This window comes from Scomber scombrus, chromosome 15 (assembly GCF_963691925.1).
Source record: "Scomber scombrus chromosome 15, fScoSco1.1, whole genome shotgun sequence".
Lineage (NCBI taxonomy): Eukaryota > Metazoa > Chordata > Actinopteri > Scombriformes > Scombridae > Scomber > Scomber scombrus.
Window position 1 is genome coordinate 14,176,686 of NC_084984.1, and position 508,914 is coordinate 14,685,599.

Below are 508,914 nucleotides of genomic sequence, written 5' to 3' on the forward strand. Positions count from 1 at the left end.
ATTTCTATATGTTTCAGGTGTTTGTGAGAAAATAAAAAAGCTTCTTTCAACAGCAGCTTCTCCCGACAACCCCCCCAACTTGGACAATTTGACACACTGAACTTTTAATAAAGATAAAGATAAAAAAGACAAAGATAAAACTTTTTTATTGATCCCACAGTGGGGAAAATTCATCGCTACAGCAGCTCAAAAAGATAGGGAAAAATGTTTTTTAAAACATATATATACAACAACAATAAAATTAAATAGTATATAGTGCAGCATTGTACAGTCTGACTGCAGTGGGAATGAAGGACCTGCGGAAGCACTCCTTCTTACACTTGGGTGTATGAGTCTGTTGCTGAAGGAGCTGCTTAAGGCCCTCACAGTCTGATGCAGAGGGTGGGAGGTGTTGTCCATGATGGAGGACAGTTTGGCCAAAACCCTCCTCTCTCGCCCACCGCCTCTATGGAGTCCAGGGGGAAGCCACAGACTGAGCTAGCTCTTTTTATCAGTCTGTTGAGTCTGTTCTTGTCCCGCTCAGAACATCCCCCCACCCAACAAACCACTGCATAATGTGTAATGCAGTTGTTCTCCAGACCGACAGGGGGCGCTGCTCAACGCTACCTGCACTGTGACCGCCTTCAATGCTTCGCTTCATCCAGTAAAACAAGAAGCAGCTACCAGGCGTGCTCCAAGTACGCCAACTAAAAACCTTCTCCAACAACAAGAATGATTGTCTAAAAAAACAAAACAAATAATGCAAGCGGCTTCACTGGACACACATCAGTTTTAAGAGAATAATTAGGTAAAGTAAAGTCAACGTTTATCATATTATTTTTTTTCTTCTTCTTCTTCTTGTGTTTCTAGAGCTAGTTAGCTGTTAGCATCTGTGAGCTAACAGTGACAGCTGGGTGACTCAACGTTACCTCCTGATGAATGAAACCAGATAAAAACTAACATTTAGAGAGGTTTAATCTCCTCAGTAATGATGCACTTTGATACTAGAGCAATGATAACAGACTAAGCATTATATTTAAGTCGTACAATGTATTACAAGTGTGGTTATTTATATTAAAATATAAGGTATTAAATGAGCCGCATGTGTGCAGCTAAAGCTACTTAGATGCTATCATCTGATCTGCTGCAGCTGTGCTTTTAATCAGCTGTTAATTAGCTCCACTGAGAAATAGACTGGTGATAAGTGTGACTTAATACAGCTTATACATGTGTGTTTTTAATTATGTGTTAAAATATATGAGCAGTTTTTTTGGCAGAGGAAGGCTAGTATGATGAAATCCTCCCAGAATAACATCATCTGAGGATATGTGTGATGTTAATTTAAAGTTCTTGTGCATGTTTAAGGTGTATTATAAACATACAATTTCACTTAAAGGCCATATTTCTTTAAATATTAGGTTTATCCTGATGGAAAATTATTTTAATTGCATTTAAATTAACTATGGGGGCTTTTAACATCATAATCATGCATTTATTTTTCATATTTATTTTTCATTTAAATAGATTATTATCTTTATGACTTGCATATAGTGTTCTAAAAATCAAGTTTTTGTCCATTACTAAGTTATAGTATAAACATAGAAGCTGATTTAAAGGCCAGATTTCTTAAAATATTAGGTTTATCCTGATGGAAAATGATTTCAATTGAATTTAAATGTTAAATTTAACAGATTCTTTATCTCTATGACTTGCATATAATGTTCTAAAAATCAAATGTTAGGCCCAAAATGATCCCCCTCACATCTGAGGACATAGTTTTTGTGCATGTTTAAGGTATATTATAAACATGGACGCTTATTTAAAGGCCAGATTTCGTAAAGCATTAGGTTTATCTTGATGGGAAATTATTTTTATTGTATTTAAATTTTAAATTAAACAGATTATAATCTCCATGACTTGCATATAATATTCTAAAAAATCAAATGTTAGGCCCAAAATTATCCCCATTACAAGTTTTTGTCCATAACTAAGTTATAGTATAAACACAGTTAATTTAAAGGCCAGATTAATAGTCTTTCTTAAAATATTAGGTTTATCTTGATGGTAAATGATTTTAATTGTATTTAAATGAACTATGAGGGCTTTTAAAATTATTATAATGCCTTTATTTTTCATTTAAACAGATTATTATCTCTTGCATATAATGTTCTAAAAATCAAATGTTAGGCCCAAATTATCCCCATAACATCTGAAAACATATTTAATATAAATGTAGAAGTTCATTTAAAGGCCAGATTCATATTTTTCAAGTGTTCCTTGAAACAAAAGTCAGATTTAGCCTTATAGAAAACTATTTTATGTGTTTTTAAATGAACTATGGGGGTTTTTCAAATCATCATCATGCCTTTATTTTTCATTTAAACAGATCATTATATTGCTGACTTGAATATAATGTTCTAAAACTGAAACGTAAAGCCTAAATTATCCCCCTTTTTGTGGAAAATTGGTTAAATATATACAATTATATTATGAATATGTACTAAAACAGCCAATAAAGCAGGAATCACTATTTCCTCTATCACTAAGTGATAGAGGAAAAAATCGACAGTCTTCTTCCTTCTGTGCAAAAAATGTATTTATCTGAAGCTAATATGAAGCTTCAGCATCCAAATGAGTCAAATCTTCATCTTCTATGTTTCAATGTTAGTGTTTTAGTGCCAAAGTCCCTCTTTTTGTTACTATTCTTCCACCACAGCTCAACAGGGAAACACTAAGAGGGAATTTGATGCTAAAAGACTGTAAATGTGTCAGATGTCATCTTGATTTGACTAAAGCACGCTGTTGATGTAAAGCTGTTATGTAAGCTTTACATCAACTCGTAAATGTAGTTTTGCATAAAGTTATCATGTGGACACACTGTGGACTTTGTCTCACCATCATTTACATTTGAAAGGGATCTTTTATTAGTCAGTATGAACAAAAACTTGATTCACCTGACTTTGAAGCCATCTTTTAATTTTTCTCTCCATGCATCTTCCTCTTTTCTCCAGATAAATCGTGATGGCTACTACTGAGATGGAATCGGGTTCTTCTGAGAGCAGATCAGAGCATGATAGAGCGGACCCTGATTCAAAGTACCCACTGAAAGTGCTTTACTGTGGAGGTAAAATACACAAGGTTTCAGTCATGTCGTCTTTACAGGATTCATATAAGTACTACGGCTGCAACTGAAGATCATTTTCCAGATTAATCTATTAGTTGTTTGGTTAATAAAATGGTGGAAAATGTTCCAAGCAACAGTCCACAACCCCAAATTTTTCAGTTTACTGCCAATGACGACTAATAAAACAGAACATTTACACATTTTCGAAGCTGGAATCAGAGATATTTGGATATTTTCTGCTTAAAAGAGACTCAAAAATATAAATGTATTAACAAAAACAGTATGTAATTCATTTTCTGATCGATTAATCATCTAATCATTGCAGCTCTAATAGATACCTTTTTGGAAATGTGATTTGAATTATTGTATAAATGATTATTCTCTGTTTCTAATTGATTCTTTTCTTTCTCTGCAGTGTGCTCTCTGCCTACAGAGGTGAGTTTAATTATATGTACTCTGCAATGTGACTCAGTTTACTGAATGTGTCACCGGGATATTGAATCTGATATTTAACTTATAACTGTGTGTGTGTGTGTGTGTGTGTGTGTGTGTGTGTGTGTGTGTGTGTGTGTGTGTGTGTGTGTGTGTGTGTGTGTGTGTGTGTGTGTGTGTGTGTGTGTGTGTGTGTGTGTGTGTTTAGTATTGTGAGTACATGCCCGAGCCGGCTAAATGCAGGCAGTGGCTTGAGAAGAACTTCCCCGATGTGTTTGCCAGGATGACTGTAGGTGAGTATCGTTTAAGATTAGTAACCAGTGACGCTTCAATTACCTCAAAGTTCACATATACACTGATATAAATGAAACATATATTGTCACACAGGAATACTTGAGAAGAAATAACGTGGAATTTGGAAATATTGCAAAGACCGTATGGTTTCTAATTGAAAGCATACACAGATGTTTGTATTGTTTGCTGGCCTGCAGTGATTTATTTTGAATGCACAGACTCCCAATCAACATTTCAGCATCAAACACAAATAAAACAGACAAATAACGACAGTAGAAGCACAAAAATCAAAGAAAATGAAGTTATCAAAGTCAGGCCGTGTAGTTGTGCTGCTACTACAGTGATTACGGTAGACTTAAGGCACTCCTTCTGATTTGATTGGGCTGCCGTAGTTACTGTAGTAACAGCACAACTTAATTTTAAAAGGTGGGTTGCTCACCCAGAGAACGCTACGCTGCACTTCTGTAACACTCCTGCTGTGTTAGTACAGCGTCAACAAAACCTTCGAGCATTCACGCTTTACTGGAGAAATAAATGATGATGTGTAGAGCTCAGCTGTAGTTTCTGGTTCCCTCCAAACAGCCAGAATGTGCAGTAAATGTTCAGAGAAGGAGACGATCTTTTTAGCTGCAATGAGATCTATTTACTATTAAGAAAAGTTGTCATTTAATTAAGAGGATGGGAATTTAATTGATAAATGACTGTTAATACTTGCAGGTGATTTCAGCATGAATTACAGGGAACAATAAAGTGTTTATATACATGTAGGAGTCACTACAAAGCTCTAAATCTGTGACAGGATTTACTTTAAAATAGAGCTGCAATGATTATCAGGTGATAATATGAATGATAGTCTGCCATAAATACTTGTTTTTAATATTTTTGTTAGAAAAAATAAAGAAGTCTCTGGTTCCAGCTTCTTTAATGTGAATATTTTCTAGTTTCTTTCATCTTGTATGACAGTAAACTGAATATCTTTTAGGTTGAAAAGAAATTTGAGGACACTGAATGACATTTTTAACCGTTTTCTGACTTTTTACAGATCAAATGACCCCTTAATTAATTATGAAAATCACTGACAAGTTAAGGGGACAATAAAAACAACAGTTAGTTGCAGCACAAGTCCAAAATAAAGAGAAAAGTCAATCAGAATAATGTTCATTATTAAATATTTAAACACAAGTATACAGTTGGTGCTTTTTATGTTTACTTGAGAGCAGAGTCTTGTATCTGCCACAGCACAGAGTTCACTACATTGTATTCAGAGTGAGGAAAAAGCTTCAAATCTGACAGAAAACAGATGTTCAGGTCTGAATATTGAGTCTAAATGTCTGATAAGGTCAGTCTGTCAAAAGACGTCCCTTCAGGTTTGCACAAGTTTCATATATAATCTTAAAAAGGTCATAATTGTTGTTTTTCTGGATTGGTTTTAATATGCTTTTATGTTTATTTTGGTCCAACTGGCCCGGCAGCAAAGGCTCCCAAGCAGGAACCCGGTACTGGAGATGCTTTCCCTGTAGGCGAGGAGGAGGAGAAGAAGAAACAGAAGAGAGGTGTGTGTGTGTGGAGAAATATTAGCTTTTCTTTTTTCTTTCTGAATCAATGTTATCAGCTTTATTATAGGGCTTCATGTTATCGTTACATAGTTTAAAAGGTAGACTAAAGGAAAAACCTGTCGCTATAGAAACAGCTTTGTTCCTGCTGCTATTATTGAACTGAACGAACTGTAGCGACAAGTTGCACATAAATAGACACATATTGCACCGCAACTTTATAAATGTATTGATCTATTTATTTGGTTTCAAACTAGCTTTTACCTTGGTTTTAGTAAGAGAGTTATTAATTGTTTTTAATTTATTTTATTGAGACAGTTTCCCGGCATTGATGCTTTTTGTCTTCTGAGTCCTGATTGTTGGAGCCTTGGGTCTGCATCTTTATGTCTCTTAGGTTGCATTTGTTGTCTGTACTGTACATTTGTTTGTCTATTGTATAAATGGAGGACATCATCATTGCCTACAGGTATCAATAAAGTAACCTGAACCTGATACAATCAAGGATATCTGAGTGTAAAAGGACATGAAGGGAAATGATGAAGATAAGTCAGATAATCATGCTGCTGCTTTTCATTTTTAAGGTGGAAGAGGCCAGATCAAACAGAAAAAGAAGACTGTGCCTCAGAAAGTTTCGATAGCAAAAATCCCGAGAGCCAAGAAGAAATACGTCACACGGGTGTGCGGCCTCGCAACATTTGGTAAGACTGGGGTTTTATTTTTTTGTGTGTCTCATTATACTTCTTTCTCTCTCTTAATGCTTTTAATTCTTGTTGTTTCAGACATCGAACTTAAGGAGGCTCAGCGATTCTTTGCCCAGAAGTTCTCTTGCGGTGCCTCAGTGACAGCAGAGGATGAAATAATCATTCAGGGAGATTTTACAGACGACATAATCGACGTCATTCAAGAGAAGTGGCCTGAGGTGAGTTTGTCTTTTTTACTCAATGAGGCAGAGCTGCTTCTTATTAAAGAGAACATTTTTTTGCAGTGCAGCTTAGTTGTGCCCACGCTGTGATGTAAAGAAAAATGCATTAAAAATAGCTCCAGTCTATATTTATCCTTCCAAGATCTCAGGGTTAGTTTTAAATCTAAGCGAGCTCATCATCATGAACAAGCTGAGTGGGAGAAACACAAAAGACGACTAAATAATCACACCGCAAACACCAGTCGGCTGCTGAAAATGTACTTTGAGGAAGCGTGTGTAGATGTGCAGCTTTATGTAACAGCCTGAAATAAAGTAATAAACAACAATAACTTTTTTTATTTAAGCTATAAGCGGCAGGTGTGTGTTTGTGCAAGTGTGTGTTTATTTGCATTTTTATGAAGGCCATATTTAGCCCCACGACAAAAGCTCTTAGTTGTTTCTAACCTTTGCACCTACAAGAGTTTAAAGAAAAAGTCAGTTTTTTTGGGTGTATTATTTTGCTTTTGTTAGCAAATCTCATGAAAAGACCAAAAACGTACAACATGTTAGAACAATTTATGTTACTGTCTGACTTCCTCATCCTGTCTGTGGTCTGCTCACAAATATATAGTTTAATTTTAATACTCAGTAATAAAAATAATAATAATAATAATAGTCATAACTTTAATTGTATAGCAGCTTTCATACAGGAAATGCAGCTCAAAGTGCTTTACAACTAAATCAATGACACCAAATGCTTCACATAATAAAGGGCTTTAAAGGAGCATAAAATTATTAAAAAAAGAAAGAGGAAAGTAAAACAACAATGGAATATATGGTGGAAAATAAAAATAGAAATCATTTTAAAATAGTACAGTATAATACAGTATAATATCTATGTAAATATAAAATACAAATATACAATATAAAATCAAGTAAAATACATTTTAAAAGCATAATAACTTTTTTTTGTATAGCACCTTTCATACAAGAAATGCAGCCCAAAGTGCTTTACTACTAAATAAATTACATACACCAAGTGCTTCACATTAAAATGGCCTAAAAGGAACATAAAGCAATGCTAAACAACAATAAAAAAGAAACATTCATGTAATGTAAAGTGTAAAATATTTTTATTTAAAAAAAGCTATAATTTTAAAATAGTACATAGTAAAAGTAGGTTTAAAAAATTGATTAAATACAATATAATGGCAATATAAGTATATAATGTAAATTAAGTAAAAATACATTTTAAAAGCATAGTAACTATTTGTATAGTACCTTTTTAATACCAGAAATGGTATATTACTACAAAATAAATAACATACACCAAGTGCCTCACATTATAAAGGGCTCAAAAGGAACATAAAGCAATGTTAAAAAAGAACAAAAAGAAACAATGTAATATAAGATGGAAAATAATAATAATATTAGCGATATTTTTGAAATAGTATATAGAAAAAGTAGCTACCAAATAGAGTTAATACAATATATAACATCAAGTAAAATACAGTAACTTCCTAAATGAGCTGATCACTGATGTTTTTAGCACTTAAACAGCAGTTAATAGTTTATTTTTAGGGGATTTGTTGACAAGAAAAATACAGAATATAACCATACTAAGTCTGGTATTAATTTTTTATTTATTACCATTCTTTAAAAATGTGCTTTAAAAATCAAACACACAACACTAAATATTGCATTTCCTCCCTCTCTTGTCTCTCGTAGGTGGACGATGACAGCATTGATGATCTGGGTGAAGTCAAGAAGTGAAGACCAAATATGCACTTTTACTGAAATGGATGTGACCTGTAACAGCGACAACCTGGCCAAATGTACACATTTAAGTCATTTTATACTTATTTTATTTACTGTACATAAAAAAAAAGCTGCGGACTTGGCCACTCACTTGGCTTACTTTTTCTTTTCTTTCTTTTTTTTTTCTTTTCTTTCTTTTTTTTTTAGTTAATAGCTGCTTTCTCTCGTTTGCCAAAGGTGTGGTATGACGTGAATCCCTCCCACAAAATGTTGTTCATTCAAACGCAAACTGTAGGCTAATAAATTTCAGTCTCCTTCGCCTAAACACTCAACGTCTACTTTCCAAGTTTGTTTTTTCTTTATTCTTTCTCAAGAAGTGATGATTAGTTAGTTTTTAACATGGGTGATGGTCCAATGAGAGGACTGCAGGATTATCATACAGGCCTAGTTTGATTCTGGATGTTATAATAGACAAAATATGGGAATGGATTCAACAGATGGTGATATATTTAAAGTCTTTATTGTAGTAAAGTAAACTGAAATGAACTAAATAACAAAGTATGGAGTGCTGGCCTTTTTTTTCCTTAATGAACACAATAAAATATAATAATCCGTAAACACACAAATGCCAATACATTAGAGAGATGACAATAGCAATTAGACTACATATATATTTTGTTTAGGCATATTCTTTTACTGGATGTGGATAATTATGCTCATTTTTGAAAACATGCCGTAGATTTGATGGTGTAAACTTTACTTTGGGTTATGAAACTAGCTGAAAGCAGTGTGGTTAGTTGTAGGTTAATTTCCTCAGTCACATTACCTTCTCCACTCACTGGTTACACCAAACATCTAGTTAATAAAAACTACATCTGAAGTCTCCCTTAAAATATTGGTGTTTTATAAGTGTATTTTCATGTTTTTAATATATATTTATTAAGCTTTTACACTTTGAGTATTCATACATACAACAGTAAAATTTAAATACAGTAACAATATAAATCTTGCTAATTAACGTAATAATACATCAGTAATAATACACCATTAAATAAACTTGACAAAACTACATAATATACATGTACAATTTTTAAGAAGTGCACAGACACTAATGAATGATAATGGAAATACTATAGGCTATAATTACTGTTGTTGGGTGATAAATTGTCTCAGAAATAATCGCGATAAACGATATTATTGTCATTTGAAGATCATTTTATACCACTGATATAATGATAATATAATAGTATAATAATGTAAAGGGGATTGGAGAGTGGGCGCTACACTTCTGTAAAAACACAGACTGCCATTATGTTTGGGACAGAGTTATTTACCTTTAATTCCTCTGCAGTCTCCACTCAGGACGTACACAGTGAGGAATAGAGGACACTACTCACTTAGCCAATGTGACATGAATAGCCTCTTAGCTGCTAATGTGAAGTGTGGCAATACTGAGGTCAAAGGTCATGTACATGTATCATACGATAAGTCCATATATAGACATGATGATGCTGATAATTACATTATTGTACGATAAGTCGATAATTATTGTGAAAGGCCTAATAACTACATAATCATAAAGGTGAGATTACTCTATAAAGCAAGGATGTTAAACCAGAACCGGCCCACTGGATAACGTTGCAAAGTGTGACAATTGCAGAAAAGTAATTCCAGTTTCTCAATTAAATGCTTTTTTCTCTTATTCTCACTCGACATGCACAGTAAAGGCCTCTGATCAAACTTTAGACATCTAACTTGAGATAATCGACTTGCAAACTGATTCAGATTTGAAGGAAAAATTTGCCTCTGTGGGCTTGGACACATTTGATCAGTGTCTCTTACCAGGGTAACCCTAGATGGTTTATTACAGTAAAGTTATAATATGTACTATTTGTACGTTATTATGCAATGGTTTTACTGGTCGGACCCATTTTAGATTGGGCCGGACCAGTGAAATTGGGCTGTATGCGGCCCCTGAACCAGAATGAGTTTGACATCCCTGCTATAGAGTATTAAGGCTATTATATGAAATAGAATTGAGTATTTATAGTATATAGTTTAAAGAATATTATAGGTCCAAAATTAAACTAACAGATTGAGAGAAAACTACGCAATTATAAATCCATCTCCTACTTCAGCACCTCGGACAGCACCGTGGATTTATCAATACACAGCTCAGTTAGGCTGCTGATATTTCAGAGCCATAGTCGGGGCCATATGGGGCTTTTCCACTATACAGTTCTAGCACTACTCGGCTCGACTCGACTCGGTGTTGGTACCAAGCATGTCGTTTTCCATTACTTCATAGTACCTCCTCAACGTGGGCGGGGTCGTCATAGCACGGCACAAACACATAAATAATGGAGGATATGGAGGTGATTGTGTATTTGCTGCTGTAAGTGGCTTTTTGTCACACACAAAGCAAGAGAAGAGAAACGAATCGCTGTAACGCTGTTGCTGGTATTGTGTTGGACGTCGTGCTCATGACTCTTCCAGTGACGACACTCTGACCAATTAGTGGCTGGCAGTCTGTTGACGTCACATTTTATTATCGGCTCAGCTCACTTGGAACCTCGGCAGAGCAGGTACCAAAAAAAGCACCAGGTACCAGGTACTATCCCTGATGGAAAAGCAAAAAAAAACGAGTTGAGTAGAGCCAAGTAGTGCTAGAACTGTGTAATGGAAAAGCCCCAATAGATCGTAACTTGTACAAACCTCAATAAGATAAAGGATCAATGAGTCTAAAGACATGAGACAAGACTCACATATTCAACTTAACCTCTCTGCCCCTGAACTCTCTCTTCTACTTGGGGGATAAAGAAGTTGGGGCCCCTCAATTCGCCTACTAAGTGTGTGCCTATTTCTCAAAAACCACTAAACATTTTCAGATTTATACGATTTGCGTTGGAGTTACCCGTTTTATCTTTATCACATAAATGGCCGCAGGTTAGTTGTTTTTCCAAGCATCCCTCTTTTAATACCCCCGAGTGAGCACTGTTCCCACTGAATAATAGTTTTATAATGAAGCCACACTCCCCAGATGGATAACATTTACAGTTGTTTCCACGCTCCTCTGGGTCAATACCACCTCCCAGCAGATAGTGCACAGATGTTAGCTCCACTTAGGAATTAGTGTGTTTGTCTGAGAATCGTTTGCATGAGCGCAAACATGAATCCCTACTAAAAGATGTCACCTGATGCAGCATATCTTTGTTGACACTATATAGAGCAGTGGGAGTGTGGGAGTTCATTGTGCTTCACTGACTGTCCAAAGGATGAATCTCTCGGTCAACTGCTGCGCTTTCGAGTCTCCCATCTTGGACCAGGTCCTGCCTCCGATACTGTTCCTGGAGTTCATGTTCGGACTGATGGGGAACATTGTCGCTCTGTGGATGTTCATCTTCCACATGGACGAGTGGAAGCCCAACTCCGTGTATCTGACTCACCTGGCTGTCGCCGACTCCATCGTGCTGTTCTGCCTTCCTTTCAGAGCCGACTACTATAGGCGAGGGAAGGACTGGATCCACGGCGATGCCCTGTGTCGGATCCTGCTCTTTTTATTGGCGGCCAACCGTGCGGCAGGGATCTTCTTCCTCACGGCGGTGGCTGTCGACCGATACTTCAAGATCGTCCACCCGCTCAACCGGATCAACCGAATGGGCCTAGGCTACGCTCTCTGGGTCTCCCTCGGCCTGTGGGCGCTCATTTTTGTCGCCACTGGGTACCTCCTTGCCGATGAACACTTTTATGAGAACAACAATCGTACACAGTGTGAGAGTTTCAACATTTGCATGGGCTTCACCCCCCTCTCCACCTGGCACAACACTTTTTACGTCATGCAGTTTTTCTTGCCCACTGCGATCGTGGCCTTCTGCACGTTCAGGATCACATGGCAGCTGAGGATCAGGACTGTGGACAAAAAGGGGAAAATTAAACGGGCTGTTCAATTTGTTTTGGCCGTCGCTCTAATCTTTATAACGTGTTTCTTCCCCAGCACCATATCGCGCATCGCTGTGTGGATCCTAAAGGTATGGTACAACGAATGCAAATACTTCGAGGAGGCCAACCTGGCGTTTTACACGTCTGTGTGTTTCACGTACTTCAACAGCGTCCTCAACCCTGTCGTGTATTATTTCTCGAGCCCCGTCTTCAGTGGCACCTTCCAGAAGCTCATTGATAAGCTGCTGAGGAGGAAAAACGACAAAGATCAGTCAGAAACGAAGAATGAAATTACCACCGTTGATGGTAAAAAGAGTTCAAACCAGTTGCCTGATGGTTCCTGATGTCATTACGGATGTCTCAACTGAAGCAAAGCACATTAAAACAAAGGCCTCGGTGTTGCTATAATGTATAATCCAACTTTATAAGCTACTATGATAAAATGTAGAAGATATTTTGCTGTGATTGTGAACCTTTAAATGACTAATGTAAAAATAATTCACAGTTTAGAGCTGTGCACTTGTGTTGGTACAGTTTAAACCACTGTGAGTGTGTCATTTAGCAATTAAAAAAGGAGTGAAGAAAAAAAATCAATTGCAATTTCCAACATAAACATATTTTAAGATGTTAAAAAATATTTTAAATGCAAATAACTTAAATTTTTTTTCTTTAACTTATTATTGTCATTGTTCTCTCTATTTTTCTTTCTCAAAACTTGATTGTAATTTAAGTTTACAATGTCTAACTTAGACATTTGATCCTTTGCTGTGTGTAAAATATAATGGAAAAGCACCACCTTCAAATGGGTTGAGGGTTTGAGGAAGGTTACAGATGAAGTTCCCGTAGTGGAAAAGCAGCTTATGTCTGTCAAATAAATGATGTTATGTATGCAGTATATCCACTGTTCTTGGTCAAGTAGAAAATATAATCATGTCAATGGTCAATCACATCCAATACAAACAGCAAACTCTGAATTTCCTGCACCAGTATAAATCAGATGAACAACCAGAGAGAGGCAAAGGATACTTCAGCACTTTGAAGAAATGTCAATAAATGTACAACTTGTACATCAACATAACTGGTAATCTGTGTGAAATGTTCATATACTCTTAAATGTATGTGATAAAGTGTAAGAGGTACATGATGAGCATGTCAGTAATGTCATGAAGTTACATAAAGGCATGAAATAAATAATATTATAATTTTCTGACTTTTGTCATTCTGTGTCCCTTTGTTGTCAATGAATCAATAAAGATTACAATAACCAATAAATTACCATTACTTTTGTACCATCAGTGATAGAAAAAGTATCCAGATCCTTTACTGAAGTAAAAGTACCAATAAAAATATACTCCATTACAATTAAAAGTCCTGAATGAAAAATCTTACTTAAGTAAAAGTATTATGAGTGATGTAGTTAAAGTATTACAGTAAAAGTACTGCAGTATTACAGTAAAAGTACTGCAGTATTATGAATGATGTAGTATGCAGTATTACAGTAAAAGTAGTGGTTTGGTCCCTCTGACTGATATATTATTATATATGACATGATTAGATTATTAATAGTGAAGCATCAGTGTTAGAGCAGCATGTTACTGTTGTAGCTGCTGGAGGTGGAGCTAGTTTACACTACTTTATATACAGGTAGCTAGTTTAGTCCAGTGGTTCCCAACCTAGGGGTGGGGCCCCTCCAAAGGGTCAGCAGATAAATGTGAGGGGTGGTGAGATGATTAATGGGAGAGGAAAGAAGAAAAAAACTAAAAACTTTTGGAATTTTTCTCTAATCTTTGATTTTTTCTGAAATATTGGATCCTTTGAACATTTATTGAAATGAAACCATGTGAGAAGTTTAGAGGGGAAAACATGAGATGTGAAGAAATGTGAGCCTGACTACACACTGCTTTTTAGTTTAATCTTTAACAATGTTATGTATTATAAAAGTGTGTTATATTATCCATTGTGTCATCTTGAAAAGTAACTAAAGCTGTCATATAAATGTAGTGGAGTAGAAAGTACAATATTTTCCTTTTGGAAGTATAAAGTAGCAGAAAGTGGAAATACTAATAAGTAAAGCATACATATTTCAAAACCGTTATCGAGTAAATGCACTGGGCCTCTTTCCCTTTGTGCTCGTCTCCATTGTGGGGCTCACATGTCCGAGCTCACGACTCGGTCCTTGAAGGCAGCACTAGTTCCCGAGGTGACGTCAGACTGTGAGTCTGGGCTGGGCTGGAAAAACATGTAACGCTGCTCTCTGCATCCTTTCACCAACAAAAAGAGACCAAGTAAGCTTTTCACACCTGTCCGCTTTTACTCTCCTTGTTTATCACACCTGTGCAGCGTCACTTGTCTTTACGTTATCCTCAGTTGTTGTTGTTTTTAACGCTTTTCTCTTGCTAATCTGTGAAGCTACTAGCTAGCTTTTGGCATTCCTGCAGGGACCAAAGCTCAAAATATGGAAAGAAATAATATGTTTAATTAGTTGTGAAATCACAGGACCTTTGTTAAAAATATCACACCCGATCAAGGTAACAGATCATTGTGTTATTTAATGTGTAGCATGTTGGGAGAAAGTGTTATAGTGAGTTATATTATCTTGTAGAGGGGGAAAAAAGGGCCAGACTCATTATTTCTTTATGATGCAAATGATTTATATATATATCTGTGTTTGGTTTAAAGCTGGAGATTAATTAATGTTAGTATGAGGTGTGTTTAGGTTTAAGAAGGGCCTCAGGATGAAAGTTTGACAGCTGTAGGTGTGTTTGTTGTTGTTTTGGTTTGAGGTGGGAGGAAGAGGAGGAGCTGATTTCTCTGGTTACCTCATACTTGATTTAATTTAGTCTAAAACAGGAGGGTCAAACTCATCAGGGAGGGAGGGAGGCAAGATGGAAGGAAGGAAGGAAGGATGGAAGAGAGGAAGGAAAAATGGAAGGAAGGAGGGAAGGACAGATGGGAAGGAGGGAGGAAGGAAAGATGGAAGGAAGGAAGGAAAGATGGAAGGAAGGAAGGGAGGAAGGAAAGATGGAAGGAAGGAATGAAGGAAGGAAGGAAGAGAAGAGAAGACAGGAAGGAAAGATGGAAGGAAGGAAGGAAGGAAGGAAAGACAGATGGAAGGAAGGAAGGAAGAGAAGATAGGAAGGGAGGAATGAAGGAAGGACGCAAGGAAGGAAGAGAAGACAGGAAAGAAAGAAAGAAAGAAAGGACAGATGGAAGGAAAAGAAGACAGTAAGGAAAGTGGGCCGGATTGGACTCCTTGGTGGTCCGGTTCTGGCCCGCGGGCCTCATGTTTGACCCCCTGGTATATATTCACATGTATGATCTTATAAAAGCTGAGAAAGTTCAACCTGCACTTTAAAATATCTGTTTCTCTTCTTGTTGCTGCAGTTAAATGTTTGAGCTTTTTTTTCCTGTGTAAAAATTATGTGTGTGCAAAGTTTGTTTTCATATTTATATGTTGAAAGTTCTTATAATTCATCATAAAAGTCATTATAAATCTGATTTATGGGGGCGAATTTACCAGGATAATTTGTGACACTACTAATACTTTGGAAGGCAAATCTGGTCCATTATTCAATTTACACAAGTGTGCAGGGGCGGATCTAGGAGTTTATAAGATCTGGGGCAAAAGGCCAGAGCCAGGGTCTATTAATCAATTAATTTAATTATTGATGCAGCTTTTAAACATCTGGATAAATAAATAAAAAGCTCCATCAAAGCAAAAAGGCATGTTGGAAATACACATATTGCTCTTTCTTAAGATCATAGGGTGTTTTTATCTTGACTTGATAAGATAAGATAAGATATTCCCTTATTAGTCCCACAGTGGGGAAATTTACATTATTGCAGTAACTGGATAGTGAAAAATAGGAAAAGCAGCAATAAGAAAAAGAACAATATATATAAGTACTTACTTATATAAATAAGTAAGTACACAAGCTATAAAAAGACAATACTAGTAAAAAAACAAAAAAATAGTAACATTATATACAAGAATGAATGAAGATATTGAATGAAATATTAATACATGAGTGGTGTTGAGTCTCTATTGTCCTCCTGTTTGTTTCAGTTTTATTTAACAGAAATATATTCACTAACATATTGTACATATTGCCCTATAACAGCAAGATAAGACAGGCTTATAATTTGTGTCGTAAATGTGCTTTAATGCAGCATATTCCTAAACAATTAATGAAACCTGTAGTAGCTTTACATATACTGAATATTTCAGACAAATGTGTTATAATTAAATCCTGTCTGTCTAGATTTTGAGGCCAATACTGATATTGTTTATTGAAAGTTTTAAAAGTCTTATAAAGCTTTTTTTTTTTTTTTTTTTTTTTTAAACATATACACTTAAAAACAGTTTCCATAAGGATTGCTTTATGTGTGTTTTAAGTATTGTGACATACATGAACATATGTGATATTTTAATGTTAAAATTAAACTTTTTAATGCTTTCTGGTGGACAAGCTACAGTATTTAATGGAGACTCAGTTTTCTCATGTATCTCGAACACATCTTACTTAGTTTTCCCTGCAGTTTCTCATCATTATGTGACGGTTGACATACAATAATCGGCTCGGCTGTGGACATAATCAGACATCCGTGCAGTAGCCTTTCAGTGCGGAGCGTGACGTATTGAAAACACAGCGGTTTACTGTCTTGACCCAGATCCAGTCTCAATGAATCATCTGCTTTGTGGTTAAAATGGCAGAGCTTGGCCCAAAAAGCTGTCAGATGTCCGCCACCTACGAGACGTCCAGGAAAAAGAGAGAGAGAGAGAGGAGAGGAATGTCTGAGGTGGAAAATCAGCTTCACTTTGTTAGACAAGTGCAGGATTTAGAGACGTGAGGTCAGCTGGGTATCACTTTTATCACACAGTGATAATAAATAGATTGGAGGGTCGGAGCTCACCGGCTCGGTTACATACAGTCAGACGTCTGCAGTCAGAGTGTCATAGTCAGGGTTTAAGTCTTTATTAATAGAGTAAAGTATCTATAAGTAAGTGTTCACCTCCCTCTGTTGGATGTTCTTAAGTTTTACAACATTGAATTAAAGTAAATTTAAAGCCATGTCACTTTTGTTAAGGGTTAAATTATCACCTAATTCTGTGTTAGACCTTTTTAGCCAACTTCATTCCAACTTATTACTACAGGTTTTACTCATATTTATTGGAAATTATTGTCAATAGGTCTCAGTCGCAGTTGTCTTCCAATTGGAAGATTGGCGGTTCGATTCCCGGCTCCTCCAGTCCACATGTCGTTGTGTCCTTGGGCAAGACACTTTACCCCAAATTGCTCCCATTGCTGTGCCAACGGTGTATGAATGAAGTTAATGGTTAACTTCCACCTGATGTGCAGGTTGGCACCTTGCGTGGTAGCCCCTGCCATCAGTGTATGAATGTGTGTGAATGGGGTGAATGAGTTGTAGTGTAAAGCGCTTTGAGTGGTCAAAAAGACTAGAAAGGCGCTATATAAGTACAGTCCATTTACCATATAAATAAATTACTAGTTTTAATAATTTGTGCACCAGAAGATACATACATTTTTTTTTATACTTTAATAGGGGCAACGTATCCTGGTGGAGATACAACTACAACATAAAATCCAAAATATACAAAATATTTTTAAAATTATTTGTGGAAATGTTTTACTTAGGAACAAATTAAATGCCTAGTAACGTCAAAGTAAATAAAAAGTAAAAGAAAAGAATAATTAACATCTTATTTTCCACTCCTGCCTGTTTAAGGGTTAATTAATCCATCAGTCATTTAGTTTATAATGTTTTCCACAGTTCAAGGTGGTGTTGTTCTGTCCACAAACCAAAAATATTGAGTTTACTCTCAATATTGACTTTTTAATCTCACAGAAGATACAAAAAAATTAGATAATATTCAGATTTGAGAAGCTTGACCCAGATCATTTTGGCATTTTTCCTCCTAAAAAATGACTCAAAACAATTGAGCAATTAGCAAAATACATTAAGTATCAGAGACGAAACAATTAATCAATTAGTCAGTTAATTAGCAACTATTTTTTTTATTGTTTTAGTCATTTTTCAAGCAAAAAATGCCAAAATTTAACTGGTTCCAGCTTCTCAAATGTGACTATTTGATGTTTTTTTGTTTCTCACACAGAATTATGATGATAAACAAAATATTTCTAGACTTCCGTGCTAATTAACCAACATTTTTAGATATGTTAATGTGTTTTTGGGAAATTGTGGTGAGCATTTTTCACTTCTTTCTGGCATTTTATAGATAAAACAATCAATCAGTTAATTAAGAGAATAATCTTTAGCCGTAGGCCTAGTTTCCATAATTTTTCTCACCCTTTAATGGTGCTATTTATCAAAATAAAACATGAAATAGTCCAGATATTGCTCCACTGTTTGTTTTTATATCTGTATAAAACCTTTATTATGTTCCCACTTCACTTACAGCTGTGATATTTGTCTTATTCCTCTAAAACATTGTTTTATGTGTCATTTGATTCATTGGACTTTGTTGTTTTTTTTGGTTTCTCAGCTCCCTTCCATCACCTCGGGACTTTGTGTAGTGGAAAAGCACCATTTGTGGGGTTGTGGGGAAGGCCCCCCACAGGTCCCCTCCCCCACACCCACCGACTAACCAGGAGCCATGAGTACAGGCAGTTCAGGCAAAGTCAGCGGGCTCAAACCCCCGAGTAAAATAGTCCGTCCAGCCGCGGCGCCGGTGAGGACGTCTCCATCCTCTGGTAAGAACCAAAGAAGTAGTTTACTGTTTTAAAAGAGTATTTTAGTTTTAATAATGCAATAAATAAGTCTTGTAACATTTGCGCTCCATTTGTACTCGGAAGTGGGAGTTTTCTGAGTTCCCAGCCTTAAATTTCAGCTGGAATGACGCCTTAAAGTTGGATTAGAAATGGGAAAAGGGAGTGAAGAGATCTGATAGAGGTAGAGAATCAACAAATACAGGTTAAAAGGGTTATATGAATATATCTAAATGACACAGGTTACAATCTAGAATATAATTTAAGCATAGTTACACACTCCGATACAGTAGGTGGTGGCATGCACTTTTAATGTTGGTTTATTGCCAGAAAAACAAAGAAGAAGAAATCTGATTTCTGAGGTCATAAGAAACTCACAAGCTCAAACCCCAAAATCCAAAATGTTATATGTGTATCAACAGTGTTAAAGTTGTAGAAATATCTTGTTTATTAGGAGTTTTGTCTTATTTTTTGTCTCATTAAATCAGTCGTACACACAGCACTGTCCGACTTCTATCTATAGACGTGTTGCTATGGTGATTGTACGTGCAAAATACAGTGAAATGCATTTTTATCAACTGGTATTGCATATGCATTGAATATGATGAACACAACAACATGCTTGAATGCTGATTTTTGAATTTTTTGTAATAAACTCAAGTCAAATTTGGACTTTGCATATATAAAAATGTGTATAAGCTGCACAAAATTAAAAATGATGCAGCTTTGTTTCACATTAGGAAAAATTCACCTTAAAAGAAATATGTATAAGGTGTTTTTAAAGCTCTCAAATGTAAACATTGATCAAATGTGACCCTGAACAGTATGTAATGGTTCACTTATTCGTATGATATTAGTTAAAAGTGACATTCAAAAGTAGTTAATTGAAGTTAATGTGACATATTTGTGTCTGCAGGTGCTCCAAAGCCAGTTTCTCCAGAGAAGCCCCCCGGCAGCGTGACCTCTCCGACCGCTGACGGAAGCTTCGACTTCCAGACTGGAGAGAGAGTCTGGGTCAACGGCAACAAGCCCGGCTATGTGCAGTTCATCGGGGGCACGCAGTTTGCCCCGGGGCAATGGGCGGGCATCGTGCTGGACGAGCCGATCGGGAAGAACGACGGCTCGGTGGCAGGGGTTCGATACTTCCAGTGTGAGGATGGGAGGGGGATTTTCACACGGCCTTCTAAGCTGTCAAAGACGCTGCTGCCAGAGAAGGAGGCAAACGGAGGGCAGGCCAGTCCGGCACAGGCAGCACCGGCAGCACAGGAGGCCCCGGCAACCCTGGCAACCCTGGCAACCCCGGCACAGAGCGAGCCCACACCTGCTGTCACTACCTCAACAGGTAAAAGCCAATCAAAATACATTAAAATCATGTTGTTTAGTGAAGTAGAGGCTGTTTTTATATGAAGGATCTGTATTTTTGTGTTCAGCTCCGGGCTCCGCCATAAAGCTGAGTGCCGCGCTCAACCGAATGTCCAGCGAGTCGGTATCGAACCTCTCAGACACAGAATCCATGAAGAAGAATAAAAGGGAGCTGAGGCTCGGAGATCGAGTGCTGGTAAGAAACAGAAACACAGTGATGTAACTCTCTGTTATTTGCAATTTAACATCTAACACTCTTCTATTTTAAACTTTTGTTCCCCAGACTTGGGTTGAAAGTTGGATTAATTAAAAACTTTCTTTACAAACTTGATTTTAAATTGTTAATTTCTACTTGATAAATGACGCCTGTTTATGCATTTGTAAGCCTTCATAAAATGTAATCATTAGCATTATCAGTACACACAGTTTGCTTTATTTGGCTACCTGTTCAACTCCATTTGTGGACAAGTTTCAGTCAATTAATTAGTGATATTTTTTTTTCATATCAAAGAGTAAATTCTAGATAAATTGGTGGAAATTGGTGAACGAAGGTTTATTTAAATCACTCGAATGTGTCACTTAAGATTGAATCTGTTCATACGTGATTCGGTTCTTGTTTGCAGGTCGGAGGTTCGAAGGCAGGTGCGGTTCGGTTTCTGGGGGAGACAGAATTTGCGAAGGGAGACTGGTGCGGAGTGGAGTTAGATGAACCTCTGGGCAAGAATGACGGAGCAGTCGCAGGAAGCCGGTACGAAAAGGAACAAACATATAAAACCTGTCTTAACACAATCAAAATACTACTAATACTACTGAACCAGCAACTGTCCTCTTCTTCTTCAGATACTTCCAGTGCATGCCGAGGTACGGTCTGTTTGCTCCCGTCCACAAGGTGACACGTATCGGTTTTCCCTGCACAACGCCCTCCAAGGCCAAGACAGCGCAGAGGAGATCCCTGCTCAAGAGGAGTCCCAGCGCCTCCTCCATCAGCTCGCTCAGCTCCGCCACTTCCTCAATCAGCGGCAAACCCAGCAGAGCAGGACTGGTAAGATTGGCACAGGGCTCTATTGACTTTTCCACTATACAGTTCTAGCACTGCTCGGCTCGACTCAGCTCAGTTTGGTACCAGGAACAAACTTTTCCATTACTTCTGTTAGTATGTATTTCTATATATGGTCAAGTGGCTCAGGCTAGAAGCCAGACGGTCGAGTATGTCTGTCATCAGAATTACATGACGTCACATTTTAGTATCGGCTAGTATCGCTTTGAACCTCGGCAGAGCAGATATTAAAAAAGTAGCAGGTACCAGGTACTATCCCTGATGGAAACACACAAAAAAACGTGTTGAGTCGAGCCGAGTAGTGCTAGAACTGTATAGTGGAAAAGCCCAATAAATGTCATACAGTATATTGCTCCTTTAATCCAATGTATTATTTCATGTTTTTACTGACCTTTGTAATTTTTGACACAAATAACTTCACTAAAACTTTATTTTACAGCTGACGGAGACGTCTGCTCGGTACGCTCGTAAGATTTCTGGCACCACGGCGCTGCAAGAAGCTCTGAAGGAGAAGCAGCAGCACATCGAACAGCTGCTGGTGGAGAGGGACCTGGAGCGTTGTGAGATCGCCAAGGCAACCAGCCACGCAGGAGAGGTGCAGCAGGAGATGGCTCTGCTGAGGAAAGGCCGGGATCAGGTCTGATACATGCGGGTCAATGACGTATAAGGATTTTCAACAACTCAATTTTAAATAATAAAAACAAGCATATCTAATGCAGTCGTTCAAACATTCAGAATGTTGTGTACCTGAAAATTCATATTACAATTTGAAAGTGATTTTAGTGGGGGTTTTTCAAGATTAATTGGCACTGGCCTGAAAAAAAGTCATGTGGTGCGACCATGATTCATCTTGAAATATCTTATATAAATAAAAGATCATCATTTACAAAAAATGTTTAAAAATGCAAATACTTTGTTTCCAAACACTTTATGTTACTGAAAACTTGTAAAAAAAAGATGTGAAGCGTGTTAAGTATACTAATTTATTTCAAGATGAATCATGGTCGCACCACATGACTTTTTTTAAAGGCCAGTGCCAATTATTCTTGATAAAAACCACTAAAATCACTTAATTTCAAATGTATAATATGGATCTTCAGGTACACAACATTCTGAATGTTTGAACTACTGCATTAGATATGCTTGTTTTTTATTATTCTACAATTGAGTTGTTCCAAATCCTTATACGTCATTGACCCATGCACACATTATAATTTATGTTATATGTAGGGTTATTTTACCAATTCCTTTTTTAAGTTTTATTCAAATATGAGAATTGGATAAATGTGAATACCAGACTTGCATTTACATATTAGAAGTTACATTGGCTTAAAACTATATTTAAGGAGTAAGATCAACTGTATCATTGTTTATTATTTATAGACTATTAAAATGATTGTGTGTGTGTTAGTATGCCGTGGAGATGGAGACAAAGTTGGATCAGTTACGTTCGCTGGTGGAAGCAGCAGATCGAGACAAAGTGGAGCTGCTCAACCAGCTGGAGGAAGAGAAGAGGTGTGTTGTCTGTCTGACTTTACCTGAAGCCTCCATATGATACTGTACATCAGGGGTTCCCAGTCCCAGTAAAGTTTTTCTGAGCCCAGTTATGATTCATGTCCAATATGATCATTTTATTCACTTAAATGTTGATTTAAATATGTGTCTGATACATTTAAATAAGCCTTTATATTACTAAATTTGGCACACCTCTAATATTACAAGTTAGTTGATCCAAATACTGAAGGAGCTAGTTCAAAACTATTAAAGGATAAAGCTGTGATTTTCTATATTTTTCTTGTTGCCAACAAATCTCAACAATGAACTGATCTACTAAGAAGTACTTCTGTGTGTATACAAACTCTGGTATATCTTTTCCTCTGTCCTGTAGACCTCTATTATTGTCCAAAACTATTAAAAACACATCACAAAGACATGTTCCTTCATTATGAGGAGTTTGGTTACTTTAGTTTGTGTAGAAAGAGTCCAAAGACTAAAAACAGCGATCATGTTTTCAGTCTCCAGAGAGTAGTTATTTGTAAGGCAGACAAACTGAGCATGTGCAGGGATGCAGTTCTTTTTACAGCTTCTTTAGCTTGTTGAGCTACATATCACTACCTGTAAAGTTTGTACTACATGGTACATTTCTCAAAGAACCTCAGTGCAAAGTTAAGAGGTTGTGATATGTATCTCAGCAAGCTAGTGAAGCGTCTGCCTTACATAGAACTACTCTCTGCAGACTGAAAATATGATCACTGTTATTAGACTTTTGACAATAAGAAAAATATAGAAAATTGCCAGTTAAATCCCTTAACTTGATTAGCTTAAATTATTAATATATGACTAAAAGTTGAAGTGGTTAATGTTAAGGTTAAGGTTTCTTTATTTGGTCTCCTGTGGGAAAAATGTGTCTTGGAATAAAGAAAACATATAATAAATAGGTAGATGTAACAATGTGCATTATAAAAACAATGACAACATACCAGAAATACATACTCATATACATACATACACACCCCTGTATGTACATACCTGCATGCATTCCCACATACATACCCTTTATGCAACAGTATATAAAAACAAACCTCACATCATACACAGTCACCTCCTTCGTTCTCGTTCATCCTCCGTCAACCGCTCGTTAAGGAGCTTGATTGAGAGACGGATGAACGAGTGTTTGAAGCGATTTATGCTTGCACAGAGGAACCCTGCACCTCCTCTCTGAGTTCATATTCTGAAGACAGTACATGTGACTCCTGAAATAAACATGAAGTAATATGTTGAAAGACGACGTATCACTCTGTAGGAATTGTGGAAACCATGAAAATCACTCGTGGTGAACCAGATTTTAGTTTCCTCCCTCTCAAATGATCTTTGGCTGAAACCAGCTGCACACAAACCCGACAACTGCCAAGTTTAATTTTGGCCTCTCATCAAGTTACTCACAGGATTAACAGTGATTATTGGCAGCTTATGTAACCTGCTGCTGGTGATGTTTCTCGCTGTAACTGGTGAAACTTTACCCCTCCGTCAGCCCTGATAGAGACCCTCAGGATGTCTCTGCTGTATGGAGCTAATATTAAAGTCAGGACTGAGAGCTACAAGTCTGAAAATAAAAGTACAGATGCAACTTTGAGGTTAATTTCTATGATTGTTTAACAGGAAAGTGGAAGATCTGCAGTTTCGTGTGGAAGAGGCGTGCATCACCAAAGGAGACCTCGAGGTAACTTGCAGTTATATAATCGGATTCTCAATTAATCATATTCTCTTACTCACACTCGCTTTCTCTCACTTTTATCAGGCTGATGATGGATTTTCTTGAACTTATTTGATGTTACCACACTCGTACACGTCTTTAAAAACCAGCCAAACCAATAAATCAACTTCAATCCGTCTTGTGCATGAGTTCCTTTTTTTTGTTTTTACTTTAATTTCCAGCTAATTTGGCTCTTTTAACATTTTGTTAAGTACATAAAGTGACTTCAAAACGCCACTAACTTATTACTGCTTCACATTTTCCTCAAAAAAAAAAAGAAAAGACAAAAAAGATGATGAACTTAATCATTCTGTCTAAGGTTTTTTTTCCTTTTCCTGCACTCTGAATCATTCATTTACTTTCTTGTTCAGACACGTCTGTCGTCCTGCTCCTTTATTTATTCATTGATGCTTAATTCAGTTACCCTTCCTCTCAGATTTTTCTGCGCTCCCCTTTCTGCAGCGCTCACTTCTTCACCATCGCCATCCTCTCCTCATCTTTTCATCCACGTGCCCCCAACCTTAAAAGCTCTTAACGTCTGCCTCGCTTTCTTTCAGTCTCTATTTATTTTTCTTACATGCTTTTTTAAAATCTTGCTCACTTACCCGTCGTCGTGTCGTCTGCATCTTCTTCTGATTTAATCGCTGCTTCAAAATGCTGGAAATACAAGCAAACACATGCCGATGTGCGGTGTTGTTGTTTGCGATATCTTGCCACCACATGAAGGAATCTGAGGAATCTTGAGAGTCAGAATAAGATGATTTAAGTGATAAACTCTCGAGATTCCTCAGAAATTAACAATCATTTTCCTTTTGTTTGTGTTATAATTGAAATACTGGAGAGAGAAAAGAACCCATCAGTGCTTTCTTACTCACTGGTCTTCTCTTTAAAGTCTTCTTTCTTTGTGTGTGTGTGTGTGTGTGGCGCACAAAAGCTGGCATGTCAGTGTTGCATTGGTGTTTGTTTCTCCTTCTCCTTTTTCCTGCTCTCTCTCTTTTACTAACAGACGCAGACCAGACTGGAGCATGCCCACATAAAGGAGCTTGAGCAGAGCCTGCTCTTTGAAAAGACCAAAGCTGAAAAACTCCAGAGGGATTTAGAGGACACTAGGGTAATGCTTGGCAGTCCCAGTCCCATAGCAGGACTGAGCGATGTACTTTTCCCCCCTCTCCCTACACAAGGTTTAATAATGATACACAGCTCATATTAAAAGGAATCACAGCCCTATGTAACTGAATTATGCAAACTCTCAGATCTATCAGGAGTCGCTTCCCTCTTGGCTTTGCTGCACAATCACAATCTGACTATAAAACTCAAACTCATTGGTCTTTTTTTGAGCTTTTCTAATCACCCAGGTCTATCATACTGAACAATATGCATGTGTGCATGAAAGCTAATTAAAAGATATTGTTTGGAAAGGCCTGTGCTTTTTTTTGTTTTGTTTTAATGCTGGACTTAAACAGCAAGGCTGGCATCGCTTTTTCATTTTTCTTACGATCAACAAGTCCAATGAAAAAAAACACCAAAACCAACAAATGTTGCACCATTTTTATTGGGATTTTCCAACAAAGTGAGAAACAGTGGTAACACACAGAGCAAAATAAGACATAATTGTACAACGATATGTCATTGTAGCACAAATCTTTACCCAATTTTCATTAAATTATCTGTAGAAATGTTAAAATGAATGCACATTTCCATCCACAGCTGTTAAAAGATAAGATAAGATATTACTCCATTAGTCCCATAATGGGGAAATGTGCATTATTACAGCAGCAAGTGGACATTAAATAGAAGGGCTGCAATAAGAAAGTACGAAAAACAATAAGATTGTGACATTATTTACTAGAGTAACATTGGTATTAAGTGATAATATACCAGTGATGATATTGTTATTGTACAGATTAAAGTGAAAAAATAGTATATTATTATTATTATTATTAGATATGTATATGATGTATATATTATGTGAATATTATGAGTTGGTTCATGAAGATAAACATGGTGCCATTAAACCACAGAAGAAGAAGAGGCTGTGACAAGATGATGAAGCTTAAACAGTGAAAACTATGTTCATAACATAATGGAAATATGACACCTTATGTTTGTTTTTAATTATTATTTTGTCTTCAGTGGACATTTAAGTCTCATGCATATTAAATATGATATAAATGACTGATCCGTCTTTTAGCTCTCATTGGTTCCTACTGAAGACGTAAATCTTTAATAAACGTGTCACAAACGTATGATTTTCAGTAATTACCTTAAACTACTCGTAGGTTTTAGCAAAAGTCGCCCTAGAGTTAGGTTTGTTTGGGACTATTTTCAGCGGCGAATGAATCCACATTTGCTGCTCTTGTGAGTATTTCTGGCAGCTGTTTGGGATTGAGTCACAAAATAAACTACATTATGTTTGTTTATGGTGATGAAGGAGGAAGTTGTACAGTGCAGCGGTGTGACTCACTGATGTGTTTTTAATAGTCTCAACAATTTTATATGAATTGGAGTAGAATAAAGTAAAGACAGACTCCTCAGTATAAACTAACAACATAAAATAAATCAACATATTAGATCAAATCTGAACTCTAAAGCTTCCATGATGTTAGGATTTACTGCAGTTTTATCTCAGTGAAGCCAATTAACTGTGAAATAAGTGTATGAACCCAGGTCTACTTCTTTCTCCACCTGCCTCCTCTTGCCTTCACTCTTCTTCTCCTTCTTAAACGTTTGTTTGCTTTAGGTGGCCACGGTGTCTGAGCGCTCCAAGATCATGGAGCTGGAGAGGGAAGTGGCGGACCTGCAGCTCAGGCTCCGAGCGTCCCAGCAGAAAGAGGATGCCGTGTCTCTGTCCCAGCAACAGATGAGCAACCTCAAGGCTCAGGTTCAGTCTCAGGAGAAAAAGGTTGGTTAGTAAAAGCGTCAGAAAAACTCCCAGAGGTGGTGTTTTGTTTTCCTTTAACCACACAACTACACAATACTTCCATTATTATCATATCATTTATGGCATGATGGTGAAACTGAAAGAACTGACTGTACTTTCTATTTATAACCACTAATGTAAATAGGCATATGTTCTTGTTTAGTGTGGTTTGTTTAAGCTGTCGTGATAATAAATAATTCATGGCTCTACTCAGATGTACCGTACCGTTTCCTGTTGCATACCATATGCTCTATCTATACTGTGTGTCCGCTGCAGGTCAGCGAGCTGAGCGTCGACCTGGAGAGCAAACAGAAGGAGTTTCAGTCTGTGCAGGAAGATAAGAGCTCGCTGGAGCAGCAGCTAACCAGCCTGGTAAGTAATGGAAGAAAGTTAGTGAAGGGGGTAATATAATTAGAAATAAATAAAGCTGAGACATGCAGTTTTATGACATTCAGAAAGGGGGCGACGTTGCCAACTTTCAGACATGGAGGCTGCAACTTTTTTGGCTTCATCTACATGCTAAAATTCAGGATTTCGGGGCTTTTAAGTATTAGTTTCTGTCATGTAAAACCATTGACTGTTTATTAATATGGACAATGTGTCTTAACTTCCTGCCGCTATGCGAAAGTGAAGCCAAAATATCTCCTTTTTTGGGAGCCGCCATCTTGCTTATGTGATCTCATTTGGAGCCAGAGTCCGAGCAGTCGAGTGGCGCCGCCTAAAGGAGGTTTGAGATCGGTTTTCACAGTTGTCAATCATTATTTATTTCTTTATTTATTTTGAACATGAGAAATAAACCAAACAAAGTAGAAAAACACATCAAGAATAACAGTGTTTGAAAAGGAGTAGGAAGAAGAAGAAGTATATACTTATAAATCCCTACTCCCCTTTCTCACTACTCCTCTATTAACTCATGTAAAATTTATAACTATCCCAAATTTATTTACAACTAAAATATTCACCTGGTGACATCACACCCCCTTTTTATATCAGCAGATAACTAATTACAAACAAACTCAAAATGAGAACATGGACAAACATCAGCATGATAAGAACAATTTAAAATGACAGAAATCATCTTTGGAAAATTTTTTATTTGAGGTGAACTTTGATTTTTTTTAATTTTGGGTTCATGTCCCATCTGGTAACATGGAGGGGGGGCGGGACTTATGAGCTATACTGCAGCCAGCCACCAGGGGGCGATGGAGACGTTTAGCTTCACTTTTAGGGAGGTGTCAGATTGTTTATTTATATACAGTCAATGTGTGAAACCCTTTTCAAAAGTCCTCCTCTTCATTTTAAGCCTTTTTGAGAAAGCTACTTATTTGTGGCACAATTTTTTGCAGCCACTTCTTCTCTTCCTTCTCTTTTAGTTTTTTATTTATTTTTTGTCTTTTGATCTCCATAAATGGCGCTCTCCATCTTCTGCTCATTGATCATTTTCCCCCATAAATTCATTGATACATCCTAACCTACAGTGCATTGTAGACTGTAAACCAAACATTACTCACCCGGCCGTCAAATTAACAAATAAAACAGTCAATCATGAGACTTAACTTTCTTGGAAACAACTTTTATTTTTCCCTGATTGTACAAAGGTGCTGTCAGGTGGAAACCTTGTAACTCCATATTTTTATTTTTCAAGATTAGGAAAAGAGAACAATAATGAACAGAAAAGAAATATGGAGAAAGAGCCATTAAAACCTATCAGGGCTTGTTGTTGGCCCGTCTATAGTGAGACATACAACAATAAAACTTAAAGAGTAAAGAAATACACACAAAAGCCCCACAAAAACATAAAAAACTGAGGTGTTACAAGTATAAGAAGAAAGGTGACAATTTACTGATGCATGGAATATGATAGTGAGAGCGGTTATGAGAGTTTGGTTAATTTCTTAAATGATCTTAGACTGGTGGAATTTATAATATAATCTGGTGAAGCTATTTAAAAACTTAGAAAAAGCTGTCCTGGGAAAGGTGGGGTGGAGATGCTATTTTGGACAACGATCATAATCATCAACATCAAGAGAACGGGTTGAGCCTTTTGTCGTTTTTCTGTGGAGCCGTAAAAAAAAAAGAAGTGCACTTATTTCTTTCCTCTAATCATTGAGGGCTTCTTTCTGCTTAAGGGCCCAAATTGCCTGTAATGGTAGATTTGACCATGCACACATGCACCTTATTATGCAAACATGATGACAGATTTACAAATTGTACAAATATTGTCGCTACGTCTGTCAAGCTGTGAAATAAAGACACAAATTAAGGTAAAAAACCCCCAATTTTAATGATGAAATTCCTTGATATGAATAACATGATGACAGATTTGCAAAATTGATCTCGTGTGTAATTCAGCACATAGTCACTTTAATAAAAAAAATCAGACATCGTAATGTTTCTGTAACATTTCAAACAAGTCTGAATCAGTTCCTGTTTCTACGTCTGTAAAGTTTTGAATTAAAGACACAAATTACTGTTTAAAAAAAAGCCAATTTTCATGACAAGATTCCTTAATATGAAGCTTTTGGTTGGTTTCTTTAACCTTCGTGTCGTCCTCCAGGGTCAAATTGACCCCGTCTGTTTTGACTGTTCCTTCTTTCCTCCCTTCCTCCCTTCCTTCCTTCCTTCCTTCCTTCCTTCCTTCCTTCCTTCCTTCCTTCCTTCCTCCCTCTCTTCTTCTCTCCTTCTTTCCTTCCTCTCTCTTTCCTTCCTCCATCCCCCTTTCTTCCTTCCTTCTGTCCTTCCTTCCTCCTTCCCTCCTTCTTTCCTTCCCTCCTTCCTTCCTTCCTTCCTTCCTTCCTTCCTTTCCTTCCTTCCTCCCTTCCTCCCTCCCTCCTTTTCTCTTTCTTTCCTCCCCCCTACCTTCCTCCATTCCTTCTTTCCTCTTTCCTTCTTTCCTTCCTTCCTCCTTCTTTCTTTCCTCCGTCCTTCCTTCTTTCCTTTCCTCCCTACATCCTTCCTTCTTTCCTCCCTCCCTACTACCGTCCTTCCTTCCTTTCATTCCTCCCTTCCTTCTTTCCTTTCCTGCCTTCCTTCCTCCCTCCTTTCCTTCCTTCCTTCCTTCCTTCCTTCCCTTCCTTCCTTCCTTCTTCCTCCCTTCCTTCCTTGACTCGAGGACAACAGGAGGGTTAAGCAGGCGGTCTGTACAAATCTTGAATTTAATGAGACTGTTGGTGTATAATAATTATTGTGGGATTTTTTTTGTTCTCTCTCCCACACTGTGAATGTGAGGATGAAAATAAGAAACACAAAAATTGGCTCATTCACAGCATTTCTTGGTTAATTAGACTGATTTTACATCCTTGTGCATTAAAAGATGATTTGAATTAATTGAAAGCTTTTGCTTAACAAGGTGGAACAAGTCGCACATTCAATATCTATATATTTGATAACATTAAATTCACACCTTGTTAAATCCACATTTACAGAATAAGGTGCACTTTTGCTTAAACTGTAACTGTAGATTTTGGGAGTTTTTTTCTTCTTTTTTTTGTAAATGTGAGGTGTTTTAGCTCGTGGGCATTGTGTAAGTAGCCTCATTAAGAGAGGTATTTTATCCCCAAAAAATCTCACATATTTTCTGGAGCTAGTCATTACTCTGCCTGGTTAGCTCAAAGTAAAAGAATGTTACTATTCGAGTGATTAGCTCCGAGTCAAGCCGACGTTTTTTCTCCTTTTATTTCAGAGACAAAAGCTCGAGGAGGCCGAGGAGGAGAACAGGAAGACGATGAAGACCCAGCAAGGTAAACATAACAGATGCATGTCAGCTCTTAGTCTCTGCTTCTCTGTGTTAGGGATGAGAGTTATAATTGATGTTTTTTTTTCCCTCTCAGAACTGGATCAGGGCGTGGAGCAGTCGAAGAAAGAGCATCAAACCCTGAAAGAGGAGAGTCAGAGGAGAGAGACAGAGCTGAAAGCACAGTTAACACAGGTAGGATCACATATGCAGACAGTAACTGAGTATAATCACTTAAATACTGAGCTTAAGTGCAATTTTGAGGTGCTTATACTTTACTTGAGTATTTCCAATTCATGCAACTTCATACTTTTTAATCCACAGTGTTGAGGAGTAACTAGTTACATGTAACAGTGTAATTTAATTAGAAAATAAATTTTAATGTAATCCGTTATAGTTACAGGGGAGGTTACATCTGAAGTCAGACCTTTAAGATTTTACTCAGGAGGGTTTTTTCCTCATTTTTTAATATTTGACATGTTACTGAATACATATGTTGCTGTTTTTAATTCTTTGAAATCAATATGTTTTTATATATTTTGTAAATAAATCATGACGTGGGCTTATTTGGAGCACACATGGGCTTAAATGGAGTCACAGTACCAATTAAACCCACTTTATTCATCAAATATCTTTATTTTATATTCCAAAATCTACATGAACTAATGAATACATTTTCAAATGAGAGATAAATGTTGCTTTATAAGAAATGATCTCCCTTATAAATCATGTCAGTATCCATGAAAAACAGCTGGACTTAGATTTTGGTGCTTAATGGGAACATTTACCCTAACAGCTGAAAACATTGGTTAGAACATTAGAAAAGTCATCAAATGTAATAAGTTACATTACTTTGATGAAGTCATTGTAAAAGTTACATTACATATTACATTTTAAATAGAGTAACTAGTAATCTGTAACCTATTACATTTCCAAAGTAACTTTCATAACCCTGATAATCCAATTTATTTGATAGTTTAGTTTAGTTTATTTCAGTCATTAAACTCAAATACACACATATAAATAAAGTTAATAATATGTCCTTGTTTTCTTCATCTCCCTTTGAAATATTGACAAATGAAAAGGGGGAGAAAATAGAATAAATAATAATAATAATGTAGTAGGGATGGGATCTAATGTCCTATTCTTGATGCCATGATTCAATTCTTGATGAAAACCTATTTTTTGACTGAGTGTATAAAAAGCTGGTCATTATATTAAGCTTAAATAACCTTAATGATGGTCAATATTTGACCAGCTGAAAAGAAAGCAGAGAAAAGTGTGTGAGCGTACGCAGCTTCTTGTTTTAAATTTTAAAAAAGTGAACTGCTCTCATTTGGAAGCATCTTACCGTCTTTTCCCAGCATGAGATTAATAAAATCAAAGTGTCATTTACTGACTAATTAAACAGTTTAAATGTTTCTTTGTAAAAAACAGATGTTGGTGTTTGTTTTATGGAGTGAGAAGATAAAAGTAGTCAGCTGTGTATTTTATTACTGTTGTGTCTCCAGCAGTGTAGCGGAGCGTCTTTGTTGCTCCATCGTCTCTGTCGGAGCTTCAGAAATGAAACAGAAATAGACTCAAGTTATTTTCTTCGCCCCGCTAGAGTCGGATAAAGTTTTGTAAAGTGCTGCAGTATTTGTGGCAATTACTCGTTAGTGCCGAAGCTCCAGATAAGTTCACTCATATGAACAATAATAGAGGTTTTCCTTGCTGTAATCATTCCTTCTGTTCATACTGGATATTAAAATATAATTTTCTAGTGTGTTTTTCAGTGTAACTGATGAAAAAACAAGAAGAGTTACAGACTTTAAGTTTCTCTGTTGAGCTGAGGTGGAAGTACAGCAGCTAAAAGAGGGGATTTGGTACTAAAAAGACTGTAACTTTGTAAGATATCGATTTGATTTGACAATATTACATTTTTTCTGCATTTTAAATGTGATGATTTATAAATTCCATTTATAAATTTATAAATTTTACTATAATACTGCATACTACATCACTCATAATACTGCAGTACTTTTACTGTAATACTGCATACTACATCACTCATAATACTGCAGTACTTTTACTGTAATACTGCATACTACATCACTCATAATACTGCAGTACTTTTACTGTAATTTACTGTTGTCCTCCCACTATAATAAAGCCATAGAGCTGATGTTTCTCATTCTTGTGCCTCGGTTTGCAGCTAACAGTCTAATAACACCAGATGTGGATGATAAATCGGCGTGTTGGCATTTGCTGATTCCCACTTAGATAGCTCAAGTCTGCTTCTGGCTGTCAACACTTTCCAACAAAATGATTAGTGGTATACTGGAAAAGGAAATGGGGGGAAAAATATAGTTATCTAAAATGTTTTAAATGTCACAACTAAATGATTTGCCCTTTAAGTCGCCTTTCCTTTTATAAACCTGCCTTTATTTTTAATCTTCCCTTCTTTTTTTTTCTCCAGCGTGCTTTCATTCATACTTACAGAAGCTCTCCCAGTGCAGCTGTGCCTTCAGGCTGATGTGATGTTGTTAAAACATTACTAACACACACATGCACACATTGCTCGCTCCCGCCGGGGTTTAATACATCTATTCAGAGAGAGCTCGTCTTCTTTATTTTCATTCAAGCTTAACAGTTTTGAAATAGTCGATCTTCATGACATTTCATGGGTAATTAGATAGTTTATAGTAGTGAAATGACAGGAAACAGTACGCCTGGGTATACTGCTTAATAATTACCTCGTAAAACTTTAATACTTTTACATATCAACCTGAAGTTTGGCACATTTGTGGATGAGAAGTGTGGGAATCAGGAAATATTAAGATGAGAATTTAAGGTTTTATAGTTCAAGTAGAAGTTTATTATTTTACTAGGTTCATTGTAAAAAACATAAAAATGTAAGTGCGTTTTTTTTAAAAAAGAAAAGAGTGAATTAAATGTCTGTAATTTTGCGGAGAGTTATAAATTCAGTAATTTAAGCTTATATATTTAACAATTTAAGTGCCCTCTTTATTATAAGCCATTAACCATGGTTCTGTGAGGTTTATATGAGGAGTTATTAAGCATTAAATAGAAGTGTGTAAAATCAGGTGGTGATTGGCTCAGAACTGCTACAGCAGAAAGGGCCAGCGGTGAGTTAAATGGTATAAATAAAAATCTGTTAACAAGATGTGTTAGTGTTGTTAAAAAGTGAAACATTACAAACATAAAACTGCAATAATCTATATAATATCCGAAATATCTACAATGAGCTGATGAGCTGCACCGAGAGGAGAAACGTCAGCCGGCCTGATTTATCTGTCCGACTTTATTTTGTTTGCAATGAATAGAAGCTGTAGGTACTTTTAAATACTGCTGATAAAGATATTGTATTATTTGCCCAAAAAAAAACCAAAAACGACTACAAGTATAATATAGCACATTAAAGATCATATTATCGTTGTCCTCTTTATGTTAACTGTGTAATAACATGTAGGATGTTTAAAAAATAGTTACAAAACAATAAACCAACATATGTTATTATGAGTTACGAGTATACAGATAGACTAATTTAACCAGAGTACAGGAACTAGTGTGTTTTTAACCCTTTGTAGGTCACCCCAAGAAAATGCTATTTTAAAATGTGCTTTTCCTGCCTCTTTGAGGCCATGACAACATAAAATATGGATTTCTTCCCCCCTCATTGACCCTACATTTAATGTTTTACAGACCTCTACATACCTCATTTGTTCAAAACTTAAAAAAAAAAAAAACATGTTAGAGACTCATTCTGTTCGTGTACAAGATTAAAAAAATGAAACTCGACTTCAAAAATTGTCTCCAGCAGGATATCTGATGTCAGCAGTGATTTGTGTTATTCTTCCTTTATACACTAAAGCACAACCTGTATATATAGCAACCATAGAACAACCTGTATCTATAGCAACCATAACACAATCTGATGGTCTCTCTGTGCATTACATACATCATACAAGTGGTAAAGATTGACCTAAAAAGTTAAATGGGTTAAATAGATTTTAGTTTTTGACCTGATATCATGACACAAAGTGACTTCTACAAAACGGTTGATAGTGTCGAGCTTTTGAAGTTTTTCTTTTTTGCAAGCCAATCTATAAACTGTATCCTACATAATCAAAACAATTGGTCATGCATAATAATTAATACCTTTACCTTGCATGTTAACTCTTATGTGTGTGTCCCTTGTGTGTGTGTGCCGTTACACATATTTAAGGGTGTTTTTTGAAGCTACACGAACGCTGCGGTTCTGCTCATTTAGTATTTATGCTTTTATATTTCCAGCCGACTGCTTTAGCACATGTCAGACGTCTAAATGGAGCGGTAAACAAGAACAGAGAGAGAGAGGACTTCAACAGCAGTGAAAGCACAGAGTCCACTCTTTTTAACTGCTTTTACATTTCTGGGGAAAAAAAGAAAAGACTTTGAGGGGAATTGAACAGTTTGCAGTTATAAGCGAGCGTTTTGTCCTCTTTTCCCCCTAAAGCCAGCGCTCTCATACTTTCACTCTCGCTTCATTGAACTCATTATAAATGGATGCAAAAATGAAACAGCTGAAGAGTCATGAGGATGAGTCAGTAAAGAGCTGCTTTTCTTAATGACCTCTTATATCTTTGTGGTCTATTTATGGAATACTGTTTCTTGTTTTAGTGCCACTGCTTTCCTTTCTGGTTTGGGTCTTACAGTATTCACATTAAATATCTGATTAAGGCTGCTCTAATCAATAGTTTTATATTAATCATGGGTGAAATACTTATGTAGAATGTAAAATAAGTTGCTCTTAGTGAGAAATCTGCAGACTTTTGACTTGATTCTGCAGTTATAGTGAGTTTCAGCTCATTTTTTAGCTGTCCGGCTGCAACTTTACTGTTTCATTTAACTCTCAGCGCTTTCATAGCGTCATTTTCAGAGAAAAAGCATACAGACAAAGTTAGTTGTAGATTAGCTGGTGAACATAGTGGAGCATTTAGCAGCTAAAGAGCCAGATATTTCCCTCAGGAGTTGGTAGAGAGTTAAAAAACAGAGCTAAAAAAGAGTGAAAATTGGACTTACATTCAGCAGATGGACAGAAACACGATTCCACATGAATCATAATGTTGATCTGTAACTGCTGGATGTGGAAATGAATGATTGTTTCAACATATCAACTTAAAAGGTGATGATATGTCTTGTTTCTGCTGCCCCCAAGTGGCCAAAAAAGTCAGATAATGCAGATTTTAAATGACTGCTACATACATTTTTACAGCTTTTACATTGAAATAATAATGACATTTTATAGAATTGGCTGTTAAAAGATGATTCAGGAGCCAAATGTCGTGTTTATTTGCAGCTAAACTAGAACTGACAACTGGATAAGACCGGTCTTAGTAGATCAGTGGTTCCCAGCTGGTTTATCCTCAGTTCATCCCCTAAGACTTCAGCTCACTGTCCAAACATTAACCACATTAACCCCCCACTCATCCATCCATTCTGCCAGTCAGTGGATTCAAACCCATACAACTTCCTGTCATGAGGAGAGTAAAATAAATATAACTTTAAATGTACAATTTAGGCTTAAAGATCAATAAAGTAAGACTGCAGAAGGAGAAGCAATGCAATCTGACTGCAGTCACATCATATTCAGGATTTTAACAGCAGAGCATTTAACCCCGTCTGTTTTGACTGTTCCTTCTTTCCTCCCTTCCTTCCTTCCGTCTGTCCTTCCTCTCCTTTTCCTCCCTTCCTTCCTTCCCTCTTACCTTCCTCTCTCTTTCCTCCCTTCATTTCCATCCTCCCTTCCTCCCTCCCTCTTTCTCTCTTTCTTTCCTCCCCCTACCTTCCTCCCTTCCTTTCTCCCTCCTTCCTTCTTTCCTCCCTACCTCCTTCCTTCCTCCTTTCCTCCGTCCTTCCTTCCTTTCCTTCCTCCCTTCCTTCTTTTCTTTCCTCCCTTCCTTCCCTCCTTCCTTCCTTCCTCCCTCCTTTCCTTCCTTCTTCCTTCTTCCCTTCCTTCCTTCCTTCCTTCCTCCCTCCTTTCCTTCCTTCTTCCTCCCTTCCATCCTTCCTTCCTCCCTCCCATCCTTCCTTCCTTGACTCGAGGACAACAGTAAACGGTAAACAGGCTGAATACAAATAACATGATAATATAACAGCTGCTAATGAAGTTGTTTTCAGGCTGGATGTTAATGTTAAGTACGTCCACTAATTCACGGCATAAACAAACACTGTGGGTTTGTTTTTAGGGTTTTTTGTGACAATGTTGACCTAAATGCTCGTGACCTACTCACAATAAACCGGCGTATTGCTGCAGTTAGACAACACACTGAAATATGATGAAACTCCAGAGCGGGGTTTTTATCTGTGACAGTAAAAGAACAAAAAAGCCTGCAGATACGAGACAATTTATCATATCAAAACACACAAAACACTCAAAACCAGAGAGGAACACATGAATAATATATCATGCTTTGTTTTAGAAAAGTACTTCATGATATCAGCGTTGAATGTTTGGTTTTTCCTGTGATCCATAAATAACAATTTCATGACAATAAAAAATTATTTAAAGCTGAAAATGAATAATTTGGACAGCGTGTTTTGTCGAGATTCTTTCTCAAGATAACGGAACAGCTGTTTTTGGTTCTCAGGAGGGAAAAAGCTGCAATTAATCATATTACAGTACTACAGTATTTATAAATAGCATACAACATGAAGTTAAAAGTTATTAATGTGTTTGTTCTGTTGATGTTTTTACAGAAAACTGAAGAGTCGGAGAGGACGGCGCTGTCGCTTGAGCAGCTGACCAATGTGAATAAAGCACTGGAGACAAAGGTGAGCAGGAAGTTATGGTCTGTCTACAACAGAAAATACATACATTAAGCTACAGTTTATTACTTGGTCTTCTTGCTTTTAATGTAAGCTGCAAACTCACAAGCTAAATGAATAGCTCACAGTCCAAATATTAGCAGGTAGCAACTTAAAAAGTAAGTTTTAATTTAGTTTAATCCAGTCGTGGCACTTCTGCTGGTGTATTTTTTCGGTTTTCAAGGTTCAAGATTCAAGTTTCAAGGATGTTTATTGTCATTCCAGCCATTTAGATACACGGAAGAAAACGAAATCCAGTACTAAAAAATAAAAACATGGAATCAAATAATTAACATCTATATAATAAGACATAATAAGTCAATAAATAAACAAAATCTTACTGGCTGAGAGACATTATTACAGAATGTTAGACCTGTCACAAAAACTGTCTCAGAATATTATTGTCATTTGAAGACCACTGATATAATGATAATATAATAGTATAATAATGTAAGGGGGATTGGAGAGTGGGCGCTACTCTTCTGTAAAAACACAGACTGCCATTATGGTTGGGGACAGAATTATTTACCTTTAATTCTTCTGCAGTCTCCACTCAGGACGAACACAGTAAGGAATGGAGGACACTACTCACTTAGCCAATGTGACATGAATAGTCTCTTAGCTGCTAGGATAAGTCCATATATAGACATGATGATGTTGATAATTACGTTATTGTACGATAAGTGGATAATGTTATTATTATGACAGGATTTTAATGTAACCTGTAGCAGTTATATCTTGATGGTAACAAGTTGTAGATAAACACAATATTTAATCCAGTCGTGGCTCTTTTGCACGTGTAGTTTTTGGTTTTCTAAGGATCCTTATTGTCATTCCAGCCATGTAGATACATACAAGAGAACAAAATACAGTACTCAGGTCCTGGTAATCATAAAAATACAACTATTAAATAGAATAAAATAAAGAACATGTTTATTTTACCTCAAAAGACCACTGAAGAGGAATTCTCATTTACAATGATGTCGAGAAACAACAACAACAACACAAAACAATATTAGGAAGGTAAATAAAAGAAAATAGATACGATTAAAGTGGAGTTAAAACACATTTGCAATCAATTAAAACAAGATCTGAAATAAGGCCTTTAAACAAGCTATAGAGGCGGTTAAGAAACTAATTTTAAGGCCTGTTGCACATAGTTCCGAGAGAAACATTTACACACTATAAGATATATAATAAGTTAAGAAATAAATAAGTCAAACAGTGAAATGTTATGGACTGAGAGAGATTGAGGAATATAATAATATGGTTAAAAGCAGCAGCAGTTGATTGCATGTCAGAGTCAGTCACTCCAAGCTCTTTAAATGAAGAGTTTTGCTTTTATCGCAGCTAATCCAAAGCTTTGTGTACACATGCATGCTTGTAAGTGTGTGTCTGTGTGTGTCTATGTGTGTGTGTGTGTGTGTGTGTGTGTGTGTGTGTGTGTGTGTGTGTGTGTGTGTCTGTGTGTCTGTGTGTGTGTGACTGTGTGTGTGTGGGACTTGCACATGCTCGCACAGACGTTTATAGCATTTGTTGCCTGCAGGGTTTTTATATTGCATATTCATATCAGGATTCCCACGCTGACTGCCTGTGACGGTGCAAGTCCCTGCTGTCATAGCATTAAAAATCAGCCAGCCGTGAAATACTGCGAGCCATCTCTCTCTCTCTCTCTCTCTGATCTTCCCCGTCTCTCGCCACCATCTGTAACTGGATATTTTATTGTTTCATACTCCTCGTGCTCCCGTGCCGTTCCTCTATTCGCCGTCCGGCTGCAGCTCTCTGGTTCCCCTCCCGCTCACTCGCTTTACTTTCATCCTCTCTGTGACATCACTCTGATTTCCTGCCTGCTCCAGATGGTCAGCCTCATGACGGAGAGAGAGATAGAAAGAGAGAGAAAGAGGAGGAGAAGGAGATTAACGCGGGAGATACAGACAGAGCATAAAACGTGCTTTCTGTTATTCCAGAAAGCTTTTTAATGTGCATGATTTCAGGGACTCATGACAGGTGCACACAGTTATGACAATATGAAGCTTCAGTCGTCCAAATGAGTCAAATCTTCATTTTCTATGTTTCAACGTTACAGTGCTTTTAGTGCCAAAGTCCCTCTTTTTGTTACTATACTTCCACCACAGCTCAACAGAAAGAAACACTGTCCGAGGGAACACAAACATGTTATGCATATACTGTACATAATTCAGACTTCGATAAGTTTGATCATAGTTACCATAGAAACAACTCCCTACAGACTGGCCTGGTCTAGGTCAAAGTAGGCTTAAAGGGCAGGTTTACAGTTTTCAAGTCTTAAAACAACAAGTAGGAGACCAAATGAACATTAAAACCTGTTTTTCTTGCTGTAATCATTCCTCCTGTTCATATTGACCATTAGAAGATCCCTTCATAATGCACTTACAATGGAAGTGATGGAGGTTTTGTTTTAGTTTAATTTTTATTTCAAACATTTTAACCCTTTCATGGTTGAATTATTATAACCTCAGTCAGGACTGTTTTTATTTCTCTTTGAACTTCTCAGTTGAACTTCTTTTTTTCCCATCAAATTACATTACATTACATTATAATAACATAAATCTTACTGTAGATGAAGTGGTAGTGTATGAGATGATGTACTAGTGTCCACTGTGGTGACTGAAGTGCAGCTATACCATTAAAATCCATCATCATGCATATACATAACAAAACATATTTTGAGTCGCTGCCCATTGTAGAGACCACTATGCATGAAAAGGTTAAAAGAAAGAAAATAATATATGCAAGTTGGTGGTTAAAGGACTGTACTTATAAAGCACTTTTCTAGTCTTTTTGACCACTCAAAGCGCTTTTACACTACATGTCTCATTCACCCATTCACACACACGCACAAACCATACAGGGTGCCAACCTGTTCATCAGGAGGAAGTCTAACATTAGCAGGCACATTCACACACCGTTGGCTCACCTATCGGGAGCAATCTGGGGTTAAGTATTTTACTTAACCGAGGACACTAGAGGAGCCTGCAGCCGCCTCTTAAGCAACAAGATTACAATATATAAGCAAGAAAACAAACAAAGAAAATCATCAGCAGTCATTTATAGAAAAAATCCAGTAAATAAATTAATGAAATAATCCAAATAAATAATTCAAATAAACTATTCCATGTTCAAAAAATGAATAGGAAGAGGCAAAAAAAGGTATTTAAAAGTCTATCTGATGCTAATGTTAAGCTTCAGCAGTCAAAAAGAGAGAATACTGTGTTTTAGAGAGTAACATGTCTTTTACTGACTGTCCCTTCACTGCAGCTCAACTGTCCAAAGGGAATATTTCTTTAAAAAAAAGGGAATTTTATTCCAGTTTTACACTTTGGAAGTTCTCCACTTTATTCGACTATCTTGTGAAACTAGTGAAGCCTCATTTAAAATTCAGATAAACTGTGAATACATTTGCACAAAATGAGGACTGTGGATTTTGTCCTCCCATCACTTACTTATCTTCTCACTGTCAGGATGAACAGGAGGAACGAAAAAAACTTTTGTTTTAAAACACACTTTAAAATATTGTGCATTTGCCCTTTAAAATGTAAATTAAACAATGCAAGAGGTGCACCTTGTTCATTGATGCAAACTGGGACTCCAGCCTACTGCGTTTGGTATAAATACATAATAATATTTGTGTTTGGGGCAGAATGAGTCACATCTACAAACTCCAGCTCACAGTATTTAACCCCTTACATAATGTTCAAGGTCAGATTTGACCTATTATTTTACATTTGACAGCTGTAAAAACACATTTCTTTAGTGGACTTTTCTTAATGTGACCCCGAATACGCCAAAAAAAGGCATCATATTTTCATTTTTGTTCAGCTGATACACATTGTTGTATGTGCAAATGTGTTGTATTCTTCATATTCTATCCAATGATCTCATGGACCATAAAATAATGATTGTGAATGTCTTTTTTTCCATAGATAAACTCACTGTATTTGCTCTCTGACAGCTTCATTAAGGAGTAATCAAACATTTATTAATAACTAATGGGGGGATTTATGAATGTGAGACTAATTATGAGTCAGAATAATGACAATATTTAAAGTGTTAATGGATATTCATCTTATTTTAAATGCACATGCAAAGAAAGAGGGTCGGTAAAATGTTTAAATGAATGTTTTTATAACTACAGAGAGAGAGAGAGAGAGAGAGAGAGAAATAGAAAGAGGGAGAGGGAGAGAGAGAGAGAGAGATGACCACTTGTGCCCCCCTTGGGGTATTTTATGCTTTTATTATGCAGTGACATTTGCAGGATGATAGGAAGCAAGGGAAGAGAGGGAGAGAGAGAGAGAGAGAGAGAGAGAGAGAGAAACGGGCCGGTAAGCTAGTAGAGTACACTGAACTATTTCCAATTCATAATATTCTGGATCACTTTATGAAAAGTGGTCAGAAGTTAAAAGACGTGTTTAACTTCTCTTTATGAAATGTAAAAATGTGTCAAATTTGACCTTAAAGAGAATGTAATAGTGAAGCAAAAAAAAAAAAAAATTCTGACTCCAGCTTTTCAAATGTGAATACTTTCCTGGGGTTTTTGTCCTTTTTGACAGTAAACTGAGCATCTTTTTTATTTTTTTTATTTACCATTTTTCAACAACATAACAGCTTTGTAATACAGTCAATATGAAATACCACAATACAGATGATTGCATGTTGTTCATCCATCCCACTTTCCCACTGAGCCATACATGAATAGTGCAAATGTAAAATTATATCATAAGCCAATGACTAGGAAACTAAGCACAGAAACAAAACAAAAAGACATAAACAAAAAGAATAACAAACAAACAACACAAAAGCAAAACAGTACAGATAAAGCAGTAATTAATAGAAATACACACATTTAAAACCTATAATACATGGTTATGTAGATCATATGTTAATCGTGGCTGTCCGTAGCCCTCTGTGTTGTGATTTGAGTTCAGTTACAGGAGAGCTCACAGTTTTAGTGTTTCCATGTAAGTCAGAAACGGCTGCCATGCCTTATAAAATGTATCTACAGAGCCACCCAGCATACATCTTATTTTCTCCAGGTGTATGAACCTTATAAGTCCACTAACCTGCTGAACATGTATGTGAGAGAGGAGAGGCCTCCCGTTTGTAAACTGAGTATCATTTTTATCATTCGAGGACGTCATCATGAGTTTTGAGCAACATTGATCAACATTTTGCACTATATTCTGACGTTTTATTGACCAAACAACTGATGGATTAATTGATAAAATAACTGACAGATCAATTGATAATGAAAATATATAGAAACTATATTTGGAATTAACGATCAGCCAGAAGACACAGTTTGAATATGAACTTATCTTCTGGAAAATTTAAATAGTTTTTCCGCTAATTTCTGACCTTTCACCAAGCGAAAAATTGATTTATTATATTATTGAAATATTAAACAATAATAAAAAAGCATATAACTTATACTGTATATATAGCTGTTTTTTTTATTAGTATAACATTAAAAAAGCAGTTGTCATTGATGTGAAAACACTGTGAATGAAAGGCTGTTAGAGGAGCGTTGGGAGAGTGAGGAGGGAGGAGCTGACTCTGACTTACATAATAGAAGTGCTCTGCTTCTTTAACCCGACTGTGTAAGAGAGGCAGAGAGAGAGAGAGGGAGGGAGGGAAGCTGCTCAGGCGACACGCTCTCCATTTCCCTCTCGCTGCTTGTGCACAGCGGGGGATCAGAGCGAGAGAGAGAGAGAGAGAGAGAGAGAGAACTGATGGTTTATTGATGCCCAGCTTGTATTGGGTCTGTGTGCATGTTATAGATAGAGGGAGAGGAGCTGGCAACAGAGACAGAAAAAGAAACAAGCTACAACACTGCTCTGGTTTAGCAGGTTTGTTGATATATCCGACAGCCAGTCAGTCAGCTGTGTAGGTATGGACATAGCTGCTCTGCATCAGGGTTACTCCAGCAGTATCTACTCTCCTCGCTACCAGGTAGGATCATCTGTGTGTAGTGCAGCCAGAACAATAAAAAACATTATAACATATCTGCAGGCAGAAAGACTTGATTATATTCTCTTAACGAGGCTTTCTCTCATGCTCCACTTGCTCTAATTAGCTCTTATAAGATTTGCTGCTTCTCTCTGTGTTGATGTCAGATGTCATGTTTTAGTCATGCAGTAACTCGTGTGCTGGATATTTTTTAATGTATGCATGTGCACGTGTGTGTGTGTGTGTGTGTGTGTTATTTTGTGTGTGTGTCTCAGAGGTGTAAATGGGTACTGATATGGTTTTTAAAAAGTCAGAAACTCACATGCAGCAGAAACGTAGCAAAAACACAGTGAATGACACTTAAATATGTGTTAAAGTGCAAATAGAGACAGTCTTCTTAATTTAAACATAATGCCGTTTTAATCAAAAGCAAGTCATTCTTGTCTGTCCTAATTAATTATAAATTTGTGTTATTATAAAATCTGCTGTGCACGTGTATCGTGTATGTTATTGTGTGTGTCTCAGAGGTGAAAATGGATCTTGACATGCACGACTCACATGCACTGAAGGTCGCAAAAATGGCGCAAAAGCACAGTTAATGGCACTTAATAATGTGTTAAACTGCAAACAGAAACAGTCTATTTAATTTAAACGTGATGCCAGTTTAAACAAAGGCATTGATTTTTAAAGTAATTCTAATTAACCAATAATTAATGCTATTATAAAAGCTGCTGTGCATGTGTATGTTGTATGTTATTGTGTGTGTCTCAGAGGTGAAAATTAATACTCACCTGCAGCAGAAATGAAGCAGAAACAAGGACAATAACACTTAAAAATGTTTTAAAGTGCAACATTTTTATTTATTTATATTTATACCTGATGCCACTTTCAGCAGAAGCATTGATTTTTAAAGTCATTCTTCTCTGTCCTAATTAATTATTGATTATTGCTATTTTAAAAATCTGCTGATATCACTGCGCTGCACGTGTTTTTTTTTATAAAAAGTAGTTTGAACTCTCAAAAGAGATTTCTGCACTTTTTTTCTTTTTTAAAAAATCATCTCAGGTGAATGAGAACAGAAAGTTTGCCTGAGGTGAAGCTGGAGGAGCTGATGTCTCTCCCCAGGGGAGGGAGGGGTTTATTTTTAGTTTCACATTGTTTTAACCTCAAACTGCTGAGTCTGCTGAGTCATGACAGATATCAATGCAGTGTGTGTTTTTAAGTGTTACCTGTAGTTTCACCCCGAGTGACCCAGAATTACTCCTGTAGCAGAGGAACTTTGACTCGGACGCACTTCAATCTTTGTCGAACAGATTTTCAACATTACAACAATTATAATAACAAACAGAAAATTAAAGCTGCGAGCAGCGTTGGGCGGGACCTCGCCCCCTTGCGCACGTCGGGCCGCGGCGAAGCGGAAAGGTTTCCGTCAGGTGCATTTTGATGCATTCAGACCCGGGCATTTATTGGACACTGCAATAAGTAGATATACGTTACACACACTCTCTCTCTCTGTCTGTGTAGACATTTAGACTTAGCCACTGAAATGAACTGCCACTGTGATGAGTCAAACAGGAGAGGAACTTATTTCCAGTGAAACCTGTAGATATGTTTGTAGTTCATGCTCATGTAATTCGTGTTTGATCTAGACTTTGCCAGCAATGTCAGTGAAATAGTTGACAGACTGCACAGATATCTAAAATCATAATAATACAGTCAATAAACTTGAACTAGCATCAAAAAACTTCCTTATCAGGTATCATGACAAGTTTTCTCCACTGGGTGGCACACTAAGACCACAAATGAACCTGGCTCAGCCAACTGCATACACACACACACACACAGTCGTTGCCATGGTAGTTAACGACTGCAGAGCATTGGCAGACAGAATGGAGATGTGGGATTGAATGGGAGAGGAACAGGGTGCACATGTGTGTCCGCAGATCAAAACGTGTAAAACATAGCCGGACCAAATTACACACATCTATAGATGAGACTTGTGGCTACATTTCGCTGTTTGAATGAAGTCTATAGCTGAAAGTATGAAGGAATAATATATATATTTTGAAAAAGCCTGAAAAATCGTCCAAAATCATACATTTAAAGGCAAACTGTGCACTTCCTGTTGGATTTAGATCAGTGGTGTCAGCGTGTGATTTGTAGGTCTTGATAAGACAAACAATTGAGTTTTGGTTTGATCTTTCTACGACATTCCTATCAGGCGTAGTGGCCGTTTTACTGTTTCTAGGTGGCGCTAGAGAGTTCGATGTTGTTTGTTTTTCCATTTTATTGAACTTATGGCCAGACCTGATGTGCATTCCACATTTGGTGAGTTTTGGAGCAGGTTTAGGGGGTCAAATTAAGGCGCAAAGAGGCGGTTGAAGAAACATAATAATAAATGGCACATTAAGACCACAAATGAACCTGGCTGAGCCAGCTGCATACACACACACACACACACAGTCGTTGCCATGGTAGTTAAGGACTGGAGCGCATGAGAACAGAGCATGGGCAGACAGAATGGAGATTTGGGATTGAATGGGAGAGGAACAGGGTGCACATTTGGGGCTGCAGATCAAAAAGTATAAAACATAGCCAGACCAAATTACACACATCTATAGATGACACTTGTGGCTACATTTTGACGTTTGAATGGAGTCTGTAACTGAAAGCATGCAGGAATAATATATATATTTGGAAAAGCCTGAAAAATCGTTGAAGATCCCACATGTAACGGCAAATTGTGCACTTCCTGTTGGATTTAGGTCAGGGGTGTCAGCGCATGATTTGTAGGTCTTGATAAGACAAAAAAATTGAGTTTTGGTTTGATCTTTCTACGACATTCCTATCAGGCGTAGTGGCCGTTTTAGTGTTTCTAGGTGGCGCTAGAGAGTTCGACGTTGTTTGTTTTTCCATTTTATCGAATTTTTCACCAGACCTGATGTGCGTTCCGAATTTGGTGAGTTTTGGAGCAGGTTTAGGGGGTCAAATTAAGGCGCAAAGTGTTGATAGAATAATAAAAAACGATACAAATTCAATAGGGTCCTTGCCTTTCGGCTCGGTCCCTAATGACCCTTTTTTAAGATGTTCATTCACATTTTTCCATCATTCTTTGTGTTGAAACTTCCAGTAAAGCTGAAACAATAAGTTGTTTTATCGATTATTCAATTGACAGATATTTTTGATGATCTATTTTATCATTTAAGTAATGTTTTAAGATAAATTTTACTTGTTCAAGCTTCTAAAAGGAGAAGTATTTGTTGGTTTCTGAATCTTTTTGGGTTTCAGATATAACAAAATATTAAAGAATATCTGTGTGTCCAGATAAACTGTGATGTGCATTTTTTTGTATTTTAATGGCCAGTTTTCAGTAGATGAAACGATTAATGGCTTTATTAAGGACATAATTGGCAGACTATTTGATAATGATGATATTTATTAGTTGCAGCTCTAGTTTATTGTGTGTAGAACAGAAAAAAAGTTTACAGCCTGCAGACTCTGACGTGAGACTGTTTAATGAGAAAGCTTCCACCTCTGCTTATCTACGTCACTACAGTTTAAATATTCTTTCTGACTACTTTTTTTATCGATTAGTCTGCTGATTATTCTCTCAATGAATCATTTGGCCTTTTATAACATCAAAAAACAGTTTTAAAAAAGCCTCTTACAGTTTCCTAGAGCCCATAATGAGTCTTTAAATGTCTTGTTTTGTCCAGCCATCACTCTAAAACCCAAAATATTCAATTTACTAAGTCAAGACAAGAACAAACAGCAGATTTTCACATTTGAGATCCTTAATAATGAGTTTGTTTGGATTTTCGATCATAATAATTGCCAGTTAATTTCCAGTCAATCGTCGCAGCTCTTATTTCTGACCCTCTTTCTTTTGTTTCTCCGTCCAGCTCGAGGCTTTAAAACAGCAGAACTCCAAATACCAGGAGGAGCTCAGTCTGACGAAGGAGCGCAGCAGCTCAGAGAACCAGCGCATCGGAGTCGTCTGCAAGGAAATGTGAGTGTTTGTCGTAAAACAAATGTGTGTTTTTTCCTGACTGGTTTCTCGTCTGAAGGTGACCCACAGTCAGCTAAGTTCATGAGCCTGCTGTGGTGAGTGTGTCCTGAGGGGAGACGAGGGGGAGAGGGGGGGGGTGGCATTGATGAGTTAAAAGCCTGTATTATCGAGCCCTAATTCGACACAAATGGGAGGATGTGGGTGGATTTAATTGACTTTAAACAATATGAAACATGTAAAAAATTTCTTTATTGGTGTAACACAGAAATGTCAAGTATGTCATTAAGGCGGATCCGGCTCCGTGTTACTAAATATGGTGTGAATTGTTGTAAAAAGGGCATAATTAGCCGGAGGATGAGACTGAGAGTGATGCTTGGATATGATGCTGGAGTGGAGAACAACAGCCGTAATCACTTTGGAAAAAAACAAAAACCTTTCATGTGAATATTTACACACCACAGTGTTTAAAAGCTGTAGATTCTTAACTACAACATGTATATTTCTGCTTTAATGAACATTTTCTATTGCATGTTATAGTTTTTAGAGTTTTCAATGAAGTGATTTAATGAAGAGTTTACCTCAAGTCCCACTGTTTACAATATATAATCAGTATATAAACGTTTGATAAATGGTTTATAACACACTATAATGAATGTATAATATCAATAATTAGTGGTTAAATAACTGTTAATAATATACAATATGTTTATGTAGGAGAAGTTATAATTGCTGACACATTATTTATGATTTCAGGCTGCAACAAACTATTATTTTACATCATCATAATTGTGAAAAAATGCCATTAACAACTCCTAAGAGGCTGCGATGATTCTTTAAAGTCCTAAAGAGTTTTAATTTACTGTCACATATGACAAAAAAAAGCAGCAAATCCTCCTATTTAACAAGCTGAGAATAGATAATATTTGGCCTTTTTGCTTGAAAAATTACAGAAACTGTTATTCAATAATCAAAATAGTTGCTCATTAATTGACAAATGGCTGCAGCTCCACATTAATTTACATTTAAAAATGGACTCATGACTGTTTACACAATACATTATATTGTGTTATAAACCGTATTTATATAAGACATCTTTAAATACTGCTTATAAATGCTCAATAGTGGGACTTATAATGAAGTGTTACTGATGTACTGTCGCTGGTTTCCATTCTGCAAAGATTCAGCATTCAGGATGAGACTCAATTAGCAAACATTAAGTCTGCATTATTTTATTATCATTGTGTAGTTATCCAGATTCATTAGAAAAGTATTTATTTATAAAGCGCCAAATCACAACAAAAGTCATCTCAAGGCACTTTACACATAGAGCTTTCATTTAATTTAAAGAGACCCAACATTCCCGCGTGTGAGCAAGCACTTTGTGACAGTGTGCCGGAAGAAACCTTAGGCTCTACTTCATAATGTTAATCTAACTTTCACAGCAATGAATGAATTAAGATTAAAAGTCTCAGCTGGCGTGTGTTTGCAGGCAACAATTAACGTGAGCTTAAAAGTTTTAAAGTGGCTTCATGTGCAGCACGTGTTTCCTGCTTGTGTTTTTTATTCTTCTCGTCTTCATCAAGGCTGCAGACTGTGATATTTAAAATTTAAAGAGGCATGTGAGAGAGGCACTTACACACTGAAGATTAAACACATTTATTTTTATACTTTTTATACTGCATAAACTAGTAGAATAAAAACTCTACTGCTTTAAAACATCAGCATTGTTTTGCAAGATGAATAGCTGTGATTTAAAGTAGTAAATATGCCAAAAAAAAACAGGAAAAACAGGTCTGATACTTTGACAGTAACGTGGATCGAGAAGAATAATCACTATAAAGATTATTAAGTTGAATTATCGATCACTTTAGTGGCTTCTCCAGCTTCCATAAAAACATATTTTGGCAGCAGGTCTGTGATTGATTGTTTGTCTGAAACAGTTTTTCGATGCGAGGTAAAAATATTCCATCTTTTTCACAGCGTGTTTTCATCTCGCTCTGTTGTTGTGTTTGTGGTGGATCTCCATCCCGACGTGAAGGTTTATTTATAGACACTTTGTGTGTGTTTGTGTGTGTGTGTGTGTGTGTGTGTGTGTGTGTGTGTGTGTGTGTGTGTGTGTGTGTGAGTGAAAGTATGCACGTGTGTTTTCGAGTCTTTACATCATCCTTCCCCCCTCCCCCCTTACTGAGTCATCAGTGCCCCAAGCTGTGATGTCAGAGCTCCAGATGGATTTAATTGGCTGAATTACAGTCATCAATATATAGCTTCCTGTAGACGGAAATGATAGTTTTAAACCTAAAAATCTACTGTTTCTACATGGAGGGTTCATGTTAAATACCTCTAATAATGACACACATGACCTGGTTAGATGTTACCCCCCCCCCCCCCCCCCCCCCTACACACACACACACACAGACACACACACACACCCTCCACCTCCATCCTGTCTCATAACAACAATGTGTTCCTCCATGCTTTCCGAGGCGTGTCCTTCCTCAGTGTGCCGCTGTTATGTAATCGCTCCGTCTCTCCTCCTAGGACCGCCTGGCTATGACATCACCAGTGTGTGTGTGTGTTAAACTGTGTGTGTGCGTTTGTGTGGAATCAATGTGGCTTTGTGGCGTCTGAAAGAAACATCTGTTCTCACCACCGCTCAGATGTGTGTTTCTGTATTTGTTGTTACTGTTTGTCAAATCCTGGTTGTTGTTATTGGTTTTCTTGAAGGTGCCGAATTTTTCCTTGATGATCTTCCTTCCTTCCTTTCATTCCTTCCTTCTTTCCTTCCTTCCTCCCTTCCTTCTTCATTCCTCCCTCCCTTCCTTCCTTCTTCCCTCCCTCCTTTCCTTCCTTCTTCCTCCCTTCTTTCCTTCCTTCCTTCCTTTCCTTCCTCCCTTCCTTCTTTTCTTTCCACCCTTCCTTCCTTCCTCCTTTCCTTCCTCCCTCCTTTCCTTCCTTCTTCCTCCCTCCTTTCCTTCCTTCCTCCCTCCTTTCCTTCCTCCCTCCTTTCCTTCCTTCTTCCTCCCTCCTTTCCTTCCTTCTTCCTCCCTCTCATCCTCCCTTCCTTGACTCGAGGACAACAGGAGGGTTAAACAGTTATTATTGTACAATAAGGAGACAGCAGACAGAATGACATCAGCTCATCTCAACGAGTAAAGAATCTAAACTATTAAAATTTCTAAAACAACAAAGAAATTATCTGTATTTGGTCAAACATATCAACCTAAATCATTTTACCCAATAGAAAATGACCACGGAGCTGAATATATATGAATATGCACATCTTACAATGATCATACAACCTCAACACAAGAGCATCCTGTCATAAATGATTTATTGACATTTCAATAGGATCCACATCCCCAAGACTCTGAGCTATTACGCAACGAGCCTCCTAAAGATAACAAAACACACATTACACAAGACACACAGTGATGAGGCAAAAGCAGCAATCCTAAATCCACAATCTTAGATTAAAACGATCAAACCAATTTTTGGCAACTTTTTACACTTTAACTGCACAAACTTTATTTATTTAAATGATAATCAGCCTTCATTTCTTTACAGAAACATGTTAAGTAAAAGAAAAAAATCTTACAGGCTTACAGACCCCTAAAAATATAACAGCGTAGATTTTCTTGTACCTGTCATGAATATTAAATGCTTAGTGCATATCGGCCATCAGCAGTCTGAATCCTTTGCCCTCTATGCAGCTAACAGGCAGCATATCCTTTGCAATCATGTTGGCAACGGGAGACGTAACATTAGTTTTCTCACTGCGGCTTTTGTCACACTTTCGAGGAGCTGTTACAAATGTTGACACTAGTTAGTAACGATCAAGTCAAAGTAGCCGTAGGCGGGAGTAAAAGTTCACTCAGGGGACAGAATATAAAAGCAACACAAACACAATTAAAAGTGTTAAATTGGAAAAATAAATTAAGCTAAAATCGAGTAAAGACAGATAAAAACATGACAATAAAAATAAGGTGGAGGTGGTTTACAGAAATTTAGACATTCTCATATTGGGTTTAAGTGAAAAATGTTCTTCAGTAGATGTTAATGAAGCTTTGACTCTCGACTACACAGCTCTTGGTTAAAGTCTTTCAATTAAAAAAAACATGATATCGGGATATGAGAATAGATATCGTCTCAGAATTTGGATATCGTAATATCGTGATACAGCTGAAGTGTTTCCTGGTTTTAAAGGCGGCAATACAGTAATTTTCTTAACTTACCAAAACTGTTCTAGCTGTTCTATTATTTGCCTTTTACCCACTTTGTCATTATATCCAAATTACTGATGATTATTTATTAAAAATCTAATTTTGAATGATTTTAAACACAAGAAAATGCGTCTCAAGTCCATAAGACGCATTATAGCCTGATAGATACAGACTTTTTTAGGCTGATTTTGATATTTGAAAGTTTACAAATGCTGACAATAATATATATACTGTCACAGCCTACAATATCAGGCGTAGAGAAATATTGTGTATAATGTATGATAATGTATTCTCTCGGATTCCACCTCATATCAAAGTTGTATCCAAGAGTCCAAAAACCTAATTCATGCAGATTTAAGATTTTTTTTCATTAGTTTTTATATAAATGGCTGAAAAAACACCACTTTTTCTAGGTTTAGTTGTGTTTGGTGGAACATGGATCATAAACTTGCAACAATATATAGCATGAAATGACCTGTAAAACAAGTAAAAGTGATGAAGCAGGTTAATTTGAGTCTGTTTATTTCTTATAAAGAATACCAGCGATGGAGGTTTAGGTAGGTGGAGTTTGGGAGTTTCATTTAGTTTCATTTGGAGGAGAGAAGATAAGATAAGATATTCCTTTATTAGTCCCACAGTGGGGAAATTTACATTATTGCAGCAGCAGCAAAATGGATATCAAATAATAGAAGAGTGTCAATAGAAAAAAGAACAATACATAATAAGTCAGTAGAAAACAATAAAAACAATATGACAGAACCACGTTTTTACAGTGCAGTTCCCATTTAACTCAGCCTCCTCCCTGTTTGTCGGAGGGCAGGATGCTACAGAGGCATTAAATGTAATTATACAGCAGGCAGCTAAATATTTTACCCAGATGGTGCTCAGACTGAGCTATTAGTCACACATGGCTTCAGAGTTCTTCCTTTGACACAAATCCTAAGAATGACCCACATGGAGATAAACTCCTGCAAATCATTTGGTTCCAGCGTCCAAAAATATCCACATCCATAAATTCCCAGACAGCGCCCGTCTCTGCTGCAGTCTCTCGGTTTATATTGAATCACATACACAGATTACTGTATCAGCTGTATAATATCTTGATGGCATTTTCCATCCGTAGATGTAGGCGTACTTTATACAGACCACACTTTGGGTTTTACAGTCATTAAATCCTTTTAAATAGGAGAGTAAGCTGCAGAAATGGACGCTGGTCCATTTCTGCAGCTTACTCTCCTTTTGGCTTTTTGAATGATGAGAATTACACTGTAGATTAGCAATCCTCACATTTCACTGCTGTGGATAAATTTGTTGTTAAAGTTGAATCAACTCTGTCTTTTAAGGGTCTTATTCTGCACATTTACAGCTTTATATTTTATATTCTGGGGCTCTACTGGAGTATGTTTGCATGATTTCCAGTTTAAAAAAGCTCCTTATTTATCTTCTACTGGTCCTGAAACAGGCCGTTTTAGCTCCTGTCTCTTTAAGGACCCGCCTCCTCCTGATGAGCCTACTCTCTTGTGATTGGTCAGTTTGTGGCTGACTTTGAAGCTACGTCAATAAACCATAAAACACACTATAGTTGTCAGATTAACCTGAAATGTCAACTTCTCAAATTCATCCTTTGATGTTCGAGCTGAAATTTGATTTGAAATATGAGAGTGAACAATTCAATCGACACATGAAAAAAACCGTAGCAACTGCCTTAGCAACCAAAGCTACGAAACAGGTTATGGGCATGTGCAACGATCCAACGACAACCAGAAAAAGCATAAAGATGAGATAAGATATTCCTTTATTAGTACCGTAGGGAAGTTTAAAAAAGAAGACGTAACATGATTTTTAACGTGATTTTATACAGTTATAATATCGGTAGTTTATGTAAAATATGGTCAAAGTTGCAAAACTTGAGGTGAACGTCTTTAAAAATGCTGCCTGCAAGTCAAAAGTCAGCTTTGTTTACTTCTTCCTTGTGATTACGTCACATTGATCGGACATTTGTTGCTACGGTTTCTCCATGTTTTGTTCACGTTGTCCACTGTCATATTTCAGATCGGATTTAGGCTCAAACACTTAGGGATGTATTTGAACTTTATTTTTACGATTAACACGAGAAAAAGAAAGTTAAATCCGACCACTACAATTTGTTTACGTAGCCTCTGGAGCCGGAGGAAGCTGCGTGAAGCTGACCAATCAGAAAAGAGTGGGCTTTCTTAAAGAGACAGGAGCTAAAACGGTTTGTTTCAGACAACGGTTTGTTTCAGGCTGAACTGAGGGGCTGCATAAAGGACCAGTATTAGATAAATAAGGAGGTTTTTTAAAACTGTAAATCATGCAGAAAAATTACTGTCGAGCCCAAAAAGCTGGAAATGTGTATCAAACATCTCCTTTAATCAAAAACATCCGTTAACTATCAGATTTTTGTATTTCAGCAGCAAGAAAATACTGTCATGGCTTCAGTTCACTTACTTGCTTATAGCCAGAGCACAGTTCAATCAGCTTAGCACAAAGACAGGAAGCAAGGGGGAGAAAGCTAAGTAACCTAACCATCTCCTGGCTTTAGCTTCATATTTACTGTACAGATATACTCGGCAAGAACGCAAATTTTAAACAAACTAATCCTTCTTTCTGGAAAATGTAACTAATGTGAGTTCTTAACTGTGAAATCCTGTACCAGAATATAAATATAGAGCTGGAAATGTGCATGATACTTCCTTTTTTTAACAGATGTGAACACAGTTAACCTCTGGCATCACACCAGATTTAAGTACGTAGAAGCTGATCGTGATATCAGAGACTTGACTGCTCTGTATTCTTTTGTCTCTCTCTTCTTTTCTGCCTTTCAGTGAGGAGCTGAAACTGGCCTCCCAGAAGTCTCAGCATCTCGAGGAGGTACTGTTGACCAAAGTTTTCATATTATGTAAACGATTGCTTTCATCCTGTTATAGATCAGAGGTTTTTGTTCGGGGGGCCAGAAACGGAGATTTGATTAATGGGTTTTGGCATCGTGAGGATTGACTTCCTGCTGTGAGCGAAGTCTTAAAGCTCAGACGGGTTTAGCTTCTATTTAAATGCCTCTATATTTGTGTGTGTGTTTGCCTCTCAGCACAATGAGGACTCGAACAGCCAACAGACAGACATGAAAACCAGGTAAGAAACTCAACATGTTCATTATACATACTGTATATTCTCTTTTTAACATGTGATGATGCACGTTAGCTTTGATTTAATCGTATCCTTTGCATCTTTACTTTAATGTCAAAGTTTAACTTTAATTAGTACCCACTCAATGCATTAGACATTATGTAATATATCTTGTAGAATACCTTAATATGTGTGATTTAATTAATAATCATAGATACCAACACATGAGTCATTACTAGTTTATTTCTTATGTAAATTTGTGTTGGTGTGATGTTGCTAAAAAGTAAATGACAGAAAGTGAAAATACGTTAAAATCTACTTTTATGTGTGAAGGCTGCTCGTTGTATTTAAAGCTGCAATGATTAGATGATTCATTGATTGACAGACAATTAATCTGCATCTATTTTGGCTGTTGATTAATCATTTTATTTCATTTTTTTAAGCAAAAATGCCCCAAATTCTCCCTAAAAGATTTCATGCTTTTCTTTGTAATATATGAAAGTAAACTGAGTATTTTTAGGGTTTTCAACTGCTGATAGGATAAAACAAACTATTTAAACACATTAATTTGGTCTGAGGGTAATTACTACAGACTATTTCATTACTATTTATCTATAGATGAGAGGTTTTTCCAAGTCTACTAAGATTGAGACTATATTTGTTTAAATATTTTTAGCAAATTGGCACCATTAAAAGTATGCAGACTTACCTTCTTAGCACTTGTTGTTAGCGTTGTGCCCATGTGGTCGTGTCTCATACAGAGAATTATCAGAGACTCTGCAGCTCCTCTCGGCTTTACCAAGCTTTATAGTGAGTTTCAGCTCATTGTTTAGCTGTCCGGCTACAACTTTACTGTTTTGGTTCACTCTCAGCGCTCTCATAGCGTCATTTTTAGAGAAAAAGCAAACAGACACAGTTAGCTGTAGACTAGCTGGTGAACAAAGTGGAGCATTTAGCAGCTGAAGAGCCAGATATTTCCCTCAGGAGTTGGTAGAGAGTAAAAGCAGAGGTAAAAGAGAGTGAATATTGGACTTTACATTCAGCAGGTGGACAGAAACACAACTCCACATGAATGATAATGTTGATCAGTAGCTGCTGGATGTGGAAATAAAGTTCAACATATCAACTTTAAGAGATGATGATATATGGTTTGACTCAATCTCCAAAAAACGATCCTACATTTCAATCAATAACATACTTTAATTTCACTCTGTTGAAACCAAGCAGACAAAAAAATCACTTAATACAGGTTGTAAAGTGATGTGATTCTTAGGCAGCTTCTTGAGTTATGTGTTGTCTGTTTTCTTATTATTATATCATTTCTAAGTGGATTTACACATTTATTTATGATGGATTTTAGAGATAGTGATATCCTCAGGAAGAGTTAAATCCTCCTGAATCTAGAGGTATGTTTATCATGTCTAACTGAATTATGACACTGAGAAGAAGTTGATGAATTTTGATGCAAATTGTGAATTTCTTATCCCAATTGCAGATATCAGGTGTCAAGTATTTTAGTTTAATCGTGAACCTTTACTGTGTCTAATTCACTGCTGCAGCTCCACCTGCTCCTCATGTCAATAAGCAGCTAAATCAGCGACTAAACTACTTAAACTAACTTCCTAACGTTGTTTTTAGAGCGCTCACACTTTGCAAACCTCCTCAACTTTCTAGATAAAGACGATTAATGGAGAAAATAATCACAGGTTTAATCAATAAATAAAATTAATCTTGCATATAATTAACAGTATTCCATATATTAACAATAACAAGTGACAGAAATCACATCTAATTAGACAAATGTGCTTTTTTAAATGTGGTTTTCTTTCTTTCCTTCTTCCTTTTTTTGACCTTTGTGTCGTCCTCCCGGGTCAAATTGATCCCGTCTGTTTTGACTGTTCCTTCTTTCCTCCCTTCCTTCCTTGCTTCTGTCCTTCCTCCCCTCCTCCTTCTCTCTTTATTTCCTTCCTCTCTCTTTCCTCCCTTCCTTCCTTCCGTCTGTCCTTACTCCCTCCCTCCTTCTCTCTTTCTTTCCTTCCTTTCTCTTTCCTCCCTTCCTTCTTTTCTTCCTCCATCCCCTTTTCTTCCATGCTTCTGTCCTTCTTTTTCTTCCTCCGTTCCTTCTTTCCTCCCTCCCTCCTTCTCTCTTTCTTTCCTCCCCCCTACCTTCCCCCTTCCTTCTTTCCTCTATCCTTCTTTCCTTCCTTCCTCCCTTCCTCTATTCCTTTCTCCCTCCCTCCCTCCTACCTTACTTCCTTCCTTCTTTCCTCTGTCCTTCCTCCCTTTCCTTCCTCCCTTCTTTCTTTCCTTTCCTCCCTCCTTTCCTTCCTTCCTTCCTTCCCTCCTTCCTTCCCTCCTTCTTCCTTCCTCCCCCCTTTCCCTTCCTTCTTCCTTCCTCCCTTCCTTCCTTCCTCCCTCATTTCCTTCCTTCTTCTTCCCTTCCTTCCTCTTTTCCTTCCTTCCTTCCTTGACTCAAGGACAACAGGAGGGTTAATTAAGTGTAGTTGGATTTGGTACAAAAAGATGACAAATTGGAAAGAAATAGAGACACTGATGTGAACAAAGTATACAAAAACATCAACACAATAAATACATAACAAACAGTGAGACTTAAAAAAGGGGTTCAGAGTATTTTTAGACCTCTCTAAGTCTCCTATAGTGAACCTTTTGATTTATCCGTCGGGTACCTGTGGTCTCTGCCAGCGGGAGCAGAGACTCTGAGTCGTCTCTCACGTCTCAGCTTGGTAATCAGAGGTTTTAATTCGTCCCAACACGTCCGTAGAGCAGAGAAGAGCAGACTGCTGGAGCTGAGAGTGAATGCTTAATAAAGTTTGGATGATAGACGGCAGCTGGAGGATCAAAGATGAAGTGTGTGTGTGTGTGTGTGTGTGTGTGTGTGTGTGTGTGTGTGTGTGTGTGTGTGTGTGTGTGTGTGTGTGATGTAAGATCGAAGTGACAGAAGTGAAGGGATGAGACAATTAGAGCAGAAATAATAGATGTAAAAATGGAGAGAGAGAGAGAGAGAGAAAGGTGAAAAACAAGAGAAAACATGCAGGAGATGTGATTCAGTGAAACAACCTGCTTCACATTTCACATCCAGTTTTTATTTATTTATCAAGACGGTCGAAACAGACACGTTAACGAGGTGTCAGCTGGGTGTCGCTCGTCTGTTATAATTGATTTTTAAAGGCAGCAGCTCAGATTTATGGGTTGTGAATTTAAATCAAATCATTGTTTTATCATCTGGTTTATAGAGATGTTAAATTCAGCATCAATTATGTATTAAAAAAATGATCCTGAAGGTGGAAGAAATGTATTAAAGTTTGAGCTTCTTCTGCCAGACAAATCAAATAAAAAAGAGATAAGATAAGATATTCCTTTATTATTATCTCACTTGGGGGACATTTTACATTATTGCAGCAGCTTCTGAATGAAGCAATAATACCAAAAAAAACACAAACATTAAAAACAAATACAAATAAAGCAAACAAAGAGATTATAAATAAAATATAGTTCTTAGTTTGAAACATTTTCCTTTGATTCCTGTTCAAAATTATCGTCTTTTAAGTTATTATTATATGATTATTATAATTATTTTATCAAGCAGAAGAGCTCTGAGTGTCTGCAGGCGATCCTCTAACACTCTGCAGCCTAAACAATCATAAACGTTGTCCCCATTTCTTATTAGAGGTCTAATTTTGTAGTATTTTATGTTTTATAGATTACTGTTTTATCTGAATTAAATACAAAGTGAACATACTTAACAATTGTAAACCTAACAGGAAGCAACCAAATACTACTGCAGCTACAGACTCTCAAGTAAACTTCACAAGGAGACTAAAAAAGTGATTTTTCCAGGAACTTACAGTTATTTTTTTGTTCTGTTAGCACTTTTATCATCTTCTTTTCCAGATAGCATACTAACAAAACTTTAAATAATGGCTCAAATATCCCTAAAATCAAACGTGGGGCCTTGTTTTGGTGAAGGTGTGGCGCTCCTCTCTGGTTCTGTGTATTCTGGATGCGGGCCAGTTCTGGTTTATCTGGTTTTTCTTGGCTCGCTCGTGACCCAGATCTGTAAAAACAGGAGCGGACCAACCAAGTGCCGTTATATTCTACTCCAGTATGTGGGCTGGATGAAAGGGCCGAAAGCGCCGGATGTGGGCCGGTTAGAGATTCTGCTATCTGGGGTTTATTTTCTCATCTGTCGTCTGGAGAGTCAACGGAAACTAGTGAGAGATTTTATTGAGTAAATCAAACTAAAACTGTGTCGAAAGGTTTGGAAATGTTACAGATTACCAGTTACTCTATTTAAAATGTAATAAGTAATGTAACTATTTCAATGACTTCATCAAAGTAATGTAACTTATAACATTTGATGACTTTTCTAATGTTGTAACCAATGTTTTCAGCTGTTAGGGTAAGTGTTCCCATTAAGCACCAAAATCTAAGTGCAGCTGTTTTTCATGGATACTGACATGATTTATAAGGGAGATCATTTCTTATAAAGCAACATTTATCTCTCATTTGAAAATGTATTCATTAGTTCATGTAGATTTAGGTATATAAAATAAAGATATTTGATGAATAAAGTGGGTTTAATTGGTACTGTGACTCCATTTAAACATGTTAAATATTAAAAAATGAGAAAAAAACCCTCCTGAGTAAAATCTTAAAGGTCTGACTTTAGACTCTAGACTTTAGATGTAACCTCCTTTGTAATCATCAACATTTTCATCAGTAACTAACGGATTACAGTTACATTTATTTTCTAATTAAATTACGTTACATGTAACTAGTTACTCCTCAACACTGTAGATTAAAAGTATGAAGTTGTATGAATTGGAAATAATCAAGTAAAGTATAAGTACCTCAAAATTGCACTTAAGTTCAGTATTTGAGTGATTATACTCAGTTACTGCATGTGTAATCCTACCTGTGTTAAGTGTTGATGACAAAAATTAAGATTTTTTTTAGAGGTGAAGCCCCCTCGGTGGAAATTTGATCCTTTGAGTAAGAGAATGATTGAAGATGTCGAGGTCTTAATGTCAAAGATAAAAGCTAAAATTCATCTTCCTGTCCATTATTTCTTCATCTTAACAGCATCTTTGAGTTTGGTGCAGTTTGACATTCAGTTTTCTCTCTTTCTCTCATTATTTCTTACAGAGAAATCGTCTCTAATCAGGAATCGGACTTCCAGAAATCCACTGGAGCCTTAATCTCAGACAAAGATCGGGAACTGGAAACTCTAAGGAATGAGGTACCCACACTTGGCTGTCATCCTGTCTCTGTTATTCCTTTTATCGGAGTAATCTGAGCTGCTGTGAGGGATTTATCTGTTTTGTCTCCCGTCGCTGCAGATCGCGGTGCTGCGAGGAGAAAACGCCATGGCCAAGACGCTGCAGACGGCCGTGGAGACGCTGGAAAGAGACAAAGCCCAGCTGCAGAGTCGAGTTCACAGCCTGGAGCAAAGGCTCATGGGAACAGAGACGTTGGAGGGAGGAGACAGGGAAGCGCCTCGCTCAGGTGAGGCGGAGACGGTTAGTCGAGCTTCCACATTTAGTTTCCTGTTGAGCTGTTTTCTGATTGGCTGTTTGTTTGTTTTTTGGCTCCTGCAGGCGACGTGGCTCTGGAGCAGCTGAGGGAGGAGAAGGAGTTTGCAGAAGGGCAGGTGAGACTGTCAGGATGCTTCTTTATCTTTAACCATCACAGACTGTTCATATTCTACAGCAGGAGGGTCAAACTCATCTACATTCAAGGGCCACAAACAAAACAATCTGATCTGATGTGATCATTAAAAAGAGGGAAGGAAGGAAGAAAAAGAAGGAAAGAAGGAAAAGAAACAGGTAGGAAGGACAGATGGAATGAAGGAAGAAGAAGATAGGAAGGAAAGATGTCAGGAAAGAAGGAGGGAAGAAAGGAAGGAAGGAGAAGAAGACAAGAAGGAAAGACTTAAGGAAAGAAGGAGGGAAGAAAGGAAGGAATGAGGGAAGGAAGGAAAGAAAGAAAAGAATGTAGGAAAGATGGAGGGAGGGAAAGAGGGAAAAAAGGAACAAAGGGGGGAAGGAAGTAAGGGCAGACAGACAAATGAGGGAAGGAAATGATTCAATGATTTAAATGTTTTTTACTGAAAGTGAAAATTACACGGCTTAAAAACTAGGGCCGGGACTTTAACGCGTTAATTAAGATTAATTAATTACACAATAATTACCGCGTTAAAAAAATTGACGCACTCACTGGATGAGTTTCAGGCGGACCGATTATACTGGAGCACCAACTAGCGTAGTTCAGACAACAACAAACCACAGTGAACATGATGTAGCTGATGAGACCGCTTTGGTTGGCCCCGTGGATGGAAGTGTCGATAAGAGCATGGTTGTGTGCAAGCTATGCAACAAGGAATTCGCATATCACCGCAGCACATTGAGCCTCAAGTATCACCTCAATGCAAAACATATAGCAGCTAGCATGGAAGCTAGTGTGGTAGCTAGCTAATTTCTGAAATGTACTATATTTCTAAATATGCTATTGCTACACTTAATGGCAAAAATTGCACTGGTCTGTTGGACTTGAACAAAAATAAACAATATTTTTGTTGCTTAAGCTTATGTATTCAGTCATTATTCAATGGTATACTAAAAATCCATGTGAAAAAAAATACTTCTCACTGTTCTCAGGTCAAATATTTATATGCTATTAAAATGTGATTAATTTCGATTAATTAATTACAAAGCCTCTAATTAATTAGATAAAAAAAAATTTAATCGAGTCCCGGCCCTATTAAAAACACAATATCAGATGATTTACCAGTAAAAATTGGAAGCATAAAAACATACAATAAAAAAATAAAAATCCAATTATAACAAATATAAAACAAAGTACCGAAAAAGAGAAAGAAAAAAAAAAAACTACACTAAAAATAGAGCATGAAATATGAGAGTGCAGCATAAAATAATGATTTGCATTAAAATCATTAAAAATGACATAGAGTGCAAATGAAAGATTAAAATTGTGCTTTTAAAAAGAGCTGTGGGGTTTATTGTATAACCATTAGAGCCATCAGTCTTCACTGTTACATCATAAAAAGAAATCCTCATAACTACTATCTTATCTGATGATGATGATGTTGTCTGATCCTCTTCATCAGATCAACTTCCTGAACAGCGTGATCGTCGACCTGCAGCGGAAGAACGAGGAGCTGAAGATCAAACTGAAGAAACTCGCTCTGGCCGAGTTCAACGGCAACGACGGGACGGATGAGTAAGAAATAAATGAAATAATAGAAATATATATATAACAATATATAAAGCAGCTTGATCAATGGAAGATTAATCATCAGCTGTTTTATATAATTTATTAATCATTTAAATGACATTTCAAGCAAAAAATGACAAAGACTTTACATCATTTTAAATAAGAAAGCTTCAGATTTGGACTAAATTTGTCATCTTGAAGCATTTTTCTCACATTTTTGACACATTATTCACCAAATGATGAATTGATAATGAATAATAATAATAATTGTTACTTACAGCCCTCCTCACAACATCAGCCCACACTTTCAAATTAGTTTTTAACTTTCGACATCAACTTCAAGAAGACTTAACAACAGATGATTGACGTCTCTCTCTCTCTCTCTCTCTCTCTCTCTCTCTCTCTCTCTCTCTCTCTCTCTCTGTGTTGAACTCGTCCTACGCCAGATTCAATAAATGTACCAATTACTCGGCTGTCAAGACCAAAGTTTCTAAAACTCTCCACCAAAAAGAAAAAAAAAAGTTCTGATTTAAAAGCAGCAACGTTAAACCACGTCCAAAAACGTAAAGCCTTTCATTAATGCTGGCACACTTTTATTTTCTGACATGTTTTATCTGCTTTAATATTATTATCGCTTTTATTTTAATGTTACTGTCACATATTTTATTCTATTTTATTGCGTGGTATGTTTAATTGTCTGATTTTAATCCTGTTTCAACCATATAATGCTTATAACTTGAAAAAAACGTAATTATTCTTTTATTATTCATTTAAATTTCACCTCAACTTTATATAGAAATTAATATATTTTAGGGTTTTCTATCTTTTTACACCACAAAGTTTAATTAAACTCAATTCAGTTTGATTTCTTTATCAAATCACAACAGAAGTTTTCTTCAGACTCTGACAAGAAGTGCAATTCTTAAAGTGAAAGCACGATAATCTCCCAAACTGAAGTAAGACAAGGAACTAACAATAATGGAAGTGACAAAATCCTTTAAATAGATAGATAGATAGATACTTAGATAGATAGATAGATAGATAGGTAGAAAGATAGATACTTAGATAGATAGATAGATAGATAGATAGATAGATAGATAGATAGATAGATAGATAGATACTTAGATAGATAGATAGATAGATAGATAGATAGATAGATAGATAGATAGATAGATAGACTCCCAACAGACACATGTAACATCAGATAAAAACAAAAAAATGTAAAAGTAATTACTAAAAATACCCCAAAACTTGTACTAATAAAACAAATATAAATACTCAAAGTGTCAGAAAAAGTCTCCTGCGTATCTATAACAAATCAAAAAAGATGATATCAGTATTTTAATAATGTTATAAGGGCTGAGAGTCTAATATTCCTGAAACTCTGACAGTCTCCTTTATTCATTTATAAGCAGATATTTGCTCCTGTGCTGAAAACCAGTGAATATACACACACACACACAAAAAACAAATGATCACAGTTTAATTTATCTCAGGGTGGGTGGAGGAGTTTTAAATTAACTACTACTCATTATTCTCTTCTCCTCATCTTCATATCTTCTCAGTTTCGACAAAAGCGCCTCGAAGCGGGAAAAGAAGGCGACCCCGCGTCTCTTCTGCGACATCTGCGACTGCTTCGACCTCCACGACACGGAGGACTGTCCCACTCAGGCCCAGAGCCCCGACTCCGTACCTCACACCACCTACCACGGCAACCCGGCCGACGAGCGCCCGTACTGCGACATCTGCGAGGCCTTCGGACACGCCACCGAGTCATGCAACGATGACCAGACCTTCTAATCTAATCACTCCAAAAATCTCTTTTACCTGCACTCATCTTTCTCCTTCAACCCTTAAAAAAACACATTTCACTCCTCTTCCCATCCAGCTCCGCAATGCCTGACTAAAAATCCCACCCTCCCCCTCCCTTGCAGATTTTTCCATAATGTATTTTTATACTGTATTTATGCATATCACTGGTAGCTGGTAACTGTCCTGATCTAAAAATCCTGAAGATAAACTGTTCTGTAATGCAGAATGCTCGTCCAAATATTCTGCTTTGGTGCAATATTGATGTTTATAACACACACAAAAAAAAAAGGAAATCCGTCCTCTCTGCACTCGTTTTTTAAAATTTTATTTTAACGTATTTGTTTGTATCTTTTAAAAATAAACAATGTTTTCACGCGCGTTGTTATTCAGGGGGAGGCTTTATTAGATAATTAGCACAACAACAACAACAAACAACAAACAAAGGTGTAAAACATATTTAAGCACAGTTGAAACTGAAGGGAAAAAATGAAGCATCTTGTCCGACTCTACATTCCTGTAAAAGCTACAAACCAATCCGAGTGATACTGCCATGTAACAAACGTCGATGTTCAGTAACTTTCTTCCAGTGTATCAACCCCTTTAAAGGCTTCAGTATGCTTTAAAAAAAGAAAAGAAAGTAGTTCTGATGACGGGTAAAAGGCTAAAGATGTTTACAGTTTATCAGTTTACAAAAGCGAGGTGGACAACAAACAGGAATAATCAAGGTCTTTTTCGGAGTTCAAAGGCATTTAAAACGTTGTACACAAGCAAAATTACATTAGTAGTTGTGTGGAAATGAAAAAAAGACAACTTACTTTATCAAATCTGCATTTCTGACCAATGGCTGCATGTGAATGTTGGATTATCTGTTTCAGAAAGTTACAGAAAGTGTCAGATGTTGCCTCCTCCGATGTCCAAAAAGGGGGTTCAGGAGTTTCTGGCACAACTTCACCGACTTCCAAGGTGCACGGAGAAGGGGGAAAAGGCCCCCCCAAAAAAAGTCAAATCTCCAGCAACACTTGCAGTATAATGTTAGACCAATTCATTTCAGCTTACGGCCTTCATCAGTGTCATCATAAAAACACATTACAAGCAGCGTTTAAAAAACAGAAAAGAAATTAAAAAGGTAAAAAAAATAACCAATGATGTGCTTCCAGACATGCATCAGCCAGTAGATTATCTACCACGGTGGGTTGGGTATAATGACGCCATATTAGGTCCATAAAGCAGAGAAATAAAGCCTAAAATCTAAACTGTGTCCATTTGCCTCTCTGGGACAATGATTGGTCTGAAGTCACATGACCATATGACACAACCTACCTTGGTAGAATTAGTTATTTTTTACCTTTTTAAATGTGTGTCTACTTCACTTAAACTTATATTATATTTAAATGCTGCTTTTAATGTGTTTTATAATGACTCTGATGAAGGCTGCAAGTGCTGCGTTGCTCTTTTAATAAAGCTGGTCTGTACTGTAAATGCTGCTGGAGCGCTTTCTTTTAAAGCATACTGAGGCCTTCACTGTTAAACTATTGAAAACTAGTAACGCTACAAACTTGACTGAAGTTCAGTTTTGACCTTGGAATTTAAAAAAAATCCATTTAAAGGTTTTTCCAGAGTTTAAAAATGCATCTAAATCTTCTTCGGTGGCTTTTTTTTTGTTTGTTTTATTGAAGTGACGACATTCAGTTTACTCAAATGCGAAATATACAGTTGTTACTGAGTGTGCTGAAGAGGTTGGACACTTTTATCCCAACAATGCAAGCCTTTATGTAGCTTAAGTTTTACTCTTTACTCCACCTGCTGAGATCTGGGTAAAAAAGCTCCAGAAAAAGCTTGTAAATGAAGCTTGAAAACACAAAGAAAAGTCAGTTTACTCGTCACAGTTTGTGTCATTTTGCCAGTAAATACAGTGTTTTATGTCTTTTGTTGCTCTGGAGGAAGTCTGAAACAATAAATCAGGGCTTATGCAGCATTTTTTAAGCTTTAAGATATTTTTGTGATTTATTATTTAATAGAAATTGTTTTTTTTAATTTTTTTTTTTACATATAACAAATATAACAGTAGTTTAACAGTATACTAATCAACCTCTATGTTTGGATACGTGTGTGTGACGTATTATGCATTAAAGAGATTTACATAAAGTGACTATACAACACTTCAGGGTCCATTTAGTAGCTGTTCTGGAGCTTTCACTCACAATTACACAATCTTCCTCAGTAGATAGAGTTGCTCAGTTGTCACGAATTAGATTTTTTTGAAGCATTTTAATCCACATTGGTGCAAAAATTGAGATTTAAAGTTAAACTCCAATTCTACGAAAACTGAGCAACTTGACTGAAATCTCCAGAAAGCTACTAAAAAGATCTCGTGTTGAAATTGCTCTATTAATTACTGTTTCCAAGGTCTCAAATGAACTTTAAATTTTCTTTCCATCCGTCATCATACAGGTTAATATCCTGGAACAATGCCTCTTAAAGTAACTGACACTTTGTTGTAGTTAATGAATGAAGTTGTTGCATTTTGTTATTTATTGTCTGATTTGTCGCTAACCGATTAAATATTCCTACAGAGAAATAAGCTAGCACTGATTTAAAGTGTATAGTCTGTAGTAGGACTACTGTAGTTATATAGGTTGGGCTTTTAAAAAAAAAAAAAGCAAGAAAAATGCATCTGCCTCACGTTATAGGAAATGAACTTGCCCAGATGAAACTATCGAAGCCTCGACTAACTTACTTAATTTTTGTTTTGTTTTTTGCACTGTCCACTTTAAAAATTCAAGAAATAAAAACGTTATCTAACTTTATGTCTCTAAACTAAAAGTTATTTTATCACGACGGTACAGTGCAGATGATTGAGTGTGCTGTCCCGTTTCATACTGCCCTCTTTAAAGCTAAAAGGTGACGTTTTGGGAAAAATACGGTAACGAACTTTCTAGTGGAGTTTTAGCACTTAGACGAGGAGATTAATACCACTCTCATATCGCTTAAAGAGTAAGTATCATGCACAATTCCAGCTCTATATTTATATTCTGGAGCTCTACTAGAATATCTTCACATGATTCACAGTTAAAAACTGTCTAATAACAGGCCGTTTTAGCTCCTGTCTCTTTAAGAACCCCCCCTCCTGATGAGCCCACTCTGCTCTGATTGGTCAGCTTCAGAAGGCTTCCTCTGACTCTAAAAGCTATGTAAACAAAATATATTATCAGGATTTCGCGTCTTATTCTCCTTTAAACTCAAAATGCCAACTTTTTAAATACATGTGTACATGTCTGAGCTTGAATCCAATCCGAAATATATGAGCGTGGTTAACGTTAGTAAACAACTTTAGCAACAACTTTAGCAACAACGTTAGCGTCCAGCGCTACAGAACAAATTGGGCCGACGTAAAAAAAAATCACAAAAAACAATAACATGGCCCCTTTAACGTTAGCTTAGCACAAAGTCTAGAAAATGGTTATAGCTAGCCAACTATTAAAACGGCAAATTATGTTTCCATTTTTGTACGAAATAAACAACACAAGATATAATATGTTTATAAATCAGCTTTCTAGATGCTTGTAGGAGGCAGCTAACTTGCTTAATATGAAACTACTATCAATTCCCCTCATCTAAGCTAACGTTAACTCTCCACTAGAACTAGCGAAATTACGTGTTTCCTAAAAAAAAAAAAAGTCGACCCTTTTTCCTCTTTTAAGATTAAACGTGTATATCGACATGTGTTTGACCCGATCATGTTCTGAAGCACAAATTGTTTGGATCATATTGAATCTTCCAGTGTAACAGTGTGTATATATATATAATATTATATAACACATGACGTGACTAACCGCTCACACTCATCTTTTTGTAAATACTAAATCAGGAGCGTCTTCTTCTGATAGACGTGTACACATTGCCATGGGAAACAAAATAAAGCTTTTATGTGTACTACATTTTTATTTTTCTGCCCTGTTGATAAATAAGATTGACAATTAAAAATAAAAAAAATTTAAAAAGCCTGTTTGTATAGATACTGACTTTATATATATACATAAATATATATATGTAAGTGAAGCGTCTTTAATTATTAGTGTCATGTTTTGTATGTAACAAATTTCAGGCAGCATCTATAACACCTTTTTACAGATGTTGATGTGTTGTAAATGTCACTGTTTTCTATGTACTGTATACTCCTGAGCAGTCCAATAGAAATACTAAAGAAAATAAGCGTCTCTTGTCATGTTTTGTCTTGTTTTTTATTCTCCCATAGCAGCAACTTTACTATTTTATAGGTGTACTATTGTTGGAGATCAGACTCTGGAATCTTCACCAACACTTACTTAATAAAACTCAACTAAAATAACTAGTTTAAGTGTCAAAGTTGCTCAAAAGAAATCACTGGAGAGAGTCAGAGTTCAAAGAAAATAGAGCTTTTACTCACCAACAGGAATAAAAGCCAGAGTCAGACCTTGAGATCAGACTGAAGGAACTTTTTCACACTCTTCTTCCCCTTATAATGAGAGGTTTCCTTTTGTGCTCAGCGTGGTTGGGAAGGTTATTATGGAAATGTAATAGGTTACAGATTACTAGTTACTCTATTTAAAATGTAATAAGTAATATAACTTTTTAAATTACTTAATCAAAACTAATGTAACTTATTACTTTTGATGACTTTTCTAATTTTCTAACCAATGTTTTTAGCTGTTAGGGTAAATGTTCCCATTAAGCACCAAAATCTATGTCCAGCTGTTTTTCATGGATACTGACATGATTTATAAGGGAGATCATTTCTTATAAAGCAACATTTATCTCTCATTTGAAAATGTATTCATTAGTTCATTGGTACTGTGACTCAATTTAAGCCCATGTGTCTCCAAATAAGCCCACATCATGATTTATTTACTAAATATAATAAAAATATTGATTTCAAAGAATTAAAAACAGCAATATATGTATTCAGTAACATGTTAAATATTAAAGAATGAGGAAAAAAACCATCCTGAGCAGAATCTTAAAGGTCTGACTTCAGATGTAACCTCCTTTATAATCATCAATATTTTCATCAGTAACTAACAGATTAGTTCCATTTATTTTCTAATTAAATTACATAATGCTGTTACATGTAACTAGTTATTCTAATTAAAGAGGTTTGCGTTTTATGATACAGAAGTCCATCTATGAAAGTTTACCAGGTGATTTACATCTGAGACAGACATTAAAACGCCACTTTCTAACTCGCAGGTTAAAATATAGATCAGCCGCCGCTCAACTCATTATAGTTTCATCTCCAGATCCATTTACTCCTCCTGAGTGAGAGGCTTCAGGCAGCAGGAAGGAAGAGCCTGCTCCGTTTTTCATGAACTCCAGACGAGAGTAAATCATGAGCTTTATTTTCAGGAAATTCAGTCTCTTAAAAAGGAAGGGTTAAAAAAGTCTAGAAATCATCATGAAATGCCTCAAATATCTACAGACTCCAATCTGTATGTAAGCTAGCCAACAACTTTTTTACCCATGAGTGCAGCTTCATAGTAAGACACACTTCAACCATTTATTCTCTCTTTAACTGTCACTTCAGTAAAAGAAACTATAAAGGAAGTTTTTCCATATTCAGGCTGCAATGTCTATAATTGCTCTGCTGAGATCATGAAGACATCTCAACAAAAAGAGAGGAAAACTAACATCTAAAATTAACTTTTATCAAGGAGGAATAAGTAATACATGTTAATTTAAGGATTGTAACAAGGTTATTGATTTTTGTGTGTGTGTGTGTGGATAAAAACCTTTTAAACATGGCTGCAGGGCGTCTTTAAGGAAACGTTTAATAGGATAAAACGTTGAACTTTGGTGCATTTTAAAAGCACGAATGTTGACGGGAGTACGGAGAAGATACTTTGGATTAAAAAATATGAGTTCAGATTTTAAAGATCCCCTCTAGAGATGTATATATACTCACACACGTATGTCAACACCAATGTTACTCTTGTACATAATGTTACTATTATTTTTTACATTTTACATTTTTACTATTGTTTTTATCGCTTTTGTACCTATTCATTGTTCTTTATACCTTTTTATTGATGCTCTTATATTATTCCAATTCACTTTGCTTCTGCAATAATGTAAATTGTGACTAATAAAAGGGATATTTAATCTTAATTAACACTCTAGCTAAATGAGGTTCAATGTTTCCTTCACACCGTAACAAGAAAAAAAAAAAACTCAAAACGTTTTGTGAATTTTATTAAGAAAACAAAACCATTGGACATGATAAAAACCAAGCACTACTGATGGAATAAATAAGTCAAACCAAACCATAAATCTGTACAAGATCTAAAGTGAAACAAAATGGTCCCAAGAAAAAAAAAAAAAAAAAAACATACAAGATTTTATATCTCACAGCTCTTTTTTTCTTTAGTTTTTTTTTTTTTTACACACAGTTATGAGCAAACTATAAGCAATCGGCTCGATCAGGTGAAAGCTACAACATAAGTGAGATTTATTTTAAACTGAGTGTACATAATGCTGTTTATAACTGTTAATGTCAATACAATAGCATTTTAAGTTCCAGCGCTGCTGGACTGGGAATGAGGTATATGCTAATCCATCCTCTAAACTGAGACAATTGTCATTTAAAAAAAAAAATTCTTTTCTCTCCATCCATGTGATGCTGATTCGCTTAAATCTGATCAAGTAATTCTGCGTCGTAACGAACTCCCGTAGCCCCTGTGGTATGAAGTCATTGGTTTGCAGTGATTCAATTGATTTCGATCCATATTCACAAGTAAATTGATTAATGAAACTAAATCTTACGTGTGTGTGTGTGTGTGTGTGTGTGTGTGTGTGTGAGGTTGTACATTTAGAGGTCTGAATCCGTACTGTATATAAAGTTCAAGTAAATTGCACAAAAAAATCTGCGCAAAAACCCAAAAAAAGAGCTCGATGCCTCACGTGTCTGGATTCAGTCGACAGACGAGCACCTTTAGAGGAGGATCAGAACCGATGTTTGAGCTAAGAGACTGGACCCTTCTGCTGGAGCTGCAGACACATTTGTAGGTCAGAGATAAAAGTAGTGATACACACACACAACGATTCCGGAGATGAGAAGTGATTGAAGTCACCAGACGGGGGGAAAAAACCTAAAAAAACACCCGAGCCTGCTGGTCTGCTTCTACGTTAACATCAAAGTTCCACCTGAAGCGGACCAGCAGCCAGGAAATGTGACTGGTGAGGTTTGCAGATGTTTAAAACGGACAAAAAAACAAACTTAAATGACTTCTGGGTAGTGTTCAAATTCCAGTCTCCAACTGTTTTAAAGGAGTAGTTTCACATTTTTTGGGGTAAAAGATGTTTGCTAAGATTTTTAAAATATGAAGCAGGAGCAAGTGGAAAACAGCCACTCTGGATGTGTCGAAATGTGGAAATCTAAACTAAAAAAAAGCAGCTTTAAAGTTTATAAATTAACATGATATATCTAGTTTATTTCATCCATATATGAACCACTGTTTCTATGCAGGAAGTCACTGCGTTCAGCCAAGAAATAGTCACTTTTTGTTGCTTTTAGGCTCGTTTTTTCACAGATTAACAACATATAACGTTTTAATTAGCGAGCGGTAAAAAAGGTGCTGATTTTTTTTGTCAGGTTTTTCAAGCTTTTTTAACAGAGCCAGGCTAGAGCTGTTTCCAGTCTTCACTCTGAGCTAAATGAACCGTTACCTGGCTCTGTACTGGAGAACTAAAAATCAATCAGCACAGCAGCGTCTCTACGAGCTCGCTAATTAACATGTAACGTCTTATAAAAGTAATAAATTGTGGTTTAACAGATTAATTCCTTGATGTAAAGCTTGGTTGTTGCTCAGATGAAATAAAACTAGATCAAATGTGTACATGAGTCAGCATTAAAGGTGATTTTTTTTTAACTTTTGGACAGCATCTCCTGGCTGTAGCTTCATATTATGGTATTTATCTTCTCATTTAACTCTCAGAAGGAAAAAGTGAATTTGTACCCTCTAAAAAAATGTCAAACTATCCCCTTAGATGTAATCAAACTGTTAAAATAATGGGATAAAACAAACCAAAAACAAAAATAAATGGCACCAAAAATTTTGTAATTCACATCCTGTTTGACCTAAAATGTGTGTTTTACTTAAAAAAAAAGAAAAAAGAAAATCAACTCAAGGCACACCTGCAGGACCTATTACTGTTTTTACCTGTCTGCACTACTTTAAAAATAAGAAGAGTTTTTAACCTTTGACCAGTACCATCATCTTCATCTTCATCATCATCTTCCCTCAACTAACTGACTTTAAAAAGAAAAGACAAAAAAAAGAAGAAAAAACAAATAATAAAACATGTAAATGGAGAACTTTTCATGGATAGAGAAAAAAGACTTCCAACTACAGCAGCAAATAATCTATCTGTGATCGATTGTGACGAACCTTAACAGTGCATTGACCCTCCTGAGAAATAAACCCCTAAAACTTTTTTTCTTTTTTTTCCTAAACAAATATAAAGAACATTAGTCTAAAACAGGAGGCGAATCGGGAGGATTGAAGTGACGTGGTCTCTTCTCTTAGGGGGTTCGAGGTTTGACCCCCCCCCCTTGTGGTTGCTAATCTGAGACCAGGTTAGCCTCTTGAGTATCCTGAGCTAAACCGTTAAAAAGCGGTAAAACGTTTTTTTTGTTTTTTTTTTTCTCGTAAAAGCGGTCTCAGAGCAGCGAACCGGGGTCAACCTCGCCCCCCCCCCTTAAAAAAAAAAAAAAAAAATCTGGATCCCCAGTGTTGACTCTTTTTTGTTGTTGTTGTTTTTTTGTGTGTTTTTAATAAGTCACAGATGCAGGTCAGTGTTTTTTCGGGTCTGGCCTGGTTGAAGCTGACGGCGCCCACCTCTGCCTGGTAGGTGGTGGGATGTGGGGGGGTGGGGGGGATAGAGGGGTAGAGAGGGGGTCGCAGCCCGGGTTCAGAGCTTCTCTTGGCATTAGTGAAAAAAGTGTGGAAACTGGAAGGAAGCACGGAGGAAGAGGAGGAGGAGGAGGAGAGGAGGAAAGGAGGGGGGACCAGTGAATAGAGGTAATATCCATTCTCCCTCTGTGGCAGAGGAGTGTTAAAGAGGGGTAAACTGGAGGAAGAGGAGGAGGAGAGAAGAAGAGGAGAGGGAAAGAGAGACGTCCTTTCTCCCTTTTGGTGAGTTTAAAAAGGTGGAGGAGGAGGAGGAGGAGGAGAGAAAGAGCCGGTGTTTCCATTACCCTTAATGATCTAGAGTTAATGGAGGGAGGAGCAGAGAGAAAGAGAAAGAGAGAGAGAAAGAAAGAGAGAAAACCAAGCCCGATCATTTAACTCTCCTCAAAGTCCTGAGACGAGGACTCCTGTTTGGTCTTCTTACTGGGTGGGGCTTCCTCCTCTAGATCCTAACAGAGAGAAAAACACATCACATTAAACAATGATTTAAGTCACTTTCACTCATTTCTAAATTGAATCTTTGGGTTTTGGACTCATGTTTTTAGACTTGTTTAGCTTCAATAAAAGTCCACTAAAATTAAAACATATCACACAGACTTCTGCTATAAATCCTGTTTTATTCACCAAACTTCCACTATCTTACCTTCATAAGTCTGTTTCCAGTTTACTTACAAAGGTTTCTTGATGAGTTTTTTCTTTCTTATTGTTTCTATCTCAACAATTTTGTTTTTATTTTCATTGTACGTTAGCTTTGTCTACAAGTCATTTCCCTTCTTCTCTGATAATTGCTGTATATTTGTCTTGTTTTATTGATCCAAATTGATTTGAAATATCTCTTTAATATGTTTTTATTGCAGCTTGAGTTGTTTGGACACCAGGAAGACACTTTATGGAAGGTAATGAGGAAGCAAATAAATAATAAATCAGGTCAGATCAATAAATTGTACATTAATGAACCTGAAATGACCTCAGACACCAATTGGAGGAGTGGACGAACTGGCCCTTTAAACTCTGGAGCACCTGTGAGATGATCAGTGAGGAGATGATGTTTGTACCTGAGTGGCTTTACTGTCTGAAGAGTCTTTCTCCCCTGAGGACTGACTGTCTCTCTTGGCACTTTGTGCTCTCTCTGATGTCTCTGATGACGGGGTGCTTTTACCTGAAGAGACCAAACACAATACAGATGTCAGAATAAAAACATCACACAGTAAAAACACAGCTGAATGTTACAGGTGGTTTGTTGTAGCTCAGGATCATGTTTCTGTTTCTGTTTCTGACACTTTAGTTCAGTGAAGTTTGATGGAGCTGAAATAGAAGTGGATGTGAAGATGATCATGTACAAGACTCAACTTAAGTTTTATTTAACCATCATTAGAGAAAGAAAACTATTTTAATCATCTACTATTCGCTTATGTCAGCTTTTTAGATAAAAATGCCCCAAAATTGACAGTTTTCATCTTCTAAAATGTGAATACTGTTATAATACTTCTTTGTCACGTTGGCCTCTGAAAAACTGTGATGAGCATTTTAAACTTAAACAATTCATCAATCAACTGAGAATATGATCAGCAGATTAAATTATATTATTGTATTAGTCCAACTTTTCAGACGTGGAAGATGACACATTGTCGTCTCCTGTTCTGTTAATTTGAGAATTTTGATTGTGGTTATTGATTCATTGGCTGATTATTTTTAAGATTATTAGTCATTCAAAGGTCAAAAAATAGTGAAAAAACTGGGATCATTATGTTATGTGTAAGAAAACATCAGGCTTGATTTAAACATTACTTTCATAACTTTGTAAAACAAAATGTAACAAGAGAATCAGAGATGTAAATGTACTGAATTGTTATTAATTTAAATAATGGTATCTGATATCTGAGTTCCAGTTATTTAAGTCAGACTCAGACAGATATCTGATGTCAGTATTGGTGCCTCTATAGTCATCTTTATAACATTTACATTACATTTAGTCATTTAGCAGACGCAATTTAAGGTTAAGTGTCTTGCCCAAGGACACATCGACATGTGGACTGGAGGAGCCGGGAATCGAACCGCCAATCTTCCAATTGGAGGACGGCCGCTCTACCTCCACAGCCGACCCTATAAAAAGGTAAATATCTCTTTGTTTATATTTAACTTCATATACTGAAGTCTTTACATTAATCTGACAGCACTCAAGTCAGAGTTTGATCAATTAATCAATCGGTTTTTTTATTGACCTAGCTCCAAATCATAAAAGTTATCTGAAGGCACTTATCACATAAAGCAGGTCCAGACTGAACTCTGTAATCATGCTAAAACTTTTACAGCTGCAGGTTAGACTGAGGCCGTTGTGATGTTTATGTAACACGACTCCAGTGCTCATTCAGACATGAAGTCAACGTCTATGTGTCTCCTATATGTATAATTAACTATAAAAGGAGGATGTATATCTGAGAGATAAAGAGGGAAAAAACAACAACAGGATGTGGCTCATCACACCTGCTGTCTGTCCACTGAGTGAGAGACAATATGATCAGAGGACAGTGAGGACGTCTGTTCCTGCTCTCCATGATTCCCCAGATTAAATTGAACATATAGAACAATTGTATTCCATTACCTTTAATTAATATAAAAAGTTATAATGTAAGATCATGCCAAACTAGTTGATATGGTGTTTTATTGAGAATTTACTGTTTTTAAATTTTTTATGGTTACACCACTTACACATTTTTGCCATAATCCTCTAATATATTCTCTCAAAATGGATAAAAAGCAGAAATTTGATGCTGGGTCCACAAAAAAAAAAAGAATGTGTGCAAGTTATTCATACGTTTATTTTCACATTTTAACCCCTTTAAATTTGACTAAACCGCGTCATTGACCCATATGTGTGTGTGTGTCTGACCCCTCTTGCTGTCTGGGCTCTGGTCAGTCTTGGCCTCGCTGTTCTCGCGGTGGGAAGCGGAGTTGGGCTCCGGAGCCGGACTGGTGCTACAACTGTTTTCCTGTTTGACTGGAGATGAGTCAGCGATGGAGCTCTGGTTGCTGTTGTCATCTATAGACGAGGACACACACACACACACACACACACACACACACACACACACACACACACACACACACACACACACACACACACACACACACACACACACACACACACACACACACACACACACACACACACACACACACACACACACACACACACACACACACACAAGCAGAAAGTTAGTCATCACACACTCATCCCGGACTCAGAAACACAGTTTGTAACAGTTTCTATCTTTATAATCAGTGAGGATGATTAAGAACCTTCAGTGAGAATGGAGTGATGACTCAACATGCAAATACTTTGGGTATCAACAGGTTTCAGAGAACTAAATTTAACATCTGAAAAAAAAGGTAATTTGTGGTTTAAGCTTTGAGAATATCAAACTGTAAAAATACAGATGTATATACGGGGGGAAAAAAGAAGATATGACAAAAGAAAAAAAGAAAGGTTTTGTAAATGTCTCGAACATGGAGCACAAAGAATCCCTACATGGTGAAAAAACATACAGATATTTTTATAATTGTTGGGCTATTATTGTTTTCAGTCCCTGAATAATTCCTCTAAGTCAAAGTGTGTTAAATAAGCCTGGTGTTATTTTATATTTTCTCTTATAGTCGACAAATCCCATGAAAAGGCCAAAGCCACTCATGAATTTATCTGCTGACACGGCTTGTCTGCATACACAAAGCCTGATATAATAACTTCATTATAGTCATGAAGTGTTCAACAGTAAAAATGCAAAAATGATAAGATTACAATAAGTATTTAAAGAGTAAAACACAGAATAAGACAGTACTTATTTTGTCTCAATCTCACACACACCGTCCTGCTGTCAGAAATACTCACTAGAGCTATAAATGTAGATTCATCCGCCAATGAAAATAGTCCCTAACAAAAGCACTATTAACTACTGTTTGAGTAACATTTATTAAAGATTACGGTGACCAGCTGTTTTAGAAAATTACTACGCCTTGTTTTTTAAAATTAAACTATATATTTATACCGTTAAGACGCAAGTTAAGAGAAGGACTAACACATTGTTGATTTTTTTTTTTATAGGATTTGTTACTAGTAAAATATCAGCAGCTGTTATCCTTTTAACAGTTTTTTGGTGCTTACCGTGCATGTCCATCATCCCCGGAGAGGAGCTGTTCTCTGGAGTCGTCAACTCTGAGCCGTATTTCTCATCTTTGCCCTTCTTCTTGTTCTTGTTTTTCTAAAAGGAGCAGAGAAACATTAAGTTACACAAAAGCTCCTTTTATAAGAAATCAACATGTAATGATGAAAATATAAAGTAAATATAAAAAAAGATAGTTTGGAGAGTGTTCATGGGGAAAAAAAGAGTGCACATTATGAACAATATTTTGCCTTTAAAACAAAAGCTTCTTTTTATTAAACATCTGTTGAAAACATGCTTATAAATGTGTGTGTTACATTGGGGGGAGTTTGGGAAAAGGGGGGGGGGGGGGTTTCTGCTAACATGTGAACTTACGTCATCTGATTTGGGCTCTGTCACCGGCACCCACTTGTAGATACGAAGGGACGTGTCTCCTACAGTCACCCATTTCTTCTCCCTGTGCACAACAGAAACCAGAGTGACTTTAAATGCATCACAGTACATTATTATATTATTATATTATTGTATTATTGTATTATTACTGCACAGTTAACAGCACTTAATTAACTCACTGAAATGATATAAAGCAGAAGCTAAAAACAAGTCATTCTAATAAACACACTGTATAAACGTTATATATCTAATTAAAAGGGTCCTTCATGGAATATTATAGTGATTGATGATTGTTAAGAACTATTTAAGAAGCACATTAAAAGTTATTCTCAGAGCTGCAGCTAAAAAATCATATCAGTGAGACTTTTGATTATTTATTTGATTAATTAATTAACTGTTTAGTCTACAAAATGTCACGATAATAGTAAAGAATAAGCCATCATAAATTGCCGGAGTCGAGAGAGAAAAAAACAAATTCTTAAATCTGAGCGGCAGCAGAAGTTATTTTTGCTCGATAAATTACTTAAATCTGTTAAATTGATGATATATGCAATATAAAATCAACATATAAATGAAAACAAATTGTATTGTTTAATTTGTTTAGTGACAGTCTCAAATTTTGGTAACTTGTCACTTTTCTTTGTGTCATGTGATAGTGAGCTGAATTATTTCAGATTTCTGGGATTACTTCGGCCCGGCTCGATCTCTGCTGTGCAGGTTGACGCGGCGTCTGTCAGAAATAGACCAGGAGCGGAGCAGACGCCCACTTCGGACGTGGCATCGAGCATGTAAACCCAAAATCTCCCACAGGTGACTTTGAATGCAGTAACATATCATTCACATCATCTTCACCCTTCAGTGACCTTTCCCTCTAAAAAAAGGGGGACAAGTGGACCCAAGCCTTTTAGGAAATTTGCCCCCTATAGTATAACAGAGCCACCAGCAGGAGGTTATTATGCAATTTATTGGGCTGTTTGTGACCCCTGAACTAAAATGAATTTGACAGATCTGAACTTTGTTATTGTTGACAGTCTGAGGAAGAGCTGCTGTGTCGCTCTAACACTCGAGTATCACAGTCATCACATGTATATCGTCTTCTCCATAGATCTAAATGCAGAGGTCAATGCTGCTCAAACAATCAACCCTCTTTTAAAAAGTCACTGAAATATTTTCCTGTTGATATAAAGATCAGATTTAACTGAGTCTGTTCAGCATTTCTAAACCTGCCACAGAGCATGATGGGATGTTAATTGGTTAATTGTACCACACGGTGCAGCTGTGTGGAAACATCTGCTGTCAAAATGTTTCTACACTCATTTATTCAGGTGTTGTTTTTTTCCGTGTATTTGTCAAAAACAGTTTAAAACCACAAAATATTTTGTTTACTTTCATATGACTCAGGAAACCATCAAATATTCACCTTGAAGAACCTGGTATCAACAGATTTGAAAGCGTATCAGGTCAGAAAAAGTGACCCCGGCCAAAATAAAACGTTAAAATTTATTGAACATGCGTACCCACAACATTTCAGCCTGACTATTCATTTTATTTACTCAATTAAAGTTATTGGACACCAACTTCTACTGACTTTGACCTGAGGACGACTGATTAAACCACCTCATTATTATTCTTTAAATCACATAAATTCTGCCAAGTATGGTAACAAACCTATATATTAAAAAAAACATACATACTCTTTGATTAAACATATGTATACGCCTTACATACTGTTCATATTCTGACCCTTTACTGTACCACCTCATAATTAGTCTCAACGGTATATTTCCGAAGAACAAATCATTAATAAACATGTCATCAGTCAGATAAAAGACTGATTAATACTTAATGAAGCTAAAAAGTAAATAAAATGGTGTTAAGTGTGTTTTGACTGCTCTCAAGTAAAAATAGGTCATATATGACAGTGAACAATATGTAAAATCACATACATTCTGCCACAAAGTAGTTAGATAGCTGTATTTTTAAAATACATATATTCTTAGAATAAACATTACTTACAAACTGTTTTTAATATCTTTGAATGGTGATTTTTTTCCATTTTTGAAAAACTGTGGGTCACATAGTACAAAAAGTAAAGTTGAAAAAGTCATTTTTGTTTATATTGTACACACAAATAGTGTTCAGGGTGTTTTAACTGCTCTGAGGTGTAACAACTAGGTCATGTATGACGGTAAACAGCATGTAAAAGCGTGATTTAAAGAGTGTATTTGGTGTGTTTAAACGTGAAGACTGAGTCACTACGTATTTAACCATACTTCCCCCCCACCGAGCCTCACCAAACCTTACCGAGTCTCACCGAATTCTACCGAGTCTCACCGAACCTTACCGAGCCCTACCCGAATCCTACCGAGTATCATCGAGCCCCACCGAGAGCTGCTTCTCTATCAAACCTAAACCGACACTCAAAGCGCTTAATTTAAAACTCCAGACGGACACAAAACTCCTCCGACTCAACAGCGCCGTCGTTGGTATTGTAACATATAAAAATGTATTATCCGCGTCGGCGGTAATTTAACATTTAATTTCAACCTTTTATTAAAACAAAAACACCCCAAAAAAGACCGAAAGAAAGAGGGAAAAAAGCTTCAACCGCCGTTTATGTGTTAGCCGTTACAAGCCGTTAAAAACAGCAGGCAGCAATGGCTTCATGTGACTGCATCGAAATGGCTTCTGGGTTCAACCCGAGAGAAAAAAAAAAAAAAAGGAGAGAGCGAGAGAAGGGGAAGAAACACCGGTACGTGCTGTGTTTGTGTGGCCGGGTTTGGTGCTACAGTGCGCCCCGGTGCACCTGAGCTGTAAGTACATCTGCCGGTTTGTGATAGCTTTAAAAAAAATGTCGCTATTCTTTCAATCTCTCTCTCTCCTACTCTCTCTCTCTCTCTCTCGCTCTCTCTCCTCCCCCAACAAGCAAAGAAGAAGAAGAAGAAGAAGAAGCCCTTTCTCGTGTTAGATAACGAAGCCGTTTTCAGGTTGGGTTTTTTTCTCTCTCTTCAACTCTTACCATTTTCGTACTTTCTCAATAGCGGCCATGACCCGCTTGATGTCATCTTTCGCCCTGCTCCGGGTCTCCGCTCGGACCGACCTGCCCGACATTGCCTCGCTGGGTTTGATATATATATTTTTTTAAAGCTCGCCGGCAGTTGAGACACAATGCAAACAGTAGAGCGCACAGAGGAGACACTGCGCATGCGTCGACTGATAGAGAGGGAGGAGGCCTAGTGTGGCTGCAGCTGCACTATGAGAGAGAGAGAGAGAGCAGTGAACTGTCTCCCTGCTGTGTTAGCTGGAGAACAAAGAGGCTGCAAAACATTGGATATATATACCCTCCTCCACCCCTCCTCCCTCCTCCACCCACTATACAACTACAGAAGTTTGAGCCCTGAAACTTTACTGTATGTCACACAAGCAGGCAGCAGTGGAAGAAAGTGTTTAAATCAATTTTACTGAAGTATGATACTAATACAGCAATGTTGAAAAAAGTAAAAATGTTAAAGTGCAGCATGGAAAAACCCTGCTTTAGTGTTACAGCAACCAAATCACACAAAACAAATCCAAGATCCAAGAAACAAAGATGTAGAAAATAAATTCATAAATAGCGACATATACATTTTTACCTATATATATATTTACAGTGGTAAATACTCAACTACTGTATTTCAGTCAAATTTTGAGGTACTTATGTATTTCCTAGTGATGCTACTTTATACTTCCACTCCACTACATTTCAGAGTGTAATAGTGTACTTGTACATACTTGTGTATACTCATGTATACATATATACTTATATACACTGCAGATTAAAAGTACAGTTATAATTTCTGAGGCCAACATGTCAACCAGGCTGGATGGGATCACATTAACTAGAAAACCAATATCTTATCTAATGATAAAGTTACATTTTTCGAAGCATTGGAACGCATGACTGTATCTGTTTTAACCCTGTATGTATTTATACTGTCTTGTCTTGTGTTTTATTTTATTTTGTTTGATTTGGACCTGTGGGTGTGTCTGAAAATACATTTTCATTCATTCATTCATTGTCCAAACTCAATGTCCACTAGTCTACAGCTTGTAAAATATATATACATAAATGAATACAAGACTCATAGGAGAAAAAAGTTGATAGAAATATAAAAAAGACCATGTGGCCATCTGGTGGGGTAATTTAAACTTGCACAAATTTCATATAAACTTTGATTTTTTTTATTTCAAATGTGTGAAAAAAGAAAAACAAACAAAGCAAAGCAAAAAGGTCATACAACAGACTGCAAGATTGTGACCCCGTCTCCATAAATCAATGATTGCTAGTATAACAGCTAACTCATACATATGAATCTCAAGAATAATTACTTCCTATACTTATACAAATAATTTAATAACTTATTAATACCATCATACAATATACACATGTCTTACTAATCTATATAAGATAAGATAAGATAAGAATTACTTTATTAATCCCTTAGAAGGGAAATTGAATGTCACCTCCTCACAAAAACAGCCAACATACAGGAAGGAAACATACAGACTCAGGCAGTACAAGATAAGAGCAAAGCACCACATCAACATCAATCAAACAATCCACAACACTCAGCAGTCAACAACAATGTTCATTAAAAAACCTCACTGCACCAGGTATAAAGGACCTTCTAAATCTTTCTGTAGAGCACCTTGGCATCACTAGACTGGCACTAAAGGAGCTCTTCAGTTCACTAAAAACACCAAAAAATGGTTGGTCCTCATTGTGCAGGATGCTACTTTTATTAACTTTTAAAAAACAGCTTCTTCCCACGAGCTGTCACATCCATCACCCCATACTGTAACTGATTAATTGATTGCACTGCACTTGATTTGCACTGATTTTATTTGATTTAATTATTTTAGTTAGGTATGAATGTATGTTATTTAACTTTGTCTGTGTTCTTGTTTTTTATTGCACTGCCATGCTGAAGCTGCCAAACAGTTTATCGTTGTTTTTAACAATGACAATACATTTCTATCTTGTTGATGCTATTTCTATCTATATTTACTGTAATCAATACAACTTTAGTTACAACAAAATATAATAACAGCATTAGTAATACTTAAACATAGTAAACACATTTTTTTTAAATTAAACTAATTTATATAAAGTTGGATATTTCCCACAGTCCATGAAGAGGGCACGACGTATTGGGTGGTAAAAAACGTCTTGCATCATCTTTCTGCGACACGTCAACACGCTGCAGGATGAGCTAACGGAGTGCAACTCAGCAAAATAGTGTAAATAAAACTAAAACACAGACTAGAGACAGTTTGTAACAACAACAGGCTGAAAAATAGCTATTTAAATTGTTTTTTAAGGACATTTATTTAGTTTGGTTCGTAGTTTAAGGCTGTAGTGACGAAGACTGACTGACATCTGCCCCAAAATCTGCACCTGTGGTTTGTTTTAATCATCAAAAATACACATAATTGAGTCTGTGGCGAAGCTTCAGGATGAATGAAGAAGGTGAGTCCATTTAAGCTTCTAATTTAGCCAATTTATTTATGGTTAAAGGTGCAGAAATTTAAAGGGGCATGTTCACTAATTTATAAAGTCAGTCCCACATGTTATAACTCTGTAATTATTCCTGCTGTTTATACTGATTATTACAAGTATATACACATGTTAAAGTAGATTTGAAGCTTCTATTCAGCTTCAGCAGTCTGAGTTAGTCATATCAAGTGGATATCTGACATATTTACAGTCTTTTTAGCATCAAATTCCTTCTTTGTGTTTCCCTGTTGAGCTGTGGTGGAAGTATAGTAACAAAAAGACTTTGGCACTAAAAACCCTGTAACGTTGAAACATAGAAGATGAAGATTTGATTCATTTGGACGGCTGAAGCTTCATATTAGCTTCAGATCCACTTTTAAATGACTGATTTCCACTGAAAGCACATTTGAGATCTTTTTAATAGTCAGTATGAACAGGAGGAATGATTACAGCGATGACACCTGACTGCTAGTTTTAAGACGCACCTTAAACACTATGAACTCATCCTTTAACTGTGTCTCTCTGTTTAATCCGGGGCAGAGCTGGTGGAGTACTTCAGGGCTCAGATGAGGGAAGACCCTGACATGGCTTCTGCTGTGGCCGCTATCCGAACTCTGCTTGAATTCCTCAAGAGAGATAAAGGTACGTTTTCACCCCGTCGCAGCGTCATTTCTCTTCACCTGTGATACCTGTAGTTTAACAAGCCGTCTCTTCCCCCGCCCTTCAGGAGAGACTCTGCTGGGTCTGAGGGAGAGCCTGACGTCGGCCACAGACTGCCTCACCAGAGTGGACTCCTCCGTGGCCGTTTCCTCGGGAGGAGAGCTCTTCCTGCGCTTCATCAGCCTCACATCACTGGAGCACCAGGTGAGAGTCGAACCAGTGGAGGAAAGTAACTCAACTACTTCATTTGAGTTTATTTTTCTGTTTTATTCTACTTTATACTTCCGCTTCACTACATGTCAGAGGGAGATATTGTCCTTTTTACTCCACTTCATTCATCTGAGAGCTGTAATGCAGCTCTAGATGCAATCATGCACCAAAACTGAGTATTTCTACTTAATAGTTTCACTCCACTACATCTATCTGACATCTAGAGCTGCAAGAATAAATTGATTAATCGATTATTTGCTTGCCAACTGTTTTGATAACTGATTCATAATTTGGAGACATTATTTCAGAGAAGAAAAATTCAAATTCTCTGATTTCAGCTTCTTGAATGTAAATACTTTCTCTTATCTTTAGTCCTGTATGACAGTAAATTGAATGAACATCAACTTGGACTTTGGAGCAACAGTGATTTTTTATAGATCATTTAATGGAGGAAATAATCAACAAATTAATAATGAAACTTAATAATTGGTTACAGCCCTAAAACTCCACATTGTCAATATAAACTCAACCAATTAGATTATTATTTAGTCTCGGCTTCCAAAATATGTTAAACTTCCCTTGTAGACAAGTTATAAGAAGTATATAAAATAATCTACTTTGATTAATAGTTTGTGTCTAATTTCTCAGCTTCTTAAATGTAAATATTCTGTGTTTTTCTTTTTTTAATCCTTTATGGCAAATCAATGTTTTTGGTTTGTTGACAAAACAACACATTTGAAGGAGTTATTTTCTGACACTTTATGAACCAAAAACTGTTAAATTAATTGAGAAAATAATTAACAGATTAATCAATAATGAAAATAATCATTAGTGACATCCCTAAACTCTACCCTGTCAAGATTAATTCAACCAATTAGAGTATTAATTAGTCTCTTCTTCCAAAATATGTTAAAGATCCCCTCTAGATATGTTTTGTATATTAAATACTCTACTTTGAATAATAATAATGTGTTTCTGGTGTTTTTTTCCACAAAAAAGTCTTATCTATATTCAAATCCTTAAAAGTACATCTACTCCTTTTCTCTCATTAAAGATTCCTAAATGTATAAATATGCAAATATTTTTTATTTTAGAAGTTTAACAGCTGGACAGCAGATGTTTCCTCCTTCACTGTAAAGTCCATTCTCAGTGTTTGTTCTCTGCAGGCTTCAAGTTTCCACATCAACACTTGTTACCAGTTGTTCTGGAGCAAGAATAGTCTCCTAAAATCTGCTCGTAGTCCCTTTTAAAATCAGACTTTCAATGAGCTCAGAGAAACTTTCCACACACATTTTATACAAAGAAGTTGAAACATTTAACTACAGGAACGAGAAGAAGATTTTTTAATGGAAGGGCTCTTAAAGTAAAACTCTAATCTTTGACTCTTTTTGTCAGGATTTGTCTCGCTGTAAGAAGGTGATGGAGGAGAGAGGAGAACTTTTTCTTGAGAAGATCTCAATGTCGAGGACCAAAGTCGCCAAACTGTGTCACACCTTCATCAAAGACGGAGCTGTAAGTCCAGCATTACTTATATCTACTGCTCTTTGTACAAACTCTATGCAGCTAACTCAACAACTCTTTCTCTCTTCTTTGTCTTCCAAAAACAGAAAATCCTGACTCATTCCTTCTCCAGAGTTGTCCTCCGTGTGCTGGAAAAAGCCGCCGGCGAGAAGAAACGTTTCTCTGTGTATGTGACGGAGTCTCAGCCTGACGCAGCCGGGTGAGTGAACAGGGTCATAAACTGTGTTACTGAGCTCTGAAGAGACAAACAAACACTGAACCTTTGTTTTCTTTTCTGTCTCTAACACAGGCGACAGATGGCCGAAGCTCTGAGGAAACTCAATGTTCCAGTAACAGTAGTGCTGGATGCAGCTGTGGGGTAAATATACTGATTATAGAGGTTTAAATATAAAAAAAAGACACTTTAATATAATTTGAGCTTGTGAAAAGTGACTTAATGATGATGAACAAAATTATTACAACACGCATTAATAAGAGAACATAGGAGTCAGTAACAAATAAGGGTTGGCAAGATGATCAATTCAAAAATATGTTTAAAACTAGTTTTAAAAGCAGCATCAGGTTTGTTAAAATGTACATTTAGTATTTTGTTGGTTTTTATCATTTGAAATGACATTTGCACCATTTTTTACCAAAAGTAAGACTGAATGCTCCTGAAAATCTCAAATGGTGTAACCACAAAAGAATGATAAATATTAAATATTTGATCACCTACAGTGTATTTAAGTGGACTTAAACTAATAATTACTTAATTTAATAAATGTAAATGGGTCCTGATCTCCATGATTCCCCAGATTAAATGTATTATTTAGAACAATTGTACTCCATTACCTTTATTTAATATAAAAAGTTATAATGTAAGATCATGCCAAACTAGTTGATATGGTGGTTTATTGACAATTTACTGTTTTTAAGCAAATTGAATTATTTGGTACAAAGTTTTTATGGTTACACCACTTAGACATTTTTGCCATAATCCTCTAATATATTCTCTCAAAATGGATTAAAAGCAGAAATTTGATGCTGGGTCCACAAAAAAAGAATGTGTGCAAGTTATTCATACGTTTATTTTCACATTTTAACCCCTTTAAATTTGACTAAACCACATGGACACAAAAAACATAATTGATCCTCATATATATATATATATAAATATATAAATATATATATATATAAATATATATATATATAAATATATATATATATATAAAAAAAAATATATATATATATATATATATAAATATATATAAATATATATATATATATGGATTAAATATATATATATAAATATATATATATATATATATAAATATATATATATAAAAAGAGCTTGTTATGGAGTATAATGTTGTCTTTCTTCACAGTTACGTCTTGGAGAAGGTAGATCTCGTTATAGTTGGTGCAGAGGGAGTCGTGGAGAGCGGAGGGATCATCAACAAGGTGTGTTCCAGTAAATGAAGCTACTCTGTTGAATTTGCTTATAAAAACTGATAACAAGTGTTGCTTAAGTCATGTTTTAGGTCACTTTTATGCTCTTATATACATTTAAATGTGAGTGTTTTTGTTCTTGTTCTCACAGATCGGCACGTATCAGATGGCCATGTGCTCTAAAGCTCACAACAAGCCTTTCTACGTTGTGGCGGAGAGTTTCAAGTTTGTGCGTCTGTATCCGCTCAACCAGCAGGACGTGCCGGATAAATTTAAGGTAGGATGTCACGTAAGGTTTGTGTAAAGGCTGAGAGTTTTCATTTCTTCTCCTGCTTCAAAACTTAAATAATAGATAAACATTTGCTGGTTGCAGCTTCTCGAACTTGATGATTTGAGGCTTTTCTGTGTCATATATGATAGTTAAAGGGATTTATTTGGGTTTTTGACTGTTGGTTGGAACCAAAATAAGACACTTTTAAGATGTCACCATGAGCTTTACGTGATTTTAACGATTTTCAACACGATAAACTGATTAAAATAATCGTTACTTGCAGCCTTGTTAACTGTGTTTTACTAAATTTTCATTCATTGTGTTTATACAGCAGCCTCCTTTTTGTGTCACAGTTAAAGTTTTTATACGTTAATGTACTTTAACCTGCTTACAACTACATTAAAGTGTTATAAACATTTATTAACTGCTTTTATTCTGCTTATACATGTTAAATATACAGATTTAAAAATCAAGAGTCACATACAGAACAATCTGATCTCATGTGGGCCGGATCATTAAAAAGATGGAAGGGAGGAAGAAAAGGACAGAAAAGGAAGGAAGGAGGGAGGGATGAAAAATAGAAGGAAGGAAGGAAAAAAAGTCGGAAGAAAAGTGGGAAGGAAGAAAGGGAGGACGGACAGAAGGAAGGGAGGAAAGATGGAAAGGAGGGAAAAGAGAAGGAAGAAATGAAGGACGGACAGAATGAAGGAAGGAAAGAGGGAAGAAAAAAGGGAAGGATGGAAGGACAGAATGAATGAAAGAAGAAAGGGAGGAAGGAGAGAATTAAGGAAGGAAAAGAAGACCGGGATGAAAGTGGGCCTCACGTTTGACCTCCCTGCTGTAGACTGTTAACCTTGTTTTTAATTATTCTTTAAGCTGTACTTTAATGTGTTGTTTAACATGTTCTCTAACATGTTGTTTGGGTTCTTTAACGTGTTGTCGTCTCCTCCGCAGTACAAAGCCGACACTCTGCAGACCGTACAGAACCTGTCAGAAGAACATCCGATGATCGACTACACGCCTCCGTCGCTCATCACGCTCCTCTTCACCGACCTGGGAGTCCTCACTCCGTCAGCTGTCAGCGACGAACTCATCAAGCTTTATTTATAACTGTGCCTCTCAATTAATCCTCCAATAAAAAAAAGACTTTACCAAAACGAACAACGGCTTTGTGTTTAATTGAAAACATTTAAAATGCAGATCAAACATCCTCTGCTCCCGAGCCGTCACGTGACGGTCCGTCTGCTGTTTTGTGTTTGGACTTTGGTCCGCGTGTTATCTGTTTCTCAAAGTCCTCCTCGCTGATTTGACCTTTCTTTAGTTTCTTCAGGATGCGGGTGTCGTTTAAAATCTCCTTCATGTCTTCGTCTTCGTCGTCGACGTCGGAGCCGGAGCCCTGCAGACACAGAAAAGATCACAGGAGAGAGTTAAATATATAAGAGTCAGCGATAAATAAGGGTTGGTTAGATGAGCAATTCAGATATCTTAAAAAATAGTTTTAAAAGCAGCATCAGGTTTGTTAAAATGTACATTTAGTATGTAAAAGTATGCTCCTGAAAATGTAAAATGGTGTAACCACAAAAGAATGATAAATATTTTATCACCTACAGTGTATTTAAGTGGACTTAAACTAATAATTACTTAATTTAATACATGTAAATGTTTCCTGATCTCCATGATTCCCCAGATGAAATGTAATATTTAGAACAATTGTATTCCATTACCTTTGTTTAATATAACAAGTTATAATGTAAGATCATGCCAAACTAGGTGATATGGTGATTTATTGAGAATTGAGTGTTTTTAAGCTAGTTGAATTATTTGGTACAAAGTTTTTATGGTTACACCACTTAGACATTTTTACCATAATCCTCTAAAATATTCTCTCAAAATGGATTAAAAGCAGAAATTTGATGCTGGGTCCACAAAAAAAGAATGTGTGCAAGTTATTCATACGTTTATTTTCACATTTTAACCTCTTTAAATTTGACTAAACCACATTGACACATAAACCCCGTCATTAACACTCATACACAGCTCTTATCTTTGAGGTTTAATCAATGTCTTAAAATGTCAAATACCTCATTCCGCTTCCTCTTGGCTGCATTCTTTTTCCGTCTGTCCTTCCTGGTCTTCTGTTTGGACCACGCTTTGGTCTTTACGAACTTCCTCCTGTGCTGGAAAGGTTCTTCTCCCTTCTCTCTCTGCTCCGCCAGCTCCGCTAGCAGCTTCCGTCTCTGCTTCTCCCGGTTCTTGTCCTTGTAGCGGATGGTGTCCGTGTCCACCGTTGTCTCCACGAAGTCGGGAAGCGTCTTCCCTTTGAGCTCGGGCATCTTCGGCAGGCGAAGGAGGGCGAAGCCTCGAGCTAAGGCGGCAAAGTCCAGCTCTAGACGGAGGAACGCACCATGAAATGTTACGTTTATACTTTGTGAACTCTACAGAATTAAATCTAAAGATGTTTTTTCTGTTTTCACCTTTGGTTCTGAAGATGAGGCTGCACTCATGTTTGGCGTAGGCCTGGACAAACGAGACGAAGGCCCTCATGCTTCTGTCGTACATGGCGCGGTCAGCCAGAGACAAGGTCTTCACTTTGGGCAGAATGTCCACAACGTCGCTCACTGGGGACATTTTCTGGAGCGGACACTGAAAAAAACAAAATAAGACAACAGACGTCAGTAATGAGGACTGGACTGTGTGAGAAGTCTGAGTTAGTCATATCAAGTGATATCTGACACATTTACAGTCTTTTTAGCATCAAATTCCCTCTTAGTGTTTCCCTGTTGAGCTGTGGTGGAAGTATAGTAACAAAAAGACTTTGCTACTAAAAACACTGTAACGTTGAAACATAGAAGATGAAGATTTGACTCATTTGGACGACTGAAGCTTCATATTAGCTTCTTCTCACTAAGTAATACTTTTATTTGGTTTCATTTATTTCTCAACAACAGGTGAGGTGGATGCAGGTGTGCAGCTACATTTTTGTAACTATTGAACGCTCATATATTCTATTTCACATTAAATACATCAGCTAAAGATGCTCTAACTTCTGTTTTACTGTGACTTTAAAGGACAAACTTGTCTTAAATTAACAGTCTGGAGCCCAAATTATCATTACACCTGATTTTCTTGCTGTAATCATTCCTCAAAATGTATTTAAAAGTTGATCTGAAGCTAATATGAAGCTTCAGAGGTCCAAAAAGAGTCCATTCAAGTCATTTGGACGACTGAAGCTTCATATTAGCTTCAGATCAACTTTTAAATACATTTCGGGGAACGATTACAGCAAGAAAACCAGGTTCAATGTTCATTTGGGCTCCTGACTGTTGATTTAAGACAGATGTGTCCTTAAAAGTAACAATAAAACAGAAGTTGGAGCATCTTTTAGCTGCTGTAATGTGATGTATTTCACAGTGAAATAGAACATTTGAGCGTTTAATAGTTACAGAAAAGGTAGCTGCACACCTGCACTCCTCACCTGTTGTTAGATCAGGAAAATGACTAGGAGAAATAAATGAAACCTCGAACAAACATCTCCTTGATTTGACTCATTTGGAAGGCTGAAGCTTCATATTAGCTTCAGATCAACTTTTAATACAGTTTTTTTTTTACACAGAAGGACTGTGGATTTAGTCCTCCATAACTTACATTGTAAGTGCATTATGAAGCGATCTTCTAATGGTCATTATGAACAGGAGGAATGATTACAGCAAGAAAAACAGGTTTAATGTTCACCTGAGCAGCTAAATATTGCTTTACAACAGTCTTGGTAAAATTGCAACCCCGTCCTTTAATATTTGTACTTATAGGCCACCGTACTACTCAACAACTCACTTTCTGGTTGATGGATAAGAAATTGACGTAGGATTCCTCCATCGGCAGCAGGAAGACGAGAGCGTTGCCCAGGTTACCGATTCGTGCCGTTCGACCGCAGCGATGTACGAAGGCGCTGAGACAAAAAACACACGAGAAAAAACACATCTATAAAACTAAGATCATCTATTACTCATCCTAAATAATTCAAAACTAAATATGAGTAACAAGCCAGGACCTAAATGTTTAAATATACTGATGGAAATGTGTCAGACTCACCTGGCGCTGCTCGGAGGATCGTACTGCAGCACCCAGTTAACATCTGGAATATCGATGCCTCTGGCCATCACATCTGTACACACCAGGATCCCGCTGCAAAGACCAAACATTACATATATATAAAGAAAATCATGACAGACGTCCCATTTACTGCATCTGTACAATCTTATAAACCATTTTATCACCTTTTCAACGCTCTGAAGTCGGCAAAGATCTTGTTACGTTTAGTTTTCATCTTGCCGTGGATGCTGTGGACGGTGACTTTCTTTATGAGCGTCTCCAGAGCTCGACCGTAGTAATCCACACAAGCACAGGTGCTGATGGAGAGACAGAAACAAGTTAATAAGAACATGGTCTGTGTCTGAAATCCCTCCATTATTCACTGTATGATAGACGTTAAATAAGTTATTGAAGAGTGAGCAGTAAATCAAGATTTCAGATGTCATTAGAGTCGCGTGACGATAGTTTTCACATCTTTGACCTTCATGTCGTCCTCCCGGGTCAAATTGACCCCGTCTGTTTTGACTGTTCCTTCTTTCCTCCCTTTCGTCTGTCCTTCCTCCCTCCCTCCTTCTCTCTTTCCTCCCTTCCTTCTTTCCTTTCTCCATCCCCTTTTCTTCCTTCCTTCTGTCCTTCCTTCCTTCTTTCTTTCCTCCCTCCCTCCTTCTCTCTTTCTTTCCTCCCCCCTACCTCCCCCCCTTCCTTCCTTCTTCCTCCTTTCCTTTCTCCCTCCCTTTCTACTTCCTTCTTTCCTCCCTCCCTCTTTTCCTCCCTCCCTCCATTCCTCCCTTCCTTCCTTCATCCTTCCTTCCTCCCTCCCTTCCTTCATTCATTTTTCCTTCCTTCCTTTCCTTCCTTCCTTTCCTTCCTTCTCCCTCCCTCCTCCCTTCCATCCTTCCTTCCTTCATTCATTTTTCCTCCCTTCCTTTTCTTCCTTCTTCCTCCCTTCTTTCCTTGACTCGAGGACAACAGGAAGGTTAATATGTTAAGTATTGCATTGTGAGTTATATATATATATATATATATATATATATATATATATATATATATATATATATAGTGGATATATTTACACACTCAGCATTTGGACACTTAAATTAATCAGAGATCTCTGCCCACCGATTGTCTGGAGATTCCTTTTTTGCTAATTATTTGTTGGGTATTTTTTCCGTTATTGGAGAGTTTGTGGCGAAGAAGAATGGGTACGACATGAAGCAAAAAGTCCCTTGCTAGATTCAAACCAGTGATGTTGCAGGTATGTAAACACTCAGCTACCAGTACCAAATGTTATCAGACCAAATGGATCAAATTCTGACAGTGAAAAGAGTCTCAGACAAAACAGTTAATCCACCGTTTACAGCTGTAAAGGCTCGTCCACTCCTATAAATATAAATATAAATATAAATATGTAGTTTTAATAATCATTCTTGGCATCAAGTTGATGGTGAAGTTCACACCACAACTATAATGACACCGACGGTGGTGAAAGATATCGTTGGATCACTTTCAGAGAAACACTGACAGCCAATTAAAATCCTTCCTTTAAACCACACAGCACGACAAAATTTGAATCCAGCCTGATATTTACAGTAAAACTTCAAAACCTGCAAATATCATCTTAATGATGGAAACTGATGACTTTATTTAGTTATATTAATGTATTTTAATGCAGCTTTGCTCCTCTCTCATCATGAATTGACACGCTTTAAATTGGAGCAGAATGACACCCAGAGGTGATTTCTTTAGAGAGGTTTGTCTCTCTTTATTATACAAAGATGCTGGAGCTTTGTTTTCTATTATAATGTGAAAAAACAACAGAGTTAGTGAATCTTTTAGGCTTCAGATCTGTGCTCATACTGTGTGTTACTGCCACAGCGGTGCACTTTGACACATCTGCTGCTGCGGGTCAGTTTGTTCTGTAAATACTGAAACATCACAGCAACTAGTGTCTGAAATACTTCTGATCAACACATTGAATCAGCAGCCGCCTGTGAACCCTTCTGCTTTTTATCTCTCTGCCCAACATACAGCAGTAACAGCTCATCAATCATCAGTTTTCATTAGCTGCAGACACATCTGGAACCAGCAGCTGTTTACAAGACGTTGTAGATGATAAGTGTGGACACTCACATTGTTATCTTTATAGTTATAGTTATCGCTCTTAGTGTGGATGATCCTGAACAGTGACAGACTGGGCTACTTTGTAATTACTCTCACTGCCAGCAGGGGGAGACAAGTCCTGCACTCCACCTTTTAACATACCTAAAGAAAACAAGGTTTTTCTCATGTTTGTGTTGCCGTAGAAACGCCACCAGGTTGTTGAACTTTTCCTCTGGTCGACAAACCTGAAACAACAACAACAACAGTCGTATGTGTGAATATTTGTGTCTTTATTAAATTTAATTTAATAAAACAGTTTGATGTGAAACAGGTGTATAAAACGGACTCACTATGTAGTAGTTGGAGAGTTTGGAGGGTGTTTTCTGGGTGGAGGTAGCAGCGACGCCTTTCTCTTTGACAGTGATGCGTACAGGGTTTCTGAGGCCGGCTCGGACCAACTTCTCCAGCTCCTGAGTCTGAGTGGCCGAAAACAAACCTGTACGTCTCTGTTTGGGCAGGTAGCCGAGGATCGTGTTCAGACTGGAGACGAATACAAATAGACTGCTCTTAGCGGCATGAAGACTTCAAATATTAAAATATATGTTAGATAAAAAACAAACTTCAGGCTCTCATGTGTGGAGCAGGAACAAAAACAAGAGGATTAAATTAAAAATATGACTAATTGACAATAAAAAACTAATCGGTATCAACTTTAAAGGGTTTAAAAGGTGAAAAAACATCAGGTTAACATTTAAAATTGTCAAATGGTTAATGAGTAAATGTAGGTGGGTGACAGCAATGGATCACAATGAGAAGCTATGTTTATTTAAAGCTCCAACAATTAATCAATTAGTCAATCAACAGATATTTTGTAAATCTAATAATCCTTTTTTTAAGCAAATATGCCTAAATATGTGCTCCTTTTTGATTCTTAAATGTGATGATTTTAAGCTTTTCTTTGTCAAACGGGACAGTAAACTAAATATCTTTGTGTTCTTGACTGTTAAATACACAAAATGAAACATTTCAAGATGTCACCTTAGACTCTGGGAAAATATAATTTGGCATCCTGCCTGCTTATGCATTTATAAATGGCTCCCTATTTCGCATCTTGTCTTTTGATGGGTTTACTAAGGGGCTCACTATTTTGCATCCCTTGTGCTGATTGGTTCATAATGCTGCTCAGTATTTGGCATCTCTTCTACTAATGGTGTTTATAAAGCAGCTCACTATTTGCCATCCTGCCTGCTCATATGTTTATAAATGGCTCACTATTTTGCACATATCCCCTGTACTGATGGTATTATATGAAGCAGCTCACTATTTGGACATTTTACAGAAAAAACAACTAATCAGGAAAATAATTGGCATATGATACTTATTCATAACACTGTGTTAGATCTGCACTCTGAGCCTGTTTCTCCTCTCATAATATAACTGAACACATTCATGTCTGTTCTGTACCTGATTTCAAACCCCATGTCCAGCAGTCTGTCCGCCTCATCCAGAACCAGCACATCCAGACTCTTGACCGAACCTGCCAAATCCAGACCTTCGCCCTTCCTCCTGAACATGTCCTCCAGTCTGCCGGGCGTCGCTATGACGATGTTTGCACTAAAAAGATACAGACGCACAAATTAAAGTCATCGAGAGAGAGAGAGACGCTGGTTATCCTCTGTGATCTGTGAAAAACGTCTCAGTCTTTATTTGTGACTTTGAGTTCATCACATACCCCTGATCCTTGAACTTCTCCACGTCCTCTATCGGGTTCGTTCCACCGATCAATAAAATCTGCCTGAAGAAAAACAAACATAAAAGCCTTTAAATGACTTAAAAGTGCACGACTAGAAGTCAGAAAATAAGTAGAAGGGCTGTTTTTTGCCACAAATGTTAATAAATGTGTCCATGAAAGGTTAGGATACTGTAATTTTTAACATTTCCGGTAATTTTGTTGCTTTAAGCCTTTAAATCTCTGAGGTGTTTTTGCTTTTGTTTCTAATTTCCTTCATTCATAGCTGTATTTTATCGTCACTCAGACATGATTTGTGTTGTTGAACGAGTCAGGCTGTTCATAAATGTCATCATGTTTCATGTAAGTAGCACTAAACATATTCAAGGAGACTACTTATTGGTGGGGAAAAATAGGACATTTTGTAATTTTTTTTGTCTGTAAATGTTCAATCCAGCAGAAATATCCATATAAATATCAATACATGAACACTTAGAAGAGATTGTTCAGGTTTCAGTGATATAAGAAACATGTTGACAGGACTTTCAGACTCTTAGTAATGTCAAAAAATGTGTTGACCACAGTTTCATTTATTTTCTCCCTCTGGCATAATATTTTTTAATATCATGTTTTTGGTAAATAATTTTAATAGATTTTAGAGTTATATAATAGTGAATCTGCTCCATAGAGTTTAATTCTTCTCAACACTTTCAGCTTACAAACCGGTGTGAATGTAGCTGTAAAAAGGATCAACCGGGCTTCTTTTACGAGGGAAAACCAAATGATTTATTTTACTGATGCTGATCATTAACAGCGGGAAACAGAGAAACAGCTCATCTTTGTGACAGTTATGATGTTGAGATTAAAGGGTAAGTTGCATCTACAGGATGTGAAGGATTCAGGTGTGAAGTTATGTTATAGCAACACATGCAAAACATTCAGATTTGGTTCCTGAGTAAATAATTTAGCTTTTTTCTGGAGCTTTAAACGACATCTAAAGGTCTGCTTCTGTGAACTGAGGTGTGAGATTTTGGAGTTGAACATCTCTAAAATAGAAATAACAACCAGGATGTTTATGAAGGCTCAAGAAGAAGCTACTAAATGGACCTTGAGTCAGTCACAAGGTTAAAAAATGAGTATCTGCATATATTTCACACTATAATCTTTATTTCTTGAGGGCAATTCGTACTTACGTGAACTGTGGAAACTTCTGAATAAACTGTCCCATCACTTCACTGATCTGGAGCGCCAGTTCTCTTGTGGGAGTGACCACCAGAGCTCCGACCTGCAGGAAAAAAACACAGAAACCTCAACAGAGTCCAAATGTTTCACAATAAAGTTTGAAAAAAAAAGTTGTGTGACAAAAATAAGTTTGTTTCCAGTTGTCCAATCATCTTGAGACCCCTAAAATCAATCAATTATGGGAGCCGCTGATCTGTGTTAGTTGTAATGACTCTACATCCAAAAGAAAAAATGCTACACATGATGCACAGACATTTATTTAACCAATCAGATCATCTGGATCAATACCTGCATCTTCTTCAGCTTCTCTTCTCTCTTTAGCAGCAGCTCGATGATGGGAATCACAAAAGCGAGTGTCTTTCCGCTCCCAGTCACCTACAACGATATATGATGTTTATACAGCTGCATAGAATAAAATACACACTGGAAAAAACTTGTTACTGTATGTGAACTCAAATGTTTTGGTAATTTAATAATTGTTAATAGAAGAGTCCTTTTTCAAGGGAAAAAAATTCTATGATTCCAACTTCAGTGTTAATATTTTCTGGTTCCTTTATTCCTCTGACAGTAAACTGAATATCTTTTATCTCAATTTTGGACTGTTGGTGGAGACAAAACAAGACATTTAATTGATGAATGTAAATAATAAATTAGTTGCAGCCCTAAAAATAATAAAAAAAATTATGTTTAAAAAAAAAGGACGCCTTCTCTGTTTTGAAGTTGCAACGCCCAAGTCTGACATTAAATCAATCCACAGATGCTCAAAGCTTAACGAAAACCTGTCTAAGAACATGTTACTGAATACATATATTGCTGTTTTTAATTCTTGGAAATCAATATATTTTTTCATATTTAGTAAATAAATCATGGTGTCACAGTACCAATTAAACCCACTTTATTCATCAAATATCTTTATTTTATATTCCAAAATCTACATGAACTAATGAATACATTTTCAAATGAGAGATAAATGTTGCTTTATAAGAAATGATCTCCTTTATACATCATGTCAGTATCCATGAAAAACAGCTGAACTTAGATTTTGGTGCTTAATGGGAACACTTACCCTAAGAGCTGAAAACATTGGTTAGAACATTACAAAAGTCATCAAATGTAATAAGTTACATTACTTTGATTAAGTCATTGAAATAGTTACATTACTTATTACATTTTAAATAGAATAACTAGTAATCTGTAACCTGTTACATTACCAAAGTAACCTTGACAACCCTGATTATTACTTAGTTAATTGGTTAATTGAACACTCACCGCCTCAGCAGCCACATCTTTGTTACTCATGAAAAGTGGAATACAAGCAGACTGGAAAGAAAACAGAGACATGATTTTACTTTCTGATGCTGATGATGGACACAGACACAGTTCGGAGTGTTTCAGTTATTTCAGGTGTTATATTTTTACCTGTACAGGTGTCATGTGAGTGAATTTCAGCTCCTCGAGCGTCTGTAAGATCCCATCGTTTAGTTTTACAGGTAAAGTGTCCCACGTCCCTTCTGTCGTGTTGTCCATGCTGGAAACACACCGGCCAGCTCAAGTTAGAAGCTAATGGTTGTTAGCCACTTGCCGAGCTAACTGACTGGTTCCCCACGCTGCTCTGACATCCGGGTGCGCTGATGTTTACAATCCGGATGGAAGCAGAAGCGCTGCGGAGAGAATCGTTCCGCCTTCCTTTTTCTTCTTTTTCTTTGTGCTGTGGTAGCAGACTAATAATAATAATTGTGCATTACTGGCACCGTTTGGTCTGGAATGAATACTGCAATTTAGAGCTGGGCGATATGGACAAAATCAAATATTGTATGTGTCTCAAGCTTAAAATTGAAATAGGTACTTTAACTAGGGTGACAAGACGTCCCCGATTTCCGGGGACAGTCCCCGTTTTGAGTGACCTGTCCCCGTTCAAAGCTGTCCCCGAAAATGTCCCCGATTTTGACACTGAATGGGTGAAAAATGCGCGCAGACTCAAACACCAGTTATTACGGTAGCCATTTAACGCATCGCCAGAGAAGACGTCGTATGACGTACAGACGTTATCAGGACGTACGACCAGACGCGGCAGCGTCAACAACAACAACAATCTTGAGGCGGCAAAAAGGAAAGAAAAGAAGACCAGTGGTCATTAACGGTATGTTGTGTATGAACTTATTTATTTTGTGTGAATTGGCAGTAGATTTGGCTGTGTGTGTGTGTGTGTGTGTGTGTGTGTGTGTGTGTGTGTGTGTGTGTGTGTGTGTGTGTGTGTGTGTGTGTGTGAGAGAGTGAGAGAGAGAGAGAAGTGATGTAACGTTAAAGTAAGTTGTTTATCTGAATTGAAGACCTAACGTAACTTTATAAAAGTCAGTGGACGTTAACATTATGACAATGTTTTCATATCTGTCATTAGTGAAGCTGTAACGTTAACGTTAGCATGACATTACCAGGTGATGACATTGTATGTGGCCCTGTTTTGGAAGAGGGGGAGGTGGAAGACTGCTTTGGTAACATATGATTTTCCTGTAGGCATAGGAACATGAGACTCTGTTAAAAATAATAAATTAATTAATAATAAATCAATGGTTGATAGTTGTGTGTGTTAGGCTAACTTCTGTATTTTGTGTCGGGCTGTGTGGGTAACTAATGACTGTAGTAGTTATAAATGCAGACCATCTGATTAGCTGATGCCCTGAGTCATGTATAAAATTAATATACTCATATGTTTTGACTTGGTAATTATTATTAATTACATCTTGATGATATTTACTAGTTACTGGTCTGGCAGCTGTTATTGCACATGACACTTAACTTTGGAAGAGAGATGTTTTTTCTAAAGTATTCTACATTTGTGTTTTTGACACTGCTGCGCGCTACTGATACATGATATTTGTGGGTGCTGATATTTTGATTTATTAACCAGGTCCTTTTGTGTGAAAAAGTACTTTTCCCCATTTTTTATTTCATGATGATAATATTTAATGATTTTTCACGGCCGCATTGAAAATGTCCCCGATTTTCATTTCAGAAATCTGGTCACCTTAACTTTAACTCATTGCTTATGGTCAGGTTATAAGTTACAGAAATATTTGACATTAATGCAGCATTTAAATCCAGACAAAGACGACTGATGACATATCATGATATTACGATATCCTAAATCTAAGATGATATCTGGTCTCATATCAAGATATCGATATATTGCCCAGCTCTACTGCAATGGCTTACTAAAAAACTCCTTTTATCTAATCTTGTTGCTTTAAAAAACTCTAAAACTCATCAGGTGATTTCTATCTTTTGCTTTCCTAATATTTCTATGACTCTAAACACTTTTCCTGCCCTCTTTATTTTCCTTTTCAGTTTCCCTCTTTCCTTTTCACTTTCACATCTTCTATTTTCATGTTTTTCCCATAATGTATTATGTTTTGTTTAATCTAGTGTGTCATTTTCTCATCTTCCCTCCTGTTCCTAACCCCCGTGTCTTATTTCTCCAACCAATGGAGTAATAAAAAACAACCCTCTCCCTTTATTTCCATTATTTTCTACTCCATTGGTTCTGCCACTTTCTTGAGTTCCTTTGCTTTCGTCTTGCCCAGATTTGTTTTGACATTGTTCCGCCCACCGAAGTATTTTTATTTCTTAATTGTATTTTATTTATTTTATCTCTACACATTTATTTATTTATTCCTCCCCCCTTCTATGTATTTGTTTCAAGTCAAAATCAAGCTGTAATTTGCCTGTCTTTCCTATTCTGTCTAAAATGTGTTTATCTTTGTATTTTATTACGATTTCTTTCTATATGCTAAATCTGACAGATCCTGAATTTAGTTTTGCAGCATCACACTTATCCCTTCAACTCAGATTTTTAGAGTTTAATTATTTTGATGTAAACAAATAAAGATGTTGATAATTACAGATATCTTAACATGCTGTACATGCTGCTACAATGGTGAAATATCGGTACCTTGATGTGTAGTATCTTCTTCCAGTATTAGACTGTTACTTCTGCTCCAGTACTTCATTATTAATTTTGTAAATAAGATTATCTCTCTCAGATTTTGCTACTTTTCTTAAATTAATTTCAATTTATATAAACGACACATTAAAAGCAGTAATAGTCCTTTGAATCTTAAACATGTATTGAGTCAAAATTCTTTTGTTCTGAATTTAACTTGTAATTCTTTGCTGTTTTCCTTCATTTTAATTGCAGTTTGTACGCAATATAATTTAAGTAAATCATGTTTATTTTTGTTATTTCACCTCAGTTATTGTTTTATCTCTCATGAGGTTTTACGAGAAGCCAAGAGTGTGTTTCTACCTCATCCAGCACGTGTTTTATTTTTATTCTACTATTTTTCTCAGACTTTTATTTTACATATGTGCAAATAAACAAATAAACCAATAAAATGTCTGTTGTGAAAAAAGGTTTATTCACATTTCTCTCCATGTTCAACCTCCATAGTTTGCAGTCAATCTTTCTTTAACCTCCTGTTTTAAAAATACATCAAAGCAGTCGTACAGAATATTGGCTTTATTATGAAACCTGGGGCTTTTTTAAATGTATTTCCACAGACAACCAACCATTCTACATTTGTACAGATCCATTTACCAGATTTAGTCTTAATCACAAAAAAAAAAAAGTGTGTGTACAGAGCAGTTTTTTTTGTTCCTGCCTGAGCTCACCAGAGATTGTTTCTGATATAAAACTGGAGCACATTCAGTCCAAAATGCAACACTTTCAGATGCTGCAGCTGTGTGTGTGCGCATCTAAGATCTTCATTTTTAAAGGTGACATCATCCCCAAAAAACTAAAAGCAGCTGCATTTAAATGAATATGCTCCAGAAAAAAAGAGAAAAAGATACAGTTCAAAAATCGTATACAATCGTATAATTTAAATTCCCCCGACCCCGAACAAAAAAATAACTATATAAGAAGCAACTAAAGCACACAGCAGTCATTTTTATGTGTCAGACCCTCCCTGCAACCAGCCCCTCAATTAAACATGTAACACTTATTTCAGTATTTCTCTACACTTTGCTCTTTTTTTGGGAGTTTCAACCCCCCAAAAGTAGTTCAGGTTTAAAATCCAAAATCCTCTGCCTCTGCCTCAGCTCCTCAAAGGTTTATTTTGCTGCCAAGTTTGTTTTTTAAAAGAAGAAAGTGTCAAAATCAGCTCATCTGCCCCCCTTTTCCACCCCCTTTCGAAATGGCATGGATTGCTGTGAATCAACAGACACAAGAGCTAGAAACAGAAGCTGAAGAGTTTCCCTTAAAAAGAAAAGATCAGCTGCTTAAATGTAAATCCTTCAGATATTTTAGGCGCATTTTCATCAGGAGTGCAATTTGTTGTCTGAGAGCGAAAAAAACAAAAACAAACACACAATGTACACATATAGATATCACATATCTTCTAGTACATCGAGACCCCAGAAAAAAGCAACAAACAACAACAACCCTTTCCCTCCCTCCTCACGCTGCATCTCAGACATTTAACCAATGTTTTATATGTTTTTTAATCATTTGGAAAGAGGTTTTAATCTTTAATAAGGGCTACATTCTCCAGTGGGGGGGGGCTCCTCCTCCTCCTCTTCGCATGTCTTTATCCAGCCATGTGCATCTCTAAAGTAGTCTCTTTCATCTTTAAAATTAAAAGCCTCACAGTCATTCATACAGACAGAACTGAAACTGTACTGGACAAAAAAAAACCCAACAAAACCAAACCTGTTAATTAACTGTAATCATCAAACAATAGTGACGAAGAAGAAAAAAAATCAGTTAAAACCAACAAAAAAAAGGAAAAAAAACTAATGACATCTATCCCCAAAAAATGTTTTGGCCATTCGTTCCCAAATATACAATTATTACATTTATAAAGAAGGAACCAAAAAAAAAAAAAAAAAGGTAACAGGAGGAACATAAAGAGATCCAATCATATGTAGGCTTTTCTTTTTTTCTTTTTTTTAACTCAAAACTGCCAGTCTCATTTTCCAGAGTGTAAATAACTCTATTGGTGTTTTTTGGAGAGAAAGAGAAAGACAAAAAACAAAACAAAAATCCAGTGGAGGACACACAGGAGATCATTTCAGGGGGGAAAAAACTAAACAAAAACAACCCAAAAAAAAAAAAAAATCACATTACACCACTCGCCGTACTTCGAAAAATCTCTTCAGGTAGTAAATTTGTCCGAGCGTCATCGCCACCAGAACCAGAGCCTCGAAGAACGACCACAGCACCACTCTGCTGTTCGTGTTGTCGTTGACTAGAAGAAAGAGAAGAAGAAGAAAGAAGAAAAAGAAGAAGATATTCCTTTATTAGTGCTACAGTGGGGAGATTATACATTACTGCAGCAGCAAAGTGGAGATTAAAAACTTTAAAGAATAAAGAACAATAAATAGTAAGTATGTAGAAAAGCAATAAAACAATAGCAGTAAAACATATAGTGAAATAATAGTAATATTAGTGTTGAGTGAGCAGTATTAGGAATAACAAGTTACATGTAATTACTTAACTTAATTAGAAAATAAATGTAACTGTGTTGATGATTACAAATGAGGTTACATCTGAAGTCAGACCTTTAAGATTTTACTCATTTTTTAATATTTAACATGTTACTGAATACATATATTGCTGTTTTTAATTCTTTGAAATCAACATTTTTTATTATTTTTAGTAAATAAATCATGACGTGGGCTTATTTGGAGCACACATGGGCTTAAATGGAGTCACAGTACCAATTAAACCCACTTTATTCATCAATTATCTTTATTTTATATTCCAAAATCTACATGAACTAATGAATACATTTTCAAATGAGAGATAAATGTTGCTTTATAAGAAATGATCTCCCTTATAAATCATGTCAGTATCCATGAAAAACATCTGAACTTAGATTTTGGTGCTTAATGGGAACATTTACCCTAACAGCTAAAAACATTGGTTAGAACATTAGAAAAGTCCTCAAATTTAATAAGTTACATTACTTTGATTAAGTCATTGAAATAGTTACATTACTTATTACATTTTAAGTAAGATAACTAGTAATCTGTAACCTATTACATTTCCAAAGTAAGACAACAGCTTCTTTTTCAGAAGTTATTTTTACACTCACTTGCTCTGTGTATCCTCTCGCGGACCTCCATGTACTCCTGCTCGTGCTTCACGGCTGTCATGGCAACTGCCAGCTCGTTGATCATCTCCTCCAGCTTGTTTTGGTGGGCTGAAACAGGCAGTAAGTCATCTATGAGCTGCAGGTCATAAAACTGTTACTGTGCACTAAAAAAACCAAACATGCACGAGCTATGCAGTACATGCGTAACATTTTCACACTTGTGTTGTGTTGCAGGGTTATTATAGTTTTGACATTTTTATTAGTTTAGTTTTAATAAGTTTAACGAGTGATTAAGGAGTTTTAGTTTAGTCTTTAGACTATGAAGTTTTTCAGGTGTTCATATCGGCCTGGATGTTTCGCCATTTCTGGGTCAGTGACAAATAAAAGGTTGGCAAGATGATCAATTCAGAAATATCTTAAAAATAGTTTTAAAACCAGCATCAGGTTTGTTAAAATGTACATTTTGTATTTTTGTTGGTTTTATGTCATTTGAAATGACATTTACACCATTTTAAACCAACGGTAAGACTGAATGCTCCTGAAAATGCCAAATGGTGTAACCACAAAAGAATGATAAATATTACATGTTTTATCACCTACAGTGTATTTAAGTGGACTTATACTAATAATGACTTCATTTAAACAATGTAAATGTTTCCTGATCTCCATGATTCCCCAGAGTAAATGTAATATTTAGAACAATTGTATTCCATTACCTTTATTTAATATAAAAAGTTATAATGTAAGATCATGCCAAACTAGTTGATATGGTGTTTTATTGACAATTTAGTGTTTTTAAGCAAGTTGAATGATTTGGTACAAAGTTTTTATGGTTACACCACTTTTTACAGATTATTTTACTATAATACTATACTACTATAATATAATATATTCTCTCAAAATGGATTAAAAGCAAAAATTTGATGCTGGGTCCACAAAAAAAGAATGTGTGCAAGTTATTCATACGTTTATTTTCACATTTTAACCCCTTTAAATTTGACTAAACCACATGGACCCAAAAAAACATCATTTACCCATCTAGAAAATCATAAATTGCATATCCACCTTCAGAAACAAGCTCATTACCTAAAGAAGTCAAACTGAACAGGACGGAGCTGATTTTACCTGCAGTTCTGGGGGGGGTTTCAGTTCGTTTTGCATTGTTCATTTTAGTTTTTTATCATTATTTCAGTTAACGAAATATTTTTTCACTGCTACTTTTAGTTTTAGTCATTGTTTTCGTTAACTATAATAACCCTGGTCGAGTGTGTGTATGTGTGTGTGTGAGAGACCGGGGGAGGGAAGCAAGACATTTCTACTTCATACATGTTCTCACTGTGCAAGTAGTCAAACCAGTCATGAACATCACAAATTCCTGAGTACAAAGCGCAGGAATGCATGATATTAGTTTTTTTTTTAAACTATGGAAACAACTCTTGGTTAGAGAAGAAAAAAAAACTCTGCAGTGCATCACAAACTCAAAAAAGTCTGTCCCTGTGCCCCTACCATCCCAGCTGTCTCCACCTACAAAGAGGAAGGGGGGGGGGGGGGGGGGTGGAGCAGCCAAAATAAAGTCATATAAAGATAAGGGAAGAATCTAACACAGAAGATCAATAAAAGCAGAATACAGAGAAAGGAGGATAAAAAATGGTTTTAACTGAGTCTTCTGGGAGATTGCTGATTGATTTATGACAGATTATTCTTCTTCTACGCCTTACCTTCTGTCTCCATGTCTTGGCCTTTGGGTGCCTCTCCGATGTCGATGGTGAACATGACGATCTTGGGCGTCATGGTGGACATCTTGTTGCTGAAGCAGAACTTGTAGGTGCCGTCCATGTGTGCCGCCACAGAGTATTTCCCGCTGGACTCTCTGTCGCCTTTATAGATCTGCTTCCCGTCAGGCCCTGTTATCTGTGACAGGAGAGAAAGGAGAGAGAAATATGAGAAGTTAATACTACTATTACTACTACTACTAATAACAACAATACAATGCCAACAGCATCAATCAGACATGAATCATCATCTTTAAGAGACGCGCCTTACAAAACCTTACAAAATGCAAGCGAGTAAAAAGTCAGTGAAGATTTTTTTTCCCACAAAAACCAAACAACAATTCCTCTAAAATAGCGAGTTGTGGTTATATCGATCAGCTGATATTGATCTATCACAGATATAACAGTATCGCATATATGATGTCTGATATGTGCCGATATTTTTATATAGGCCGCATTTAATGTATATTTGTTCCTTTTCCTTAATTCAATTATATATATATGTTCATGTTTTTTTGTTATGTATTCTTTGCCATTTAGTTAATAAAGCTTATTGTCATTACATATCTTTGTCTCAAGTGTTTTTAAGGGATCCTTGCAAAAATAAATTGTGTTTATGTTTGTTTTTTATATGTAAAATAATCAGATGATATATCGATATCATGACGTTTTTACTCAATATCAGTATCAAGCTCCAAAGACCCAGTATCAGTCTGTGATTTCACATTTCAGCAGCCAGCAACACGTCTGCAGCCGGATTAGAGGCGAGTCTAATGATGAAATGCTTCAGACAGACTATAAGCTGCCTGAAATAGGCTGCTGCTACTGCTCGTCTTTTACGGCAAAGTGAAGCCGCTCTACTTATTTTTTTCCAGCCTCCAGTTGTGAAAGAGAAGCAAAGCAAAGATCCTGCTTTAATGTATAAAAATAGAAACTTTATGTTATTTCGGTTTCTTCTTTTTATAGGATGTGAACATTTTAAAGCTCAATACATCAAAAATGTGGCACTTAATAGAGAACAGCAGGTCTATTTTTATCTAAAAAAGGAATGAATAGATTGTTTTTCATTGAAAAGTCTGGTTGAGCTCAGATATGAAAACATCAAATTATATTTTAGGTGCTTTTTGTGATCTGATATGAAAGGAAATGATCGTGAAATCGTCTCATATCGATTGCTGACTCTTAAATTAAAACTAATTGAAATTGTATCATTGCAGACTTTATTATATCGGCAAAAATCGTATCGTTATAATATGGTATCGTGAACAAACGTGTGATTTACACCTTAATAACACACCTGTGATATGACAGGTTTGCAACATATGGCAACAACTCAGTGATATAAAAACACTTAATTAATGTTCACTTACAAACAAAGCAATGTGTGCACAGGAAACTTGTATTTAGAAAAAGCTGATTAACCTTTATTTAACTTAAAAGCCATTTGAAAGCTTTTAACCACTTTGACACAATCATATAGATGCTATGCTAACGCTGCACTTCCTGTATTACTATGAATAACGAAATCACACATATCTTTAACATATATCCACATGAATAACACATTATAAGAGTTAATAGATTCTTATTTAGTCGCTTTTGTGCAGCTGTGAGTTAAAAACAATGAAATATGGAGATAAATTAAGTTTAACGTGCAATTACGCAGACAGGCTGCTGCAGGCCTCACACGTTAAAACAACATTAGACACATATTATACACATATTTTAAGTGATTAAATATACAATCCTACCTCGACATCGATGTCCAGGAAGCCTCCCTCGGCCACCTCGAACATGAGGCCCATTTTGGTGCCGGAGTTGACCCGCTCGTAGAAACACTCCTCCGCATGGGCGTCTATGCTCACAAAGTATCCGGAGGTGGTTGCGCACAGGACGGCTAGCAGCACGACCAGCTCCGACACGGTAAACATGATGGGATAAATGTGTTGAAAGCGAGCCTGTGGAAGTGTGTGTGTGTGTATATATATAAGTGGTAGTCTGAGGGTGAATAGTAGCAGGAGCCTCGGCTGCTTCTCTGACTGCCACGTACAGGCTTAAACCGGCCGGCGAGCAGCGAGGGCCAAAATTAAGAGAGTGCGCATAAAGGTGGGGGCTGTCACAAATTCTTCTTCTTCTATTGGGGTTGTTTTTTTTTAAAGCTAATTTTTCAGGTGCATTTACTGCCACCTACTGGACTGCAGTGTGGATCATGAGATGGTCAGAAGTTCTGTACTTTTACAGTATTTTAGATGCCATTTAAATGGTTTTTAATGCCCTTTTTTAACCCTGCACTTCGATAGGACGCACTGATGGCACTTCACCTTTTTACTGTTATTATGTTACTGTGTCTGACCTGTTTGTCTGTTTTGTGTGGCTGAAGCCAAATCACTTAAACTGTGAACCAACTCTACCTTCGGATACAAATAAAGTTAACTTAATTTATGCCAGATCATTTCATTACTTTTTCCACACATTCATCCAAGGTGGCTGTCACAATTCTTCTTCTATTGGTTTTTTGTTTGTTTTTTAAAGACAACTTTTAGATGCATTTACTGCCACCTACTGGACTGCAGTGTGTATCATGAGATAGTCAGAACTATACAAGATAAATAAATAAAAATAAAAAATAAAAAAAACAAACAAACGAAATGGTATAATATAATCTTTGTCACAAGTGTTTTTAAGGGATCATTGTAAGTGCTCAAGCACCCCTAAATTTGATCTCAGCTCCCCTAAAAATAAAGAAATTATTATTGCATTTTTTCCCCTAAAAAATATTTTATACAACTTTAATTATTTTTGCAAGATGGGAGACACATGGGACAAACACTTATGGTAAATGGACTGTACTTATATAGCGCTTTTCTAGTCATTATGACCACTCAAAGCGCTTTTACACTACATCTCATTCACCCATTCACACACATTCATACACTGATGGCAGGGGCTACCACGCAAGGTCAACCTGCTCATCAGAGGGAAACTAGCCATTCATGCACATTTATACATAAAATATGATAAGGAAATAATAAAAGTGATTGTTGTAATTGTTTTTATGCGTTGATGTGTGTAAGTTAAACCTTTTTTTTCTTCTTTTTTTTTTTTTTTTTTTTAAAAATGATGACTGTGTAGATGTCACTTTGTGTCATGAATCATGACACATGAGAATCTGAGAATTTAAGTTTTTTTGTTTGTTTGTTTTCTGCCAATCTCATGGTCCACACTCTATCCGGAAGGTGGCAGTAACGCACGTCTAAGCTTGTTTACCGACCTCTGACCATCTCATGGTCCACACTCTAGCCGGAAAGTGGCGGTAACGCACGTCTAAGCTTGTTTACCGACCTCTGACCATCTCATGGTCCACACTCTAGCCGGAAGGTGGCGGTAACGCACGTCTAAGCTTGTTTACCGACCTCTGACCATGTCATGGTCTACACTCTAGCCGGAAGGTGGCGGTAACGCACGTCTAAGCTTGTTTACCAACATCTGACCATCTCATGGTCCGCAATTTAGCCGGAAGGTGGCGGTAACACACCTGTAAGCTAGTTTACCGACCTCTGACCATCTCATGGTCCCCACTCTAGCCGGTAGGTGACGGTAACGCACCTCAAAGCGTGTTTACCAACCTCTGACCATCTCATGGTCCAAACTCCAACTGGTAGGTAGCGGTAACGCACCTCTAAGCGTGTTTACCGACCTCTGACCATCTCATGGTCCCCACTCTAGCTGGTAGGTGGCGGTAACGCACCTCTTAGCTGGTTTAACAACCTCTGACCATCTCATGGTCCCCATTCTAGCCGGTAGGTGGCGGTAACGCACCTCTAAGCGTGTCTACCAACCTCTGACCATCTCATAGTCCCCACTCTAGCCGGTAGGTGGCGGTAACGCACCTCTTAGCTGGTTTAACAACCTGTGACCATCTCATGGTCCCCATTCTAGCCGGTAGGTGGCGGTAACGCACCTCTAAGCGTGTTTACCAACCTCTGACCATCTCTGACCATCTCATGGTCCCCACTCTAGCCGGTAGGTGGCGGTAACGCACCTCTAAGTATGTTTACCAACCACTGACCATCTCTGATCATCTCATGGTCCCCACTCTAGCCGGTAGGTGGCGGTAATGCATCTCTAAGCTTGTTTACCAAGCTCTGACCATCTCATGGTCCCCACTCTCTCAACCTCTGACCATCTCATGGTCCCCACTCTAGCCGGTAGGTGGCGGTAATGCACCTCTAAGTATGTTTACCAACCACTGACCATCTCTGATCATCTCATGGTCCCCACTCTAGCCGGTAGGTGGCGGTAATGCATCTCTAAGCTTGTTTACCAACCTCTGACAATCTCATGGTCCCCACTCCAGCCGGTAGGTGGCGGTAACGCACCTCTGAGCCTGTTTACCAAGCTCTGACCATCTCATGGTCCCCACTCTCTCAACCTCTGACCATCTCATGGTCCCCACTCTAGCCGGTAGGTGGCGGTAATGCACCTCTAAGCTTTTTTACCAACCCCTGACCATCTCTGATCATCTCATGGTCCCCACTCTAGCCAGTAGGTGGCGGTAATGCATCTCTTAGCTTGTTTACCAACCTCTGACCATCTCATGGTCCACACTCCGGCCGGTAGGTGACGGTAACGCCCCTCTAAGCATGTTTACCAACCTCTGACCATCTCTCACCATCTCATGGTCCCCACTCTAGCCGGTAGTTGGCGGTAACGCACCTCTTAGCTGGTTTAACAACCTCTGACCATCTCATGGTCCCCATTCTAGCCGGTACGTGGCGGTAACGCACCTCTAAGCGTGTTTACCAACCTCTGACCATCTCTGACCATCTCATGGTCCCCACTCTAGCCAGTAGGTGGCGGTAACGCACCTCTGAGCTTGTTTACCAAACTCTGACCATCTCATGGTCCACACTCTAGCCGGTAGGTGGCGGTAATGCATCTTGTTTACCAACCTCTGACCATCTCATGGTCCCCACTCTAGCCAGTAGGTGGCAGTAACACAGCTTGTTTACCAACCTCTGACCATCTCTGACCATCTCATGGTCCCCACTCCGACCGGTAGGTGGCGGTAACGCGCCTCTAAGCTTGTTTACCAACCTCTGACCATCTCATGGTCCCCACTCCGGCCGATAGGTGGCGGTAACGCACCTCTAAACTTGTCTACAACCCTCCAATCATATTCATAGAAGAAGAAGAAGAAGAAGCTCTGCTGTGAAGTCTCCGGGGCCGAGGCCTATACAGACTTTTTTTTTTTTTTTTCTAGTGGTAGCAGCCCCCCCACCCGCTAAAAAAAACAACAACCTCCCGTCGATGCCCTGGATCCCGGTGCCCGGTGTGAGCGGGGTGTGAACCGATGAAGCTCTTTATCCGGTGATTTTAAGGCAAAGAAGAGACGATTAGCCCAAGCTTTAGCCTGAAGCTACCAGCTAACCAGCGAGGAAGTGAAGGAGCGAAAAAATGACATCTCGGAGGTAAAAAAAAAAAAGAGGAAAAGAGGTGGTGGAAGAGGGGAAAGAGAGTGATTAAGGCTGGTTTGTGTAGAACAATGTCTGCTGATTATGTAGCTGAGCTGGTTAACTTTAACTCAACTCAGCTGTTTTGATGTTAGTCTGTAAACAAGCTGCGAGTGTTTCTGGTGTTTCTGCAGAAAAAGAGAGAAAAGAAAGAAACTAGCTCCATGTACTCTCACACACCAGCAACTTCACACTGTAAACACTGACAGCAAACCTTCAAAATGTCTCTCACTACTTTGTTTTTTATATATGTTTAAGTATCAAAGCAAAGTTTTGAGATTGACTTTGAAAACTGAACTCAGCTGCTGTCATTACAGCTCTGTGGAGGATTTATTGTGTTATGAAATGCAAATTAAACCAGGTTTTTTAATGCAACACACACAGAGACACACACACACACACACACACACACACACACACACACAGACAGACAGAAAGACACACACATACACACACACACACTATGAATATGAATCACACACTGAGCTCAGAGCAACTTCTGTCCTGGAAAAAGAAAAAACTGTCTTTTTCCCCTTCTTTTAATGGAGTGAAAAAAGGAAACTTCAGTAAAAGAAACAGAAGCGAAAAGAATAGAGATCTCTCCTCTTTCTGGTGTTTCTCAAAAAAAGAAGAAAGATAGCTCCATGTAGCTCTCACACCGGCAACTTCACACTGTAAACACTGACAGCAAACCTTCACAATCTCTCTCACTTCTTTGTTTTTTTTTATATATATTTAACTATCAAAGCAAAGTTTTAAGGTAGCTAACATTAAGTTTGACTTTGAAAACTGAGCTCAGCTACTGTCATTACAGCTCTGGAGGATTTATTGTGTTATGAAATGCAAATTAAGTCAGGTTTTTTTATGTAATAGCAACACACACACTCACTATGAATCACAGACTGAGCTCAGAGCAACTTCTGAAAAAACTGGCTTTTTCCCCTCTTCTTTTAATGGAGGGAAAAAAGAAAGGGGGAGGAAACTTCAGGAAGAGGAAGAGAAGAGAGATCTCTCCTCTAGTACCGAGTAATGTGAATATACACAGACAGAAGGATGACTGTATTAAAAAGGAGCAGCTCACAATTATATAAAAGCTGAAATGAACATTAATGCTGTTTTACTTGCTGTAATTATTCCTCCTGTTCATACTAATCGCTGACTAACATTATATGTGATGAAGGACAAAATACACAATATAAAAATGTGTTTAAAAGTTGATCTGAAGCTAATATGAAGCTTCAGTCGTCCAAATGAGTCAAATCTTCATCTTCTATGTTTCAACGTTACAGTGTTTTTAGTGCCAAAGTCTTTTTGTTACTATACTTCCACCACAGCTCAACAGGGAAACACTAAGAGGGAATTTTATGCTAAAAAGACTGTAAATGTGTCAGATATCACTTGATATGACTAACTCAGACTGCTGAAGCTCAATAGAAGCTGATCATCTACTTTTAAATGACTGTGTGGACACACTGTGGATTTTGGCCTCCATCAGCACATTTAAAGGAGATCTTTAAATAGTCAGTATGAACAGGAGGAATGATTAAAGAGAGGGGAAACCTGACTGCTGGTCTAAGACACAGTTTAAAGAAATGTGAACTTGTCCTTTAAGTAAATAGACAAACCTAAAATACTAAGTGCAATGCATTTGTATCAGAGTTTAAAAGTGTTTTGAAGTGAAGGATGTGGATTAGAAAGACGTCAAACAACTTTCAGATCTCATAGGAGCTTAAAGCCTCTTCAGTGTCACATCATTTATTAGTTACCAACTATTTTGATTGTTAATTTATCATTTTGAGTCATTTTTTTAACGGAAGAAATGTCCAAATTCTTTGATTTCAGCTTCTCAAATGTTAATAATCTTTAGTTTCTGTCGTCTTCTATGGAAGTGGAGCTGATTATCTTTGGGTTGGAAATGTTAGTCAAGACAAACTGGGACATTTTAGGTTGTAGCTTAAGCTTTGGGGAACAGTAATGTACATTTTTTTAAACCATTTTTTGACATTTTATAGACCAAACAACTAAAACATAAATCAATAATGAAGATAATAGTTGCAGCTCTACTCGTTACTGACAAAAGAGAGACCACTAGTGTTTTTTTTAAACCCCAAAATAACTCCTACGTTTCATTCGTACATTCGTGTTTGGTCTGAAACCTCGGGCTGAAACTCATCTGCGGTGGTTGAGACACTCGCGTTGTGTCTCTCTCTGTTTACTCACTGCCGACATTATTTTGGCTCAGAGGATTGTTCTCATACTGACAGTGTCGCTGCGGTTCAGTCTGATGTGGCTTAATGCGCCTGTTCTCAAATCATACCAGCTTTGTTTCTGACGTGATCTCTTTCTCTCTTCCTCCCAACACATAAATAAGCTTAATTTATAGTGAGAAAATAACAGTGATGGAGAGAAAAGATGAAGGAAAGAGACACCGAAGAGACAAGAACTTATTTAGTCTGTGTTTTTTTTGTTTGTGGTCATTTTAAAAAGAAATTAAAAATGATTTCCTCAGTTTAAAGTCAGTATATTGTTGATGAATTAAGAAGCTGAATAAAGAGCTGCAACATTTAGGCGATTAATCGACTCTTTTGATAATTGATTTGTTGTTTTGTGTCATTTTAGTTTAGTTCATTTTAGTTAAAATTTTACATACAAAATGTCAAAGTACAACTAATATACAGAGTGCAGAGAGGAGAGGAAGCAAACCTGACTGAAAAGAATACAAAAAGACAAAATAAATAAGCAGAAAATATATTTTAAAATGTATTTAGTGGGGTAACAGTTAGTTTTTTAGTTTAGTTGTTAAATATAAATGTCAAAACCTGTAAAACAGCTTTCATCAAGGAGACCAAATATGTTTGCCTGAGGGCCGGATTTTGCCCGTGGGCCACTGTTTGCTCACCACTGATACACAGCAGAGCTTTAATTTGACAGCTGGGATTCAAACAGTGAGATAAAAAGTAAATAAAGTGAACAGGAAGTGATGTCAGACACGTTGAAGTTAATTATTACTATCTCTCCTCTCCTCTTTTTATTACCCCTCCTCTTTTTATTACCCCCCCTATCTCTCTCTCTCTCTCTCTCTCTCTCTCTGTCTCTCTCTCTCAGGTGGTTTCACCCCAACATCACAGGCGTGGAGGCTGAAAACCTCCTGCTGACTCGAGGAGTGGACGGCAGCTTCTTAGCCCGACCCAGTAAGAGTAACCCAGGAGATTTCACCCTGTCAGTACGGTGAGTCAGCTCGGTAGTGACTATTGACACTCGTTAATGATAATAAACACTCGTTAATGAGTGTAAAAAGTCATCAGTGGGTGTTGAATGTTTTTTTTCTTTCTTTTTTTATTCTCAATAAAAAAATCCTATCCTCTTTCTTCTCTCCTCTCCTATCTCCTCTTATTTCTTCCCTCTTCCCTCCCCTTTCTCCTCTTCTCTCTCCTTTCGTCTCTCCCCTTCCCTCTTCTCTACTCTCTTCTCTCCTCTTATTTCTTCCCTCTCCTCTCTCCTTTCATCTCTCCTTTCTCCTCTTCTCTTTCTTTTCTTCTCTCCTCTCTTCTGTCCCCTTTCCTTTCTCCTCTTCTCTCTCCTCTCTTCTCTCTCCTTTCCTTTCTCCTCTTCTCTGTCCTCTCTTCTCTCCTTTCCTCTCTCCCTTCTCCTCTTTTTTAAAATTATTTTTTTTTTGTTCTCTTTTCTTTTATTTAATATATCCACAACATCATAAAAGCTGATTACATTTAAATTAAAATTAAAATTGAATGACAGCAGGAAGACCAACCTTTTTTACTAATGATTAAAATACCTTGTGTTTTTTTTATCTCAGGAACTGTCGAGTCATACATTTTTAAGCTGAAGTATCATTAACTGAGTTCAGCTGATGTTATTCTTGGACCGGTCCTTCATCTTTTACCATATTTACCTCCTATGGAAACAAAACAAGTCACGCTCTTTTCCTCCTCGTGTGGAAAACTGAAACGTTTCCACTTCATACCCGGCACTCCGTTCGTTCTGCTGGACTTTTTAACCAGAAGTCATTCGAGGTTACAGAGCTGCCACAAGTTCTCCTTTTTTTCTGTTTTTTTTAAAAGATAATCGTTGTCGACTACGATGACTCGATGCAACGTCTCTCGCCGTCTGCTTTCACAAAGTTTAATCTGAGTGTCGTCACCTCCACCTTTTTAAATATCTTCACAGTTTTTAGTCTGTCACCTCCTGCAGACAGCAGAGATGTTGCAAATGAGTTCAACTATTTTACAGCTGAAACAATTACATTTCCACTCCGATTCTCCTACTAATTATTTTTGTCATTTTTATACCAGACATGACAAAATCTCCTCTCTCCTTTGCCCAAGTTACAGCAGCTCACCTGCTCCTCTCTACACTGATATAACGACTACCTACATGAGTCTCATATTTTGCTTTTCGCACTTGAAACATCAGCTTTCCACTCAGTCAGAGAAGTAAAAACTGTGCATCCTGGTTTTAGTTTTTTAGAGTCAATAACACTGGATGATAAGTTTAATTTAGTTTAGTTTATTAGGATCCTTCTTCCTGGGGTTCACAATTAACACAGACAAAAACAATACAGTTATATAAAGCCACAATATTATACAAAATATGCATGCAACAGAGTAGCAATAAATGGAGGAGGAGGCTGTTAGAGATGCTGATTCACGTCTGTGTTTGAACTGTAGTTTAGTTGCATTCGCAGCATTTAACACCTGAGCTGAGAGCTCGAAGCCGGAGCTAAAAAAAGGCAGGGATTCAGCTCATAAAATATGCGTCTACTCTTCTTGACAGATGCATCAATTCATTGGTTATTTTAGGGGGAAGCTGTAGACTATGTGTCAGTAAGCACTTCTGAAATATGTCGACTTTCAATATGACGATATACATTATGTAACGATAGAAAAGTGTCAATTGTTTCAGGCTACAGTCTGTTTTTATTTAATTGTATCGCAAATCGCTCTCATTGTGGCATTATGAGTCTTTAATTTGTCTTTTGTTTGGATTACATAAATAAATGACTCTTCTTAGGGCACACAGACCTGAAATGATCTATACAATCATATAAACAGTTTATCTGGATATGAAATGATCTATTTGGGTCATGACATATTGGTCATATCACACATGTAAACATAAGTTATGAGGAAATGTATGGGTTGTTTTTTACATTTTGTTGAGAAAACAAAATGATGAATTGAGAAAATAATCTCCAGATGAACTCATAATTAGAATAACTTCTAGTTGCAGCCCTAAACTATTTCTCATCTCGCTTATATTGATTATAATACACCCACACATAATGATGCAATATTATCACCTGCACACTGAGAAATAATTTATGTATATGTAGATTCATTAGGATTCCTTGGCATTGACGTATGTGCAGTTGGACTGTGTTAATAATGTTTCTGCAGCTGCTTTTAACTTTTCTGTAAATGTTTTTTCCCCTGCAGGCGAAATGGAGCCGTCACCCACATTAAGATCCAGAACACGGGAGACTACTACGACCTTTACGGCGGGGAGAAGTTTGCCACCCTGGCTGAGCTGGTGCAGTATTACATGGAGCATCACGGCCAGCTGAAGGAGAAAAACGGAGACGTCATCGAGCTCAAGTATCCGCTCAACTGTGCCGACCCCACGTCCGAGAGGTGAGCACGGTGACACTGCTGGATGTGTGTATTGATTTACTATTTATTAGGATAACCAAATCTGAAGTAAGTACAACACAGCATTTAAAAACAATGGACTTTTCACGTATTAGACAATCTCACAGTTCACTACAGTGCAAAAGTTTAGGCAATAAAAGTAAAATAAGGATGCTTTCAAAAATAACTCCAAGAATAGTTATGACTGACTAACTAACTAACTAACTAACTAACTATCTAAGAATCAAAACACCAAGAATAGTTTTTATTACTAACTAACTTCATACAAAGTTCAGGTAACAGAAGAAATTTTTTTAACGATTTTGTGTACAGAGGTTGAAGGATGCAGAAAAATTTACATTTCTAAGTTTCTTAAAATGTTTCTGTCTGTTAGATACATGTAGTAGAGAAAAAGTATAAAGTAGTACAATAGGGAAATACTAAAGTACAGTATTATACTATAGTACAGTTTTAGGTACTAGAAGTAAAGTGAGGATGCTTTCAATAGTGATGCCAGGAAGAATTTTATTTTATTCATCAGTTTAACTTCATAAAAGGTCCTCTGTCAAATATCCTTTGTTTTTATCACATTTAATCAAGTTTTAGTTGACTAAAAATCTGAATATTTTAGTCTCAATCAAAGAAAACAGTAGTTATTTTAATTTTAGTAAAATAAAAATAAAAACTGCTGATATTTTAGTCTTTGTTTAGCCATCAGATTATGTTGGACATTTAAGTCAATCCAGTCAAGCCAAAACCAATTTTATCATTTTAGTTAAACCTATTTTACATGAGAATTGATTTTATCATGATCTAAAAAGCAGTTTGAATGGTTTAATAATGCAGCTCTGCAGAAAGTGTCTGGTTACAGTTTGAGGATCCAGACACTGAAACATGTTCTGATCTGCATTTTTTTAATTTTAAACCAACATGATTCAGCAACTGGATTTCCCATCAGTGTTCAACTTTTCCCCAATACAGTTTCACTTGTGTGACTCCGACCACACACACACACACACACACTCTTGCTGCTTGTATTTAGTTTGTGTTTAATGACGTCGATCTCGTCTCGTCTTAGTTGTGGAAAAAAAGGTTGTTAATGAAAATGTTTAGTTATAGTTTAAAAATGAACACTAGATGATTGAAAAGAAAGAAAGTAATGATAGAAACAATAAAGGTAGGAAACAAGACTAGAAGGAAAGGAAGGAAGGAAACAAGAAAGAAAGTAAAGGAAAAGAAGGAGGATAGAAGCCAGGAAGAAAGGAAGAAAACAAAGATGGAAGGAAAGGAAAGATAGAAACTAGAAAGGAAGAAAACAAGGAGAAGTAAGAAAGGATAGAAGGAAACAGAGAAGAAAGCAATAAAGGAACAAAGAGAGGAAAGAAGCTAGAAACGAAGAAAGGAAGAAAACAAGGATATAAGCAATGAAGGAAGGATTAAAGGGATGATAGAGGGAAGGAAACAAGAAAAAATGTAATAGAGGAACAAAGGAAGAAAATAAGGATAAAATCAACAAAGGATAGAAGTTAAAAGGAGGAAACAAAACAAGGAAGGAAGGACTGAAGAGAGGAAAGGAAAGAAGGAAGAAAGCAATAGGCACAAATGGATGAAAGAAGAAAGTAAGAAACTAGAGGATAGAAAGAAAAAAGAAGCAACAAAAGAAAAGAAGGCAGTGTATTGACGTTTTCCTGGGTTCTGCAGATGGTTCCACGGTCACCTGTCGGGTCGGGAGGCCGAGAAGCTGCTGACGGAGAAAGGGAAGAATGGCAGCTTCCTGGTGAGAGAAAGCCAGAGTCACCCGGGAGATTTCGTCCTGTCGGTCCGAACCGGAGATGACAAGACGGACAGCAGCGACAGCAAACCCAAAGTTACCCATGTCATGATCCGCTGCCAGGTAAACACCGCTGCTCCTGCTTCTCCTCTTCCTCCTCCTCCTCCTCCTCCTCCTCTTCTTCCTAATCCTCCTCCTCCTCTTGCTCCTCCTCCTAGTCCTCTTCCTCCTCTTCCCCTTCTTCCTAGTCCTCCTCCTCCTCCTAGTCCTCCTCTTCCTCCTAGTCCTCTTCCTCTTCCTCCTAGCCCTCCTCCTCCTTCTCTTCCTCCTCCTTCTAGTCCTCCTTCTCCTCCTCCTCTTCCTCCACCACCTCCTCTTCCTCCTCCTCCTCCTAGCCCTCCTCCTCCTCTTCCCCTTCTTCCTCTTCCTCCTAGTCCTCCTCCTCCCCATCTCCTCCTCCTCCTAGTCCTCCTCCTCCTCTTCCTCCTAGTCCTCCTCCTCCTCTTCCTACTAGTCCTCCTCCTCCTAGTCCTCCTCTTCCTCTTCCATTTAAATAAAATAAGTGAAAATAGGTAATTAAATAGATAAAAAATTATTAAAGAAATAAGTAAAATAAGAGAAAAGGTTTAAAAATAAGATAGAAGATGAATAAAAGTAGGACTAAAGCTAGGTTAAGAAAGAGATTAAAAAGACAAAAGAAATAACAAATAAAATTGAAAAGAAGATAAAACTATACCTGATAACTGATTGAGTATCGTATTTAAATTTGATAAAAATACAATTGATCTCCATCTCTAATAGATTAGTATTGAGACACAAACACTCTTAATGTAAATGTCTGATTCCTCACATTAACCTGGTTTCTTGAGTGCATGTAAACATATTGATGGTCTTATAACACCGATACCACTCTTTAGTCACTGACGTGTCCGTGTCTTCTCACTCAGCATGACCTGAAGTACGACGTGGGCGGAGGGGAGAAGTTCGACTCCCTCACCGATCTGGTAGAGCACTACAAAAAGAATCCCATGGTGGAAACTCTGGGCACCGTGCTTCAGCTCAAACAGGTACTGCATCCCTCCAAAATATGAAAATCTGACTTACAATCTGCTCGACAGTAAGCTGAACCTTACTCTTTCCCTCTCTCTCTCTCTCTCTCTCTCTCTCTCTCTCTCTCTCTCTCTCTCTCTCTCTCTCTCTCTCTCTCTCTCTCTCTCTCTCTCTCTCCTCTCCAGCCGCTGAACACTACTCGTATTAACGCTGCCGAGATTGAAAGTCGAGTTCGGGAGCTGAGCAAACTAGCAGAGGCCACAGACAAAGTCAAACAAGGCTTCTGGGAAGAGTTTGAGGTGAGCGGTTTTGTCTTTGTCCTTTCCTGTTTGTTTTATTTTATTTTTTCACTTGTGATTTGGCCTTTAGCTTACTAAAAAAAGGGTATTTTTCTTTGATTTTGGTCCCAATAAACATATCTCCATTTTTACCTTGTATGCTCTTTCTTTCTCTGTAAATTTCTTATAATAAAAAACATTTACACTATATAAATATCATGCAGTGTGCTAAAAGATGTTCTGATTGGCTGTATTTGACTCTCCTCTCTCTCTCATTTGTTTTTTTAAATCCTCAGACGTTGCAGCAACAGGAGTGCAAACTGCTCTACAGTCGCAAAGAAGGCCAGAGAGCAGAGAACAAAAACAAGAACAGATACAAGAACATTTTGCCTTGTGAGAAACTCTTTATTTTCTCTTTCAGAATAGAATAGAATAGAATAGAAAGCCTTTATTGTCATTGTGCAAGAATATACAACAAAATATGTGATACATCTGAAACAAGTGCTCAGTAGTCAGTAACAACAACCAATAGGACAGACAACATTACCAATCACACCAGGGGGGAATAAATAGTAAAAAGAAAAAGGTGTAAAAATGAATAAATAAATGAATAGTATTGCACATAAAGTAGGCTGAATATTGAGTCTGTTTGTTCGTGTCTTTAACATCACTATTAAAACATCTGAGTGTGACAGTACAGGTTTCACTTGAGGGTATTTCAAAAGGTTAACGGTGCTGGGTTTTTTTGTCTTTTTGTTGTTTCTTTCGGTTTCCAGTCGACCACACGCGTGTGTGTCTGAATGACGGGGACCTAAATGAGCCGGGCTCTGACTACATCAACGCCAATATCATCATGGTAGTATCTGCTATCATGGTAAACTCACTTCATCCTCAGGACACACACAAACATTCACTAAGACACACACACACACACACACATGAATAATAATACAATTTATTCTGTGTATGTTAATATGTAGATGATGCAGATGTTGAATTGCATTAAGATTTAGATTCTGTAGCATGTTCTGTTAGTTTACGCTCTCTTGCTGTTTCTCTGTTCATGACCCTATTCAGCTGACTGCCATGTCTTTGTGTGTGTGTGTGTGTGTGTGTGTGTGTGTGTGTGTGTGTGTGTGTGTGTGTGTGTGTGTGTGTGTGTCTCTGTCTGTCTGTCTGTCTGTCTGTCTGTCTGTCTGTCTGTCTCTCTCTCTCTCTCTCTCTCTCTCTCTCTGTCTCTCTGTCTCTGTGTGTGTGTGCGTGCAGCCAGAGCTGGATTCAAAGTGTAACACCACCAAGGGGAAGAAGTCCTACATCGCCACTCAGGGCTGTCTGCAGAACACCATCAGTGACTTCTGGAGGATGGTGTTTCAGGAGAACTCTCGAGTCATCGTCATGACGACCAAAGAGGTGGAGAGAGGAAAGGTGAGCGCCGCGATAAAGATCTGTTATAATGAGCATCAAATAATGATGTCGTTTCAACATGGCCTCACAATTTAATACAAAATGTGTTGCTTGTCAGTGTCATCGAGAACAACATATTTATCTTATTGTATCTGCTCCTATTAACAGAACAATATAATTTGTCTGTGCTCTCTAAATATTACACACTCTGAATATTACTGTTACACTGTTATATGTATTATTAATTCAGGATGAACAATTATTCCAGGCGTGTTTTTGGCAATTAACCAGACATACATGTGCCAAACCAACCAGCTAGTCCTCATCTTCAAAGTCTTTTCTCTCATAAAATTAAAAAAAAAACTGTTCTGAAACGATTATTATAAAGCATTAATCTCACCTTTGTGTTGCTTGTCCAAGTAAATGTTATAGTGCAGTGCTTCTCTTTGTGTGATTCTGTTGCATCAAGCCCCAACAGGCTCATTACTGCCCCACAAGGGGTAATTGGAGAGCCTCTGTGTCTCTGTTTGACCGGTAGTAAGGCGCCCCCTTGTGGCTAAATAAAGTATAACTGCTAATGAAGGCAGTGGTTATGTGCTATGTTCACTCTGCCTTTTGGAAAAAATTATAATGATAGTAATAGAAATGTTACACTAGTATAAACAAAGAAACCAGCACATCTTTAATATATTAAACATCAATATTCTGTATTTTCAAAGCAGCTACAGTTTAATTTTTCAGTAGTAAAAACATCAATTTTGTGTCCCAACAGAGTAAGTGTGTGAAGTACTGGCCAGACATGTCGGCTCTGAAGGAGTACGGCGCCATGCGGGTTCGCAATGTCCGAGAAACGGCTGCTCACGACTACATCTTAAGAGAACTCAAACTGTCCAAAGTCGGACAGGTAAGTTTTGTGTGTGTGTGTGTGTGTGTGTGTGTGGGTGTGTGTGTGGTTACTGTTATATTATAGGTTGATTGGCATTGATTAAGAAAACTTGGTGTTTCTTAGGATTGAGGTGTAATTTGTATGTGTTAATCTGTTCTTCATAGACAGTAGATGTAGTTTCACTAGATGGCACTGTTGCACACTTTTAACAGGTGCAGGTAGGCTTTTTTTTCTTATGTAATTAGTCCAAAAATATTTCTACAAGTACTCTTTAAAATAATGGATAAGATTGTCTTAGCATAAAACAAAATTACATTAAAAGTATGTCAAACGATCAATATGTTGTAATTGAAACTGAATATCTAACGAAAAAAAAGGAGGTTCAATAGTCTCCTAAAACAGCTGGACATTGTAGTTTTTTTAAACAAATGTCACTCAAACAAGAGGAAATGTTCGGTTTGTTTGGGGACTATTTTCAGCAGGCGGATGAATCCACATTTGGTGCTTTAGGGAGTATATCTGGCAGCAGGATGGTGTGTTTGTGTGTAAGTCAAGATAAACCACAGTGAAGAGTTCATGATGATGAAGGAACATGTCACCCAGTGCAACAGAGTGACTCATTAATGTGTTTTTAATAGTTTTTGAACAACAACAGAGGTCTACAGCACAGAGGAAGAAGACATAACAGACTCTGATACACACACAATTTGTCAATCTTTGACTTTTAAATGGTAATTTATCAATGAGCTGTATTAATCACTATAAAGCAGCACATTTCTTTCATATGCACAAAGTCAAAACAACACAATATGTTTGTTGTCATGTCCTGTGAAGTTTTTTCCCCCCACATGTGAAGCTGCTAACCAGATGCTTTAAAGATTTCTGTCATAAATCTTATTCAGAAACATTTTACTGCAGTCACATGACAAAAAATACAAAAGTACAGACTTACACAATCATAAAAGTTTATTTAAAATCAGTTTGAATCATTAGAGAAACATCATATTCATGCACTAAGGTTGTTATTGAATTGATAATAAACATGCACATTGAAAGCTGTTGTTCTCCTTCGTGTTTTTCAGGGTAACACAGAACGCACAGTGTGGCAGTACCACTTCAGGGCCTGGCCGGACCACGGAGTCCCCACTGACCCTGGCGGTGTACTCGACTTCTTAGAGGAGGTCAACCTGAAACAGGAGAGCATACTGGACGCTGGACCTATAGCGGTACACTGCAGGTACACATACACAGAAAATATAAACTCTTTTAACCCGCCCACAAGGATTCAGTTCACACTTAATAAAAGTGACAAGTAGAAATACCAGAGTTCATGAACAGGCTTCAAACCTAGCGCTGGGCAATGAATGGAAAAATAATCGAAACCGACATTTAGAAACTCTAATCGACTTAATCTTGCTCATGTCAATTAATCATGGTGTTCACTGTTGCCATGACAGCAAAGGTTTCATATCTTTTAAGGAATTTGTCTCCAGTGATCATTTTAACCCAAACCATTTCATAGTTCTAATCAAGTAAACTAGACATTAACCACAGCGTCACACTTTAAAACAGCATTATTTTCACTCCCTAAAGATACTCATGTGTGAGGGCAGCAGTGTACAATACAAAACAAAAGAAACTGACAATACATAATTGTTCATCAAGGGTTGAGATAATCGTTCATTAATCGTAAACAAGGTTAAACGTTCAATTAATGGTGATTTCGATTTTTGCCATAATCGCCCAGCCCTATTCAAACCTCTAACAGAGGAGACATGTTGACTCACAGACGTTCTCTGATGTTCTTCAGTGCAGGAATCGGGCGGACGGGAACGTTTATAGTGATCGACATCCTGATAGATGTGATCAGAGAAAAAGGTGAGTCAGCGTGGTGCTCATGTATCTGAATATCTAACATTAAGTCGGTTTAGTTCACGAGTTATGCGACCAATTCTTATGATTATTTAACTCCTTTCTTCCTGCAGGAGTCGACTGTGACATCGACGTGCCAAAAACCATCCAGATGGTTCGTTCTCAGCGCTCAGGGATGGTGCAGACCGAGGCGCAGTACAGATTCATCTACATGGCCGTACAGCACTACATAGAGACGTTGCAGAGACGCATAGAGGAGGAACAGGTGCGCAGCGGACATCACGTCACTCTAATGGCGCTTTTCCACTATACAGTTCTAGCACTACTCAACTTGACTCGACTCAGTTTTTTTGCGTTCCCATCAGGGATAGTACCTGGTACCTGGTACTTTTTTAGTATCTGCTCTGCAGAGGTTCAAGCGAGCCAAGCCGATACTAAATGTGACGTCAACAGACTGCCGGCCACTGATTGGTCAGAGAGTCACTGGAAGAGTCATGAGCCGTCCGACACAAGAATCAAACCCGCCATTTTTAAATACCGGCAACAGCGTTACAGCAATTCGTTTCTCTTCTTTTGCTTTGTGTGAGACAGAAAGCCTCATACAGCAGCAAGTACACCACTGCCTCCATGTCCTCCATTGTTTATGTGTTTTGTGTCGCGTATAAAACGAAGTCACAGCAGTTTAATGCAGCCGTGCTATGACGACCCCGCCCACTTTGAGGAGGTATGAAGGTACAGTATGAAGTCATGGAAAAGGTCTGTCCTGGAACTGTACCGAGTTGAGTCGAGTAGTGCTAGAACTGTATAGTGGAAAAGCGCCATTACTCTGCTGACATCACATGCTGAAGTGACTCAAATCTGATTTCTTTGCCTAAAAGTGACTCAGATGTGATTTTTACGCCATCTTAGGAACACTTGGAGTGACTTAAACTACATCTGGCACAAATATCCACTGATTCTTCTCACCTTCTTGTGCTTTCTCCTCTGCAGAAAAGTAAGATTAAAGGGCGCGAGTACACCAACATTAAGTACTCCTTGTCTGACCTGACTGGAGGGGAGCAGAGCCCTTTGCCTCCTTGCACTCCTATTCCTACTCCCACCTGCACAGAGTGAGTGACGCCGAGAGTAAAACACAACTGCAACATCCTGTTAAGCAGCTCATGTTATACTTAATCACCTTTTTTTTTGTTTTGTTTTTTGTGTTGTTTGTGTTGTAAAGAAAACTTCATTGGTAGTTTCTCACTGGACAGTGTGTGAATGTGTTGGCAGGATGAGGGATGACAGCTCCAGAGTGTATGAGAACGTGGGCCTGATGCAGCAGCAGAAGAGCTACAGATGAGATTCACCTTTGACCCCAGTTCCAGGTAAACACCATAATAATAATAATAATAATAATAATATAATACCCTAAATGGTCAAATTCAAGCCTTAAATAATGACTAGCACACACAAAGAAAGGCCTCTCCTCTGATGACTCGAGGTAAATTAGTAGTATTATGTATTATCTACATTAAACTCTCACTTTTATAAGGTGATATTATGTTTGGTTTGTTTTCAGCTCCTTCTGTTGCCTCCAGAGTCGTCAAAGAAATCAATTAAAACTGTTTTAAGTTAAAAAATACTGTTCTCATTCACTACTTTGCCTTTTTTTTTTTGTACATTTTTAACCTACTGTCAATGTTTCATGTTATTATTCTACATGGAAAGGATGAATTGTGCCCTACAATTCAGTGGAAGACCTATTGTGAAATATCTTTATGGAGTCGAGTTTAATTGATATGTAGCATCTTCTGGTAAGACATATACAAAGAGAGAAGCATGTGGAAAAAGGAGGAGAAAAAAGTTGCTTAATTCCAACCGAAACATTTTTTTTAATTAATTAAAATTGGATTTATTAAAGTAGAAAAAACGGTCAAAGACACACGTTGTTGCATGTTGTCCTTCCTCTCCTCTCCTTTTCTGTCACTTCTACTTCTGTTCTTTATAATTTAAGGCAGAAATATCAACTAAAAAAACTTTTAAAAAAGCAAGAAAGTCAGACCAATACAAGACACAGCAAATATAAAACATGCATCTCCTGGTAATGTGTTTATTATATATATTATTATAGAGAAGCATGTGAAAAATTATTGTTATTTATAAACTATATATACTATTATAAACTATAGCATATCTACAGATAAAGAGCTTTTTATCTCTCCCAGTAACCAGGTAATTTATGTGTCTGATATCTAACAGCCAACGAAATATGCTTGAGTCAAAAAGTAAAAATATTCAGTTGAGATTATTAGTAGAATATCAGAGAATTAATTCACTCATTAATATCAGATTTCTAACTATTCTTTCTTTCTCTTTCCTTCAGGATCTCGATACCTGACAGGTTTTTCGCCAGCCACACCTTGACGCCTGAGACTTGACCGTAATAAATAACATGGAACAACGGGGGAAAAAAACACAACACACAAACACACACACACACAAAAACCACACAACATATAAGAGAGACCAGACACCAGGGTCCTCCTGTTCCTGTTCTCGCTCATTCTACACGAACGTTCGCCCTCTAGTTGAATTTAAAACCACTGTGATCATCAGAAGAGCCTCTGAGAAGCCTAAAAACACGCTAAATCCTCAAATAAACCACAGTTCGGGTTTAGCCGCGACAAGGGCTGCAAACAGCGAGCGCTCACCTCAGAGGGGAGGAAAAAAAAAAACCTTAGCTAACCTTTTTCTCATCTCTCATTTTTCAAAAAAATGTTTTATTAACCAAAGGAAAATAATGTAGATTGTTTGTTTTTTGTAGATGGAAGTGAGGAGTTTTTCTGGCCTGTGCCAAAACCACGAGTTTTATCCACCAATTCAAAAAGTCTTTATTTGGCCCGTGGAGCCTTTAAAGCAGCGCGGAGATAAGAGCGGATTATTTGTGGAGGCAAAAATGATTTCCAGTGATTATCGTCTAGTCTTCACTGAGTCGTATATAAAGTGTAATGTTTTCTGAATGAAGAAGTATTGGCATTGTAATGTAACACAATATTTACTGTTAATTCGTAATCTACTGACTTCTAAACATGAATTCCTTACTTTTGGGGTTTTTTATTTAGTTTTTCTTTTTGAGCCAGAACTGCCTTTAAACTTTAAATTCAGGCTGTTCAGGTTTCATATGTTTTTTTCTTTTTTCGTTGGGAATACACACACACACACACACACACACACACACACACACACACACACACACACAGTTATCTGTTAGTTAACCATTCCTGAGCTCAAGCCGAATGTCCTTAATGCTGCACTTTTAACTCCGCGGCATCACACAGTTACAGTCAAGCCTTGATTCACCTGGTGGATTTATTAATAATCTGATGATCTGGGAGGAGGGGGGGGGGGTTAAGATAAGATAAGGTAAGGAGTTTTAGGGGGGCCCCTCCTCCTTCATGCCTGCACTTCTATGTCGGAGTCAGTATCGTGTTTAGATTTCAGAGGAGTCTGTTGTGTAACTCAGTTTGCAAGCACAGCTGCCAATTTTTTTTTAAAGTTTTTTTTTTTTTTTTAAAGTGCATATTACTTTTTTTCCCATTCTTGTTATTTTTAAAGACAAATGCCTTTTTTGTGTACCATTGCCTATTTTTGAGCACCACATGTACTTAATTTTTTAAGACTCACAGTTTTAAGAGAAGCAATCACACACACACACACACACACACACACACACACACACACACACACACACACACACACACAGGCACACACACACACACATCTCTGAAGCTTTTTTGGCAGTATAGATCATTGTTGTGGTTATACTGTAGGTTTGTGGCCCTGTGATTCAGTAGTTTATACACACACACACACACAGCATTAGGTTTCTATAGGAGAGTGGTTTACCAGCAACCCAGGTAACCAGAAAGATTTTTATCTTTCTATTAATGTCAATCAAAGTAAACCATTTATATAAATAGTTTGACTTTTTTTGGGGGGGGAAACGCTTTTTTTCTTTCTTGTTGAGTTACATGAGACGATCTTAGCATAAAGACTTCCTGTTTAATTACATTCTGCTGTGTTTAAAACTGATCATCTGTCCAAAAAATACCCCCAAAATTACTCCTCTGTTCTGTTTAGAGCTGCAACTAACAATTATTCTTTTCATTACATTGTCTAAAAAATGTTTAAAAATAGATCTTGCCCTTGTTTTGGTTAATCAACGTTCCCCAAAACTGAAGATTTTTTAGTTTACTGTCACAAATGAAAAAGAAAAGCAGCAAATATTCACATTTGAGAAGCTGAAACCAGAGAATATTTGGTCTTTTTGCTTAAAAAATGATGAGTGATGATTGTTAGATTATCATAATAGTTGCAGATTAATTTTCTGCCATATAACTGAATAATTGTGTAGTTTTTCAGTATTAGTATTAGAAGTATTTCCTAACCTCAGTCACTAACATGTTGCATTTCCTGTGATGGCTTCACAATAAAAGTAAAATGTGAAGCCGCAGAAGAAGGAAATGTGAGTAGAAACTAAAAACAGCTCTGATATGATGTCAGGAGAGTAAATAGTGAGGTTTATAATCATGAGATAAAGGAGGATAACATGCTATATTGCTTCATGTGAATTCCTGATTTAAATACATACATTGAATGAAACTTGCTACTTTCTACCATGAATAGTATCAAAAATAGGGCTTTTTTTTTCATCATGAAACTCATAAGTATTATAACCTTAATCGGCACAAAACAAGCAGAGATATTAAGTGCTGGGTGTTATCGCTCGGAGATTGAGCCAGGCTAGCAGTTTCCCCTTACTCCCAGTCTTTATGCTAAGCTAAGCTAACTCCCTGATAACTCTTAAGTTATCGTTTGTGGTGTGCAGATATGAGACGATCGTCTCACTTTACTCGCTGCAAGAAAGCAAATGACCATCACTCCCAAAATGTCAAACTGTTCCTTTAACTTCATCTTCACCATCAGCTGCAGTATTTAGGCAAGTCAGATATTTTCTATCTGAGACAGAATCCATCACACTTGCCCTCTCATTTCAAACATGTGGCCTAAATATTATTCTTTCTTCAAGCCTTCCCCACTTCTGCACATTTGCTCGCCGTCACTACGCCTTGAGAAAAGAAAAGCAAAGAGAGAGAAAAAAACCTGCAGCCTCGCCATTGAACTCGGCTGCTGTCTCAGAATCTTTTGAACTGAGAATAAAAAAAGAAAAGAAGAAAAAAAAGGAAGAAGCGGCTCTCCTCTTTGCCTTGAGGGACAGTTCTCAACAAACCACTGATCCAGGATTGAACAGTGTCTCTTCTGTAATATTAAGAAATCATGAAATCAGTGTTTATTTTTTTTCGGGGGCTGCTTCCTCCCCAAAACCGGAGGACTCTGCTAACACCCGGCTGCTGCATCACAGCAAGTGTTCTTTTGAAACCGATTCCTCTCCTTCCTTCTCCGGGTGACCAGCCACTGACTGAGTAATGAGATCTTCTGTAGTGTGGTGTACTGTATGCAGTTTTATCGTCGAATGAGAGGATGAGTTTGTACTTGTCTAATTGTTTAGTGGAGTGCTTGCCTCGTGGTGTTTTTTTGTGTGTCCTGACGTGTGGATGTTGCTGTGAGAGTGCGGCTGCTTCATCAGCCAACACTGTATGTTTCCTTCTCTTCTTGTTTTTTTTTTTTTTGTTTTGTTTCCTTCCCAGATGATAAAACTGCTCTCCATTTACCATGTAAGCAATTTAGATGCATAGACGTGCCTTCTATGCATATGCCTATGTGTATGTGATAGCTATTATAATTATTATTATTATTATTATTATTATTACTATTGTTATTACTATTGTTATTAATAAAGAAAAAAGATAAAACAGTGCTCTTTAGTTTCACCGCCATTCAAGAACTTGTAACACTTTAATGTGAATTATTTCATCCTGAACATCCTGAACAAAAAAAAGGAAAATAAAAAACGGTGATCGCAATGCAAACAAACTATATTTTTTAACCTGTATATTGTACATGAGTACCTGGTAGAGGAGAATGTACTTACTAAAAACATATCTACTTGCCAATAAGATATACTGTATGTATATTCCTACAGCTTTCTCTCTGTGACACAGAGAGGGACCTTTCACAAAGCTTAAGATGTTTATTGTATGACTTTCAATGCAGTTAACCATGTTAACTTCCTCAATAACAATAAATGGCTAGCTCATGCCTCATTAAATCAGTCTCTTTTTGTGTGTGTAGAATTTGTGTCTGTAGAACATTTTGGATGGATAGATAGATGATAGATGCATTGACAGATAGGTACATAGAAAGATAAATGCATGGATAGACAGGTACACAGATGCATATATATATGCATCGATAGACAAGTACATAGATGCATAGATATATGCGTTGATAGATAGGTACATAGATATATAGATGCATAGATAGATAGGTACATAGATGTATAGATAGGTACATGGAAAGATAGGTACATAGATAGATTGATGCATCAACAGATAGATTGATAGACACCTTCATAATCCCAAAGCTGTGTGTGCACTTTTGTACCTCATGCTTTTAAGTTCTTTATGTGGGTCCTATCTCTTTAATATTTTACAGCTTGATAACTCCTCCCTCTTCTTCCTGCTCTCAAACACAACGTTTCCTTGTTCCCTCCCCTTCAGATCTACAGTTGGATGGATGGGTGTAACCAACATGTGGTGAAGTGCAGGGAGCTGTCAGCCTCATGTTGTTTAGATCAGGGCTCAAACTAGTTTCACTTCTGAGAAAGTGAAACTCAGACACTCATTGTGACAGAGAGCTGAAATGGCGCAGAAAGGAGATCAGCTGGACCGGGAAACCTTCTCTTGTTCCATCTGTTTGGATCTACTGAAGGATCCAGTGACTATTCCCTGTGGACACAGCTACTGCATGAGCTGTATTAAAAACTATTGGGATGGAGAGGATGAGAAGAAGATCTACAGCTGTCCTCAGTGCAGACAGACCTTCACACCGAGGCCTGTCCTGATGAAAAACACCATGTTAGCAGCATTAGAGGAGCAGCTGAAGAAGACTGGACTCCAAGCTGCTCCTGCTGATCACTGCTATGCTGGACCTGAAGATGTGGCCTGTGATGTCTGCACTGGGAGGAAGCTGAAAGCCTCCAAGTCCTGTCTGGTGTGTCTGGCCTCTTACTGTAAGAATCACCTCCAGCCTCATTATGATGCAGCTCCATTAAAGAAACACAAGATGGTCGAGCCCTCGAAGAAGCTCCAGGAGAACATCTGCTCTCGTCATGATGAGGTGATGAAGATATTCTGCCGCACTGATCAGCAGAATATCTGTTATCCCTGCTCTGTGGATGAACATAAAGGCCACGACACAGTCTAGGCTGCAGCAGAAAGGACTGAGAGGCAGAGAGAGCTTGAGGTGAGTCGACTAAACATCCAGCAGAGAATCCAGGACAGAGAGAAAGATGTGAAGCTGCTTCAACAGGAGGTGGAGGCCATCAGTCGCTCTGCTGATAAAGCAGAGGAGGACAGTGAGAAGATCTTCACTGAGCAGATCCGTCTCCTCCAGAAAAGAAGCTCTGATGTGAAGCAGCAGATCAGATCCCAGCAGGAAACTGAAGTGAGTCGAGTCAAAGAGCTTCAGGAGAAGCTGCAGCAGGAGATCACTGAGCTGAAGAGGAAAGACGATGAACTGAAGCAGCTCTCACACACAGAGGATCACGACCAGTTTCTACACAACTACCCGTCACTGTCACAACCTACAGAGTCATCCAGCATCTATATCCGTCCTCTCAGATACTTTGAGGATGTGACAGCAGCTGTTTCAAAGCTCAGAGATAAACTACAGGACATCCTGAGGGACAAATGGACAAACATCTCACTGACAGAGACTGAAGTGAAGTTTTTACGGTCAGAAGCAGAGCCCAAGACCAGAGCTGTGTTCTTAAAATATTCATGTGAAATCACTCTGGATCCAAACACAGTAAACACACGATTGTTATTATCTGAGGGGAACAGAAAAGTAGAAGTCACGAGAAAACAACTGTATTATTGTAGTCACGCAGACAGATTCACTGGATGGTATCAGGTCCTGAGTAGAGAGAGTCTGACTGGACGTCATTACTTGGAGGTGGAGTGGAGAGGAGGAGGAGTTTATGTAGCAGTCACATACAAGAATATCAGCAGAGTAGGATGGTCAAATGAATGTGCATTTGGATGTAATGACAAATTTTGGGCTTTAGATTGTAACACTTACAGTTATAATTTTTGGTTCAACAACATTAAAACTCCCGTCTCAGGTCTTCGTTCCTCCAGAGTCGGAGTGTACCTGGATCACAGAGCAGGTATTCTGTCCTTCTACAGCGTCTCTGAAACCATGACTCTCCTCCACAGAATCCAGACCACATTCACTCAGCCGCTCCATGCTGGACTTCATGTTGGTTATAAATATGGAGACACAGCTAAGTTATGTAAACTCAAATAGAGTTTACACAACTCTATTTGAATGTAGCTCTTTATTTAAGGAATAGTTCAGTATTTTGAACTCTGGGCCCAAACTAAACATTTTCAGTCATTATCGCTATCAGTAGCAATCAGAACTTGTCATTTTTGGCCCAGAGTTCAAAATATTGGATGATTTTATAAGTATTTCTACATTATTCCTTTGTAATTTCACATAAAAACCAATATTTTAACAATAAAACACTTCATACAATTATATAAAATATCTGCTCAATACTGTACATAACCTTGATTGCCTTTAGTAACTATTTTTCATGTATTCTGACACACTATGCTTGTTTTTTTTTACTGTCAAATGAACATTTCTGTTCATTTTTTGTTGTGCCTCTGTTTCATTTAATGTATTTATTACATGTTTATAATTTCCATAACAGCTTTGCATAATACACAAAATGTACAGAGATTAACATAAAGGATATTGTTTTTCATGTATTTTGACTGAATATGTATTTTTTCCAGCAGTTTAATGCACATTTATCAAAAATAATGATTAAAAATGTTGACCGTAAAACTTACTTTGTATTCTTACAGTTTGTTACATGTAATTTTGTGTTACAACATTAAAATTAACATTACAATCCAATTACTTGTTATCAATGAATTGTAAACTATTTTGATAATCGACTACTCACTTTGAGTCAATTCTAATTCCTGTTTCTAAAATGTGAATATTTCCTGGTTTCTTTAAACTGCTTATCTTGGGTTGTGGAGTGTTGAACAAAACAAAACATTTTAAGTTGCATTTTTCACGACTCGACTACATGATTAAGAAAATAATCAAAAGATTAATCAGTAATGAATATCATGATTAGTTACAGCTCTAAATGTATTTATTTAAAAAAAACCTATTCATCCTGAGGGCTGGTGTATAAACTGATACATGACAAGAGATGAAGACAGGTCACCCATTTTAAATGATTATGGAAGTAAATAATACCTACCACCAGATGGAAACAAAAGTCAACAAACTTTCAGAAGGGGTACAAAGTCTTTATTCACAGACAGCAACAATATGTAGTACAGTTCAGAAATGCAAAACAAAGCTCAAATACAATGTAATGAATGAATATTGAAATGATTACTTTGATATAACGACAATCCATTATTTATATATCTAAAAAAATAATCCACCACTACCTTACCATTTGGATAATTTAACTTCCAGCCACCAAGTACAATCAATAACACATGATACATCTGATGCTCCTTCTTAAAGGGTAATTGTTTCCCAAAAGCATCATTACTGAAGACTCTTAGATATAATCATGGTAATAATGATTAACTCCTCAATACTCAAAAATAATCTGCACGAGGAACTGAAAATCTATATTCTTAAGTATATACTGTATACTTCTACTACATTATTACATATTATTAACTACATTACATGTTTAATTATTTAGTAATTATTTAATTTAGAAAGTAAAACTGAACCAAAATTAATTAAACAATTAATCTGACAGGTTGTGTCACCATTGTCCTCCTCTTCCTCTTGTTCTGTTTAAAGTGTGTATATTGTTTTCCACACACTTACATACAGACAGTTAATATGGAAATGATGGGAAAGTAATTATGAAAGTTATAGAAACAGCCACAGCTTAATTTTAGTTTGAATATAAGCTTTAGAGTAATGCATGTAGAAGCACTCTTAACATCTTAGATCGATTGTTATTGCTATTGGTTTTGGTAATGTTTCTCTAGCAGGAAGAGACTCATACATCCTACAGAGAACACAGAGACACTGAAGAACCAGGCCAAAATCCAAACCCTGGATACAGAGGCTCCGTGAATGTGGTGTTGAAGGTGTGGAGGTGGATCAGCGTGTCAGAGGAGACTCTGTAGAAGGACAGAGTACCAGCAGGCAAGTCCACATACACTGCTACTCTGTGAGAGGCAGAGGAGGAGGAAGAGGAGGGGGTGTCGGAGGAAGAGGAGGTGACCGTTCCTTTCATGTTGTGACAGACAGAGTAACCATCATTAGAGCAAATCAGACTCCAGGACTGATCATTCCACCCAAACCAGCAGTCATTATTGCGGCCTTTCCTTCTGATTCCTCTGTAAGTCACTGATACATCCACCTCTTTTGTCGTCTCGACCTCCAAGTAACAGCGACCAGTCAGACCATCTCTACACAGCAGCTGAGGCCAGTAGTCAAATCTGTCTGGATGGTCAGGATATGGCTGATCCTCCTCCACATAGGTCACCTTCCTATTGTTGTCAGACAGTTTGATTTTTGTGTTTGCATTGTTTGGGTCCAGTGTGAGTTCACAGGAATCTGATGAAGAGAACAAGACACAACAATACAGCCACAGTTATTGATCTATCACCCTTTTTGATGACATCATCATCATCATCCCTTTTTAAGATGTGTAAGGGTTACGTCACACTTTATAGTTTGTTTTTAGATAGCTTTGTTTTCAGGAATCACATGAAAAACACACTTACACTTCCTCAGACCTGGAGTCACCCATTGGCTTCCAGCGGGTTGCAGCCTGAATGAAAGGAGAAAAAGGGTCAGAGCAGCATGTTCTCTTTCAGCATGCAAACATGGACATTAAATTGCTCTATTCTACTGTTTTTCACTCTATTCAAACATGGGGAGGCCTGTCAAACTTTCATCCAATCTACATCCAGTTTCTCAATCCTTCTGAAACCCTACCTGAATATAGTCAGGTTTAACTTCCAACATTTTCAGGAAACTTAGAAATAACAAAAACTCAATGATTCATTTGAGATATGTGGTCAGCTCTGACTCTCCGTACCTGAGAGTGTCCAGCCTCCAGTTTGGATCCTCCAGTCCAGCAGAAAGCAGCTCATCTCCTGAGTCTCCAGGATGATTATAGCTCAGGTCCAACACTTTCAGGTGAGAGGGGTTGGAGCTCAGAGCTGAAGCCAGAGAGGCACAGCCTTCATGTGTGATCAGACATCCTGACAGGCTGCAAAAACACAACACGCACAGACAATCTGATGCAGTCAGATACAACAACAAACTGTCTCCAAACTAACTGACTAAAAGATTAAGTGAATCAGGGACTTCTAGAAAGTTGACCATCCAGACCGATGGGAAAAGTCACCAGCTGAGGGATGATTCAGCAGTATGACTTTACCTCGTCATTGTGATCTAAATGTTAAAAAAACATTTAAAGTCCGTGTAAAGTAAGAATAAATATGTGTTCTGAGTTTGACATACCACAGAAAAGTGTGTTGTTAACCACCCTGCCAAATTTGAATGATTAAAAAAATCGCCAAATATATGAAATAAGGCTTCAAAGTTGTGTAAAAATCAGCCTCTTTCTCTTCTCCCAAACGCTGTGGGGGTGCCCGCTGAGTCCGCTGAAACCCCTACCAAGTGTCACCTGGCAATCAAAGTCACCACCTCTACCAGAAACATGGACGCTAGGTGTGAGAGCTTTCTGCCGCTAACTCAGCTGCTAGCTCGGTGGCTAACTCGGCTCCTAGCTCGGCGGCTAGCTCAGCGGCTAACTCAGCTAACTGGCTAACTGTAGACAGTAAACATGTATTTATACCTCTTCAGCAGCAGGGACGCGGCTGTGATTTTCAGACCCGCCCACTAAATCCTGAACACAGAAATCTTGAAACACAGTTTGTGAAGCCTAGCTCCACAACTCAAATCTAAATGGTTGAAATGCTTTTTACACCTTTTTTAGAAATACATTTATGACCTATTTAATGTGTTTAGAAGAAAATGTCTGAATTCACTTTACATGGTCTTTAAATTGAATTGAAATTGACAGAGGCAACTAGTCTGCTCTTCAGCCTGAAACTGGTGGTTGAAGAGCCCCTCGTGAATAATTGACCGTCTAGGTACAAAGCGTTTTAGACACATTTTAAAGAAATGTTTAAGATATTAAATTGTCATCTGTTGGACAGGTTGATAAACCCTAACCTGAGAGTTTCCAGTGTACAGTGTGGATTCTTCAGTCCAGAAGAAAGCCGCTTCACTCCAGAGTCCTGCAGGTTGTTGTCACTCAGGTCCAGCTCTCTCAAACTAGTGGACTGGGAGCTGAGAACTGAGGCCAGAGCTGCACAGCTTCTCTCTGAGAGGTTACAGCCACTCAGCCTGGAGAGGAAATAACATTTAACAAAACAAGTAAGAAGTTATTAATTCAGTTGAAAAGATGGTGGCATATTTAAATTATGATGAATAAATCCAAGTGTCTCTGTACTTACAGAACTTTGTTGGAAGCTTTGACCACTGGTAGGAGCCTCAGAAGAGCCTCTTCTGAAGTAGAGTATTTCTTTAGGTCAATCCAGATCTTTTTCTGATGACAGTAAGATGAAAACCAGAGCTGACCACTGAGCAGGAGATAGTTTATCTGTGGAGAGACTTCCTGATCTCAGGTACGGTTGGATTTCTTCCTCGAGAGAACGATCATTCAACTCATTCCTACAGTGGAACAGATTGATGCTTCTTTCTGCAGAGAGACTCTCACTGATCTTCTTCTTGATGTACTTGATTGTTTCATGATTGGTCTGTGAGCTACTTCCTGTCTGTGTCAGCAGACCTTGTAGGAGAGTCTGATTGGTCTGCAGTGAAAGACCCAGAAGGAAGCGGAGGAACAAGTCCAGGTGTCCATTTGGACTCTGTAAGGCCTCGTCCACAGCACTCTGGTATAGATGTGTTTTGTAGATTCTTGTTTAGTTTCAGATTTCTGGAATGTTGTTTGTTTGACTGTCAGCAGATTGACTCCAGAGCTGATGAATGTCAGATGGACATGAAGAGCAGCCAGAAACTCCAGAACGCTCAGATGGACAAAGCAGAACACTGTGTCCTGGTACAGCCCTCTCTCCTCTTTAAAGATCTGTGTGAACACTCCTGAGCACACTGAGGCTGCTCTGATATCAATACCACACTCTGTCAGGTCTGATTCATAGAAGATCAGGTTGCCTTTCTGCAGCTGCTCAAAAGCCAGTTTTCCCAGAGACTCAATCATCTTCCTGCTCTCTGGACTCCAGTGTGGATCTGTCTCAGCTCCTCCATCATACTTGATGTTCTTCAGTTTTGCCTGAACTACCAGGAAGTGGATGTATATCTCAGTCAGGGTCTTGGGCAGCTCTCCTGCCCCTCTGCTTTTCAACACATCCTCCAGAACTGTAGCAGTGATCCAGCAGAAGACTGGCATGTGGCACATGATGTGGAGGCTTCGTGATGTCTTGATGTGGGAGATGATGGTGCTTGCAAGCGTCTTATCTCTGAATCTCTTCCAGAAGTACTCCATCTTCTGTGGGTCAGTGAACCCTCTGACCTCTGTCACCATGTCGACACAACCAGGAGGGATCTGATTGGTTGCTGCAGGTTGTGTGGTTATCCAGATGCGAGCAGAGGGAAGCAGTTTCCCCTTGATGAGGTTTGTCAGGAGCACATCCACTGAGGTGGACTCTGTAACAGCAGTCAGGATCTCGTTGTTGTGGAAGTCCAGAGGAAACCGACACTTATCCAGGCCGTCAAAGATGAACACAACCGGGAACTCTTCAAAGTTACAGATTCCTGCTTCTTTGGTTTCAGGAAAGAAGTGATGAACAAGTTCCACCAAGCTGAACTTTTTCTCTTTCAGCACATTGAGCTCTCTGAAAGTGAATGGAAATGTGAAGTGTATATCCTGGTTGGCTTTGTCTTCAGCCCAGTCCAGAGTGAACTTCTGTGTTAAGACTGTTTTCCCAATGCCAGCCACTCCCTTTGTCATCACTGTTCTGCTTGGTTTGTCTCTTCCAGGTGAGGCTTTAAAGATCTCCTCATGTGTGATTGTTGTTTCTGGTCTGTCTGGTCTCCAGGACGCTGTTTCAATCTGTCTGACCTCATGTTCATCATTTACCTCTGCAGTCCCTCCCTCTATGATGTAGAGCTCAGTGTAGATCTGATTCGGAACGGTTGGGTTTCCTGCTTTAAAAATTCCCTCAAACACCAACTGGAATTTCTTCTTCAGGTTAGACCTGAGTTTGGACTGACACACTGGAGTAGGAGTTTCTAAAATAACGCACAAGAAATAAGGTCAAATTAAAAAAAGTTTAATTGACAAAGAAAATCTAACAATTTAATCCCCATAAACATTATGTTAAATCTTTATAGAAATCCTCTTACTTCTTTGCAGATGGGCAGCCAGCTCCTCCTGCTTCATTCTCCTCAGAAAGTTTAGTGTGATCTTAAGAAATGCCTCTATATTGCTCCTCCTCTGCTCTTCCTCCTCACTGTCCTCACTTTGACTTTTTAAGCATTCTGGGTAATCTGAACTCAGAACCTTTTGAATCTTCATCAGCTCGTTCTTCACAAAAGTGACAATGTTCTCCTCCAGCAGCTGGAACAGAATAATATATGAATAACAAACTAAAATCGTTAAGCAATCATCAGCCAACATCATGTCGGACAGGCTGACAGGCCATTGGACTACATGTGTATACAATGTGCAGCACGAAGATTAGTGAGAACAGAATAGATGTAAAAGTAGTTGTTGTACATTTACAGACCATAAATACGGAGTCAAGGTGTGTTTGATGCTGCTGGGCAGACTGACCACGGGGATCCTCTGAGCTCTCCTGGTCCACTCTGTGAAGGAATCATGAAGGATGAGCTCATATAATGTCTGTCCACACAGAGATAAACACAAGCTAAAGATCCATCAAGTGATAATTGGATGTAAACAGAGAATAAGATGACTCTCTGTAGTGGTAAAGCTTTACTAGTCCTGAGAATCAACAACTCAATCTGTTTGTTTCTTTCAGCTCAGTGTTTTGCTTCATCAGTCAGTTTGGTTTAGTCCCAACACCTTTCACTCCACACATGGTCAATTGTCAATAAGCATGGCCTCAGTAACCGAGCTAAAGACTGAGCTTCAATCTACCAAAAACCTAATGAGAAAACTATGGAATGGCAGGAAACACTGTATTCCCATCTGGCCAATCTGGAACTAACTGGTTTCTCTGATAATTTGGACTACATATATAGGACTACAGCCCCTGTATATGCGCTGCTGAAAATGTTGGAACTAGTTGGTCAGCCTTGGTGAAAGGAGGAAGATGGATCTCTTTCCCACTGTTCAACCCAGTGGAGGTGGAATTTCCCCTTTCATTAGAGAACTGATTATTATGTATTTTACCACCAAACTATTGCTTTCAAGGTGTTAATCACAAAGGCTGGATTAATACACCCAGGGGCCCTTGGGCACTGAGACATCTATTCTCTATTCTGGTCATTTCTTATCATATGTTAAATGTTAGCAGCTTACATTGGAACAGAAAAACACATCAATTCATTTTCTTTGTGTTTTTGGTTTTGGAAAGGTATAAAAAAAGATAACCCTCATTATTCTCTGGACGTTGAGTAATGCTGTTATTATTAATTCAGTGTACACCTCTTCAGATATGAGGATATAAATATATGTTAAAGAGATTCATGTTGAAATCTATGTTGAAAAGAGATGAATTTAATTAAAGCTTTAATAAAAACATTTAAAACTAACTCAGTTACATTTTGAATTTTAATTACAGTTTACCTCTTTGCAGGAGATTGTCCTTTAAAATGAATGAAGCCATAATTTGGCTCATCACTCTTGAAGGACACACCGCTGAGTTCAGGTCCAGATTCAGATCCAGGTCCAGAAGCATCAGAGTCTGGTCTCCGATGCATCCTGATGGAAAAGAAACACTTATAGCTCTATTAGAGCTCACGTATTCAGTACCATTCTTTCTGGATAAAAACTTCATCAAAACATGGCATTTTGACTGTTTTAATATTAACAACAAACTGAAATTATTTCATTACAGATATTATGGATCAACTTACTCATATCAGAAGCTGAACTAATTACACTGATTAAGACTCACTCATATTGTCCAACTGCCCGATTTTAAAACTAAGAACAATTTACTTTTTTTCAGATGAATGTTGTTTAAAATCAGTTGTACAATGCTTTGACCCATCGCTCTTAAAGGACACACAGCTGTGTTCAGGTTCAGGCCCAGATCGAGCAAAGTCTGGTCTATGTCTGTCTGGGTTTCTACAAAACACACACAGAGCTTTGAGCGTGAATATTTATGGTGGTGTGTTGTGAGTGGAGAACAATCTTACAGTTAAAGATCTTCTCACCTCTGAGCTTTGGTCTGAAACTAATGTTCCACACACAGAAGGACACCCTCCTCCTCTCTGTCCTCACCCTGATTCATGCTGCTGAAGTCACCTCCAGTCTCAATTACTGTCTACCTTCATCGGGAAAGGAAACACAAATCATGCTTTACATCATTTCTCATTAGCTCATACTGTTATTGGCTATTATAGCCTATATCTGGTCCAGTGTGAATGCAGAAGACTTTCGTATATCTTTTTATTAATTTCTTCTTGGGCTCCAGTTCTAAATGTGTTCTTAAAAGCCTTGAATCTTTTACATTTTTAAAATGGGCCATTACAATTTCATAGCCTGCGCATCAAGATATTGTCTGTATTATATTTTAGGCAATATTGGTATTCAAATAATAAAATGTTTGGTCCATAATTTCCTTTGTTATATGTGTCACAGACTTTTGGTCCAATCCGTAGGCCAAATTAGGTAGAAATTCACCACAGAGAGCCAGTCAGGAAGATTTAGAAGAAAACTGCATGGCTTGTCACGAAATGCAGAGTAGGTAAACCCAAATGCAGGAGACTGCAGGTTGATAGAAGCTAGGGGGAAAAAGACACTTTATTGTAGGCCTGAGCAGGCAAAACAAAAACTGGCTGAGAAGCAAAACAAAATAGATGCAGGACAAGACTTGGACATGAATAGCCATAGATAAACAGGATCCAACAGCGAGGAACAGAAAACCAAGACAGGAATAAAACAGGAATTTAAACATAAACAAAGCTCAGGCCGATGAAGATGAAACAGGCTTTAAAATGATAAGTATCCGTACTGTGAAAGTTGATCAAATTCGACTGCTATGTTCTGCATGAAAGGGGCCCGCCTTGCATGTGATTGAGGTAAGATAAGGTACTAATATTCTGTACTAAAGTAGAAGTAAACTGGTAAAAGTAGAAGTACTGATTTAACTCCTCTACTCAAGTTAATGTAAGAAAGTACAGGCTCGACCTGATAACTCGACCAAATGAAAAAAGTTCTCACAAAATAGGATGTTTTCCTCTTTTGTTAACAACCTGCACAGAAAAATATCACTAAACACAATCTGGTTTTGCTGCATATTCAGACAGAATATATATAACTATATAATATGTATAATATAAATGTTAGGGTTGTTTTTTTTAATCACTCCTCACTGACTCACTCACTGTCACAGACTGCTGTTATAATCATGCTCTGTAAACTGTTCACAGTGCATTTGTTCATATATCAGGAGTCTTACTGCTGCTGTCATATATGTGCCTTGTAAGGTGTCCTTGAGTGCTTTGAAAGGCGCCTTTAAATAAAATGCATTATCATTATTATTATTATTATTATTATTATTATATTCCTGCACACATTGTTCCAGTAGCAGATGTTGATATGAGCAGTCGTCCAGGGTGGCATCTTACAGGGGGGCGACATGGAGCGCACACACCAAAAGGTTTTTTTAAAATTGGTTTTCTGTCACTTATTTGCACGTTGTGTCTTCTTTTTATAATGTCACCGCAGTAAAACAAGTAACAAGCCTGTTTTGATAATGTAAAGAGTAGAAAGTACAGATGTTTGTGTTCAAATGTAGGGAGTAAAAATAAAAAGTTGTCAGAACGTAAATACTCAAGTAAAGTACAGATATCTGAAATGTACAAATAATAAAACACAACAATAATAATAATAATATGCCAGCGTTGTTTATCCTACTATGTACTATCCAACTAGATTTATCTTAAAATAGTATTGAGAGTTCTCTAAAATTTCTGACAAAATAAAACATCACATACAAATATACAGCAAGAAAAAACTCAAGAAGAATTTTTTTTTTCTCTTAAAGAGAAAATGGAAAGTCTTAAACAAACTGAACTTACAATTAGCAGACGAAGAGATGGCAGATTCTCAATGTTTGGCAGAAAGATAAGTGTTATTATACCAATGGACCTTATCCTGCAATGAGTCAGGCCTCTACCGGTAGAGGAGGCGGGGGAGTTAGATGATATGTGAAGACCAGTCTGAAAACAATTGAGTTATTTTATTAAGAAAATACTCATAATCTGTGCTTAGAACTGCAGCTAACAATTACAAATATTCAAATATCTTGTTTTCTCCACAACCCAAAGATATTTGATTTACTGACATAGAGGACTAAAGAAACCAGAAAAATGTCACATATGAGAAAATGGAATCAGATCATTTAAATCAACAAGGAATCAGACAATCATCTATTTGTTGCAGCTTTGTCTGTGTTAATATTATTTATTTATTTCTCCACAGGGACAATGTACATCATTATACATTTTCAGAAAACTAAAAACGTAAACTCACCCAATTCCAGCCAAGGGCTGATTTCCATTGGAAAATTCCTAAAAAAAATTAACTACATTACACATAAACACACAATATAAGTCGTCCAGCGACACATTAAAATAGTATTGCACACTTAATGTTGCTTCAGTACATTGTTCTTGTTTAAGCTTTATACCCTGTTTCTAAGTGCAGCACTGACAGTCACTGAAAAAACAGAACTACTGTGTACTCTACAGTAACACGTGACTAATGTCTGTTTACTGTAGAGGAGTCTTGTTACAGGAAAAGCAGGGGCAATGTTCAACTTCTTATGATTCCTATGATTAATTTTGTGATTCTGATATCAAAAGACACACAGAAGAGTCACAACAATTTCTCTCATATAAATAGATTTATTTACAATATGTACACACAATAATAACAATGATGCAGTTTTCTGCATGCAAGTCTGATGGATTCTCTCTCAGTCTGATGATTGATAACAGTTGAATCAACTCAGCAAAGTCTTCATGTTTCCAGTGATGGTGCTTGATACAGTGATAACTGAAACAACTGTGACAGTCTACAGATCTTACAGAATGAAGAGGTGATCAATACTATTTGTGACAGGTCTGATCAGACCTCTGAGGACCCCATTAGCACCACATGATGATGTGAGGACAGGTGTGTCTGTAGGTCCACAGTCAGACAGTTGGTGGATGAAGGTTTAAATGGACAGAACGAGACACGTCACACAGATATGAGGAAGACAAAACCTGTTAGATGGAGACTGTTTAGACATCTTGACACAGAATGTGAGATGATTATAAAACTAATAACGTAATAATTGATGCTCCTATTTGACATTAAACGTAGTTTGTTCAGGACAATGGAAGCAGAAGTTATACTGACCTGAATGATTACGGCTGCAATAACTTATTTCACTATTTAAATATGAAACAATAAAAATCCTCTAATGACCCTCTTAGATAAAGGGGATCCTCCAGACAGACCTTGTTAGTCCTGATGGGTCTGATCAGAGGTTGATCTCCTCTCTCACACTCATCATGCTGGGTTCTCTCAGCTGAAAAGGTCAGAGGTCAGGTTGGATGTGCAGAGAAGAAGCAGCTTCATGGACACAGAAAGTAAAAAAGAAGCAGTGACAGACAGAGATATGCTCTCTGAGAAACACAACTTCTATACTACTCGATATATTAAATATCGATTTTCTGTCTCATCAGGATATTTAGTAAAACAAAGTCTGAAGGCAAAGTATAGTCTGAGACAGAAGACTACAGCTGCTGACAGTACAACGTAGAAATCGGTCCTTCCCCGACTCTCTGGTTGTGGACTCACAACAGGTTTCTGAGATTTGGGCTGATCAACAGCTGCTGTAAAGGACAGAAAAACATTTTTTTTTTGGAACTTTTATTCCACAAATTCTTTTATCATTTTTATCATTCAGCTCTCCTACTGGGACACTTCACACTGTTCATGTCCAAAATTAACATCTGGACTGTTTGGGTTTGAACTTGGTGATGTTTGTGTCCACAGACAGAATATTTTTAACAACACAGTGGCTGCTGAGTGCAACCACACTCATAGCGTTTTACATGTATTAAAAAGGCTTTCTGAGTTTTACTGAATCATCTTACCAGTGACATTGAGGTGGCATCTGTCAGAGCTCACACCATCATTTGTTTCCACCTCACACCAGTACAGACCCGATTCTTCAGTCCTGAGTCTGGACACATGAAGTCTGATTCTTCCTTCTCTGAGGGCGTCTTTGTCACTCTGAACTCGTCCTGCAAACTGTTCATCCTGAGACCTCAACACCATCATGTACATGATACAGGACTGAGTCCTTCTGATCAGTGAACAGTCGACAGTAGATGATCAGTGAGGTGGAGGAACTGTCAGGTTTGGTTGTAAACATCCATTCCAGTGTGATGTTGTGGTTCTCCTCTGCCTGATAGGAGGTCTGTTTCACTTTCACTACAAATGTTCCTGTTGAGGAGACAGAGAGGGAAAGTTTTTAAAAATACACCAGTAAAAAAGACCATGTTTGATATCAATAATAAATACAATCTAAGCGATAAATAAATATAAATCATCTTCTCAGCTGTAATGAAGAGTTTCTACTCGCTTCAATAGTTCAGTTGATGTTTTCAATGATATATTTTACAGCTAAAGTCATCAAATCTTTTGACCTTTTCTCTTTTTGGATGATGAAGTGAGGATGTAAACTAACCAGAGACACAGGAGGTCAGGCTGATGAGCAGAAGGATCCTGCAGATCATCTTCTCCCTGTGAGAGGAGACAGAGGAGAGGAGTCATGAACACATGAGGTCAAAGTTCAGTCATCACAGGTGTGAGAAGGAAAATCTACAACATCAAACCTCGATTCTCATGTCAGAAACAATGTGGACTACAACCACACACACATTAATCACTTCTATTGTAAATTACCGAGATATACTGTTTTTCTCTATACATTTAACACTTAAAAATCTTCAGTTTCCAAACTGCAGTTATTGCCAGGGGGAAAAAAGTAACATATTAATATATAAAACTGCTTAATGGGGACAATAAATATATATCAAATAAAATCATCATACAAATATTTTTCTATTGCTAATAACAGATTTGCAGGTGAAGCTGACATAAACACACAAGTGAGAAAACAACTTTTCTCTGTATGGATAATGAACTGAAGGTGGAGACTAACCACAGACAGAAAGATAGGAATAAAATGGAAATGGAAAACCACAAGAAACTGATTTAATCATCACAAAACTTTCTGAAGTTAATTCACCACTTATTCTCAGAAATTCTGATTTTTTTTTACCCCCGAAATACTAGCCCCTCATTCCCAGTTCAGTGTTTTATTGTTTTAAAAAAATATATAAATATTTCCCTAACACACCGTTACTTAACTTTTTTTTATAGACTAGCAGTGTATAAACCGTACATACAGTATGAAGTCTTACCGTTGCTGATGAGATGAGAGGGAAGACAGTCCCAAATTCAAAGTTCTCTTATCCAGCTTTAACTCCTGAAGAGTAAAACCTGTTGACTGATTTGTTTCACACATTCACGACACGAAATACTATTTCAGTCTTAATGTAAAAGCGATACTCGTCCTGCCACCTTCGTCTCAAAGCTTCTGATTAAATAGCGCTACGACTGCAGTTATGTCCGCCTGAAGGTACTATGTAGAACAATGGTCATCAGCACATGAATGGTTAAGGAGAATGTTATAATATCATTTCCGCGATCCAAAGTAGACTATTTGGAAATTGCAATGTTCTTGCTAACGGATTTCCGATGATCATAGAAACTTGAGGTTTATAGATAACTGTGCACATAACTTCAGTCGCAGTACAACATGTATTCTTTTATAATAGCAAACTGTAAACTACTAGAAACATTGTAGAGTTAGTGAAGAACAGTAGCAGTAATCACTGTGTATCACATAACATCTGTGGTGATTTACAACATATTTATTTAAACACATTGTATCAAGGCATGCTGGGAACTCAGTCCAACAATATGTATTCAGAAAGATTTTACATCATTTAATCAGTACCATTTTATTCCTATAATTGTGTTTTTATTATTTTCTCCATGTATGATGACCTTTTCTTGTATGTCTCTGTCAGTTTCAGTTGCAAATCCGTTGTTTGCAATGGAAGAAGAAAACTGCTTTGTATAATGATTTTATTTGATATTTATTTATTGTCCCCGTTAAGCAGTTTTATGTATTAGTATATTATGTTTTGATTATATTCTGGATAGGAACAACAATAGGAACTAACAATATCTCAGATGTTTGATGTGATTTTAGCTCTCCATTCAGAAGTTGATCTTATGACTCGTGTATCTCTCTCTGAGACGCACTAAGTGGAGGGTAACCTCCTCTGTTGAGTCACATAAAGGGTATTTCATCATTGTTGGCATACAGAATGAAAATAAATTATCTTTACTATGTTATATTCCTTGTGCAGGAAGTGTGACGCCTTATGTCATATTTGGTATAATCTAGGCCTACATATTTGTTGAGATTGTTAGTTTCAATTTAACGTTCACTGTTGAAAAGTCTTTTGGCGCCATCTAGTGACAAAATACATAACTGCACGTAAGAAACTGAAGATTTTTAAATTTAAAATGTATTCAGAGAAGAACTGTTTATTTCTGTAATTTACAATAGAAATGACAAATGTGTCTGTGGTTGTAGTCCACATTGTTTCTGATATGAGAATCGAGGTTTGATGTTGTAGATTTTCCTTCTCACACCTGTCATGACTGAACTTTGACCTCATGTGTTCATGACTCCTCTCCTCTGTCTCCTCTCACAGGGAGAAGATGATCTGCAGGATCCTTCTGCTCATCAGCCTGACCTCCTGTGTCTCTGGTTAGTTTACATCTTTGCTGTAATATCCATAAATATTAATAACAAAATAAATTTTCGGCCTCACTAACAGATTTTATGACCTTCGTGTTTAATCTTTGAGTGATAACATTGACAGAACTTATTAAAGGTTGTAAAAATGCCTTGTTGCAATTAGGAAGAGTGTTCTTTATTCAATTATTGCTCTTTTTTTGTTGTTGCCATTATTGTATTATGTATCAACTTTTCTATACTGCAGCATCTTTGAACTCTTTAGTTTTGTAGCCTCAGTTCTCAGTTTGTCTGGTCCTCACTTTCCCTCTCTGTCTCCTCAACAGGAACATTTGTAGTGAAAGTGGAGCTTTGTTGTTTTATTGTAATGTGCAGTTAAAACTGAGATTTACAGTCAGTTAGAAAGATCCACCAGGCATAGAAACTAATCATTATTCCATTCTCATAATATTCTGTGAAAACTCTGACCAATCATATCATTTGGTCCACTTTTACAGTCTCTACATTGACTTACATTCATTTCCTGGAGACTTAACCTGACCCTAACCATAACCTAACCCTTACTTTAACCACTGATTTAAAAAAATCTACATTTTACATTGGGACACAGCTTTTGTCCTTAATTGAACAAGCTGTCCCCAAATAAATGGCCTTGAGTCTGAAAGTGATTTAAGTCATACAAAACACATCACACACACACACACACACACACACACACACACACACACACACACACACACACACACACACACACACACACACACACACACACACACACACACACACACACACAATTTACACGTCATTGACCTTTAGCTCTCAGCATACACAGTCATGAATTTGGCATTTATCTGTCATTTTTCATTAACTATGTTTCTCTTTTTATGTTTTTTTCTACATTTCCTAAAATTTCACCATGAGTGAGTGAGTCTCACGTCTGCACCACTGGGTGACATGTTCCTTCATTATCAAGAGTTTGGTTACATTAGGTTTTTTTTAAGAAACGGCTCCAAAAACTGATAACAGTGATCATATTTCCAGACGCCACTAACTTGTTGTGTTTCATATCACAACCTTTAGACTTTGTACTTAAGTTATTTGAGAAACTTATAGAAGAGCAATAGAAGAACTACTCCAACTAAAACATGATCACTGTTAATAGTCTTTGGAGCCATTTCTAAAAAAAACCAAACATGACCAAACTCTTCAAAATGAAGGAACATGTCACCCAGTGCAGCGGTGTGGCTCATTGACGACCCTTTACATATTGTTCATATTCTGACTCATAATTAGTCTCTACATCAATTCACATTCATAAATTCCCCCCATCAGTCATTAATACATGTTCGATTGATTCTTAATGAAGCTGTCAGAGAGCAAACAGAGTGTTTATCTATTTATTTATAGAAAAAAATACATTCACAATCACTATTTTATGGTCCAGGAGAACATTTTATAGAATATGAAGAATACAACATGTTAATACTGGTCAAATGTGTACATTTGCATATACAAAAAAATGTGTATCATCTGCTCAAAAAAAAGAAGATAGATTTAATTTCCATTTTTGTATATTTAGGGTCACATTACGAAAAGTCCAACTAGAAGAAATGTATAAAGGGAGTTTTTACAGCTCTCAAATGTAAAAGAAATGGGTCAAATTTGACCATGAACAGTATTTAAGGGTTAATATTTTTTGGATAACAGAGAAATAAGATAAACCGTCTTCAGCTACACACAATACTTGTTAGTAGATCAATTCATTGTTGGTTTGGCTCTGCAGATGAGATTTTTTTTGACAATAAGAAAATATAAAAAATCGTGAGCCATATCCTTTAATCTAGGTTTTTTAAAATATGAAAAAGCTTGACTAGGAGAAAGCAGTGGTAAAAAGATGTAAAATTTAATTTAAAAGTTATATTTTTATTCAATTTTAAATGGTTATGTGTTTGTCCTTGTTTGATTTTAACCTTTGCAAATAAACAGAAACTTACATTTTCCCTCTTAAACTGAATAAAACATTTAAACATCAGGTGGATTATCTGGAAAATGCATTACCAGGAAGCTGAAGACAGATGTTTTCTGGGCTCATGAAAAGTTGACCCTCTTTTTGTTCATCGATTGTACTGAGCAAATTATTCATCTTGGATGAGTAAGATGAGGATGATTTATAAACCGTGAAGTTTTCCTGCTGTTTTTCTATTTTTTGGACACTGGTTTAGATTAAGCTGCCAGTTTGTAAAAGCTTAATTGCTTCTGTTCATCTATATAATTACACTCACATCCTCTCACTGCTGTCCTCTGTGCACTGCTCAGCATTACTAGCTCGTGGGCAGGCCGTCAGCTCCTCCTCCTCCTCCTCCCCTCTTCTTCTCTAACTACTGTACAAACACAACTTGAGTTTGATCCCTGAAGCATTTCTGCATCATTTGCAAATCTGATTGTATCACATCAAGCATCCATCCATCAGCTTGTTCTTACAGCGCAGTTTATCATGCTGAGTTAATGCAGACAGACAGTGCTGAGGAAGTTTTCAGCTGATATGCACATCTCTTCTTTGGCTTACATAAGTAATTATTTTGATGTTTTCATAACCAGAATTTCATTATGTAAATATGCAGAGGTGGCACTTTAACTTATTTCAAAGTACCAATACAGAAATATAAAAATACTGCATTACAAGTAAAAGTAAAAGGAAAAGTAAAAAGCATGAAAAATCCTGTTCATGTAAGTACGTATTATGAGCTTAATGCAGTTAAAGTATATAAGTAACAGTAGTAAAGTAACAGTAGTGGTTTGATCCCTTTGACTGATATATTATTATAAATGCTTGTTATTCCAGTGGTTCCCAACCTAGAGGTGGAGCCCCTCCAAAGGGTCAGCAGATAAATGTGAGGGGTGGTGAGATGATTAATGGGAGAGGAAAGAAGAAAAAACTAAGTTCTGATACACAAATGTGTTTTCAGTTTTTGGACTTTTTCTCTAATCTTTGATTTTTGCTGAAATATTGGATCATTTGAACATTTACTGAAATGAAACCATGTGAGAAGTTTAGAGGGAAAAATCACTATTTGGTGGAGCTGTTAACAACTCAGACATCTGAAATGTGAGCCGACTACACACTGCTTTTTGGTTTCATCTTTAACAATGTGTTGTATTTTAAAAGCTTGTTATATTATCCATTGTGTCAAATCTTCATCTGAAAAGTATTAGATATTCTGAAAAAGTAAAGATATTCAGTCTACAATAATATAAACAGTGTTTTATTTTAATTGTCTGTGCATCATTGTCCTGAAATGTTGTAATCCTGGTTCAACTATGTAAAGCACTTCCTAACTGTGTTTTGAAAAGTGCAGTAGGAATAAAGATTATTATAGTATTATTATTGTTGTTGTTTCAGCTTATTTTCCTGCATCACTTCCTGTTTGCTAGGCTTTCAGGACACTGTGAGGCCCAATCTAACGCCTGAACCGAGAACTGTTTATTCATATAATTATGAATATAATATTTTTTACATAAATATAACACAAACTCAAATCTCTCTCCTGTTCTCTTTACTGCTTCTGACCAGCAAAGAGGCTGTTTTGGTACTTTTTCAAGGCTGAGTTAACATCCACTTTCATGCAAATCTCATAGCCTCGGAAATGTTTGGACAATTAGGTGCGCAATGTGCTGTAATCACACAGAAGAAAGGGAGGGAGGGGAAGCCAGTGGCATAGTGTTAGACATTACAATAAACGAGCCACAAGAGGGCAACCGCAGGCCGGCCACTGGAGCGCATCTGAAATGAGTGGCATTTGTTTAATCAGAGCCAAACCTTTAGAGGGCACAAAGTGATCCTCGGGGAAACACTGACGACAAGTCAATAAATTAAAGTGTCTTCCCACAGACGCCGATGCTTATTTCAGTACCTTACACATGTCGATGCCACATCCCACATGTGTGCCAGTAACAGGCTTTGTTGCCCCAGTGACTGCCCCAGAAAATGGCTTAAGGTTAACTCTTGGCTACGTTTGCTGAATAATAGAATTACATAATCACCATGGTCTCTAATTGCACAGTGCAGCAGGCCTATTGGATTTGTATTGTATTGCACATAATAAGTGCAGCTGTTTTGCTTGAGGGTAAATAAAGACCCAAAAATAGATCTATTAGAAAGTATTCCCACATGGTGCATGAATATGAGCCGTGTGCTGCACATGTGTACACTCAGAAACACAGAGTTAATATGCAGCAGCGGGTTTTAATCTATCGAGCAAGACTACAGAGGTGGAAGATCCTTAAAGCGCTTAAGCAGAAGTACTAATACAACAAAGATACAAACACTCAAGTAAAGTTCTGCATTTTAAATTTTACTTAAGTTAAAGCACAAATCAGCTAAATGAACCCTCTGCAGTCTGTCGATCATTATTTAAATATTATGTAGACACACGTGGGTGGGGCAGTATCTCATAAACAGTTAAATATTAATATCCTTATTGATTTGAGGTTGAAAGAACATTTTACATGTAAATATACCATATTATAGATTTATTTTCACATTTTCTGCTGTATTTATTTTTTACATATGTTCACCTCAAGTATTGGACCTGACATTATAACAGCATAACAATAACATAAAACTGCAAAAAGCATGATATATAACCTTTAAATAGAAGTACTAATACAAAAATGTTAAAGACCTGCGTTCAAAATCGTATGAAGACAGAAAATAACCTCCTCTAGTCTGTCTATCAGTGAATATATGTTTTATTTACATTAATAACTTAAAAAGAAAAATTAACTATAGACAAGTGTGTGGGGCAGTATCATAAAATACACTTTAAAAACAATTAATTATTAATATCCTCAGTAGTTTGAGGTTGAAAAGTGCATTTTACATGTAAATATACTCTATTTTAGATTTATTTTCACATTTTCTGCTGTATGTTTGAACATTTTTACATATGTTCACCTCAAGTTTTGAACCTTTGACCCAGTTTAACATTGACATCTGACATCATAATAGTTTACAAATAACAGATAACTGCAAAAAGCATGATATATACCCTTTAAATAGAAGTATTAATACAACAATGTAAAAGTCCTGCGTTCAAAATGATATTTGAACGTAAGTATTATCAGAAAAATTAACCCTCTGCAGTGTTTATTGATCAGTGAATACACTGAGCGTGTTATGTACACATCACTTTATTATTATAGTTTTATTTCTTACATTTTCTGCTGCATTTGGGAGTATGAACAATAAAACTATTTTATTTGCAAACTTTAGACTGTTCTATAATAATATCTTTTAGTGATATTCACTTTTTATAGATGCCTTTGTCAGTTTTCTTGTAATTTGGGTTTCGGCTGGCAGCTTTATACTTTGTTAAATTGACAAAATAACAAGTTAGACTCATAAAAAGGACGAACCTAGACTCAGTTTCAAATCTGTCCTCGTTTTATCGCCTTTTCTTTCAACTTTGCATTTTTTATGTAAAATATTGGACAACTTAAACTTTGAACTATTTAAATGAAATAATCGGAGAAGTTTATATTGGATATCTCTCAATTTAGCTAAATTCATGACAATTCATAGACATCTGAAACGTGACAATCAGAGTCTTGTTTTTTTGTCCTAAAAGGTTAAAACTACTAGTTTAATCTAAAATACTGTACTATATTTATAAGATCATATGTTATGTATGTAAAATCTTCATCAGAAAAGTAACAGATAAATAGAGTAATCAGATAAATAGTGGAGTAAAAGTATAAATATAAAGTCAAAAGATTAAATTATGAACAAAAGCACAAAGCTACTCTCTGGATTAAGGTCTGGGCCTTTATTGATCATATTCAGAGGGAGAGGTTCTCGCGGGCACCTAATTACATTACTATAGGTAAGTACTGTATTGTGTTGTATTGTAGTGTGCTGTGATCCGCCAGGTTAATTTTCTTTCCTGGCCTTCCTTGATCTCACACCGACTCAAGTCTGCTCAATCCACTTATGGACATTTCAGTCATTACATGGATTGACATGCATTTACATCTTTACTGTGAGCTGACTGTTTGTTTGTTTCTCATTTTAACTATGAGTTACTCAAAGCTAGACAGCGACACTTTTCTGAAATTATTAATAAGAACATCAACAACACTCGCACTCTGTTTGCTATGGTTGATAAGCTTACAAACCCCCCTAAACAGATAGCTCCAGAACTCCTTTCCACAGATAAATGCAATGAATTTGCTTGCTTTTTCAGTGAAAAAATACAGTCCATAAGGTTAAATATCAACACAAATCAACAAAACAATAAAAAGACGCAATCCCTAAGACCTCCCAGGAATAACTCAACTACGATGTCAGAATTTAATACATTTAACCAAAAAACCATAGAGGAAACAGTTGAGCATCTAAAACCATCAACATGCTGTCTTGACACAATGCCATCAGACTTTTTTAAAACTATTGTGAACTCTGTCCAAACAGATTTGCGACAAATAATAAATAGCTCACTTCAATCAGGCACATTTCCTAAACCCCTAAAAGTAGCTGCCATTAAGCCACTCTTAAAAAAGAGAACGCTGGATGCTTCCATGTTAACCAACTACAGACCTATCTCAAATCTTCCTTTTATAGCCATGATCATTGAGAAAGTGTTTTTTAATCAACTCAGCAATTTCTTGAACTCCAGTGGCCTTTTTGACAAATTTCAATCAGGCTTCCGACCTCACCACAGTACAGAAACAGCTCTTATTAGAGTGTTAAATGACATAAGGTTAAACACTGACTCAGGCAAGGTGTCAGTTCTGGTCCTGTTGGATCTCAGTGCTGCGTTTGACACTGTGGATCAAAGTATACTGTTGAACAGGTTGGAAACTTGGGCAGGACTCAGCGGAACAGTCCTAGAATGGTTCAGGTCCTACTTGGAGGAGCGGAGTTATTTTGTGACCATTGGAAGTTATGAATCCAATCGAGTGGCTATGACATGTGGAGTTCCTCAGGGGTCAGTTCTTGGACCCCTTCTGTTCAGTCTATATATGCTGCCTTTGGGTCAAATTCTGCAGATCTCTAATGTAGACTATCACAGTTATGCATATGACACGCAGATATACCTAGCACTGTCCCCGGATGACTACAGTCCAATACAGTCATTGTTTCACTGTTTAGAGCAAGTAACAAATTGGATGAACCAAAATTTCCTTCAATTAAATCAGGACAAAACTGAGGTAATTGTTTTTGGCAATAAAGAGAAGAGGATTGCTGTCAGTAAACATCTCGAGTCACTCTATCTAAAAACTAGCGACCAAGTTCGAAACCTTGGCGTGCTGATAGACTCAGATCTGACCTTCAGCAGTCATATCAAATCAATCACCAAAACAGCCTTCTATCAGCTTAAGAACATATCCAGAGTGAAGGGTTTTATGTCTCAAACAGACCAGGAGAAGTTGATTCATGCTTTCATCTCCAGTAGACTCGATTACTGTAACGGTCTTCTGACTGGACTCCCACAAAAAAGCATTAAACAACTGCAGCTCATTCAGAACGCTGCTACCCGAGTTTTGACCAGAACAAAGAGATCAGAGCACATTACTCCAGTTCTAAAGTCTTTACACTGGCTCCCAGTCAGCTATAGAATAGATTTTAAAGTTCTGCTACTGGTCTACAAATCACTGAACGGTTTAGGTCCAGAATACATGAATGACATGTTAGTAGAATATAAACCCAGTAGAGCTCTGAGATCTACTGACTCAGGCCAGAGTTCAGACTAAACATGGTGAAGCAGCTTTTAGCTGTTATGCTGCACACAACTGGAACAAACTACCAGCAGAACTGAAATCAGCCCCAACTGTGAATATTTTTAAATCCAGGTTAAAAACACTTCTTTTCTCCTGTGCTTATGATTGAGCTCTTTCAAAGCACTTTAAATTTTAATCTTTCATTTGCACTCTATGTCCTTTTAATGATTATAAAGCAAATCATTATTTTATGCTGCAATCTTATTTTTAATGCTCTATTATAGTATTTTATTTCTCTCTCTTTCTATGTTTCTGTACTTTGTTTTTATTATTAGTGTGTGTGTGTGTGTGGGGGGGGGGGGGGGGGGGGGGTATGTGTTTACTATGATTGGGTTGTATTTTTATTTCTCAAATTCCATGTTTTTTTCAATTTTTTCTGTTAAATGTTTGTTTTATGTAAAGCACATTGAGTTGCCACTGTGTATGAAATGCGCTATATAAATAAAACTGCCTTGCCTTGTGTTATTATTATTTTTTGTCATGTCGATTTGTCTATTTTGTTATGCATGTTGTGAAAATCAAACTTTTCATAAAACTACTCCCTGGAGACTGAAAACATGATCAATTTTATTAGTCTCTGGACAAACTAACGTGACCAAACTCTTCATAATGAAGGAACATGTCACCCAGTGCAGCGGTGTGACTCATTGATGTGTTTTTAATCTACAGCACAGAGGAATACAATATAGTATTGATATAGAGCAGGGGTGTCAAGCATACGGCCCGCGGGCCAGAGCCGGCCCGACAATGGGTTTAATCCGGCCCACTGGATAACTGCAAAGAATGATGCCAGGTTTCAGGAGCAGGTTAAACTGTGGGGATTTGTGTAAAATGCTGCTTTGGAGGTGTAACATCCTGACCAGAACAAATTTCTCTGAATAAACAATGAAATCATGTTGTGGTCATATTTAAAACATTCATATATTGATCATTGTGCAAATTGTTGTCAATCAGCAGCCTCTGTGCAAAATAATGATGTTGAAATTGAACTTATTTTTTTTAAGACATCTCAGACTGTTCATCTGTTACATAAATAGATGGGTTATTATAGTAAAGTTATATTACATATTATATTATATTATATTATATATGTATATTATTATTATGCAGTGGTTTTACTGGTCTGGCCCACTTGAGATCAAATTGGGCTGTATGTGGCCCCTGAACTAAAATTGTGTTTGACACCCTTGATATAGAGTATTGATAAACACACAATAATTGTTAGTGGATCAATTAATTAGAAATATTAAAAAAATAATATAGATAGAAATAGAACATTTCAAGACATATCTGTCCAAGGTTTTTACAGGTTTATTTAGTTCTTCACAAAATACAAAAAGACCATAAAAACATACAAATAGTAAAAAAAGAAAAGAAAGCAAAGGCAATTAAAACATACAATCAGTGAGGCAGAAGCAAAACAATGACAACTATAAAATTAAATAAATAATTGAATAAAATAATAGCAGAAACACAGTGGACATACAAGAGAAACAAGCACCAAAATGAATGTGAAAAACATAAAAACCTACAAAAATACATTTAAAAAAATGCTGTTTTGATTTCTTTTATTTTAAGTTTTATCTGCTTTTATTTCCAAATGTACACCATAGGGACAGAAAAAAGCTATCCAATTCAGGTATCACAAAAAACAAAACAAAATGATGAATAAATTGAGGGTTTAGCTTATATGAGAGACATTTTTTCAGATATAGATATATTTTTTAATGGCCTTACAGTTCTGACTTGAGGTTCAGGGTGTAATAAATATTCTAAAAGTGTCTTTGAATACACAATACAAGTTTGGTTTTTGGGTTGCGAATCTGCTGGTGTGAATATAATACTTTCCAATTGTCAAGAGCAACATCACAGTCTTGAAATAAATTGTTAAATAAATAAAATCCTTCTTGTGTAGTCTGCCTCGCCAGCAATTGTCAAGCCAAGTAGCATGCCCATTTTGTCGTTTACTGCTGATGAGATGAGAGTGGACGGATTTAGTTAAACGGAGGGAGAGAGAGAGAGAGAGAGCGACAGACAGAGACAGAGAGAGAGAGAGTTGGAGGGAGGGAGGCGGAGCGAGGGTTTTACTACAGTGTGTGTTGAGGAGGCTGGCAGTGAAGAGGAGGAGAGTACAGGAAAGGATGCTGAATGCTGAGACCGAGCTGCTGTCCTAACACTTTGTGTCACAGAGAAGAGAAGCAGCTCTCATCCTGACAGAAAAAAACCCAAACACATCTGCTTGGAAGCCTCAGGTAAGACAACACAATCTGTTTTTATTTATTTTAAATGATTAAGAGAATTAACTTTTATTTTATTTTGTTCATTTATTTTCATCATGACCTTTAATGGCTTTTAGTTTCAACTTGTTTTTCATTCCAGGTTCCTTCATAGCAACATACTTTATAATAATCTGTTTAATTTAAAGAAACATTACGGTCTCCTTTAAAATAAAACAAACCTATCGACTATTTCAATGTAAAAACCACTGTCATATGATTCGTGACCGCAAAAAAAGGGAGATTTATTCAATGTTTGTTTTATTTCTGTAAAATGCTGTGTTCACGATATAGCTGACGTAATTTAAATACTATGATTTACATTGTCCATTCACCTCAGGCACTGGCAGCTGGCAGTGGGGGAATGCATGAGAAAAAAGAAAGCGGTGAGCCAGGATTAATGAATCATAATTAATTTGTTAGCTAGTCGTCATCACAACATAGTGGTCTCGCCCTCCGGCACCACCATGTGGACCAGACACAGATATACACATTTATCATGGCAGAAGGTGGAGATAAAATATATATGTTTTAAACCCCCCAAAAAATTAATAATAATTTTTAAATTACCATTATCATGATTAGTTATTATTTAATAGAACAAATCAACACAAACCTAACAACAACAAAAACTATAGAAACAAACCAGCAGAGAAACTTTAACTAATAAAATAACATAAGTTAACGTTTCTTTTGTCAGTTGGTTAATTCAGCTAGCTAACGCAACAGTTACACCTGGCAGTTAGTAGCTTTAAACATTTAGTGACAACTTATTACTACTTAATAATTACATGCTAATTTATAATTTAGGTTTTAAATTAGTGATGTGTAAACCTGCTCTTAGTAAACACTGACATTGTGACGAGGCTAAGTGTGGACTTTTAAAAGCAGCAAGTGCAACCGGCTAGCCAAGATAGCTGTTTTCCCCTTGTTTCCAGTTTTAATGCTAAGCTAACCTGTCTCATTTGTAGCTTCATATTTAACCGACACAGGGGAGAGTGGATATTGATCTTCTGAACTGACTCAGCAACAGAGCGATAAGTGCAAGCTATATATTCCCTTCAATGTCAGCCTATTTCTTAGTAATATAAAATAAAACATCTATTAAGAGATATTGTCTTTCACAAAGTGGACAGCGAAACGTGCGCGGCAGAGATGAAAGAGGCGCTCTGTCGTCTCTTTGTTTTAGTCACTGGTCATCTCTTTACACAAAGCTTGCTGCCTAACGTTTAGTGGCAGCAGTGAAGCTACCAAGGAAAGGATAAGGACAGAGGAAGATGAAAGGAGGCATGGATTAATTTGCAATACTATAACACTCTTTTCTTTTTTCTTTTTTTAAATTTGGTTTATCATCCTCAGCCAGAGTCAAGTTTATTGAGCCTTCCTCTTTTTTCCCATGCTCCCTGTAATCCCCGTTGAATGCCCCTTTTGACCCCCCCAATCAGCTGTATTGACTACAGTTTGTGTGTGCAGTGGGTGTGTAATTGTTGATTATATAGGTTGCTGACTGATGTGGCTAATGTGCTTGAACAGAAACGGTTCACGCCAACTCAACACCCCCCGCCTGCTGAACTCAGGAGAAATACTTCCAACTGTAGGTTTTATTTTCTTCTTGCGTCAGTGCTTTCTGAGATGTTTGCAGTCAAGACGTAGACTAATTGTCTTAAGTGCTGCTTTTAGTAGAAAAAACATCTGATGAAATATCTGCTGTCAACGTGAGGTTAATTAAGCATTATCTGACAATAAACTTAAAGTTAAATGGAACCCAGCTTGTTAAAGGGTCAGTTCAACCTAAAGATATAAAAACATATATTTCCAGCAGGGTTGGGAAGGTTACTTTGGAAATGTAATAGGTTGCAGATTACTAGTTACTTTATTTAAAATGTAATAAGTAATTAACTATAAGTAACTATTCCAATTACTTAATCAAAGTAATGTAACTTATTACATTTGATGACTTTTCTAATTTTCTAACCAATGTTTTCAGTGACACCATTTGAGCCCATGTGTGCTCCAAATAAGCCCATGTCATGATTTATTTACTAAATATTTAAAAAAAAAAATATAGATTTCAAAAATTAAAAACAGCAATATATGTATTCAGTAACATGTTAAAAATTAAAAATAAAAATCTTAGTAATGACACATTTTTTTCTCAGTAAGTAAGTAAAAGAAATTGCATCCTCTTACACGTCTTTTTTTAAACTATAATCACTATAATCAGTAATTTCCTGAAGTGTGTTATTCGTTTTACCGTAAAGGGACACTAACTTGATCAATTTATTTGTCATAAGGAATACAGCTCAGCCTGTGGAAAGTAAGTGGGAGGATGTCAGCAGCATTACAGCATGTGTGGAGTCTAAGGGATTAGAGACCAATCGATACTGGGTTTTTGGGGCCAATACCGATATAAGGAAATAAAAATATTCCTATATCGATATATTGGCCAAAAACGTTTATTTACAGAATATATACATAAAAACACTTTCTTTTTCAAATGTGGTGACCAAGCGCTGATGTCCCGTTCACACTCAGCTCTGATTTCAGTCAGAATCAGAAAAACACACAAAGCTTCTGGTCTGATAGTATTGTTAGTATAATAAAGACCCCTGACTCATCCAACTTCATTGAGTAAACAACACGCATATGTTTCAGTCTAAGATGTTGATGCTATAGTGCGATATCTAGTGGCTGAATTGTGTACTGCAACTTTAAATGTATACTGGGGTTTAACAGCATCGTCTAATATCGTAGCTCTGGTCTTAAAATAGTTTTCATTTTTTTCTTTGAGATAGAAACTATAGAATATTTGTGAGTGAATGCTTATTGAAAAAAAAAAGAAAAATTAACGTCATCATTTGACACATAAAAAACTAGAGTAGATTTTATGCACATATTTAAGTTTGACTTTTACCTTTCTATAAACGTACTAAAAACAGCATCGATGTATCGTTCACACTCAGCCGTGATTTCAGTCTGAATCAGAAAAACACACAAAACCTCTGGTCTGATAGTATTTTATAGTATAATTGGGACCCTGACTCATCCTCTGTGTGTCAGGAGGTACATATAGCACATATATCTACAAATGAGGGTATGTCACAGTGTATGAATGGTTGATCCACAGATTGGTGGTGGTGGTGTTTGTCACACATGTTTCCCCCGAGGCCCCCACAGGCGATTCAGGTCATGCAGGAAAAAGATCCTCATATAGCAGCAAATAAAAGTGTCATAGTGGGTTTATTCTATTTACAGCTCTGTTTCTCACGCACACACTCATACACATGCATCTGCCTCCCCATCCTTCCTGGCTGTGAACAATCCAAGTGTGCCCATGATACACTGCTTATCAAACACTTCTGGCCACAGTGGGTTTGTGCAGCACATCTGCCGCTCCTGCTGTGTTGAGCGAATTCCCGAGTGCTGGAATGGATAATGCCTCAGCTGCACAAGTGAGGAGGAGAAAAGTCAATTACTGTACATTTCAACCGTCCAAATTGCTAAACGCGCCAGTGAATGAGCTCATGTGGAACAGTTCTCACTAGAAGTAATAGGAAATGGGAAATTCATGAATTTCAATTGATTTCTTAAACGGATTAGGTCAGAATGGACTTGACCCCAGTTTTATGATCGGAGAGGTAATATCCACTCACTTTAACGGGACAGCTGCCCATAAAAAAACCTACTCACAATGTAAAGCTGTTTTTCATTGCCTTTAACAATACAACATGTGTGACCTCTGTGTATTTGTATTCAGTTTGTTATCATTTAAGCTCCTAAATTGGGGCATGGTGAGCCTTCAGGCACTCAGGAGAAAACAAAATTAAATTTAGCACTTTAGCTTTGTAGCATCTTTAGTTGTCTGCGTGTGATCTGAATAGTAATATTATAATTTAAACAATATTTCTATGAGCAATTGCTTACAGTGTAATTTCTATACAAAGTAATACTGTTACTATTAAACCAATGAAGAGTCAGGTGATAACACATTTGAAGGAATTCACTTTACTAACAATATCATGACGTGCCCTGTAGGAGCACTGAACTAAAGGCCCTGTTCACCCAAATTATAACATACATATCATATTTAGGTTTTTTTAGTACCTATTTATGTCTGCTCTCATATTTTGCATCAGATTCAGGCTCCAATATGTACAAATGTATTTGAGAAGTTTATATTTCAAGTAAAGAATAAGAAAAAGAAGTGCAATCTGACTATTACTGTTTGTTTACGTAGCCAGAAGAAGCAATCTAGAAGAATGAGGGTACCTTAAGTTTTTTTCCCCCCACAAAAATATCGAATTACTTTGTCAATAATTATTTAAATTTACATCTACTCTTCCTCCCCATTTAAAAAATAAAAAAAACACTTTTTATTAGGGATGCTCGATATTGACTTTTCTGCCAATATCCGATATTCCCCAACTCTTAATTTCCGATACCGATATCACCCGATACCGATATTTGCAGGCTTTTTACATACCTCCTATTGTTGAATTAACACATTATGCCTAATTTTATTGGACCCACTGGATGCATACATAAATGCAACATGGCTTTCCAAATGTAAACACTGTCTGTGCAAAATAAGAGAACAATTTCAACTTAAGTTATGGAAAAAAGTGCCAATATGGCACTGCCATATTTATTATGCTGCTTTGCAGTAATTGCAAATTACAAATTTACTATCCGTAGGGAACACTTGGAAATAGTTCCAAACCACAGACATAAGCCCCGTTTCTGGAGGCGGGACCTTTTATAGGAACGTCCTCTCATTCGGTCCTCTCAGCTGTTGTGTCTCCAGCAGAGTAGGACCCACGGACTCTGACGGTGACGTCACAGGGGCGACTCGCTGAGAAAATGACAACGAGGAGGTAAATCTTCTGTTTGTGGGTTTGTGTACATGGCGGTGGACGCTATGAACTTGTTAGCCACGGTTAGAGACCCACGAGTCTAGCATGTTGTTGTTATATGTCATCAAGCGCGCGCCGGTAAACATCCCATGCTGCATTCATGCAGGCTCGGAAATGCTGAAGCCTACAGAATAAATATCGGTTATAAAAACCTGATACTGATATTTCCCGATATTACATTTTTAAGTGAATATCGGGGGGCCGATAATATCGGACATCCCTAGTTTTTATTTCTTCCATGTGCATACGATAACAGACAAAACTAAATCCGCAAGCGGCGATGGCGGGCCCTCGCTCACCCATGCCACCGCGGGGCCTGAGGCATGGCGGGGCTGTGGCGTGAAGCAGAAAGTGAGAAATAACCTGGAGGGAGGCCAAAAATGCAATGTTTCGTTCATCCAGTAGGGGGCAGTCACAGGTAGTTACACATATGGTCTGGTATGGTCTGGTGTGTTCAGGGCGGCCACTCATCAGTCATGTGAAGTTTGGAGTGAATTGGACAAAGCATGAAGGAGTTATGAGAGGTTGATGGTTCATCCACCAGGGGGCAGTAGAGTAACAAAACACAAGCGGTTGCGTTCAGGGTGGGACAGTGATTACACATGTGAAGTTTTGTGGAAATCGCACAATGATGATGTAAAATATGGCACTTCCTGTTTCCACTAGGGGACGACACGAGTGAGATCGCCTATGAGCGAATGGAGACGTTGAGGTCGGCACCCTGGACCTGTGTACCAATTTTCATGATGATACGAGTTCAATAAAGCCATCAAAAAGCCAAACGTATTTTCATGGCGAGGAATTGATGGTCGCCGCGTCGCCACACGGACGCCATTACTCGTAGCTTCACAGTCTTCATAATGTAGCTTCACCAACTGGTTCTGAATGAAGTTGATGGGGCAAAGTATGTAATTTTAATGAATCTTAGTTAACTTCCTGTTAGCACCGGGGGGCGCTATGAGTTACGTGGGAAGTTAATATATCAGGACGTTCAGGGCGGAGCCATCATCATGTCCAGCAAGTTTGAAGCTGATTGGATGAAGTATGTGGGCGTGAGAGCCACTCGTATGTACATGGCGAGCACGCCAAAGTTAGTTGAGCCCTGGCAGACACGCCCTTTGACCTACGGATGCACAGAGCACAACTTAAGCTCAGCTAGGTCTGGAGATGTTGCGTACCTAATTTGAACTTGATCGGGCGAACGCTGTGGGAGGAGTTAATTTTAGGCGGGAAAAATCAAAACCAAAATGGCCGACTTCCTGTTGGGTTGAGGTCATGAGGTCAAGAGGCTTTTTTGCATATGTGGGTATAATACATATGTGTACCGAATTTTGTGAGCATAGGACAAAGTTAGCAAAATTCCCTATGGGCATTTTTGGACTTTGTAGGGGGCGCTATTCCGCCATTCTGCGTCGACCATGTGCGACCACCCAAAAATATCGAATTTCGGATGAGGCCGGACGTCCGTGCAAAAGTATAAGCATTTTCGCATTTGGGAAAGGGGCGAAATTGGGGCACGAAATGTCGGAATAATAATAATAATAATAATAATAATAAACATTACAATTTCAATAGGGCTTTCGCCAGGCGACTTGCAGTCGCCGCTCGGGCCCTAATAATAAACATTACAATTTCAATAGGGCTTTCGCCAGGTGACTTGCAGTCGCCGCTCGGGCCCTAATAATAATAATAATAATAAACATTACAATTTCAATAGGGCTTTCGCCAGGCGTCTTGCAGTCGCCGCTCGGGCCCTAATTACACAAAGACTAAACAGAAAACCAAACTAATTAAACAACAGGGAACAGGTGGCACAATACTCCTTGTGTTGCTAGGAGTTGATTGGCCAGGGAAGACACAAGGAGCAGGGCATGGGCTAATGAGGAAAATGCAGGTCAGGTGTGAAGGAGCAAGGAAAAAATCAAAACCTAGAAAACACACTTACAAAACCCAGATACAAATGAGCAGTACCAAATGACTGAACACGCACTGGAAACCAAGAGAACACAAAGAGTCCAAAAACATGAGGCCATGACAGTCTCTTATTTCACTATAAAGTCCATTCTCAGTGTTTGTGCATTGGAGGCTTCAAGTTTCCATATCAAACTTGTGTAAAGCCCCTTTCACACATGCACTGCAACCCTGAAGTTATCCACACATTACCTGGAGGAGCTGTATGTGAGAACGCAAATGTCTGAATCAGCTGGAGCAGACTTTACACTGCCAGCTCTCTATAGTCTATGTAATGTCCGATTGAGCCTGTATGAGAGCGAGCAAGTGGGCATGTCAGTGACATTTCTATCACACGACTGGCACGAAACCAGAAGAATACAAACATCTGAGGGTGAAGAAGAAGCATCATTTATATAAGACGCCAATGAAAATGTCTATCTGGAGAGACAATGATATTTTAACTTATTTGAACCAACTACGTGACCTCCTGCACCAACCCTCGCCTAATCCAAACAAAGTATTTTCAGGATGCATCTGACACAGACAATCCCCAGTGTACGTGGTAACTGAGATTTTATGTAAAGCACAGAGAAACTCTCGTCCTTCAGCAGATTGATGTGAAAACAAAGACAACAACAAGCAAAAACACATTTTTGAAAGGAGGAGGACTTTTAACTGATTTTCTTTGGGCACTTGGGAGCAGCTGAAAGATGCTGCAATCACTACATTGTCATTTTGGTACATTGTCATTATTCTATCTCTGTCCTACTCTAATCCTGCAGGCAACCTCAGTGTTGAAGTCAGACAATTCACAAACTGCCTCGCTCTGCAGTCTCACACAACAACAGACGGATGCGAGACGACAGAAACAGACAGAGATAGACAAATCAGCCTGAGGTTTGGTTCAATTTGGTGGCTTCACTGCTGCCTCTGGAGTATTCAACACACGCGCAGAGAGACAGAAGCTGTGATTTCCACTCACCACTTACTGTATGGATGGTTTGCTCTTGTATTGAACTTGTCATGCAGAGCAACACACACATGCAGATGGCCATAGTAAACATACTGTACACACGACAAGCTGCCAATTACAACTGTTGTCATATGCATTCTTCTTTTAGCAATTATCTGCTTTTGGGGTTTTTAATATTATATTTTTGGGAATTTTTGCCTTTATTCAAAAGTAGGAGGCATAGAGGCTGACAGGAAACGGGGAGAGATGGGAATGACATGCAACAAAGGCCTCTTTACGGAGAAATTGTTGGACCCACTATAGACATTCTGATACAGCAGAAACAGAGATATCATCTTTTTTATTCGACACGTTCTTCTTCTTTGACAAAACCTGGCTCCTACATTACACATACGTTCACCCTAATGTTCACCCTAAAATACAGGTGTTTTATTGGTAGTGGCTAATGTATCCTGGATCTGCTAGCTCCAGCAGAGATGAGGAGCTATAGATGTCTGGTAATTTAACATCTTTCTGACTCTAAACCCTCAGATGTTTTCATTTTCAAACTTGAAGTCTTTAAACCCAACTGACACTGACTCACTCAGCAGCTCCCTCTGCAGACACAAAAGGCATTATACTACTTTTTTTTTTACACAGTAATACTTCCTATAACCTGGAAAGACACACTGAGAATATAAGTTTACTTCAACGCATATACCGCCATACACCCCATTAAAAGATTACAGTCATGCTTATGGCTCTTCTTGAGGCTGTATTTTTCATCCTGGTGAAACACAGACTATCACAGTTTCACACACTACTGTGCCTCCATTTTTTCTAGATAAAAGGTTAAGATATCTCAAATGTCAGTAGGTTTCATCTTCAAGGCCTCTAAACCAAATTTCATGACCATCCAAGTAGGATTTGAGAGATTTCACTCAAACCCAAATAATCCTCTCCTGGATTATGTGAATGTTTGTACAAAATATGAGGAAAAAACAACAAATATCTGGACCTCAGTGGTGCACCAACCTTCTGACATTGCACTTTATAAAGCTACATCGCCACAGTAGCATGACTAAAACTGCACCCATATGAGCGACAACACTGTATCCGTCCTCCTTTCATCCCTCAGCCTCCTTGTGTTCAATGTTTTCTGAAAAAAACATCTTTAAGTCCTGTGTTTTGTTGTCCTGCCACCTCCTCCGCGTCACAGAGTATTTGCAGGATTTTCTAGGACGTCAAATCTTTCAACCACCCATGTTGGGATTTGAAGACCAGATTACTCTTATATCTATGCTTGGCTTTACCCAGTAGTCATCAGCAAATGGTTTGCATGCATTTGTGTGCGTGTCTGTGTGTGTGTCTGTGTGAGTCTGTGCATGTGAGGGTTAACCATCCCTAAAGAGTCATCAGACAGGGGATAAAGTAGGTGGTGATGCTTCTTTGCACAACTAAGCTCCATAAGCTGCTTCCTCACTAGTCTGACGAGCCTCTGCGGAGGAGTGGAGTGGAGGTGACACGTTGGATGACTGGATGATGATGATGAATGGGTGAAAGCATGAATGGATGAAGCTTGTGCGCGAATTGACGGAGATGATGATGATGGAGGGTTGATGCTTGACTGAAATGCTGTGAGGAAAGGAGAGGCTGATGAAAAGGAGAGAAGTGGAATGACTGTCTAATTCAGAATCGTGGGTATGTTCTGTGTACTGTTAATAACAGAGATTTTGCTGTTGTAATAGATGAAGTTGCTTAAACTGGCCTTCCTTTGATGACTTACCTAATTTGAGGTGCAATTACAGATCCAATAGCTCAGGATGAAGCTGATGACTTTAAAGTGTTAAGTAATGTAAATCTGTACACCAATTCTTTCTATGCATCTTTTAAATGATAACCACTGTCGCATGTCGTAGTTTGAACAGTTTAATTCCACGTTTTTCTTCTGTCTTTCGTTGTTTGGGTTTAATCATGGGTTAGGTTATCTACAAGTACAAATTAGACAACAAAATGAGTCATTTTAGGATAACGCTGCTGTAGTTAAGACTGGGTTAGGTTTCAACATACAAAGGATTTGATTAGATTTAGAGGAATTAAGGTTTAGGGATTTAAAGGATAACACTCATGTTTGGATCCAAAGCAACAATAGACTGATATACCTATAAATATGGTGTGCATATCCAAAGCCTGATCTTATTCCTCTGTTGTTGTCCAAAAATGATTAAAAACACATAGTTGAGCAACACCGCAGAGTTTGGTCACGTTTGTTTGTTTAGAAATGGCTCCAAAGACTAATAACAGCGATAATTTTTTTGTTGGAGTAGTTCTTCTATTCCTCTTGACTTTGCACTCCATTGTAAATTTCTCAAAGAACAGTGCCCCACTCCCCTCCTTACAAGACACATACGCCACCCGCCTCATCCGTAAAGCTACCTCTATTATGTGCGACACCAGCCACTCCGCACACAGTCTGTTCACCCTCCTACCCTCTGGAAGGAGGTATAGGAGCCTCCGTGGCCGCACCGACAGACTCAAACACCAGGCTGTCAGAAACCTAAACTCTCTCCCCTCACTCCCTCCAGCCATATCCTCCTGGCTGTCAGAAAGCTGAACCCCCCAACCCCCCCACCCCCCACCCCCCCCCGACTGAAATTGCTGCTATTAAATGACTGTTCTTTTTTCACTGTATCTGTTAAAAATATACATCTTACAGAACTTTTTGCTGCTATTACTGCCTTTTTGCACTGCCATTACTGCCTTTTTGCACTACCACAACTTAACTATACAGAAACTTATGCTGCTACTTCCTACACATAAAAAAGTAGACTCCAAAATCTTATTTTATCTTACTGCCTATCCATTCTATTTTTTATTTTTATTTTTATATTATTATTAGTAAATGTCTTATCTGTTGTGCACTTCAATGTTTACTCTTTAGTGTTAGGAAACATCTGTCTTATCTGTTGTGCCTGTGCACTTTATCTGTTCCACCGTGGGATAGTGAGAAACGTCTTCTCGATTCCTTTGTATGCCTTAACATGTGAAGAAATTGACAATAAAGCCGACTTTGACTTTGACTTGACTACAAAGTCTAGAGGTTGTGATATGAAGCACAACAAGTTAGTGGTGTCTGGGAACATGATCACTGTTATTAGTCTTTGGTGCCTTTTCTAAAAAAAACAAAACTGACATTTCAGACTCATTTTGAGCCGTATGACGCTTTGTCAGAGGCACAGTTGAAGCAGAGCCAACTGCGTTTTTTCCTCACTGCGGCTGCAAAGAAATCAAAATGTAATTTAGCAAACTGTTGCTTACCTCCAGTTCTTTTTGCAAAATGGATAAACCATATTGCCCACGTCCACCAGGCCACCTGCGTATCCATATACGATGGTCCCTCTTTTTTTTCTTGGACAGGACAGCGCATTTGGCCAAGGCAGCGTGTTTCTCCTTGGACGGCATGACTGCAAACTTTGGCAACTTCTTCTTTTTTTCCTTCTTCTTTGAAATAATCACACAGTACCAGGTGCGGGGGTTCCTACGTGTTTATTTCACTTGTATAATGTGAGCAGTCAAGTCCCAGCATTGGACTGTGCAGTGTGAGCACATACATTGTGAGCCCTGTCTTTACATCGTGCTGGATGTACTCATACAGTGTGAGCTGGTATTTAAACAAAAACTCATGTATGCCCAAGTAAGACAAAACTGTACATTTGGAGTTGTGTTTACAGATCATAACCTCCTTGACTTTGTACTATGTGGCAGAGTTGCTACCACAATGGAGACTGGTGTCGTTTAGACCTTTATGGCTTTTGTGGCTGCCCGGTGCCCAGTCCCATCTCCACCAACGCCACAAACCTTAAAACACCAAAAATCAAACTTAAACTTTGCGCTCTTCTTTTTAACTGCGCTGCACTACCACTTTCTGTGCAACCTGTATCAGTCCAGCCACTACTGCATAGACAAAGAGAGGTTGATCAGTCAGCTCACCCCAGCTGAACTAATGAACTCACCTGGTGCTCCTGATGAGCCAGCTCTGCCCAGCTTCTCTCTCCGACAGCTGACTGCCCAAACCATGACCACCTCCACATACTACATTGCAAATTTCTCAGAGAATTTCAAAACAAAGTCAAGACGTTGTGATATGTTGCATAATAAACTAAAGAAGCTATGTAAACTGAACCACATTCCCACGTGCACGGGCAGTGGTAGAAAAACAAAAAATGTCAACAAAATAGTAGATTTTTAGGATAACGCTGTGGTTAAGACTTGGTTAGGTTATCACACATAAAGGATTTGACTAGGTTTAGGGGAAGATTATATTAGAAAACTCAAAACATTAGAAAACATCAACAAAATATGAGAAAACATGTCTGATAGGACAACTTCAGCTTATATTGAGGGTAACCACTAACTTAGAGGTTCAACTTTGTCCTACTTTTCCTGTGCAATACTTCTAAAAGAGGTTTAGTCATTTTAAGTTTGTGAACAATTCAATTCCATCAGCTTTTCTATCTATCTATCTATCTATCTATCTATCTATCTATCTATCTATCTATCTATCTATCTATCTATCTATCTATCTATCTATCTATCTATCTATCTATCTATCTATCTATCTATCTATCTATCTAATAAACATAATAACATTAAAAATCAAGTAAACAGAATTTAATCTATGTACATTTTAAACATTATACATATTACAATACTAGACTACATGAGTTGTTGGTCGTAAAAATAGAAAAGTTGTGTAAAATAGGTTAGGTTTAGTTATAGATATACTGTGAAGAAATGAATACAAAATAGTTTGTGAACAATTTGATTCCTTTCATCAGCTTTTAAAGTACCTACCTACCTACCTACCTACCTACTTACCTACCTACCAATCAACCAACAAACTAACCTTTTGGTACTAATGAAGGTAACCAAATTGTTTTGGTGAGAGAATAGAATAGAATAAAAAGCTTTATTGTCATTATATTTTACATACAGTATATTGAAATTACAGGTGCCACTCCATGTATGCTTTGAAGACAAATAAGAAATATAACAACTAGATAAAAACATGACACATGTGCAACAAAAAAAAAGATGACATACAATAAAAGGATGACATAGAATAAAATGCATAGATGAGATGCAGCTATAATAGCATAATGTAAATAGAATAAATAAAAGCAGCAGTCAAGAGTATTGCACAGGATTATTGTTTGTTTAGACTTCTTATAGCCCAGGAAAAGAAACTGTTAGTGAGTCTTAAAATCAGAGAGTCGTACTTCTTAGCATTGTGCCCAAATTTCACTACCTGCCCTAAATCCACTCCCCTTTACATGAACAGTGAGAATCAACCAGTTACGAAAGATAGATGTGTTTGGAACAAACAGAGGGATATGGCATCATCTTGTGTAACGCTTGCAATCCAAATCACTGTCATTAAGTCTGCCAAAACAAGTAATTTAGTGCTGCTAATTCTAGTCCACGCATGCAAAATGAAATTATATTGGTGGGATGTCTAAATTTGAATCTGATCCAAGTCTTATCCCATCATTATCCTAGTGATTATTTTACAGATGAACACAGTAACCCTCACCCCCTTTTAAAAAAAAGAAAGAAAGAAAGAAACAAGATGAGCCAGTTCTCAGAAAGGAAAGGAGCCATGAGATTCGAATCCTTTCAAAGAGCCATAACTCTCATCACTGAAGTGGTTCAGAAAATCTGTCAGATTGTGCGGTAGCCTTCATTCAGGACGGGTATTCCTCATATTACATTTCTGCACCGCTATCTCCTGGAGCTTTGACATGACATTTGTTACACAGGATGGTGGATAATCTTCTCTGTGACCTATAGAGTGAGAGAGAAAAAGGATGTAAAGAAGCAGAAAACATGATTTATTCGGTGAGACAATGTAAGGAAAATAAATGAAAGAAGGCCTCCCAAGCAGGTCAGTCAAAATATGCAGAAATAAAAAAAGAGAGAAATGGAGCTATGAGATGCAGAAAAGTGAGATAATTTAATATGCTCAATGTGTGCACAAATACAGGCACTAAATGGTAGAAAGAACACAGAAAGGCTTGCATTAGACAAAGGTCTCCATCATTTAAGTCAATACAAACCATCCAAAACAAAGCTGGTGCTTGACTAACTTGAGGACCACAGCTGAGCTGAAACATTTGCCATGTCATTTTATAGGTTGCTAAGAAGATTTCCTGTCATTTGATGAGTTTATATTACCAATATTATTTGGAAAGTTCCAGCAGATACTGTAGAAATGCAGGTTTACCAGATACAATAATCTAAATCAGCTTTATTGGCCAATTATGTTTCAGTATACAAGCAGTTTTAAACTTAAACTACTGGTTTAATCTTTAACAATGCAGCGTAATTTATAACCTCATTATTGTGATATTTTATGTAAAATTTTAGTCTGAAAAATAACTATGCTGCAAAATAAATGAACTGAATTGTAGTAGAGTAGAAGTACCAAGCAGCATAAAATGGAAATACTCAAGTACAAGTATTTTAACCCTTTGTAGGTCGGCACAACCGTTTGGTAGAGGCCACTTCATGTCATGATATCAGGTCAAAAACTGAAATCTATTTAACCCATTTAACTTTTTGGGCAATCTTTACCACTCGTATGATGTATGTAATGCACAAAAAGTCCATCAGATTGTGTTATGGTTGCTATAGATACAGGTTGTTCTATGGTTGCTATAGATACAGGTTGTGCTTTAGTGTATAAATGAAGAATAACACAAATCACTGCTGACATAAGGAGACATTTTTGAAGTTAAGTTCATTTTTTCATCTTGTGCACGAACTGAATGAGTCTCTAACATGTTTTTTAAAATGTTTAGAACAAACGAGGTCTGAATGAGTTCTGTAGAGGTCTGTAAAACATAAAATTTAGGGTCAATGAGAAAAACAAAATACATGTTTTATGTTGTCATGGCCTCAAAGAGGTAGGAAGGTGTGACCTATAAAGGATTAAAATGGTACTTAAGTTGAGTAAATGAACTTGTTCCCCAATCCAACGTTTGACTGAGACATTTAATTAACCGTTAAGAGACCAACATGACCTAAGAAGCTTTTCTGTCTTTCCTCGCTAAATAAGTCTAATCGTTATTTAAAGGAGCTTCTGGTATGCAAATGAATGTCTATTTTTAGGCAGTAAGTAAGCACAGTTTTCTTGTGCACCTAAAACATGAATATATTAAATATTAAATTAAAAAAAAGAGTAAAACCAGTCATAAATACGCAGGCTTCTTGGCGTCACTGGACGTTCAGGATGATGCAATCTGTCAGTTTTCCTCCCTGCGGCGCTTACACACTCCCTCACACATGTGTTTGCTTGTGTGCTGACATAGATTACACACAATTTATGTTTGTTTGTGCATGCGTGTGTGTGTGTGTATGTATGTGTGTGTGTGTGTGTGTGTGTGTGTGTGTGTGTGTGTGTGTGTGTGTGTGTGTGTGTGTGTGTGTGGCCCCGCAGCTCTTAGTCAGCCCACATAGTCTTACAGAGCTAAAATGCCTTGGTCTCCTTTTACTTCACGTCACTTTGCACCGTTTCTCTTTGTGCCACTGACCGTGTGTGACAGCTGCTCTCTCTGCACGCAAAGTCTGTGTGAACATGTGTGTCCTTTTTATGTGTGTGTGTGTGTGTGTGTGTGTGTGTGTGTGTGTGTGTGTGTGTGTGTGTGTGTGTGTGTGTGTGTGTGAAAGTAGGGGATAAAGTGTGTGTATATGTGCACTTATTTTTGCAAGTCAATTTGTATTAAAGTTAATAAGAGATTGCTGAAGATCTTGATTAAGGAAGACAGACGTTACTGTGGTCGCCAGCAGCAGGGAGACGGTCGTCAATCCAAAACGGTGTCCTAATGATATCAGAAGACGACATGAAAATGATACAGAATAAACTGGCTGGTGTACCGTTTAAGAGGGGAAAAGCCAGGGTTAGGAAGGTTACTTTAGAAATGTAATAGGATACAGATTACTAGTTACTCTATTTAAAATGTAATAAGTAATGTAACTTTTTCATTTACTTAATCAAATGAATGTAACTTATTACATTTGATGACTTTTCTAATGTTCTAACCAATGTTTTCAGCTGTTAGGGTAAATGTTCCCATTAAGCACCAAAATCTAAGTTCAGCTGTTTTTCATGGATACTGACATGATTTATAAGGGAGATCATTTCTTATAAAGCAACATTTATCTCTCATTTGAAAATGTATTCATTAGTTCATGTAGATTTTGGAATATAAAATAAAGATAATTGATGAATAAAGTGGGTTTAATTGGTACTGTGACTCCATTTAAGCCCATGTGTGCTCCTAATAAGCCCACGTCATGATTTATTTACAAAATATAAAAAAATATTGATTTCAAAGAATTAAAAACAGCAATATATGTATTCAGTAACATGTTAAATATTAAAAAATGAGGAAAAAACCCTCCTGAGCAAAATATTAAAGGTCTGACTTCAGATGTAACCTCCTTTGTAATCATCAACATTTTCACAAGTAACTGTAACACTGGAAAAAACACACCTGTTCTCCTCAACACATTCATGGCACACACAAGCTCAAACACTGGAGGTGAAAAGGAAAAAGAAGTCTGTGTGACTTCTCTGATGACCCGTCTCTGCTCTTATATATTTATTTTTTTATTTACGTCATAGCACTAAGGTCCGACACATTTCATCTCACAATGTGACAGCCTCAATCTGATATTGTCTGACACAGCTGCTATGACCAAGCTGCTATGACCAAGCTGCAACTACTAAGAGCTCGAGGCTGAAGCCAGTGAGGAAGTACTAAGTAAGTTAATGTAACAGAGATGATTGCTAGATGCTCCATTGACTCCCATTCAAAAGTCTCAACATCTCTCTACAAATACTAATTCAATCATTATTTGAATGAGTCATTATGGTCTCAATCACTAAGTCCCGGCCCTCTTATAAGTGTACTGCTGATCATTTTGGAGATTATTGCCTGATTTGAAGGCTTATAGTAGCTTTAGTGTCTGCTGTGTGGGTACTATCATCTGTGATTGACAATTGGCTCTAGGACTCACACTTGATGTTCCCAGTAGGCTAGCATTAGCTTCAGGCATGGATGTATTACAAGAGCTGGATACCAGACCAAAGATGGCGCCTATTCAATCCCATAAGAATTGCTCAACTAGCGCATACTTCCTTCTCGACCCACTGACTTTACATTTTGATCGCGTCACAGCTTTTTTAATCACTTTTCTTGACCCGAGGAAACTTTTACAAATACCTTCATGGATCAATAATTCATAATACAAAGAGTCATAATTGAGCTTGTTTGCAGTTTGATGAGTCCTGTCAACAGTTTTACAGGCGTCTCTTTTACAATGGTGGTCTATGGGGAAAACCACTGGGGGGAAAAATTGGCTATAGGTTGAGTGATGCCTCCATATCCAGCTCTTATAATTAGTCCATGGCTTCAGTACGAGATACATTCTTGGCTCCAAATGGAAAAGATGCAACTCTGGGCTTCAAACCAGCTCCCATGCAAACAAATGGGTGACGTCACACCTCGCTACGTCCATTTTTATGTACATGCTAGGATTTATGATTGTGACCAAGATTTAATTATAGGCATCTTACACTTACTTAATTGTTGCTGATGCACAGTCTAAAGGGAGAGACAGAAAGGAATAAAGACAGACTGCCAAACACATCAATAATATGAGTTATACAGAGGAGCAAACATTACAGAGCAGCACCTTCCTCTTAAAACTATCCTACTTTAATCTCAGGAATGCGTTTTTGCCGTGCGATGGCATAGAAAAGTCTTAAAAACTAAATGAGATATCTTAAATCTAATTATTCCCCTGCATTGATTTTCAATATAACTGTGAGGTTACGATGCGTTTATGCTTTTAATCCCAGAACAACTGGAGGTGGTTAGATGAAAATGGCTCAGTTACACCTCTCCATCATCGTGGAATGGTTAACACCAGGTTCATGGTTCACGTTATGACCTATAATCTCTAACACACATACACACACATACATGATCACATATGTGTAAGTACCTCCGCTCCTCCGAGGTTGTTCCGCCCCTTTGGTCGACTCCCCGCCATAAAACAGCTGTAAATCACACCAGGCTTCATGTGGTGACGTTTGTCCTTGGTTGTAGGTCACAGAGGAGGAGTTCAGCCTTCTCAAGTGATGCTTGCAGGAAACCACATATTTCATATTGTGCTACAGTCAATATTAAATGATGCAAAGAGGAAAAACTGTAATTGGGTCAGTGACAAATAATGGTAAGCAAGATGAGCAATTTAAAAATATCTTAAATAATGTGTCTTAAAAGCGGAATCAGGTTTGTTAAAATGCACATGTTTTGTTTTTGTTGGTTTTATGTCATTTGCACCATTTTTACCAAAAGTAAGACTGAATGCTCCTGAAAATGTCAAATGGTGTAACCACAAAAGAATGATAAATATTAAATATTTTATCCACCTACAGTGTATTTAAGTGGACTCATACTAATAATTACTTAAATTAAAAACAAATGTAAATGTTTCCTGATCTCCATGATTCCCCAGATGAAATGTAATATTTAGAACAATTGTATTCCATTACCTTTATTTAATATAAAAAGTTATAATGTAAGATCATGCCAAACTAGTTGATATGGTGTTTTATTGAGAATTTAGTGTTTTTAAGCAAGTTGAATTATTTGGTACAAAGTTTTTATGGTTACAGACATTTTTGCCAAAATCCTCTAATATATTCTCTCAAAATGGATTAAAAGCAGAAATTTGATGCTGGGTCCACAAAAAAAGAATGTGTGCAAGTTATACATACGTTTATTTTCACATTTTAACCCCTTTAAATTTGACTAAACCACATGGACACAAAAAAACATAATTGACCCATTTATTGATTATTATATTATTATTATTATTGTATAAGGCAGTTTTGCAAAATTCAAGCACAATGAGAGCAGAAATCTGTCATAATTGACATCCATAGAAATATATTTATATCTAAGAATAATCTAAGAAGGTTTTGAAAAGGAGCCCTGGTTACAAAAGGATCAGATTACATTGCTGAAAAAAGACCAATTTGCAGTTAATCGTATCTTTTCTCAGGTAGTTTGTCACTGAGGTTCTTCTGATTCATTGAGCTTTACATTCTGATATAAACTGTAACCAGCTTCATACATTTATCTTTGATCTCAACCTTAAAGTTATAACTCAGCTTTCAGCTCAACTCTCTTGTCACCACAATAGTCTGATAAAAAAAGCCTCCTTTACTGCAGCCAATGTTTATAATCATCATTTAATCTCATGATCCGTTTTATTGTCACCGGGGGGGGAAAGAAGAAAAACACATACTTGGAACAGCATCAATGGGAGCATCTTTAATGCTGGTAGTAAATAAAGTCTCCAGCTCTGTTATAGTGACACCAGTACTGCTAACTACCGATGCACATGGGGCACACTGAGGGATCATGGGGGGAAAATAGAGGGCTAATATTGATATGCTGTCATGTGTAAGCAGTGTCTGTGGTTGACATTGAGAGTCACACCAGAGCTTCATGTCCTGCTGCAGAGCTTCAGTGCACATTGATCTACAGTAAGGCAGCGACTGCTCAGGTCAATACCCAATTCATACCACGTGTGTAAGTGTGTGTGTGTGTGTGTGTGTGTGAGAGTGTGTGTGTGTGCACGTGAGAGAGAGAAACAACTGACCCTGACTCGAACTCATGGCCAAGATGATAAATTATATATAAAAATTACAGTGAGTATAAGTGTTGAACTCTATTAAATTCACTGAGAAAGATTTATTTTTGTGTGTGTTTAATTTAAGATATAAGTACAGTTTTGAAGTATGAGTATTTACATTTTATATTACTTTTATGCCATACTTTTAGTTTACTATTTTTCTTTAACTGCTTTTATTACATTACAGATTTTCTGTTCTACAAAAACTCGACCCACAGACTTTACATTTTGATGGCGTCACAGCTTTTTTAATCACTTTTCTTGACCCGAGGAAACTTTTACAAATATAAAACCTCCATGGATCAATAATTAATAATACAAAGAGTCATAATTGAGCTTGTTTGCAGTACGAGGAGTCAACAGTTTTGGAGGTGTCTCTTTTACAATGGTGGTCTATGGGGAAAACCACTGGGATCTAATGCACCCAACATTGAATAAAAAACTACTATAAAATACTACATTAGCTCCACGTCGACCTGCTACAACAGTGAAGTACTGCTTTCTCATTAATGCATCAGTATAATAATGATCTATTCATTAATAATATAACACTGACAGCGGCTATTCTGTATAATGAATACCTCTACTTTTAATACCTTAAGGCTCTTTCCGCTGAATCGTTGCCATTATCTTATTGTAATTTTAAATTATTTAAATAACTTCATTATATATCTTTTTTTAGCACTGTATAATAACACACATGTATTACTATTCAGTATGTGTAAAGGTTGATCTCAGGCTAATTTAAGTATTTTTTAATTCTCACTGAATTCATAGGAGTTACAGGACTGTTTTTAGCATAGTGTAAGCAAATGCATGAAATGTAGCCTCATGACATCAATACAAACAGTTAGCACTATCTTAAAAAACAAACCAAAGAATTGAGGTAACAGGACTGAGTGTTGATATTGACATTCCACTCGCTGCCATCAATATTGCAGGATTCCCTCTTTAATATTACACTGAAAAATTGTTGTTGCAGTTATTACAGGATTGGGTTTTTGGAGCATTTGGAGCAAGATTTCTGAAGGATTCTAGTCATTATTATCGTTTGATCATTATTATTTCATTAATCAGTGTAGTGTTAGAGAGTGGGTACAGGCTGAAAGTTTCACATGATGTATCTTCATATTGCAATTAGGACAAAATGCAGGACACTTTGCTTGATAACAAAATGTATTATTCAGATACTTTTCATGCATATTTATGCATGTAATGTCCTGGGGACAGAAGAGGCACCGATTCAGCGGAATGGCCATTAAAGGAATAATTTGACACTTAAGATGAGTTGATAAGATCAATATCTTCCTTATATATGTGTTTCATATAAAGCTTCAGCCAGGTTAGCTTAGCTCAGCAACTACATGGGGTGGGGGGGGGGGATTTGATTCATAATGACAGTCTGTGTGTGTGTGTGTGTGTGTGTGTGTGTGTGTGTGTGTGTGTGTGTGTGTGTTTGTGTGTGTGTGTGTGTGTGTGTGTGTGTGTGTGTGTGTGTGTGTGTGTGTGTTATCCGTTGAGTGGTGACTCACTATAGGCTGCAAGTCTCTGCCATTTCAGAGCATTTCCTTTTTTACTGACCCCCACCTTTCTGTGTCTCTGAACCCTTCCAGGCAGACACACACAAACACACACACACACACACACACACACACACACACACACACACACACACACACACACACACACACACACACACACACACACACACACACACACACACACACACACACACACACACACACACCAATCTGTCAGGTTGCCACATTGTCCACTATGACAGCCACCTCTGACATTTACATACAGGGAGGACAGGACGTTTTTCAGGGAGCAAACGGGATGAGAGAGATGAAGGGAGAGAGCTGTTAAGTAAGTGAGGCATTCAAATATTCTTACTCAGCAGCGACTGCCTGATCTCCTGAGATGTTTAATGCTCGGACACAGTCATATAACACCTTGCACCTACATGAAAGATTATACAGACACTGCGGGCAAGTAAAGAGTGAAATGATGACAGTAGCAGGGTCAGGCATACATTTTGGGGCTTTATTTAAAAATGAGAATAACTGTGCTTACAATAATGTGCAGCATCAGCCCAATCAGGGAGATGCCGACTGTTTCAGCAGCCTGCTTAGACTGGAGGCAAGAAGTTAAGGTCATGCTTTCCTCTTCTTAACAATGTTCTTGTCAAAAGATAATGAGTGCGCTTTCTCCACAGTGGAAATATCTTCAGGCATGCACATTGCAGACCAGACTTTAATAACACATTATAGCTAACAGTTCATTGTCCGCAGCAGTCGGCAGTCAGCCTCAATTAATGCCCTGTTTTCAAACAGCAGCAGCACAGTGACACAGCGCTTTGTGCACTAGGACATGACCAGCAGATGTTTGGGAATTTTAACGGTGCGGTGGAGACGGGAATAAATCACGGCCAATCAAATTAGCCTCCTGTCAGACTTTTTTTTTAAAGGAGCGGCTCTTCTCCGGCAGCTGAAATCCTTGCAGTCCTGTAGCCCCGTAACTCTGTATATTCTACTAGCAGAACATGCATGAACCTGCTCGTATAGTTTTATGGTGGGAGTGTGACCTACTTACTGATTTTATTCTGCACTCTAATGTTTGTATGTGCAGTCGCCTTATTAGCATTTTATCATTTTTATAGCCTTCTGACAAACAGCAGGTCATAGTTTTCAGTTATTTGGTGAAATATCTCAACATGTACTGCATACCAAATTTATACAGACACTCCAGGTTTCCAGACATTGTATCCTACTGAATACTAAGTGCACTATGAATTGCATTGTGTGTCTGTATATAAAAAAACGTACCTTATTTTACCTTACTGACTTTAATAATCCTTAATAAGACATTTCCTCTAGAGCCACCATGAGGTATATTTCAATCAGGAGAGACAAGAGAATGAAGTAAATATAGTTGTTTATTACACAGATGATATTAATGATTAGGTAATGTCAAAAGTCTTTGGCAATTGGACTCTGCAGGGAGTTTTTGAGTTTGCATCAAAACAGACCCCCCCCCCCCCCCCATGCAATCCACACACTGGTGATGGTGACTGATGACTTCTGTTGAGACTGATGAGGTTGATGAATCTTGAGACTGGGAGGTGATGCAGAGGTGGAGGGTTGCACAAAACAACATCAAGAAAGCACTAAAGCAGAGAGGGAAAAGACAGCTGCAATATGATAGGCTGTTAATGAAGGTGTGTCACCGTGCTATTAGGTAATGTGAACAGCTGATGTCTTAATTGATGCCCCAGAAATCCCAACAAGGAAATTATAAGCTATGAGAGGGATTAGAAATAAAACTATAGACAGAAGCATGCAAACAATGTCTTCCTGTCTGAACTTTTGCTAAGCTTCATTTCAATAATAGTAACTTAATTTATGTTGCACCTTTCAAAAAAAGTCAACCTTTGTGTTTGGTGCTAATGAGCAAACGTTAACATGCTAAAATAGTGAACATGGTGAACATTATACCTGCTAAACATCAGCGTGTTAACACTGTTGTTGCCACTGTGCTGATTTTAGTGTGATTAAACCCTTATAGAGCTTAAGTAACTGGAAACTGTTTCTCAATATTTTTTAATAGCAATACAAATAAGAAGATAGGAAGAAACTGAAAGAATCGGAGAGTGTTAGTAGTAGTATTTTAAGCTTTGGCCAGGCTGTTCATGCGCCTGAGTCACATCTTTATATGCATGAACACTCTGCAGGAAGCAGGTAAATCCGTATCAGCATCCCGAGGCAGCAGAGCAGCGATCCAAGATCCATCTGTAGCCTTAAGGGCGGCGGTTTATAATTATGCATGCAACAAATACGGCTATCTTGATCAAATGTTGCATAATCAGCTCACACAGGCTTCTGAACACAGTCAATGATTTAATTCAAGTTTATTGCCATTATACAGTGCAGAGAACGTGTACAGTCAGGTGTCTTGTGACTCCTAGAAGGCAAAAAGGCAAATGAAATAGAGCAAATACACATACAATTAAAACATAAAAAATAGAAATATGTGCAATAAAAAAAGAAGGAAACACTATATACATGTGCGTTTAAGGGAAGAGAGGATTCACATGTGTAAGGTAACCAGATAAGTGCCAAAAAGCAGAAAAGGAAACAGGAAAAACTATGTTTGATAAGCAGCATTGATCAGATATAGATATATCCCTGAGGAATGATGAAGAAAAATAATAATAGATAATACATAAGTAGATGAAGCAGCAATATAAAATGAAACCAGACACTGATTTACAGGATAGAATAAATAGTTTGATTGTGTTTGTTTTAAAGGAGCAAAAAAACTCCCAGTTATCTTTGCACAATGAATACTTAAAGAAAATGGGAGTTATTGGGAGTTAATAATTGATAATGCAGCATTTTAATTGCATTATTGTGTGCATGCAAACCTTATCAATGATCCTAAGCAGTCAGTTTTCTTTCATTTTAATGTGTAGTTTGTTGCATGCAACTTATTTTGTTTAAAAAGGAACTAAACAAATTTTGCTGCTGTGATGTAAACATGTACACCATGACATCACTGCTGGGTGTCGTCTTTTCTCAGTAGGTTTTAAATATTAATCTAGAGAATGAGTTAAAACACAGCTTTTCAACCTGGTGTATAGTTACTCTTTAAATGTAATAGAAAGTTTGTCATTAGCAGATGTTGTACTTACATTAAACAGACAAAAGACACCTAAAGATGTGGTGTAATATTTGATATATTTAGTGTAATATCGCTGACTGTCATCATTCTCTGGCAAAGGCACAATCTCAATTTTTGATACCATAATTTTCCAGTGCGATGCTTTCATCATGCACATCGCTGCTCACTCTACAGGAATCATGGGAAACCACAAACATCATTTTAAACCATAACCCTTTCATGTATGAATTATGATAACCTCAGTCAGGAAAAGTGTTTGTATTTCTCTTTAGACATTAAAACAATATTTAGAATTTATTTTATTTTTCATCAAATGACATTACATTACATTCTAATAACATAAATATTACTTCTGTGACTGTTTCTGGAGTCGCTGAGTCTTGCTTTACCTCCACAATGCTTCCAGCTGTGCTCCTGTCCCCAGATTTTAGTGTTCAGCTCTCCTTAGAGCGTCACACTTTTTAAGCTGCATTTTCACTTTGCGTGCCACTGTGTGTTTATTTTTGTATGTGTGTCTTTGGGGTTTTTTTTTGTTTGTAGGTTTTTTGGTGGACGATGAACATGTCTGGCGGCGCACCAGGAGAGGAGCTCACAGATGAGGAAAAGGAGATCATCAACAGCGTACTGGCTCGTGCGGCCATGATGGAGGCCACAGAGCAGCAGAGAATCGAGTGAGATGGAAAACTATTATCTCTGTTGCACCAAATCCTCATCACGTCAGCCATGAATGCAAATGCTCACTGAGTTGAATTGTGTTTTGTTTGGGGTATTTTTGGTGTAAAACCAGTGCCAAGTTTGTGTTTGTGCTAACAATTTATTTGCACGTGTTCTCAGGCGTCTCTCCAGTCGTCTGGATAATATCAAGAGGACAGCCTGTGGTGACGGGCAGTCCCGCTGTCTGCTTTGTGGGTCGTCCTTTGGACCACAGGGGGTCACAGCTGTCCTTTGTGTGCAATGCAAAAAGGTGGGTGGATGTCTGATTATTTCTGCTTGAATAAGGAAAACAAAGCAGTCACTACACAAGCGTGCAACACTTCTCCACTCTGCATGGAGAGAATTTCTGTTTACTATATTTTTTTCAGTGTTCTGTAGATCGTAAGAGGTTTCCCATGGCGATAAGCAGCCAGTGAACCATATACTAACTCGCTCTGACACACACTGTGTTTTTCCTGATATTATGCATCACATTCTGTTTCTTGTTGCTCCCAATAACTAAGTAAAGGTTAATGCTTGCTGAACTATGAAAATATATGTGCTGTATGCACCGGCTATCTAGGACTAAGTCTGTGTAGGATTATGTTTCTGTGTGTGTGTATTTGTGTGTGTGTCTGTGTGTGTGTGTGTGTGTGTGTGTGTATTTGTGTGTGTATTTGTGTGTGTGTGTGTGTGTGTGTATTTGTGTGTGTCTTATGTATTTACCTCTTTGCAGCACATGTGTAGCAAATGTGGGATTTCGAGCAACAACGGGAACTATCCAACGTGGCTGTGCAGAATCTGCAATGAACAGAAAGAGGTGAGGGAAGAAGTTACCAGATAGTAAAAGTATCAATATAGTAATGTAAAAACACTCCCATAGAAGTAAAAGTCCTGAATGAAAAATCCTGCTTAAGTAAAAGTACAGACGTGTTATCAGTATCCATTGTGTCAAATCTTCATCTGAAAAGTAACTAAAGCTGTCAAATAATGTAGTGGAGTAGAAAGTACAATATTTCCCTCTGAGATGTAGAAAGTAGCATCACATGGAAATACTCAAGTACCTCAAAATACATTACTTAAGAACAGTACCCGAGTAAATGTTCTTCTACCACTGAGGAGGGATGAAGAACAAAGTGGGTTTGATCAAATTATGGTGCCAGATTTTGGCATTAAGTCATTAATCTGCCACCAGAACAGGACTTTTCTGATGATACGAACAATTTTCTTGCTTTTAGACTTGGCTTTTAGCTCAAAATTGCATTTCACTGTCTAGTGGCCTGGAAAATTACCTTCCATTGATACTTCCTCAATATCCACCGTGATTAATGATTTATTCTAACACTTATTTAATTTTAAAACACACAGATACAATTATGATCAATATGAGACTTGAAGAATAAGGTTTACTTTCTGTTTTTTTCTTATAAAGTGTTGTTTGTTGAGGTCTCTGCCTCGAGGAGACTCTTTAAATAAATGCTCTCTCCTGTCAGTCATGCACAGAGAAACTGCTCTATAAGGCTGCGAATACAAACAGTAGATGGACAAAGTTGGTGACCTGCTGGTAAACACAGTGGAGCATTTAGCAGTTAAAGAGCCAGATATGTCCCTCAGGAGTTGGTAGAGAGCAAAAACGGAGCTAAAAGAGAGTGAATATTGACTTACATTCAGCAGGTGGACAGAAACACGACTCCAGATGAATGTTGATCAGTAACTGCTTGTACAAAAATGTTCAACATATGAACTTTATAAAGCAATAATATGTAAATATTGTGTTTTCTGCTTGTTTTGCTGCCCCCTAGTGGCAAAAAATTAATAATTAATGCAATTTTAAGACTTGCAGAAATGATTGGTTGCAAATGATTATACTGATGTTTGCTTATCTTTGAAACATTTAAAATGTGTATGAAATCAAATTAAACTTAGAAATGAAATCTACTCTACTTTTCATAGTGTTTTCTGTATTGTGATTTGATTTTAATGTAAGCATCAAATATTAATGTCACTATGTAAAACAATTAATTTAGCTTTCAAAGACCAAAGGTTAATTAATTGTCATCTAACTTTTAACATTTTTCACTTAATTATGTCACAGTTAATGCACACATAAAAAGGAAACACAAATAAGAATGTGTATAGTGATTTTACATTATTCTGTGTATTTGTCTGATTTGTTTTCATTACGGCTTTTATTAAAAATCTTCTATATTTAGGCTTTTTCCAATTTTTGATATTCTGACTGATGTATCTTCTTCATCTATCTAAAACTAAGCACCAAAACGTCTCTTCAGAGGCCCGAGGATGAAGTTGTCATGGCGATACATCTCTATGTCTGTATTTTTGTGTGTATGAGTCATTTAGCGCCTGGTTATTGTGCTCATATATTGTTATTATAACATTTAACCTCAGTAGTTTCCATTCAGCTGACTCAGTGTTTTGTGTTTCATATGAATTTAACCTGCAGGTACAGAAGCGTTCGGGAGCCTGGTTCTTTAAGGGGAGAGGTCAGCAGGGTCTGCCTGCCCCCCTCCCTCTCTCCAGACCTCAACAGGCCAGCACTGAGAGCAGATCTGGTCCAGCAGGTTATAATGGATCACAGGAGCCTATGACGAATCATCGGGAGCCTGGTAACTATACAAAGATATTAGGTTTATATAAGGGTCAGTGACAAATAAGGGTTGGCAAGATGAACAATTCAAAAATATGTGAAAAAATAGTTTTAAAAGCAGCATCAGGTTTGTTAAAATGTACATTTTGTATTTTTGTTGGTTTTATGTTATTTGAAATGAAATTTGCACCATTTTTTAACCAAAAGTAAGACTGAATGCTCCTGAAAATGTCAAATGGTGTAACCACAAAAGAATGATAAATATTGTGTATTTAAGTGGACTTATACTAATAATTACTACATTTAAAATAAAATGTAAATGGTTCCTGATCTCCATGATTCCCCAGATTAAATATAATATTTAGAACAATTGTATTCCATTACCTTTATTTAATATAAAAAGTTATAATGTAAGATCATGCCAAACTAGTTGATATGGTGTTTTATTGAGAATTTAGTGTTTTTAAGCAAGTTGAATTATTTGGTACAAAGTTTTTATGGTTACACCACTTAGACATTTTTGCCATAATCCTCTAATATATTCTCTCAAAATGGATTAAAAGCAGAAATTTGATGCTGGGTCCACAAAAAAAGAATGTGTGCAAGTTATTCATATGTTTATTTTCACATTTTAACCCCTTTAAATTTGACTAAACCACATGGACACAAAAAAACATCATTGACCCATAAATATTGTGAACACATTAAAGTAGGAAGGCTGTAAAATAAGTACTAGTTGAGCTATAATAACAAAACACACATCCAAACGACAAATTATGAGATTATGAGAGACACACATTCGCCACAGGTCATGACTGTCTGCTGTTATTACAACACGAGCGCACAAAACACAAAGTGCCAAAAGTGCCACAACAAAGTGTCGTCGTTTGTTAACTCCTCACATCAAACTGGCTGCTATAAATCTCTGTGTCACTGTTTTTTTATTCAGGGGACATTTTTACATGAGAAATATTGCCAAAATCCATCTATTCATTGTCTCTTCCTACTGTCATCACTGCTCCGAATTTATTAACAGCCTCAGAACTATTACTTGTTTTGTCATTTGAACATCACACAAAATTGAACTCCAAGCTACTAAAAACACACATGGGCCCCAAATATTGGTCGTCTCATATTGGCTTCTGAGTTTAATTCAGAATGGATCTTTATATTCTTCTTATCTAAATAAAGGGCTGCCATCATTGCACTTTATATTAAAGACTATTTGAGTGCTTAACCCTCCTGTTGTCCTCCAGTCAAGGAAGGAAGGGAGGAAGAAGGAAGGAAGGTAGGAAGAAGGAAGGAAGGAGGGAGGAAGGAAGGGAGGAAGAAGGAAGGAAAAGAAGGGAGGAAGGAAGGAAGGAAGAAGGAAGGGAAGGAGGAAGGAAGGGAGGAAGAAGGAAGGAAAGGACTAAGGAAGGGAGGAAGAAGGAAGGAAAGGAGGGAGGAAGGAAGGAAGTAAGAAGGAAGGAAAGGAGGGAGGAAGGAAGGAAGGAAGAAGGAAGGAAGGAGGGAGGAAGGAAGGAAAGAAAAAGGAAGGAAAGGAGGAAGGAAGGGAGAATAAAGGAAGGAAAGGAGGAAGGAAGAAGGAAGGAAAGGACGGAGGAAGAAGGAAGGAAAGGAGGGAGGAAGGAAGGGAGGAAGGAAAGAAGGAAGGGAGGAAGGAATGGAAGGAAGGAAGGACGGAGGAAAGAAGGAAGCAAGGAAGGTAGGAGGGAGGGAGAAAGGAAAAGAGGAAGGGATGAAAGGAGGAAAGAAGGAAGGGAGGATGGTAGGGAGGAGGAAAGAAAGAGAGAAGGAGGGAGGAAGGAAGGAAGGACAGAAGGAAGGAAGAAAGGGGGATGGAGGAAGGACAGAAGGAACAGTCAAAACAGACGGGGTCAAAGACACAATGGTTAAAAATGAACACTGAGTCCTTCAGCTAACCTGCTCAGTAGTTATTATTAAAGCGGTGCAAAGATAAAACGCGCTGAAGTCATAGCTAACAATCCAAATGTGGATTTCTTACTTGTAACGTTATGCTTTACGTTAACAATTTTTAGTTTTAAGTACATTTTTATTTGTTATTAGACATTTAAAATGTAATGTATCATTGCAACAGGTAAATCAAATCCTTTTATAGGCTGGATACTCACTGTCATCATGCAACTACAGGAGCACTACTGCTAATGTGTTCACAGTAAAATACCACAAATTCACAAAAAAAGATCATTCACTATACCCATAATGATATGTAAATTACAGTCACTAGCTGTAAACATGTTTTATGGTAGGTTTATTGGGGATTTTATGGTACTCAACTATAAAATACACAGTAAAGGCCACCACTGAGCGTACCAGACTGCTGTCGTTGTAAAACGATGGATAAAATGTTATGAGTGTCACACAACCCTCACAAAATGACTTATTTCAGAAATAATCCATTTGTTCTGATAAACTTGGGGAAGTCTAAAAGAGCCGGAAGATTAACAGCCAGGATGGGAATGTCGCGCCAGACGTGAGATTAAAAAACTCTGTGAAATACAGAGAGATTTATCTGGCGGTGATAGGTTTAATCAGCATTATGTGAACTTTTTTGGCAAGTGCTTGAATGAAATGGACGTTTATTTATATGTAAAAATTCTGCACTGCAGGTTTAAAGTGGTTGGCAGTGGACAGCCTCTTCCAAAGAGTTTAGTACAGAATATGTGACTTTACAACACAATAATATGTCGATGTTGTGTTTTGAGCTTGTGCTGCTGCCCCCAAGTGGCCACAAATATATTAATGCAGCTTTAACCCTCCTGCTGTCCTCGAGTCAAGGACGGAAGGGAGGAAGAAGGAAGGAAAGGGAGGAGGGAGGGAGGGAGGAAGGAAGGGAGGAAGAAGGAAGGAAAGGAGGGAGGTAGGAAGGAAGTAAGGAGGCAAGGATGGAGGGAAGGAAGGAAGGAAAGGAGGGAGGAAGGAAGGGAGGAAAGGAAAGAAGAAAGGGAGGAAGGAAGGACGGAGGAAGGAAGGTGGGAGGGAGGGAGGAAAGAAGGAAGGACGGAGGAAGGAAGGTAGGAGAAAGGAAGGAAAGAAGGACAGAGGAAAGAAGGAAGGGAGGAAGGTAGGGGGGAGGAAAGAAAGAGAGAAGGAGGGAGTGAGGAAGGAAAGGAAGGAAGGAAAGAAGGAGGGAGGGCGGGAGGAAGGAAGGACAGAAGGAAGGAAGAAAGGGGGATGGAGGAAGGAAAGAAGGAAGGGAGAAAAAAGAGGAAGGAAAGAAAGAGAGAAGGATGGAGGGAGGAAGGAAGGACAGTTGGAAGGAAGGAAGGAAGGAAGGAAAGAAGGAACAGTCAAAACAGACGGGGTCAATTTGACCCGGGAGGACGACAAAGGTTAAAGCTTAGATAAAAATTTGGTAGTAATTCGTTAGATTGAAATTTTTAAAGCAACATTTGTTTTTATCCTTAAATGCAAGAATTTCAAAGATTTTCATTTGCTTACATATGATAGTATTCAGAAAATTACCTTTGTATACTTCAAAACTGCAAACACGTTAAATACGTTTGCAGGAAATGTAATGCTGGAAATGTCTTTGGTTAATGTATTTGCCAAAACGACCTTTTCTAAAGTGGTTTTGTTGCCTAAATTTGAACACACACAGGATCAGGATGTCAACCTCAGTCTCTTGTGTCAGCGCCTGGCGTTTTGTACATCAGCTGTCCACCTCGACCAACTCTCTTTGACTTCAGGGCAGCACATAAATGTCACTCATTCAAAAAAAACAAAAAAAAACAAAACATTGCCTGTGAACATAAACCAGAAAGCGATTATGTTTCTTTGTGCACTGTAATTTGTAAAAACAATTTTCTAGTGTTTAAACGTAATTTAGTGGAGACAGGATTAGTTTGAGGCCTCTTTGCCTTTTTATCTTTGAGTGATGACTTCTTCAATAAGTAATATGTAATGAGTTTACAGTTAAAGCAGTTTGCCCAACACTATTAATAACACCCTATAATAAAGTAGTGAGCAAATATAAGGGACTTTTAAGTGTGTGTAATTGGGGAAGAGGGTTAAAATAAAGTATTATCTGTTAGGTGTGATATATAACTGGGAGCTGTGTGGCAAACAGCAGCTGTAGTGGTGCCAGTTATACTCTTCTGTTTGCTCAGAACTCAGTGCAGAGCCACAGCAGCAGCAGCAGTCCTGTGGATCAGAGCAATGGGAGCAGACAGCAAGAACAACAGCTGACAGCTATAATGAGAGCCGGTCCAATCCAGCAGCTGTAATGAAGACGGAGCGACATGTGTTAGCCTCCAAACCGCCTCAGGCAAACGCACAGCAGGTCAACTCCACTTCAGGTAAACTCATACAGCTTCCTTCTAAGAATAAGTCAAACGCTACAGGGAAGCTTTCAAAAGCTTTAACGTCAAAATCAATACATGAAAAAAAAGAAGATGTTTCAGGCCTTATTAATCACTAATTGAGTATTGTGATGTCCTTAGCTGCACCTGCAGACGTGGAGAAGAAAGAACAGACAGTGTCCCCTCCAGCGGTGGAGGAAAAAAGACAACCTGCTGTTTCCAGTTACATTTCATCTCCTGCTCCTGTGACAAGAATTGTTCCACCTGTCAATCCTCCGGCCAACAACCCCAATCCTCCGAAACCCACACCCGACCGAACAGAGGAGGAGGACAATGACTACGACTCAGATGATGCCAGTACGACTTACTTTTCCCTCTTAAAACAAATGTCTGATTCATAGAAAGTGAAGGTGCCTTTACTGATCCTGGGCGTTTACTTTTTAAAGTTATTTTTTGTATCTGTGTAACTACTATAAATTCCTCTGTTTGCACCTTTAGCTGCATGAGAAATTTCCCACAGAGAAATGAAGAGTGACAAATCAATGTTTATCTGTTTTAGAGGGTGTTGATGTAAAAGTTCAAGGACTGCGTTTATCAAGCTTCTCAGAGTTGGAAATCAGCCTTGACAAGACAAAAATGTAACTTTCTTAAAGGGGACATATCACACTTTTTGGGTTCAGATGTCTGTGTTACAATTACTCAGAGTTTCAGTGTGTTTTCAGACAGGCTGAACTGAGGGTCTGCATAAAGAGCCAGTATAAGATAAATAAGGAATTATTTTTTACTGTAAATCATGCAAAGATATTCCAGTAGAGTATAGAGAATCTAAATATAGAATATATATGGAAATGTGCAGGATATGTCCAGTTAAGGGCTGCGGTTATCAAGCTTCTCCGAATTGACTGGCCTAAATTGAACTTTCTTTAAGGGGATATATCATGCTTTTTTTCATTTTCCGTCATTAATATACTGTTACAATATCAAATGTCTGGGTTACACATAGTCAAAGTTTCAAAACTTGCAGGACAGGAGCTAAAACAGCCTGTTTCAGACAGAGGCTGAACGGAGGGGCTGCATAAAGAGCCAGTTTTAAGATAAATAAGGAGTTTTTAACTAAAAATCATACGACGATATTATAGTAGAGCCCCATAATTTATATGCAAATGTATACTATATGTCCTGTTACTCCACTAATCTTAGGAAATGGAAGATATATTACTGGATTTGTGGAAAGATGTGATTGGGTAGGCCTGATTGAGCATAAATCCTGCTCAGAGGTAGCAGTATTTTTAGTCCTAACTTGACTTTTCAGAGCGATTCCTGGGAGTGAGTCAGAGAAGTTTGATGAAATATGTGTTTTTTCGAGGGGTTTAATTTCTCTCTCAGATGTCTGAAGTGTTCCTGTGTTTATATTCTGGCAGCCACTCTGGGATCTCTTGAGTTCAGTCTCCTTTACGAACAGGAGAGTCACGCCCTGCACTGTTGTATTGTCAAAGCAAAGGTAAATATGTGCTGAGTTATCCAATGAGTTTACATAGATTTATAGAAATATCTCAACTCCTGCAGTAAAATATGTGAAATATAGCCATAAACCCTGCTGAATCTGAGCATTGTTGTTTCTTATGTGTCTCAGGGTTTGAAGCCGATGGACTCAAATGGACTCGCTGACCCGTATGTTAAGCTGCACCTGTTACCTGGAGCCAGTAAGGTATGACCACCTTTATTATAACTTCAAGATGTTGACTGTAACAGCTGCAAAGCTCTGATTTAGTGGTTTTGGGAATATTTTAAAGCTGCATTAAAATGTTTTTTGGGGGGGTTTTTTGGCCACCTTTGGGCTGGAGTTACCTTAGAGGCAGCTGGATTCACAAGATCACACAAGAATCCATCTAGTCAGGCTTCAAGTTACATGCTTGTGTCCGAACGACCAATCCGCGTCTTATGAGGATTCTTGTGAGATCTCATTATGGGTCAGTGACAAATAAGGGTTGGCAAGATGAGTAATCCAAAAATATCTTTAAACAATTGTTTTAAAAAAAACATGCATATGTACAAATAACATGTACATTTAGTATTTTTGTTGGTTTTATATCATTAGAAATTACATTTGCACCATTTTTTACTGGTTCTGTGTAATAAACCATCTGGTGAGTCAGTTTAGGGTTGGAGCTCCACAACAAGCTTAACTTCACCCACACAAACCACTCCATGAATTTCATTTAGTGACTGTTTCGGCAGACAGACATTTGGAGTCGTGTTTCTGTCCACAAGATTAATGCGAGTCAAATATTCCTTCTCTTCTAGCTCTGTTTTAAACTCCCTCTGAAAAAGAAATATGCCTCTATAGCTGCAAGATGTTCCACTCTCTTTATCAGCGAGTTGCTAACTTTGTCTTTTTCCCAAGCACTTTGATCTGAGCTTGTCGTTTATTCAGAACTTTTTTTTTGCTGCCTGCTGCAGAATAAGGTTGATGAGAACAGCGAGAATGAACCCAAACAGTAAAGTTATGGGCTGTAAAAGCAAAGTAATTATTTAAAATAGAGTAAAAAGCTCCTGTAAAGCCATCAGATCCATATAATATGTAGTCCCACAAGAAATTTAACCTTTGTGACGTCCTCCCGGGACAAATTGACCCCGTCTGTTTTGACTGTTCCTTCTTTCCTCCCTTCCTTCCTTCCTTCCTTCCTTACTTCCTTCTGTCTGTCCTTCTTCCCTCCCTCCTTCTCTCTTTCTTTCCTTCCTTCTGTCCTTCCTCCCTTCCTTCTGTCCTTCCTTCCTTCCTCCCTCCCTCCTTCTTTCCTTCCTTCCCTTCCTCTCTTCCTTCTTTCCTCCCTCTCTCCTTCTCTCTTTCTTTCCTCCCCCCTAGCTTCCTTCCTTCCTCCATTCCTCTTTTCCTTTCTCCCTCCTTTCTTCCTTCCTTCCTTCATTCCTCTCTCCTTTCCTTCCTTCTTCCTTCCTTCCTTCCTCCTTTCCTTCCTTCCTTCCTCCCTCCTTTCCTTCCTTTTTCCTCCCTTCCTTCCTCCCTCTTTTCCTCCCTTCTTCTTCCCTTCCTCCCTTCCTCCCTCTTTTCCTTCATTCTTCCTTCCTTCCATCCTTCCTTCCTCCCTCCTTTCCTTCCTTTTTCCTCCCTTCCTTCCTCCCTCTTTTCCTTCCTTCCTCTTTTCCTTCATTCTTCCTTTCTTCCATCCTTCCATCCTCCCTCCCTTCCTTCCTTCTTCCTCCCTTCCTTCCTTGACTCGAGGACAACAGGAGGTTAATGACTCAAAACAGTAGAAATGTAGGTATCTTTAAAATAAATGTAGGTACTATCTTTTTAAATCTTGCTTATATCTTGTTAAACTTCCTACTGGCTTGCTTAGTATTGTTTTTAATGCCTCATATCATCTATTTTTGGCTTCACATCGTTCCAATTCAGCACTTCGGAGCTCCGTCTTTACATGACAGGTGATAAACAATTAAGGTTATTATTGTTGTATGGAAATATTGATTCATGCAGCTATAAATAAGCAGCATTATCAGGGTGTTGCTGCAGGGCTTTAGCTGATACAATGAAAAAAAGTGCTTAGGGTGCATTTAAAAAACTAGGAATGCACTAAAATAATACGATGCAGCAAAAAACGCATCGACTAGAGCTCCAGGCATCAAATATATGAGCATAAATCAGTGCTACTAGACTTATGACATGAAGAAATGTCAAAGTTGGGTTGTTTATGCTAAGCTAAACTCACCGTCTGCTGGCTCCAGCTTCATATTTATCAAACACTCGGTAGGAAAGCATCCACAGGTCCCAGGAGTGTTAGTGCTGGACATGCTAACAAAATAGCTTTTTTTAAAAAAAATGTTGCTTAGAACAACAAAAGTGCTCCTGTGCTCAGCAGTGTTGACCTTAGAAAATACAAATAAAAACATGTCGCAGCATTTTAGAAACACACAAAAATTTGTAAATTTGTCAGGCTAAAGCTAAAGCTGAAGATATTGGAGATAAACAGGGTTGGGGAGGTTACTTTGGAAATGTAATTGGTTACAGATTACTAGTTACTCTATTTAAAATGTAATAAGTAATGTAACTATTTAAATGATTTAATCAAAGTAATGTTACTTATTATATTTTATGACTTTTATAATGTTCTAACCAATTTCAGCTGTTAGGGTAAATGTTCCCATTAAGCACCAAAATCTAAGTTCAGCTGTTTTTCATGGATACTGACATGATTTATAAGGGAGATCATTTCTTATAAAGCAACATTTATCTCTCATTTGAAAATGTATTCATTAGTTCATGTAGATTTTGGAATATAAAATAAAGAGATTTGATGAATAAAATGGGTTTAATTGTTACTGTAACTCCATTTAAGCCCATGTGTGCTCCAAATAAGCCCACTTCATGATTTATTTACTAAATATAAAATAAATATTGATTTCAAAGAATTAAAAACAGCAATATCTGTATTCAGTAACATGTTAAATATTAAAACATGAGAAATAAACCCTCCTGAGCAAAATCTTAAAAGTCTGACTTCAGATGTAACCTCCTTTGTAATCATCTACATTTTCATCAGTAACTGTAATTTAATGAATTAAATTACATAGATGCTGGTAAATGTCTTTCTCTTATATTTCTCTTCTCACGTGAATGTTTTGTCTCGTGTTACTGCTTTTCAGTCTAATAAGCTTCGCACCAAGACACTTAAAAACACTCTGAATCCTGTGTGGAACGAGACGCTCATCTACCACGGCATCACCGATGATGAAATGTCACGCAAAACACTTCGGTGAGAGCAACCTTAACCCGACTTACCTTCAATAATAATGTACCATTTATGTTAAAAGAAAACAGTTTAATTGAGCCTGTGTCTGTCTGCAGGATTTCAGTGAGCGACGAGGACAAGTTTGGACACAACGAGTTCATCGGAGAGACGCGAGTGGCCCTGAAGAAATTGAAGTTTGACCAGAAGAAGAACTTCAGTGTTTGTTTAGAGAGAGTGATGCCGGTAAGCTTGACGACAACACTGACATCTTATATGTGACAACGCTAAGGTTAAACCTGCAGTAACTCATCATTCGGCCACTTGGGGGCAGCAGAAACAAGTAGTGAACACAACACTAACATATCACCATCTATTAAGTTGATATCAGGAGGGGAGTTCCGGTCCTCTGAAATTATGCCAACACGGAATTAACTTAAAACTGCATTTCTATCAAAAGGCCACCAGGGGGCGACCGTTTTGGTGTCAAAAGGACTTCCATCTCTATACAAGTCAATGAAGAATTCACCAACTTCTCACTTGATTTCTAACCTCAGTAAACGTTTTCAAAATGTGTTTATGGTCTCAATCACTAGTTTAAAGCCTTCTTCAATGCAGTATGATGTTCATTTGTGAAATTTTGGCCTCCCTGATTTTATATTTGACAATAAAGCAGGGTATACATTAGGGCGTGGCTACGTCATGATTGACAGGTTGATTGGTTCACAGGTTCAGGAGGGCGCCTCATGCCCCTCCTGATGCCCATATAAGTAGAATCCGTGTTTTTATTTTTCCCGGCATGCACCTGAAATTTTCAAGATGGCGCTGCTCATATCCGATACTATTGGCTTCCAAGCAGCAGTCCACAAACCAATGGGTGACGTTACGGATGTTACGTCCATTTCTTATATACAGTCTATGGGTTAAACCTGCAGTAACCCATCATTCAGCCACTTGGGGGCAGCAGAAAAAAGTATCCTTGTGCCATCAAGGAGCTGAACAGAAATCTCCAGAAGTAGACTCTTTTAAATTATTAATTTAAATAAGTGCAATACAATGTGCTATACAGACTGCAGTATCTACACTTACTTGTTTATATGATGACTGTTATATGATTATGTTTTTTTGTGTCGCACCACGGAGGGGTTGCATGAGAATTTCGTTGAAACAGTAATGTTCAAATGACAATAAAGCATTCTGATTCTGATGTAAGTCCAATATTCACTCTCTTTTAGCTCTATTTTTTTTTTTACCTCTACCATCTCCTGAGGGAAATATCTGGCTCTTTATCTGCTAAATTCTAGACTATGTTCACCAGCTAATCTACAGCTAACTGTGTCTGTTTGCTGTTTGGTGCTGAGCAGGTAGTGAACAGTGGCTTTTTTAAAAACAGTTTTTTCTCTGTAAACAACTCACTGAGAGCGCTGAGAGCAGTGGCGTGCACATAGTTTTTGAAGGGCAGGGGCGAAAAGAAAAAAAAGGGCACATACAGCGCGTTCTCGCTACTGAAGAGGGCACTTTAGCGCACGTTTTTGCCACCCAAGAGGGCACTTTAGTGTGTTTTGCCAACCAGGAGGGCACCTTAGCACGCATTTTGGCTCTCAAGCGGGCACTTTAGCGCTCGTTTTGGCTCCCAAGGGGGCACTTTAGCACGCGTTTTGGCTCCCAAGAGGGCACTTTAGCGCTCGTTTTGGCTCCCAAGAGGGCACTTTAGCGCACATTTTGGCTCCCAAGAGGGCAGTTTAGTGTGTTTTGCCAACCAGGAGGGCACCTTAGCACGCGTTTTGGCTCCCAAGAGGGCACTTTAGCATGCGTTTTGGCTCCCAAGCAGGCACTTTAGCGCGCGTTTTTCAACAATTGGGCAACAAGGGGGGGCGACCACCGTTGTGCACACCACTGGCTGAGAGTGAACCAGAACAGAAAAGTTGCAGCCAGACAGCTAAACAATGAGCCTGTTTACCAAGACACATTGTGATACGATCACTCAAACCACTAGCCAAGGTGGTCTGGGACACTTATTTTTTGTAGTGTAAACGCTAATGTGTCCTGATGCGTCCCCAACAAGGACATAACAGGAACATTTGTTACAGTGGTTGCTTTGGCAACAGTGCGCCAACGCCAAATGACTTCCTGCCAACCTCAACAGTTTTAACAGCCTGTACATGTATATTCAGTCAGGTTTGTTTTCTTAGCTAGCCTGTGCAACACTAATCAAACGTTTGAGCCTTTAGTGGAAGTGATGTAGGCAGTAACGAAATCTGAACACAAGTGGTCAGCTGGACGCCTTGGAGACGCGTGATAAACACAGGTGTGAACGGTGATTTGTCTCGGTATAAACACTCCCAATGAGCTGAAACTCACTATAAAGCGTCATAAAGCTGAAGGGAGCTGCAGAGTCACTGATAATTCTTTGTAGGTTCATCACTACGACTACGTTTATGGTTTTTTTTACCCATCCATCCACCCTGACCTAAAATTTATTTTCCTAGGATGGTGAAGGAATGACACACCCTACTCTGCCTCTAATAGGCTACTATTTGTTACCTTCATTGGTTGTGTTGGTGAGGCTTAGGTATGAGGAGTGAGACTAGTTAGGATTAGGATAAGAGGATCAGGGTAAGCCAATGAAAGACGGAGTATGGGAGGTCAAGACTTCGCTATCCTAGGAAAGAAATATCACCCTCCTTAGGCAGACTTTGTCACTCTTCAATAACGTAACCTGATTTCTTCCTTTGCTGCCATCATACTTACTTCAGCTGCTAGAGGGCGCTGTCCTGACGTAAATATAAGGTGTTTTTCATGGGGGGGGGGGTGTCTCTAATGGTGCTGGTGGTGATGATGATATGATTATAAGATCTGTTTTTTCTCTCGTTGCAGGTGAAGAAGGCCGTAGGAGGCTCGGCCCGTGGCATGGCTCTCTACGAGGACGATGTAAGACCCTCAGATACTGTACATCTCACACATGCTACTGTATATACATGGCAATTAAATGATGTACACGTAGCATATGTGTATTAAAAAATGTAAAACTGTAAAGACAGAGAAGCAGATTACATCTTATCAGTAAGCCTGGTGGTATTTTATATATTGTTTGTCAACAAATCTCATGAATGGACCAAAACCAACAATTAATTCATCGGCTAACAATATTTTTTTCCTCTGTGTATCCAAAGCCTGATATAATTTATGTATCTGTGTCATAGAGCTACAAGCTGATACTGACCTCATTCAGTAGATCGGATACCAGCCAGACGTGATCGATCCACATTAAATTTCTTCGTCAGTGTCATTATAAAACTCACTGTTTCTGTTACACTCATACAGTCATGATGTACTGCCAACTCAGCTTTTAGCACTTGGCTAAATATTGGCAGATATTAAATTCTGTGTAAAGCAATAATAAATATGTGCAACTAACCACACAGTTAACCCTCCTGTTGTCCTCAAGTCAGGGAAGGAAGGAGGAAGGAAGGAAGGAAGGAAGGAAGGAAGGAAGGAAGGAAGGAAGGATGGAAGGAAGGAAGGAAGGAAGGAAGGAAGGAAGGAAGGAATGATGGAAGGGAGGAAGAAGGAAGGAAAGGAGGAAGGAAGGATGGAAGGGAAGGAAGGAGGTAAGGAAGGAAGGAAATTAGGGAGGGAGGAAGGAAGGGAGGAAGGAAAGGAAGGAAGGACAGGGGAAGGAAGGAACGAGGGAGGGAGGGAGTAAGGAAAAGAGGAAGGAAGGAAAGAAGGACAGGGGAAAGAAGGAAGAGAGGAAAGTAGGAGGGAAGGAAAGAAGGAAGGAAGGAAGCAAGGAAGGAAGGAAGGAAGGAAGAAAGGAAGGAGAGAGGGAGGAAGGAAAGAAAGAGAAGGAGGGAGGAAGGACAGACGGAAGGAAGGAAGGAAAGAAGGAACAGTCAAAACAGACGGGGTTCGGGGAGTACGACACAAAGGTTAAATTTGAATGACAATAAAGATTGTAAAGTATATAAAATTAGGTTTTGAAATTATGGAGAAATGCTCTGAAACACTGTGTTTAGTTTCTGCTGAAGACGCTGAAAGCCCAACTGAACAGCCTCTGAGTTAACAACGCTCTCACCAAACTCCTGAGAAAGCAACATGGATGATATTTAAAGAATAAAGTAACTGTTTAATTCAGCACATATTTTGTAGGTAAATGTTGAATTCTTTTGGTAAAAATGTAACTTAAATGACTCATTTACAAGCAAACCTTCACCAATCAGTGTGATGTTGAATTGTCATCTTTTTCAATGGAGTTTGGTTCACTTCTCACTCCTCTACTGTCCTTGGCGACTTCATTGTCAGCGTCACCCTCGGAGCAAAAGGCCCTGAAGCTGTGCTTTTTTTTTGGGTGAAGTGCTGCCCGGCAGATGCTTCCCCCCTCTGGCCGGGCAGCTCCCAGCTGCACAGTCGGTGCTGAAGCCGAAGCAGAAGCAGCTGGCAGCTCCATCCGTCAACCGATGCTTCAACTGGGTTTAAAATAACTCTTTGAGCACAAACGTTGACCGAAAACGACCCCGTTCACAAGTAACAGCAGACTATCCAAACTGAATCCTTGTTGTCTCTGATGAAAGTTTGCAAAACTACGAGTATGTACGCTCTAGTGTTTATAATGTAAGGAGGGGTCATAAGACAGTAACCTCTCTACGTCATAGAGCAACTATTTCAGGCCAAAATTCAGTATGACATAGTTTACAGTCTTTTAACATGTTTTTGGCAATTATTTTTCTATTATTTTCTGTATAATGTGTTTAAAAAATAATCTCTCATCTTCCTTTACATTGAAAAAGAGAAATCTGGAACTGATCAGGAAAAGAAAAAGTCAGATTTGGCATCCCTACATAAACCTCCATTAAAAACACATCAGTGAGCCACACCAACATGCTCCTTTATCACCACGAACACACACACACACACACTGTAGTTTATTTAAATTCAACCCCCCAAACACACCATCCTGCTGACAGAAATACTCCCTGGAGCACCAAATGTGGATTCATCCGCCGCTCAAAATAGTCCCCAACAAATCTACTCTTTACAGCTGTTTGAGTCACATTTGCTAAACACTGCAGTGCCCACCTGTTTTAGGGAATTTCTTTTTTAAAGATAAAAAAAGAAATGATATATATTTGTGAGCCGCTTTTAAAGATTTATGCCTTGAGTAGGATGACGTGCAAAAGTTTAAGACAAATGGAGATAACCCTGTTGCATAATATGCTTGTAGATTTGCACTTAAGCATGTACATTATCCTCCATTAGTAGATATTATGATAATCATGGTGTAATGCCTCCAGATATGTGCAAAGAGCAAAGGAGCATTAGGATCAGTGACATGAAATACTGTTACTTCGTGTGCACGTGCACTTTTTTTTTTTGGTTGTTCTTATCCTGTCGATTTGAAGCTTTGTACTAAATGTTATTCCTTGTTTTGAGACGTGCTACAGAAATAAACCCTCACTTATTTCCGTGTGTGTGTGCGTGTGTGTGTGTGCAGGTGAACGAGGCTGAGGATTCGGAGGAGAGGGGTCGTATCCTGGTGTCACTGATGTACAGCAGCCAGCAGGGTCGTCTCATCGTGGGCGTTGTCCGCTGTGCTCACCTGGCCGCCATGGACTCCAACGGATACTCTGACCCATTTGTTAAAGTGTATGTACCGAATTTATCAGATTATGGCTAAAAAGAATAGTTTGATATTGTGGGAAATATGTTTTATTTGCTTTGTGTGCTTTGAGAGTTGAGAGTGATGAGAGGATCTTGTGGGAGAATGTAACTAAGTACTCAAATACTGTATTGAAGTACAATTTTTAGGTACCTGAGTATTTTCATTTGCTGCAACTTTATACTTCTACTCCACTACATTTCAAATTATACAGTTTACTACACTATAAATGTATTTCACAACAATTACTACTACTTTATATGTAAAACATGTGCTCAGTTTCTGTCAAATAATATTATCAAACTCATTCAACAAAATGTTACTATTATTTTACCTTTTTTTTTTTTTTACTACTATTGTTTTTATTGCTCTTGTACTTACTTAATATTTATTGTTCCTTTTTATTGATGCTCTTCTATCTTTACTATCTACTTTGCTGCTGCAATAATGAAAATTTCCCCACTGTGGGACTAATAAAGGAATATTATTTTATCTTATCTTAGAATAAGTTGTTACAACATTGACCATATTTAAAAGTTGCACTCAGTCAGTATTAATCTCCCAATAATATACTGTATATATATATATATATATATATATATATATATATATATATATATATATATATATACCACATGATAATTAAAAGAGTCATTTTGCATATTGGGTACTTTTACTTTTGATACTTTTAGTACATTTTACTGCCAATATTTAGGCACTTTAAATCAAGTAATATTCTGACTGACTTTTACTTGTAATGTAGTATTTTTTGTGCGTTTTTATTGTGTTGCTACTTTTACCTAAAGGTCAGTTATTCTGGAGAAATATTGTTGATATTTGAACTAAACACCCAAACAAAATAATTTCAGCTCCTGTTACACAGCAGACAAAAACTTAACTGAACAATCTAAATTTGATAAAAACTTTAATGAAAACTACTGATCACTTTGTCCAAAATCACCGACTCTACCTTTAAGTAAAATATCTGAGTTTTTCACTACTAACAAGATTTAAACTATCTAACAGAAAGCTAATAATCATATTTCCCAAAATGTCAAACTACTCCTTTAAATATTCAGACATTACTGAGGTGATAATTTTGCACTTAAGCATGCACATTATCCTCCATTAGTAGATATTATGATAATCACAATGTAATGCCTCCAGATATGTGCAAAGGAAAAAGGAGCATTAGGATTTTTTTTAACCCTCTTCGCTCTTTTGTGGTGTAGATTTCTGAGGCCAGATATGGGAAAGAAAGCTAAAAACAAGACACAGATAAAAAAGAAGACCCTCAATCCAGAGTTTAATGAGGTGAGTCTATTTCTGTTCCTCTGCTCACACAGACATCCATCAGAAACTTTGTAATGAATGTAATTTTGTGTTTCATAATTTCATTTCAGGAGTTCAGTTATGAAATAAAACACGCAGAACTGGCCAAGAAAACTCTGGACATCTCAGTTTGGGACTATGACATGGGCAAATCCAATGATTTCATTGGTAAGTTAACTAATGCTCACTTGTATTCGCATTTCTCCATCCATCGTAAACTTTTGTGATCCCCTGACTGTTCCTATAGCGCCAACATGAGGTTTAGATTTTTGGCTCATAGTGAAATATCTCAACAATTATTGGATGGATTGCCATGAAATGTGGTACAAACATATATGGCTCAATGACGTTTTTGTGTGTCCATGTGGTTTACTCAAATTTAAAGAAGTTAAAATGTGAAAATAAATGTATGAATAACTTGCACACATTCTTTTTTTGTGGACCCAGCATCAAATTTAATCCTTTTAATCCATTTTGAGAGAATATATTAGAGGATTATGGCAAAAATGTCTAAGTGGTGTAACCATAAAAACTTTGTACCAAATCATTCAACTTGCTTAAAAACACTAAATTGTCAATAAAACACCATATCAACTAGTTTGGCATGATCTTACATTATAACTTTTTATATTAAATAAAGGTAATGGAATACAATTGTTCTAAATATTACATTTACTCTGGGGAATCATGGAGATCAGGAAACATTTACATTGTTTAAATGAAGTCATTATTAGTATAAGTCCACTTAAATACACTGTAGGTGGATAAAATATGTAATATTTATCATTCTTTTGTGGTCACACCATTTGACATTTTCAGGAGCATTCAGTTTTACTTCTGGTAAAAAATGGTGCAAATGTCATTTCAAATGATATAAAACCAACAAAAATACTAAATGTACATTTTAATAAACCTGATGCTGCTTTTAAAGCTATTTTTTAACATATTATTGAATTGCTCATGTTGCCAAACCTTACTTGACATTGACCCATATATTCTCCTATGACCGATGTTGTTATAACTTTGTTCATCATCACTAAGTCAACATGTTGCATTGTTTTACAACGTCTCTGTACTTTGTGTTTAGGATTGATTAGTCAAATCAAATGATTTAGACCCTTATTACACAGAGTAAATCTGATGATTCCTGTGACTTTGCCAGCTTTGCTTTGTTGGTAAACCAGCCTTTCCTGTCAAACATGTTGGTATTATAACAATGGACATGTAAACATGCTGATTAGTTTATTAGCTGTGATAATGACAGACTCACAGACTCACAGAGAGTCACTAGCACATTTTATTAGAGTCCTTACAGAGAAACCCTGGGACTATTGAGCTGATAGTTGTTTTTCTAGGCCACATTTTAATAGCTATGTCTTTTAAACGAGACTTTTTCATCCTTTTTTTTTTTTACTTTAATCAAAACTACCTTTTTTATCTCTTGTTTAGTCTCTCATATTAATGCTTTTTCTTCCCTCTCTCTTTGCCTTCAGGTGGATGTCAGTTAGGCATCCAGGGTAAAGGAGAGAGTCTGAAGCACTGGTACGAATGCCTCAAGAACAAAGACAAGAAGATCGAGCGCTGGCATGTTCTGCTAAATGACAACACCGTCCAGTTTGAGGATTAAAAACATCTTCTCCTCCTCTATGTATTTTCTTTCTCTTTCTCCCTGTGGAATATTGTCTTCTAGTGAGCACAGGTGGACAGATTATTATTATTATTACTATTATCCTCTTGCTTTTATGTAGTGCAACGTGCAAAAATGGATGATGAGGCTCTATAAAAACATAAAACAGGTCGCTGTATGCTGTATGCATTTAGCCATTTTCACTGTCATCATATCATAATCTGTATCACATAATAAATTAACCTTACCTGACCGGCGGTAATGACTGAATGAGTGCTATCATGTTTTATGATGACGATAAACAGTATGTTGTAATGAGACCCAGCTGAGGGGGATTCCCAGTTTTCCGTCTCTGACCTGTTTCCCCTGTGTTGTATCTGTGCTCTGCTGATATGACATCATGTCCTGCATAGTAACCTGATCTGTGTGACCACGTTGTTCGAGTGCTTGTGTCACCAAAACATTTGTTTGGCTTGTGTTATTATTGTGCATAATTATCATGCATAAGTTAATGAATAAACGGGAAAGATTACAGATGTTTTGTAGCTTAAACATGTTGGTCTCGCCATCACCGCTGTCACCTTCTCCTGTGCATGTGTGAGCTTTCTGTCTTGCCTATTGGAGAAATATAAAACCTCAACATGCTTCTGCACGACAGTCTTATTATTAAGAACAAATTCAATGATGCAAAGTATTGCAGAAACCTCATGAAATTAAGTTTTTAAAGGTTATCTGATCTGAACATTTTGCTTATTGATGCATGTCTTATATCATGATGTAGCATACACGTGATTAATAAATAAAGACATCATGGCACTTCCTCCGCTTCCCATCCTTGCTCGATTTGTGTTGTGACATGGCAGGAAACTTTGTCTGAATCAGGCGAGGTTTCAACCAATCAGCTGAGACAGACACGCAGTGGAGAATTTTGTGAACTTTGACTTCTCTTGATAAAAACTTGTCGTCTCTCCAAGTGGGTAAAAGTTTATTGATTTCTTACACTCTGAAAACTCTTGGCCTGAGGATTGAACGGTCACATAATCTACCTTTCTCGAAGCAGAGAGGTTCCATTTGAAGATGAATCAGAAGACAGGAAGCCAAACATTTGAATTGAATTTGAATTGAAGTACTTTATTAATCCCTTGCAGGGGAAATTGAATGTCACCTTCTCACAAAAACAGCCAACATACAGCAAGGAAACATGCAAACTCAGGCAGTACAAGATAAGAGCAAAGCACCACATCAACATCAATCAACAATCAAATAATCCACAACGCTCAGCAGTCAACAGCAATGTTCATTAAAAAACCTCACTGCACCAGGTATAAAGGACCTTCTAAATCTCTATTTACATTTGATAAAACTGAGCGATCAATACAAATGATCTGACCTACACTCAAGACCCTCAAACAAATGAAAAGAAGGTCAAATAACCAACGTGTGATATTTGCTATTAGCAGTAATTTATGAATTTGGCCATAGAACTCATTCTGCAAGTAAGGTGATAATTTGAGAAAAAGTATTTTACCCTGTGTACTGTTCTGGCAGTATTTTATATCAAGGAGCACAAACTCATTCGTTGTCTTTCTGATAGTTTATTCAGTCGTCTGCAGACGGACTCCTTGCTGTCTCAAGCGTTGAGATGGCACGAGTGAGCCCAGAGCAGAGGAAATTGTCAGATTATATCCAATACATTATCTCGTGAAAGGATGACCTTGTTCTACCATCAGAACAATGTAAGCACAATAGTCACGTCATAATGTGTGTACAATCAGGACAATAGTTAGTCAGTAGATTTTAACATACATGATGTTCACTCAATGTTCAATGTTCCCTCAATCAGCATTTCATGTAACATAAGTGGTGTCATGATCAGCAGATTATGACACACACATACACCTAATCATATGACATAGTTGCTCATTTGTATCAGAGAAGATGAATAATAAGAATTCCCATTACAGTACACAATCCATAAATCGGTCCCTCGGCCTGTGAAGCCATAAGCAAACAGTAATATGTTAATATATACTACTTTAATATATTACTTTATTACAAAGTGATTAAACTGATTTTTGCAAATAAAAACTGATGCATTTAATATATTTTTGTCCCTTTTATAGTTTACTTTAAAACATGTTTGCATAGTCCTTTAAATATATGCTGCATAGTTGAGACAGTACGCATTATTGGGTTGGTGAGAGGGGAATGAAATGTAGTCATCCCCAGAATTACTCTTTTCTGTGGACTCTTTAATTGACTAAGAAAAATCTACAACATTTATTTTTAAAGTTTTGACATTCAGCAGACGCTTTGATCCAAAGTGACTTACAAACAGAGTGTGTAAGCAGACTCTCCGGTACAAACTGTGACGTTGCTGAGCGGGAACTGGGTATAAGTTGTTTTTAAAAAATAATTATTAACAACTGGAAGTAGACAAGTATATAAGAAATACTACAAACTCCAAGAAAGTGTGGCACAACAATCAACAAAGTGCTGAAAGGTTATAAGTTGTCGAGTATTGAGGCGTTCATGGAAGAAGAACTGAGTTTTCAGGCGTCCCTTGAATGCATCAGGAGAGTCAGCAGATTGTATGAAGATGAACACAAATCACACTACATCTAAAAAAACACCAAACTTGTTCATCAATGTATTGGCATCTGTATCTTATATGATAGTAAACTGAATAACTTTGTGGTTTGAACTGTTGGTCAGAAAAAACAGCATCTATTAAACACCTTGACCAACAGGATGAGGTCCAAGTGTGATGGACATTATTGATGTAATGATTAATCAGATAACTTTTGCTCTTTGATCTCTTAAAGGTGCAGTATGTAGAATTTACAGGTTTGTTGTAATCTGCAACCTGCACCACTAAATTATATGTATGTATGTATTTATTGGTTGTGTTTGTTGTTGTTTATGTATTACTGCTGGCTGCTGTAAATCAAATCCCCCCCCCGGGGAATAATAAAGATACCTTTAACTTTGACCCTTGAACTTTGAAACGCCACTAAATCAGACTCACACTCACACAGCTCATACAGTTACACTATACAGGTTCTGTAAATATTTAGTTAACTTTTGGCGCTTTTCCACTATACAGTTCCAGCACGACTCGCCTCGACTCGGCTCGCCTCGACTCAGTACGGTTCCAGAACAGACCTTTTCCATTACAAAAAAGTACCTACTCAACGTGGGCGGGGTCGTCATAGCACGGCTCCACGAAACTGCCGTGACTTAAAATGCCGGGTTTGATTCTTGTGTGGGACAGCTCATGACTCTTCTAGCGACAACTCTTCTGACCAATCAGTGGCCGGCAGTCTGTTGACGTCACATTTAGTATCGGCTCGGCTCGCTTGGAACCTCACCAGAGCAGGTACTAAAAAAGTACCAGGTACCAGGTACTATCCCTAGTGGAAACGCAAAAAAAACGCCATTTGGCCTTTTGTCTTTGTTCGTTAACACCTTTTTGTGCCACCTAGTGGTCTCAAAAACACAATACAGTATAAAAATCAGTGTAAAAACCAGATGGTGGGCATTTTGGCCAAGTCAATCAACAGCTGATCCCCAGATAAAAGTGGACCAGGTACAAAACATTATCAAATTTCATGGTTAAAACTTGTTTATTTATGCTTAATAATGTTGCTGATATACAAATGTGACTAATTTTAGCAACAGCAACAAGCTACGACACTGCTAATCAATCAAAAATGACTTCCTGTTCAAAGACACTGCTTAATGTTTGTGCTTCTCAGGTCCTACTAATCCCAAATATCTAGGAGAAATTAAAAATGCATACCAAACAAAAACTCCAGTCTCAGGAAGTTAAAGCCATTTTGAAACTTGCATTATTTATATCAATGTTTGTTTGTTCTCCGAATAAATTAATGTGTATTTGGTCCACGTTCTCCACTATGATAAACTCACAAGATGTCACAATTATATTTGTACATCAGTTTATTTTATTATACAGAAGTCCTCTGCATGTGGAAACAAAGTGCAGCTTTATCAAATCAAAATGTAGAAGTAGTAGCAGTAAAACTTAACACACACAGATAAGATCATCAATCAAAGTGATTAAAATGAGGTAAGAACTAGATAAAACAGATTAAAGGACAAAGACAAATATTATTCTAGTAAAAAGTCGAACTAAAGAGGTTAATGATATCTACACTTTCACTATAGTACATGTGCAAGTGGTGTTTTTGATTTATCAATCAATACAGATTGATTAGTTTGTCACATTTCATTAAAATGTATATTTAGCCTGTGTGTGTGTTGGTGGGGGGAGGAAGAGAAGGAGGAAGAGGAGGGGTGGATGAAATGACGGAAAGCAGCACCATCAGTGACTTATCAATATATTAGGGACATTTCCACATTGAAACCTAATTGTGTGTGTGTGTTAATCAATATGTCATTGTCACTGTCAGTGTGTGTGTGTGTGTGTGTGTGTGTGTGTGTGTGTGTGTGTGTGTGTGTCTGTGTGTGTGGGTGTGGGTGTGTGTCTGTGTGTGCGCGTGTGTGTATGCATGTGTGTGTCTGTGTGTGTGTGTGTGTGTGTGTGTGTGTGTGTGTCTCTCTCTTTGTGTGTGTGTAGGTGTGTATGTGTGTGTCTCTCTTTCTCTTTAGGTGTGTATGTGTGTGTCTGTATGTGCTTGTGTGTGTGCATGCGTGTTTGTTTGTGTGTGTGTGAGAGAGAGAGAGAGAGAGAGAGAGAGAGAAAGACTGTGTGTGTGTGTGTGTGTGTGTGTGTGTGTATGTGTGTGTGTGTGTGTGTGTGTGTGTGTGTGTGTGAGTGTGACTCACAGAGAGAGAGGGAGTGATGATGTTGTCTCCACTGACACTTGTCACATGACTCAGGCAGTCTGCTCTGGATGTTGCTCTTCATTGTAAACACCCCCCACCCCCCCACCCCCTGCGTGCCTCCTCCTCCCACTCTCCCATTTAAAACCAACCTGCAATGTGTCAATCTCTCATAAACTCTTCCGCGAGTGGAGCAATAATTAGTTTTAGACTCACTGTCTAAACAGCAGCCTCTCTCATTGCACCATGACTGGCATCGCTGCTCTGTTTGCTCTCATTTTAACATCATCTCTCCTGAGCTGCTCCGCTGCAGAAACATCGATCCTCTGCGCTTGGACTAAAGTTTCATCCAACCAAGAGGTGCATTATGCTTTCCTCCGGCAGGCTGCTTCATCCATGCGGCTCTACCACACCACCTGGTCCGGGGAGCGCACTCACCTGCACGGCTGCTCCTGGAGCGACGACCCGGTGGTGATCCAGAACTACTTCTCTCTGTGCCAAGAGCGCACCGAGGACTTTTCAGATCATCCAGATGAAAGCTTCGATTTGGGCCCCATGTTTGAGGCCGAAGATGTGTGCGTCTCCATGGCTACTTCACAGCTCGCCGAGCACGCGGATGGCGCAAGGAAGAGGGCGATGAGGAGCCTCGAGGGTCGTCAAAGTCGAGAGGAAAGGTCAGAGGTGCAGAGCCATCAGCGTGTGAAACGAGGTTTCATTGTACCTGGCACCCTGTGGTGCGGCTCTGGCAACAAGGCGCCGTCATATGAAGATTTGGGTATGTTGGTTCATAATCTCACTCTGATTTATGAACTTGTTGATTCGTTTTAACAGCCTGGGAAATCGTTGCAGGCTCCCCAAGAAACATCTGAGAGATTACTAGATATTTAAGTGAATAACCCTTTGTAGGTCACAACAAGAAAGTGCTATTTAAAAAAATAATTTAATTTATGCCATGACAACATAAAATATGGAATTTTTTTTCTCAGTGACCCTAAATATTGTGTTTTACAAACCTCTACAGACCTCATTTGTTCAAAACCTTTGAAAAAATCATGTTAGAGACTCATTCTGTTCGTGTACAAGATGAAAAAATGAAACTCAGCAGTGATTTGTGTTATTCTTCATTTATACCTTAGCACAACCTGTATCTATAGCAACCATAACACAACCTGATGGTGTGTCTGTGCATTACATACTGTACCTCATACAAGTGGTAAAGATTGCCCCAAAAAGTTAAATGGGTCAAATAGATTTTGGTTTTGACCAGATATCATGACACAAAGTGACCTCTACCAAACGGTTCAGCAGACCTACAAAGGGATAAGAAAGGATGATGCTGATCTGTCTCTTTCTTTTCTTGCATTTTTTTCCTAGATACACCTCCATAAAAGTAAAAATCACTCCTATCAATTCATGTCCACACTCATAACCTGAGATTAGGAGTCACCAGCCTAACAAGTGTTTCACATTAAATGGTCATGTGCCAAAAAAGTCATGCAAATGCATTAAATAATGTTATATTATCAAAATAATATCACATAATGTTCATTATCATATGAAAAAGAAGACTAATGTATTTTGATAATTACACATATTGCACTTCTATAAATAAACTCTGTCCCTAGTAGGGGGTCAAGCTCAAAATCTCTTGATCACTACATTTCCCATAATGCATCACACTGCCCTCAAAGCTGTATTTCTCAGAAAAACCTTAGTTGGCCTGTTTCGTCAGTTATTTCTGTTGAGATCTATGCAGTTTATAATGCGTTACTTGGTTGTGTTGTCTCATGTTTTTTTGCAGCACTTTTATGATTGAGTGGTTTCTTTATGTGCTGGTGTTCTGTCTATTTTCATGTGTTTCTCCATATTCATATCATAAGTCAGGCACAGTATTAAAACAACTACAAATGAATTTTGAAAAAGAGTTGAGTCATTGCTTCAGATATATATGAATGCAGCTGACAACACATTTTTCTCCTCACCTACAGTATGACTTTTATTAAAAGATCAAAGGGCCACAATTCAAGGACACAATTTCCTCTCCTCCAAGTATTTGGCCTCCCCGTTTTCTCCTTGTGTATCTGTGTTATTCTCCAGGAATGTACTCCCTTTGACCTGAGCTGAAACGAGGGCTACCAGTAGTAAGACAAGAGACAGGGGAAGTGTGTGTGTGTGTGTGTGTGTGTGTGTGTGTGTGTGTGTGTGTGTGTGTGTGTGTGTGTGTGTGTGTGTGTAAGACTAAGGCAGGATATACATGTGTTCTCGTCTTTTTTGTATTTCTTACATGTGTGTGTTTGTGTGAGAGAACAGTGTTGTTCCTCCAATACGAACTCTTTCGTGAACAAACACCCCAACACTGTTTCTATAATCTGTGTATTTGTGTGTGTGTGTGTGTGTGTGTGTGTGTGTGTGTGTGTGTGTGTGTGTGTGTGTGTGTGTGTGTGTGTGTGTGTGTGTGTGTGTGTGTGTGCATCTGTATACAGAGTATATGTAGCCTGTGTGTAATTGTTGTATTTATCAGGGTGGATTGGATTTGACTTTCTGGCCAAATAAAAAAGAGTGGAATGCTTTACATATTTCACTATATATGTGCATGTATGTGTATGTATAGTATGTATATAAAGGTATGTAATATGTAAAAATCACAACTCTGTCTCAAAGGGCTTCACATTCGGTGCAGCATGCATGATCCCTCTTTCAGAATAGACACACATGCAATAAATGCTGTTTATAGAAATAGAAATATCAATACAGTTTTCCCTTTGCTCTGTTTGTTTCCTAAACATTCACTGATGATTTATTATTGCACTTGCAGGACACAGATTTGAAAAAAAGAAATGATTAAAGGTGATCTGATCAACTGTGTGCATGACAGCAAACAACTACATCAGGGTGCATTTAAACCTGTATTAATTAAAAGGTTGAGATAATAATCTTGTAATTCATCCCTCCTCTGACTCACTCTGTCTCTCTGGTTTTATGTCTTGCAGGTGTTTTTTCAGACACCGACGGCTGCTGCCGTGATCACGACCAGTGCGAAAACAACATCTTGTCCTTTCAAAGCAAGTTCGGAGTTTTCAACAGCAACATCTTCACCATTTCTCACTGCGACTGTGACAACAAGTAGGGACCTATTTTATCATCAACTATCCGATAAATATCAACTGATTTTATATCACATGTTTTTTCTTTTACTAATTGCTGAATCGTTATGTCACATGTTAAAGGTTTCGCAATTGTCTAAAGGCGGCAAATGACAGCATATCTGATGTGGTGGGATATACCTTCTTTAACCTGCTGAAGATGCACTGCTTTGTGTTTGCCCACCGACCTGAGTGTACAGAGAGGAACTGGTTTGGGATGTAAGTAAAAGTCTGAATGATCTAATAATTTGAGTATAAATCAATGAAAATAAAGTGAATTTACCCGTAATTAAGTGTAGACTCAATGGAAGTAGGCCTACAAAAAAAACACATTTTCTCACTTACCTCTTGTGGTCCTCTTCAGGTTGTTATTGTACATTTTTCCTGTGATATACAGCATGTTTTCACAGCTTCAGGGATCTAAAAATCCATCAGGTGAAACAGTCTCCAAAGCAAAAATCACTCTCTGGTTGAACTGTTGACACCTCGTGGGTCGTAGCCTCTGATGAAAGGTCACATTGTTTCATTTTATGGGGTCAAAAGCCAAAAAAGGTTGTGAACCACTGGTCTCACACCATTAGCGGGTCGACAGTGGTCACCGCTGTTAAATGTATCAACAACTGCTGGATGGATTGCTCTGAAGTTTGGTTCAGACATTCATGTTCCCCCCTCAGGATGGTTTCTCATGTGGCGGCTCTATACAAACAACATGTGTTCGATACTTTGGTTTATGCCTAAATGTATGCAAAACTGACATTATCAGCCTCAAAACTCCCTTAAAATCCACCAGAAAAAAGTGAGAAACTATATTTTTTCTGTATATTTTATATTTTTTATGTACTTTTTGGTGACTTGGGTGAACTTATCCTTCAACAATTTTGAGAGCATGAACTCTGGTTTGAATAAATTCTAGTCTGGCTCTATTGAAATGTGACAAAATCCACTTATCAACAGCTGTAATACTCACCAGTTAACATGTTACGACTTGTCATTTAAGTTGCACAAAAACATAAGCTTGAAAACAAGAATTTGCAATGGATTATGGATGGATTTATGCTAAGCTAAGATAAACAGCTGCTTGTTCTAGCTTCATATTATAAAAGACAGATATCTTCTCGTCTGACTCTCGGCAAGAAGGAAATCAAAAAAGTAATGTTAAATAAAATGTAAAAACCGATCCTTTTAAATCATTTCAAACCTCTGTGACTTCCTACAGGTGTAAAGAGACTCAGATGACTGTGTACGCTGTGGTCCATGGTCCCACGCTGTACGACATCGCCAGTCAGACAGATAACAGCACCAACTTCTTCATTAACGCCACCAAACCTACGGGAGGCCTGCCGAGCAACATGTCGGACCTGCACCCGTTCTCCATCGCTGCTGCAGCATCCACAGTCCCTATACCTTCAACTGGCTCTGCCTCCATCACTCCCGTTACCGTGGTTACCGCCTCCACAGGCACCCGCACTTCAGAGAGGCCGGCACCTGAGCGACGAGACGACCTGCACCCGTTCTCCATCGCTGCTGCAGCATCTACCGTCCCTATACCTTCAACTGGCTCTGCCTCCATCACTCCCGTTACCGTGGTTACCGCCTCCACAGGCACCCGCACTTCAGAGAGGCCGGCACCTGAGCGACGAGACGACCTGCACCCGTTCTCCATCGCTGCTGCAGCATCTACCGTCCCCATACCTTCAACCGGCTCTGCCTCCATCACTCCCATTACCGTGGTTACCGCCTCCACAGGCACCCGCACATCAGAGGGGCTGGCACCTGAGCGACGAGACGACCTGCAACCGTTCTCCATCGCTGCTGCAGCATCCACCGTCCCCATACCTTCAACCAGCTCTGCCTCCATCACTCCCGTTACCGTGGTTACCGCCTCCACAGGCACCCGCACTTTAGAGAGACCGGCACCTGAGCGACGAGGCGACATGGGGAACACTTTACCCACCAAAAACCAAACTCTTTCTGAGCAGGATGTCACAGGTATTTGATCAGAGACAGTTGACAGATAACTAATTGATTACTATTTTTTATATAATAGATCAATCATTTTGAATCATTTATATATATATAATTTTATTTTTGGACTGCTATACAAGCATTTAACAAGCAGACAGTATCATCTCTTCTGCCTTCCATCAATTTTAAAGATTTAATACCTTTATAAAGTTTGGGAGAGATTAAGTATGTGCAGAAGAGCAATAAAAAGGTATGAAAGGTAATAAAAAAAAGAAAAAAATTAGAAGAAAAGAAGAAGGGGGTCCAACATACATATCTATATAAAAATGAAGCACTTTTTTTATAAGCAGATATTAAAATACCAAATAAATATTCATCAGGGAGCCTTGCCTCAAAGTCAGCATGCCCTAAGAATAAAATGGGAAACTGAAAGGGGCAAGTTGGTATCAAACTTGTTTTTAGTGCTTTATGAATCTTTGTCTAGAATAGGACAGTCCCAAAACACGTGCCAATGGTAAGCTTCCTGAATCCCTGCACTGTCTCCAACATTTAGCATCTCATCCTGCCAAACACAGCAAAAAAATGTCCAATTTCTCTGCTTTCAACTTCTTAAATGTGAATATTTTCTGGTTTATTTTGTTCTCTTTGATAGTAAACTGAATATCTAGCTTGTGGACTGTTGGTCAGGACAAAACAAGACATTTCAGGTTGCATTTTCCATTTTAAAGCAATGATCATGAACATTGTTTCAACCCAACCAACAAAATAATTAACAGATTAGTTGATAAAGAAAATAATTGATAGTTGCAGCCCTCTATATCTAAAATCACACACATGTCACATCATATCAGATGGATAGAAAGATGGAAGAAAAGTGGAAGAAAAGTACTAAAAACATGTTTTTGCTTCCCTACTGCAGACAATCAGCTGTTATGTGGTATGTATAAGGATCTTGACGAGTGCAGCAGTAATATCCCTCCCCAGCAGCAGAGATTCGGCCTCCTCAACTCAGAGTCCAGGACGCTGTACCACTGCAACTGTACAACCAGGTAAATCGACAAATAAAATAATATCAGTTGATTGGTTAAAAGTGCATATTTTATTATCAGAGACAATCATTAAAAAGATGAGTTTTAATGACGTCATGTGTCCATTGCACAAAATAAATATTTACACTGCTATTTGCAGAACATATACAGACAGTGTGATAATGGTGCATTCACCTTAAAATCTCCTGTTTTCCGAGTAAAACAAAGCAGACAACTCTTAAAAAACCCCAAAAAAACTAGGCCACCTGCAGAGCATGCATCCAGATGTTGCATAAGGTGAAGCAGTTCCCTGAAATCGCTCACGTCCTTGGACATGATCACGATCTCACATCTGCACGTGCACGCTCTCTCTCTCTCTCTCTCTCTCTCTCTCTCTCTCTCTCTCTCTCTCTCTCTCTCTCTCTCTCTCTCTCTCTCTCTCTCTCTCTCTCTCTCTCTCATCTATCTGCTTCCCTCCTCTTTCTTGGCTCAGCTGCTGCTTTTGTGTTATTTTTGGCACATCTTTCTCTCTCTCTGACATTTTGGTCTGTCTCCAGATTCTTCCAGACTTTGGCTAAACAGAGACAACTGACCGAAGTACAAACTCTTCTGCTGGGATACGTATCTCAGTCCTGCTTCCTGACACAGGACTGCACAGAAGGCAACAGGTTAGTATAGAAAAACACAGACATAGATGCTTTCACAAGGTTTGGCTTTAAAGAAACAATAATCAATATTTTTTATAATAACAACATATGAAATTATTAGTGACTCTGCAGCTCCTCTCAGCTTTATGGGGCTTTATAGTGAGTTTCAGCTCATTGTTTAGCTGTCCGGCTGCAACTTTACTGTTTTGGTTCACTCTCAGCGCTTTCATAGGGTCGAAAAAGCTGTAAAAAAGCCACTGTACACTACCTGTTCAGCACCAAACAGCAAACAGACACAGTTAGCTGTAGAGTAGCTGGTGAACATAGTGGAGCATTGAGCAGCTAAAGAGCCAGATATTTCCCTCAGGAGTTGATAGAAAGTAAAAACACAGCTAAAAGAGAGTGAATATTGGACTTACATTCAGCAGGTGGACAAATCACAACTCCACATTGATGATAATGTTGATTAGTAACTGCTGGATGTGGAAATAAGCAACTGTTACCTAACAAGTTAAACAAAACTTAAAGGTGATGATAGGTCAGTGTCAGTGCTCACTACTTGTTTCTGCTGCTCTCAAGTGGCCAAAACAGTCAGGTGCACTAAAAAGACGAAGTAATGTTGAAAGATATCTACTTGATTTTACTCATTTGGATGACTGAAGCTTCATATTAGCTTCAGATCAACTTTTATAATACTGTGGATTCTGTCCTCCATCATGGTCAGTATGAACAGGAGGAATGATTGCAGCAAGAAAAAACAGCTTTAATGTTAATTTCGGGATCCTGACTGTTGTTTTAAGCCAGAAAAACTGTGAACCCATCCTTTAAATCTGACATTCGATTATTAATAATGAAGCATCAGTGTTAGAGCAGCATGTTACTGTTGTAGCTGCTGGAGGTGGAGCTAGTTTACACCACTTTATATACAGTTAGCTAGTTTAGTCCAGTGGTTCCGAACCTAGGGGTGGGGCCCCTCCAAAGGGTCAGCAGATACATTTGAGGGGTGGTGAGATGATTAATGGGAGAGGAATCTTTGCTTCTTTCATGTTATGTTGGATTATTTTACTTCTTTGGGTCATTTAAATGAAACCATGTGAGAAGTAAGGAGGGAAAATGTCTCCTTGGTGAAAAATTGAACCACTCATAGATGTCTGAAATGTGAAAAGAAGCCCCAACTAGACATTATTTTTATGTAAGGGGTCACATGCCCAAAAGGTTGGAGCCACTAGTTTAATCTTTAACTATCATGTTGTTTTATAAGCTTTTTTTTTTTTTTATGTGAAATCTTTATCTGAAAAGTAACTAATAACTCTATAGCTGCCAGATACCTGTAGTGATATTTGGCTCTATACATTAAATTGACTTTGACTTGAAAACATGCATAATTTCCCTCTGAAACATAGTAGAGTAAAAGAATAAAGAGACAAAAAATGTTAATTTACAAGAATCAAATTGTTCTTAAAAACAGCACTCTAATAAATGTACTTTGAAACTTTCCAGCATCACATAACCTCCGTTGCCTCTTCTTTATCCTGCAGCTGTTCAGCAGTCGTGGTGAAACTGGAGCTTCCTCAGCTGGACACGGAGGAGCTGCAGCGCCATCTGCTGGCGTTGAGGCTGAAAGTCAGGAGGCCAACAACAAGTAGAGCGAAGAGGAGAGACCGAGCTATCAGACTCCAGAGATTGTGTCTCAGGATGGTCGAGAAAACTGCAAATGCTGTAAGAGGAAGGAAGCTCATCTGAGTGTGAATATTATCCACATGTTCAACATGAAATATATAAAGACATCATGAAATACATAATCAAAAATATAGATTAGAAACTTGATCTTGTGAATCAACCACAATACATTTTAAAAATTCAGCTCATTGTTATAAAGTGTTGTTTTTTTCTTCTTTCTTTTCATAATTACTAATCTAAAAAAAAGAAGAAGAAAAAAAGTCTAATTCCACCAGTCTTTATTTCAAAATGTCAGTTTCATTTTAAATAAGTGATTTAATTTTGGATTTTGAAAAAATTGACCAATTCAACAACTGAGTATTAACATGATGTTAAAAAGACAAAAGCTAAAATACAGACTTTTGAAAAAGGACATAAATAAATTAAAATGTATTGAAATTATATTTTATATTAATGAGCTGACATTTAAACATTTGATGGATTATTTCCCAATTTCATATTTAAATTATATGTTTTAATCTTCATAATAATGTCTTATTTAATTATTTGATACTGAACACTTTGGTTCTCCTTAAAACATTGTAGTATTATGTATTTATATTGTCTACATCATGTATGTAGTAGAACTCAGTGGAGGTGTCAGTGGGGTTTTTTCGGGGGGATAAAAGTGAGAAAAGTAAAATAAACCATTTTCACAGCTGACATTTTGAGGGGTCACAGTAGGAACAGCACAGGTGTAAATAATAATATGAATAACGACCTGATTATTCATTCACTGGAATCACTTACTGGACACTTAATACTCTTTATGCAGAAGTGTCCAAACTATTCCTTAAAGGGTTCATGTGGTTTTCATTATATTTAATCAACTGATCTCAGTCTTAGACAGTTGATTGGTTGAATCCTTTGCTCTTGATTGGTTGGAACAAAAACCTGCAGACACACGTCCTTTTATCAATCAATCTCAATCAATCTTTATTTGTATAGCGCCAAATCACAACATAGTCAACTCAAGGCACTTTACACAAAGAGCAGGTCTAAACCGTACTCTTTAGGTTTAATTCTAAAGAGACCCAAAGAGTTTGGACACGCCTGCTTTAAGGCATATTAGTGACTTAAATATCCCAACAAATATTGGATCGGCTGCCATGAAATTTCCTACAAACATTCATGGTTCCCAGAGGATGAATCCTACTGACTCTGAAAATGCCCAAACTGTGTCTCATGGCCACCGTGAGGTTGACATTTGAGGTTTTAAGTCAAATGTCTTGATAACTACTGAATGGACAACCATGAAATCTGGTTCAGACGTTCATGTCCCTCTCAGGATTAGCTGAAACAACTCATGTGATCTCCTGATTTTGCATATAGCCATATTTGTACGATACTTTCATTTATGACCAAATAGCTGAAAACTAAAACATTTTCAGTAGCACACAGTACTTTGTTTTTCACTAGCAAGGACCACACCAACAACAAGATGCACTTTAACGATTTATTAAGAAAAAACGATTGATGAGCATGGTTCCTCCAATTTCTGACTGCGTTTTGGGGAGTCTTATCCCCCCTCAGGACCCTATGAAGAAGAGGAAGAAATAGGAAGAGAGAAATGGGGTGAGAGGGAAAGGTGTAGAATACTGGAGCACAAAGGGAGGAGAGGGCCAAGTGGTATTTATAAGAATGGCCAGAGGTGGAGCAGTCTTGATGTGATCCTGCTCCTTTTCATAGTTACTTTTTGTAATCTTTTAATATAGGTAGAGGCCCTGTATAAGCCCTTTTGGGTTTCTTGCTGCTACCTTGCACCTTTCTTTTGTTGTTATTTCTTTATCTTTTTCTTTTTGTCTTATTATTGTACAAAATAAAAAACTTCAAACTTCAAACTCCTTAAACTACGCTAAATAAGCTGCACTAGTGCTAAATAGAAAACACGCCAATGTTGTGTTCATGTCACATTGGAGTTATCGTAATTATGAGATTCCAACTTGTAAATAGTGTTCATGTCAAAAGCCAAGACAATGATTGATTGAAATTTGATTACGAAACGCAAACTCAGATTTTTCTTCCGTCCGTTCCATAGCCTTGGTTCGTAATGTTGTTGAGGTTTTTCCACGTGTTTTTTTGTCTCGACCATGTACAGATGTATTTGAGAAGATGACACTTTGAGTTAAGAGTGAGAAAAAGTAGTGAAACTCTGCTACTGTGTCATGGTCTCTCGAGGGGGCAGTTTCCTGAAGTCAACCAATCAGAACAGAGTGGGCTCATTGGGATGGGGGGGGGGGGTTAAAGAGACAGGAGCTAAAACGGCCTGTTTCAGACAGAGGCTGAACTGAGGGGCTGCATAAAGAGCCAATATAAGATAAATAAGGAGTTTTTAACCACAAATCATGTAAAGATATTCCAGTAGAGCCCCAGAATATAAATATAGACTTGTAAATATGCATTATGTGTCCCCTTTTAAGCTCTAAAGTGCCTATGTACAGCCTCATAGATGCATAAAGCATGGCTGTAGATTCATGTTTTGCTGTAAGTCATGAAAAAGTTCTGCTGAGTTTGATACTGGTGGTTATTTTCCCTGAGATGATGATGATGATGATGATGATGATGATGATGATGATAGTTTACCCATCTTTCTATGCACACACTTATCTCTACTGTCACTGTTATTGAAGTTTGTTGTAAATATTTGGATGGTGCTGAATGAGCTGTAGACTGATGCTAATCACGTTAGTACAGCGATGAAAAGGTACACATGAGAAAAAACACTTATTTGTAAATACCTGTACATAATAACCACATGGTGAAGTATGTGGTTTATGATGTGAGAAGTAAATTTATGATTGATCATATGTTTATAAAGGAATAGTTTGAGATTTTTGGAATTATGTTTATTCACCTTCTTCTTACAGAGAATAAATTGAGAAGATTGATACCACTCTCAGTATGGTAAAAAAGCAAGAACCAACAACTGGATAGCTTAGCTTTGCCTAGCTTAGCCTGGCTCTGTCCGAAGGTAACAAACTCCACCTAAGGCTTAATAATTATAACAAAAGATGCTCCATAATCAGGAAAATATCATTAAAAATCCTGATGATATTTGTAAACATGCTAATAGCCTAAGAACAGAGTCTTGACCGATGAAAGAAACGCAGTAAGTTTGAATTGTAAGAGTAAGAGATTGAATTGAGCTACAGAAGCTAACGTTCACTAATGATAGATGCTAACTTGATGTGATTTCATGACTTTGGCACTTTATATCTTTATTTATCAAATTTGTACAAAAAAAAAGGCCGTTTTTTTTTGTCTATTCTGGGCTGGGGTTAGTACAGATTAAACATATTGTTTAGTTGAGTAGTACTTTGGGTTTTTATTTTCAGGGGGAAGCTTCATATTTACCAAAAAGAAATGGTATCAATCTTCTATCTGAAGTGAATATTTTAGATGTTGAACTACATTCACTTTTATGCTGTTAAAGCTTGTACAAATGCAAATGTTTAATTATTCATTGTTTTGTTGGTGGTTTGTTTGACAGTTTTTTGCTAACCTAATAAAAGTTTCAGATCATGATGAAACTGTGACAGTTTATTCCACAAGAAACAGCTTTTCACTTTTATTTATTAATTTTTTATAAACAGCCTTTATTTAAAAAAGTTTTCAGCATCTTGTGTCTACAAACACAACCAGAGGGACTAACAGTTGTTGTAATAAAAAAAAGAAATTGTTAGATTAATATCTTGTAAAGCTTACAATAGTTACACACTTTCACAGCCTTTTTGTTCGTTTATTCAAATATTGAAGAAATGTAGTGTTTCATATGAACAGTCAACTCTGAAAAGTTTGTTTTTTGCTGAAGAATTTAAGAGCAAACTAATTAATTAAATAGGACTGCAGGATTTATTTTATATTCCGTGATATAGACGATGAAAACCAATGGAAAATGAATACATTTTTCCTAAGTAATGTAAAGTGATGGTAGATATGATCACCAATAAATCATGATAATTAAAGCCAGGTTTATAGTACTGCGTCAACTAGAGGCCCGTAGCCCTGCAGAACCGTACGCCGTCACACAAGGTTTACACATAGCACAATGCCTATAACGTTAATGGTATGTACTTTCACTTCGTGCAAACAAAATTGAGACATTAGACTGTAAATGTTCCTGTAAGTGTAATGGATACAAACAGTCAACGACTTTCACTGTAGACCATCCAGGCCCTTCAGGAACCTCACACCCCCTAGTGTTTGGGCAGTGAATTGCACAGCATCATTCAACCCCGACACAGAATTTGAAAGTTCACGATGGCATTGAGGCAACGGTGAACCTCTGGCGTCGAGTTAACTCAGTACTATAAACCTGGCTTTACTCTACAGTTGTTTTGAGACCAAAATCAATGTCTTACTGCAAATGATGATTAGTTCAAGCACTTTATTGTCATTATATAGCACAGCAAAATTACTCTTATGACAACCCCAGAGGTGCATTTAAAATCCAATACAAATGAATAAATACATAAATACAGTATAAATACAGACTAGAGCTGAAAAGCAGAATAATCATACAAAATATTCACAATATTGGCAAAGGTGCCAGACTCAGTGTTAAGTGTACAGCAGCAAAGCTTATTATTGCACAAGTGTTCAAGTATTAGCACAGATTATTACTGCACATATAGTTAAGCGTGTATATTGCACATTACCAGCATAGCTTATTAGTTATATAACCTTATTAGTTGGATAAAACCTGTGAAGCATTTCAAAAAAGACACCTTGTTAGTAAAGAAAAAAACCCTCATGTGCAGCAGCAGCCAAAACTCTTTCCCAAACAAAATATCTCCAACTAATATTATAAAACAGAGGGTGTATTTATAGCAACAATCCTCTCCTTCATGAGGCTCGGATTAGAGATGTTCTTCATATTAGTAAACTAGCAAAGATTAAATACACACTGTGTGGGTGTATGGTTTAACTTTTCCAAATATGGCGACACCTATTTGACCATATAAAGACACTGCAGCTCCAAACTGCACCGCCTTATTATTTGTCCTTGTAGTCTTACTGAGGGGGTTATTATAAACTTCTTTGTACGCATTCTTGTATTGTTTTACCATACATATAATGTTTATGTGCCATTTTAAAAAAAAAATCATATGTTTAAAAAAAAACATGTTGAAACAATCTGTGATGGCTGTTTACAATGCAGAAAAACACCAATAAAATCTTTAATATAATCTTTTTTGGGGGGAAAAGAATAAAAATGATGGATTTCATTATTTTTTTATATCTTTTTTATTATTTTCAGTTTGCCATAAAAAAGAGAAGTTTTCTCAACAGCTGTTTCAGTACAGGGGTGTGGTTTTCTAACTTTAAAGACTGCTTAACGACACATTAAGGACCCCCTAAATCTACAAAAAGTAAACCCAAGACCCCCATCTGTAAATATTTTTTACTTTTTAGATGTTTTTTTAGACTTAAAGTGTATGGAACCCATGCCAAAAACAGTCTATCATTACTTATAGCTGGAGTTACAGTGAAAATAAATGATTCCCCTTTTTGCTAGGGACCCTCTTGAACCCTTTCAAAAGACGCCTAAGGGTCCTCGAACCCCACTTTGAAAACCCCACTAGTAAAAAAAGGGATTGCTATTTCCTTTTGAACAGCATCATCATCTTTTTAACCTCCTCCTCTTCACATCCTATCAGTGCGTAAAGCTGCGCTGTAATGAATATCTGTCAGGTAACTCAACTCCTCTCTGATGTCATGAGGAGTAATTGAAACCTCGCTGAAGGCTGCAGCCGTGGAGCCGACCGGATCCCCGCCTCTCACCGGACAGAGAGAGTCCGCTATGGGGAGAGGATCGGCTCTGGGAACATGGCGCACTTACCCGGGATTAACTTTCTCCAGGAAAAACTTTGGAACACGGCTCCGTAGCGCGTAAAAAAGTCTCCGCATCTTTCACTTTGATCGGTCAGTAAACAGCTTTTTGTAACACTGCCCGAAGCTCGCATTGCTGTGGATGTGGTGAGTGTTTTTTTTCTTTTCCTGTCCTGCCTCTCTCTCTCTGTGTCGCTGTGGGATGAAAGTTTTGGAGCTGCAGTCGCCGGATTTAGCAGAGAGCAGGATGGAAAAGCAAAGAACGAGGAAAGAAAAGGTAAGGCCGGTGGAAACAGCGCTTCAGTGGGTCATTTAATGGGTTGTAACCGGCTGTTTTTACAGGGGAAGAAGCACTTTGAGACTACAGGAAGCTGAGGAAAGTGAAGAAAAAGGGTCGTTTTGCACTTTATTTCAGTCTGTGTGACAGTTTACAGATCAAACAAGCTGCTCACATCCTGCAGCATTTACTGACTTCAGATCCAGCTGATTTCTGCACTGTAACTTTTCCACTTAGCACCGCTTAAAGTTCATTAACCCTTCACATGAACCAGTAGATGTCACCTGGTGTGGTTTCAGAAAAGTGGATTTAGACTAAAACACAATTAAAAAGAAAGAGAAACTTGATTTAGGTGCCATTTTATAGTTTTTCTACACTTTAGTTTTTCCATTAGAGGCAAAAAAAAGTGCAATAAATCCAAACACCATCATCATTAAATAACAGTCTAAAAAAGGAAAGGTAGGCTGAGTTTATTTATATAACATCTTTCAACAACTAGGCAAGTCTATAAGTGCTTAGATACAAGAAACAAATACACACAAGGTGATAAAAATAGCTACATAGGAAAATATAATTTGAAAAAAAAGGCGTGAAATAAAGGAAATACATCTAATTTAAAGGTGTAAAATGAAAGAATCAGTAATACCTTCTCACTAGTGACACCGGTGGCCGTTTCATGAACTGCAGCCAGCGTCTTGTGCTACATTAGCCATTAGCTAAAACCACAATATCACAACGTATTTCACATGTTTAGCTAACCTGTCCAATAGATATAAACCCAGCTTGGGGTTCCATTTCTAAGCTAACATAGTTTGTGTTGCACCCTGTTGGTACTGTAGGGGGACGGGAGAGAGGGGAGGCTTAAACGCTACATCTTTTGGATTTCAATAGCAAAACTGTCCTGAGTGCTTTACAGGAATCAGGCAACAGGCTGTGAAAGGCAACCGAGAAAGTCGGGGAAGGTATTATTTTATAGTTTTTTCACATTTTGTTGATCATTTTAGAGAATTTTTGATGGTTTTGAGCTAAAATTCTTACATATTGCACCTTTAAATTCATAACGTTTAGCCTCGATTTAATAAAAATGTGAGTGAGGTAGACTTTATAATAACTCAAGACTGTACAAGTAAGAAGTGCACAGCACAAAGTGCAAAATAAAAACATGTAAACTTCGTCTGAGCAAGTTTTCCTGCATCATAATCTGCAAGAATTAAAGGACCAGTGTGTAATGGATGTAGTGACCTCTAATGGTAAGGCTGCAGATTACAACCAAATGAATCACCCTCCACTTCCAAGCATGTAAGAGAAACCACAATGGTTGCAAAACTCACACAAAACTCACACTCCTCTCTAGGGTTATGGTTTGGTTTGTCTGTTCTCAGCTACTGTAGAAACATGGACCCGCTCCCTATATACGTAGATATAAAGGCTCATTCCTACTTTCAGGTGATTATACACTAATTAGAATAAACTTAGCATATTATATTCTATTTCTACCAAGCCTGTTCCACTTCTGATTATGAAAGATGTTGGTGATTAATTTTCTGTCGATCAACTAATTGATTAAATTGACTAATTGTTGCTGTACTAGGAATGATAACATGAATACTTCTGTGGCCCTGAGAGCTCAATGCACACACTGCAAACCTCAGAAAATGTGCAAATGCAAGAAAACATTTCCAACGAATTGCTCAGCATTCAGGAAAGCTAAACACAACGAACATCGTGAGCCCATCTTCCATCAACACAGACAGACTGTCTTCAGTAAATTCTTCAGTAATGTGAACTAATGGGATGCACTAAAAGCAGCGTTTCCTAAGCTGTATTTCTCAGAAACTTTAGTTGGCCTGTTTCGTCAGTTATTTCTGTTGAGATCTATGCAGTTTATGATGCGTAACTTGGTTGTGTTGTCTCGTGTTCACAAAGTGTCACTTTTATGATTGAGTGGTTTCTTTATGTGCTTGTCTTTTGTCTATTTTCATGTGTTTTTCTGAAGGTGCAGTGTTCCATATTCATATCATAAGTCAGGCACAGTATTAAAACAACTACAAATAATAAAAAAAAGAGTTGAGTCATTGCTTCAGATATATATGAATGCAGCTGACAACACATTTTTCTCCTCACCTACAGTATGACTTTTATTAAAAGATCAAAGGGCCACAATTCAAGGACACAATATCCTCTCCTCCAAGTATTTGGCTTCCCCGTTTTCTCCTCGTGTATCTGTGTTGTTCTCCAGGAATGTACTCCCTTTGACCTGAGCTGAAACGAGGGCTACGAGTAGTAAGACAGGAGACAGGGGAAGTGTGTGTGTGTGTGTGTGTGTGTGTGTGTGTGTGTGTGTGTGTGTGTGTGTGTGTGTGTGTGTGTGTGTGTGTGTGTGTGTGTGTAAGACTAAGGCAGGATATACATGTTGTGTTCCCGTCTTTTTTTGTCCTTACATGTGTGTGTTTGTGTGAGAGAACAGTGTTGTTCCTCCAATAGGAACTCTTTCGTGAACAAACACCCCAACACTGTTTCTATAATCTGTGTGTGTGTGTGTGTGTGTGTGTGTGTGTGTGTGTGTGTGTGTGTTAGCGGCTGCACCATTAATAAACTGTTTCAGGATCAAACAACAAACACAAACAACAAATCAAATCCTGGTGAAGCAGATTCTGTTTGAGTCAAAAAGGTCACGCTTAGTTCAAGATGCCTTATAAGGTTCTAATTTCAATTATTTCATTATTTGATCATTTATAGGACTGAAATTGGTGATTTGAAGTTGTTTTAGTGTAATATTTAATGCTTTAGTTAATTTGTATAGAGACATTTTAAGTATTTTCTAGTGTGTTGACTACAGCTGCAACTAATGATTATTAATTGATTAATTGTTTGGTTTATAAAACGTTGGAAAATGATGAAAAATATTTTGACAAAGCCCGATATGCAATCTTAAAAGGTCTGGTTTTTGTCCCAATCAACAGCCCATAACCTAAAAGCCTCATTGAGGGCTAAAAGAAACCAGAAAATATTCACATTTTAAGAAGCTGGAACCAGATAATTTTGGTATTGTTTCATTAACAATCACTCCAGAAATGATTAATTGAATACCAAAATAATAGGAAATTTGGCTAGGACCTCTCCCAAAAAAAGAGAGACCATCAGTAAATGACCAAAGAGTTTTCTGGTGAGCTTTTGAGGCTCTGTAGGAGACACAAAAATCTTCTTTATGCTTTCAGGTGAACTAAAACACTCTTTTATTTAACTTTAACTCAAACTCATATATACAGATATATCATTTAGAGATTAATGTCTTAGCTCTTTACACACACACACACACAATATGAGGACTGCTTTGTTTATTTCAGAAAACACCGCCCTGGTAACACGTTAAACAAACTCTGCATTATATCACATTTGTCATATTCGAGCAAGTATTCCATAACAACATGGCACACCCATGAATAATGATGGCACAGCGGAGGGGAACAGCTAAAAAAATGGGCACCGTCAGAGGACTGCGAGGTGTGGAAATGTGCTCAGCGAGTTGACATGCTGCATTAGTGTGTCATAGTTACCCTCAGGGCTGCAGCACAGCACCGACGACGCTGAGGTCATGTCCTCATTTTTTTCTGTGAATTTGGGGTTTTTAGTCACCTTGAGGGGGAGTTTTTACATCCTGCAGTTAAGAAATTTGCACATGAGAGGTATTTTTAGGCTGATTCCAGTAATTTTTTTGGCTCACTTTAAAGTTGACTACTTTTATAAGCCAAATTAAAAAAAAAAAAAAAAGAATAAGTGAAGCACTCAGAATATCTCTTCCGTGGCAGTGGAGAGAAAGCTTTGAAGCAGTATTTAAACCTTCATGGTCATAATTTCCTAATCGTTTTCCTGGAGAGAACAGTGTAATCTGGTAGTCTATGTGTCAATTAAAGGATCAGGCTGTGATTTTCTATGTTTATTCTTATAGTCAACAAATCTCATCTGCAGAGCTAAACCAACAATGGACTGTACTTACAATTATTGTGTGTGTATCCAAAGCTTTATATATCTTATTCCTCTGTTGCACGTCAATGAGGCAATGTTCCTTTATTATAAAGAGTGTGGTTACTTTAGATAGGTTACTTTGCTCCAAAGACTAATAACAGTGATCATGTTTTTAGTCTCTGGAGAGTAGTTCTGTGCAAGGCAGATGATACTGAGCATGTGCAGGAAGGCTGTTCTGTTTACAGCTTCGTTAGCTTGTTGTGCTTCATATCACAACCTCAACTTGACCAGGGGCGAAGCTAGCGGGTGGCTTCTGAGGCTGCAGCCCCGAATGTTTTCTCAAAAGCCCCAAATCTATTTGAAACTAGCTGCTGACTGTTTTTTGTGATGCTGGAAGCTTTGTGTTGTAGTGACATTTTGATCTGATTGGCCTGTTTTTGATGAGATGCATTTGATTGGTGTATGGTCTAAGATAGCGTTTTTTTTCTTCCTAGCTTTCCGTTTATCATTTTAAAGCACAAATAAATAATTTACTCAATAACAGATGAACGTACAAATACAACTAACTACTTTATTTCATCTAAATCATACTTAAGTTAAAGTAAAATTACTGACTTTGAAGAATACTCAAAAAAAGTACAAGTAAAGAAAATAGCTACTCAATTACAGTAACATTAGTACGAGTTAGGTTGCATTCTTTATGGGAAATTCTTAATAAAGAACAAAATAAATTACTACCACTAATAATGTTTGCAGTAGTCATACAATGCAGTCAAATTAAATCCTGTGCATGTGAACCATCCCAAAAAAATTAGTCCTGGCTCTGGATGCTCATTGTGAATTTAGCACATTTTGTAAAAGCTATGTAAACGGAAACCGCATTCCTGCACATGCTCGTTGGCGTCTGCCTTACACAGAACTACTCTAACATGACCAAACTCTTCACAATGAAGGAACATGTTACCCAGTACAGAGCCACTTCATATGCTAACTTCATACAAGTTGGAAAAACTAAAAGACATGTCTACAATGTTTACGATAAGAACCGCATATTCAGAGGCATCCGCATTACACAGAACTACTCTCCAGAGACTGAAATTATAATCGCTGTTGTTAGTTTTTGGAGTCCAAAATCTTTGTGGTGAAGGACCACATCAGCAAGTGAGGCTCATTGATGTGTTTTTAATAGTTTTTGGACAACAACAGAGCTCTACGGCACAGAGGAATAAGATATATCAGACTTCGGATACACACACACACACACAATACTTGTTAGAGGGTCAGTTCATTGTTGGTTTGGCTCCGCACATGAGATTTGTTTACAATAAGAAAAATATAGAAAATTGGCCATTTAATTGTTTAGTCTATAAAAAGCCAGAAAATAGCCAAAAATGCCCATCACAGTTTCCTAAAGCCCAAACTGACGTCTTTAAATTGCTTTGTTTTTGTTAGACTCACAGTCCAAAACATGAAGATAATTTTGTTTTTTACCACATAAGACAAAAAAAAAAATCAGCAAATATTCACATGAGATAAACAAAACACTTTGTAATGATTGATGTTTTTTGCTTTAAACGATTATTAACATTCTTGCCAATTAATTTCCGATTCATCGTCTTGTTTCAGATTTGGGCTTTAGGAAACTGTGTTTAAATAAGACTTGCAGAGCATATAATTGAGCAGCTAACTGATTGAATAAAATCAGTTTAAATGGATGTGTAGTTCAGTGGCTTAAATGTAATGCATGAGGGGCACTGGGGTAAAGTTAGCGTCTCTGTTCTGCTCTGTGTCGGATATTGGAAAGTTTACCCGAGATGACTTCGCCAAACTTGCAAGATTTAAGAATCTCTCGAGTCTGCATATTTTGAGTGCGTAACTGAGAGAGAGAGAGAGAGAGATAATGAAGGCCTTGGTGTAAGCTCTGGTGAAAGGACAAATTTGGAAACACCAGATCAGTGAGGGACGTTAAAGATGCCGAGAACTAACCTCAGTGTGCACATTTTACACAAAGTTAAACGAATGAGAAGAACAGAACCCTCATCTGACTGTCTGAGTCTCTGTCTGATTTTTTCCTCTTTTATGTCTCCGTCTCTCCGAGGAATTCTAGCTGTTACCGCCGTGCAGAAGAGAAAAGTGCACGCAGCAGTTTAGTGTCCCATTTACCGGCAAACTACAGTATCACATCATGCAAATGAGGCTGCTGCAGTTTCAGTCAAATACTGCTTGCAATAAGTTGTTTTTTACGACTTATGTAACAGCAGCCAAAAGCACATTTCCTCTCTCTGTCTTCCTAAATGTACTTTTATTCCTCCATCACTGTGGGCAACAAAGACCTTTCTCTTTTGATGGCTTTGACCTTTATGGGGACACAGCTCAAAATGTGGAATAATTAACGTTAAGAAAGTTCATGCTCCACTTCCATTGAATGTAGCAGTTCTGTTTTATCGATTAACCTGCAAATTATATTCTCAGTGAATTGATTAATCATGTGGTCAATAAAAAAATGCTGAAAAACACACATCATAACATCCTGGAGTCCATGGTAACATCCTCAAATGTCTTTTTTTTGTCCAACCAACATTAAAAAACCCTAAAATATTAGATTTATAGTAATGCAAGACCAAGAAGAGCAACAAATTCTCTAACTTTAGAGGTTTGAACCAGTGAATATTTGGCAATTTTGCTTGAAAAATGATTTAAATTATCATCCAATGATTAAAAGCAGGTCAAGAAACCACCATTACGGCAGTGGCACCTGCCTAAATCTGCATATACCTCTCCAGGAGATCCAGTGAACATTTTGTGATGAGAATATAAATGCAAACTTAAAAATCGGGAATGACTTCAGTAACCTCTATCATGAGTAACACTCTCTGCTTGCTGCCGAAGTCTTTATTTTCTATTTTGTTTGCCATTTATTGTGTTATTGTGTGTGTTGTTGTGTTTAAATGACCAAACACTACATACATTACAAGTGGGGGCTGCACATCCCAGTTATTTTCCTTATCAATTAAACTACAGATTATTTCCCCTTTTTAGTTGATTAGTCGTTATAAGACTAGATTCAGCCTTGTAGACTCCCAACACTCAAATCAATGCAGCACAAGATTATTGTAGCCTACTGTTTTTATTCCACACTTTCCTCTTTCATCTTCTTAAAATCTGGTGCTTACATTACCCCCAATGCAACTCAACCGCCAACAAGTGACATCATTTGTGCCAAGTTCCAATCTGGGAACACAAAAGGCTTTTTACTCACTTTTTACACGTATATGCAGTAGCGCTCTCCAACACCTGGAAGCAAATCAGCGGAGTTCCCCTTAAAGTCCATGAAAACAGTTTAAAACAAAGAGTTTCAGTTTACGGTTCAATATGATATAATGATACAAAATAGTGAAAAGCTGGAACCAGAGATAGATTATAGTTTGATTGAAAAATGATGATTATAAATCTACTCTCCATTGACTAATTTAAACTGGTTTCAGCTGTCATTATGTGGCTTTTAACGGATATTTTTCCCTCTCTTTTTTCCCCTTCTGCTCCCCAGTTCTCTCTATTTGGTTCTCGCTCCAGCAGCAGGACCACCAACCCTCCCTCTTCATCCTCCTCCTCTTCCTCCCCTGTGATCCCTTCTGTTCCGATGATAAAAAGGTCAGATCACCCCTGTCCTCAAATCCCTGTTGGTCCCGGCCTGAGCAAAGCGGAGTTCCTGGAGCGAGTGCGTCGCAGTAACCAGGCCTGCCAGCAGGGGGATTACACCTTGGCTGTCCGTCTCTACACCGACGCCCTGACCGCTGACCCCCAAAACTGCATCCTGTACAGTAACCGCTCCGCCGCCTACCTAAGGCTGGGCCAGTACAGCACCGCTCTGGACGATGCAATCAAAGCACGTGTCATCAACCCCAAATGGCCCAAGGTAAGAGGTTTAACCCATCACACACTAATGAGACTGCAGCTGAGAGCCAGGAGTGGATTTTATGTACTGTAGCAGAGGAGTGGATGTGTCCATTAAGTGGATAGTTAGATGGATGTGCTCTTCGTTTGCCTGCCCTCTCAAAACCATCTCAGTAATGGTATATTTATGTATATATGAAGCAGTAGAGATATAACTAATTATAAACCCTTGCTATCAATATTATAGTCTCTCTCTTTCATTGGTCTTGTGGTGGAGTTCATCTATAGGTCAACATTTTGAAGCATCTTAAAACACCTGTTGATTAATAAAGTCTTTGCTCTTTCTTAAAGTTAGTGTTGACTTTACACATTTATCCTGGAGCTCTACTGGTAGATTTAAAGCACGTGTTATTTTTCTTATTCTTATTCATGGTGTGGTGGCTTGCAGGTTAGCACTGTTGCCTCACAGCAAGAAGGTCTTGGGTTCGACACCCCGGCTGGGACCTTTCTGTGTGGAGTTTACATGTTCTCCCCGTGCTTACATGGGTTTCCTCCAGGTGGTCCAGTTTCCTCCTATTGTCAAAAAACATGTATGTTAGATTCATTCTCCTGTCAGTGCCCGAGACCGAGTTGCTGATATATAGAACCGGGGGTTGGTCCCTCACTGAACAACTGTATGTGTGACAAATGAAGTACCGTTCCCTTTATACTGGCTCTGTATGCAGCCCCTCAGTTCAGCCTCTGTTTGAAACAACTCGTTTTAGCTCCTGTCTCTTTAAGGCCTCCCCTCTGATTGGCTAGATTCAGGAATTACAACCGACTTTTGGACACTCCAGAGGCTACGTCAACGTTCAAGAAACTATAATAGATTTCACTCATTCTTTACTCAAAATGTCAACTTCTCAAACACATCTGTACATGTTTGAGCTGAAATCCGATCCGAAATGTGAGAGTGGACATCGTGAACAACACATGGAAAACCCTAACAACCATAGCAGCCAAGATTACAGAACAGATGGAAGAAAAAAAAGTTTTCTTGTCATAATTAAACAGAATCTCATAATTACAACAATACTGCTGGAAAAACCTTAGCAACTACCTTAGCAACCAAGGTTACGGATGTTGTTTTATGAGTATGTGCGATGAAGTTTGAAAAACCAAAGCGTTCAGAGCAAGTTGAAGCCCTGACTTTTATTTTGCAGGCAGTATTTCTTCATGTTTAACATCATAACAGGATATGAATACCAAAGAAACCCCATAATACGTCCCCTTTAATTGGGTGTGCGCTTCTCAGAAATAAGCAACTTCTCGTCTTTTTTGCTTCCCAGATCCTGTCACACGGCTTGTTTTTGCTGCAGTTTTAATTGTGACGGCAGCTGAACACAAACCTGCTATTTCAGATGCCGCAGTCCACATGTTGTGCTTTTATAAGCTTGTGCTGTATCGTCTTTCCGTGTTTGACAAGTGTATTTAAAACGGGCGATGGTGCACACACACACACATATATAACTCAGCATAACGAGACAGAAGATATAGTGATGACAGTGATGAAGATGATGGAGTGGACAAAGGATATGTCAGTGTCAGTGCTTTACATTAGGATAAAAAAAAAAGAGATGCAGAATTGGACATTATGAAGAGATGTAGTGTGTGCTTCTCAAATTCACAATTATCTAAAATCCTGGGAGGAAAATGTCAGGGTGGAGTAAACACGGCCCAGTACAATGAAAGTGAAAATAAACTTGGAGAGAGCTGTGTTATACTGACTCGCTTTTTGCAAGAAAATGTGGATACAGTTTGATCTGTCACTTTCTGGTGTGACAATAAACCTTTATAGTAACAAAAACCTAACATTCAAAGCTGCTAATTTGAGCTATAGCAGGTTTCTTAATTGAATTGTCTTTATCTTAATATATATTGATATCTGGATATGAAACATAATACCCTGTGATGTGTTTTAACCCATATTTATTGCCTCTATTCATCTCTGAAGTCATGATATTACAGCAGACATTCACAGCAGCTCCAGTGATGCGTCACAGCGAACGAGCCTTATTAAAAATGTGCAGTGTTTCACATTTCCAGCACATTTACCAGAGAAACCCAGTAACTGGAAACTGCATCAAGTATTTCTTTTTACACTTGAAGTGGCTCTTAACATCTTACCAACAGTGTTAAAGCAGGACGATGTGAGTCTTTTAAAGCCATTCAGAGAGGAGAGGGAAGGCATGGAAGCAGGCAGGCAGGCAGGAGACAGGGTTTGCCAGGGCTACCTCTGTCTGGACAGCTGGGGCCGGTCCAGCTCGACTCCACTTCCTTTCTCTGTGCGAGAGAATGGACGGAAGTGGTGTTTTTGGGTGTGTATATGCGAGTGTGTGTGTGTGTGTGAGCATGTGTGAGCGAGAGAGCTTTGCACGGCTGTTATTTTGTTTTCGAAACCCTGGCTAGGCCTTGGCCTGAGTTTGGCACTTAAAGACAATAACAGAAGCAGCATTCCTTTGTGTGTGTGTGTGTGTGAGAGAGAGTGTGTGTGTGTGTGTGGTATGTATAGTAGTGGTGTCATAGCATTGGGCTTGCTGCAGCATTCACCGTGGGTCAAAGGCAAAATTAAGACTAATGAACTACCAATAAGAGCGAGTCTCTCTAAGAAAAACGTTTACTTCTGCTTGATTTCTCTCTTTCTGCTCTTCTTTTCTTCTTTTCTATCTGCCCCCCCTCCCCCCCGCCTCCCACATCAACCTCAACCACCACACACACACAGTTTGTCCCATTGCTACCACCTCCACCCCTCCTCGACTTTTCTGTTGGCACAACGGGCTCACACACACATCGACTGTATCACACACAGAATAAATGCGATTCGGTCATGGGAACAGAGGGGTGTAACTGGTCAAAAGTCGCACATGTTTGTGAGCTTATCTGGATAACAACCCTGGTGCAGAATAACGAAACTTCTTTGCATGTTGATGTTGTTTTGTTTTTTTGTTTTTTTTGTGCAGCTTTATCTTCAGTGCATTCAGCGCAAAGACCTTTTTTTTTCTTTTTTGTTTCTTTCTGATTCAAATGAAGTGAAATCACATCACATCACTTGATCTGTGTGGTTGTTTTTTTTTTCAAAGAGGCTTTTTTTCCCCCTTTCCCCCCACACAGGTGCATTTATGCAGATCCCTAAAGCTCATAGCGGTCTGGGGAAACTTTTGCTTCACCACATAGACCGCTATACTTTTAGGTCCCCATAAATAAAGACGTTTGTTTGGCTCAGAGAGGAGGAAAGGAGGCGCTGCGGCAGAAAGACGGGATCTGTAGGATAAACTAGACGAGGAAGCCGGTTGTAAACTGTTTTTGGATAATTCACCCTCAGTTAGAAAAAAAATCTGGGTTGGATAAATCAAAAAGTTACAAAATGACAAAACAATCTCCCCACAACTTTTCTTTTTGTAGCTGTTCTGGAGCTTTCTATAGTATCACACAAGCTTCCTCACCAGATGGAGCTGCCTGGTTCTTATTTACATTTTTTCCCCCGAGCAGTTAAAACCTGAATTAAGCAAGGTTTTTTAGCTGAAACAAGTAGTGACTTATCATCAACTTTTTAAACTGATATGTTGAACTTGTGAGCAAACAGCTACTTAATTCCACATCCCAGCTGTCTGGAGCAACATTATCATTCATTTGGAGTCGTGTTTCTGTCCACCTGGAGAAAAAAAGTCCAATATTTTCTCCTCTTTTAGCTGTTTTGGCTCTCTACAGACTCCTGAGGGAAATATTTGGCTCATTAGCTGCTAAATTTTCCATTAAAGTTAATCCATTGTGACCATCTTGAAGAATACAATGTATAATTCTGCTTATTCTTCCCTGTTTTTCCTTATTCATAAAGGATAAGGATGCTATACACAGCCTGCAGATCCATCTGAGGCGCATTTGATTTGTGATATTGGGGCGTGCAATTAAATCGACTTGACTAAATGTAGTTAACGGGAGTCGGCATGCCAGCTTTCTCTGTTCTAAAGTGGAAAGGCAACCAGATGGCAGCCAGCTACGCCTGTTTACGCAGAAGGCCGTGGAGCTGGCCCCGCACCGCTCAGGCTTCCCCTGTCATTAAGTAACTACTCTGCAACCACACGCTGCAAAAAATATTACCAACATACGTGCGAGAGAGAGGAGAGAGAGAGAGAGAGAGAGAGAGAGAGAGAGAGAGAGAGAGAGAGAGAGAGAGAGAGAGAGAGAGAGAGAGAGAGAGACGAGAGAGAGAGAGAGAGAGAGAGAGAGAGAGAGAGAGAGAGAGGAGAGAGAGAGAGAGAGAGAGAGAGGAGAGAGAGAGAGAGAGTACAGAGCCCCCGTTTCTTAAAGTAGGACCTCAGGATCTGGAAAGCGGGGCCTGTTTAGGAAGCGTTCCCCACATGACAGAGTTTAGTCGTATATTATAACGTGATCCAAGCTTAAAGGAGAATATTCACATCATTCTCATGTTTGGATGTTTTGGGTTCCTCCTCCTCTTCCCCTGGTCGGACAAATTTAAGTCGTCGTGATTTGACCCTGTCCTGTACTGTGTTCATGTCATGGTAATGTCCTCAACTGTGAGTTTGTGGTGTTGTGTCCAAAATTGTGTCATTGCAGAGCTGAGTCTGGGTCAGTAGGTAATCCAGGACTTACTGCAGACCATGTGAGGAGAGAGAACGAGGAACAGGGAGATATTTCACTCTCTCTCTGTGTGTGTTCATGCTCCATTTACTCTACTTACCTTTATGTTTACTCTCGCTTTCACCTTTATCACAGATTAACACACAAATATGCATATTTTTGAAGATTTTTAGGACACTTTCTCATTATTTATATAAATAATAGCAGCTTACATGCAGATATAAAACATAATATGGCAGTTTATTAAAGCAGCAGGTGGTATTCAGATGCTTTAAACACAACACATAAGTTGTTTTAAAGCAACATTATCATTAATTTTAAGTCATGTTTCTGTCCACCTGCTGAATATAAGCTCATTTTTTTACTCTCTACCAACTCCTGAGGGAAATATCTGGCTCTTTAGCTGCTAAATGCTCCACTATGTTCACCAGCTAGTCTACAGCTTACTGTGTCTAACTATGTTTGCTGTTGCTGTTTTGGTGATGAGCAGGTAGTGTACAATGTCTTTTTACAGCTTTTTCTCTAAAAACAAAGCAATTAGATCGCTGAGAGTGAACCAAAACAGTAAAGTTTTTAGCCGTAATACCAAAATAATGAGCTTAAAGATGCTAAAATGCTGCGTAGAGCTTAGAGAACTGCAGAATCAGGTGGTTCATACGTACAAGCAACACCTTTCAAATTACCTGTAGCAATATAATCCATTGTTGATATAAAAAACAATGATTACAGCAGCTTGACTTTGCTCATTTTGACGTGATTTCAGTGTAAAGTTCAAACAAAATTTTATCTAACAAAGTCTTACGCTCCATTATCAGAAATGAGCAGGGAGAAGGAAAGTCAAAATAAACATTAACACAGACAGTCTACAAATATTTCAACATTTTATTAGTATATGAGCATGAAGCAAAAACATATATGTATACAATAAGTGACTATACATGAATTTTTACTCATTAAAGCCACACTACCTCAACTTGCACTAGATCACTGGACAAAAATAGACTGTAGAGGCCAACAACAGACGTCATGGTGGGTGTGGTGCATTATTTTTATTGCTTTTGTTCACCATAAGAAAGGATGTACTTTGTGCATCATACTTCCCTAGATAATAATAACAAGTTTATTAATAAGTTTGAGTCCAAGTCCAAGTTTTCAAGCGTCTTAAATCAGCAGTCAGGTGACCATATGAGCAGTGAAAGAGGTTTTTCCTCTCTGTAATCATTCCTCCTGTTCATACTGATTATTAAAAGATGTCCTTCAAATGTGCTTTCAATGTAAAGTGATGCATTTAAAAGTAGATGATCGCTTCTACTGAGCTTCAGCAGTCTGAGTTAGTCATATCAAGTGATATCTGACACATTTACAGTCTTTTAAGCATAGAATTCCCTCTTAGTGTTTCCCTGTCGAGCTGTGGTGGAAGTATAGTAACAAAAAGACTTTGGTACTAAAAACACTGTAAAGTTGAAACATAGAAGATGAAGATTTGACTCATTTGGACGACTGAAGCTTCATATTCGCTTCAGAAGGAGGACTGTGGATGTTGTCCTCCATCACTTCCATTGTAAACATTATGAAGGGATCTTCTAATGGTCAGTATGAACAGGAGGAATCATTACAGCAAGAAAAACAACTTTAATGTTCATTTGGGCTCCTGACTGTTGTTTTAAGACACACTTGAAAAAAAAAGTGAACTTTCTTTCTATGATCATTACATTTACATTTTTACATTTAGTCATTTAGCAGACGCTTTTATCCAAAGCAACTTACAAGGGAGAATAACATTCAAGCTACATTTCAACAGAGACATTAGTGTGACTATAAATAAATACTGCTAAGTAGTTGTAAGATAAGAGTGCTACATTTACATTTAGTCATCACCACCTGATCTCAGCACAAACTCAGATTTTCAGGCAACTGACGGATCATTTTCATTATTGTTTTTTTATTAAATCAGAACATTGTAGAATAAATGTTCATCACAAAGTGTCTTTGAGTGCCTTTTAAATGCACTGATTAAAAAAAAAATGTATTAAAATTTCCATCAAATGGCTCATTTTGTCCACCCAATCATCTAAAACCCAAAGTTAATGAAGACAAAGAAAAACAAGAAATCCTCCTGATTGAGAAGCTAATGTTATTTCTGCTTGAAAAACTACTTTAAAACATTTAATTAATTGGCAAATAGCTGCTGATTAATTTTCAGTCAATTGTTCTACTTCTAAGGTAATCAGTTTTGGGCTTCTGTACAACCAACAAAGTCATGAATATGTGATGATCTATTATTAAAGGATGCTTTATGTTTCTAAGGTAGAAGGCAGGTCTCATATTTGCCTTTCAGACAGTTTCTATTAAAGTAAACTGCTATATTGTGTTATGAAGAAAGCAAAAGTGATGAAACGTTAATTTTAAATACAGCCACTAGAGGGCAGCACTGACGCTTGGTCACAACCTCAGGGAGCTCAAACACAACTTTCCCTTTGTTACAGCAACTCTCTCATGACCCACATCACATGAGGCTTTGCTGCACAGTCACTCACAAACATGCACAGTCCAGTAATAATCCAACTCAGCGTGTCTCTCCCGCTTAAAACATCACAGACAAGATGCAGATAGCTGCAGTAATTGGCCACCTACAGTTCTTAAAGAGGCTGGATTTTAATAATCGCACTTGCTTTTCTTTTTCTTGACACCTTATCGTTCCCATTAGCGGCAGCAGCATGACTAGATGAAGCCACTTTGCAGCTTTTCATCTGTATGTGATAACATGTTTGGAAGGAGAAAAAAGTGCACATCAGCAGCAAATAACCTGCCGTTAACTCTGTCTCACACACACTTCCTCCCGCTCACAGAGTGTAATGAGTTTTGATTTCGCCTACATGTGGAGTGGGCCTAATTGTCTGGTATTAATTGGAAGATGTGCTCTTGTTTCTCTGCTGGCAGCACCAGCTTCATGTAAGACATCTGCACAGAGACAGCCAGACTCTGCTGTCTCTGAGTCTCTGTTTCCCGCTCTTTATCCTCGCTCTGCTCTGCGTACATGTCTGTGTCGCAAAAAACACACAGTCGGGGAGCCTCGGCTGTCTGTGCAAAGAGAATTGCAGAGGAAGGGGGAAAGATAACAGCGAGCGGGGAGATAATGAAAAAGGCTGAGAGTGACTCGGTTGGACTTGAACATGGCGGGCGTGGTGTGACTACTATCAGCGTGAGAGTGAGTGTCACAGGATAAGGATTTACGTCTCAGTTCTTTATTTCTGATTATAAACTCAGCGTAAGTACAAAGTGACCATAAGCAGATCACGGCTGGGAGCTTTAAAGGATAATTCCAGTTTATGACAACCTGGGTCTTATTGTTTTATTGTAGTTTTTGCCCTTGTTTTATTACTTATGATAACATTGGACTCACCAATAGTTGGGCTCTTTTTAAGATGAGGTCTGAACAGGCATGTAGCAGTCACATGACCAGACTGCTTTTCAATAAAAAACAATTTGGAAGAGCAAACCAAGGCAGTTTCAACTTCCTGGTTCAACTTGGTCCACTGTGTAGTTACTGTAGAGGGATTATTATGAATACTGGATCTTTGGGGCCGATATTGATATTAGGGAGTAAAAACTGACAAAAAAAGGACATTTTATTTTATCGTATTTCATTATTTCTTTATCTTGCATTGATTTATCTACTCATATTTTATTACTCAGTGTGCATTAGTTACCAACATTACGTTTTTACTTTATTTCCTGTTGTTTGTGGTTTTCAATCAAACTGTAAAGCACTTGGAATTGCATTTGATTTGTTTGAAATTTGACTGATTGATAGCTGTGATGCTAATTTCGCCATGTTTCCCATTCATTTATGCTAACAACACTCACAAGGCAGAGAGAAGCAGAGGGAGGAGACATCGTTTTCCAGGACAACTCAGAACATTTTACTTTTTCTCTCATTTTTCATGTGTTCCCAAGACTGGAAAATCAGTCAATCATTTTCCAGGTTTTCCAGGACACGTGGGAACCAGCCAATCATTTTATATATACTGAATATATACACTCGGTGGCCACTTCATTAGGTACACCTGTGCAATATAATTCAATCCAATACAACAGATCTGCTTTAAATTCTACATTTATGAACTTTATACATTTTCAGTGTTTGTTAACCCCTTAGCATTGTCAGAAAGGTGATAATATTACTTTATGTTTATTATTGAGGTCATATAGTGGTTGATGGTGATGTATTAAGGTGCATTATATTGACTGGTGTTCCTAATATTTTGCCCCTCTCATTGCATGTTAATCGAGTAAACAAAATATTAGGAACACCATTCAATATAATGCACCCTAGTACATCAGTAATAAACATAAAGCAGAATTATCACATTCCTGAAGTGGCCACCGACTTTAATGTCATTATATTGAGGGTCAGACAACAATATAACGAAATTTAGATAGCAGTCCCTGAGCCTTAAGAACATTTAAGACAATTAAAATCAAATAAGACATAAATACAACATTAACAATCTACACGGTCGCCCATAAAGTAGGAATAATATTGTTTTCAGACACATTCCTCCTTTTATTTTCTATTTGTACACATCAGTAATCACCTTTGACCAGGTGCAATGAGATTGATCAATACAATTTTGAGAATATATACACTTTATCTATCAAGAATAAATCACATTTTCACAATCATTTCATGGAAAGAGGTAAAAAATATTTTATTCCAACTTTATGGGCGACCTTGTATAACAGCTACAAACCTCATGGTGGCGCTAGAGGGAAAAGTCACAGGATCACCAAAAATCAGCAGGATTCAGCCTCTGTGGACCACGAATGTCTGTATGAAATCTATCCATCCAATAGTTGTTGAGATATTTTAGGACCAAAGACATGGACTGACTGTCATCCCTAAAAATGTGAATAACTTCCTTTAACCACATTTAATGGAGCCCATCGCCCCTCATAACTTCATGCACCGCAGCTCCGTGCTTTGCTTGGGGATTTGTCGTCCTTGTCTCAGGCTTCTTGGGATTTCCTGCTTACCTCTCGGTGTTTTGAGCAGCCGAGTAGAAAACAACACATAAAGAAGAGAGATAAACAGCGGGGAGAATGACTCACTTATAATGGGGTGTATGTTTCTATTTGCAGACGGAGGGGGGGGTTAATGAACAATCACATATTTGGGATTCCTGTGATGTGTGTGTGTGTCTGTGTGTTAAAGCTTCAAAGGCAGCACTTTTTTTGTGTGAATGTGAAGGGAGTGTAATACAAGCAGGGTTCACACCAAGGCCTCCTTAGTGAGATATACTGAGAATAATTAAAGCACTGCATAAATCAGCTCCGTTAGTCACCAACCGGACTCCCTGTCTCCTCATGACGGTGCAAAACATGTAAAGATTATCCACTCATCCCTTCAAATCCTGCATGTCTCTCAGCAACAAGGAAACACTCACTGTGATATTTGGGATATTTTTTCTTTTAATGTCTTTTTTTAAAGTTAAAATTAGACTCTCTTCCATGCTGGTTTTATAAACGCATTGACTGCTAGTAGTGGCTCTAAGCAGGATTTTATGCTTTTATTCTTTTCTTTGATATAAATGACAGTAAACTGAATATTTTGGGGGGTTTTAACTGTTATTATCAGCATTTCAATGCTTTACCATGGCCATTTTTTACTATGTTAAGCAAAAAATACCAAAAATTTGCTGGTTTCAGCCTCTTAAATGTGAGGATTTTAGGCTTTTGCTATAATACATAATGGCAAACTCAATATCTTTGGACTTTGGAGGGTCAAAACAAGACATTTGAAGATGCCACAATCAGTGTGTTAAGTAACTGAGTTATACAGTCGACTGATTGCTTAGCTGTCATGTTATAATCAGGGTAGGGGGTGAGAGAAACCTTGCAGACTTCTCTTGAAGAACGTTGATTTCTTTGCCATGTTTCTTACACATGTGGATAAAAACAGCATGCAGGGAAAGGATGAAAGGATAGATCATTAGTAGACCTGTTACAATAACTACTGTTGTTGGATGATATATTGTCTCAGAAATAATCGCGATAAACAATATTATTGTCATTTGAAGATCATTTTATACCACTGATATAATGATAATATTATAGTAGTATAATTTATATATAAGGGGGGGGGGGGGGGCTATCCTTGTTTAAAAACACAGACTGCCATTATGGTTTGGAGACAGAGTTATTTACCTTTTAATTCTTCTGCAGTCTCCACTCAGGGCGTCACAGTGAGGAATGGAGGACACTACTCACTTAGCCAATGTGACATGAATAGACTCTTAGCTGCTACCATAAGTCTATATATAGACATGATGATGTTGATAATTACGTTATTGTACGATAAGTGAATAATGTAATTACTGTGACAGGCCTAATCATTACACGGAGCGACAGGTACTGATGTTTAAAATTATAGCAATCCAAAAGTCTAAGACTAACTGGAATAAAACAGAAGCAGCCTGTAAAAGTCTAAATATGTGAGTTTCCACCACTGAACATTTCACTGTTAACCCTCCTGTTGTCCTCGAGTCAAGGAATGAAGGGAGGGAGGAAGGGAGGAAGAAGGAAGGAAAGGAGGGAGGAAGGAAGGAAGGAAGGAAGGGAGGAAGAAGGAAGGGAGGGAGGATGGAAGGAAGGGAAGGGGGAAGGAAGGGAGGAAGAAGGAAGGAAAGAAGAAGGACGGAGGGAGGAAAAAAGGAAAGAGGGAGGAGAAAGGAAAAGAGGAAGGGAGAAAGGAAGGAAAGAAGGACAGAGGAAAGAAGAAAGGGGGATGGAGGGAAAGAAGGAAGGGAGGAAAGAGAGAAGGATGGAGGGAGGACAGACGGAAGGAAGGAAGGGAGGAAAGAAGGAACAGTCAAAACAGACGGGGTCAATTTGACCCAGGAACGACAGGAAGGTTCAATTCACTTTTGTGCTCTGAGGATGAGCTCTTCTGTAGGGGTTGAAGTTATAGTGATAAAAAAAATCATAATTAGAGACAACCACACATACTGTATATGTATATATCATATGATTACAGATTGGTCATTAATAATGTGTGATAGTACAGTTTGTCTTTATCCAAATCACAGCGAGCACAGTGGAGATTAAGCTGGTTTGTAGTGGAGTTACAGTACTGTTTAAGGATCACAATATGCAGCATTGATTTAATTTCGGAGCACAAAGAAAGGTTTTTTTCCCCCCAGATCTTTTTCAATATGAAGGGATGAGTCACTATAATGTTTTATTAGAGTCTAAGAGAGAAACCTTGGGACCGTCGAGCTGATTGTTGGTTTTCTAGGTCATGTTTTAATAGCTGGGTCTTTTAAATGAGAATTTAAAAAATTTTTTTTTTTTTTTACTGTAAGCAAAACTATCTTTTCATCTTCAGCTTCACCCACTCTGCTCATGTTTCACAACCCTCAAATCTTCACCAGTTTGCTTCCACATTAGCAAAAGCTGCCCTGCAGTAAACTGACTGACTTCTTGCAGTGGGGTCGTGAGCGGTGTGGCCCGTCACTATGGCAACAATGCCTCAAATTATGGATTATCTTTTCTTTTGTGAAATTGTTCTCAGGGTTTATACACTCAGATGACTGGTATGCGTGTGTGTGTGTGTTGATTTGTTTCACGACAGCACAGAAGGGTTTAAAGAGAAGAAAAATCACTTGAAATGTAAAATTCAAAGTTGTGGATTGTGAACTTTGTTGCTTCGAGAGCCGCAACGATTAGTCAACGACCTGATTAGTGAATCATCAGGAAATTAATTGGCAACTATTTTAGTATATAATAATAATAATTTCTCAAGAAAAAAATGCTTAAATGTGAGTATTTTCTGGTTCTTCAGTCTTCAATTAGGGTATCTAAAATATATTGATATAATTGATTAACAATATCAGAGGGAATGAAAAAATGCACATCATTATTTTCATTCTCATTATCAAACATTAAAATGATTATGATGTGACTTTGGTGGGGATCGGTACCAAACAAAGATGTTTTATTAGGTCTGTAGAATATTAAATGTGGGCTCGGATAGCAGCACTATACTTTATTTGACCTTCGTGTCGTCCTCCCTGGTCAAATTGACCCCGTCTGTTTTGACTGTTCCTTCTTTCCTCCCTTCCTTCCTTCCGTCTGTCCTTCCTCCTCAGTTGTGTGCCCCATTAAAGGTCTGATCCTAGAATCGCCACTGCTGAAACAGTTGCAAACAAATATTAAAAAATAATGATGTTTTATGATGTGACAACGCTATGGTTAAGGTTTGGTTAGGTTTAGGCACAAAAACCACTTAGGGTTATGGAAAGATCACGATCTAGGTTAAAAATGATCACTTAGATGATAAAGTTAATACAATGTCTTTCAAAGAGTCGTGCTGAGTGTCACGAGAAAATGTGAAAAATGTATGTCCATGTAGACAAAGACATTTATTAGATTGTTACTCAGACATGGCGTAAGCACAACATTTATTTCAACTGAAATATGTTACCTATGACTAGAAAAAATCTTTAAAAATTCGTGTCCTTGTAAAGATTACATTTCATGACTATTTCACAAATTGTTGTGAGACTCGGTTGAGTATTTAAAGAATTTTGTCTGCATTAAATAATCTAGTGGGCTTTTACTGGAAACATTCAAACACCCAAACTGTTCAGCTGAGTGTCACGAAAACATGTGAATATTCGTGTCCATGTAAACAAAAACGTTGTAGATGATGTTCGTTACTCAGATGTGGCGTAGACACGAAATATACTTCCATCTGAAATACATTAGGTTGAAAGTCGTGCTGAGAGTCACGAAAAAATGTGAAAATTCATGTCCATGTACACTAGTCTATAAATTACATTTTGTGACTATTTCACCAACTGTTGTGAGACTGGGTGGATAATTTACAGTATTTTGTTTGTGCAGTAAATTATCTAGTGGGCTTTTATTGGGGGGAAAAAAATTAAAACATCCCAACAGTCGTGCTGAGTGTCACGAAAAATGTGAAAATCCGTGTCCATGTACACAAATCTATAGATTACATTTCGTTACAATTTTACAAGCACTCTTTAGACTGGGTTTAATATTTAAATACTGATGTCTGTGCAGTGAATAATCTAGTGAGCTTTTATTAGATAAATCCAAACATCCAACCACATAAAAAGCTCCTCACTATCAAAGTCAACCAGCGTGTAAAACCTTGTGCAAGCTCTCCTCACCATTAAACCAAACACAATTATGGGCTCATCTGTTTGGCAGGAGCCCCGTTGACTCTGCGCTAACCTGCCAGGCTTTGCCAGCTCCACCGGACATATGTGCCACCAACTGTCCGTCTGAGCCCAGAGGATCAATAATAACAGAAAATGATCATCTGGCCGGCCCGAGCCTGTTTATTATTCATCTTAGCGGGAAAACGTTGAGCTCTTACACGAGACAATATGCAGGCATCAAAGGATTAATGAATGCAGCACTCAGCAGTTTCTTAATCAGATAGGGTTAATGCTCTCTTGTATGTTCCAGCTTATCTTTAACCCAAAAAAAATTACATATTCATGGGTTGAAGTGAAACTCTTGAAAAGCTGCATGTGCTTTTTTTCCTTCTTCATGTCAGATACAGCTTAACTGCAGCGGGGAAACCGAAACAAGTCATCAAATATTCAGCCTCAACATGTTCAGGTCTCATCCACAGAGACTAGGATCAGCTCTTGTTTGCATCATATACACTGAGAATTAAAAATGTACTATGAAAAACTATGCTTTATAATTATTCATGTGCATAAATGTTTTAATTTTCTAACATCAGGCCTACTTTATCAGTGTACATGCCTAATAAATAATAAAAGTATTAATTCTAGCTTGTCCTTGATGTAAATATACCTTTTTATTGTTATTTTGTGCAACTATGACCATTGACCAACTATAACCAAGGTTTTAAAAGCAGATATAAACAATTTCAGAAGGTATTTGATGCATTACTTTTTTTTTTGCAGGAGCCAGTTGAGTAAATTCTTAGTCAAGCCAATTTATGCATAGAGCAGATTAGGTTTAATTAGTTTATTTCATTCATTTTTAAATGTATGCAACTTAAATATACATGCAAATTAAAAAAAGTAAATAATCATATGTTGTTGTTGATATTCATTGCGCTTAAAAACTACAAAAGTTGACCAAAGTGCTTTATAGAGACACTAGAAATATAATTTTTTTTTTAAGCACAAAAATAGTGATGAGGATCAAGGTGAAAATTAATAAAAGTGAAGAATAAAACAAATTAAAAATGGGATTTAATCATAAAAACACAACAACAAATAAATAATGGAGAGAAATAAATAAATAAAGACATAGTGTAACCTTGTATATCTTCGTGATGACTATTATCTCTTACATACTGTTTATATTCTGACTCATAATTAGTCTCTACTTCAATTCACATTCATTAATTCCTCGTCAGTCATTAACCTTCATGTCGTCCTCCCGGGTCAAATTAACCCCGTCTGTTTTGACTGTTCCTTCTTTCCTCCCTTCCTTCCTTCCGTCTGTCCTCTCTCCCTCCTTCTTTCGTTTCTTTCTTCCTTCCTCCCTCCTTCTTTCCTTTATTTCTTCCTTCCTCCCTCCTTCTTTCCTCTGTCCTTTTTTCCTCCCTCCGTCCTACCTTCCTTCCTTCTTTCCTCCTTCCTTCCTCCCTTCTTTCCTCTGTCCTTCTTTCCTTCCTTCCTCCATACCTCTTTTCCTTTTTCCCTCCTTCTCTCCTTTTTTTCCTTCCTTCCGTCCTGCCTCCCTCCCTCCTTTCCTTCCTTCTTCTTCCCTTCCTTCTTCCTCCCTTCCTTCCTCCTTTCTTTCCTTCCTTCCTTCTTCCTCCCTTCCTTCCTTGACTCGAGGATAACAGGAGGGTTAATAAATGTTCTGTTTGATTAATCTTATAGAATACAAAGACATTCACAATCATTATTTCATGATCCAGAGGAACGTTTTATAGAATATGATGAAAATATATATACATATAACATGTTTGAATGGTGATTTTTGAATTTGTTTAATAAACACACATCAAACTTCTACATTTGCATATTTAAAATATCTATCAACTGCACAAAAATTGATGAAGAATTAATTAAGAAGATGCATTTTATTTCCATTTGTGTATACTGTGTGTAACATTGGACTAAAATAAATATTTACAGTATATGGTGCTTTACAGCTGTCAGGTGTAAAAATGGATCAAATGGGACCCTGAACAGTATGTAAGGGTTAAAGGCTGAAGAAAAGGGAGACGAGTTTTAAAAATATCAGTGGATGACGATATCTTTTTTGTGTTTCAAACGCGAAAATTAAAAATTAACGCCTCAGTAATCTGCTGCTAATTGGGGAATAATATTGTTCTGCATCAGTCAGAGTTTTTCCATAAGGTGTGAACATGTTATCAGCACCTTCTCCTCTCTGACGCTCTGCTCCTGTTACATTCAGAGTGTTACTGAGGAGTGTTTTATGTTATATCAGCTGGCTAAATATGACCTTCTCATGTCCCGAGAGAGCAGTGCGGGCTCAGTGTAAAAAAAAAAAAAACCCTCCAACTAACACACCTGTCAGGCACATGTTGATAATGTAGGCGAATATCAGAAGAGCTGAGGTTACCTGTGTGTGTGTGTGTGTGTGTGTGTGTGTGTGTTAAAGAGCATAATGTGCACAATTTAATACAACCTTGCCATAAGGCATGAACAGATCAAATTAGCTATTAGTTAGCTGAGGAAGTGTACCATAGCAACATAAACAGAGCAGGCAGCGTACACTACACAAACTACACACACACACACACACACACACTTTCTCTCTCTCTCTCTCTCTCTCTCTCTCTCTCTCTCTCTCTCTCTCTCTCTCTCTCAGACACACACACACACTGACCTCTTATCTTTTCCATTGGCTGCTTGTTGTAATTTATTTTCTCATGGACACATACGAGCCTGGACAATGTTAGCTTGTTATTTTAAAATGAATTTCAACCCGTCATAGCAGTGTAATTATTCTGGTGTGTGTGTGTGTGTGTGTGTGTGTGTGTGTGTGTGTGTGTGTGTGTGTGTGTGTGTGTGTGTGTGTGTGTGTGTGTGTTAAATGTAACATAATCAAAGGAGGGTTCAGTGTGTTTTTTGTGTGTGTGCTTGAGAGCAAAACAGGAACGGGTAGAAGTAGGATTTTCAAAACCACCACCATCATTAGCCGACTTAAAAGAAAATGTGATTTGTAATATGAATTTACACACTGGAAGACTTATAAACAGAGAAGTGAGGAAGATAAAAGAAGAAAACGTTCATTATACGGAAATCCATTTCAGTCCGAACATAATCAGGGTTTTGTGTTAATGACTTATTTCCATCAAATGTTACGTTATATGATGACATTTAATTTCAAAAGCTCCACAACTCTGTACATGAGCAACTTTTCTGCATTAATGAGAAGTTGTTGTTTAAGTCCAGACAAGGTGTGATTGGCTTTACTTCTGTGTTCAGGGATAGTTTTGTTTTTAACCTTCGTGTCGTCCTCCCGGGTCAAATTGACCCCAGTCTGTTTTGACTGTTCCTTCTTTCCTTCCTTCCTTCTTTCCCTCCATCCCCTTTTCTTCCTTCCTTCTGTCCTTCTTCTTTCCTTCCTTCCTTCTTTCCTTCCTTCCTTCCTTCCTTCCTTCCTCCTTCCCTCCTTCTTTCCTTTCTCCCTTCCTTCTTTCCTCTGTCCTTCTTTCCTTCCTCTTTTCCTTTCTCCCTCCCTCTTTCCTTTTTTCCTCCCCCGTCCTTCCTTCCTTCCTTCCTTCCTCCCTCCCTTCCCCATTCTTTCCTCTGTCCTTCTTTCCTTCCTTCCTTCCTCCCTACCTCTTTTCCTTCCTTCCTCCCTCCTTTCCTTCCTTCTTCCTCCCTCCCTCTTTTCTTTCCTTCCTTCCTCCCTCCCTTCCTTCTTCCTCCCTTCCTTCCTTCCTCCCTCCTTTCCTTCCTTCTTCCTCCGTTCCTTCCTCCCTTCCTTCCTTGACTCCAGGACAACAGGAGGGTTAAATGTGTTTTTCATGCCGCTCTTCTGTCCGCTGTTTCACTGCAAATCCAGCACAATAGTTTCATACTTTCCTCAAGCAAAGTGAACTCCTTAAATGCTCAGTTTTCTTTTTTTTTTATTGTTGTATCGGTCAGTTTTGAAGCTTTCAAACATCTGACAGCAACCTTGCTAGCAAATAGCGGAGGGAAAGGGGGAAGGTAGAAGGTGAGGTGATGTGATATTGATGTGTCACTCAAAAGCAACACAGATCAGACCGCAGTGACATTTTGTTCCCCCATCATCACACATCATAACAGTATACAGTAGAAATGACAGAAAATCACAATATCTGCTTTACCATCACTGCTATGGATCAAAAACAACTTCTTTTTTTTTATCAGTTTGGAGCTGCTTGCACAGACAGACTGTCTAATATAATCAGAGCTGCAAAGATTAGTCGATTAACAGAAAATCGGCAACTAAGCTAAAAATCTAACAATCCTTTAAGGTATTTCTAAAGCAAAAATACCAAACGTTTGCTGATTGCAGGTTCTCAAATGTTAGGATTTGAGGCTTTTCTGAGTCTTACATGGTAGTAAAGTAACATATATTGGTTTTACACTGTTGACTGGATAAAACAAGACATTTGAAGACGTATTTTTCAGTATTTTCTGACATTTCATGGGCAAAATGATACATATGGGCCAATGACATTTCTTTTTGTGTCCATGTGGTTTAGTCAAATGTGAAAATAAACGTATGAATAACTTGCACACATTATTTTTTTGTGGACCTGGCATCAAATTTCTGCTTTTAATCCATTTTGAGAGAATATATTAGGGGATTATGGCAAAAATGTCTAAGTGGTGTAACCATAAAAACTTTGTAACAAATAATTCAACTTGCTTAAAAACACTAAATTCTCAATAAAACACCATATCAACTAGTTTGGCATGATCTTACATTATAAATTATAACTTATAACTATATTAAATAAAGGTAATGGAATACAATTGTTCTAAATATTACATTTCATCTGGGGAATCTCAGGAAACATTTACATTGTTTAAATGCAGTAATTATTAGTATAAGTCCACTTAAATACACTGTTGGTGGATAAAATATATTATATATTTAATATTCATCATTATTTTGTGGTTACACCATTTGACATTTTCAGGAGCATTCAGTCTTACTGTTGGTAAAAAAAAAATAGTGCAAATGTCATTTAAAATTACATAAAACCAATAAAAATACTAAATATACATTTTAACAAACTTGATGCTGCTTTTAAAACTATCTTTTAACATATTTTTGAATTGCTCATCTTGCCAACCCTTATTTGTTACTGACGCTTATAATATAATCTTTGAGGTCTTTGTGGATCTCGCCTCTGTTTGCGTCTGTCTGCAGACAGCTGATGCGCTGTTGCACATATTGGACCTTGAAACTATAACCTGAGGGGCTTATCATCCTATTAGCCTATCGCTGTTCAATACTGCCAGCCATGCAGTGGTTGTTGCCCCCTGATCCTCCCCCCCGATGCTTCCTGCCCTCACCGAATCCTCAAGAGGAAGAAATCAATGTCAAAACCTTTAGGATATGTTACTAAATCAATCCATTTTTTTCTCAAAAGCAGTAAAATGCACGTAGAGATAAGTAAAAAAAACACACACACATAAACACACACACAGCTGGACAGATCTGATAACCAAACAAACCCTCTTTCCACGCTGTTTGCTCTCATTTGATTAGCCAACACTTTGACCCCCTGTGACCCTCTTGTGACCACAGCTGCATCCCGGCGTCTGACCTCTGAACTCTTCACCTGCACTTGTGTGATTCACTGTCATGGATGGGAGAGGATGTGTTTGAGTGTGTCTGTGTGTGTGTGTGTGTGTGTGTGTGTGTGTGTGTGTGTGTGTGTGTGTGTGTGTGTGTGTGTGTGTGTGTGTGTGCGTCTAGTAATGTTAATTTATCTCCTGTGTGATATACAGAGAGAGGGGGAGGTTAGAGGAGAGAGGAGGGTGAAAGAGCTGTTTTAAAGAAGACGTATCATACATATTTCCAGGTCTATGTTTATACTCTGGGGCTCTGCTGGAATATCTTTGCATGATTTAATGTTAAAGCTCCTTATTTATCTTATACAGGCTCTTTATGCAGCCCCCTTCAGTTTAGCCTCTGTCTGAAACAGGCCATTCTAGCTCCTGTCTCTTTAAGGCCCCCCCTCTCTCTGATTGGTTGGCTTCAGCCAGCTCTGGAGGCAATGTACACAAATTAAACCTCTTTTTTTTCGTTCTTTACTCAAATAGTCAACTTCTCAAATACATCAGTACATGTTTGAGCTGAAATCTGTTCCTAAACATGTGAGTGCACAACGTGAACAACCTTCGCAACAAAGGCTATCGAACGGACAGCTGTGTGTAGGCATGTGCAAAGAATCAGACGTTATCATGAGGAGGAGGAAGAGGTAACATTGCAAACAGAGCATTTAGAGCAAGTTGAAGCCCTGGCTTTTGACTTTCAGGGAGCATTTTTATACCTGGCATTAACATGTGTCTTGGGTGATCCGATAACAAGTGAACAGCCCAGAAATGCTGGTGTGAACGCACCTAAGATGCATTGAGATCCGATAGCTCAGACCATATTCGGAGATGGGTGTGAATGTGTTCTGGTCCACATTGAAGGACCACTACTCCACTGACATCCTCTATTTTCCAGCAGACTAAGCACAGGAAGTGCACGGACCCCGATCCTTTAGCTGGTTTAAAAACAGCAACAAATTAGGTCTTTGCAAGCAGGACTAGTTAGGGGGGGATATGAGACGATGTCACCTGCTGATTTAACACAATCACCTCCATTCATATCAAATCAAATTACAAAAAGAAACTTATTTCTGAGCTCAACCAGACATTTAAATAAAAAACAAGCTATTCTGTTTATTTGTTTTTTTAAAGAAAAATAGACCTCCTGTTCACTATAAAGTGCCACATTTTGATATATTGAGCTTTTAAATCTTTATATCCTATAAAAGAAAAACCGCAAGTTAATATTTTTATACATTAAAGCAGGATTTTGGTCACTTGGTCACTCAAGACACATGTAAAACCAGGTGTAAACAGATACGTTGACCTCATGTTGCAGAACCTACACCATGTTTAACATCCGACATCATAACAGTATAAAAATAACACTTGTGGCAAGAGATATATAATTTATCAGAGATCTTAAACTAAAGCTTTTTCATTGAGTGCCAAAATAAAATTGGATGCTGCACTTGAACATTTGCCTTGATTCATGCGGTTCCCAGTCCACCTACACTTGGCAAGGTAGAAAGGTCGAATGATTATCATGCTGCTCGGATATTACAGATGTCAGTGTGATCGGTTGGAATAAAATAAGGATTTCTCCTCACTGCAGAATAAAAGTGAGCAAAATATTTGCATCTTTGCTTTGATTGCAAAGTATCTATTGTGGATTTACTATCACACCATCCGAGACGGAAATGTGAGGGGGAAAAAAAGATGAATAAGGCACAGAAACAAAGACAGTAGCAGCCTGAAAAACAACATTTGGGAAATATCTTGAAGCAGGTAACAAGAGGTGGCAATGAGATTGGAGATTGGATGCTGTATGTGCAGCAGGAGGGTAAAAAAAGAGAAACAACAGCAGGTGAAATACCTGCTGTGGCTGCAGAGAAGAATGAGCGGATTAGACAGCTGTGTGTGTGTGTGTGTGTGTGTGTGTGTGTGTGTGTGTGTGTGTGTGTGTGTGTGTGTGTGTGTGTGTGTGTGTGTGTGTTCAACAGAGGGGAGTGTTAGTGGTCATATATGGTAGCAAAGATGAATGGTCTCATTTGTGGTGGGCGCCTGGAGGCCACACAGACTGATGTAGCCACACTGCTGCAGACTTTATCTCACACTCAGACCATGTCCACGCTAAATGCTGATAAATTTAGAAACACCTTTTGTGTGTCTAACAGGGTTTTGTCGACACTGGCAGTTTCAGATTGCTTTCTAAAATGTCACTGTCAATACCGAACTGCCAGGACTACTTGAAAATAGTGAAATATCTGTATGTCCTCCTTAATTTTCTTTTTATTTAATGATTATGTAAGAACAACATTTTAAAACAGGATTTAATCTCTTCTTGTCAAACAAAAAAATGCTTGGTGAGGTATTGTAATGTTAAGTCCTCTTAGTTTAAAGGATAAAACTGGTGACTTCATATGTTTAGTATTCAATGTGTATGCAAAGCCTGATATATCCTATTTGATCAAGTTTTCAGTCTCTGGAGAGTAGTTCTGTGGACTGTGTTGTCCAAAAAGTATTTAAAAACACCTCCTTCATTATGAAGGTCTGGTCATGTTAGGTTTTTTATAAACAGCTCCAAAGACTAATAACAGTGATCATGTCTTCAGTCTCTGGAGAGTAGTTCTGTGTAAGGCAGACGATACTGAGCATGTGCAGGAAGGCTGTTCTGTTCACAGCTTCGTTAGCTTGTTGTGCTTCATATCACAACCTCAACTTGACCAGTGGTGGAGCTAGCGGATGGCTTCTAAGGCTACAGCCCCGAATGTTTTCTCAAAAAGCTTCAAATCTATTTGAAACCAGCTGCCGACTGTTTTTTGTGATGCTGGCGGCTTTGTGGGATGCAGTTCTAAACAGTGCCTTACATATTACAACCTCTTGACGTTGTACTAAAGTTGTTTACAGTGTATAATGTAGTACATCAAGCTGTGTAAACAGAACCAAGTTCCTGCACATGCTCAGTGGCATCTGCCTTACACAGAACTACTCTCCAGAGACTGAAAACGTGATCGCTGTTATTAGTCTTTGGGAAAAAAAGACTAATGTGACCGAACTCTTCATAATGAAGGAACATGTCACTCAGTGCAGCGGTGTGACTCACTGATGTCTTTTTAATAGTTCTTGGAAAAGCATGGAGGTCTACAGCCGAGAGGAATTAGATATATCAGACTCTGGAAACACACAAAATACTTTTAAGTAGATAAATTCATCGTTGGTTTGGCTCTGCACATGACAATAAAAACATTCAAGTGTTTTCTGATCTGGAAAGGTGAGCTGGGTATTTGTGAGGTGGTGAGCGGATCACCAAAGTCATTACGAATCATCATCTGGACAATGTGAATATCTGTATGAAATTTCATGGCAATCTATTTAATAATTGTTGAGTTACAGTATTTTATTAAAAATAAAAAATGCCAGCCTCATGCTGGCTCTACAGGAAATGTCAAGGGATCGCCAAAGTCAGTAGGATTTATCTAATGGTTATCATTAATGTGTGTGCAAAATTTCATGGCAATCAACAGTTGATGAGATATTTTAGTCTTGACTAAAGTGAAATATGCTATTCCTGGAACCACGGCAAAAAATCTGACTATTATTCCTCTAGCAAAACAGAAAAAAACACATAACTTCCCTCCTTTTCTAAAGCTCCTCTCCCTCCAAATAGTTTGCATACAGTCTCTCAAATGAGGTCAAAGCGACCTTTTACCTGTATGATCAACTGAAGTCTCATCGCCCAGCCACACAAGCTAGTGTTGATCTGGAAGGAAATATGCTGGCTGTTTTCTGGCTGCTGCACAATTTACCCTGAGATCACTCTAAACACACACACACACACACACACACACACACACACACACACACACACACACACACACACACACAAAGAGAGAGTACACTCCTTAACTTTCTGTGTACTCTTTTTCTTTCTTGCTGTTACTTGTCCTATATCATTTCTTCATTTGCCACAGCAAAAAAAGCTTATTGATTTTTGGTTGAGTGAACGGGTGTGCACACTGTATGTCAGAGTGTGTGTGTCTGTGTGTGTGTGTGTGTGTGTGTGTGTGTGTGTGTGTGTGAAGGAAAGTAGTTAAAGCTGCTATTTGTGGTGATATCACTGTTTGTTTTATAAATGGCTGAAGCACTTTATTAGAAGTACAGACAATAAGAGAAGCAGCATGACATGATGGAAGAGAGAGAAAGAGAAGATGACGTGGAACATAGCGTTGCATCTTCAGAATAACATTCGCTGTCATCCAAGTGTGTATTGGACCCTACAGATTTAGGGTTAGGTGTGTGATCAGTATGAGAGACCCTCACCACCTTGATGCAAGTGGGTATCCACAGGAAAAACCCTTATGGATTATTTCGGCAGCATAAAACCTTCATCCAAAATTTGCAAAAGAGATTAATTAATTATCTGCTAGATTTCTCTTTTTCTAAACTGTGATGATGACCACTCATTGGTACTGTAGCTGGTAAATGGGTTGCATATAGTACCTTTCTAGTCTACATGCCACATTCACCCATTCACACACACATTAACCTTCGTGTTGTCCTCCCAGGTCAAATTGACCCTGTCTGTTTTGACTGTTCCTTCTTTCCTCCCTTCCGTCTGTCCTTCCTCCCTCCCTCCTTCTCTTTCTTTCCTTCCTCTCTCTTTCCTCCCTCTCTCTTTCCTCCTTTCCTTCCTCCCTCCCTCCTTCTCTCTTTCTTTCCTTCCCCCTACCTTCCTCCCTTCCTTCTTTTCTTCCCTCCTCCCTTCCTCTTTTCCTTTCTACCTACCTCCCTCCCTCCTTCCTTCTTCCCTCCCTCCTACCTTCCTTCCTTCCTTCCTCCTTTCCTTTTTCTTTCCTTCCTTCCTTCCTTCCTCCCTCCCTTCCTTCCTTCTTTCCTTCCTTCCTTCCTCCTTTCCTCCCTTCCTTCGTTCCTTTCCCTCCGTCCTTCCTTCCTCCCTCCCTTCCGTCCTTCTTCCTCCCTTCCTTCCTTGACTTGAGGACAACAGGAGGGTCAATACACTGTTGGCACAGCCTTTAGGAGCATGTTGAGGTTCAGTGTTTTGCCCAAAGACACTTCGACACTTGCAGAGGAACTGGGGGTTCAAACCACACATCTTCCACTTGTTAGATGACCCACTTTACCTCCTGAGCCACAGCCAACTTCATTGCTTTGCTGTTGGGATTACATTTCCCTTGGATCACTTTACATCAGTGTTAGAAGTGCCCTGTAACTGATTAGTTACAGTCAGTCAGTCAGTCTCCTAAGATCAGTTGTCATAGCTATGTCATCCATCCTCACGTTATCACATAGCCTAAAAATTACCTTCGAGGCCAAGTCTCTCCACCCAATCCTTTACTTCATTTTTTGGATGGAGTGTGCACGAGCCAGTGTTGTACGGATTGTCATAAGATTTGTTTAAGATATTAAGTACTTTTCGATCATTCATTTGTCATGGTTTTATGTACATTTTTCTATCTGTGCATAAAAAACTGAGTGGAAATGTTCGAAATTCCCCAAGAAGTTGAAACACTTGGCTGAGGTGGAAAAGCAGGTGTATCAATAAAAAGAAAAGAAAATGGAAACAGACTTAATGAACAGATGATGATGTACATGAAGCATTTGAATTAAAGATCATTAAAACTTCAGCTGAGGAGAAGAAAACATGAGAGGAGTGTTGAGTGACAAGCAGACTAATGTTCAAATACACGAAACAAACAGGAATGTCATATTTCCATCATGTTTTCCACTGCCGCTCTTTTAATTTTTTAAAAGTCATCTCAATGTGACCTCGTCTTCTGCATTGGTTTAATGGCACCGACTGGATAATTAGTTTCACCATCTTTTCATAATTAAGTATAGGAGTGTATGCACATTAATTCACATTTTATTTTGGCAATTTCTCTGGAAATTTGGTCAAAATTTATTCTACATTTTGGATGGAAACATGGCTATTTATGTCTTCCTCAGAATAATTAATAATAACTTTGGAGATCCTCTGATTTTTCATCTAGTACCTCATTTAATTTCTCCAATTTTGTTAGTTTATGACCCAATAAATTAGACATTCTCAACCCCAGCTGAACTTTGTCGCTGTTTCGTGCATGCTTATATATACATTACCTGCTAAATGTCAGTCATGAGTGTTGACATGCTAAAATATGTCAAGCAAACAGATGATTTCATTTAGCTCTAAGCAGTAGACTATTTAACCCTCCTGTTGTCCTCGAGTCAAGGATGGAAGGGAGGAAGAAGGAAAGAAAGGAGGGAGGAAGGAAGGAAGAAGGAAAGAAAGGAGGGAGGAAGGAAGAAGGAAGGGAAGGAGGGAAGACGGAAGGAAAGGAGGGAGGAAGGAATGAAGGAGGGAGGGTGGGAGTGAGAAAGGAAGGGAGGAAGGAAAGAAAGAAGGACAGGGGAAGGGAGGAAGGTAGGGGGGAGGAAAGAAAGAGGAGAAGGGATGGAGAAAAGAAGGAAGGGCGGAAGGAAGGAAGAAAGGGGGATGGAGGAAGGACAGACGGAAGGAAGGAAGTGAGGAAAGAAGTAACAGTCAAAACAGACGGGGTCAATTTGACCCGGTAGGACGACACAAAGGTTAAAACATGCTGGACGAGAGTATTCCTGAATTTTGTGCGCTTACGCTTTATTATATGAAAATAACAGCCACATAGCACTCTATTATTTTTCTATATCAGCACGACTCAGAGTGTGTTATCACACCTTGACACAAAATCAGCTGTAATGATCATCAAATTGGACATAAAGTAAATGAATCCATACTTACAAACATCAAAATTGATATTGAGCTCTGGGAAAATGTTATTGGATGAGGTTAACTTCACCTGTAAGATTTTGCTTTATCACCGTGACATTAGAGGTTATGTAGTGTTGTTTTGAATTTGCACAGACTGCAGTAGATTATAATTGCTACTACATTAAACTGGGAGGTGTAATTCTGAAACGGCAGTGATAAATGTGTCAGTAATGGAACCAAACTGTAAAATAGAGCAGAGACCATAAACACACATGTCATAAATCTGCCAGTCCAGTAGACACACACAGACACACTACATCGAGCCACTACATTCATCACTGCCAAGGTGTGTGTTTAGTAGCCATGTTGGCTGTGGAAAGTGCTCTATCAAATTGACTTTCCTGACATATGGTGTGTGTATCAGTGTGTGTGTCTGTGCGCTGGTGTTTATCGCCGTGGTGATGTGTGCGTTAGCGGCAGAGTGATGATGCCGGTCGTAGAGATGAATAAGACTGATAGAGATCTGATAAAGATATGCGGCCAGGCTCGTCTTTCAGCCTTTCTGACAAACATGAGCATCCAGCCTCAAAGGAAACGGTCAAAGTTCAAGGGTCAAGGTTGACTTTATTATCTCGTCAGGGGAGAAACTGTCAGGCAGGCCAGGCTGTGTTTGGAAGCTTTTGCTTTAGATTGCATTATTGTTCCTGCACTGGTTGATATATGAGTTAAATGTAGACTTTTATTTCATTTTTGTCGCAGTAATAAACATTTTTGAAGTGTATATTAATGACCTGGGCTTCCGACTGTAAAGCTATTTGCATACCTCTGGTGTCTGCGTGCCTATGTGTTTCCATTGTTTGCTCCTTGTAACAGGTTGTAAATATGCAGTTTACAGTTTTCATGAAAAAACAATGAGGTTGGCATCAGCAGTGAGCATAAACAAATCACACGCAGACACAGCTGTTGCATTATTGATGACATCTGAGGTGGTGGTGGTAGGTGTTTGGTGGGTGAGTGTGGGGGGGGGGGGGGGGGCTGATTTAACCCCCCTGTTGTCCTCGAGTCAAGGAAAGAAGGGAGGAAGAAGGAAGGAAAGGAGGTAGGAAGGGAGGAAGAAGGAAGGAAAGGAGGGAGGGAGGAAAGAAGGAAGGAGGCAGGGAGGAAGAAGGGAGGGAGGAAGGGAGGAAAGGAAGGGAGGTAGGAGGGAGGGAGGGAGGGAGGGAGAAAGGAAAAGAGGAAGGGAGGAAGGAAAGAACGACAGAGGAAAGAAAGAAGGTAATGGGGAGGAAAGAAAGAGAGAAGGAGGGAGGGAGGAAAAAAGGAAGGAAGGAAGGAAGGAAAGAAATAGAGAAGGAGGGAAGGAAGGAAAGAAAGAGAGAAGGAGGGAGGGAGGAAGGACAGACGGAAGGAAGGAAGGGAGGAAAGAAGGAACAGTCAAAACAGACTGGGTCAATGTGACCCGGGAGGACGACACGAAGGATAAGTGTCACAATACATGCCCTCACACATCTGATCATTTGTTCATTATGAGGTTTAAGAGCAGATATTCAGACAGGAGATTATAAGATAATTTAAAAATGGAAAGGTTAAGTTATGCCTCGCAGCCCTTTGATTGCAGATCCTGCTGTTAGGAAGCTTTCAACTGTGCAGGATTACAACAGAGTTCCTTCTCAGTCTGCAGGAGACGTGTTTCTGGATAATCTCAACTCCCTGCAGTTTGGCACATCACTTTGTTTCATGCGTAACAATACTGCTTTAAGAAAGATTGATTGTGGCAGTCTTGTATATTTGGAATCTGGCATTGTGCACATGTTGTCTACGGTTGTAAGTCCTCATTTGTTATACAAGAGCTGAATCCAAGCCATGTGTAGCTCTGAAAGTGTAGACAATATGCTGGAACTGAGGTCCAAGCACATAGACACACCCCTAAATAAAGAGTGCTTCCTTCAGGGCAGAGGGATATCCAGCACTCATTTAGAGCTGGTATTAATAATTATTTTCATAATCAATTCATCTTTTTGTCTATAAAATGTCAGAAAACAGTTTATAATAGTATAGTAGTGTTTTAATTTCAGAGACCATGTTAACATCTTGTAATATCTCCTTTTGTCTGATCAACAGTCCAAAATCCAAAGTTATTCAGATTATAATCATGTAGACGGCTGCAGTTAATGATTATTTTAATTATTGATTAGTCTGTTGATGATCTTCTTGATTCATCAGTTAGTTTTAGGTCTATAAAATGTTAGAAAATTGTGAAAAATGTCAGGTTGTTTCCCGAAGCCCAAGATGCAAGCTAAAATGTCTGTTCAGACTGTCCAAACAGTCCACAACCAAAAGATATTCATTTTATTGTCATAGAGGACTAAAGAAACAAGAAAAAAATCACATTTGAGAAGTTGGAATCAGAGAATTTGCAGTTTTCTTCTCTCTTCAAAACAATTAACTGATTAACAAAATAGTTGGCTGTTAGTTCAACGGTTGGCAGCTAGTCAATAAATCGACCAATCGTTGCAGCTCTAATTATGTATGACACAGAATAGCTCACATTGGAGAAGCTGCAACTAGCACATTTTTGGCATTTTTGCTTTGAATTTCTGCTCGTTGCAACTTGTCACTCTTGTCATACTGGAGTTATAGTATATATGTGTGTCCGACTTGTAAATAGCGTAAATATCCAAGTTGTAATTATGATCCAACTTATAAGATTTGCTGCCTAATAATATGGAAATGCCTGAAAACCGAAACAAATGTGGACGCCTCACATGAGCTAAATATAACTGTTTAATGTAACTAAACCCAAAGTTAATATATATGGTGCTGCAGTATATCATCAGTCCTCACATGATTAAACTCTGTAATTATACAAGTGCCTTATTGGTTTTTAACTTGTTTTTATTTACTGATCTTACCTGTTTTAATTTGTTTTCATTTGTTTGTTTTCAATACCTTGCTCTCATTACTTTGTTGTTAGTGTGTGTTACTCTCTCTATCTCTCTCCAGGATATTTTTAATCTTTGATAATTATTTTAATCTGTGTTACTGATGGATGAGTCTGCTTTGGTGTGTCTATTTTTGCCGTGCTGCGAGACCCAAGGGGGACAACAAAGACTGAACATATTGAAGGGCGGATAAGCAATGCACAGGGCCCCAGAAAACAACAATGGCTGATTCATTGTTTTATACAGCGATTACAGAATAAAGGAAATACCTAAATGCCTAAAAATAGATCCTATAGTGGCTGGTGGGCAAACTATGCATCCCCACACAATACACTATAGAGGTAATGACAAAAAAAGGTTCAGTCAGCCAACTCACAAGGAGTAGATTATTATTTAAATGTAGAAAATGTGCAGCATTAATCTTCAGCGTTTAAGATACGACTTCTTCGCTCCACACAAGGAAACACTGAGCTCAGCACAGCAGGGAGTGGGGAGTGACTGTTGACTGTACATAAATATGAACGCCATGACTACAGACTGCAAAAACATATGGACATAGTCACTGTGACGTCACCCATTGGTTTGTGGACTGCCATTTTAAAGCCTCGAGTTAAACGATTTGATTTTGGGAACCAGAGGTGACCATATTTGGACGCGAGGGGGGAGCTGAAATGATGTTCCACCTACCCCTGTAAATTTTCCAACCGTGTGACTAATAAAGGAATATCTTATCTTATCGCTAGCTGCTAGTTTGGTTAGCACAGCGCATTTATAGTCTTTGATAATGCTAATGCTCATTTTCAATGAGGAAAAAACAGGCCTAAAACCATTCAAACTAAATGCACTTACCAGAAAAACTGCTGACTCCTTAGAGGGTAGATTAGTAAGACAAACACTGCACAAGACTTTTTTACTGCAAACTTTTGCATTTCAGCGGAGAACCAGGAGGGTGTCTGTAGCATGTCGTTAGCATTAGCAGCTACAGCTAGCGTTAGCTCCGGCTCGTTGTTAGTCGAGGCTGACATTTTAGAGTCTTTTGGGTTATTGGTCAGCTTCTTTTCTTGGTTTCCTTGTCCACGGGCTCTTAGTGTCGCCATCTTATTAATGTGTGTATCACCAGAACTATTAAAATGGCCTTACTCGTGACAAAATCTCAAAATATAACGGAGGACTGAATTGACCCGACCGTTGACTGAGCCGCCATCACCAGAAGTCTCCCACAAGACTTTTTTAGATGATCAAAATGTTACAATTAACTTTAACGAACTGAAAACACACTGTAAAACAGCAACAAATGTTGTATGTATGTATGTATGTTAGCAGATGGGACATGAACCAAAATAAAAAATCAAACTACATGCCAAAGATGGTTTCTGTCATTTTAGGTAGTTCTCATCATGCTCATATTTATCCAACTGTTCATTTTTCTGATTAGTTATTTTATTATATAAAAAGGGGGGTGTAGCGTAATTGACAGCTCTCAAACTACCCACCACCCAACTTTTTTTTTTTTTCATAGTGAAAGCAGTTTAATCCAACACAATAGATTGTCACTGTGACATGCTGAGTGTACAGTCAATTCAAAGCAGAAATCACCGTGCAACATCACTGCATTAAATTAGTCTTTTGAAAAATTAAAAATACAGAGGAAACAATAAAAGCAAACAACTGGCACAAATTGTAAAATGAAATCATAGACTGTTTTACATAGACATAAAATGTTTCAGGAACTTGCAAAATTTGGTCCCAAACTTATAAAACTTAAATATTAACCCCTTAAATTAAGATGTACGTGCCTTCAGCAATCTATCTTTCTGTTCTGGCTTTGTTTGGGCTCCCTGTTGCCCCGGCTTCTTCAACATCACACCTCTCAAGTATTATTCTCAAGATTTTGGTCACTTGTGGATGTCTAGCTGCTTTGATTAAGGGTTCATCATCTGAACTGTTGCTTGACAAATCAGCTGAAGTTTTCTTTCTTGGCTGTTTGGCTGGTGTGGCCCTCTTCTTTGGGGTTGAAACCCTTCGTTTTGTATTGGGCTGTTTGTCTGTTCGAGTCTTTTTTAACAAGACTGATCAAAGGTTCATCATCCGAGCTTTCATCTGATGTCCCAGCTGAAGTCTTCTTTTTTGGCTGTTTGGCAGGTGTGGCCCTCTTCTTTGGGGTTGAACCCCTTGTTTTTGTGTGGGTCTTTTTCACAATATTAAATAAAGGTTCGTCATCCGAGCTCTCATCTGACTGCCTTCCTTGTGTTACAGCTGCCCTTTTTGTTGTCTTTGTGTTTCTCTGCTTGCCAATGAGGTTCACCAAGGGCACATCATAATCATAGCTGTTGTCTTTTAGTGATTTTCCTGTAAGTTTTGATTTTGTATTCCTGCTGTTTGCAGAAGATTTTTGCTCTTTAGCAGTCATCTTCTTCTTCCTCTTTGTTGCCAGTGGCTCATAATCTGAGCTGTCACTGGAACCTTTTTCCTGTCAGCGTTCCTTTTGGATTTTGTAACCAGATTAGCTTTTCTAGGTGACTTTGCATGTCAGCTGTACAGTCCATTTTTTATGGTCAGAGTAAGTTAATCAAGTTGTTGAAACAAAACGCGCCAAGTTTTATCTTCTATGAATGTTAGCAGCTTCTTCCTCTTCAGGAGTTGAATTCGCGGTCACTCATTTAGCTAGTTCGTTAGCTTACAGCCTCATGTGCTGCTCCACAGGGTGTAATTACACATGTTAGTGCCGTTTTTCTCCACTTGTGGATCTATTATTACTGTCTCAGCTCACGTTTCTTCTGCTTCCTTCCGTTTGTGTTTGTTTTCTGGGAGGTGGGCATCAGGGCGAGTCCCCACCGTCCGACTCTACTGTGCAAACTCTGGCTCAAAATGACATCACACAGGAAAGATGGCAGCTCCTGGAAAGGAGATATGTTGGCTTCACTTTTGTATAGTGGCAGGAAGTGGAGATACAGTATTCATATTAACATGCAATAACTGGTTGTGATGATACTAACTGCCCCCAGTACTAGTAGTGGTAGTACTGTAGTGGTAGCAGCCTGCATAGTGGGAATAAACTTTTGAAGTGGTACTGCAGAGGCAGTAGAGTGCAGCGCTGTTGGAAACTGAGTTTCTTTACTGCAGATATGAAGGTTTTTTTAGCATTCTGTCGGTGTCAGTTCGTCTTTGATGTTCATATCAACGCAGCAGGAGTCGAAGCTCTCCCTGAAGGCTTTCACCTCACACAACAAGGGACCAAAGTCTAACAAGTCCCACTCTAACACGTTGTTGACATAGTCAAATTTGCATGTTGAATCAACAAATCCATAACAAAATATTTTATTCAGTGGTATATTTACATATGTACGTACTTTTCCTGCTGGCTCAAGTCCCATTATGTGTCTGAGTTTGAGTCTGGAAGCTGTGCGGTGTATGTGTGCGTGTGTGTGTGAGTGTGTGTGTGTGTGTGTGTGTTTTTTGGCTGTGCATATCCACACATCTTAAGGGAGACTCCGTGCATTAGGGGCGTTCAGCCTACTTGTCAAGTCACTGCAAGTCATTTGTGTCTGCAGGATGCAGATATGACAAGGACAAGAGCTGAAGGATCCTAATGAAATAAAACATTTTTGCAGCCCTTTTACTTGCGTCAATCATCAATCTCTCTCATAAACGCACACACACGGAAACATGCGGACACACACTCATAAAAATATCTGTCAAACTCCTTATCAATCACCAGATCTCAGGGTGATATTTTTGGTGCTATTATAGGCAGTATTGCAAAATGTTCTCTTCCCTATAGACTGATATTCTTTAAAAAGATATTCTTATTAATTGACAGGGTGGATTTTGATGATTACGTGATACTAATCTAACCACAAAAGAAGATAATCCTAGCATTAATCTTTCTTTTTTTTTAGTGTGTTTTTTTTAAGGGTTTAAGTGTTTTTCCTTCCCTCTCTGGACAGCTACTTAAGCCTCCAATCTGTTATTTTTGGAGCTGATTAGAAGTTAGATTTAGAGTCTGTTTATCGTTTTTAATTATTTTGCCCAGTCCGTTCATTGGTATTCCCTTAATCTCTGTAGTATCATAAATTCTGTGTAATATTTTATGTTACAAAACAGCTTCTCATTACACTATAAATATATCAATTGTACCCAGATGTTGCTTACATTTCTATAAAGTAACATATTTAAAAGTTTATCAGTAAATCTTCAGTAAAAGCCTAAACGCTCTAAAGTATGGCTATAGTTCATGCCTGTTAAGATGGATAAAAGTAAGTGCATAAAATGTGTAATGGGTATCAAATGAAGTACTCAACTGGCATTGGTATCACTTTAAGGATACTTGGATTGCTACTGGTATCGTCATTTTTTAAACAATACCCAGCCATACTGGGTAAGTGAAAACTTTGACCTGCAGGTGGCGCTTGGTTAAAAGTTACAGTGCCACTAATGTTGAAGTCTATTCTGTAGCTCTGTGTGAAGTCAGAGGATCTATTAGTTAAACTATGTTTGGTTTCATCATATTCTTCAAAGAAACGTCAACATTCGTGATCTATGATGTCACAACTAATTAACATACTGTGATGCTGCAAAGTTTATCTTCTAACTGAACTCAACTGTTGTTAGAAGAAGCGGATGGGGAAATTTGATGAGAATATATAAATATACTGTCTTCTTCACTTTGACGTCTCTCACACCTGACAAAGAGAACAATCCCAGACTATTATTAAGATTTCACAAACAGTCAGGAGAGTGATGGTGTGAGGGGGTCAAGAGGAGGGGCAGCCTGTCATCTGCTACCTCTTCTTCTTGTCTTCCTCCCCTCTCGTTGTTATACCCGACCAGTTACACCCGCATTACATCACCACCGCCCGCCTTGATCTTCTGGGCCCGTTGTGTTCCTCAGCTCTTCAACACACAAGCTTGTAACACAGCTCATTTATATGGAACACGTAGTCAATTTACGAGCTTAACCCCACGTCAACAAGAGGAAGTGTGGTGGTCTTCAGAGAGTACTGGTGCGAGGTTGTTGCTGGTCATAATGAATCTGCTAGTGTTCAAAGTCTTACATCAGTGCTTGGAGCGCTTACACTAGCTCTGCTTTGTAGTGTATATGTTAGGCCCCCCCCCCCTTCAAACAGTGACTGTGCAGTTTTCTGTGGGGAAACATTTTAGATCATGATTCATTTTATAGATGCCTTGTGACAATTTGGGAGACTTTTTGTGAAATTTGAGCAATAAATTATGCAAAGAGTTTGTCTTTCTTGCTTTTCCAAAACCAAAAACCCAAGAGCAAAAAGTGTAAGGAATCAATTTACCAGGGTGTGTTTCTGCTGAGCTGGACATGTTGGCATGGCTGGCTAACTTACTACATCTGCAGTTGATTAGCTGTTGATTAATTGATTTATATGGCTATTTTGATAATTGAGAAATCGTTTTAGTCATTTTTGCCAAAATTCCCAAAAGTATATGGTTCCAGTTTCTTAAATGCGATGATTCAATGTTTTTTCGTTTCTTACATGATGAGCCGAATGTCGTTGGGTTTTGGACTGTTGGTCAGACAACATTTGAGAATGTGACGTTGGGCTGTTTTGAATAGATATTTTTGACTGTTTGCTGACATTTCATAGTCAAAATGATAAATTGTTGAATTGAGAAAATATTAGTTCCTATCAGTTGCAGATCTAGTAGTGACTAGGGTTGGGTATCGTATAAAAAATTACAATACCAGCACCAATCCAAGTACCCTTAAAGTGATACTGAATAGTGAGTACTTCATTTGATACCCATCACACATTTAGTGCTCTGTCTTTTATCCGGTGTAACAGGCGTGTAGTGTAGACACACTTTAGAGCGTTTAGGTGGAATCTTGGCTGCTGAACTATTAAGCGCGCTAAACTCAAATTCAGCACGACTTCACCACCACAGACGGGTTGTAGCTGCTGTGGCAGTGGGCCAATCACATGTACCATTAAATCCAAGAACGCTTACTGTTGATTGGCTGTGAGCAAGTCCATACAAATAGTCATTTTCTAGCTCTGGGTGCAAAAAGGATTGATTGCAGGTATTGTTTGACGGTGCATATTTAAGACCCTTTTACAGCACATAGCTTTAGTTTTAAAGCAACTAAGCTTGAAATATAAAACAATTAGCTGAAGACACCCGTGTATATAGAGATAACATTGATTAACTAGCTACAGCTGATAAAAGCTGGTAGCCACAGTCACTATTTTGACAAAATTGATGGTTGTTGGTGAGAAATGATGAGTCATGCTTTTGTTCATAGTTGGGTAAAATAAAAAAAAACATTGTTTAAAAAATTACCAAACATTTTGAGAGTTAAATATATCCATTATTATTATAATCTATATTTTTTTTTACCATAGAACAATGGAAAGCTTATTGAATGAGCAGAAAATTACATGTGATTTCACCTCACCCTATGTAAGACTCTCAATATTCATATTTATACTCCACACATTATATCTGCAATGAGACACTGAACAATAGTAGCAGCTGATGTCAGCGGAGATGGCTTGCAGTGATAGATATGGGGTTATCACTCAGCTGATGACCAAATTAAAGCGGTGGTGAGGCTGCACGCTGAGCTAGAAGTGGTGATTCTCCTCTAAATCTAATTTGCCCTCGGCCGTTTATTTCTGGAGATTAGGTTGTTCTTTAAATGACTGGCAGTCACACACAAGGGGACATCTCTCACTCTGTGTGTGTGTGTTCCTATTATTGGAGATGGGGGGGTTAGTGATCTTCATCCTTCACTACAATTTACCCTCACTGTCACTCTGTGAAGTTCATTTCTGTTATTGATTCGAAGGAACCCATTACAAACATGCACAAACACACTTCAATCCAGATTCACAAGCTGTTCACTTTAACCCTTTAATGACATGCAAGCCTTTGAGTTTGACCTTTCAATTCAGAGTGATGAAGACAACAGAAAATCAGCTGTTTTATTTTCCTTTCGGGTGTATGAGAGAGAGACGAGAGATGAGAAGACTAATAATACTCTTATGTTTGAGTAGTAAATTTGATGCTACCGCTGCTTTGCTTAGCACAAAGACAGGAAACCAAGGAAAACAGCTAAGGCTTTGTCCTGAGGTAAAAAAAATCCACCATTAAGCACTTCCATGGCTCACCAACTAAAACAGTAGCTGGGTTTACATGGAGACTAATATTCAGGTTAGAATCGGTTTAGAAGCACAAACCGAATGAAAATGCTCAATGTAAACACCTCAAACGGAATAAACAGGCCCAAACCGAATGGAATTTAATTTGGTGTCAGAGAGGTAGAATATTCATTTTCCTAAATATTATCGCACGTATTATCGTAGGCCGTCTCCTCCGTATTGCCTCTAGTAGGAGTGCCTTATTATCAAGCTGTTGATTGAATAAAAGTGTCACAACAACAGCAACTACTGTGCTAATCAGTTGACAGATCTCCATCTTTGGTCAATCACGTGATGTTTACATCAATCTGTCACACAGCTGCAAAACGTCTGTTCTGATGAAATGCGGTGGCGCATGTAAACACCAGATCTGAATAGATCACGTCACATGTAAACAGTTGTCATGAAATCTTTCAATAGGAATAAAACAAAGTCTCCATGTAAACCTGGCTACTGTATCTCGATCATTTTGACAGCTGGTAAACCAGTTGTCAGCCAACTCAGTGCTGGTAGCTGGCCTAACAGCAGTCAAAACTCTAAAAAGCAGGTTAAACCAGCTACCAGTTCTGAGCTAGTAGCTGGTTTAAGCTAGTTTGAGCTAGGATTTGACTATTGGTAGCTACAAGCTGTCAAGTTACCTGCTCAAGCTAAATTTTCCAGCAGGGTAACCTTTGCACATTTATGTAAGGATTAAACAAAACTCTAAAACAAAATATATCTCTAGAGGTGCTAGTAGGCTAGATTTAGGCTAGCTGTTTCCCCCTGTTTCCAGTCTTTATGCTAAGCTAAGCTAACCAGTTGCTGGCTCTTGCTTCGTCATATTTACCATAAACACATGAGAGTGACATTGATCTTCTCATCTGACTCTAAGCTAAGTATATCTCTGTGTGTGTGAGAGAATATGTCAGTTCCTGTCAGTGAAAGCACAGACAGGTGATTGCACATTAATTATCAGGGGCTCTGTGTATGTCATACAGGTGCCTATTAACCTGTCAGCTGTCATATAACTGTGAACTTCCTTTCTCCGATTCGCTCCTTTCCATTTGGCAGTCATTCTGCATTGCACACACATACAGTAGGCTACATGCAGCTTCAATCAGATTAACTGTAAAAGACACTCCACCTTTCATCCCGAGTGCCCACTGCGTCTAAGAAAAGCCTTACAGATAAACCACCAATTATGTGACACCTGTTTCAACCTTTTATTGATTGATTTTTGCTCAGTCTCTCGTCTGGCACCTTCACAGTCTTTTATAAACCCCCCCCTCGATAATCTCTCCTTTGCTCTTTGGGCTTGTGGGGTGTCAGGACTCACTGCCCTCTGCCTTTTTTGTTTATGCAGGGCTAAAGGATCCTGAAGGCTTTTCTCTCTCCCCCTCTCGACTTCTCTGATCTTCAATAATATTACCTCAGCTCCGATTTCAAACGGCGCTCTCTGCCACCCTGAGCGCAGAGATGCTCGGGGAGGTGTAGGGTTCTCCTCGTGTCTCTGCTTGTGTCTGATATCAGCCGTGTGGTTCCTGTTTTGGGTTTCTTGTCATCTCCTTCCCTTCTACTGTTCTGTATGTGTAGCACTTGTATATGTCTGGGATGTGGCGTTATATTGCAGCGATGAAAGCTTGAAAACCGCAGTTTGAGGTTTCTTATAGGGCTGCAACTTACATTATTTTCATTATCGATTAATCTATGAACTATTGTCTAATTGTTTGGTCTATAAAACATCAGAAAATAGATGAAAATTGCCTCTTAATGCAAGTAAAAGGTTCTTGAGCTATTAATCCTCCAATTTGAGAAGCTGATTCATTAAATGTTGGTCATTTTTTTCTTATAAAATGACTTAAAGGGAACATATGAACATTTCTAGGTTTATATTTTATTCTGTTTTTATTGATAAGAAACTCTTTTATAATATCTTTGCATGATTTAATGTTGAAAAAACTCCTTATTTATCATATTCTAAAACACATAAATACATGTTAGAGCCTGAATCTGATATAAAATATGCAGGTGGAAAATGTATAGTGGAGGTGCCACTGCAGATGGAGAGTGTAGAGCAGGTTGAAACCCTGGCTTTTGACTTGCAGGGATCATTTTTTACATATGCTCACCTTAATTTATGGATCTTTGACCATGTTTAACACACATTTCACATCAGAAAAGCATGATATACCCCCCATTAAATAACTATTTGATTTTTTTTTTAAACTCCTTCATTTTTTATCAAATGATTCATTGACTAATCTTTTTGTCAAACCCAAGCAGGGGGCAACATATTAGGAACCCCGTCTAATATAACATACTCCAGTACACCACCACCACCACGACCTCAGTAATAAACATAAAGTAGAATCAATGTCTTGCTTTCTCCAAGATATTCTGTTTACTGCCAGAAAATATTCATATTTGAGAAGCTGGAAACGGAGAATTTTGACTTTTTCTTCATTTAAAAAATAACTCGAAACAATCAATTATCAAAATGGTTGCTGATTAATTTAATAACTGTGCGTGTCTGTGTGTATAAGAGAGAGAGAGTGTGTATATATATTTAATTGACTCTTGATGATTTGGCAATGTTGTTGTTGTGACAGTCGTGTCAATAAAATGAATGAATTTGAGTTTGAACATTTGAGTGTGTGTTTGTGTGTGCGTGTGAGAGAGATTGAGAGTGTGTGTTAGTGTGTGTGTGTATATTTATTGAGAGTGTGTATGTATGAGAGAGAGATAGTGTGAGTTAGTGTGTGTATACATTATACAGTGACAGAGTGTGTGTGTTAGTGTGTAGTGTTTTATGTGTATATATAAGAGAGAGAGAGTGTGTTAGTGTGTGTAGTTGTGTATGTGTATATATAAGAGAGAGAGTGTGTGCGTATATAGAGAAAGAGAGTGTGTGTGTTTGTGTATATATTGAGAAATAGTGCATGTGTGAATGTAGGAGAAAAAGTGTATGTGTTGAAAAGAGAGAGAGTGTGTGTGTGTGTTTCTTAGTGTGTATGAGTGACAAAGGGAGAGAGAGAGTGTGTGTATGTATGTGTGTGTTAGTGTTAATGGGAGAGAGAGAGAGCCAGGAAGTAGGAGAGATGTGTAAGTGTATGTAGAATAGAGTGTGTGTGTTAGTATGTAGAAGAGAGTGAGAGAGACTGAATGTGTAAGTGTATGTAGAATAGAAAGAGAGTGTGTGTTAGTGTGTAGGAGAGAGAGAGAGAGAGAGAGAGAGAGAGAGAGAGAGACAGAGAGAGAGAGAGAGACTGAATGTGTGTAAGTGCAGGAGGGAGAGGGGGTGTGTGTCAGTGTGTAGAACAGAGAGAGAGAGAGACTGAGTGTGTAAGTGTGTAGAAGGGAGAGAGAGTGTGTGTTAGTATGTAGGAGAGAGAGAGAGAGACTGAATGTGTTAGTGTGTAGAAGGGAGAGAGAGAGTGTGTGTTAGTATGTAGGAGAGAGAGAGTGTGTGTGTTAGTATGTAGGAGAGAGAGAAAGAGAGAGAGAGAGAGAGAGAGAGTGTGTGTTAGTGTGTAGAAGGGAGAGAGAGAGTGGGAGAGAGAGAGAGAGAGACTGAATGTGTTAGTGTGTAGAAGGGAGAGAGAGAGTGTGTGTTAGTATGTAGGAGAGAGAGAGAGAGTGTGTTAGTATGTAGGAGAGAGAGAGAGAGAGAGTGTGTGTGTGTGTTAGTGTGTAGAGAGAGAGAGAGAGAGAGAGAGAGAGAGAGAGAGAGAGAGAGAGAGAGTGGGAGAGAGAGAGAGAGAGAGAGAGAGAGAGAGAGAGAGAGAGAGAGAGAGAGAGTGAGAGTGTGAGTGTGTTAGTGTGTAGAAGAGAGAGAGGGGGAGTATCGTTGCGCTCTCTCGGCTCTTTTCAGTCCTCAGAGCCGCTGGAGCCTCCGGAGCGGACAGATGATGCTCTGCACAGACCGGCGGCTGGATGACAGGACGGCTCACACTCCTCCTCCTCCTCCTCTCTCTCTCCGCTCGGTGCGTCCCGGAGGCTTCCAGTGTCATTATAACGGGATTATAATTAACTAACTCCTGCCCTCCCCCGGCTCTGCTGCTGCACTCCCTCCGTCGAGTCTCCCGCAGCACTGAGCGCACAGAGCCGGCGGAGGCAGCCTGCGCGTCGGCTCTGAGATGCCTCTGCCTCTCCGCCGCGCGCACAGCGCTCCACTCCGGCTGTTGTGACACTTTGATGCTGCACAAATCTGCTTTACAAATATGATGAAATGGCAGCCCCGGAAGAAGGTGAGTGAACTGTGACTTTAGAAAAAAAACTCCAAAGTTGTATATGAGGCGGATGACTGACCGGCACCGTTTGGGATCAACAGGGGTTATTTAAACACTCTCAGAGCGCGCAGCAGTCACGGACACTTTATTAAGGATAATCCGTTAATAGCCTGCATTTCTGAAAGACTGCAGCAACATGTCTGTGTAGGATTATTGGAGGATTATACAGGAGATGAAAAATTCCACAAAGCTGAACTCTCAGAGACACTGTAAGCCACTGTATGTATATTATAGTGATGCCACGGAGAATTAAAATGCCATAAACGTCCTTAAAGAGAAATATTATATGCATTTTATGAAGATATACCATTAAAAAGTGTCATATAGTGGGTGGAAGTTCACTATTGCATACTGTAGACATCTGTGTGCATAACCCTGCCATCATCCTCTGATTAAGACTTTACTATTGGTCCATTAATTGATTAATTGATCCACAGACATTTGATTTATAAGTTGATGAATTGCTCTGCTTCCCTAGTGTGTGTGTGTGTGTGTGTGTGTGTGTGTGTGTGTGTGTGTGTGTGTGTGTGTGTGTGTGTGTGTGTGTGTGTTTATATCATTGTAAATTCAATATCTTTGGCTTTTGGAGGGTTTTTGGATGAAAAGCAGATTATTTTAACAGTAATTGTGAGCCATAAATATGATTTCACACCATTTTTAGACAAATCAGTTAACCAAGTTATTGTAAAAAATATCTACAGACTAATAAATGATGAAAATAATAGTCAGTTGCAGCCTTAACTGAGTAATTGCAACAAATAGTGTTAATATAACCTCATTTGCTACAATGTTGTAAGAATTAATATTGCATTTTTGGATAAATGATGGCAGTGTTGGTCAGTTGATCCACCACTTTGCTGTAGACTTAAATATCTCAACAGCTATTTGATTGATTGTCATGACATTTTGTACAGACATTCATGTTTCCCAGAGGATGAATCCTGATAGTTAGTGTGACCCCTCCGACTTTTCATCTGGCGCCACCAGCAGGTCAAAGTTTTCACTTGTGGACTGGTGCCAAATTTGGTGCAGATGTTCATGGATTTTATGGATTTTGGTGATCTCCTGACTTTTCCCATATTGCCACCATGAGGTTGACATTTGTGGTTTTGAGTGAAATGATTGGATGCACTGTTGTAATATTTGGTTAAGACATTCATTTCTTTCTCAGGATGAATTGTAAGATCTTTAGTGATCCCCTAAATTTTTGTATAGTGCCACCATCTGGTCATGATATTAACTACTTCTGATATTCCCATTATACCCAGCAAATGTTAGCATGCTGAATGCTACACCTGATAAATGTGTATTGACAGTGTGATGTTAGCATCAGTAGAGGATGAAGTATTCAGATGCTTCCCTTAAACTCGCGTTAACTGATTTTTTTGGCCACTTGGATGCAGCAGAAACAAGTAGTAAACAAAACACTGACATATCATCACCTTTTATGTTGAACACGTTAGTGAACAGTTGCTTATTTCCACATCCAGCAGTTACTGATCAACATTATCATTCATTTGGAGTCGTGTTTCTGTCCACCTGCTAAATGTTAGTCCAATATTCACTGTCTTTTAGCACTGTTTTTACTCTCTACCAACTCCTGAGAGGAATATTTGGTTCTTTAAATGCTTTTTTAGTTTTTCTTTTTTTGGTTTTACAGCTTTTTCTCTTAAAATTATACTAGGAGAGCACTGAGAGTGAACCAAAACAGTAACATTGCAGTCAGACTGCTAAACAAGGAGCTGAAACTCACTATAAAGCCCTTTTAAAATACTATATCAGAAAAAGGAAATACTCTACTACTTTGATGTTAAAGTTTCGCTCAAAGCCCTGCTGTTCTTCAGTACATCCTCAAAGAGATGTGAGCAGGGTTTGTTCTAGTTTTTTAAGGCTGTGAAGGGAGCTCCATATTAAGAGTAACTCTTCCCACTGTGCATGAAAATATGTTTGAAAAGGCAGTTGCAGATATTTTAAAAACCTCCCTCATCTGTTGAGTGGGTAGTGTGAGCTAGCATGGGATTTGCTGCCTAACTAAATTTGTTTCTGGCTCAAAGATCACAGGGAGCAACAGCTCCTCTGATAAAAGCGTGAGCCCTGATTTTGAAGTGGTATATCCAAGCTGTGAAGGCAGGAGAGCTCAGTGGGGTAAAGCTCCTCTCTCATGCAGAGGAGAGTGTTGAGCGACAGGGCCAGACAGTCAGCTGTTACAGTGATAATGACGGTAATGAGAGAGGAAGAGAAACTTTAGATTTATCCTGTGTAGTCCACTGTAAATAACACCATTTGCTGGCATGTTTGACTCTATGTGTGTGTTCTGTCTTCTTCTTGGTTTATGTGCAAGTGAAGTAGAGAAATGAGGACTATTCTTGTATTGTGAAATCTTTGTCATCATCTACATCAGGGTGGTCAAACATACATACATACATACATACATACAGAACCAACCCACCAAGGGGTCCAATCCGGCCCACTGGATAACTTTGCAAAGTAAGAAAATTGCAGAAAAATGACTCCAATTTCTCAGTAAAACACTATGCTTGCTTATTTTGGCTCACCTTTCACAGTCAAGGCTACTGATCTGCACATGGACGTCCAGCTTGAGATAATTGACTTGCAATGTAATTCAGATTTGAAGGACAACTTTGCCTCGGTGGGCTTATAATACATGTAATATGTATGATATATTATTTATAGCTTATTATGCAATGGTGTTACTGGTTTACTGCCTGTGTATGTGGCCTTTGAACTAAAAAGATCTACATCTTCACCAAGATTACTTGTGTTGGGTGCTGTTTAAAGCAGACCCGATCCACAGAAATGAGGTTATAAAAGATATCCTGCAGCTTTACAGTCATGGACCTTCATCAGGCATCAAATTCACAGCATGAAACATTATTTTAAATGTCTGGTCACAACAAAAACAGTCACAGTGAAATTTATCTGCACCTTTATGCAAAAAAGTTTGACTCACATGGCCTGTCGGTGAACTACTGTGTTTCAAGCAGGGAAAACACAAGTTGACATGAATTCAAAAGCTTTATTTGATACTCTTTGGCATTGTCCTGATAGATTAAATGGATATATAGCGATGGAGCTGTAGAAATAGAAGCCAATCGGAGGTATCCCCAAAGGACGGGGCTTTGACACTGATGGTAGAGCAATGTTGGATAGACTGCCATGACAGAAGAAAGAGACAAAAGATGTTAGGTAGCTATTATGTCTTGTCGAAGTGGCAGACAGGAAACGAGAAAGAGGAGGGGGGGGGAATGACATGTAACAAAAGTATCTGGCTGGAATCAAACTGGGGGTGTTGTGGTTTTTGTTCACGTAAGTCAGCTACCAGGGTGCTAACAGGTAAGATGGTCTAGGAGCCATGTGATTTGGGTTAAATGTAATGTTCCTCCCAAACAGTAGGAGGTACATGGTAAAGGTTCATGTCATTAATCATAGGTGTCGCTGATGGGGAATGTTTTTGACTGTGCTTGTGTATAATTGTTTTAACTTTATGTGGAAAGCTTAATGAAAAGTGACAGAGGATACTAAAAATGGACATTAGCTATTATACAGTAGATGACAAACAGCCAGTAGTGACTAAAGAGAAGGACTTAGTCACTACAGATGGTTTATTCATAGGCTAAGTTGATCATTGGACAATAGATAGAAAGTTGTCTTCCTGCTTGAACTTGTGCTTAAAGCTTCATTTCTTTTTCTTTCTTTTTCTTATCAATAGATCATTTTTTGTTTCAGTAAATACCGAACCTTATTACTGATGTTTTTTCTTCATATAGTATAGACCAGCTCACCTGCAGAACAGTGTCATGTTTTAATACCTTTGTTCAACATCTGTTATGTTTAAACATCAGATTTCCACATAGATGTATAAAAAATAGTGTGTGCTGGTCATTTGAGTTATAAAATCCCATTGATTATTGTTTCACTTTGTCCCTTTTCCGTTCTTCAATGATTCCCAACAGTTAATGGGTTTATTGATTGATTACCTTCTATTCTTATCAACCAATATGAGACTTTTGTGCCTATAGAGGAAGGTATCTAACTTTTTCAATCGGTGCCATGTGAAGTGAATTGCGTGGTCCAGTATCATCTTTGGGTGCAGTTGTTGAGAAGTGGTCCATTCAACTGTTTCTCACGATTTGTCCTATTCTGAGTGTGCCGACTTCCACCTGTAGAGGGGTTAAAGAGCAAGAGATCCCCTCTACTCTTATAAAATCCTGTATTGTACCTATAGCTGCTTAGAGTCAGTCACACTGGACAGTAGAGGATGTTGTATGAGCCTCACTGGAGCTGAGAGTGTTGGATCTGCCAACAGAAACGCTGCTTTCTGTTTCCATCACATCATTTTGTCAGTCATTTTGAGACAAGACCATAAAAGCTTTGGGCAATTTAAACTGATTTGTATCATTGTGCTGGAAATCAGCCTTTTATTCTAACTATGATCTAACCAAACGTAAGGATTGTGCGTTTAAACAATGTCGCCTTTGAAGAAGAGATGCCTGGCTGCTCAGCAAAGACTCCGTGCTGACCTGACATCTCTGCTTCGCTCTGGTTTACATGTGTAACAGCCTCAGGATCCTCGGAGGGTGACGAAAGCCTCTGAAAGAGACTCGGACTGCTTGTAGAGTGTGTTTGGCTGCAGATCTACTGTAGAGCCACCATCATGATCATCTTCATCATCTCCCAAGGGGTTTAAAAAAATCTTACAGTAGCTTCTTTTCAGCACTTGTTGCAAGGATTCATGTTTATAAAAGCTCACATAGAAGCAGATTGTTGCTTTTTAGTGTTTGTATTTAAAGCCTCAGAGTGAAGACACACACTTATTTTCCAGCAGAAAGAAAAAGGGAAAGAAGAGTGAATGAGGGTAGTCCCTGTGCGAAGAGCTGCAGTGTATTAGTTTGAATCAGACTGTTTTTTAATGATGTAAGATGCCATAAAATCAATATTCCCCTTTGTGCTCAGACCATGTGCTATAAATGAGAACGAGTGCATGTACACAAATACACACATGTACACAAGAAGTACACACTTGTGCAGGCATACAGTTTGCTTGTGCAAGATTGTGGACTGCACTTTGTGAGTCCATCCTGTCACCCTAACTGGTCTGTGGTGGGTCTTCCCTCCTTTTTCCAACAGAACCAGATCGCAAATTTATCTTAGCTTAACGAGGGGGATGAAGGGATGTCCGAGAGTCAGCGAATAAAGGATTGAAGCTACTGTATTATACAGTACTGTAGATGAAGAATATTTGATGTATTTGCCCTTTAACGCTATGCTTTATGAATATGGTTTGAAACATCGGCTAGATGGCCTCAATTACATTACGATACACTCTGGAGTTTCATCTCTTAACGAGCAGGTGTGTAATGTTTGCTCACATTTGTCCTCATTAGTTTCTGATTTATGACTAAATAGTCCTCCTTGACCCATATAGATTTAACTCAACATGGGTATTGTGTATGCAGGTGATGTATTTTAAAGTCTATAGTCTTTATAAAGTTTTCTCTTAAAGCTGCATTAATCAATATATTTATTAATGGTGCTTTTTTGGCTCGTAACTTTACTGTTTTGGTCCATTTTCTTCACTTTTATCAACCTTGTTTCCAGCAGTTTCAGTTAAACATCTCTGATAAAACCACATTTCACTACCTTAAAATGTTGAATTATTCCTTTAACTGTATGAGTCCGTGCTCATACACTGCATTTAAAGCATTAAAGCAGCTACAAAAATCCCAGTTGAGACTAAAAAAGGCTAGATTAGAGGCAGTTTTAAAGGAACAGGTGAGGCAAATAACATTAATAATACTAATATGCAGCAGCAGATACATGTTATGAGAGAAGCCCTAATGAGGATATGTTTTTTAATGAATGGAGCTTATATTAAAATCTGTTGTTCATAGAGAGCATATGTGCAACATTGACTCCTCTAAAACATCCACTTGTAACCATTAAAGCCTGATTTATGTGTTTTATGGTTATGTTTAGCCTCTCAGCCTCTCAGCACATGGTCCAGGTTAGGGAAAGATTGTGGTCTTGGTTAAATATTGAAAAATCTAAAGTTACATGAAGCATGAAACATTATGGCTTTGATCTATTAACGTTTAACCACAATCAAGATTTTTTTTGCCTATTTAAATTTTTTTTAAAGATTAGTTTTTGGCAGTTTTTGTTATATGAGAGAGAGCAGTACAATACCAAACATGAGGCCACCAGGGCACTCTGCCCAGATCTTTTCCTAATCTTAACCAAAGCTGCTGTTGTTGCCTAAACCAACCACTTATGGGACTCAGGATACCAACCTCAGCCTCCGGTGTCAAAGCCTGCATCTATTATCCACTCTGACCACCTTTGTACAACTTGTGCGGCACAAAAAAAACCTTTTTACTTCCTACGCTTAAAAAAAACATTGTCATTGTGCTGTAATCCTGGCAGCGATTCCCTCAAATCGTATTTGGCAAATTAGTTGCACAAAAATGTAAGTTTTAGGAGGCTGAGTTGGGTTAGGAGGGATTTGTGTTGGAGTTGTAGGAGAACCAGCTGACTGTGCTGATATTTAAGTTTAATTACAGTTCATAAAAAAAGCATGAGTGTTATATATCATGACATACAGTGTGTGTGGCTTGTCCTGTGTGTATATGTGTGTTGCTTTAAATATAAATTTCATGATTGGATTATTGACAGCTATGTTACCCTGAAACACTGAGGAGCTCAGGAGCAGCTCTGAACTGTAGGTTGACTCACTTGTTTTACATTTTTCAGCATACAAAATAAGAAGTTTCTCTGTGTTTCCATCTCTCTGCGGCATTATGTTTACCCAGCAGGAGTTCATGAAACATTTCATATTCTATTCTGCTCTGCTGGATTGGTAATGCACTGGGTGTAATGTGTTTACTTACAATGGAGCTAAGCTGCTTAAAGCTACACTCCTGCCTCTGATTTAAGTCTTAGCCCCTCCAACTAAAGCCCCTCTTTTTGTACACAGGCTCAGGCAGACATTGTTTGAATGTGTCCACCAAATAATCACCACATTCTTCTGTAATCCAGGAGAAAGATGCACTGCAGGCTAACAAGTGTGGAGTGTCATTATATGTCATGATGAAAACCCAGAGGAAACAGTCTGCAACAAAAGAAAAGATACAGTTTGAGTACAGCAGCAGCACTTCATGATTTTAACATGATTTCACCTTCCATATATAAGACAGTTTATGTTTTATTTATTTTAGGATTTGAATTTGTTTGATTGATGCAATTTGCATTAAGAAAAAAAGTCCTTCTCTTAAGTATTGACTCAAATCAGAACACAGACATCATACATAATCTGATTGAACCAGCTTTCTCTCACTCCAAAAAGTTTTCATGGTGCAGAATCGCCAAAATTCAAGTAGCAGCCCACAGCAAACTTATCCTTCTTCTTTATGTCGATGCACCAATCTGACCTTTTCTCTCCCGATTCAACTTCGATACCTCAACTCAAGTTATCTGCCAAAACAGATCAGACTCCAGTACAGATCAGACTCCAGTGCCAAACCTGTATACATCTCTGCATGGAGGTTTTTAAAAAAAATAATGTAACATGAGGCCAGAGAGTGTTTTGGAGCTAAAAGCTCATGAATGAATTCATTCAGTATTTTTCTATATTTTGTCTAATTGTGAACAAATCCCATGTTTGGAGCCGAATTAACAATGAATTGATCTACTTCTACGTATTATGTGTCTATCCAAAGTCTGATATATCTTATACCTCTGTGCTGTACACTTTTGTTGTTGTCCAAAATCTATTAAAAGCACATCGGTGAGTCACACTGCTGCACTGGGAGACATGTTCCTTCATTTATGCTCTTCATAAATGGTGATCTTGGTCATCTTGCCAGCTGCCGTATAACACACAAGAAGAAGATGCTTGAAGTGCAATTTATGATTTTCTAGAAAGAAGAAGAAGTTCCAGGCAGAAAACGTCACAGCCCAATATGGGAATATATTTGACTAGTCGATAAAAGTAAATGTGTGGTGATGAAGAGTGATGGGAACATTTGTGGGATACAGCTAAAAGGGTCATGAAATATTTCATCCTTTTAAAGCTTCTACTAATCAAGGCTTTCCTCCTAATATCGTAGACGCTAAAACTAAGACTAAAACTAAATTAAAACTACTTTATTTAGTGACATGTCATCAGTAAATGAAAGGCTGTAGTCTTTATTCTACTACTTTATTTAGCTCAACCACTCCTTCCAACCTAGAACTGGTCCAGTAGCTTATAACTTATATGTTAATTTTTAAGAAACGGCTTCAAAGTCTAATAACAGCGATCACATGTTCAGTCTCCAGAGAGTAGTTCTGTGTATGGAAAACACTACTGAGCATGTGTAGGAACATGGTACTGTTTACAGCTACATATCATGACCTCTTAACTTTTAACCACATTGTAAAATTGTCAAAGAACTTCAGTACAAAGTCAAGAGTTGTGATCTGTAGCACAACTGGTTAGCGAAGCTGTAAGGAGAGCTTGAGAATATCAATGAGCCACAGCGCTGCACTGGATGACATATTCCTTATATTTTATATGTCTACTGTGAGTATATGTTTTGTTGTTGTCAGTAAATGAAAGGCTTTAGTCTCTATTGTACTATTTTATTTAGCTCAATCACTCATTGGAATCCAGAACTGGTCCAGTAGCGTACAACTGCTTCAATAGTTTGTTTAGAAATGGCTTCAAAGTCTAATAACAGCGATCACATTGTCAGTCTCTGGAGAGCAGTTCTATGTATGGAAGACGCCTACTGAGCATGTGCAGGAACAGCTTCGCTAGCTTGTCGTGGCTACATATCACAACAACTCTTGACTTTGTACCTCATTGTAAATTTCTCAAAGAACTTCAGTAGGATGATGTTATTCCCCTTCGCGTTCTCTCTCTCTCTCTCTCTCTTTCGCTCCTTTTAGCCACTCCTCACTGCTGCAGCCTTTAAACTACTCTCTGGAGAAGTGAAGTAGGAATAAGACAGTTTTTTCTTTCATGTAAGCAGAATAAAGACAAGAGGCGGGCCATGCGTGACTGCGCTCTATCACTTAACCTCCTCCTCTCTCCTCCTCTGCTCTGTGAGAATGAAGTGTGTTTTCTTGCCTTTTTTTGTGTGTGTGTGTGTGTGTGTGTGTCGTTTAAGTTTAGGTCTTTAACCCCATTTTGAATGAGATATTGCTGTCACACATCAGCACACAGCCTCTCTCTTCTGCTGTACTTTACACCCGCTGAACCAGAACAGATGTTCAGTAACAGCAGCCCAGTCTCACTTCATCTGTCTGTAATGACTCACTTTATCTGCGAATGTGTTCAAAAACGTGTGTCCACTGAGCTTTCTGCAAGCAGTACAGCTTCTCTTTCTTTGTAAATTCTCTTCAGCTGTGCCAAAGTGGAGGTGCCAGCTTTCATTGGAAGGAAAACACTTATTCTGAGCTCTCAGATAGATTTTTTTTTTCTGTGCTGCAGTTTTCAAGTAAAGAAGATTTAATATTTTTCATAACGTGATGTAGAAATACGTGTTTGTGTTGTAAGAATAACTCTCACGCAGGATGATGACCTGCAGGCAGCGCTGAGGTGTGCAGAGTGTTGAAATGAAGAGTAACATCAATACAGATTTCTGCTTTTTTTTATTGAAGACTTGCATGCTAGACTTGCTATAAAGAAATCAATTGTAGAGGTTTAATTACACACATATGGTGCTGGTGCAAAACTATTCAAAATGTAGAATCAGTTGAAAAAGTAGCTCCTGCACACTGACTCCGATCCATTAAATGTACTCAAACACATAACGTTTTGATCAAAGTCAGATCTTCGCCAGGTTAAACTGACTTTGATCAGATTTGGATCCAAATTTTGTCTATTTGTGTGTATCATTAAGTGGCTCAGAGCCAGTGTGCAGGCTTTACTTTTTCATTGATGAAGAAATCAAAGACTTACAAGCGACTAGATGGTTACAGCAGCAGAGACTCACATGAATTATCTATACTAGGGCTGCAACTATCAATTAAATTCATAACTTATTCTTGATTGATAGTTTGTCTTTAAAATGTTTGGAAATTGTTAAAAACAGCCCAATGTGACATATTACCTGTGTTTTATTTGACCAACAGTCCAAAATCCAAAGATATTCACCTTACTATCATACATTACATGGTAAAGAGAAGCATTTAATCTTTCAGGACTTCTTTGATCTCAGATTTAAGAAGTCAAGCATCAGTTAAGAATCAGTGAATATTTGGTGTTTTTACTTAAAAAAGAACTAATAATATATTGATGATTGGAATAGTTGCTGATTAATTGATTGAATATTGCAGCTCTGAACTACAGTAGAATATAGCCTGCTGTATTCACAGGTTTAGAATATGTTATATAATGAAGTGTATTTTACTGGGGTTTTTTAAGGACACCAGTATTTACTGTGATTGTACAAGAGTTATAGGAGTAGCAGAAAGTGGCAGAAAAGTGACGGTAAGTCAGTTAATGAAAGCTGCAGCTTCTTAAGACCAAGAAAAGTTTTGTCTATTGTTTTCTCAACTGCTGGAAAAGTAAAGCAGGTTAGTAACAATTGGTTAGTCCAGGGGGGTCTAACTAATTTCCATTCAAGGGCCACATACAGCCCAATTTAATCTGATGCGGGCCGAACCAGTAAAAAGATGGAAGGAAGGAAGGAAGAATGGGAGGAAAGACAGATGGATGGAAGAAAGGAAAGAAGGAAGGAAAGGAAGACAGGAAGGAAGAAAGGAAAGGAAAAGAAGACAGGAAGGAAGGAAGAAGGGGAGGAAGGACAGATGGAAGGAAAGAAGGAAAGACAGATGGAAGGAAGGAAAAAAGAAAGGAAAAGAAGACAGGAAGGAAGGAAGGAAGCAAGATGGGGAGGAAGGAAAGAATGAAGGACAGATGGATGGAAGAAAGAAAGGAAAGGAGGGGAGATGGAAGAAAGGAAGAAGGGGAGGAAGGACTTATGGAAGGAAAGAAGGAAGGACAGATGGAAGGAAGGAAGGAAGGACAGATGGATGGAAGAAAAGAAAGAAGGAAGGAAAAGAAGACAGGAAGGAAGGAAGGAAGAAAGGAGAGATGCAAGGAAGGAAGGAAGCAAGAAGGGGAGGAAGGACAGATAGAAGGAAGGAAAGATGGAAGAAAGGGAGGAAAGAAAGAAAGGAAGGATGGATGGAAGGAAAGTGGGCCAGATTGGACCCCTCGGCGGGCCAGTTCTAAACACAGCGCATTGTGGCCTGCTAACCGATCATCACTTGCCCATCAACCGTCAATCATGAGACTAAACTTTCTTGGAAGCGACTATTATTTTATTCCGATTGGATAACGTTGTTGTCAAGTGGAAATCTTGCGTTGCCTTCCCTACCAAGCATTGCAAGTGATTAACCTTTGTGTCGTCCTCCCAGGTCAAATTGACCCCGTCTGTTTTGACTGTTCCTTCTTTCTTTCTTTTCTTTTTTTGTTGCTTTCACGACATCAGGCGACAAATTCCCACCTCAGTGTACCTGCCACCGAGGATAAGTGTGACTCTTTTTAACTGCGCTGTAATGTTTAAACAAGCTTTGTGTCCCTAAACAGCATCAAGTATGAAATGTGTTTGTGGTGATGTTTATGTGTGTGTGTGTGTGAGTGTGTGTGTAAAACAAATGGGATTTATAAATAGTTTATTTAAATGAACCATGTGGCCCTGCAATGAAAGATAAGCTGCTGTCATTATTTAGTTGGTAACCTGCAGTACCGTTTCCTCTGAGTGTAAATGTGTGTCTGTGTTTCTGCTGCCTTGTTTGTACCTCAGTGAACTTCAGCTCCATTGTTCATATTTCTGGCTGATTATGTTAAAAAGGGAAATTGCGGTATTTGTCAACCTCCGGCTTATTCATATAGTTTTGTCCATTATGACTATTTTTCATGATAACGTGTCTCCTGTAGAGGTTTTGTAAATTCGGAAGTCTGCTGCAAAAACCGCATCAATCAGGAAAAATGAGCACGTGCTTCACACAGAATTGTAATTTAAATAGAAAACAAAACAAAAGTCTTTAAAACTACAACACTTTCTGCTCGTCTTCCTGACTGACTTAAAGGATAAAGATGATGATTTTATGTGTTTCTTTTATAGTCAACAAATCTCATGTTTGGATCTAAACCAACAATGAACTGATCCTCTAACAAGTATTGTGTGTGTATCCAAAGCCTGATATATCTTATTCTTCTGTGCCGTAGACCTCTGTTGTTGTCCAAAAACTATTAAAAACACTGGGTGACATGTTCCTTTATTAGGTAGGCAGCAATATATGGGTCAATGACAAATGAGGGTTGGCAAGATGAGCAATTCAAAAATATCTACAAATAGTTTTAAAAGCAGCATCAGGTTTGTTAAAATGTACATTTAGTATTTTTGTTGGTTTTAAATCATTTGAAATGACATTTGCCCCATTTTTTTTTTACCAAAAGTAAGACTGAATGCTCCTGAAAATGTCAAATGGTGTAACCACAAAAGAATGAAAATATTTTATCCACCTACAGTGTATTTAAGTGGACTTATACTAATAATGACTTCATTTAAAACATGTAAATGGTTCCTGATTTACATGATTCCCCAGATTAAATGTAATATTTAGAACAATTGTATTCCATTACCTTTATTTAATATAAAAGTCATAATGTAAGATCATGCCAAACTAGTTGATATGGTGTTTTATTGAGAATTTAGTGTTTTTAAGCAAGTTGAATTATTTGGTACAAGGTTTTTATGGTTACACCACTTAGACATTTTTGCCATAATCCTCTAATATATTCTCTCAAAATGGATTAAAAGCAGAAATTTGATGCTGGGTCCACAAAAAAAGAATGTGTGCAAGTTATTCATACGTTTATTTTCACATTTAAACCCCTTTAAATTTGACTAAACCACATGGACACAAAAAAATGTAATTGACCCAAATACAGTACATCAATATATCCCTTTTTTTCTCCTAACAAAAGATCCTTATAAAACTGCTATTACACATAATCCATTTAATTTTTTTTTGATCGACTAACCATTGCACCTCCGCTGTAAATCTATTCTTTCCTTTTCAGCATGTAGACTCAACAATCCAGCTGCCTTTACACTACTACAGCAGACTGAAGGGAAGTGAGCACATCTCCAGACGTTACGGCGTACATACATTCAGTTACTGGACGTCTGTTCATTGAGAAATACTGGTCAAGGTCTCCGTTACCTAATGGAGTGAGAGGGGGGGAAGTCACTGGGCTAAAATAGCAGAGGAGAAGGTGAAAGAAAGAGAAACAGAGTGGGAAAGTCTGCTCTGTGTCATGATGGGAATAACAGAGAAAGAGGGAGTGTGTGTGTGTGTGTGTGTGTGTGTGTGTGTGTGTGTGTGTGTGTGTGTGTGTGTGTGTGTGTGTGTGTTCATATGTTTAGGAGCTGCACCTATTTATAGTGAGGCGATCATACCTGCTTTGAGTCCTAGTGGAGCTGACCCAACAGTGCTGCGACACTAGTGTTTCACTCTCTATATATATGTGTGTGTGTGTGTGTTTGTTTGTTTGCACACACTCATGTTGACTGTGTATTTTGTGTCTTGGCCTTTCAGCCACACTACACTGCTCTTTTAACCTTTAAAATTAACATGCAAAGCATGGATATGATTGAGGTCGTATCCATGTATTGTATGATAGGTCGCTAACGTAAATATTGTGACAGACATAGTTATAGACTTATTAACCATCTGATGTACGCTGAGTAAAGGCTGATTTATTCTTCTACATTGGGTTGACGTCAAGCCAACGGCGTACTTATGCAGAGCTCTCTGCGTCGCCGTGAACCCCTACGCCGTCCCCTGACATGCACCTCCCCAGAAATGTAACTACGCGTCGAGGCAACTCAGACCGCGAGGGCTGTGATTGGTTTGCTTGGTAGGAACGTATTTCCGGTATCATGAAATTAATTCTGGTCGCCTGCCTCTGCAATAAAATACTTTCTGAAAATACTGCAAAAAAAGCATACATCCTGCAACTGCAGCAAGATCCTCTCTCTTTCGTTTGCCATTGTTGTTGTTTACTGTGACTGGAAAAGCCGGAAGCTAAACAAAGAATCAACTCGAGACACCAATAACCATTCAGGAAATCTCCTTACCACTCTGGTGGTGAATTGCACCACGACACGCGATTGTCAGACGCAGAACTTCGAAAGGTGCACGACGGCGTCGGGGAACCGGCGTAGTTACGGTGTGGAGGTGTTTATGGTGTACGTGCAGTATGACATTAATTAAATTGAACTGTAAAAAAAGTGTTGTCATACCTGCTAAAACCAAAGAGGATCAGAAGCAACATTTTCCTGCAGACCAGGCGCTAAATGTGGTGAACCAAGTAAGATCATCAGGAATGATCTATATGATGATGACGATGTGTAGACTGTATACACAAACCAATATGCTGGCACATAAAATAGCCTTTAAAGCCTACTATACTGCATTCTATTCAGCCCACCTGTGGTGCAGTTATAGAAAAGCAATAATGAAAAAGCTTCAGGCGACATTTAAACATACATTCAGAGTCTTGCTCAAGCTCCCAAGATGCAACATTGTAGGTCATGCAGTATGTTTGTGATGGGAAATGTTTCCGCCTTTAATGCTGTGCTGAGGAATTTTTTTATATACAAATTTATAAGTTGAATAATTGATTAAATATCTGAAAGTGGCAGGTGTGTAGGAGGAAAGTGCAATCGAAAAATGTTAAAAGCTCCCACACACTGTCTGGCTCACTACTGTATGTTTATTGAGTTCAAAGGGTATCAAACGTTGCGACTCAATGAACATATAGCAGTGAGGAAGACGGGTGCTGGAGCTTTTTGCATTTTTGCATTAATTGAACTGAGCCTAAACAAAGGTTCTCCTCTTGTTTTTGGAAACATTGGAACAAATGTCTGTTTTAATAATCACAGTAGACTAGTGAACTGCAGTTGTTATATCTCTGTGTTGTTTTCCTCTTATTGTTCTTATACTGATATGGACCTATGTGTCTGAATAGTTGCATTTTCAATCTGTGCATAAAAATCCTGAGTGGAAACAGACAAAATTCACAAAAAATCTTGAAAAATATCACAAATAATTGGCTTAGGTGGAAAATCATGTGTATCAATAAAATCAGCATAACAACCTATAACTTATAAATCTTGACGTACATGTTGAATATAACTTAAATGTCGTCTGAAGAGACTAAAACCTCAGATCTGTGTGGGGCGATGAGGAGACTGTAACATTTTCTGACTCATAATTAGTCTCTACACCAATTCACATTCATAAATTCCTTGTCAGTCATTAATAAATGTGATGATGTAATGAATGCTTCTGTGAAAAAAGACATTCACCATCACTATTTTATGGTCCAAGTGAATATTTTACAGAATATAAAGATGACAACAACATGTTTAATGCTGTTTTTATTTAATTATTTAACTTTTGTAATAAACACAGGTCAAATTTATACATTTGCATATTAAAGTGTGTATCGGCAGCACACACAAAACAATATGCTCTATATCTTCACATTAGGAAAAATCCAGCTAAAATAAATGTGTATTTGGTGTTTTTACAGCTGTCAAATGTAAAAAAAAAATTGGTCAAATTTGAGCCTGTTTTGTCCTCTTCTGAAGTAGTTTAAAGCCACCAGCTGTTTATCTTGACAACACAACTCCAAATATTCACAAAAAACAGATATTGTTGTTATATATTGTTTCCATTGTTGCATCTTCTGTGTTTTTAAGTTTATTAACTATTTACCAAGATAGAGATGGGCATCTGAAATGAAGAAATATGATAAAAAAGAGACACTAAAGTTAGATAACTGAATCTTTATAACAAAACCAATAAATGTTTTTTAGATAGTACTCAAGATAAAAGGTAAAAATAGACTCTGATAAGCAAACAAAGCTTTTAAAACAGATGAATTGTAAGAAAGACAGAGATGTTTTTTTTAACCTTCCTGTCGTCCTCCCGGGTCAAATTTACCCCGTCTGTTTTCCTCCCTTCCTTCCTTGACTCGAGGACAACAGGAGGGTTAAAGTGAAAATGATTGTGAAGATGGAAAGCCTTGGAAAGTAGAGTTGAGGTAAGGACAGATTTGAATGTGACAGCAGTAAAGTTGGATTAGATGAAAACAAAAAGAAGTGTCTGCAGCAGTTATATCAGTAGCGTTGGTGTCAAATCACAGCTAAGAAATGCTGAAAGAGCAGAAATTTGACTCTTTGTAAGGAGCGATGTATCTCAAAATCTCAGCGTGTTGAACGTCCTGATTTTTGTATCACCTGTAAATAAATAAAAAAGAATCAAAGTTTTAATGTAATGACTCCAACATCTTATATGTTTTAGCATTGAGAAGTATTCAAGTTAATTTGTGGTGATAGATATATTTACAGTTTTTACTTATAATTAATACATATCTGGGCCACTTGTTGGTGGACCTATTACGATAACTACTTTTATTGGACGATATATTGTGTCAGAAATAATCGTGATAAACAATATTATTATCATCTGAAGATCATTTTATACCACTGATATAATGATAATATAGGAATGGAGGCAACTACTCACTTAGCCAATGTGACATGAATAGTCTCTTAGCTGCTAATGTGAAGTGTGGCAATACTGAGGTCAAAAATTATCCAGGTCCATATATAGACATGTTGATGCTGATAATTACGTTATTGTACGATAAGTCGATAATTATTGTGACAGGCCTAGCTTTGGATGATGGAAACAAGCTGTAAACACAACAGATATGGTGAACTTGTGAGCAAATATCAGCAACAGTGGAGTTGTCCAATTGGGTTTGTACAAAAGTTAATAAAATGAAATGAAAATATATAGTATTTTATTAGATTTTATAATAACTACTGGTGACGTTGGGTCATGTGTGAGAGTGGTAAAACAATCTACCTATAGTAAAGATAAATTAATGCGTTTTGACAGTCATTTACAAGGTAACAAGGTCAGAATAAACAGGCAATCTGTAACCATGGTAACAACAACAACAGGGTAACACAGACTTCAGGCTTCAGCTTTAAGTAAAAGAGTCAGGCTCGGGTCAAGTTTGGAAATAAAAAAATAAAATATCTGTTTGGTTCGGTTACTACTCTTTCAAACTCGTCATTTGCACATATTCGACCATTGTTTTTTTTATTTCTTATTTCTCCCCTTTTTCCTTCTCAATTATTTACATTTATGAAATAGAATCATAAAGCTAAAGGGATTTGGGAATAATTTTGTTCAAAATAAAACATTTTCAACACACAATTTGTGCAACCTTTGGCAAATTAGTATCTAATGACGTCTTTTCTTTGACTTTGAATGTAATCACATCTAAAATCTGCTTCACGAGTGAGGTTGATGAGAGCCGTTAGAGTCAACCAAAACAGTAACATTAGAGGCTGTAAAACCAAAACAACGAACTGAAAGACGCTAAAACGCTGTAGAGCTGAGAGAAACTGCAGCTTTAAGTAACAATTTACCCTGAGCAACCACTTTCATATTTGCATTTCATCAATTGTTAATATAAAAATTGTGATGATAGCAGCTTTAATGATGAGAAATAGACACTGTGAATTAAAATTACAAACCTGTTTTACTGCTTCATCTATATATGCTCATTATATTTAGTTATAGTCCACTCTAATAGTATCAAAAGGCATTTATAAAACAATATGGGATTGATAGCAGGTTTCAATCTTGTATTTTTAATATCAACTTTATTATAGTGGAATAATACAACAGTATTAATAAGTCATATTATTTGTAGTGTAAAACTATATTCCTGTGTGCGTGCTTTGTGTTTTTTTTTTTAAATGCAGCAATTTTTTGCCTCATGAGTCAAACTGACTGCTGAGCAAAGCAGCAGAGGCAGCGGAGATGAGGAATATTTGTTGTAAATAATGCAGATGAATAGGTATTGAAAATATGACATACATAAAAACGCAGACAGATTTCCAATATGTATTATCAGACTCTTCTTCTGGGTTTATAGTTTGTGTGTGTGCGTGCGTGCGTGTGTGTGTGTGTGTGTGTGTGTGTGTGTGTGTGTGTGTGTGTGTGTGTGTGTGTGTGTGTGTGTGTGTGTGTGTGTGTGTGTGTGTGTGTGTGTGTGTGTGTTGCAGCCTGCTGTATTCATTGCTTCGGCTTAGCGAGGCAGCAGGGAGGTGCAAATGTCACGCTGTCTGAAAAAGCTAAGCCAACCGACTGCGGAAAAAGTCTCAGGAGAGAGAAGTAGGGGAGGAGGAAGGAGAACTGGAAGCCACTTCAGAGTATGAAAAGTGTTGAGTGAAAGGTGGAAAACATCGCACATACAATGAGAGCCGGCTAAGATGACTCTCTCTCTCTCTCTTTCTCTCTCTTTCTCTCTCTCTCTCATATGCACACACGCTCGCCATCTATTGCCATAATCACATTCCAGAGCGTTTCTTCTGCTAAATTGAATTGTAATTGGCAGACAATGGGCGTGACATCACAATTCACTGGCTGGCTCATATAGAAGCAGCTCGTCTAAATTGAGCCTAAAGTGGGCCATGCTTACTGATGAGCCCGGAGCGTTAATGAAAGAATAAAAGGAGCGAGAGAGAGAGAGAGAGAGAGAGGAGAGAGGGAGAGGAGGACAAGAGCACATATAGGAAAGACGGAGGCACAGAGGAGAGAGGTGAAGGAGGTGTACAAACTCTGAAAATTAATTGCCCTCTGGGACCGGTGTCATTAATAATTATTGTGTGTGAGTGCAGCAGCAGAGTGTCTGCCATCTTCAGCGTATGCACAGCCATACCTGAGTAATCTCTGGTGGAATAATGAAGCTTTTATGAGTCAAATTGAATGCAAATAGTGTTTGGATTACCAAGAATCCATCTTCCTCTTCTCTTTTCCTTTTTTTTTTCTTTTTTCAATCTCAACTATTTGTGATTTTTTTTTGGTAGCACTTGTTTTAACGAGGTCAGATGATACATTAATTAAAATGTGAATTATTGTCCATGAATATGTGTATGTACAATTTAGCATAACACTCCTGTAACAATGTATGAAAATGAACACACAGTATAAAAACCAGTGCAACAGAGCCAGAGAGCTACATCAGGGTTGGGTTACTTTGGAAATGTACAGATTACTAGTTACTCTATTTAAAATGTAATAAGTAATGTAACTATTACTTATTATTACTTCCTCCCTTCCTTCCTTCCTTCCTTCCTCCCTTCCTTCCTTCCTTCCTTCCTTCCTTCCTTCCTTCCTTCCTTCCGTACTTCCTTCCTTTCTTCCTTCCTTCCTTCTGTCCTTGCTCCCTCCCTCCCTCCCTTCCTTCCTTCCTTTCTTCCTTCCTTCCTTCCTACCTTCCTTCTGTTCTTCCTTCCTTCCTTCCTTGCTTACTTCCTTCCTTCCTTCCTACCGTCCTTCCGTCCTTCCTTTCGTCCCTTCTGCCTTCCTTCCTTCCGTACTTCCTTCCTTTCTTCCTTCTTTCCTTCCTTCTGTCCTTGCTCTCTCCCTCCCTCCTTTCCTACCTTTCTTCCTTCCTTCCTTCCTTCCTTCCTTCCTTCCTACCTTCCTTCTGTTCTTCCTTCCTTCCTTCCTTGCTTCCTTCCTTCCTACTGTCCTTCCGTCCTTCCTTTCGTCCCTTCTGCCTTCCTTCCTTCTGTCCTTGCTCCCTCCCTCCCTCCCTTCCTTCCTTCCTGCCTTCCTTCCTTCCCTGATCCTGAGTAAAATCTTAAAGGTCTGACTTCAGATGTAACCTCCTTTGTAATCATCAGCATTTTCATCAGTAACTGTAATTCAATAACACATTTTTTTCAGTAACTGTAACGGATTACAGTTACACTTATTTTGTATTTCAATTACGTTAAATGTAACTAGTTACTCCCCAACATCGCCCACAATGCAACTCAACCACCAGCAGTTCACTCTGAGATTTTTAGTGTGTTCATTTTCAAACTCGTCGACAACAAAGCCAAATCAGAAACCAAAGACTGATTACAATCAGAGATGTGATCTACAAAGTGAACAAAAAAAAACAAAGTATAAATCAAAACCAAAAAAAGAAAAAGAAAAGATCAATCACATCACTTTTTTTCGGGGGTGTGAGGCTCTTGAAATCACAAGTGTTCAAACTTCAGAAGCAGACACATCTTTCATCAGTCTCGTGGCTTTGGTCAGTTAGAAGCAAAAGCTCACTGATGATATCAGCTGTAGCTAATTAACATTATTTCCAGCCACAATTAAACTCTTAACTGTTGCCTGATTAATGTGCTCTTTGCAAACTGGTGTCTGTTTGAATATATATATATATATACTGTAGAGTATCAATAATACAGACACTGAGTCTTGTATTGATACTAGCTTTGAGGAGAAAGACAAACAAAAACAAACAAGCCATCTCACATTATCTCGTTGTGCAGGGACGGAGCGAGGGGAGGGGTTGCAGCCCCGGATGTTTTCTTAAAATGCCCCAAATCTATTTAAAAAAAAAAAAAAAAAAAAAAAAGCTGTTGACTGAATCTGAGTGAGTTTGCTAACGTTGTGATTAAGAGTAAAACTTCTAAAGATGTTTTAGTTGAGGCGGAGTAACAGATTGAAATTAAAATCTAATCTCACTCCTTATTTTTTTTTTTAAAGTTTATTTTTGGTGATTTTTGCCTATATTTGTAAGAACATGGCATAGAGGCCGACAGGAAGCAGAGAGGGGAATGACGTCCCTTGCTTGAGTTGAACCAGGAACACTGCATTTATGTGGCTGCTGCTGTAACCACTCGACTACTAAAACGCTCCTTATTGTTATTTATTTATTTCTATGTGAAAATTGTTAATAAAGACCCAAAAAAATCTCCTTCTACTACTAATAATGTTTGCAGTAGTAATACAATGCAATACAATTAAATTCTGCACATGTAAAACATTGCAAACTCTTCAATAGTTACTCTTTGCTTCTCTGTGATGTTTGCTTAATTCAGAGATTTCACACAAAACACATTGTTGTTATTTACCAGAGTGTCATTAACAGATAATAGTGTATAGATTTTTTGATAAGGGTTTATAAGCATGAATTAATAGCTTTATTAAAGGTTAATTCATAATTTACTTATACTTCACATTATAAATCATAATGTAGATGACCTAAATGTCCACTCACGTTTCCACTCGTACTTCTAATAGACGATCTACACTCACCAGCTTCTTTATTAGGAACACCTGTGCATCTAATTCAATCCAATACAACAACTCTGCTTTAAATTCTACATTTATGAAGTTTATACATTTTCAGTTTTTGTTAACATTGTCAGGAAAGGTGATAAGTCTACTTTATGTTTATTATTGTTGTCATAGTGAATGATAGTGGTGTATTATGATGCATTATATTGACTGGTGTTCCTAGTATTTTGTCCACTACATTAACATACAATGAGCTTTATAAGCTTGAATAAATGGCTTTATTTAAGGTTAATTGATAATCTACTGATGCTTTATAAATCATAATGTAGATGACGTAAATGTCCACTCATGTTTCTGCTCGTGCTTGTACAGATTTTTCACTGTTTGAGGTTTGACTGCCACACTTTTAATGATATAATCTCCTTATACCTGCTTCCTTTGAAATAGTTTATTGGCTCTAACTGGAAAAAATTGTACCACCAACTTCAAATATTTGCAAAAGGGAAGCTGAGAGAAATGCACTTTTTCTTTTGACGATGTTCTGTAAATTTGGTTAAAATTTGTACAAAGTGTTAGAGCCATGTTGCAAGATTCAAACATAAAACATCTGACATTTAACTCTTATATATACTCTATATTGTATATTAAAACCTAATTTATACATTTTAAGAAACAAAAAACAAATTAACGTAAGTGTTTTGTTCTGTGTATTGCTCTCTCTGTGATGTTAAATCATGACATAGGACAGTGACGGAATATTTCTCACCACTTTCTACTAGAGCACAATAAACACATGCATAAACATCCAGCTCCCTAAATTAAATTTCAAGCATCTTACACTGAAATGAAGAAGTTAAGGCAGATGGGAAAATAATTACACCTCATCAGTAAGTACGTAAAAACCTTTTTCATCTGTATTGAATTCCTTTTTCTTTTTTCCCCCTAATTTTCCTTCTCTTTGTGCCAGACGTCTTACTGAAGTGTCCTGCCAGTGTGAATCATAATATTATACAAATTAAAATTGCATTTCTCTCTTTGCTTTTTTGAAAATAACCGCTTCAGATGTTTGTTGTCAGGGAAGGTTATTGGCGTAACTTCATAGTTTAGTTGAGGAAATACCAAAGGGAAAAGTATTCAATGAAAAGTATTGATGTTTTGACTTGTGATCCTTCTAAAAGTGGAACATAAATGCCAGATTTTTCTTGGATTGTTTAGGAAAAAACTAAACTGAGCTTGAAATGTGAATGTAAGCCCAAATCTGTGAATACTAGGCTCTACCGCTGACTTCATAGAATATAATCTAACACCACAAACTGCTGATTTGTACTTATCTGAAGAGTAAATACATACAAAAAGCGACTAAAATATTTGGTCATGAACTAAAAGTATTGGACAAATTAAGATTTTAACCTGCTGATGGCGCCACACACAGAGATCAGGATACACTTCAAGCTTGTTGGAACCATTAATTGAATAAATGTCACGACAATTTATTCAATTAAGGTTGAGATATTTCACTCAAAGCTAATCATTTAAACCTCATGGTGATGTTAGAAGTGAAGGACGAGTTGGGGTTATAGTCTTGGAACCAAAAACACTGATTGGGAGGTTTTCTGCCCCATTATTACATTTCTTATTTGATTCAGTGGGAAACATTACTTTGAACAGTTTGTAATAGTTTTATGCACTTAAATTTTAAAACTAACTTAGCACTTATTTATTAACTATTTATGGAATATTATTTATATAGTGTCTTAATTTTAACTGACAATTTGAATGTTGAACGTAGTGCAAATACTTTGTTATTTCCCATCTCTGCTGATTCTTCATTCTTAAAATACTAAAAGTAAAAGCCGATAGTCGAAATATTGATCGACAAACATCTTTCTTAGAGGAGGTGAAACACTGAGGGGAAATAAAGGAATGAGAGTAAGTCATGCATGAGAGAGGAGCAGCAGAGTTTATCACCTTTTTAAACATTAGATTAATCAGCAGAGAGAACTGAGTAATAAATTCACAGTCTTCACAGATTCCCATGACAATTTAAAATAACCTTGTGTTCAGAGTTTTAGAAAAGGTCTTGAAAGAAACACAGATGAGAGGAGAGGAAAGGAGAAAGAAAGGAGTGAGAAAGAGAAGAAGAGGGGGAAAAGTCAAATGTCAGAAGAGAGAAAATATCTTCAAAAGAATGCTCTGAGGATTGACTCCAGCCCAGGCAGCATTATGTGAGAAACTGCGAGCTTGACAGCCCAGTAAAAGTTTTGGCACCTTTTTAAATGCCATTAAAACCCTCAGTAACCAGGTCTACCTCAGACTCACACCCATAATATGTCACATTCTCTCATTAAATTGCCCAGAGAAGCCTGTCATCACTCTGGGCTGTTGTGCAGGCAGGCATGAATATAAACTGCATGTGTGAGAGAGAGAGAAGAGGAGGAGGAGCAGGAGGAGGAGGAGGAAGGGGAACGGACTGTTTCCTAAGACCACCGCCTCCCTTTGTTACTGTTGCATGCATTTACAATACAGTCTACAATGATAACTAACAGATTTACAATTAAATCTCTTTGTAATTTAAAACTGTTGGCCCCTCCATGCAGCACAAACACATTTTTCCGAGTCTCATGCTGCTCATTTTTATTGGATGAAAATGACTGATCCAATTTTATTAGCTGTATAGCCTTCTTAGCTACTTAAGTTAACACGAATAGGTTTCCATCAGTTCCATCTCAAGGTGACTTTTTAAAGTTTCCAGCTGATTTGTTTTAAGAAACCTCTTTTTTTGTGTGTTAAAGACGACGTTTTATGCATATTTTTAAGAATATATTGACACTCTGGGGCTTGACTGGAATATCTTTGCTTTAATTTGCATTTAAAAACTCCTTATTTATCTTCTACTGGTCCTTTATGCAGCTCCTCAGTTCAGCCTCTGTCTGAAACAAGCTGTTTTAGCTCCTGTCTCTTTAAACTTCTCCTGGAAATACTACAAAGTAAATGTACTGGTTGTGAACAGGCTAGGTTTTTGCTTTTTTGGTTTTGGTGTTAAAAGGCTGAAAACAACTTGTGGAATAATCCAAATATCGACAGGTGTGCTGCACCTTTATTATTGGGGCCTTTCTGCCTTTATTGGACAGTTGGTGGCAGAGAAGCTGACAGGAATCAAGGGGAAAGAGAGAAATGGGTAATGACATGCAACAAAGGTCCTTTGCCAGACTTGAACCAGGGTCGTTGCATGTATATGACATGTGCTGTAAACACTCAGCGACTAGCACAATCCCTTTTTTTAAAAGGTTTTTTAAGGTATGATTGCTGCATTCAGGGTTCATCAAAAAGGTCAAACAGAGGAGTATATTTCTGCATTAATACCCTTTACATTTCCCTCCACTCCAACATCTGCTGTTAATCCTTTAATTGGATTAGTCAGGCTGAATAAACGAGCTGTCAATGAATACATTACACTGGAGAATAATACACATATGTACATGCACGCAGTGGGACAGCAGCAACATAAAATCTGTTTATCTGTATCTGGTTGGGAACGGGAATGTGCTCTTATTAGATAACAGGAATGTTAAAAAGGACCAAAGGCACAGCAGATTAATGACTGAATGCTCTGCACTAGGCTGCTTCTTCTCTATGAATTATCACAACCTGCGAGCTTGATCAAGCAGGATTTGAAACAGAGCGGGTTTAATTAGCTTTGTAGGGAATCATTAGGAGGGTGCTCTCTCCTCGCCCCTGATTCGGTGAGTGGGAATTGTGTGCGTGGCATCCCCCCCCCTCTGAGTAATCACTGGTCTTGGTGCTTGGTGCTTTGCTCTCTCTCTCCTGTCCTCCACCTCTCCTCATCCCTCCCTGGATGATTTGGCTCTAATTAAGACGGTGCACCACCATGAGAGAAGGGAGGGCGGCGTTGACCCTGCTCCTGCTCAATGTGGAGCTTAGGTGTAAAAGTAGAGGGAGTGAAAGAATCAGAGAGGGAGCAAAAAGATTGCATTGAAAACAAATAAATAAGCACTAAGTCTGTTAAGCTGGCTAAATCCCCCAAACACTGTTTTGCAGAGACATCATGCATTCACAGCAGGAGACTCTACTCGTTTCTGCAAATACCTCCATCCACATTAAAACGCCAAAAAGGGGTAATTGACCTCCTGCAGAGCACGCATGGAGGACAGACGAGCAAGTCAACCACATAAAAAAAACTCTCAAAGAAGAAACAGTACATTATTCCTGATTTTCGCAGCAGCTTCCTGACATTTAGTTTATTGTGAGCAGATCACGACGATGCCAGCGAGAGGAAAAAGTGGTAGATAGATACGTTTAAACTCTGAACAAACTATTAAAGTATACGATAAAGAGGTGAACACTCGCATGAAGCCATCTGCCATTGTTGTTGTGTTTCTTCTACTTCCTCTTTCAATTAAATGCCAACAATAAAAATGCAGCACTAATGCCGACATATGCTTTTCCACCACGCTCCGTTGTCTTCGTACACACTCAGAAAAATGGAGTTTTAGTCTAGATGGAGAGAAAAGGATGTGTTTATGAAGTCAGTCAGAGTTTATTGTGGATATGGTTGAATTAAGCAATGATTCGGGTCAAAATGAGGGTCACATCTAACTATTCTTAAGTGGATAAATTCATTGTTGGTTTGATTCTGCACATGAGATTTGCTGAAAATGAGAAAAAAGTAGAAAACCACCAGCCTGTGCCTTTAATTAATTATAATGTTCTACTCATGATGACACAAAAGCATTTTTCAGACAATAAAATGTCTAATCTTTGAGACATTTCACAACTGAAGATAAAACAGTTTAGCACAAGTTTCTAAATGTGACACCAAAAATCCTGAGTTGGTTTCACCTGTGCTTTGTAGTCTGGTTGGTTTTTCCCACAGATTCGTAAAAAAAACATACTAAGACCCCTTTAGAGGAAGTGGTCTTGGTTGATCCCGAAAGAACTCTGGAGTGGTTTACTTGTGGTGGGAATGTGATCCTACCTTGATCCAAATCTACAACTACTGCAGATGTATTCTGCAAGTTTGAGCAAAACGTCTCTCCTGTAGCCAGCTGTGGGTTGTGGATAAGTGAATTTAACCGTTGCAAACAACTAGCCAGAAAATGAATCAAATGTATGTTTTATTTGGTGAGTAGACCTTCTTCAGGACCTTCTTCCGGTGTTTACGTCAATGTCCTGCATGGCAATTTTGATGAAACAGATGAAAAACACCCTACTGTATAATCTGTGGGGTCGGGTCATACACATGTGGACTGCAGGTTTAAGTGCAACGCTAAAGTTACTTTTTAAAGATTTATTTTATGGGTTTTTGCCTTTATTTGTGAGTACAACAGGTGGCAGATAGGCTGACAGGAAACAGAGAGAGGGAAATGATTGCAGCATAAGTTCCTGACTGGATTTGAACCAGGGACACTGCCTTTGTGTGGCACGCGCTTTAACCGCTCGATTACCCTAGCGCTCCTTGAGTTACTTTTAAAACGTAATGTTTGTAAATGTAAAAATAGATTTTTAGTAACACATCCACAACAATATTCCTGCAATTAAAATTGTTAAAAGCTATTTTAAATCATGTTGTTTATTCGTGAATGCATCCTCCTCGAACTCTCTGCTGTAGTCGTTGAAATGGATCCTGAGGAGTTGGAAAAGTATCCGATGTAGTTGATGATTTTAATTAGGGTGTGGTTCAGGTTTCGGTTCTATTTAAAGCGGGTCCCACATTAGGAAAGGAGGCAATCCCTGGTCCATTTACTGTGTCTTCATGTAGCCTAGATGCCTTGTCATCTCTATTAACACGTTGATAATGAAAGTGAAAGTCCATTCTTCATTTTATCATTATTTTTGCAGTAATGATTCTTCTCACGTTTCATCCCTTCACTTACATTTTTTATTTTAATTGCCTATTTTTTATTTAAGATATTTTATACAGTGGATGGGTGAAGCAGAATAAATCAGTGTGAGTGGGATGAACTTTTGTACCCAGCGGGGATAAAAATAACTCAGCAGAGCCAGGAATATAAAGACCAGGAGGAGGGGAAATCCCACCATCGCTCCCAGCAAATCGCACCCTACTGACTGTAGTGATGCATTTAGGTTCACTTGAATGTTTTGCACCAAGTTTACCAACTGATTCAAACCAGAGAAAATGAAACAAAGCTTTAAAATTGCTGTTTAGAGTATCTTGTTACATTAGAACAGGAGGGTCAAACTCATTTTCATTCAGGGGCCGAATACAGACCGATATGATCTGATGTGGGCCGGATAATTAAAAAGATGTTGGAAGAAAGGAGGGATGAGAGGATGTAAGGAAGGAAAAGAAGACAGGAAGGAAAGATGGAAGAAAGGAAGGAAGGAAGGAAGGAAGGAAGGAAGGAAGGAAGGAAGGAAGGAAGGAAGGAAGGAAGGAAGGAAAGAAGGAAGGAAAAGAGGAAAAGAAGACATGAAGGGAAGAAGGAAAGAAGGAATGATGGAAAGAAGGAAGGAAGGAAAAGAAGACATGAATGGAGGAAAGAAAGAAGGAAGGAAGGAAAAGAAGACAGGAAGGATGGAAGGAAGAAAGGGAAGAAGGAAGGACGGACAGAATGAGGGAAAGAAAGAAGGACGGAAGGAAGGAAAAGAAGACATGAAGGGAGGAAGGAATGACGGAAAGAAGGAAAAGTAGACAGGAAGGATAGATGGAAGGAATGAGGGAAGGAAGGGAGGAAGGAGAGGTGGAAAGAAGGAAAAGAAGACAGAAGGAAAGTGGGCCCGATTGGACCGGTTCTGGCCCACGGGCCTCATGTTTGACCCCCCTGCATTCGAGATTAAAGGTCTCCGAGAGTCTGCAGTCTTTCTAGCAGGTTGCTAATGATCACAACTCGCCATTTATATCAACTTGTATTTCTCTAATTGTTTCTCTCTCTGCGCTGCAACTTTCTCTATCAGTTTTACTCTTCTGCTGCTCTGAATGCTCCACGTTGACCCTCACACACTCCTTCTCCCAGCAGGTATCTACTACGCTCCCCTGGGGGTCAAAGGTCACAGAGGCAATCAAATGATCAGCTGGCACACACACACACACACACACACACACACACACAGACAGAAACAGCTGGTTGAGTGACAGCCTAATTACCGGATGTGAGAGAAACCAAAGCCCTCCGCTGTTCGGCAGTTAACAGGATCAGAAGGCTGCTTGTCCTCCACACTTCTTCCTTCGTTTATGCATATTTTTCATTGTAAGTGCTGCGGTGTGAGTGTGTTTAATGTGTGTGTGTGTAGCATAAGAGAGAGGTAGATTTCTCCAAAGATGGTATTCGAGTACATGAAAGGGTCGAGGGAGTGACTCGAGGTCTGGCTGTACAGATAAAGTAGAGCAGAGAGGAAAAGAGAAAGAGAGGGAGAAAAAGGGGAATTGCTTTTTTGGTCACCGAGGGAATAAATCTTGTGTGTTGAGGGTTAACTAGGATTACTCCTGTGTGTGTGTGTGTGTGTGTGTGTGTGTGTGTGTGTGTGTGTGTGTGTGTGTGTGTGTGTGTGTGTGTGTGTGTGTGTGTGTGTGTGTGTGTGTGTGGGTATGTGGGTATGTGACAGAGAAAAACGCTGGCTTTAATGTAGAGCAGTCGGCTCAGAGTAATTCAATCTGTATGAAACTCTGAGTCTGCCAAGGTTAAATGTTCACGCATTGAAGTGCCACTCGGGTTTAATCCCAACGGAGTTCGGACGTGATAAAATAAAACACACCTCGAGCAAAAACAACACTTGTGGTTTTGTTTGTATGTGGAAGCTCGATAGGGGAAGCGAAGGAGGTTTGATAGCAGAGACCAGGTGTTTTTGAACAGCTGCGGTGAAGAGAAGTCTTCAGATAAGAGAAAGATGTGTCAGCTGACTCTTTACGTTGACCTCCGCACGCCACATTTCAAAAGCAGAATTGAAAAGTGCTCCCTATTGTACGGCCATCATGTGTCGACCTCCACTTATAACACACTGACACTCACACCTTCCACTCACTTTGATCCTGTGGCCTTGACCGAAATAGAAAGTAAACCATCACTTGTTTTTATCCGCTGTAATTATCAGTTCCAGCCATAGGCTGTATATAAGAAATGGACTTAACATCCGTGTCGTCACCATTGGTTTGTGGACTGCTGCTCGGAGGCCAATAGTATCGGATCTGAGCGGTGCCATCTTGAAAATTTCAGGTACATGCCGGGAAAAATAATAGCACAGATTCTACTTATATGGGCATCAAGAGGGGCAAGAGGACGGAGCGGGGGAGGTTATGAGGGCTGGATCTACCACAGTCTACAGCGGCAACCTGGTGATGCTAACCAAGTCAGCTGTTACTACTAACTATAACCACAAAACTCCGGAGAAAACTGTCGGTGTGAAACAAGTTCACGGCTATTTCCTGCAGTCTATCTGTCCGCGCTCCTGAACCTGTGAATCAATCAACCTGTCAATCACGACGTAGCCACGCCCCAATTGCATACCCTGCTTAATCGTCAAATATAAAATCAGGGAGGCCAACATTTCACAAATATACATCATACTGCATTGAAGAAGGCTTTAAACTAGCGATTGAGACCATAAACACATTTTGAAAACGTTTACTGAGGTTAGAAATCAAGTGAGAAGTTGGTGAATTCTCCATTGACTTGTATAGAGACGGAAGTCCTTTTGACACCAAAACGGTCACCCCCTGGTGGCCTTTTGATAGAATGCAGTTTTAAGTTACTTCCGCGTTTGCATCATTTCAGAGGACCGGAACTCCCCGCCTGGTTCCAGTACAGTCCAGTCTTTAAGATAAAGATATTTGATGAATAAAGTGGGTTTAATTGGTACTGTGACTCCATTTAAGCCCATGTGTGCTCCAAATAAACCCACGTCATCATTTATTTACTAAATATAATAAATAAATATTGATTTCAAAGAATTAAAAACAGCAATATATGTATTCAGTTACATGTTAAATATTAAAAAATGAGGTAAAAACCCTCCTGAGCAAAATCTTAAAGGTCTGACTTCAGATGTAACCTCTTTTGTAATCATCAACATTTTAATTACACATTTTTTTCTCAGTAACTTTAACAGATTACAGCTACATCTAACTAGTTTCTCCCCAACACTGAGTATGACATGCAATGACCAAATGTTGTCTTTTATTGGTTATTTTTGTTCAAATTACACCTGATCCCTGACGACACGTTATAATGAGAGGGAAACAGTAAGTGATTGTAATACTCATTACTTGGAAACATTACATTAAAGCACTACCGGCTCAGCTCAGTTGTGTCCGCTGAATGCTGAACACGGTTAATGGACTGTGTTAATGTAGGCAGAGCTCAGCTTTGCTCTCCAGTGCCTCTGTGGTTTGCTTACATCAGACAGACGGAGACGCCTCATCTGTTGGCTCCAGATAAATCCTGTGGTCCTTCAACACGAGATGCCAGGCGTGTCACTGATGACCCTGCATATAGTAGATGCACTTAGACATCAATGGAGAGACTCGCACAGAAGACACAAACTCGTCTCTGTGCTTGATAAATGAGGAGTTTAAGTCAAGCAAAACTCCTTTTTTTAATACAATTTAAAGCCTTGGATGCACCTCCACAACTTTTAACACACTGTGGTACACACAGACTTCGCAAAGCCATTAAGACCGATGCTGCAGGTCCGTGTGAGAGAGCCCACAGCTGGTCGTGTAACATCTTTATTGGTCCCAGTGGAAACAGTGGTTATGGCCACTCCAACTCAATTATTGCATCTTAGCTAGTGTCCCAGTGAAGCAGTGATAAATATTCATGCAGATTAACCAGCGAACAGTTGGTGTGTGTGTGTGTGTGTGTGTGTGTGTCCGTGTGTCCGTGTGTCCGTGTGTGTGTGTGTGTGTGTGTGTGTGTGTGTGTGTGTGTGTGTGTGTGTGTGTGTGTGTGTGTGTGTGTGTGTGTGTGTGTGTGTGTGTGTGTGTGTGTGTGTGTGTGTGTGTGTGTTGGCTAAATGTTTCTGTGGGTATGTGGATGTATGGACTCAGTTACCTTCACGCTCCCTGTTTTCATGGTTGTTTGTGGTTTTTTAGCTGTGCTGGCAGCGTGTGGCTCGAGGGTTGGCAGTGTCACTTTGTTGGTTGGTTCACCGCTTTGGTCCAGACAGAAATATCTTAACGACTTTGTACAAACATTAACGGTCCACAGAGAATGAATCCTAATGACTTTGGTAATCTCTGACTTTTCCACTGGCACAATGACGTTGAGGTTGAGGTCGAGGAGTTTTCACTTATCTAGTGAAATATCTCAAAATCTACATAATGGATTGGCACCAAATTTTGCACAGATATTCACGGTTGCCAGAGGATTAAATGTAACCCCTTTTAATGCATAGTGATCACTACAGTGGACAGGTATACAAATGCTGTTTTCTTATATATATGCATGGATTTTAATGGCATAGTTGCACTTCAGCCACCACAGCAGACACTAGTACATCATCTCATACACTACCACTTCATCTGCAGTAACTTTTATAGTTATAATGATGTAATGTAATGTAATTGGATGAAATAAAAATAAAGTTCAAATACTTTTTTTCATGCCTAAAGAGAAATAAAAATACTTAAGAAAAGAAAAATCCTGACTGAGGTTATCATAGCTCATGCATTAAAGGGTTAAATTCTTATCCCATGACTTTTCATTTAGCGCCACAAGCAGGTCAAAATGTTCTTTTATCCATTGAAATATTTCAACAATTATTGGATAGTTTGCCATGAAATTTTGCAAAGATATATATGATACCCAGAGGATGAATCTTGCTGACTTTGACGGATTTCCATGAAATTTGGTCATATACATTTGTAACTCTTGTGATCCAGTAACTTTTTATCTAGCTCCATCATTAGGTTAGAATGTTTAAGTTTATAGTCAGATACCTGCAAAACCATTAAAGTTCCCATCAGTCTAAGCTGTACTTTGTCTTTAATTAGAAAGTTTTAGCAGATTTTAGATGTCTTTATTTATTATTGTCATTTTTTCATGATGCACTTTTATACACAAGAAAAAAGGAAATATTGTTTCCCTTAAAAGACGACGACAAATGGGTCTGAATAAAAAGTCATAATTAAAGGATGTTAAGTGACAGAGTGCCTGTTATCTATAAAGTGCATTTTTCTTTGCATGTTGATACACTAAAATAAGATGGAAAGCATTACATCTACTAAACATCAGCATGTTAGCATTGTCATTGTAAGTATAATCCCATGTTACTAGTTAAGTACAGTCCATGGATGTATTAAGACAGCTGGATCTGGCACCACTACTTAACCTTGGTGCCAATTTTGCAGCATGAAATCCACCTCGGCCAAAAAAAAAGCATCCTCCCCATAGGCCGCCATTATAAAAGAGACAAGAGGACACTTTCAACTGCAAATAAGGTCAATTATTAATCTTTTTAAAATCTTTTTTTAATCTATATTTGTACAACTTTCCACAAACCCAGAATTTTAAAAACTGTTTTAGTTTAAGTGCTCAGCAAGCAATCTCCCTTTGATTGAATGAAAGCCATCTCTGAGTCTGGTATCCAGTTCTTCTATATTACACCCATGGTACAAAGCCTCAAATGAGGTTTTTTTCACCAAATGGCTCGAGAGGCTGTTTGTTCCTTCTTTTTGTTTCATTGTGTTTTGTGGGAAGATGCTTGCTCAGCAGCATTATTCCTCAGCCACAGTACTTTACAGGCTGACTAGTCTATTAGAAGAACCTGTTTGAATCATGTCGCCGTGCAAGATGAGAGGGTTGTTAATTCCTAGACTGTGAGTAACATTACGCTGCAGCTCTGTCCTGGTTTAACTTTGCTGGGTTTGATCATATTTTAACTCGGATAATAACGTGCATTAAATTATACAAAGAGGCATCCTCACAATGCAGGTTGCTGTTTTTTTAATGACTCCCTGAGACCCTCACAGGCTTATAAATAATGATCTCACTCTGAGAGGTTAAAAGCACACAACTCACACAGCGTGTCATTATATCACCTGCTGTAGGATAAGTGGAGTATTGACGTAGCAAAATGAAACCGTCGTGTTTAAGTGATCAAGTGGCGCCTGCACATCTTTATTCATGTTGTCCAACAAAAGACAATTCCTCACTTAGTTTCACTCTGAGGCCTGCAGACTTTAAAGGATCATTACAGTTGTTGTTTTTTTTACAATGTAAGGCTTAGAGTGATAGTTTGGCCGTCATTATTGTGAGTTGTGATAACTCAGCAAGTTTAGTAAGTGTTACCATTAGCAATTCTGTCTTAAAACAACAGTCAGGAGCCCAAATGAACATTAAGTGTGTTTTTCTTGCTGTAATCATTCCTCCTGTTCATACTGACCATTAGAAGATCCCTTCATAATGCACTTAGAATGGAAGTGTTGGAGGACTAAACCCACAGTCCTCCTACTGAAGCTAATATGAAGCTTCAGTCGTCCAAATGAGTCAAATCTTCATCTTCTATGTTTCAACGTTACAGTGTTTTTAGTACCAAAGTCTTTTTGTTACTATACTTCCACCACAGCTCAACAGGGAAACACTAAGAGGGAATTTGATGCTAAAAAGACTGTAAATGTGTCAGATATCACTTGATATGACTAACTCAGACTGCTGAAGCTCAATAGAAGCTGATCAACTACTTTTAAATGCATCACTTTACATTGATAGCACATTTGAAGGATTTTAATAGTCAGTATGAACAGAAGAAATGATTACAGAGTGGACTGTCCAAGCTTTCAAATCTACCATTACACATACAGTTTACAACCTTCTAAATTAATAGTAATATATGAAACAATAGTCCTTCATTCTCAGCCAGTGGTGAACAAAAGCAGGCTTTTAATTTTTAGCTCTTCTTAGCTGTTTTCAGCTGTATTTAATAGTAGCTAACGTTACCTAACTAAGAATTTTTTTGTTGCGTTCGAATAGTTTGTTTTAGTTTTACAGGAGAAAAAAGGCGTGGAGGATGAGGGGGACATGAGTTTGCTAAAAAAAAAATTAAAAAATAAAACAGAAGCAAGCAGAAAAATATGATCCAAACTGTTTTAAATATCCATCATAGTTACACACCTACTTTGGCCTTGCATACTCATGTTACTGTGCATTACTACCAGTGTTTTGGGGTGTATTCACCTTCAATTTGACCTAAAAATCAAATAAAATGGTTTGTCAGGTGTAATGAAACAGACTTATTCTCTCATAGCGACACTAAACCAGTGCTACTGACTCTGACTAAATCTTCCTCCTCTGTTGGAAGCGCAGGAGGAGAAGGATGATGAATAGCATTTCTACTGCAAACACTGTAATATTCATTTGTTTATTGTGTGATTCTCAATTTTTCATAGTTGTGATGAAATAAGAGCTGGCTCCGGGCTGCCAGGTGTGTCAGGAGGAAGCTCTACTCTCTCTCTCTCTCTCTCTCTCTCTCTCTCTCTCTCTCTCTCTCTCTCTCTCTCTCTCGCTCTCTCTCTCGCTCTCTCTCTCAGCCTCAATCCATCTTCAACAGATCACAGGAGGCCACATCTTCTTTCTGTCTTTCATCCATGTCCTTTAAAACATGACTTAAAACTGTTCAAAAAAATCCAGGTTCGGTCCACTTTCTCGGTCGGTTTGTTGTTGTTTTTTCTTTAACGTTTGAGGCGGATTTTCTGATTTCTAAAAGACATCAATCTCTATCATGTCTAGTTTGTGTGATCCTCTCTCTCTCGATCTCTCTCTCTCTTCCGCCACTTGTGTTGCCATCTGTTCTCGATTAATGTGAGTTACGAGCAGTAATTGAAGCATCTGTTCATCCAGTGTGCATCCTTTGCTCTGACACATCGACACACCGACACACACACACACACACGCCTCCCTCTCTCTGCTCGCCATTATGTCTCTTTCAATACCGTTTTTTTGTTTGTTTTTTTCTCCTCCATAAATGTAGCCTCAAGAGCTCCCACGGTGCTTTTATATATGAATACAGAAAGAAAACACACACACACACACACAAATATATAATAAAGTGTTGGCGCTGCTAACACACACACACACACACACTCTACTTCTTATTGATCGCTTCACTTAAACTGACACAAACCTGTCAGCTGATGTTGAAGAGCTCGTCTAAGCGCTCGATTGGGAATCAGTGTGAAGTACCTGCCAGACGCAAAGATGCTCTTTCAATCTGACACGAAACAAAGCAAAACAGGTTGTGTGTGTGTGTGTGTGTGTGTGTGTGTGTGTGTGTGTGTGTGTGTGTGTGTGTGTGTGTGTGTGTGTGTGTGTGTGTGTGTGTGTGTGTGTGTGTGTGTGTGTGTGTGTTTGAGAGGTGTGTCTGCGAGACTGTCTGGACTGTACCCCCTATATGTGCTTAGCAGGCAGCGTAACCAGACTGAGCTAATAGGCAGGATGTATGTGTGTGTGTGTGTGTGTGTGTGTGTGTGTGTGTGTGTGTGTGTGTGTGTGTGTGTGTGTGGCTGACAGAGAGAGCGAGAGGCTGGAGGTGGCGGTGGAGGCAGACTCATCCTGCTGTCACTTTCTGTCTGGCTCTGGCATGTTTACACCCTTGAAGGGGGTATAAAGCACTGACACACACACATACACACACCTACACACAGAAACACACACACAGTCATGCAGAGATAATAGCCATCGCTATGATTATATCTTTTCCCTCCTCTGATGTAATCATCCTCATCTGACTGAAATGATCCTCCCCAGATGCTTTCACCAATCAAAGCAAAAGTCTTGTTTGCCCCCCCCCCCCCCCAAAAAAAAAAAGCCAAATCAGTGTGAAGGCGACAGATTTTGAGGGGCAGAGCTAAGTAGAGGTAGGCAGACAGGTGGGAAGCCCATATGTCACACACAGTCACCAGCCCGGATCTTCATCATCCCCGCTTTCCTCTCCAGCCTGGACGAGGGTCAGAGAGCAGGCTGCTGTCTCTCTCCGCTCAGCATGGACGCTTGGCATACCGTCGGAGCCAGGAGCTAAAACAGAGCCGCACGCGCTGTGATTTTTAGGAGCCTTGATTTTTTATTTTGTGATGGTGATGAGCTATGTGTGTGTGTGTGTGTGGTTTTTTTTTAAAAGCTGTAATTTTTTTCTAAGTGATGTAGCCTCAAGGTGTTTTTTTACGGATGATGTTTTAACCTTGCCTCGTTATTTGACCGCTGGACGGTTTGTGGTTATTCGCTCCGAACGGCCAAAATAGCAGCTGTTTGTTAGCTATAAGCTGGCTCCGACTGAGCTCAGAAAACACTGGAAACTCTGTTTTTTTCTGTTATTTCCAACCTTTTTCCTTTCATTTCTGTATATTAATAAAGCAGATTCAGAAAGCTCTGGGATACAGGCACATTTTTCTACTCCAGTTAACCTTCATGTCGTCCTCCCGGGTCAAATTGACCCCGTCTGTTTTGACTGTTCCTTTTTTCCTCCCTTCCTTCTTCCTTCTTTCCCTCCATCCCCCTTTCTTCCTTCCTTCTGTCCTTCATCCCTCCCTCCTTCTTTCCTCCCCTCCTTCCTTCCTTCCTTCCTCTCTCCCTACTTCTTTCCTCTGTCCTTCTTTCCTTCCTTCCTCCCTTTCTCTTTTCCTTTCTCCCTCCCGCTTTCCTTTTTACCTCCCTCCCTCCGTCCTACCTTTCCTCTTTTCTCCTTCCTTCCTTCCTTCCTCCCTCCCTTCCCCCTTCTTTCCTCTGTTATTCTTTCCTTCCTTCCTCCCTACCTCTTTTCCTTTCTCCCTCCCTCCCTCCCTCCCTCCCTCCCTCCCTCCCTCCCTCCCTCCCTCCCTCCCTCCCTCCCTCCCTCCTTCCTTCTTTCCTTCCTTCCTCCCTCCCTTCCTTCCTTCTTCCTCCCTTCCTTCCTTCCTTCCTACCGCCTTTCCTTCCTTCTTCCTCCCTTCCTCCCTCCATTCCATCCTTGATTCGAAGACAACAGGAGGGTTAAAGTGCCGGCTAAAAATGAAAAGCTGCTACCTGAATTTTTTGTACATTAAGACATAACAGATTCAGAACTGAGATTCACTGCGTCCATAATGATTTTTTTATCAATCATACACTTTCATTTTCACTCGTTTAAGCAGTGAAATGCTCCCACTGTATGTTGTTTACAAGGGAGAGAGGTGGAGAATAAAAAGAGGAGGGTACATTGTGATTTATGGTCGATCAGAACCGGTTCTTACGAGGTGTTTATAGATGTTCGGCTCCACTCGAAGGTGAAGTGAAAAGCTGACCATCATAGAAAAAGAGGAGAGGGAGGAGGTGACTGGATTTTATTTAAATACGGGGATAATGGTGTGTATTTTCAGAGGGTCTCTCCTGTAAAGCAGTCATAGAGTTGTGCTCGGATGGTCACATGAAAAGTGAGTAAATGTGTCATGAATGATAATAAGCAGAGCTAGAGAGAAGTTGAAACCTCTGACTCTTGTCTCACCTCCACAGCTGTGTGAAGTGATGTGAATGCTGGTTTGTCCGTTTTGGAAAGTCACAGAAATGGCCACGTGCTCCCGCCCCCGCTTATCCACTGTTGGAAAGGTACCTTAAAGTTTTGCCAAAGTGGAAGTCAGAGCTCTGAGTCATTCGCACGGCTGCATCCAAATACTTTTATTTTTATTTTTATCAAACACACGCTTTCATTTTCACTCATGCAAGCAGTGAAACATTCACACTCACACTGTGGGCTGTTGTTAAGAAGAGCAGAAAAGACTTTGATTGGCTTTATTTTAGAGCTGCAATGTAATCTATGAGTCAATTGGCAGAATATGAGTCTAACTACTTTAATAATCGATTAATCAATTAAAAGTGAGTTTTCGAGGTTCTTAGATGTAAGAATTTGTTCCTTTTCTTGGTTTTACAATCCTGTGATTTGAATATATTTGTATTTTGGACAGTTTTTTCCTGACAAAGCAAGACATCACTCTCTATGTGCTCTATGTGATGGTCATTTTTGGTCAGTTTTCTGATGTTTCACACATTAATAAAGAAAGTAATCCAGTGTAGGACTGTACCTGATGATTATTTTCATTGATTGATTCATTGATATGTCTGTAAAATATCATGAAAATAGTAGAATATGCTCGTGAGGTGACGTCTTCATACAACAAACTGTATTTTAATTATTGATTAATCAATTAGAAGTAATTTTTCAAGCAGAAAATACATAGTTCAAGGTTCTTAGATGTAATAATGTTTCTCTTCTTGGTTTAACATTCCTGTAAACTGAATATATTTGTTTTTTCAGACAAAACAAGACATTGGATAGCGCCCCCCTCTATGCGCTCTATGTGATGGTCATTTTTGAATGTTTGTGATGTTTCACAGACCAAAAGGAACTGCAACTAATGAAAATAGTAGAAAATGCCTTTGAGGTGGCATCTTCATACATCTTTTTGTCGGACCAATAGTCTCAAACCCAAATATAATCAGTTTACTATCATTGATAACAAAGAAAAGCATTACATCATTACAACTGGTTCATTTTCTTACAAATATAATAACCTTTACAGCTGTAATTTACAGAATTGTTAGCTGCAGCCCTGCTTTATTTAATCTGTTATGTTCTCTGATAAGTAACATTTTAAAATCGCTATTACAGAAATTCACTTCAATTTTAAGGCACATTTTTTAGTCTGAGTCGACCGAAGCTTGTGACCCACGGTCCACCTTTGGACTGCGACCCTCCAGTTGGGACCCACTGTTTTCAGGGCTCCATTGGCTCCAGCTGTAATTACCAACCATTTATCCCACTTTGGGTTAATCAACAGTGAAACGACACCGCACCCTGCTCACACTCTGCTGTGACACCGGCAAGCCGAGGTCTGAAAGCTTAATGCATTCGATTACATATGACCCCCCCCCCCCCCTTCGCCATTTATTTCAATGAAAGCTGTCTGAAGACGAGGACGGGGGACAAAAGACTGTGTGGGTGCAAGAAAAAGTGGCAGGCGGGACAAGAGCTGCCATGTAATCTAATTCCTCTCCTCTTTGTCTTCATTCACTCACTCATCATGACAGATTACGGCTTAAATGGGAGGAAGGAGGGCAGGATGATAAATGAGAGAGAAAAAGAGGAGGAATGAAGGGGAAGAGAAGAGAGGTGGACGACACAATTAAGTTACAGTCTGTTCGACGGTGAGGGAAGAACAGAGCAGTGTTTGTGTTCATGAATCTGGTGTCAGGATTCATCGTCTGAGCTCGGTGTAAAATGTGCGACAGGTCGTAATGAAGTGAGAGCTGTTTGTGTGAAGCTGGCTGGACTCACATTCAACCTCCATCGCCTTTTAATTACGTCCATGATGTGGATTCTACTAAACTTTTTAAGTGCTTAACCTTTCTGTCGTCCTCCCGGGTCAAATTGACCCTGCCTGTTATGACTGTTCCTTCTTTCCTTCCTTCCTCCCTCCCTCGTTCTCTCTTTCCTCCATCCCCCTTTACTTCCTTCCTTTCTTTTCTTCCTCCTTTCCTTCTTTCCTCCCCCCTACCTGCCTCCCTTCCTTCTTTCCTCTGTCCTTCTTTCCCTCCTTCGTCCCTTCCTCTTTTCCTTTCTCCCTCCCTCCCTCCCTCCTACCTTCCTTCCTTCCGTCCTTCTTTCCTCCATCCTTCATTTCCTTCCTCCCTTCCTTCTTTCCTTTCCTCCCTTCCTTCCTCCCTCCTGTCCTTCCTCCTTTCCTTCCTTCTTCCTTCCTTCCTCCCTCCCTCCTTCTTCCTCCCTCCTTTTCTTCCTTATTCCTCCCTTCCTTCTTCCTCCATTCCTTCCTTCCTTCCTTCCTCCCTACCTCCCTCCTTTCCTTCCTTCCTTCTTCCTTCCTTTCCTCCCTTCCATCCTCCCTTCCTTCTTCCTCCCTTCCTTCCTTCCTTGACCCGAGGACAACAGGAGGGTTAAGAATGAAGAAGTATCCATGTGTACTTAATACTTAACCCTATATAATGTGTATTGAAGATTTTTAGGCATGTTAGCCTTAAGGTTTTAGGGATGGATGAATTATTTATTCAGTCAGTGGTCGACAACTTTGCTCCAGACAGAAATATCTTCAAGAATATATTAACAGTTTTTTAAATATATCTTTAACCAACTATTAAAACCAGGCGGGGAGTTCCGGTCCTCTGAAATGATGCCAACGCGGAAGTAACTTAAAATTGCATTCTATCAAAAGGCCACCAGGGGGCGACCGTTTTGGTGTCAAAAGTACTTCCGTCTCTATACAAGTCAATGGAGAATTTACCAACTTCTCACTTGATTTCTAATCTCAGTAAACGTTTTCAAAATGTGTTTATGGTCTCAATCGCTAGTTTAAAGCCTTCTTCATTTGTGAAATTTTGGCCTCTCTGATTTTATATTTGACGATAAAGCAGGGTATGCAATTTGGGCGTGGCTACGTCGTGATTGACAGGTTGATTGGTTCACAGGTTCAGGAGGGCGCCTCATGCCCCTCCTGATGCCCATATAAGTAGAATCCGTGTTTTTTTTTTACCCGGCATGCACCGGAGATTTTCAAGACGCCGCTGCCCAGATCCGAAACTATTCGCTTCCAAGCAGCAGTCCACAAACCAATGGGTGACATCACGGATGTTACGTCCATTTTATATACAGTCTATGATTAAAACCCGTTTTTCTTGCTGTAATCATTCCTCCTGTTCATACTGACCATTAGAAGATTCCTTCATAATGCACTTACAATGTAAATGATGGAGGATTAAATCCACAGTTAAAAAAAAAGCTTCAGCAGTCGGAGTTAATTAAATAAATTGGATATCTTCCAATTTAGTTAGTCTTTTTAGTCAAAAATTCCCTTTTTGTGTCTCAGTGGACTGTGTTTCCCTGTTGAGCTGTGGTGGAAGTAAAGTAACAAAAAAGAGGGACTTTGGCACTAAAAAGACTGTAACATTGAAACATAGAAGACTTGATTTGACTCATTTCGATTGCTGAAGCTTCATATTAGCTTCAGATCAACTTTTAAATACTATATTTTTTTGCACAGAAGGAGGAATGTGGATTCTGTCCTCCATCACTTCCATTGTAAGTGCATTATGAAGGGATCTTCTAATGGTCAGTATGAACAGGAGGAATCATTACAGCAAGAAATAACAGGTTTCAAAGTTGTGGTCTCCTGGCACATCTGAATTGCAGCGAAATTTTAGACCTCCAGGTGATGAATCCTAATGATAGGGATTCAGCAGCAAAAACATAAAGAGCTCATTTTTCACCTTTCATTCAGTTTTCTTTTTGTAGGATTCAGCTCCCATTGTTTATAATTATACCATTGAATGTGAGAGGAGGATTTTGTTTAATCCCCTTTAATGGCCTCCTTCCTCCCCTGTACATATCTATCCAATTTTTACTATTGAGCGTGAAGGTCCGTTGTTAGCTTTGGGAATTATGATCATTTTAACCACAACACAAGGTCCACTTACTTACTTTTTCCAGAGCTTTCCTGATGCAGTTTGCACATATTATAAAGAAAAATTGAGGATAGACTCTCAACTTTCTTTTTCTTCTTCTTCTGCATCATCGTCATATTGTCCAAACTTTTTTGTGTTTGTATGGTTTTTGCACAGTCGTCATGGAGATAGCTCACCTTTAAGAGAGCTTTTTGTTTCCTTTCTTTCACCACAGCATGCAAACAGAATAAACCCTTAAAAATAAACAACTGCAGTTACATAATTTCAGAGGTCTGTGTTGCAGCAGTGGATGAGCATGAAAACTGAACCCTTAAACTGACAATTTCTTCTTCTTCTTCCTCTTATTTCCACAGGCCTACTTTCGCCAGGGGGTTGCCCTGCAATACCTGGGTCGCCATGCCGACGCCCTGGCAGCATTCGCCTCCGGCCTCGCCCAGGACCCCAAAAGTCTCCAGCTGCTTGTAGGCATGGTGGAGGCTGCCATGAAATCACCCCTCAGAGGTAAAGTACAATACAGCAACTCAGTTCACATGCTGCCTGTCATTTTTTTCTCTTCCTTTTCTCTCCTCCTGACTCGTTCATCTCTCTTTCATCTTTTTGTTCGCATATTGTACGGCTGATTTCGACAGACAGATGCAGTCAAACAAGCAACAAATGACAAACTCTGCGTTTGAAAGTTGTAGGAGAAGGAGAGTGAGATGTACAGTAGGCAGGGGGTCGGGAATAGGAGGTGGGGGAGCGGACTGTCAAACTGTCAAGTCGCCACTTTTCTTATGTTCTTTTATTTAGTAACCCTCCCCTGAAACTGAGATGAAAAAAAAGTTTAAAAAAAAGACGCCTCTGATGGTTCAGTGAGAGAAATATTAAGATGTAGAACATAAATAAAACAAGTGAGTCAGATGAAATAGAGAAAGAAAGTTATAGAAGTTGAAATTGAACATGGTAAATTTGAGATTGGGCTTCATCATCATCACCATCATCATCAGCAGCAGCAGCAGCAGCATCAGGAGCAGCAGCCACTTGCTTGACTTGGTGAATAAATCCCAGTAGCACCTGTCAGGTACAAACAGTATGATGGAGAAGTGATAAGATAAGATATTCTTTTATTAGTCCCACAGTGGGGAAATGTACAGTATTACAGCAGCAAGTGGATAGCAAAACATAGGAAGAGCATCAATAGAAAGAATAAAGAACAATGAATATTAAGCACACAAACAATAAAAACAATAGTAGTAAAAGATATAGTGAAAATAATCATAACATTATGTACAAGAGAAATATTGATGTTCAATGATAATGGGTCAGTGGCAAATAAGGTTTGGAAGATGAGCAAAAATATCTTAAAAAATAGTTTTAAAAGCAGCATCAGGTTTGTTAAAATGTACATTTAGTATTTTTGTTGGTTTTATATAATTTGAAATGACATTTGCACCATTTTTTACCAAAAGTAAGACTGAATGCTCCTGAAAATGTCAAATGGTGTAACCACAAAAGAATGATACATATTAAATATTTTATCCACCTACAGTGTATTTAAGTGGACTTATACTAATAATGACTTCATTTAAAACATGTAAATGTTTCCTGATCTCCATGATTCCCCAGATGAAATGTAATATTTAGAACAATTGTATTCCATTACCTTTATTTAATATAAAAAGTTATAATGTAAGATAATGCCAAACTAGTTGATATGGTGTTTTATTGAGAATTTAGTGTTTTTAAGCAAGTTGAATTATTTGGTACAAAGTTTTTATGGTTACACCACTTTTCACTAACCCATTTTTGCCATAATCCTTTAATATATTCTCTTAAAAAGAGGATTAAAAGCAGAAATTTGATGCTGGGTCCACAAAAAAAGGATGTGTGCAAGTTATTCATACATTTATTTTCACATTTTAACCCCTTTAAATTTGATTAAAGCACATGGATACAAAAAAAACATAATTGACCCATACATGCACAGTCGAACTGAAGTAATAGTGTACCAAAAATACTGATATTGCACAGTTGCGTACATTTAAAAAGTGCAGTTGTGAAATTGTCCAGATCGAGGAGGTGTGTGAGGTTTACTGGGAGCAGTGCTGGTTGTATAGTCTGTTATTCAGATAAACCCTTACAGTACAATCTATTTGGATAGTAATGTAAATAATTGTGATTAAATCCTTGGTTTTGTATTTATACTTTAGTCTTCCTCTTATCTTTCTCCCAGTTTATCCCAATTGTAAGTCCCCTCACCACTTAAACATTCTCGGGGTCCTAACAGATAGATTTAGGGTCTGTACTTTATCCTGATGGCTTGCACTGAATGGAGTCATCCAGGGTGGCATAATTTCGGATAGTAGCTGCTGGTAGTTTCATAGACTCAAGCAGGCCTCCAAATGATAATCAGTCATGGTGTAAAGGTAATTATGACTTAATAATCTTCATGTGGAAAAAAGGCTGAGTCACATAAATAAGCCGAGCCGAAAAATGCAGTCAGTGAGGTAGCAGATTCCCTCATGCTTGGATAATTTTCCCTGCGTGAATAAATTCAAAAACTGTCCAGTGACTGCAAATGAAGCTTCAGCCTGCAGTGACAAGATCTCATCCTCCAGCAGGGATGAGTTCATATGAAACACTGTTGTGATTTTTTTTGGGAATCAACATCAGCGTTGTCTCCAGATGGACAACACATGCGATCGGCTCGAGTTGAAGCGAAGCCTTGAAAGCGTTTGTCAAAGTCTGGCCGGACATTTTCAATCTGCTCTGAGTAGCGTGTGCTGTCAAGTTACTTCTTGCTTCTCTAGATCAGATGTGATGTTTTTTGGAAGTTGCTCAAATCGTGGCGCTGCAGATTTGAAGACAGCATGTGGTAGTTTTCAATTGAAAGCATTAACCGAGTCGATCATGTCGACCACAGTTTCGTGTTTTCATGGCAGCTTTAAATTAAGTTCATTCAACATGTTGGACATTGGATCTGTTAAAATGCCAAATCTAGCAGTCACTGATCGTCATCAAGTTGTTTGTTTTCTTTATGTGTTGTCCCTGATCTCCAGTTGGAGCTCTCGAAATCTGCCAGAATGTTTCCTTACTCGGCTATCTGACATCGCTGTGTTGCCGGAGGTCAGCGTGGTTGCATTTAGCCTCCTCTAGATACACACCATACAGCTGTCTGTGGAGAGATCATGCCCCAATAGAACAGACGCTTTTCATTGACACATGCATGACCTCCTTCATGTTTAGCATTTTAATTCATTCATTCAAGCTTTATTTAAACTCAAGAATACACTGAGTAGTTAAACTCATTTACAGTGTCGTTGAGTAATTACAATGATGATCAAAGAGGAAAGTATGATAATAATTACAATTTTAACCCTTGCATACTGTTCAGTTGACCCATTTTTAAATTTGAGAGCTGTAAAAACCTGTCCTAATGTGACCCACAATATACAAAAATGGAAATAAAATGCATCATTTTTAAATGTTTGTGCAGCTGATACACATTTTGTGTGTATGCAAATGTACAAATTTGACCTGTGTTTATTACAAAATTCTGTTGTGTTCATCATACTTTATAAAATGTTCTCCTGGACCATAAAATACTGATTGTGAATGCAAAGCAAATAGAAAGATTAATCAAACATTTATGAATGATCGATGGAATTTATGAATGTGAATTGGTGTAGAGACTAATTATGAGTCAGAATATGGACAGTATGTGAAGGGTTTCAGTGGCTCTTGCAGAGTAGTCCATGAGTCAGTGGCACAAAAGCCAAAAGCAGATCTGCCAGGTTCAGTCCACACATAGGGCCTGATTTACTAAGATCCCAAATAGTGGGTACTAAATTGTGTGGACGGTGCAATAGATTGCGCGTGCCGTTTGTGTGTGTTTTGCAGGTGATCTGCTAAGAATAATTGCGTAAATGAAAACAGGTGCAACAGGGTGGAGACAGCAGTATTTAAATGAGGGTTTTGCGTGTCTTTATGTTTGGACGAGCAGAAAGCTGCAAGCACTGTGCTCAGTGCGCAGCCGGTTAATACCTGCCCTTCATAGGTATTATTTATAGATGCAGTTAGCATCAGAAATAATACCTTCGGGTTTGGTAAATCACAATGCGCGTGCTAAATAACATATTTGCATTTTCTCCTCCCTGTATTTTGCGCACTGGGGTTGAAACGCCCCATATTAAATATTCATTATGGTAAACGTACTAAATGGACAGCGCGTACTATCTTGCACAGTTGAAAGACGCAAACCTCAATGCGCTGTGTTAGTAGATCAGCTTGCACATTTTTTGCGGGTGATGTCAAGTTTGCACACGTTTCTACACATGCAAACCTTTAGTAAATCAGGCCCATAGTGTTTGTTGGTGTATTAAGCAGTTATGGTTAAAGAAGTCGGGAAAAGTGTCCTCCTTGCATTTGACAATCAGTCCATTAGAACAACCCACCATCGGCACCAACTTAGACATTGGGATCTGGGATTCGTTAACAAAGTGTCCTCACCCCGAGTGGAGAGATTGTTAATAGATCCACTTTTGCTGTCATGTCTTTGGGCACCATCTTAATGAAAATACACAGATGCATCGTATTGATCCCTGACTTCTTCTAACTGCTGTGAGAAACACTCGCAGCGTGCCATGTCAAGTCATCAACCATCACTTCACAGCACTGTGTAACTGCTTATAGATAACTGAACAGCTTTGATAGTGGATACTATTTCAAGTCTACTGCCTTAACAAAGCCCTCTTTTACCATTTGTCCATCTTGGAAGGACTTCTTATGTTTAACCCTCCTGTTGTCCTCGTGTCAAGGAAGGACAGGAGGAAGGGAAGCAGTAAGGAGGGAGGAAGGAAGGAAGGAAGGAAGGAAGGAAGGAAGGAAGGAAAGGAGGAAAGAAGGAAGGAAGGAAAAGAGTAAAGAGGAAGGAAGGAAGGAAGAAAGGAAAGGAGTAAGGAGGGAGGGAGGAAGGAAAGGAGGAAGGAAAGAAAGGAAGGAGGGAGGGAGGAAAAGAGGAATGAAGGAAGGAAAGGAGTAAGGAGGGAGGGAGTAAGGAAGGAAAAGAGTAAAGCGGAAGGAAGGAAGGAAGAAAGGAAAGGAGTAAGGAGGGAGGAAGGAAGGAAGGAAAGGAGTAAGGAGGGAGGGAGGAAGGGAGGGAGGGAGGGAGGGAGGAAAAGAGGAAGGAAGTAAGGAGAGAAGGAAGGGAGGAAGGAAGGAAGGAAGGAAGTGAGGAAAGAAGTATGGAAGGAGGGGAAGATTGAAGAAAAAATTTAAGAAAGAGGGAGGAAAGAAGGAACAGTCAAAAGAGATGGGGTCAGTTTGACCCAGGAGGACAACAGGAGGGTTAATGATGGTATCTCACCTGGAATGATGCTCAGGTGGTGAATGGACTGTACTCATATAGCGCTTTTTCTAGTCTTTCGACCACTCAAAGCGCTTTTACACAATCATGCATTCACACACATTCATACACCATTGGTGCAGCCATCGGGAGCAATTTGGGGTTAAGAATTTCGACATGTGGACGGAAGGAGCCGGGAATCGAACCATCAATCTTCTGACTAGTGGACGACCCGCTCTACCTCCTGAGCCACAGCTGTCTTTGCTTTTGAATTAGACTGGGTGAAAAGTGACTGCTGTCCAATTGTTTTAGTTCCCTCACGTCTTTTCTCAACTTGTGTTTGGCAGGGAAGTTGCTGTCCTAGTTTTTACGAAGGGTTCAAAAGTGCGTCTCCACGTTTGTTTGATTTTGGAATAAGGATACTAGTTTGGCAGACTGGCAAACTCTAATAAGACATGGTGAAAAATTTCTTCTTCCTATTCCGCGTTGAAGCGATATGTTTTCAGCTCCTTACTTGGTCCTGCACTCATTTTTATATTGTTTTGAATTGGTAGGCTAGGTTGCTATGAATGAATGAGATCAGACTGCTGGCTTTGCATTCAGGGTTTCTGCACATTACTGACAACAGAAGCTGCAAGAGACCTTAATAAATCAGCGGTTTTGTTGACCTCAATGTTCTCAACAGCAGCAGACTGGCTGTGTCTAATGTCAATCAAGTCAGATGTCACGGGTAGAAGGGACTGACATTTTAAAGATCTGGCATTAAAAGACCATTGCAACACCACCGTGACCTTTTCTCTTTTTTTTGTAATATCAAAATACATCATTTCTTCCACACATTGCATCCTGTATAATGTCTTCTAGACAAACAATGCAGTACAAGAGCTCCTATAGGAGATGCAAACCATAACCAGACATAATCTCGTTTATAATCATCCATACAAGTCCAGGTTTGTTTTCTCTTTTTTCCAGTTCTCTCTCCTTATTTCCATTTCCTTCTTACACAATCCTTTTCCTCTTAATGGAAGACATCGAAAAACTTTCAAAACCTTTTCAATTGACTGCTTGATCACGATCGATGTATCAGGAATCCTGATCTAATAGTTCCTGTCCTGTTAAAAACTGTTTAGATCCTGGTTGTTTAAAACTTGGTCTCTTAAGTGTTTACGATATCAGGAACTAGTGTTCCTGATATCGTGTTTAGCCAGTGGTTTAATTAGTGCATCTTAATTGCATTGCCAGAGGAAAGAGACGTATTAATAATAGTGGGCAAAGTGGATCCTAATAACTATAAGAAACTTTTTTTTTTTTTTCAACATTTTGTTGAGTTCCAAATAGGCAAGAGGCTGTTTAGCAGTGTGTATTTATTTACTGAAATGCTAACAGATGTTAGATTCACATTCTTCAGAGGAACCAGAGCCCTCATCAAGGTTTACTGCTAATCGTATTTATGATTTGGTCAAAATCCAGATTTAAGAATCTTAAAACCACTTTACTGTAAAGGGTCTCTGTTGGTTTTACTATGTTTATTAGCACAAATTAGCTTCTCGTGGAGTCCATGATGAAATATTTAAAAGGTAGATTCTTGTGTGTCATTGATCTATCCACCCCACAGATCAGAGTGCACTTTTATGTGCAGGTCTCAACTGCATAAGAAGAAAGAGGAAGAGTGCATACAATCGAGAATGGTTTGCAGGCTAGCATTGGCACAGGATTATGTTTTTGCCCTTCGGCAGTATCAGAATGAGAGCAGGGCTTCTTGGGAATAGCCTCCTGCTTGGCAAGCTACAGCAAATTTTTATGCACATTGAATTTTCCATCTCCTCTCACACTGGAGAGCATATCTGAGTTTAGTATTCACAATTTTTTCCCTTTGAGGTAGAACATTTAGATCCAAATGGAGCGTATTGTGCACAAAGTCTGAGAACAAATGAGCACTGCTTTTGCTTTCTCGCTTTGTTCGAGGAAGATTTTTTTTACAAACAGAAAAGAAAAGGTGTCAAGTTTGAGAAGAAGTGTAGCAATAAGAATAAAGCAGGTGGAGAGAAAACCACAGAGAGTGTGATCAGTAGCAGCAGCTGTGACTTACAGCATTGATAGGCAAGTAGTGGCAAAATCTGACCCCCCAAACAAAAATAGTTGCCTCTACAATGAAAGTTTTCATAGATTATATAAAAGCTCATGTAAATCCCAATAAATGTGACCTGTTAACCTCTTATAAACAACATAGGTAACATAGGTACAACATGATTTTTGCCGTATCAATAACAGCACTTGAGTAAGGAGAAGGTGTTGATTATATATTTCTAGTCTGTGTTCATGTTTATGAGTCTTTTTTTTGCTAAATCAGTATCTGTTTGCCGCCACTTACAAATGGAAATTGATATCTGCCCTAAGATACAACCCAAAGACTGTTTTACAAATCAGTTTTAATCTTGAATGAATTAAAATATATTTGGATATATTGGATTCTGTTTTCTCTGTGCCTGGAAAACATTGGCGTCAAAATAAATCGTGGCCCACGTTTGAACCTGATCGCTGATGACTGACATACAATATGTTAGAGAGTCCTTTCTGAACTACTATAAAACGCTCCTATGCAGATCTGAAGCAAGCCAGGCTCGTAGCTAATAGGCCTCGTATCAAGTGTTACTGGGAGTTGCAATGCTGTAGGTTGGTCCACTGAGAAGGGCCGTACACAGCGAGCATGGGGAGCTGCAGTGTCAACAGCAGAGGGTCTAATTTGGATTATGTCTTTGATGGGTTTGCTGGTGTTTTGATGTTGGGCAGAAGCAGAGCAAGTTGGTAGTCTATTCCGTCTTCATTTGAATAAAGACTGTTCCCAGCCAGCATGTCCATGTGGGCCCCATAAGGGTTAAATTTGGACTGCAGTATAGATCCCACGTTGGCTTGTCTGCAGTTTCCATGGTGACCACACCTGTGTTTGCCCACATGGGCTTCAAGTGGGTTCTGACTGGGTTTCCGGCCCAAGTGGGTGAGTTACACATGTGGGGCCAATGTTTCTGAAACAATATGGGGTCCATACAATTTGCCCTGTTTATGCCCACTTACATCCCTTATGGGGCTCATACAGTCACATGTGGGGCCCATGTTACTGAAACCATGTGGGACCCGCAAAATTTACCCAGTTCAAGCCCATGTCCACGCAGTACCGATGTAGCCTGCATTTATATTTATTTAATTAGATTTTTTTAAATTCATGTTTCATTACAGACAGTAGAACAAACATAACATAATCATCATCATAAAAAAATAAAAACATACATAAAGTTAACTGTCCTCTTTTGAATGAAAACATACATTAAAGAACACATTAACAACAAAAAAACAAGAATAAAAAGTGCCTAACACCTTTAATTTACTTTTGATCTTTAAATTGACCAATCGGTTGCATCTATTACAACAGGCGTGTCACGTCCAGAAACAACAGGACCCCAGAGCAGACCAGAGACAAGAGAAACGATTTAATAATAGGCAGAGTGGGGGTAGTGAGGGAGCAGTGGCTAGGTCTGAGGTAGGGTTCCAGGGAAGGTTGGAGAGGGAATGTCCAGGAGAGGAAGGCAGAACACGAGGAGAGGGATCCAGGGGACAGAGGCAGGGTACCAGCAGGTGGGGAAGGCCAAAACACATGCGTAGCGGAACTATCTGGCGATGAATGGGAAGAAGAACCGGTCCTAAATACTGCAGCAGCTTGTTGAGGTGATTGAGATCAGGTGTGGAGATCAATGATGATGAGATTGAGGCCAGGTGTGGAGAAGCACAGGCAGGGGAGGAACCAGGAGGCCACACACACACAGAGAGACACAAAGGAGAGGGGACAAGACAGACAAGGAAACTCAGGTCACAGCTGGGGCTGTGACAGTACCCCCCCTCCGACGGCCGCCTCCAGGCGGCCCACCCGGCTTGCCGGGGTGATCCCGGTAGAAGTCCACGATGAGGGTGGGGTCCAGGATCAAGCTGCGAGAGAGCCAGGACCGCTCCTCAGGCCCATAGCCCTCCCAGTCAACCAGGAACTGGAAACCCCGGCCACGGCGTCGGACGTCCAGAATCCGGCTGACAGAGAAGGCAGGGTGACCATCCACGAGCCGGGGGGTCGGACGGAGGGTTCAGGGGACAGGAGGAGACCGGCTTGAGCAGGGAGACATGGAAAGTAGGATGGATCTTGAGAGAGCCAGGCAACCTGAGACGCACAGCAGAGGGGTTGATAACTCTTTCCACCAGGAAAGGACCAATGAACCGTGGAGCCAGCTTCCGGGACTCCACCTGCAAAGGCAGGTCCTTGGTGGACAGCCACACCCTCTGACCCGGTTCGTAGACCGGAGCTGGGACCCGACGACGATCAGCCAACCGTTGGTTCCTGGCAGCGGACCTCAGCAATGCGGCCCGGGCCTCCCTCCACACTCCGCGCACCCGTCGCAGATGGCCCTGCACCGAGGGCACGGCAACCTCCTCCTCCTGGGAAGGAAACAGGGGCGGCTGGAACCCCAGCATCACCATAAAGGGAGACATACCAGTTGCCGAACAGGAGAGGGAGTTGTGGGCATATTCAACCCAGGGCAGCTGAAGACTCCAGGAGGCAGGATGACGGGCACACACGCAACGCAAAGCAGCCTACAGGTCTTGGTTCGCCCGCTCCGTCTGGCCTTTGTACTGAGGATGGTACCCGGACGAGAGTCTAGCAGACGCCCCCAGTGTCCTACAAAATGCCCTCCACACGTGGGAAGAGAACTGGGGACCCCGATCGGAAACGATGTCCACCAGGATACCATGGAGGCGGAAGACGTGCAGGACAAGCAGGTCAGCGGTCTCCAGTGCTGAAGGGAGTTTGGGCAGGGGAACAAAATGCACAGCCTTGGAGAACCGGTCTACTATGGTCAGAATAACCGTGTTACCTTTGGAAGGGGGGAGGCCTGTAACAAAATCCACTGCGATGTGGGAACACGGTCGTCGGGGAACGGGTAGCGGGTTGAGCAACCCAGCAGGTGGTTGGTGTGAAGCCTTACTGCGGGCACAGACGGCGCAGGCAGCCACGAACTGGCGTGTGTCACGAGAGATGGAGGGCCACCAGAAACGCTGGCGGAGGAGCTCCAGGGTCCGAGCGGCTCCGGGGTGACACGCCAGACTGGAGGCATGCCCCCACTGCAGCACCTGCGACCTCAGGGGTTCTGAAACAAAGAGACGGTTAGCGGGTCCGTTATCTGGGCTAGGATCATCTCGGATCGCCTCCTTAACCAGCTGCTCAATCTCCCACTGGGAAGCTCTGACGAAGCAGGCGGGAGGCAGGATGGTCTCCGGCAGGGTGCTGGACGGCTGGGGCTCCGTTTGACGGGAGAGGGCATCAGGCTTAATATTGCGGGAGCCAGGTCTGTAAGACAAGGTGAAATTAGAGCGCCCCAGGAAAAGGGCCCACCTGGCCTGCCGTGAATTGAGCCGCTTAGCAGTTTGCAGGTAAACCAGGTTCTTGTGGTCAGTCCAGACAGTAAATGGGGATTTCTGCCCCCTCCAGCCAATGTCTCCACTCCGCCAAGGCCAGCACCACTGCGAGCAGCTCACGGTTTCCAACATCATAGTTTCGTTCTGCAGGTGACAGACGGTAAGAAAAAAAAGCACAGGGATGCAACTTATTATTAGAAAACTGTGAGAGGACAGCGCCAACCCCCGTGTCGGAGGCATCAACCTCCACCACAAACTGTTTGGAGGGGTCGGGGTGAACGAGGACAGGAGCAGAGGAAAACAAGGTCTTTAGTTTGGAAAAAGCCTCATTGGCTTCCGGGGACCAGAAAAATGGTCGGGAGGTTGATGTGAGTTGGGTGAGAGGGGTTACTACCTTGCTGAAGTCCCGAATGAAGCGTCTGTAGAAGTTTGCGAATCCCAGGAACCGCTGGAGCTGCTTGCGGTTTTCTGGGACCGGCCACTCCACCACTGCCTGGACCTTAGCAGGATCAGAGCGGATCTGTCCCCTCTCAATAATGAAACCCAAAAAAGACACAGATTGGATGTGGAAGTCACACTTCTCAGCCTTCACGAAAAGGCTGTTCTCAAGGAGCCTCTGGAGAACTAACCTGACGTGGCTTCGGTGCTCCTCCAGGTCCCGGGAGAAAACCAGGATATCATCCAGGTACACAAAGATGAACCTGTTGAGCATGTCCCGCAGCACGTCGTTGACCAGCGCCTGAAACACAGCTGGAGCGTTAGTCAAACCAAAAGGCATCACTAAGTATTCAAAATGCCCCAACGGAGTGTTGAATGCCGTCTTCCATTCGTCCCCCTCCCGGATGCGAATCACGTGGTAGGCATTCCGGAGGTCAAGCTTAGTGAACACCGTAGCCTGGTGCAGGGAGTGAAATGCTGAGTCAAGCAATGGCAGGGGATATTTGTTCTTTACCGTTATGGTGTTTAATCCTCTGTAGTCAATACAGGGCCTCAAGGTCTTGTCCATTTTATTGACAAAAAAAAACCTGCACCCACCGGAGAGGACGAGGGCCGGATGAGTCCGGCAGCCAGCGACTCCTGGATGTATCTCTCCATGGCCTCTCTCTCCGGCTGGGAAAGGTTGTAGAGACGGCTGGACGGAAGAGGTGCCCCAGGCAGGAGGTCTATGGCGCAGTCATATGGACGGTGAGGTGGTAGGGAAATGGCCCGCTGTTTACTGAATACCTCAGCTAGGTCGTGGTAATCCTCTGGGACCCCAGAGAGATCGGGAGGAGCAGGAGGAGAGACCGCAGGAACCCCTTGGGGAGAGAGAGCAGACAGAAGACAATGGGAATGGCAGGATACACTCCAGCTAGTAATAGTACCTTTGACCCAGTCGATGTGAGGGTTGTGGAGCTTGAGCCATGGGAGTCCAAGAATGAGAGGAGTGTGAGGGGAATAGATGACCAGTAGTTGAATTAGCTCCCGATGGTTACCAGAAGTGACAAGGGAGATAGGGACTGTTTGGTGAGTTACGAGAGCTAACTGCCTGCCATCCAATGCGTTAACTCTCCGGGGTTCAGGTAGCGGGAGGACAGAGATGGCGTTCTGGTCCACCAGATGAGATGCAATGAAGCTTTCGTCGGCACCGGAGTCTACCAAAGGTTTCACCGGAATAGAAACCTGGTTCCACAAGAGGACTGCCTCCAACTTCATTCTCGGGGGGGACGGAGAGCTGGAGGACTGGTTATGGCCCACCTGAGTCACCCCTAGCTCAGGCGGGCCTAGGCTTTTGGGAGACTGGGGCAGTCTAGGCGGACATGGCCTGGCAGCCCGCAGTAAAGGCACAGCCTCTCCTTCATCCTCCTCAGACGTTCTGCAGGTGTCAGGCGGGTGCGTCCTAGCTGCATAGGCTCATCGGGAGCCTGTACAGGAGAATGAAAATCCCCGGACGGGGCCACGGTGGTGTAGCTGGAGGGACAGGCGCCGGAATGAGAATGAGAGGGAGGGATCTGCTGCCTCGCTCGCAGCGCCTCTCCAGCATGCGATTATCCAAGCGGGTGGCAAGGGAGACGAGTTCGGCGAGGGATGTCGTCTCGTCCCGGACCGCCAACTCATCCTTAAGGGATTAGTTAAGGGACCGCAGAAACACCCCCTGCAGGGCCGGCTGATCCCACCTGCTCTCAGTAGCAAGCGTGAGGAATTCCACGGCATAGTCAGCTACCGACCTGGAGCCTTGGCGTAACGACAGGAGACGGCTGGCGGCCTCTTTCCCTCGCACAGGATGGTCAAAAAGTTTCCTCATCTCCGCAGCGCTCCAGCGCCTGGCGCACCGATTCCGGGTCTGCGGGGTCCATATGGCCAGATAGTTCTGTCACGTCCAGAAACAACAGGACCCCAGAGCAGACCAGAGACAAGAGAAACGAACTGTAGGTAACAAAAAAGGGTTTTAATAATAGGCAGAGTGGGGGTAGTGAGGGAGCAGTGGCTTGGTCTGAGGTAGGGTTCCAGGGAAGGTTGGAGAGGGAATGTCCAGGAGAGGAAGGCAGAACACGAGGAGAGGGATCCAGGGGACAGAGGCAGGGTACCAGCAGGTGGGGAAGGCCAAAACACATGCGTAGCGGAACTATCTGGCGATGAATGGGAAGAAGAACCGGTCCTAAATACTGCAGCAGCTTGTTGAGGTGATTGAGTTCAGGTGTCGAGATCAATGATGATGAGATTGAGGCCAGGTGTGGAGAAGCACAGGCAGGGGAGGAACCAGGAGGCCACACACACACAGAGAGACAAAACACAAAGGAGAGGGGACAAGACAGACAAGGAAACTCAGGTCACTGCTGGGGCTGTGACAAGGCGCCCCTTAATTAATCAGACATCCCCTCTATTAATATCAAAAATGAGCCCCACACTTGATTAACCCTCCTGTTGTCCTCGAGTCAAGGAAGGAAGGGAGGAAGAAGGAAGGAAAAGATGGAAGAAGGGAGGAAGAAGAAAGGAAAAGTGGGAGGAAGGAAGGGAGGAAGAAGGAAGGAAAAGAGGGAAGAAGGAAGAAGGAAGGAAAAGAGGGAGGAAGGAAGAAGGAAGGAAAAGAGGGAGGAAGGAAGAAGGAAGGAAAGGAGAGAGGAAGGAAGAAAGGAGGAAGGAAGGAAGGAAGGAAGGAAGGAAGGAAGGAAGGAAGGAAGGAAGGAAGGAAGGAAAGAAGGAACAGTCAAAACAGACGGGGTCAAATTGACCCGGGAGGACGACACAAAGGTTAAAAATATCTTATCTCCCCATTACTCTGTAAGTGACCCGTTCAAATGTCGCCATTGTTGTCATTAGTTCAATAGGAAAAAAAGCGTACCCCACATTTAACCCATATGGGGCCCAGATGGACACGCTGGCTGGGTTTTCACATGTATTCTGGATGTCTAGAAAGGAACAGAGCGCTAAAGAAAAGTGTTTTCTGCTGCTAAACGTGGAATATTACTTCAAGAGAAGAAAGTTTTGGAAGAAGAAGAAGGCAATAAGTGAGGAAATGTTATTCGTATAAAATTAGCTTAATATAAAGATTAGTTGCTGCTTAGTCACTCTTCATCTGTGCGTATCTGATAAAACAGTGCCACCGATTTTACACCTGCTTCTCCTAAACGTCAGACACAATTTCCACACACTCAAAGTGATAAATCACGTCAGTCGAATAACTTTACATTTCCTCCGAGGCATGTCTTAAAATAAATATTGCAAGTGCCAAAACACACTTTCTTTAAAATCTCAGTAAATATCCCCCAGAGTTTGTTGGTTGTCACATGTGAAATACAGCTGGAATATCTCCATCTCTACTGGCTCCACTTTCTTCTGCTACTGTGCCAGTGTTCCTATTGCAGATAAAGGTTTTATATGTAATAACTGTAAGGTAATATATATATTATATAGTTGCCTTATGACCTATTCAATAAAGTGTTTCGCAGTATCACAGTTGGTGGTTTTATTTGAGTGAAATCATCAGCTTTTTGGGGTTAATATCAACTATTTACAGAACCAGTAAATAGTTGGTTGTTACTGTATGGAGCCAAATCTGGGTCGTATGTTTTCTTAATATAGTGCAATATAACTATATACTGTAAATAGTTGATATTACTGCCAAAGGAATGAGGAAATCTACATAATAAATGTATTATCTGAGATCTTCTCTTTCTTATGCACCAGATAAGTAAGTGAATATTGAATCTTTTTATTTATGTAAAGAAAGAAGAAGCCTCTTGGTTGAGCACCTGATTTGTAAAAGTAATGCAAAACTTCAATGCAAAAATGAAGTGCACCATACTAGGGTTTAACTGTGCTGCTACAAACAATCTGCCATTGCAAAATACAGTCAGATATGAACTGCGTTTTGTGCATGAGCCAAACTGTCTTTGCTTCAGCTTATGTTCCACATATACTCCAAATTCTTTCAGTGCAAAGCAGAAATACATAAGCAGGGATGGTATGTGAGGTCACGGCTCTGCTCTCTCTCTGCTCTACATCACTGAGACACCCTCAGGACCAAACATTAGCTCTAATTCTCCATCCAATCAGAAATGATGTACTGATAGTACAACAACCACACGCTTCTTCTGCACACCGACAGGCCTTTCTAGAAGTTTTGTGTAATTTTATGTGTGTTATGAGGTGGTCAAGAAAAAATAAAGTTAGGACTGGGTATTGTTTAAAAAATTACAATACCAGTACCAATCCAAGTACCCTTAAAGTGATACCACTACCAAGTGAGTACTTCATTAGATACTCATCATTCTTTTATCTGGTGTAACAGGCGTGTAGTGTAGACACACTTTAGAGCGTTTAGGTGGCATGTTGGCTGCTGAACTGTTAAGCGCGCTGACTCAAATTCACCACGATTTCACCACCACAGATGGGTTGTAGCTGCTGTGGCAGTGGACCAATGACATGTCGCGTTAAATCGAAGAACGCTTGCTGTTGATTGGCTGTGAGCAAGTCCATACAAATAGTCATAGTTTCTAGCTCTGGGTGCAAAAAGGATCGATTGCAGGTATCGTTTGACGGGAGACGTTTTGATACTAGTTGGTATCAATTTATTTCGGTCAATACCTTAAAGATTTAGAGTACAGGTACCCAGCCCTAATTAAAGTCCTACCTATCTGCTACAACAACATATTTGCTCTGAAATCACTTAAGATTCTTTGATTTCATTGTGGCGCCCCCTAGTTTTACATTATTGTGATTAAATGCTGTTCCATCCTCTGCTCATGTACAGTAGCCAGAGTTCTTATTTGAACACAGCGAATCAAATCTTCATAAAGTAAAAATGGGTCGTTTTATCATAGAGCAGAGCAGATAGTCACACTGAGCCTGATTGCATCCTGATACTCAACACAAGAGCCACAGACTCTGAACAACAACCAACATTATCTTTCCTGCTAAAGTCTCCTTCTTATCTAACTTAGAAGCATGAACACACATCTTTTCCTGCACCTTAGCTTGTTGAAGCACTTTAATTTATTAATTTTAGTCTTGGTTATGTTTTGTAGTTTTATTTCTTACGTTTTGATAATTGTGTTTTGTTTACACATTAAAAAATACTATTACTAATACTATTAACTATTACTATAATCTAAAATACTAATCTTTTTTCTAATGACTTGACACATACACAAATACATTAAGATATGTCAGCTATACGTGAATTTAAAGTAAACAAAAGCGTGTGCAGGTGAGGCTAAAGATAAGATAAACAGAATCACATGAATAGAAATAATGAGGGAAAGGCTACTACAAAATAAGTAATCAGTGTCGGTTGATTAGGATGGGTGAACTATAATTTCCATGTAGTTTTTTTTTGGAGGATGAATAAATTGAACTCTTGAACTCCACCTTGCTCGGGTTTCCTTGATGATCACTTTGTTAAAAAACATCAGATATGTGAGAGCATCCACTGCCTCCTTTAATCATGCAACCACAGCGCACAAGCTAAAGTCTCCAGGTAATATTCAGTTGCTTTTTCATTCTCATGTTTTAGTGTTTGGAGAGTTTCACAACAACCTCAGCATATCTCCTTTCACTCCATCGTGCCAGAGCAAACGGTTCTCCACAGCCAGCGCCTCTCCTCATGCAAACCAAGCATTCTTTACAGTAATCTGAATATAACTGTCACCTCTAAACTGCGTGTTAATCTCAGCAGAAAAATTCATTATAAAAATGATGACTCATCAACCTTTTTTTTTTTTCCCAGGATGAGTTGAAATCCTGTACCATGATGATGATGATCAGTTTTCTTTCACTGAGAAAATCATGCAGAAAATATTATTTTCGAATATTAATCAATGTAATTTGTATTAGAAAATTATCAAGGAAAATGCATGCTTATTGCTGCAGGCGTTTTTTTATTATTTTGACTGGAATTTTGACACTGTCAGCATTAGATAAATGCTAGATGTGAATTAATGCAGCAGCTTCAATTTATATCAAATATGCCTAAATTTTACAAATGAACTCTATAAGCAGTGGTGCCACTCTTTCTAATAAGTTTGACTGACAGGGGACAATATAATATGTCTTACACAGCACAATATTTATGGGTCAATGATGTTTGTTTGTGTCCATGTGGTTTAAAGTGGTTAAAATATGAAAATAAACGTATGAATAACTTGCACACATAATTTTTTGGGGACCCAGCATCAAATGTCTGCTTTTAATCCATTTTGAGAGAATATATTAGAAGATTATGGCAAAAATGTCTAAGTGGTGTAACCATAAAAACTTTGTACCAAATAATTCAACTTAGCTTAAAAACACGAAATTCTCAATAAAACACCATATCAACTAGTTTGGCATGATCTTACATTATGACTTTATATTAAAATATAAAATATTTAATATGTATCATTCTTTTGTGGTTACACCATTTGACATTTTCAGGAGCATTCAGTCTTACTTTTGGTAAAAAATGGTGCAAATGTCATTTCAAATGATATAAAACCGACAACAATACTAAATGTTAATTTTAACAAACCTGATGCTGCATTTAAAACTATTTTTAAAGATATTTTTGGAATTGCTCATCTTACCAACCCTTATTTGTCACTGACCCTTATGTTGTATTCTTCATGATTTACAGTTAAAACCTAAACCCACATGTTCGAGTCTGAGATGAAATATGAGAGCAGACAATGTGAACGACACATAGAAAAAACTTAACAACAACCTTAGCAACAAAGGCACGGATGGCCGGTTTTGGGCATGTGCAATGAGTTGACATCAGCTCATTAACAAGGTAGAATAAACTGCCTCAAACAAAGCATTCAGAGCAGGTTGAAGCTCTGACTTTTGACGGTTGAAGCTCTGACTTTTGAGGTTAAGTAGCTGGACTAATCTTTTGTGTGTGCTTACACTTTCACAGACACACTTGAGCCCACCTACCAGCAGCTGCAGAAGATGAAGCTGGACAAGAGCCCGTTCGTGGTCGTGTCCGTCATCGGTCAGGAGCTGCTGACCCACAGTTTCCACGGAGCGTCGGTCGTGGTGCTGGAGGCAGGGCTGAAGATCGGCACATGCTCGCTAAAGCTGCGCGGATCCGTGTTCTCGGCCCTGAGCTCCGCCTACTGGTCTTTAGGCAACACCGACAAGAGTACGGTCTACATGCAGCAGGACCTGGACGTGGCCAAGACTTTAGGTAAGGAAGAGGAGAAGACCATGGAGTGAAGAGTTTAAACAGATGGTGAACAAGACGGTTTGAATTTCATGTATTTTGCATTTCCTACAGGTGACCAGTCGGGTGAATGTCGTGCTCATGGAAACCTCGGCTCTGCTCTCTTCTCCAAAGCAAACTACAGAGAAGCGTTGGCCAATCACAGAAACCAACTAGTTCTGGCGATGAAGCTCAAGGACAGAGAAGTATGTTTGCATGCATTTGTTGGGTTATGTAATTGTTGAAATGAGAGAATGTCTTCATGCATATTCATTTGATAACTCATGTTGTGCAGATCTGCATCCAGTCTTGGCTTCAGTGTAGTGATCATAACCTGTGTTGGATTTGGCTTGAGTGTTTTTTGCTTTTAAGAGCCAAAACTGACTCCCATTGTTTATGGTACAAACTCCTTTAAAATCACACTTTATATTGATTTGATTATATTGATATGTACAGTTTATGAGTTACTATGAGTTATATTGTATAATGCATTAAAGGCTATGGAAGCTCATTGACTTCCATTCTATCGAAAGTGAAACTCAAGCACCTGTATACAGAACAAACATTTTAATTACAAAAAATGTTCTTAGTGATGAGTGTACAGAGAATTATCAGTGACTCTGCTGCGCCTCTCGGCTTTATGGAGCTTTATATTGAGTTTCAGCTCATTGTTTAGCTGTCCATTTGCAACGTTTACTATTCTGGTTCACTCTCAGCTCTCTCATAGCGTCGTTTTGGGAATCTAAAAAGCCTCTGTACCTGCTCAGCACCAAACAGCAAGCTGACACAGTTAGCTGTAGACTAGCTGGTGAACATAGTGGAGCATTTAGCAGCTAAAGAGTCAGATATTTCCCTCAGGAGTTGGTAGAGAGTAAAAAACAGAGCTAAAAGAGAGTGAATATTGGACTTATATTAAGCAGGTGAATGAAATGAATGATAACGTTGATCAGTAACTGCTGGATGTGGAAATAACTTCAACATATCAACTTAAAGAGGTGATGATATGTCAGTGTTGTTTTCACTGCTTCATTCTGCTGGAAACAAACATTCGTCCAATTTCAGTGTGAGCCAACTGTCCATTACAGCTGTCAATCAACACCTACATGGCAAACATCAAATCTAATATAAGTCTTGAAATCTTATTAACGGAACAATAATAATGTTCCACAGTGACCAGCAGCACACTCATAGAGGGCCTGGATTTAGAGATTGAGATCATGATGTACTGACTTGGTATTTCTATAGGAGAAGTTCAGGCTTTGTGAATGGGAGTCAGTCAGGGAGCCAACACCTAGCAGCCGGCGGTGTCATTGCACCTTTTTTTTTTTCAGTTCAAGTTCACTCTTCAAAGCGGGTGGTAGATGCCCGCTTCGCATTGATTTTTTTTTTAAGTGCACCACCACAGTCAGAATATGAAAGATAAACAAGTTAACGGTTGATCTTTGCAGCCAACTTCGCAGCATTGAGGGAACATTACCAAAACTGAAAGCACAGACTCAGAGTCAGGCTCAGCAGGAAGGAGCAGAGCACATGTTCAAATCCTCATTCTTTTGTTTGTGAAGCATGTTTGCAAAGTATGTGTAAACCTCAGAGTTATACTTAGGTAGTCTATACGTATGATAAGAGAGTGTTATCAGCTCATGCAACACTGTAAACCTCCAGATTACATAATCACCTGAACCCAAATGAACACAAAGAATAAAGTGGGTGCTTTTTTTTTTATATCTTCTTCCCCTCAAACTGCTCCCTCTCTCTTCCTCTCTTTTTTTCCTCTGAAGCAGTTTTTTTTTGCCTCGGGCCGCAGATGAACTCATTGTCTTTTTTCCTCTGAAACACTTTGGACAGTTGTGAGAACCGTACTTAATTAGATTGCTGTTACACATAAGACTTTCGGCCCCTTTATGTCTCACTGAACAGTAAGTAAAGCTGTCAGGTTTGTTTGCGTGTGTGTGTTTACCTTTTGTTTAACTGCTCCCATATGCTCGTGTGAGTCTGCGTGTGTGTGCGTGTCCGCGTATGTGTGCCTTAAATTTCCATCGTGTCACAGCAGATCTAATTACATTGTTTTATTTCATCTAGTGATTTCGTGCCTGGGATGAGATTTGTGGAATATTTTATTGTCTCTTTAATATTGTAGGAGAAATATATAAAGAACCTTGTGTGTGTGTTTGTTGTGGTTAATCGATAATGTTTCATGTTGGCTTTTCTTACGCTTTGTTTGCTTTCTCTGCTGCGATCGTATCTGCTGTGCGTGCATAAGTGCAAATTGTTTCATGTGTGCCAGAATGTGAGTTTGTACATAAATATCTGTGAATAGCAGAATATGACTTTGTTGGTAGTTACATTAACGGCTGCCGGAGTTGATTGATCATCTCTTTGGTCTATAACACACTTCCTGTCTTGTCTTTTATCACCACCAAGACAAAATAGTAACATGAAGAGATCATGTTACTATTTTGTCTTGGTGTCTAGGTTTCTTCTTCACTGAGAGGATCATGTTCAGTTTTTTAGGGTTTTTTAAAATTTTATTTTGATTCTGCATGTTATGTATCGCTGCAGATTGATTCATAATTAGTTTGTAATTTGCTTCACTAGTTGTTGATTATTAGTATTTTTTCACATTTTTCTGTCAGGTTTAAGTATTTTAACCTCCTTCGATCCTGCATCCTCATATCAGGACATTACAATTTGGGTTTGCTGGACCTTAAACTTCATTCTGCTTAACTTTTACCTCTTGTGTTTGTTCGTAAATACGTTTGTGTACCACCTAGTGGTTGCAAAAGCAAAATACAGTGTAAAAATCGATTTATCGTTTATTTATGCTTAATAACGTTTGTAGTTTGATACGCGACTAATTTTAGCAATAGCAACAAGTTACGACACTGCTAAACAGGAAGTACTCCTTTGAGGACATTAGGATTTGGGACAAATAGTTTTATACACTGGTGAATTAATTGTGTTATACAGTAAAATAAAACTATTGTCCCCCATATGAGTCCACTTTCAACTGACCCATCACCTTCAATTATCTCTAAACTAATTATCTAACTCAGCTATAATCAAATAGACTCAGAGCTGATCAAAGCTGATAAATACTCGAAGTGACTCTGGGTGCTGTAGAGGAGCACACAACTTTTCAAAGGAATTAAATAAAGGATGAAAATGAATGCAGAAGCTAAAGCACTCTCCATGTTTTTCAGTTGATTGTCTCCTTCCTGCTCAGAGCAAAGCGAAGTGCTGGCAGAGGTGCACGCTCATCCTCTCCAAAAAAAAAAAAAAAAAAATCCTGCGTAATTCACACACACAGCTGGCAAAGCCTCAATTCCTTCATTAATTATTTAAATCTTCCAGCATTGCACCAGGATTGAACTGTCCTTTCTGAGCTTCTGCGCTCAGCCGAGTCGTCCCAAAAGACTCTAAGTCGCTTTATACAGTGAAATGATTGGAAGTCTTGTGGCTGATGATGAGCAAATTTTGGAGCCTCGTATTTGGTTGTTTGTTTGATAAAATGACAGTTTAAAAGAGTTTTATACATGAAGACTAATGTCTTTATTTGACTTTTAAGTGAGGGTCTTACAATATGTGTCACTCATTACCTTTCAGCGAGATAATAAACGTGGACAAATAGGAAATAATTAGCTGAAGTTTGAGACAGAGAGAAGTTTTCAGACAGAAGATATAACAGCTAAAGAAACATCTACTTTAAATTGAGTGTTGGTGGTGTTATGGATTCAGACGTGACTGATTTATCATGAAATGTTTATGGGAGCTTTAGTTTTCTTTATGTTGACACATTCATCTTTGTTTAACTTTGTTGGCGTCACAAAATCTTTGAATTAATAGCTCAATAATAGTAATAATAACTTAACTTGTATAGCACCTTTCACACAATAAAATAATAAAAATGCAGCTCAAAATGCTTTACAGCAAAATAAATTACAGCTTAAAAAATGTAATACATATAATGTCAATATAAATATACAATATAAAATCAAGTAAAATACAGCATTTTAAAAGCATAATAACTTAATTTTATAGCACCTTTTATACAAGAGATGCAGCTCAATGTGCTTTATAGCAAAATAAATTACATACACCAAGTGCTTCACATTAAAAAGGGCTTAAAGAAGCATAAAACCATGTTTTTTAAAAACCCATTAGTGTAATATAAGATGGAAAATAAAAATAGCAATAATTTGAAGTAAGAATAGTAGAAATAGTGAATAGTAAAAGTAGAATAAATACAATATATAAAATCAAGTAAATACAACATTTAAAAATAAGTTCTGTAGTGCTTAAATGTGAAGATGACTGATTAAAAAGCTAAAGTGAAGAGGTAAGTTTCGGTAGTTTGTTTCATAGTTTTGGGGCATAATTGACTAAAGCCGCAACCCCTGAATTTCTTTCTGTTGCTGTAAAACCTCCAATAAACCAGCAGCAGATAATTGCAGTGTTCTTGAAGGCAAATAGTTAACAAATAAGTTATCACTGTAGCTCACAATCACTAAAAGCAAGTGATAGTGGAGACATTTTTAAAATAAGAGCTGAATGAGAGATTTACTTAGAGCTACAGAAGCTGGTGGAACCAGACAGGAAGTGACATCATGGCTCCACACTAATGGCACTAATGGCCTGTATTGATTTCATATCGTATTGTGATGGATTATATTTATTGGAAATTTGGTTGTGAATCAGTTGATTAATAGAAATCTTTAATAAAACCCTGAAAAATTGCAGTAATTCATCACATTAATGCAGAAGTCCAACTTAACCATAAAAACGTCTTTTAAAATGTTTCAATAGACTCACAGACATTTAGATTTTAAGCTTTATGAAAAAAACCAAACAGGATATAACTTTATTATAAGGATTAGTTAATAATGTCAAGTCAGTTTTATTTATAGCCTGTATCACCAAATAACAACAGAAGTTACCTGCAGGCACTTACAGCCTTTATAATGTTCCTGAAGGCTCCACTAGACCCTCTGAACACATCACACACTCGATATTACACACACACACACACACATACACACGATATTACACACACACACACACACACACACACACACACACACACACACACACACAGTCACTTAATAGCATGTGATTGCATCCTGGATCCAGAGAGGTCGATTGAACACCTGTCACCTGAGGCTGTGAGCGAGTTCATTTCACTGAAAGCAGCGAGCGTCTTAACATTAGAGTCCTGTGTGTATTTCTGTCCATGCATCTTTATTTATTTATTTATTTATCTTTAAAATATTTTGGCTCTTAATTAAAGTGTCTCATTAGCTGTGAGTCATCGGTGCGGCGGCTCACCTTGGAGCTCACAGGCTAGTTTCTCTCTCTGATGTGTAAAACGCAGCACAGACGAGTCTCTGTGCGGTTGGGACAGATGATTATTGAGCTTTTTTCTCCACAGGTGCTCGGTTGGCTTAAAGGCGACTCAAACACGGTCGTGGACAAAAATCTATACATCCCGCTGTGTGTTTGTTTGGCTACGAGGAACATGTGTTTATTTGTTTCCAGACAGCCTCCAAACAAAGACGACGGCGTCTGCAGACAGCTGACGTTTCACCTAAATAAATAATAAAGATGATAAAAACAACATGCTTTTACAGCCGCTTTGCAATTACACAGTTGAAAGAAAATTAATAAATGATTTGGGTTATCAATTAATCGACTGGTTCATTGTAAATTGAATGTTTTTGGCTTTTAACGGTGGACAAAACAAACAATTTTAACCTTCATGTCGTCCTCCCGGGTCAAATTGACTCCGTCTGTTTTGACTGTTCCTTCTTTCCTTCCTTCCTTCTTTCCTCCCTCCTTCTCTCTTTCCTCCCTCCCCTGTTCTTCCTTCCTTCCTTTCCTTCCTCCCTTCCTTCTTTCCTCTGTCCTTCTTTCCTTCGTTCCTCCCTTCCTCTTTTCCTTTCTCCCTCCCTCCCTCCCTCCCTCCTTCCTTCCTTCCGTCCTTCTTTCTTTCCTTCCTTCTACCTCTTTCCTCCCTTCCATCCTTCCTTCCTCCCTCCCTTCTTCCTCCCTCCTTCCTCCCTCCCTCCATCCTTCTTTCCTCCCTCCCTCCCTCCTTCCTTCTTCCTCCCTCCTTTCCTTCCTTCTTCCTCTCTTCCATCCTTCCTTCCTCCCTCCCTCCATCCTTCCTGCCCTCCCTTCCATCCTTCTTTCCTCCCTCCTTCCTTCTTCCCTCCCTCCCTCCCTCCTTCCTTCCTCCTTCCCTTCCTTCTTCCTCCCTTCATTCCTTGACTCGAGGACAACAGGAGGGTTAAGGCCTAACAGAGATCTCTTGAACATTGTGATGAGCATTTTTTGACATTTTAGAGACTAAAAACCATTAATCAGTTCATTTAAAAAGAATCAATCAATTAATAGATAATAAAAATGAATAAATGAATTACCCTTTTTACTTCCCGATAAAGGTCACATCCTGACACATCTTCTACAGCAGCTGATAAAAACAGAGCAGACGAAGATTAAAAGAGAAATAAACAATTCATTTAATAAAACACAAGTGACATCTGAGGTGAAAGCAGCAATTAAAAGCAAAGATGCATTTATTTTTTATTTTATAGTCCAACTTTTCCACCGCCAAATTTCTTTAATACACAATTTGATAATATGCATAAAACAATTAGATGGAAACACACTTGATGATATCAGTGATAAAAAGGGCAAATTTATTATTGAAATTCTTAGTTATATTTGACACAATGAATGCAGAGAAATACATAATTGGCTTTGTTTGATAATATGAATATTATGGTTACATACATGATATTGTGCTAAACCATCAATATAAGCAAATAGATACCATACTGGATGCTTGATGTGTCTATTTGGCTGCTATATAAGGCGTAAACTTTATAATGAGCTGCATGTTTGTTTATATAAATTCAGCTCTGCATGTAAAAAGCAGCATTTATTCTTTGATGGAGATCATCAGGTAGCTGCTTGGACACTGTACAAGTGGCTGTAACCAGGTTTACTGTCAATAAATAGAATAGTAAATTATAATACTTTGTAAATAGAAAAGTCCTGCAGAGATTAACCCTCCTGTTGACCTCGAGTCAAGGAAGGAAGGGAGGAAGAAGGAAGGAAGGAAGGGAGGAAGAAGGAAGGAAAGGATGGAGGAAAGGAGGGAGGAAGGAAGGAAGGAAGAAGGAAGGAAAGGAGGGAGGGAGGGAGGAAGGAAAGGAAGGAAGGAAGGAAATGAGGGAGGAAGGAAGGGAGGAAAGGAGAGAAGGAACGGAGGAAGGAAAGGAAGGAAAGGAGGGAGGGAGGAAAGAAGGAAGGAAGGAAGGAAGGAAGGAAGGAAGGATGGAAGGAAAAGGAGGGAAGGAAGGAAGGGAGGAAGGAAGGAACAGTTAAAACAGACAGGGTCAATTTGACCCGGGAGGACGACAAGAAGGTTAACAGACGCTCAACAGTACTTATATAGTGATAACGGTCTATTAAAATCCAACATGTTGGTTGTAAAATAACTACTCGCCCATGAAATCATTCCTTGTGTCTCAGCTTTAGCGTTTCTTTCTGTCTATAATGGAAAATATAAAGGCAGAATAAAACTCACTCTGCTATTGTCTACTGCAGAGAGCTGCTAGAAGACTGGGTCAATATGGCAGCTCCTGAGATGCATCCCATAGCCTGAATCAAGCATTTATGTGTATATACACTCACTTGCCTCTTTATTAGGAACACCTGTGCAATCTAACTCAATCCAATACAACAGCTCTGCTTTAAATTCTACATTTATGACACTTATACATGCTTTATACATACTATTGACTGGTGCTACTAATATTTTGCCCCTCTCATTGTATATTAACCCTTACATCTGATTCATAATTAGTCTCTACACCAATTCATATCCATAAATTCCCCATCAGTCATTAATACATGTTTGATTAATCCTTCTGTTTGGTTAATCTTATGGAAAAAGGACATTCAAAATCACTATTTTATGGTCCAGGAGAACATTTTATAGAAAATGATGAATACAACATGTGTGAATGCTGATATCAGTTGCACAGAAATTAAAAAATGCTACATTTTATCTCCATTTTTTTCATACTGTGGGTCGCATTAGGGAAGGTCGGACTAAAAGAAATGTGTCTAGGGTGTTTTTTAAAGCTCTAAAACCTAAAAACAATGGGTAAAATGTGACCATGAACAGTATGTAAGGGTTAATGGAGTAGACACAATATGAGGAACACCAGTCAATATAATGCACCACCATCACCCACTATATGACCTCAATAATAACCATAAAGGTGTTCCTAATGAAGTGGCAGGTGAGTGTATATTTATGGCTAAAGTATCTGCTAAAAAGTCATTATTATCACCTGTAGATGATGCTTATAGAGCCAGTTAGTCTGAATATCATAAGGAAATATTGAGATTGCTATTTTTTTGTAATATTATCCCATTTAAATGCTTCTTCTTACATACTTAGATGAGCATGAATGATATTAGAGTCATTGTTTGTAAAAGAAAATGACATTTCAAATTTAAAATGAGGGGACTAACCGATGTTTGCTCAGTATTATAGCTTCCTCAAATCAAATAAAGAGGCGGCCAGAGACGCTAATGTGACCGTCGACAGCTGACGTTAGAGCGGACAAGCACTTACACACACACACACACACACACACACACACACACACACACACACACACACACACACAGATTTGTGGTCGCTCAGAGTCAGACCAACACGAGCCAAGTTAACTCAGGTCTGTCGCTTCCCATCTACCACCCTCACCCCCCCTCTCCTCCTAAAACACAACAGCAGGAGAACTCATTTCTTCCTTTATCGCACGCTGAGGGTGAAAAGCTCACATTTTTTGGGTGATTGAGCATTGCTTCTCAGAGCTCTCCTGCATATCTCTCCTCCTGGCTGGTTTGTTGGAGCACAGCAGCACATGCAGGATGCATTACCACCCCGAAATCCTCCTCTGTCTCCATCTGTCTCCTCTTTTTCTACTCCTCATGCATTCAAGATTTGCTTTTCTACACCTTTTTTATTCACATTGGGGGTTTTTTTCCTCTTCCTTTCACCCGTACAGAATTAGATTAGGTGTTTTTCCCATCATTATTATTTGTAACGACGGGTTCTTTCTGTCTTTTCTCTCTCTTTTATAAAAATATATAAGTAGACATAAGCAAAACACACACGCAGCGGACCGGCTCACAGTCCTAGACACAACATGATTGGATTTTTTTTGTGTTTTCTCTTGTGCAAGAGAGGGGGGGGGGGGGGACGTTGTGTCCTTGAGGGAAATCAAACACTTGTCTGGACGGTCGACTGTACACACACACACACACGCACACACACACACACACACACACACACACACACACACACACACACACAGACACAGAGGCCTCCTCGTCATTTATTAAATCTCCCTTTTATTCCTACCTAGAAGTCCGCCTCGGAGATGTGTCAACTGGATTTTATGTGTTTACACTCGTCACTTTGCGGGGAATTGGGATTTCAGTGGATGTGTGCTTCTGTTTCCATTTTATACACACACACACACACACACACACACACACACACACACACACACACACACACACACACACACACACACACACACACACACACACGAACAGGGATGAAAAGAGCAGGGTTGTGCTGGTGTTAATTAGAAGTGGTAAATTCCACTAAAGGTCAGTTTGGCTGTTTTCAGTGACAGTTTTTAGACTCATTAAAGCTCTGATTTAAAGGAACGTGCATGTGTATTATCCATCCACAGAAAGTATTAAACTAATGATGATTTTTTTATTTAATTTTTTTTATTCTTCAAAGCCAAACTTCACACTGTAAAACAGAATATGTCCCCCATCCTCTTAAACATGAGCCTCTGCTTCTTCTTCTTCTTCTTCTTCTTCTTCTTCTTCTTCTTCTTCTTCTTCTTCTTCTTCTTCTTCTTCTTCTTCTTCTTCTTCTTCTTCTTCTTCTTCTTCTTCTTCTTCTTCTTCTTCTTCTTCTTCTTCTTCTTCTTCTTCTTCTTCTTCTTCTTCTTCTTCTTCTTCTTCTTCTTCTTCTTCTTCTTCTTCTTCTTCTTCTTCTTCTTCTTCTTCTTCTTCTTCTTCTTCTTCTTCCTCTCCTTCTTCTTCTTCTTCTTCTTCTTCTTCTGCTTCTTTTGTGCAACATTCATCTGCTGAAGGAGGAAAGTTTATCTGATCTCACCAGAAATCAAACATATTAAACATGTGTACCTATAGGCAGGATTTATGACATCACTATTAGTTGGAGCTAATCATTGTCCAGTATTAATAGATTATGGATTATTGTTGATGTTGTTGATGGAGAAGGAGTGGATGTTATATTAAGAATTTATTTGCAGAAAAACCATATTAGACACAGATTATTATTCAAAGCAGAGTATTTATATTTATCTCTCAGCGTGTCTGGAAAGGATTTTTAACTCATTATTTCTTATTTATGTTAAAATTTCAGATTTTTTATTTATTATTATGAACATACAAATATTTATTTTAAGATCTCCTCCAGACATAAGAAATACTTTGAATAATAATAATGTGTTTCCACAAACAAAGTTCAGTTAACTAGATAAAAACTTCTTAAAATGACATCTTCTTCCTTCTTGTCCTCATTAAAAATAAGTTTTCTGCTGGACACGAGAGAGAGAGAGAGAGAGAGAGAGAGAGAGAGAGAGAGAGAGAGAGAGAGAGAGAGAGAGAGAGAGAGAGAGAGAGAGAGAGATTGTGATATCAAAAAACATCCTCTTCAATCTACTCTTAACTCTCCATTTTTAAAGTGACTTCTTCCTTCTCCTCATCATGACATCAAATTGTTCATTCCTGCCCTCAAACGTCCATCTGTTTAGTATTGGTTGCTAAGTTTATATTGCAAGTAAAAGAGGATACATTGCTGAATTGGGCTCATCAGGAGGAGGAGGAGGAGGATGCCTTAAAGAGACAGGAGCTAAAACGGCCTGTTTCACACAGAGGCTGAACTGAGGGGCTGCATAAAGGACCAGTAGAAGATAAATAAGGAGTTTTGACTGGAAATCATGCAAAGATATTCCATAAAGCTGCTCCTGTGTGTGATATTAGATAGGTTGCCGGCATCCCAGTCCAGTGTAACACAACAGCGACGGCATCTAGTGTGTATAATCAGACATGACTACCTCCAGTGCTGCATTAATGGCAGAAACCCTAACCCTAACCCTCACCCTAACCCCCCATTCTGTGTTCAAACCTCTTATACAGAACGGCAAAGCAGAATAATGGCACAACATTCCCACCTTAAACAGGCTGTATGAAAGATGTTAGCAGCTAAAACGTCCTGTTTCAGACAGAGGCTGAACTGAGGGGCTGCATAACGGACCAGTAGAAGATAAATAAGGAGTTTTTAACTGGAAATCATGCAAATATATTCCAGTAGAGACACAGAATATAAATATAGAGCAGGAAATATGCACCATACGTCCCCTTTTTAAAAGCTCATCTTTAAGCATCCTGGTGGCCGAGGGGTTACAAGATTTTAACAAGTTGTTTTTCTCTCTTGAACAATGTGATAAAAGCTTTTTCACATGACTCTGTGAAGTGCATTTGGCAAAAACAAAATATCAACATATCAACCTATTTGTTTCTTAAAGGAAGTTTTTTGATAAAGCTGGGATTTTTTATTCTTAAAAGGAAATCTGTGATAGATTTGTAATATTTATGTTAAGAAAAATTAGATTTAATGAGTTACTACTTTCTAAACTGAAACACATTAACACATTAAAACAAAGGATTAAAATGTCTGCAGATAAATAACTTCCTTAAAAAATTATAATTGGCTCCAAATTAGATAAATCCATATATGTACAGTTTATTTCTAAGAGAGTTACTTTAAACATTAAGGCTCACTCTTATGTTTCTGTTGAACAACACTCCTCTGAATCTTCGAGAGGAAGAGATCACGAGGGATATAAATGAATAACGAACATGCTAATAACTCCTCTTTTATAATTCATATCATCCTCTCATCTTCTCTCTCAACCTTCTTTAAACTTGCAAACATTTCATTAAAGTCTCGCACTTTGTTCCTTCAACGTCCATCATTGTGTGTTTTTAAAGGTTAAATTCACGTGTTGTTTTTTCGTGTGTGTGTGTGTATGTGTGTGCTGCCTTTAACTCAGTTACTGTCTCTGTGATTACATCAAGGAGACGGTTCTTACAGTGAGTCTATACCTGAGGACAGGGTTTATTGATAATTACATCACGCTGTGTGTTCACAGATATGAGCTGCGTTACGGTTCGACAGATTAAACTCATTATCAGCTGTGTCGTGTCTCCTGTAAAGGAAACAACATGTTCCTGCAGGCTGTCCTCACTGTTTCTGCATGAAGCTGGAAAAGCTGAAGGGTTTAAAGGGGAAATTTCATGTTTTTTTTTAATTCTCTTTTATGTTTTTTACTGTCAGGATATCCGATGTTAAACATGGTCAAAAGCTTGAGCTGTGTGTATAAATGCTGCCTGCAAGTCAAAAGTCAGGGCATTTTTTTAGGGCTTTAAACGCTTCGTTTGTAATGTTACCTCTACATTGTTCTCGTCAGATTGTTTACACATGTGCACAAACAGTCCTCTCACATATTTCAGGTGAGATTCAGGCTCGAACATGCAGTTATGTTTCCATTACAAGTAAAAGAACGAGGGGAAAACAGGTGAAATCCTGCTGCTATTAGTTTCCATTAAGGAAGTTCCAAGTTTTAGGAGGCGGGAACTCTCAGCCGTTGTGTCTCCATTGCAGAGTAGGAGCTTGATATGACACTCTGAACTCTGGAGGTGATGTAATCATTCTGCAACAGTTTCGATCGTTGCGTAATCGTTGTGCGACAGTTTTGAACATGACGCACCAAAAGCACATCCCGCTATGAGTAAACCCAATCAGCACCGACTCAACCTCAAGCCCCATCCAGGAATTTTTAATACCCAGGGGCAGGGATTCGTTTTGCCCCTCTAAAAGTGCCAGGAGATCATCCTTCAGGGGCGTTTCCTGCTGTGGAGACACATGGGAACGGTCACAGCCCCGTAAAATGACCCCGAAGTTCCTGCACTAGAAACGGCCCTGTAGTTTACTGACATCAAACCCTCAGGAACAGTGTAGATAACTTGACATAGTGGCCAAACTCTGCAATTACAATGACTGTATCAGTCACATGATGCACACTGACCCAGAAAGCAATTTTACTCACACAATCATGGGAAAAGGAGCAGCTGTAAAACAATGAATGATTTATTTTTAGCATTACAACCCCTGTGAAATTACTCATTTTACAGTCAGAATTTGATCCATTTAGTCCGATAACATTTGGAAAATCTAGAAGAGATGCACGAATAAATCATTTAATCCCCGTTCTAGTTAACAAGGAGCCAACTGGAAGTTTGCCAGCTCAGCGTCATTTTGCGGGGGGTTGTGTGACATACAAAACAATTTATCCACCATATTAAAGCTGTCACAGTAGTGACAGAGAAGACTACGATGTGTCCTCCGAGTCAACTGTGTTTGTGTAATTACTCACTGCCAGCAGGGGGAGACAAAAGTCCCACACTGCACCTTTAATTGTTAAAATCTTGCAAACATTTCCAGGAAATTAGTAAAAAAATAAGGAACCTGTAAAATAAAGCCTTACTGCAAAATCTTATAATGTAAAACTATACTAAAGTTCAGTTCAGTTTTATTGTCATTCATACATGTTATACAAAATAAATAAAATTAACAATAGACCCTAATATAAATAATTAAATAACTTAAAAACCTATGTTAAATAGAACACAGTTAAAAAATAGTAATATAGTTTTTTGTTTTTTTTTAAACCTCTTTTTATTGAGAAATATAGGTTACAAACAGAGACACATCAGTACAGTTACATGAGTTTTTCTTTTTTCTTACACACAAAAAACACCCCCCTCCCATCCCACCCCGACTGGACTAAAAATAAAAAAATAAAAACCCCAAACAATACAGACAGTTATAATGGAAAAACGTACTTGAAATTGCAACATGAATGCACAAGTATGATTTCTGTGAAGGATGGCACACTTTCAAAACATGACAACCTTTATGGATTACTATAGTCAGGTTTTTATAGTGTAGCTTGAATATAGAGGGGGGCAGTAATTACTCTAGAGTCAGCCAGGATGTCCACTTACTACATTGGTAGGGCTTGGAGGTTACTAAAATATGACATTAGTGATCCCCACACTGAGAGGAATTTGTTAGAACCTCTAATTGTGAATTTAATCTTCTCTAGATGTAAAAACATCATTACATCTTTAAGCCACTGTGCTGCAGTGGGTGGTGCACTTGATTTCCAAAGCAGTAAGATTTGCCTACGCGCCAATAAAGATACAAATGCTATGATGTTGAGTTGTTTTCGTGTCAAGTTTGTTTCTTCATCTGGTACACCAAATATGGCAATCATAGCGCATGGTTCTAAAGTCATCCCAAGAACTTCAGATAATACATCAAATATAGTTGACCAGTATCCTACTAGTGTGTGGCATGACCAAAACATATGTGTCAAGTCAGCTACATTAACATGACATCTTACACATTTGCTATCTACATTAGGATAGAATGAGGATATCTTAGCTCTACACCAGTGTAGACAATGTACAACCTTGAACTGGATCAAACCCAGTCTTGCACAGGAAGTGCTGTTGTTCACTCTTGTTAGAGCATTAGTCCATACCTCTTCTGAAATTTCAGTTCCAAGTTCCTTTTCCCATGCATTTTTGATCTTGCCTATCTTAACATGATCAAGTAACAATCAATGAATAAGAATGTGCTGTAAAACCTTTCAACCAGGAAGGAACTTCCAAAAGTGAGTCCACTAGGGACTTTGTTGGGAGAGCCGGGAAGTTTGAGCTGTGGCTTTTAGCAAATTGGCGAGCTTGAAAGTAACAAAATAAGTCAGTTTGTGGAAGGTCATACTTGGAAATCAAATCATTAAAGCTAGAAAATATCCCATTCCCATAAAGATCACTAAATATTTGGATCCCTTGCCTATGCCATCTTGCAAAGGCCTGGTCTAATTTGGCTGGTAGAAATGTGTGATTGTTACACAGCGGGCTCTGAATCAAAAGTGTTCCCCTTGTGTTAGTATGCAATCTAAACTGAGTCCATATTCTAAGAGTGGAGATGACCACTGGGTTAGATGTAAACTGTAAAATCTTGATAGGAAGCTAGAGCATGTAGAGAGGTCGACATGCATGACCTGCACTCCAACTCGCACCAATCTGTATCTGGAGATTGCACCCAATATGTTATTTTGTGGATGTCAAGTTATGTGCTGTTGAAGTGTGTACTTGTTGACCACAGCTCTGCCCAAACTTGAAACGGCTGATCAACTGCTGAAGGACACGATGGACAACTCAATTCTGTTCAATCTTGAGTTTTTATTTTGGGTCAGAAGTGGGTGTAACAGAATAGGTTAATAACCTACGATAAACAGAAAGACAAAGGCATTAATACCAAATAATTTCATTTCACACTTCTTAATATAAATAATAAATGAATTAATAAATGTTAATGTTACTTGATAAATGAAATGAAATTAAACTTATTCAGATTAATTCAACTCAAATCATTTCAAAAAGGTTAACAATTAAAGTAACAAGCTACACCAAAGGTCACTATTAGAGTACTAGAAACAAAGCACGAGTACCAAAGTACTTCTATAAAATCATAATAAAGTTTCCAATTTACTCAACAAAAATAACCATTGCAACCACAAACACACAATCAAAGCATTTGGGAAGCATGGCCTCCAAACTTAAACATCTACTGTTCTGTACCAGTGGTGTCTTCAATGGTCGATCAGGAGCTGTGGCTGTGAGGTGTCTCCAGGAGCAGGCAAGAGAGCTGACTGAGCCAGCTCCAAACATTTCAGACCATGCTTCCTGTATGGGTGCGCAGGTGAATGTGCTCCCTCAGGCACTTCCTTCCTCTTACCTGGGGTTCCACCACTGATGTGGTTGCCCCCTGCAGGTTTGGAGTGTCTGGGATCTGAGACTGTGGCTCCTTTCTCAGTGAACCAGGTTTTGACACAACAGTGGATGTTTGCTGCCCAATAATAGTTCCTAAAATTAGGGAGTGCCAACCCACCTACTGCTCTTGGTCGCTGGAGTAAGTCTTTACCTATCCTAGGAATCTTACCATTCCATATGAATTTTGAAATAAATGTATCTATCTGATGGAAAAAAGATTTTGATAAGAAAATAGGGAGACATTGAAACAGACACAGAAACCTTGGTAATACATTCATTTTGACACAATTCACTCTGCCGGCTAAGGTCAAATGTAAGATATCCCACCTTTGTAGGTCTGATTTCAGTTTAACAATAAGTGGGGCAAAATTCTCATCAAAAAGATCTTTGAAGGCAGGAGTTATTTTAATGCCCAAGTATTTAAAACCTGACCTTGATATATGAAATGGTAGAGCCTGATTTGGGATTTCCATCGCTGATTTATTAACAGGTAAGCATTCGCTTTTTGATAAATTAAGTTTGTAGCCAGAAATCTGCCCAAAAGTGTGCAGTAGTGAAAGTATGTAATTGATACCTGACAGTGGGTCTGAGATGTAAAGCAGCATGTCATCTGCATAGAGGGACAGCTTATTTTCCACTCCCCATCTGGGAATACCCTTTATTGAGGGTGTAGATTTTGGGCAAGGGATAGTGGTTCTATTGCTATTGTAAATAAAAGTGGACTAAGTGGGCAACCTTGTCTAGTACCTCTAGATAAAGTAAAACTTTGTGAGCGCAGCTGGTTTGTGACCACTGATGCTTGCGGAGAGAAATAAAGAAGTCGGATCCACTGGCTAAACGTTTTACCAAAACCAAATTGCTTCAAAGTAAAAAAAAGAAAATCCCATTCCACGCGGTCGAATGCTTTTTCCGCATCTAAGGAAACCACAACTTCTGGTACGTCGTCAGGTGAAGGGCTGTAAAGTATATTTAAAAGACGTCGCACATTAGAAAACAAATACCGCCCTCTAATAAAGCCCGTCTGGTCAGTTGAAATCAGGTATGGCAAGGGTGCCTCCAATCTCCTAGCTAACAGTTTAGAGAGTATTTTAACATCAGAATTTAACAGCGACACTGGTCTGTATGATCCGCATTTAGATGCATCCCTACCAGGTTTCAGCAAAAGTGTAATTGATGCTTCAGTAAGGGATCCTGGTAATTTACCTTGGGACAAGGAGTGGTTAAACATATCTAACAGCAGGGGGGCTAGCTGACCAGAAAATTTATTATAAAAATCAATGGGGAAGCCACCAGGCCCTGGGGCCTTCCCATTTTGCATGGCAGAGATGGCTAAGGTAACCTCTTCATGGCTCAGTGGCTGGTCTAATTGCTCTTTGTGGCCATCAGAGAGGGTGGGAACTTGTATTTTCTCAAAAAACTTGTAAAAAAGTGACGTGTCTTTAAATGACTCTGAATTATATAAATCAAAATAGTAGTTTTTAAAGATGGAATTTATTTCTAAAGGGTCTGTGGTCAGCTGTCCTGTAGTATCATCAGTTTGAGAAATGTTTTGTGATGCAGATTTAGATTTTAGTTGATGAGCCAGAAGCCGGCCTGCTTTTTCACCGTGTTCATAAAACATCCCACGTGATCGCATAAGAAGTTGTTCTGTTTCTGAAGTAGAGAGTAAATTATACTGAGTCTGAAGATCTATTCTCTCTTTGTAGAATAGTGGACTTGGCAATGTGGAACATTGCCTATCTAGCTCAAATATTGAATCCATTAACTGCTGTTTTTTCCTCTTTCTCTCTCTATTCTGATAGGCTGAATGTGCTATTATCTCCCCTCTAACAACAACTTTAGGTGTTTCCCAAAGTAATGATGGAGAAACTGAGTCTGTTCTATTTGTTTCTAAAAAGCTATTGATGGCTATAGAGATTAAACTGCAGAACTTCTCATCTGATAATAATGTAGTATTAAAGCGCCACTGAGGACGTCTAGTGCAAATGTGGTTTAAAGAAAGATCCATAAGTACGGGGGCGTGGTCTGATTCTACGATGGCACCATATTCAACCTTCTCTAAGGAGCTCATCAATTTTTTCGATAGGGTATGTACTTTAGGGTTGGATCTGTCTAAGTTTGGGTCCATGACACAGTTAAAGTCACCCCCTAAAATCAAAAAATGAGAATTTAGATCTGGCAGTTTACAGACAAGTTGTTGCACAAACCCTGCATCATCCCAGTTAGGAGCGTACAGGTTCACTAGTACAACAGGGGTATGGAAAATCCGTCCAGAGACAATAACATAGCGGCCTTGTGAATCAGACACAACACCAGAACAGGTGAACTGAATTTTCTTGTGTAGTATTATTGCTGTTCCCCTTGCTTTAGAATTAAAACCAGAGTGAAAGATTTGTCCTACCCGTTGTTTTTTTAGACGTAGTTGGTCAGAATTACGTAGGTGAGTTTCATGAAGAAAAATAATATCAGCTTTTAAATTCTTAAGGTGAGTAAATATTTTAGATCTCTTTACTGGACTGTTGAGCCCTTTAACGTACCATGATGCGAAACTGATAGTTGACCCCCCACACTGGGCGCCCTGTAAACTATTAGTCATAGCCACACAATAAAGTTATAAATGTAGTGTACATGACTCCTTTTGTCCATATTTAACCATGTAGACGTCATGTCTCCCTCCCTCAACAGAAACAAACATAATACAATCCCAAATATGTACAGTATATATAAAAGAAAAAAAAGGTCCAGTCATTAGCCCCAGATCCCCTAGAACATTCCCTTTCTCTGCCAAACTGGCAGCGCGCAGGATTCGTCCCCCTTCTGAACACTTCCAACAAAACACCTTGAGTATCTAAACTTTGCTTTGGAGAGCTCCTGAATATTAATGAAACAAATAAACTCCAACCATAAATCGAAGTTCAGTTTTCAGTCATATGAAATAACACTTAAACATGCCGTAATAAAACAACAAATCCAAAAGTCCTGAGACGGCCGACAACGGTTAATGTATATAGCGTGGCTAAGAATTATGCTACACTGAGTTAGCCGTGGCTGTTACTTTACCCGACGTCATTGATAGCCAGTGTTCAGTTAATCCTCTTGTTCCGGACCATCAGAAATGTCGGCCTTCCTCTCAATCCTCCGAGAGTAGAACGCCTCAGCATCCAATGGTGTCTCGAACATCAGCGTCTCCCCTCCATAAGACAGTAATATAGTTTTATTATACTATTATTACTATTATACTACACTATAAATACAAGCTGCTGCAATTAACTAAGAAATAAATGGAGACATTTTCAACAGCACACATCTAGTTTCTGTGTATTAATGTATTCACAGCATCTGTGTACCAGTGTGTTTGTATGTGTGAACACTTAGACACTCAGTACTTAGTGCGCTGGGATAAATGTGAGATGTGTCGATACAGACTGCTGCTCTTGTCTCCATTTTTCTGCTTAATTTGAATCTGCTCTCAAATATTTCCCATGACTCCTCCGGATGGCCGAACGGATCGATACCAATAACCTTAAGATTAGGTAGCAAATGAGCAGGCAGGCTTCTAATTAGAGAAGAGCAGGACTCGTTCTCATTTCTCCGTCTAATCAGAGAAGCAGACGGCAGTGTTTGTGAGAGGAAACTGACACAATCTGTGTGTTTTGGTGTGTTTTAGTGTGTGTGTGTGTGAGAGAGAGAGAGAGAGAGAGAGAGAGAGAGAGAGAGTTCATGGCCCCGATTTCATGCACGAGTGACGACAACAGCAGCACAAACTGAAACTGAAACGCTCATCAATGATTTGCATGGTATTATGCCTGAAGAAGCCCAGTAATTAGCAGGGCGAGCTCTGCTAGAAATCATTAGACAGCTCAGAGCTGTAAAAGTGTCTCGTGCTAACTGAAACAGAGTAATAATAATAGAAGTGGAGGAACCTGATGTGCAGCAGCAGCAGTGGTGGTGTTGGTGGTGGAGGGTGAGACTCTCACAGCAGGGTCTAATAGGATGGCGAAAGATTAGATTTCACTCCTGTACCCTCCAGTGTGTGTGTGTGTGTATGTGTGTGTGTGTTTGTGTGTTTTCATATAGGACATTATTTCCATTTAGGGATGGGGGAGGGTAACACATGCCTCTCTATTTTTACAATTTGTCTAATTTATCCGCTAAAATATCTCAAAACAAGTTGCCTAAATTGATATAAACCACTTTATTTAAAGGTAAAACTGATTGAGCACAATGTTTATAGTTTAGTAATAGTTATATAGTTATAGCGCCCCCTATATGATTAATCAACAATCTTGATCACTGATTCATCATTTAAGTCGTTGTTTTAATGCAAAAATGTCAAGAATGTAATGTTAGCAGCTTATAAAATGGGAATATTTGCCAGTTTTCCCAATTTTTCATGACAGTAAACTCAACATCTTTGTTTTTTTAACTGTTGGTCAGACAAAACAAGTCATTTAAATATTTTTCTGACACTTCATACACTGAACAATACATCGATTATGAACAGTGAAAAAAAGTGATTGTACAGATGACAATTACAGGATAAGATACTTCTAAAAGATTGTTACATTGAACATGAATCAAAGATACGGCAGTGAAGGACTTTTGAGTAAAGGTGGAAATATGAGTATACGTATCAATAAAGGGGAACGCCACCAATTTTTCACATTAAATTGTGTCTGAACAGCATCACAAGTCTATAGTTTGTCCTCCAGAGAGTTGTGATGAGTTTATTTCAGTATTCAACTCTAAAACAAACCTTATGTAAAGCCTATATATTGTAATTGGACATTTTTTTTGCAAATATACAGTACATTAATATCCTTTTTAGTAAATGGTAAATGCTCTAAAGTGTATTTTTAAGTACTTCCTTTGCTGCTTTTGAACTCTAACTGGTGTATTTTTGTGGTTGTCTGTGATTCCAGGCTGCGTCCACCGCTCTCAGCAGTCTTGGCCATGTGTACACAGCTATCGGTGACTATCCCAACGCGCTGGCCAGCCATAAACAGTGTGTGCTGTTGGCACGACAAACCCAGTGCCAGCTCTCCGAGGCTCGACAGCTGGGCAACATGGGCGCCGTGTACACAGCTCTGGGAGATTTCACCAATGCTGTTCAGTGCCACGAGCAGCACCTGGATATCGCCAAGGTACAGAAATACACCTTATGATGCGTAATGTGTCTGATTGATTCTTGACCAAACCTTCTCAGAGTGACCACAGTGCATGTTTGAGTATACTCAGGTTTGGGAATCTATATATTTTCTGCACTGGGTGACACACACTATAATTTATTTTGACTCATTCCCACACACACCTTCCTGCAGCCAGAAATACTCACTAAAAGCACCAAATGTGGATTCATCCGCCGCTGAAAATAGTCCCCCGACAAATTTACTTTTTCCCGCTGTTTGAGTGATGTTTGCTAAAAAACTACAATGCCCAGATGTTTTAGGGAATTACTGAGCTGTTTATAAACAATGAAACCATATATTTGGGAGCTGTTTTAAAGGACTTACGTCAACAGGCTTGAGGCTGAGAGCCACAGACGGAGGAGGGAGGTCAGAAAGTATTTAGAGACGGACGGACTAACAAATTGTTGGTTTTGGTGCTTTCATGGGATTTGTTGACACTAACTGTAACCCCAGCCTGATCCTTTAACGTCATTTTGCTTCACTGCACGTTCATTTATCATCTTACTTAAAGACACACATTTTTTTATAATGTGTTACTTGAGGGTAACATATTGTAAAAGAGTTAATAGGTTCCCACAACAGCTATCACAGCACGGTAACAACGCTGTAAAACCACAACGGGCCTTTTCTTTGTCCAAGGTCTGTTTTTAACCCTCCTGTTGTCTTCGAGTCAAGGAAGGAAGAAGGAAGGAAAGGAGGAAGGAAGGGAGGAAGGAAGGGAGGAAGAAGGAAGGAAGGGAGGGAGGGAGGAAGAAGGAAGGAAAGGAGGAAGGAAGGGAGGGAGGAAGGAAGAAGAAAGGAAGGGAGGAAGGAAAGGAAGGAAGGACGGAGGAAAGAAGGGAAGGGGGATGAAAGAAGGAAGGAGGGAGGGAGAAAGGAAAAGAGGAAGGAAGGAAAGAAGGGAGGGAGGAAGGTAGGGGGAGGAAAGAAAGAAAGAATGAGGGAGGGAGGAAAGAATGGAGGGAGGAACGAAAGGAAGGAAGGAACGAACGAACGAAAGGAAGGAAGGAAAGAAGGAAGGGAGGAACGAAAGAAGGAAGGGAGGGAGGAAGGAAGGACAGAAGGAAGGAAGAAAGGGGGATGGAGGAAGGAAAGAAGGAAGGGAGCAAAGAAAAGAGGAAGGAAAGAAAGAGAGAAGGAGGGAGGGGAGGAGGGAGAAAGGAAGGAAGGAAGGGAGGAAAGAAGGAACAGTCAAAACAGACGGGGTCAATTTGACCCGGGAGGACGACACGAAGGTTAATTATAATACTGTGCAAATAGTACCTAGTAAAAGTAGCTAAAAATAGAATAAATACAAATAAAACAGAAGATTATTAACATTGACAGAGCATGATAAAAAATATATAATTTGCAAATATCAACAAACATCAAATACAATATTATAAAAGGTGATTTTACACACAGATGTAATAACACAGAAACATGTATTGTGAATTAGAAACACTTATTATTATTTTCATTGGCCCTAAGATGTAAAAAAACACAAACAACAAAACCAAAAAACATAATAAAATGTGTCTGAAGTGTTGTGTTTTCCACCTCGGAGCCTCCGTAGAAACTGAACAGAAAGCCTTCAGCTTCATCCAGTAATTTGATTTTGAATAATTACTGAGATAATCATATTTCAAGTGTTTCAAACTGGAAAATGTGTTGTTTTCTCTCACAGCAGCAGCAGTTATTACACATTTTAGGTGCAGCACTCTGGAGCTCTGCTAATGTTACTGTGTTTTTAGCACATTTGCATAACGCAGTCTTGCGTTCAGAAACTGAAGAACATCATGCGTATTTAGGACACTGTCTTGTTGTAAAGCCTGTAAATATTTAAAGTATCACAGTGCAGCTTTTTATCCAAATGTTACACGAACAAACAAAGACAACAATCTGCACACATTTCGCTCCCGATATTTTTTTTTTGGATGAAGTGCAAATATGTGCAAGCCAGCAAACACTGCAGCCAACATCATCTCAGTGTTTGTAGCTTTCTCTCATAACACACAAATTGACCATCTGTTGACAACTAGATGAGAAGCAGAATAAAGACTCCCTCAAGTGAAATCTTCTGACTACTGAAAGTTTGTGAAGTTACTTTGTTTTAGCGGTTTAAACCCCTGCAGCTGGAAATGTTGCAGCTTGTAATATGAAACTATTTTCCTGTTTTATTCTAAACAGAAATGCTGCTTTCTTTTTTGGTTTTCACTTAGTTGGAGGGAGTTCTGTTATTTCCTCATCTGAGATTATTTTAAAGTTCATTTCTTCATAAAGTACCCATAATATTTTTTTTATATTACCTTTCCATGTATAGACTTTTATATACGTGCAACCATTCATATGCACTTCACTTCACACCAATATTCTGTTTATGGGTCAATGATGTTTTATTGTGTCCATGTGGTTTAGTCAAATTTAAAGGGGTTAAAATGTGAAAATAAACGTATGAATAACTTGCACAAATTCTTTTTTTTGTGGATCCAGCATCACATTTCTGCTTTTAATACATTTTGAGAGAATATATTAGAGGATTATGGTAAACATGTCTAAGTGGTGTAACCATAAAAACTTTGTAACAAATAATTCAACTTGCTTAAAAACACTAAATTCTCAATAAAATACCATATCAACGAGTTCGGCATGATCTTACATTATAACTTTTTATATTAAATAAAGGTAATGGAATACAATTTTTCTAAATATTACATTTAATCTTGGGAATCATGGAGATCAGGAAACATTTACATGTTTTAAATGAAGTAATTATTAGTATAAGTCCACTTAAATACACCGTAGGTGGATAAAATATTTAATATTTATCGTTTTTTTGTGGTTACACAACTTGACATTTTCAGGAGCGTCTTACTTTTGGTTTTAAAATATGGTGCAAATGTCATTTCAAATGATATAATACCAACAAAAATACTAAATGTACATTTTAACAAAGCTCATGCTGCTTTTAAAACTATTTTTTAATATATTTTTGAATTGCTCATCTTGCCAACCCTTATTTGTCACTCACCCTTATAATGTTTGTAATTGTGCAATTTTTAACCCTATTTTGCACTTCTGGTTAGATGACTAACTGCATTTTCTTGTCTCAGTACTCGTACATTGTACAATGACGGTAAGTTGAATGAAATCTAATCAAAAGTTTATTTTTGAAAGCTCTAATACAAGTTACAATGTTTTTTTTTTATCTTAAAAGTTATTTGAGACATTATTTGAAGTTATGTCGGCCTACTGACAAAAAGAAAAGACTGTGGGAAGCATACTAATTATAATTAAAGCCGCAAGCGGCGATGGCGGGCCCTCGCTCACCCATGCCACCGCGGGGCCTGAGGCATGGCGGGGCTGTGGCGTGAAGCAGAAAGTGAGAAAAAACCTGGAAGGAGGCCAAAAATGCAATGTTTCGTTCATCCAGTAGGGGGCAGTCACAGGTAGTTACACATATGGTCTGGTGTGGTCTGGTGTGTTCAGGGCGGCCACTCATCAGTCATGTGAAGTTTGGAGTGAATTGGACAAAGCATGAAGGAGTTATGAGAGGTTGATGGTTCATCCACCAGGGGGCAGTAGAGTGTAACAAAACACAAGCGGTTGCGTTCAGGGTGGGACAGTGATTACACATGTGAAGTTTTGTGGAAATCGCACAATGATGATGTAAAATATGGCACTTCTTGTTTCCACTAGGGGGCGACACGAGTGAGATCGCCTATGAGCGAATGGAGATATTGAGGTCGGCACCCTGGACCTGTGTACCAATTTTCATGATGATACGAGTTCAATAAAGCCATCAAAAAGCCAAACGTATTTTCGCCACACGGACGCCATTACTCGTAGCTTCACAGTCTTCATAATGTAGCTTCACCAACTGGTTCTGAATGAAGTTGATGGGGCAAAGTATGTAATTTTAATGAATCTTAGTTAACTTCCTGTTACCACCGGGGGGCGCTATGACTTACATGTCCAGCAAGTTTGAAGCTGATTGGATGAAGTATGTGGGCGTGAGAGCCACTCGTATGTACATGGCGAGCATGCCAAAGTTAGTTAAGCCCTGGCAGACACGCCCTTTGACCTACAGATGCGCAGAGCACAACTTAAGCTCAGCTAGGTCTGGAGATGTTGCGTACCTAATTTGAACTTGATCGGGCAAACGCTGTGGGAGGAGTTAATTTTAGGCGGTAAAAATCAAAACCAAAATGGCCGACTTCCTGTTGGGTTGAGGTCATGAGGTCAAGAGGCTTTTTTGCATATGTGGGTATAATACATATGTGTACCGAATTTTGTGAGCATAGGACAAAGTTAGCAAAATTCCCTATGGGCATTTTTGGACTTTGTAGGGGGCGCTATTCCGCCATTCTGCGTCGACCATGTGCGACCACCCAAAAATATCGAATTTCGGATGAGGCCGGACGTCCGTGCAAAAGTATAAGCATTTTCGCATTTGGGAAAGGGGCGAAATTGGGGCACGAAATGTCGGAAGAATAATAATAATAATAATAATAATAAAACATTACAATTTCAATAGGGCTTTCGCCAGGCGACTTGCAGTCGCCGCTCGGGCCCTAATAATAAACATTACAATTTCAATAGGGCTTTCGCCAGGCGACTTGTAGTCGCCGCTCGGGCCCTAATAAACATTACAATTTCAATAGGGCTTTCGCCAGGCGACTTGCAGTCGCCGCTCGGGCCCTAATTAAAGCTGCGAGCAGCGATGACCGGGCCCAAGCTCCCTCGCCACGCCACTAATGAGCGAGACTTGGCGCGACGCATCTTCTAATTCAAATGGAAACAAACAGCGCCAAAATCACAAATCCGATTCAAAATGGCCAACTTCCTGTTGGAGCGAGGATATGGGTCCAAGAGACTTTTTAGTGCGTCTTTACACAATACATATATATACCAAATTTTGTTCATCTACGTCAATCTAGAGGGAGGGGCTCAATTTCCTTAATCTTCTACGGGGTGCAGTGCCGCCATTTGGCCAGCAGTTCCTGTTTAATGGCGAAACGGAAAAATTCCTCACATCACCACGAAGCAACCAAACCAGTAATCAAAAAGATTTTGATAACTTTTCATATCCAATGTCTGAAGATGTTTCTGAGTGAATTTGAAGGTGGTCAGATTAAATATCTAGGAGGAGTTTGTTCAAATACGAGGCGTTGAAATCGCCAAAATCACACATATTTTTCAAAATGGCCGACTTCCTGTTGGAGTGAGGGTATGGGTCCAAGAGACTTTTTTGTGCGTCTTTACATAATACATATGTGTACCAAATTTTGTTTATCTATGTCAATCTGAGTTGAGGGGCTCAATTTTTTTTGATTTTCTAGGGTTCGCTTTTGTATCCAGTAGGTGGCGCTATGGAGCTAACACAGTATTGATGCATAGACGTGTTCAGGGTGGGACCTTCTACATGCGTGATTAATTTGGTGTAGATTGGACGATGTCTGTAGGAGTTATAAGGACTTCCTGCTTTTTGGCGAAGGATCGAATGGCGAAGGAAATTGTCTGCACCGCCACGCCCAAACCGAATCCCTAATCAGAAAGTTTTTGATAACTTTTCATCTCCAATGTTTCAAGATGTTTCTGAGTGAATTTGAAGTTGGTCGGATTAAAACCCTAGGACAAGTTCGTTAAAGTACGGGGCGTGGAAATTGCAAAAATCGCACATATTTTTCAAAATGGCCAACTTCCTGTTGGAGTGAGGGTATGGGTTCAAGAGACTTTTTTGTGCGTCTTTACATAATACATATGTGTACCAAATTTCGTTTATATATGTCAATCTGAGTTGAAGGGCTCAATTTTTTTGGATTTTCTACGGTGCGCTTTTGTATCCAGTAGGTGGCGCTATGGAGCTAACACAGTATTGATGCATAGACATGTTCAGGGCGGTACCTTCTACATGCGTGATTAATTTGGTGTAGATCGGACGATGTCTGTAGGAGTTATAAGGACTTCCTGCTTTTTGGCGAAGGATCGAATGGCGAAGGAAATTGTCGGCACCGCCACGTCCAAACCGAATCCCTAATCAGAAAGTTTTTGATAACTTTTCATCTACAATGTGTCAAGATGATTCCGTGCAAATTTGAAGTTGGTCGGATTAAATCCCTAGGACAAGTTCGTTAAAGTACGGTTTTTGATTTTCTAGGGTGCGCTATTGTATCCAGTAGGTGGCGCTGTGGAGCTAACACAGTATTTATGCATAGACGTGTTCAGGGCGGTACCCTCTACATGCGTTATTAATTTGGTGTAGATCGGACGATGTCTGTAGGAGTTATAAGGACTTCCTGCTTTTTGGCGAAGGATCGAATGGCGAAGGAAATTGTCGGCACCGCCACGCCCAAACCAAATCCCTAATCAGAAAGTTTTTGATAACTTTTCATTTACAATGTGTCAAGATGATTCTGTGCAAATTTGAAGTTGGTCGGATTAAATCCCTAGGACAAGTTCGTTAAAGTACGGGGCGTGGAAATCGCCAAAATCGCACATATTTTTCAAAATGGCCGACTTCCTGTTGGAGTGACGTCATGGGTCCCACTGACTTTTTTGTGCGTTGGACATGATACATATATATATACCAAATTTCATTCATGTACGTCAATCTGTCATATTTTTATATTCGTTAGGGGGCGCTATTGAGCCATTTTGCGACGGCCATTTTGGCGGACCATAAAATATCGAATTTTTCGCCGAGTCTGATGGGCGCGCAAATTTTCGTGAGTTTTGGGGCACGTTTAGGCTGTCTAAAAGGCGTTTGTTTTCTATAATAATAATAATCTCTACGATTACAATAGGGCCTTCGCACCTGTAGTGCTTGGGCCCTAATAATAAACATTACAATTTCAATAGGGCTTTCGCCAGGCGACTTGCAGTCACTGCTCGGGCCCTAATTACTCGGACACTCAGCCAGTAACCAAAAAATTTAAACTTTATTGTGGTGTTATTGGAAATTCAGCTAATGATGAGGTGATAATGTCTTTTTTGCAGACTTTGGAAAACCGGCGTGAGGAGTCGCGGGCATACAGCAACCTGGGCAGCGCCTACCACTCTCAGCGGGACTTCGACAAGGCCATATCCTACCATACACGAGTCCTGCAGCTGGCACAGGAGCTGGTAGACAGGCCGATTGAAATGAGAGCATATGCTGGTCTGGGGCACGCTGCCCGATGCATGCAGGTTGGTAGAAAAACCATTTAAAGACACATTACACAGGAATATTGTTACGTTCTGCATGCTTTGTGTGCTGTTAACAGGATAAACAGATATAAAGTCATGATGTAATTGTCACTGTGATCATTAGGACCTGGAGAGAGCTTGGCAGTACCACCAACACCAGCTAGAAATTGCTCAGGAGCTGCAGGACAGAGCAGCACAAGGACGAGCCTCCTCCAACCTGGGTAAGTTTAACTGAGGCTCATTGTGACTGGGTTTGTCCTCATTAGTGGCTAAGTTTAGGCTTTTGTAGTGAGATATGAAAGACACTTTTTCTTATACTATGGCCATTGACTGGAAGGTAACTGGACATCTATGACTCAGGTGTTAGTTTGCAGTTTTAAATCAATGCAGCATTATTTAACTGTAAGTAAGGATAGAAAGAGTGCGGCTTAGTTAAAGAGTTTGGAGGCAGGATTATTTGTGTAGCTACCAACGAAAACACCAAAAAGAAACTGACATTCACAACAAATGTCAGTTCAGGCATGTTTGGTATTTTTGTGAACCTGGAAGTTTAAATCGGTAGTTTAATTCTGGTGGTTTTTAATCCCTGCATCATCCATTACCATCACAGAACATACAAATTGTCTGGGGTACCTTACAGAACTATAGTATATAATGTACAGGAAAAAGAAATATGCATTATATGATGGGAGCAACTTATTTGATTTGACTTACTAATATTAGTATTAGTTCAGTTATAATCCAATTTCTTTTATTGCAATCAGATTTTTTGTCTTCTGTAGTAGTAGTAGTAGCTTTATTGTCATTATATTGAAGGTTACACAACAATATAATTAAATTTAGATAGCACTCCCTGAAGCTTAAAAACATTTAGGACCATTAAAAACAATTTAATACATAAAAAAACATTGGAAATAATCAATACAGTGCAATATCCAGTATTATATTGGATATTAAAAGGTGCAAACAGCAGCTATACTTGTAACACTACGCCACATGTAAATAATTTAAACAATTTTAAGGCACACAGGTTATATTATTACACAATAAAAGAGTTTAGATTTGTCTTTATATTCCTAGTACAGTAACTATTAAAACTTCATTTTGGTTTTGGTGGTGGTGGGTGGTGGTAAACTCACCTGACTAGCCCTCCACTACTCAGTGTCAATTGCGTCCGAACACCCGACACCCACCCAGTTTGATAAATGACAATAACTACCAGCATAACACACCTGAATCTCACACTGTTCTGTTGCCAGTTGAGTTGCATTCTGGGTAATGTAGGCACTAGATTTTGAGCTTTCAGAATAGAAAGGAGTGTTATTAATAACTCTGGTACTTTCCCTGCAATGAAAAGTCAAAATGTCAGCGGTGAGTTCGTTTTTTTAGAAGTGACACTATTGGTTAAACTGTCATCTAGAAGATCTGTCTGTGTGTCTGAGAGGAGAAGACAAGACCAGTTTGAGCCAGTATTGCCTTCAGTTGTTTGCCAAACACCCAAAAATGTTGAAGAATAAGTTAAAAACTCAGAGGAAGAAGACAGAGAGCATGGCAGCAAACTATAATCGAGCTGCACTGTCACCCTGGAGGACGAACACTGCGGATGACAAGCAAGACGAGCGTGGCAGATTACTTCTCTTATGCATTGTGAAGTTTAAAAAAAAAAGCTTCACAGCAAACAAAATAGAAGGTCTGCACATCTGCTGAATAACAGAATTATTCTGTAAAGGATTTGAGAGTCTACAGCAGGCTGGTTCATATTCAGTGCAGTCCGTGATCTGAGCCGACAGTATATTGTTTTGTTTGAAAGGTTCAATAAAAATGCAGCGAGATGACTGAAATAACCACAAACACAGTCACTACAACAAAACACACAGGGGCTTAATGGCTTTCCACAAACTACCTGTTGGTTTTTGAAGTTTATTAAAGGATAAGGCTGGCAGCAAATCTCCTGTGTAGAGCCAAACCAACAATGAACTCATTACTAACAACAGTATTGTTTGTGTACCCAAAGCCTGATATCTCATTCCTCTGTGCCATAGAGCTCCGTTGTTATCCAAAAACTATTAGCCTTTGTGTCGTCCTCCCGGGTCAAATTGACCCCGTCTGTTTTGACTGTTCCTTCTTTCCTCCCTTCCTTCCTTCCGTCTGTACTTCCTCCATCCCCCTTTCTTCCATCCTTCTTTCCTTCCCTCCTTCCTTTCCTTCTTCCCTTCCTTCTTTGCTCCCTCCCTCCTTCTCTCTTTTTTTCCTCTGTCCTTCTTTCCTTCCTTCCTCCCTTCCTCTTTTCCGTTCTCCCTCCTTCCTTCTTTCCTCCATCCCCCTTTCTTCCCTCCTTCTTTCCTTCCCTCTTTCCTTTCCTCCCTCCTTCCTTCCTTCCCTCCTTCCTTCCTCCCTCCTTTCCTTCCTTCTTCCTTCCTCCCTTCTTTCCTTCCCTCCTTCCTTCCCTCCTTTCCTTCCTCCCTCCTTTCCTCCCTTCTTCCTCCCTTCCTTCCTTCCTTCCTTCCTTCCTTCCTCCCTTCCTTCCTTCTTCCTCCCTTCCTTCTTCCTCCCTTCCTTCCTTGACTCGAGGACAACAGGAGGGTTAAAAACACATCAATGGGCCTCGCTGGCTGATGTGTTCCTCTCACCACAAAGAGTTTGGACTCCACAGACTAACAACAGCGATCATGTTTTCAGTCTCTGGAGAGTAGTTCTGTGTAATGCAGAGGCATCTGAGCATGCAGTTTGTATTGTAAGCAGTTCATATTTTTCCATTTCCTTTTAGCTTTTAAACTTGTATGACTTTAGTAAATGAAGTGTTCTGTACCTGGTTGTGGAAACGTCCAGACCACATGATTATATAGGCAACAGAAATTCTACATTTTTCTCTTCCATACCCCATAGTTATATCAGTGGTTGTGACCAAGACTAAGATAACATTAGTTTGAGCTGTTGTTGCCCTCTGTCTCTCCCTCTCATTATATCTATGGGTCAGAGACAAATAAGGTTTGGCAAGATGAGCAATTCAGAAATATCTTTAAAGAATTGTTTTAAAAGCAGCATCAGGTTTGTTAAAATGTACATTTTGTATTATGTTGATTTTATGTCATTTGAAATGTCTGAAAATGTCAAATGGTGTAACCACAAAAGAATGATAAATATTACATATTTTATCACTTACAGTGTATTTAAGTGGACTTATACTAATAATGACTTCATTTAAAAAATGTAAATGTTTCCTGATCTCCATGATTCCCCAGATGAAATGTAATATTTAGAACAATTGTATTCCATTACCTTTATTTAATATAAAAAGTTATAATGTAAGATCATGCCAAACTAGTTGATATGGTGTTTTATTGAGAATTTACTGTTTTTGTAGCAAGTTGAATTATTTAGTACAAAGTTTTTATGGTTACACCACTTTTTTGCCATAATCCTCTAATATATTCTCTCAAAATGGATTAAAAGCAGAAATTTGATGCTGGATCCACAAAAAAAGAATGTGTGCAAGTTATGCATATGTTTATTTTCACATTTTAACCCCTTTAAATTTGACTAAACCACATGGACACAAAGAAACGGTGGTTATGACCAAGTCTAAGATAACATTAGTGTGAGCTGTTGCCCTCTGTCTCTCCCTCTCATTACCTCTATATTGTATTTCCCTCTTCTGAATACTCCAGCTCAGACAAGTACATGACATCCATTTCTTTTTATAAGTCAGACATATATTAATATTCGCTGTATCAATCAGACTCCAACACAGAGATTGTACATTTCTCAAAGGATATCTCTCTGGAGAATGAAAACCAGTTTTTAAGTCTTTGGAGCCGTTTCTAAACAAACTAACATGACCAAACTCTTCATAATGAAGGAACATGTCACACAATGCACCGGTGTGGCTCATTTACATGTTTTTAATAGTTTTTGGACAACAACAGAGATCTACAGCACAGAGGAATAAGATATATCAGACTTTGGAAACACAAACAATACTTGCCACCCATATTCTTTTAACCCTCCTGTTGTCCTCGAGTCAAGGAATGAAGGGAGGAAGAAGGAAGGAAGGGAGGGAGGAAGGAAGGATGGGAGGAAGAAGGAAGTTAAGGGGAGGGAGGGAGGGAGGAAGGAAGGATGGGAGGAAGAAGGAAGGAAAGGGGGGAGGGAAGGAGGGAGGGAGGGAGGGAGGGAGGGAGGAAGGAAGTAAGGGAGGAAGAAGGAAGGAAAGGAGGGAGGAAGGAAGGAGGGAAGGATGGAGGGAAGGAAGGAAAGGAGGGAGGAAGGTAGGGGGGAGGAAAGAAAGAGAGAAGGAGGGAGGGAGGAAGGAAGGAAAGGAAGGAAGGAAAGAAGGAGGGAGGGAGGGAGGAAGGACAGAAGGAAGGAAGAAAAAGGTATGGAGGAAGGAAATAAGGAAGGGAAGAAAAAGAGAGGAAAGAAAAAAGAGAGAAGGAGGGAGGGAGGAAGGAAGGACAGATGGAAGGAGGTTAAATCAGGCCTCACAAAGATAGCAATATAATCACACACACACACACTTCAGAAACCAAACCTATCTCTTTGCAAACTTAAAAGTAAACACTGAGATGTCTTTTTTATTGTATTCTGCATAAATTTCAATTTCAGAACGCGCTGAGAGTGATGCAATTGACTGCAAGAGCAAAAAAGGTGAACGCTATCACAGTTTTCCCTCCGAACTGTAGAACAAAAGCAGAACTCTCTGTTCTGACTGATGAAAAAGCTCCAGTTTGATTTGTTGTTCACAGAGTTTAGATCTCAGCAGCCTTTTAGCATTATGTGAGCTGCTCCCTTCGTTAAACATTGACCCGTTCTGCTTTGTGGCTGCTGTCGCCAGCGTGAAGCCACAAAGCAGAGCGGGTCAATGTTTAACGAAGGGAGCAGCTCTCAAGCTGTCGCCAGCGTGACTCAATAGGATGACTGGGCTCTTGACCTGAGTCTGACCATTGATCTGCAGCACTGAATACACAGACAATGGAGTCTGCTTTGAGATTTCCTTTTAACCCTTCGTGTCGTCCTCCCGGGTCAAATTGACCCTGTCTGTTTTGACTGTTCCTTCTTTCCTCCCTCCCTTCCTTCCTTCCATCTGTCCTTCCTCCCTCCTTCTCTCATTCTTTCTTTCCTCTCTCTTTCCTCCGTTCCTTATTTCCTTCCTCCATCCCCCATTCTTCCTTCTTTCTGTCCTTCCCTCCTCCCTCCCTCCCTCCTTCTTTCCTTCCCTCCTTCCTTCCTCCCTCCCTCCCTCCCTCCCTCCCTCCTTCTCTCTTTCTTTCCTCCCCCTACCTTCCTCCCTTCCTTCTTTCCTCTGTCCTTCTTTCCTTCCTTCCTCCCTTCCTCTTTTCCTTTCTCCCTCCCTCCCTCCCTCCCTCCTTCCCTCCCTCCCTCCTCCTTCCTTCTTTCCTCCCTCCCTCCTACCTTCCGTCCCTCCTTCTTTCCTCTGTCCTTCCTTCCTTCCCTTCCTCCCTTCCTTCTTTCCTTTCCTCCCTTCCTTCCTCCCTCCTTTCATTCCTCCTTCCTTTCCTCCCTTCCTTCCTCCCTCCTTTCCTCCCTTCTTTCCTTCCTTCCCTCCTTCTTTCCTCTGTCCTTCCTTCCTTCCTTCCTCCCTTCCTTCTTTCCTTTCCTCCCTTCCTCCCTCCTTTCATTCCTTCCTTCCTTTCCTCCCTTCCTTCCTCCCTCCTTTCCTCCCTTCTTTCCTTCCTCCCTCCCTCCTTTCCTTCCTTCTTCCCTCCTTCCTTCCTCCCTCCTTTCCTCCCACCCTCCCTCCTTTCCTTCCTTCTTCCTCCCTTCCTTCCTCCTTTCCTCCCTCCCTCCCTCCTTTCCTTCCTTCTTCCTCCCTTCCTTCCTCCTTTCCTTCCATCTTCCTCCCTTCCTTCCTTGATTCGAAGACAACAGGAGGGTTAAGAAAAATGACACAATAGGTACGAGCCATTATGAACAATCCCCTAAACACTGTCTGTACAACACCTTCAAAGCACGCAGAACAATGCTGGCAGTGGGAGGCTCATCGCGCTGAGGTTCAGGAGGCCCTTTGTACCTGCAGCCATCAGGCTTTACAACAATAGAACATAATAGAATAACATCAATAGATAATCACAGAGCTGCAATAACTGTCTCACATCGTAATTTCTTGCTAAAAGTTTCTAGGTTGCTTTTTAATCTACACTTATACCTTCATCTTAACTTCAAGGTCTTTGTATAGATGTTCTTAGTTATTAAGGCCCGAGCGGCGACTGCAAGTCGCCTGGCGAAAGCCCTATTGAAATTGTAATGTTTATTATTAGGGCCCAAGCACTACAGGTGCGAAGGCCCTATTGTAATCGTAGAGATTATTATTATTATAGAAAACAAACGCCTTTTAGACAGCCTAAACGTGCCCCAAAACTCACGAAAATTTGCGCGCCCATCAGACTCGGCGAAAAATTCGATATTTTATGGTCCGCCAAAATGGCCGTCGCAAAATGGCTCAATAGCGCCCCCTAACGAATATAAAAATATGACAGATTGACGTACATGAATGAAATTTGGTATATATATATGTATCATGTCCAACGCACAAAAAAGTCAGTGGGACCCATGACGTCACTCCAACAGGAAGTCGGCCATTTTGAAAAATATGTGCGATTTTGGCGATTTCCACGCCCCGTACTTTAACGAACTTGTCCTAGGGATTTAATCCGACCAACTTCAAATTTGCACAGAATCATCTTGACACATTGTAGATGAAAAGTTATCAAAAACTTTCTGATTAGGGATTTGGTTTGGACGTGGCGGTGCCGACAATTTCCTTCGCCATTCGATCCTTCGCCAAAAAGCAGAAAGTCCTTATAACTCCTACAGACATCGTCCGATCTACACCAAATTAATAACGCATGTAGAGGGTACCGCCCTGAACACGTCTATGCATAAATACTGTGTTAGCTCCACAGCGCCACCTACTGGATACAATAGCGCACCCTAGAAAATCAAAAACCGTACTTTAACGAACTTGTCCTAGGGATTTAATCCGACCAACTTCAAATTTGCACGGAATCATCTTGACACATTGTAGATGAAAAGTTATCAAAAACTTTCTGATTAGGGATTCGGTTTGGACGTGGCGGTGCCGACAATTTCCTTCGCCATTCGATCCTTCGCCAAAAAGCAGGAAGTCCTTATAACTCCTACAGACATCGTCCGATCTACACCAAATTAATCACGCATGTAGAAGGTACCGCCCTGAATACGTCTATGCATCAATACTGTGTTAGCTCCATAGCGCCACCTACTGGATATAAAAGCGCACCGTAGAAAATCCCAAAAAAATTGAGCCCTTCAACTCAGATTGACATATATAAACGAAATTTGGTACACATGTGTATTATGTAAAGACGCACAAAAAAGTCTCTTGAACCCATACCCTCACTCCAACAGGAAGTCGGCCATTTTGAAAAATATGTGCGATTTTAGCGATTTCCACGCCCCGTACGTTAACGAACTTGTCCTAGGGATTTTATCCGACCGACTTCAAATTCACTCAGAAACATCTTGAGACATTGGAGATGAAAAGTTATCAAAACCTATCTGATTAGGGATTCGGTTTGGGCGTGGCGGCGCCGACAATTTCCTTCGCCATTTGATCCTTCGCCAAAAAGCAGGAAGTCCTTATAACTCCTACAAACATCGTCCGATCTACACCAAATTAATCACGCATGTAGAAGGTCCCACCCTGAACACGTATATGTATCAATACTGTGTTAGCTCCATAGCGCCAACTACTGGATACAATAGCGCACCCTAGAAAATCAAAAAAAAATTGAGCCCCTCAACTCAGATTGACATAGATAAACGAAATTCGGTACACATATGTATCATGTAAAGACGCACAAAAAAGTCTCTTGGCCCCATAGCCTCACCCCAACAGGAAGTCGGCCATTTTGAAAAATATGTGCGATTTGGGCGATTTCCACGCCTCATATTTGAACGAACGAACTCCTAGAGATTTAATCTGACCGACTTCAAATTCACTCAGAAACATCTTCAGACATTGGAGATGAAAAGTTATCAAAATCTTTTTGATTACTGGTTTGGTTGCTTCGTGGCGATGTGAGGAATTTTTCCGTTTCGCCATTTAACAGGAACCGCTGGCCAAATGGGGGTACTGCACCCCGTAGAAGATTAAGGAAATTGAGCCCTTCCCTCCAGAGTGACGTAGACAAACGAAATTCGGCACACATATGTATCGTCTAAAGACGCACAAAATAGTCTCTTGGACCCATACCCTCACTCCAACAGGAAGTCGGCCATGTTGAATCGAATTTGCGATATTGGCGCTGTTTGTTTCCATTTGCCCTGGAAGATGCGTCGCGCCAAGTCTCGCTCATTAGTGGCGTGGCGAGGGAGCTTGGGCCCGGTCATCGCTGCTCGCAGCTTTAATTATTATTATTATTCTTCCGACATTTCGTGCCCCAATTTCGCCCCTTTCCCAAATGCGAAAATGCTTATACTTTTGCACGGACGTCCGGCCTCATCCGAAATTCGATATTTTTGGGTGGTCGCACATGGTCGACGCAGAATGGCGGAATAGCGCCCCCTACAAAGTCCAAAATGCCCATAGGGAATTTTGCTAACTTTGTCCTATGCTCACAAAATTCGGTACACATATGTATTATACCCACATATGCAAAAAAGCCTCTTGACCTCATGACCTCAACCCAACAGGAAGTCGGCCATTTTGGTTTTGATTTTTCCTGCCTAAAATTAACTCCTCCCACAGCGTTTGCCCGATCAAGTTCAAATTAGGTACGCAACATCTCCAGACCTAGCTGAGCTTAAGTTGTGCTCTGCGCATCCGCAGGTCAAAGGGCGTGTCTGCCAGGGCTCAACTAACTTTGGCGTGCTCACCATGTACATACGAGTGGCTCTCACGCCCACATACTCCATCCAATCAGCTTCAAACTTGCTGGACATGATGATGGCTCCGCCCTGAACGTCCCGATATATTAACTTCCCACGTAAGTCATAGCGCCCCCCGGTGGTAACAGGAAGTTGACTAAGATTCATTAAAATTACATACTTTGCCCCATCAACTTCATTCAGAACCAGTTGGTGAAGCTACATTATGAAGACTGTGAAGCTACGAGTAATGGCGTCCGTGTGGCGACGCGGCGACCATCAATTCCTCGCCATGAAAATACGTTTGGCTTTTTGATGGCTTTATTGAACTCGTATCATCATGAAAATTGGTACACAGGTCCAGGGTGCCGACCTCAACGTCTCCATTCGCTCATAGGCGATCTCACTCGTGTTGCCCCCTAGTGGAAACAGGAAGTGCCATATTTTACATCATCATTGTGCGATTTCCACAAAACTTCACATGTGTAATCACTGTCCCACCCTGAACGCAACCGCTTGTGTTTTGTTACACTCTACTGCCCCCTGGTGGATGAACCATCAACCTCTCACAACTCCTTCATGCTTTGTCCAATTCACTCCAAACTTCACATGACTGATGAGTGGCCGCCCTGAACACACCAGACCACACCAGACCATATGTGTAACTACCTGTGACTGCCCCCTACTGGATGAACGAAACATTGCATTTTTGGCCTCCTTCCAGGTTTTTTCTCACTTTCTGCTTCACGCCACAGCCCCGCCATGCCTCAGGCCCCGCGGTGGCATGGGTGAGCGAGGGCCCACCATCGCTGCTTGCGGCTTTAATTTATGTATGTGTCTGTATGAGCTACTGGATACCTGAATGTCCCCATAGATAGATTTTCAATCTATCATAGATAGATTTTCAATCTATCTATCTATCTATCTATCTATCTATCTATCTATCTATCTATCTATCTATCTATCTATCTATCTATCTATCTATCTATCTATCCATCCATCCATCCATCCATCCATCCATCCATCCATCCATCCTTGCTTGCTTCTTTGCTTCCTTGCTTCTTTCTTTCCTTCCTTCCTTCTTTCCTTCCTTCCTTCCTTCCTTGCTTCCTTGCTTCTTTCCTTCCTTCCTTCCTTCCTTACTTACTTACTTACTTACTTACTTACTTACTTTCTTGCTTCTTTCTTTCCTTCCTTCCTTCCTTCCTTTCTTCCTTATTTACTTACTTACTTACTGCTGATAGATCAGAAAACACTTATATGTGCCATTCTGAAGTCACATGGTCAAACTGTTTTATTAGCTAGTTTAATTTGGAGGATTTAATGGAACTAACTCTTCATCTCTCTTCATCATGACTGATAGAAACCGTCCATCATGGTTTGTTGTTTTTCTGCAGCAGCCTTTAGTATCACCTGAGCTGCTCCCTTCATTAACCCATTGACCCGCTCTGCTCTTTCGCTGCTGTCGCCAACACGACTCAATAGACTGACTCTGCTCTTGACCAACTCTCCATCTGCATCGATCTGCAGCATTAAATACAACAAACTCTTCATTTATTACATTTGTGAGGCGTTAAAGTTAAAAAAAATAAGCAGCAGTCGCCTCATAAAACAGACGGTATTCTGCTCATCAACCAAAAAACGGAGCATCAGATTGGTTGATTGTCCTTATATCTGCCTTTTATTGAAGGGATCACATGACTGCAAGGAGTGCCTCTCTGGCCAATCAACACTCATGTTTTATTAAGCAGGTTTTGGTTTCTGCGGCCACAGTGATATACGAGAGCCGACGAACACGACACTGCAGCTGAGTGGACAACTCACCGCTCCTTTATCTGTGTGTGTGTGTGTGTGTGTGTGTGTGTGTGTGTGTGTGTGTGTGTGTGTGTGTGTGTGTGTGTGTGTACAACAGGTAAAATAAGCACTTCAGCATCATTCAGTCGAATTCAGAAATGAACAACTTTTATTGTATCCAGCCTTCTCAGCGTGTCATATATATTTTGAGTATCTAATTGAATCCAGATGTGTTCGCTCATCAAACATCTGTATGGTTTGTTTGTCAGTGTGTAGTGAAGCTCTCAGCAGACTAACAGGCTGCTGCTGCTACAGATCAATGATTCAGATCATCTTTTATAGATGAGTACTTTTCTCTCTGAATGCTGACTTGACAACCGTTCATTCTCTCCTCTATCTTCTAATCCTCTCGTTTCCTCCTCCTCCTCTTCCTCCTCCTCTCCGTGTTTTCTTTCACTTGTTTTCTCCTCTTCTTTTCCCTCTTTTTCCTCCTCTCCTCTTTTGTTTCTTTCTCTTCTCTTCTCCCTGATTTCCTCGTCTGCTTTCTTATTTCCTCCTTTCTTCATGTCTCCTCTCCTCCCTTATTTCCTTTTCTCTTATTTCATCATATCTTTTGTACCCTCCTCTCCCCCTTAATTCCTCCTCTCCTTTCTCCTACCTTATTTCCTCCATTCTTGCCTCCTCTCCTCCCCTATTTCTCCTTTCTTCTTCTCTCTTCTCCCTAATTTCTCCTCACATGTTGCCTCCTCTTCTCTCCTCCCTTACTACTCCATTGTTTCATTCTTTCATGTTGCTTCCTCTCCATTGTTATTCCCTCCTTTCTTCTTATCTCCTCTCCTCCCTCATTTTCTCCTCTCATGTTTCCTCCTCTCTCTTATTTTATCCTCTCCTTCCTTATTTATTCCTCTCTTTTGTCATGTCATCTCCGCCCTTATTTACTCCTCTCCTCTCTTATTTCCTCTTTTCTTGTCTCCTCTCCTCCCTATTTTTTTCCACTCATGTTGCCTCCCCTCTTCCTTTATTTTTCATCTCCTTTCTCCTCCCCTCCCTTATTTGTTCTTCTCTTTTGATATCTCCTTTCTTCCACCTCTCCTACCTTATTTTCTGCTTTCTCATTTCCTCCTTTCTTCTTGTCTCCTCTCCTCCCTAATTTTATCCTCTCATGTTTCCTCCTCTACTCTCTTCTTCACCTATCTTCTGCTTCCTACTGTTTCATCTCCTCTCATCTCCTGTAATCTGGTCTTCTCTTATCTCTTTGTTTCCTTTCCTCTCTTCTCCTCTCCTCTCCTTTCTCCTCCCTTATTTCTTCCTCCCTTTTGGCTTATCCTCTCTTCCCTTATTCCTTCCTCTCTTATTTCCTCCTTTCTTCTTGACCTCTTTACTCCCTTATTTCCTTGTTTCTTCTCCTCAATAATTTCATCCTGTCATGTTGCCTCCCTCAGTATTTCTTCTCCTTTCTCCTCTCCTCTATTATTTCCTCACAAACTTGTTGCCTCCTCTCCTCATTCATTTCCACCTCTTTCCTCTTGCTCCTCCTTTCCTCTCCTTTGGTGGCATCTCCTCTCCTCTCCTCTCTTTGTTTACTTTCCACTCCTCCCTTACTCTCTCCTCTCCTGTCCTTTCCCTTTCTCTCCTCTCCCCTCCTCTCTTCTCCTTGCGTATTTTCTCCTCTCCTCTCTTTGTTTACTCTCCTCTCCTCCCTCACTTTCTCCTCCTCTACCCTTTCTCTCCTCTCCTCCTTTCTCCAGTATAAAACCAGACTCAGTATCTAAATCAGATGACACCAAACTTCAAAAACTATTTGCACATTTTGCACAGCGGCGTCCAAAAATATCTCAAACAGACCGTTGGCAGTTTCCCAGTTATCTGCGATGGGAACATTTAAAGCGTATTTACTACTTCTTCTTTTCTTCTAAATTCCAGTAAGACTTCCCTTTGTAGGTACTTTTCTTTTACCTTGTTTTCAGCTGCTTTTGACTTGGTGGGATTTCTGTTTTCCAGTCTTTTTGAAATCAGGTTCCAATTCAGCTGCGGCTTCTCAAAGCAGCTCCTTTATATTCAGTAAGAGCAGATCAATGCTCAGATCTCGTGTGATTCAGAGCAGAAAATAAATGATTCACAAATGTAAGTTAACCAAAACACTGAGAGAAGTTTCACTGTAGTTTGTTCAACACTGAAATGTTCTCCTGTCGGCACAGTTTTCCCCAAAAAGACTCAGCGATCGTTTCCTTCAGAGATTTTTCATTTGGTCAGTTCAATCAAACGAGATGCTTCTTCATCTCACACTAATGGGACTTTCAAACTTTCAACATCGGCTCGTTCTCTGGTGAAATCATAACAATCACATAACTGAAGCACTTTTTTACAAACTCATCTTCACTGTACAAGTTTTAGGGAAAAGCTGAACTCTTGGTAAATCTGCAGGAAATTGGCCCTCATAATTAGGAAATGATTGTATGTATATGAATAAAACAAATACTAGAAATTAAAGTAGCATTAATAGATTTTTGTTAGGCAACTTGGGTCAGCTGAAAAAGCTTTAAATACAAGTACATACTGTACATAAATATCTGGATGTTAGAATATAATGTAAAACATACTAATACATAAAACTGCTTAATGGGGACAGTAAATAAATATCAAATAAAATCATCATACAAAGCAGATTTCTTCTTCTATTGCTTACAACAGATTTGCAGGTGAAGCTGACAGAAACACATGAGAAAAGGTCATCATACAAGGAGAAAATAATAAAAACACAATGATAGGAATAAAATGGTAATGTGAAACCAAAAGAAACTGATTAAATTATCACAAAACTTTTGGTTGTGTTGGTAATAGGTGTTAATAGTTAGGCTGAGTTCCCAGCATGCCTTACAATATTCTCTCATACATTTCCATCTAAATGCAGCCTGAAATATTTTTAGTCATCGACATTATTGTAATTTTTTCAGCTTGTCCGTCTTGTCCCATTCTAGTGAACGCAATCTCTCAGACACACCTTGAGGGTATTTCTCAAAATTGCTTTGAAGCGTTCTCTTGCTGTGAAGTGTGAACTAACTAGATTTATGAGGTCAAAGGTCAAAGTCACTGTAACGTCACATCTGTCCCATTTTGGTGAACGTGATATCTCAGGAACACCTGGAAGGATTTTCATTATATCTGGCACAAACGTCCACTCGGACTCGAGGATGAACTCTGTAGAATATGGTGGTCAAAGGTCAAAGATCAAGGCCACTATGACCTCACAAAGCATGTTTTTGGCCATAACTGCATAGTCTATTAAAATCAGCTTTCTTGGCTAAGCACATGATCACATACAGATAAAATACACGTAATATATTTGAGTCTTCACTATTAATATTATAAGTGAAATTATGCAGCATATATGTAAATCTGTAAATATGTAAATGTGTTTCTCTTGTGAAATCTTAATCTCTTTTTTTACTTTCCTTTTAATAATCTTGGTTTCTCTTTTTCCTTCGATTATGTAACCCTCACACTGGAGAGTAATAACTTTATTTATATAGCACCTTTCAGAAACAAAGTTCACAAAGTGCTTTGACAGACAAGACAAGTAAAAGCATTACAATAAAAAATTAAAGCCGCAAGCAGCGATGGCGGGCCCTCGCTCACCCATGCCACCGTGGGGCCTGAGGCATGGCGGGGCTGTGGCGTGAAGCAGAAAGTGAGAAAAAACCTGGAGGGAGGCCAAAAATGCAATGTTTCGTTCATCCAGTAGGGGGCAGTCACAGGTAGTTACACATATGGTCTGGTGTGGTCTGGTGTGTTCAGGGTGGCCACTCATCAGTCATGTGAAGTTTGGAGTGAATTGGACAAAGCATGAAGGAGTTATGAGAGGTTGATGGTTCATCCACCAGGGGGCAGTAATGGGATGCATGCAGGTGTGTTCAGGGTCAGTCCCTCATCACACATGTGAAGTTTCGTGGAAATCGGACAATGTTGATGCAAAAAATGGCACTTCCTGTTTCCACTAGGGGGCGACATGAGCGACACCCCTATCAGATGGAAGAGGTCTCCACCCTGGACCTGTGTATCAATTTTCATGATGATACGTGTTCAATAAAGCCATTCATGGCGAGGAATTGATGGTAGCCACGCCCCCACAGGCACGCCATTACTCGTAGCTTCACAGTGTTCATAATGTAGCTTCACCAACTGGTTCTGCATGTTTTAGAAGTGGAATGAAGTTGATGGGGTCAACTATGTATTTTTCATGAATTTAAGTTCACTTCCTGTTACCACCGGGGGGCGCTATGAGTTACGTGGGAAGTTAATATATCGGGAGGTTCAGGGCGGAGCCATCATCATGTCCAGCAAGTTTGAAGCTGATTGGATGAAGTATGTGGGCGTGAGAGCCACTCGTATGTACATGGCGAGCACGCCAAAGTTAGTTGAGCCCTTGCAGACACGCCCTTTGATCTACGGATGCGCAGAGCACAACTTAAGCTCAGCTAGGTCTGGAGATGTTGCGTACCTAATTTGAACTTGATCGGGCGAACGCTGTGGGAGGAGTTAATTTTAGGCGGGAAAAATCAAAACCAAAATGGCCGACTTCCTGTTGGGTTGAGGTCATGAGGTCAAGAGGCTTTTTTGCATATGTGGGTATAATACATATGTGTACCGAATTTTGTGAGCATAGGACAAAGTTATCAAAATTCCCTATGGGCATTTTTGGACTTTGTAGGGGGCGCTATTCCGCCATTCTGCGTCGACCATGTGCGACCACCCAAAAATATCGAATTTCGGATGAGGCCGGACGTCCGTGCAAAAGTATAAGCATTTTCGCATTTGGGAAAGTGGCGAAATTGGGGCACGAAATGTCGGAATAATAATAATAATAATAATAATAATAATAATAATAATAATAATAAACATTACAATTTCAATAGGGCTTTCGCCAGGCGACTTGCAGTCACCGCTCGGGCCCTAATAATAATAATAATAATAATAATAATAAACATTACAATTTCAATAGGGCTTTCGCCAGGCGACTTGCAGTCGCCTCTCGGGCCCTAATAATAATAATAATAATAATAATAATAATAATAATAATAATAATGATAATAATAATAATAATAAACATTACAATTTCAATAGGGCTTTCGCCAGGCGACTTGCAGTCGCCGCTCAGGCCCTAATAATAAACATTACAATTTCAATAGGGCTTTCGCCAGGCGACTTGCAGTCGCCGCTCGGGCCCTAATAAATAAGACAAAGTAAAAATAAGATTAAATAAAAGACAGTAGCAATAAGCAAAACGAACAAACAAGCAGATGACATCATATAAAGCTAGTCTGTAGAAATGAGTTATAATGACCATGGATGCACAGTACAGGAAAACTAGCCTAAAGCTTATTTAGAAACCCTACAGCGTAGAGCTCAATGCTCTTCTTCAGCCCCTTTGCATGGAGCTCTAAACATCACTGGTGGTATCTTATTAAATCTACCTGCATTGGAAGCTGCAGCGTGTGGACATTTCTTCTTGCTTTTACAGTTCTTGCTTTTATTAAAATAGTCGCCAATTACCTTTACATCCATCAACTAATCGATTCATCATTGCATCTCTAACTAGCTAAGCCACACACATGCAGGCGAAGATGCATGTGTGTCCTCTGTGTCTCCTGGTTCAGCTCATTGATGACGGAGCCTTTTCCATCCGTCTGTGGAGAAAAGAGACCGGAGATCACAACTCTTCTCCTCTAATCTCTGTGCTGTCTCAGCCAAAATACCCCCGTCATCAGATCTCAGCTAATTTTCCACACCTCTAATCCTCACGGCTCTGCTCTCTCTCTTAACCCCCCACTACACGATGGGGATTCCCAAAGTCCTGCAGAGTATCTCCACATAGCTGGCACCCTTACACCTCGCAGAAGTGTAGAGTTGTTTTTGCCTTAAGGGAGATTCAGCATGTGTGTGTTTTGTGTGTGTGTTTGTGTGTGTGCTCTGAACTCCTGTGTTGGCTGTGTTTAGGAGGAGGGGTGTCAGTGTACTCCGCTCCAACAGCCAGCCAACTCTGCAGGCTGCTCTATAATCCTCTTAAGGAAAGGGAGACCCCAACGAGCGATGTCTCTCTTTCCTTATCAGCATCCACCTACTCTTCCTTGTGTAACCCTTCTTCCTACAAATTGTTGGAAACAGAGCTTATGTGAGTCTAAAAGCACAGTGTGTGTCAGGTGCATTTTGTTGAGGATTTCACCAAATAGTCAGCTCCGGGTTTTTATCTTTCTGCACCTTTACTGTTGAGAACTGCAGTCTGACTTCATAAGTAAGACATATAAGACCTGTATGCACCAAAAAAGAAAGAGAAAGAGGAAAAAAAGCATGCATATAAAAGGACTCACACATAAGCCGGTATCTATAAAACCAGAACATGCCGTAAGAATGTGTGAATCCTACTGCAGACTTCAGGCCATGTGTACACAAGTGTTTCTACAGTGTGATGTGAAGTGGGGGAAAATGCTCAAAATTAAGATGTTGCATATTTTACCAGCATTTGGTGTTAATTTTTCTGCCTTTTAAGTGCAATTTTGAGGTACTTGTACTTTACTGTATATTTCCATGTGATGCTACTTTCTACATCTCAGAGGGAAATATTGTACTTTCTACTCCACTACATTTATTTAACAGCTTTAGTTACTTTTCAGATGAAGATTTGACACAATGGATAATATAACAAGCTTTTAAAATACAACACATTGTTAAAGATGAAACCAAAAAGCAGTGTGTAGTCGGGCTCACATTTCAGATGTCTATGAGTTGTTAACAGCTCCACCAAATAGTGATTTTTCCCTCTAAACTTCTCACATGGTTTCATTTCAATAAATGTTCAAATGATCCAATATTTCAGCAAAAATCAAAGATTAGAGAAAAAGTCCAAAAACTGAAAACACATTTGTGTATCAGAACTTAGTTGTTTCTTCTTTCCTCTCCCATTAATCATCCCACCACCCCTCACATTTATCTGCTGACCCTTCGGAGGGGCCCCAACCCTAGGTTGGGAACCACTGGACTAAACTAGCTAACTGTATATAAAGTAGTGTAAACTAGCTTCACCTCCAGCAGCTACAACAGTAACATGCTGCTCTAACACTGATGCTTCACTATTAATAATCTAATGATGTCAAATATAATAATATATCAGTCAGAGGGACCAAACCAATGGAAACGGAAACAAAGAAAATAATAATGAGACAGAGAATCAAACATGCATCATTATTTTTTAAAGATTGTTTAGTTTTCCAGTTTTGCAGCGTGAGACTAATGTTTCTTGTATTGTTTTATACCCATCTATAATCTGCTGATTAAAGATGCGGTTATAAATTTAATTTTAATTAATTATTTTTGTGTGCAGAGTTTTATTGTCTTTTCGTTCGCTCGGCTCCTGTTGTTTTTCATTTGTCCTCATTTTTATTTGCCTGTGTTAATGTTTTCTTCATGAATTCGGTGCTCTAGTGAGTATTTCTGGCAGCAGGATGTTGTGTGTGTGTGTGTGTGTGTGTGTGTGTGTGTGTGTGTGTGTGTGTGTGTGTGTGTGTGTGTGTGTGTGTGTGTGTGATCTCCCAGTGTTTTTAATGGTTTTTAACATCAGTAAAGGTTTTGGATACATAGGCATCACTGCTCAATAGATCAAATCATTGCTGGGTCTTTTAAATAGATTTATTAACAATAAGGAAAGTATAGTAGAATATCAGTAGCCTCGTCCCTCATTGTACAACAGAGCTGGAAATGTGCCAGTATGTTTTTGGAAGACGGACTCAGTCTCTCTCTCTGTGTGTCTGACATGAAAGCCACATGTAACCTCTTCCATCTGGTGTCTCGACACCCCCTGTATCCCCCCGTTTCCTCTCCCGTAACCCCTCTTTCATCCGTCCATCCCCCTCTCTGTCTTTACTGTAGGAATAACAATGTATTTTGATATATAATACGTATGTTTTTTCTCATCTGAAGCTTTTTCACAGTGCATTGGCAGCTTCTTGAGGCGGTTTAACAGACAGTGGCTTTATAGTGTTTGGCGTGGATCAGATGGTCGGTTTTAAGGGTTTCCTATGTGTGGCAGATTGTGATCAGGCTGAGTACTGTAAATAACAAAATAAACACCTACATGGATCACAATGACTCATTTCCAATAAGACCTTGAGTTTGATAACGGATTGTTCACTTAACCAATATAAAATAAGAGTAAGATAATCAGTATATAAAGAGGATTTTGTCTATTTTTTTTTTTGCCAGGATGCTATTAGTAGCTCTGCCCTGCTTTCATTAGATTTAACCCTCCTGTTGTCCTCAGGTCAAGGGAAGGAAGGAAGGAAGGAAGGAAGGAAGGAAAGAAAGAAAGAAAGAAAGAAAGAAAGAAAGAAAGAAAGAAAGAAAGAAAGAAAGAAAGAAAGAAAGAAGGAAGGAATGAGGAAAGAAAGGAGTATGGAGGGAGGGAGGGCGGAAAAGAGGAAGGAAGTAAGAAGAGAAGGAAGGGAGGAAGGAAATGAGGAAGGAAGGTAGGAAGTGAGGAAAGAAGGAAGGAAGGAAGGAAGGAAAGGAAAGGAAAGGAAAGGAAAGGAAAGGAAAGGAGGAAGGAGGGAGGGAGGGAGGAAAAGAGGAAGGAAGTAAGGAGAGAAGGAAGGGAGGAAGGAAAGGAGGAAGGAAGGAAGGGAGGGAGGAAGTGAGGAAAGAAGTATGGAAGGAGGAGGGAGCAAAGAAAAAGGGAAGGAGGGGAAGAACGAAGGAAAATTTAAAGAAAGAGGGAGGAAGGAAGGAAAGAAGGAAGGAAGGAAAGAAGGAACAGTCAAAAGAGATGGGGTCAATTTGACCCGGGAAGACAACAGGAGGGTTAAGGAGGTTTACACTCCAGTTAAACTTTTTTACCTGAGATGGGTTAAATAGTCTTCATCCCCAAAGCCTTTTCTCTTAACATAGCATTCATCTTTATTGTCCAGTATATTTTCTGCATCTTCCCAACAGGGTTATGTTAGAACAAATAACAGAAAAGCACATTTATATTAATAATACTATACTATAATATGGTTAACTAGCCCTGCAGTAAAAGAACAATGCTGCTCCTTTATTTAAATGTCTTCTACCATGATATTATATAGTCTATAAAGCCATAAAGGGTGAATTATTCCTTTTTATATTGTCCATCCATCTGTCCATTTTCTTTACTGCTTATCTAGAGGATCACAGAGGAGCTGGAGTCAATCTCAGCTGACACAGGACGAGGTTTTATTACTTTATTTTTAATTTTAAGAAGCTGTAAACTTAAAAAGTCATGCTGAGACAGTTTTTAAACTACTCAGGAAGTTAACGCAGTATTTCTCATCCTTTTTCGGGCCAGCACCCTTCCTCCTCCATCCATTATTCAGGTCCCAATTAAAATGTAAGCTAATTGTCTTCCCTAAATATTAATGTTGATTATTATTCTGTTATATCTTTTTTTTTTTTTTAAAAGCATGTCACCAAGAGCCAGATAGCAGATTTGATTTAACTGGACAGCAGGAATATCATTATCATTAGTTTCCCAGAGAGCAAAAAAAAGTAATATGAATAGAAATTATACTTATGAGTTGTTAAACAAATGCAATAGTTAGAAACTTTAATTAGGTTTTGTTATATTATCTCGATCACAAACAGCAGAAAGCGGTAATTTAGTATCTGTGCCAGACAAGAAGCATTCTTATTCATTGTAATTTTGTCTATATGATATGATTGTTGTAGTTTTATGATGCTATCCAGCTGATTAAATGATCTGATCTGCAGTAGTTTGGTAGAAACTCTGAACTAAAGTAACTATAATAAGTTTAAGGGGGTCACAATGGTTTTGGTGGGGGGGTTTAGTTGTTCTCCACCAAGAAAATCGGATGTTTTTTGACTAAAACGATGCATTTTCTCATAATTTTTTTCCTATTATAATTACAATATTTATTAAAATAAACAAACTGTGTGCCATAAAAATAAAAATCATAAAACATTGGTAATAGTCATAGTGAATTGATTTGATTTTCTCATCCTCCCATAGTCAAGCTGGAGCCACTAACAAGCTGCAGGGACGAATATGGTTCAAATTTTATCTTTATCTAATTTATATTCCTTCTTTTTAAAGAATAAATTCAGAACAGGATTAGAAAAGGTTGTTGTTTTTTTTTTAAATACAACAAAATATTATTTGTACAGTAGGAACAGTAATGTATCCATCAGCAAAGTCTCCACATAAATTAAATATAAATAAATATATAATACATACATAATATATAATACATAAATATCTCACTGGTATGAAATGAAAAAAGTCAGTAAAATGAAAAACAATAATCATAATAATAATGAATAATGAATAATAATCAGAACAACACAGACATCAGTCAGCATCTTCCTGCTGTCCTCTGTCTTCCTCCCTCTGCTGCTGGTTCAGAGGAGGGGCTGCTTTCAGTCAGTAACTAAGTTTATAAGAATTTACCAAATTTTAATACACTTTACAAACTAAACTGAACACAAACACTGACAAATAAAGCAGAGGAGCGGACAGAGGAGCTAGTGCATGTCTGTGTAGAAAGCAGAGCAGCATCAGAGTTCTCCATGTGTCTACTCAGAAAACGTTCAGGTTCAGTGTTGCGTAGGTCATCTACATTTTGGAAGCACTCAAAGCCATGTAAAAACTGTGGAAAAAAACCCTAAAGTCTAATGATAAAATTGTGAAAATGTGTATCTGAGTGTAGCTGACATTAAAAACAGACACCCTCCTTACAAAAACATTGCTTCTAGTGCTCCCCAACATCCTCTGAACGCCCCCTGAGAAATGCTAAGTTAACGTTTTTAGCTAGTTAGCTACAGCTGATAAAACTACAAGCAGCAGTAGTCATGTCAGCCCATAAAACATCATTATGATCAGCTAAGAAAACATTAAAGAAGTCTGATTTTGTTCACTTAAGTGTGAAATTATTACCCTAAATTTAGGGGGGAAATGTGACATTGTATTCATTGTGAACTATGTTGTGTTAGCATGGAAAGCTTGATATGTAGCAACAATAACCAAGGTTTAGCAAACTGTCAGTTGGCTCATTGTCCGAAAAAACCCCCACAGTAGCAGTAGTAAGTAGGTAAGAAAATGTGTAAGAATATATAAATAAAGTAAAGTAGAAGGATTTTACCTGTCAGGACATTTCTTGCACATGTGAACCATTAGCCTATAATGAAGTAAATCAAGACTAAAAAGATGCAACATGTGCAACACTAACTTGAAGAATAGTTCAGTAATCCAGGTTTGTTAATCTAGTTACATTTGCTCTGATTTGTACTTTAATTCACCTGAGATAACCCTGTTAAGGTGTTTTCATGAGAGCTGCAATAATCACACCATTGCCTCAATCTGGTTATAATCAAGTTATTTTCTTGCATGTAAACACAATAACAGTAGGAAGGCAGATGAAGGTTAACTTCGTCTCCAAACAGACATAAAAACAAGCTCAGGATTTTTGTTTTTGAGAGTCTTGTGTGTAAACGTATGTATTTCCCAGTATTCATCAGCACACTATAAACTCCCCTGTGCTCAACTTTCCTAACTTTCTTTCAGCTACTGTCTGCCTCTCTTGTGTCCCAATCTTATTCCTTAACTTGTCCTCCCTTTTCCAACTTTTGCCTTACTTTTGGCTTCGTAAACTAGGTTGTTGATAGCTGGGAAAGACTCATCGTCACTCAGAAAGTTGGGAAGGCCACTGGGAACCGAGTTACTCAGCTCCTTTTTCCCCGGACAGAGAGACAGAGGAAGTCTTCGTGACTCTCCTCTGGATTTCTGCATATGTAGTTCTGAAGCTGGAGGATCCACAGCAGCAAATATTATTATTAGATTTGTTTAATTTCCCACTGTAGCATTTCAATTATTTACTATTCTGCACTCATGTTTCTCAAGGTTCCGAGAAGCATGTGCACATATCTATAGTCATATATACATATACATATATACATATATACATGGTACCTTCTTTTGCATGTTGAGTATTTATATCTCTGTGCATCATTTGGGGAATTTACCATGTTCATAACCCTCCATGTGCAGCAAAAGCTGTTTGATTTTCACTACATATCAAATCAGTGTTGGGTAAACCAATCACCAGAGATGTAGACTAGAGACTTGGTGCCGTTACAGAAGCTTGAGATACGATTTAATTTGGCTGCCATCACACTAACTCACTATTTGACTTGACTTGAGATTTGAATACATCCGCATCTTAAGTTTTTGACCCAGTAAAATATCATTAAACATTTAACAAGAGTAAAATTGCATAGCTAAATACCTTGCATGTGTTCTATTGGGGCCAGTGCTTTGCAAGAACTCAGTCTAAGCTACATAAAAAACACAGATTTGAAAGGAAAATGTTCAAAAGTTTAATTTTAATGGTCAGCATTCAGACATGAAATACTTGATTATTCTTGATTAGCAACAAAAAAAAAGACTTGGGGTTAAACTTGGACTTTGTCTTACCTCCTAATTAAAACATCTCTGTTGATAGATGTAGAACTTGACTTGGACTTGTCTAAAAACACTTAAGTTGTCATCAGATATGTCTCAATTGACTTTAGACCTCATTTGACTCCTGAAATTACTTAGACTTAAATTACTTGAAACCTGATTTGGTCTTTTGCCTCAAATGATCCGACTGTTGATTTGAACACATTTATCTACTGGTAGACTCAAGACTTTGGCTCTTCTGATAGACTAAAGGGCTTGACTTGGACTTGCCCCAAAAGACTAAAATTACTCTGTTGACAACCTTAAAACTTGGCAGACTTGTCTCAAATGACTCTCAAGACTTGGCTTGTACCTCTTTCAAATGACTTTGACATTGCCCCAAAAACCTTTCAGCATCTTTAAAACTCAATCAGCTCAATCCTGTAAAGGAGCTTTAATTTCATGTTGCTTTCCAGCATCTCAATTTCTTCTTTTCTCTTCTATACGTCTGTTTCAGGCATCATACACCAGATGAAGGGAGAGTATGACAGAGCACTGAAGCTCCACAAAGCCCACCTGTCCTTCGCCCAGGAGCTGGGTGATTACGCTGCTCAGGGGAGGGCGTATGGTAACATGGGAAATGCCTACCACGCACTGGGCATCTACGACCAAGCTGTTCGATACCACCGACAAGAACTACAGATCTCATTGGAGGTGAATCCCAACACTCTTCGCAAGCAACATTGCGGCACTGATATGGAAGGAAACAGAATTTGTGAAATACAGTATCTTTGTGTTTCAGGTGAATGATCGTCCGTCTCAGGCCTCCACACATGGTAACCTAGCTGTGGCGTACCAGGCGCTGGGCGCTCATGACCGAGCTCTGCAGCATTACCTTCACCACCTGACCATCGCTCGAGAGCTCCAGGACACTCAAAGTGAAGCGAGAGCGCTAGGTAAGTTAGAAAAGAAGGAGATGGGTTTGGGAAAGAAATGCAACAAGTTCAATTGATGAATGTAATTTTTTTCCCTTTTACAGCAAACTTGGGTAACTTCCACAGCTGGAGAGGTGAGTACGCTCAGGCCTTGCCGTACTACCAGCAGTACCTGGCTCTGGCACCGGGCCTACAGGACCTGGAGGGAGAAGGAAAGGTTTGCCACAACCTCGGCTATGCTCACTACTGCCTTGGACAGTACCGAGACGCTGTCAGGTCAGAGACAAAATCAATCTCACACATACTTTACATACTTTACACATATATATACTTGTTTTTCTTTTTTAAAAGCACTTAAACCTCATATCCCTGTTGGTGTGTCAGTCATTATAAACTCATGATGGACAGCAGCCCAACATCGCTCCAATCCAAAGAACTTTTTAGGGCATTTTCAGACATATAAAGCTTAAGCTTGGTGTGTTTCCCCCTTGTTTTGACTCATTTTGACACAGAAAAATCCAAGCAAACATAATTGCATCACTACAAGCCACATGAGAACATTAACTCCACTCATTGGTCAGATGTGTCCTGAAGAAGGTTGTGAGCGTGATTACCTTAGTCCAGGTCGGATCTTGATTCAACTTTGATGTTAGCAAAGAGGTTTTAGTCTTTTGGGGCAAGTCCAAGTCAAGCCTTCTAGTCTATCAGAAGAGCAGCTTCAAAGTCTTTCGAATCAACTCCAATCAAGTCTGAAGTCATTTGAGACAAGTCTGAGTTAAGTCTTTAGTCTAGTAGTAGACACATTTTAAAAGGCAAGTCCATATGCACTGTCACTTTTTTGCACTACCGCCATAGTACACATTCTATCATATCACCCTGCAACACCATTTCCACTATGCATACTTCCTGGTATCTGTAAGCATCTCACAGCTGTCTTCTGTGAGTGTTCTTTTGCATTTGTATGTGTGCAAATTTATGTCATATAGCTACTGGATGCCTTAATTTCCTTTGGGATGAATAAGGTATTTATCTGAATCAAGTTTAATGCTGTTTGAGACCATTTCAAATCAAGTCTCAGGTCATTTGAGATGTTGATTTCACTCATCTGGCTTCAGGAGACTTTAAGCTCAAACTTGCAGATTACACCTGGTAGTTCAGCCTCTGCAAACAAACCTCTCAGCAGTAAATTTGGGACCAAACTGAGATCACCTCCTCAAAGGGTCTTGGTGAGGTTATTTTGGTCGACACCTGAGTGTGATTGCTACATTTAGAGTTGCCCAAACACATCATACAAAGGTAGAAAATCAAGCAGAGTCTTATTAAACCAGACTTAACAGTGCAAATCTGAAAATACCCATAAATTCTAATTGGGGATCCTAAACTTTCTCAAAATGTGATGAAATGGTGCAGTCATAAAAAAACATGGAGTCTTTGGTTTTTACTGTTTCCCCTCAGTCTCAACTTCACATTGTTTTAATGAAGAGCTGGAAGAAGCTCATATAGAAGATACACTGTATATGATACTGTCAACCTTAAAAGAACATACTGTATCTTCATAAATGTATGTTCTGGTAATGAAAGACACTATACTTTCCTTCTGTTTGTGCTGTGTTTACATGTAAATGCTTACTTCCCTAGGTATTATGAGCAGGACCTGGCCTTGGCGAAGGACCTCCAAGACAAATTAGCCCAAGCAAAAGCCTATTGTAACCTGGGTCTGGCCTACAAAGCACTTGGGGAGTACAACAAGGCAGAGGAGTGCCAGAGATACCTGCTCTCTATAACGCAAGCCTTGGATAACACACAGGTCAACCACTAATGCTGAATTCACTCAATAAACTGTAAAAAATGTATCTTTTACAAGGGAAGTGGTTGTTAATCAGCGTCTGTGTGGTTGTATTTGTCAGCAGGCGGTTTTCAGGGCGTTTGGGAACCTCGGGGATGTGTGTGTGTGTCGGGGTGATCTTCCAGGAGCTGTAAGGTTTTATCAGCAGCAGTTAGCTCTGGCTCAGAAAGTCAACGATCAGAAGATGGAGGCTGACGCATACTCAGCACTTGGATCAGTTCACAGGTAATAACATCAACAAAAAGGTTCAGCTGTGATTCAGGCAGTGGAAAGTTGCTAAGTACATTTACTTAAGTACTGTACTAAATTCAATTTTGTAGTCCTTGTATTTAATATTTCAGTTTGATTCTACTTTATACTTCTACACCACTTTTATTTGACAGCTTTAGTTACTTTTCAGATGAAGATTTGACACAATGGATAATATAACGAGCTTTTAAAATACAACACGTTGTTAAAGATGAAACCAAAAAGCAGTGTGTAGTCGGCTCACATTTCAGATGTCTATGAGTTGTTAACAGCTCCAACAAATAGTGATTTTTCCCTCTAAACTTCTCACATGGATTCATTTCAATAAATGTTCAAATGATCCAATATTTCAGCAAAAATCAAAGATTAGAGAAAAAGTCCAAAAACTGAAAACACATTTGTGTATCAGAACTTAGTTGTTTCTTCTTTCCTCTCCCATTAATCATCTCACCACCCCTCACATTTATGTGCTGACCCTTTGGAGGGGCCCCACCCCTAGGTTGGGAACCACTGGACTAAACTAGCTAATTGTATATAAAGTAGTGTAAACTAGCTCCACCTCCAGCAGCTACAACAGTAACATGCTGCTCTAACACTGATGCTTCACTATTAATAATCTAATGATGTCATATATAATAATATATCAGTCAGAGGGACCAAACCACTACTTTTACTGTAATACTGCATACTACATCACTCATAATACTGCAGTACTTTTACTGTAATACTGCATACTACATCACTCATAATACTGCAGTACTTTTACTGTAATACTGCATACTACATCACTCATAATACTGCAGTACTTTTACTGTAATACTGCATACTACATCACTCATTATACTGCAGTACTTTTACTGTAATACTGCATACTACATCACTCATAATACTGCAGTACTTTTACTGTAATACTGCATACTACATCACTCATAATACTGCATACTACATCACTCATAATACTGCAGTACTTTTACTGTAATACTTCAACTAAATGTTGCTGCTAGTGGCTGATTTAGTATATTCACATCCCCAGAAAGATATATAATGTATATATACTACATTTCATTCTCACCCTTTATTTCCACTTCAGGCTGCTCCGCCAGCTGGATACAGCGTTGTCCTTTCACAGCCAGGAACTGACTGTCCGTAAGGATCTAGGTGATCAGGAGGGGGAGTGTCGCGCTCTTGGCCACCTGGCAGCGGTGCACATGGCTCTGGGAGACTACGCCACAACCTTCCAGTGCTATCAGGCCCAGCTCGGCCTGGCGCAGGGGCTCAGGGATGCCCGTCTGGAGGCCCAGGTTCACGGGAACATGGGCATCACCAAAATGAACATGGGAGTGTTTGAGGAAGCTATTGGTTATTTTGAGCAGCAGCTGGCTATGCTGCAGCAGCTGAGCGGGACTGAGAGCATGTTGGATAGAGGAAGAGCCTACGGGAATCTGGCTGACTGCTACGATGCTCTGGGAGACTACGAGGAGGCTATTCAGTACTATGAGAAGTACCTGACGGTGGCTCAGAGTCTAAACCACGTCAAGGATCAGGAGAAAGCCTACAGAGGACTCGGCAATGCACACAGGTGGGCAAAACAACATTTAAATGGATGGTTTGACATTTTGAGAAATGCACTTTTTAAATGTGCTTTCTTGCTGAGAGTTAGATGAGAAGTCGACACCGCTCAAGTTAACTGTATGGTTAATATAAAGCTAAAGCCAGGAGACACCTTTAAACGCACTAATTAACGAATTAAATCTTGTTTCTGTACAAAAATCTAAGTGTGGAAGCATCAATGGTTGCCTGGCAACCTCACAGTGACTACAGGTCTCCAGGAAGTAACTGCATCCAGCCGAGAAATAGTCCTGCACATAACCTCCCATAAATGTACAACTTGTCATGTTTACAGTTACGTTTTTGTACAAGATAAACAAACTAGCTAAATTCTAGCCCACCAAAATCTAAGTTCAGGTGTTTTTCATGGATACATAATTTATAAGGGAGATAATTTCTTATAAAGCCAGATTTATCTCTCATTTGAAAATGTATTCATTAGTTCATGTAGATTTTGGAATATAAAATAAAGATATTTGATGAATAAAGTGTGTTTAATTGGTACTGTGACTCCATTTAAGCCCATATGTGCTCCAAATAAACTCACGTCATGATTTATTTACTAAATATATATAAAAATATTGATTTTTAGAGAAATAAAAACAGCAATATATGTATTCAGTTACATGTTACATTTTTAAAAATGAGGAAAAAACTCCTGAGCAAAATCGCTGTTACATGTAACTAGTTACTCACCAACATTGGCTATAATGTGATAACTAGTGAGCTTTAGAAGTGTTTTTTACATTTTTGACAGAGCCAGGCTAGCAGATTCCCTTTGTTTCCAGTCGTTGTGCTAAGCTAAGCTAACCATCTCCCAGCTTTATAGTTACAGTACAGACATGAAAGTTTTGTTAATCTAACTCTCAGCAACGAAAGCAAATACATGCCTCCCACAAAATGTCAAATTATTGCTTTAGTGTTTGTAAAGAATAGATTAGTTTTCTTTGTATTTTTCAGTTCTCCTTTGTATTTTGTACCTGTTCTGTGTGGCAGCGGAGTCACAAAGCTTTAGGGCATGATTTGCATCAGCTTTATTTGAAACTTGTTGGACATATGAAATTAATTACATACGCTACCGCTGCAGTCTGGAATACAGCAAACAAGAGGAAAGACATATGTTAGATTTCTATTAACACTGTTTAAATGTGAGCAAAATTAATAATATGGATGTTTTTTTTCTTGTTTAGTCTATTAATAATCTATTTTTAGCTTTAACTTTACACCTTGCAGCCATTCAGTTTCAATACTCTACACTTTTATTAACATTTATGTCATGTATATATTTATGTAATGTGCTTTTTCATTTGTTTGAATGTCACCTTTAGGGATTGCAATGCAGCATTCATGCAAGAATCTGAAATGAGCTTTTCTTGCCTCAAGCGTACCACTTTTTAAATTAGAGACATAATGATAATCAAAATAACTATAATTCACTAACAGTAATAATAGTAACAAGCAGCAGCAACAATGGGAGCAGGGGCAGCTCCTTTCTTCTTCTTTTTTATGGCCTTTTTTTTAATATACAAGTAATGTTCAGTGACAGAGACAATGAAGCTTAATGATGGGTTTCCTTTATCCATCTGTTGTAGTCTGTTTTGTGCTCTCTGGAGTGTAAATGAGATGGTAATGAGGAGAGAGGAGAGTCACTGATTTATCTCAATGAACACAGCCTTTGTAGTTCTTCTTTTACACTTTCTCTCTGAGGATGCTGAGATACTGATACTGGGAGTTGTTTTATTTTTTATTTTTGGCAGCACAAAATCAAAAATATCCTCTTTTTATGAACCAATTTGCTGTCTTGTTTGCTTTCTTAAATTGCCTTTATGGGCCCCCTTTAAAAAAAAACCATAAATAAATTAAAAAACGAGGGCTTTGATATTGGAAGAACCAGCGTTAAGAGTGTTTTCCGTCTCCTCTCTGCAGGGCGATGGGGAGCCTCCAGCAGGCACTGGTTTGCTTTGAGAAGAGGCTTGTAGTCGCCCATGAGCTGGGTGGAGAAGGAGGGGGCAAGGCTCAAGCTTACGGGGAGCTGGGCACCTTACACAGCCAGCTGGGCAACTACGAGCAGGCTCTGTCTTGCCTGGAGCACCAGCTTAACATCGCACGCACAGCAGGGGTAAGGATTTACCTACTGAAAGGTTGTTTCAGCTGATGATTTATCCTCTTTTTTCTTTATACTGAAACATGATCTGCTTTATGAAAAAAGTAAAAGAAAAATGTTGTAAATCCTATTTTGACTGTCAGGATAAATCACTGGAGGCAGAGGCAAGCGATATACTCGGAGGCGTCTATCAGCTGATGGCAGACAACGAGACAGCGCTACAGGTTTGTGCAGATTCGCAACGCATCACGATCAAGTATTTCACATCCATATGTCAATTTAACCCTAACATACTGCTCAGAGTCAAATTTGACCCATCTTAAAACATTTCTTTTAGCTTGACTTTTCCTAGTGTGACCCACAGTATACAAAAATGGCAATAAAATGCATCATTTTTAAAAAATGTGTGCAGCTGATACACATTTTTATATATGCAAATGTGAATTTGACCTGTGTTTCAGCATGAAAGCATGTTGTAGTATTCGTCATATTCTATAAAATGTTCACCTGGACCATAAAATAGTGATTGTGAATGTCTTTTTTTTTATATATATAAGATTAATAAACCAAACATTTATGCTTCAGTATGTAAGTGTTGAAGTAATCATGTTCTCCTGCTTTAGTGGCACCAGAGGGCTTTGGATATAGCAGAACAGATGGGATGCGTGAGGAGCCAGGGCCGAGCCTACGGGAACCTGGGGCTGACCTACGAAGCGTTAGGAAAGTTCGAGAGGGCCGTGGTGTTTCAGGAGCAGCACCTGAGCGTGGCGGCGCAGACCAATGATCTGATAGCTAAAACTCTGGCCTACAGCAGTCTGGGGAGGATCCACCATGCACTGCAGAACTATGCACAGGCTGTGATGTATCTACAAGAAGGTAAGAAACGAGCTGTTGAATGGTCTGAAAGGAGCATATAGACATTGGGATTTTCTTAAACTTAGGACATCTGAAAATTACAAAATATGCTATAACATGATCACATAAACTTTTCTAAACATAAGCTGAAAACAAAATAATTTAGATTGTCGTTGTAATTTAGATCAGTATGTGTAACTTGAGCCGTCTCAGTCACACTGTGAGAACTGTATTTTATGAAGGAATATAGAACAAAGCATCAACAAAGCGTACAGTAAATAGCATGAAACAAATTAAATTACAAAATGAATAAAATGCATTTACTAATAAAGCAAAATACCTTGTTGGCCACTTATTATAAAAACAGATTCTTAAGTCCTTAAAGTGTTTGAAAGTCCTTTTAACTGTCTACTTTGGCTTCAGACATCATTTATTTATTGAGTCATGAACATATTATTTATGCTACAGCACTTAGAGAATGAATACATGTTTAATGTTGTAATCAAGAAAGCAAGCTTGTAATGTTCAAAACAGGAAATAACTTTATTCTAGAAGCATAAAAACTATTATTTTAATCTTTGATTATTAGTATCTTGAATAAGGATTTAGACAATAGTCAATAACTCCCAATACAAGTAACTTGTTGCTGAGGCAGATTTTTCCCACTGATCAGTGATTGACTAATCTACTAGTCATTTCAGCTCTAATCCATAACACAGTTTAAAGTAAAGAATACAGTCTAAATCTTCTCTTTGTGAAAAGTGCCTTGAGATGACTTTTGTTATGATTTGGCGCTATATAAATAAAGATTGATTGATTGACAGTTCATTGAAATGACCACACAAATATACAGATGGGATTTGTTCTTGGTGTCAACCATCAGCTGTACTGCATGGACACAACTCACAAAGTGATGGAGGACAAAATCCAACGTCCTACTTTGTGCAGAAATGTATTTAAAAGTTTATCTGAAGCTAATATGAAGCTTCAGCCATCCAAATGAGTCAAATCAAGTAGATATCTTGCAAAGTTATTGTCTTTTTGTTATGATTCTTCCTTTCTTCAGATAAACTTTTAAATACATTTTTTAGCACAGAAGGAGGACTGTGGATTTAATCCTCCATCACTTCCATTGTAAAAATTATGAAGGGATCTTCTAATGGTCAGTATGAACAGGAGGAATGATTACAGCAAGAAAAACTGCTTTAAAGTTCATTTGGGCTCCTGACTGTTGTTTTTAAGACAGACTTGAAAAATTGTGAACTTGTCCTTTAAGGCAAGGCAGCTTTATTTATAGCACATTTCATACCCAGGGGTAACTCAATGTACTTTTACATAAAAACAAAACATTTAACAGTAAGAATTGGAAACAAAGAACATAAAAACATACAATTAAAAAAATAAAACAAATAAAACCCAAAGAACAGAACAATAGCATGTTTCGTAGCACAATTCAGCTATAATATTACTATTACATATAATCTGCTGTATGAACTTAACCTTCATGTCGTCCTCCCGGGTCAAATTGACCCCGTCTGTTTTGACTGTTCCTTCTTTCCTCCCTTTCTTCCTTCTGTCTGTCCTTCCTCCCTCCCTCCTTCTCTCTTTCTTTCCTTCCTCTCTTTCCTACCTTCCTTCCTCCATCCCCCTTTCTTGCTTCCTTCTGTCCTTCTTTCTTTCCCTCCTTCCTTCCTTCCTTCCTTCCTTTCCTTCCTTCTTTCCTCTGTCTTACTTTCCTTCCTTCCTCCCTTCCTCTTTTCCTTTCTCCCTCCCTCCTACCTTCCTTCCTCCCTTCTTTCCTCCATCCTTCCTTCCTTCCTCCCTTCCTTCTTTCCTTTCCTCCCTTCTTTCCTCCCTCCCTCCTTCCTTCCTTCTTCCATCCTCCCTCCTTTCCTTCCTTCTTCTTTCCTCCCTCCTTTCCTTCCTTCCTCCTCCCTTCCTCCCTTCCTTCCTTGACTCGAGGACAACAGGAGGGTTAAATCATATTAGAACATAAATAACATTACAGAACATTTATCAAAGTTGATGCAAAGCAGTGGACTGAGGGTCACAGAGGATTGTAATCATACCCCAAAAAAATATATATTATGCAGCGTGTGTCTGTTGTGATTTTTGGATAGTTCAAAAGCGATCTGGATTTTGACAGGTATCAACAGACTCTATGCGTCTCGTGATGAGAAAAAAAAGTCACAGTCACAGTTTTACCTTCCCCTGCAGTCATACCAGCTTCCAATTAGGAGGAAAGCTCTGACTCTCAGCACAGACTTTGATGTACGTGTGGTTATCTTATTTAGAAGTCAGAGCTGTTTAGGCCCGAGAACAGTGCGAGTTGTATTTCTGAAACTCCCTCCAGGAAGCATGAAGGGTATTCATGAGTCGGACACACAGGCTAATAGAAGATCAGTGCTGGCATGTTTACCCTGGAGTGTTGTTTCCTTCAGGCAAGCTTGTTGTCAATAATCCTGTTTGATTTCACTTATTCTCTAACTCGACTGCTCTTCTAAACACGTTTACTAAAACTGCATTCTTGTTGAGAATAATCCAGTTTTGATTATGTATGAAAGAAAGGTACTTAAACATGCACGTCCATGTGGTTAAAGGGGTTAAAATGTGAAACATTCTTTTTTTGTTGACCCAGCATCAAATTTCTGCTTTTAATCCATTTTGAGAGAATATATTAGAGGATTATGGCAAAAATGTCTAAGTGGTGTAACCATAAAAACTTTGTACCAAATAATTCAACTTGCTTAAAAACAGTAAATTGTCAATAAAACACCATATCAACTAGTTTGGCATGATCTTACATTATAACTTTTTTAATTAAATAAAGGTAATGGAATACAATTGTTGAAAATATTACATTTAATCTGGGGAATCATGGAGATCAGGAAACATTAACATTGTTTAAATGAAGTCATTATTAGTATAAGTCCACTTAAATACACTGTAGGTGGATAAAATATGTAATATGTATCATTCTTTTGTGGTTACACCATTTGACATTTTCAGGAGCATTCAGTCTTGGTTAAAACATAAAGATATGTTTGAATTGCTCATCTTGCCAACCCTTATTTGTCACTGACCCACACAAAGTAAAGCTGAGACAAATGAAAATTCAGCCTAATTGTAATGGATATGTGAATTGAGTGGTCGGGTTTATTTATGAACTCCTTCAGGCTCCATCGGGCTTGTAAGACACGGTCACAGTTTGTCACTTAAAACTTAGCGACGCTCCGGATTTTAATTGATCATTAACTCAACAAGCAGCAAAGAATCCGATTCAGAGTTGAGGTGAGGACGGAGCCAGAGATACATTTGCATACGTTCGCCTCCAATTAACCTCCCTCCTCCTCCTCTCCCCCAAACTGAAAAAAACAGATGCAGAACATCACAGAGAGACAGACAAGAGACAGAGAGGCAGAATCAAGCATCAGATGAGATTCAGCTCCAATCTGAGAGTCTAATGAGAACTAAATACAACCTGCCATGACTGTCTGCTCCTGCACGGCGGGGGGGAGATGAAATACATCTGAGACAAGCTGAGAAGCAGAGAGAAATACAGGATCTGTCAGTTTGAACTGGCAGAAGAAGGCAAAGAAAGACAAAAAAAAAGGAACAATGAGATGGAAAACAATGGCAAATGCGAGCGCCTTCGGGCTGAGTGCGAGCTCGCTTCAATCCAGCAACAGTTGTCAGAAGCGTCAAAGAGCTGATTTACAGATCAGCCTTTAGGAAGTAGCGTCTAATCTCCTCTGCTGTCTGTCTCTCTCTCTCCTCCTCCTCCTCAGGTCTGCGTCTAGCGGAGCAGTTAGGTCGGAGAGAAGATGAAGCAAAGATACGCCATCGCCTTGGTTTGTCTCTGTGGGCCGGCGGAAACCTGGAAGAGGCTCAACACCAGGTGTGTGTGTGTGTGTGTTCGCAGCTGCATTATCATAACTCGTCTTCGCTTCAGAACTTACTGTACAGTGAGTCTGGTGTGAAGACGGGATCAGGGATTGATTGCTGCAGGTATGTAGGGATGTTTTTGGATGTTTGTTCCATTTTTAGGATGGCACCCGCTGCCTCGCCCCTCTCCTTGGCATCATCATCATCACACTTCTCATCTCTCTTGATATCCCCCCCCCTTAAGAAAAACAATTCCTGCACTGCACATGTTTCGGGCTCCACGTTGAGAGTGCAGCACCTCTAAAGAGAGAGAATAGATGAGATCAGTGATGGTTTTTGAAGACAACATAAATGAACAATTTGTCTGGTTTTGTTTAGAGAAGCTTTTTTTTAAGCCATCAGTGTTTTAAAAAATCCCCTCCAGACATGTTTTAAAGAGATTTAACAGCTCTATATTTATATTCTGGGGCTCTACTGGAATATCTTTGCATGATTCAGTTAAAAACTCCTTATTTATCTTTATGCAGCCCCTCAGTTCAGCCTCTGACTGCAACAGGCCGTTTTAGCTCCTGTCTCTTTAAACCAGTTGGTAACAGTATTTAGTTGGTTTCAGTCTACAACTTCACTGCTAAATGCCACTAAATCTTACACACTGGACCTTTATCTTCTTTTTTCCTCATTCTTATTACAGTATGAAAATAACAAAACATAAATAAAGCATATGTTGCCTTTAAGACACATAAAAAACTCAGCTTTGAATATTAATAATATGTGACTAATATGGTTTTTATCTCCTTTAATTGTAAAAAAAGCTCCCGCAACATCTCGCTCACTAGTGTAGTTTTAATAAGTTACAACATCCTTCATCAGGCTTATCATGGGCAGCATTTTCACACTTTAATATACAATCATGGCCACAGAAATTGGCACTCCTGCACCCCTTCTGTCAGATAATGCAACACATCTCCCAGAAAATTATTGCAATTACAAATGCTTTGGTGTTCACATGTTTATTTCTTGTGTTTGCATTGGAACAAAAAAACAGAGAAAAAAAAGTCAAACTTGATAAAATTCCACACAGAACTCACGAAATGGACTGGACACAATTATTGGCACCCTCAGCTTGATATTTGGTAGTACACCCTTTGGAGAAAAAAAAAATCAAATCAACGGAAATCAACGCTTCCTGTGACTATGAGTGAGTTTCTTGCATCTCTCTACTGGAATTTTGGACCACTTCATCTCTTGCAAAATTGCTCCAGGTCTTTCAGATTTGAAGGATGCCTTCACTTCTCCCAGCTGCTGTTTTGAGATCTCTACACAGCTGTTCTCTGAGATTCACATCTGGACTCATTGTTGGCCATGTCAGAACTCTGCAGTACTTTGTCTTTAACCATTTCTGAGTGCTTTTTGACGTGTGTTTTTGGTCATTGTCCTGCTGGAAGACCCATGAACTCTGGTAGAGATGCTGCTTTCTGACACTGGGCATTACATTGCACACATAGACTGTATATAAGGAATGGACGTAACATCCGTGACGTCACCCATTGGTTTGTGGACTGCTGTGCGGAAGCCAATAGTATCTGATCTGAGCAGCGCCATCTTGAAAATTTCCGGTGCATGCCGGGAAAAATAAAAACACGGATTCTACTTATATGGGCATCAGGAGGAGCAAGAAGTGCCCTCCTGAACCTGTGAACCAATCAACCTGTCAATCACGACGTAGCCACGCCATAATGCATACCCTACTTTATCGTCAAATATAAAATCAGGGAGGCCAAAATTTGAACATCATACTGCATTGAAGAAGGCTTTAAAATAGCGATTGAGACCATAAACACATTTTGAAAACGTTTACTGAGGTTAGAAATCAAGTGAGAAGTTGGTGAATTCTCCATTGACTTGTATAGAGACGGAAGTCCTTTTGACACCAAAACGGTCGCCCCCTGGTGGCCTTTTGATAGAATGCAGTTTTAAGTTACTTCCGCGTTGGTCTCATTTCAGAAGACCGGAACTACCCACCTGATTGCACCTCAGCTTTCATGATGCCATTCACACAGTCAAGGCGTCCGGTGCCAGAAGCAGCAAAGTAACCCCAAAACATCTGTGAACCTCCACCATGTTTGACCAAATGGGCCGTGTTCTTTCCTTTGAAGGCCTAGTTTCGTTTTCTGTAATCAGTACCATGATGTACTTTACCAAAAAGCTCTAGTTTGGTCTCATCTGTCCACAGTACGTTTTCCCAGAAGGATTTTGGACTGTATACTGTATACAAACAAGAGCTGCCTCAATCATCCAATGAGAAGACTTGAAAGATCACTGGCTATGTTTCGTTAAAAAGTTAAAAATTGGTAATGATAGTTTCATCATAATTCATACAAGATTTAAAATATCTTAGTTTAAAATGTATAATTTAGTAATGTGTACATGATAAAAATGTTCTGTGTCTTTAAATTCTTTGCTATGATGTCACTGTACAGTTGTACCTGTGACCGAATGTAACAGTTTTCAGTTTGGAGTCAGATAATGGTGGAAGCAACACAGTCTTTTGACCGTGCATCAGACATTGTAATTTACTTTCAAGTTTTCAAGTAAACATTATAAAGCCAAAGGAAAGTTGTCATGTCTCATTGTTCGCGTAACAAAACAGTGTTGGTGGACTGACTTCAACAAGTGGTACAACAAAGCTTAGTGAGAACGGAATACCACTACATTTAGTCAAAAGACTTAGCTAACGATAGCTGCAGCATGCTAGGAGAGTGAAGCTTGCTGCTCAGAAGAAAAGAATTAGAGCTCAACAAAAGAAGCTGATGCAGAGACGGGTCATCTTCTGAAGTATTCTCCAAGACAAGCTGAAGCATTTACTCTGCAAATAAGATGGCTAACGTAGAGGAGAAAGGAGGTCTCGAGGATACACTGGAACAGAGAAGGTCACATAAGCTAACAGAGAAAGCAAAAGAGGAGAAACTGCAAAGGTGCATAACAATGAGGAGACGCACATTGGTAGCTCTGACAAGTAAAATGAAAGATGTGGAGACACTGATGAGTGAAGCTCAAAATGTAAGACATGTGGAAGAGGAGATGGAAAATGATTTTGCACCTTCTTTAAATGAGTTTACATGCCTCAACAACGAAGTCGCCAGTCTTTTGTCTGAAGATGAACAAATATCTGATCAGGAGAAATGGTTTGAACCCAAAATGGCATCCATTAAAAAATTCATGAAAGAAACTAAAAAATGGATTGCAGAAGTTCATGAATATGCACTGCAAAAAGAAAAGGATGATGAGGTTGACCTGCAAGATACTGTTAAAATAAGTGAAAGTGTTTCACAAATTGGTGTCAACGATGCTCGGCACGTCCGCACGAATGGATCTCAAGTTAGTTCCTCATCAGCCATATCACGAGTCAACACGTGTTAAACAAGAAGCTGAACATGCAGCCCTGCTGGAACGTATGGCTGCACAGAAGAAAAGACAGCAGATTGAAATTGAAATGGCCAGACTCAAGGTTGTAAAGGAAGAACTTGAGCTGGAGACTGCATTAGCGGAAAGTAGTGCAAAACTAAAAGTGCTCAAAGAATATGAGAAATCAGAAGATGGTTCGAATAGCCACACATCAGCCAAAAAGCTGCGAGTTGAGAACCGGAAGCGAGAAGGAACCATCTTTTCACTTCTTCAAGCAGACAACGCAAACTTTCACACACCACCACAAATGCTGCAATCCGTGGTTCAACATGACTTGAATTATAACACACAAACCAACAGAGGTGACGAAATACTGAAAGTCATGCAAAATCAAAATGTAATTACTGAGCTCCTTGTAAAACAACAGAAGCAATCTCAGCTACCAATGAAGGATATTCCTTTCTTCAAGGGTGATGCACTGCAATACAAGTCCTTCATCAGAGTGTTCGAACATTCAATAGAAAAAGACGGACAATGATCAAGACAAATTGTATTTTTTGGAACAGTTTACAGTAGGTGAACCCCAAGAATTAGTTCGCAGCTGTGCACACATGCCACCCGGCAAAGGCTACTATGAGGCAAAGCGACTGCTTCAGAAGCACTATGGGGATGAACTACAGATTGCCAGCGCGTACATTGAAAAGGCACTGAAGTGGCCACAGATCAAGTCCGATGATGGGACAGCATTGAATGCCTATGCAATGTTCTTGGTTGGATGTCGCAACACTATGGACGACATAGACTTCCTAGAAGAGATGGACAACCCTACCAACCTACGGACGGTGGTGTCTAAACTACCCTACAAAATGAAAGAACGTTGGCGTGTTGAAGCATACGATATCAAAGAGCGAAGAGGCAGAAGAGCAAAGTTTGCCGACTTAGTGCGCTACATAGGCCGTCAAGCTAAAATAATGATAGACCCTCTCTTTGGTAATATACCAGACAGCCGCCCAAGCACAACTGGGAAAACTGAATACAAAGAAAGGCTTCCTGCAAAGAGAGAGGTCTGTGGAAGCAGCTTCGCAACCAATGTTTCAACTGAAAAACAACAGCCTTCAGGAACATGTGTGAAATCAGCGAACCCAAGCAAAACTGGGACCGCCTTTGAGAAGCCATGTTTGTACTGCCAGCAGTCTCACACCCTAGCTTCATGCAACAAAATCAAAATGCAGCCACACAAGGATCGCATGGAGTTCTTGAAGTCGAAAGGCTTATGTTTTGGATGCTTAACCTATGGCCATCTCAGCAAGTTCTGCAAAAGAAGAATTGAATGCACAGATTGTGCGTTAAGGCATCAAGACATTCTACATATAGTAAAAAAGGAAAGTTCTGTCTTTCCTGAGAAGAATGATGGTGCTCACGGAAACAAAGACGGTTCTGTATCATCTGAGAAGGATTATGGAGCTCACGGAGATGAAGTGTCATGTGCTCAAGTTTCTGTCACGTAAGAATCCTGTAGCCTTACGGGGGCCGGAGAACCTGAATGTGTGCTGTCAATTGTACCGGTGAAGATTAAGTCAAAAAAGAGCGACAAATATGTGGAAACGTTCGCCTTTATGGACCCGGGAAGTACAGCAACATTCTGCACGGGAGACTTGCAAAAGAAATTGAACATTAAAGGGAAACCAACAAAAATACTTCTTAGCACAATGGGTCAAAATGAACCTGGAGAACAGAAAGTCATGAACAGTTATGTGATATCGGACCTGGAAGTGTGTGGACTGGAAGACACCAAGTGTATGGACTTGCCCAAGGTGTACACACACAGCAACATACCTGTTCATACCGACAACATACCTAAACAGTCAGATATTGAGGAGTGGCCTTATCTCAAAGAGGTACACTTGCCAGAATTGAAAGCAGATGTAGGCCTACTCATTGGAGCAAACTGTCCAAAAGCTATGGAGCCGTGGCATATCATCAACAGCAGAGACGGAGGCCCTTATGCCGTGAAAACTGCCATTGGCTGGATCGTCAATGGGCCCATGAGAAAGGAATTGGATGACACAGAGAACAAGCCACCTCAGTGTTCAGTGAACAGGATCTCTGTGATGGAAATTGAGAAGCTGCTGGTTCAACAATACAAAACTGACTTCTCAGAGTGCAACTACAATGAAAAAGAAGAGTTGTCACAAGAAGACAAACTGTTCATGCAGTCTGTGCAGAAAACAACCACTCTGGTGAACGGACATTACAGCATTGGATTACCACTCAGAAACAGGAAGCTCCAAATGCCTAATAACCGTTGTGTGGCAGAACAGCGCATAGTCAGTTTGCTCAGAAAATTACAGAAGAATCCTGTGTTCTTTGAAGAGTACAAAGACTTCATGGATACCATCATTGGCAAAGGCTACGCTGTCAAAGTTCCAGCACATCAGCTTAACCGTAATGACAAGAAGGTGTTCTACATACCGCACCATGGGGTGTATCATCCCAAGAAAAGAAAGCTACGAGTGGTCTTCGACTGCACAGCCTCGTTTCAGGGCCGGTCTCTGAATGGAGAGTTACTTCAGGGACCCGACTTGACCAACACACTGGTTGGTGTCCTCTTAAGATTTCGGGAGGAGCCAATAGCCATGATGGCAGACATCGAGTCGATGTTTTATCAAGTCAACGTCCCAGAAGAGGACGTGGATCTCCTCCGCTTTCTTTGGTGGCCTGATGGCAAATTGGATGAGCCCTTGGAAGAATTTAGGATGACAGTGCACCTCTTCGGTGCCACCTCATCACCAAGTGTCGCTTCATATGCGCTGAGAAGAACCGCAGAGGACCACAAAGCCACTGCATCCCCAGAAGCTGTGCAAACAGTCTTACGTAGCTTCTATGTAGATGACTGTCTGACAAGCTTAGCTACAGAAAATGATGCAGTGACCTTGGCTAGTGACCTTCGCACTTTGTGTGCTAGTGGAGGCTTCACTTTAACAAAATGGATGAGTCACAGCAGGAAGGTGTTAATGTCCATCCCAGAAGTACACCGAGCCAGTGAAGCAAAAGACCTGTTAACAAACTATGCTTGTTGGAAGAAGCAGTGTCAGAAGAGAAGATTTGAAAAAAGGAAGAATCAAAGAACATCAGTTTCAGTGGGACAGTTCATGGACATTTTAAGTCTAGTATTTTGAGTCTTAATGTTTAAGTTTGTAATTGTTTAGTCCCCCTGCCTAACCAATTAGGGGCCGGGTAATGTAAGGGCCAATAAGTTAATAATTGAATGGTAATAATTTCGTTAAAAACAGTTAAAAATTGGTAATGATAGTTTCATCATAATTCATACAATCAACCTGTCAATCACGACGTAGCCACGCCATAATGCATACCCTGCTTTATCATCAAATATAAAATCAGGGAGGCCAAAATTTCACAAATGAACATCATACTGCATTGAAGAAGGCTTTAAAACAGCGATTGAGACCATAAACACATTTTGAAAACGTTTACTGAGGTTAGAAATCAAGTGAGAAGTTGGTGAATTCTCCATTGACTTGTATAGAGACGGAAGTCCTTTTGACACCAAAACGGTCGCCCCCTGGTGGCCTTTTGATAGAATGCAGTTTTAAGTTACTTCCGCGTTGGTCTCATTTCAGAAGACCGGAACTACCCACCTGATTGCACCTCAGCTTTCATGATGCCATTCACACAGTCAAGGCATCCGGTGCCAGAAGCAGCAAAGTAACCCCAAAACATCTGTGAACCTCCACCATGTTTGACCAAATGGGCCGTGTTCTTTCCTTTGAAGGCCTAGTTTCGTTTTCTGTAATCAGTACCATGATGTACTTTACCAAAAAGCTCTAGTTTGGTCTCATCTGTCCACAGTACGTTTTCCCAGAAGGATTTTGGACTGTATACTGTATACAAACAAGAGCTGCCTCAATCATCCAATGAGAAGACTTGAAAGATCACTGGCTACGTAAGGGCCAATAAGTTAATAATTTAATGGTAATAATTTCGTTAAAAACAGTTAAAAATTGGTAATGATAGTTTCATCATAATTCATACAAGATTTAAAATATCTTTGTTTAAAATGTATAATTTAGTAATGTGTACATGATAAAAATGTTCTGTGTCTTTAAATTCTTTGCTATGATGTCACTGTGCAGTTGTACCTGTGACCGAATGTAACAGTTTTCAGTTTGGAGTCAGATAATGGTGGAAGCAACACAGTCTTTTGACCGTGCATCAGACATTGTAATTTACTTTCAAGTTTCCAAGTAAACATTATAAAGCCAAAGGAAAGTTGTCATGTCTCATTGTTCGCGTAACAAAACAGTGTTGGTGGACTGACTTCAACAAGTGGTACAACAAAGCTTAGTGAGAACGGAATACCACTACAGGCTAATTGATGAGCACCTGCAATCACTCGGCCACTTACACATAATCACACAGACTCCATGATTAGTAAGAGAAAGATAAGAAAAGTACCCTGTATCACAAGAACAAAACCATGTTAGAGTGCTTAAAATTACATTTCCTCCTTAAAATTCCATCCAGAATCTGTGAATATGCAAATATATGTAGTGTAAAAAAGTTAACAGCTGGATACAAGATGTTTCCTCCTTCACTGTGAAGTCCATTCTCAGTGTTTGTGTAATGAAGGCTTCAAGTTTCCACATCACACTTGGTGTAAGTTGAATATTGGATCACGATTGGCTCCAGACTAGCTGAGATGTCCCAAATTCAGCTCGTTGAACTGAGATTTTAAGGTGAAGCTCAGAGAAACTTTCCTCCTTCAGCAGATGAATGAAAACAAACACAGAGAAGAAGAACAAACATCCAACTGAAGAAAAGATTTGAGTGTGGAGGGAGACTTTAAAGGCATCAGAAAGGGTTGCTAGGAGATACAGAATAGAGATACAGCCTTGAGAAGTAGTTGATGTAACGGATTGAATTTGGCCTGAAACCAACAATATATTCAACAATTAATAATTTAGTCCATAAGACGTCAGAAAACAGTGAAACATGCTCATCAAAGCTTCCTAAAACCTTTTTTTTTGTTTTCCCGACCAGCTCCCAACACCTAAAAAAAGAGAAATATTCAGTTTGTATTGTTTCAAATAAGACGAGAAAACAAGAGAAAGAAAAGAAAAGCAGCAAATCCTCGTACATGAGAAGCTGGAATCAACAGATGATGAGAGTTGTTGATTAGAAAATCGTGCCAATACTTAATCAATTACCACAGTTGTTGCTAATTAATTGTGTAATTGTTTCAGCTCTAGATTGAATGTTTAACAGGTGGATTTAATTAAAGGTATGGACAATCAATCAACAAGTTGGTCACTTCATATATATATAATTGTTCCTTTTTTAAGTGATACATTAGTTATTTAGTGTTTTATTTGAATTCGTTTCTGAATAATTTTTGCATGTGATCTCTAATTTTCTATGTTTTTTAAGTAAAATGATATTTTTCTGATTATTTTTTTGGTATTCAGGCCTTTATTAGATAATGGGCAGTTAAGGGATTGACAGGAAACAAGGGGAGAGAGAGAGAGAGAGAGAGGGAGGGAGAGAGAGAGAGAGAGAGACAGAGAGAGAGAGAAAGGTATGACATGCAACAAATGCACAGTAACCATTCGGCTATCAGGGTTGCTAATTCAAAACAGAAGCATAAAGTCAAAGCTTTCAGAGGCAGCATGATTACCAATCAGATGTGATGACACCATGTTTGCTTAAGTTTATGATGGACAGCTCAGTTTGATGGAGAATAAAACAAAACAAAAAGAAAAGATCACTTCCCCTGCAGCTATCCTGACTCTGCAGACTGTTGTGTATGTGTACTGCCACCCAGTGGTCAGTAATGTAACTATATGCTCACTGTGGTTTATGAGGTTCATGTTTGGCACTGAGATATGATCATTATGTTTTAAAATAATGTGGTTTGGCTCAAAAAAATTGCATGACAGATATTTATTACACATACTACCACTGGTGGATAAAGAAGCAAAAAGCAGGAAATGACTGAGTAAAGAGCTGCCAACAATCCTTCAAGTGATAGATATAGTTCAGGAAATTTATGTTAAGGAATGACTGACTTTCCAATTGAGACATGCCACTAAAACATGTGGAAAAATACTGAGGATTTGAATCTGAAATCATTTCTTTACTGTGTATTTATCTATTTGTATGTAATCTTTATTTAATCAAGTTGTCTCATTGAGGTTTAGGTTTTTAATAGAGATGCAGGAATGAGAAACCTTCATAAGACAAGCACACGATCAGCAGACAAAAATATCATACCTTTGTTTAATTATGTATTATGTTGTCCTCCCATCTCTTTTGACTGTTCCTTCTTTCCTCCCTCTTTCTTTAATTTTTCCTTTGTTCTCCCCCTCCTTCCCTCTTTCTTTGCTCCCTCCTCCTTCCTTCATTCCTTCCTTCTTTCCTCCCTTCCTCCTTTCCTTCCTTCCTTCCTTCCTTCCTTCCTTCCTTCCTTCCTTCCTTCCTCCTTCCTTCCTTTCCTTTCCTTCCTTCCTTCCTTCCTCCTTCCTTCCTTTCCTTTCCTTCCTTCCTTCCTTCCTTCCTTCTTTCTTCCCTTCCTCCTGTCCTTTCTTGACCTGAGGACAACAGGTGGGTTAAAACAAAACAAGGCAACTAAGGCCAGATGGCTTCAACCAACAAAGGATTAATAAAAAACAGTTACAAGTGTCATAAAAACGTCAAATAATAAAGCTTTAAAAACTCAGAGAGGAATAAAAGACTCAAGTTTGAGGGCAGTTTGTCATTTATTTAATTTGAAAGGGGCCTGAAAGCCGTTCTGGCAAGATTAGTGTGAAAACATAAGAGATTTAAAGTAGTTAGTGGATTGTGTACTATAGTTGTGAGGTACTTTTAAAGCTTTATAGAAGAATAAGTCCATCCAACCATGTGATACAGAGATTGATGATGAGAATGAAATATGTCATTAATGATAAAAGTGAGGTGCACTGTGATAAACAGCCACTGAAATCATGACAGACATGACAGATGCTAGACATCTATAATCAAGTACAGACATTAAAGTGGACTTCACAGTAGTTTTATAGTGTGGAAAAGGATTCTTTAAATGTTTGACTCAGATGTTGAATATGAATGTTGAATGACAGTCCTCTTAAATATGTATGTATAAATATGCATGACTCAGCAGGAGGGATGTGAGAATAACATGTATTTGGTCTTTTCTGCATTTAAAACCAGTCTGTGGTTAATAAGTTATAATTGAAAACCATCAAAGTGAGACTGAAGATCATCACTGGATCATAGGGACCTATTTCATCATTTTTAAAGGACAATCATGGACTTAAAAGACCAACTGATCATGATACTTTCTTTTCCTGTCTTTTACATGATGTTAAACATTTTACTTTACCTTTATCTGTTGTCCTTGACTTAGCTTTTATCAAAAATAATAACAATATTTTAAAAAATAATGTGGTTTATATAGAAAGAAGGTTGACAAATTAAAGGAAAAAGCTGAATAAATGAGTAAAAAACCACCAGATCTCGACACAACTGAGCACATGTGTCTGGATTTATCTCTTTAGTCCAGTGGCATTTTTATGTGTAAAAATGTGGTGGGGCACCAACCACTTCAATAGATACCGATACATACCAAGAAAACCACAGTACAGGTTTTTGTTACTGATGTGTTTATTTTTTAACACATCATGGATCCATACATGGCTCCACGAAACACTGTAAAGTAAAAAGTGGTTTTCTTCTAGCAGGTCTTGTACACGAACACAGGAAGAGAGAGAGATAGGAAAGCTACACAAGTCACATTACAACTGTCACAAACCTAAATCAAGACTTAACCCTCCTGTCGCCCTCCCGGGTCAAATTGACCCCATTTGTTCTGACTGTTCCTTCTTTCCTCCCTCCCTCCCTCCTTCTTTCCTTCCTCCCTCCCTCCTTCTTTCCTTCCCTCCTTCCTTCCTTTCCTTCCTCCCTTCCTTCCGTCCGTCTGTCCTTCCTTCCTCCCTTCCTTCTTTCCTCTGTCCTTCTTTCATTCCTTCCTCCCTTCCTTTTTCCCTCCCTCCCTCCTACCTTATTTCTTTATTTCCTCAGTCCTTCCTTTCCTTCCTCCCTTCCTTCATTCCTTCCCTCCTTTCCTTCCTTCTTCCTTCCTTCCTTCCTTCCTTCCCTCTTTCTTTCCTTCCTTCCTTCCTCCCTCCCTCCCTCCTTTCCTTCCTTCTTCCTCCTTTACTTCCTTCCTTCTTCCTCCCTTCCTTCCTTCCTTCGTCCCTTCCATCCTTCCTGTCCTTCCTCCCTCCTTTCCTTCCTTCCTTCTTTCCCTCCTTTCCTTCCTTCTACCTTTCTTCCTTCCTTCCTTCCTTCCTTCCTTCGTTCCTTCCTTCCTTCCTTCCTTCCTCCCTCCCTCCTTTCCTTCCTTCTTCCTTCCTTCCTTCCTTCCTTCCTTCCTTCCTCCCTCCCTCATTTACTTCCTTCTTCTTCCTTTCCTTCCTCCTTTCCTTCCTCCCTTCCTTCCTTATTCCTCCCTTCATTCCTTCATTCCTTCCTTCCTTCCTTCCTCCCTTCCTTCCTTATTCCTTCCTTCCTTCCTTCTTCCTCCTTTCCTTTCTTTTCTTCCTTCCTTCCTTCCTTCTTTCCTTGACTCGAGGACAACAGGAGGGTTAAATACTCTGTCGTTATAAACCGACACATCCAAGCTCAAAAGAAATGAGTCTACAAGGCCTCGACAGCAAAGAGCTCAACACTACTGAAAGCCATAACAAAGCTTTTTAAGGACATCAATCCAACCTGTGACAACCACCTTCATAGATAAGCATGAACACACTGACACTCATCTCCATCTATGGCTACAGGCTGTCCGTCCCACTTGTCGTCAATTTTGTGTGATCTATATTTAATTCAGTAACGCTCTGAGCATGTGTATTCATACTCGCTCAGAGTCAGCAACAAAGAAGGGGAATAACACAAGCTTCTGAAATAACATTTATTATCAAGTGCCAATAAAATAATGTTAGTCAGCTAAGTCAGTTATTAATGCAATGTTTGACACATCTGGCTGGTGGTGGTCTGAAAGGAAGAGAAAAGATAGATAGATAGATAGATAGATAGATAGATAGATAGATAGATAGATAGATAGATAGATATATAGATAGATAGATAGATAGATAGATAGATAGATAGATAGATAGATAGATAGATAGATAGATAGATAGATAGATAGATAGATTTTACTTTATTAATCCCCGAGGGGTAATTTAAAATGTCCAAGCAGCAATACAGAGAATTGCCAGAAGGGTCTCACGACGGTCTAAACCCAGCTCACGTTCCCTATTAGTGGGTGAACAATCCAACGCTTGGTGAATTCTGCTTCACCAAGCATACATGGCACAAACATGGCACAAAGACAACAAACATAGAAATCACACAAAATACCTAAGAATATAAAAACACAAAAAAAACACACCCTCCCACCCTCAGCATTGCTAGAACCCAGTATTAAAGCGCAATGAGTATATAGATAAAAGTGCATGTAAAGGCACAATAAATACATAGGTAAAAGTGCATGTAAAATAGTTAGTCAGGGTGCATTTATGTAAGTGAGGCATTAAGAGAGAGAGACATTAGCAAAGAAACCACCTAAATATGCTGAGACCTAAACTACTTAGGTGCAAGTAGTTTCCTTAACATCCTCTTCTAACCTCACCCACTGGCTGCTGGGCCAGGAAGCCAAAGCACAGTGAGGAATGGAGGACACTACTCACTTAGCCAATGTGACATGAATAGCCTCTTAGCTGCTAATGTGAAGTGTGGCAATACTAAGGTCAAAGGTCATGTCCATGTATCATATGATAAGTCCATATATAGACATGATGATGCTGTTAATTACGATAATTATTGTAACAGGCCTAAAACGAACCCCCTTTAAAAACGTCCAGGTTCACCATCCAACTGGCAACTCAAGAACATACTAATACCATATTATACATTTACAATGTCATTTTACCATTAATTGAAACCAAACTGAATTTTGGTTGTACAATACACATTGCATTGTGAGAGATGGACCAGCCACAGATTCACACCGGCCTACTGAGAACATGAATCAGGAAAACCAATCTGAAGCAGCAAGACAGGGACCAATAACCATGAACTAAAATCCTAACACTAATGACATAATGCAATTTAGGAAGATGCTGTATTCATAGATAACAAATTATAGCAGATAATAACATCTTCGTTTTTTCTGGTGACATCAGGGTGCACAGTCCCTCCTGCCCCTAATTACCAGCCGGTAGTGCTTCAGTCTATGAGTGTCAACCTGATGTATGTTTGATTTCTGTGTGTTCCAGCTGTACAGAGCGTCCACGTTATTTGAGACGATTCGTCATGAGACGCAGCACAATACGGACTACAGGCTGTCCCTGTTTGATCTGCAGACCAGCTCGTACCAGGCTCTCCAGAGAGTCCTCGTCAGCCTGGGTGAATTAACTGTCCTCTCCTCTCCTCTTGTCTTGTGTTGTTATTTTGCATTGTTTCATGGCTTTGTTTGTGAAGTGTTCTCACCTCTCCTCTCTCGGCTTCACACTTATCTCTGCGTGCATGTTCGCAGTGCATAAATTATCACCTTACCAGGAGATTTTGTTTGTGCATCTGCTTCATAAATCATCCAAAAACTGAAAACACATTTGCTTGCATCCCAGATGTTAGCAGCTTTAAGTGAACAAATATATGAGATTACCTTTATCGTTTGGTTATTGGTCCCGGTTTCCAGCCGCAGCCCTGTATTATTAATACATTTTAATAATTTATCTTTTAATAACCAAAAGCACTCCTACCAGATACCCAACAGTTATATCAAAACTTGCAGGACATCCAACAGTGTAATTTATTTTGGACACCTGAAGTAACTGTTCCCACTTTGCCTCTTTTTATCTTGTTTATCTATTATATTAAGTGTTATAAGTTATAAAAACAACATATCATAGCATTTATAGTTTGAGCTAATTTGTAATGTATGTTTTTGATATAACCAGACATTAATCTTGTTTTCCTTGTTCTCAGGCCGCCATGACGAGGCGCTGGCTATAGCAGAGCGAGGGCGAACACGTGCCTTTGCGGACCTCCTGGTTGAACGCCAGAAAGGAAGTCAGCAAGCAGCGAGCTCTGACCCGTATATTCCGGTTACTGTAGAGCACATCCTTGAGACAGTCAATGGTCAGAGGGCAATGGTCCTCTACTACTCTCTGGCTGGAGGATTCCTGTACAGCTGGCTGATCTCTCCAGGCACAGGTACGCAATTAAAAACACTTAAAGACACTTAAACACATCACACAGTCACAGGTACACACTTAAACACACTTAATCACACTTAAACACATCACACAGTCACAGGTACACACTTAAACACACTTAAACACATCACACAGTAACTGGTACACACTTAAACACACTTAAACACATCACACAGTCACAGGTACACACTTAAACACACTTAAACACATCACACAGTCACAGGTACACACTTAAACACATCACACAGTCACAGGTACACACTTAAACACACTTAAATACATCACACAGTCACAGGTACACACTTAAACACACTTAAAGACACTTAAACACATCACACAGTCACAGGTACACACTTAAACACACTTAAACACATCACACAGTCACAGGTACACACTTAAACACACTTAAATACATCACACAGTCACAGGTACACACTTAAACACATCACACAGTCACAGGTACACACTTAAACACATCACACAGTCACAGGTACACACTTAAACACACTTAAATACATCACACAGTCACAGGTACACACTTAAACACATCAAACAGTCACAGGTACACACTTAAACACACTTAAACACATCACACAGTCACAGGTACACACTTAAACACACTTAAACACATCACACAGTCACAGGTACACACTTAAACACATCACACAGTCACAGGTACACACTTAAACACACTTAAATACATCACACAGTCACAGGTACACACTTAGACACACTTAAAGACACTTAAACACATCACACAGTCACAGGTACACACTTAAACACACTTAAACACACTTAAACACATCACACAGTCACAGGTACACACTTAAACACATCACACAGTCACAGGTACACACTTAAACACATCACACAGTCACAGGTACACACTTAAATACACTTAAACACACTTAAACACATCACACAGTCACAGGTACACACTTAAACACATCACACAGTCACAGGTACACACTTAAACACATCACACAGTCACAGGTACACACTTAAACACACTTAAATACATCACACAGTCACAGGTACACACTTAAACACATCACAAAGTCACAGGTACACACTTAAACACACTTAAACACATCACACAGTCACAGGTACACACTTAAACACACTTAAATACATCACACAGTCACAGGTACACACTTAAACACATCACACAGTCACAGGTACACACTTAAACACATCACACAGTCACAGGTACACACTTAAACACACTTAAATACATCACACAGTCACAGGTACACACTTAAACACACTTAAACACATCAAACAGTCACAGGTACACACTTAAATACACTTAAACACATCACACAGTCACAGGTACACACTTAAACACATTTAAACACATCACACAGTCACAGGTACACACTTAAACACATCACACAGTCACAGGTACACACTTAAAGACACTTAAACACATCACACAGTCACAGGTACACACTTAAACACACTTAAATACATCACACAGTCACAGGTACACACTTAAAGACATCACACAGTCACAGGTACACACTTAAAGACACTTAAACACATCACACAGTCACAGGTACACACTTAAACACACTTAAATACATCACACAGTCACAGGTACACACTTAAACACATCACACAGTCACAGGTACACACTTAAACACACTTAAACACATCACACAGTCACAGGTACACACTTAAACACACTTAAATACATCACACAGTCACAGGTACACACTTAAACACATCACACAGTCACAGGTACACACTTAAACACACTTAAACACATCACACAGTCACAGGTACACACTTAAACACATCACACAGTCACAGGTACACACTTAAACACACTTAAACACACTTAAACACATCACACAGTCACAGGTACACACTTAAACACATCACACAGTCACAGGTACACACTTAAACACACTTAAACACATCACACAGTCACAGGTACACACTTAAACACACTTAAATACATCACACAGTCACAGGTACACACTTAAACACATCACACAGTCACAGGTACACACTTAAAGACACTTAAACACATCACACAGTCACAGGTACACACTTAAACACACTTAAACACATCACACAGTCACAGGTACACACTTAAACACACTTAAATACATCACACAGTCACAGGTACACACTTAAACACATCACACAGTCACAGGTACACACTTAAACACATCACACAGTCACAGGTACACACTTAAACACACTTAAATACATCACACAGTCACAGGTACACACTTAAACACACTTAAACACATCAAACAGTCACAGGTACACACTTAAACACACTTAAACACATCACACAGTCACAGGTACACACTTAAACACATTTAAACACATCACACAGTCACAGGTACACACTTAAACACATCACACAGTCACAGGTACACACTTAAACACACTTAAATACATCACACAGTCACAGGTACACACTTAAACACACTTAAACACATCACACAGTCACAGGTACACACTTAAACACACTTAAATACATCACACAGTCACAGGTACACACTTAAAGACATCACACAGTCACAGGTACACACTTAAAGACACTTAAACACATCACACAGTCACAGGTACACACTTAAACACACTTAAATACATCACACAGTCACAGGTACACACTTAAACACATCACACAGTCACAGGTACACACTTAAACACACTTAAACACATCACACAGTCACAGGTACACACTTAAACACACTTAAATACATCACACAGTCACAGGTACACACTTAAACACATCACACAGTCACAGGTACACACTTAAACACACTTAAATACATCACACAGTCACAGGTACACACTTAAACACACTTAAACACATCAAACAGTCACAGGTACACACTTAAACACACTTAAACACATCACACAGTCACAGGTACACACTTAAACACATTTAAACACATCACACAGTCACAGGTACACACTTAAACACATCACACAGTCACAGGTACACACTTAAAGACACTTAAACACATCACACAGTCACAGGTACACACTTAAACACACTTAAATACATCACACAGTCACAGGTACACACTTAAAGACATCACACAGTCACAGGTACACACTTAAAGACACTTAAACACATCACACAGTCACAGGTACACACTTAAACACACTTAAATACATCACACAGTCACAGGTACACACTTAAACACATCACACAGTCACAGGTACACACTTAAACACACTTAAACACATCACACAGTCACAGGTACACACTTAAACACATCACACAGTCACAGGTACACACTTAAACACACTTAAACACATCACACAGTCACAGGTACACACTTAAACACATCACACAGTCACAGGTACACACTTAAACACACTTAAACACATCACACAGTCACAGGTACACACTTAAACACACTTAAATACATCACACAGTCACAGGTACACACTTAAACACATCACACAGTCACAGGTACACACTTAAACACACTTAAACACATCACACAGTCACAGGTACACACTTAAACACACTTAAACACATCACACAGTCACAGGTACACACTTAAACACACTTAAATACATCACACAGTCACAGGTACACACTTAAACACATCACACAGTCACAGGTACACACTTAAACACATCACACAGTCACAGGTACACACTTAAACACACTTAAATACATCACACAGTCACAGGTACACACTTAAACACACTTAAACACATCAAACAGTCACAGGTACACACTTAAACACACTTAAACACATCACACAGTCACAGGTACACACTTAAACACATTTAAACACATCACACAGTCACAGGTACACACTTAAACACATCACACAGTCACAGGTACACACTTAAAGACACTTAAACACATCACACAGTCACAGGTACACACTTAAACACACTTAAATACATCACACAGTCACAGGTACACACTTAAAGACATCACACAGTCACAGGTACACACTTAAAGACACTTAAACACATCACACAGTCACAGGTACACACTTAAACACACTTAAATACATCACACAGTCACAGGTACACACTTAAACACATCACACAGTCACAGGTACACACTTAAACACACTTAAACACATCACACAGTCACAGGTACACACTTAAACACACTTAAATACATCACACAGTCACAGGTACACACTTAAACACACTTAAAGACATCACACAGTCACAGGTACACACTTAAAGACACTTAAACACATCACACAGTCACAGGTACACACTTAAACACACTTAAATACATCACACAGTCACAGGTACACACTTAAACACATCACACAGTCACAGGTACACACTTAAACACACTTAAACACATCACACAGTCACAGGTACACACTTAAACACACTTAAACACATCACACAGTCACAGGTACACACTTAAACACACTTAAACACATCACACAGTCACAGGTACACACTTAAACACACTTAAATACATCACACAGTCACAGGTACACACTTAAACACATCACACAGTCACAGGTACACACTTAAACACATCACACAGTCACAGGTACACACTTAAACACACTTAAATACATCACACAGTCACAGGTACACACTTAAACACACTTAAACACATCAAACAGTCACAGGTACACACTTAAACACACTTAAACACATCACACAGTCACAGGTACACACTTAAACACATTTAAACACATCACACAGTCACAGGTACACACTTAAACACATCACACAGTCACAGGTACACACTTAAAGACACTTAAACACATCACACAGTCACAGGTACACACTTAAACACACTTAAATACATCACACAGTCACAGGTACACACTTAAAGACATCACACAGTCACAGGTACACACTTAAAGACACTTAAACACATCACACAGTCACAGGTACACACTTAAACACACTTAAATACATCACACAGTCACAGGTACACACTTAAACACATCACACAGTCACAGGTACACACTTAAACACACTTAAATACATCACACAGTCACAGGTACACACTTAAACACACTTAAACACATCACACAGTCACAGGTACACACTTAAACACACTTAAATACATCACACAGTCACAGGTACACACTTAAACACATCACACAGTCACAGGTACACACTTAAACACATCACACAGTCACAGGTACACACTTAAACACACTTAAATACATCACACAGTCACAGGTACACACTTAAACACACTTAAACACATCAAACAGTCACAGGTACACACTTAAACACACTTAAACACATCACACAGTCACAGGTACACACTTAAACACACTTAAATACATCACACAGTCACAGGTACACACTTAAACACATCAAACAGTCACAGGTACACACTTAAACACACTTAAACACATCACACAGTCACAGGTACACACTTAAACACATTTAAACACATCACACAGTCACAGGTACACACTTAAACACATCACACAGTCACAGGTACACACTTAAAGACACTTAAACACATCACACAGTCACAGGTACACACTTAAACACACTTAAATACATCACACAGTCACAGGTACACACTTAAAGACATCACACAGTCACAGGTACACACTTAAAGACATCACACAGTCACAGGTACACACTTAAACACACTTAAACACATCACACAGTCACAGGTACACACTTAAACACATTTAAACACATCACACAGTCACAGGTACACACTTAAACACATCACACAGTCACAGGTACACACTTAAAGACACTTAAACACATCACACAGTCACAGGTACACACTTAAACACACTTAAATACATCACACAGTCACAGGTACACACTTAAAGACATCACACAGTCACAGGTACACACTTAAACACATCACACAGTCACAGGTACACACTTAAAGACACTTAAACACATCACACAGTCACAGGTACACACTTAAACACACTTAAATACATCACACAGTCACAGGTACACACTTAAAGACATCACACAGTCACAGGTACACACTTAAAGACACTTAAACACATCACACAGTCACAGGTACACACTTAAACACACTTAAATACATCACACAGTCACAGGTACACACTTAAACACATCACACAGTCACAGGTACACACTTAAACACACTTAAACACATCACACAGTCACAGGTACACACTTAAACACACTTAAATACATCACACAGTCACAGGTACACACTTAAACACATCACACAGTCACAGGTACACACTTAAACACACTTAAATACATCACACAGTCACAGGTACACACTTAAACACACTTAAACACATCAAACAGTCACAGGTACACACTTAAACACACTTAAACACATCACACAGTCACAGGTACACACTTAAACACACTTAAATACATCACACAGTCACAGGTACACACTTAAACACATCAAACAGTCACAGGTACACACTTAAACACACTTAAACACATCACACAGTCACAGGTACACACTTAAACACATTTAAACACATCACACAGTCACAGGTACACACTTAAACACATCACACAGTCACAGGTACACACTTAAAGACACTTAAACACATCACACAGTCACAGGTACACACTTAAACACACTTAAATACATCACACAGTCACAGGTACACACTTAAAGACATCACACAGTCACAGGTACACACTTAAAGACACTTAAACACATCACACAGTCACAGGTACACACTTAAACACACTTAAATACATCACACAGTCACAGGTACACACTTAAACACATCACACAGTCACAGGTACACACTTAAACACATTTAAACACATCACACAGTCACAGGTACACACTTAAACACATCACACAGTCACAGGTACACACTTAAAGACACTTAAACACATCACACAGTCACAGGTACACACTTAAACACACTTAAATACATCACACAGTCACAGGTACACACTTAAAGACATCACACAGTCACAGGTACACACTTAAACACATCACACAGTCACAGGTACACACTTAAAGACACTTAAACACATCACACAGTCACAGGTACACACTTAAACACACTTAAATACATCACACAGTCACAGGTACACACTTAAAGACATCACACAGTCACAGGTACACACTTAAAGACACTTAAACACATCACACAGTCACAGGTACACACTTAAACACACTTAAATACATCACACAGTCACAGGTACACACTTAAACACATCACACAGTCACAGGTACACACTTAAACACACTTAAACACATCACACAGTCACAGGTACACACTTAAACACACTTAAATACATCACACAGTCACAGGTACACACTTAAACACATCACACAGTCACAGGTACACACTTAAACACACTTAAATACATCACACAGTCACAGGTACACACTTAAACACACTTAAACACATCAAACAGTCACAGGTACACACTTAAACACACTTAAACACATCACACAGTCACAGGTACACACTTAAACACACTTAAATACATCACACAGTCACAGGTACACACTTAAACACATCACACAGTCACAGGTACACACTTAAACACACTTAAATACATCACACAGTCACAGGTACACACTTAAATACATCACACAGTCACAGGTACACACTTAAACACATCAAACAGTCACAGGTACACACTTAAACACACTTAAACACATCACACAGTCACAGGTACACACTTAAACACACTTAAATACATCACACAGTCACAGGTACACACTTAAACACATCACACAGTCACAGGTACACACTTAAACACATCACACAGTCACAGGTACACACTTAAACACACTTAAACACATCACACAGTCACAGGTACACACTTAAACACATCACACAGTCACAGTTACACACTTAAACACACTTAAACACACTTTAAGACATTTAAACACACTTAAACACACTTAAACACACTTAAACACACTTAAACACAGTTTGAGTTCATTCAGAAAATGCTCCTTCTCTAAATGAGGTTACTCCATCATCAGGCACAAACTTAGTTTGTACAAATATATCAGTGGCCCAGTTTCAATGTAGGCTTAAAATAGCTATAATCAATATTTCAAATCAATATTTTTTTTTTTAACAATGGATGAGCTGTCAGTGTGTAATGTGTTGGTCGTGGCTCATATTGATACATTTACAGAGAATTATCAGTGACTCTGCAGCTCCTTTCAGCTTTATGGAGCTTTAAAGTGAGATTCAGCTCATTGTTTGGCTGTCCGGCTGCAAAAGCCACTTTTTGGTAGATTTTGATTTGACAGTTTGATGCATTGTATTAAAATATATGTCCAGGGGGGGGGGGGGTTCAAACCCAAAATCCATCCCTTACAAAGGCCTCAAAAGAGCCATGAAGCACAGAGTTCACAGCTTCAAGCCTTTACTGCAGTGTGGGTCAAAATCTAATACACTGATTGTCATGACATTTACTGAGTGCATTCATTCTCCTCAGAGGATAAACTCTCTTATTCAGGACTCCCAGTGATACTCCCCTTTCCTCCATCGCAACCTTCAGGCCCCAAAATGTCAACTCATATCTCATAATGTAATTCTCATGACATTTGAAGACATTTATACACCCAGGGGTTTAAACCTTTTGGATTTTAATCACTTTTTGACCTTAACGACCACATGTCCTTTTCTCTAAGGCCAACAACCCTCAAGAAATCTTTCCATTTTTTAGCCCCACTTTTGCATTGGGGGTTGCACCCTCTAAGATCTACTAGATATTGCAGCTTTAGACTTTTAGCCTTGTGAAAACTGAGTTTGGAACAATTTTGCATGCAGATTTGTTTTGCAGTGCCACTCAAGTAGATTTAAAATTGATTTTAGTCCCAGTTTTTCTATTTATCTTAATATTTATACCCAAATATAACATATAACGTGCGCTAATTCTTCCTAATTTAATGCTACGACAGGTATTGTGAAGTTTAACGAGGTGTATCTCGGAGAAGGCGGATACGAGGCGTCTGAGTTCCAGGACCGCGGGAGCCCACATGGTGGAGGAGTCGGTGGAGGTCCTATGTCTCTGGATCAGTACATCGGCAACACCAGAGAGGCTTTGGGAGTGGACAGCCACTACAGCAGGTAGTGCTTTTTATTTATGATTTCATCTGATTTGATTCTGTTATAATCAACATACACATCAAATATCCACAGAGGAAACACTCAAGAACGGATCAGGACTTGAACATGAGAAAAAATATCAAGTCTACTACACTCTACTTAACCCTATATGCAATGTTTAACCTTTTTAATCATTCGTTCTTTACTTAAATTGGATTTTTATTGTTAAAAAATCATAGAACAATCTTTTTTCATGCAATCTGTAAGCAGACTTAGAAAGACCATAGTGATAGAAATTACATGCAATTCTTGCTTTTTATCATAGCCATACAAAATGTTTTCTTGCAACTAATATTAAGGAACTTTCTTTTCTGTATTTACACATTTTAGACAGATATTAGACTTCAGAATAGTTTTGAATCATAGAGTTACCAGGTTACTTTTAATTAATGGTGTGCCTGGTAACCTACAGGTTAAGACGTCTGCAGTTCAAATCCTGCAGCAGACACTTGTTGCATGTTGTTCCCTTCTTTTCCTTAACTTAAAAAAGAGACCATGTTCAAACCCAAAACCAGCGTGAACTGAAGTCCTGCTGGTTACTGTAGAAATGTTGAAATAAATAAAGTAGGGAGTTAGCTGTAATGCACCAATGTCACTTTTCCACTTATACAGATTCCATGATACTTCATTGCCAAATTAATCTATTTTTGAGTAAAATTGAAGAAGTTGAGAAGAAGCTTCTTCCTTGTGTGGAAATAAGCAAAAACCGGATCTGACTTTGTAGAAAATAATCAGCGATCCCTTACTTCAGACTTGGATCTCATCAGGATCGGTTAGCGGTGCATCTTTACAGGTTTTATCTTTGCAAAACATGACATATTACACATTATCTTCTCGCTCTTTTTGAGAAAAAACAAACAGTTCAAGAAAAAAGCACAATTAAAAAATGTAAAAACATGCTACAAACGTTAAGCTGTCTTTACTGTCGCAACAATAAAGACATAAAATGTCTCAAAAGCCACTTATTCCACATAATATAATATAATAATTACTGAAATGTTCTACTTCATCACTCGACTTCTTTCTAGTTTCCAGCGTGGTTTTATAAATATCGATGTCGGTATGTCAACTGGTCCGTCACTTTAATCCAAACTGAAAAAATCTCTACAACTATTGGATGGATTGTCATAAAAGTTCGCACAGACATTTATGGCGTCCAGGGGTTGGATGTTATTGAGTTTCGTGGTCCTCTGACATTTCCTCTTGTGTCACCATGAGGTTAACATTTGTGGTTTTGAGTGAAATGTCTCAACAACTATTCATGTCAACATTCATGTCCCCCTCGGGATGAACTGTAGTCACTTTACTGATCACTTAATTTATCATTTAGCATCATCATCATGCTAAAATTTCAATTTATAAAGTACTTAAAACTAGTAAAGTCACACACACAGAGCTGCTAGCACGGCCCTAGACTCTTAATATTGTTATTTGTCCGTCTTCACACATCAAAGCTCGAGGGAGAAAGTGGGTAAAATAAGACGAAGGAGCCGCACGCCGTTTGTCATCTGTCTTCCTCTTCTCCAACTCTATCCTGCCATATTTCCTTATCCTCAATTATCCTGCCCACAACTTCAGGCCTTGGTTGGCTCAACTCAACTACTCTGTAAATTACTACCATGTGTGGTGTCAGCAAATGTTCCCCCACACAAACTGCGCCTCAACTTTCTGTGAAAACCACTGCAGCGAGGTCACTGTAGCCAGCAGCGATTCATTACCTCTGTCCTGGTGTGTGTGTGTGTGTGTGTGTGTGTGTGTGTGTGTGTGTGTGTGTGTGTGTGTGTGTGTGTGTGTGTGTGTTTTAAAGCTGTGGCGAGCTTGGTGTCTCCGTCCATTAAAGCACGTCAGTTTATGTGTGTGATTATTATGAATCCATCTCATCCACAACTTGGGAAGTATTTGCACACAGGCAACATTAAAATGCTTTTCCAACCCACTGGTAACGTTTTACAACCTCCTAACATGTATCCAGGCAGCAGAAACAGCTATTTAAGAGATCAAATCTCCCTGAGCGTGTGAAATGTGCAGCCAGAGGATTCCATAAAAAGTAATGGTGTTTGCTAATGGCAAACAAAAACTCTGTGAGCCGTCAGTACAGTACAACAAGGCCCGAGTCCTCTGATTAATCGCTGCTGATTTCTTCCTTCTGTGTGAAAACACTTGTTATTCTTGTAGAGAGGTGTTAGTGCCGGTGTTGAGTTGCCAAAAAAACTGCAAGGTTGAATTATTTCATAAAGAAAATCCTTATTGTTTGCATCCGGTTTTGTCCACACACATTTAAAAAAAGAGTTGATCTATCTTTAACTTTTGGCAGAAGCAACACATTCATCTTCTTATAAATGAAAACATTTTAATTCACAAGAGATTAACCCTCCTGTTGTCCTGGAGTCAAGGAAGGAAGGGAAGAAGGAAGGGAGGAAATAGGAAGGAAAGGAGGGAGGAAGGAAGGAAGGGAGGAAGAAGGAAGGGAAGAAGAAGGAAGGAAAGGAGGGAGGGAGGGAGGGAGGGAGGGAGGAAGGAGGGAAGGAAGGAAGGAAGGAAGGAAGAAAAGGAGGAAAGAAGGACAGAGGAAAGAAAGGAGGAAGGGAGGGAGGAAGGAAGGTAGGACGGAGGGAGGAAAAAAGGAAAGAAGGAGGGAGGTAGGAAGGAAGGAAGAAAGGAATGAAGGGAGGAAGGAAAGGAGGGAGGGAGAAAGGAAGAAAGAAAGGAAGGAAGGAGGGAAGGACAGAATGAGGGAGGGAGGACAGAAGTAAAGGAAGAAAGGGGGATGGAGGGAAAGAAGGGAGGGAGGAAAGATAGAAGGAGGAAGGGAGGAAAGAAGGAACAGTCAAAACAGACAGGGTCAATTTGAACCAGGAGGACGACACGAAGTTCTTCTGGTATTTCCAGATATTTACCAGATGACCAGTGCACTTCACACACTAGACAAATTGTAAATGTGCCAGTTTACCTATAATGCCTTATTTTCATCTGCAGTCCCTGGTGAGGTATAATGACAGCTATAAAAGACACATAGAAACATTCACTTTGTCCGAAATCATGCTTTTTTTAGACACACTGAGCTGTAATTATTACTTCCTTAGAGCCTCCTTGCCAGCCGTAACCATGGTAACCTGTGCCAACCATAAAGTCTGAACTAATTTTAAAAATATAGTATACCTAACATAAAAAACTGAAATCGCTTTGCGCCATTGTCTTTCATACTGTTTTTATCATCACTCATGCATTGCATTGAGGGATATTTAAGCCGCCCTAGTGTCCAGTGTTTGCATACTTTAATATTTCCCCGGAAGAGTATGCACTACTCATACTATTGGTTTCATACTACGGTTTTGGACATACTAAAAAAGATCTCACATACTGTTTTAGCGCACTAAACAGCATCTTAGTGTTAGTGTTGAGTTTCTGGTGCAGCAAGAAGTAGGCTACTTTACATATAGGAACACATAAAATACTTTAAAACAAGGACAATACATAAAACAAAGCACAATTCAGGTAATTTGCATTTGCTTGATTGTCTTTTAACCATGATTTTATAATACTTCTAAATGAACGAAGTTTCTTTATTTAACAGTGAATTAAAGCTGTTAATGACTTCCTGTTCCTGTCTATGTTGCAGAGTTGGCTCCAGCAGTGAGACGGAGAGTGAAGCAGGAGATCTGTTGGAGCAACAGTTCGAGGAGCTGAACAATAAACTCACCTCAGCCACCGACCCAACAGGCTACCTCCGCATGGTGTCCAGGAACAACCTCTTCAACAGGTCAGATTTGGGTTTTTGAGGTTTGATTCGTTTTCAGTCGCACTAGCTGCATCACTTTAATGGTGGTCAGTTTGTCGGTTGGTCCACCACTTTGGGACAAACTGAAATATCTCAACAATTATTCAATGGATTAACATGAAACTTTGTACAGACATTCATGGTTCCTAGAGGATACTTCTTATTGATTTTGGTGATCCTCTGATGTTTGGTGTTGTGCCACCATGAGATTTAAATTTGTGGTTTTGAGTGCGATATCTCAACTACAATTGAATGGTGTGCAATAAGATTTGGCACAAACATTCATGCCCCAATGAGGATGAATTTTAATAACCATGGTAATTCCCAGACTTTTCATCTAGTGCTTGCAAAACTAATAACATTTCCATAAGCCTCAATTGTACTTTGGGTTTAGTGCTGCTTAAGTGTTAGCATACTAACTCATTGAAGTAAGATGGTTAACATACCTTTCTCAACGTTAGCATTTGTAACATGTATAAAATATATATAAGAAATACATCAATTGATGAGTTTAAAGCACCACTGTACCTCAGTACAGCCTCACAGAGCTGCAAGGACAGTTGTACACTTTAAATATTCTTACTTTATCAATTTAAAACAGACTAAATGTGTGTATTTGTGTCTGTCTCGTGTTTTTTGGTCTTTAACAGAAGCTGTAGCAGTATGACCAGCCTCTACAGTGCAACAGTCTCTCCAGCGAAGGACAGTTTATCATCTCCTCCTTACCGGCCGAGTAACATCGGCAAACCTCCTCTACGAGCCCTTTATGACTTACTCATAGCACCGATGGAAGGGGTGAGTGCTGTATATGTGTTTCCTGGTAAAGACTGATACATGCATTGACTTTTTTGTTCTTTTTTTTTTTACCTTAAAGGATAGGTAAAAAAAATAGCAAGCTGCCTTTTTATATATATTTATTGCTGTTATCATTCCTTCTGTTCATCCTGGCCAATTCAAAGATAATTTCCTAACATGCCTTTTAATGTAAGTGATGGGGAACAACATCTAAAGTCCTCCTTGGGTGCAAAGATATATTTAAAAGTTAATCTGAAGCTTTATCCGTCTACTTCAAGTGGATTTTTTTAGTACCAGCTTACATTCCTGGTTGATTGCCTTGTAATGTGGACGCTGTATTTCCACTGTTAAGCTCACAATCGTAGTGACAAAACATAAACTTGTTGCCACCATGGTAAATTCCCAGGGTTGTAAAATCCTCACTGTGAGTATTACAAACTGTTGTGGAAGGTTTTGGTTTTCTAATAAGCCTTTAAATGCTTTAATCTGTTTCTCCAACTGGACTCCCTGGATCGTACATCATTGTCTCACTGGTTCTTTAAACAACAAGCCCTCACCAGCATGTTGATTGTTGAAATAACGGAGCTGTTTTCAGTCGGAATCCCTGCTAACTCAGACTCCTGAAGCCTCATATAAGCTTCAGATAAACTAATGAGGACTCCCATCACTTTCCATTAAAGCAGATTAATAAGGGATATTTTAAAGAGGAAGTATCATGCACATTTTCAGCTCTGTATTTATATTCTGGGGCTCTACTGGAATATATTTGCATGATTTCCAGTTAAAAACTCCTCATTTATCTTCTACTGGTCCTTTATGAAGCCCCTCAGTTCAGCCTCTGTCTGTAACAGGCCGTTTTAGCTCCTGTCTCTTTAAGACACCCCTCCTCCTCCTGATGAGCCCACTCTGCTCTGATTGGTTATCTTCAGGAAGCTTCGTCCAGCTCTGGAGGCTACGTAAACGAACTATAATAGCAGGATTTCACTTCTTCTCCTCCTTTACTCAAAACGTCAACTTTTCAAATACATCTGTACGTTGGAGCTTAATATGATCCCTAAAGAGCATTTTTTCATATGTTCATCTCAAGTTTTGGAACTTTTTGGAACTATAATACCATAAAAATCACACAAAAAATCACAAAAAGCAGGTTAAATGTCAGTATGAACAACTGGAATGATTACAGCAAGCAAAACTATGTTCATTTAGGCTCCTGTCCTTTAATCTTTTTGTAATATTTGCTCTACATTTCTCTCTCCAGGGCCTGATGCACAGCAGTGGACCTGTTGGCAGACACCGACAGCTCGTTTTAGTGCTGGAGGGAGAGTTGTACCTGATCCCGTTTGCCTTGCTCAAAGGCAGCTCCTCCAACGAATATCTGTATGAGAGGTTCAGTCTCATTTCTGTACCTTCTTTAGCCAGCCTGGGAGCAAATATCAAGGTAAGAGAGTCATATTTCTGCAAAGTAACTGTCATGAAACTATGAACACAGATATGTGATTGCCTGTTTCAACCCACAGCCTCATCCTCGCCGTGGAGGTCCTTTACTTTGCTCCGATGGAGGTTCGGTGGCGGCTGTGGTCGGAGCTCCGCGTCTCCCCCACAGTGTGATGGATCGCTGGCTGTGGGGTCCTTTACCTTCAGCCCAGGATGAGGCTCTTTGGCTGGGGGAGCAGCTGGGATGTCACCCCCTCACCGGAGCCAACGCCACTAAAGAGCGCGTCCTCTCCGCTCTGAGTCAGGCTGAGTGCATTCACTTTGCGACTCACATATCCTGGAAACTCGCCGCTTTGGTCCTCGCCCCCGGACAGGAGCACAGCGCGGGAGACGGGGCAGGAAGCAGACCCAAAGATAAGTCACCGTGCGGGGCGTCGATGTCAGGAGACACCGCTGACCAGGATGGAAGAGTCAAGAGTTCGTTTATGAAGAGTCGCGGCAGCCCGGAGAGACTCAGATCAGCTGATGAAATGAGCGAGGACGGCGAGAGAGCGTGTGAGGTGGAAAGTGTGTGCGACAGTCCGGCACTTCAAGACTTCCTCCTCACTGCTGCTGATATACTGGACCTGTGCTTGACGGTCAAACTCGTGGTTCTGAGGTACTTTCACACAGTAAAAACTCTATGGGCCTCACTCGTAGATTTTTGGGGCTTTTCCACTAAACAGTTCTAGCACTACTCGACTCAACTCTACTTGGTTTTTTTTGCGTTTCCATCAGGGAAAGTACCTGGTACCTGGTACTTTTTTAGTACCTACTCTGGTGAGGTTCCAAGCGAGCCGAGCCAATACTAAAATGTGACGTCAACAGACTGCCGGCCACTGATTGGTCAGAGAGTCACTGGAAGAGTCATGAGCCGTCCCACACAAGAATCAAACCCGGCATTTTTAAATACCGGCAACAGCATTACAGCGATTCGTTTCTCTTCTCTTGCTTTGTGTGTGACAGAAAGCCTCATACAGCAGCAAGTACACCATCGCCTCCATTAACTCCATTGTTTATGTGTTTGTGTTGCGTATAAAACAAAGTCACGGCAGTTTCGCGAAGCCGTGCTATGACGACCCCGCCCACGTTGAGGAGGAACTATAGTAATGGAAAAGGTTCCTGGTACCAAACCGAGTCGAGCCGAGTAGTGCTAGAATTGTATAGTGGAGAAGCGGCATTTGTTTGTGCCAAAGAGAAAATCCTAAATACAAGAAAATTGGTGAAAGCTGCAAGTTCTAGTAAATCTATTATAGACGTAATTTAACCCTCCTGTTGTCCTCGAATCAAGGAAGGAAGGGAGGAAGAAGGAAGGAAAGGTGGGAGGGAGGAAGGAGGGAAGGAAGGGAGGGAGGGAGGAAGGAAGGAGGGAAGGAAAGAAGGAAGGAAAGGAAGGAGGAAGGAATGAAGGAAAGGAAATACGGAAGGGAGGAAGGAAAGGAAGGAAGGACGGAGGAAAGAAAGAAGGTAGAAGGGAGGGAGGAAAGAAGGAAGGAGGAGGGAGTAAGGACAGACGGAAGGAAGGGAGGAAAGAAGGAACAGTAAAAACAGACGGGCTCAACGACGACACGAAGGTTAAGAGCAATTCTGTGCATACGAGTGTGTTTTACAGAATCCTTTCATGTCTGTAAAGATCCACTTGACCTCTGACCTCCGCTTCCTCTCAGGTTATACCCAGAGTCCAGCAGCAGGGTGACAGCCGACGGCGTGGTGGGTCTGACCCGAGCCTTCCTGGCTGCGGGGGTCCAGTGTGTGTGCGTGTCTCTGTGGCCTGTACCGATCGCTGCCTCCAAACTGTTCACACACACCTTCTACACAGCGCTGCTCAATGGGACCAAAGCCAGCGCCGCTCTGACTGAAGCCATGAAGTCGCTTCAGAGCAGCAAACACTTCTCACACCCGTCGAACTGGGCCGGTGAGGGAAAACACATAAAACTCTCAACTGTGTTTTACTGTGTCGTCATTTATTATGTTTATACAACAGCAGCAACTTATGAGAGTCCACAGGAGGAGTTATAGTTGTCGACTAATGCATTAATAAACTCTTATATCTGCTAACAAATACATTATAATGCACTACAAAGCATTTATTAACTATTTACATGCTGATTATAACTGCTAAATAGGCGATCTTTAAGTGTTACTCTTGAGCTGCACGGCTACATTCACATTTTTGTGCTGTATTAAAATGTAATTAAACTTTTCGAGGTGAGTTTGTGTCACATGTCGGTCTATCTGTAATTTGATTGGCTGTTTTCAAATCAATGCATACAACTTTTCAATTAACTGCAGTGAGCGATATGTAGTGCAAATGTTGATGTTATTCAGTTGCATAAAACCAAGCAGCATGAAAAAGTACAAAACTGTAATGATTAATTGATGAATAGATTAGTGTAAATAGATTAATTGCCAACTATTTTAATAATGGATTAATCATTTTGAGTCATTCTTTAGGAAAAATTTCTAAATTCTCTAATTTCGGCTTCTCAAATATGAATATTTTCTGGTTTCTTTAGTTTTATGGCAAGGCAGCTTTATTTATATAGCGCATTTCATACACAATGGCAGCTCAATGTGCTTTACATAAAATAAACATTTAACAGTAAGAATTGGAAACAAAAAACATGCCCCCACTAATAATAAAAAATAAAATAAAAACAAAGTACAGAAAAATAGAATGACGGAGTAAAGTAAATAAATAAAGTTGAATATCTATCTAAATATGGCCCGTTGGTCAATATAAAAGAAGATGACACCTTGGGCTTTGGGAAACATTTTCTGACATTTGTAGACCAAATAATTAATTGGTTAATCAAGAAAATAACCAACAGATTAATTGGTAATGAAAATTATTAGTTGTAGCCCTAAAAAGATGTCATGTGGACCTCAAACAAGGATAAAAAGCCAATTGGATCTCAAGATGATTGATTTTTCCCTAAATGTTTTGGGGCCACATCTTTCTGTACCATTATTGTATTTTTTTGTTTGATGTGTTTTATAATATTTTACTGTTGTATACTGAGGCTCCTTAATCCCAGAAAACAAATAATTCAATCAACTTTTCCTCCATTTCTTCTTTTTTGCTGAAGAGGATCCATTCATAGCTGAACTAAACAGGCCTGTTTTTAAATCACAACATGCAGAAATCTAAAAAAAAACCCCAAAAAAGTCCTTATCTAGTGTTTAACCTTTGTGTCGTCCTCCTGGGTCAAATTGACCCCGTCTGTTTTGACTGTTCCTTCTTTCCTCCCTTCCTTCCTTCCTTCTGTCCTTCCTCCCTCCCTCCTTCTCTTTTTCTTTCCTTCCTTCCTTCTTTCTTTCCTCCATCCCCCTTTCTTCCTTCCTTCTGTCCTTCCTTCCTTCCCCTCCTTCCTTCCTTCCTTCTTTCCTTCCTTCCTCCCTTCCTCTTTTCCTTCCTCCATCCCCCTTTCTTCCTTCCTTCTATCCTTCCTTCCTTCCTTCCTTCTTTCCTTCCTTCCTCCCTTCCTTCCTTCCTCCTTTCCTTCCTTCCTTCTTCATTCCTCCTTCCTCCCTTCCTTTCCTTCTTTCCTCCCTCCTTTCCTTCCTTTTTCCTCCCTCCCTTCCTTCCTTCCTCCTTTCCTTCCTTCCTCCCTCCTTTCCTTCCTTCTTCATCCCTTCCATCCATCCTTCCTCCCTCCCTTCCCCCCTTCCTTCCTTGACTCGAGGACAACAGGAGGGTTAAAAGCCTGTGTGTGTTTTCCTTGCAGGTTACATGCTGATTGGCAGTGACGTGAAGCTGAACAGCCCGATGTCTCTGGTTGGTCAGGCGCTGGCAGAGATCCTGCAGTATCCGGACAGAGCCAGAGACGCTCTCAGAGTGCTGCTACACCTGGTGAGTCTCACTAATACAATCACTACTTCTGCAGAGAGCGAGACAAATTAAAGGAAAAAGCAACAGAAATTGGCTTATGATACACATCATTTTCATACTCATCTAACTATTCAGTGACCCCTCGTTCCTTATGGATGAAAGAGTCAACTCCCATCAGGATGGAAATGCTTCATCATAAGATAAAGCTGATCACTGAGAACTACTTTGTATTGATTTGCAGTGACTCTTCCCTCATAAATGGGGCAAGTTCACCCAAATCCTGTAATGCTTTTTCCTTTAATTTGTCACCTGTCTGTATGTGACTGTGTCTATATGAGCCTCGACAACAGCTACATTGATTAGTTCATCAGTTGATGGACAAAAACAACTATTATCACTATAATACTAACCTATTTTGATAATTGATTGATCGTTTTAGTGGTTTTTCAAGCAAAAATGTCAGATATTTGCTGCTTCCAGCTTCTTAATATGATGATTTTATGCTTTAATTTGTCATATATGATAGTAAACTGAATATATTTAGGTTTTGGACTGTTGGTTGAATAATAATAATGATGTTAAAACAGGCATTTCTCACTGTTTTCTAACATTTTAAAGACACATTACAATATTATTTATTGCTTGATCAAGAAAATCATTGACAGATTCATTGATAATGGAAATAATTATTGGTTGCTGCTCTATAGTCTGAATCCATCACAGTTTATTCAACATAAATGAACATAAATCCATAATTTAACTGTTAATACAGAATAAAAACATGATTTTATAAACATTGAAACACCTGCTATAACTTTTTCAGTGACTGCAGCTAAAGTTTTGCACCATTTTGCATTTTTAAATATACATTTTTAATATTAATCAATGTCACCTTTCCTAAATATTGAATATATCTCCATGTCATCGTCGTCCAGCAGCTTCATGATTTACAGTCACACTAAATTGCTTTTTTTCCCCCCAGCGAGTGTCCTTCCTTCTCCTCTTCTGCTGCTTTTGATGCATCACTTTTCCTCCGTCTGCTGACAAAAATTACACTTTTAAATCAATACAAATGTGCTACAGCGCAAACTGAGCTCCATCAATCACCTCTCCATCAGAGCGTGTTGCTAAATGTTCCAGACTGAAATGTTATAGATGGTAGCTCAGTGTGCATCAGGAAATCTTATAGTGTTTTAGACTAATGGCAAAAACTGCTTTTTTGTCCTCTATGTGCCTCTTTCTTTCTTATTATTTATAATTTAACCCTCCTGTCGTCCTCCCGGGTCAAATTGACCCCATCTCTTTTGACTGTTCCTTCTTTCCTTCCTTCCTCCCTCTTTCTTTAATTTTTTCTTCATTCTTCCCCTCATTCCCTCTTTCTTTGCTCCCTCCTTCTTCCATACTTATTTCCTCACTTCCTTCCTTCCTCCTCTCCTTACTTCCTTCCTCTTTTCCTCCCTCCTTACTCTTTTCCTTCCTTCCTTACTTCCTTACTCATTTCTTCCTTCCTTCTTTCCTCCCTTCCTTCCTCCTGTCCTTCCTTCCCCCTTTCCTTCCTCCCTTCCTTATTTCCTCACTTCCTTCCTTCCTTCCTTTCTCTTTTCCTCCCTACCTCCTTACTCCTTTCCTTCCTTCCTTCTTTCCTCACTCCTTCCTTCCTTCCTTCCTTCCTCTTTTCCTCCCTCCCTCCCTCCTTACTCCTTTCCTTCCTTCCTTCCTTCCTTCCTTCCTTCCTTCCTTCCTTCCGTCCTTCCTTCCTTCCTTCCTTCCTTCCATCCTTCCTTCCTCCTTTCCTTCCTTCCTCTTTTCCTTCCTCCCTTCCTTCTTTCCTCACTTCCTTCCTTCCTCACTCACTTCCTTCCTTCCTTCCTTCCTTCCTTCCTTCCTTCCTTCCTTCCTTCCTCTTTTCCTCTTTTCCTCCCTCCCTCCCTCCTTAGTGCTTTCCTTCCTTCCTTCCTCACTCCTTCCTTTCTTCCTTCCTTCCTTCCTTCCTTCCTTCCTTCCTTCCTTCCTTCCTTCCTTCCTTCCTTCCTTCCTTCCTTCCTTGACCTGAGGACAACAGGAGGGTTAAATATGGACATGTTGCATATTTTCTCTTTTTAGAACAACAATCACCTTATTTAATGTGATATTTGTGCATTCAAGATTTGTAATGGATTATAAATATGAAGAATGTAGGTTTACTTTGAACAATACTGCTAAAAACTTGATTTTATTAGAGCATATTTATTCTAATGATGTCAAATAATACAACAGTAATGCAACTATAAACAATAAAGTCTGTGAGCTTCTACACAATCAACTACAGTCTCATAATCATTGCCAAATTCTGAGTAAAAACAACATTTTTAAGTTTATTGATCTTCATTATGTAAAACTCATGTCTAACCCTAATCCTGTCTATATGAATTGTATCTGTCCCCATAAATAAAGCATTATGATAATAATAATAATCAGTAAATAACACAGTTGAATCAGATAAAGTCCAATAAAGTAACTTTTTACTCAAGAAACAACCAAACTTTAATACACAAACATCACTGGGATTGCTTTAATAACATATATAAAACTAAATGTTAAAGCTCATTTTACTTGTAAGGATCAAGAGTATTTATATGTTAATTGATTAATTGGACTTAATTTTATTTATACAACTGCTTTTTATTTTATGTTTTAGTCTGTTTTACTCCTTTTTATTCTGTTTTTATTCCTGATTGTTTTCCACCTTTCATGTCTGGTTTCACTTCATCACATTTCCTCTTTTAAAGGAAATTTGTTTTATTTTTTCAATTTCCTCTTATATTTGTTTTCCTTTTTTTTTAATACCCCACCTCACATTTCTGGTTTTACTCACTTTATTTTATAGTGACTCTATTTTATAACAGTATTTACTTATTATATTTTTATTAATATTTTATTATCTGGGTATTCTTTACATTTTAACATTTTTATTCTACCTCTCGTGTTTTCTCACTGCAGATTAATGAGATGTTTTTACTGAGTCATGTATGAGTATTATGTATAAAATGTGCTATACAAATAAAGTCTGACTGATCAATTGATGACGAGATAGACCAACCAGCTTTAATTTGAAGCTTTAATTTAACACTGACTGGGATGCTTGTTTTCCACTGGGACTGACCAGGTTTTTAACTGGGGTTTCTTTCTCTTCTCTCCAGATTGAGAAGTCTCTGCAGAGGATTCAGAGCGGTCAGTGTAACCCGATGTACACATCACAACAGAGCGTAGAGAATAAGGTCAGGGTCTGAGTCTTTCTCTCTCTTTCATCTTCATAAAAATCAACCTTTAAGTCTCCTCCACTCACATCCCTGCATCCTCTCTCTCCTCCTCTCCTCAGGTCGGTGGGGTTCCCGGGTGGCAGGCCCTCCTCTCTGCTGTGGGTTTCCGGTTGGATTTCTCCGGTAGCGGTGCTGGTCTCCCCGCGGCGGTTTTCTTCCCCACGTCAGACCCTGGAGACCGGCTGCAGCAGTGCAGCACCACTCTACAGTCTCTGCTCGGTACCTCAGCTGTTCAATTATTCATCACATCTCTCCCGTCAGTCACAGTGACAGAATAACGACATGTTTTTGTCCCTGCAGGATCTGTGAGAAACAGGCGCTCCCATGAAACAGCATTTATTTAGTGTCAGAACGATGCTCGGTTTATTCAGGAAACATGTGCTCCCAAAAATCTCCCAGTAGAGTCCACTTATGAAATCTAGTTTCTAATGGATGCTCTGGTGTGACAAGTTAACAGCTGAGCTCCTCAATTCAGCTTGTATTAAAGGGTCAGACCTCATTCAGCTTGTATTAAAGGGTCAGACCTCTATAAAAATAACACATTAGCTTTGTCCCAACACCCACACTTTGAGTCTTGAGTACATAAGTTGGTGTGGGGGCGGCTGTGGCTCAGGAGGGAGATCAGGTCATCCACTAATCTGAAGATCAGCGTTTCAATTCCCGGCTCCTCCAGTCCGCATGTCAAAGTGTCCTTGGGCAAGACACTGAATCCCTAATTGCTCCCGATGGCTGCGCCAATGGTGTGTGAGTGTGTGTGTGATGAGCAGGTTGGCCCCCTGCACGGTAGCTCCTCCATCAGTGTATGAATGTGTGTGTGAATGGTCAAAAAGACTAGAAAAGTGCAATATAAGTACAGTTCATTTAAACTCTCATGTTATAAGTTCACAGCTGAGCTTCTCAAATGCTCCTTTTAATTCTCTGAGGTTGTATTAAAATCTCTGTTGGGTTTGTCCCAACACACACACCTGCAGCTTTGAACACATAAGTTAGTTTTTATGTGTTTGTCCCACATCTTTTTTTTCCCCTTCTTTTTTTGCTTGAATATAATTATTTCTTTCCACATAAAATAAGGACATAAAAAGTGAAAAAATAACCATCAGATAATGAACCCTGCTGTAAAATCCAGCTAGAACCAGCTTCAAACTACAGCTGCTCATTAGCTGGTGTTGCTGGATTTACCTGCTGAGACAGCTTACTCAAACTCAAGCTGGTTTAACTGGTTATGAGCTGGTAGACCAGTTTAGTGTAGCTGTTTCAACATAAGATAAGATTCCTTTATTGTCACTGTACTTTAAATACAATGAGATTACTAGTGTCCATCACAGTGGTATTTTGACATACTACTGCATACGTACACACATACATACATTCAGCAACACACACAATCAATCATGACCTTTTATAAAACTATACAACAAAACAAAACAAAGGCAGGTAAAATAAAACAAAGGCAGGTAAGTAAAAAATGAAGTGCTGTGAGTGCAAGAGTCTGTAAACTATTATATAATGAAGTTCTAAAGTGGTTGAAGAGTCACAGTGTGTGTTTGTTGAGAGTCTGGATGGCTTTGGGAAAGAAACTGTTCAACAACCTCCTCCTCCTCCTCCTCCTCCTCCTCCTCCTCCTCCTTCTCCTCTAAAAGCCCAATGATGGAGGTAAAACAAACAAAACTAAATGTTTGGGACTCCAACAAATTAGGAAATCTTGTTGAGTTGTGGCAGCAGAAGCCATTACCATGACTACCCCAAGAAGAACGATGCTAAGCTTCATTGTTTATCACCAAAGCGGCGCAGGTGGATGATGTATGCTGATGACGTTTTCTTCTATATTAAGTTGCATCATAGCCTACAGTCTACACATATCAAACATGATGTCATAGTCAAGTTTATTAGATTCATGTTGCACAGTGCGGCTTTAATTAAACTTATAAGACTGCTGAAATCTCACAGAGTCCAGAGAGACGCCATTATTTGGTCAGTTTGTGGAGATTAAACAAAAATAACAAAGCTTATGAGCTCAGTTGAGTTGTATTATGGTGTTTTCACGAGCCACAGAACTCCTAATAAATTAATAAAGCTTGTTCCAGTGAGCTGTGATTAGCCTCCACACAGCTGCAGCTTTAATGAGCACTGGGACACTGTTGGCAAGTTATTAGCAATTCATAACAGTGTAGAGACTGAAGTAGAGACTTCACTACTCTCCAAATCACATGTGTGGGTATTTAGACAGAAGCATTATTAGTTAGTTAGATTGTTTTGGTTTTAACGAAGTGAATTAATGTTTTTATTTTCTTTAAACTAATAATCAGGATGCTAAATCTCTGCTTGAAGATCTAATCCGACCTCCTGTGTGTCCGCAGGTTTGACTCCTCCAGCTCTGCAGGCTCTCTGTAAACTGGTCACAGCGTCTGAAGCCGGAGAGCAGCTCATTCATAAGGTACTGATGTGTTGTGTAGTAGTGACTCTGTTGTTCATATCAGTGGTGGAAGAAGTATTCAGATCCTTTATTTAACCCTCCTGTTGTCCTCAGGTCAAGGAAGGACAGGAGGAAGGAAGGAAGGAAGGGAGGAAAGAAGGAAAGAAGGAATGAGGAAGGACAGGAGTAAGGAGGGAGGGAGGGAGGAAAAGAGGAAGGAAGTAAGGAGAGAAGGAAGGGAGGAAGGAAAGGAGGAAGGAATGAGGAAGGAAGGAAGTGAGGAAAGAAGTATGGAAGGAGGAGGGAGCAAAGAAAGAGGGAAGGAGGGGAAGAACGAAGGAAAATTAAAGAAAGAGGGAGGAAGGAAGGAAAGATGGAACAGTCAAAAGAGATGGGGTCAATTTGACCCGGGAGGACAACAGGAGGGTTAAGTAAAAGTACCAATATAGCAATGTTAAGATACTCCATTACAAGTAAAAGTTTAATTTTCAATATCTTACTTAAGTAAAAGTACATAATAAATGGTTTAACACAATATAATATATACATATTTTACATTATTACAACTATGTTTTTACTATATTTTCATTCATTATGTGTTAATACAGCAGCAAACGCTTGTGAGTGTCATTAATAAACACATGAATCTGCTTACAACTACATTATAGTTTGTTATAAACAATTTATTAACGGTTTATAAACTGCTTATGACTTCTAAATAGGGGGAGTTAAAGTCAACTTTTTCTTTAGTTGGACATTTTGAAAGGGGAAATGTCTCTTTGGTGATACTGCTGATAAGCAATACATGTCTAAAGCTACAGATCGAAGCTAGATGCTGTTTTTTTGTTAAAGGGCCACAATCCAAAAAGGTTGGGAAACACTGGTTTAGTCTTTAACAATTTCTTAAATTTCAAAAGCTTGTCATTCAGTTTTTTAATATACAATTTTACAGCTGTCAAATAACTGAAAGTGCAATATTTCCCTCTGAAATGTAGAAAGTAGAATCACATGGAAATACTACAGTAAAGTACCTCAAAATTGTACTTTAGTACAACACTTTTATAAACAAACTTGATTACTTTCCACCACTGCTTCACACCAACATATTCACATCTGAACAGTGCATGTGTGTTGTTGTTTTGGTATGAAATGACCTGAAATAAACGTTTTGCATTGTTTCACCCCAAAAAACAAAAACAAAAAAAAACTAAATTTTTTGCTATGATTTTTTTTTTCATTTCCAGCTGTTTATGACCTTATTATACTGAGAATAATACTAAAAAATGGCAATAACAATAATTAAAAACGTGTATTTATATAGCACTAAAATCAGCAATTAAAAATGCTTGAGGAGCGTTTTGGTAGTTGAGTGGTTATTGTGCATGCCACATAATCCCAGCGTCCATGGTTCGACTCTGGCAAGGGACCTTAGCTGCATGTCATTCCTCTCTCTCTCTCTCTCTCTCTCCTCTCTCTCTCTCTCTCTCTCTCTCTCTCTCTCTCTCTCTCTCTCTCTCTCTCTCTCTCTCTCTCTTTCTCCTCTCCTCTCCCTCTCTCTCTATCCTCTCCTCTCTCTCTTCTCTCTCTCTTCTCTCGTTTCTCCTCTCCTTTCCTCTCTGTCTCTCTCTCTCTCTTCTCTCTCTCTCTCTCTCTCTCACTCCTCTCTCTCTCTCACTCTCTCCCTCTCTCTCTCTTTCTCCTCTCCCCTCTCTCTCTGTCTCTCTCTCTTTCTTTCTCCTCTCCTCTCTCTCTCTCTCTCGTTTTTCTCTCTCTTTCTCCTCTCCTCTCCCTCTCTCTCTCTTCTCTCTCTCCTCTCATCTCTCTCTCATTCTCTCTCTCTCTCTCTCTCTCTCTCTCTCTTTTTCCTCTCCTCTCCCCCCCCCCTCTCTCTCTCTCTATGTCAGCCTCGTTCTATGCCATCTACTGTCAAATTAAGGTAGAAATGCCCCCAAAAAAGTGCTTGAAAAAGGGGCAGACATGAGGCGAACAGTAAGAAATACACGTAGTCACTCAACCTCACACACCTGCACGTGAGCTACATTAGATGGGATTATAAAAAAGCTTCACGATAAAACTCAGCCATTACATCACTCTTTGCAAGTCATGGTTCCCCTTTTTTTTAACAATGTGCATGACCTCCACGGCATGTAGGTATCATCGACATCAGCAAAACCATGCGTCCATCATGCATGACTGGGTTTGCTCTGACTCAAATAAACCTCTAAAGTTCTGTTTCCTCCTTCTCTCTCTCTCTCAAAAAAACCCACCTCACAAAAGGCGGTTAAAAGCATGGTGGGAATGGTAAGTGTTTCATGATGAAATTGCTTGACTGGAGTTCAAAGAAAGTGTAAGACTGATCAGAGTAGGCACAACAACAGAGATAACACCGACGAATTTTCCGCACTTAAGTCTAAATGTTTTATTTGGGGGAGATCTTTGTGATGTCAATGCTACATCAATCTTACTTTAATGAGAATTTCTTACTCAATAGACTCATTAGTTGTACCTTGATATGAAACCTGGAGAATTAATCAGAAGCAGAAAAGAATGAATTATATTTGAATTATATTATCTCCTTTAAAATGTTAACTTCTACACATACTACAGTAGCTGTCCTCTCTTTCTATCTCATCCCTGCCCCTTCCTTTACAATCATCATTATCGCCTCTTTTCCTTCCCCAACAGCTTCATCAAGTGCTGGTGCAGTTGCAGTCGGGCGACAAGGAGCAGGACTTTTCACTGGCTCCCATTCAAGTGTCGATAAGTGTGCAGCTGTGGAGGCTTCCAGGCTGCCACGAGTTCCTGGCTGCACTCGGTGAGTCATCAGCAGCAGCACAGTGAAAGAAAAGATACGGCTGCAGAGTTTCTGTATTTTTTTCCCTCATTGATAACAAATCCGACGTGCAGAGCCGAACGAAGAATGAGCCGATCTACATGCAAGTATTGTGTGTGTATCTAAATGTCTGATATATCTTATTCCACTGTTGTTGTCCAAAAACTGTTAAAAACACATCAGTGAGCCTCACAGCTGCACTGGGTGACATGTTCCTTCATTATGATGGAGCGGTTATTGTAGTTTGTTTAGAAACGGCTCCAAAGACTAAAAGACAGATAACCATAAAGATAAAGATGTGGGCATCCACACTTATGAACTGTAACTTCCTGTAAACAGCGGTGCTAAACACCCGCTGCTGGTTCCAGCTGTGTCTGCAGCTAGTGAAAATAGATACTGATGAGATGTTACTGCTGTATGTTGGACAGAGAGATAAAAAGAAAAGCAGAAGGGTTCACAGGCAGCTGCTGATTCAATGTGTTGATCAGAAGTATTTCAGACACTAGCTGCTGTAATGTTTCAGTATTTACAGACTAAACTGCACCAAACTGATGATTCACGATGTGTAAAAGACGACCAGCTTTTATTAAATGCTATTAGAACACACTTGAAGTCTAAAAGGTTCACTAACTTTGTAGTTTTTGACACAGTATATTAGAGATCAAAATTCCAGCATCACTGTCTAGTTTAGTTTAGATTATTTCAGACATTAAACTCAAATACACATGTATAAATAAAGTAAATAATCATATGTCCTTGTTTTTCTTCATCTCCCTTAGAAATAGTAACAAATCAAAAGGAAAGAAAGAATAGTATTTGCTTATAACAGTAACCCTTTCTACAGTAGTATTTCGAATAGAGCTCAATGTACATAAACATTAACTGTATAATAAAGAGAGACAAAACTATCTAAAGATATCACCTCTGGGTGTCATTCTGCTCTGATTTGAAGTGCGTCAGTCAGTTTCCAGAACACCTGATATATGAAGTTATTGAAGTTTTACTGTAAATATCAGGCTGGATTTTCTCGTGCTGTGTGGTTTATAGGAATGATTTTGATTGGCTGTCACTGTTTCTAGCGTTCATCAAATCGTTCTGAAAGTGATCCAATGATATCATTCAACACTGTCGATGTCGTTATATTTGTGGTTTGAAATTCACCTTCCACTAGTGCTAAAACGACTTTTAAAATGATATAGTCATAGTTATCCTTATAGTTCTTGGTGTTGGCAGCCCTCAGTTACTAATACAAAATTGTCGGGAACCATAATGTATAAATAAATAGACAATACTGGAGTAAAAAGCAGAATATTTTCCTCTGAAATGCAGCGAAGTACAAGTATAAAGTAGCTTAAAAGAGAATAAAGTACCTGAAAAGTGTATTGAAGTTCAGTACTTGAGTAAATGGATGTAGTACATAGTTAATGTCCATCCTTTAACATTAACTGCATTAGTTTTATCAGTTTATTTTGTGTCCTCCTGCTCAGGGACTGCAGATGTAAATGAGCTAATTGGGTACCACACATTTCTTCTCCTTATGTGAGATGAATGTCTTTTGTTCCCAGACAAATAGAGAGAGAGATAGAGACTGAAGTACATCGAAGTTCAATACCTTGAGTAAATGTACGTAGTTAATTAAGCCTCTGTGTCTCTCTCAGGGTTTGACCTGTGCGAGGTGGGTCAGGAGGAAGTGGTGTTGAAAACTGGGAAGCAGGCCAGCAGGCGGACCATGCATTTCGCCCTTCAGTCTCTTCTGGCACTCTTTGGTGAGAATAAAGCATACAAACATTTAAGACTTCTAAACTGAATCTAATCCCTGATGTTTGATATTATTTCTCTCAAATGTCAAACTGAACTCTTCAACTCTCTTTTTTTTTTTTTTTTAGACTCCACAGAGCTTCCCAAACGCCTGAGCATGGACAGCTCTTCCTCTCTGGAGTCTCTCTCATCGTCCCAGTCGGCGTCCCAACCCCAATCTTTACCCCTCTCCTTCAGCTGTTACCCACCTCAGCCCTCCTTCTTACCCCCCGTCTGCCCCGACAACCTCTCCTGCGATGCCATCTCCGTCTACAGCCTCAGCTCCCTCGCCTCCTCTCTCAGCTTCCTGTCCCGGCCCGAGCCCGCGGGAAGTGACATCATCAGCCAGCGGTCGCATCAGCAGGAGCTGGAGAGGCCTCGGGGAGGTGGGGGGGGTCTGTACGCCTCGCACCGGCAATCAGGAGGCCTGTCGAGGCGGCTGACGGGTCACGGAGGAGGGTTAGGAGGAGAGGCGGAGGACGAGGAGTACGAGGGGTATTCCATCATAAGCAGTGAGCCTCTGGGACGAGGAGGAGGAGGAGGAGGAGGAGGAGGAGGAGGAGGATGTGACACGCTGCCTCTACCTGCAGGACACCGCCAAGGCAGAGGTGGTGCAGGGAGAGGATCTGGCAGGGGTCACGGGTATCCGATCACAGTTTCCTCTAAAGGAAGCATCAGCACACCCACGTCTCCGATTAAAGCTCCGCCGCTGCCCCCGAATGTTCCTACCAGCCCCAAACCCAAACAGGAAATGTGAGTTTAAATCTGTATCCTTTAGTCAGGAAGAATTCATTATTGTTATCCTCTCTGAGATGCACTGGAGAGAGGTGGGAAAGTGGGAAGAATTGCTGTAAATTTCCATTTTTATGTTGATAATATGTCTTTTGATATGTGAGGAGTCTTGTCAGTATTGTGCACATTTATTGGGAGTCAGTGCTCGAATTCAACCCTTCACCGTTCACTTGATCATGCTCACTGTAATCTAACACACTTGTACAGTAGATATGTACAAAGCTTTTATGCACATATAGAAATTGTAGCTATAGTGATAATCACCACACAGTCCATTATGTTCAGAACAGAATGAGTTAATGCACATGTTTGTGGCATTTTATTCATATTTTTTCCCTCTTTAAGCATTTTCTATCTAAATATCCTAAGTACATTTACCCAAGTACTGTCCTTAAGTACACATTTTGAGGTACTTGTACTTTTACTGTAGTATTTCCATGTGATGCTACTTTCTACATTTCAGAGGTAAATATTGTACTTTCTACTCCACTAGATTTATTTGACAGCTTTAGTTACTTTTCAGATGCAGATTTGACACAATGGATAATATAACAAGCTTTTAAAATACAACACATTGTTAAAGATGAAACTAAAAAGCAGTGTGTAGGTGGCTCACATTTCAGATGCCTATGAGTTGTTAACAGCTCCACCAAATAGTGATTTTTCCCTCTAAACTTCTCACATGCTTTCATTTCAATAAATGTTCAAATGATCCAATTTTTCAGCAAAATCAAAGATTAGAGAAAAAGTCCAAAAACTGAAAACACATATGCTGGAATCTCAGATGTTACCAGCTTTAAGTGAACAAATATATGAGACTATCTTTATTGTTTCGTTATTGGTCCCGGTTTCCAGGTGGTGCCCCGTATTATTAATACATTTTAATAATTTATCTTTTAATAACCAAACATACTCAAACCAGATACCCAAAAGTGATATTAAAACTTGCAGGACATCCAAACATCATTGTCATTTATTTTGGACACCTGAAGTAACTCTTCCTACTTTGCCTCCTTTTATCTTTTGGCCTTGTTTATTTATTATATTAAGTGTTATAAGTTATAAAAACAACATATCATATATCATAGCATGTACAGTTTGAGCTGATTAGTAATGCCTGTTTTGATATAACCAGACATTAATCTCTTTTATTTCTTCACTTTTTCTAGCTCATCCCCTCAGAGAACCGGCAAAGGGAAGGTTAGCAGCTCTGAGTCGGACCAGTCGAGTACCGAGACGGACAGCACGGTCAAGTCTCAGGAGGAGAGGATGGGTCCTGCGGGTCAGCTGGACCCTCAGGAGCTGGCCCAGAAGATCCTGGAGGAGACGCAGAGCCACATGCAAGCTGTGGAGAGCCTCCAGAAAGCAAACATTAGAGGGAAGACACTGACTCTGAGAGGACCTGAGGGAAGAGAGGAGGCACAAGCCAGAAAACCTTCCCTCTCCACCCCCACAACCCCGACTCTGACGCCCACAGGAGGAGCACGAGGGTTTCAGCCGTCCGAGACCAGCGCGTTCAGCCGACCTCCCAGCAGAGCCAGTCTAAAAGCTTGTTCCTCTCCTCTTTCCGTCCGTAGTCCTCTTTCGCCACTCTCCCCCTCTGTTTCAACACCTCCTCCGACTCGACCCAAACCTCCGTCCCGCTCCTCCTCTCTACAGAAGATCAGCTCGGGCTACAGCAGCCCCGCTCGCTCCTCTCCATCTTTATCTCTCTCTGTGAAGGATTCCCCAGATGTGCACGCGCAGCCCAAACTGAAATACCCTACCTCACCTTACACCGCCCACATCTCGCCCTCCCACTCTCCCGCCGGCAGCGTCCCATCGCCGGCCCTCTCCTACTCCTCCACCGGCTCCGTTTCAGCCTCCTCCAGCCCCGCAAACACCCCCGAACTCCCCCAGTCCAAACACGACAACAAAGTCCAGGCAATCCACAACTTAAAAACCTTCTGGGCCAACGCCGCCCAGAAACACGAGGTGCCCTGCCCCGCCAGTCTGCTCCGAGGCGGGAATAAAAAAATGAGCACGGTTCAGAAAGATGTTTTGGGTTTGCTGAACCTCTCGCCGAGACACGAGCCTGCGAGCAAAGACGTGGAAGCATCCGAGAGTCAGAACACTGGTGACAGACTCAACGTTCACCACCAAAAACTGGAGGCCAAACCTCCTCCTCCATCACCTCCCTCCTCTAAACCTAAAGGCACTAAACTTCACTCTGGGAACGGCTACAAGTTTCTCTCACCTGGACATTTTTTTCCATCTTCTAAATGTTGAGAATTGGGATATTTTAGAGTCATTAGGCCAATCCTCTGTTTGAATTCTCTGTGTTTTTACTATGACAGAAGCTGTCCGTTTTGTCAGCAAAACCACATTGTAGCAATACCTGCTGAATGACGAGGATGAAGGAGGAGTGCTGTTAACGTTTTATTGTAAAGGGATTTTACACTAAAAGTTTTTTGAATGTGATGACTGTGCCTTCTTCTGGAGAGAGCTGGAAGGAGAGAAGAAAAAAGAGCGGAGGGAGCGTCGATCCTCTGGCTTTAAATGTGTTTTTAATGACTGACAAGAGAGCATGTGTCTCGATGCCTCCGTGTACACTGAAAATGAACGTTGACTGAATGCCCGTCACCATTACAGAGGAAAAAAGGGGGGAAGGTTTTTTTTTTCTGTCAACCTAAACGCTCGCTATGTTTGTGTAAGTTGATTAGCTACCTGAATTGGATTTTATTGTGTAATAATTATTGTTAAATGTCTTTACCGATGCTTATTGTTGTCATTTATTTTGTTACGTAAACTGTGTTTTGCAGTCATTATTACACATTTTATAAAGACAAATAAACCAATGAAGAAGTAATGAAACTCTTTTTGATATATATTTTTTTTCTTAACGCAGATTCGATTTGTTTTTTAATAACTTCTTAATGTACAATTTTGCAGCAGACTTCTATTCAGAGATATCTACATTCTCAGTGAATAAAATGTTCCTTTTCTGGTCTTTCTTTCATGATATAAATCAATTCTGAAGCGGAAGAAAAAATTCAGCACACATTCTGTGATCATGAAACTGTGAATCTTAGAATTTAACACATATGAGGAGAAGTAGAGTTTATTTTGCACACTATGTCCTAACAGACTTGTACAGTAGATGTATAGAGAGCTTTTATGTACATGTACAAGTTGTATCTATAGTATATTTGTAGGCACTTGTTTTTCTGTCATGTGATCGTCCACCGGGCCACAGCAGTGGTGGAAAGTAAGTAATTACATTTATTCAAGTACTGTCCTTAAGTACAATTTTGAGGTACTTGTACTTTACTGTAGTATTTCCATGTGATGCTACTTTCTACATTTCAGAGGGAAATATTGTACTTTCTACTCCACAACATTTATTTGACAGCTTTAGTTACTTTTCAGATGAAGATTTGACACAATGAATAATATAACAAGCTTTTAAAATACAACACATTATTAAAGATGAAACTAGTGGTGTCCAACCTTTTTGTCTTTTAACATCTTACAAAAAGCAGTGTGTAGTCTGGCTCACATTTCAGATGTCTATGAGTTGTTAACAGCTCCACCAAATAGTGATTTGTCCCTCTAAACTTCTCACATGGTTTCATTTCAATAAATGATCCAATATTTCAGCAACAATCAAAGATTAGAGAAAAAGTCCAAAAACTGAAAACACATTTGTGTATTAGAACTTAGTTTTATCTTCTTTCCTCTCCCATTAATCATCTCACCACCCCTCACATTTATGTGCTGACCCTTTGGAGGGGCCCCACCCCTAGGTTGGGAACCACTGGACTAAACTAGCTAATTGTATATAAAGTAGTGTAAACTAGCTCCACCTCCAGCAGCTACAACATTAACATGCTGCTCTAACACTGATGCTTCACTATTAATAATCTAATGATGTCATATATAATAATATATCAGTCAGAGGGACCAAACCACTACTTTTACTGTAATACTGCATACTACATCACTCATAATACTGCAGTACTTTTACTGTAATACTGCATACTACATCACTCATAATACTGCAATACTGCATACTAAATCAAGCTCATAATACTTATGTACTTTTACTACATCAAAGTCATAATACTTATGTACTTTTACTGTAATACTTGTACTACATCAAGCTCATAATACTTATGTACTTTTACTGCATCGAGCTCATAGTACTTATGTACTTTTACTGTAATACTTTTACTGCATCAAGCTCATAACACTGATGTACTTTAACTTTTATTAATAGGGTTAGGGTTAGGGTTAGTAATTTTTTACATTTTACATAAATCTGAGTCCTTCCACTGTGATTAGCAGGCAGTGTAGTGATTCAATGGTGTGGACCGCTCAGCCAATCAGATCTCTTCCGGAGGGCGGGACTAACGTGTTGATAATTCTCTCTGGTGTCGCCTCCTACCGCGCAGCCGCAGCCCGAGTGACGAAGATGGTGCTCATCAAGGAATAGTGAGTCTGAAGTCTCTTTTTTAAAACAAAAATCTCTTTTAAATGCATTTATAACCACATTTCCACCCATCCGACACCATATCCCACATTGCTAAAGACTTGTGTATGGAATCGCGGTGTCGTTTGGCTGTATTTCGTCGCGATATAACCCGTAAAAAGCCATGTTTAAGCGGGGTGGATAACGGGACACACCGGTCTTTTTTTAGGCGTTGCTAGCATCGCGAAGCTAACGTTAGCGTCAGGAGCAGCAGCAAGATAATTAGCGTCTTAATGGACAAAAAACGTTACATAAATACAAAAAATACTGCACACACACACATGCAAAAATACAATCTACACATTAAGACACTTAGCAATGATTTGATGCTTTAACATATTGCTATTATTACCGTTTTCGGGCCTGTTATGCGTGTTTTTAAAGAGCCGTAATGTTAAGCTTTGTGACAGATTAAAGGCTAGCAGCGGCTCTGTTAGCTGCTAGCATGACACATTATCCTCACCATCTCTAACACACATTATTTAAGCATTATATAACACATTTATTGCATGTATTTTGAATGCATTACCATAGTGCTAACGCCGAAATTATGGTGAATATAGTGTGTGAATTGTGTTGTTGTTGTTTTGTGGCCCTTGCTTGACTTAGGTGGGTAGCTTCAGGGTTATGAAAGGACTACTTTAACAGGGAGGATAATACTAACTAACTAACTAAGTGTTATTTAATGAGGCTGCAGGTTGCACATACATCTGTGGTCTTTCTTCCACTTTTCCCTTTTTCCTCAGCATGCAGCTAAGTTAACCTGTATCTGCTGTAAATAACGGTACCTGTTGTAAGCAGTGCTGCAAAGTAGCTAAATGCATTTACTTTAATACTGTAGTTAAGGTGCAATTTTGATGTGCTTGTACCTTTACTGTAGTATTTCCATGTGATGCTACTTTCTATATTTCAGAGGGAAATATTGTACTTTCTACTCCACTACATGTATTTGTAGACATTATGTGTTATAATTAACCAAACTACAGCAAATAACATGTGTTCATAATGCAGTGATGAAAAATAACTACATACATTTATTCAAATATTGCAATTAAGTGCAATTTTGAGGTATTTGTTTGATGCTACTTTCTACATCTCAGAGGGAAATATTGTACTTTCTACTCCACTACATTTATTTGACAGCTTTAGTTAATTTTCAGATAAAGATTTGACACAATGGATAATATAACAAGCTTTTATAATACAACACATTGTTAAAGATGAAACCAGTGGTTTCCAACCTTTTGGTCTTTAAACATCTTACAAAAAGCAGTGTGTAGTCTGGCTCACATTTCAGATGTACTTTTACTGTAATACTTTAACTACATCAACTTTCTACATTTCAGAGGGAAATATTGTGCTTTCTACTCCACTACATTCATTTGTAGACATGTGTTATAATTAACCAATAACATCATTATGCTTCACTATTAATAATCTAATGATGTCATATATAATAATATATCAGTCAGAGGGACCAAACCACTACTTTTACTGTAATACTGCATACTACATCACTCATAATACTGCAGTACTTTTACTGTAATACTGCATACTACATCACTCATAATACTGCAGTACTTTTACTGTAATACTGCATACTACATCACTCATAATACTGCAGTACTTTTAGTGTAATACTGCATACTACATCACTCATAATACTGCAGTACTTTTACTGTAATACTACATACTACATCACTCATAATACTGCAGTACTTTTACTGTAATACTTATATAATAATGCTTACATTTTCTTACTTAGTAGGGTTTTTCATGCAGGACTTTTACTTGTAATGGAGGATTTTTACACTGTTTTATTTGTAGTTTTATTTAAGTAAAGGATCTGAGTACTTCATGCATGCTTGTATAGCTGGGATGTGTAGTTAGGTTAAGAAAACCCTCCACCTCTGTGTACATGCAGCAGTTCTTATAACTTAAATCACAGCAAGAAAATCTGTTCAACTGTAGCTGATTTTCAAACAACAACAATGTTTTCATATGAATCGAACACCAGTATAAATATTAATAAAGCTGGTGTGGACAAAGTCAATATCACAAGATTTTTGACCAAATACCTCAATATTGATATTGAGGTAATATTATAGGGAGGACTACTGGTGTATTTACACAATGAGATTTGTGATAAAAGATCATTAATAGTGTGGATTAAAAGACTAAGTGGATTAAAGTGGTAAAAAAAAAGGGATAAATAATAGAAAAAACGGAAGATTGGCATGTTCAGAAAGTGTAATACAGCCTTTAAAAAGACCATATCACATCACAGTATCTGAAATATAAGATGATATCTAATCTCATATCATGGTATCAATATGATATTGATATAAAGCCCAGCTCTTATAAAACCTCAGTCATTTGCATACCTTTTTTAAATTTTATTTGGACTAATAATCCATCCTTCATAAATGTGTTTTCCAGCTCGCTGTAACAGGCACAGTGTGTCTCCACAGCTCAGATATCTATTCATCGCTGTGTTGTATAATTTTCCTGCAATCTGGTCTCATCTCACTCCACAATATAACCAGAAAGCAGACGGACCACATTCTAAATAATCATGTCTTTTATGTCAGTGTAGTCAGGGTTTTTTTTATTGTGGGGGACTTTAACTGCTGCATTAGAAAGTCAGCTTAATATTTTTTTATTTATGTAATTGAATTTGAGGATATAAGAGATTTATAACACTCTTAAGGATTGTATCTGTAGTGAACATTTGTGTTGATCTGTTGTAGTCTCAGAGGCCGTGTGAAGTAGATTTGTGAGAAATTATATGGAAGTTTTGATGTAAACTGTCTATACTTTTATCAGGGGGCCCAGATATGTTTGCTGCAGGGCCCATTTTGGTCCACGAGCGCTGTTTGCCCACCACTGCCATTTCACTTACATGCTCCAACCTCAAAATTCATGACCGCTTTGAATAATTAACAATTAATTCCTTAAAAAGAAGCTTATTAATTTATACAGAAGATAATTTTATGAATGGAAAAGTCTGTTAAATATCCCCAAAATGTTTAATTTACATTTTACAATAAAACACATTTTATTTTTTAAGATTTTCATGCATATTTGTTTGGCATGTGAATGTAAATTATGTAGAAAATGGCCAGTGTGACTGAAGTGAAACAGCTTAACCCTTCTAACCCATACTGTATTATGTAAGAGTTGTTATCTTGTTGTGAAATTCAGTTACGTTCATGACTGATCGACACATTAGGTGTGTGTGTGTGTGTGTGTGTGTGTGTGTGTGTGTGTGTGTGTGTGTGTGTGTGTGTGTGTGTGTGTGTGTGTGTGTGTGTGTGTGTGTGTGTGTGTGTGTGTGTGTGTGTGTGTGTGTGTGTGTGTGTGTGTGTGTGTGTGTGTGTGTTTTCTGATGTAATTCAAAACAGAAACTAATGATAATGAATGACAGTGCAGATTATTCCTGCACTTTTTAATTCATTTTTTTTAGTCTATAAAATTGTGAAAAATGTCCAAAAAGACTTTGAAATTGCTTTTTTCTTCTTCTAACAAATATTAAAACCCCAAATACATGAATTTTACTTCATTTATGTTAACAAAAAGCAGCAAATATCCAGCTCTGTGTGACTAAATGAGTGTTAAAGAACATAAACGGTTCATTAAAGTGATTAAATTAAATACATGATACTGAATATTATAGATGTGAATGACAGTTAGAGATCAAAGTACATTTATATGCATCTCCGCGTTGAACAATCGACTGGGCCACGTGTTCCTGATACAGAACGATCCGTTTCCTTTATCAGCAGTTAATCAATAACTGATTAATCATTAACGTACCTGTCGTTGTAAGAGAGCGGGATCCTTACTATTTTCATTTTAGAAGTATGAGGTTTAAGCACAACTCCAATCAACTCTACACTAAACTTAAATTTAAAGTTAGTCATGGTCACTTTTGATCTTTTTTTTTTTATTATGCTTTTAATGAATGTTCATATACAACAAATAAAACCCAATTAAACTATAATCATAATATTTCACTACCTAAATAACCGTCAGTCTACACTTTAGTCTTAACCTTTCAATATCCTTATTTTTCATACTGTCATCATATCATTTTATGCATCTTGCACATGTAATTATATTTGAAAGAGTCCTCGTTGTTTAACTTCGGTCATTAAGGTTTTCAATTTTCCTCAAGAGCAGAAAGCATCTAAGCCAAAAATAAAAACTTTTGTTTTCTAGAAGGAAAAACAACAGATTTTGATTTATAATCCTTCTGGGAATCTTTTTTTTTTTATGTGAAATTTAAGCTTCTTGACTTTTGGGAAACATTGCCACAGAAAACTTGTCATGACTGTTACAATGAAGATGAAGTAAATGAGTCACTGCTGGTTTTTATGCTGTAATTTCTCATCTTGTGCTGCTGAAATGTGACAAACAGGGAGATAACCACACATGTAGACTTCTTTAGGAGTTGTTTTTTACTTTTTTACTCCATTTATAGCTTAAATTATTCAGAATTTAACACTTGTATTTAAATGTCTATATTTTGCCACGTGTTGCTTTTATATGTCCTATCTTGAAGCATTTTATGTTTTTTAGGTAAGATTAAGGATTAAAAATACATTTAATTATAAAATAAATATAGATAAAACATTTAATTGGTGCAATGTGCTGTAATTTTTTATATTTATTACATTCAGCAAAGTATTTTACAGCTTCAACAATTACCTATAAAATTAACTATTTTTTGTAATTATTTACGCTTCAGCTTCTCAAATGCAAAGATTTGTTGCTTTTCTCTGTTTTAAAAAAAAAAATCAATATACAAAGATTATGTTTTAGGTTTGCAGCTGCTTTTTATTAAATCCAAATTTTAAGCTTAATCTTTTAAAGTACACTGTAATTCTTTATTCTCCTGTTTTCATCTGTACATTTACTCTATTTTTTAGCTTAATTATATTCAGAATTTAACACTTTTAATCACATTTTACTGTCTTTTTTTATTTGCCACGTGTTGCTTTTTATATTCTCTCTTGATGCTTTTTGTTTTTTAAGTAAAGTGCTTATCTTCCTGTTGAAATGTGCTATAGGATTAAATCTGGACTGTAGGAAAATATAAAGCCCATTTTCACTCTGACATTTTAATATTTAAAATTAAATATTTAAACGATTATTGCAGCATTAAAGTATTTTCCATTACTCTTATACACACTCATATTTTAGTTTTAGTGTCTGCTGTTTTTTTAATAACATAATCCCTTATTTATTCCCCTGTGGCTTTTAAATCCATCATATTTGCTTTCAAGTCATTTAAAAAAAAAAAAAAATATTTATAGCCGTTTTTTGTTTGTTTCTGCTCTAAATTCAGCGTGTCTTGCCGCATATTTTCAGCTATCTTCATCAATCAGCGTGTGTGTTTAGGTTATGGGTGGAGGGTTGAATCTGCCAATCTCAGTGAAGGTTTGTTTGGAGGAGGAGGAAGAGGAGGAGGAGGAAGACTGGAAACTCCCTGTATGCTTCTGTAGTGAATCCTCTCATCTCATAATTAAACTGTGATGTCTTTATATGGAGCTGCTGCTGTGTATAATCAAGCCTGAGTATTACTGCAGACTAGTGAGCAGCTGATCCAGGCTGTTTTTAACCTTTTTATTTATTTCACTGCTGTGTGTTGGGTTTTTTTTTTTTGCTTAAAATAATTAATTGATTCAAGCGTGTTGTGTTCGGTAAATTAAAATACTTGTTTTTGAATGCTTGCTTGGAAATAATCATGACATATGACCTGACGAAACTAATTAAAAGCATAACAATCTAATCTGTCATGTTGACACGAGAAAAATGGAAGAAATATTGAACTTTTTAGAAGTTATATTAGATATATGTATTCTTATCCTGTGTGATTTGAGTCTGTTTTTGAAGATATTACTTTTTTTTTTTTTTTTTTACACTTCATTACACTCTTACATGAGCTTTGGTGAAAAAAATCATCTGCAGCAATTTTGATAATCTTTTAAGTAATTTTTTTAGTAAAGAAGGTAGAAATTCACATTTTCCAGCATCTTAAATGTCTATATTTCTAGGTTTTCTTTTATTCTCTGATATAAAACTGAATATTTTGGGATTTTGTGGCTGTTTGCTGTACAAAACAAGACATTTGAAGACGTCAACTTGCACTCAACTTATGACTATCTGATATTTTATAGACCAAACGATCAATAGATTAACAAAGAAAATAATGTGTACTGTTAGTTGCAGCTACAGTACAATAATGTGCTGTATCTAAATGACTAAAGCAGAGTTTAATGTTGTTAATAATAATAGTAACAAACTTTATTTAAAAAGCACTTTTCAAAATCCAAGTCACAGTGCTTTTTGCGTAATGACACAATAATTTAACAGTTTTATTAGACTTTGAGTGTAAAAAGTGACACTACACTTGTCCGATGTACCGTTCCATTTATTTAAACATTTTAACATCAGCATTTTACTCCTGTGTTTATATTAATGACATCACTAATGTGTTGTTTGTTTCTCTCCCTGTTTTCTCTCCTTCCTGCTCTCAGCCGCGTAGTGTTGCCGATCTCTGTGGAAGAGGTGAGTATCGTTACCGTTGTACTTTCTTTAATATTGTATAACAGATTATTTTAAGCCATACATTGTGATTTAACACAACAACAACAAACAAGGGGGGAAAAATCATTAAAAATATGAACTCAGGAAACGCTATCATAACTCTCAAGGATCTGTAATGAGGAAACACAATTACCAAATATAATAAAAACTGGAAAGAACTGGAAAGAACCCAATTATAATAAAAAATAAAACAAAATACAGAAAAATAGAGAGAAAGAAAACAAAATACAGAAAAATAGAGAGAAAGAAAACAAAAAGCTAGACTAAAATAGAGCATAAAATAATGATTTGCATTAAAATTACAGTGTAAATTACAGCTGTTGCATGTTAGTTTTGATAGTTTAATGTAAATGTTCTCTTGCAGACAGGCAGCTCATCACTCCGGCTGTAGTCTGGGGCTCATACTAAAACAATAGCCTTTGTTGGAGATGTTTATTGGTGTGTCAGGCTGGTACAGGAGAGCTGGACCGGCCTCAACCTAGAAAAACTACAATCTCTTGTGTTATCTTGCTTTAATAGCCGTCACATATTTGTACCCAGTTTTGTGCGTGTGTGTGTGCGATTGACTTACCCTCAAAAATGTTTTTCTCTCTTTATTTGATTAGTTTTTATTTGAGCCCCGAGCCCTGTTGTGATGTTCGATGACATCATGCTTTGGCTCCAGTTCACAGTCTCCTCTAATGGGAAGGAAAAACATTGTGGCTGCTAGTCAGAGCGTTTTTTTAAGGTTTTATGAGGAATAATTGTGTTTTTCTGTAGATTGAACACAACAAGAAGGTTTCTCTACTTCTGGTTGTCCTTAACGATAAAAACAACCAATAACATCTTTACAAAAGCAGGTTAATGTTATGTAATATTATCACAGAGTCATTGGTGGCATAGATCTCTGCTTGTGTACATTAGATTTTTTAGGTGTTTTTACATCTTTTACATATTTTTAAATACTGCAGGGAACTTATACTGGCACTGTTTTGCACACGTATTTTATTATGTTTAATGCACATTAGGGCCTGACCTATAATGGGTTTTTGGGGCTGATGCCAATTTAAGGACGGGAAACAAAAACAAAAAGTTTAACTGTAAACTTTATTGTATAAAATGACAGTAAACTTCACTGGGAATTTAATAACTATAAATTCCTATAAATAATAAAACACACACAGCAAACACACATGTAAATATATATTAAAATTGAATAAAGAAAAGGATGAAATCTACATACAATTCTGCCTATATAGCTTTAAAAAAAGAATATTGGTGCATATTGGACAACATATATGCTTATACCAATATATCTGTAATAGGCTGATAATATCAGTCTGTCTCTAATACTTTATCTGTTTTATTAGAACAATTTTGGGGTATTTTAGTAATTATTTTAGTTTATTTCTTCCTGTATATAGTTGCAGAAGGTGTTTTTATTTTATGTGTAGCTGCAGCAACCAAGTTATTTCCGGAGAAGGATCAATAATGTTTCTGTTTATCTAAATAATAACTACCGTAATAAAAGAGGCCTGCAGAGCCCAGGAGGTGTCACACAGAGTTAAAAAAACACCAAATATACGCTCTTGATGTTATAATTTGTATGCATTATTTAGAAATGTGTGCTCTACATTAAACATCTCGTGCACACAAATAACTAATCTGTAGTTTTTTGTCTTCAGGCTCTTTGCTTCACTCTCACGCTACCCAAACAAATCTCACACTAAATAATGTCAAATAATAAGACAAAGCTGCTCTGTAGTGAAACATATATACAGTAGTACAGTTGTATTCCTTTAACCAGGCCTCAGCACAGCTACACTGGACTTCCTCTTACTGGGTGGAGCCTGAAAACGGAATGAGTCATTTTTATGCACAAGTGGTTTAATCATTCATACAAAGTCATTGTTCTCTTCCATGAAACAATGGATTACAACAAGTTCAGTTCAGTTTTATTGTCATTCATACTTGTTAAAAACATGAAGGAATGAAATTTGTTACTCAGGTCCAGCAGTGTACAAAATAAATAACACGAATAATAGACCCTAATATAAATAATTAAAATATCCTAAAAACTAGGAATGGGGGAAAAAATGGATACAGCATAATATCACGATATTTTGCATGGCAATATATGACTGCGAATGAAAATTGAAGGTTTTTTTTGCCTTTGGGGTTAGTATAATTTGCAGGTGAAAAAAGGTAATGAATTGCAGTATATCGCAATATATATTTAAAATCGCAATCGTGATAATATCGTATCGTGGAGCCTCTGCTAAAAACCTATGATAATAAATAGAACATACAGTTGAAATAATAGTTTTTAAAAAAAAAAATACAATTGTTGTTTATTATTAGAATAATATAATTAAGTGGTTTCTCCCATTAACTGTAGAAAAACAAATGGTAAAAGATTGTTTTGAAGCCCTTTTTGTTGATAATGGATTAAAAAATACTGGATTAAGTGTCATTAAATAGCAAAAAAACATCACAATTGAGCAGCTTAGGCTTCTGTCAATTAACATTCACCCCAACATATTTTAGAGCCTTAAATATATATATTTTATTGCTATGTTAAAACTATTATTAGAATCATAGGTGAAGACAAATCTTGGTACTGCAGTGGTTTCAGGGAACTCGCTCAGTCTTTAATCACAGGATGAAATCAGCAGTTTTGTGTCGCTGTAGATTCAGTTTTTCAATCTCCGTCTTCTGTCTCCTCCCTTCTTTTTTCCCTTTTTCTCTCGCAGTATCAAGTCGGGCAGCTGTACTCTGTGGCTGAGGCCAGCAAAAATGAGACAGGAGGAGGAGAAGGCATCGAGGTACTGAAGAACGAACCCTACGAGAAGGATGGAGAAAAGGGACAATACACACATAAAATATACCACCTAAAGAGGCAAGTATTTAAAAATTAGCCCAACTTTTTATACAGCATTTAATCTCTGAAGTTTCCTTTTATACTTATCATTTATCCAGCTGTACATCCCAGTAAGAACCAGTAAGATGTAATGGTAATGGTAAAAGTCCATTTTTATCTTTTTCATAGTTCTCAGATCCTGCTTAGTCTCGTTAAATGTGCTTTTATGTAACTATATGACACCTGTTGTACATTTTGTAAAATCATCTAATCCTTGGAGTTTCCTTATACTTATCATATATCCAAACATATGTCCGGAAAATAGTAAGTTATTGTTTTAAATAGTACATTTTTTATCTATCTCATAGTTCTCAGATCCTGTTTTTATGTAAATTTGTGACACTGGTTGTACATTTTGTAAAAGAAGTCATTAATCTCTAAAAGCGTCTTGGTTAACTAAAGATTGAATGAAAATATATATATTTAAAAAAGAGTGTTAACATGTTCGTAAGGTGGACGAAATAATGGAAACCTAAGATAAGATAACCCTTTATTAGACCAACGATGGGGAAATTTACAGTGTTACAGCAACAAAAATAGAAAGATCAATAAAAAAGAATAAAGAACAGTGTATAATAAGTAAATAAACGAGCAATAAGAATAATTAGAGATAAAATATAGTAACATTATATACAAGACGATGATATTGACATTAGTGAGAGTTTAATTGAATAGAGATTGGCAGGATGTTTGCTTTAAAATTAGTTATAACAGCTTCTGTCACACATAAGCAGGTGTGTCTTTTAATTAAAGCCTCACCCACAAGGATGCATGGACCACTGAGCTGAGCTGTTCATACAGAACTGACTGCTATAAATATCAGCTTCACCAATCTAGTACTCATAAATAAACATTATGTAAAGATACCAGCTTCACAAAGCCGGCATTAATAGCTTTTATTGTCTTCTTTCTGGACAACGCCCCCAAACAGGTAACCTGAGTCAGTTAAACCTGGCAGCAGAAAGACCAAAAGAGGAACTTGATATGACTTTTTTTGCCCCCATCTGGACGTGTTTGTTTTTTGATAATAGGAAACCGTTAGGCTGTCGGACGCTTGTTGCCAACTGTTTAATGGTGATGGTAAAACTAATACTGGTAATAATGGTAGCTATCTGAGGAGAGACATTAGGTGTCAAATGAACTATTAGATTAGATGGAGCACCTTTTTAGCAGCCTTTTTATAATTGAGCTTGTATATTTTGGGCTTTTTGCCTTTTTTTTTTATTTGAACGTAGCTGGCATAGAGGCCAACAGGAAAATGCATTTATGTGGCATGCACGATAACCACTTGGCAACCAAAGCACTATGCTGATTTTGTTTTTGTGTAGTTTTTCTGCACTATACACCTTGCGTTTTTTCAGGAGCGCCATGAATTCCTCAAGCTGATCTATTTAAAACAAAACAAACCAAGAAAAAGTACCTGAAGTAGTTTGTGTTTCTTCCCTTTATCCAATAATAGATAATGAATTGAAAGGCGGGACTTCTGTGGTGATAAAGACAAAGTTTATCATTATATTGTTTAGTTATAAAGCAACAAGTTTCACATCTACACCTATCAGATTTTTTAGGCTGTAAATATTATGGGTGATATAAGTATTGATAAACATAAAACGCCACAAACAGATGTAATTAGTGGTCATTTTTGTGATGCTAGTCCTGATGATTGACAGCTGATAGTCAAACTGTTCCCATCTCATCCTAAAATAAGCCTTGAACCACACAAAGCTCCTGGATCAGCTAATAGTTTGTCGTCTTTTTGAGGGTCTCATGAACCCACATGGTTCCCTGTTTCTGTGTATCCAACATATTTAGGAGCAGCTTCTTTTCCTTAATCAGAGCCAGATCAGTCGCCCTCAGCCTGTCCATTTTCTGTCTACTAACGAGGGAGTTTAGAGTTTAGAGAGCCAAAATAAAAGCTACAGCTGTGAGTTTACTTGACAGCAAAATACCAGTTAGACTCAAGTGATTCAATGGTTTCCTAGCAACAACAAAAAAGAGACAGCAAGCTCCAAATTGTAGGCTTCAACCAAAAAAAGAAGCCTTGCAGTCTGCCTCGTGTTTTACAACCTGTAAGAAGCACTCTGTTATATTGGGAGTACAAACACTGTGCCTCCGTTCACACACACACACACACACACACACACACACACACACACACACACACACACACACACACACACACACGCTGCCAAATACATTAAACATCAGTCTGTGATGAGACATTTCCTCTTTGGCCCCTCGAATAATTTGATATCCAAACTGAATGTTTATGCAACATAACAAGGAGATGAAGCTTGTCCTACCTCTTGTCAGGTGTTTCCTCTTTATTATTTTGTCCATCTGTATATTGTGTGAATGGTTCTTTTGATTCTTCAGGAAATAGGTGTCGGATATAGCTTCGAGCTTTAAAACAGAACCAACAACAACAACAACAAAGAACAATTGATTACAAATGGATTCAACCTTCATAAAAATGCTGAGGATACTAAATCTTTGGATATAAGCTGACAAGATGAAAGAACTTATCTGAAGTTTTAAGTTTATTTCTTTCTGTCTTTCTTTTTTCTCCCTCTTTAGTAAAGTCCCAGGTTATGTGAAGATGATTGCACCAGAAGGAGCGTTAGTTTTTCACGAAAAGGCCTGGAACGCCTACCCATACTGTCGCACTAGTAAGTTTCATCTTAACAGCAGATTCATTCATTCTTGGTGTCATTTCACTGCAGTGTGTTTGTATATCATCAACCAAGATGTCTGTAATCATGGTTTAACTTAAAGGAGTACTCCAGCAGGTGGTGATTTCGGAGCAGACCAGGGCTGATTTAGGGTTATTATCTCAGACTTGATGCAGCTGCTTTCAGAGCTACAGACATTATATGCATTTATTTGCATTTATTTAAATTACTAAAATGACCTAAATGTGTAAAATTGATGGAGCACTCCTTTTTAAATTGACCTTAAATATGTAATTTGAACCTGTTTTTAGTTTTTCAAACATGATAAATTTGATACTAATGCTCTTTTTCTCTCTCTCCTTTGTTTTACTTCTTCTTCTGCAGTTGTGACGGTGAGTTTTTCATCTTTAACTCATCACCACGCACACTTTCACTGATCATTTTTGGCAGATAATTTAATGCCTCCATCTGTCTTTTGTCGAGCGTTATCACAGAGCCCCGATTACTCTCCGTACCCGTACTTGCAAACAAACTACTATCAGATTTTTAAAAATAGCTTCCGAGCTGAGCGGTACAACATCACCGGTGTGTCGTGTGAGTCTAAACGTCTGATTGGTTAATTGGATTTAGCTGTAGGGGTTTAAGTACACCTCTCAGAACTCTCCATTCATGATGTTCTCTGCACCGATTTCTTTTTGGCCGCAATCACACGCACCTGTCGCCATTTAAGTTGAGGAGTGATACTGATTTCTGAGGGTCAGAAAGAGTTGAAGACTAAAAACACGGGGGCCAAAATGTTGCTACTTTTTCTCCTTCTTTCGTGTAATCTGTGTTTTCTGCTGCTTTTTTCAGAATGAGTACATGAAGGACGACTTCATGATTAAGATCGAGACGTGGCACAAACCTGACATGGGAACAATAGAAAATGTAAGTGAGGAGGAGGGAAGACGCAGTGTGGGGGCGTGTTGTTGTTAAAGGGGCAGTCCAGCTATTTAGTATTTCACATCCATTAACCTAACTAGTAGATTTAATACTTTTACTAACATTATTATTTTCTTCTTTATTACCGGTACTACTCTGAATGCTTATAAATCATAATAACTTAAACTTTTAGTAATTTTTTTTAGGATTATTTTTAATATCAGATGAAAGTTATCATCTTGGCTACCTCAGTGTTTACTAATGTGCACTGTTTCTGTTAAAAATCAATAAATAACTAATTAAATAAAGACAGAAATGGAAGCAGCAGAGACTTTATATCCCATGAATGTATTGTAAGAGCTGGATAGTAGACAATTTTCCCCCAGTGGTCACTTGCGGTATTGCAGCTAAAATCCCTCTACAACCCAAAAAGCATTTTCCCCATAGACCACCATTGTAAAAGAGCTGCAGTAAAACTGTTAACAGGACACCTCGAACTGCAAAGAAGCTCAATTATGACTCTTTGTTTTATGATGTTTTGATCTATGTAGGTTGTATATGTGTAAAACTATCTTATGTCAAGAAAAGCAATTTTAAAATCCATGACGTCGTCACAATGTAAAGTCTATTGGCTGAGAGTAATCAAGTGTCACTTGGTGTAACCAGTATTTTTTCATAAAATCCTATTATATACAGGAAAATAAATGTGAACTACAATGTGGAATTATTATAATCCACTTCTAGCAACGCAACACTATGTTTTCTGACAAATTTTTCGTAATTACTCAAAAACAATTAAGTCAAAATTGTTGTTTTTAGGATATGCCCTGCTCAATATTGACAAAATGCTTTAAAATGTATATGTAGAAATACTCCAAAAACTTATTTTCATTTGAAGTTTTTTTTAAATTTAAGTAATTATTTTTTACAAGTGTACTTAAATACACTTAAATATATAATATGTATCATTCTTTTGTGGTTACGCCATTTGACATTTTCAGGAGCATTCAGTATTACTTTTGGTAAAAAATGGTTCAAATGTCATTTGAAATTATATAAAACCAACAAAAATATAAAATTTAAATTTTAACAAACCTGATGCTGCTTTTAAAACTATTTTTTTAAAGATATTTTTGAATTGCTCATCTTGCCAACCCTTATTTGTCACTTATTTGTGTAGAGTGAAGATGTTTTTATTCTGTACAGTTAAAATTGCCTGTTAATGTTTATGAATGCCAATAAAGTTAAAGAATGATAGAAGTTATAGTTCTCCTCATGGTGAGTTAACTTCATGTGTAAAATCCGAAGCAAAACTAACTCAATCTTACCTTCATTCTTTAAAGCGGGCAGCTTTTCTTGTTCTTTTGCATGTGCAGCAGCCTGTGTTGGCCCAACACGCACATGCAAAGAAAAAAGAAGGTACACCTGTGTGCTTTTAAATTTTAAATCTGATTAGATTCACTCTCAGCACAGATTTGAATAAGGCTTCCTGGAAGAAACACAATGTCCCTCTCGCTGCCTTAACGATCTTCTACATCATGGGGTTAATTGCTCGTGTCTCTCCGTGCCAGGTTCATGACCTGGATGAGCAGACGTGGAGGACTGTGGAGGTGGTTCCCATAGATATCGCAAGCAAAGAAGAAGTGGCATCCGCGGTGAGTTCTTTTAAACCCGCTCAACTAAGAAGGGAAAAGAGTGAGTAAGTGGATGAGTAGTTGTTGCCACACAGCCTGATAAAACAAATGTTTGTAAGTGACGCCTGTAATCTACAGAAGCTTGTCTCCACCCGGAGGAAGGGTGCGATCACACAGGTTGACAGGAGGTTACCGAAGCGCCAGGATAGCCATCACGCTTAATTTATCTGGTGATCATCCTCCATAAAGCCTCACTGAACACAGTGAAATACTTTAACTACACTAACAGGCTTCAAGTAGGCCAAGAAGTTCATGAGTAGATGAGGACTTGTTGTTGTTTGTCACATGAATATTTAAAAAGGTTGTTAAGTTAACAGATGAGGAAATGTTGTAGAGGGGCAGAACTCCTGTGGATCCTTTTTAAAAGTCTTAAAAAGTTACATTAGATTTTCATATTTTTTAAGGTTATAAATGTGTTTAAAAAGTCTTGTTTTTAATCTTAAATTTTGAGGTGATGCCTGGTTGCAGGAGAAACATAAAAAAAACAGCCTACTCTGTGAATGTGAGAACTTTCTCTTTTTAAAGTGTTTCCAAGCAAATTTTTATTAAAACTGAAATTTTGTAATTAAAAAGCTTTATTTTTTTAACACAGCATAACACTGGGACATAGCTGATTGCATTTGCCAATCGGGCGCATCCAGTATATAAAAAAGCTGAATTTGGACCAAATAACTAAATCTATAACAGCAGAAAAAGCTGCACAAAGTAGCTCCCAATGCAGGTATAATGTCATAGAATATCATAGGAAATTATACCTGCATTGAGAGCTACAGTGTGCAGACTTTTATATGCTATTTTTTTGCGATTTTTACATATATTGTTATATGGAGACACAATTTTAATTTATTGACATTAATGTCAAATTGATTTTAAGCATAACGTTTAGCCTAAATGTGCGTTCATTTTGCTGTGGAAAGGGTTTTACATTTCTTTTCTGTCGAGGTCTTAAAACCTCCACAATGATGAGAATCTCTCCTCTGTTGGTGTTTTTAACTTTTATTTCAGATCTTTTCTTGTGGAAATTTCGTATTTTAACCGCCTCTACATCAAAAGTCTGTTTCCAGAGATCTTTATTACTCACAGAATCACAGAGGACATAAATCATAGTGCTATAAAACATTCATATAATCGACTCCAGCTTTTAAACAAATGTGGTGGGAAACCGTTCATTGTTATAGCTCCAAAAAATGTATTGCAGCTTCCTGGTAGTCTAGTTTAGTTTTCTTCTTATTTTTCTATTTTAACACAACACTCAGATGCTTTTTGGCCATGTAGTGATCCTTACCCAGCTAATGCAAAACACACAAGGAACTAAAATCCACCCAGACATGAATGAGTGTCACTTTTTGATGTCTGTCCACTGACAGAGATTTGGTAAATGAGTGTCGCTAATACAGTGCAGAAGCTTTAGGAAAACGTCCCTCGGCTGTGAATCTTAAAACATGTGCATGTGTGACAGTAAAATAGCAGCTGGTTCCATTATTCACTGTCAATTGTAGCAGCTTTTAAGAGATGAATTATCTATTAAATTATCTATTTCATGACATTATAATCTTTGTCTTTGCTCTTCTGACTTTTTCAAATGAACTCTGAGCTGTATGATAATGTAGAAAAGAGCTTGAGAATTGATTTAGATTGCATTTAAGACAATATATAAGAAAAATATTGGAGGATAATGCTTCTCTAAAGCACTGACAGGCTCATATTTTGTCAAATGTCATGAAACCACTGATGAATACAACTCCCCAGCTGTCTTTTTTTCTTATTTAAAGCTGCTTATTAGTCCACCGGGGGACAGTTTTCAGTGAGTAACACTTCAACCGTCATGTCGCCTGTGATTTAAAAGTCTAAAAGGAGGCATTAAGCCATTTTCCTCCAGGTGGGTCACAGTTGTCCCGGAGCCACAGCGTTTCTTCCACCCGCTCCTTTTACTATAATGACTTAAGTGGATCAGTGTTGAGGCCAAGGCTTAATCTGACTGTCCATCTGCTCCAGGTATTCGCCACTCTTTTCCCAACAGATCTGATGGATTAAAACAGCACAGCAAGCCGTAAGCTCAGGGGGGTTGAGGGGTCAGGATTGTGGGGAGGGGCTGCAGTAAAAATACAGTCTTGGGTGTTGGTGATTCTTCGAAGATCCTGGAGAGGATTCTTGAACACATGCTGGAAAGGTTGAAGTCTGACTAAACAGCTTCAGTATGTGTGAGTCAGCAGTGACGAGTATAAGCTTGTTCTCTTCTTTTAAGATACACATGGAGCGAATGGAATCAGAGACTGCTCCATGTTTATATTGACAACACAATAACATTTAGATTACTTTTTCATGCTTTAAAGCAACAATATCAAAGATTTTCATTTAACCCTCCTGTTGTCCTCGAGTCAAGGGAGGAAGAAGGAAGGAAGGGAGGGAGGGAGGAAGGAAGGATGGACGAGGGAAGGAAAAGAGGGAGGAAGGAGGAAGGAAAGGAGTGAGGAAGAAGGAAGGAAAAGAGGAAGGAAGAAAGGAGGGAGGAAAGAGAGAGAAGGAGGGAGAAAAAAAGAGGAAGGGAGGAAGGAAGCTAGGGGAGGAAAGAAAGAGAAGGAGGGAGGGAGGAAGGAAGGAAGGAAAGAAGAAGGGAGGAGCGAGGGAGGAAGGACAGACGGAAGGAAGGAAGGGAAGAAGGAACATTCAAAACAGATGGGGACAATTTGACCCGGGAGGATGACAGGAAGGTTAAATAAACATCTGTAAGTCACTCTCTGCTATCCGATCACAACTGAATAGCACTAATTATGAGTGTAAACAAACCTCCAAGACGCATTGTGATCCGATCACTCACTCAAACCACTTCCTGAGGTGGTGTGTGATGCATTTCACCATATATTTATATTACTTTTGTAGTGTAAACTCTAAACTATGTGTCCTGATGCGTCCATGGCAAGGCTGCAATAGGACAATACTTCCATCAATGCAAGATGTGAAGGTTGTGGCGATATCCCCGGGAAAAATCACAAGCAGGACACAGATAGTGACACGTTTTCCATCATCCAGCAGCCGTTGGCTGTAGAGACAATATATGGAGCTTAAAGCAACAGATTTGCTCTTTAAGTCGAGTGTGAAGCATCTTTATTATTGTTACTTTAAGAATAACATCCTAGTTTTCAGCTCAATTTTAAAAAGTAGAGAGATTATCTAAACTGTTTTTAAGGAGCATGTGACCTCCATGTTGTCTTGCTGCAATGTTTGTCCTCCTGGGTCAAAATTTACCCGATCTGGTTTGACTCTTTTATGAAGTATACGGTATAAATTATCATCCAATTCTGTGTTAGATCTTTTTAGCCAACTTTGTTCCAACCTATCACCAAAGGTTTTGCACATATTTTTTTGTAAATTATGATCAATAGGTCTCCATTTAAATGAAAGTATACCTTCATTTTGAGTTTATGCCTGTCGTCCATCTGGGTCAAAATTGACCCGAGGAAAGCCCTGTGGTGTTTTTTTGAACACTAGTTTATATTATATATATATATATATATATATATATATATATAATATTGAAAAACAGATAAAAGAGTCAGAGATTTGGCTACATCGATACACTACTGCACATACAACCTAAATTCTGCACCAGATTTGGAAGACGAGTCAAAAACCAAAAACGGACAAATTACTAAGAACACTTTTCAATATATTACACTACCACACACTGTGATAAACATAAAGTAAAATGATCACCAAAAACTGGGAGTGTATACGCTTCATAAAAGTAGAATTTATGTTGGAGCTGTTGTATTGGATTGCATGAGATTGCATACATGTTCCTATTAAAGTGCTTGGTGAGGGCATGTCTCGGCTTTAATCTCAGGAATTTGCTTCTGAGCACATTTTCTGGCGTCAACAAACAGAATCAAATAAAACATCCAGGATTCACAATCTTGAAGCTGTGTGACGCATCACAGTGTGCAGAAGCATTGAAAGTAGCAGCTGTGTTCGACAGGTGGGTCTCAGTTACACCCTGTTTCCTGCGAGATCTTCAACGTTCACATGCTGAGTTTCTTTTTTTTTTGTTCTGTTGCAGGACTACAAACCAGAAGAAGATCCTTCTCTTTACCACTCAGCCAAGACGGGCAGAGGACCTCTGGGACCTGAATGGAAGGTACCTGGCACAGTAACGGGAAGTAAAGATGACCATCTGTGATTAATGAGCAGCACTTTAACCTCTTTTGTTATCTTTTTCTTTTCTTTTTTTTCTCTCTTCCTTTGCAGAACGAGCTGAAGACAGATTGTCCTTACATGTGTGCATACAAACTGGTCACTGTCAAGTTCAGATGGTGGGGTCTGCAGACCAAAGTGGAAAGTTTCATCCAGAGGGTAAATGCACTAATCTGAAGTATTAAGATAAGATAAGATATATTAAGATGGTCCTTTATTAGTCCCGAGATGGGGAAATTTACAGTTTTACAGCAGCAAAAGTAGAAAGAGCATCAATAAAAAGAATAAAGAACAATACATAATAAGTAAAACAAGCAATAAGAACAATTAGAAATTTAAAAAATAGACTTTTAGTGCTGCTAATGAATAATTAATACTGTTTATTAAAGGATAGGTTCATTATATTACCTTAAAACGATACTCTCATATGTACAATGCAAAGAGGGGGGGGGGGGTGACGAAGACGAATAAACAACACGAAAATGCAAAATACTCGCCTTGACTGAACCAAAGTAGTTTGCATGTTGGCGCCACGGGAAGAAATCCACAGTGTTTGTGAATCAATATGTTGATTCATTGGTTTCATTTCCCCCGTTCCACCATAGCAAGTGACTCTACTTGTCTACCTGCAGTGAAACAGGCGAGCTTACAGACACACTGGGAGCTGATTAATCAAGATAGATAGATAGATACTTTATTAATCCTTTTATAGGAAATTGCTTGGTTTACAGCAGCTACATTCACACTTAAGACAGCTACACATAACATCACATCACAACGCTTCAGGACAGTGAGAGCACGCACTAATAGATTAAAAAACAGTTTTTATGCTAAAACCATAACTGCACTAAACTGCACTAAATAATGCCTCTTTTTTTTTAAAGCAATTATGTATTTATTGTTTTCTGCAATTTTAAGGACTGCATCTCAATTTCGTTGTGCTTTGTACAATGACAATAAAGACACATTCTAAACACATCTATAACTAATCAATGGGGGGAAAAAAACTTATTACTTAAAATACCCAAAAGTTGTACTAATAAAACAAATATAATTGTTTTATAGTTGTTGTGAATGATAAACACTTGAAGGTGGATATGTATATGTAATAAAAAATGATAAAAATAAATAAAACCACATACAGGAGGATATTCAATCCCTCCACAAGGGCCTTCGCAATCAACAGCTGTCTGAGGAAATTAAGCTTTGTGATTGGCTTTTATTCGCTGTGTGAAAACTCAAAAAATCGACCTCGTTCCCCAAAAAAAAAAAAAAGTTTAAATTTAAATTTGTTTTTATGCCTCAAGTGATGGGGGTAAAATCTACAGTTAAAGTTGTTTTTACACTCTGTCAGAACTGCTTGAGGGATGATAGAATAGCTCTAGAAATCTCCTCCCTCCGTCACCTTTCCGACAACAGATTAAAAGGGGCTAATCTGCCAGTTTTTGTCCAAAACCGTCAATCTGTCATTCACACCCTGATTGAACAGAGACGTGTGGAGCTGAGAGCAGAAATCACAGTTTCAACTTCTCTCTCTTCTACTCCTAAGTACTGGTTTTTCCATTCTTGACACAAACTCTTTTTGCCTTTTTTTTAATGTGAGATGCAACACAATGAGAGAACTGTGTAAAAAAAATTACCTCTTAATATTCCTCCCCAATTTAACAACATCACATCACCTTCCTCTTTATGACGGTTGGCTTCTCGCTCCACCTTCAAGTGTTTGCCGTCCAGAACAACTATAAACACTTTTTGGATTTCCGACACCATTGGAAAATAACGTCATATGATGAACTAAGGCTTTGTGTGTGAGCATAACCAGGCCCCTTATGTACTATTAAATCCAGCTGAAGCTATTTTAAGACTTCAGTAAGTCAAATCACAAAAGGTATTTTCCAAAGTTTGTCCTTTTTAGCAGGAAATTCCCTCTTTGTGTGTTACCGTCCTGCTGCTGCTGCATGAAGGAAACTCTGGAGGAAATGTCAAACTATATAAAGACTTCACAGGCAGGAGGAGTGATTACAGTAACTAAAAACTCTTTCTTTGTGCATTATCTATGCTTTAAATCAGTATAAGCATCCGTTTTATTTATCTAACATTAATCATTAGGATGTTTTTTGTCAGTTTCATCCTCCAGGTCTCCGTCAGTGACTTGTGGTGTTCTTATATTGCTCAGCAGAGGGAGACAAAGCTCAAAGAAATGTTTGTGTTTCTTACTTAATCTCTGCACCTGTTGAAAGGAGAAATTACACTGAGGAGAAAAAGCACAGTTCAGTTCAGGGAAGAAATCAATCAATCAATCAGTCTTTATTTATTTATATATAGCAGCTTTCATACAGGTTAATATAGTTTAAAGTGCTTTACATTTAGTTGATTGACAAGCTGATAATGAGACAAGAACAAGTGACAACATAAAGAAAATTAATACATAAAAAAGGAAGAACCAATTAAAAGACAAAAATTGAGACTAATGTATGCAAAAGAAAATAAGAATGATAAAATGCAAATGTATATATCAATAGATAAAATAATTAAATAAGAGCAAATATGATAATAAAGGTTTATTAAAAGTTAAAGTAAAAAAACTAGGTTAAAATAGATTAAAAAGACAAAAGAAACAGACAAATAAAATTGATAATTATTAAACTTACAGAAAGATAATAAAATAGAGTAAAATAAGTAGGGAAAAAAAAGAAAAATATCAAAACAAATCCAATAAAAGCACTATAAATAGTAATAAAATCAAAAGCCAGGTTGAACAGGCAGGTTTTGAGTTTACCTTTTTAAAAAAAAAAAAAAAAAAAGAAAGTCCACACTTGAGAATTATGTAAATGGTGGAAAAACACCCAAAATCTCTTCATATTATTGTTCTTCTTTTAATTAATTTTTCAATATCTTATAGCCCCAATTTTTTTCCTTCTTCTTTCCACAGCAAGAAAAGCGTATTTTCACCAACTTCCACCGCCAGCTGTTCTGCTGGATTGACAAATGGGTGGGTTTGACCATGGAGGACATCAGGCGGATGGAAGAGGAGACTCAAAAAGAGCTTGAGGAGGTAATTACTCTCACCGAATGCACAACTACCCTCCTGAAGTTACACTGCACCAATAATATGTCTTCTTCATAGTGTGGTGAATGAAGTTCAAGTTAGATGTAATCGAGTTGCTTTTGTCTTTTGATCAAGTTTCATTTAAAAAGCTAAAAGGTGGTCCACGATAAGAGCGATAACTATAATAATGTTGTGAGCGTCCACACTTATGATCTATAACTTCCTTTAAACAGCTGCTGGTTCCAGATGTGTCTGCAGCTAATGAAAACTGATTATAGATGAGCTGTTACTGCTGTATGTTGGACAGAGAGATAAAAAGAAAAGCAGAAAGGTTCACAGGCGGCTGCTGATTCAGTGTGTTGATCAGAAGTATTTCAGACAATAGTTGCTGTGATGTTTCAGTATTTACAGAACAAACTGAGTCACAGCAGAGACACACAGTATGAGCACAGATCGGAAGCCTTAAATATTCACTTACTTTGTTGTTTTTTCACATTATAATAGAGAACAAAGCTCCAGCATCTTTGTATAATAAAGAGAGACAAACCTCTCTAATCTAAATAAATCAGCTCTGGTTGTCATTCTGCTCCAATCTGTGCTGAGAGAGCAGCAAAGCTGCATTAAAATAAATAAATATAACTAAATAAAGTAATCAGTTTCCCAAAGTTAAGATGATATTTGAAGGTTTTGAAGTTTTACTGTAAATGTCAGGCTGCCGTTTGGTTTAAAGGAAGGATTTTAATTGGCTGTCAGTGTTTCTATCGTTAATCAAATCGCTCTGAAAGTGATCCAGTGATATTGTTCAACACTGTTGTTATCGTTATATTTGTGGTGTGAACTCCACCATTCACTGGAGTTAAAACAATTTTTTAAAACGATATATTTGTAGTCATAGCTATAGTTATTGTTCTTGGTGTGGATGAACCTTAAAGCGATGGTTCGGTGTAATTTCGACCTAGCTTCATATGCACCATGAGGTCTATCTGATCACTTTATTTAGCAGTAGCAGCAGAGTAAAAGCCATCAGGTAAGTGTTTATTTTAATAAACTCCTGGTGTACTTACAAACTTTCCAATGCATGGATTTATGAGTAAAGACCCTATTTGTACTACTGTAGAAGTTTGATAACAACCCAGGCATTATTAGTGGGGTAATTTACGAGATACACTGGTGGTTCCGTTAGCGCCTGTACTAAGCCATTCGGCTGATGGCTCTAACTCCACTATTTTGCGACCAAATGGAAAAAAAATGGCTGAGGCGGTGATTAGATAGACCTCATGGTGCATATGATGCTAGGTCGAAATTACGCCGAACCATCGCTTTAAGAAGGACACATGTGCAGGATTCAGGTGTGAATAATGAATGATAAACTGTATAAATGATCATTGCTTTGTGTTCAGAAGACTGCCGGAGGAGACACACACACACACACACACACACACACACACACACACACACACACACACACACACACACACACACACACACACACACACACACACTGCAAATGTAATTTACTCGATTTTTTAACCCCTTTTAACTCCCTGAATTTCACATCAGATGCGTCAGAAGGGAGACGTGCGAGGCACCTCTGCAACAGACGAGTAGAGGCCCGTCGCTGTAGGTCAAACACTAGAGGCAGGCTGAGTAAGTCTCGACCGAAGGAGAGGTGGTGGCTCTGCATGGATCATTGTCCGCTGATGTCTGCCTGCTGTCTTAACTCATCTGTTTGTCCATTTATGGAAGTGTCCACTTTGTTTTTTCTTTGTGCTTTGACGTCTTTTTTTTTAGCCCTGCGACCTGTTTTCATTGAACTCCTCTGTTTTCATGTCTTCAATCATACTCTTCCTCTGTTTTCATCTCATATGACTCTGTTCTTCAGACGCGGCGCTGCTGATGGCACAACTGCTTTGTTAATCTTCAGGTTAAGAGTCTCAGATCAATCTTAAATAATAAGGTTATTTTTACTTTGAAATAAAGGCAACATGAGTAGAATCAAACCTATAATCAGCATTAATGTAGAGCTGAAACATTTAACTGATTTGGCGATTGACAGAAAATTAATCTGCAACTATTTTTATAATTTGAATAATCATTTAAAGTAATTTGTCAAGCATAAAATGTTAAACTTTTGCTGATTCAAAGCTCTTTAAATGTGAAAATGTTTCTTTTCTTTCTGTAAAGTTAATATTTTGTTGTTTTGGATTATAGGTTTGACATAATAATCGGTTTATAAATAGTAAAGTTAGTTACAGTCCTAATTTTTGATCGTTTTGAATATTTTTCTTAGTTCAGCTTCAGTTTCCAGCATCATAAATGTGAAGATTTGCAGCTTTTCTTTGTCATATATGACACTAAACTGAATATCTTTGGGTTTTAGACTGTTTGACAATTGAAAATGTCACCTCAAGCTTTAAGAAAGCCATTTTTCACTATTGGCTGAAATTTAAAAAAAACAAAACAAATATTAATGGATAATAAAAAATAATTATATAGTTATAGCTTGACGTTATGTGATTGGCTGAGTGCTGATTGTACTTTTGCTACAGAAAGACTGATAAAAGCCTGAAAGTTAAAAGCTGATCAACCATCTTAAACATATTCTAACACTGCAATGAAACCCTGCCAGAACACTTAAATTTAGATTTGAAACAATACATTTAACTCAAATTAACTGCTGTATGCAATTTATACTCCTGTTAAAGTACATTTTAGTGATTTAAATGACAAAATGTAGTTAAAATTAAAGCTGCGAGCAGCGTTGGGCGGGACCTCGCCCCCTTGCGCAGGTCGGGCCGCGGCGAAGCGGAAAGGTTTCCGTCAGGTGCATTTAGACGCATTCAGACCCGGGCATTTATTGGACACTGCAATAAGTAGATATACGTTACACACACGATCTCTCTCTCTGTCTGTGTAGACATTTGGACTGACCACTGAAATGAACTGCCACTTTGATGAGTCAAACAGGAGAGGAACTTATTTCCAGTGAAACCTGTAGATATGTTTGTAGTTCATGCTCATGTAATTTGTGTTTGATCTAGACTTTGACAGCAATGTCAGTGAAATAGTTGACAGACTGCACAGATATCTAAAATCATAATAATACAGTCAATAAACTTGAACTAGAATCAAAAAACTTCTTTATCAGGTATCATGACAAGTTTTCTCCACTGGGTGGCACACTAAGACCACAAATGAACCTGGCTCAGCCAACTGCATACACACACACACACACACAGTCGTTGCCATGGTAGTTAACGACTGCAGAGCATTGGCAGACAGAATGGAGATGTGGGATTGAATGGGAGAGGAACAGGGTGCACATGTGTGTCCGCAGATCAAAAAGTGTAAAACATAGCCGCCCCAAATAACACACATCTATAGATGAGACTTGTGGCTACATTTCGACGTTTGAATGAAGTCTATAGCTGAAAGTATGAAGGAATAATATATATATTTAGAAAAAGCCTGAAAAATCGTCCAAAATCATACATTTAAAGGCAAACTGTGCACTTCCTGTTGGATTTAGGTCAGTGGTGTCAGCGTGTGATTTGTAGGTCTTGATAAGACAAACAATTGAGTTTTGGTTTGATCTTTCTACGACATTCCTATCAGGCGTAGTGGCCGTTTTAGTGTTTCTAGGTGGCGCTAGAGAGTTCGACGTTGTTTGTTTTTCCATTTTATTGAACTTATGGCCAGACCTGATGTGCATTCCACATTTGGTGAGTTTTGGAGCAGGTTTAGGGGGTCAAATTAAGGCGCAAAGAGGCGGTTGAAGAAACATAATAATAAATGGCACACTAAGACCACAAATGAACCTGGCTGAGCCACACACACAGTCGTTGCCATGGTAGTTAACAACTGGAGCGCATGAGGACAGAGCATGCACAGACAGCAGGCAGAGTACTGATTGAATGGGAGAGGAACAGTGTGCGCATGTGGGGCTGCAGATCAAAAAGTATAAAACCTAGCCAGACCAAATTACACACATCTATAGATGAGACTTGTGGCTACATTTTGACGTTTGAATGGAGTCTGTAACTGAAAGTATGCAGGAATAATATATATATTTTGAAAAGCCTGAAAAATCGTCGAAAATCCCACATGTAACGGCAAATTGTGCACTTCCTGTTGGGTTTAGGTCAGGGGTGTCAGCGCGTGATTTGTAGGTCTTGATAAGACAAACAATTGAGTTTTGGTTTGATCTTTCTACGACATTCCTATCAGGCGAAGTGGCCATTTTACTGTTTCTAGGTGGCTGAAAAATCGTTGAAGATCCCACATGTAACGGCAAACTGTACACTTCCTGTTGGATTTAGGTCAGTGGTGTCAGCGCGTGATTTGTAGGTCTTGATAAGACACACAATTGAGTTTTGGTTTGATCTTTCTACGCCATTCCTATCAGGCGTAGTGGCCGTTTTACTGTTTCTAGGTGGTGCTAGAGCCGTTTTACTGTTTCTAGGTGGCGCTAGAGAGCCCATTTTGGCACTTTTGGGGTTAATTTTTCCATTTTATCAAATTTATGGACAGGCCTGATGTGCGTGTTGAATTTGGTCTGTCCTGGAGCATGTTTAGGTGGTCAAATTTAGGGTCAAAGTGGCATTAGACTCTCCTTCCATTCATCGTCTATGGGAGCGTTTTGGCGAGGGTTTTTGGGCACTTGACCTTTGAGGGCTTCTAAAGTCCAAACCGGACGAGTAATGAAAAAGTTGTTCAGAACGTTTGTGCAGCAGGGTGTGCTCAGTCAGCTATTTAAGTTTGAAGCCGCCACGATGAACGCCCTCGGACAAGATAACGTTTGTAGCAGGCCAAGAATCGTCAAAAATCCCACATGTAACAGCAAATTGTGCACTTCCTGTTGGATTTAGGTCAGGGGTGTCAGCGCGTGATTTGTAGGTCTTGATAAGACAAAAAAAGTTTTGGTTTGATCTTTCTACGACATTCCTATCAGGCGTAGTGGCCGTTTAGTGTTTCTAGGTGGCGCTAGAGAGTTCGATGTTGTTTGTTTTTCCATTTTATAGAATTTTTCGCCAGACTTGATGTGTGTTCCGAGTTTGGTGAGTTTTGGAGCAGGTTTAGGGGGTCAAATTAAGGCGCAAAGAGGCGGTAGAAGAATAATAATAATAGGGGAAAAAAACGGTACAAATTCAATAGGGCAAGAGGGCGAGGACTCCAGAGGAGTCCTCGCCCTCTTGCCTTTCGGCTCGGTCCCTAAAAAGCTCCATAAATCAGAAACCCTCAGCTAACAGTACCTCAAACAAAAGCATGTTAAGAAATTATGCTTTAGGATGTTTCTGTTAGTTTAAACTGGAATATTTCAACAACTATTTAATAGATAGGCATACAATTTGGTGCTGATATGGTATTGATGTTGCCTAAAGGAGGCATCCTAATGACTTTTCACTTTTCCTCTAGCGCCACCATGAGGTTGACATTTGTGGTTTTTGAGTGAAACATCTCGACAGCCATCGGATGTACTGCCATGAAGTTTGATTCAGATGTTCATGTTCCCTTTAAGGATGAACTGTAATAACTCTTAACTTTTCATCTGGTGCCATCATAAGGCCAAAACCTTAAATTCGTCTAATACTTAGTTTAATGACCCACATTTCCATCAGTCTCAGCTGTACTTTATGTTCAGTGCTGATCAGATAATGTTAGCCTTGTGAAGCTCTTGAAGAACAGGGTTGTGTTCTGAGTCATTTCCCCCTTCCTGCCTGCTGTTGATTCAACTCACATTTTTCATTTCTCACTCAAAGATTTTTAACATTTTCTTACAGCTGCTTCTCACTAAACACATCACTTTGTGCTTTCAGTTTGTTCTTCTGCCTGATAACAGCTCACCCTGCTGCTCACCTAATCTGTTCCCTTTTGATTTGTTTTTGGTTTTTTTGAAGCACACAGATTTTCCTGCATGTGCAATGCTTAAAGGATGAGTACACAAGTTTCAAAGTGTGTCCTAAAACAACAGTCAGGAGCTCAAATTAACATTTTAAAGGTGTTTTTTCTTGCTGTAATGATTCCTCCTGTTCATACTGACCATTAGAAGATCCCTTCATAATGCACTTACAATTGAAGTGATGGAGGACTAAATCCACAGTCCTTCTGTGCTAAATAAATGCATTTAAAAGGTGATCTGAAGCTAATATGAAGCTTCAGCTGTCCAAATGAGTCAAATCACGTAGATATTAGGGCTGGGCAATAAATTGATATATTGAGATTGTGATATTTTATAGATATCGTCTTAGGTTTTTAATATTGTGATATGAAATGTGTCTTTTCCTGCTTTTAAAGGCTGCATTACAGTAAATATGTAACTTTCTGAGCTTAACACTCTTTTATTATCTGTCTTTTATCTACTTAGTCATTATATCCACATTACTGATGATTATTTATCAAAAATCTCATTGTGTGATTATTTTGTGAAAGCACCGATAGTCATCCCTACAATATTGTTTCAAAATCAAGGTATTTGGCAAAAAAAAATTGTGATATTTGATTTTGTCCATATCGCTCAGCCCTAGTAGATTTGTTTCAACATTACAGTGTTTTTAGTACCAAAGTCTTTTTGTTACTATACTTCCACCATAGCTCAACAGGGAAACACTAAGAGGGAATCTGATGCTAAAAAGACTGTAAATGTGTCAGATATCACTTGATATGACTAACTCAGACTGCTGAAACTCAATAGAAGCTGATCATCTACTTTTAAATGCATCACTTTACATTGAAAGCACATTTAAAGGAGATCTTTTAATAGTCAGTATGAACAGGAGGAATGATTACAGCAAAGGAAAACCTCTTTCACTGCTCATATAGACACCTGACTGCTGCTTTAAGACCCATCCTTGAACTCTTCTATCCTTTTATATATTATCAAACTGAAAACTAAACCTGACTCTCTCCTTCTTCTCCTCCTCTCTCTCTCTCTCAGCTGCGTAAAACAGGTCCGATTCGAGGCACCAGTGCTGCTCATGAGCAATGAGGCAAATCAACCAAACCCTGTCATGATGATGTCATCAGAGACACGTCCACCACGATGAGGAAGTGGCCCCGACGTCGCCTCTTCTCTTCTTCTGTCTCACATGATTCATTGGGGGGTTTGACAAGATTGGTTAACAGTACTGTACAGATTCTACCCCAATCACAAGCCTCCTGTTCACTCAGAAAAAAAATACAAACAAACAAACAATACATGGTTTTGCATACATATAAAAAGAAAAAAAAACTCTTTGCACAGAACATAAATTGCCTGATATGTAATTGTTAGTTGATTATCACAATGGGCTTTGTTTTTATTCAGGTGTGTAAACCGTGACTCAGAAAAGTCAAGCCTTTTAAATTAATTAGAATGTTCTTTTTAGCTTAAACAGGTTCCCACCAAAAAAAAAAAAAAAATTGGTTATAAGAAGACTTTAGCAGGTATTGGAATATTTACGCCCCTCTCCCCTTTTACCTTCCCTTGTATTATAACTGTCTGTCTCTACTTTAATCCTTGTCTCTCCCCTCAGTATTGTCTTTATTATTGTCCTGGTAAAGAAATTAGTCTAGATCTCCCCCTTGTCTCACTGTCCCCCTCTGTCTGGCATTTAGTCAGGATGATGTTTTTTGTTCTTTTCTTTTTTTTTTTTTTTTTTTTTTTTTTTTTTTTATAGTTTTGAGGCTAATCCATGCCTGTTATATGGTTCAAAATGAATATAAAGCTCAAGCATGATAGATAATTCTTTGCTTTCCCAAAACCACACATACACACACGTCCCACATTTCCAACAAACATGCACACCGGCCATCCTCCTCCTCCTTTTCCTCCTCCTTCCTCCTTCCGTCACAAGTGCATGTGGACAACAGCAACTCCTCACTAAACTGTCATTGCATGTGTATAGTTGCTGCAATGCAGCTTCGCTCAAGTGGATCGTTTATGTTGATTTTAGAGAGAAAGCGCGAGAGAGAGGGTCGGCATCCTCCAGGAGAGTCGTGTGTGTGTGTGTGTGTGTGTGTGTGTGTGTGTGTGTGTGTGTGTGTGTGTGTGTGTGTGTGTGTGTGTGTGTGTGTGTGTGTGTGTGTGTGTGTGTGTGTGTGTGTGTGTGTGTGTGTGTGTGTGCGCTTGTTTGTGTTATCAACTCCCTTCAAGGACTGTCACTCTTTGGACTGAGATGGATAACGTTCAGCTTATTAATATCGAGGCTCCACGAGCAGCCGGTTAGATGAACTCGCCTCATGCTGTCACTGCATGTCCTTCCTCCTTGGCTTTTAGAGCTTTAACTGGAAGCTTCCCCGCAGCCTCCATAAAGATTTTGTCTAAAACTAAAACAAATGAGGATGAAAGTCTGTGCGTCGCTGTGTGCATGAATTGAGGTAGTTTGGTTTTTTTTATATATATATATAAATATCTGTGTTGAACTACCGTTTCCTCTCTGAACTGACAGCGAATGGGTCCAGGCAGATCTGAGAAGTTTGTGGGCTGGGTTTATAGTTTTTAATTTTTATTTTCACCATGTATAGTGATTTTCTTTTCTTTTTTAAATCCATTTACCTAAACTGTAAGAAAGTATGTGGTCAGTCTGAAATGTATCTTGACGAATTCTAGCTCAAGGGTGAAATCGCTTTTGGCAAAGATTAAAGTTATGCTATGCGGGATTTTCCATTTTTCAACAATGTATAAACTCGTACAACAGTAATCACTCTCAGTCAACACTTACGACCCACTAGAAGTGAGGCAGTGTATTTATCTTAAGAGGCTCTGCTATCTTTCTGTATCTTCTTAATATCTTACTGTATTAGGGACGTTTCTGGGTGTCAGCCTTTTTTGGGGCGGTGAGTTTGTAGCCTCCAGTTAATAATAACAGCGTGCAGGGTTTGAGGTCAGGACTCGTAGCGTAGTGAAGCTCTGCATTGGTGTTGGCGTTATTTATTTGTGCTTTTTTTTTCTTTTTAAGAACGCAAACTGCTGTAAAACAATCAGAAAATAACGTTTTTATTTATCTGGTTCGCGGCTTTTGTTCTCGCTAGCGTCGCTCGCTCTCTTCATTCACTCTCTTCGCTCGCTCGACCACCGCCGCTCTCCCGCTCTTCTTGCTTACTCGCTCACTAACCCGCGGAGGAGGGTCCAACTTTTGAAGGCTGTATTGTTTACAAAATACTAACTGACAAATCCTGCATAGTATATCTTTTTTTAAAGTAACAATCTCAAAGATCTGTGTCGTTGTCTTTGGCGCCTCCTGTGGTGATAAGCTGTAATTACAGGTGTTGTTTGGGAGTTTTTTTGGATTTCGCTTACTAGAGATCCAAAGAGTGTCTCCTGTGTGATTTCAAACAGTTGGCAACAAGGTTGAAGAGTGAGTCTGTTCCGTTATCTGGTAAAATACTGCTGTCGGAGATGGAAAACACGTCGCTAACTACGTTGCTTGTGATTTTTCTTTCCCGGGAATATCACCAACAACATCCTGTTTGTAATACTGCTAATGAAAGAAGCACTGGAGCGATTTAGATAGTGACTCACAGACATTTACTTAAGATAGTCTTTGAGATTATTACTTACAATAAATCCGACCCTTTTTACTTACAATAAATCTGACCCTTTTTAGATTAGAGTTGGGTGATATAGTGCGAGCCTTGATTTAGAAAAAAGGAGGCATCTTTACTTTTTTTTGTTAATTTTTGGGCTGTTCGGACTTGAGGTCGCAGCCGTTTTATCACAGCAAGAAGAGCTCAGTTTTTAGCCGTCTTTTTGCTTTTTTTTTTTTTCTTTGTTTGAGCTTAATGCAGATCCCGTCGGGCTTTAGCGCAAAAATATTTTTTGATGTTTTATATGATCATGACTTAGCTTAGCGCGCAGTTGTGATGAACGTGTCAGTGTATTTCCGATCAGGTATGAGAGCGAACGTCTCCGAACTTTAGGTTTTTGTTGTAACCTATCTATCTGTGTGTGTGCGTGTGTGTTTGTGTGTGTGTGTTGACAGGTTTTAAAAAGAGAGTCAGAAGTGTACTTTATAAATAGACCCATTATAGAAATGGACAAACTGTACATATTAAAAAAAGAAAACGGACTTGAATGGGATATACACAGCTACCAAGCGCTATCATTCGATACTCTACTGCTAAAAAATAAAAAAGAAGTAACTTTAGGTAAGATGTAATATTTTTTCCGAGCAGGTAATGTCAGCTGTGTGGACAGTGTGCTGTAAAAAAAAAAAAAAAAAAAAAGAAGCAAACTGTCCACGTCGCTCATACCACGATTTTTAAACAAAAAAACTGTACCTCATCTGTGCTTTTTACAAATGTACAGCTTACAGTGAACGAGGAGATTGGACGTGTCTAATGTTTCCGAACTGCAACGTCGTGTTTTTACCACCTGTAACAAGCATGATATGAAACTCCATGATATCATCGACACATGAGGACAAACAACATTTACAGAAACAACTCTTTTAATAGAGATTTGGATCTGCATGCTCAACACACTTCTTTTTTTTTTTAGTCTTTAAAAATCTTTCCTTGCTTTTTTTTTTTTTTCTTTCTGTGTGTTTGTGTGTCTCGGTTTGTTTGATCAGTGCATCGGTGCTTTTTTTGTTTTTTTTAAGAAGCTCTTGCTTGAACTGCATCAGACAAGAAGGGAAATCCTCTTTCTTTTTTTCTTTCTTTTTCTTTTCTTTTAATAAAAAAAAAAAGGAGGGGGGCGGCTTCTCCTCAAAATCAAACTGGATTCAGCTTGACCTCGTTTTAACCGCTGAGGAGTGAAAAGCCTGACTGAGTTTGACGCTGACGGGGAGTCGCCCCTGTTTTTAGACTAGAATAGGCTGCGTGATGTACAGTTTTTGTAGCATTGCCAGTGATGCCAGCCAGGGTATGACTGTGAGGGGAGGGATAGACGCCTAGGGAACAGATGGAGTCCAAAATACTGTTTTTGTTTTGTTTTTTTTCTTTATTGTAATCATGAATAAGCACTTGCGAAATCTACTGTTTTGTTTTTTCTTTTGTTTCTTTTATGTTTTGTTGGTTTTTGAAAGACAAAGATTCACAATGTATTCAAGTTTCTCTTTTTCTGATAAGGCAAAATTCAGGGGAATTAGTACTGAATGTAATACAATTAGTTCCTTTTTTTGTTTTGTTTTTCTCTTTTCACAGCTTTCAGGCTGTGACTGAAGGTCTAGACAATGGAACATAACAGAATATCTAATAAATTTGAACAAATAAGAGAATTGATGTGTTTGTTTCTTTGTTTTGTGTGTGTGTGTGTATGTGTGTAGGAGCGTGTCTCTTAAGGTGAGTATCTCCTTTTTATTACATGGTTATAATCTCTCCATCACACAAGTCACATCAGTGTCATAATGAGTTATTTATTTTAAATATATAAATCAATATATGCAAGATAAAGATAACTAGTTAATGCATTGATATTTCATATAGATAATTAGACTGGATATATGGGTGAATAAGAATTATAAGAAATTTCATATAAATGCATGTGTGTGGGTCAATGACGTGACTATGACATTTTCAGTCTAACTGCATTTTTTTCAGTTAGAAAAAGGTTTAAATTGATTTTTAAAAAAATACCATATATATGTAGTACCTTTCCTTTATATGAAATCACTTTAACTTTTCAAAAACCACAAGTTATTAGTAATTTTTCTGTTATTTAAAGTGACAAAACATCATGTGGAGTAAAATATCACTTTTAATATTAATCACTGACACAGTATGCTTAACTGAATTGTATTTTTAAATTTTTTCAATCATTTTTAAGCAATTTACAGGAAAAATAAGTCTTACATACATTTAAGAAGGCAACCGTGACATAATAGAACATAAATATGAGATTATTATTTACAAAAACTTAAAGGACATGCAAATAATTTGTTTCGAAACACTTAAATTCATTAATTTTAAGATAGATCATGGTCGGACCACATGACTTTTTTAAGGTCCGTTCTAATTCATCGAGATGGAAAAACACATAAAACACCTAATTTACTATTTTAATATGTATTTATGTGTACTCAACCTTTCTTAATGTTTGAATTACTGCAATAGATATTTCCATATTTATTATTTTTAAATAAATCCTTATACGTCATTGACCCGTGTACGTAATATGTAGGACACAATGTATGGCAAAAATTGCAGATAAAGACAATTGGTTCATTAATGAGTCAATTTATGTATACTAAATAATTAGAATTTAATGTATATGTCTATAAAATAAAGAACTAGTTAGTACATTTATGTTTTATATATGATAAAGATAATTAGTCAATGTATATATGGGTATCATATGGGTGTCATAAATAACAGGAATGTATGAATATATATCAGAATATATGGAAACAAGTTAAAATATAAAGAAACAATGAAGAGTGGAGAAGGATTAGGATAAAATACATTTAACTTCTTCCTACATTTCGGGCATGTAAATGTGTGTGTTTCTAAGAGTTAGTTTATTGGAAGTTAAAATGTTATAAAGTCTTTGTAAGTAATAACTCAACTGTTTGGGATGAAAGAGACAATAAAAAATGTCACTTGCTCCCAACACAACAGTACAGTAGATAATAAAACACAGAATAAAGAAACTGATGCTGAAGCTTATTTTTTCCTATTACTCATCACATCATGTAAGTTTTACACTGTTTCCAACACAATAATGCCAACTTGTTGCTCTGATCTCTTATTTCTAAATGTGTGCAATGTGGTAAAAATGTCCAATAAATTCATCCTTTTAGCAGAAATTAAATGCTTTTTTTCTTCTACATTCATTGTCCTGACTCTTTGTTTCATAAACATGCAGATTCATCTCAAATCATATTTCTGTTCTCTCACTTTAAGCAACATTTATATATTTTCATGTGTTGTTGTTGTTTTTTTGTTTTTTTGTGTGTTGCTGAACTATGACCCACTTCATAAGCTTTTATCTCATCTAATCTTCTTAGTAATGTTAGGCTGCTTCATTTTGTTGATGCTTTACTGTCACAACATCTGAAGCAGGAACGGGTTAGGGTTAGCAGAAAAGCAGTGATGGTGTGAAGACCAACATCTGGTTCTGTAACATATTATATATCCATTAATACATAATGACTGGAGTAATTAAATACATTATTATTTATTTAAGTCCTATTAACTTCCACAAAGTGATTGATAGTCTTGCAGGTCCATACAACAACATCAACAATACAACAAACTGCAATATTAAATCAAATTGATCAATAAGAGATGAAAAATCAAAACACGACAGAATATACAGATTATATGTTAAATAACTGAAAATGTAGACAATACACTAGCAATGAAAGCAAAATGAATTACATACTGTGTGTAATGGGCAGAAACAAAATGCTTCTCAATCATTTTCTACATGTGAGCCACAATAAGTTTTTGCCTTAATTGTAGTTTTCCATTTGGATGAAGGTTTTCACAATTACAATCAACAATATTTACACATTCATAGATTCAGGATCGAGGGAAAGTAATATGTCATTTAAAAAAATGTTAACAAGGTGATTAAACTGTTTTTGTGGAAAAACCACAGCAGACAAATTATGTCTTGAACTACAAATCAGGGAAGGATACAACATTAAATGAAAAACAACTTTAAAAAGGTTTAGAGTTCAAACATGTTTGGGCATACAATTAAAGGACACTTTCACAACTTTTCAGTCTTGAAACAATAGTCAATAAAGCTGTTTTTCTTGCTATAATCATTCCTCCTGTTCATACTGACCATTAGATGATTACTTCATAATACACTTACAATGGAAGTGATGGAAGACTAAATCCACAGTCCTCCTTTTGAAGCTAATATGAAGCTTCAGCCGTACAAATGAGTCAAATCTTCATCTTCTATGTTTCAACGTTACAGTGTTTTTAGTACCAACGTCTTTTTGTTACTATACTTCCACCACAGCTCAACAGGGAAACACTAAGAGGGAATTTGATGCTAAAAAGACTGTAAATGTGTCAGATATCTGAATAGAAGCTGATCATCTACTTTTGAACTCATTTTTGCACTTAAAAGAGGATGTTCCTCCATCACTTTACATCAAAAGCACATTTGAAGGAGATCTTTTAATAGTCAGTATGAACAGGAGGAATAATTACAGAGAGTTAAACCTCTTTCACTGCTCATATGGTTTAAAACACACGTTTAAAAATGTTTCTCAAACATGAGGCCCGCGGGCCAGAACTGGCCTGCCGAGGAGTCCAATCCGGCCACTTTCTTTTCCTTCCATCTTTCCTTCCTTCCTTCCATCTGTCCTTTCTTTCTTTCTTTCTGTCTTTTGTTCCTTTCTTTTGTTCCTTTCTTCCATCTTTCCTTCCTTCCTTCCTTCCTTCCTTCTTTCCTTCCTTCCTTCCATCCTTCCTTCCTTCCTTCCCTCTTTCCTTCCATCCTTCCTTCCTTCCATCTGTCTTTCTTTCCTTCCTTCCATTTTTCCTTCCTTCCTTCTCTTCCTTCCTTCTTTCTTTCCTCCCTGTCTTCTCTTCCTTCCTTCCATCTGTCCTTTCTTTCTTTCTTTCTTTCTTTCTTTCTTTCTTTCTTTCTTTCTTTCTTTCTTTCTTTCTTTCTTTCTTTCTTCCATCTGTCCTTTCTTTCTTTCCTTCCTTCCTTCTTTCCATCTTTCCTTACATCCATCCATCCTTCCTTCCTTCCTTCCTTCCATATTTCCTTCCTTCCTTCTCTTCCTTCCTTCCTCCCTACCATCTTTCCTTCCTTCCTTCCTCCCTCCCTTCCTTCCTTCCATGTCCTTCCTTCCTTCTCTTCCTTCTCTTCCTTCCTTCCTTCCTTCCTTCCTTCCTTCCATCTTTCCTTCCTTCCTTCTCTTCCTCCCTCCCTCCCTTCCTTCCTTCCTTCCTTCCTTCCATCTTTTTAATGGCCCCTTAAATGAAGATGAGTTTGACCCCCCCAACTCCCCACCCCTGCTTTAATAACAACCTTTAATCTCTCCTACAGGCATCGCTCAGTGCGCATGCGTGAACATTTTCCCCCAGCAGGTAAACTCCACCATGGCGGCGAGAGGCCATGTGCAAGACCCCAACGACAGGCGGCTCAGACCCATATACGGTGAGGACTCAATGGGGACTTACACATTTATCCGTGTGTGGAGCTTTGGTAACACATTGCGGTGCTCTGTGCTGATGCATGCACCTTAAACTAGCGGTGTGTGTTTAGAGTCAGGAGGGTAGTAGTGAGGCCCTCCCCCCCCATCCTCCAGCTGCATCCACGGGCTCTAGTGGCTGCAGCGGCCCGATGACAGTGCACCTTACCCGGCCTGCTGCTGAGCCGTGAGTGGGGGGGGGGGGGGGTAAACTCTGCCTGGCTGTACAAGTTGACTGGATGAAACTGTGTGTGTGTGTCCAGGTGAAGCTTGTCGATGTTATCAGTAGTGTTATTGTGTTAAAGTGAGCTTTTTTGGGAAGACGAGTCTCTGTTTGACAGCTAGCTACCCGGCTAATGTGTCAGCTAGCCGGGCAGCCACTGAGCAAGAGGACGCTCTGTATAAACTCCCTCTTTTTGTTCAAAATAAAAAGTTAATATCTTATTCTGACAGGTTATTCTGTTGCTGATAGCTGTCTGGGTCCCAGCATGTAGTTAAACATGTTACACGGTTAGCTTTCCCTGCTACCATCAAGGTTCATAACACTTTAAAGGACAATGCTGCAGAGCTAGCATGCTAGGTGGCTAACTAGCATGCTAGCTGTCAGCTGGAGGCTGAATGAGCACAGCTACATAAACTGACTTATTTAGTGTTTTATCGGTGTTTAATGTTTATTTTATGACTTTATGTCAGTGTGTGAAGAACTACCAGGATCTACTACTGTTTAGTTGATGTTTTACTCTTCATCAGTGGTGTAAAATTACTAAAAAAAAAACTACTCAGAAACTGTACTACTTGTGCTTTACTGTAGTATTTCTATGTGATGCTACTTTCTATGTTAAAGAGGGAAATATTGTACTTTCTACTCCACTACATTTATGTGTAGACATTATGTGTTTATAACGAACCAAACTACAGCTAATAACATTTGTTCATTTATCTGTGTTTAATTGTTATGTTAATGTGTTAAAAACAGCTACTAGGATCTATTACTGTTTAGCAGATGTTTTACACTGTTTTACTCTTCATCAGTGGTGTAAAATTACTAGAAACGTACCTATATTCTAGTTTTTAGGTATTTGTACTTTTACTGTAGTATTTCCATGTGATGCTACTTTCTATATTAAAGAGGGAAATATTGTACTTTCTACTCCACTACATTTATTTGACAGCTTTAGTTACTTTTCAGATGAAGTCGGGCTCACATTTCAGATGTCTATGAGTTGTTAACAGCTCCACCAAATAGTGATTTCTCTCTCTAAACTTCTCACATGGTTTCATTTCAATAATTTAATAATCACATTTGTGTATCAGAACTTAGTTTTTTCTTCTTTCCTCTCCCATTAATCATCTCACCACTCCTCACATTTACTGTAATACTGCATACTACATCACTCATAATACTGCAGTACTTTTACTGTAATACTGCATACTACATCACTCATAATACTGCAGTACTTTTACTTTCATGGACCCAAAATAAGAATAAAGATGTAATATTAGGAATGATACTTTGGATTATATTATTTTTTAGCAGCAGCTCTTCAGTAGCAGTGAATTATAAACATATTTTATTATAAATCTCTATTTCTCTGCATAGTTACTGTGTATCATCGCAGCTGCAGCTTCAGCGCCGCTCAGTTTGGCAGCAGACTGTGAACTTATCATCTCTGGATGTAAATTATAAATCACGGGTCATCGAGACAGGTTTCTGTGGGCTTTGGCCAACTTTTGTCTCATCTGTGACGACAGTTTGAACAGAAAGAATAGACGTGACATAATCACAGCGAACTGTCTGGCACAGTTAATTTTGGCACCCAGCTGTCCTGAAGAGGCTGAACTGAAGTGTGTGTGATTGTATACACACAATTCATTCACCAACCATTCAAAAACACAGATATTATTATGGTGACAGCATTTTCTGTTCATAAACTAATCAATTAGTCTACATTATCATCTAATGGTGAAAGCAGCCTCTGTATAGCTTTTAAAGCAAAGTTAATGTCTTATTTTAAACTTAAAAAGCAACAATTTACTATCATGTAAGACAAAGTAAAAGTAGAGTTTCAGCAATTAGTTGATGGACAGAAAATTAACCTGCAACTATTCTGATAATCAAATAATAGTTAATCATTGTTTTGAGAAGCTTTGTCAGTTTTTCTGTGTCCTACATGATATTAAACAGAATATTATTGGATTTTGGGCTTTTTATGAGACCAAACAAGACATTTGTGATGTATCAACAATTATTAGCAGATGAAATGTTGATTATTTGTTAGTTATAGCTGTAAAGATAAGCCTCAAATTCTCTTCTTTTAGAAGCTGGAACTAGACTGTCTTTGGTATTTTTGCTTTAAAATTACTTAAATGAGTAGTAGTCAACTAATCATTTTATTTCTAAGCTTTACATGTCATTATAAACACTGTACATACTGTTACCCCTTTGAATTTGAGTCAAATATTATAAGTGATTATCTGTATTAATGTATTATTGTCGTCCTTTGTGTGTTTCCACAGATTATCTTGATAATGGCAACAATAAGATGGCGATACAGCAGGCAGATAAACTGCTGAAGAAACATAAAGATCTGCATTGTGCCAAGGTGGGTGACTAACTAACTATTATCACTGTGTTTGTTTTATTTGGTTAATTTGTTTATGATGCCGACTTTCACTGTTGACAGAAGTCGACATCAATCTTATAAAAAAGCACATTTCTTTTTGGAAACGGGGCAATCAGAACAGCTATTTGTGCTGTAATATAAGCCTTAAAAATTAATGCTTTTAGACAGTTTTCTTGTATGTTGCTGCACGGTTTTATTTTGATCTCTCTCTCTTTCCGTCCTTTCAGGTCCTAAAGGCCATCGGTCTTCAGAGGACCGGGAAGCAGGATGAAGCTTTCACTTTGGCCCAGGAAGTGACAACTCTGGAGCCCACCGATGACAACTCGTTACAGGCTCTGACCATCCTGTACAGAGAAATGCATCGCCGTGAGTACACACACATACACACACACACGCACACACACACTCTCCCTCTCTCTCTCTCTTAATAATATAACAACAATAACTAGAAACATGTAGTTTTAAAAGTTGTTCTAACTCCAGTGGATGGTGGAGTCCTCACCACAACTATAACAACAGTGTTGAATGATATCATTGGACACTTTCAGAGCGATTTGATGAACGATAGAAACACTGACAGCCAATCAAAATCTTTCCTACAAACCACACAGCACGACAAAATCTGCGTCCAGCTTTATATTTACAGTAAAACTTAAAAACCTGCAAATATCATCTGAATTCTGGAAACTGACTGATGACTTTATTTATTTATATTAATAATCTCACCACGGACTGACGCACTGTAAATTGAAGCAGAATGACACCCAGAGGTGATTTCTTTAGAGAGGTTTGTCTCTCTTTATTATACAAAGATGCTGCAGCTTTGTTTTCTATTATAATGTGAAAAAACAACAAAGTTAGTGAATATTTAAGGCTTCAGATGTGTGCTCATACTGTGTGTCTCTGCTTCAACATGTGCTGCTGTGGCTCAGTTTGGTCTGTAAATACTGAAACATCACAACAACTAGTGTCTGAAATACTGAACAACATACAGCAGAAACAGCTCATCAATAATTAGCTGCAGACACAGTTGGAACCAGCAGCTGTTTACAGGACGTTACAGTTCATAAGTGTGAATTCTCACATCGTTATTGTTATAGTTATCGCTCTTGGTGTGGAAGGCCCTGAAAGCTGCTAATAAATGCTGCACTGACTGACTGTAAATGACGTTTCCTGTTGTTAACAGCGGAGTTGGTCACCAAACTGTACGAAGCTGCGGTGAAGAAGGTTCCTCTCAGCGAGGAGTATCACTCTCACCTGTTCATGGCGTACGCTCGTGTGGGCGAGTACAAGAAGATGCAGCAGGTGAGAAACACACACACACACGACTTACAGCTGTGGCTTTAATGATGAAGAGGATGATGATGATGAAGGGTCCATGTCTGCTCTTTACAGGCAGGAATGGCTTTGTATAAAATCGTCCCCAAGAATCCGTATTACTTCTGGTCTGTCATGAGTCTGGTGATGCAGGTATGAGCTCAGTTCTCGTCTGTACGTTCATATTCTTTACATATATATATTTTGAATAATTCTGAAAATAATAATAAATGTGTTGTTTTTTGGGGTTTTTTAAGGCCGTCTCAGCACAAGATGAAAAACTGGCCCAGACCATGTTTCTGCCTCTGGCTGAACGCATGGTAGAGAAAATGGTCAAAGAGGAAAAGATTGAAGCAGAAGCAGAGGTGAGCAGAGTGTCTCCACGGCAACAAAAAACATTAAAATATTAGTTTATCTGCTGCACTAGTTAGCTCAGAGGTTAAAACTCCAACTCTGGCTCAAGTAAGGCCTTAAAACATGATTTTTATTTAAGCTTAAGGTCTTGACTGTTGAAGCAAACTGCATTCTGACACTTCTAGTATCAAAGAAATAGAAGTTAGTGTCTTAACAGGAAGATCTAAATCAAATGTTTCAAATCTGAAGCTTTATGGAGCTCTATAGATTAGATTAGATTGCTACTCTGGGACTATAGGACTGTTTATATTCAGTCATGTTGTTGGAGGAGGGAGATGACAGAAAGAAAGTTAAAGCACAGCGACAGTCTTGGAAATCGAAATAAAAACCCTTATTTCATCAAAAAAAGTTGCAGAAACTGATAAACCAGAGGAAATAATCTAAGGAAATGAAAGTCTCTGTTATGAAATCCAGTTGAAAAATAGTATAGATCGGAAAATTGGACCCATGCTGATTGAAAAAATTGAAGGCAGCATTTTAAACGTTGTATTAACACATTAAAAAAACAACAACAAAGAGTCGTCCTGTTGCTCTTTGTGTTTACTGTAGTGTGACTATGAATTAAAAAGAAGAAGCACAGAGGAGGAAATAAAAGTGCTTATCTCAACAGTAAATCACCCGCTAAGTATCTGATGATGATCAGCTGATTTTAAAAGCGAAACCGCCACAAAACATCAGAAAGAAGTTTTATTCCTTTCTACTCTTTTTCTTTCTTCTTCTCTGCAGAAGTCGACAAAAATAGCCTGCCTTTATTTTTGTTCTTAAACAAACGATGAGGAATGTCTACTTCTCATCCTAATATAAATACTATAGAGTACTTCCTTGTTTTATGAATGAAGTGGCACACACCTCATACTGTGCTATCAGCCATGTTTTATATGATGAGTGGTTGATGTATATTCAGCATTTAATGAAACATAAATGAACACTTAACACAGACACACAGGATTAAAGCTTATAAAATATGAAAATGTGTCTTTAAATTCAGTTTTAGATCTTTTTAAAATTAGACTTTTACTCTAGTTAGTTAAGTTTAGCAAAACAAAACAAATAGGCAGTGTTTTTTTATAGCCAAAAAATAATAATAGAATTTTTTTTTAAACAACATATACACATACATATTTATATATATATATATATATATATACATATATACACACACACACACACACACAAACACATATTTTCCTTCCTTTTTCTTTTTTTTTCTTTTTCCTTTTCTTTCCTTTCTTTCTTTCTTCCTCCTTTTTAATTTTTTTTCTTTCTTACTTTCCTCTTTCAGGCATACAACAAACAATAAATATCTGATTTTTCTAGTCCTACCCCTTTTTTTACCCTTTTTATTTTTACTTTTTTAATTTTTAGACCCTTATCAGTCACTTCCAAGCTAAAGAAGAGAACAAAAAAAGGGAAAACTAAAACTAAACTAAAACAAAGAGAATACAGAACATACAAACAAAACAAAAAAACATCCAAGCATTCAAAACAATACAAGTGAATAATAATAACAAAACAAAACACACTCCTTTTATTTAACCCTTACATACTGTTCATACTGTTTTTCTATTTAAGAGCTGTAAAAACACTGTATGCACATTTCTTTTTTGCTGGACTTTTCCTAATGTGACCCACAGTATAAAAAATGGGAACTAAAATAAATCCTTTTTTACATTTTTGTGCAGCTGATACACATTTAAATATATGCAAATGTGCAAATTTGACCTGTGTTTATTTAAAAAACAAATCTAAAATCAGCTTTCAAACTTGTTTTAACCCTCCTGTTGTCCTCGAGTCAAGGAAGGAAGGATGGAAGGGAGGAAGAAGGAAGGAAAGGAGGGAGGGAGGGAGGAAGGAAGGAAGGAAAGGAAAGGAAAGAAGGAAGGACAGGAAGGAAGGAAGGAAGGTAGGAGAGAGGGAGGAAAAAAGGAACGGGGGGAGGGAGAAAGGAAAAGAGGAAGGAAGGAAGGAAGGGAGGAAGGAAAGGAAGGGAGGAAGAAGAAGGAAAGGAGGAAGGAAGGAAAGGAGGGAGGAAGGAAGGAAGGGAAGGTTAATCAAACATTTATTAACGACTGATGGGGAATTCATGTGTGTAAAATGGTGTAGAGACTAATTACGAGTCAGAAAATGAACAGTATGTAAAGGGTTAACTAGCAGAGTTATTTGTAGTATTTACACTTGTTTCTTGGTGTTTTTCTTTAACTGTAGGTGCAGCTGTATTATATGATCCTGGAGCGTTTGGGAAAGTGTGTCGAGGCTCTTGAAGTGATCAGAGGTCCACTCGGGGGTAAGTGTGTGTTTCTCTTCTCTTCCATATCGCTACACTCACTCTACATAATATACCTTTGTGCTATTTCTAATCTGTTTGGTGTATCATTTAACCCTCCTGTTGTCCTCAAGTCAAGGAAGGGAAGAAGGACGGAGGAAAGAAGGGAGGAGGAAAGGAGGAATGAAGGAAAGGATGAAGGAAGGAAAGGAGGGAGGAAGGAAAGAGGGAACGAAAGAAGGAAGGCAGAAGGACAGAAGGAAGGAAGGAAGGGGTTGGAGGAAGGAAAGAAGGAAGGGAGGAAAGAGAGAGGAAGGAAAGAAAGAGAGAAGGAGGGAGGAAAGAAGGAACAGTCAAAACAGACGGGGTCAATTTGACCCGGGAGGACGACGACACAACGGTTAAACTCCTCCTGACTGACTCTGTGTGTTTTTTATGCGTCTCCTCACAGAAAAGCTGACCAGCGAGCTGCAGAGCCGAGAAACCAAATGTATGATGCTTTATCAGCGGCTGCAGCGCTGGCCCGAGTGTAACGCCCTGGCTCACAAGCTGCTGCTCAAAAAGTGAGTTTTAGCACTTTTATATTCACTTTATGAGCCAAAAACTATAGATTACAAGTAGAGCCTGACTGATGTGGGAGTTTAATGGGGGGGGGGGAACATTTCAGCCTTTATCCATTAGTGATTTATTTATTTTAATGGAATGAAAGTAGAGCTTTTCTATGTGGATTATTTTAGATATATCTTTAATGTCACTGTTAAAATACAGTGGAAGTCAGCAAAATATAGATAATTTGAAACATGAAGAACTACTACTTATCTTTTAGTCTATTTGTTGTGCATCTTATTGTTCTGTATCTTTAGTTTTTAATTGTTTTTAATTGTTTTTAATGTGTTAATTTAATATTTCTCCCCTATTTATGCTTGTCCTTTTTTAAATTGTGTGTTTGTGTATGTTATTCTCTTTATTTTATGTTGCTTAGATGGTGAATATTGGATTATGTGAAGCACCTTGTAACCTCAGTTTGGAGAGATACTATATAAATAAAGCTTATTATTATAATTATTGACCAATTTTGCACTGATATGATGATGCAAGGTACTCAAGGTACTCAGAGGGGCTGCTTTCTTATACAAATAACTTTATTAAAGCATATTTAACATTATTATACATCATTAACCAATTTTAGAAATGAATACTGAGAAAATAAAAAAACGAAATAGCTAAATAAAACATCAGTACTGTGCAATATTTGATCACAAGAAATGTTTAATGTGTCTCTCTTTCTGTTTCCAGTCCTGATGATTGGCAGTTTTATCCTTCCTACTTCGACTCTCTCTTCCATCTGATCGATCAGTCGTGGAGTCCGCCGGAGGAAGGAGAACAGTGAGTACAGAGTCATTATCTGCTTTGTCTGGTTAACCTTAAAATAATTAATTAACTGTCATTTATTACAAAGGGAAAAAATAGCAAATCATCACATTCAAGGAGCTGGAACCAGACGATCAATCGGATAGATGGATAGATACTTTATTGATCCTTCACAGGAAATTGATTAGTTACAGCAGCTACAGCCACATAGAATATGATATAGGTAAGATATAAGATTTATAATACAAATCCAAAATAAAAAAAATAAGAGAAAATAAAAATAATAATAAAGTAAGATAAGTTAAAAAGTAAAATAAAGCAATAAAAGCTAGACTAAAACTATGTTAAAATAAATTAAAAAAGACAAAACAAAAGTTAAATAAAGTTAGATAAAGATAAAGTTTGAGTAATAATAAAATAAAGTACTATGAGTTAAAAAGTAAAATAAAGTAATAAAAGCTTGACCAAAAACTAGGTTATAAAAGGCTAAAAAGACAATAGAAACATGATATTTGGTGTTTTTCTCTTTCTGTTGTCTCAGTAGATAATTATCATGTTATCCACAGTGTTAAACCTTTGTGTGTCTGCAGCTGTTCGGAAGGAGCGGTTCATTACACTGTGGCTGAGGTCATAAGGTTTGTGGAAGAAAGAATTAAAGGGGAGGACGGCAAAGAGTCTCGCTCGCTCAGAGGACCCTACTTAGCTCGGCTTGAATTAATACACAGACTGAGAGAACGAGGCTGTCCTGAAGAAAGCCTGCTCGGTAAAAACACCTGGATTTCAATTATTATTTAAAAAAAAAAAAAGGTTTCACCCTTTTCCAGATGTTTAAACCCTTCTTTGTTGTTTGTCTTTGAACAGGTGAGCCTTTAGAGTTGATGGTGCAGTTCTTCGGGAAGTTCGGAGACAAACCGTGCTGCATCACTGACCTAAAAATATACCTTCACCTGCTTTCTGCTGACCAGCACGTTCAGGTGAGGCGGAGGAGGCAGCATCACAGCAGCACCGAGTAAGCAGAATGTGAAATTAATTCTCTCTCTCTCTTTTTTTTTTTAGTTCATTAACCGTCTGAGTGAAGCGGTGCCGCTCGGGGAGCAGGGAGACGATGGATTCGCTTTCCCAGACGACACCAAAGCGCTGCAGAGGCATTTGTGTGTGTGTCAGCTGAGCCGCGCGCTCGGACTGCATCAGCGACTCGACGTGGACGGAAAACTGCGGCTCATCACGGAGCTCAAAGCTCACTATCATCACGGGCTGAAGTTTGGTGAGAACATCACTGCTGTTCATGTATAGCTGGGAATCTGATTATAAACAGAGCAAAGAATATTTACATTTAGTTGTTACTTACACTCAATAGTCTAAACCACATATATTTGTGACTTAGTTAACGACAAAGTATCAATGAATTGTTTCCAAGGGACCGGAAAAAATAGAAACTCTTGTTTAAAGGCCGTCCACACTAAGAACAATAACTATGAAAGTAATGATCACTATAACGTTCCAGATGTGTCTGCAGCTAATGAAAATAGATACTGATGACGAGCTGTTACTGCTGTATGTTGTACAGAGAGATAAAAAGAAAAGATAAGATATTCCTTTATTAGTCCCACAATGGGGACATTTGCATTGTTACAGCAGCAAGTGGACATTAAAATAGAATATAAGAGCAGCAATAAGAAAAGAATAAAGACAGACACTAGTTGCTGCGATGTTTCAGTATTTACAGACCAGACTGAGCCACAGCAGCAGATGTTGAAGCAGTAACACACAGTATGAGCACAGATCTGAAGTCTAAAAGATTCACTAACTTTGTCGTTTTTACGCATTATAATATAGAAAAAAAGTTCCAGCATCTTTGTATAATAAAGAGAGACAAACCTCTCTACAGAAATCCCCTCTGGGTTTCATTTTACAGCAAAACAGACACGTGTGTGTCTGTAGCAGCAACTGTTAAAAAGTACTGAAAGTTGAAAGTTCAGAATTTTGCAGCTTTCACAAAGGTTGATATTTATATTCCTCAAAGTAAGTCATGTAAAACATCATTTTGTGCTCATGTACTGAAACTCAGTAGGTGTCACACTGGTGCTGAAATGAGAATATTTAAAACAGTAGTCAGGCATAAGCTGGTTGCTATGGTTAGTTAATGAAGGTAATATTAGTATTGATGCTTTCCTATGAACTATATGTGCGATTCCACTTGTTTTTATACAGCTTTTTACTTTATGCATAAAACATCAGAAGAAAGTGGTGAATAAGTTATTTTTCAAAGTTATATGGATGAGGAGGGGCTTTTGTTAACAGGCTGGTTTTATTTATTTTTGACACCAGGTGAATATTTTTGGTTGTAAATAAATTTGGGATAGTTGTTTATGAATTATATAGATGAGTTAATGGAGGATTTGTAAGAAAAAAAGGTAGGAATTTATTTAAGTATATACTTCTTCCTGCTCCTTTTTGAACACAGTTTTTCTTGCTTTGTTTTTTATTCTCATGTTCGAAATGAATAAATTCAAATCAAAAAGAGGATAAATGATAATAAATCAATAAAGAAATGATGATGTACATGAAGCATCTGACTAACGTTCCTCAATTGAATAGATGAAACTAACATAAATATCATATTTCCATCATGTTTTCCATCGTTTGAGCTTGAGCCTCCTTCAACCTTCATGTCGTCCTCCCGGGTCAAATTGACCCTGTCTGTTTTGACTGTCCTTCTTTCTTCTCTTCCTTCCTTCCTTCCGTCTGTCCTTCCTCCCTCCCTCCTTCTCTCTTTTTTTCCTTCCTCTCTCTTTCCTTCCTTCCTTCCTTCCTTCTTTCCCTCCTTCTTTCCTTCACTCCTTCTTTCCTTCCATCTGTCCTTCCTCCCTCCTTCTCTTTCTTTCCTTCCTCCCTCTTTCCTCCCTTCCTTCTTTTCTTTCCTTCCTCCCTTCCTTCCTCCTTTCCTTCCTTCTTCCTCCCTTCCATCCTCCCATCCTCACTCCCTCCTTTCCTTCCTCCCTTCCATCCTTCCTTCCTTCCTCCCTCCTTTCCTTCCTTCCCTCCCTCCTTCTTTCCTCCTCCCTTCCATCCTTCCATCCTCACTCCCTCCTCTCCTTCCTTCCTTCTATCCTTCCTCCCTTTCTTCTTCCTCCCTTCCTTCTTCCTCCCTTCCTTCCTTGACTCGATGACAACAGGAGGGTTAATGACGTCACCTTTTTTTTCTTTTTTTTTAACAGGGAAAACCGCTCTGAAGACGGAGCTGCAGTTCTCTGATATGTATTGTCTCATGGCAGCTCATGTATATGTCGACTTATGGATGGACACCAGTGAGTGTTTCTCTTAAATTGTCCAGTAAACTTAATTCTTAATGCCAAAAAAATCAACAAACATCTCAAATATAACGTAGTTAAAAAGTGTTTGTGTGTTTTTCAGGGGATGAAAACATGGTGTGGCAGTGTTTGGGGCTCCTGCAGGAAGGATTGACTCACAGCGCCTCCAACGCTCAGTTCAAGCTGCTGCTGCTGCTCCTCTACTGTCGTCTGGGAGCCTTCGAGCCCGTCGTGGATCTTTACTCCAGTTTAGACGCCAAACACGTACAGCACGACACCATCGGGTCAGTATGAGGGTCAGTGAGGGTTTAGTCAAATTTAAAGGGGTTAAAATGTGGAAATAAATGTATGAATAACTTGCACAAATTCTTTTTTTGTGGACCCAGCATCAAATTTCTGCTTTTAATACATTTTGAGAGAATATATTAGAGGATTATGGTAAAAATGTCTAAGTGGTGTAACCATAAAAACTTTGTACCAAATAATTCAACTTGCTTAAAAACAGTAAATTGTCAATAAAACACTATGACAACTAGTTTGGCATGATCTTACATTATAACTTTTTATATTAAATAAAGGTAATGAAATACAATCGTTCTAAATATTACATTTCATCTGGGGAATCATGGAGATCAGGAAACATTTACATGTTTTAAATGAAGTCATTATTAGTATAAGTCCACTTAAATACACTAAGTGATAAAATATTTAATATTTATCATTCTTTTATGGTTACTTATCTTTCTTTCCTTTTTTCTTTTTCCTCTTTCTTTTCTTTCTCTTTCTTTCTTTCCTCTCCTTTTTTCCTCCTTTTTCTGTCTCTTTCCTCCTTTTTCTTTCTTTCCTCCTTTTTCTTTCTTTCTTTCTTTCTTTTCTTTCCTTTTTTCATCTTTCTTTCTTTCCTCCTTTTTCTTTGTTTCTTCCTCATTTTTCTTTTATTTCTTTCTTTCTTTCTTTTCTTTCTTCCTCCTTTTTCTTTCTTTTCTTTCCTCCCTTTTCTTTCTTTTCTTCCTCACTTTCTTTCTTTCTCTCTGGGTGAATAAAACATTTAATATGTATCATTCTTTTGTGGTTACACCATTTGACATTTTCAGGAGCATTCAGTCTTACTTTTGGTAAAAAATGGTGCAAATGTCATTTCAAATGATATAAAACCAACAAAAATACTAAATGTACATTTTAACAAACCTGATGCTGCTTTTAAAACTATTTTTGAATTGCTCATCTTGCCAACCTTTTATTTGTCACTGATCCTTATATAAACACACAGTTACCTCCAGTTACATCTAATCTGTATTAATCATATATATATTATTTTATTATTATATTATGACTGTTTCTTTCTGTTATTTTCAGGTTTCTGTTAACACGTTACGCTGAGTCGTTGGGTCAGTTCGCTGCAGCCTCCCAGTCCTGTAACTTCTCCCTCAGGTTTTTCCACTCTAACCAGAAAGATGTGAGTTTAAGCCCACTTCTTCATTTTTATTTCTGCTACAAAATCTAGCTCATAAACTCTTCCATTTTCATCCATCTTCATTATTTTTTCTTCTCGTCTTCTCCGCAGACCTCAGAGTATATCATCCAGGCGTATAAATACGGAGCGTTTGAGAAAATCCCAGAGTTTATCGCTCTCAGGAACAGGTTGAACCAATCGCTGCACTTTGCCCAAGTCCGCACAGAGAGGATGCTGCTGGACCTGTTCCTCGAGGCAGATATGTGAGAATAAACACACACAAAAGAACTACACATTAAAATATATAAACACTGTGCTGTGGAGTTAAACGTCTTCATTTGGGTGTTTTGTGTTTCAGTGTGTTGAGTCTGGAGGAGAGTGTGAAGGCCATGTCTTTGTCTGCAGAGGAGGACGACATCCCCTGGGATAATATGAGGGACAACAGAGACCTTACTGTTTTTACCAGCTGGGACCCAAAAGAGAGGTATTTACTTTCATACGCTGTGCAGAAAAAGAGGCACATGTACTGTCAACTCATACCGGGAGCGTTATGGCAGCGGAGCTCTGGGAGAGAAATCTGCCTTTTAAAATGAATTTGCACTGTTAACCCTCATGTTGTCCTCGAGTCAAGGAAGGAAGGAAGGGAGGAAGGAAGAAGGAAGGAGTGAAGGAAGGAAGGAAAGAAGGAAGGGAGGGAGAGAGGAAATGAGGGAGAAGGGAAGGAAGGGAGGGAGGAAGGTAGGAGGGTAGGAGGGAGGGAGGAAATAAGGAAGGAAGGAAGTAAGGAAAGAAAGAAGGAAGGGAGGAAGGGAGGAAGGAAGGAGGGAGGTAGAAAGGGAAGGAAGCAAAGAAGGACAGAGGAAAGAAGGAAGGGAGGAAGGAGGGAAGGAATGAAGGAAGGTAGGAGGGAGGGAGCAAAGAAAGAAGGAGGGAGGGAGGGAGAAATGAAAAGAGGAAGGGAGGAAGGTAGGGGGGAGGAAAAAAGAGAGAAGGAGGGAGAGAGGAAGGAAGGAAGGAAGGAAGGAAAGAATGAGGGAGGGAGGAAGGAAGGAAGAAAGGGAGGAAAAAGAGGAAGGAAAGAGAAGGAGGGAGGGAGGAAGGACAGACGGAAGGGAGGAAAGAAGGAACAGTCGGGAGGACGACAAGAAGGTTAATACAGTAATTACAGCAGCCCAATCAAATCCGAACGAGTGCCTTTTTTGTTTGTTTTTAGTCAACAACATTAGTGTTTAATCTAGTTTTGTCAGATAAATTACAGTCAAATTGTCACATGTTTAACTTCTATGTCTTGCAATAATTTGGAGGATAAACCTGCTGCTATGTCTGATGGTTTTTCTTGATAAAAGCATTTCAAATCAACCTTGTGTACCTTTTCTTTCTCACAGAAGTCTAACTGAGGAGCACAGACGTCGCTCTCTGGAGGAGGAGACCGTCTGGCTGCGGATACGCTCCCTGACGCTTCGCCTCCTCGCCTCTTTGGCCACGCTGGGACACACGCCGTCGCCACAGAACTCCGAGGTCCCCAACGAGAACGGCGTCGGGGACAAGACCTCGATCCTCGGCAGCCTGCTCGCTCAGCTCAACCAGAATCTGCAGGCGGCGGCTCAGATAGCAGAGAAACGCACCCAGGTAAGTTTCACACACTGGTAGATACAGATTTGTATATATTTGCAGCTTATTTGAATGAGATATGTGGAGTTTATTATTGTAATCGTGTGTTTCTGGTGCTGTAGTATCCATTCCTGGGGCCGCCCTCCACCCGCCTGGCCGCGGCTCTGTCCAGTGGGAGCTGTCAGTGTCAGGCTGCGGCCTTCCAGCTGTCTGTCCACCTGCAGGAGCTGGAGACCTTCGGACTCGGTAAGAAGAAGAAGAGATGACATGAAATTCAGATCAGCCGATGTTGGGTTAATCATGGTTTTTGGTGGTTTAGTCAAATTTAAAGTGTGTGAAAATGTGAAAATAAACGTATGAATAACTTGCACACATTCTTGTTTTGTTGACCCAGCATCAAATTTCTGCTCTTAATCCATTTGAGAGAATATATTAAGAGGATTATGGCAAAAATGTCTAAGTGGTGTAACCATAAAAACTTTGTACCAAATAATTCAACTTGCTTAAAAACAGTAAATTGTCATTAAAACACCATATCAACTAGTTTGGCATGATCTTACATTATAACTTGTTATATTAAATAAAGGTAATGGAATACAATTGTTCTAAATATTACATTTCATCTGGGGAATCATGGAGATCAGGAAACATTTACATGTTTTAAATGAAGTCATTATTAGTATAAGTCCACTTAAATACACTGTAGGTGGATAAAATATGTAATATTGATCATTCTTTTGTGGTTACTTTTCTTTCTTTCCTTTTTTCTTTTTCTTTCTTTCCCTTTTTCTTCCTTTCTTTTCTTTTTCTTTCCCTTTTTCTTCCTTTCTCTTTCTTTCTTTCTTTCTTTTTCTTTCCTTTTTTCCTCCTTTTTCTTTTTCTTTCCCCCCTTTTCTTTCTTTCTTTCATTCTATTTCTTTCTTTATTTCTTTCTCTTTCTTTCTTTATTTCTTTTTCTTTCCTTTTTTCCTCCTTTTTCTTTTTCTTTCCCCCCTTTTCTTTTTCTTTCATTCTATTTCTTTCTTTATTTCATTCTTTTTCTTTCTTTCTTCCTCCTTTTTCTTTCTCTTTCCTCCTTTTTTCCTCTTTCTTTCTTACTTCCTCTTTTTTATTTTTCTTTCCTCTTTTTTCTTTCTTTCATTCTTTCTTTCTTCCTCCTCTTTCTTTTCTTTCCTCCTTTTTCTTTCTTTCTTTCATTCTTTCTTTCTTCCTCCTCTTTCTTTTCTTTCCTTCCTTTTTCTATCTTTTCCTCCTCCCTTTTCTTTCTCTCTAGGTGGATAAAATATTTAATATTTATCATTCTTTTGTGGTTACACCATTTTCAGACATTCAGTTTTATTTTTGGTTTTAAAAAATGCTACAAATGTCATTTCAAAATGACATAAAACCAACAAAAATACAAAATATACATTTTAACAAACCTGATGCTGCTTTTAAAACTATTTTTTTAAAAACATTTTTGAATTGCTCATCTTGCCAACCCTTATTTGTTCCAGACCCTGTCGCTTTTACACTAACTTTTTCTTCTTCTTTTTTTTTACCTTCCTTCCTAGACGAGTCCTCCGAGCTTCAAACACAGATCTGTAACGCTTTCAAATCATTAGTAGTTCAGCTTCAAGGTGAGTTTGCAGCATTAAACAACAACAAAAGTTTATTCTGTGTCTGTTTTTACTTCATGTTTTCCTCTTTTTACACCCACAGAAATTCTGAATAAATGCAAAGGGGATTTATTGGAAATGAAAGAGGGCAAATTAAAAACCTGGCCCTCCTTATTAGAAACCCTAGTCTTCTTTGTTGAGGTGAGAAATCTCTGCTTCTACACTTGAGTTTATATTTCCTACCTGCACAGAATCAGATGTTATAGAGGTATAATATATTATTATTATTATTATTATTATTATAACTCTATACAGGCGGTGTGCATAGTCTTGTGGATGGCTAGTTACTGTGCGAAGATCCTCCGACCACTCAAGACAAGTCTACAGAAGAAGAAGAAGAAGAAAAAGGATACAAACACAGCTCTGGTACAGCTCCTCTTTTTATATTTCATTTATCCACATCTTTTCATTTTATACACCTTGACAATGTGATTAGGTGTGTAACAAATTATTAATATGGCAATTATTTAAAGTAAATCAAGAAGACAAGATATCAACACAGATTTTTAATTATTGCAGAATATTGTGAGCATTTTTAATTCATAGAAAAATTAATAGGAAAAAAATGAATAAATTAAAAAAAGGAAAACAATTCAACTTGGTTTTATTTCATATTTTAAAGTGTCCACCTTCCTCAAGAGCAACAATCATAAAAATAAAAAAAAGATAATTTAAACACAACAAATAATTAATATGGCAATTATTTAAAGTAAATCAACAACAAGATATCCAGCACAGATTTTAATTATTACAGAATATTGTGGTCATTTTTAATTAATAGAAATAAAATAAGTAGAATAATAGAAAATAAATAAATAATTACAATTAAAGGAAGGATGGAAGGGAGGAAGAAGGAAGGAAAGGAGGCAAGAAAGGAGGGAGGAAGGAAGGAAAGAAAGGAGGGAGGAAGAAGGTAAATTAAATATGAACAAATAAAAAAAAGGGAAAAAATTCAACTTGGTTTTATTTCATATTTAAAAGTTTCCACAAAAAAGAATTAAAAACAAACCCTTTTTAATCCTCTTATACGTCCCTGATATATTGTAGCTGTATGTCTATGTGCTGATGATGATGACGATGATGACGATGATGACGATGATGATGATGCTGATGATGCTGATGATGGTTTGTGTCTCTTGCAGCCAGCGGTGATGTGTGGCTTCCAGGAACTGACGGGAGGCTTGCAGGACCTGCTTAACCAGGCTGTGGAGCATATAAAGGAGCAAGAGACCGGCATCACGGCCCTTAAACTGGCCAGTTTAACTTTGGAAGGAAACACAGAGGTTAGTGTGCAGAAACAAACACAGTTTCTCTTTGACTATCTGAAATCTTTCTCTCTCTCATTCAGGAAAAATGCTGATTGTAAACAATTAAACCTTAACACCCACCCCAACCGGTTCACCTACCTCCTCCTGTAGCACACACACACACACAGAGGACTAAACGTGTTGCATTCACTCATTTTAACTTAGTTCAGACATGCATGTTTATACAGGTATGATGGTTGCTAAGTTGCAGTGTGGTGAACAATGTGCATGCACTGTAAAGTCATAACTGATCAATAACTTATAGACAAGCCATCACAGCGACGTCATGGCAGTGAATGCACCGATGCTGCAAGGCTGCTTTTGATGTTTTTTGCAAAGTGAGGGACATGTTTGATAATGTTTATTTTATTTTTTAAAGACACCTTTTAACAGGTTTAAATTTATTACAATGGTTGCTGCTATTTTCCTTTTGTTGTATGTTGTTTTTTTAATGTTGTGTAGAGTTGGTGTATGTTTTTAATGTCTTCATGATATGTGTATGTGTATTGTTTGTATTTTTTAATGTATTGGAGGAAGCTGAAGACACATTTCCATTAAGGTGGAAAATAAAGACAGTTCAATTCAACCCAACAATTAAGATAGATGATGTATATACTACACACCCCTAATTTATATACATTGAGCTCTGACAATAATGAATAAATAGATAAATTAATATATCTTTGTCATTGCAAGTATACAACAAAACTGTTTGAGCAGCATAAAAATAAAATAAAAAATAAGATATATACACATAACACTGATCACTTAAATGTAAATAAATAAATACGGGGCAATAACTTACAGAAGTTGATGTTCAGGCTTTGAATAAAAGGAGCAGTTTTATGTTATATGTTCTTAATGTTATGTAAAGGTTATGTTGTGTATAATCAGCTGACATTCTTTGTTTATTTTCTGTGTTTTTTCAGGAGGAAGCGTCATTTGCGAAGGCTGCTATGGACAAAGTGCACAGCAGTTACCTGCGCTCGCTACAGGAAGTGGGAGATCTGCTGAAGAAGAGAGCAGAAACTCTAAAGAGCCTCAAGATCTGAACACCATCAAACACACACACACACACACACACACACACACACACACACACACACACACACACACACACACACACACACACACACACACACACGAACCCCCCACCACCCACTCCTGAATCAAGATGACTGTACACCCACCATGAGCCCCTCCACCACCTCTTCTTCCTCTCCTCCTCCTCCTCCTCCTCCTCCTCCCACCACCTCTAGCCCCCCAGCTAACCCACTTGTCCTCTTCTTCCTCCTCTTCCTCGCTGGTCCAACAAACCTTCCTCCTCTCCTCCTCCTCTTCCTCCTGCTGCTGCGTCTTTCTCACTGTTTTTGTGAGTTTGAGAGCTCTCAGTCTGGATTTCTCCTTTTTTTAACTCTTTTTTTCTTATCTTTTTTTTTTTTAAGTTTCTATCTCTCTCTCTTTCACTCACTTCAACACACACCTCTGGAACATTTGCAACTCTTATAGCACATAAACTTGTAAGTAAAACCCATGAATTTATACAATACAGCAATTATAATAAAAAGAAAAAAAGAAAACAAAAAAAAGAGAGAAAATAATAGATACACGCTCCTTTAAAAGAAAAATAGAGAAAAATTAGGAATGAAATACGCAGTTTTAGATGAAAAAAACTAATACATTATTGTATATAGTAAGAAGAAAAAAGAGAAACTACCACAACAGCAACTCCTCGACTTCCTGAAAATATAAAGACACAATAAACCACTACTGTTTGTTGGTCCGTTACGTTTCCTCCTTTTTTATTCCTAACTTTTTTTCTTTTTTTTTTCTGGTGACTCTTGAGAACAATCACAATAAACACACTCACACACACACTGGGACTCTGAAGAGGATATTTGTTGTTTTTTTTCCAGCTGTTTTTTTTTCTTTGTCTTTTCTTTTTAAAGCTTCAAGAGAAAGCAGGCACAATGTCACAAATAACTGACTAACTCTCTTTCTGTGTGTGTGTGTGTGTGTGTGTGTGTGTGTGTGTGTGTGTGTTGAAATATGGACTCATGGCTACCAGCAGAAGGCCTTCAGACTGAAGTGTCCCCTTCAAACAACCATTTCTTTTTATTTTAGTTCTTTTTTTTTCATTATTTTTTTTGCTTTCTGTATATCGTGTGTGTGTGTGTCGCTTTGGTACTGAAACCTGAAAGTTGAACCACCTCTGTATAGTTGCAGTATTATTATTATTGTTTTTATTATTATTATTATTATTATATAAAGAGCTAAAAGTTGGGATGAGTTGAAATAACAAGAACTTCTTTCTTCTTCTTTTTCTTTTGGGTCACACCAGTAAAAAAAACAAAAGCAGTGCTCGTTAAACACGTGAGGAAGAAAGTAGCTTTTTTCTTTTTTAATCTGTTAATTCAAGTTTCACAGAGACAAATCATGATCCAAACCTTTCCATCTATATATATATATATATATATGATAATCTTGGGGCACTCTGGTGATTTAAGAAGCAAATCATTGCATAAATATATAAATAAATGCAACATCCACATCACATTCGGACACTTGTTGCATGTTACACAACATTCTATCTATTCCTTTTATGTCTCGTTACACTGACTCTCAAAATAAAGGCCCCCAAAAATACACACATATACATATATATGATGGGATTGGCTCGCTCTCCTTTCCGTCATCAGCAGCTCTTTAAAACACAGAGGTGTGTTTCACAGACGACGAATATCGGACCTAATTGTAAATAATAATAGTAATAAATGTGGAGCCTTTTGAGATGCAGTGTGCAAGGACATTAGTGTGTGTGTGTGTGTTTTAAAAAGCAGCTGCAAATTAGATGATATTAAGATTTGTCCCATGTTTATAGTATTTTTTTGTCATTTCCCCTTTAAGATAAAAAAAGTCTCATGAACCAAAATCTGTAGCATCTTTTTTTTCCTTCTTTTTTTTGAGACTTTGCTGTTTAGAAATAAACCATTAAATAAATAAAATAACCCAAATATTAAAAAGCAGACAGTTTACAATTTAAAGGAGCACTGATGGATGACTGCTTTTTTCTTCCTTTTTTGTTTTTTTTAAAAAATTATTTTTATTTAAAAATTTGGCAAAAGAAATGTGAAAATGTGAGTAAACAGTGAGTCCTCCATTCCATCCTTCCTTCATCCTTCTCTCTGTTGGTCTTGTATATGCACACAATCACATATACTGCTAATAAATGCCTTTTTTTTCTTTTTCTCTCTTCCTTTTTGATGACTCGAGCCCCCTTCTTCTTCCTCCTCCTCTCTTCTTTCTTCCCCCAAAAATAGAAATGTTTGCAACAGAGCTGTGTGTGTGTGTGTGTGTGTGTGTGTGTGTGTGTGTGTGTGTGTGTGTGTGTGTGAGTGTGAGAGTGTGAGAGTGTGAGAGTGTGAGAGTGAGAGTGTGAGAGAGAGAGTGTGAGAGAGAGAGTGTGAGAGAGAGAGAGTGTGAGAGAGAGAGTGTGAGAGAGAGAGTGTGAGAGAGAGAGTGTGAGAGAGAGTGAGATCCGACCACGTGTTTTATTGTCATCGTTGTTACTGTCGAGGTTTTTTCAGAATAATGGTTTGACAATCTGGAGTGTCATCTCTCACCCTCACCCCTTTTTCTTTCTTTTTGTTAGAAAATGGAAAACAGAAACACTGGAATGTCAAAAGCTTTTTTTAGAATAAAAAAAAGGTAAATGTGAGAGGTTTTTTTGTTTCAAGCTGCTTTTGTTTTTTGGTCATATATGATGATGAACTGATTATTTTTTAGGTTGGGTCGAACAAAAAGAGGAATTTGAAGACATCACATCGGCCTCTGGGAAGAAGCTGAAGGCATTTTTCACAATTGTCTTCGGTTTTACACACAAAACAGCTGATTAATACTGTAATTAATTGTTAGTTGCAGCCCTAAAAAGTGGTTACATGAATGATTTATTTGCATGGCACTTTTAAATTCTTTAATATGAGGATTAAAGTGCATTTTGGCAAAATGATTGATTAATACTAGAAATAATTGTTAGTTTAAAGCCCTAAAAAGTTCTAACATGAATGATTTATTTGCATAGCACTTTTATAATGCATTCTGACAATTGATTGGAAGCCAAAAGAGGACATAACAGTTGGAATTATGTTGAAATTTCACCTTTTTCTGACTTTTTATAGAGCTTAAAACTAATGAAACCAATCATTAGTTAGTATATAGAGTATTTCTTCAGGTAGTGTGTTTCTAGTTTAAGGGCCTGATCACAAATAATTATATTGTCATTTCTTTCAAGGCTTTAAACTTTATATAAAATAGTTCCTCTGGTTATATGGAGCTGCAGTATGAATATAAACCATTAATGAGAAACCAGTGGTGGAAGAAGTGTTTGGATTGTTTACTTCACTAAAAAATACCACTACAGCAATATAAAAATACTACATTACAAGTAAAAGTACTGCAGTATTATGAGTTATGTAGTATGCAGTATTACAGTAAAAGTACTGCAGTATTATGAGTGATGTAGTATGCAGTATTACAGTAAAAGTACTGCAGTATTATGAGTTATGTAGTATGCAGTATTACAGTAAAAGTACTGCACTATTATGAGTGATGTAGTATGTAGTATTACAGTAAATGTATTGTAGTATTATGAATGATGTAGAATGCAGTATTACAGTAAAAGTACTGCAGTAGTGATGTAGTATGCAGTATTACAGTAAAAGTACTGCAGTGTTATGAGTGATGTAGTATGCAGTATTACAGTAAAAGTACTGCACTATTATGAGTGATGTAGTATGCAGTATTACAGTAAAAGTACTGCAGTATTATGAGTGATGTAGTTAAAGTATTTTTAGGTCTTCTCAAACGTTTGGTAGAGGTCACTTTGTGTCATGATATCTGATCAAAATATAGATAATATAGAAAGTAGCATCACATGGAAATACTACAGTAAAGTACAAGTACCTCTAAATTGAACTTAAATACAGTATATGAATAAATGCAGTTTTAATATATTTTATGTGCGCTGCCAGGTTTGTCCTGCAGGTGGCTGCAACACGCCAACCGGAAGTTAACACTGTTTTCATTTCTCATTAAGAAGAAGAAGAAGAATCACCAACATGCTAGAAACAGCTATCAACACTCAGACAGGATAGTTAACTCCAGTATTACACAGATGTAGCGTTTTAAGCTTTAAAACACAGATGAAATATTTAGTTTAGAGGCGGTTAGGACTGAATCAAACCGCTGTTGCATCTCTCAAAGCCTCTCAGATAGCTGCTGTCCTGACGGGTCGCTAACAGCTAGCCGGTGTTACGGTTTAACTGGTGACTTTTCTCATTTTAAGATACGCTACGACAGGTTAGGTTAATAAGTCTTCTGAACACAATTGAGCTTACACATATAGTTAGATGCTTAGACAGTACAGACAGATGAAAATTATTAAACTATAAAGTCCTTTTTAGGAGAAAACCTACGTGAAAGTTACCGGTTAACACGGTCACTAGTTATACCGTAGCACCGGCGGAGCTAGCTGTCACCGGGTTTGTTGTTGTTCTCTGTAAAGGTGTTTGAGTCTGTTAAAACACATGAGTGTGTCTCTGGTCGTTATCCGCCTGGAACTAGCCGACCAGTCTCCTTTTCCTCAAGGTTTCCACTACTCAGCTGGTGAGTTATTTATTCTTTAATATAGATAGAAAAGCAAGTGGTGTTTATAGGTTTGTGTGTTGTTGTTAGCCTGGAAGCTAACCAGTAGCAGTGACAACAAAGCTGCATCTGACTGCTAAAGTACATAATAATAATTAACAAAACTACAGCAATTAACATGTGTTCATAATGCAGTGGTGAAAAGTAACTCAGTACATTTATTCAAATATTGCAGTTAAATGCAGTTTTGAAGTATTTGTTTGATGCTACTTTCTACATCTCAGAGGGAAATATTGTACTTTCTACTCCTCTACATTTATTTGACAGCTTTAGTTACTTTTCAGATGAAGATTTGACACAATGGATAATATAACAAGCTTTTAAAGTACATTACAGCAGGGGGGTTAAACATGAGGCCCGTGGGCCAGAACCAGCCCGACGAGGGGTTCAATCCGGCCCAGCTTCCTTCCTTCCTTCCTTCTTTCTGTCCTTCTTTCCTTCCTTCCTTCTTTTCCATCCTTCTTCCCTTTCCTCCATCTTTCCTTCCTTCCTTCCTTCCTTCCTTCCTTCTTTTCTTTCCTCCTTCATTCCATCTGTCCTTTCTTTGCTGTATTGGTACTTTTAATGATGTAAAGTGTCTGAATACTTCTTTGGCCATTGTGCATTTAGTATTTATGTTGTTTTTTGTAAAGTTGTAACTATTTTTTTTATCAATATTTATGTTTTATTACGTATTTCTTTTGTACATCTTTGTCAAGTTGTTTGCTGCTGCTGTAACACTGCAGTTTCCTTTGAGACTAATAACACTTTTTCTTGAGTCTGCTTTTTCATGCAGGGCTTTTACTTGTAATGGAGTATTTTTACAATGCTGTATTGTTACTTTTACTTCAGTCAGGGGTTTTTTACTTCCTCCACCACACACATCCATAATATTAAGGCACTCAGCGATCCATTAGAGCCTATAAAAACCCCTCTCGTCTGTCTCTACTCCGCAGTCGAAGGCATGTCGGATGAGGAACGGCAGGACAAAGCTTTGGGTTTAGCCAAACTCACTCTGGGCGGAAAGACGGAGCTGGAGAGAGCAGCCGTCCTGCACCAACACATTGGCAGCAGAGCAATGGGGGACATGGTTATAGAGACCTTTGAGCCTAGCCCAGGTAAGCCCCCCCTACCCAGGATCCATCGAAAAACACCAAACAAGCTGGAGGAGAACAAATAACATATTGTTTGTGCAGCTTTCTTCATGGCCTCAGGTGTAATACAGTATCAGAGTCTTAAGCTTTAACAGAGTCTTTAAAGCTGCAAATTCAGTTTATATCTAACATCGTCTCCCATTAACAGTCACAGGCTTCAGATTCTCCTCAATGCTTTCTACTCTCTCTGTTTTAAACCCTTGTGATTCAACGCCTACACTCTTTCTTAAATGTTTTATTGAGAGGGTTTTTTGCTCTGAGGTCATCACCCACTTCTTCCTGTGTGCCCAGCTGTGTTTGATCAGTTTGAGCATGAATCATTTTATTCATTAGCAGAGCATTATCAGCATCTGCAGCCTACAAATTGCTCCTCTCGTCTACTAAAAGACTTTTTTTTTTTCATACAGCTGGGCTGAACTATTGTTGTCTCTTATTCCAGAGTGTGTTCTAGCTGCTTTTAAAACATGCAGCCTCTTATCAAAAAGAGGAATCTGGACTCTTCTTTTTCTCTCTGACTTCAGGCCAATTTCTAAGCTACCTTTTTTTAAAGTGCTTTTAGGAGCCGTGTATTTGAATTGGGTTAAATGGTAATGTTCCTCCCAAACACTAGGGGCTTGCATGTTAAAAGCCAGGCTGGGCACAAGTTATTTAACCTGAACATACTGTTCATATTCTGAACCGGCTTCAGTATTCCTTTATAATTATTGTCTATACCAAATTTTGAACCATACATTTATTTTGCATTCATGTTTTCTTAGATTCGAAATCACACTATATTATGATCTTCTGTTTTCTAAAATGAGAGCATAACGGTTATTTATGCTAATTTATTGAAAGTGAAGGATGGTAGGCTTTGTGATAACCTTAAAAAAAGTGCAATAATGCTGCACAAAAATATAAAATTTTCAAAATAGAAAATATTTAAATGTTTTGGACATTTTAGGCCATTGTAGGAAAAGTTATAACATTTCAGTTGCAGCTCTGTCTACCTGTGTACCATTCTGCTGCTATAAATACCCACTACAGCACCACAGGCAGATCACTCCACCGCTGCAAAAAGTTCTTAACACATGCAACATTTACACCTATTTGAAGACATTTACTCTGCCTTTTTTCGGAAGTGAAAAGATATATTTATGAGCTGTTTAACACACAGGTCTTTTTGGGCTTGTGGCAAAAAGCCACAGAGACATTTTAAAAAGATGTTAAGTCCTCAGAGAATCAAGAATTAAAGGTAAATAACTCTGTCCCCAAACATAATGGCAGTCTGTGTTTTTACTGAAGAGTAGTGCCCACTCTACAATCCCAGCTTGCGTTACATTATTATATAGGGCTGGGCGATATGGGCAAAATCAAATATTACGATATTTTTGACCAAATATCTTGATAACAGTATTTTGACAATATTGTAAGAACTGCTGGTGCTTTCACAAAACATTTACACAATTAGATTCTTGATAAATAATCATCAGTAATGTGGATATAATGACTAAGTGGATAAAGGCAGATAATAGAACAGCCTGTTAAGCTCAGGAAATTATATTTTTACTGTAATGCAGCCTTTAAAAGCAGGAAAAGACACTTATTCCATATCATGATATTTAAAAACTAAAGACGATATTTATAAAATATCACGTAATCGATATAATATTGATTTATTGACCAGCTCTATTATTATGCTATTATATTATCATTATATCAGTGGTATAAAATGATCTTTAAATGACAATAATATTGTTTATCGCGATTATTTCTGAGACAATATATCATCCAATAAAAGTAGTTATTATGGCAGGTCTACTCTTTGTTTAGGATGTGTTCACGTTAACATAAATATAGAATATCGCAGTTCAAATATCGGTTTTAGGATTGACACAAGTGACTTTTGGCTGCAGATAAAGGAGGAGGTGAAGACCCTGGTGGTTCGGCGGAGCAGCACAGTGAAGTTCAGGCTGGTTCGGACAGTAAAGAGGAAACTGAAGCTTCACAGGACAACGGAGCAGCCACAGGAAACACTCCAGACTCTCCTTCCAAGCAGCTGCCGGACCAGATCTCTTTCTTCAGCGGGAACCCGTCGGTGGAGATCATCCACGGGATCATGCACCTCTACAAGACCAAGTGAGTAACACCCAGCATGTTCTGTGTGATCATTCTGCAGAGTTTTATCAGCTGATGTGTGTGTGTGTGTTTTCTCGTGTCGTTGTAGTAAAATGACGTCTCTGACTGAAGACGTGAGACGCAGTGCCATGGTGTGCATCCTCACTGTCCCTGCCACCATGACCAGCCATGACCTCATGAAACTCCTGGCGCCATTTAATGAAGTCATGGAGCACATGAAGATCATACGGGACTCAACTCCAAACCAGTACATGGTCCTGATTAAGTTCTGTAAACAGGTAAGCTCTCAAATCATCAGAGGAGTTTAGGTTTTTTGATTGTTTGCAGAACAATTCAAGGGATAGATATTCTTTTTCCAAGAATAGTTTTCATTTTACAGCAGACATTTTCAAACTGTGAGACGAGCCTTTCCTTAGAGACGTGAGCTGCGATTCACATCAAATCATTTACACCTTCTGTCAGTCAAATCTGAACTCTGTTTTTTTGTTTAACTTGTACTTCATTTTCTTTTATGATGCATCACTGTAGTAAATAAGTAGAGGGACAGAGAGAAAGAGTGTGTGTTCAGGTCTTTAAGCAAATATTTGAAACCCCTAATAGTAAGACTAAGTGCAATGGAAGTGTGAAACTTTATATCCAATAAATAAAACTTCAATAAAGTAAATATAGTATATTATTACGTTATCAGCTCCAGTTATTACATTTGTAAAGTTTTTTTTTTTTAACCTAGCCATTAACGTTATAACTTATTACTTTATTGGTAAAAAGTTATTACGTTATCAGCTTTATTACATATAAAACAGGCAAAATAATTACGTTATCTGTCATTATTGCGTTATTGGCTGCTACAATCCTTAATAAACATCCAGAAATCTGCTAAGAAATCCGAGAAAAGATGCAGAACTTGTTTTCTCCAGTATTGCAGTAATCCAGTGATGGTTGTCTTTTACACTGTAAACAGGAGCTGCTAACAGCTGATTCATCGTACTTTTAGTGGTGTCAATTTACTAAAATATAAACAAATACAGGCAAAACAAAACACTGCCTCAATCCTTAGAAACATATGCTTCCTGTTTACATCCCCTAAAGCATTATGGGAGCTGCAGTTCCAAACTGAGAGCTTGATTTTTTCCTGAAAAGTAAGACAAAGAACAAAGAAAAATAATGGAAATTAAAATATATGAGATATTTAATACTTTTTTAGTATCTGTATGACATTACTAATGCTCCTCCACCCATTCATACACATATATATATTTGCAATGTGATGAAAACAAATGGATATACTGACAAAAAACTAAATTATAACAACCTTTCTTTGGCCCTGTGACTGACTGTAGATCAGATATAACTCAGTCTGTGTCACACTTTAAAAACCTCAGAGTTCAGAGTATCAACCATGACATCTGTTTATGTGCTGTAAGGAAGTTCAGACATTAAAGACTTCCCAGTTTGGTTACTAATATATCTTATTTCCCCATTTCTTCTAGTGTTCCTACTGCCTTGTAGTCAAAGGTCAACGTATCTGTGTTTATTTCTGTCTCTAATTTAGTCACTAAATGACTTTAACGCTGTTATTCTCTTCTCTTTGTTCAGGCAGACGCAGACAGTTTTTACACAGCGTGTAACGGCCGCCAATTCAACTCTATAGAAGAAGCAGTGTGCCAGCTGGTGTATGTGGAGCGAGCAGAGGTTATACGGTCTGATGAGGTAAATGTACCAATTCTCACTATTCAGCCTGTAGAAACAGATTTAATTAGAGCAGCTATAATGATTTTTCTTAATAACACAGTCTGATCTGTCAGTGTGTAATGTGTTTGATGAACCTACAGAGAGTTATCAGAGACTCTGCAGCTCCTCCTCAGCTTTATGGAGCTTTATAGTGAGTTTCAGCTCATTGTTTAGCTTCCCGGCTGCTGTCTTGGTTCACACTTTAGAGCAGGGGTGTCAAACTCATTTCCATTCAAGGGCCACATACAGCCCAATTTAATCTGATGTGGGCCGAACCAGTTAAAAGAAGGAAGGAAGGAAGGAAGGAAGGCGAGAATGAAGGACAGATGAAAGGAAAGAAGGAAGGACAGATGGAAGGAAAAGTACACAGAAAGGAAGGAAGGAAGGACAAATGGAAGGAAGGAAGGAAAGAAGGACGGACAGATGAATGGAAGAAAGGAAAGAAGGAAGAAAGGGAGGAAAGAAAGAAAGGAAGGATGGAAGGAAAGTGGGACAGATTGGACCCCTCGGCGGGCCGGTTCTGGCCCACGGGCCGCATGTTTGACCCTCCTGCTTTAGAGCGTTTAGGAAGCATCTTGGCTGCTGAACTGCTAAGCGCCGCTAACTCAAATTCACCACGACTTCACCACCACAGATGGGTTGTAGCTGCTGTGGCAGTGAACCAATCACATGTCGCATTAAATCCAAGAACGCTTGCTGTTGATTGGCTGTGAGCAAGTCCATACAAATAGTCATAGTTTCTAGCTCTGGGTGCAAAAAGGATCGATTGCAGGTATCGATTGACGGGAGACGTTTCGATACTTCCTCTAATTTAGGCTGTAGCTATGGTAACGAAGGACCCCCCCCCCCCCCCCTGTAAGAGCCATAATGTGTAGATATAGCATGCTTTTTATGATTGATGGCTCTTTTGTATTTGAGTTCGTTTGATAATGCTTAATCTCCCTGCTTAACCATTAGGGGCCAGATATGTAAGAGCTATACTGTGTGCATAATATAAAGTAAGTTAAATGTTACGCAGATTTCATGGTCTTTGTAAAAGACAGGTTTGTTTAAATATGTACAGTATGTATAACTGATGTAAATGCTCCTTCAGTCAGTGCAGTGAGTGACGTCATGTGCAGCAGAGTAGTTTGGA

General features: G+C 38.5%; 17 protein-coding genes and 1 long non-coding RNA gene across 20 annotated transcripts in view; 12 read left to right on the plus strand and 6 right to left on the minus strand.

Annotated features, from left to right (window-relative positions):
• The first annotated feature begins 646 nt into the window (after positions 1-646).
• On the plus strand, positions 647-8,368 carry denr (density-regulated protein). The gene is made up of 8 exons (XM_062434420.1): positions 647-787; positions 2,991-3,103; positions 3,519-3,538; positions 3,744-3,837; positions 5,302-5,382; positions 5,964-6,080; positions 6,162-6,301; positions 8,012-8,368. The coding sequence occupies exons 2-8, from the start codon at positions 3,001-3,003 to the stop codon at positions 8,054-8,056; spliced, it is 600 nt and encodes a 199-aa protein (XP_062290404.1). The 5' UTR covers positions 647-787; positions 2,991-3,000; the 3' UTR covers positions 8,057-8,368.
• Positions 8,369-11,129: 2,761 nt separating this feature from the next.
• Positions 11,130-12,324, plus strand: LOC133995739 (hydroxycarboxylic acid receptor 2-like). The gene has a single exon (XM_062435211.1). The coding sequence runs from the start codon at positions 11,317-11,319 to the stop codon at positions 12,322-12,324; it is 1,008 nt and encodes a 335-aa protein (XP_062291195.1). The 5' UTR covers positions 11,130-11,316.
• Positions 12,325-14,166: 1,842 nt separating this feature from the next.
• clip1b (CAP-GLY domain containing linker protein 1b) lies at positions 14,167-67,130 on the plus strand. The gene is made up of 22 exons (XM_062434592.1): positions 14,167-14,265; positions 18,507-18,714; positions 19,646-20,071; positions 20,160-20,287; positions 20,715-20,839; positions 20,932-21,133; positions 21,588-21,785; positions 22,560-22,663; positions 24,308-24,368; positions 27,142-27,303; positions 27,598-27,693; positions 31,004-31,061; positions 31,152-31,249; positions 37,796-37,870; positions 47,791-47,897; positions 54,964-55,009; positions 55,224-55,267; positions 60,428-60,521; positions 60,622-60,787; positions 60,880-60,932; positions 62,409-62,521; positions 64,081-67,130. The coding sequence occupies exons 2-22, from the start codon at positions 18,618-18,620 to the stop codon at positions 64,313-64,315; spliced, it is 2,688 nt and encodes an 895-aa protein (XP_062290576.1). The 5' UTR covers positions 14,167-14,265; positions 18,507-18,617; the 3' UTR covers positions 64,316-67,130.
• A 6,289-nt stretch (positions 67,131-73,419) lies between these two features.
• Positions 73,420-81,037, minus strand: bcl7a (BAF chromatin remodeling complex subunit BCL7A). Of its 2 annotated transcripts, none has more exons than XM_062434593.1 (6): positions 80,839-81,037; positions 77,802-77,883; positions 77,429-77,525; positions 76,160-76,309; positions 74,325-74,428; positions 73,420-73,718 (listed from the first exon to the last, which is right to left on the minus strand). In XM_062434593.1, exons 1-6 carry the CDS (start codon positions 80,928-80,930, stop codon positions 73,644-73,646), a joined length of 600 nt encoding a protein of 199 aa, XP_062290577.1. In that variant the 5' UTR covers positions 80,931-81,037; the 3' UTR covers positions 73,420-73,643. The 2 variants fall into 2 exon arrangements, with proteins under 2 accessions (XP_062290577.1, XP_062290578.1); XM_062434594.1 differs by lacking the exon at positions 80,839-81,037 and adding an exon at positions 79,836-79,969.
• A 1,991-nt stretch (positions 81,038-83,028) lies between these two features.
• Positions 83,029-88,621, plus strand: eif2b1 (eukaryotic translation initiation factor 2B, subunit 1 alpha). Its single transcript, XM_062434544.1, has 9 exons — positions 83,029-83,328; positions 83,896-83,997; positions 84,083-84,219; positions 85,621-85,737; positions 85,833-85,945; positions 86,036-86,104; positions 87,111-87,186; positions 87,326-87,451; positions 88,400-88,621. The coding sequence occupies exons 1-9, from the start codon at positions 83,316-83,318 to the stop codon at positions 88,553-88,555; spliced, it is 909 nt and encodes a 302-aa protein (XP_062290528.1). The 5' UTR covers positions 83,029-83,315; the 3' UTR covers positions 88,556-88,621.
• On the minus strand, positions 88,576-98,183 carry ddx55 (DEAD (Asp-Glu-Ala-Asp) box polypeptide 55). The gene is made up of 14 exons (XM_062434514.1): positions 98,025-98,183; positions 97,875-97,925; positions 96,894-96,980; positions 96,557-96,648; positions 95,367-95,429; positions 95,099-95,248; positions 93,985-94,174; positions 93,797-93,879; positions 91,720-91,851; positions 91,535-91,627; positions 91,277-91,391; positions 89,920-90,088; positions 89,527-89,831; positions 88,576-88,841 (listed from the first exon to the last, which is right to left on the minus strand). The coding sequence occupies exons 1-14, from the start codon at positions 98,130-98,132 to the stop codon at positions 88,647-88,649; spliced, it is 1,833 nt and encodes a 610-aa protein (XP_062290498.1). The 5' UTR covers positions 98,133-98,183; the 3' UTR covers positions 88,576-88,646.
• Positions 98,184-101,001: 2,818 nt separating this feature from the next.
• tmed2 (transmembrane p24 trafficking protein 2) lies at positions 101,002-107,525 on the minus strand. The gene is made up of 4 exons (XM_062434546.1): positions 107,223-107,525; positions 105,418-105,610; positions 103,700-103,807; positions 101,002-102,850 (listed from the first exon to the last, which is right to left on the minus strand). The coding sequence occupies exons 1-4, from the start codon at positions 107,400-107,402 to the stop codon at positions 102,726-102,728; spliced, it is 606 nt and encodes a 201-aa protein (XP_062290530.1). The 5' UTR covers positions 107,403-107,525; the 3' UTR covers positions 101,002-102,725.
• Positions 107,526-110,698: 3,173 nt separating this feature from the next.
• ptpn11a (protein tyrosine phosphatase non-receptor type 11a) lies at positions 110,699-130,101 on the plus strand. Its single transcript, XM_062434515.1, has 16 exons — positions 110,699-110,942; positions 114,090-114,212; positions 116,438-116,632; positions 118,331-118,523; positions 119,348-119,467; positions 119,636-119,749; positions 120,025-120,121; positions 120,505-120,602; positions 120,995-121,153; positions 121,905-122,036; positions 123,101-123,255; positions 123,829-123,896; positions 124,004-124,155; positions 124,881-124,999; positions 125,160-125,254; positions 126,253-130,101. Exons 1-15 carry the CDS (start codon positions 110,929-110,931, stop codon positions 125,227-125,229), a joined length of 1,809 nt encoding a protein of 602 aa, XP_062290499.1. The 5' UTR covers positions 110,699-110,928; the 3' UTR covers positions 125,230-125,254; positions 126,253-130,101.
• Positions 130,102-130,532: 431 nt separating this feature from the next.
• Positions 130,533-132,888, plus strand: LOC133995216 (E3 ubiquitin/ISG15 ligase TRIM25-like). Its single transcript, XM_062434549.1, has one exon. The coding sequence runs from the start codon at positions 130,692-130,694 to the stop codon at positions 131,253-131,255; it is 564 nt and encodes a 187-aa protein (XP_062290533.1). The 5' UTR covers positions 130,533-130,691; the 3' UTR covers positions 131,256-132,888.
• A 1,230-nt stretch (positions 132,889-134,118) lies between these two features.
• Positions 134,119-136,884, minus strand: LOC133995740 (E3 ubiquitin-protein ligase TRIM4-like). The gene is made up of 6 exons (XM_062435212.1): positions 136,852-136,884; positions 136,589-136,680; positions 136,305-136,478; positions 135,160-135,333; positions 134,843-134,889; positions 134,119-134,672 (listed from the first exon to the last, which is right to left on the minus strand). Exons 1-6 carry the CDS (start codon positions 136,882-136,884, stop codon positions 134,119-134,121), a joined length of 1,074 nt encoding a protein of 357 aa, XP_062291196.1.
• Positions 136,885-137,130: 246 nt separating this feature from the next.
• LOC133995741 (protein NLRC3-like) lies at positions 137,131-140,039 on the minus strand (the record flags this gene model as incomplete). Its single annotated transcript, XM_062435214.1, has 4 exons — positions 139,906-140,039; positions 138,881-138,959; positions 138,498-138,711; positions 137,131-138,368 (listed from the first exon to the last, which is right to left on the minus strand). Coding segments are annotated over exons 1-4 (1,665 nt in total), but the record flags the coding sequence as incomplete, so codon positions are not given.
• Positions 140,040-144,103: 4,064 nt separating this feature from the next.
• Positions 144,104-145,084, minus strand: LOC133995219 (uncharacterized). Its single transcript, XR_009927141.1, has 3 exons — positions 145,034-145,084; positions 144,438-144,789; positions 144,104-144,173 (listed from the first exon to the last, which is right to left on the minus strand). It is a non-coding gene; the product is annotated as an uncharacterized LOC133995219 (long non-coding RNA).
• Positions 145,085-182,067: 36,983 nt separating this feature from the next.
• rph3aa (rabphilin 3A homolog (mouse), a) lies at positions 182,068-202,501 on the plus strand. Its single transcript, XM_062434526.1, has 15 exons — positions 182,068-182,183; positions 182,347-182,476; positions 182,942-183,025; positions 184,670-184,778; positions 188,959-189,135; positions 189,292-189,495; positions 190,560-190,639; positions 190,772-190,846; positions 193,801-193,910; positions 194,003-194,129; positions 196,761-196,814; positions 199,378-199,529; positions 200,775-200,856; positions 200,946-201,042; positions 202,368-202,501. Exons 1-15 carry the CDS (start codon positions 182,068-182,070, stop codon positions 202,499-202,501), a joined length of 1,731 nt encoding a protein of 576 aa, XP_062290510.1.
• A 4,934-nt stretch (positions 202,502-207,435) lies between these two features.
• Positions 207,436-218,042, plus strand: pla2g3 (phospholipase A2 group III). The gene is made up of 7 exons (XM_062434512.1): positions 207,436-208,082; positions 210,298-210,430; positions 210,535-210,669; positions 211,667-212,439; positions 213,335-213,464; positions 214,001-214,111; positions 215,629-218,042. The coding sequence occupies exons 1-7, from the start codon at positions 207,554-207,556 to the stop codon at positions 215,831-215,833; spliced, it is 2,016 nt and encodes a 671-aa protein (XP_062290496.1). The 5' UTR covers positions 207,436-207,553; the 3' UTR covers positions 215,834-218,042.
• Positions 218,043-221,859: 3,817 nt separating this feature from the next.
• Positions 221,860-440,766, plus strand: ttc28 (tetratricopeptide repeat domain 28). The gene is made up of 35 exons (XM_062434493.1): positions 221,860-221,918; positions 229,432-229,800; positions 312,289-312,436; positions 330,088-330,360; positions 330,451-330,581; positions 351,330-351,551; positions 358,575-358,763; positions 358,888-358,984; positions 382,403-382,599; positions 382,688-382,841; positions 382,925-383,096; positions 384,459-384,627; positions 384,731-384,891; positions 386,006-386,494; positions 388,450-388,642; positions 388,771-388,851; positions 389,251-389,503; positions 393,271-393,380; positions 407,125-407,254; positions 407,837-408,064; positions 416,912-417,080; positions 420,739-420,879; positions 421,548-421,692; positions 422,951-423,130; positions 423,210-423,784; positions 424,833-425,080; positions 426,894-427,018; positions 430,177-430,254; positions 430,356-430,515; positions 432,654-432,730; positions 434,987-435,010; positions 435,395-435,524; positions 437,201-437,308; positions 437,429-438,092; positions 439,301-440,766. The coding sequence occupies exons 1-35, from the start codon at positions 221,889-221,891 to the stop codon at positions 440,397-440,399; spliced, it is 7,719 nt and encodes a 2,572-aa protein (XP_062290477.1). The 5' UTR covers positions 221,860-221,888; the 3' UTR covers positions 440,400-440,766.
• Positions 440,767-442,584: 1,818 nt separating this feature from the next.
• On the plus strand, positions 442,585-475,860 carry pitpnb (phosphatidylinositol transfer protein, beta). Its single transcript, XM_062434996.1, has 12 exons — positions 442,585-442,604; positions 449,184-449,214; positions 451,986-452,131; positions 454,730-454,821; positions 455,209-455,216; positions 455,677-455,751; positions 457,317-457,400; positions 461,497-461,574; positions 461,685-461,789; positions 464,563-464,685; positions 466,240-466,326; positions 471,614-475,860. The coding sequence occupies exons 1-11, from the start codon at positions 442,585-442,587 to the stop codon at positions 466,285-466,287; spliced, it is 810 nt and encodes a 269-aa protein (XP_062290980.1). The 3' UTR covers positions 466,288-466,326; positions 471,614-475,860.
• Positions 475,861-479,660: 3,800 nt separating this feature from the next.
• naa25 (N-alpha-acetyltransferase 25, NatB auxiliary subunit) lies at positions 479,661-500,886 on the plus strand. The gene is made up of 24 exons (XM_062434504.1): positions 479,661-479,731; positions 482,283-482,368; positions 482,617-482,755; positions 483,576-483,694; positions 483,785-483,859; positions 483,964-484,071; positions 486,326-486,404; positions 486,835-486,946; positions 487,680-487,769; positions 488,345-488,517; positions 488,616-488,728; positions 488,811-489,018; positions 490,973-491,062; positions 491,169-491,349; positions 492,422-492,521; positions 492,630-492,781; positions 492,877-493,002; positions 493,904-494,147; positions 494,252-494,375; positions 495,683-495,748; positions 495,831-495,928; positions 496,043-496,153; positions 496,930-497,070; positions 498,024-500,886. Exons 1-24 carry the CDS (start codon positions 479,674-479,676, stop codon positions 498,144-498,146), a joined length of 2,916 nt encoding a protein of 971 aa, XP_062290488.1. The 5' UTR covers positions 479,661-479,673; the 3' UTR covers positions 498,147-500,886.
• A 1,320-nt stretch (positions 500,887-502,206) lies between these two features.
• Positions 502,207-508,914, plus strand: part of brap (BRCA1 associated protein) — a 22,854-nt gene continuing 16,146 nt past the window's right edge. Inside the window, exons 1-5 of one of the 2 annotated variants that reach the window (XM_062434517.1) lie at positions 502,207-502,758; positions 503,733-503,894; positions 505,826-506,048; positions 506,137-506,326; positions 507,645-507,758. In XM_062434517.1, the coding sequence (XP_062290501.1) occupies positions 502,680-502,758; positions 503,733-503,894; positions 505,826-506,048; positions 506,137-506,326; positions 507,645-507,758 (768 nt within the window). In that variant the 5' untranslated portion in view covers positions 502,207-502,679. The remainder of the gene's footprint in view (positions 502,759-503,732; positions 503,895-505,825; positions 506,049-506,136; positions 506,327-507,644; positions 507,759-508,914) is intronic. The other variant, XM_062434516.1, reaches the window with a different exon arrangement.

Bases quoted from the DNA above. Each gene is read 5' to 3' on its own strand.
- pla2g3 (XM_062434512.1), top strand. From the start codon at position 207,554: ATGACTGGCATCGCTGCTCTGTTTGCTCTCATTTTAACATCATCTCTC. The intron at 208,083-210,297 runs GTATGTTGGTTC...TATGTCTTGCAG, and splicing joins GCCGTCATATGAAGATTTGG to GTGTTTTTTCAGACACCGAC. The intron at 213,465-214,000 runs GTAAATCGACAA...GTCTGTCTCCAG, and splicing joins CACTGCAACTGTACAACCAG to ATTCTTCCAGACTTTGGCTA.
- tmed2 (XM_062434546.1), bottom strand. From the start codon at position 107,402: ATGTTTACCGTGTCGGAGCTGGTCGTGCTGCTAGCCGTCCTGTGCGCA. The intron at 105,611-107,222 runs GTAGGATTGTAT...CTCCTGTCACAG, and splicing joins TCCTGGACATCGATGTCGAG to ATAACAGGGCCTGACGGGAA. The intron at 102,851-103,699 runs GTGAGTGTAAAA...TCTTTCTTCTAG, and splicing joins CGAGAGGATACACAGAGCAA to TCAACGACAACACGAACAGC.
- pitpnb (XM_062434996.1), top strand. From the start codon at position 442,585: ATGGTGCTCATCAAGGAATA. The intron at 449,215-451,985 runs GTGAGTATCGTT...TTTCTCTCGCAG, and splicing joins TGCCGATCTCTGTGGAAGAG to TATCAAGTCGGGCAGCTGTA. The intron at 457,401-461,496 runs GTGAGTTCTTTT...GTTCTGTTGCAG, and splicing joins AAGAAGAAGTGGCATCCGCG to GACTACAAACCAGAAGAAGA.
- denr (XM_062434420.1), top strand. From the start codon at position 3,001: ATGGCTACTACTGAGATGGAATCGGGTTCTTCTGAGAGCAGATCAGAG. The intron at 3,104-3,518 runs GTAAAATACACA...CTTTCTCTGCAG, and splicing joins GAAAGTGCTTTACTGTGGAG to TGTGCTCTCTGCCTACAGAG. The intron at 3,539-3,743 runs GTGAGTTTAATT...GTGTGTGTTTAG, and splicing joins TGTGCTCTCTGCCTACAGAG to TATTGTGAGTACATGCCCGA.
- ptpn11a (XM_062434515.1), top strand. The intron at 124,156-124,880 runs GTGCGCAGCGGA...TCTCCTCTGCAG, and splicing joins GACGCATAGAGGAGGAACAG to AAAAGTAAGATTAAAGGGCG. The intron at 125,000-125,159 runs GTGAGTGACGCC...ATGTGTTGGCAG, and splicing joins CCTACTCCCACCTGCACAGA to GATGAGGGATGACAGCTCCA.
- clip1b (XM_062434592.1), top strand. From the start codon at position 18,618: ATGAGTACAGGCAGTTCAGGCAAAGTCAGCGGGCTCAAACCCCCGAGT. The intron at 20,072-20,159 runs GTAAAAGCCAAT...TTTTGTGTTCAG, and splicing joins TGCTGTCACTACCTCAACAG to CTCCGGGCTCCGCCATAAAG. The intron at 27,304-27,597 runs GTTGGTTAGTAA...TGTCCGCTGCAG, and splicing joins TTCAGTCTCAGGAGAAAAAG to GTCAGCGAGCTGAGCGTCGA.
- LOC133995740 (XM_062435212.1), bottom strand. From the start codon at position 136,884: ATGAAACAATCAAGTACATCAAGAAGAAGATCA. The intron at 136,479-136,588 runs GTAAGTACAGAG...TTTCCTCTCCAG, and splicing joins AAAGCTTCCAACAAAGTTCT to GCTGAGTGGCTGTAACCTCT. The intron at 135,334-136,304 runs GTTAGGGTTTAT...GTGTTTTTGCAG, and splicing joins TGTACACTGGAAACTCTCAG to CCTGTCAGGATGTCTGATCA.
- bcl7a (XM_062434593.1), bottom strand. From the start codon at position 80,930: ATGTCGGGCAGGTCGGTCCGAGCGGAGACCCGGAGCAGGGCGAAAGAT. The intron at 77,884-80,838 runs GTAAGAGTTGAA...TGTTGTGCACAG, and splicing joins ATTGAGAAAGTACGAAAATG to GGAGAAGAAATGGGTGACTG. The intron at 76,310-77,428 runs GTAAGCACCAAA...CCTCGTCTATAG, and splicing joins GGGGATGATGGACATGCACG to ATGACAACAGCAACCAGAGC.
- naa25 (XM_062434504.1), top strand. From the start codon at position 479,674: ATGGCGGCGAGAGGCCATGTGCAAGACCCCAACGACAGGCGGCTCAGA. The intron at 483,860-483,963 runs GTATGAGCTCAG...GGGTTTTTTAAG, and splicing joins TCATGAGTCTGGTGATGCAG to GCCGTCTCAGCACAAGATGA. The intron at 489,019-490,972 runs GTGAGAACATCA...TTTTTTTAACAG, and splicing joins TCATCACGGGCTGAAGTTTG to GGAAAACCGCTCTGAAGACG.
- ttc28 (XM_062434493.1), top strand. From the start codon at position 221,889: ATGGAAAAGCAAAGAACGAGGAAAGAAAAG. The intron at 351,552-358,574 runs GTACAGAAATAC...TCTTTTTTGCAG, and splicing joins AGCACCTGGATATCGCCAAG to ACTTTGGAAAACCGGCGTGA. The intron at 382,600-382,687 runs GTGAATCCCAAC...TTTGTGTTTCAG, and splicing joins AACTACAGATCTCATTGGAG to GTGAATGATCGTCCGTCTCA.
- LOC133995739 (XM_062435211.1), top strand. From the start codon at position 11,317: ATGAATCTCTCGGTCAACTGCTGCGCTTTCGAGTCTCCCATCTTGGAC.
- eif2b1 (XM_062434544.1), top strand. The intron at 83,998-84,082 runs GTACGTTTTCAC...CCCGCCCTTCAG, and splicing joins ATTCCTCAAGAGAGATAAAG to GAGAGACTCTGCTGGGTCTG. The intron at 84,220-85,620 runs GTGAGAGTCGAA...TCTTTTTGTCAG, and splicing joins TCACATCACTGGAGCACCAG to GATTTGTCTCGCTGTAAGAA.
- rph3aa (XM_062434526.1), top strand. From the start codon at position 182,068: ATGAACATGTCTGGCGGCGCACCAGGAGAGGAGCTCACAGATGAGGAA. The intron at 190,847-193,800 runs GTATGACCACCT...ACTGCTTTTCAG, and splicing joins TGTTACCTGGAGCCAGTAAG to TCTAATAAGCTTCGCACCAA. The intron at 193,911-194,002 runs GTGAGAGCAACC...GTCTGTCTGCAG, and splicing joins ATGTCACGCAAAACACTTCG to GATTTCAGTGAGCGACGAGG.
- ddx55 (XM_062434514.1), bottom strand. From the start codon at position 98,132: ATGGACAACACGACAGAAGGGACGTGGGACACTTTACCTGTAAAACTA. The intron at 97,926-98,024 runs GTAAAAATATAA...TTTTCTTTCCAG, and splicing joins CTCACATGACACCTGTACAG to TCTGCTTGTATTCCACTTTT. The intron at 96,649-96,893 runs GTATTGATCCAG...TTTTTCCTGCAG, and splicing joins AGAAGCTGAAGAAGATGCAG to GTCGGAGCTCTGGTGGTCAC.
- LOC133995216 (XM_062434549.1), top strand. From the start codon at position 130,692: ATGGCGCAGAAAGGAGATCAGCTGGACCGGGAAACCTTCTCTTGTTCC.